Source organism: Ictidomys tridecemlineatus, chromosome 4 (genome assembly GCF_052094955.1).
Source record: "Ictidomys tridecemlineatus isolate mIctTri1 chromosome 4, mIctTri1.hap1, whole genome shotgun sequence".
NCBI lineage: Eukaryota > Metazoa > Chordata > Mammalia > Rodentia > Sciuridae > Ictidomys > Ictidomys tridecemlineatus.
The window spans coordinates 4928629-5494337 of NC_135480.1; the positions used below are offsets into that span (position 1 = coordinate 4928629).

Consider the following 565709-nt stretch of genomic DNA (forward strand, 5'->3'; position numbering starts at 1 on the left):
ACACGAAGTGCCAGCACACGGGCAAGCCCCTGTCCCTCCGCCCTGCTGCTTGAGGTGGGGTTACGACAGCTGAGGTCAGACGTCCAGCTAGGGAGTCCCACCTCCTAGGAGGACTACAAGTTGCTCCAGACTCCTTGGGAGTCCCTTTCCCCACCAGGGCCAGGAGCGGTGGATCCCTAGAGCGCTCTTCCAGCCTCCTACCCGCGAACGCAGGGCGGTGGCCCCGCCCCTACACGGCTCCGCCCACCCGCTGGCCCCGCCCACCAGGTATCAGCCCACGCCCCGCCCCTTCCCCAACCGCCAACGGCCGCGGCGCGAGGCAACGCGAGGCTCGCACCGGCCACCGCGTCGCTCCGCCGCAGCCGGGCGGCCCAGGTGTGTCCCCGGCGGCCCGACCAGTCGCCCCTCGGGCCCGAGCCCCGGTCCTGGTCGGGCTGCGGCGCCCCCAGAGGGCGTGGCCGGCGCGCCTCACCTGGCCGCTCGTGGCAGGTGCGAGGCTGGAGCAGGGCACGGGCGATGCCCGACCCCGCGTCCCTCTGTGGCCATGGAAGAGGCCCCTCTGCTGGGCGCGATGTCGGGCCCCGACGATGAGATGGTGACCGACCTTTTCTGCCCGGAGCGGCCCTTCGTCCCGGAGGGCCTGGCCCTGAGCCCCGGCGTCGTGGTGAAGCCCGAGCCGGACGAGCTGCCCGTGCTGGGCGACGCCTACCTGGGCGCCGCCGACCCCGCCGAGCCGCTGCTGCGCGCGCTCAGCCCGCCGCCCGGCGCCGACTGCCCGGGCGAGGTGCAGGCGGCGCTGCTGGGGGACTTCCCCGGGCTCCCCGAGCTGCGCGCCCCGGAGGAGGCCGCGCCGCCCGCCTACAGCGTGCACGTCCTGTCCTCGCTGCTGCCCGCGCCCCGCGGCCCGGCGCTGGTGCCGCTGGGCGCCGGAGTGCGGGTGATTCCAGTAAGAGCCGCCTGGGGGCGGGCCCCGCGGGTCACCCGAGTCCAAACGCACCCCGGGGCGCGGGTCCACAGCAAGAGTCCCCCTGGCCGGTAGCATCCCGACAGGGCGCGTCTGCCCTTCTTCCTGCAGGTGACTGTGCCCTGGGTCAGAGCGGCCCGGAGGTGCAGACGTCTCCGGAGAGGGAAGAGCAGAGAAGGCTGAACTTGGCCGCTGCTGTTACCGGCTTCTTTAGGGAGGGAGCCTGACTTAGGGTAGAGTAACGGGCGCTCACGTGTCTGCATCTTGTGTCCGTTGGGTTTTATCCTGCGGTTCTGGGGATCGCGCGGGCTGGGCCAGCACTCACCGCGCCCCACCCCAGTCCCACCTTACGGTCTTTTCTTTGAATACATCAGACTTGTCAGTCACACCAAGGAATCAAGTTGGTATCCATTTGCTGAGCTTAGAATCAAGGTTCCCTCTGAGAAGGAGGAATGGTTCTTAAAATATGTGATAGAGATCAGAGTCTAAATCTTGCTGATTCTCAACGCATGGGTCTCTTTAGCAAAGAAGAGCCACTGTTTTCTGCTTTCTTCTTGCTGAAACTAAATGAGTCAGATTTCAAATTCACCTTGGTCCCCAGAAAGGACCCGGCTTGGAATACTGGATACCTCTCATGTTCACACAGTTAGCTCTAGAGTGGGCTTTTCTGCTGAGATGACTGAGCCTGTCATAAGCCACACAGCGGAGCTTCAATTTCTGCTTTTCGGGTTCTCTTTTGTCCTACTCACTGCTCCTTAGTGTCCCAGAAGATGTGGGGCAGAGGCTGGGGCTCCTACAGTGCTCAGTTTGTCCTCAGAGGAACCCCGAGCCCCAGCCCCAGGGCCAAGGCCTCCCTCAGCACTGTTTGCAGTTGGCTCCGAACGTCAGAAACCCATTTTGCCACCAAGCAGAGCTGGGGGTCTCAGCACCTCTGCCTGCTGCTCCCAGATGGGCTGGCTCCCTCCCTCTCCAAGTGGAGTCAGGGCAGGGCAGAGAATTAGCTGATGTCAAAGATGGTGACACAATCTTTTAACGTTATCCAAGTTTGACAGATTGACAAAGGAGAAACTTTCATTTTTTAATTTTTTATGGACAATTTCCTGATTCATTAATAAAATGAAAAAGAACAGGGATATATTTATCATTTAAACTGAATGGAATTGTTTTCCAGTAAATATGCAGAGTGAATTACTATTTTCTTTTTTCTGGAGATTCATTCCCACATATTGACCTTCATTTAGATTCTGTGAAAGTGGAATTTTGCTGTAGTATGAATAATTTTGCTGTAGTATTTTAAGATATTAGTTGCACAGGGCTGAGGAGATTAACTATTTACTACATAAATGTTGGTTGGTTTGGGGGAGGTAAATCTAAATATGCATGGCAGGTTCCCCAACACAGCAAGCAGAAGGAAATTTTAACATTTTTCTGTATGTCTATAAAACTTGAGAGTCTAACTAAGGCTATAACTTGAAATGTAGCTAAACTTTCCTGTATCTGTTAAGATTTACACTAGATGCTAGTCTACTGGGCTAAGTATTTGCCAGTATGTGGTACTTGTTGTTGGGACCTCTGCTTTTACTAGGTTAGACCAAGCTTGAGTCAGCACTCAGCATTTTGAGACAGTTTCCTGTTGGTGATTTCATGTGAGGTTTTTAAATATTACCCTAGAATCACCACCTGTTTGAGGACTTTAGGATCTGCCCCTGCCCCCTGGTATTTGAGGAGGTCACCTGTGCTCTGATAAGCAGCCTGGGCAGGCAGGGTGGAGAGGTAGGTGAGAGCCATGCAAAATGTGCCCTGTCTCCCCACCCTCCTTGTTCTCTTCACAAACTTAAAATCTTCCCAATTTTGAAACAATTGTGATGGTAATTTTTTTAACCATTGAGACATTTACACTTTTTAAAAATTCATTTGATTTTTAAGTGATGCCACTTTATTTCTCCCTGTTTCTGGTAATTGAGTTGACAAGGATGGCTTGAAACAGAGCTGGTGACCAGCTTGGTGTCTCTGGCCTATAATCCCAGCTGTTCAAGAGGCTAAGGCAGGAGATTGCAAGTTTGAGGCCAGCCTCAGCAAATTAGTGAGACCCTGTCTCAAAAAATAAAGAGGCTGGAGACACAGCTCAGTGATAGAGCACCCCGGGTTCAATCCCCAGGGCCAAAAAAGAAAAAGGCGGGGCACAGGGAATAGAATGGAATCCAAAGCTGGGGCTGGTTTCCAGTGCTCACTGTTTCTTCTTATTGTCTTACTACTACAGCAGGAAGGGGCTACTTTTAAATTTAAGATATTACTTTAAATACATTACTAGTGATAAATTACATTATACTAATACTAAAACATCACAAGTACTTTGGGCTTCTTGAGGAAAAAGCAAAACAATTTGACTAGACGGTTTAATAGGACCTAAGGTGCATGCTGAAAGGACACCTGATGAGGGTCAGCACTTCAGGTGACACTCGGTCCACAGGGCTCCCAACTCCAGTGGAGTAGGGGCTGTTGAGAGGCGCCAGACCCAGGGGGGCCCTTTGGTTATTTAGACTGAACTCTGGAAATAGCAGAAGCACCACCTCATTTCCCATCGCCACCTGCACAGCACAGACAGACGGTTTTGTTCCTCTGGGTCCTCAGTCCCAGGTGAGGCTGGCACATGACCGACTCCCCTTCTTGTTGCCCATGGGGGTAGGGGGTGAATGGTTTTAGAAGCCCCAGGGAGGAAGGAGCCACTGTGGTAAGGACGCCATTTCACGCGTGACTTAAACGCAGAGCTCAGATCTAGTAGGTCTTCAGTACAGTGCACGATGTCTTCTCTGAGATAACCATTGCTTTTCTAGGTTGAGATCAAGGAAGGGGGTGGCAGTGTCGCAAGTGACAACCCTGAGGAAGCAGCCTTCCAGAGTCCTCTTGCTCAGGAGTCCTGTTGCACCTTCCTGTCATCCCAAGAAGCAGAGGATGCCCCTGGCTGCTCTCGCAAGAAAGACTCCAGCCCGATGGTAAATATGCCAACACAGGCGCGTATGACCGGCTCCTGGTAAACGCCGCCCGCTGTCTCTGACTCCACTTGTCTGTTGAATCAGCGCTTTTGGTTGTCTCATCTGCCAAGGGATAATGTCCACAGGAGCATTCACCTTTCACCTCCTAACCTCTAGGATCCTCATTTCTACTCCATCTTAGCAAGATAAAGAAGGATTGGGACCTTGCTGTGTTTGTTGAGGAGAGTGACCAGAAGTCATGTCAGCCCACGCAGAGCCAGGGGTCATGCACTGAGCTGGGTGCCCTGTGGTTTGGCATCCTAGAGGGGCTGGGCCCCCTTCTCCTGTAACAGGAAGCTGTGCCTGTGTCTGTGCCACTGGCCTGGACCACAGTGGGCGCTCATGTGTCTGTGCCACTGGCCTGGACCACAGTGGGTGCTCATGTGTCTGTGCCACTGGCCTGGACCACAGTGGGTGCTCATGGAGCACTGTCGATCCTGAGATTAATGGGCTGACCTGGCTCGCTGAGGATTCATCAGTGTCAGAATCCAAATGGGGATCTGGCAGTGCTCAGCAGGCCCAGGAAGATCCATGTAGCTTTTTAAGATTTTCTAGTTCTTAGAAAATTCAAAACTGTCCTTGTGGTAAATAAGAGGAACTTTTTAAAAATCAACTACTTGTTAAATAATATGTGCAAGCGGCAGGAAATAACTGCTTATAGAACCATGTACAGATGTGCCTGGGCATGGCCACCAAGAACAGAGAGGACATGGTGGGGATAGCCAAGTCCAGTGGAACAGGTTCCACGAGCACTCTGTATTAATGTGGGATGTGCAGTTAAGGACAGGGAAGCGGGGCTCTGTGTGAGGCCTCTTTCCTTAAACAAGTCTCTGTCAGAAAGTGGAGGAGACAGGGCGGACTCTCTGTTAGCACTGGCTAAGCACCGCAGAGAAGTCTCTGGGGGGCTTTTTAAGGAGCAGCTATTGAATAGGGAGAAACAGAACAGATGTGTAGCTTCCCATCTTCCCCTAAAACTTCAACCCTGGATTAAAGCTCTTTTCTGATGTAGTTCTTTTAGGTTTAGATTCCTGGAGCAATGGAACCTGATGGCTCTTTTTCATTTTAGGTGATATGTCAGTTGAAAGGGGGGGCACAGATGCTGTGCATAGAGCATTCTGGCACAAGAGAGCTCAAGGCCCTTCACTTGGTTCCCCAGCATCAAGACCAGAATAATTATCTACAGTCAGGTACAAAGTGATGAGTGAAAATCCTATCCTCTGTCTGTTTAAGCTGGAATGAGAGTGAAAGGGGCAGGGAGGGGCCGAGCAGGCGGCTTGGCAAGCTGCTCTCCCTCCCTGAGTCACCACCAAGGAGGGGAGGCCTAGGAGAGGAAGTGTGCTCAGCCTGCAGGGCTGTGGCAGGGAGGACACCGGCTTCTCCACCCAGGCTCAGGACACAGAGCTCTGCTGCACCCTCACTATCAGGAAGGTCTTTTTTAGCACCTTTAGGCCAAAGAAATACCTTTCAGTTCCAGTATGAAGAATTTGGTCCAAATAGCTTAATAAGTATTTATTTATTTCATTTGAAGAGAAGAAGACACACACAATGAGCATAGTTGATGTGGTGCTGGACACAGGTCACTGGGCTTTCTTTAAAACGTATCATCCCCCTAGTGCCCTGGCCAACTTGCTGCCACACCCAGACACCTTGGCACAAAGTTTGGGAACCTGGGCTGTAGCACCATTTCCTTAGCACAGTGGACCACCCTTGAGGCTCTGCTCCTGCAACTTTATGATGGAAAAATAAACAAAAGGGTATAATAGGTGAAAACAAAATAATCACAACAAAGATTGACCTGAAAATTTTCATGGAATTAAAAACTAAGTTTCAATAACTTCATGCATGATCAAGCCATATTACATTTTGCCCTTCCTCCCGCGCACAAGCGGAAGAGGAACAATTGTGTGCATTGTTAACTTTAACTGTCTTCCTTACAGATGTCCCAAAGCCAATGACTACTTTAGTAGGAAGATTTTTGCCAGTACCAGCAAAATTAAATCTCATTGCACAACAAGTGAGTCGTTGTTTTAATACAAAAGTACATTAATGTCTCTTGAAATTTCAGTTGTTGTGGTTGAAGTTACTCAGGAACTATAATTTATCACACAGTTAAAAATCAACAGCAAGGGCTAGGAATGTGGTTCAGTGGTGCAGCACTTGCCCATCAGGCCGAACAGTTGAACAATGCCTCAGCAAATTTGTGAGACCCTGTCTCAGAACAAAAAATAAAAAGGGCTGGGGATGTGGCTTAGTGGTTAAGTGCCCCTGGGTTCACTCCCCAGTGCCCAAGAAAGCAACAGTGAAACCTTTAGTAGGCATTGATCCCTTTACTATAGTCAGGGTCCGGGAGGGAGGAGGAAGCTTGGACCCAGCTCCTTGCCATCTCCGGAATCCCTGAGCCCCTGTCCTGCCACCTCAAGGCCAGCACTGTACCCCATTTGCCAATTTTCAGCCTGAACCAATGGAAGCATGTGTGGAGTTTCCATTGGCCGAGACAAAGTTGACCCCAGGTGTTTCAGGGTGAGCCAAGGAGCCCATGTGTCCGGGAGTCTGGGATATCTCAGGCACCCAGTGGAGACGCTGGGCAGAAGGGAGAAGGCTGGGATGGCCAGCAGCGGGTGCACGACCTGAGGCAGCGAGGCGAACGTGTCGAGGCCAGGGGAAACAGGGTTCTGGGCAGTGCCGGACACAGGAAGTGCCTGCCTGGCTGGTGAGCACTGAGGGAGCCCCCACCACCACCGCAGCCACAGCTCCCTGCAGTCAGGAAGGCCCCAAGATCTCGTGCCACAGACGCCCGTCACCACAGCTTCCCCTCCTTCCTGTATTTCCCTGGCCATGTTTATTACTGTCCCCACCGTGGCTCCCCCTGACCTCTTGTCTCAGGGACAATTATTTCAGCAGGACTTTTGCTGTGTCCTAGAATCCCTCTCTTCCTTGCCAGACTCCAGTTGTCCGTTCCTTCAGCTCTCACTGCTCAGAGCGTGGTGCAGGATGGGAAGGACGCCATAGGTCCCACCCCACCTGGGATTGAGACCATGGGGAGGGTGCACACAGCCCAGTAGGAGGGTGGTCTCCCTGCATCTTGTGGCTCTGACAGGCTTCGATGTCACACAGCTGAAGGGGGCAGAAGAGAAAAGGCAAAGGGTGAATAAGACGTGTGCTCTTCCATTGCTGCACTTCTTGAAGGAAGCTCATTTTTGGAAGATGGAGGGACAGGGAGGGGATGTAAACAATGATGTTCAAATCATCTAGAACCCTAATTTCATCTAGAACTTTTCATTTCTTCAAGTTTCTGATGAGAGGGCAGGGGGTCAGGGTTGGTTTGCTGTCGCCCCTCGCCTGGTGAGGGATGGGAGGAAGAACACAACCCAGAGCCTGCTGTGCTGCTTCTGAGGTTGTTAGAACCGACTATAAAATTTTTGCGTTTTGGTGCTGGGGACTGAACACAGGGTACTTGATCACTGAGCCACATCCCCAGCCCTTTTCAGTTTTGAGACAGGGTTTTGGCTAAGTTGCTGAGAACTTTGCTAAGTTGCTAAGGTTGGCCTTGAACTTGCCATCCTCCTGCATTAGCCTCCCTCCTGAGTTAGTGTTACAAGTGCGGCTACTGCACTTGGCCTTTAAATATTTTTTTAAACAGACAAAAATTAGTGGTTGCCAATGAGATGTCAAATATCAAAATCTCTTATGTATATATTAAAACATAAAAATAATAAGAACACTCTCAGTTAATGGATTATGTAATGGACTTTACTTCACAACTGATACTTCATAAAAAAGAAATATCCCTGGCAGCCAACTGATAGCTGTATGCTGTCCCCTGCGGCCCCTTCCCTCCCTGCCTTCTTCCTCTCTGCATCCCCGGGTTGGGGCTTTCGTGAGCACGGGGCCTGTGTCCGGGCAGGCCTGCAAGATGGCTTCAGCCTATTACTGGATTTGTCTGGAAACAAGGTGTGGCAGGGGCTGGGAGGAGTGGGCAGAGACCCAGGTGTGCGTGGAGCTGGTGGGTGCTGCTGATTCCAAGAACTTTTGCCTTTGACTTTGTGCAGCTGGACAGCGGGGCCCGCCCCTCGGCAGTTCCCGGGCCTGCTTTCCCCACAGGATCAGCTCTTCCAGGACCACCAAAAATCGCTTTGGCTGGGTAAGGATTAAAGCAATAAGTTGGTACTTCCTTTAATGTCAGAGTCTAAGAGGCTTCGTGTGCATCTGGGACGTCCTTCTGTGCCATAGGACTAGTTTTGCCTGCACCCTTCATGGCCCCTGGAAGTCAGCTGCATCGGGCAGCACTGCTGGCGAGCTTGATGCACATCTGTGCTTTGGAGTTGCTGGAAAGGCGGATTGGCAACCGCCCTCTCTCCATTGTGCTGTCCGCTGTCCTGTGTGGCTATTTCAGGGCTTGTGGCCATTTCTGGCCAAGTCTGTTTTTCACATAGATTCTGGTCATGTTGATCTGCTTCTTTTTTGCTGTCATCAATGCAAGTAATGCCGAGGCAGCCTCTTGACATGGGCAGTGGCTCTGCCGGCCACCTGGTGGGAAGTGGGTGCCACTCTGTGGTCCTGCCTTCAGGATCTCCAGGTGGACGTGGTCTGCACTTAGCCAGGACCTTGTCTCACCATTTTAAAGCTGTGTTTGTAATTGTAACCAGTTGAACTAAGAAAACTGGTTGGAACACGTGGTCAAGTTCACAATCACATACTAACTGTGGGCTAAGCCTGTGCTCTGAGCCACCGTTGCTGCTCTCTGGGTGTTGATGTGGAGGTCATTCTGCTCCTGCCTCCAAGAGCCATTGACCACAGTCAGGGCAGCCGTTCATGTGGGCCTGAGACAGCGTGTCAGACACTGTGAAAGGCAGCCCGGGCCTCTAGTGCCTTCTGGGCTCCCACCAGCCCCTCCCTCAGGCAGCGAGCAGTCCTGGCCTTGGAAAGCCTGAGGCCAGTTGTTTGGGGCTAGAGCACCAGGCTGTTGAGTGGACCATTTGGAGGGACTCTGGAGACAGTGGACTTGGTCCACATGTGTGCTGTGGACGGCAGCCCAGGGACCTGATGCTTCAGCTTCAGCAGCTGCCTCTGGAGCTGGCTGCACTGCTGTGTGGAGCCGGTGAGGACTTTCACTGAGGGAAGGGGAGACTGGGGAGCCTGTCTCCACGCTTCCCTCTCTGGGTGCTGGGGACCCATAAGGATGTGCTGGGTGTTATGGCAGCTGTCCTGTCTCGGTGGCTGTTAATGGTTTTTGAGGAAGCAAAGATGACCCAAGCAGCTTCCTGGTTCCACGCCAGCATTGCACCTGGCTTGCCCAGGCCGGTCTGGAGGTCACAGGCCGCAGGGGGCTCACTGTAGCTTGTTGAGACCTGGGGACGTCCGATGAGCTGTTGCACCACTGTGCACTTTGGTGCCTCTGGAACATCCAGGAAATCTGATGCTTGTAAGCTGCGCATGCTCACAACTGCGGGCCATGTGAGGCTGGCTGCCGGGCAGCCCGTGCGTCCCCACGGGGGACAGCTCTCTCTGTTTCTCCTCCTCCTCGTCCTCCTCATCCTCATCCTCATCCTCCTCTCCTCCTCCATATTAGGTTTTCTCAACCAGCCACACACTTCTCTTCCCTTCGAGGTAATCGCGCGGGCCACAGAAGCTTTCCCTGTTTAAAGGATGTGTCAGAAACATGAGCTTTGTGTTTGTTTTCCTGCAAATAATTACCTGACTTGCTGTCATTCCCCTGAATCAGCTGATGGCTTTGTCTCAGCATGTGCCAGCTCATGGTGTGCTGGGATCTCTGCCAAGGTTCATTTGCGGCAGTCGGAGGGCTGCAGCTGGCGCTTCATTCCGTGTGAGTCCCCAGCCGCGACCCTCTCGCTCTCCCTCTCGACGCTTCTCTGGATGCCTCTTCCAACTTCCACAAGACGACCAGGGCACGCTGGGTCTGCAGATTTCAGAAAAGACACCGTCATCCCCCCTGGCTCTAGCCACTCTAACTTGGAGATGATGTGGAAGCAGGTTGGCTTGGGCCACCTGCTTCTCCTTAGAATTGGGAAGTGACTGCTAACTCACTAACGGTTTATTAGCATATTAATTAAATCCATCTCCTGTCCCAGCATTAGTGACCCAATTGCCAGTCAGGCGATGAAGGTGGGTCCCGACGCGTGCTCATGCTGTGGGTTTGGGGAACATACTGAGCATCATCATAAAGAACATCCGGGAGCCTGCATCTCTGGGAACTCTTTCTTAAAGCGGAGGGTAATCTCCTTGCAGTATAGTCCATTTATAATTGTTTTGAGGCAGAGCTGCCCAGATCTCCTTCTGACTCTCTAATTTTTAGGTTGGCACTAAGAAGGTGGTCAAATATTGTCAGAGCCATCTGGTTTCCATGACAGCTGGCCGGTCCCTCTGGTCCCCTGTGGCTTTAGGGAGGCATCCTTTTGACCAACAGTAAAGAAGATCACAGCCTTAAAAGCTGATGCCAAGTCCCACTCCTTCCTTAACAGAGCCGGTTTAACTTCTTGCATCTGTGTTAACCACCTGCCTGAATTTTTGGGTCATTTATAATCAGTGTGAAACGACAGCAGATGAGATGCCATCCTGCATTCTCTAAATGTGCAGTTGCGTGTGTCTCCTGTCCCAGTTATTTGGTGGATTCCTCAGCAAGTGAAGGGATAAATCACTCCTCACCATGCTGACCACATGGTGGCCTCCTCCTGACACTGTAGGACTCTTCTCATTCTGGGATGTCTCCACCTAAATAGCTTGGTTCCTCTGAACAGGAAGTGCCAGCCCCCCCCCCTCCCCCCCCCCCCCCCCCCCCCCCGCTCGCCGCACCCAGTTCAGGGCAGGTCACACAGGGCCCAAGGTCTGCCCCACAGGTGGACTGGCCAGGGGGCAGAATAGCTAGCCCTGCCACTTCCAGCACCACGAGGATCACCAAGGGACCACACTAGCTGAATACCAAACAGTACAGCGTTCAGTGACACGGTCTAACCGTGGGAGGGCGCTCCAGGGGGACCCTGGCTGGTGCGTGGTGAGACAGACTAGATGAGAGCTGGAGGCAAAGGCAGCTCTCCAGGGGGTGGAGGGTAAGGCCCAGAGTGCAGAGGCAGGGCACAGGGCTTTGCCAGGTCGTCACCACAGAGCCCAGGGCCCTGCTCCGCTGATGCTGCTCTAGCTCCTGTGGCGGCCTTGGCCAGGAGGTGTCGTGCCTGCAGGGACAGACCCTCCACATGACCTTAAGAGGCACACTGCCCAGTGCACAGGGCACACACCCACGTCAGCAGGACCTTCCTCTTCACCATGGCCTTTGGGACCTCGGCATGTCTGGTATCCCCAGTCCCCACAGGGAGTGCCCGTGGGAGCAGTGCCTGCCCCCAGCCCGGCAGTAGTAGAGATGCACCAGAGGGGAGCGTCCCCCCTCAGGGATCGGGGATTTCCAGGCTGATTCCCTCCTGTGGTCAGGGAGGTCCCCGGAGATCTTGTGAATGCCACAGTGCCCGCCCTGGCGTGAAGCTCAGCCGCGGCTTACTCACGGTTCCTCATCATGCGTCCTATTAGTGCCAGGCCAGGGGAAGACTGCTTGGGGGGAGGGCACGCAGAATAGAGGTTCACACAGGTCAGGGAGAGGGCTTAGGAGGTGTCCTTGGCCAGTGTGGAGAGAAGCAGGCACCTGCTCCCTGACCCCACCGGATCCCTGGGCAAGCGCCAGTGGGTCTGGCGAGCTAGGGAGCAGTGTCACCCTGTAGATATACCTGCCGTTCCCATTGCATGATCAGACACCAATAGATAATGCCTAGCAATGTCTGGTTGAGAGTCTCAGTGTTTGTTCAGAGCACCAGCTGCTTAGCTAATTCTCTTTCCACAGAGTAACCATCTGAAAACATTTTCTTTTTTAATCTTTGTAGAGTAACTCTTAGTTCATGGGACACAAAGTCTAAAAAGCCATGTAACTGTACCAAATCCCAGTGTCTGAAATTGTAAGTAATCACAAATCCTTCCTTATTAAATATGGAATAAGGGTGTTAGAAGGCAGCGAGCGAGCACAGTGCAGGCGAGCGGCGTGGCCGGCCGTGCCCTGCTGCACTTGATCCTCCACGCCCGCCTGGGCTCCAGGCAGCAGCCTGGTGTGGATCTTTTGGTGCTGACCTCAGAAGGGCCCTGCCCACCCTTTGAGGGTGTGGTTTCTTGGACTTTGGTTCACAGCGCTGGCCCCTCTGGCAGGGGCTGGACATGTCAGTCATCTTGGTTGAGCATTAACTATGACATGTCCACTTCCTATTTCCTAAAAGTCTGATGAATTGGTTTTCTCTATATTGAAATCTTTTTCAGAAAAATCTCCCCCAGGGGTACTGACTCCCAGGAGGCTCCTCCAGGGGTGGTAGGGCAGACTGTGAAGCCACACTGGGGCTGCAGGAGACAGGAGGCTGGAGAGGAAGTGGCCTGGCCGTGCCTGGCAGATCCCTGAGCGGGGTGCCCTCTCCCTGCGGGTTTGGTGTGTCTGGTGTGCCTGCCAGCCTGGTCCCACCGTGGAGGGGAGCGGGTCCTGGCCCGTGCTGCAGCCTGACCACAGGCCCCTGGTGTTTCCTTTGCAGAGCTGCTGAGAACCCTGAGAGCTGCACTGAGGGACATGAAGTGAGGGCACGCGTGGGTGAAATCCGGACGTTTCCCAAACTGTTCACACACTGACTGATTTTTGTGCACAGCAGTGCCGGTATCTGGGTCGAGTGGGCCGGGCTGCTCTGGCTGCCGCTGTGCTGAGGAGGGCCGGCAGAGCAAGAGGCAGTGGTCTGGGCGTCCAGAGTGTCCAGGGCGGCAGCCACGCTCCTGAGCTGCTGGTGGGGTTTGGGGACTGGGCAGGTCAACAGCCCTAGGGGGTTGCAATTGGGGCTCTTCTCAATTTTTATATTTTTTAAACATTTATTTTCTTCATAATTAGCTTATTAAGGCATCAAATGTAAACCCCACTTTTATAACAGGATTTCTTGAGATAGGAAGTGACGTGTTAACTTCTAGACCTCTGGACAATCATTTCAGTACGAGATTCGGCCCTCTGCCCTGGTGTTAGGGGTCTCTTCCTCTTTCCCGAGCACTCCAAAAGTAGGAGTTGGTTTTATACCATGGGAGTAGATTATTCTTCACGGCAATTTTAACTGGCTCACATGTCCACTTTAAGCAAGTCCAGACTCTGCCCTAATCCCCTCCATTCCAGCTCCATTTTTGCTGAGGTACTGGTGGGATTGGGCGGAATCCTTCCTAGTGCCTAGTTTCTGTTGCCCTCAGCTGGCTGCTATGGAAGGTGGGGCCAGTTCCTGGTGCCACTTCTTCAAGGGCTGTATCCCTCTGTTAGCCAGGCTGCTCTTTGCCACCAGCACTTGGTGGGAGGGAGGGAGGAGGCTGGTGATGCCTTTTGTATCTCCTGTTGCTTATTCACCCTTTCAGTTCCTTCTTTTGTATTTAAAAGATGGAGTCATTCATGCTCTACAGCTTGTGCTTCTGGTTTTCAAAGCCCCTGGGCTGGGTTCCTGTCTTGAGTTCACCCTCAGGCTTCCTACCTCCAGAGCTGTGGGACTTTGGATGTGCAGTTCATGGTTAGGACTCTGCTGTGGTGTCTGTGGCTTGGCCTGAGGATACACTCCTTCAGAGAAAATGTGTGTGCTTCTGCCTGGAGCTCAGTGGCTCTTCCAACTTGGACGGCTTAAAATTTGGGGCTAAATTTTTTTTTCAGGCTGAGCATATTATAAGTTCAGATTTAAATAAATGAGCCCTCCCCCCCACAGCCAATGCTCTGGGATACAGATCCTTGCCATTGGTTGGGGGAGCTTTTAAAAATTTAATCTATTTATTTAGCAGAGTCCCATGAAATAATTATGCAATTTTGTGTGATTTATCTATTTCTTATAAAAGTATCTAGTGACCTCTCAGAGTGAATCTGCCTATTTCTCCTTGTGATCCCACTTTGGGGGGGGTGTCGGACCTCTGCAGCAGAGGACATGGACGTCGTGATCGCAGTCCTTCCATGACTGTCCATGACTCCATGTCCCAAGCCACCGGCCTCAGCACCTTCTTCTGTGGAGGGCTGCACCGTGCCTTCTGTGGCTGGTGTCAGTAGGGCACACTTTATGTATTCTTTCGTTTCCACACTTGCTGTGTGGTAGTCCTTTTGCTTAGGTGTGCCTTCTGCAAGGTAAATACAGATGGATATTTTTTTTCATACCAGGGATTGAACCCAGGGGCACTTAACCACCACGAGTCACATCCCAGCCCTTTTTTAAAATTTTGAGACGGGGTCTCACTAGGTTGCTTACAGCCTTGCAAAGTTGCTGAGGCTGGCTTTGAGCCTGTGATCCTGCCTCAGCCTCCTGAGCCGCTGGGATTACAGGCCTGCACCACCCCACCTGGCTACCGCTGGATTTTTAAGAAAGCAAATATGGGTTTGGAATATAGTTAAGTGCTAAGATGGCCTAACATGCTCAAGGTCCTGGGTTCGACTCCCAGCACCATAAACATGTGAACAAAAGGCAGGTCTAGTGGTCCCCATGTTTAACACTTCTTGGATCCATGGGCATTCCTTGTCTGGTGGTTAATACATGCAGGCTCACCTGTGCCATCTTCATTTCCTGAAGTCGTGATATTTACATATTTAATTTCCTTTTTCACTCAAATGGCAGCAATTCCATTCATTCTAGTCTGCACCTGGCTTTTAAAAATTGTGGGAAGATTTGCACTGCATCAAATTCAGCATTCCAACACTTTAAAGTGTGCGATTGGGACTATGAGGACAGGCGAGGTGCTGTGGAGCTCTCCACCACCGACTGCAGGGTCTTTTAGCATCCAAGCAGGAGCCCTGTGCCTGTTAAACTCTGCTCCCAGCCCTGGGAACTGCTCTGCATTCCGTCTCTACACTGGCCTGTCCGAAGGAGCTCATGTAAGTGGAACCATGAAGTCTTTGCCGCTGTGACTGGCTTATTTAGCTAGTGTTCCTAAGGTGTCACCCATGGTGAAGCGTGTTTCAGAACCTCATTCATTTTCTAGGCTGAGTAATATTCCACTGCATGTGTAGGCTGCATTTGTCACCTGCTGTGGGTGGACACGGGGTTGCTCCTTCCTTTGACTGCCACAAGTGCTGCTGCCCTGAGTGTAGGTGGCATGTATCTGAGCCCCACCTGCTATTCCTCTGTGCATGCCCAAGAGGGTTGCAGGGCCACGAGGTGCCTGTGTCACCTCTTGAGGAACTGCATGCTGTCTTTCCCACAGGCACCTTTTGCACTGCCACAGCAGCGCCTGGCTCCACTTCCTTTTGTGTTTTCAATTTCTGTTTTTTCTTTGCCCTTTTTTGCCTGAAGCTTCTGCCCAATGGCAAAGTGGAGGGAAGGAGAGGGAGAGCGGTGTGTGGGGGGCTGCCCCAGAGCACAGATGGGCAGGGCCTGGTCCCAGCAGGCAGGCGGCTGTGCTTGCTCTTTCACTGTCACTGCCCAAGCACTTTGGAGAGCCTGTGATTCAGGAACAGGGGGGAGACAGCTGCGGGCCTGCCGCCCAGCAGTCAGTGTCTAGCTGGGGAGGCCTTTGTGAGCAGGAGCACCTCAGGGATGGCTGGGCAGTGCAGCCAGGGAGGCTCCCTAAGGAGATGCGTCGGCAGAGGCCGAGTGAGGAGGCTGCTCAGGGCTGGGGGCAGGTCCAGCAGGGAGGCCAGCAGGGAGGCCAGCAGGGAGGTCGCAGGAGGATTTGGTCTTACGTGCTCAGGTTCCCAGCCAGGAGGTAGCTGGTGCCCCATGTGGGAGTCCATGTAGCAGAGGAGTGCTCGAGGTCATAGGATCAAGAGCGAGTGGGGGAACAGATAGGGACGGCCACCTCTGTGCATCTGGAGCCAAGGGAGACTGGCAGGTTGGTGACAAAAGCTTAGACATCCCCAGCATGAAGTTGCGAGTTGTGTGGCAGGCAGGAGTGACATGGCTTGCATACGCATGGAGTCCAGAGGCCAGCTGTGGAGATGCGTTGATGACATCGCTGTGGCCCCGCTGTGCCTCGGGAGGTGGCATCCCTGCAGGCACCACCTCTTCCCTGGGGTCCTTCTGTTTGTCCTCGTTGGGGCTTGTTAGGTGCCATGAGGCTGAGGCCAGTGGCTTTGCATTCTGGAAGCTCAGGCTGTGCTTGCCCCATCTCCCCCTTCCTCCTCCCCAGGCGCTGTCCACCTGTCCATACCCCTCACCTCGTTTAGTCTCTGCCCTTCATGCTGCATCTGGATCTGACTTTTCCTTTTAGTATATTTGTTCTCACTCTTGATCTAGTTATTGCGATCCGAACAGCACACAGGCGTGAAGAACCCAGATATGTACAAGGCTGGTGACAAAATCCAGTTGTTCTCTGATCATTTCTCCTTATTTTCTGCTTTCCAAGAACTTTCAACTCTTTTATCTGAATCTTTTAATATTTGCCCCATAAGTCTAAGTAACAGCTGGACCTGCTGCTGCTGGCTCTGCAGCTGGGCGGGCTCTGTCCTCTGGCCCAGGAGGATGTGGACCCGCCTCCTTCCTCCCCTCCTTCCTCCCCTCCTTCCTCCCCTCCTTCCTCCCCTCCTTCCTCCCCTCCTTCCTCCCCTCCTTCCTCCCCTCCTTCCTCTCTGCACTCCCACACAAACCTCCCAAACACAGGCTGCGCCAGGCCAGGGTGCACCTGTGAGCAGGAGGGAGTATTCCATGTGGCGAGGCCCTGGGTCCCGCTGGGACTTGGCCCATGTCCTTCCTGCACTTCTCTGCCTCCTCCATGGAGCTGGCGCTTCGCAGCACATGGTCTCTGCGAGCTCAGCACGGAGTCTCCTCGCCCTTGGCCACAGCCGCCTCCTCCAGCTGCAGCTCCCTGGAGGTAGCTGGTGCCCCATGTGGGAGTCCATGTAGCAGAGGGGTGCTCGAGGTCATAGGATCAAGAGCAAGTGGGGGAACAGCCCTCTCCCTGGAGGACCCTCCACTCCCCTGCACCTGCACTGTGTCTATGCAAGCTTGCCTGCCCCACAGCATGAGCCAGTGTCAGAGCCCCAAACCAGGTCCAGGGCACAGGTACACCCCCCAACGTCTTTTGCCACACCAGGAGGTCCCTCCCCATGTTCGGCTTCCTGGCTCCTGGGTCCTGTGTCTCCCTCCTGGGTCCCGTGTCTCCCTCCTGGGTCCCGGCCTTGTTGGGTGTGGGTGGCCATTCCTCAGGCCTCCGGCATCTGACACCGTCCCAGTCTGTCTCCATGCTTAGAAGATGGCTGGGCAGGGAGCAGGTGGTCAGTTGGGGCCTTTCCCCAGCCTCTTGGAGGCCTGGCCACGCCTGCTGGGCCTGCCTCCTCTGTCTGAGCCTCCTGCGAGGCCGCCAGCCTCACTCTGTCTGGAGCTGCACAGGCCTCTATGTTCTGGGTGCAGGGAACCTCTCGGCACTGCACCCGTCTGCGTCTGTTGTGCAGAGCCTAGGCCTGGCAGGCTCCCTTCCTCTCCACTCCTGCCCGCTAGCCCCCCTTCCCGCTCCCCGCTCTGGGTTTCTGGAATCCTGTCTGATGAGCCTTGGGCTTCTGGCCTGTCCCCGCCTCCTTTCCCTTACTGCTGTTTCCTCCTTCTTCAGTCCTGGTTTCCACACCTTCCGTGGAGCTGTGCGTCTCCATGACTGCTCTTTACTTTCTAGATTTTAAAAATACACCATTCCGCTTAAGATCATTTGCTTGTTTAATGAATTCAAGGCCATGGATGCCCCTCCCTCCCAGTCTCCTGTCTCTGCTTCCGTGGCCTGTCTGTCCTCACAGTATGTGATGTCTGGGTCCCTCTGCTCATGGTGAGAGCCCTGGGGCCTGGCGGGGCTCACAGTGTTGCTTGGGATGACTTCTTGGGAGCCTCAGTGTCAGCCTGCCTGGGCGTTTCCCCTGGGGCTGGGCAGAGTCCTCCAGGGCTGGACGCCTGGGAGGGAAAAGGAAGCGGCCCAATGTCGGTTTCTTCCTCGGTGCCCCACAGCACCCCGCCTCCTGGCTTTACCCCCAAGAGCAAGGGGGTGGGGACAGGAGGGCTCTGGGGGCTCAGGGCAGTTCAGCCCACGCTCCACTGAGCCCAATCACCTCCCCCGTCCCCTCCAGGGCTCCTGAGGCTGCTGCTCAGCTGTTTCCTGCTGCCTCTGCTTTCCACCTCCCTCCCTTCTCTCTGTCTTCCTGAAACACCTACCTGTGCTCTTGGCCGCAGAGAGGCTCTGTGTCCCTTGTCCCCAGGAGGGACCATTCCCATGGGCCTTTTGTGCAGCAAGTTTGTTTCTAAGTCACCCCCCCCCCCCCGGGGGGAGGCCACCCTCCCAGGACTCGGTTTCCATGGGATCCTCTGGCCTAAGTTGGGCCTTTTGTATCCCAGCCTTTGTCTTCTCTCTCCTGCATGCCCAGGCCGTGGCCAGCCGAGAATGCAGGTGCCCCAGGACAGCCCAAGGCACTACAGAGCTCACTAGAGTCACAGTCCTTGTCTTCTTGGCCTCAAGGGTTCTCCTTAACTCTCCTGCTGGGTTCACATGCATTTAAAAATAGTTTAACAATATGAAAATAATACACATAAAAGCACGGTGCCTGGGAATCCCGCCGCAGGGATGCTGTGACAGCTGGTCCACCCACTGCTGGGCGCCTGTGCAGTCCATGCTGATCTGCCGCAGCCCTGAGGCAAGGCTCCTTGGTCTCCATTCCACAGCTCGAGGCCCACAGACAATGGCCCAGATCAGGTAGCTGAGGAGCTGGGGGCAGAGCTGATGGGAAACCTGAGCTGAAGTGCTTCTGGAGGAGTCCTGCCCCCCTTCGCTGGTCTCGCTGAAGCCGAGAGTGGCTGACGAGCTGGCCCACTCCTCTCGAGGGTGCAGCTGTGCGCAGGGCTGCAGGGTCCTGGTCTCCATGCTGGTTGGATCCACTCTCCAGCCCCAGCACAGAACCTGAAGATGTGCCACCACAGGCAGCCACCCGCCCCTCCTCCCGCTGCGCTTCCCGTCTGCAGTTCCTGGTTATGGATGTGGAATGAAGGGGACGGAGCCCAGCTCAGGCTCCTCCTGTGGACTCTCACCCCCGCCTGCAGCCTGCAGATGGACCCGGAGGACTGGTGGCCAGACGGCTCTGTGTTAGTTGGTGTTTCTCCTCCCCAACTCCCTGTGCTCCTGGGAAGGCGACAGAGGGAATTGGGGGCCAGAAATGATTGACAACATGCACCTTCCTGGAGCCCTCTTGCCTTGCAAAATCCTGCGCTGTGATACTAATGGCTTTAACTCGTTTCTCCTGTGTTAGACCTGGCAGAGCATCACCCCAGCCAATCTAGTTTCTGTAAAAAGGCGTTGGCATCCCCCAGGTCAGAGCCTGGCCACAGCCTGCACCCATGCACTGCTTCTCACCAGGGTGCACCTGTGCACGGACTCACACTGCCGGACTCACACTGCAGTTTTCTTCACAGGTACTGCGACTGCTTCGCCAGCGGGGACTTTTGTAACAATTGCAATTGTAACAACTGTTGCAACAATTTGCGACATGAAATTGAACGCTTTAAAGCCATTAAGGTAAGGCATCTTAAAAAACGTGTTTGAGACATTCCCAAAATGATCTGCAGAGATTCCTAATCTCAGGATTGGGAAACCCAGTGTGGGTCTCCTCTGCAGGCGGGTACCTGTGCCCTGGTCCTGGTTTGGGGCTCTGACACTGGCTCATGCTGTGGGGCAGGCAAGCTTGCATAGAAACAGTGCAGGTGCAGGGGAGTGGAGGGTCCTCCAGGGACAGGGCTGAGGAGCACCCTGGGCCCGCGCCCGTTTGTAAGTTTAATGCCCTCTGAAGGGCACATGTGACCTCCTGGGGCCCAAACCCCCGCTGCAGACGGTGGCCTGGTGTTTATCCCCATCTACAGACTCAGGTAATCAGGGGGACAGGAAGGACACCAGCTCTAGGAGCCACTTCCTGGGGAAATTGAGGTCCAGCCGCTGTGGCCTGGAGACCACCATGAGCCAGTGGAACAAAATGGCACTCCTCAAAATAACTTAGCTCCCCTCTTTGAGCTATGAATAAACCACCTAGAAATACCTTCCTGATTGCGATCAGCCAGGTCTGATGGACAGAAGATAACAAAGACACTTGTCAGCCTCAGGGTGGCCACGTGTAATTTAGAGATAAAGGACACCATCTACAATTAAAATGTAAAGAATTCACTTTGAACCTTGGATTTCTCAGGCATTGCTGATAGGAATGTGGATTGGTGCAGCCACTTGGGAAATTGCTGGGCAGTATCTGGTGGAGCTGACCATCTGTATGGCATGGCCTGGCCTAGCCGTTTCCTTCAGGGAAATGTGTGTAAATGTCCACCCAAGACTTGCATGAGTATCTCAGGGCAGCGGGAGCCTGAAGCCCTCACAGAGGGAGATGCGCCCAGCCAGACCCCAGCCGGCTGCTGCAGCGGGGTCAGTGCGGGCGCCCAGCGGAGGCTCTCCTGACGGCGTCTCCGCTTCTGTTGTTTCTGTCGTAGGCTTGTCTGGACAGAAATCCTGAAGCGTTCCAACCAAAAATCGGGAAAGGAAAGCTGGGGGATGTGAAGCCGCGGCACACCAAGGGCTGCAACTGCAAGCGGTCGGGCTGCCTGAAGAACTACTGCGAGTGCTACGAGGTGCGCGGCCGGGGTCCCTGTCCCCGGTGAGGAACACGAGGCTCATCTGAAAAAACTCCCGTAATTTCCTTCCTGGGCCCTCTGGGGGCCTCGCTCTGCATTCACCCGGGTGCCCCTGGGCTGTGTCCGCCCCACGCCCGCCTTGGGCTTTGTCCTCTGTGCCAGCTGCTCCACGCGCTGGAGCACCCAGGGACTGGCACTTGGTGGGTCCTCGGGAGGCTGTGCCTCCCCCTGAGCACAGCGGGGGCCAGGGTGCTCCTGTGGGGCCTCGGGGGTCCCCGGCTTCCACTGGTTAGGCGCGCCGTCAGAGCTGGCTCTCCCTGGCTCTTGGTTCCCTCAGAGACCAGGACTGGACGGCCGGCCGACAGAGTGAGGCCCAGGCCCACGCTCAAGAACACTCCTAATTCTGGAAAACGCTGAAAGATCCAAGTGGGCAGACCTGGCAGTCCCCAGCTAGGATTCTGAGAACCTGTCAGACGCTGCAGACATGGAGTGGCGCCATCCGGGGACTCCTCCCAGCCAAGTGCCCTCACTGCCCACCACCTTCCCTCCATTGACCCAGACCACTCTCCATAGGCTGAGGCCATGCCAGAGAGCTGCCCACAGGCCATGCAGCAAAGAGGCAGGGAAGGCACCGTCCTTCAGTGTCTGCCTAGTGCAGCCTTGATGCCCCAACGTCCTGCACACCGTGCCCAGAGGTGGGGGAGGCGGCACAGGTGCCTGCTGCAGCTCTGAGCAGCAGGAGCAGAGGGAGGTCAGGGCTGCAGCAGAGGAGGCTAAAAGCCATGGGGCCAGCTCGGCCTAAGGCTGCATGGGCAGGGAGGTGGACCTGGAGGACACCCTCCTGAGCCTCACACCACCAGGAAGGACCAGACTCGGGGTGCACCCAGCAGCAAGCAGGACGGGTCTCCCCTGACCTCAGACCTGCCCCGGTGGCTTTCTCACCCCTCACTCACCTCTGCACAGGAGCAGGGCCTGCCTCATGCCTTCCGTGTGAAGGGGAGGCTGTGGAGCTGGGGTGTCACCGACCAGCCAGACCAGGCTTTGTGCAAAGCAAGAGTCAGGTGGAGAGCTGGGCTCGAGGTCACACCTATAGTCCCAGTGTGTAGTCTCAGGAGGCTGAGGCAGGAGGATTGCGAGTGTGAGGCCAGTCTGGCTAACTTAGTGAAGGCCCTGGAAAAGTCAGATGGAGCCCTGCCGGGCTGCAGTGCAGAAAGGAGGGTGAGCCCCCACGGCGGCTGCACCTCGGTGTCGCCGGGCACAGCACCACAGCGCTCACTTCTCTTGGCATCTGCTGGGTTTTTGGTATGAAAATTGTGGATTGTACATGATCAAATATAAGCAAAGAATTATTTAAAGTCCAAACAGAATTCGTCAGTTTTTGATAACTTATAGGACAACCTAATTTTATTGAAGCATTTTATGTTCCAGGCCAAGATTATGTGCTCTTCTATTTGCAAATGCATCGGTTGCAAAAACTACGAGGAGAGCCCAGAGCGGAAGACGCTGACGAACCTGCCAAGCTACGTGGAGATGGCGGATCTTGAAGGCAGCCATCATTTGTCACCAACTAAATTTTCAGGACTACCGAGGTTCAGAAAAGACAGGTGGGTACCCCGAACCCACAGGGTGGTGAGGTTAGTTGGGAGGACAGCAGAAACCTAGGGAGGTGAGCAGGTGTCTGTCCGCAGGGCAGGCCTGGGGCGGGAGGAAGGGAGGCGCCCACACTAGAGGCCCACTAGGTTTCCTTGGAGGCCCTGCTGCCAAAACTGCTTGTCCTGCTTGTCCTCCTTGGAGGTGCCCTGTTCTGCACAAGGCAAAAGGCCTGGCCAGGGCCACCAGCAGGGCCACCATCTCCCCTGGCCATGCGCCTGGACAGCAGAGGTGGGGACAGCAGAGGTGGGGACAGCAGAGGTGGGGACAGCAGAGGTGGGGACAGTAGAGGCGAGGTGCAGAGCTGCTCTGATCCAGCAGCCCCCTCCCGAGCAGCTGGCTGTTTCCAAAGCCCAGCATGGAGGCTTTCAGAGGAAAGTGACTCCAAGTCTCACAGGGTGTGGAGGGTGAGGCCACAGTGGGCGTGGCGTGGCATGTCCTCAGAGCCACATGCATCCTGTAGCTCCTGGTAGCCTATGGGGAGGAGGGCAGGCACCGTGCTGGGCATCGGTGGAGCCACCTTCCTTACACTGATCCGGCTGCCTGGGGTCCTTGTTCTGAGAGTCCCGTGTCCCCAAGCCCTGCCCAGCCCTCATGTCCCACAGCGAAGCTCAAGAGCCCCTGGGTTGGGTGGTGGACCAAATTCTGAAAAAATACGGACTCTGTCAGGAGCGGGTGTGGGAGTGAGGCAGATTGGCCTGCCGGAGTTGCTCCTCCCAACTCGCCCTGTGCGTTGGCCAGAGGCAGCATGGACTTCAGGCTGGCATGGCGAGCCACATTCTGCAGAGCAGGAAAGAGCTCAGACAGCCCCTGCCCTCCTCCTGCAGGCGGCTCTCTTCCTGCATCTCCTGGGAGGTGGTGGAGGCCACCTGTGCCTGCCTACTGGCTCAGGGCGAGGAGGCGGAGAAGGAGCACTGCTCCGAGTGCCTGGCGGAGCAGATGATCCTGGAGGAATTTGGAAGATGTTTGTCACAGATTCTCCGCATCGAATTTAAGTCCAAGGGGTTGAAAATCGAGTCAAGTACCATGTAGTATAGCCAACCCTGAGTGCATGCAGACGCGTACCTCGGCATTCTGCGGAAGCTCTGGTTCAGAAAGGTGGTTGGAGGAGCAAGAGGCCAGCCTGCGGCCACACGACCCTAACAAGGCCGAGCTCTTAGCTGGGCGCCTTGGCGCACGCCTGTCATCCCAGCAGCTTGGGAGGCTGAGGCAGGAGGATCACAGGTTCAAGCCAGCCTCGGCAACTTGGAGAGACCCTGTCTCAGTATGAAATAAAAAATAAAAAGGGCTGGGAATGTAGCTTAGTGGTAGAGCATCCCTGATACCAAAAAATAGATAAAATAAAACCTCACGGAGCTCTGGTGTGCACCAGGCCTGGAGAGTTGCCCGAGGTGCTCAGCAGGGCGCCTTGTTTGAGGAAGGCAAGGCACAGGAGTCTTCTCTCCAGGGATGGGCTGCCCTGCAGGAAAAACCAGGGTGGTTTTGGTTTTTGTTTGTGTGTTTTGTTTTTCAAATGACTTAGATTCTCCAGAGAGCTGTTAGGGTGTGACACACGGTTTCTGAGGAGCCGCTGAGCACCTCGGAGCACATCTGCAGTGTGGAGGTCCCCCAAGACTCACAGGGTCACCAGCCTTCCAGGCCACCAGGCCAGGCTAGCAGCAGGAGGGCTGAGTCGCAGGACTTCAAATTGTATTTAGTTTCTCATACATTTCTACTTGAATTGAGGAAAAGCTCTATTATCCAATTAACTTCTCCAGAATTATTGTTGTTATTAAAGGTAAAACACGGCTAGAGTAATTAGTTTGCAGAAGCCAGCACATAAGATTGGTTATTATATTGACTCTTTGGGTTCTATTATAAACGTAAAGATTAATAAAAATTTCCAAAGTCTTCAATTGTCATATTTAACTTAGTAGTTGAAAATATATGCATCTAAAAAATAGTCTACCTGAGACATAGTGAAGTCGGGTTCTTTCCTTTTCGGCGTTCTTTAGCCGCCTTGGTCACTTTGAATGCTAGGACACATAGTGGCAGTGGAGGAGGCGGGTGGCGGGGCCAGCGCAGGCGCATCAGTGAGCCTGGAGCAGAGCCTGGTTCTGACCCGGGCCGCCTCCTTTAAGCCCCCTGGGCCTCTTGGGATTGGGGCTCTGGCAGGGAGCCCTGGGTGGAGGCAGACGCAGGCGCCAGGAGCCTCCCCGCCCCACGGCCCCAGTGTAAAGCAGCGAGGTGATTACACACACCTGCACCTCGGCCCCTAGGTCACTCCTAGCACAAGATGCAGCTTTGTCAACAGTTGTTGGTGGAGTGTAGCTTTCATTTGCATTTTTAATTTTTTAAACTATGTTCAGTGTGCGTTGGTTGGGTCTGAGGTGCAGAAACAGAGTTCAGCTCAGGGGACTGTCCCAAGGGCTGCAGCTGGCTCTCGGGTGTTTTCCCCAGAAGTCAAGAAGTCACCTCTGTGGCTCCTTTGAGAACTGTCACCTCACCCAGCTCTTTGCCACCACACCCCCACCAATCCTGGCCCCCCTCCCCTTGGCTCCCTCCTTCTGATTCCTAAAAGGAAGGAAGAGTCTGGAAGGGGAGAGGGAGGCCTCTGGACAGTGGGCACTACCAGTCCACCACCCACCATCTGCCAGAGGCCTGCGGCTGGGGCTGGCAGGAGCAGGGCTGTGCAGGAACCCAGGCTGGGCACCGTCGTGCCAGTGGCTGACTCCCCAGGGAGCCAATGTGGTGAGGCAGCAAGCAGCCGACAGAGGTGGGTGACACCTACTGGGGACCTGGAGCAGGAAGGGTGTCCTTAACAAGGGGACTCTGGCTCAGAATCCTGGGTCCTCAAGGAGTTGGCCAGGCATCGAGGGCCGTGGACACTGGCCTCCAGCAGGTGAGGCGGGATAGCAGCTGCAGTGGGTCCTGGCCTGAGGGCTGAGCCAGGAGGCTGGGGGCAGCTCTGGGGTGACAGGCCCCTGCATGGGCGTGGCAAGACACCAGACAGCACAGGCTGCAGCTCGGTGCTGAGAGGGCCAGCCCATGCTGTCCTAGACCAGCAGGGCAGCAGGGGCAGGTGTCCCCAGTAGCTGCTCAAGTTGGAGAGAATGAAATGTGAAGGAGGAGAAATGAGGCCCCACGTCCCTGTCCAGGCCTGGGTGTTGGGAGTGGACACCTGGTTGAAGTGCAGGAGCCTGGAGGTCCAAGGGTGGATGAGGTCCTGGAGCACAGAGCAAGTGGGGGTGGGGAGCAGCTGGGATGGGATGAGGGGGGGCGGGACGGGGGGGACAGGGAGGGGGAGGGCAAGGACAGGTCTGGAGTCCACAGGCTCGCTCCCGAGCCCACAGCCGCATGCTTCGCCGCCCTCCACCCTCCACGCAGGTCCAGGTAGGGTCCACCCTCTCATGTGGCCGCCCAAGGCCATCACGTGGGGGAGTCCCCAGGATGAATGCAGCGTTGGTGAGCCACCAGGCCCTGGGGCTCCTCAGTCCCCTCCCACCCACAGGGCTACTAGGGCCTGCGTCTAGGGAAAGGCCCCTCCCAGCCCCCCAGCCTGCACGTTGGTCCTCCGAGGGTTCCTGGCCCTTCCTCTGGGCCTGTTTTCTTCCAGGACCTTGTGACAGGCTCCAGCTCTGCCCAGAGGCCCCATCCCGCCTCCCACACACTCTCCCACGCAGGGTCTCTCCCACATGACACTGAGCCAGGCAGGGGCAGAGCTGACACCCCTCACCCCGCTGGCCTGCTGTCACCACACGGCACTGACAGCCACCTGTCACCCTCGTCCAACCTGGCCTGTCCCTAAATAGCAGCTCTTCAGGACGGGGTTTGTGGGCTTGTGTTTTGTTCACCTCAGTAACAGACTTGCCTCCGTCACCACATCTGACTCAGTCCTAGGGGGTGACGCAGAGATGTCTCCACGCGGTGTCTGGGCTCTGGGGTTGTATCTGCTGCGCAGTGTGGATAAAACAGAGACCAAAGCCCGCAAGAACCAGACGAGTGCAGTTGCTATTTTTTATTTTGTCGCTCAGAACAATTACCTAAACCAAATCATCTTAAATGATAGCAGCACAGCACAGAAGCGGAGCACAGAGTGGGTCACTCTGCACAAAAGGGCAGAGTTTCCTCATTTTCGAGGGTGACGGCACCTCAGGACTGCTCTGTGTCTTCTGAGGAGACCTCCGGTGGGAGGCCGGCCAGGCTGTGGAGGGCTCCGGCCTCTGGAAAGGGAAGAAACACGTTCAGGCAGCAGGCAAGAGAGAACCGGCCTTGGCACACAGCAGGCAGGGCAGGAAGCCCTCTGTCTCCCACTCTTACGCCCATGCTCAGAATGCATCTGAAACTGTCCGGCTCTTAATTCAGGCTATAAAGAAGTATAATTCCTATCGGGTAATGGAAATCGATGTCTCCTAACAAAGGACTTTCCAGGTTACAAAATTAAAAGCAAAACAAACCAGAACAACGACATGCAGACCCCGCCTGCTCCCCAAGTCCCCTGGGCCCTACAGCGGAGCTGGCTGATGGCTTGGAGCCTGCAAACACCACACACCACTGAGTCCTCCTCCGCACCCTCCCTGTGCCTGGATGGTGCTAGGGAATGAGCAGCAGCCTAAATCCCCCAGCCCCAACTTCCCCCTCTCCCCAGGCCTGCCGGAAGTCCTTCAGCCAAACAGGGCGCAGAGAGAGCCCCCACACTGCATCCACAGCAGAACAACTGCAGAAGTCAGCCACCAAACGTCCCCCACCAGGTCCCACGCTGGCCTCCCTGTGTTAGTGCTCAGAGCCTGGGGCCTCTTCCTGGGCTCCTCCCACCACTGCAGTGTGTTCTGACCGGTGACTGTCCCATTAAGGCCAGGCAGGGTCAAGAGCCTTTTCTCTGAGATCTGAATATGACCCTAGACGGCCTCTAGAGCACCTGGCTTGAGGCTTGCTTTTGCTCCAAGGACAGGTCAATTGTCACCATGTCAAAGACTATGATGGATCCAGTGGAGCAAACTAAACCCAAAGGCCCCTCTCTTCCAGGTAGCAATGTTGGTCTGGTGACGCTTTGAGGGGCAGTGTTGTGACTGTGCTGCAGTCCTAGCATCAGTGTCTTGTCCCTGTAACCCTAATACACACCAGGAAAGGACTTTGCATAAATGTACGAGACCCTTTCTCTTTTTCCTTTTAGTTTTCCTGGGTTTGTTTTCCTTTTTTTTTTTTTTTTTTTTGGTGGTGCTGGGGCTGAACCCCGGGCCTTGTGAATGCTAGGCAGGTACTCTACCAACGGAGCTACAACCCAGCCCTCCTTTTTCTTTTAAAATGGTCTCCCTGTGTTGCCCAGGCTGACTTCAAGCTCCTGGGTTCAAGTGATTCTCTGCCTCAGCTCCCAGTAGCAGGGATACCACAACACCTGGCGGGTGGAGCCCTTTCTTGATCGACTTTGTGTGTCGGGTGCTCTAAGAGAGAGCATGTGTGTGCGTGGCTGGAGATGGAGATGGAACCCGCAGCCTTGCGCATGCCAGGAAGGTGCTCCACCACCGAGCCACACCCCCTGCCAAAAGTGGCATTTTAAAATTGTGACATTTCTAGGCTGGGGATGTGACTCAAGCGGTAGCATGCTTGCCTGGCATGTGTGGGGCGCTGGGTTCAATCCTCAGCACCACATAAAAATAAAATAAAGATGTTGTGTCCACCTAAAACTAAAAAATATTTAAAAATTCTCTCTAAAAAAAATTGTGATATTTCACATACCTTTGAGATGCAAGAAGGTCAGAAACTCAATTAGTGTGCGCACTATATTGCTCTCAGGCAGCGACCTGTCAAGGCTTCCTAGAAAACAGAAAGGGTCACCTGTACCCTCTGTCACCCATTGTTAGGGATCTGGGCACCGCAAGGGCAGTGAGCAACCCAGGGCTAGAGGGCACCCCTGTGCTTTCTCTGGAGCCATGGAGGGGCTGGGCCTAGAAGATTCTGCGCCCCTGGGAGGGTGGGCGTGGGGGGCGCTCCTCTCACCTGGCTTTGCTTCCTCCTCGGGCTGGAGCTCCCGCTTCCCAGCCAGGCCGTGCTTGTCACTAAGGGATCTGTGGGTGTCGATGGCATCTGCTTGCAGAGGAGAGAGCACTGACCGCTCACCGATCATGCCCTCCCCCCAAAAGGACAGCCAGATTGAAAGTAAGGCAAAGTGTGGAAACGCAGAAGAGGGAGGCCTGGTGACAGGGGCCATCTGCCCACTCTCATACAGGGACTACCCAAAAGAAGGGGGCATGCAACGAGCCGGCCACGCAGGACAGCCTGGTGCACAGCCGGGACCTTCCATGAGGACAACAAAAGACCTCTCTGGCAGCGTGCGGAGATGAGTGGCGCCAGAGAGAGGAAGGCGGCAGGGAGGGAGATGGGGTGTTGGGGCTGACATGGGGGATTGCGAAGGCAAGAAGAGTGCTTCCGATGCTGTCACAGGAGTCCAGGAGAGAAGCTCCCTGGAGCTGAGCCAGTGGGAGGGGGCGCAGAGGGGCTGGGTGTGGCTGTTCAGGAGGGACTCGGTCCTGGTACACAACCAGGTGGGCTGTGCCTCCGCAGGGCGAGTTGAGGGGAGACTGATTCACTGTCCTGGAGGCAGGGTTCCTGGCACTGAGCTACAGAGGCCTGACCCAGAGGTGTCCTCGCAGCAGTCCGCCCAGCCGAGGCCCTGAGCTCTGACAGAGGGCTTGCCAGGCTGCCTCTCCTAAGCTGGCCTTAGCACTCGTGAGCCCCAGAGGTCATGAGGTACCCGGGAAACAGCTCAGGTCTGGGCTGCCTTCCTGGGAGTGGGAGAGGGTATCCGTGGAACTAAGGAGCTGGCTAAGCTGATGGGGGGCTCAGTCCCCTCACAGTGTCATGTAAATGTCCTCCTTTTATGTGGCCCAAACTGGACATCCATGTAGTAAAATGACCACCGGCTAGCAGGTTCCAGGGAGCGGGATTAACCGACCACCCCATCGCCCGAGGGCTGTCCCTCACTTACGCGGGCCCAGGAGGTAGCCGGCGCTGTTCAGGGTCCAGCCTCTCTTCTCCTTTGCCTTAACCGGGAGAAAGGAGGGTCAGGGGGGCTGGACCGCGGAGCTAAGGTGACCGGGGCGCAGCGGGGCTCTCCAGGCCAATGGAACAAAGGCTGGGAGCCCTTTGTCTGTCGCTGACCCAGGGCGACTCAGCCTCCTGGGCTCCCAGCCGGCGCGGGCTGTGGCGCTCATCTCCGCTGAGCCGGACGAACCCTCTTCTAAGCCCGCGCTGTCCGGGAAGCGGGGCCGCCGGGCGCCCACCCAGCGCGCTCCGCTCACCTGCGCAGCTGCGGGTCCCTTCCGCTGGGACGCGCACCTCCAGGCGGGCGGGCAGGGGACGCACCAGCCTCCACCCCGGGCTGGAGCTGATGCGGTTGCCCCTTCCCGCCCGGGGGGCCCTGTCCCCTGCACTTACCGGCGGCCCGAGCCCCAGCGTGGCCGGCAGCGCGGCGGCGAGCAGGAGCGCGGCGAGCAGCAGGGCGCTGCCTCTGGCCATCTGCAGCGGGGCGAAGCGGGGCAGATTGGCGCACGTCGGGGCGGGGACGCGGGGCCCGAGCGGACCGAGCGCGGGTACCTTGAGCGGCGGAGGGTCGGGAAGGGCGGCGGGGCGGTCCGGCAGCGCTCCCAGGCGGCGGGGTCGGTCCGGGCGTCGCGTGGCCGGGGCTGGGCGCGGGCTGGCGCTCACCGCATGGCGCGTCCGGCTCCCCGACGTGATGCAGTCCGAGCCCCGCCGCTATTTATGCCGCGCGAGCGGGAGCCGCAGCCACCACGTCACCGCCCAGCGCCGCCCCCGCCCCCCGGGGAGCCGCAGGGACCGCAGGGACCGCAGTGACCGGAACTCCGCTGCTCTCAGTGCTGTGAGCCCGCACCACAAGAGGGGGCGGAAGAGCCCCTTTGTCCGCAGGAACGAACCCCCGAATCCGTGGGAGACACCCCCAGACACGCGGTGACTGAGCCCTGTAGTCCCACCTCGGCCCGCTGCCCCTGCCCCACATCCTAGGACCCCGGACTCTGGCTGCAGCCTCCCAGCCTCCCTTGGGAGAGACCTCCAGAGGACTGGGGACTGCTGGGGCGACCCCTCTGCCCAAGCTTGGCCCATCTGCACTGTACCCAGGCTTGTTCCCGCTCTGTCCCCACCCGGAGGGCGGGGAGCGCAAGCTCTGTCCCCCTAAATGCAAGCCCACTGTTCTGCTAACAGTGCTGCCTGGACACCTGGGGCTGCCGTAGGCCCTTCCTGTGGCAGGGCACAACCGGCCTGGACAGCCCATCAACCCGTAGAGCAGCCACTGCTGGTTCTGGGTCCATTTGAAAGATCCCAGGGTTTAGTGGTGCTTGAGGACCTGTGGAGCCAAGACTCCCAGGCCCCTGGTGCCCAGGGCCTAGCCTCAGGAAGAAGCCTGAGGAACAAGCCTCTTACCCAGGGGACCACGGTGCCACAGGGAAGCCCCATTCAGACACCAGGAGAGTCGGGGGCCACCTCAGGTGTCTAGAGACGGGGGAGCTGCAAACACGCCCCACACTCCCCTCTGCTGGCTGGACACCCCCCCACCACTGAGGGCAAGGGGACGCCCTCTCCCACACCAGGCTGAGTGGTCATCTGGAAACCCACGGTCACTGGGTTACAAGCAAATGGTAATGGTGACGAGGCCGTCCACCTTGTGCCCATGGCTGGGGCACCCGCCGGCGAGACCCGCCGGCCTCCACCTGGGCGAAAAAGGACGTTGTGTGCCCCAGGATCTGGTCAAGGCACGGGGCTCAAAGGCACAGGGCTCTGGCCTGGGTGCCAAGTGCCCACTCTGGGCCATGCTGGTTGGCGAGGGGCTCGGGTGGGGGCAGGATGACCTCGAGGTGTGCGGTGACTCCCAGGCCTCTTCCCACAGCCTGCGGCGGCAGGGGAGGGGCCAGGCCTTGGCCTCCAGCCACAGGCTGGGTCTGAAGCCACAGTTAACCCCACAGTGGCTTCCTGCCAGGGAGGGAAGAGGAAGTGAGGGTGTGGCCCTGGCAGTGGAGGGCAGAGGGGCAGCTGAGATGTGGACGGACGACAGGGTGGCTCCCTGTGGCCTGCAGAGAGGTGGCCCTGTGTGTCCCTGATTGAAGGGGTGTTGGGAGCTGGCAGGGGCTCGGGCCACAGGTATCCCCTCTACCTGACGGTGAGTCCTGCTGTCCCTCTGTCCTGGTGTCCCAGAGCTCAGGACACCGTCCTTCTGTCAGGTCCCTCTTCCAGGCTGCCAGACCTTGAGGACACATTCTTATCAGCTTCCCTTGAACAGGAGGCTCTGAGCTGTCTGGAAAGGCCGAGGTTCTAAGCCTGTCCTTGGGGTGGACCCTGTCCAGCTCTCCTGGGCTTCCCTGGCTTTTCTCCCAGGGCCGAGGTCGGAGCACAGGGCCTTGCGTGCCGGGCAGGTGCCATCCCTGGGCTGAGTCCCGGCCCTCCGCTGCCTTCCTTCAGCAGTTGGACTCTTTTTGTTTCCTTTTTGCTTTAAAAGAAACCCCAGGGTCTGTCTGGTGAGCGCCTTCCTGTTAGTAAGACGCGTGGCTCTTGAGCCTACGTCGCTAAGAAGAGAGGGACAGCGTTTATAAGAAGAGCCAAAGCGGGGTGCAGTGGTGGCACAGCCTGCAGCCCCAGCTTCTCAGAGGCTGAGTCAGGAAGGTCGCGTGAGCCCCGAGTGGGGGGCTGGCCCCGAGTGGGGGGCTGGCTTTGTATAGAGAGAACCTGTCTTAGGAATAAGTAAGTGACTGACCAGTAAGGACCACCCTCAGCCACCTGTCCCCCGTTTCTCATGGAAAGTCCTATGCGGTCCTAGGCAGATCCTCTCTCGTCCCCAGAAGCCACTTCAAGGCCCGTGCTGCGCCGCCAGGCAGCATGATCAGGACAGACTGCCCAGGCCACCTCCTCCTGCATGCCAGCCTCTCCCACCCCAGGCCTCCCTGGGTGGTGGGGGATTCTGGGCAGATCCAGAAGGTGGCCGGGAGCTGGGCTGCCAGGCCCGAGCACAGTGGGCACCGACGCGAGGCGGAGCTGGGAGGCGAGCTGGGACCCCGCGGAGGGCAGATCCGCTTGGGCGAGCGAGGACACAGCTTCTGGGATGACAGCTCCCAGCGCAGGGTTCTAATGGGCTCCTCGCTCCGCAGTGACCCGACGGGAGTCATTGTCAACCTGTCATCTTCAAGACAGCCCAGTGTGTGGCAGACAAAATGGGTCACCATTAGTGTAATGGGATTCTAGCAGAAAGCCTGGGCCCCCGCCCTGCCAGCTGGATCAGCCTCCCCCAGACGCCTGCTCGCCACCGCTAGGAAAAACAGTCTGCCTCCGACGGCCCGAAGGAGCACGGGCCGGCCGCAAGGGTGCCTGGCCGTGTCCCCACATGGGAGGGCACCCTCGCATGACCCTAGCCCTGGGGGAAAGCAGCCGCAGAAACCCCAATATGCACCAATTATAGGACGTCCACCTGGTTATCATCAGAAGGTGGTACGTGGGGTCAGGAAGCTGGACCTGACGGGGGAGCAGCAGTGGCCAGTTGAAGAGTAGAGCCCTACACATTCCAAGTTGAGGGGGTCACATGGTGGGCCCCTTTTTGGTCCTTCTCCTTTCCTTCTTCCTGCTTCCTGGAATGTGGATGTGAGGGCTGGAGGTCAAGCAACTGTTTTGGACCTCAAGGTGAGGGCTTCAGATGACAGACAGCAAGACCAAGAAAGCCAGGTCTTGGGTAACCCTGAGCCCAGGTCCCTGGGCTGCTGGCCTCCAGGCTTATTCCCTGACGGAGGAACGCTCTTCCCTTTTAGGCAAGCCCGTGTCAGCTGGGCTTTCCTGTCATGCACATAATAATAGATATGCTGACCAGCGCCTCCCACAAATCCCTCCACAAATCTTCTCTGAACCAGCGAGGGACACAGGCCAACGCTGGTGTCACCCCCAGTGCTGGTAAGGAGCTGGCCTGGGGAAGATGGCTCATCAAGGGTGAGGCCTGCAGGGGACGTGACAAATGTGCACCACCTGCCGGTGGCACTGACGTCATCACTACTGGGAAAGGGAGGGTGGCTGGCTGAGCTAATCCCGCTCCCCCGGGACCCCGGCCTTCCCTTCCCAGAGTCTCCAGCTCACCCCACTGCACCCAGCCTCACTCCGGGAACACAGTGGTCACAGATAAAAGCCCCCGGAACTACCCCTAGAGACTGGCCCTTGTGACTGAAGTTCAAGTCCGTGGGTGTTTCTGCGTGTGTATTCCACGCTCACTGTGACTGGGTAGAGGGTTCGCAGAAATGCCTGCCTCGATAAGTTGCTTAGGGCCTCACTGAGTTACTGAGGCTGGCTTTGAACTCGCCATCCTCCTGCCTCAGCCTCCTGAGCCGCTGGGATTACAGGCTGCACCACGGCACCTGGCTGGATTGGGTACTTTTATGGAGGGGCTAAGGTTGTAGGAACTGGGGTTTGGGATGCAAGCTGAGAAGAGGGGGGTGGGGACCGCGAGGTCCAGAGGGTTGGGGATGGTTGGCAAGAGAACCCCACCTTTCCTGCAAGCCGCTTTGGGGAAGAAGTCCCCTCACTTAGCTCTGCATAGTCTTGCTGTCCGGGGACAGCCGCGGCCACACAGGAGGCTCTGAAATGGGGTCTTCCACTGTGGACTGCGATGTGCTCAGCTGGGCTGTGAGGCTGGAGAGGAGGGCAGATGGGAGGCCCAGGTGGGCTCTGCCTCAGGGAGGCCCTAGAGGCCACCTGCTTCGTGGTGGCCAGTCTTTGTAAAATCTGAAAGCAGGGCCACGACCAGGATCAGCTGACCTCTCTCTTCCACACCTCCCCGGGTCTCCCTGGCAAAGAGGCTGTGGGTACTGGCCTTCAAGGGAAAGCCCAGCTGGGCCTTGGTTTAGGTCAGCGGGTGTACTCTATGGGTCCGTGTATAGGTGAGTGGCCACAGCCATCCCGGCATACACCCAGTCTCGATCCTGACCCTAAATAGGCCACAGGCCACAGAGCTGGGGTACAGAGCCTCTCCCCGAAGCCGTAGCCTCCCAGGGAGATGGGCTCAGGCACAATGAAGGCAGAGTCCCATCTCCCAAAGGTGCTTGGTCTGTTTTGGGCTAGCAGACACTCGCTGTGGCCACTGGGCCTCACTTTAGGCCCCTCCTGGACACAGCTGCAGGGTGCTCAGCTCTTCTCCTGAGCTGGTGGGAGCTCAGGAGACAGCCCCTTGCAAGTTCTGGGCTCCAGGGCTCGAGCCATCCTTGCCTTACAGGGCGGTGCCCCCCTCCCCAGCCCCAGCCCCCTCCGCCCCCTCAGCAAGCCACCCCAGCCCAGCGCCTGCTGCCCTTGGGCTCTGGGGCAGGGAAACCACTACTCCCAGGGCCGCGGCGCCCACAGAGGACCCGCCCCACAGGCTCCGCCCACCAGGCCCGGCCCAAGCAGACACGTTGCTGCCCCTCCCCCCCAGGGCATGGGACTGCTGTGGCCTGCTCCAGGGGGGGGCTCTTGGCGATGAGCTTCCCCAGGGACTGTCCCTGATGGCCAGGAGTCTGGGACTCCACTGCACCCTCGGGTGGCTCACCCAGCAGGGTGTTCTCTGGCCCCGAGGGAAGGGGTGACACTGGCGGCCCTGCCCAGCCCATTGCCTGTGGTGGGGGCAGGGACCACCGGTGAGTCATGCCGGCCCTGGGCAGCTGCACCTGTTTCCTGGCCCAGAGTCGGGCCCCGGGCAGCTCCCCAGGCCATATGTGAGTCCATCTGGCTGATGGGATGTGGGCGCCTCCAGAGAGGGCAGGTGGCCAGTGGCTCCAAGGCTGGGGGGGCAGTGTTAGAGGCCCTGGGGGCATTTCCACCCAGGGGCCTGAGCCCTGCAGAGAGGCTGGCCAGTCCCTCCTGCCACTTCCCCGGGACCTGATACATTTTAGGGACCACAAAAAGTATCAGCACTTAAAATCCTTTGTTGAAATATAATCTACACGTAGAAGACACAGGAGCTGAGCTCCCTCCGTGCGTGGAACCAGGGCTCTGTCAATAGCAGCACCTCCACCCATCACTCAGTCGGTCAATGTGAAGGAACTGTCTGCCTGCCCCCCAGCCTCACCTCTCTCTGTGTCCCTCCCACACGCTGTGGGCCCCATTTCACCCTGGACGGCCTCCCAGCTGACTGAGGTGCAGGCAGGCAGATGCAGACAGAACTCGGGGGAAGCTGAATTTTAGGCAAACAACAAGCAGTTTCTGAGTCCGAGAATGTCCTGAGCCGTGCTGGTGCTCTTTTTGTTTATCTGCAGCTCAAATTAAGCCCAGAGCCCTGCACTGCTGGGCAGCCCTCGGTGCTGGGGCAGGTGGAAGTGGGAGGCGCATGCTCTAGGACCGAGGCGCTCGGCTGTGCGGGCCACAGGAAATGGAGAAGCCTGTGTCGTCCGCATATATTTTTAAAGATGTAGATCTGATATAAAAATGGAAGTAAACACTAATTAAGAAAAAATCCCGTCAACAGGTCCTTAGTGGCAAGAGATCCCTCCTCTGCCCCTCTCCCTGGGATACGGGCACAACAGAACGCATCGTGACCCTGGGGGAAAAAATTAAATTCTCAAACTTGTTATTATATTTGGACAGTGAGGCTGACTTCCTGAAGGAAGGACATTGCCAATTACCGTCGCCAGGGACAGTCTTTTCCGGGAGCTCAGCTACCCTGCGAGCAGCCCAGACGGCAGCCCCCTACCGACAGCTGGCCCCCTAAACTCAGCTGCGTCACCAGGGAAACTGCAAAGTGCAGGCTGTGGGGTGGAGTGGCCAGGAGATCCCTGGGATTTGTGCAGGGAACAAGCCTCGGGAACAGCTATCAAACCTGGTTCCCCTGGCCACCGCCCTGGCCCCCACTCAGGCCCTCCAGGGCTCTTCCCCATGGTGAGAGCCGCAGAGCTCTCCCTCAGAGCCTGTCACGGTGCAGACTGGGTTAGACAGCAATGTTTATTTGCTCATGATCTGGAGTGTGGTCAGGGACGGCTTGTCTGCCCCGTGCAGTGTCACCTGGGAAGCTCAACTTGGGCTGCCAGATCCACGTTGGAGGAAGTCGACTGGATGGCCGGCAAGGTGGTGCTGGCTGGAGGCCACTGCAAGCCGTGGCCAGGGCCCTTCTCCTCCCTGTGGCTGCTTGGGCTTCCTCACTACATGGCTACTGAGCTCCAAGCAGAAGGAAAGGGACAGTCTCTTAAAGGACAAGCCAGGAAACGGGTGTCACCTCTGCCATGTTCTACTGATCAAAGCAGCGGCAGGCTCAGCCTGGACGTGATGGTGTGAAGAAACATACCCACCCCTCAGTGGGCAGAGCCCCAGTCCAGGCAGGCGCGGCCAAGTTGAGCTTTCCAAACACAGAGCTGACGATGAAAGGCAGCCTCTCTGGCTCCGCTATTCTCCAAGGATCACGTTCAAAGGTTTGATCCTGGTCTTCAGGTTCTCCGAGGCTGACTGGCCCCCATCTTTCCGTCTCTCCTCGGCCCTCTCACAGATGGTCCCTGGTTGGGCCGTTGGGTTGAACTGAGTCACGTGCCCCTTTCTGAGTCAGTCAGAGTGAGAAGAGGTGGACCGGCCAGGCCCAGGGTAGGGGCCCTCAGTCCTGACCAAACCTCACGAGGACAGCACAGGAGGGACAGAACCGTAAGATGTCCCCTGGAAGGGTCCCGGTGGTCACTCCAGCCTCAAGGTGTGGGGACAGAAGAGGACATGGGCAGAGACGAGGCCTTTTCCTCTCCTCCATCGGGACCTGCCGAGGGGGGGGGCTGGGGAACATGCTGTGGGCACACAGAGAGGGGTCCCACGGGCTGGGTCCCCGAGCCCCTGGGAGGGGTTTCACCGGGTGGGGCCAAGCCTGGTGGCACCGATGCCCCAGCTGACACATCTCAGGTGGCCAAGGCCTGGTGGAGAGAGGCAGTCAGGGGGCGTGGTGCCACTCAGAGCCCCAGATGAAAGGGAAGCAAAGGCGGCTGCAGACTCAAAGGACAGCGGCTTCCATGTTCCCCGTGGAGCCGCGACGCTGGCAGATGCAGGTCTCCAGCCAGCGTCTCTGCTTCAGCTGGGGGTCGGAATTGCGCCAGGAAGCGGGTGCAGGGGCAAGTTCCACCCGTGCTGACCTCAGGCCCTGGACCTGGGGAGGCCCTGCTGTCCTCTCTGACCTTGGCCCTTCCTGAGCCCCATTCCCAGAAGGGTCTGCAGGGTTTCTAGTCCACCCTTCAGTGCCCCTCGACCCATGGAAACCTTTGAGCAGCACCTCAGCCTCCAGGTGCACGGAGCCTGGGCAGGAAGGTGGTTCCTGGGCTGGTCAGGCCGACCCACACCCAGGTGCCTCTCCTCCCGCCGAGGAGGAGGACAGCCCGGCCTCCCGTCTACAGTACCCTGGAGGCCACACCAGCCACTCTCCCCAGCTGAGGTGTCTCTTTGCCAGTGAGACCCTGGGGTGCCAGCTGTCTGGGGCCACAGGTTGGCAGCGAGGGCTCGGCCCCATTTGGGAAAGAGGGTCAGCTGGAAGTGGGAACAGGAAGGCGTCTGGTGTGGAGGAGGGGAGGAGGGCCCCAAGATCCAGAGAGACCCGGGCCTGGCCTCTCCGTGCCCGGCCCTTGGCCCCTTGTGTCCTTCAGCCTGCATCAAAGGTGAGTCAGAGGAAGACTGGTGTCGCTTTGCATGAGCTCTGGGGAAGGGGGAGGGTCCAGCGCTCTCTTCATGGTGCAGGGGACTGAGTTCCAGGCCAGGAGCTAGAGCTGGCCAGCTGTGGGCATCTCAGGAGAGAACCACAAGCCAGGCTCCAGGGCGGCCCTCCCAGGCCCTAGGAAGCCCCCCTGTCCCCCCACAGCAGTGTCAGAGCAGGCTGGGCCAGTCCCCAACAGAGGGACCCCGCCTGGGGGCAGCTCCCCTCTCTGCTTCGAGGGGTTTGCAGCTGTCAGCCCTGTCACGCAGGCCCCGCAGCCCAGGGGGACACGGAAACAGGCTCTTGGGAAGGGCCTGAGAGCCAGCCAGATCCACGTTCGGGGGCCACCACGATGAGGGTGGTCTCCTGTGTCTCTGAGCTCATGTCATCCAGACGGGGATTTTCATGCAATTTGGGGTATTTACGCTCAATTTACAATTTCAGTTTGATAAACGAGCTCGTCAGAACCGCAGTGAGCCTCACAATGCAGAAGATCACAAAGTCTCTGCTGTGACAAGGGAACAAGCAGATACGTTTATGGTCTCCTGGTGGCGATAACTCATCTGCGGGGCTGGCTGTTGGCACCGCTGCCTGTTCCCCGAGAGACTTCAAAACCACCTTCGAATGTTCCCTTCCCAAGAAACGACGTGTGGCAACGGAGACATGTTTTCAGCAAGAAGAAAATGTCCAGAAAGAAAGCTCTTGAAGATAGAGGGGTGGGGGGTCCCCAGAGCAGGAGAAGGCGGTGAGCCGGGCTGCCCCGGGCTCTGAGGGCCAGGCCCCTAGGTCCAGGCAGCCCCGAGACCTCAGCACCTGAAGAACATGGCTTCGTGGCCTTATTCTGGAAGGCGGGGTGAGGGCAGGCTGGTGGACGAGGGAGTGGACCTCGCAGCGGGCAACAGGCCAGCGGCTGTCCAGGCCGCTCCCCCAGGCCCGTCAGCACCATGGTCAGGGGAGAAGGCCAGGGGTCAGCGTGGTCTGCAGGGCACTCATCACGGAAGGCAGCTCAGCCTCCTAACGCAGCGAGTTCAGAGCCTGGAGGCCACGCTGTCACCACAGTGGCAGGAAATGGCCGGTGCTGGAGGACCCGCCATGCTCCCGTCTGGACTGCAGGGGCAGCCAAGTGAGCGGGGGCCTGTGCACGCCGGCAATTGCCCAGCAGGTGGGAGCTGCTGGCACAAGCCCCCAGGGCCACAGCACGAGGACCCACTGGGCCACAGGCCACTGCCACCCTCTGGGGAGAAGTGTCCCTCTGGCTTGGCCTCCTTGCCACCTTTATCCATCCATAAAGAAGAAAGTGACATCAGGTCTCCTTTAATGAGCACTAGGTGATAGAGAGGACATTTTGTGTCGACAGAAGAGCTGCATCCTCACGGGATGTGTGACACCCTCGCTGCCTCAGAGGCTTGGAGGGTGGGATTTGTGTTCTGGGCAGTTTTAACCCTTTGGGGGTTTTGATTGATTGGCTGATTGATTTGTGATATTCTGAGAACTGAACCCAAGGCCTGGTACATTTTAGGCAAATATGCTACCACAGAGCTACAAACCCCTTTTTAAATTTTTATTTGAGACAGAGTTTCACTAATTATTGAGGCTGACCTCGGACTTGTGATCCTCCTGCCTCAGCCTCCTAAGTGGCTGCAATTACAGGCCTCCACCTCCGGGCCTGGCTTGTTTGCTATTGTTTTTAAATACCACTGAGAGACCTGGTCAGGCTTGGAGGCCAGTTTCCTGACTTACAGCTAGCATTCTGTTTCACACGAGGCCTCCCGCTGGCGCCTGGCGGGCTGTCATAGCAGGGCCCCAGCCGTGAAGAGTGGTTTTTCCAGTGTGCGTCTACCCAGAGGTGAGCCAGGGCGGTTGGTGCGCACACTGCCACAACTTCCAACTACCTGGAAACAGGTGCAGAGGTGTGTAAACGCCTCCTGATTTTTGTAAAACTCAACAACTTCAGAAAATAAATGGCTCACGACGGCCGGCCCCAGGCGACCTGTCTTAGGTGCGGTTCTCGGCTCCTCCGGTCAGCGTGGGTGGGTTTCCCTTTGTCCACCTTCCCCCAGGTGTGCCCTGGTCCACTGCTGGGACTCCTGTCTGTCTTCTCTTTCTGAGGCCCAGCCCGGCCCAGTCGGTGGGTCCTGGGGGAGGGAGGGCAGTGAGCCGTGTGAACCACCAGGCCGTCCCGGCGGCTCAGGAGCTGCTGGTGGGCACCTGCTTCCCAGGTGCCTGCTGAATCAGACTCCGCCCTGGACTGGAGTTCATCCCGCTGCAGAAACTTCCTGCCAGGTGGAGGGTTTGGTTTTGTTTTAAGAAACTACTTTTGGGTGACAAAGTGGGAATAGGTGGGAGGCTGGGGACTGTCACCAGTCTCTTACTGGACCTTGTTGCCCAGTGGTGGGGGCCTTAGGGGATGGACGGGGTGCTGCAGGGACCACTTGGGGGCGGCCTCTGGTCCTCGTGGAGCCCCAGGGAGGAAGTCCCAGGTGCAGCTGCGAGGCAGCCCCCCGAGGAGTTGGGGGCACAGACCCAGGCCCTGCGGCGGCTCTCAGCTGCCCCTCCTGAGGCTGCGGGACGCACTCTTCTCCTAGGGGGAGAAGCAGCTTGTTTTAATTTTGAGTGTTTTTAGTGTGAGCTCAAGAGCACTTGGGGAGCGACCTGACGCACACCCCAACGTGCTTGTGCAGAGGGAACGCTGTCCTTTATCTCTTCCGTTAACTGTTCCCCGGGCCAGCCGCACCCGATGACGCGTCTCGGTCCCCAGGCCTCTGCCTCTGAGGGTCGGCAGCCGAGTTCACCGACGAGCCCACGGCCGGCAGGTCTGCGGGGGAGGCCTGCGGTACTGTCGCGTGCAGAGTCACGGGAGCCACGTGCGAGTGGAACCCAAGGAAGAGCCCGAGAGGGGAGGCCCGAACCCCTCCTCCCAGGGGACAGGTACCGTCCACAGCCCAGCTGTGCTGGGGCAGTGGGACCGGTTGCCAAGAAACCAAAGACCGCCCTGGAGATGGGATGTGAGACAGCGGTGGACAGGCAGCCCCCGCCCTCCCGGCGCCCTCTCCAGTGGCCTCTGGCTGGACCAGCCTGAGCTTCTCCGTGGTGCTCTGCTCCGCACCAGTCACACCCAGAGAGAAGTCTCCCAGACTAGGTCACAGAAGCAGTGACGTCACCAGCTCTGCTTGCTCTGTCCCAGTGTCTGACCAGCATCCCAAGGAACTTGGCAGCTTCCTAAGGCAGCGTGACCTGCCCTAAGTCCCAGCACCCCGAGAGAAACCGTGTCCTTCATCCTTGGACATTCTGGCCCGGGCTTGCTCTCCTTGTCCTTAACTTGGCAGGTTTCTTGGGGCCGAAAGTGGGCATTTCAGGCACATGTGGCCTGTGCCCTCCTCTTCTCCAGGGACCACACGACACTTTAGGGGACCAGTGAGTGGTTTCAGGGGAGGTGAAGGGGCTGGGGCGACAGAGTTAGCTTGTAAAAGGCTCCCTTTGGGACTTGAATGAACCAGAGACAGGTGACGTCTTGTGACAAAGTCCATCCCCGTGTGGCTACAGTCCCCCTACAGTCCTCCCTCAGGGGGACGGAAGGTGGTCAGTCCTCCCCAGTGGGGTGGCCTTGCGCTCAGAAGGGACATCAGAGTCAAGCTGCTTCCAGTGTCTGCTGGTCTCCAAGGGCCTTTAAAACAACCGGGTGCCATCTTTTTGGGGTGACGCTCTGGGCTCCTTCACCTCTGGTTCTTGCTGTATGAACTCCCAACAGTGGAATTGTTGCTCAAAGACCATGAACATCTTGAAGACTCTCAACATCGTGGCTCAAGGTCTTCATCCAACCGTCCTGAGAGAAGCCTGCCCTGCTGCGGGCTGCCGCTGTCCCCTGAAGCCCAGCCCTGCAGAGCGCTCGGAGCCTCAGCCCCCGGGAACCCGGGACTTCCGACTTCTGATTCCAGCACCTTGCGTCACCACAGACGACCGGAGGTGCCCCACCGTGTCCTCAGAGCACTGTTGATGACACCCGAGAGGTGGCGTCACCCCTAGTGTCCATGGACAGGGTGTAGGCACAGGACGGAATATTATTCTGCCTTGACCAGGAAGGACGCTCTGACACCTGTGACCTGGAGGCGTCCTGAGGACATGGTGCTAAGTGAGAGAGTCACAGATCTTTCATGATTCCACCTAAACGAGGAGTCCCACAGGCAGACCCACAGAGGCAGACAGAGCGGCTGCCAGGAGCGGGAGGGAGAGTGGGAGTTAGGGATTCACGGGGAGCCCCGTTTTGGGGACGATGAGAGAGTTCTGGGAACGGCTGGTGGGTGCTGTTTGCACCGCACTGTGAGTGTACTCAGTGCACTTAAAAACGTAGAAAGCAATATATTTTATGTTATGTAGTTTGTTTTCCTATTTTGAAGTGCAAATAGCCAGAAAGAATGATTATCCAGAATATTATGATTCTTTAGAGTCCACAAAGAAAAATAATTTCCCCCCAAAAAATATCTTTTGATAAATTTCAAAATCCAGCTTCTAAATTCTCTTGTTTTCCAGGCGAGCTGGGAACACTGATGACAGGGACGGCGGGCTGCTCCGCGACGGGCGTGAGTAACGCCAGCGTCACCCGCAATGACCTCGGCAGGCTGCCGGGCCACTTAATATCAAAAATGCTTTCTGATTATTATACATATTTGTGCCTGTCAAGAGAAGCATGAGGGCATCGCGACCCTGTTGATGACATTATCCGGCTCTTTTGAGTCGCATTTCTAGGTCACTGTGATGGACGGGTTCCTAAATGAACAGTGCAGTTTAGATTTGAAAATCCCAGCGCAGATGCCTGCTTAGTGTCGCTGAGAGGCCGAGCGCGGGGGCCACCGCGTGGTTCCTGGGTCTTTGTCTTTTGGGGGGTTTTTCTTGAGGCTGGTGAGGTTTGATTTTATTTTTCAATGTCCCCTGTCCTTAAGGACGCGGGGACCATGTTGAGCTGGGGGGACACGGACGTGGACACGGGAAGGACCACCCCAAGCCTGGGTGACCTCCTGGTCCCATCTCCTCCTCCCTTCCAGTTGGGAGGGATCCATCTGAGGAGCCCAGAGTGATGGCAGTGGGCGTCCTTGAGCCACTCCGTCACCTTCCCAGGTCCCTGTGCCCAGCACCCAGCTGCTCCCTGCCCACATTTCTGCAGAGTGGTCTGGCTCAGGACCCCAGGGCCACACCTCCTTCTGCACAGCCCCCAGGACTCCCTCTCAGGACGGTCCTCCTGCCAGGCCCCTGGGCTCCTCGCTTCTTCTCCTGCCCAGACAGCCTCCCTTGCTACCCCTCAGGCCTTTCCGTCCCTCTCCACCTGTCCCTCCCGCCTGTCCCTCCCGCCTGTCCCTCTCCGCCTGTCCCTCCCGCCTGTCCCTCTCCGCCTGTCCCTCTCTACCTGTCCCTCTCCACTTGTCCCTCTCCGCCTGTCCCTCTCCACCTGTCCCTATCCACCTGTCCCTCTCCACCTGTCCTTCTCCACCTGTCCCTCTCCGCCTATCCCTCTCGCCTGTCCCTCTCCGCCTGTCCTTCTCCACCTGTCCCTCTCCGCCTATCCCTCTCCACCTGTCCTTCTCCACCTGTCCCTCTCCACCTGTCCTTCTCCACCTGTCCCTCTCCGCCTGTCCTTCTCCACCTGTCCCTCTCCACCTGTCCTTCTCCACCTGTCCCTCTCCGCCTGTCCCTCTCCACCTGTCCCTCTCCACCTGTCCCTCTCTGCCTGTCCCTCTCCACCTGTCCCTATCCACCTGTCCCTCCCGCCTGTCCCTCTCCGCCTGTCCCTCTCCACCTGTCCCTATCCACCTGTCCCTCTCCACCTGTCCTTCTCCACCTGTCCCTCTCCGCCTATCCCTCTCCACCTGTCCTTCTCCACCTGTCCCTCTCGCCTGTCCCTCTCCACCTGTCCCTCTCCACTTGTCCCTCTCTGCCTGTCCCTCCCGCCTGTCCCTCTCCACCTGTCCCTCCCGCCTGTCCCTCTCTGCCTGTCCCTCCAGCCTGTCCCTCTCTACCTGTCCCTCTCCACCTGTCCCTATCCACCTGTCCCTCTCCACCTGTCCCTCTCTGCCTGTCCCTCACCGCCTGTCCCTCTCCACCTGTCCCTTTCCACCTGTCCCTCTCCACCTGTCCCTCTCCGCCTGTCCCTCCCGCCTGTCCCTCTCCACCTGTCCCTCTCTGCCTGTCCCTCTCCACCTGTCCTTCTCCACCTGTCCCTCTCCACCTGTCCCTATCCACCTGTCCCTCTCCGCCTGTCCCTCCCGCCTGTCCCTCTCCACCTGTCCCTCTCCACCTGTCCCTATCCACCTGTCCCTCTCCACCTGTCCCTCTCTGCCTGGCCCTCACCGCCTGTCCCTCTCCACCTGTCCCTTTCCACCTGTCCCTCTCCACCTGTCCCTCTCCGCCTGTCCCTCCCGCCTGTCCCTCTCCACCTGTCCCTCTCTGCCTGTCCCTCTCCACCTGTCCTTCTCCACCTGTCCCTCTCCACCTGTCCCTATCCACCTGTCCCTCTCCGCCTGTCCCTCCCGCCTGTCCCTCTCCACCTGTCCCTCTCCACCTGTCCCTATCCACCTGTCCCTCTCCACCTGTCCCTATCCACCTGTCCCTCCCGCCTGTCCCTCTCCGCCTGTCCCTCTCCACCTGTCCTTCTCCACCTGTCCCTCTCCACCTGTCCTTCTCCACCTGTCCCTCTCCGCCTGTCCTTCTCCGCCTGTCCCTCTCCACCTGTCCCTCTCCACCTGTCCTTCTCCACCTGTCCCTCTCCACCTGTCCTTCTCCACCTGTCCCTCTCCGCCTATACCTCTCCACCTGTCCCTCTCCACCTGTCCCTCTCGCCTGTCCCTCTCCGCCTGTCCCTCTCCGCCTATCCCTCTCCACCTGTCCCTCTCCGCCTGTCCCTCTCCGCCTGTCCCTCTCTGCCTGTCCCTCTCCGCCTATCCCTCTCCACCTGTCCTTCTCCACCTGTCCCTCTCCACCTGTCCTTCTCCACCTGTCCCTCTCCGCCTATCCCTCTCCACCTGTCCTTCTCCACCTGTCCCTCTCGCCTGTCCCTCTCCACCTGTCCCTCTCCACTTGTCCCTCTCTGCCTGTCCCTCCTGCCTGTCCCTCTCCACCTGTCCCTCCCGCCTGTCCCTCCCGCCTGTCCCTCCCGCCTGTCCCTCTCTACCTGTCCCTCTCCACCTGTCCCTATCCACCTGTCCCTCTCCGCCTGTCCCTCACCGCCTGTCCCTCTCCACCTGTCCCTCTCCACCTGTCCCTCTCCGCCTGTCCCTCCCGCCTGTCCCTCTCCACCTGTCCCTCTCCGCCTGTTCCTCCCGCCTGTCCCTCTCCACCTGTCCCTCTCCACCTGTCCCTATCCACCTGTCCCTCTCCACCTGTCCCTCTCCACCTGTCCCTCTCCACCTGTCCCTCCCGCCTGTCCCTCTCCACCTGTCCCTCTCCGCCTATCCCTCTCCGCCTGTCCCTCTCCACCTGTCCCTCTCCACCTGTCCCTCCCGCCTGTCCCTCTCCACCTGTCCCTCTCCACCTGTCCCTCTCTGCCTGTCCCTCTCCGCCTGTCCCTATCCACCTGTCCCTCCCGCCTGTCCCTCTCCGCCTGTCCCTATCCACCTGTCCCTCTCCACCTGTCTTTCTCCACCTGTCCCTCTCCGCCTATCCCTCTCCACCTGTCCCTCTCCGCCTGTCCCTCTCCACCTGTCCCTCTCCACCTGTCCCTCCCGCCTGTCCCTCTCCGCCTGTCCCTATCCACCTGTCCCTCTCCACCTGTCTTTCTCCACCTGTCCCTCTCCGCCTATCCCTCTCCACCTGTCCCTCTCCGCCTGTCCCTCTCCGCCTGTCCCTCTCCGCCTGTCCCTCTCCGCCTGTCCCTCTCCGCCTGTCCCTCTCCACCTGTCCCTCTCGCCTGTCCCTCTCCGCCTGTCCCTCTCCGCCTGTCCCTCTCCGCCTGTCCCTCTCCGCCTGTCCCTCTCCACCTGTCCCTCTCCACCTGTCCTTCTCCACCTGTCCCTCTCCGCCTGTCCCTCTCCACCTGTCCTTCTCCACCTGTCTCTCTCGCCTGTCCCTCTCCGCCTGTCCCTCTCCGCCTGTCCCTCTCCGTCTGTCCTTCGCTGCAGCCTCCACCGCTGTGCGGGTCCCTGAGAGGCGCCAGCAGGGCCCAGACGCCCCTGTGCGGCTGTGCAGGGACGCGTGTTCAAAAGCGTGTGAGCGTGTGTGGGTTGTGTGTGCCCTGGAAGTGCGCCAGCGTGTCTGCTGTCGGTGCACAGGCACACCTCAGTGCGCACACCTGCGAGTGTGCAGTGATGCGTGCCATGGGAGTGCGTGGGGGTGTCAGCCGTGAGCGCGTGCGAGAGCCTGTGGAGTCGTGGGTGTGCCTGCGAGTGTGCGGTGGTGCGTGCCCCTGAGGGGCCTCTGCTGTGCTCCCTCAGGGCTCCCTCTGCTCCTGGGGTGGACCCGCCTGCTGCCCACCCTGCCAGGCCGCTGAGTGTCCTGAGAAGGGCCAGCTCTGGGGCCAGGGAGGTCAGAGCCCGAGCTCTGCTGCATGGAGATGTGAGGACGTGGGGACGTGGCCACGTGGGGACGTGGGTCAGAGGTGGCTCGCTCTTCTCCCCAAGGGTGGGCACCGTCCAGCACTGCCCTGGGGCACCTCCTGCCCAGCCCAGTCTGACCCTGAAGCCTCCGTCCTGGACACCCCCCCTCCCCGGCTCAGCCACGTCAGCCCTTCAACACAGACTCCAGCGACCAAATCAAATTTGACTTATTAGGTTATTTCTGCCCTTTTAAAAAAGCGTCACCACGCCTGGCAGATTTCCTGATTGAATGATCTGTCACAAATGAACTTTCCTAAAACAAACAGAAAGGCCCCGTCCCCTCCCTCCGCCTGGCTTCTGTCCGTCCCCTCCTCTTCTTAGTGAAGTCCTTCTCAACAGAAGAATTACCTGCAGCACATCCAAGCCAAGGCCACCACCTCCTCCTCACAGTGGGCCGCCCCCACCAGGGCTCTCTTCCCTCCTCTGCTCCCTCCCCCCACTCCCCCCCATCCTCTCCCTGGTGCCTTCCAGACCCTGGCCTTGGCCTGGAGGCCCTGGACCTTGGTCCCCAGTGTCTCCACCCCGGGCTGCTAGGACAAAATACCAACGACCCAGCGGCCTGGGTGGGCCTGCCTCGCACTTTTGGAAGCTGGAAGTTCAAGGTCAAAGTGCTGCAGGTGGGTTTTATTCTGAAGCCTCTTCTGTTGGCTTGTGGGGTCACATCTCACTGCAGGCTCCTGTGGGGAGAGGGAGGCACAGAGGGAGGGGACAGCTCTGGCACTTCTCTTGTAAGGACACTAATCCCACCTGACCAGAGTCCCTCCCTCATGACCGCATGCAACCTACTCGCTCCCAAAGTCCCCTCCCAACCCACCCCACAGTGGAGTTGGCGGGGACCCTCATCTGTCCCTTGTGCTCAGCTAAGCCTCCTGCCCCGGTCCCTGTACCTCTGCCTCCCACCCTGGTCACCCAAGGCTAAGACTGGGGGCTGGTCACCCCTGCCCCAGGGAACCCCCAGGCACCCAGCTGGAGCCTCGGGGTGGCCTCCAGTGTCTCCGAGGCTGAGCAGGGACCCCTCCTCCAGGAGCCGCCTGGGGCAGCCGCCCCTGGAACAGCCCAGCCCCCCAGGAGTGGGCCAGGCGCGGCAGGAGGCCCCCCTTGGCCTCCTTGGTCTGCAGGAGACAGTGGGACTCCGCCCGCTTTGTGGCCACCGCACACAGCGGCCTGATTTGAGCTGAAATTATCAGTAATTTGGGTCATTGGAACTTGGGCTGGAGGCTGGTTTTCCTGGGCTCAGGAGGAAGGAGCCTGTGGAGCAGCTGCCGGGGGCGACTGGCTGCTGCTGCGTCTCCCTCTCCCCTGTGTCTGCACCTGGGGCAGGCTCCTTCCCCTGACCATGAGCTCGTCCCTCTGCCCAGGCTGCCAGGGTGGCCGTCCCAGCAAGGGGTCCCCAGCGCCCACGGCCTGGGGCGTCTCTACCCAGCTCGGCTGGACTCTTATGGGCTTCGTGGGTGACTTTGGTACTTGGAAACGCTGAAGGGCTGGAGCGGAGATTTACATGTGAACGCGCCCTGACGTCACCTAATAGGATCTGTGCTCCGCTGGAAGCCATCAAAAACTCATTTCATGATGATTTGCTGGAATTAGGACCTCAAGTGGGAACATTCTAGAGAGCTGACCTCTGAGTGACGGCTCACAAAGCCCACAATAGGCTTCATAGCTTTATTACTATACACAGATGGCGCTCAGGGTGCTGAGGGGGCTCGGGCCACCAAGGTCAGCCCACAGGGGACCCTCGGGCACCCGCCTCCCATCCTTTGGCCGGATCTAGTGAAGGACAGAGTCTCAGGTGCCCGGTGAGGCCTCGGGTTCCCCAGGGCTTCCTGCAAAGGGCTGGAGCGCGGACATTCTGGAGTCTGGGCCACACCGCGTCCAGCATTGCCATGCAGCTCTCCGGTGGTGGCGGGAGCCCAGCCACAGGTGGCATGGAAATGCAGGAGCAGAACCGTGTACCAATAAAACTTTTTCTAGGAGAGCAAGCCGGGGGCCGCCAGGACCCTCGGCAGCTGCACTCGCTGGTGGATCTCAGCTCAGGATGGACATCGGGGCTCTTCCTCCGTCTCTGCCCCCCACCTCCTGCCCTTGCCTTCCACAGGGGGCTCCCTCCTCTGGCTCTTCCTCCTCGTCCCTCCTCCCTCCGTCCCCCGCCCTCCCAGCCACACACCCACAGCTTCTGCCCCTGGCTCTTCTGCTGCGGCTCTGACTCCAACTGTCCGTCCAGGGTGCGCCTCGCTGTATCTCCAGGATCCACTTGAAGACCTCTGACTCTTTCTTCTGCTCGGGCCCTGCCCACCTGGTGCCTCCAGCTGGGTGGAGCTGGGGCCAGAGGCCAGCCAGACGCTGGGGGCCTCTGATGGTCCCCGAGGTGTGGCCCAGAAGCCAGCCTGGCAGGGGTGCCTGCGCCGTGTCCACTCTGTCCCTCCTCCTGGAAACCCTACCTCTCGGGGGAGGGTTTCCATGCACAGTCCCCCCCTGGCTCAGCGGGGCTGGGGCCTGGCTTCCTGGGGCCTGCCAGGAGAGCCTGGAGACCCCGCCTGGACATTGTGGGGGAGGGAGCGGGTCTGTGTCTGAGGCTGCCCGTGTCCTGCCATGACCACTGCCTGCAGCCTAGCCCCGCTGGCAGGGCCACCCTGCCTGGCCTGGTGCTGCATCATCAGGAAGCCAGGGGAAGCCCGGCTGCAGGCTGGGGAGGTCCGAGAGGGACCTGGAGGGCTGGGCCGGGCACCCTGGGGAGGGGCCCAGCCCCCAAGCCAGGTAGCTCAGCACAAGTCACCGCCCCTCGGGAGTTCAGCAGTGTGTTCGCACAGTCACCTGAAGTTGGCAAAAATCAGACATGTCCAGTGTGATCCGTGAGGACGAGGGCTCACTCCACCGCATGGCTGTCCCCACCCCTGTGACACTGCTGGGGGCTGCAGGCATGGGGGCTCTGGCTGCTGTGACAGAGGGCCACAAGCCACGTGGCTTAAAGCAACAAAGCCACCTGTCTGTGTCTGTCCCTGTTGACATCCGAAACTCCCCCACGTGACCTAGGGCCCATCTAACCCAATGTGACCTCATCTGAACTAATGACGCCGAGAGGACCGTCTTTCCAATTAATGTCCCATTCGCAGGTTCAGAGGGTACTCGGTCAGTGGCCCAGTCCAGGGCCGAGAGGTCGTTGGACTCGGGCCTATCACTGTGGGGCCTACCTCCGAGCCGCCCTGACCCGGGTCTGTCTACAGGCGCACGTCACTTCTGGAGTAGGCTGCAGCTGGCCGTCCCCCATGGAGCTGCCCCTGTCCGGGGACAACGTGCCGCCCGCTGGCTTGGTGCAGGGAGACGGGACAGAAAGTGGAGCCAGGAGGACCTGGGGGGACACCTCCCAGGGCCAGGGGCTGGGGAGCCTCGGGCAGAGCTTCCCGCCCCCTCAGAGCGGAGCCAGGAGGCGGGGGGAGCGCAGGAGCCTGGGGCAGACTGAGTTCTCTTCTTTTTGATGGGAATTGAGTCACATAAAATGAGTCAGGATCCCTGGTGGCTCCTGCCACAAACTGGAGTCTTTGTCCTTTGGCGAAAGCTCACAGGAGGGAGACTAGGAGGGTTTCCCCACAGGACCTCAGGCCTGAGGATGTCCCTGGTCCCATCAGTTCCCAGGAGGCTGTGGGGGCTTCTCCGCACCTGTCACCACGCAGGCCTTCCCAGGTCACATGGAAGGACAGACCTCCCTCCCTCTGTCCTCTGCAGGGAGGCTGACGCATAGCTTGTGACAGGAGACGCGTCAGGACGCAAGAGTCGGGCACCGACTCACATTGTGACGACTCACCTTTCTCTTGGTTTTGACGAGCTGGTAGTCATGTGCAGTCTGCCCTTTCACTTCTCATTCTACGTGGTACCCATTCCAGGTCAGGGTGTCTTGCAGCTGGTCACCCTTTGCTGTGGGGACTGTCCTGGGTGGGGTAGGACGTTCACCCTGGTCTCCACCCACTTGATAAACCATCACCCTCTTGCTCCCCAAGGGTCACCCCAAAATGTCTCCAGACACTGCCACAGGTCCCCCCTGGAGAGATTCTTACTCCAGCCCAAGTCATGAGGGGACAGATGACGTGGATCTAAGAGTCCTCAGGAAGCCCTGCCTCAGCCTCCCCTCCACAAGGGCCAGGATGTCCCTCAGGGACTGGTGCAGAGGACACCTTGGCTCTCTCTCTCCCACCTGTGGACGCCAAGGGCAGGAGCATCCTCACAGTGACCAGCTCCCAGGGACCAGCAGGCCTCAGACTCTCACCGTCCTTCTCTGGGGAGACGAGAGAGAGACCAGCTGCCTTCAGAGCCAGGCCCGAGGGCTGTCCCCCTGAGGGTCAGCTTCACTGCCCCTCTGGGGAGACACACCTGAGGCCGGTTAGTGCTGGCAGAGGCCCCTGAGGACACGGGCTGTGATGGGGTCCTGAGCTTCTCTCCCAAGGTGACCCTGGCTGCCAGGCTCCCGTCCAGCCCCGCGTCCCCTCCTGGGCAGTGCCTCATGCAAAGATACCCTCCTGCCATCCCCAGCCCCTCCAGGGACTCCGAGCAGCCTGTTTTCTGCACGATCCCCCAGAGAGGTTCCGCGAGGCGAGAACCCAGAGGGAACGGCGCTGATTGTTCTGGGACTGGGTGTCCCCAGCAGGAGCAGCAGTAGGACCGTGAGGCCCCCACCGAGCACTTTGGCTCTTGCAGGGCACAGCAGGGACTCCACGGTGAGACCACCTCCGCCGCCAGGACCCTGCCTGCCAGGTCAGGCCGACGGGGCTTCATGGCCTCCCAGGAGACCCGGAGGCCAGGGACCCACGGTCAGCCGCAGCCTGGCTTGGAGAGGCCAGGGAGGACACTTGGGGCAGGAGGGTCCTCCCTTGTGCTTCTGGAGCAGAATTCAGCCCAATCCTGTCCTCAGGGAGGCCCCCCTGGCCAGCATGGGGCCAGCCCAGGGGAAGCAGCACAGTTGCCTCAGGCTGGAGGGGACTTGAGCAGGGACAGGGAGGTGAGGATCCACTCTACTGCCCCGAGTGGTCAGCCCTGGGCAGCTGCTGGACGGCAGCAGCGGTGTCCCCAGGACGTGCACTGGACACGTGTAGCCATTTGATCTGTGGGAGGCAGGGGGTGACACGTAGACCTGAGCCCTCGCTGGGACGTCCCAAAGCCCCCCCTGCCCTCCGAGCACACAGCCCTGGCCCTTGAGCAGCCTCCAGGGCCAGGAGGGACAGAGAGGGAGGCAGGGGGGCAGGCAGGAGCAGGCCAGAGCCCACCCAGCCCAGGTGAGGGCGGGGCTGCAGGCCGTGACTGGGGGCTGCCATCAGTGAAATCGTCACATCAGGCTGGAGTGCCCGGGAGCCACCTAAGTGAGCCACGTGGACGGAAATACAATTTTTTCCCTGCAATTCACATATCCACGCCCACCTCGATGGCAAAGTCACTGTGGCCGTGTGTGTTCCGTGGAACTCTGTGAGGACCAGCAGATACAGGCCACTGTAGCCCCAGGCTGTTAGAGACGGGGTGCTGCTGGCACCCACCCGCGCTGGGGGGTTGCTCGCAAGGCAGACTTGACTTCTGCAGGGGCAGCCGCTCCAGAACCCCGAGCAGCACAGCCGCCTGTCCACCCCTGACGAGGCACCGCCCCCTACGGACAGGGGCAGCTGGGTCCCGATCCACACAACTGGCTGAGTTGAAAACTGGGGTGTGCCGAGGGAAGGGCGGTGGTAGAGTGGCCACGGCGGGACCTCACAGCCCGGCAGGGCGAAAGGCTGCGTTCTGAAAGTTGACCATCGCAGGGAGCCGCCTCAGAATGCACTCTGCGTCCCAATTCACCAGAGAGCTGCGTTTACCTGGCCAGGGACTGTCACCCCCTCCTAGAGCCTGAAACTCCGTGGAGAACAGCAGCCCCTGGCCTGCGTCTTGGGAATCTAGGGACGAAACCACGACTCAGTGGCTTGCTTAGGTCGTGTGAGCAAGCCGGTCACAGAAGCAAGACAGGACTGGCATTTCCCAGGGAGCAAGCAAGCTACAGACGCTGAGAAAAGCAGTTAGCTTAGTGGCATCTCCATCCCAACAAGTGGCATCCGCGGGGGCGACAATCTACTTTAAAGTCATGTAGACCCATGAACAGTCTCAAGCTCACCAGGGACCGCCATGTCCTGGGTTGGGTGCATTCTGTGGGGTGCAAGAACAGAGAAATAAACAAGAAAACAGCTTTCATTTCAGTTTCTCAGAAACAGCTCTTGTAACAGGTGTTTTTTTTTTTTTTTTTTTATAGAAGCAGCAAAATGCAGTCCTAGGCCTGTCTATGGCCCGTATTGCTTTATAATTGTCTCATCTCACTTATCAAAATCTTGTATTTATAACCTGTATTTATACTGATCTATAACTTACACTCTCACTGATTTCACAGATGAGTTCCCACCGCACACTGGCCACGGAACAGGCGGGACCCCAGCAGAGCCCAGGGTGCAGGCTCCCCTCCAGGGAACCCAGGAGAGCCGGGCAGCATCTGAGCTGGGTCAGTCCACACTCCGGACAGTGTTGGCGGGAAGGGAATGGATGGGGTGGGGGCTCCAGGGAGGCTCCGTGTGTGCCCCCAGGAAACCCCCTGAGACCCTTAGGAAACGCACCCTGGGGTGCAGGTCAGGCTGCAGGCGTGGTAGCACACGTGTCTTTGCCACGTGGAGTGGGGGACGCCAGGTAGGGTCTTGTCTTGCCAATTCAGAGCCTGAGATCCCTGGGCGCAGGTGAGAGCAAAGCAACAGGATTGGCTAGAGGTGGAGGGGAGGCGCGGCTCCTGCCCAGGAAGGGGCCTGCTGACCGGGGTTGAGCCGAGCTGTGCCCTGGCGTGCCTGGCGGGGTGATTTCTGATCTTAGCTGGAACAGGAGTGGGGGGGAGGGTCTGTGGTGCCAGAGGAAGTCCCTGTGGGGACTCATGTCTAGGGACTGTTCACCAGCCGTCCTCGTGGCCAGCTCAGAAGCTGGGTTTCCTGATTCCCTTCCTCCTCCGATTCTCTGAGCCCTTTCCCTGGATGCCGACGGGAGGTCCATCTCTTTGTCTCGCCCTTATTTTCCCTGTGTGTGTTTAGTGTCCGCTGCCCGCTCTGGAACATCAGCTCTGTGGAGGCCTGGTCCATGATGTCCCCCGGCCGTCCCGGAGCAGGAGCCAGCTGCACTTTGGGGATGTGAGGTCCAGCTTGTGCCCATCACGCTGGACCCTGTGTGGGGGCCAGCCACGTCCACAAGGAGAGGCACCGGCAGAAATGAGGGACTGTTTGGCAGGAATCTGACAGGGGCGGGAGGTACTGCCAGGAGCAGGCCACCACCCCAGGCCCTGGAGTGGCCAGGCGGGCGGGAGGTGCCTCGCCCCCCTCGGGGCCCTGTGGCAGCCCTGTGCTGCCGTCCCGGCCAGCAGTGGGCACTGGACCCCTGTGAGCCTCAGCCGGGAGGACACAACTTTGCCACCTGGGTTGGGGACCTGGGGGATGTGGACTGGGGCAGCAGCCCGCTCTCTGGAAGGAGCACCCTGGCTCGAGCGTGGTGCCAAGGGACGGGGGGACTTTGGAGCTGGGGGCCTGGTGGAGAGGCAGCTGCCCGCTGTGCTGAGGCTGCCCGTCCAGAGCCCCGGGAGGAACAAAAGCTGAGCTGAGGGCCGCCGCTGCCGCCGCCCTAATGGATCTAATGTCTCGGCTGAGCGCTAATGTGGGTAATTTCGCCTCCTCTGCATGGATTTCAGAAAAAGCGCACAATGGCCCTGGTCCAGCTCAGCAGAGAAAATAAAACAGTGGAGAGATAATAGTAGAGCCCACCAGCCACGTCCTCACCCCTGTTTTTTTGTGTGCCGCCCCATCTTTCCCGAGATGGCTGCCGAGGCAGGAGGTCAGGACTAATTTCTGGGCCACGTAACTTCAGAAAGCGGCCCTTCCACGCGGGAGTCATTAACGTAATGCCATCCTGGGCTCCGTCGCCCGTGCTAATGAGGCTAATTGGCAGAGCACACATTAGTCGCGATTAGTCAGAGCATGTACCAGCCTGGCGGCTGGTGCTCGTGGGTGGCCGGGGTCACATCTGTTTGCAGCCACTGTTGCTCTCAGGATCCCACCTGGGCTGGGCTTTTCTCACAAAAGGACCCCTGTTTTCTGGCACTCGGTCATCGGGTTCTTTTCTCAAAGTGAGAACAGGGAATGAAGAATGACGGCCCAGGCCAGAGGTGTGCACGGGGGTTGGCATCTGTCGGCCCTGGATGAGCCCTGGGGGAGCAGGCTCAAGATGTGGAGGAAGGAGTGACACACACACACACACACACACACACACACACACAAAAAAAAAAACAGTGAAGAAAGAAAGGGCCTGGCAGCCGACATGATGTTTAAATCAGAACCTAGTCACAGGTGTGCATTTCTGACACCCGGGGAAGCCTGCGGAAATGAGGTTTAGATAAAGCTCCTCATCAGGGACCTGGCCCTGGGGTGGTCTCTGCCTTTCCTCTCCCCCAGAGCTCAGGACATCCTGGGGGCGGGTGAGGTCCGGCTGCACCCTGTGAAACTGAAGGTGGGCACTGCCTTCTGGTCCTGCAGACGGAGTCCAGGGCCATTGGAGGCTGGAGTCAGATCCCTGGGGGTGGTTTCCTGGGGTGCGGCCGGCAGCTCCAGGGACCGAGAAGCGCCTTCGAGGCTCCTCGGAGAGAAAGAGGGGCTTCCCTTTCGCCCGGTTAGAGGGAGACAGGCAGGGAGGAGGGGCAGGGCCGGCTGGCCCCGGTCCCGGGTGCCTTCGGAATGGGCCCTTTCTCGCTCCGGGGTGGGTGCCGCTGGTGCTGCCCTGATCTGCTCTCCAGGCTGGGCCTGCCGTCCCTGGCCACTGGGGACACTGGCCGGTTCCTCTCACCACTACCCCTCCTGGAGACAGGCCCTCCACCAACGACCGACCCGGGTGACAGCCCCCTTCCCTGAGTCCTTCATTGGCCACTTCCCACCAAGAGAAGCTAAAAAGGAAGGCCTTGGGCTGAGATGAAGGGCCGCAGGCAGGTCCGCAGCAGCCATGAGGAGTGTGGGAGGCAGAAGGCCCGCGCTGTCCTGCTCTGCCTGGTGCCCCACCCCCCGTTTCTTCACGATTGCTGTGGCCTTGCTCACATGCTCACAACAGCCACGCGGTGAGGAAACAACCCACGTGTCCACACAGATGGAGTCACCAGGAAGACGTCCTTGCAGTGGAGCCCGGCTCAGCTGGAGAAAGGAACGTGGCACCGATGGCCACACACTGCAGCCGGGGGGGAAGGCCAGGTGTGCCCGACTCCTGGGCATGAAGGTCCAGGACCAGCAAGTCCTCAGGAAGCAAATGGGGGGGGTGGCCAGGGAGGAAGGGCAGGGAGCCCACGATGGTCAACGGTCATTGTAAGGATGGCCTGAGGCTGAGCCTAAGCAACTCCATTTTGAAGCCCCAGTGTGAACTGCAGTGTCCCCTGGCACCGGCGGAGCCTCCCGTGTGGCCCTCAGGCACAGCCTGACAGACAAGTCGCTTCTCCCACCCGAGGCTCAGAGGGAACGTCCGCCAGGAGCCTGTCCACGGTGCTCAGAACCAACCCAGAACTGCGGCTGCACATTGATCGTGTCCACTGCAGTGCCCAGCACAGGACTGTCATTCTCTTGATGCAGAGTGGATCGAGGTGAGGGGCCTGGCGAATAGAGCGTGGAGACGGGCAGACGGCGTGGGCCTTCTGTATCCTCCCCGTGGCCAGTGCCTACCCCGCACCTCTGCCCACGGCCAGTCGTCTCCTCTGGGGACGTGGAAATGGGGAAGCAGACGGCGGTGACAGGACGCCACAGCCCCAGGCACGCGCTGCCTCTGAGCCGCGTCCCTTAGTGGTTGCCCTCGTATGATGCGTTTCCCCCTCAATGAAAAATAAATAAAGTGAAATAAATGACCTCTGCCTGCCCTTGAGAAGAGATGGGTGACTTTTAAGGCAAAAGGGATTCCCGCTTGGTCAGGTTTGTGACGTACACAGCCCTTGTGACATCGATGACAACAGGAGAGGACGGCGGCGGAACTGGGCCCTGGCGGGGTGCATGCGGCCCACCTGGGGGCTCACTTTCTGATTTGGTAAATTGAAGATTCATCTCGTGGTCTCAGGGAGTCCCGAAGGTCACTTAACGGCCAATACAAGTTCTAAAATGGAAACGAAAACATACTCTGCTCACACCAAAGAGCAAGCGAGTCGGGTGAGCAGCGAAATCCAAACGAGGCCACAGCCCCGGGACCTAGATTCAGTGTGACAGTAGCTACCTCCGGGGTAAAGGGACTACCCCGAAGCTCACTGGTCCCCTCCAGGCCACCTCCACCTGCTGCGGCTTTCCTGTTCGGTGGTGGGATTGAGTAATCGTGGCAGAAAAGCTGAAAACACTGACCATCCTGCCTTTTGCAGAAAAATGAGACCAGAAACCCAGCCCACCCCCGGGCAGGCGTCCAATCCAGGGCAGACGCATCAGCCAGACAGAAGGGACAAGGGGGCGCCACCCTGCACACCAGGGAGTGACTCGGAGCTGGACACACGGGGCGAGGAAGGCGATGGGAAAGGACTTGTCATGTCATCAGAAAAGCTACGTGGAGCCCTGACCCCGGGGACATGGGGTTCATCCTGAGCTTTGGGGCCAGCAGGTGGACAGCCATCAGTGAGGACCTCGGAGGACCGGCCTGAGGACATGTCGTGGTAACAGAGAGCTACTGCTGGGACCTACGCTCATGGACCAGGAGAGGGGAAGCCAGGCACCGTGGAGCTGGACAGCGCCGTCCACACCAGCCCTGGTGAACACAGCCCCGCCCGCAGGGCTGGCGGCCAGTCGCCCGCTGACTTGTTCTGCAGAGCAGGCCGTCACCCGGTGTTCCCATCAGGGTCAGGGAAGCACTGGGACCAGTGACTGCAGGTCCCATAACGAAACGCCACTTGACGGTCATTTGTCCCAGGGCATTCTGGGGTCTGCTTCAGGGGACTTAAGTCCTGGGGATGGTCAGGCCAGAGGGCACGCACCGTGCAGAGCAGAACCCAGCAGGCCGGCCCGGGCTTGGCAGCGACGTCCAGAGTCTCCTCAGACCACACAGGCGGGCGGCCGCTGGGGGGGACATGAACATGGACATGAATGTGTCGGCGTGGGGCCGGGGAAACAGGGCCACTTGGGAGAGCTGGAGGAGTGAATCCCCAAACCCCCCCACCCCGGCTCCGCAGTTAGACTCTGGAGCAGAGAACCCTCATGGGAGGAGAGGGATCTGGTGGTCGGTGGGCTGGCTCTAAATCAGGCGCTCGGAGGCGGAGGAGAGAGGAAGAGCCCTGAATGAGGAGACCCCTTCCGGGGGGCCACCCTCTTAAAGCCGGGAAACACCTGTCTCTTGCTCTGGAAATCCTGCCCTTGAATTTGCTGGGCCCTAGAGCAGAGTGGCTGCGGGAGCTGCCTGCGGCTCTGTTTGCACAGGGCTCCCTCCCTCCGGAAAGCCCTCGGGGCCTGTATTCGCTGGTCTCCTGTAACAGCCTGCCATTGCACGTGGCATTTTACTTAGCCTCACGATGTTTTTAGTGGGAGGACTTAGTCCACGTAGATTTAACTAATTAGACACGGGGGTTCAAATCCACCACCCACTACTGAGCCCTGGCTGTGTCCTTCTTTAATATGACATCCCAGTTCCCAAGAGTGCGCCAGGAGTGCGGAAAGGTTCAAGGAGCAAGACTGTGAGAGGACGGGAGGACACTCCCCCCTGAGAACCTCCCTCCAGACGGAGCGTCTCCCCAGTGCGGCCAGGAGCAGCGCACAGTGCCAAGGGCAGCCACCTGGCCAGGCCAGCCTGGTCCTCGTGCTCCGCCCAGCTCATCTCAGGGCTGGGTGCGCCCCGACAAGAGTGGCCTGGGCTCTACTGCCTTGCCTGACCCCGGGCTGCACAGAGAAGCTGGAGGTGGCCCGAGTGGCCAAGGACGGGAAGCTTTCCCCTGGCCACACTTCTCTTGGCTCTTGGGGGCAGTCTGAGTCACAGGTGACGGTCGCTGTTCGTCCCACGCAGCTAGATCCTCCCTCCAGACAGATGCAGCAGGCAGCCGCTCCAGGCCCCACAGAGATGCCCAGGACCAACCAGAGCCCCTGCCACACAGCAGTGTGGGAACACAGGTCCCTCTCACCTCCCCTGCACTGGCCAGTTTCAGTGTCCCCACCTCTCAGCTGTCATCTGCTGGCACTGGGCTCACCTTGTGGCTTGACACAAACCCTCACCCCTGAGGACGAGGACTCCAGTGACCACACACTTCTTGGGCCCAGGGTGCTGCCCAGCTCTGCTCCTAGGTGTGAGTGGACACAGGCTGTGGCTGGTGGTCCTGCCCTTGGCAGGCAACCCCCGTCTGGGGACTGAAAACCCTGGCTGGCAGGGCCTGGAGTGGGCATCTCTGGTTTGCATTTCCCTGGGGACAAGTGGCAGGAGCATCTTTCGGGTGCTGGCTGGCTGCTTGGGTATCTTCCTAGGAAGAGTCTGTGCAGAGCCTTTGCTTGCTTTGGAACCAGGCAGTGCTCCTGTTGTCGGGCTGGGAGGTCTCGGCACTGGCTGGCTTCGGTCCCTGGTTTGACAGATGACTGGTGAGCGTTTTCCGCCATTCTCAGTTGCCTTCTTCCACTGCTCATCGTGGCTCTCTGATGCCAACATTTAAAAATGCTCCCAAAGTCCAACTTGTCTGTATCTGCCCTGGCCACCTGTGCCTCTGGTGTCAAGTGCAGGAAGTCAGTGCTGCAAGGCGGTCGTCCCCATTTCCTCCTGAGGAGCTTCATTGCTTTAGATTTTACACTTAGGACTCTGATCCATTCAGATTTTTGTAGGAAAGGGCGCAGCTTTATTCTTTGGCATGTGGATATCTAGTCTTCCCCGCACAGTTCCTTGAAGTCAACCGTCTTAGCACCCTTGTTAAAAATCATTTCTCCATGGCCAGGGTCTCAAAAACCGATAGGCCGTCCTCATCCAGCACGGTGCAGAGTGGATTAAAGTAGCTTTGTGGTGGGTTTTGGTGTCAGGACATCTGATCTCACCACTTTTTGCTCTTCTTTTCCCAAGACTGTCCTGGCTCTCCAGGGTCCCTGGGAGAGTCCATACAAACTTTAGGATGGGTTTTCCTATTTCTGCAAACAACATCACTGGGGTTTTGATAGGGCTTGCATTAAATCTGTAGATTGTGTTCAGTAGTATTGACATTTTACTGTTATTATTGTCCAATCCATGAACATAGGATGCATTATCATTTGTCTTTCTTTGACTTTTTGGTTAAGTAGTTCCTCAGTATTTTATAAAAGGTGTTATTATAATTTCTGTTCAGATTATTCATTTTTAGCATAAAGAAATTCCACCAATTGTGTGTGTGTGTGTGTGTGTGTGTGTGTGTGTGTGTGTTGAGTTTGTATCTTACTAATTTGCTGAATTCTTTTATTAGTTCTGATAGATTAAGGAGGGGTCTTAAGGGTTTTCTATATATGAACCATATTGTCTGGAAACGGATGATGTTACTTACTTGCCAAACTGGGCGCTTCCTATTTCTTTCTCTTGCCTAAACTGCTCTGGCTAGAACTTTCAGTGCTCTGGTGCATAGAAGCAGTGGAAAAGGGAAATCTTGACTTGTTCCTAATCTTCGAGGGAAATCTTTTCATCTTTCACCACTAAATGTGATATTTTTATATGTGGCTTTTATTATAGAGAAACTGTGTCGACTTTTGTAAAATGCCTTTTCTGTATCAATTGAGATGCCTGTCACCCTCCCTTCTATTAGTATTATTAATATGGTGCATTACTGTTAGGGTCTGTAAACAAGTCTGGATGGCGCCTGGCAAAATGCCAGAGGGAGTGGCGTTGTGGAGTAACGCCAGCGAGCCATTAAGTGTGGAGATTCCTAATTGGTTGACTGCTGTATCTAGTTTATGTTAATTAGGATAAGCTGTGTGGAATGTATATATACCCCTCCTGTCCTACAATAAACGGCTCCCACTCCTGCTGTATCAAGGTACACAAGTTCCTCGTCACCCCCCGGTTATTTTGCTGCAGCCGGACTGCGGCACATGATATTTGATCAATCCATACATTTTCATTTTTCATACATTTGATATCATACATTGAATATGATCCACTTATTCCAGGGATAAATCCCATTTCGTGGTATAGAATCCTTTTCATATGCTGTCAAATTCTGTTTGCCAGTATTTTGTTGAGTTTTTTGGCATTGATGCTCATGAGGAAATGTTGGCCTGTGGCTTTCTATTCTTATCATGTCTTGCCTGGCTTCAATGCCTGGGTATTGTTGACCTCATAGAATGAGCTAGAAAATGTTCCCTTCTTCTAAGATTTTTTAAAAAGTTTGAGAAAGATTGGCATTATTTTTTCTTTAAATGTTGGCAGAATTCATCCATGATGCCACCAGGTCCAGGGTTTGTATCTGTTGGGAGGCCATTTTTTCTAAATTACTGATTTGATTTCCTTGCTAGTTGTTGATCTACTCGGATTTTCCTCTTTGTGCTTTGGTTTTGTCTTGTTTCTAGGAATTTGTAACAACCCCTCCCACCTTTGGTTTCTCTGGGCATTCCATTTCCCTCTCACTTTTTTGAAGGACAGCTCTGCTGCATACGGAACTCTTGGTCAAATTTTTCTTTCAGCACTTTTTTAATATTTTGGCACACTGCCTTGTGACCTTCCATGTTTCTGATAAGAAATATGCTAACCATCTCATTGAGGATCTCGCACGGGACAGAAGGCTTTTCTCTGCGGGCTTTATATTAGCTCCAGGTATGTGACGCCTGCTGACCATTCCCCTTCCTGTCACTATGAGTCACTGTGACTTTTCAGTTGTTATGGTAATTGCGGTTCCTTGGCTCCTGAGGGGGGCTCCCAGGCCCCGTTAGTATCACCCAGCCAAGTTCTAAGCTAGCCATCTTACAGCCATCCCAGGCCTGCAGAGGAGGTCATCACTAGATTTCTTAGTCTTTGAATCTGCAGGTTCTTGGGTATTCAGGACGTTCACATAACCAGACAGTTCCAGGGGCTGGCTCCCGGGAGGTTTTACTCCATGGCCTGTGAGTGGAGAAGGGGCCCACGGCTCCCTGAGCAGGGCAGGGTTCTGCTCTCCCAGGGTTGGGGCTGAGGGTGTGGTGTTTATCCTTAAAATGAGATTACAATAGCCCAGAATCGTCTGGAGGGTCACAGGGCCTCTGGACCAGACTCAGTTGGGAGCCTGTGGTGACTCAGTGCTGGGAAGCACGTGGTCCAGGCTTCAATTTCTGCAAGCCAGTGGCACGGCTGACAGGGCCACGGGCTACCAGAGATTTGGGGTTTCTGATGGTGACGATGCTGATGGGCTCCTCACCAAGCACTCGGACAGCCCCCTGGACCTTCCTGGAACACAGTGCTCAGGTGGGTGCTCCCGTCTCACACGCTGTGTGACGGGCAGGACTTTCTCAGCATCGACTACTGCTTTCCAGAGCTTTTCTGAGAGCAAGTTGGCACCATCCCCTGGAGTTCTTAACAGGGCATCAAGTGCCCCACGCCAGGGCGTCCTACCCATTCTCAGGTTCTGAGCCCCCTGATGGAGCACCCTCAGCATCCAGTCCCTGGGATATTTCCCAGCGCTTGTCAATCATCCTCGCAGGCCCAAGAGGTCCTCAGAGTCACGCTGCGACCTAGCCTAATTTCACGCTTCAAAGCCAAGAAAAGGAGATGGGGAGTTATGTCCCTGAGCAGGGCAACTGTGGTCTTATGGGCGAAACTTCTAGTTGTCTTCTCATGCATAGGAGAGGCAGACCCCTATACAGACACAGAGACGTCCGAGAAGTCACAATTCTCCCCAGGAAGTCGGGAGGCAATGACCTCCCAATGGGTTACAGGTAGGACAACACTCCTGACTTAGGTAGTGTCCTTTAAACCCTAGCATAGGGTGGCTCCATCCCAGCCAGGCAATGAGTGGGCCAGTCCCTCAACTCACCTCGCCACCCGCTCTCCTGGATCATCTCTCCGCGAGCTGAGCCAGCGGGCACTGGACAGAGTTAGAAATACAAAAGATTGATTGGGGAGCAAGTTCTATGATTGAAAGGGGAAAAAATATGGGGGTTGGAGCTAGAGATGATGATGTGGATCTGGTGCGTCTTCCGGCACCACAGACGGCTGGAGCTCGGGGACAAACACGGGTGCACAGAGAAGTCCCACATTTGGCAGAAATGGCTGTGTCCTGAAATCACTTCTTGCTGTCATCGGCTCAGGGCCAGTAGAGCATGACTAAGGCTAGAAAGGGGGCAGACCTTGGAGGAGGTGCTAGCTGGGGCCGGCCAACTCCACTCATCTCTTAACGGTGGACACGGAGTCCTTTCCTCAAAGGCAGTATGCGCAGCCCACCTCTGCCACAGCCAGGCGTGATTCTGTCCCACTCTCCATCAACCTGCCAGCACCTTCTCCCAGGGGTTATCCCAGAGAGTCCCGCATGTCCCCCACCAGGTTGTCTGACTCCTGGATGATGCCGGGACCTGCAGGGCAAAGGGCTCACCCCTTTCTGCCCCTCGTGCCCTTGTCTTAATTCAACCCTATTTTCACCCCCACCACACACTGTTTGGCCCTGTCCTCACTGACTTCTTTTACCTCGGTTCTTGCTGGTTCCATTTGACAGGATTTCCTTTTGCTGGGAAACTCTTTTTAATGGAGGTCTGCTGGTGTTGGAATCAGTTCTCACTTTTCTGAAAGCATTTTTGTTTTGAAAGGTCGTCTGCTGAAAACATCGTTCTAGGTTGGTACCTTCTTTTTCAGCATATAGAACAGCTTTCATTGTGTTCTGCTTTCATGATTTCTCCTGAGAAGTAACACAGCTACCGGGGGCCAGGCCGTCCCCTCGGGGACTTTCAGGTACTCTCCTTGGGTCTTGGTAGCTTTCCTAGTATGCTGGTAGGTGGGGTGCTTTTTGTAGCTCTTCTTGACATTCAGACTTTTTGAATCTGTAGCTCCATGTCTTTGATTACTTTGGGGAAACACTAGTCAACGTCTCCTGCACTGTTTTCCTTCTCTCCTTTTCTCCAGCACTCCACATGCGCGTGCTACATTTGTTCTGTACCCTCTATTTCTCTCTCTCTCTCTCTTTTTTTTTTTTTGGTACTGGGAATTGAACTCAGGGGCACTCAGCCACTGAGCCACATCCCCAGACCTATTTTGTATTTTATTTAGAGATAGGGTCTCCCGGAGTTGCTTAGCGCCTCGACATTGCTGAGGCTGGCTTTGAACTCATGTTTCTCCTGCCTCAGCCCCCTGAGCCACTGGGATGATAGGCGTGTGCCATCATATCTGGCTCATCTATTGTCTTAAAGGCACAATCACATTCAAAAGTCTGAAATCAATACCTGGATCAACTGGATGTCTTCTCCCAGTTACCAATCCCTTGGTACTGTCTCTGGCATCTCAGTAACTTAGTTAATACCAATATTGTGTATGGAAGGTGAGGCAGGCTTCAAGTGGTTATTTTTCTTGGGAAATGTGCTTCTTCCTGTAGGAGAGACAGGTCTTTTTCTGGTTTGTTCTTCCTCCTGCACGTTTCACCCAAATCTTGGGATGTCTGCCACAATCCTTCCACCACCCGCTGCTCTTCATGCTCCCAGCCTGGTTCCTTGCTGCCCTGCCCAGCTCAGGAACCTCACAGGCCCGCAGGGACGCCAGTGGGGCCAGGCCCACTCCTCACTGGTCCCCTTCCTCTAGCTTCTTGACTCTCGGGTCTTGGCTTCTTTCTTGGCCCTTAATGCCCGTGTTCACCTTCCCAGCACCCAAAGGCTGGCTTCTGCTTGGCCTCAAGTCACTTAGTTAGCAAAAGCCACCAAGGGAAGCAAAGGGGCCTTGGCAGGCAGGTGCCCTTCAGGGGGTCCTCTCTCTGGGTTGTTGGCCCTGAGGACCGGCAGCCTTGGGAACTCTCAAGTGGCTGCAGTTTTGAAAGGCTCACAGCTATTTTTTAGAGCCCAGGTTTTATTGCTGGAGAACGTCTGTCTGTAACTGCATGCAGTTGTCCCCACACCCCACGGGGACTTTGACCTCACCTCCTGCTTTGCCTCATGGCCTCATCTTTTTGTTGCACTGGGCCAACACAGACCCCCATCTCTAGGGGACACAGTCCACTGGGGGCAGTGGGGTTTGCTCGTGGACAGGCCAACCCAGGCTGGATGCCAGAAGAGCTGAAGCCAGCACTCGGAGGCTTTTGCTCCCACACCTGGGAGATCTTGCTCCCACACTCTTTAATGTAGGTCTGCTGGTGTTGGAATCAGTTCTCATTTTTCTGAAAGCATTTTTGTTTTGAAATGTTGTCTGCTGAATACATCGTCGAGTACTCCAGGTCTACTGCAAACCACTCATTCTCTGGTCATCCTGTGAAGGGAACGTGTTCATCTTAACAATATTTTTGTTTTAATTTTTTATAGATGGACATGATATTTTTATTTTGCTTATTTACTTTTATGTGGTGCTGAGGATGGAACCCAGCTCCGCACATGTGCGAGGCAAGCGCTCTGAATCTGAGCACAGCCCCAGACCCAGTATTAGTTTTTCTCTTGGCCACATCTGCCTCCTAAAGAAATTAAGGTGTAAATCTCATCTAGTAAAGCACAAGCATTTTAGGTATAGAGCAAGACTTCCTCCTCGACTTCCCACGCCCCTCACCAACCCCACCTGTGGTGTGAACAGGGTGCTGACCCCCAGAGAGAGGAGAAGGAGGGCAGGATGAACCCATGGCGGTGGGAGGTGACTAAGGGTGACTAAAATCAGATTAGGTCACCAGGGTTGATCCACCACAATGGAATCCGATGGTTTCTGGAGAAGAGAGACCAGAAAACACACACACCGCACGCTCCTGGCCTCTGCCCACGTGATGCACCGAGCGGTGGAGGCATGGCCAGGGCACAGTGCTCGTGGTCTACTGCAAACTACTCTCCAAGTGGCTGAGAAAGCAAAGGTGTAAAAACTCAGCAGAAGCAAAGGAGCTAATGAGAAATACGTCAAGAGAAGGACTCGCAGGACCAACTCGAGACACTGAGGGTGACATGGAGCTAGGGATGACGGCTGTAGTGTCTCCACTTGTTTAGGAGGAAAGGGTCACTCTGTTGACCCCAGTGCCCACGTTAGCATGGGATTGACTTATAGATGAAGCCTCCCTAAATAGGATGGCACCATGACAGTTCCAGAGGGGACCAGCTAGGGTCAAACTCCTCCTCCCAACATGAAGGAGTTGAACACCTGATGGGCAGAGTACACAAGGTGGTCCCAGCTCTCCTGCTGAAGTCTCACTTTGCTTTTACTTTACTTCCACTCATAATAAAGTTTTTCTTGCATGGCTTTTGGTGCCTGACTTTAGGTTTTCTTTCACTGGAACAAGAACAGAGGTTTCAGCTCCCCACTTTCCCGTGCGTGACATTGGGACTCTGCCAGCAAGACCATCCTGGTCAGATGTGGCCCTCCACATCTTGGAGCTGAACTGGGAGCCCAAATAAACCTGTTCTTTGTAACTCGGTCAGTAACAATGTTATTCACAACAGAAAACCAAGAAGTCACCTCCTTCTTCCCCTCCAGAAGACACTCCTCATTTCTGCCCTGAGATTCCCCCGGCCATCCCAAAGCCCTTTGTACAGACAGAGGTGTCCTATGTGTCCTTCGTCTCTCACAAACACCGGGATGTACAAACCAGACATGTGCACACACTGCTGCCTCCGTCAGTTCATTCCCACTTACTCCCTAGTACAATTCCAGCATGTGCCCAACCTGTGATCCATTTTCTAGCTGAATAGTTTATTTTTTTTTAAGGAATAAAGCAAATATAAATACACTTGTACAAAGGGTATCAGTGGAGCTACTTTATTATGTGAATGTCCAGAGTTGCCGAGTTACAATGCAGCAACATGCCTAATTCAAGAGGCCAGAAAACCAACAGGAACTGACTTGCTCAACAGCTCCCCCAGGTGGCAGGCCACATCACAAGGGGTGAGAGGTACATCCCCGTGGCTGCAGGTTCTCATCAGTGATGGTGTCAGTGCTTTAGGCAGAGCCACTTAGCCAGAGGGGGTGGCACCTGCATAGGGTTCTAAGTGGCACAGTCCAGGGACAGGCTGAAAGCCCTGATGTTCTTACTGGCCACTCAGGTTGCCTTCTTCATGGACTGTGTGCCCAAGTCTCTCACAATATGTGAAGTGGGGATTCTGCTTTCTCTATACTCAGAATGAGTCTTCTGTCAGGAATACACGCTTCCACTTGCATAGCCTGCCTGTTTTGAAGGCCAGAGTCCTCACTTCAGTGGAGGCCAAACGCCTCCCTTCTGAGGCTTGTTATCCGTGTCCTGAGAAAGCTTTGCCCTTCCAAAGGGTAGGTGTTTTCCTCTTGAAGCCTGTCCCAGGTGCTTGTTTGGATTAACTTTTGTAGGTGGCGTGCAGTAAGAGCCAGATTCACCTTTCCACCCCAGGTGGAGGACCAGATATGGCATGTGAGACACAGGTGACCCCAAAGCAGGACAGCTATCAAATCCTTGACCGGAGCGAAAGCACCCGATTTTTCTGGAGGTGGAGGTTTGAAATAAAACGACAGGATCAAGGTGGGTATTCAGAACAACAAGTGACGTTCGGGGGGCTGGGGCATTAACAGTGAACTTCTATTGTACATTCCCTCTTAGAACTGCTCCGAGTCCATGGCACAGAAAGCAGCGGAGGCTGCAGCTAACCTGCCCAGGTCCCCGCTGAGTGCTTGAGGCAGGCTGCAGTGTCCAGGTGTGCAGGGCAATGTGCCCAGGGGGTGGCAGTGCAGGGGACCGGCCAAGGCCAACGTCAGCCAGGGGAGACACTTTCCTCTGCACGTGGGGAAGGATGAGGAACAAGGAGCTCCAAGAGCACAGCATTTCAAACCGGGATGGGACGTGAGCCCAGAGCCGCCACACCGCTCTTCATGGGCCTGAGAGCACCCTGAGCACCTGTGGGTCACAGCTGCAGCAGCACTGCTCCTCCCCCATGGGAGCTTAGGAGCGTGGGGAGGGTGGTGGCAACCCACTGAAGCCCAGCAGGGTTCCCTCCCTGCAGCCCACACCATCTGGTCATAAAGCCCACACAAGGCACAAGAGCTCTAGAAAAAGAATCAGGCTTTATTTTTGTCATTTTTAACACAGGTATTGTAGACAGGTTAGTCTCGCAGTCCCTATGGCCAACACACAGAACCCAGGGAGAAACTGAAGGAGCGGGAGCTCGCTGCCGCCCTGGGCTGGCTGCCGGGACCCCACAGGCCCGGCTCCTCTGGCCTACCCCTTCCCTGCACCTAAGATGAGCAGACCCGACCACCATCCCGTGCTCCTTCCCTAGCAGGAAGTGGGATGGAACTGACACTGTGTGACCTCGGGAGGCATGGAGAAGCCAACTAAACCCAGCTGTGGGGCCGTGAGCGCCACAGGGCCAAAGTCTGGCTGGGGCAATCCCGAGGTCCTGGGCTACATCAGCGAGGCATCCCTGAGGTAAGCGGAAGGAGCCCCGTCCGCTGCTGGTGCCGGGCTCCAGAGAACACAGGAGGGCAGTCTCCCCCAAGAGCAGCTCCCAGAGAAAGAGGGTCCTGGGGTGGAGAGCCCAGGCCACGCCAGCCGCCCCTACACCCCCATGACCAGCCCAGGGCTTCCTGCTGACCCCGTCCTTGGTGTGCTAGGCATGCCTTGGAAACCTCAGGAGGAGTTTCCACACTATTGAAAATGAAAAGCAAATAAGGAATAAGGCATCAGACATTTGATTCTTTTATTTCCATATGCAATGTAATGTTTAGGCACGCTGCTTGGGATGCTGTTTCTAAAAAATCTGTTGGCCATTTTTCAGAATATCCTTTTGGTTTTAAATACTGGTCAGGAAAAACAAATGATGTAAAAATACGTGAATAATTTTCTATTACAGAAATGAAAAACTGATTTGCATCTAAAAGTGCAAGAGGTGAAGTGATTTAACCCTTTCACCAGACGATATGGCAATATACAGTATATTGCTTCAGCTGTTGGAGAAGGCTGTGACGTATTTTTATATTGACATAGAAAATTATAAATTACATTGAATTAGTATCCATAATCACTATATATATACACAAACCAGTTCTAAAAAAATACACTGGTTTAGAATTTTACGAGTGAAAACCTCACAAGGTACAGTAAAACAGGTAACATGCGCAGGTGCCAGATTGAGTTCTACTTTTAAAACACTAGCCTGTGAAATGATGCACTCGAACTCCATTTGCAGCACGAGCATTTTCAACGGACTCGCCTAACATGACTTAAGTGTGTTAAATATGCAGATTGCTCTGAAATGGTCATTGGTGATGCTTGTTAACAAGGTCAATTTTGGTGAATGGGTTAAAAGGCAGATGAACTACCAAACAAAACAAAAACAAAAAAACAAAAACAACCCCCCCCTCCAAAAAAAACCCCAAACCACAGCCATGTACACTCCGAGGACTCTAGTGCTTTTCCTGTAGGAGATCATCTCAAGCAACAAGACTTCAACAGAACATATGGCTTCACAAGAACATCGGTTTATCAACTAAGTCGCGGCAATAAATACTTAATCTCTACCAATAGACTTACATTTTTGATCCATTTTAAACAATACAGAAAACAATTACCAATCAAAAACTGGTTATAAAAAGAACACCAAATATTTCTTATTCAAAATCACTTTTGTAAGTTAGAACAACCAAAATAACACCTAGAGGGATTTCAATTCCATAGCTCCTTGCCAACCTGGAAGAAAAGGAATCAGAATTTTGTACAAGGTGAAAAATGTATGAAAACTGCCTAATACTTTGGTCACACTAATAATTGTCAAATAGTTATGTTTCAAATACAATAGATCTGTGTATTCACTTTTATAAAACTATTCTTACAGCCATTTAACTAGAGTAGTACTGCTATCACCACAGGGCAGCAAGGTCTCATCTCACAGGCTACCCATTATTTAGAACAATACAATATAAACATACGCAGACATTCTTGGTATTTGTCAATGTGCAATATTTTTACACTTCTGAATTTCTCTGTACAATGTCTTAGAATCTAGAATATAAAGGTTGCTGGTCCTGATCCCTTGCAGAGTGAGTGCAGCAGTGACGGCTTGGTGGCTCCAGAGGACCCCTCCAGAGCCCCTGGGTGGTGGCAGTCTGCAGTCCTCAGTCAGCAGCAGCAGACGCTACCCATCATACAGGGCCATTGACTGACGTGTCACCTGGCACACTTGGCTGGTCACTCCTGCAGAGTAAGAGATAGGCAATCTGAGGCACGTGAAGCAGAAATGGGAGGAAGTGAGCCTGCTTTAGTTCTGAGGGTGGGGAGTGCATCTAAGCAGGGCCTCAAGAACCCACGGAGCTGCCCTCCTCCACTTCTCAGGACCACCCGCACAAGCGGATGGAGGGTCCTAAACCGCTGCCCCCAGAGCCCACAGGAGCTCTCTGTTCATTCCTCCTCCAAAAAGCATTTATCTGTCCCACAGAGTAGAACTCCGCAGGGTTCGCAATGGCAAAGAAAAGTAACAGGAGAGAGGGAAAAAAGTTTGTAAATAGAACAATCTGTTACAACACACGGACAACACATTCCCACAGAGCAAATGTCAGCTTCAAAACTGGGAGGCAAGAGTGGTGGGACAGTGTGTAAAAGTGGTGGCTGAAGATCCGAGTTTGCAAAATCACAAAATGAAGGGGCAGGCTCTCTAGGGCTCTTCCCATGTTAAGGAAATAGACTTGGGAAGGATGCTGAGAGCGGCAAAACTGGTGCGCAGGCACTTCCAGCCAGTCCTGAGGTCTCAGCTGGCAGACTCCAGCCCTGTGGCCTGTGGGCACAGCAGGGAGCTCGGGGCCAGCTCCACACACTGCAACAAATCTACTTACAGCGGTGTCATTGCAGAGCCGTCTCATTGACTTACACGTCGTCTCACTGCACCAGACACTGGGTACGTATCCTGCCTTCACCACCCACAAGCCATGTGTTCATAAGTTTATTTCTTAAACTCCCTCAGTTTTGCTTTCTCCCCTGTAAAAGGGGACAACAACCCCTACCCCACAGGGCTTCACAGGTAGGGAAGTGTGTGAAGCAACTGGCACACAGCTGGCACAGACACAGCAGACCTGACAAACAGCAGCCAAGCCAGGTCTGTGGCAACACACACCCCAGATCCACAGGACCCCGGGGTCAGGCTAGGGCAGGGTCCTTCACACATGGGAGGCATCACCGCACTTACCCTCCACCTGTCCTAACGCTGGTGCCAGTGCCATCTGCTCAGACAGCCCTCTCACCTAGCTGCACTCCTGTCCCCATTTCTGCAGCCAGTGTCCTCCCAGGCACCTGCCCTCTGCCCCAGGCTACTGGTGTCTATCTGCTCCAGCTTCCCTCCAGCCACCACCATTCCATCTTGTGGTGGATGAAGGATGGATGAATGGACAAACCCAGGGACGCCAGTGTGTCCCCTCCTTCACTAGCTCACCCCAACATTCTCTGCCATCACCTCAGTCCTGTAATTGGAGAGGAGGACTCTTCATACCTGATGTTTCTAGCCAGAGAGAAAAGCAAGCAGGCTGCATTGAAGCCAACATTTCTGTACACCGGACAGCCAGGAAATGACCCTATAGCCTCCTGGGCCACTGATGTCAGAGAACCAGGAACAAACTGCCAGGGCTGACCCTAACTATTCTACCTCCCAGGAATTCCTCAATGTAAAGTAAGTTAACAGGTAGAAATTAGAGAGGTGACCAACCGACTGGGAATTAGACTCATAAAAGACCATAAAGCAGAACAGAACAAAATGAGATAAAACAAACAAACAAACAAAAAACCAAAAACCCACTGAACTCTGGGTTTGGTGTCACATGCCAGTAATCCCAGCAGTTTGGGAGGCTGAGGCACGAGTCTGCAAGTTCCAAGCCAACCTCAGCAAATACCCACTCTCCAAAGAAAAATGAAAAGGTCCGGGGATGTAGCTCAGTGGCAAAGTACCTCCTGGATTCAACCCATAGAACCAAAAAGCAGTGGTGGTGGTGGTGGGGAAGCGAAGGAAGGAAGGAAGGAAGGAAGGAAGGAAGGAAGGGAGGGAGGGAGGGAGGGAGGGAAAGAAGGGAAGGAAGGGAAGGAAGGGAAGGAAGAGCAAAGCAAACAAAATCTCCCATAGTCAAAACCCCAGGAAAAAGACTGACTTTCTCTGAACCCTAGAAGAACCTGGGACCGAACCACCCCTAGGGCTGGAGTGTGACCCTGCCTTTTCTTCCCAAAGCCCCCATTAAAGCCATCTTGCTCCAGCAGCTCATGTAATTACCTTTGTATGTAAAAACTTCAGAGGCACAAAAAACAAACTTCATTTGGGCTAAAATTTATCCGAATAGAACAGTAAGAGGGCTTGCCCTGCCCTGAATGCAGAACCGAGGGCGCCCCCTGCTGGCTCCCGCTGGTGTGGTCTTAGAATGCCTAGAAAATTTAGGGGCAGGAGGGCCAGGGGGAAAGTATGACTCCTTAGAAATTGCTTTAAAGGTCACTTTATTCCTTCTGAAAGGAGGAATATACAATCTTAGATATATGAAATCAAAAGGTTAACTCTGGGATGTGCTAGACACAGCTCCTCGTGGTCCAGGGGATCCTCACTCATCTTCTGGCGCGAGCTCCGGTGCAATCCCAGGCCACCTGGCTCTACCTGTGAGGCCGTGCGAATGGGCCGGACGCTGGCCCTTGGCGGCAGATGCTTTGGCTTGGCCTATTCCTTCAGGCCACTGGCTCAGTCTAAGCAAAAGGTGACTAGAAAGAAAGCATCACATTCCAAATCACAAGGCTCTGGCAGTGGGATTTTCACACTTAATCAAGATAAGATCACTACTTTGAAAAAGCAAGACCATACAGGGATTCACTTAGGGGTGGAGAATAGTAAGGGAAGTCCCCTGCATGTCACATGGGCACAAATGTGGGAAACAGTTACCCAGAGCTGTTTGCGCCTGGCGGTTCAGTGACTTTACAGGGGCCACTAAAGCTCCCAGAGGGGCCTGTTATTATTCTCAACTTGGTGCCTCCTGAGAAAGCTGTGTAGCCGGAGCAAGCCTTCCACTCCCAGGAGGTGCCCAAGAGCCAGCTACACTGCCAATCTCCACACCTAGGCAGCTCTCGGCCTCGGGTGAGGAGACCAAGTATTGTTCCCAGGTTCTCTGCTAGGTCACCTGACTAATGAAAGGATTAGTGCCAAGTACACTGCTGAAGGCCTGGGCCTGGCTGTGATGGCCCTACAGTCCACACCTAGGTGCCAACCCCTTCCCAACTCCCACAGGACAAGAGCAAGGCCAGGGGGCTTGGGAAGAACACAAAGGTGCAGGCAGTACCTCTGCTCTGGGCTACTGCTGGGGGGCCGGGGGGCCGCGCACTTGGCCTCCGCTGGCTCAGGGCTCTCCTCCACTTCTTTACAAGCAGCATCTTGAGAGGTAGACAGTTTTCCTTCCTCACTGCAGGAGAGGAGACACAGGCACATTACACACCTCAGGGACAGCGTCTAGGTGCCAGAGGTGGGTTACATGCAAATGGCTCTGAAGTCATGACTGCCATGGCGGCAACCCTGGGGCTGAGCATGCTCAGGGTGGGAGGGTCATAGGGACACAGACAGTGACAGGGGAAGCACAAAAGGAAAGGGCACACAAAGGTGGGAACCAAGAGAGGGACGATGTAATGTGGCTGGTTCTGACAGAGCGGCCCCGCATCACCGTACATACCGGTAGGATTTCAACACTCTGAAGCCCAGTGTGCAAAACAGAAAAAGAAATGTACAAGAGTTTCAGAATACTCCTAGAAATGAAGGACAGGGGACTACGTCCACGCCTGCACTTAAACAAAACCGCAGAGTTGGTGAAGGCTGTCAAGAGAACCTGTTTGAAGGAACGAGTCTTTATTTCAACCTGTGCTCCTGGGCTGAGCCCATCAGTAACATGCCGCCAGAGGGCGGACCTCCATCTGCTCACTGGCTGGAAACCTTGGTCAGGAGAGGAGGGCACCCTGCTGCCTGAGCCACATTTAAAGACTTCTCAAAGGCTGGCGCAGAGATGCACGCCTGGAATCCCAGCGACACAGGATGCTGAGGCAGGAGGATGGCAAGTTTGAGGCTTGTCTCAGCTACTTAGTGAGACCCTGTCTCAAAATAAAAAATAAAAAAGGTTGGGGGTGTAGCTCAGTGTTATAAAGAGCACCCCTGGTTTCAACCTCCAGTATTGGGGCGGGGGAAGTTGGGAGTTTCCCTCTAACAAAGGTGAAATGTAGGAACACTACGAAGGAAAAGCGGGACCCTGAGGAGCTGCTAGTGCAGCTGAAAGCAGACTCCAGGTCCCAGGCTGAGGGGAGTGGATGGGGAGGATAAGGGTCCCCCCTCAAGGTGGAAAATATGCAGCAGGGTGCTCTCTCGGGATTCCCATTTTGTACACAATTAAAGTGGCAATAGCTAGAGGTCCCCTTAAGGAAGGGCTGTCATTCTTAACAGCCATGATTTGGATTTGCTTAATAAGACACCTAATATTTTAGGATGATTTCTCAGGTAGTTTTCAGATGGTTCCACGTAATTTATAAATAGAAAAATTAACTGAAATCTAATGATTTGTAACAATCTGAATTACACGGGTCATCACCTCTCTTTTTCCGTGGTGCTGGGGATGGAACCCAGGCCTCACCCATGTTAAACACCTGCTCTACCACGAGTCCCATCCCCAACCCCTGGTTTCTTCTTCTCAAACCTCCTTCTCCACTCCCCTTTGCCCCTTCCTTCTCTATTCCCTGTCCCAGAAGCAGGATTCTAATGTGATTGTAAAATGCCTCTTCATTACATGTGTGCAGGAGCATAGAACCTGCACTGAATCCAACATCTTTTTGTACTTTTCTCTAGACTAAACGTGTCTGTAAGTTCTACCTGCTCCTGCCAGGTACAGCCCGGTGCCCACAGTGAGCACCGACCAAAGGGACTGGCTTCCCAGAATAATGAGCCCAAAGTGTCCTCTACCTCCAGGCCTCTGAGCCCAGTGCTGAAGTGCTGTCACTGTCCCTGGCCCCTAGCAGGCCTGCTAGGCATTTCTAGAGTGGCCCCCAATTTGCTTTCCCATTCAGCTCCTCTAGTAGGAAGTGCTATGAGCTGGGCTCTTCTCATGCACATTTTCCGATAATATGTGGTTTTGAGCATCTCTTCATTTTTTTGTCAGTCTTTTTGTTTACTCATTGTAAACCGACATCTTTTACCCATTTTCTGGTTTAAGTTTTTTTTTTTTTTCCTTTTCTTTATTGGCTTGTGGGAATTCCTTGAACACCTAATGTCAGTATCTTGTTGATTCAGGTATACGCCCCTTTCTTCAATTTGCTATAGCCTCACCATCTAGAGTACTTCGTCAACGGAATTCCTTAAGTACTTTGTTAGAGTTTCTTTTCTTCCACTAACTACCAGGCAACTTTGGCCATATCGGAAAGAGGCCCAACCTGGGAGGATCTGGCCCCTCTCCTACCACACTGACCCTTGTCCATGTGCATGATGACATCACACTGTCTGAACAGCTGGCTGCAGCACAACTCAATGTCTGGAAGGGTGGGTCTCCCACTCAACTACTCCTTCTGTATCTAAGCAACTCTTTGGGATGTTATTTTTCCATGAGGTTTTAGAGTATATTTAACAAGTTTCTTCCCCAAACCCCAGAGATACTTTTACTGAGATTCCATTAAACCTTAAGGCTAATCTGGTGGTGGCAGACGACTCTGCAGCCCTACACTTGTCCCACCGCAGTGTGTACACTACTGCCCCCACTTGTCCAGGGAAGCTTCAAGTTTTCTCCACAGAGATCTGGATGAAAATAACTCTTTAATTTATAGATCAATATATTTTGTGGTTATTCTGCTTTTTATTATCCATTCTGGTTGCTTATTACTGATTTAGAAAAAAAACAACTGATTTTTAAAACTGACCTTGTAACTTACAGTTCTGCTGAATTAGTAATTACAAAGGTCTATACTGACTTGGTTGTGGCTCACCATTACACCTGTAAATAACCAGTTTACTACTCCTCTCCTAATCCTCATCTATACCTCTGCCTCCTTCCTTTTCCAGGACTGTTTACACCCTGGCAATGATAAGGGACAGCTTATCATTGGTCTTTATCTCAAAGGGAATGCACCTAAAATCTCTTCATTAAATATAGTTGCTGCTGTGACATTTTGGTATTTAATTTTTACACAGGAAATTCAATGCTGTGACTAGATTGCTCAGAGTTTTAATCATGTATAAATATGAAATCTGAGCAAAAAAGTAATATTTTTTTAAAAAGTCTAATGTAAGAAGGTTGCAAGGACAGGTTTTTCAGACATGTAATCTTGAACCATCCTTGCCTTCTAGGATAAGCTGCAGCCAATCATTATGAATTATTTGGGATTCAGTCAGTATATCACAACTTATATATCACAGCTTTTTTGCATGGGGGTGATGGTGGTGGTGGTACTGGGAACTGAAACCTGGAGTACATAATTATTGAGTTATACAGCCATATATATCCCCAGCCCTTTTTATTTTTTTGAGATAGAATCTCACTAAGTTGCTGAGGTTGACCTCAAACTGGTGATTTTCCTTCCTCAGCCTCCTGAGCCACTGGGATTCCACGTCTGCACCACTGCACCCAGCAATATCTTATACATAACTTCTGCATTTAGTTTGCTTTTAAGTGACATGAGCTGATCATTTTCCGCAATTATCCTTAATTTGGAATGAAGATTTCAATTCTTTGGGCAGGACTCTCACTTCTTCTTTCTGGGGCAACTTGAGAGAGAAACTAAATTCTGGGGCAACTTGAGAGAGAAACTAATGGCCTTGAGTGCCTAACTGGCACTATCTACACTACTACTGTAACTGACAGGCCCCATGTGTTTAGGCATCACACTGGGTTTGCTCTGCCCCTAGTTTTCCCCAGACAGGTGCTTGTTTGCATCCCCTGTTCATCTTTAAAATCAGGTATTTCATTCTTATTGATATGGGTTCTCTTATATCTCAGCTGATTCTTTGTTGGCTGTGACTCATCTCTTCATTTTAGTGTGTCTTTTGTGATATTAGGAATTAAATTTATCACTATTTTCCTTTATGATTTGGCCTTTTATGTTTAAAACCACCCCATCCCCCAAGCTCTTTTATGCTGTCTTCCTCAAGTTTTGCAGTTCCACCTTTCATATTCATGTGGAGAAAGAGACCCAATTCCACTTTTTTCCAGAATCGATAGTCCCTTTCATTTGTGCACTCCAAGGTCTCTGCAGTGGAGCATGACTGCCAGGCTGCGTCGTCTCCGTGAGGACAGCCTTTACTAGGAAGCCCAGGAGTCCAACGTGGGGATGCCTTCACCTTTTTCCTTCAGAGTAACCTTGGCTCTTCTCTGCAGGCTTTGTCTTTATAATCACAATTTTCATGCAACTTTGTGCTGGGATCTTGACACAATTTTTTATTAATTCATAATTTGTTGAGAAACGCCAAAGATATTTCCATTAGTGAACATGGCAAATCTCTGTATTGATATTTAGGTCTTCCAATAAACTTCCATTAATTTCTTTACTCATTACAGTCTTTTTAGTTGTAGATGGGCACAAGAACCACTATTTTATTTATTTATTTTTATGTGTGCTAAGGATTGACCCCAGTGCCCCACACATGGTAGGCAAGTGCTCTACCACTGAACTACAAGCCCAGCTCTAAGGTCACATTCTTACACATAAGATTTGACATTTTACTAAGGACAAATAGGCAAACCTAGAATACCCCATATTGTTTATAGGACAGAGTGATTCTTCTTTGTAACCAGTAAACGCACTAAACTTCCCTATTAATTCTAATACGTGTCTATAGATTCATCTTCTAGGTAGAAAATCATATTCTATAAACAATGATCATTTTGCCTGTTTATGTCCACCCTCACTCCCTCACTCCTTTTGCTTTATGATGCTGTGTTTGCCAAGACCCCCGGGGCAGCACCGACAAAAGCAGTAACTGTCTGCAAACAGATCACCTCTAATATCCTTCTGTCCAAACAACCCCCCGTGTCACACCCTGGTGGCGAAGCCATGGTCAGGTCCTCAGAACACACTTCTGGATTACTGCAGTTCCTTCCTGGGAGCCCCGACCACACGTGCACATGTGATATCAGGTCAGGACTGAGTCTTCTCCCTCATACGGTTTTGTTTTGCAGCCATGGCAAGCACCAGGAAGCATCCTCTGCAACCTCTCAGCATTGCTGCAGAAAAAGGGCACTCAAGTTCTAGGCACCGGTTTAGCTGCAGTCCATAAAACTTGAAAGACTTTTTTTTTTTTTTTGTGGTACTGGGGATTGAACACAGGGATGCTCTACCACTGAGCTACATCCCCAATCCTTATTTTTTTATTTTGAGACAGGGCCTTGCTAAGTTGCTGAGGCTGGCTCCAAACTTGTCATCCTCCTGCCTCTGCCTCCCAAGTAGCTGGTATTACAGGTGTGCTCCACCATGCCTGACTGAAGTTTTTTCATTACTCAGCTTTAAAATTCCATTCTGATTCTTTTTTGGATCCATAAGTTTGAAAGTAAGGTTGCTAATTTCCAATTATAATTTTTTAAAAAGTTACAATTTTGCTACTGAATTAGAATGACTACATTACATCTGGAGACAGTGTCCCATCTGTATGACACTGAGCCTTTGGGCCTGAGCTCCACAGCTTCCATACAAGTCAACTTCTATCAGGAGTCAAAGTGTGCTAATTTCCGTAACTGCCAATCTGCTAGACTCAAAATACAGTCTTCTGAACGCAAACACACACAGGGAGAAGGGCATTTTAGGAGCCTAAACTTTCCATCTCTTCATTAAGATTAATGAATTTAATGAAGATGTTAGGACGACTTCAAGTCAATGTCTCAACACTCATTTCAATCAAATGAACATTTCCATGTCTGGGGCTTCTCCCCAACCATTCTCCAACCAACTGACGCCGCAGGACGGACCATCTAGCCCAGTTACCTTTTGAAGACTGCGGTCTCCGTCTTGGCATCCACGGTGAGGCTGAGTGTTTCCTTCATGCCGCCATTCATCACCGTCTCAGTTACCTTGTCTGCACTCTCGGCATCCTCCTCTCCATCGGAGCTGGCTTCCATGGCCACACTGCTTGGCGCTGAAAAGAGTACACAGTCGATGGTCACACATACCAAACCCCACCTAGAACGACATCCTTCTGTTAGAGGGCCCCGCCCGTGCCACATCTACTGCTTGCCGATGATGATGACAGAATGTCTGTCTGGTGCTGCTTGGCTGAATTCTTACAGGCCACTGGGGTCACGAGCCACGGTTTCTTCACTGGAGAACTGATAAGAAACCTACAGCCTTCACAGCTGTGTCCACCTCTGACCTGGCTTTCACACAGCAACCCTGGCGCTCCCGATGGTCCCACTCTACAGAATGGGGCAGAGGACACAGTCACCAGTCCTAGCCTTTTCTTGCCTTTTTTATTGTTATTTTCTCGTGCTGTTCTGGTCATCCCTTTGTAAATTGTAGTGGTAATAAACTTGAGTGAATGGCAGACTGCCCTGGATTCCAACCCTAGTACTGCCACTTCCTGGATGTGAAACCCTTGGGCAAGGAACCTTACCAGTGCCTTAATATCCTCACCCATAAAGTGGAACCAGTGAGGCAACTTACAACAGCTTAAGGACTGTGGCTACCTATTCAAATGTTTAGGAGCTTGATAAATAAAACCACACTAGCCCCTGGCTTTAGTCCTCCCCAGGATCCTGCTTCTGGGGGCCTCTTCTTGCATCATCTTTCTTTCCCAAGGACTCATGCTCTGTTCCCTCTACATACTCCCACACTCCCAACTCCCCATCATACCCCCACCTCCCCAAACCCAAGTCATTGGTGGAAAGGTTCAGAAGCTGGCACGATGGCCACACCTGTAATCTCAGCTACTGGAGAGGCTGAGAAAAGGAGATGGCAAGTTCTAGGCCAGCCTGGGCAACTTAGTGAGGCCCTGTCTTGTAATAAAATAAAATGTTTTAAAAAGGGCTGGGGTGTAGCTCAGGGGTAAAATACATGTCTAGCATGTATGAGGCCCTGGGTTCTGTCCCCAGTACTTGGGGGGAAGCCCAAATGGTTCACACCTGCTGCAAGGAACATCTGTGAACATTCTGAGCAGTAAGGCAAACCATGGTGCTGGTAGAACACTTGCTTAGTGTGTGTAGGCTGGATCCTCAGCAGCATGTATAATGTAATAAAGGTCTATTGACAACTAAAAAAAATATTAAAAAAAAAAATAAGGCAAACCATGGGAACTGCAGACACTATGACCATTTTATCTGCTCATAAAGGTGAAAGCAAAATAAACAGTCCCACAGCCTCAAACAGGTCCAGAGATGACTGGGGCCAGGCCTGACGTGTCTGCATCAGTTTCTGGTTTTGTTCGTCCTAGATGCTGGAGGTCAAGGCAGTCCTGCGCTCTGGGCCTCAGGGGCCTCACCTGCACATGGACAGGTCTGACAATCTATAGACCTCTTACTGCTAGAATCAACAGGCTACGGTTCTGGAACAACATGTTAGATCGGTGGCGGCGACTTAGTGTCGACTTAGAAAAAAAGTAGCCCACGCCGAAAAAGATCATCAATCAGATGCCGGCGGAAACGCCTGTCAATCAGCCAGATCTCCTGACTAACGCCTGTCAATCAGCAGGATCCCCTGGCCAATCCTGGAGTTCAGCCAACTCCCCTGACCAACTCCAAGGGGGCAAGGGACCCCAGAAAAACCTTTTCCTGTCCCAAGCCCTTCCCCTTCCTGCTGTAAGCCCCATAAAAGTCCAGTCCAGTCGAGCTTCCACGTGGTTTCTCCTCAGACCCTTCTCCTGTCCTCTCTGTGGGTCTGATCGAGTTCCGCCCGGGAGTGATATCTCAATAAAGCCTGTTCAGCGGTCCTTTTAAATCTGCCTCCTTTGGCCATTGCCTGCCCCGACTGATCTGACAACATACACAATTTCTTTTCCTTGGGTGCCCTGTGGAAATCAGGGCCACTCTCTTATTTTCCTGGCCCTGTGAGGTCCAACTCTGAGTCAGGTCTGGGTGCCTAAGCCTGCTGTATGCGTGCAGGCCCCACTTTGCGCTCACCCTCTGGTGGGGCTGCCAAGGCAGTGACACTGGGAGTCAGGGGGTCCATGGCTTCAGTGCTGGTTTCCATTTCCACTGGAGAATTACTCCTTAAAGAATCTTTAGTGCTTTCAGAAAAGAGAAAATTCAGATGTTAGCAGCGGGAACAGTCCTCAGCCACCTCATTATTCACAAAAATCCTCTGAGAACAAGTGTGGAATAAAGTCAGTCAGCCTCTGCAGGAAGAGCAGGGCTGCACACTCCAGGGACACACAGGTGGCTATCTGGAGGAGCATGAGGGTAGGAAGGCAAAGCTATAGAAGGCCAGGCCTTCGGGGAATTGGAAACAGGCTCAACAGGCCCCACAGTAACCACCAGGCTCCTAAGGCCTGGGTGATAGACTTCCTACATCGTCAATTCTGTGTCTACTGGATCCAGCGTTTTCACAAAACTCCTGAAAAAAAAGCATGGGCTATCTTAATGCTACTCATTGTTGGAACTATAAAAGCACAGGAAGAAACACCAGGGGACCAAGCCTTGGGGCAGAAGGCTAGTGACTCTGCTTTCAATAATCCCAGAGATTGTTGTGCAGGGTTCAAGAGAAGCATTCCTAAGTAACCACAGGCTCTTTCCCCCCAGGCAGGAAGAATTTGGTCCTATGCTGGAGCAGGGCTGATGAAAGAACTCCTACTTTGGAGACATTTTCACTTGGAATCTCACTTGGAGCTTGGAAGAGCTCAGTGCTACTACTAGAGGTGCTACTTAACACTGCGGGCTGTCCTTTGGTTTTAGGATGGTGACTGAGGGCTCAGAGTTTGCCTTCCTATCTTCTGCATTATCAGCAAGTGCTTAGGACAGGGAAAGCAATAAAGTCTTTCAAGTGGGGTGATGGAGATTATTCTTTTTGTTTTTTTCCTAGTAGACAGAAGAAAACATTTAGCAAGTCTAATGGGACTTGAAATCCATGGTTGATACTCAAAGGCTGACAATGCTATTCAGGAAAATTATACAATCAGAGGCTTCTGTCTTGCACAATAATACAAATAACAAGGCTAACACAGGATATAAGTCCCTATTAACTACTGAATTCAAGATACACTTTGCATTTTTATGTAGTAAGATTCCACACAAGGGTGCCATCAGGAGCTCATTCTTATTCTCAACCTTGTCAACTGCTCCGTGGAGCTGAAAAAGCCAACAGGGCTGTCATCCCTGGCCATGTCCTGCCAAGGCTCAGAACAAACCTTCCCAGGCCACTTGTTCTAGAGCTCCCCCTTTCCCAATTGGTCCTAAAGGAAGATGGTGACTGCTTTGCCTGTGATGGAGCTGTCAGTACCTCCCCCATCTTGGCTTCCAATCTAGCTGATGGCACTATTCAACTCAGAGGTCAGTGAAGGTAAGGAACATAGGTTAGGAGTTAACACTATTATTCCTGTGGAAATGGTCAGACAGCACACACACACACTCACCTCAGAGATGACGTAAACTCTGAAAAAGAAGCCCAGCCTGTCTCCTTAGTTGGCATTGGCTCCTCTGTGCTCCAGACATCAGAGCCCACTGAGTCTAACGGAGTGCCATGGGTGGTCTCCATTGGGACATCAAAGTTGGCCGACCAGCTGGGTGCTGAAACCAGGCAAAAAATTTTGTTTGGAGACTATTTCAGTAGGTTGGTGTAACACAAAGTACTTCTTGAGCAGTATCCGTGCCTACGGTCCAGACTACTCTGGAAGTGAGGGAGGAAGATGGCTCAAGCCAAGAAGCCAAGGAGCTCAAGCCTGGACAAAGAGAGATCCCATCTCAAAGAAAGAAGAGCAAAGAGGAGGCGAGACAAGAAAGAAAAAGCAAAGATACTTTCCTAACAGATTAGCAATGACAAAGAAAGACGGGGGCCATAGAAAAAGGGAATTCTAGCTGACCACTAAGAGGCCTGGGAAGGGCAGTCACCTGGAGGGCACCATGACAACACCGCCTCATTACTGATTCTCCTTTCAGCCAGCAGGTTCATTCCTAAGAGGTTTTTTCAACAGAAATATTACACAAGGATACAAAGATGTGTTCATGCTAACTTCTGGGTTCTGACAAACGTTCCAAGAATCTATTAATACTGGGAAAAGCAGCTGAAGGGTCTCTGGAACCTTCTGGACTATCTTTGCAACTTTTCTGTAAATAACTTCCAAAGCAATAAGCCTATTTTTAAAAAAGAACATAGTAGTTATGCAATTGTAGTAAGTTGGACACACCCAGGATGCTTCCCAGTGCAGGTCCGGCTGCACCTCCCAGGCTCCATGGCTTCGCTGCAGTCCCCTGTGGATAAGCTCACACAGTGGGAAAGCTACTGGCCTGAAGGCTTGGGGCTGCTCTCCAAGACTGGAGCCACAGGGCTACTCAGCTGTGCTCCCTGTGCCTGCTACCCAAGTCTGGGCCTAACCAGAGGTCTGTTCAGTGTCCCTTCAATGAAGTCAGGTAAAGTCAGGTCTCTGCTTGCTCTGCCTGTGCCCAGTGCTTTTCTTCACAGTCTAGAGACCCTCAAACCCTGTGAGAAGCCCTGCTCTTCACCAGGGTGTTTTCTACCACAGTCAGAAGCCTCCAGGCTGTCGGGAAAAAATGCTAGGGGACCTGCTGGCCATCTGGGATGCTTGTCCCAGAAACAGATGATTGAGATGTACCTGTGCCAAATAGAAACATTCCAATTTTAGAGAGAGCCCTTTCTGGGACTTTGAGCAAATGAAAGCTTTCCAAGTTCCTTCCTCACTGTTCAATTCAGACAAGGACTGTCTATACCGCAAGAAACTGAGTTGGGGTTTGTTTGGTTATGTCATGTCCTTGAATCTGTGTGAGTATGGCAGAGCTCCGTGACAGCCAGGAGGGATAATACCTGAATGTTTCAAAGTCTCACCTCAAACCTCAAAAAAAGCAAATCTGACAGGTATTTCTGCCTGCTTAACCTCAGGCCGAGTCAGGAATCACTCCATTAGAACCAGAGCTTCACTCACGTGCAGCTCACTTGACAGGACTTCTCCACTGTCACCTGGGGGACAGTGCTTCCCAGGTAGCCCAGAGCCAGTCTAACGTGAGAAACTGTTCTCCACAGTTCACAAGCCCCAAAGACATCAGAGGTCAGCCCTCCTTGTGCACTCAGAGATCTGATGAAAAGAAGCCTTGCCCAAGCAACAGGGACGCCGGATGGCTGGGGTCCTGTTGTGCTCGCCCAGGGAGTTAGCCCAGGTGTTCTCCTCTCTCCCCATCCCCACCCAGTTCTAGAGTCAAAGTGCAAGAGTGCGTGGACTCCTCCAAGTCCTTTATCACACCCCAGCCCCTCAAAGGACCAGTTCTGAAATGTTCTTCCTCATCTTACAAGGAAATTCTACACATGCTAGGACATGATGAAGCTTGATACTGCAATGAGTGTAATAAGCCACCCACAAGGGAGAATGCCTGGAGCAGTGGAGTTCACAGCTTCAGAAAGCAAGATGGGGTGCTCTGTGGGCATCAGATTTCAGTTTGGTCAGATGAAACAGTTCTAGGGATCTGCCACACAGCCCGTGAGTGTACATTAGCAGCCTTCACTAAACCGACCTTTCTGGACCAGAAGACCTTTGGTCTATTCCATTTATGATTCCACAAAACATGTTTCCTCATCTCTGCCAGCCTGTGGTTTTCCCCTTTTGCTACAGCACAGGTCTGTGGAGGCTGAGGGGAGACTTCCCAAGGTACAAAGTCCTCTGGCCAGACTCACCTGGACAATAACACCCATGGCCAAAGCCTAACCTGTTCTTTCTGGGAGGCCAGGTGCCAGAACTGAAATCTACAAGGGATTCATACCACCAGGTGTGCTTCAACTTGACTATTCATTCAGAAGCCACTTCAGACAACAGACTGATTTTGCCTATTTTTCAAAATACAAATTTAATACATCACAACTAACACGTAAGAACTAGGTGACTTACGTTCATTCAGGTCTACCTCCATTTTATCCTCTGTATTGGCGCTACTGGACTCAAACAAGTCCTGCTTTGCTCCATCTTCTTCTTCAGAATCTGTACTTTCTTCGCTGTCTGTACTCCCCGAGCTGCGAAGAAAAAGGACTGAAATATTTAATGCTGTTTATCAGCCACCAGCTAAATCCAGAACAAGCAAAAGGTCACCTAACAAAATAAGATCAACAGTGCTTCCACCTTGTCAATGATTACAGGCAGCCTCGCTGGGACATGGGTTGTGCGGGTGGAACTTCACATGTAAGCCAGCAACTGCTCCCCAGCTGGGGTCCCCGAAGGTGCAGACCACCATCTAGATGGCTGCTCCAACAGGCAGGCAGTGTGTCCCACCATGGGGTAAGCTGCACTTTCCTAGTGACCATGGATGATGACCATCCTTCCATATGTGTTATCTTGTCATTTTGTCCTTTGTTAACTTTTTTCACATTTTTAGAGCGTTTAAAAATTTGACATGTATTTTTTTTTAATTGGGTAAAAGTCTTAACTCTGCGTGCAAATTCTTTACCCAATTCATGACTTGAATTTTCAGTGTGCAGTGTTTTCCTTGAGTGTCTTGTGAAGATTTTGTAAAGCTTTAAAATTTTTTTTTTTTTTTTTTTTTTTTTTTTTTAAAGAGAGAGTGAGAGAGGGGGAGAGAGAGAGAGAGAGAGAATTTTTAATATTTATTTTTTAGTTCTCGGCGGACACAACATCTTTGTTGGTATGTGGTGCTGAGGATCGAACCCGGGCCGCACGCATGCCAGGCGAGCGCGCTACCGCTTGAGCCACATCGCCAGCCCAAAGCTTTAAAATTTGACATTCAACTTACTAAATCTTTTTCATGTACTATGCTTTAGAGACGTATCTAAGATGAACTCAGATCACGTGATTTTCTACATTTTCCTTAGCAGCTTTGATTTCTTGCCTTACGTTGGGGCATAAGATCCACTGTGTTACTGTGAGTCTGTAGTTAAGAAATGGTTTGAACATGGATGTCCAAGTGTCCTAGCACTGCTTGCTGAGACTGTTGCTTCTACGGCAATGCCTCAGCACACCCATCCACAGCCAAACTGGCCTGTTTTCAGGCTCTTCATTCTGTCCACAGACCCACTCCCTATCTCCTTATAAATATCACAATGTCTCCATTACTGCCTCTTGAAATCAAGTGGTAGTGCTCCAATTTTGCTGCTCTTTATGAAAGTCACCTGGCTGTCCTATTCTATATTCTAGGTTCTTTGTACTTCCACATCAATTTAAGAAGGATGTTGCTAGTGATCATGCTTAGTCTACAGATGGACCTGGGAGAACTGACACCTGCACAATACTGAGTCTTCCATTCATTAATATGTCTTTGATTTGTTTCAGCTACATTTAATGGATCTCAGTGCACACGCTTTACACATGTTGTTAGATTTATCCCAACATATTTAATATTTTTGTTGCCATTATGAAAAGCACTGTTTGGTAATTTCAATTTCAACTGTTACTTTCAGTCATACAATACACAATTATATTGACCTTGTACAACACAATCTTGCTAAATGCATTTGAATTATTCCAGTAGTTTTTCTGCATCAATGGTCATGTTGTCTGTGAGCAGTTTATTTCTTGCCTTATAATCTAGATGCCTCTCTTCTTTCCCACTTGGGGCATTGGTTAGCAGTGAAGGATAATACTGAAGCAAAGCTGCACGAGAAGACATTCTCGTCTCATTCCTGCTATTAAGGGAAGTTACTTGGTCTTTACTGCTAGGTGTAATGCCAACAGCAGCTTTCTACATACTTCAATCAGGATGAAGAAATTTCCTTTTGCTTCTAATTGCTGAGTTTCTACCACGAATGGACACTGATCGTTTTGTAACACATCTTCGCTGACAGACTTTAATATGCTGGCTGGGGATATAACTCAGTTGGTAGAGTGCTTACCTAGCATGCACAAGGCCCTGTGTTCAATTTCCACCCCCCCCCCCAACAAAAAAATTTAAGATGTTGAAGCAATTCCACATTCTGGGAGTTAACCTCAGTCACGACATGTTATTGCATCTGATTTCCTTATGCTCTTAATTTATGTATTTTCAGGAGAACTACTAGCTACTTTCCTCTTCTTATATAAGAATGCCAAATTTTAGTAATCTGCTACACTAATGGGGCTTCAAAGAATTAGATGGGCAAAAATTTCTGTGTAGAACTGATTTACCATCTTTCTAAAATGTCTGGTAGAATTCGACAGCAACGTCACCTGGAACTGGAATTTCTACTTTCTGGTGGTAAGTTTTAAAACTAAAAATTTGACACCTTTAACAGACGGGATCATTAAGGTGTTTTTGCTTCAGTTTTAGTACTTTGCATCTTTAAAAGATCACTTGGGTTTTATTTGCATAGAGTTGTTCATAATTTCCTTATTATCTTTTACATCTTCCAGGTCTACAGAATATAGACTAATGTCACCTCTCTCATCCTTGATACTAACATCATCTTTTTTTTCCTGATCATTCTGGCTAGAAGTTTATCAATTTTATTGATTTTCATGAAGAACAACTTTTGGTTTTACTAAGTTTTTCTACTGCTTTTCTGTTTTGTACTTCACTGAACTCCACTCTAATCTCTGTATCAGTTATTTCTGCTTACAAGGGTTTAATTTGCTCTTTTCCTAGTTTCTTTATGTAGAAGCTGAGGCTATTCTTTCTTCATTTCTAATACACCAGTTAGTGCTAAGAATATTTTCTGTGTAAAGTTTTAGCTTCATCTCCCAAATTAAGCACAGTACTGTGGAAATTTTCCCTTTGATTTCTTTTTTTTTTTTTTTTTGAGAGAGAGAGAGAGAGAGAGAGAGAGAGAGAGAGAGAGAATTCTAATATTTATTTTTTAGTTTTCAGCGGACACAACATCTTTGTTTGTATGTGGTACTGAGGATTGAACCCAGGCCGCACGCATGCCAGGCGAGCGCGCTACCCCTTGAGCCACATCTCCAGCCCTCCCTTTGATTTCTTTTCACCCATGTGTTACTCAGTTTCTAAATATTTGCAGATTTCCCAGAGATCTTTCTGATGCTGATTTCTAATTTAATTCCATGTTGATCAAAAAATGACATGATCTCTTTAGACTTTATTGGGATTTGCTTTATTCTCTGAACACGGTCAATTGTTGCTAAATATTCCACCAACTTGCAGGACTGAGTATTCTGCTGTCGGGCAGACTTCTTTAGAAATGTGCAAGTGGAACATTTCAGGGGACAGTGCTGTGCAACTGTTCCACAGTCTATGGCTTCTGCGTGTTCAACTCTATGTCTGCTCCGTCTTCTTCATGAATTGACCACTTTGTTATTGTATTTTCCCTTTGAAATAATCTTGGAGATTTCCTAGCTTTTTGTTTTACTGATATTGGTGTGGTTTACCTTTTTCCCTTTGACCTGTTTCTGTCTGCATGTCTGACTGTTTCAAAGGCATATGAACTTAGGCTTTGTTTTCTAGTCTAATCTGACGTGTTTACCTTTCATTATATTTTTATTTCCTGGTGCTGGGGGCTGAACCCATGGTCTTGTACCAGCACTCTGCCACAAAACTAATCCCCAAACCCTTGCTTAGTTAACATGATGAGTACCATCATCTTACTGTTAGTTTGTCTACCGCCCTTTGCTCCCTTTTGCTGCCTTCATTTGGAATTTTTTATGATCTTATTTCCTATTTGGCTTGTTAACATTACTCCTGCTCTGTTTTGGTGACTGCTCTAGGGTTTGCAGTATATTCATCTTGAACTTATTGAAGCCCATCTTAAAGTGACAGAATCCAAAACCAAAAACAAAGCAAATGTCCATCAACAGGAAAAGATACACACTAGTACATCTAACTAATAAATACTACTCATCAATAAAAAATAAAAAGGTATTGATGCATTACTTGGCACAATGGCCCTCCAAATAATTATTCTGAGGAAAAAAAGCTAGATAAAAAGTGTGAAATGTATTACTTCATTTATATAGCTCTTGAAAGTGCAAGTTAATCTAAAGGAAAAGAAAGCAGACAAGGTTCAGAAACAGGAGGGCTACAAAGGGCATAAGAACATTTGGGGGGCTGGGGCTCAGCGGTTGTGTACTTGTCTGGCATGTGTGAGACACTGGGTTTGATTCTCAGCACCATGTAAAATAAATAAAGGACTATCAACAACTAAAGAAAAAAAAGAAAGAAAAAGAAAAAAGAAAAAAAAAAGAAAAAGAAAAGAAAGAAAAAAGAAAAGAAAAAAAGAACATTTGGGGATGAAGGACAAGCCTGTGGTCCTAACTGGGGTGATGGTTTCAACAAGGGTCACACGCACAGTTCTTTAGCATGCAGCCTACTGTGTATCAATTTCACCTCCACAGAGTTGCTGTGTAGACAACCCTGCCCTCTCAGCCTGTGCTCCTCTTGGGGGCCAAGGGCTTTCCCCCAGGCATGTCTCCCACCATATGTCCTTCTGCCCTTTCCACACCTGGTGCTCTGCAAGGCCACTCAGAGATACCTCTCCACATGAGGACCAAAACCTCATAGTAAATGGCAACGAACAAATCTGACTGGAACTTTGTCTTTAAAAAAAGGTCACCAAAAAAAAAACACCTGCCTTTTACTGTCTGACTCTAAAGCTACAGCAGCTATCTTGTGATCAGGGGATAAACCAACATGCAGAAGACAATAGAGCAGGAATAAATGAGACTCCAGGTCAACTCTAGATTACAAGAACAACATACCCTTCCCTGCCTAAGCTATTATAGAATCCTCCATGATCTGTGGCAGTCAGTGAGAGACGCAACCTAAGTGCCAGCACACACAGGGACCAGGCAGTGACACCTGGGAGATGGGGTGGGAGCTTTACTTTCCTTCTATACCCCTTCTGTTCCCTTTGAATTTTAGCCCATGTGAAAAACACTATTTATGAAAGAATAAGTAAATTTTAAAAAGTTCAGCTACTGCTCTTCATCCCCGTCTCAGCTCTATGAAGACCCTGATGATGAGCACTCATATAACTAGAACTGCCAGCACACAGAAGCAGTATCTCTTCAGACTTTTGTGACAAGAGTGATGAAAAAAAGACCCGATGGACCTAGATGGTATCCACTGCTAAGACCCTGTCTTTCAAGATAAACTTTTGGAAATGACTTGAGACAATAATAACTCAGCTGCTGCTATCACTGGGGGAACACTACTTAGTCAAAGGAACGAAGTGACACACCGATCGGACACTTGGCAGCATTTTCCAGTGTGTGGCTGTGACTGCGGCACTACAGAGAGGAGAACCAGCACCAGCTCCCCTGGGTTCACAGGGGCTTCCTCCTCACCATGGCCGCTCGTCTGCTACACGAGCTGCATGCAATCAGGGCTACAGCAAACCCTCCTTCACCTGGATCGCCTCTGGGACTCTGGCGTACATGCAATGTGCTTTTCCTCCCAGATGTCCTCCTCGTCAGAGCCACCATCATCAAACTGTTGTATTCTCTCCTTACAACACGCTTCAAACAGAGCAATATTACCCTAAATAAAACCAAGAGTGAGAAAAAGAAGAAAAATTTAAAATCTTATCGTTTTCTCCCCAAGTAACCATGAATTGCGTTTTTTCAATTTGCTTTAAAATACAGTGTCTAGGGGCTGGGACTATGGATCAGCGTCTAGAGCGCTTGCCCAGCACAGGCAAGGCCCTGGGTTTGAGCCTCAGCACGACATAAAAATAAAAAAGTAAAATAAAGGTACTGTGTCCAACTACAAAAAAAATAAATAAATAAATTTAAATGTTTTTTAAAAAATACAGTGTCTATCACACCAAAATAAAATGTAAGCATCTAATTTCAACTTCTGTGTAAGTAACAAGAAGCCCTAGAAAGATGTGCAGAGCCTGCTTGCAAGTGGCTTGGCCACACACTTCTCTCAAACCCATTTTCACCTAGTCGAAGCCCCATAGTGGGTAAACTTCCCTCCTGCCCAAGAGGCAGTCCCAGATCTTTCCAACAAGGAAAAATGATTCATGCTCCCTCTGCAGCTCCCAGTCCAGTTCACAGTGATGAGTGGCATGGTCCTAATCATCTGCTGTTTCTAGCTCATCGCACCAGCAAGGAAACCAGCAGTCTCTCATGCTAATCACCCTAAAATCAAAGATTAGCTCATTCCAATGGCAGCTGCACCTGGGTTTTCCAAGAAGCCTGGTGATAAGAGGTGAGCCCTGGTCCAACCCAAGTTTCTCTCCTGGTAATATAAAGGAGACAAACTGCAGCCTTCCCTTTGAAGCCAAATGTCTATGCTGCCATCACAAGTGACCCTGGTTTCATGAGCGCAGTCACAACTGAAGCCAGGGTTGCAACCTCATACCCGCAGGGCTAGGCAGCCCTCTAGAGTAGGTGACACGTGTGAGACGTCAATCTGACCTGTGGGCTCCAGGAGTACAGAGGGTACTAGTGCAAGTGGCAACCACACCCGGGCTCCAACAAAACCCAATTCCACCCTTCATGTGCCCTGTTACTTGCAACAGGAAATTTTTATACTTACACTTTCATTTGTATTGAGAGTAAAGTTGATGTCTGACACCCGATCAAAAGAAACACTGTAAAAAGAATATAAGTGTAAAAACTGTTAATTATCTATAGGCTCCCAGAATCAGTATTCATGAAATTTCCTAAATTCAAAGCATTCACATTATTATCAAACTGAACAAAACAATCTTCTTGTATAAATTATGCACCCCTCTTGGCATTAAGGATGCCAGGGGTGGGATGGAAATCTGAGACATAGCCTCTAGGAAACCTAAAAGCCTTCCGTCAAAGAATTTGATATCATGGTAACAACCACAGTTCCATGAACCATACTAATACAATCAAGAAAAAAAGATACTCGCAAAGAAAAACTACATTAAAACCTGAAAAAGTAGAGAAATGTTGTCAGGCATCAGGCTTTCTCCAGTTACAGCTAAATCCATACCAATCACAGGCAATCCCCAAAAGCACAGCCAGGAAAAGAGGAGGCAGGAAAACATTCACAGTGAATAAAACTGTAAATGCAATTCTTGAACAGGTGAAGCTTTTAATTCTTAAGAGATCTGTTCTAATCAATTGTTATTCCAAGCAACAAGTTTTAAAGAGATCTGGATTCCTACTAAGTAACACTCCTGGAGTCCAGACAGGTCAAGTAGGGGTCTGAAGGCTCTCAGGTGAGGTGGGGGATACAAGCCTGGGTAAAAGTTCCTGGACTAAACATGTAACTCTCCAGGACAGTTCTCGCTCTTTCTGTATTGAGATAAGCCAATCCTTAAGGCAGCCGACAGCCCTCAAAGCCTGCTGTTTACAGTGGAACCTCTGCTCCACTGTGTCAATACTGTGTGTTTATGGCACATAAGAAGCTATAAAAATATTTTAGCTTCTCATATACTGTAAACTGCAATTTGTAACAAACAACAGCCTCCATTGGCTGAAGTTCAACAAATGACTGAGAACCGACTGCCGCCAAGCCACACAGCAGGCACTGTGTGCTCATGGCACAATCAACACCCCCCAGGATTCAAATCCTACATGCTTCAATTCTGTTCAGTGAGCTCTAAAACTTATCTCCAAAATGCTGTTTACAAAGAGCTGTCCTTTCCCAAGGTCAGAGGCTAGAGCACTGATTTGCACCTGTGAGTCACTTATACATGTTCTATTATCTCATTCTTTCCCATACCTATAATTCTCACTCTCTCTCTCTCTCATCCTGATTACAGAATGAGTGGTGCAACTGTCTGGCTCTTGCCAGGAAGAATCCAAAAGTCCGTTACGATGAGACCCTGAGAGCAGAGAAAACACGCAGGGCAGAGTTGCCCCTGCCAATCCAGCCATACTGGGAATGTCATACCACCTTGCTCAGCCTGTTCATGAGTACGCCTCCAGATAGGAAATGAGGCACAGGGACTTGGGGAATTCTACTTAACAACACCTAGAAGAACAGAATAAGGACATGGGTTCCCAGAAAAATGATAATTTAGCAAAAAAACAAACTTTGTGATAGAGCTCAAGCCCTGGGGATGGTGCATCTTTCCTGGGGTGATATGTTATGCCCTGGGTGTCTGAAGCTTAAAGCTGGATATGCTGGAACTAAAGGGCCACCAGGGAGAGCATCCATCACAATCATAAAAAGGTCTCACAGAGAAAGGCAGTGAACGTGACAAAAGGAAGACATACTCACTTGCCAATGTCATCTTGATCTGCAAACTTCTCATCGTTGAAGCCAAACTGGTCAATAAAATTGGACGTCATTTGTTGCATCTGATAATCAGAAAAGGCCTGGCAACCCCAGGACCAGTGACAGTGATATAATGATTCTAATGACATTCTACATATTATTTGCCCATTTGTGTTTTAGAAATCATTTTATTTACATAGCCATATGGCTTTAAAAGTTGGTGTGTTTTTTTTAATCAAATAATTTCAGACACATTTTGCCAAACATGTTTGAAATTTGATTCACAATTAGTTCTATTGCATAAGTCACTGTGAGAAATGCTGAGTGACCACACTGTCCTCTGTTGTCAAACATCTTTAGGGAGAGGTCTGAAAAGTGATCTGGTGGCTAGTCTGAAATTATAAGGTGCATCAGCCATCTCATGGCACACCAACTTTACCCTAAGACCCAACAAGCACCGACCACCCACCCACCCTCCCTGCCATCCCTAGGGTACCCAATCCACCACAGCAAAAATGACTGATGAAAAATATCATGATCTTATAAACAAAATGTTCAGGGACAGTTCATTTTCTAAAAAAACAGACTGAAGTCTCAGAAACTGGGCAGAGTGTGAGACAGAATTGACTTCTACACTACCTACCTTATGTAGAGGACAGAAAGTTCTCAAGCTCATCTGAAAGCACTCAAGAAAGCCTAAGACGTCAGAGGCCTGTGGAGAAGCGAGTTCTGCCTCCTCACGTCACTACCTAGTGAGTGCCAGGCTCACGTGTGCTTTCTTAATTGAACAATGAGGGAATGCTCTAATGGGCTCCATGGAAAGTGCCTACGCTCTTCACGCATGCCCGAGGAAGCAGACAGAAACAGCGAGTCAGGAACGACGACACACCAAGAAAAGTGCCACCTCCTCATTCTAACCCAGACGACCAACAGGACACATACCAACCAATGCGTGTGCTGCCCAGTGGACAGAGGTGCCGTCCCCCACAGGCCAGCCCCGGGAGGGGTGGCTAGCTGACCTGAGCTTCACCTCTGTGGCCACTTGCTGGAAGGAGGCAGCCATGACCAAGTCAAACTGACTTGTAGGGTCCACAGCTGAGTACAGCCCTGAGTCCACCCTGCAGATGCATCCTACAGAAATGCCCTGACAATTAACTCCAGATGGCTCATTCTGGTGGCAGGGAATTATGGCAGAGATAATCCAGATGGAAGGTAATGAAAAAACAAACCTTATATTTGGCTTTGGAAAGTATCTTTTGCTTAGGTCTGAAAAAAAGCTGCATCTTGGGACTGGGGTCGTGGCTCAGTAGTAGAGCGCTTGCCTTGCACATGTGAGTACTGGGTTCAATCCTCAGTACCACATAAAAAAATAACAAAATAAAGATACTGTGTCCATGTATAACTAAAAAAGTATTTTTAAAAAAAGAAAGTGCTGCATCTTGTTGGCTAGATACAGACAACCCCAAACCTCACTTGCCTCTCACACAAGACCATCACCCTATTCACACACACACCTCCACACTGCCCCCTTTCTGGCCTATGGAAATTACATTATGTGAGCACATGGGGGCATGGGGCTAGTGGACAGCTGGCTACAGGACAGTCAATCATGGTATATTTGCAGAGGTGGCTTTGTTGCATGGGGTAAAGCATGGAGTGCAAACGAAAACAGTCTTGGGAATTTGGTTGAAAGCAGAAGAGGGGGGACAAGTTCTGGGTGACAAGCTGAACTTTGGGCATATGAAAGGTAAACATGATAGGCAGCATTCACATCCATTAAATCAAAAAGAAAGAAACCAACTCCTCTGAATTATAGCCATTATTTCTTATGCTTGGTACTTTTAAGACATGCTAAAGAACCAGAATGTCATTCTACCAGGAAGGCAGCATTTGTTCATAGAAGGGTGAGGTTCTCTCCCAGTTGTCTTTTTACTCCATCATCAGAATGTAGACAGTAAGTGCATAAGTGCATAGCAAATGCACTTGTACCTGCACAAAGACGCCCATGTGCACTCTGTAGGTGTGAGTCTGGACTACTCCACCTGTGCATCTCAGAAGGCATCTCCATAAGCTCTGGGTCTACTGTGGCTTCTAGGAAGAATCAACCAGCAAAGCACTCCACACTTCAAACCTGATTTTACTGATAAAGCCATCAAAGCTGCAAAATCCACTAAGTGAAGACTGCTACTGTATTCTACTTAAGGGTGTACTAAAAGTACATCGAACTTGGAGAATTCCAAATCTGGAATGCACCACACAGCTGTGCAATTAGTACACTTTCTAGAACTGTCAACCTGGCCAAAGTTGGAACTATCCAAAGACACTAAGAAGTGAGCCATCCATTTCATTACACAAACCTCCTACCAGTAATGCCATCCAGCCACAAAACCAGCTTGTGATCTCACTTTGAGCTGACTGCCTACGTAGCCCATGATGCAGTGTGAGGTGGAAGAAGTGTCAGACCATCACCAGAGCCCTTCTGTGGTGTGGGCCTGAATTATCCAAACACTGCAGGGGAAGAGGCCTCACCCTTCACACCTCTGAGAGACAGAACCAGGAGAATGGGCATCAGGAGTTGACATTAGGAAACCCAAAAGGGCTGGGGACAGAACAGTATAGGCAGCAGCATGGACACTGTGAGGCATTCACAAGGTGACATGTGAACATCACCTGTAGGGCAAAACTGCAATCCCTAGGGATTACTAATGAACCACTAAAAAGGTGCAGTTTAAATATAATAACCATTTCACTTGCAAAATGACTTTCATTGGGCTCTCTACACCTGAGGGCTCTGGCTACAAAAGGCTCAACTTCACATGTGAATGAAAATTTTAAGCTGCTACACATGCTAATATTCTGCTTAAAATGATGATGATGAAATATCAAATTAACCTAGACTTGCACTCTCCCCAACATAAGTGACTATATAAATAATGCTTTTGATCTTACTTCTTATTTTCAAATGACCCACAGCTGCCTTATACAAAGAAAAGCTTATGGAAGCTTGTCAGTCTGAAAAGAATGATAATCTTTCTACTTCTAGAGGTTTATGAGGTGTGAATAAAATTCACAAGACTGGGCAGGAACTAGGTGAGGGTTGTTTCAGTCAGTTTTATGACTTGGATTATTTTATATACAAGTCAGCATCAGTAAAAACAAAACAAAACAAAAGTTAGAAAACTCTTCAGAACTGATTATGACTCTGGAATCACATATCATGAGAAATAAGCAAACTCACTTTCTAGTTGCCTAAAATTAATCAATTCTACATTTAATTAGTAGCTGGAATTCCAGGGCTGGGGGCATAGCTCAGGGGTAGAATGCATGCTCAGCATGTGCTGGGACCTGGGGGTTTGATCTCCCAGCACCATTAAAACAACAACAGTAGTTCAGGGCATCCTGTTTCTTAATTCTGGAATTTGGGAGTTCCAAATGTACTAGCGTATTTTAAAACATGTTTCAGGCATCCGACCAAGACAATTTACATTTAGTACCACCAAGCTTCAGTCCAGAGGTACAGCAATGTACAGCACTCACTATTGACTATTTTGGTACTCTGCAGGTGCTTCAGTAGAAAGACCACTATCAAAGAGCTTCCTGGGGTAAATACCAGAGAATTCTGGGGACAAGACAGGACTGCTTATAGGCATGAGGCCTCACAACCAGCCACAGTGGGCCAACCTGGCTGATCAGTGCTTCATGAAAGCAAGGTGCTACTTTTTGAGAAGGCATGCACTGATGCTCTATGGTGCTCCCTGTAGGCCTGCTGCTCTCTGGCTCTAACTTCAGAAGACAGGCTACCAAAGGGCAGCCGTGTCAAGCAACAGGGAGGCCAACCAAGTGTGGACATGCCACTTGAGATCTATTTGGAAAGGTGAATGCTAAACTACCTTTGTATCAAAACCAAACGATTGCTTAGCCTCAGAAACACTGGAACATGAAAGGCATGCCAAAAGACAAGGGAACTCTCCCCTCATGCTTTTCCAGGCCCTGGTAAAAGATGAAGCCTAGAGACCGAGAAAAAAAGAAGCCAAGCAACATTCAGTGCAGAATGGGGAAGGTGTCTCCTTAACTCAGCTGTCATACCAAAGCAATTTACAGGCCAAGACCATCTAGTTCAGGACAATTTCCCCATAAAACAGTTCATGACTTGCTAACCAGCTTCTTTTTTAGTTCCCAAACTTGATAACCAGCAGGAAAGTAAAATCATTTGTTGCTTTATTAGTTACATCCTGCTTTTCCTCCCAAATTAAAAGCAGCTGATAAATGGAGTCGAATTGGGGGGCAGAAGGATAGAGGTGGCAAGGAATTACTTCAAGTAAAACTTAATTTGTATGTTACTATAATATCGCACTTAAAGAAACATACCAGTAACAAGGAATTGTTTTAATGAGTCAACTGGTGCAGGGATGTGGTGAAAGTTCACTCTTACTTAAATTTTTCAAGTCTTATTTCTATTATTCTTATCGACAAGTCTCTACTACATGAATCTATTTAAGCAACAACTCGCTTATTGTGAGGTCTGTGTAATAGCATATGTGATATGACTTGCTAACTATTCAGTTAATGAGAAGGCACGCACTGCTGCTCTATGGTGCATTATTCAACTTTCCTGAAAATTCACTCACTGTTATCAGGTAAGAAACATTCCTTGGAAGTAAATCAGTATAAACCTACCTTTCACGTACCCAACCCCTCACTATTGTAAATGCTTTTGCCTAACTAATAACCCAAATCACATTCTAATACATAATCTGACTCCAAGGTGATTTGCAAATGGCAACTAAACTAAGCATTTAAAATAAAAATAAAGAGCAAAGCTTTAGGCATGACTCACTTGCTGCAAAGAGGAATCCTGTGAGAAACCCGTTTCTTTAAAGTCAATTTCATCATCACTGGATGAATGAATATGGCAGGTTGTAACCTATATGCATAAAAATGTAAAAAACTATTTAACATAGGAAAGTTTTGGACATTTGTATCAGCATTTTTACGGAAAAAAAAAATCACATTTAGTTTTTCTCTCAATGTGTAACAGAAAAAAAAGTAACAGTTAAGTTGTCAAACCCACCCAACCAGCAAGGGCACGACACGCAGTTTGGCTTCCTGGCTTGCTGTGGCCCACTTCTGGTTCCTTCACTTCTCATCACCAGCATCACCAGGAATTAGATACAAAAAGGAGCCGAGTCACTCCATTTAAATGGTTATTTTAATAATTATTGCCAATTAAATGTTAATAAGAAAGGCTGAAGTAATGGTGCAGATGAAATACGAAAATAGTTGATGATGTGATAGGCCTATAAGGCAAAACTGCAATCCTCAGGGATTACTAATGAACCACTAAAAAGGTGGGGTTTAAATATAATAACTATTTCACTTAAATTTGAATTTCCTGCCCACACTAAGAAAAGCACTGTCCATAAACACTAACTTTGATTTTGAGTCAACAGTTCCTTGCTCATAAAGACCCCAGAATGCACAATCAACTCTCAGAAATTAAGGAAAAACAAATGTGCTCACCAACTCATGGATAAGTGATTTTTATTAATTCATAAAAGTCATACAAAATTAGGGGAAAATGTATTAACAATTAGAAATAAGATATACAAATGACTAAGTACAGAATTAATAATAGTAACTGCTATACAGCAAGTGGTAAATATGAACAGTCTATAAAATTCTAGAAAAGATGAGCTATCTCTCCTGTATTTTTTGTAGAAGTGTTTTGGGCAGAGAATGACACTATGTTTAGCAGTAGACACCTGCCAACTCTTAAGACTATGCCTAATAGCCTGGAGTTACAGAGACTGGCCTGGTCTGCTTTCAAAGTTGCTCTCACACTGGTTCAAGAAGCCCAGTGTACACTCCCACATAGGTCTGTAGGAAGTAGGGCTTTTGAAATTCTCAGTAAATCAATGCCTAAAGATTATATTCCTTTTGCTTTGTCTGACCATCTTTGGTAAAAAGACACTAAGCCCAAGTGAAATGCAGCTGCAATAAGCTGATATCTGCAGTGACCTGGTCCCCTTCTCCCCAACTTCCCAAAGGTATAAAACCCTCGCATTCCAACTGTTTTAGTCTGGCTTGATGAAATCAGAGGCAGAGTTTGCTGTCAATGAAGGGTGTCTGCCTGAGTCCTCAGCAACTTTAGTGAACAGCTGGGGAAACAGAACGGGGATGGCCAGGAAAACCCAGCCCATGGTATGGGATGCTGCTTGGTCCAGGCAGCTGTCACCTTATGGGACAATTGCAGTCAAGCAGACTCAGAGGCGCCTTGGGGGCATATCATGCTCAGCCAACGTGCAGTGAGCACAAAACAGAACAACTCATAGAACAAGCCAGACGCACTGAAGGGGGAAGAACAAGACCACTGGCTGCTCCTAACTGGGTCTTCTCTCAATGCAAGCAGGATGCAATACATCTTCATACTTGTATTTTTTTTTTAAACCAGAAAACCAGAGTTCATCAGCTCACCAATTTAGATGAGTAAGTTTTGCAGAATAACTACTAAGTGCCAGATCCAGTGACACCCTCACAGTTCTATTCACAAGATCTTCCCCAAGAGCAAACTAGTTTTCCTCAGCAAGTTACAGCAACACTATGCACACACCTTTCTGTCATGTTGAGGGAGGGTGTGAGTCTACCTGAGCCATTCCAGTTTGAATACACTAACAGAATGACTGGAAAGACCACAGCTTACCTGGGGGAAAGCTTGCTATGCAGAATCCTAAACAGTTCCCCCACTCAGCTCCCACATGACAGAGGTGCACTGTGGGACCACACCTTCTGAGAAATCTCCATCTTAGCAAGTGCCACCTTTACTCCTCTTCTTGGCTAAAATCTTTGGTCACGGTGTGCCACCCACATCTGCCCCCCACCTTCATGACATCTCTCACAATCCCTTCGCTCCTCAGCAAGCCCATTACCGTGAGTGCAAGTCCATTACAGTGAGTCCATTATCAGTGAACCACCATACCCATCCCGTGGATTAATGCTAACAAGCCAGTTGGCCAGTCTCCAGCTCCTAACTCTGTTTTCAACCAGCAATCACAGTGATCTTTCAAAAATGTACATCAAATTACATCACTTTTTAGTTCAAAACCTAATGGATTCTCATTTCATTAAGATAGAAAACCCAGGGCTGGGGTTGTGGCTCAGTGGTAGAACAATTGCCTAGCACACGTAAGGCGCTGGTTTCGATCCTCAGCACCACATGAAAAAACTAAATAAACAAAACAAAGGTATTGTGTCCATCTACAACTAAAATTTTTTTAAAAAGATAAAATCTCAGGTGTTTACTGTAGACAACAGGGTACACACATTCTGGCTATTCAGTGCCTCTCTGGCCTCCTGTCTTCTATCTTCTCCCTTGGTGCTCTGATACCAGCGCATGGGCACTGGGAACCAGCAGTCTCTTGACCATCTATTTTCAACTGCACATCTGTCTAAACGTTCTCTAACTCCCTCCCTGTGTTTGCTTCTGAGCATTTGTCATCTGGAATATGCAGATGACACTGTGCACCTCACTCATTTCTTATCTATGTCTTTCAAAGCAGGGCCCTTGCTAATCTTCTTAGTACTGTTACCCTCCATGCCTGGCATGCAGAAGGCACTCAAACATTTTCTGAAGAACAGATATCAACAACCACTAATGAAAAAAAAAAAAAAAAAAAAAACAACAACAAAAACCTAATGAGTGCCCAACACTCAGGCCACACTGATATACTACTGGAAGTGAAGTACCCACTTGCTGCTGGCATGCAAAGAGAGCTTCTGAGGTGTTGCCATCTTTCATGATAAAAATTTTAGCTTTATTAACTGTTAGAAGAAAAATAGGTGCCTTTCATGGGGACTGCCAAGGAAAACCCCAGCACGATGTGACAATGAAGCTCTGAGACCCATCAGTGAGCAGTGGGAGCTCAGACTCGTCTCCTCACCACTCGAGTAGCCCCACTGCAGGCCCAGCATCTGCCCACCCCAAGGCTGGTGACACCAGCTCCAGCTTCCACTTGAACCTCCTGCCAGGCAAGTCACAGTGTGTGCTCCAATCTCTCTACACCACCTCCACACACTGTCAATGATGGCAAAAAAAGGACTAATACTTTCCCCATTGGAGAGAAGCAGAGAGTGAAACTCAACTTTCTAAAGTTAGTACAAAACTTCCTTCATTATCTATCTAAATCCTTGCCTATTTTTATAGTTTGGGGGCTTAGTAAAAACACTGAAGTCCTTGCATATAATTAAAACACAAAATTTACAGAAACCCCCCAACATAAAAACATAACGACAGTGTACGAATCTACGATGCACACATTTTCGCATGATGGGGTTGAAAGACTAAAGCACTTCAATTATCTCAGGGTTTAATTAAAATGTTGCAGTCAATCAACCATAGCTGGGGGCTGATACAGCTACATAAGTGAAAAGGTCCTTGGGCCAGTACCCTGCATGACAGATAAGTACGCAATATATAAATGAATGCATCCTTTTTGTGAACAGAAAAATAAGAACCAGCCAGGGCAACATACCAATATATGAACTCAAGCTGAAATAAACGCCAGGCAGGTTGGTGAGCCATCCTAAAATCAACTAAGCAAAGGCAGTAGATGTGATCTATCTACTTGGAAAGAGACAGGGATAAGCAATCCACTACCCAACTGCCAAGTCCATGATGAACATGTTAGAAGGGCAAGTGCTTTTTTCACTATTTTCATGTGGGGGCATTCTCCTTGTTATTTTTCCTTGGGCAAGTAAAGCCTCCTGTATTTATCAAGTTGTATTTACAGTCTAATTCACAATACCTTATTTTCCCACAGTGCCCAACCCCACAGAGATAACAGCTGGAAAGCATTTTGAGCAAAAAACATAGTCTGGAGAGGGCAATTACAATGTCCTTAGTGACCTAGGATTAACACCTAGTTATCTTCAAACACTGGGAAGATCAGCAGCCTTGAACAATACAAAGCAAAATTCCCTCCGGGAAGGACTTATGCTCTGGGACCAAAGAATTGAAGAGGTCTGGAGACCAACCTGTCTCAACAGACAGCAAGATAGGAGAGTGGGGCTAACTCATTACAGTGTCAGCAGTGTAGCAGGGCTCCACAAATGTGACCCATCTGTTATACAGACAACTTCTCCCTACTTCATTTTATGTTGAATATCTACATGTAGGCCAAGTATGATGCGCAAAGGAGAACTGTGCTCCACTCTTGAGTGGTGGATGGAGCTCACGGTGACCTTCCATCCAACACAGGTGTAAATGCCTGTGACTGACTGACTCAGAAGGGGCTGAACCTGTCCTGGGTGCTGTGGGTCTGTGCCCTCCATGGGGACATGCACGCATCTATATACTCACACGGCAGATTCACTGGCGACATGAGGGGTCGGAGTGTTGTCTGGACTACAATGAAGTCCTCCTTTACTACAGAACTGCTCACCAGAGGAATCTGCTGAGTCACCCAAGATGGAAGTCTTTTTAAAAAGCCTGATAACAAGTTAACTGGACACTTTTGACTTCTTCTTCTGAAGTAATTCAAAGGATACTTTTAAAAGAAAGAGTTTCCCAAACAAAATCAGAACATTTCTAAATATTCCTTTATCATAAGATAACAAGGGAAAAAAAATCCCCTTAAAGGAGACTCCATTTAGCCTGCATTGTTAATAAGGAATTAATATGGGAACCTCTAAAATTAAATGGTTGATTTCACAGAACTGGAGGATAATTTTAATGTACAAAAAAAAAAAAAAAAAAAAAACCCCTGATTACCTAGAATACTCAGGTGATATTTTGGTAACTAGTCCAGCTTAAATTATTTGAATCAATTTGATTAGTGAAAGGAACCCAAAACTAACTAAAATGGTAATACAATTACAAAAATGCCTTAACCTTTTCTTGACAACCCACAGAGTATCAGCATGAACGTTCAGTTTCTCTGATGGGATGCAGCTCCCATAGAAACACTAAGCCCTTGGGCTCATTTTAATTACATGGTCCCACAAAGCTCTCTTTATATAGTGAGGTCTATTTCATAATTCTTACAACTTTTCATACTTCCTAATTCTACCACTATATCCACCTTAAAAAGCAATTACCCTACCACTATCAAGACTGGAAAAGGCTAACCAGATCTGTCAGGCAGTCCACCGAGTCAGAGGCACAGACCCCTGAGGGAGTGTGGCCCCAGATGGGTCAGCTCGTGGCTGCTCAGCTACTTTCAGAGCTGCTTCCCTCTTGTCTTTCAGTTATGTTCTCAACAGACAAGGCTACCAGATACTTGAAAAGCTAACAGTTCAGGTGTTATTATATTCTAGAAATTTAAGAATACACCTGAATTTCAAATGACAAATTAAATGCTGGACAGCACTACTCCTAGGTCAAGGCTGCCACCTCATCAGTTGGCAGACGCTTAGAAAAGAAAATGCTTTAGTTATCTTTAAAAGCAAAAACAAAGCAATACTTACCTTAAAAATTAATGCATTAAAAAAACAAAAATACATTCCAAAGTCCAATATAAGTTTTAAGAAATTATCAGTGCCATTATTCCCTGGCTATACAGTACCAATTCTGTTAAGGGTTTTAGTGCTAGAGTTTCAAAGTCATGTACAAAATTTCCCCCACTGGGAATTACCAAAAATGAGAGTAAACTCAGTAACGTTAGAAAACACCCACAGGAATATTTAGGATTTCTAAGCACCAAGGTTACCTGAAACAAGACATAAACCCCACAGAATAAAAGGCAGAGGCTGCTATTGAGGTGCCTAGGGAGCAGGGTATGGAAGGAAATGATGAGAAGTAGAAATTGGTGGCTTTTTAGAGCCTTTTTTGTCATCCAAAGCAGGTAATTAGGAGCCAACTAGACAATGAGCAAGAAATACTGACTTCTGTTCCAAAGAGAGAGATATATACTCATCCGTGGCCTGTGCTTACAGGGCCAAATGGAAGATCTTTTACATTTTTCTGAATAAATGGGAAAGACTTAAGAGCACTAAGAACAAATAGAAATGCAACCTTGTAAAACGTACTAGATCTACCGTGTTCCTCTTGTTTGTTTCTCCTAAGGAGCTTGTGCAGAATGTCTCCCATCGCTCCCTGACATCGTCGGGAAGATCTTTGGAGTGAGAAAAGAAGAAAAGCATTATCGGTACAATGACCCATAGTATGGGAGAGGACAGTCATGCAGACTTACCAACCCTGGGACCCGACTAGTTTCTCAAACTGTGCCTAGATAATGTTTCCTTAGACAATGTGTGCCTCTGAGCTAACATGTGAATGCATTTACAATGGAGAAATTCAACCTTCTAGAGAAGTTTTAGAGAAAAGGATATACAACTACTTTTCAGATAAAACAAAACCATGGCTATGATTTGGAGGTCTAACTACACTAAGCGGGTCATCTGACAATTCTGGCTTACCCATCCACAGATGCACACTCACACAGGCACAAGACATATCACTCAGCCACAACTTCCCTGAAAATAATCTAGAACACTTAACTGCATGACATTTCTCCTTGGTAAGGACTTAAATTATGACAAGGAACGGATTCATCACTGGGTGACAACTTTTAGTGCACATGCAATAGGCAACAGCCTCTTGAACAAATATTTGTAAGAGAAAAATAGGATACACTGGGAGGCATAATTTTGCAGCTCACTCTGAAGTAACTGTTTCAGAGACATCACATGTCACATATTCAGTGAAGTCTCAGAGTACTGCTCCTGGGACAGAAGCCCAGAGTCCACAGAGCCCTGAGGTTCCCTTTCTGAAGAGGATTCAGGGCCCGGGTTCCCATTAAAAGGCATTTGCAGTTAATTTCAAGTTAATTGCAAGCTGATTACATTTACATGGTAGGGGAAAAAGTGTCCTTTAGGAGCCAAGACCCCTCATTTTAAAGATGGAGATATGGAAGAAATGCTGACAAATGCCTTAGTATCCCAGTTAAAGGAATTTAAGGCATAGGTGAGACAGAGGTCTTCAAATAAGTTGGGGGGGACCTCAAAATACTCTAAAGTTTAAACAATTTAGTGAGCAATGTTTAACCACAACAATGGGTACACTTCCAGCATGCTGAAGCCAGCCAGCACCTACTAGAAGGACGGCAGAAATCTGAACAGAAGAACAGTGAAGACCCACATTCAAATCTCCCAATCTGTAAAACATGAAGAAACTCCACAAACAGCTATTAAAAATGCTACCAAGTACTTCTATTTACCCTTGATCTCACAAAGATGTAACCCAAATTGCGAGAACTCACCTTTGATGAGCTGCTGCACAGCAGCACTATTGGGACCTTTGTCAGCACTGTGCACGATACAGTTGGCTATCCTCGTGAGGTGTCCCATGTAACCGTGCCGTCTTCCTCCCTCGGCCCTGACAAGGGGAAGGACAAATGTTCATATTCCACACATGACAGACACTTGGTGAATACTGTGAACAGGGCACCAAAGAGAATGACAAAATGGATAGAAAAAGGAGGAGAAACCAAGGAGTGGAGGGTGCAAGAGTGTCCCTGAGCAGCAAGGCCAGGAGGCCTGAACCATTCTCGGGAAGAACAGACGCAACCTCAAGACAGCACAGTCTCCTCAAAATATACGAAACAATCACTAATTATAGTCTCTTAAACGTACTCTCACTGATGTCTAATGTAAGAGTAAAGAATGGGGGGCAGAATTTTGCTGGTTTGTTTTCCTAAAAGACATCAAATTTTAGTCTATCAATTGACAGAAATAATTATCTACCAGTAGCACTCCTCAAGGTAAGACCTGGAGATCTGAAGGGTGGCCAAGACAGGCAGTGAACCTGCACTTGCCAATAAACCACTTTGAACATGGGCATATAAACCTAGTCCTCCTTCCTTTTTATTCCTGGGGATTCTAATCTTCCCAACCTTGATCCATCTTTACATTTAGACAAACCTTTCACGTCACTATAACTTTTCTGCCTCTTTACAAAGTATCAAGACTTTAAACTCTATGAAAGACTTTATTTTTCTTTTTTATTACAAATAGTGGGGTACAAACTGAAGCGATTTTTCTTAAGGGAGAAAAACCTTTCAGAAGCCACTAAAAATTCATCCTATGCTTGGAGGCTGGCCTAGGAAAAAAATGTATCTGCTGGAAAATCTTAAATGGCCTGGGGTAACCTAATGCTCACAACCCCTAAGGCTGATCTCAATACGCTAAGAGTTTCTTTTAGTTCCACAATAAGAATCAGACACTCCAGCAGGAGCAACTTAGCAAAACCCTGGCTCAAAACAAAAAAGGCTGGGCATGTGGTACAGCACACAGTACAGGGAAAAAAGAAGATCCAGAAACCCAAGTGCTCTTATGGACAGCCCACAGGTGAGAACAAAGGCCCTTCTCTGCAAGGCTTTAGACTGGGGCTTCCAAAGTGTTCCAAGCCTCTGGTGTAAGGCACATCAGGAAATCTGCTTCAGGACACCTTTAAGTGGGGGCAACACTTTCAGATGGCCTTTAGAGGATGGGCTTACAGGGAGAGCGGAGTACACAGGATACTTAGGTGCTTGCAGTGAAGAGGTGAAGAGAGAATGGAAGGTTAGGAAAGGAAGGGCACGGAGGAGCCAAGATAGGCTCCAAGATGGGGTTGGATGTCAAATGGGCCACACATAGGACTCCCCAAAAAAGCTCTGTTTGGAATAATATGTCTGACGTTTACCCATACTAGCCCCTTGCCACACAAACTAAATGCCAATCTCCCACACAGAGTCAAATCAAAACCCTGTTAGTGCTTACGAATTCTTAAGTTAATCTTCAAAAATTAAACCTCACAAAGTAAAGCTGACATATATCATGAGGCACCTAGCTCTCCTGGGGATACAGACAAATCTAAGTAGAGATTACGCAGCAAGAAAACTCCCTAGAGAGAATCAACTTTAAAGGGCTACAAGACAGCTTTCTGGGGAGATGGGAACATTCTGTCTTGACCATGGTGGTTGTTACATGACTTCATGCCTCAGTCACAATTTCTAGGACTGTACACCTAAAAAGGATGAAATCTTGCCACATGAAAATTTTACCTAAATAAACCTGTCTGAAAAACAAGTACAATCTCTTCAAAAAGTGATGCTGGGAAAACTGGTGATTCACATGCAGAAGAATGAAAGTATATGCCTCTTAAAATCAACTAAAAATGTACCCAAGACCTAAATGCAAGACCTGAAACTAAAACTGATAGAAAAAAATATAAAGGAAACACTTTGAGACATTGGGCTGGACAAAAGTTTGCAGGGGGGGGGGTGGCAGGCGGGCCAAATGATCTCAACAGACATCTCTTAATACACACACAAATGGCCAACAGACACAGGGAAAAAACCTCAACATTGCCAGTCGTCAGGAAAATGCAAATCAAAACCAGAAGGAGATACTACTATCTCACCCCAGTGAGGGAGTTACCATCAAAAACACACAAATAAACGCCAGCAATCATGAGGAAAAAGGCAAAATGTATTTCTGCAGTTGGTGGGAACATAAAGTAGTGGAACCACTAGCAAAATAGTAGAGAAGGTTCTTGAAAAATGACAAGTAGAAATACCATAGGATTCCATAATCCCATTACCGGGACTCTACCAAAAACAGACGAAATGAAGCTGTGGAAGAGATGCCTCCACTTCCATATTTCTTGGAGCTCAGTTCACACAGCCAAGATGTCTCTCAGCAGATAAATGAATACAGAAAAGATGATATATACACACACAATGAGAAGAATCAAATCCTGTCATCTGTGGCAATGTGGATGAAATTGGAGCCATGATCTTAAAAGTGAAATAAGTCAGGCACAGACAAATACTGTATGTTCTCACACATGTGGGAGCTAAAAAAAAGACAATCTCAAACAAGAGTCAAACAGTGGCCACAAGAGGCCAGGAAAGGGAACAGGAAGAGGGCAGAGAGAGTGAACCCTGGTATGCTACAGCACACAGCAGAGTGACTATAACTTACCACATTTCTCAAAATAACCAGAAGAAATGGAGTTTGAGATTCCCAGCATAAATAAATGCTGATCACCCCTAATTTGATCTCCACACATACATGCAAATTATCACATAGTAATCCATACAACTATTTTACACACACACACACACACACACACACACACACACACACACACACACACACACACACACGAAGGGCATCTAAAGAGTGTTTCACATACCTGCCCTATGCTAGCTGCTTCAGAGGTCCCAGGGCATCAGAGGAATGCCTACTACAGACACAGCTACTATGACAGAGCTGCATACACATATCAACTAACATTTCACATAGCCTTGTAATTAGCAAAAAAATTTTCTAGGAAAAAACTATTAAGCAATTTCCCCTCTTTAGTTCCATGTACCCAGGAACTGAACTCTACACTGAGAATGGGAACCTGATGTACAATGAGTTGGAGTAAGACAAACATGCTAAGCTAACCACCATCAACAAGGACTTGACTTCATGACTCTTCATCATTCAATTCCACGTTATTCTAAAAAAAAAAATTAGACTTCCAAAAAGGCCTAGGGGTTCCAAAGACAACACAAACATTTCTACTAAGGAGGAGGAGAAGGGGGCAGGAGTGGGAGAATAAAAAAAATATGTTATCTGTTACAAATGTAAGTTATTTCATCTTTCTTTAAGGAGGGCAAGGTGTGTGTGTATGGGGGGGTGGTCTTCAAATTCTAAATCAAACAATCCTTTTTGAAAAAAATTCACTTACTGTTTCTTCTCATTCATTTCCCAGGCTTCAAGTATTCGTTCTATTAATTGGCATTTTTGGAAGAGCTAAAAAGAAAAAAAAAAAAAAAGAAAGAAAAGAAAGAAAAAGAATATTCTAGTTAGCATTTACTTAAATGTCAAAACATAGAAACTTTATAGTAAAATAGATAACTAGTTGGACAGAACAGGGGTGTGTGCATGGGCAGCAAGTTTTACAGGTAACTGGCCAACGCACATACAACCAGGGGACAAGTTTGCCTCAGACCCTCAGAATACTTCAGGAATCAACAAGACCCATGCCCCCAAGAGTGTGTACTGGGAAACACACTGCCACGGGGCTGTCCCAAGTGAGCAAACCCTGTGACCTAAGGCAAAGACAAGATATGGTAGCTGGGAAAATTCGGTCAAAAATACAGAGCCTGACCAAAATTAAAATGAAATTAGAAGTATGGCTTTTAATTCAGAATCTAAACCAATATGTGTACTTTTAAAATTTGAGCTACACTAACTCCATGTGTACAGAAGTTATCGTACTGATATTAAAAACAGGCATGTCTTATCAAAACCTTGCACATCAATGTCAGCTACTGTGAGCTCATCAGTGGATGTGCAAGGCCAGCTTCATTCAGATGGTGCTCCAGCTGCCCAGTACTTGGCTATTTCCAGCTAGTCTTTCCTATCTTCCAGGTTTGAGAGTAACCCAAGGATGAGCTAGAAACCTTCATGAAACCACAGAACTTCAAAAGAAATTTGAGACTAACCAGTAAAATCACCATATATTTTACAGAGCAGAGACCTCAAGAAAAGTCTCACTCAACATCACAGAACTTGCCTTGCCAAACTTTCAGGCCTGTGTTCAGCATCAGAAACCAAACTCTTTTTTTTAAAAAAAGTGTGTGTGTATGTATATATATATGTGTGTGTGTGTGTGTGTGTGTGTGTATATATATATTTAGTTGTTGATAGACCTTCATCTTATTTATTTATATGTGGTGCTGAGAATCAAACCCATTGCCTCACACATGCCAGGCAAGTGCACTATGGCTGAGCCATAGTCCCAGCCCCAGAAACCAAACTCTTAATGCTAAGAATTTAGAAGTTCTCTGAAATATTTACATTTCTATGTTTTTTTTAATCTCCAAAGGATGGACAATGGATGGATGAAGGGATATAAAACACATACACACACACATTTATGTTAAATATTAAAATATAATTAAATATATAATATTTTATTTATTGATTGATTATGGCATCAGGGATTGAATCCGGGGGCATTTAACCACTGAGCCATATCGCTAACCCTTTTCTTAATAATATTTTGAGATAGGGTCTCATTAAGTTGCTGAAGCTGGCTTTGAACTCATGATCCTCCTGCTTCAGCCTCTTAAGCCACTGGGATTACAGGTGTGCACCACTGCACTCAGCATCCAAAAGATATATTTTAAAAACTCAATTTTACCAAAAAAACAGGCCAACCTAGATATTTTTTCTTTAAAAGTTCATCTAATGACTTTTTATCATTTATTAGAAGTGAATGAACCCATGACAGTGAAATCTAAATAAAATCTGTTCTTAAATCTCAATGTTACATACTAAAGTGCTACACTGCAATAAAGAGAAAACAGTGGAAGTTAAAGAAAACCAAATAAGCTCACGTGTTTCAATAACAAACTGTCACCAGTGGAGTCCTGATCAGTAATTGTGCCATCTTCTGTGTTTTCAAAAGGACTGGCAAGAATCAGTGCAATACAAATTTCCACTTGTGTATGCAAGAAGTTATTCCAAGTATATTTGAAGAACATGTCCTACAAAAGAAAAAACAGTGTTTTCTTTAGTTACCGCAATGTTTAAACAACCTCTTTGCTATCTTTACAGAATAGTGATTTATTAAAGGAAAAATGGTTTTCAAGTGGTTTGAGATGCTACTCAATAGCATAAACAACGTATTTGTTCATGCAACATGCCATGGAATCTAACACAATTCAACAATAAGCATATGAAGAAAAGATAGTAATAAATTTCTCAGAGAATTAAGTACTTTGTATTCAAAGCAACTAATGCAGACATAAGTTCAGAAAATTTTCAAAGAGATTTATAAGAATTTCATTTTGATCCAACAAGTATTTATTGGTGCTTTTGTGCATGACTCCATGTCAAGTGCAATAACTCCCAGAACTGTAGCAAAACTATGAGAGGTGACAGCATGTGATCTTCCCAAAAGCATAAGGGTTTTCCAAATTACCCTTGATGTTAGTATTGGAAAAGGCAAAAACATCACAGAAGAAAAGACAATTTCTATAAGCACAAAATAGTATTTACAATATAGTTGAATTTAACTATTTCAATATGAAAACATAGGCTTAGTGACACATCCAGAAGACTTTATGTTCTACAGTAATATGTCACTTAATCGGTTTCAAAAACATCTCAGTGGCCCTAGGAAGTACAGTGGCATGGTTGATGGTATGTATTGGCTTGCCACTGGGTGACTTCAGCCTTGGCCTTACCACTCAGTACTCACGGGAAGGTATGCCCTCTCTGGGTATGATCTGAAAAACAGATAACTCCCTCATATTCAGGAGCTTTATACCTGGTAGCATATGAAAGTATAAGGTACATGTTATAACCCCAGTCTTGTAGTGAGCAAATACCTCATTTGGAACATCCCCCCCAAATCTGCTAAATGTATGCTATGACCAGATACCTTGTGAAACCTGCTAAGTGTTAACCCTCATGACTCCTGTGCTGTGTGTGGGTGGCAGAATGGACAGAACAAACACAGGCTCTGGAGCTGGGCTGTGCATTCTAAGCTCAAACCATGGCCTGGGGAAATGCAGAGGCCTGGGAAGCCCAGATCAGTCCTGAGGTTTTCCTCCTCCTTTCCACTGATGAGCAGATTAACAGCTGTCTCAGAGGAGATTAACAATTATCTCAAGCTAAAAGACCTTATGGCCTTGGATCCATGAGATATACCCCAATGTAAAGGAGATGAAGGCTCATCCTTTTGCAAATTTTGAACAGAAACCAGTGCTACAATTGGCAGGCATGATTTGTATGAGACCAGGCTGCTGGGGAGGGCCTAGTCATCTTTGGAAGGCTGTATCATACAGTTCTTCACACAGCAACAATAAGTGACTCTTCAACAATCAGCAGCATCCAAAATTTTTTATAAGACTTAGAAAGACATTGATATATACTATCAATTTGTAATGCTGAGTTATAGATTCATGAACATCAAGGGCGATTCAAATCTCTGTGAGGAAGAATCTTACCAATATGACTCCAATGCTGTTCAGTTCCATAAGATCCCCATTTATACTGCTGGTATTGGTTTGCAGCAGGCTAGATATCAACCTAATCACATTCAGCCGAGTGTTCCCCACGGGAGGATCCAGTACACCCCAGGTAGTCTTCATCACACTTTTCTGAGGAAGAAAAGGTTTCCAATCAAATTCAGTTAAAGAAAAAACAAACAATCAAAAGGTCTACATGCTGACACACACACAGTTAACCCTATAAATTATTTAAACTAAATTCTATGCTTAGGAGAAAATAAGCCACTGTTCATAGCTTTAACAGATGATGAAATAATCAAGCAATTTCCCTGAACTATAAATTTCTAAGAGATCAAGTGTATCCCTACCAATATTCCAATCTGTCATGAGCAGAAAACATATAGAACAACAACAACAACAAAAAACTAGAATATTTCAAATTCAGACCAGAAATCTAAGAAACTAAAAAGAGTTTACAAGTGCTTTTGGAACATAGTCCTTAGTCTGTATCAAATCCATGATAAAAATACATGCCTCTGTGTCATAGACCTGAAACATGACTAACCTAAACTTGTCCTTGTCCATCAAGGAGATTTCTATAGTTTGAAATTACTAAAGACAGAAGCAATGGGGGCTGGAGCTATAGATCAGTGGCAGAGTGCTTGCCTAGCATGCATGAGGCCTTGGATTTGATCCTTAGCACCACACAAAAACAAACAAATAAAATAAAGGCATGCTTTCCACCTACCACTCAATAAATAAATAAATAAATAAAAGACAGAAGCAGAATGTTAGAAGTCTGATGGGAAGAGTGACAAATGGCACTCTTGGCAGCCATAATGCCCCTTCTGAAGGTCCATCAACAAGACCAGTAGATGTCTCACTCCCTTCTCCAGAGGGAATTGTAAGGTTAACTAACAAAGCTTCACTGTGGCCGAGTGCAAGTCAGTGGTGGAGCCTTTGCCTAACATGTGTGAGACAGTGGGCGGAGCCATTGCCTAGCACTGTGTGCTCACAGCAACGATGAAAGCAAAACCTCCAAGGCCTGCTCACACTCCTCATGGTTTAACAAAATCAGGTCAGCTGCTCAGTCCTGAAGTAAAAGAGAAGCTGCAACACAAAGCACCTCAGTCTTGAATCAGTCTTGAATTTGATGGCCAAGAACCATCAAATGCTGCCTACTCGTCCACCTTGGGAGAAGCTAGGGGCCACCTAGGAAACAGGCCAGGTCCTTCACCATATACCTCTTCTCTCTGCTCCTTCTCCTGCCTCCATCTTCCCTTTGTACGTTCTCCTCTCCTAAACCCTCTTCTTTCTTTACCCTCCTTTTCTTGTTCCTAGGACTGACTTGAGGGATGCCGCTGACTATTAAGCACCAATAGAAGCTCTTTCCACAAGAGTGAGTGAGTGCCCACACTATGGTCTACACCCAACACAGGCTGAATGTAGATGTGTGGCGGTGGCTGCAATGACTGAAACGGCCCAGCAGGATTCCACAAAGTCTAAGTGTCAAGCGGAAACTCCTAATTTTCAATGATGGCACTAGAGAACACCTGAAGAGACAATCCAGATGCTGGACTAGAGAGTATGGACACACCTCTTCTGTGCTTCCCCTTTCCCCAAATAGTTAAACCAAAATCATCTTATATAGAACTCAGAAACCAGTATCCTAAAATTGCAATAACCCACATAAAAGACAGCCATGGAGATACACACGGTATAGTACAGTGGATCCAAACATACAGGGCAAAAGGAAGGAGGAATGTGGGAGAACTAGTGCAGAAGCAGGACTCTCACAAGACAGAACACTTTATCTGACTTCAGAAGTAAATGCTTCTTACCCTAATCTAAATCTGAGGCACGGTGTGGATAGGAGGAACATCACTTGGCCTGTTGATACCCTACCACAGTTCTCCACTGGGTATTTTAGAAGGCCACATACATACGGCTGATGTCCTCCTTTGCAGGTTTCCACTTGTCCACACTCAGACTCGCACACACATGGTCCCTCCTGAAAACTTCACACCCAGGTCCCATGTTTTCCATGCCGCGCACTGAAACTTCAATCCACTATTTCTTAAACAAGTTCATTTGTTCCTAACTGTCTCCACTATTCACAAGAAAATGCAATTTCAAAGATCAGAGCCTGAAAATTTAACTTTACCTCAGGATGTGAAAAGAACGTGCTATAAGAAGAAAATTGCTTATTTTATTGGAACATAAGGATCTAAGAATTTATAGACAAAACAAAAATCTGAGTTTCCTAAGCAGACAAGTATTCAGTTCAATTTCTTTTTCAATCACCAATTTAGACAATCTATATAGTAAAAGCCAGTTAAAAATGAGTGTGGGAGCAGGACTGGCAACACATTTTTGAACCTATCTTGCATGTGCTGATCACAGCCCGTCCCGTGACTCCCAGGGAGCACACTCTGCAATGACCCAACTGCTGGCTAGCCAGCCAAGCTTCGGACGGATCACCTACCTTGGGTGGCTCAAGCAGGAGTTCATGAAAAGATCTGAGTCTTCCTCTGATGGCTTCTAGAACACTCTTGTTGACTGAACAAGCTGAATGACTCATGCCTGGTGGGCAGATCTCTATATGGCCTTCAAATCTTGAAACAAAGCAAGGTTTCTTTAGTTATTACAATTTCAGGATAGATCCTTTAAGGTGCTCCCTATACCCATGTAGGCAAACATTTAATGACTACATAATTACATGATAATGATGACATCAATAGTAAGCTAGAAAGTACAATAAAATGAAAGAGGGTGTATTAAAACTTTGTCGAGGATCAGCCAATGTGACATGAAACACAAAAAGGGCTACTGATCTAGTGAGAGATGTGATTTCTCCACATTCTCCTAAACCTTGTAACTCCTATGACTTACACTGATAGCATTGTCATTAACTGACAAGAAAATCTGGAAAGCAAACAGCAATCAGATCCCTGAAATATAGAGGACATCATATTGCCCACCAGTTTGAGATGTTTGTTAACAAACAGATCTGTACTTGCTTGGGTAATCAACACTGTGAACTACTTAAAAGATTAAAATTGCTCTTTTACGTGAAAAAAAAAAATCAATTGACAGTCATTATGACCCTCTGGAATTAACTCCAAAATCCCAACTAGTTTAACTAAATTGCCAGAAGTCAAGATTGGGTTGAGCAGGGATGCACCCCCTGGTGGTCCAAGGACAGAGTTCCAGGAGAGGAGGGAAGACAGCAGGAGTAAATGAAAATGGGAGTGTGAAGTTCAAACGAAAAAGTAGACCTGAACGTGGATGCCGACTCCACAACAGTGAGAACAGCAGGTTAACAATGCCACCACTGCTGCAAGGCGGCCTGTGGCCAAGTTCACCTCTTCACTTACCAGTTATTTTGTGTAATGTGGACAATGGGATCACACTAGAACATCTCTCCCAGGACTGCTATGAGAAGCATGAGAACCCAAGGGCTGAGAGCACTGCCTAGTATAGAGCCAGCACCCCATGTGGATCTGCTATTGCTACTGATGTGGGAAAAGAGTCCCGGGCCAGCAATTCTCAGCCAGAGAGCCATATAGAACAGTTTCTGAACTTGAACTACTAGGAAAGGGGGAAGAGAGACGCCCTCTGATTTTTATTATAGCTATTTTTTAACATGTAAGAGTCTTAGTAATTTATATAACCAAATATGGCCTTCATTATAGTTTCTACCTAGGGTGATGTCCAAAAGTCCTTTATAACCCCACAATTCTATGAATAATTTTTTTCTTCTAAATTCACTTTTGTATAGAATAATAAGAACAGGTATGTTTGCTTTCCTTCCATTTTCTTAGCCATATTTCTAGAACAACTGTCCTCTCCTTATTTATGTAAAAGAAATATTAAGCTACACACGATTCCTTAATCATTCATATAAGTTTTATTCATCCAATTATATTGAGCATCAATTTATGTACCAGCCCTGACCTGCATGCTATTATAGTCAGTGTCTATGGTGCTCTTAAAACATTTATGCTAGTCTCCAACGACTTTCCATTGCAACAACGGTTCATTTTTAATGTGAAGTAGGTACTTGGGTGACGTACTGCAATATATCTGTCTACAGGAAATGGGAAATATTTTTACAAACTGGCTGTATTACTCTCTGCAGGCCCAACAATGAGGTGTGATACTTCAGCTGCTCCAGTGTTACCAGCATCGAGCACTGTCCACTTCCTTCCAATGGCTACTTTAGCCGCAAAGGGCTGCAAGGTGGCTCCCAAAGTGTAATATCCACATTTTAGTTGTCAGAGCCTGTGAACACCACCTTAGTAGGAAAAGGGCCTTTGAAGAGGTGATCAATGGAGGCTGTTGAGAAGAGAGTACTAGATTATGCAGGGGGGTTAAATATCATCCCAAGCGTCCTTCTAGAGGAGAAGGCAATACGAAGATAGGTAGTGACCAGAGGCCAAGCAGTGCCAAGAGTCACTAGAAGATTGGAGAGGCAAGGAATGGTCTCCTAAGCACCACCAGGTGATGCATCCCTGCTTAACCCAATCTTGACTTCTGGCAATCAGAACTGTGACAGAATAAATTATTGTTGTTAAAAGCCACAAAGTGTGAGGGCATTTGTTTACAGCCACAGGTAACATACCTTCTTCAAAGGGTATGCAGTGGTATCTCAATGTGTTTTAACTTGGATCTCATAAATAACAAAGGATGTTGGTCAATTTTCATGTATTTATTTACGTTCATGCATATGTGTGTGTGTGTGTGTGTGTGTATACAAAGACATAGACCCACACACATATATATTTCTTTTTTTTTTCTTTCCAATTTTTAGTTGTCAATGGATCTTTTGTTTGTTTATATGTGGTGCTGAGGATTGAACCCAGGGCCTCACACATGCCAGGCAAACAATCTACCACAGGCCATGACTCCAGCGATGCCTTTTATTCTTTAGCTCTCTATTCACATCTTTTTTATCTTTTGGTGGGGGAACTGGGGATTAAATCCAGGGATGTTCTACCACTGAGTTACATTCTCAGTCCTTTTCTTTGGGGAGAGGATTTTGCTAAATTGCTGGGGCTGGTCTTGAACTTGTGATCCTCCTGCCTTAGTCTCCTGAATCTCTGGATTACATAGGCATAGGCACCACAGAAACTGGCTCTGCTCAATTCTTCGGACCTTAAAATTTGGTTGTTTTCTTGTTATTAAAGACACACACACACACACACACACACACACACACACAGTGTATATGGTTTTTTATTGTTCTAGATGTAAGTTCTTCCTCACACATCTGCTCTGTAAATATTTTCTGGCAAACTGTCTTACCTTCCAAATAGCAGAATTACATTTTTTTTTTTAAAGTAGACTGTTAGAATGAATCAGACATTGTCACTCTATCATTCTTATCCCCAGGGCCCCTCCCCTCCCTTTTCTTCTGGAAATTTCATAGCTTTAGTATTAATGCTTAGTTCTAGAATCCACTTTAAGTTCATTCTTCATAATCCATAAGGAACCTACAGAGGTCCAACCTTTTTGCACATGAACATCCAATAGTTCTATGAACATCTCTTGAAGATGCTACCTTTTCTTCACTGAACTACCTCCACACCTGTCACAAATCCCACCTATGCAGGTCTCCCTCTGCACTCTAGGTTCTGTTTCAGTAGTCTTTATGTCTATTCTTTTACCACCAGATCCTAGCTTCATGATAATCCCTGAAGCCACAGAGCATAAGCCTTCCAATGTTGTCTTTCTCTTGCAACATTGTTTTGCATCTATTGTATTTGCTTTGGATCTCGATATAAATTTTAAAATCAGCTTGATTTTAAAAAATCCTCACTTAGATTTGGATTGAAATGGCAACAAATCTACAAATACATTTGGGGAGAACTGGCACCTTAACAAACACTGAATGCTTTAATACATGAACATAGTATTTCTATTTATGTCAGCTTTGATTTCATCAATGTTGCCATTTTCAGCATTAAACTATGTACATTTTGTCTGGGTCTATTTTTTGAAATTTCACATTCCAATTATTCATTGATAGTAATAAAAGTACATTTTTAATACTGACTTTTGCATTCTGCAATATACTCGTTAGATCTAAGAGGATTTTGGGGGCTGGGGTTGTGGCTCAGCGGAAGAGAGCTCTCCTAGCATGTTCGGGGCGCTGGGATCCTCAGCACCACATAAAAATAAATAAATAAAATAAAGGTATTGTGTCCAAGTGTAATAAAAAACAAATATGAAAAATAAAAAAAGATCTAAGAGGATTTTGTTTGGCTTTGGGACATTCTTCAGGATTTTTACAAAGACAACACCTGTGACAGTTTTACATTGTCTTTTCCAATCTGGATGAGTTTCCTCTCTGGCCTTCCACACTGGCAAGAGTCTCCTGTAAGCAGCTGAGCAGACATCCCAGCAGTGAGTATCCTAGCTCTGGCTCCCAATTTGGAGGAAAAGCTTTTCAGTCTCTGACCATTAAGCCAGACGCAGTGGCACACGCCTGTAATCACAGTGGCCCAGGATATGGATTATGACTTCTCATAATCCATATTATGACAGGAGGACCTCGAGTTCAATACGAGCCTCAGCAACAGCAAGGTGCTAATAAACAAATCAGTGAGACTCTATCTCTAATACAAAATAGAGCCGGGGATGTGGCTCAGTGGTCAAGTGCCCGTGAGTTCAATCCCCAGTCTCCCCGCCCCACCCCACCAAAGGCTACCAATGGAGTTCTCATAGAAGGGCTTTATCAGTTTTATTAGTTTGTTGATATTTGAAGGACACAAGAACTGTGCATTCCCAAGATACACTGATCTTGAGTATCATACTTCCAATACATTGTTAGACTGTTAGATTTGACTTGCTGGTATTTCTTGAGGAATTCTGCATCTAAGCTCTTGTGGAATCTTGTTGTACACTTTTCTTTCCTATATTGTTTTTGTTGAGCTTCAGAGTGGAGTGCTCTTTATAACCTGAGTTGGAAAGTGTTCCCTCTTCTACTTTCTGTTGAAATCCTTACATATTTGGTAGAACTCATCAATGGAGCCTTTCTAGTTGAGTAGGAAATTTTTTGTTGAAGGTTTGAACAATGAATTCAGTTTCTAACGGATATGGGACTATTAATGCCACCTACTTCTTTTTTGGTGATACATATAAGAAAAGTCTGACTGTAGGGATTTCCTTCTGTTTCCTCATGGAACTTTTATAATTTTAGGATCATTGTTTAGTTCTACCATCCATTGAGTTAATTTTTACATAATGTGCAACACAAAAATGATCTTTGGCATTTGTTCAAGGAAGTTAAATTACTTCTTTCCCTAAATTGTTTGTCATTTATTTGTTATTATTCTTTTAATGTCCATAGGAACAGTTGGCAGCCCTCTTACTGCTGTTACTCTTACATACTGTTGTGGTTTTTTGTTTTTCTTTTTAATTTGTATCTTTTTATTTTTTTTCTTACTCAAGCTAGTTAAAGGTTTATCATTGATCTTTTCAAAGAACCAGCTTTTGGTTTCATGGATTTTTTTCTCTTCTTACTTCTAGAATTACCCAACCCCTACTCTCTCTCTAGCCCACAGAGCTGGGGATCAAATCCAGGGGTGCTCTATCACTAAAAGCTACATCTCTAGCCCTTTTACTTTTTATCTGAAGACAGGGTCTCAGTAAGTTACAAGTTCACTGATTTTTACTCTTAAATTTATTATTTCTTTGTTCTGTGTTTAATTTGTTCTTTAGGGTTTTGTTTTTTGAAGGGGGTACTAAGGATTGAACCCAGGGGCTCTATACCACTGAGATACATTCCCAGTACTTTTCTGAAGGCAGTGTCTCCAAGTTGCTGGCCTCAAACTTGCATTATTCCTGCCTCAACCTCCTGAGTTGCAGGGATTTACAAGTGTGCACTACATCCAGCTTATCATTTAGTGTCTTTAAGGAGAGAGGTTAATTACTGACATGTTCTTCCTTTTAATCTAATACAATCACTTAATGTTGTAAAGTTCCCTCTATTGCTTTTACTGTATACTACAAACTTTGGTATGTTTTGTTTCCATATCAAGTATCTGATAATATTTTCTTCTCCTTTCTTCTATGACATTGGTTATTTAGCAGTGTGTTCTTTAATTTATAATATTTGACGCTAATTCAGAAATCAGTTTTATATTGATTCATACTTTAAGTGCATTATGATCTAGAGGGTGTATATTGCATGATTTTTATTATTTGAAATTTGTCTCATAGCTGAAAACTGGCCTATATCCACATTATCAACTGAATGCTTGTGTCTCCTCAAAATTCTTATGTTAAAATTCTAACTTCCAGGATGAAGGTATGAGGAAGGGGCTTTAGGGAGATAATCAGTTCATAAAGGTGGGGCCCTCATGAAGAGAAACAAGAGTGGGTTGCCCTTCAAAAAAAAAAAAAACCAAAGAACAAAAAAGAACAAATTAAACACAAATCAAAGAAATAATAAATTTAAGAGTTAAAAATCAGTGTCTTGATCTTGAACTTCTCAGCCTCCAGACCGGAGAAAGGTCTGGTAAACCCTCCAGGCTATGGTGATTTGTTATAGCAGCCCAAGCTGACTAAGACACTTGGTGAAAGTTCCATATGACTTGAAAAGAATGTGCACTCTGCTCTTGCAGAAAGATTATTCTAGGTGTCAATCAGCCTAAGTTGATTGCTAGTGTCTTCCAAGTCTTCTGTACTCTTAAGATTTTTCTGTCTAAATGTTCCATCAACTTCTATTAGAATAATTTTACCTATACATAAAAAGTATGAAGAGTACAGTTCCCACACAACCCACACCCAATTTTCCATATTAACACCTTAAATTAGTACTATATATTTATCACAATTCACAAATCAATATTGATATATAAAACCCATACTTTATTCAGATTTTCTTAAGTTTTCCCTAATGTCTTTTCTCTATTCCAGAATCCCACCAAGGATACCATCGTAAGTTATATGTCTCCTTCACCTCTTGCCTCTGACAGCCTCTTGCTTTTTGATTACTTTCACAGATGTGTACTGGTCAGGTAGTCTGCAGAATGTCTCCCCATTAGGATGTTCTGGTAGTTTCTGATGGTTGAGGTCTTTGAGAGGGAGACCACAAGGTAAAGTGCCGTCTTCAGTGCACACTACCCGGGACACACACTGCCAACATGACATAACGTGCAGTCGACTGATTATCTGGCTCAGGCAGTCTGTCAGGTTTCTCTAATGAGAAAGTACTTTTTATTCTTCTTTTCCATATTGCATTCTCTTTAAAGAAGTTACTATATGCAACCCACACTTTACAGAGTTGGAAGTTACATTCTAACTCCTGAGGATGGAGTACCTACAAAACCTATTTGGAAATCTTCTATGAGAGAGAGATTTCTCTCTTCTTCTCATTTATTTTATTCAAACATTTATATCATTATGAATTTATGGACAGGTTATTTTATAATTTTGGCTATAATACAATACTATTTTATTTCACAAATTTTTTCAGCTTTGGCTATGAGGAGCTCTTTCTACCCACTCCCTTAGATAGCTGTTGTGTGTGTGTGTGTGTGTGTGTGTCTCTCTCTCTCTCTGTCTCTCTCTCTCTCTCTAAGTACTTCCTTATCTTCTGTGGCTATAGGATGTTCCAGACTCATCTTGTATGTTTCCTGTCCTAGTCACAGCCATTTCTCCAAGGAGTCCTGGTTCATCAGAAAATATTAGAACTTGCTGTATTTTGTATTTGTTCCTGATGCCATGTCATTACTTTTGGGCTTGCTCAGGTCACTGTCTTTTTTATCTCTTTGTATTTCATTATGGATCATTTCTGATATCCCGTGCTGATTTTCTCCTCAGTTATGTCAAAGTTTATCAAAAAGCCCAGGGCATTCTTCATTTGTGCTACTGTTTTCCATTTCCAGCATGTCTGTAGATCCCCATCTCTTTGCATACTGCCCACTTTACCCACATGCCTTCAATATGTTGATCATGTTTATATGAAATTCTCTTTCTGGCAGTTCTAGCATTTTTGAGTTGAGGTACATTAATACTTTCTCTCAAGACTTTGTTAGGAGTCTTCTCATCTATAACTTTTGGTTGACAGATGGACATCCGAGTAGGAGAGTGGAAATTGGTAGACACAGCATTTACACAAGAATGGATCCACCTTTTTTCCTAGGAGTCCAGATGAATCAATCTAGTCAGCAGCTGAGCTAGGTTTGGGTTTTATTGTTACTCTGATTTCCTTCAGTGCACTAAAGACTTTAATTTTGTCTCAAATTACTTTGCATTTTTGATTAGGGCCAATGTGCCAAGTTTTTCCTCTATGTCTGCTCCACCCTTAGCTTAAGATCTTCTCTTTAAGCTGGCTCCTCCCCACACTAGCCTTTCCTATGGTCTCAAACTATTGTTACTTGTTCCTTAATACTTGGAGGCCTGGAGGAGAAGGACAGGGTGGGGTGATGCTCTACTGTGTTTTTCTGGTTTGGCCTCAGTCTGAGGGTCCCTAGGCTGTGGAGGTAGGGCATCTCTAATGGTCTAGACCATGTGTTCTATCTCTGTGGTCTAGACCAAAATGTGTTCTAGCCTCTCCCACAGGATAGAAGCCCCCCCTACCCCCACCCCAGGTCTCTTCCTTCGATTACAAATGGTCTTCATTGTGTCTTCAGGGTTAAAGGGGCTGTTTCCCTTTCCTCAGGGGCTTAGGAGTCTGGGACAAGAACAGAGAAGAATCCTAGAGAAAAACTGCCTTTCACCACTGCTGAAGGTGGCCTGTGGTGGCGGCTCTCACTCTCTAGCGTCCGCCCCCCCCCCCCAGTACTCTCTGAAGGGATTGCGGGTGTATGCCAATCACCTGGGTATCCATACCTCCCAGGGTTTCTTCACTCTGCTGACCCTCAGATACACTCAGATACTCCAGGAATTAAATAAAGTATTACTCCAATGTTTATTTTAAAAAATCTCTCTGAATTGTAATTTTATCAAGATGAAGAAATTATGTATGAAAACATACTTCAGCTGCCACAGTTAAAGATCTGAACCATAATATGCACTTACCCCTTCTTATTGAGTTTTACTCAAATAACCTGGAATCATTTCATTTTTTTTTCAACATTTGACTTCCTGTTTCAATTATCCTTTTTTTTCAATTGTTTATTCTTAACATTTAAATTTATGATATTAACTTACTTACCTCTACTTATTTCTTTTTTCTTTTCTGGTACTTAGGATTGAACCCAGGAGCACTTTAGCACTGAGCTACAGCCCTAGTCCTTTTCTGTTTTGCTAAGTTGTGGAGGCTGATCTAGAACTTGTGATCCTCCTCCTTCGCTTCCCAAGTAGCTAGTCATGCAACTCTGCACTTGGCTCTACCTGTTCTTGACCATAACTTTCCAGTATAATTTCCCTATCTTAAGCTCATTATTCTTATTTTTCTGTTTGGTTCTGGTGAAGTCCTCATTAAGTAACTGTACCCCAGGAACTGAGTTCCCACGGGGGTGAACATGCCTCTTCTGCTTTTGTACATCCAGAGTGTCTTGGGCTCACAGCCATGCCCTTAAATGCCAATATTTATTCAGCTTACAAATGAGAAGCCTGGCAATTGACTGGATTTACAAGTAGCCTATTTTCCTTATCCAGACATTTGTAAGACTTCTTTTCACCTAGGATTCAGAAATTTTATCAGGATAAAGCTAAGATCTGAGTCTTATTTTAAAACTTGATCTTGCTTGGAATTTTGTAAATCGTTCTCATGTGAGGACCAAAGTTCCTTTTGGTCAGAAACTTTCCTCTACTTTTTATTTTATTCTTTTTTTCTGTGCTCTGTTTAAGTGATACAATTATGCGTCTTTTTTCACTTTCCTATGCAAAACTTTAGGCTTTTTCTTCTATTTATTTCAAGTCACAGTAGTCTGTATAAGCTTCACAGTACAACCTGATATGTTTTTAATCCACTGATGGAAAGAGATGGTGTGATGGCCTTAAAGCATGAGCAGCAAGGCAGTCTTGCACCATTTGATTAATGAAACTTAAGTTCTTGATTATATGACTTAAATTATGCTTTACCGGGGCTAGGGTTGTAGCTCGGTGGTCGCGTGCTTGCCTAGCATGTGTGAGGCTCTGGGTTCGATTCTCAGCACCACATACAAATAAATAAAAAATCTAGATGGCTAAAGATTCCACATGCCAAGGGCAGACTCTCCATCTCTTCATGTCCCCTGGTTCACTGGAGGTATGCAGTGAGGTAGGGAAAATTCCAATCTGTAAACCACATATTCCCAAACAGTTACATACACATGTCTTTTGCTTCAAGAGCAGTTAGAAAACTGTGACAAAAAGTAAGTGCAGTAGCACTGGAGATAACTGTCAAGAGTAACAAAACACATACCTAAAGAATGGTTCAGGGACAGGAAGCTACACATAGGGAAAACATTCTATACTCCTGATTGTGAAATACTTAGCAGCAGAAATCTTTTCTTAAAACCTTAGCCACCTGTCCATCTGTCTTAACCAGCCTCCGAAACTGCAGCACCCTCACAGGTAAAACCCAGAACAAACAACCCAAAGTTAGGATCTGCAGAAAGAATCAGGAAATGCAAACAGTCCCTGAATCAACACTTGTAGGAGAGCTGCCCACCATCCAGGAACACCCACTTATAATTTTCATGAACAAGAAACAAGCTACTTAGTGTTTGAGCCACTATCCATGGTTTTGATTTGCCTACTATAGCTTTTATTTCAGTAATATTTCTAAGTACTATAAACCCAAATAACTAGAGTCTAAATAATGCTAGTAAATAATATTTATCAAACCACATTTTCAATTGCACCCCCATGATACACAGCAATCCTATAACTATTATCATTCACACAGAAGATTCATCACCTGACACTAAAGAGCATGCTACTGTGGCTTATCTACCAAGACCTTAACTTAACTTCTAAAAACAACAAGGATCACTTCATATGATAAAAGGACAGCTTACGTCGGTTAACTTCTAAAAACAACAAGGATCACTTCATATGATAAAAGGACAGCTTACGTCGGTCGCCGTGTCTCAAGCAAAGTCAGCAGAATCTGGATCGCACTGACTATGGCTGATTCATTTTTCTCCTTATGGAAAATATTTGATAGAAGCTGCTCGATGGTTTCTTGCCTAGGGAAACAAATCAACAGTAATGTACTGACTGCAACATCATGTCACACAATAGCTCAAGAAGGGCTTACTGCACATGGGCATCTCTGTTTCACATAATTTACTTTGATATACTTATTAAGGGAGGCAAGTGTTTGTGATTATAAATACCACTCTCATAGCTACTGATTCCTACCCAATCCTCCCAGCAAAATAATCTAGGCCCTGTGTCACTTTGGTAATCTTGTTGAGACCAACAAGTATTGCAAGGCTGGATGTCACCTCTGGCTCAGATGAAGGTGGTGGTGATAGCTGAGGGAGATAAAAAGACTTAGAACGCCTCACCTCCACATAAGGAGGAACACTTTTCTTTTTTTTCTTTCTTTCTTTTTTTTTTTAATTTATTTTTAGTTGTAGTTGGACACAATATCTTTATTTATTTTTATGTGGTGCTGAGGATCAAACTCAGGCCCTCGCACGTGCTAGGTGAGCGCTCTACCTCTGAGCCACAGCCTCAGCCCCAAGGAGGAACACTTTTCAAAACAGCAAATTAGAAACCATAAATGTTTTCCCACAAAAGTATGAATGCAGAATTAAGAAAGCTCTAAAATGGGTAAAAGAGAACATCAATCACTGCCTTTTACTCTATAGTTAAAATTTGGTAACCTATTACCCCAAAAGCATTCTCTGCAGGCTCTTCCCATTCCACTTCTCTCTCACATATGCAAGATCACAACCAATGGAAGACATAATGGATACCCTCCAAGAAAACTTCTTAATATATTTCAGTAATTTTCCAAATCTATGTGAATTAAGAAAAGGATCTCCCTTATAAATGTGACACATAGCTAGATTGTCCCTGGCTACTCATCTGGAAAGTTGCCAGACATCCCAAGGTATAGCTGTACTCACTGCACTGCACAACAGTTTCACTAACCATCTCTTTCCAGACTCAAGCTGCAAGTAAGAAAGAATCTCTATTAGGGAGAAGCAAATAAAACTGGTATCTAATGTTAACTTCAGAGGGTCCCCTTGAAGGAAGTCAGTTTCAGACCCACACTCCCAGAGCAGCACCAAAATGGATTGGAAGACCAATAGCCAAGAGTACTGTAAATGTCACACAACACACTGAAGTCTATAGAATCTATACAGGTCAGGAACTGTGCACTGGAAAACAGATTGCCTTCTACAGTATATATGTACATTCTTCAAAAGGTGGCTCACTCCAGGTGGAGGGTACTGGAGCACACACCTGTACCTGTTCTCCTCATCCAACAGCAAGAGCACTCTTTCTATTAGACAGCAATGTCACACTTCCACACCTGCTAAGACCTAAAGTTAAAGGCTAAAAGGCCTGAGTATTTCATGGCTACATCAAATTGGAAGGCTGCCTTATTCATGAAAGAATTGGTGATGGAAAAAAACAACACAGCAAAACCTTGATCATCAATAGTCAACGATACAGTGGATATGCCATACTTGGAGTCTTACCTAAACACAAATATCCTCAAATACAGAGAAAATCATAAACCTCAAGGACTAAGCTTATCAAACAAGGTAAAAGGAAATGCCTTCACATTCTTTACATAAAAAGGCATTTATTTACACAAGAGAATATATTCACTTTTCTGCTTAGTTACTGGTAAACACCAATAATTTATTCATGAAGCCACCTAGGTTCTTTACCCTATCTATGGGGTAATGGCTCCTCCCTCCTAGCTTCTGTTTTTACATAGGTGGCCACAGAAAAGACCCACTTAAAAAAAAAAAATTGGTTCAAATGGGATAAAGACACATATAGTCCAATCCAAAAATAACTGTTCACTCACATAAAGAATATTTGAACTCCAAAATTTTCCAGAGCTACTAAATGGAATGCACTCATTTAAGCCCAGACTGCCTCCCAGGCTAGATTACTAAACACTTTAGCCCACTTAACCACATTCTTTACCATTCTCTTTATCCTCAGCTCATTTCAGACTCAACTCTGAGTACAAACTTATATTCATCCACATGATAGTACCCCATCTGTGGGCTCCTGGCCATTGTAATACAGAATTAGGCAATTCATTTGTATATTATGAACTACCAGAAGATTGGTTTAAAAATCATCTACACTGTTATGAAATAATTACATTTAAATAGATACTTTACATTATTATATAATGTATTTACCAAATATATACAGATGCCATGATGATTAACAAGGGTTTCTTAAACTCACAGAAGTCTTCTGTCACTGTGTTTTTCATAATCAATGGACAATAAAAGAACCATCACAATGTGAGAACACACCAGGAGATGGAAGGTTTGATTCCCATTCCCTATGAGACTGTGGGAAGCACAATGAGAGATGGTCTCTCCACTGCCAAGTGCAGTGGAGATTTTATTTGGCCACTGACTCATTAGGTCCTTGTATTTGAGAAAATTTACTTTAATATTGCATGATACAAATAATGAGCATATACTTATCTTCATTCAAGAACTTACTATTGACTGAGTTTTAATTACAAAAGCAAGCAGAAACATGAACCCCAATGGCTCTTTGGCTCATACATTTGGCTCAAATAAAGCTATGTAGATGGAGGGCTGTGGTGGCCTGAGGAACTCAGATCACTATTAAGCTGTCAAATGTTTGGGTTGACTCTGCACAGGCCACTCACTACATGTGGCCATCAACTGACACTCAAAATGGAACTCATCTGATTTGACATGTGCTAAGTGTAAAATACATGCTGGATTTCAAGACTTTTATATAAAAGCATTGAAATTGTATGTGACTTTTATGTTTACTGGACAGCAACATAGTATACAATATGAAATTGCTAATATTCAATATTTTTAACCAACCTAAACGGGACTTTTAGAAGGTTCAATCTAAAGAATAATATTAAAGATTTGAACGCAGAAGGTGTTGTATGTTTAAAGGGAGTATGTATGACCAAGCACAATAGTGGACATATGTAATCCTGGCTACTTGGAAGGATAAGGCAGGAAAATCCCAAGTTTGAAGCCAGCCAGGGCAACTTACTGAGACCCAGCCTCAAAATAAATTAAGTGATTAAATCCACTTTGGATGAATAACTGGAATAAGTATTATTAACACTCTATTAATATAACTATTAGCTGTTTGGATGCAGGTCAAATGTCTGCACATGTTGACAGTAAACATTCTTCCAGGAAAAAAAAAAAATACGAAATAATATCCCAATCTGGAAAGAGTTCAGGTCGCCCCTAGTCAGCCCAAGGACAGTAAACCCTAGGAAGATCTTCTTGAGAAACTGCCAATTAAAACGGGTCAAATTCATATGTACCCAAGACTATTCTTCATCAAAAGCTCCTGGAGGTGTTGACTACAGCTTTGATGTGAGTATCATATCTTAGGGTGGCTCTGTAGACTTCTATGTTACACATGTGACAAGTTCGAAATCTACACATAAAGGTCACTCGTTCACCTTCATCCCCTGTGGGTTTCTACTGTGTGCCACAAAGGCTGTATGAGAAGCAGGCTTCCTGCCTCTTACCACCACAGGTGTTTTCAGGACACAATTCCAATAGCAGGAACACTTCACTTACCAGTCACTCTTGAGGTAACACATCAAACAGCACCAATAAGAAAAATGAGAACAGAGTTTTAAACATACTTTTCTAGAGTGGCAAGCAGGGGGTCTGGTTCTGTACTGTTCTGAACTTGTAACATCTGGTCTCTGCTCAGGCGAACGATTTCACAAAGTGACTGTGAAGCATTTGAATGCCGCTAAAGAAAAAAAGTACAGTTTTAGTTACGAACCTATTGGAAGTTAACCTTATAGCAAAAAGGGGGGGGGATTTCATAAGAAATAACACAAATTAACACTGTCCATAAGCTTCCATGAGCAAGAAGTCAATCTGGAAAGGAGCTCAATGTAAGCACTTGCTGTTCAGGCTGAGGGGTTTTCCTTTACAGTGCTGGACACTGCTGTCTTGCTAGGTGCAGCACATGTGATTCAAGTTCTGACCAGGAGAAGCTCCATAATTAAACACTTGGAAAGAATATCTTCCCCAAACACACTTTCATCAGCATCAACACATGGACATGCTAGCTTTAAAAAAAAACAAAAACAAACTCCTCAAACAACAGGAAATACAACTTTGAGTAAGACACCAATGGATAAGGGCACTAAACCGTATCTCCAAGTACAGAGTGGGCTTGCCTGCCTTCCAGGGAAGTTCTGAAATCTCAGGATCCACATGTGTTACACTCTGGCATGTGAAACAGCCTAGCTCACAGTGAGTGCTGTTCCACTTTAGCAGAGGGGGTAAGGCACCAGGATCGCCAAACCTTCCCACTGGAATCAGGAGTCTAACACTCCTTGATGAATGTAACTGGTCAGTGCAGCTTCAACCTGCAATCTATCACTTAACACAAAACATGAATATCAGCAAGTTAGTCCAAAGGCAAAACCAACTTTCTTCAGAGTAAGGCAGGGAGGTGCTGAAGTCAGCAGTGCTTTGTCTTTCTCAAAGACTTGCTGCAGAAGTCTTTGAGACTGTACCCCACCAACATGTTAAGCAATCAGGTTGTGCCATAGACCTTGTTTGTAGAAATTACTCCTAGAGTGGAACAGGCCCTGCTCTTCACTGCTCACCATTCTCTGCAGTGGCCACACTTCCAACATGTGAGAACAGTGTTCCTGCAAAAACAGGCCCACAACAGGAGAGCTCAGCACCCCTGTTAGCCCCCACGCAGGAGTTCTACTAGCCCAGGGGTACTCCCTTAGCACACAGCACAGGTCTATGCAGGGATGCGGTTAGAACGCCAACTCTGGCAATAGCAACAGATGTTACAAAAGAGCATGTACTGAACAGCCCAAGAGGAAATGAGGAGGTGACCACACTCCTTTTCAAAGCTTGGTTAGGATAAACTCCAGGTACCAAAAGGTTTTAAATGGACCAGAGTAGAAGCAGTTAGATCCATTTAAATTCCACAGAAAATTCACCTCTGGGAAGTGAATACCCTCTGGCTATGCACTTCTTCCTTTGCCCTGCTTCAATTTGCAACCTAGAGGCTTCTCCACACAGCCTGCATCACCCTATGGGGAAATGATGATGGGACAGAAGGAACTCTGTAGGTGGAAGGGTCAACCACGGGCAGTCTTACATGGCTTGGCCTGATAAGTGAGGTGACAACTTTACAGACCTCAGAGAGACACACCAACTGTGTCATGACAGGTGACTCCTCAGCAGAGGGCTCGGTCTGTAAGCTCCAATGCCAAGACAATCTTTAGCATCCAGGGCAAAGGCCAAATCCATTGGAACATTAAATCCAGGATCAGGAAGAAAACAACAAAGTTACCAAAGGGTATGATGGTGACCAAGATACTGCTAAGTGCAAAACTTTAGCCAGACTGGATGAAATGAATACATTGTTTGCATTAAAAACAGGTATACAAGAAAAGGAAGTGTGGACAGAAGAGGTTTGTAACCAAGGGAGCAGGTTCAGCATGAAACCCTGGGGCCTGCTGTATCATATTTCTGGAAATTTTCTGGCTTCTAGCAAAATGTAAAATTATTTATAAAACAGTCAACTCAAGAATGACAGATTATCCCAGCAGCTCTGAGGGCTGAGGCAGGAGGATGGCAAGTTCAAAGCCAGCCTCAGTAAAAGCAAGGTGCTAAGCAACTGAGTGAGACCCTGTCTCTAAACAAAATACAAAATAGGGCTCAGTGGTTAGTGCTCCTGAGTTCAATTCCTGGTATTAAAAAAAAAAAAAAAAAAGGAATGCCTGTTCTGCCCCCTTCTCTATTATCTTCATGACTATACAAACAAGTATGTTCTGTGCTCAAATAAATATTGCCTGTATTTTTTTTAAAAATCAAATTTATAGGCACATAAGAGAACTTACATCTTCTTCTTGCGATGGGTGAACTATTTCCACAAGCCTCTGGATGATTTTCTCCTCATTTAACCACTGCAAAACACATTGTAGAAGCAATCATAGCAATGAGCGACTCCTGTTCAAGCCCCAAGGAAGATTAACACACTTGGAAATATCCATCACATTTTAAGTAGAATGTTACGGGTTTCTCTGGACTTTGAACACTACAGAAAATTAAAAGTCCCCCAAGGAAAATGCCAGTGAATATATTATTTTAACAGTAACCAAGAACACCAGCAACACCCCAAATTACAGTACCTACATAATCTACACATAATCTACAGTATCCACATAGTCTCCAGCCATGGGGTAGCATCTAGACACTCAATTCAAAGGGTCTTACTTTGGCAGGGGTTGGGTTGAGGGGGTTAAGAAAGTTGGAATGTGCATACTTTGTGTGAGAGAGATGTGTTCTTAGCTTCAGAAAAATTGATAAGAGCCATACTTAATAACAAGCTTCTGGGTCAAGAAAAAACAGAATGAACAAAATGGGCCCTTTAGATTCCAAAACCAAACCCACTTCAAGAAATACAGGGGCTAGGCAGTGAAGCCACCATGGAATCAGAGTTCATCTGCCCTATCATGTTGGCAAAGAGTCACCAGCACAATCCTAACAATCTCTTCTTAGTCGCTACATGAAATGCAATGAAACAAACTATGAAGAGCGTTAGAATAAGAAAAAAACAAAGAGATCTCATGTAATGGCAAAAAAAAAAAAAAAAAGAAAAAGAAAGAAAGAAAGAAAGAAACAAAAAACCCAGCTGGCTTAGTATTAGTTCCATAAGGAACTGAAACAGCATATATAAAGGCAGCTCACCATCTAGAAACTCCACTAAAAAAATCCCACTGATTAAAGGGAAATAGACTAGGTGGGAGGCACAGAGCAAGAAACCAAATACAATTTGCCCAGAGAAGAAACCCTGATAGCATCTCTGGTTCCTCAGGAAGGATATATCAAAAGAAAATGTAAACAAAAGCTATTAGGCAGGCAGCACAAAGGGAAAGGCCCAACTTTGTACTTCAGGGGCTGGGGTTGTGGCTCAGTGGTAGAGTGCTTGCCTAGCACACGTGAGATACTGGGTTCAAACCTCAGCACTGCATAAAAATGAAATAAAGATATTATGTCCACCAAAAGGAGTGCATAAAAAAAACTATTTAAAATGTGCACATGAGTCACCTAGAAATCTTGCTCAAATGCAGATTCTGATTTGGCTGACAGGGGAAGACCCAAGATTATGGATTTACAAGTCTCACAGGTGATATCCTAAAACAGAGGACACCAAATACCTGTGTGGGAGGGGCACTTCTGACTACCTTGGAGAAGCTAGGAGCCCTGATGGAGAACTCATCAGACCTGAAGCCTACCCCCATATAACTACCCATAAGCACCTACATTCCAAGGCCACTTTTAGACTAACCCCCCCCATGCCCGCCACACACACATACACTCAGGATCCAAAATCAAAGTAAGACATTCAGAAGTTTCTAATTAACCTTCCCCCAACTTGTGCTTTTATTAGCCACTTGACCTCCCCCCCCACCTCGAGAAGAGCCCATTTATTCTTTTGGAAATGGACTCTAAAATTCAACCCAGAAGTGACCAAAGGAATAAATCCAACTTCCCTATAATGGTCTAACATGAAGAAGACCCTCCTCCCCCTTCCTCTATAGTCTTTCCCAAAATTCTGAACCTCTTTTTGAGAAAAGACGCCTAAATTAGGTTTCCCAATTTAAGGCCTCTGCCCGCAAGCAAGTCCCAAGACCCCCACTAAGTGCACTCAGCTGGTTTCCCCACAGTGACTGCAGGGAGTGGGTCACCTCAATAGATCTAGCCCTGATCCCATCACTACAAACGCATGCCCACCCACCTCAGCAGAGATTGCTCCACACTGGACAATGCCTGACAGACCTTCCTCTCACAGATCTTACTGTGTCTTTAAAACAGCATTTTCAATAAATCTCATTTCTAGTGAAATGAGTGAGTTTTAAGGTTCCAGGGTAAGTATTAAGAGATGAAATGGATTAGGAAATGGTTCCAGGAGGCAGAAAAAGGGAAGGGGGATAAAGGAATAAAGAACAGTCAGATGAGATGGGACAGAGGAAGATCCAGGAGAAGCCTGTTTTCAGTATGAGTGGCCCCATCCCACCTAAGACCTTCACCTGTTCAGGAGACTCACATCTTAAAGTCACCATCTGTCTACATTTTAACATACGTCCATGTGATCTCTGACTTCCTTAGGCCACACTCCTAAGTACACCTCTATGTTCCAACTTTCAGAAGCAGGCCTGTCTATCCTCTCAGGAAAGCCATAGAGCACACACTGCTGACACTTCTACTCCTACCACCAGACCCCGCTTTGTCAGTCTCAATCCATTCTACCTCGTCACCCTCACAAAATACAGACCTGCAAAGGGGAAAAAACTGTTCACACACAATGTCCCACAGACAAGGAAAGGGCATCTCTTAAATTCTAGTCCTGCAAAATGTCAACCTCTTTCTTTCTTGGAAAATTCCTTCCCTGTCCCCAAGTGCCCCAGACAACCTTCTGTGACCAATCCCCTGGGACCCCCAGCATTCACAGCCCGGGCCCACACCACCACCCAACCAGGTCAGCAGCAGCTCAGAACTCTACTCACATTCAGCACATCTTGCCTGGGCTGTGGAGGCTCAATACATGTCAGGAGCCGGAGCAATAAATCCATGATGGCAGAAGTTCCTATATGCTTTATAATAAGGTCTACAAAATCCCGTTTCTTCTTTAGGAAATCCACAATCTAGAGGGAGAACATGTAAAATATGGAACGACATGTAATGTGGGAATTACAAACCTGAGAATGTTTTAAGTACTGATCAACACTCCCTCTAAACTTCTGCCACTACTTTAGGCTAAGGAAAGTAAGTGCTGGGTCAGAAATTAGGTGTCAAACTGGAAACCTTGGCTAATGTTCCAAACCCTTAAGAGAAAGCTCCTTAACTAGTACTCATCCCTTAGTGCAAATACAATAACAGAATCTTATTTCTATTTTTTTTCGTTGTTAATTCTCAAAGAATAGGGATAAAAAACTTAACAGTTCTTAACAAATTTTTTTTAAAAAGTACTAAAAAAACCAGTCCTATAAAGAGAGAAAAAAAATTAACCATTTTATAGTTTATGGGTATAAATCAATTTTATTAGACTTAAAACTAAACTACAGAATATTCAAAATCCTAATTATACTCCAGTAAATAAAACAATTCAAAATATAAGGATTTCTACTTCAAAGTAACTAACTCACCTGCTATAAGACTGGATTTCACTTCAGCAATTCACCTGATTAACATAAGAAGGGTGCTGATAGGAGGCTGAGAGTAGCTATGCCGAGGCAAGTTGAAACAGTAATGGAAATGAGGGCTCTGTCCTGCCCTGTAGAGCTCTCTGTGCCCTGATTCCTGTCTGTGTGCATCCACCACCTTCCAAAACCCTACCATGTGTCCCAGGAGCAGCATGGCCCAGTGTGGCAGCTACTGCCAGAGAATCTCACTAAACTCAGTGGCTGGAGATTGAATAAGATTCACAGATGAGAAAAACCAACATTCAAGCAGGTTAAGTATCATCTAGAGCAAAAAGGTGGCTGTCCTGCAATTCAATCTCAGCCTGTAAAAGCCACAGGCTTTCTAGAATCCTGCATGAGGAGTATAGTAATCAGAGATGACAACAACAACAGCTTTACACAATTAAGCACAAATACAGGATTCATTATCACATTCTGCTTCCCAAACAATATTGTGACATAAACCTTCAAGAAGTGACTTACTTACACCACTCAGTAGTTATTTGAAAGAACAGTGAAGGAGAAAGAAAAAGTCATGTGACCAAAACCTTCCATGATTCAATGGCAAAAGCACTGAACCTGAAGCTTAAAGGCATGCCAACCACCACTATTGGCAGCACAGTGAGGACAAAGATGTACCACAGATGGTGCCAGGAGGTGTTATACCATGCAACACTGAAGTCCTAAAGCTGGGCCCTGCTCTATAAGCTGGACAATGTCTTTAGTGACCATGCCACTGAATGTTTGTCATTACCTATACTGCAAGACCTGACTAATATTGTCATGCCTTTATCTACACTTGTAATTCTCAAAAGGACAGAGGATCCCCATTTGACCTTTCTTTGAAACTAAAAGACCAAGAGCTGTCAAATCCTCTCATTATCATTCAAGGGGTTATGCACAGAACTACAATAAGCAACAGGGTGACAGGGTTCTCTCCCCACCGGCACATGCCGTCACTGCCACACAAAGGGCATGTCTAACTTGGAAGGCCAATACAAACACTCAGAGCTCCAAAACATCTTGTGGGTTGTCACCCTACAATTTATGCACACTGAAAATCATGGGTCATGATTTGGGTCCCAATGGTACAGAAATGAGGAGAAGTGAAGCAGTAGAGTGACAAGATGGTTCGCATTCTCCTAAAATAGCCACCATTACTGTTATGTCTCAACAGAAGGCAAAAATGGAAGACAATCGGTATGAGCAAACCTCAGTTTGGAATTATTATCCAGGACAAAAGAACAGTATTTCCAAAATACTTAGGAAGGTTATCCTATGGAGAAATGACACCATCTTTCTAAAATAAAACATGTGCCCACTTTGCCTTGGCATAGGACAGAACATGCTGGGTCCAAAATAGTTCCAATCCTTCCATGTGTGCTGATAGCAAGAACAAGTCACCAGAGCCTGTTTTCTACCATGAAGGTCACCAGGCTCGACTACTTTTGCCCCACGTCATCACACCCCTACTCTGCTACAACTCTGACACAAATATCATAGTTTGTAATTGAACATCTGGGGCTCTGATTGTTCTTGTGCATCTATTCCCATAAATGAACTGGTAAACAAATCCTTTTTCACACCAAGGTCCACTAGAGAAATAGTACTAAAATTTTAGCATGCATTAGAGCTGAGTTGGAAGGCCAGCTAAAAACCCAAACTGATAACTAGGTGTGGTGGTGCACATCTGAAATCCCACTTGACTTGGGAGGCTGAGGCAGGAGGACTCCAAGTTCAAGGCCAGCTGGGCAACTTAGCCAGACCCTGTCTCAAAATAAAAAATAAAAAGGGCTGGGAATGTGGCTCAGTGGTAGAGCACTCCTGGGTTCACTCCCCCAGTACTGCAAAAAAAAAACACAAATAAACAAAAAGACCCAAACATCTGGGTTGCTGGGCACCTCCCCACCACCACCCAGAGTTTCTGATTCAGAAACTCAAGAACTTGCATTGCTGACAAATTCCCAGGTGACACTGAGGATTCAGGGATGACACTTGCAGAACCACTGCATATATCAGATACATGGAATCAAAGTCCTAAATACATATGAATTAAGGAGGGAGGGGGAGGGGGGAGAGAAGGAGAGAGGGAGAGAGAAAGAAGAACGAGGAGAGGATTCCTTTTATAATATCGATGATAGAGCTCTTCTCTATACTTTGATGATTTTACAGAAACACTTTGGCCTTATTTCTGCACTGGAACTGACTCAAACCTCCTAAAATCTGTACAGTAACAGATTCTGATTGGTGATATATTCGAAGATTTCTTTTTCTTTCAGTTATGGATATAACTGAGCCAGTGAATCTTGTTGACAGTTGCTTTTTTAAAAAATGTTTTTACTATAAAAAACAATGACTATTATTTCAATAAAATTTTAAGCAAGTTCATAAAAATGTAGTTCCTGCTTTATAGGCATGGGGTCTAATTAGGAAATGCTTTAGAAATTCTTAGATAAAATATCTGGGGGAAAAAATAAGGTCTACAAAATGTATTACTTTGGAAAGTATTACTTCAATGATTGTTAATAAAAGTGAATTCGATTTTTTTTTCCTGGTATTTGCCTACATATTTTCCCTATAAGAAAAATAAACCCTTTATTAAATGAAAAAACAGAGGAGGAGGAGGAGGAGGAGGAGGAGGGGAGGTGACAGCACTACTAGACAAAAGCTGCAGAGCTGCATGTCCATCTGCATTCAGATGTCTCAAGCTCAATGTTTAAGATTCTTAGAATCAAAGTGAATCACTATTTAGTACAAAGCCAATCACCAATCACATCTGTGGGAAAGCTTTTAAAATTTCATTTGTGATAAAATTGTTGGGGGTTGGGATGGGGGCCAAACCAAACAAAGCAACCAGGGCTACTAGGACTTCATTCACATATTCCACTGCTTGATTACAAGCCACAGGGCTATATACACAATGGGTACCAGTATTCTCAGGCTTCCAAGTACTTGTCAAAAGAGAAAATCATTGTGTGATAACAAATTAAGAGAGATCTGAGGTACTTAGAATATATCACATGAGAAACATTCATTAATATATAAATCAGTGTTAAGTCAGTGAGTGCTCACAATGCTTAAGGCTTAAAAATATTCTCATGTAGAACCTGGACTTAAGGCAAACTCGGGACACTACAGCAATAACACTACTGGGGAGCATCTAGAGAATGAGTGGCCCTAATACTTACCTTTTGAAAAACAGTATTTACCTGTTCTGGTTTTCTGCTGATAAGGATACTTAGCACCTTGCTGAAGAAACTAGCGAGTAGTGGGTTCAGAGGGGAACCATTCAGGAGGAAGCTGTACAATTTCATTAGCAAGGATTCATCTTCCCCCAATCGATCATTCATCTGGGAGACATCAGAAGTGAGCAACTCACAAGATATATTTGGATACCTAGAAGAATAGGACATCATACCATGTTAACAGTTTACTTACATTAAATAAAACACAAAGCAGGAAGGCTTCCCAACAGTTTGCAAAGACAACAAAATCATCTACTGAGTATTAGAAAATCATTTTGATAAGTTCTATCCAACTCTAGATTATAATAAATTTTCTACTTTGTCTAAAATTTGTTTTTAAAACAAGTTTTAATAAGAACACATTTTGCCCTATAAAACTAGAGCATCGTTAGGACTCAAGAACCAAGGGAAATCACACTGCAGGGGTGGATCTTCTCAATTATCACTGAGGGCAGAGGCTAGAGGTACAGCTTTCAGCAGCTTGCTCTGGCACAGAAGCAGCATAGTCCACAAGGGACTGTGAGGGCCACTGGATTCTGGGAAACTGCGCTGAACACAGCACCTAGTAAAATGACAAGGCACACTGCAGGTACCTGGACTGGCCATCTCCATTTTTAGATGGGGTGCAAATGGTATTACAAAGTTGTCGTTAGGCTGCCAAGTGCTAAGCTTGTATTACATCTCAAGAGAATACATTGAGCAGGATAATAGGAAACCTCTGTTACAAGGTGAGACGCATGCAGATGCCATGCTCTCCACCAGAGCCTTGCTCCATCTTTAGGAATTAGGACAGACACCAAACCAGCTCATTGTCACTTCTTGCTATTCTCTTACTCAGCAGGACACAGCCCCCCCCCCCCCCAGCACCAGGACATCTGCTCTGCAACAACTTCTGGCTCTTCCAGAGACCTCAAAGCTTTAGAAATGCCTGCAGCACCTTCATGCCTCTCACCACCAGACCACTCACTCTGAAAAACAGACAAGAGAGCCATGGTTTCTACTCACTCCTTCTACCACCACTATTTCTCCTTTGCTGTCAAAAGTCACAGTGGAAACTCTTCCAGACAATGCTCTATCTGATCTCTACTCCAATGTTCCTCCTTATCAGGAGCCAAGAGCCATAGCCTCAACTACTCACCAGGGGTGGCAAGCTCAAACAATGACCAGAACAGGGAGGTGACAAAACAGCCAAAAATGGCTGCATGATGAGAGCAAGTAAGGACCATTCACCAGAAAGTGTGTGACACACCTGAGGCATCCAAGGCAAGCTGACAGTTGCCTGATGTGAGGTGCCTGAGTCAGAAGCAACCAGCAGCACACCACTAGCCACAGCACCCCCAAGGGTCTACAGTCAGGCCAGACAACTAAACAGGATGAGAACGTCCACAAATGAACTCTTGGAGGAGGACGAAAACATCCCTGGCAGATGTGTGGGCATGAGGATCACATTTCCAAATAACAAACTTCTGTAGGGAATGGTTCGATTAAAGTCTCCCTCACTTTATGGCATAGACACCAAAGGGGCCATGCCCCTTTCACAAACTCCTTCCCAGGTAGGATAATTCAGTGGTTAAGAGTTATAGCTTTTGAGTCACACTATCTAGTTCAAATTCTATCTCCACACTCACAAGCTTATCCCTTAAGCAAGTTAACCTCTCTGTGCCTCAGTTTCTATGTTCATCATAGTATGGCAATGATCCTTACCCTGTGGAGGAGCATAATATATTCAAACAGACCAGAGGGCCTGGCATAAAGTAATTTAAATGTTTAATGAATAACTGCAGAAATGCTCCAATGAGGGGCTGTGAGGGATATACCATCTCAACTGTCCCAAAGTGAAACTTACTGGCAAATAAAAGATTAATAAAAGGTAGCAGACTCAAGCTGACAGCAAACCCCACACCTGAATGTACTCAGATTCTGAGCAGAAGCTCCACAGCCGGTCAAGGCACCTTGGAGCTATTCATGTTCCATAGGTGACACGGTGGTGTGAGCTACTCAAGAAGAGTGTATTGTGGAGTGGGCATTACATGGAAGCCCAAGTTCTGGTTCTAGATAGGCTGGGGCTACTGTCTTTCCCTCCTTCCATAACATTCAATAAATCTCTAAGGCACCCAAAGGTGCCCTCCACTCCAACCCTGGGCAAGTGCCCCCAACCTCTCTTCCTTGTAATGAAAACAGAGAAGCAGCTAGAGGACCAGCCCTACCCACCTGACCTACATCTGCACCCCTCCTCCCTCTTGCATGGGGGCGGTCCCTGTTCCTGGAATCACCCTCCACTTGCCCTCCCACCTGCTCCATAATCCTTCCTTCTCTTCAGGACACCCACACACCATCATCTCCATTCATCATCTCCATGTCACCTATGGAACAAAGCTACCCTGCACCTCTCCTGCCTCAGCCACCACTTGTTCTCCCCACTCCCACCAGAGAAGCCTGCCTGGAGGATTGGTCTCTGCTCCTCCTCAGTCACATCAAAGGGCATGCACCAAGGCCCATATTTCCACACTGTTAACTCCAGTGAGTCTTGGGAGCAACAGCACCTAGCCACTGTCCCTCCCTCCTCTCTGAAGTCCACTGTCTGTGGCTTTTAGGGTGGGAGCCCCTCCTGGTTTTCCTCTTGCATCTGGAGACTCCTCAGTCCCTGTGTGGAACTCTGGTCCAGCCACTGGCCTTCATCTCCATTCTCTGAGCCTTCCCTCTGCCTCAGTTCTGCAGGTGATCTCTTCAACTACCTGGTGCTACCCCTTGTCTCCACCTGATACTGACCAGGCATTTCAAACCTGACAGGGTCAAAGCCATATGCCTAACCTTTCTCTGGCATCTAGCCTCAATATTCTTGGCCCTTCCCCTGCCACCCTATACTGGGAAGAGGCCCTTTCAGTTCTAACTTCATAGAGTCCATCAGGAATCTGAACATCCTCCCCAGTTGAGCCACTAAGATCTTTTTCTGTTAATCACTGTAGCCTCTTAACAGGCTGCCCCCAACTCCTGTTTTCCATGGTCTAGGGTCCTAGAACAGGCAGAGGGACCCTGGCAATACTACTTCCTGCTTAAAACTCTCCGATCCTGAGGCTAAGGTTATAGCTCAGCAGTAGTAGAGCACTTGCCTTGAATTTTTAAGGTACTGGGTTCAATCCTCAGCACCACATAAAAAATAAATAAAATAATGTGTTCATCTTTAAACAAAACAAAACAAACAAAAAAACCCTCTGATCCTTCCTGTCTCATCCTGGATAAAGTAAAGGTCTGACTGAGCCCAGTAGTTCCATGAGGCCTATTTCTGGGACCACTATGAACACATCCCTATCCCTCTCTCTCCTCCTGTTCTCCTCCATTAGTGAGATTGCCCCTTCTCTGGCTGCCATGTGGTTCCTGAGGTAAACTAAGGGTTTCTGCACTTGCTACTCCCTCTGCTTGGATGTTCCTTGCCAAGCTCCCACATGGCAAGCCCTCATTTCCAAATGGCTCTGACCAACTGGCACGTTCCTAATGAGGACTTTCCTGAACGCCCTCCTCCCACACTGCACCTTTGGCAGGCCTATCTTATCCTGTTTATTTTTCTCCAAGGACTTATCCAGCAAAAACTGTGCTAGTGTGGGTCATTCCAATACAATATTCACTCCATCATCCCAACACCATAAAATCCTAAACTTTCTTAGATGACTGTAATCAATTTTAATCCTAAAAATGTTTTCCATCCCACCTGAAAAACCGCTCTATGCTAATCTAGGTGTCTCTGAGTCATCCAAGGCACATACATGCTGATGGTGGCTCTGCCTAGGCTGATGCACAGCAGTGTACTGTTCTGCCCAACTCATCATGTCCCTTCCAAATGGGACTACCCAGAACATCCAGGGTCCATGTGTTCAGGGAGGCACATCTGATCTCCTAGCCTCAAAGACACGTGAAAAAATAGAACTGTCAAGGTTCAGGGTCCCATCATGTGTCATAACTGGCAGGGGAAAGGGAGTACTGATTCCTTTTGCTAAACTAAGAACTTTACATACTGTATGCCTACTCTTTTTGCAGCTAAAGAACTATTAGCTCCATTCAGCTCATGAGGAAATAGACCGAGACCCGAGATAGGAAAGCCACTTGCCAGAGTTCTCAAAGCTTGTACCAAGGGAGGGTTATATTCCTTCCAGGTGGCCCAATCATAGGCCTGTACTCTAGGATCCACAGCATCCCAGCAAGGACAAGCCGCAAGACAGGCAGTGGTCACCCATGTGCTACTTCACCGTGGAAGGAATTCCAAAGAAGCAAAGTGTCTATCTTTTGAGGGATGACAGTGTGTTAGTATGTCTAGTATTAGATTTCTTTCTTCTTTATTAAGGCATTGATTTCTGATTAGAGGCCTTCAGTAAATGCTATGTATCAATCTAAACGGCTGGCAGAGAACATGACATCCCTGAAATACAAGCCATGGGCAATTTGAAGGCATTTACAGTACTATTTTCCTGACGCCATAATCTTCCCAAGAAGAAAATAACAGATGCTTGAAAAGCAGGGCAGAGTGGGGGCCATGGCTCTTCCTGTTCCATTAAATTTACTTAATGTATGTCAATGTTTTGTTCCTGAAGATTCTCTGTTTTCTGGGGGCAGGGAGCAAATGTTTCACTAACATTGGATATGGAAAAATAACCAAAACACCAATACTAACATGCCTATGGAGTACTCACAAAGGGTTTCCAGGGATATATATAAAAGTGTTATAAGCAATGGGGATAAAAGATTCTTGCTCTAATGTGTTCTTTTTTCTTTTTTTAAGCAGATTATACCAGTAATGAGTAGATAAATCCACTAGAGTTATCTGCAGTGTCACTTGTTTAAGTAACAGAAGGTCAGCCTTTACTGTATCAGCAACGCTCAACACAACCCAAGCTCCAACTCAGACCTGCTGTGTGATCTTGGGCAGTCATGTAACCTCTGGCTTCCTATCAAAGACACTGGTGAAGAAAGCAGAACTGTCAAGGTTCAGGGTCCCATCATGTGTCATAACTAACAGGGGAAAGGGAGCACCATTTCCTTTTGCTAAACTAAGAACTAAGTAGGGAAAATACTTACTTGAATTGTCTTACTATTTTAAGAAACTGGTCATCACTGTTTAAAAAGCACATTGCTCTTCCACAAAACTTTCTGGGTAAAATTCAGAACAATCTTCGTTAGACTTCTGTGATGCGCTGAACTTAGTTGTAGAATGAATTATACGTGTCCCACTATGCCTGTCATTGTTGACCATCATAACCTTCTGTCAATGGCTACAATTCTAGGGGATTCTTGGACCGCAAGAACTATAATATTCTATCCCCATTTCACTTAATCCCACCCTAAAGAGAAGTTTGAATTTTCTTACTTGTATCTGATCTTTTCATCCATGTCTTGAGGTGGTTCTTCTATAATGAATGAGACTAAATCTTCGAGACATTCTGCTTTTAACAGAAACTCTATAAGTTTGCGGTTCTGAGCTTTACATTCCTGTAAAACATCTTCCTCATCCATTAACTCCTTCAGTGTTACATCTTCTCTTTCTAGAAGTGTGTCTATGTGGGATGATGAGTGAAGATCAAATTTCCAAAACATGCTGGTCTAAACAAAATGCAGAGAGTAGTTCATAAAATTTCAACTTTGCATATTAACTTTCCATACTTCAAATTTCAGTTCAGTTTTACAATCTAAAATGCCAACTTGGCTCACATCTAAGTAAAATAAATTTTAAACTGAACCTATAAAATGCTTTTTTAATGAATAACACTGGCAGGATTGTTTTCCCCCTCTCAAAAAAAAAAAAGTTTTTCATGGTTGAAAAAAAAAAAGTTGATTTGAAAATGCTCTAAGCTAAAAAAAAACTGTTCTTAACCTGTAAAAGTAACTCATCCACACTTTGCAGAAATTTAATGATGGGAAAGTCAGAAAGTAAGCCATTCCTGAAGGGCAAAGAACACATTCCCACACAGAAGTACTGTCTTCAGGAACCAATGACAAGTGATGGGGCCTAACTAGGACACTGGAGTATGAAGAAATTAAATCACCACACTTTTAGCCTCTGACAGCTCATGAAAGAACCTGAAATCATAAAATGATTTCAGGTTCTTTCATGATAAAACCTGTGCAATTGTTAATATAGAAACTAAAAACTAGAACCTAACTCCGGAAGAACCAGAGGTTACTAGGAAAAACACTTTTGACAATCAAATTTAAAATAATCACTCCACAATGCCACATGTATACTCCTTCCTCCAGTTCATCTCCTCCACCCCCCCACCCCACACACAAGGAAAACATGTTTCTTTTCTTCAAGTTACAAAGAATAAAAAAAAAAAAAAGGCACTCAGTTGTTACAAATGGAAACATGAACAGGGGGCCCACAACTCAATCTAATGGCTACTAGGATGAGGTGACCTCAAAGGCTATTTCTGGCCCATAGGTAAAAAGATGATAGCAAGAATCAAAGTCTTCAATAGAAACAGGACCATTTCAAAGCCACTACTATCTGTCAAAGATGCTCACTGCAGAATTCCTAAACCTGAGTTCTGTAAGACATACTTATGCCACATAACCCCAATCAATACCCTGGCATCTTCTGGTGCTTCCCTTCCTACCCCGTCAGTGTCCCCATTATCATCATCACCAAGAAAGCATGCCCATATTCCCAGGGGACTAACAAGAGTCCTCGGTAAAGGAAAGGAAGGTCATAACCTATGAAAAAAGCACACGAATTTTTCTAAATATATATTTTACTAAATCTACTCATATTAGCTCAGGTAGGAACTTATCCTGATTTGATGCTCTCATGAACATCTGCCCCCAAATAATTTTTTAAACAATAGAGATCATAGAGAGCAAAACTTAATTACACTGCTGATCAATCTGATCAATCCAGAATTAAAAAAGAAAAACTACACCAAGGCATGTTACTCCAGATCTGCAAAGGCATATTCACTTCACACGATGGGCTGCTGAACACTGGACTTCACTGGCAAGTATATGATCTTAATATTCAAAATATGACGGTTTAAAGGAAGCACAAAAAAGCTCTGTAACAAATAAGTTTTAGATGAAAATACCATGAAATATAAAGAGCATTATAAATCATCTCTGTTTAAAAAATCTTTAAGTACTTTCATGGAGTCATGGCAATATGCTCAATCAATTAGCAGTAACAGCACTGATACTGCTTTCAGACGAGCAGTCGCCACACTGGTTCACCCAGCTGAGACTCTCAACACCTCACTCAAGAAGAATCCACATGGGGGCTGCCATTCAACATGAAGCTCCATGGGATAACACAAAGCAGGGGCTACAGTGTGAGGCACAGCCATCTCTTTCCTCCTAGCAATTAGGCTGGTAATTATGTGCAGACAACATCACAGAACATGCTAGAGAAGCACAATTCCCATAGAGGTTATATATACTCACATGCTACCAAGCAACCTTCAGGATGGGAGCAGGAGGGCACCCTATAAAGCTATTGCTAGTGAAGGAAACGTAACTTGCTTCTACAATTATTGAAGAAGTGGAGCAAAGATGACATACAAGTAACAGGGAAGGAATTTTGGGGAAAAGGTCAGTGGACATAAACCTCGGACATAAATTTCTTTTTGTTTTCAGATTTGTGGGAAATGGCAAGGAAAAAAAAGTTTTCATGCCATCTTATCCTAGTAAAACTGACAAACAGAAAAAAGAAAGACAAAAGGATACCAAAAGGTATATACAATTGAGGCAAGGGGTGAACCCTGTTTTACATTCCTATGAAAAGGAAGGAAAGAAGTTGTCCCTTTTTGGAGGACACAAAGTAATACCATCTACAATGCTTCTGCCAAAGTAAAGCAACTCATTTATCTGGGAATTCTTAAAAATCAAACTCTTTTTTAATAAGTGTATTTTTAATCATTCTTCCCCATACCTAGTATTAGAACTTGCAATGACTAAATGAGCCCTGAGCGGCATAGTGTCCTGAAACAGGAGCATATGTGTCCCTGGCTGGCTGACAGACTCTAAGCATGAACTAACCTGCGCCATCTTGTAAGGATATAAGTGAGAGGAAGGCTCTAGTTTAGCTAAGTAGCAAAATCACCTTGAAGAATCCCCTCCAAAAAACTGATCATTTATATCAGGTCACCTTGTCTCATCATGAAAACTCATCATGAATATTTTGGTCCTAGGATGTCTTCAGATCAACTACTTCATTTGACTTATTTTAAATACTTCAGCAAAACAAAAGTCCTCATATAAAGGTATAATGATACCACATACATTGAAACACTTTCATACACATGTCCAGTGTTATCAGGTCAGAGTATAACTCAAGTCTGAAAGTCAAATTTCTAGTAATCTGATACATTCTACACATGAAGTCAGAAACAAGGCATAGTTAAAAATTTGACCTGAAGACTTTAAATGAGATCAACTTATTTTTTAAAAGTACTAAGTCTTCTTTTTTTTTTTTTTTTTTTTTGGTGATCCTGTACATTGTTAGAGTCTGTAAACAAGTCAGAATGGCGCCTGGTATTTTGCCAGAGGGAGTGGTTTGTGAGGTGGCGCCATCGAGCCATTAAGTGTGGAGATTCTTTATTGGTTGACTGATCTATATAGTTTATGTTAATTAAGATAAGCTGTGTGGAATGTATATATACCCCTCCTGTCCTACAATAAACAGCTTCCACTCCTGCTATATCAATCTACACAAGTTGCTCGTCACCCCCCCAGTTATTTTGCTGCAGCCGGACTGAGACAATACATAAAGGCAAAGAATTATGAAAAGTACTAAGAAAAACATCAAAAAAAAAAAAAAAGCAAATTCAATAAAATACTACTAGCTACCTAAAACAAGATACATTAATCAAGTAAGAACTAAAAATGTCTATAAACCAGATAGTTATAATATGAATTAACATGATTTATCTACATCCAGTAAAAACTTGATTTCTAAAATCTTAACTGTATAAAGGAAACTCAATAAATACTGGATAATTAATTAATCATAATAAACCAAGGAGTTGGCAAACCCAGACCCAATCCAACCCACAACCTTCCAGTTAAGAATAGTTTTAATGTTTTTAAAGAGTTGTTTTAGAGAAAAAAGATTATGTGACAGAAACCATCTGTGGATTGCAAAGTCTAAAATATTTACTACTGGATCCTTTACAGAAAAATGTGATGTCCACTTTTTCTCCAAAGGGAGAAGCCCCCACTGACACCTGCTTTCTGCCCTTTCCTGAATCCACCCACAGCTCTCACCTCTGCACCTGCATGCAGACAGCAAGCACTCTCTACTCTTCCCCTGGAGCACTCGCCTAGGCAGTTCGCAACTGCCTACAACAGGAGGACAGGTTTCCTCCAAGGTACCATGAACCATAAAACCTCCACACTCTTTCCATCTAGCTGGATAACAGTGACCAAAGGGGCCCTTAAGAATGAAATTGGTCCCAAATTGCCACTTGGTAGAAAACTGCCTGCCAATCTGAGCACTGTGCCCAGGCTGTTGGAATGAGCTGGAGCAACATTCCCGGCAGCAGAGCCATCCTTACATGGCCCTGTGTTCCAGGTGACTGACCCACATGATGACCCAGGCCCTCCAATCACCCACCCGTGACTTTGTGTTTTACTACACTTATTTTGAGCACAAGATTTAAACACCAGGAAACTTTTTTTTTTCCTTAAGCAATTATTAAATGACTAATTCCCTTTTTTTTCTCAATGATCCTAAGCTAAAATAGCATTTTTTTTCAAATCCCAACACTCTGAAAATGACATTTCCACAATGAGTTCTTTATATTGGCATACCACTAACTCAAAATCAAAATGTAAACCACAGTAGACTCTGTAAACAGTATGTATTTTACCTTTTAGCCAAACAGCAAGTGACTGGAAACAAATGACACTGGTAAATTAGTTACTGCTGACTTGGCCCTTGCTTCTATTTGTGCCCTTTGAAGTAGAAAGAAGCAACTACAAAGTTCAACTGCCTGCACTGAGGTCAAATGAAGTCCTTTAAAAAATATTACTCTGGGCTGGGGATGTGGCTCAAGCGGTAGCGTGCTCGCCTGGCATGCGTGCTGCCTGGGTTCGATATCAGCACCACATACAAACAAAGATGTTGTGTCCGCCAAATAAAAAATGAATATTAAAAAAAAAAAGACAAAAAATAAAAAATAATACTCTTAAGATTTGTAAGTCTAAGAGAGTAGGAACATAAAACAAATATGCTTTGGTAAAAATGAATATACTTTAAATGCATGCCCTAAGGTACAGTTATCTAGGATTTAGGGATATTTAATTCCATAAAATAAACCAATCAACAAAACAAGTTTGGTGAAACCAAATCATCCTCCATCTTTCTTCAAAATCCTAGGATTGTCTTATTAAGTTAGATGGCAAAGTTTGAAAATGAGCTTTTTTTTCAAAGGGGCTGGAAGTTTAAGGAAGCAGATCCCTAGGCATCACCTATTACTTGATGCCACAGAGGATGACCTCTGCTGTTTAGAAATCATCAGACTAGTAACTTCAGACTAGTGAAAAATGACGTCTTACACAAAATAGGACAAAATAAAATGACATCCTACACAAAGTAGGACAAAATAAAATTCACCTCAGATCAAGCATATTCATGAAAGACCCTCTGAAACTATTAAAATACTTTTATGATACCAAAACCTTCCCTAGAGTGAAAACTGGGACAAAGTCCCTTTATTTTCAAGCAGTATGTGTCCCTGGGAGAAAAAGTGTTCCCCTGCCTCTGACACAGAAACTAGATGGAGATGGGTAAATCACCTGCAAGAGGTATAACTAAACATCAGTACTGCTACAGAACTCACTAGAAGACTGCTAACAGAGAGCAGGGGCGCTACTAGTTTATGCAAACAACCTCTGATCACTTGTTTTCATCAAATAAACACTTACCCCCAAATCTTTTCAGGTCTCCTATCATCTAAACAGACCTGGATTCCATTGCCAGGTCAACCACTGGCTAACTCAGAGGCCCTGGGAAAGCCATCAACCTCAGTACCTCACCAAATCATCTGGTGATGGCAATGAGCAGCTGGGACCTATAAGCACTTGGCATGGACATGGACAACAGTGCCATCAGGGGGCTTTAAGGCAAAGCTTTCCAAGTCTTCACAGGTACAGGAACCAGCCCAGGGTTTTGAAATAGTGTTCAAATTCTTCCTCAGTTCAGCAGGGCTCCAGACTGAGATTCTGTCTCTCAGATGCTACTGATGTCATCTCATTAAACCACTGCTGAGCAACTTAACTCACACAGAAATGACCAAGGATCATTTTAGTCTTCACCTTCAAAAACTGCAGTAAGCATATTCACATATTTATATAACCATGAAAAATATACTAAGCAACTGTGTTATTTATTTCAGCAACTCCCTCGGGATAAGCTTATGTTAGTGGGTTTTCCCCCAAAAGACAGAGGTCCAAAAACATTCTAAAGTTATGTACCATGAGAACGTATTAGTTTCCCTGGAAATAGAACTGCTTGTGGTCCTACCAACAAATGAGCAGCAAATATGGGAATGACAAGGAAGAAAGAAGTCTAATGAATTTCAAATTCAAAAATCTCACTGCCATACGAAGTTGCTGTGCTTAAATTTAGTAAATTTCTATCCAACTAAGGAGCAAATATATTCTGCTAAGCCTCCAGTTTCCAGTCTACCTGAAATACCTGTAACCCAGGACTGGCTAGACCAGAACAAAATATTCCAAAATTCCAAAAAAGACTGAAAGATTATGATGAATTTTGAGATATCAATAGCAAAGCATTAAAGCAAGCACTTTTAAATGTGGGGCCCTGTGAGACTACACAGGTCATACACCCATGATGCTAAATCAGTCTATAACATTGCAGGACTGGTCCCACCAGAATCTTTAAGATTCCAAATTCAAAGTGAATATCTGATATCATTTGCCAGATTTGCAATACAGTGCGTATTTCCAGTTTAAAGAGTTGCAGTTACCTAAACATATGGAGAACAAATAAACAGCACAAAAATAGGAGAAGCAGCTGCTTCTGCCAAATAACACATGAGAAAGACCAAGACTTCAAAATGTATCAGAAACTTTTAATACTATTTCTTAAAATGTTCTATGAAGGGAATATTTTGAAATACACACCTTACATGATTTTATGTACACAAAAGCATGTGAGCACATGTTATTCATGCTAAAATTCCTATATATCCCAATCCCTTTTCAGTCCTCCTCAGAGGCCCTTTCTCTCAGAATGACACTAGCTCCTTGTATCACCCAAGCAAGGCCTACCCAGTAGAAATAGCAGGTGAGAGCTGCGTGGTTGCTGCGTGCCTGTAACCTCAGTTCCAAGGGAGGCCAAAGTGGGAGGATCACTGCAGCTCACCAATAGCAAGACCTTGTCCTAACAAAAACTAACCCTCAAATAGAAACAAAATATCATCTTGATATTAAAATGATCCCCCCATCTATTTCCACAGTCTGGGCTATTTCCACAGTCTGGGTCAATCATTAACAATATTTTCACAGAAGGGCCAATATGGCCTAGATAGGGAAATGTTATAAGCTACATTTTCCCTTTCCTTTAAATTAACGATATATATGAGAAATCATGTATATTCTTAAAATACAACAACCCAGGCTGACAATTTTTTCAATGGAAAAAAAAATCATAAGAAAACAAAAAACTAGCTGGGTACAGTGGTTCATGCATATAATCCTAGCAGCACAGGAGGATCATAAATTTGAGGCCAGTCTCACCAATTTACCAAGACCTTGTCTCAAAACAAAACAAAACAAAAAGGGCTAAGGATGTACCTCAGTGGTAAAATACATCTGGGATTCAATCCTGAGTACCAAACAAACCAACCAATCACCCCCCACCAAACTTTCTCATCCTTTAATATCTAGGATAGTATAGCAATAAGGGGAAGTTTTCATTCTTTATCTTGAAATAATGGAGAAGGCTAGATAGATCTTGAATAAGGAGGGATACAGCTGGGTCATTGCTGGTTTAGATTAAACTAGTCAAATTTAAAAATAAATACATGTCTTGGTCTGGGGATGTGGCTCAAGCGGTAGCGCGCTCGCCTGGCATGCGTGCAGCCTGGGTTCAATCCTCAGCACCACATACAAACAAAGATGTTGTGTCCGCTGAGAACTGAAAAATAAATATTAAAAATTCTCTCTCTCTCTCCTCTCTCTAGAAAAAAATAAAAATAAAAATAAATGCATGTCTCTGAGAATTTATTCTATTTTATAAGCTAACTCAAAAACAAAGAGGAGGGGCTGGGGTTGTGACTCAGAGGCGGAGCGCTCATCCAGGTTCAATCCTCAGCACCACATAAAAATAAAGATAGTGTGTCCAATTATAACTAAAAAAATAAATATTAAAAAAAAAAACAAAGAGGAACAAAAAATGTTCAGGCCTTTCAAACATGTTGGGAAATAATGACATCTGATCAACGGGGTGGGGGGTGGGGGTGTGTAGTGGATCTAGAATCCTTACTCATCCTGGTACTCAACCGAGTCCTCATGGCCTCCCTTAGGATCCAAAACAACTTGCTTACTCCACAAGCAGCAGACACAGTTACAACAGACCTCTGGCTGAGTTTACAAGCAGGCTGGGAACAGCATGTATTGAACAAACCAAGCTACTGCAGGGTTGTTCTTGCTGGCTCCTCCACTCAGGCAGTGTTCAGACAACTGAGTCTCAGCACTCTCCTAGGATCTGATTCACACATGCAGGGAAAGGGAACTTTGTGAAGAGTGTGACAAGATCCAAATGAAAAGTTGAACTCAAGAAGGGTGTGGTGACTGCTACTGCTGTGCTGAAAGCAGCCTGTAGCTAAAGGACAGGGAGGAGAAAGTATCTATAAATAGAAGAATGCAGAGTCACTATGATGGCAGGCTACCTCTCCGTGTTGTAAGTTAATGATAAACTCTTCCCCCTGACAGCAAAGTTTCATGCCGGGGAAATGTCATTTTCACAAGAGGCAAAAACAAGTAAAAAGAGCCTGCCTTTGAAAGTAGTTATCACAAAATAAGAAAGGAAAAGACCATAAGACAACTAGAAAGACCATGTTTAGTAAAGGTGTCATATTATAAAACTAACCAAGCTCACACCTCCCCCCACTAATTAAAATCAAACACCAGAGTATCTGCTAGAAACAATTAATTTCTTTAGAGGGCAAAACAACTTAGAGCCAGTTTCATTTTATTTGCTCTGCTACTACTTCCAAAGAACATGTCAAAAGCAATCAGCTTTGTACCACCCAAGTATCTTTCCCAGTTTTCATTTGTTACTTCTTTGATACTTGATATTTTGGCTGAGAACAGTAGGAATCAGCCCCACTTAATATGTGCTTTGTTAAACAATAGGTGCTTTTTAAGTAGCAGTGTTCACCCAACTGGTCCCTCCCCACCTTGAAAAACACAGTAAAATTGAAAACAGAAAAGACAGACAAAGGAAGCACAAACTCCAAGCTCATTCCTCAGCAAGAAGCTCTATGGAGGAGAGCCCAGCCAAAAGAGTTCATCAGTCATGAAGTCTAAGTGCAGGCTCAACATGTAGACATGATCTGGTGGGTGACAGAGAAGCATCAAGTATTCCAGGACTTGCCTGAAAGCAAAGAGGACAGAAGACCCAGAAGCCTTAAGAAATTCACAGCAGGGAGATGGCCCAAGGCCCAGGTGACAAGGAGAAGTGACCAGATGACAGGAATAAGTTGGCAATGCCAGACCAAGTCTCAGAGAGCTGTGCATGAACCCATAGCACACACACCAAAGGACTGCTGTAGAAGCAGAGACAGAACCGGAGTTCTAATTAAGAGAGATGGGATAGTACACCATCTATGGCAGAGACCAAATGAAGGGTCTTAACCACACAGAAACAACTGAGAACAGGAGCAGACAGCAGATTCCACAGCAGCTGTGCCAAGTGCTTCCTCAGATGTGTTCCTACAAAGGAGAAGAGACAGAGAAATGGGTGACTGCCACGTGGGATTCGAAGGCAGCAGCTAATGGAAAGACTACTGAGGGAGTGCTGGGGGCACTGTCTGCCGAACTAAGCCACCCACACGGAGGGCACAGGCAGAGGAGGGCACAGACCAGAGTCCAACCATGTGACAGCCTAGAGAGACCATCAAGAGAAGTCGGTAAGATCCTGCAATGGCCTTTACTTTGAAAAGCAAGGTCATCATTTGAAATTTCATACTAATGGCCATTCTTCCTCCAGTGTCAACCATGGCTAGTTTTTGCTGTTTCTTCATTCCTAAACAGCACCTTGGTATCAAATGAGATAAGTTTATGGCTTGCCTTTGGAATTCTAAATCTCCTGGAAAATATATAAAGCTCAGAAACCAAATACTTGGTCAAATACATTGCTGAGATGCTAAGAGCAAGGAAAAAGGGATAATCTTATCCACTTCACTTTAGTGACATGCACACAATGCAGTCCAGGTACTTCAGTGGGTGAGGCAGGAGAATCGCTGGAACTCAGGAGTTCTAGGCCAGCAAAAGCAAAAGAGACACCTCTTCTCTTTTTAGAAAGGAGGGAGGGAAGGAGGGAGAAAGGCCAACTGGCAACCTAGAAAAATCCAGACTTACTTTTGTCAAGTAGTTCACATTAAATTAAGCACAACAATACGTTCCTCTACAAATTCTCGTTATGAAAGCTTGAATGTATACTCATGCACCCTACCACAGGGTCATGTTATGAGAAACACCATTAGGCAATTCTGTCACTGTGCAAACATCATGGACTATGCCTTTACAAACTAAGGAAAAAGAGAGGGAGGAAGGGGGGGGAGGGGAGAGAGGGAGGGGGAGAGAAGGAGAGAGAGAGAGGGAGAGAGAGGGAGAGAGAGGGAGAGAGAGAGAGAGAGAGAGAGAGAGAGAGAGAGAGAGAGAGAGAGAGAGAGAGAGAGAAAGAGAGAGAGAGAGAGAGAGAACACTATCATATTAATTTTGGAATTATAACCAATACCACAAGAGAAGACAGAACTGGCATATTGGTCTCAAAAATGTTTTTTTTTTTAATTTTAATTTTAGATGGACACAATATCTTCATTTTTTTTTTAATGTGGTGCTGAGGATCGAACCATGGGCCTCATGTATGCCAGGTGAGTGCACTACCACTTGAGCCACATCCCCAGCCCTCAAAAATATTTTAAATAGCCAGGTGTGGTGGCATACATGTGTACATGAGACCCATCCCCCACATAGCAAAAAATTTAAAAAGAAAAACCAAAAAATGAGCTAACAATCAAGTTTATTTTGGAATAACCAATTTTATATGAGAAAACAGAAAGGGCATATGCCTATAATCCCAGCTACTTGGGAGGCTGAGACAAGAGGATCACAAGTTTGAGACCAGCCTTAACAAGACTGTCTAAAAATTTTTTTTAAAAAGAACTGGAATGTAACTCAATGGTATAGCACTTGCCTAGCATGTATGAGGCCCTGGGTTTGAGCCTCAGTACAAAAAAATATATAAGGCACTGTTTTTCGCTTTAGCTATTATGATCAAAATTCCTTGTCTGGCCAACTGGATCAGCTTATACATAATTAAGTATTTCGGCTGTCTCAACAGTCCCTAGACTAGCATCAACAAACCATCAACCTCACCAGGCACAGTGGTGCACGCCTGTAATCCCAGCAGCTCGAGAAACTGAAGCAGGAGGATTGCAAGTTCAAAGCCAGCCTCAACAACTTAGCGAGGTCCTAAGCAACTTAGTGAGAACTGGTCTCAAAATAAAATACAAAAAGGATTGGGAATGTGGCTCAGAGGTTATGCTTTCTTTTGTGATTACTGTATAGTCTGCTAACAGGCATGAAAATTATAGTCCAATCATGAACTGTTGAGACTGCACAGGAATAAAAGTTCAGAGCAAAAAATATGAGAACTGAATATTTCCTATGGTCTTTAAAGTTTTTTATGAAAAACCATCTTCAGTCTACTCTAACTATTCCACAATAACATTATCTGTCTTAACATTGTGACTTTCTACTGAAGATGGAAACATGATTAATGATTAATTGTGGCTACCAATTTTTAAATACCTATAATGCTGCCAAACTCCAGGCTTCCTGGTTTCACATACACTTAGATACTTCACAACCCTTGTAAGATGGCCAGCCATGGTGGCACATGCCTGTAATCCACTGGCTCAGGAGGCTGAGGCAAGAAGATTGCAAGTTCAAAGCCAGTCTCAGTAATTTAGTGAGGCCCTAAGCAACTCAGTGAGACCCTGTCTCTAAATGAAATATAAAAAAGGGGCTGGGTAAGGGCTGGGGCCGTAGCTCAGTGGCAGAGCGCTTGCCCAGTTTGTGTGAGACACCGAGTTCAATCCCTAGTATTACATAAAAATAAACAAATAAAATAAAGGCATTCTATCCATCTACAACTACAAAAAAAATAAAAATTTTTAAAAAGGCTGGGTGAGATGACCTAACCAAAGACCACAGGTAATAGATATGGGACCAGAATGGGATCTCAAACCCAGGACTAACCAGCTCCAAAGAATATGCTCCTCTCATCACACCACACTGCCTCCATCAGACCAGGGTGAAAACAGCTGTTGGGTAATCCACCAAAGTAGCAACCAAGAACATGCCCTCCCTTGTCTACGGCAGGCCAGCCTGCATGTGCACTCAGCCTACACAATTGGAAAACTGGTCACAAAAATGTGACTGCAATGGCAGAAATCATCTTATAATCCAGTGGCTCTGGGGACAAGATCATGAACAGAACCACATGTCTGCCTACATGGGGTAGAGAACCCCTTCACAGACAAGATGGCTGGGCAGCTTAGCCTGAAGAGCCTGGGCAGTGGCTCAGGAGGAAGTCAACCCTTGTGGCCAGCTGCTCCATTAGTACTGAACTACAGAAAGGTTAAAATACATAGAAAAAACAAAGCCAGGTTGGGTAGTTAATGTTCAATAACAGATTCAACATTCAAAATACTGTTTGGCATGATGAAACTAAGAAAATTGTTTTTAACATGGATAAATGTAACATCCTTTTTTTCTTTTCTTTTTCACTTTTGTTACCAGGGACTGAACCCAGAGGCACTTAACCACTGAGCCACATCCCTAGCCCTATTTTGTATTTTATTTAGAGACAGGGACTCACTGAGTTGCTTAGTGCCTCGCTTTTATTGAGACTGGCTTTGAACTTTCGATCCTCCTGCCACAGCCTCCCAAGCCACTGGGATTATAGGCATGCACCACTATACCCACCATAAAGTCCTTCTGAGATTAAAAAAGAAAGAAAGAAAAAACTTAAAAACAAGATGGGCGAGAAAACAGGCATAAGAAAACTGATAAAGTAAAAGAAAAAAATCTTCAGATTTTAGTTGGTTGTAAGCTCAACAAAGTTGTATTATGATATGACTAATAAAGTAACTTCAGAATATAGCAATAAATGGGCTGGGGTTGTGGCTCAGTGATACAGCGCTTGCCTAGCATGTGTGAGGCACTGGGTTCAATCCCCAGCACCACAAAAAAACATTAACAGATAAAATAAAGGTATTGTGTCCATGTACAACTAAAACAATATTAGAAAAAAATACATAGCAATAAATGAACCATATCCAGGACCATGGGAGATATTAATCCCATTCTAGCCTATTCTGGGCAGACTGTACCATGCTGGCAGTACTACATCAAGTCAGGTAATACCTTATACTGTTCCAAAGGAAAATGCAGAGACCACCAAACTAAAAGAGACAATGGCAACCAAAGATTATCTGAATGCTGAGAAGAATTTTGCCAATAAGTCAGAGATTTAGGGAATAATTAACCAAAGTATGCATACCCTCAACACTTACCTTATCCAAAAGTTATGATTAACATTCGGGGTGGTAGAAAGACTCACCACTACAGGATAAAGTAACTAGTTTTGAATATATTGGAGTTCCTTTATTCCATCATGTGTAAAAGAAGAGCTACCATGTCCAGAACCCAAGGACAAAATGAGAGCCACGAGTGAAAGGAGGAGGATCGTTGGTGAGTAGAAGCAGAAACTTGTTGAAGACAGGGCTCCCACTGCTTGCAAGACCACTCTGCTGGAGGTGCTCTACTTGGATGACTCTCTAGGGCAGGAGGAAAGCTGTACTAAATGATCACCATGCGCTTCTCAGGTCCACTTGATACCAAAGGTACAACATGAACACATCTAGATTAAATTAAAAAACAGAAAGGAAACTTCCATACAATCCCCCACTCCTACAACTCTAGTAATAAACAATAAAGGATGAGGTAAAGAAAATGATGGTGAAAAACAATGCCAGAAAACTTACGAAAAGACAAAGATAAAAGAGAAACCACTGAGAAGTCTAATATTCAAATGAAACGAATTATAAAGAACATGTTATAATCTACTACCCCTTTAGAGCCAAAGAAAGAAGGGAGGGAGGGAGAGAGATGAGTGGCAGGCAAAAAGCAAAAGCAAATAGAAAATTTCCAGAGTCGAACAAATGCAGCTTTCCTTAGGACCTGCAAAGGCCACCAACAATGCATGGTGGGAAAGATCCTCTCAGGCACAGGGTGGAATTTCATGGCAGCAAAAACAAAGTATCTAAACATTTCTAGCGAGGGGAATAACCCCACAAAACACAGTGAAAGGACAGAAAATCAGAACACTAGCTTCTTCCAATGACAACTCTACAGAGAATATTTCCAGAGAGGGAAGGTCTAAAAATCTTTTCACCCTTTCTCAGCATGTGCTTCACCAAAACGAGGCCAAAACACTTGAAATCAGGGATCTAAGACACATAGAAACAAAACAACTTCCAGAAGAAAGGTGAGAAGAAACACCAGAAGCTACAGAAAAGACCAAGAGCAACCAGTGCAGAATAAGGCAAGAGACAAGGGGTTCTGGAGAGGATGTGTCCTGGGGGGAGATGGATTGACAGTGTTGGATTATCTGACTGCTGAGAAGAATTTTGCCAATAAGTCAGAGATTTAGGGAATAATTAACCAAAGTACGCATACCCTCAACACTTACCTTATCCAAAAGTTGTGATTAGATAAAGATGCAGGAAGGAAGAAGCTATGCATTTAAAAGCTAAATCCTCCTTCTCTTCACAGCTGGAAGTGGAATCCATTAGAAATAGCTACATAGAGCTGCAGAGCTGTAGAGCTGGGCACAATGGCGCACACCTGTTATCTCATGTGGCCTCGGAGGCTAAAGCAGGAGGATCCCTGATTCAAAGCCAGCCTCAGCAACTTAGGAGATCCTGACTCTAAATAAAGTTATAGATGGACATAATACCTTTGTTTTATTTTATTATTTTTTTAATGTGGTGCTGAGGATCAAACCCAGTGCCTCACATAGGGCAGGCAGGTGCTCTGTAGACCACTGAGCCACAATCCCAGCCCACTGCTTGAAATTTTAGCCCACAAATAGTCCTTGTGAAGCCACAAGCAAAATACTTTCAAAGCTGAGAACAGACAAGTTAAAACAGAATGTGCTACACCTGAATGTGGGAAAATTACATATAAAGGGGAAAAAAGCTGTGGCAAATTCATGTAGAGAGCTAAAAAATGCTTAGCTGAGCAAATTTATAAACCCTAAACATGCTAGGTGTTCAAAGCCCATGGCTACTCTTATCAATGTTAAGTGGGTACGGGAGAATTCTAATCCATCGCATGTTGCTGAATCAGTAGTGTCAATGATGCACGTCACCTTCATGGACTCGACTACCACTAGTTCTGACTTAGCTCTATCATACATCATACAGCTGCTTAATGGCTTATCTGTGGTAAGGTTTATTGTGGATTTGTCCAAGTTCAAAGCCAGGATTGAAATTTTTCTGACTTAGAAGAACAGCCTTCAACCAGAAGTACTAAACGTACTTCTGAAACGTACGGAAATTCAGCTTTGCTGAATTCATGGCATTTGTGTTTTCTACTGCAAGTTACAAAGTAAAACAGTGCTAACACATAAACTTTATTCTTCAGAAATATCATCAGTTCATAAGGAGAGTTAAGCTGCTCCATGTAGTACCTATGCCATCAGAAGTTAAAGTAAGAAATGATTCCTTTGGGCTGGGGATGTGGCTCAGTGGTAGAGCGCTCACCTAGAATGTGCGAAGCTGGGTTTGATCCTCAGCACCATATAAAAACAAATAAATAAAAAATAAAGGTATTGTGTTCAACTACAACTAAAACAAAATATTTTAAAAGGAAAAAAAGAAATGATTCTTAAGTCCCTCACAAATTTGCAGCAGACATAATTTCTAAGCTCAAACTACTCTAAGTGGCATTTATCAGACCCTAGTGTAAGGGGGGAAAAATTGCATATTTTAAAATTCATTTAGTTGTTCAACTGAGGAGCCTTCAGTTAACCTCCAATCAGAAGTGACTGATTCACAAAGCAATGTCGTGCTAAAAAGCAAAACTCAAAAGAATCTAACGTTTGAAGTAATGAGTACACTCTCCTGAAGGCATATGCTTGGAGACTAATAACCAAATGTGGCAGTACTTATCTGTAAAAAGGCATTTTCAAAGATAAAGTATATAAAATCTTTTCCCCCATCATAGTAATAGAAGAGATACAGATTTGCAATAGATTTTGATGAGAGAGCAACTCTGTGAATACCAAGTAAATACCAGGTAAAATGTTATCCCCCTATAAAAAAAGAATTCCAATTTCCCTAGTAATAGATCTATATTATAGAAAATTGAACAATTATATTTTGAATCTCATCATTTAAAAAAGCCTGTGAGCATTTCCCCTCCTGTTATATAAATACCTTCATAATATTACCTCCCTCCCCTTTTTGGTCCTGCAAACCCCATAATACTTACCATTTAGCCCTCTACAACATGTTGGTCCACACCTCTAATGCTGTTCTACTTTAGGAATCCTTCATAACCACTTGGCACTGACTCTAGCACTTTTGGAAACAGCTAGGTGATTCTCTAAAAGTGTCCTCATTCTAGGAGGGGAAAAAATGCTGATGCACAGAGGTGAGTGAAAGGAGAAAAAGGAAGAATATTAAAAGTAAGGAATTGTTCTAAAAGCTGCCAAAGCTGAGGACCTCTGTCAGCAAAGAAAATCAAAAAGGAGGGAGACAGGGAGTAAAAAATTCTCAAAAGTATTATCCTGAGAAACGTCTTTGAAATTTTAGATCTTACTATCAAATTGTCAGTGATTCCTATTATGTAAAAAGTACCAGAGACATAAAGTAGAATTTAAAACTCCTTGCTGTCAAAGTACTTAAAATCTAGTTAAAACCAATCTTAAAATAATTTAAGATGCTCTAAGAGTTTACAAAGGAGTATCATAAAGGACCTGGAACAATTCAGAAAGACTTGACCAAAAAAAAGGGGGGGGGGGAGTTGAGACCTCAAAGATGTGAAATCAAATACAAAAAAAATAAGAAAACTCTTTGAGAGAACATGGCAAGAGGTGGATATATACATGAACAGAATTCTCCACACAGCATTCATACAGGAGAATAATGTGGAGACAAGCTGGAAAACTGATCTGAGGGCCAGGTGTCAGAGTGTCACTATATGAACACATCAGAGCTTGACAAGGTTGAGCAGGACCATTTTTTGTTTTGTTTTTCTAAAATATTTATTCTGTAGTTGTAGTTGGACACAATACCTTTATCTTATTTATTTTTATGTGGTGCTGAGGATCGAACCCAGGGCCTCGCACTTGCTAGGCGAGCACTCTACCACCGAGTTGCAATCCCAGCCCTGAGCAGGACCATTTTGTGAGGGGCAGAAAGGTCATACACAAAGTGGCATTCTTCATGCCTAGGGAAAAAAAACTCACCTAGGGATTAGAAGCAGAGACCTGTTACAGCAACAACAACAAAAAAAACACTACAGGTCTCCTAAGGTAATAAAAATAAAAGCCTGACGTAGCTTCAGAGTAGTGGAAATCGACAGAAAGAACAGTTGCAAGAGTCCCCAGTAGGGGCTGGGGATGTGGCTCAAGCGGTAGCACGTTCGCCTGGCATGCATGCAGCCCTGGGTTCGATCCTCAGCACCACATACAAATAAAATAAAGATGTCTGTCCGCCGAAAACTAAAAAATAAATATTAAAAAAAATTCTCTCTCTTAAAAAAAAAAAGAGTCCTCAGTAGGGCAGAACTATCAGGGCTTGCTAAGTAACTGATCATCAGGAAGAAAAAGAAGCAGTAAGAAATGACTAAAACTTGCAAGGCTTGGAACTAGCAGTTCTGAAAGGCAGGGGCTTCAATGTTTGTGTCCATCTCCTTGAGATGCAACAGTCCTGATGAAGCTGGATTAAGTATGTTTGCATGACCCCACAAAGGGCTCTCTACTGTATGACTTCCTGTTGAATGCCAACTGAGCCAAATGTCAAATATGCAAAGATCATCTCTAACAAAAAGTTAAGTTCCAATAAAAAGTTTCAAAGTGGCAGCAATTAGGATCCAAATGGAGACAGGTATAGGCTAGAAATCAAAAGTCCTTTGGCTGGTATACAAGAAACACACACACACACACACACACACACACACACACACACACACACACACACACCCTGAGTGAGATGACCTGGCAGCAGTGGCCTGGGTCTCAGATCTCTACCAGCACTCTCTTCACATGCTTCTTCAGCTTGTCAGACCTGGCTGCTCCTAACTTCAACTCAGCTCAAACCCTCCTGGCATCCAGAATCTCTTGAATTCTGTAGATCTGTATATTCCTAGATTTATCAAAGCAAACCACAGAGGCTGCTATTTAACCTCTAAAACACCATAGAACTATAATGTACACAGCTTTCAAACAGACTGTCCTAGACCTGGTTCACCTAGGTTCCAGGGTCTCCTGGAGAATATTGCTTTCCTTGTTATAATTTATGGAAGAAAACTCCTAATGATCTTAATGGTCTTACCTTTTCAAACCAAGGTTAAAAATTAAAAGAAAAGTTTTCTCTTCTGTGGCTCCTTGCCCATTACAGGTTTTCCTGGCGACAGCTGTCTTCCAATTTACCACATTAGCAGGGTAGCAGGAATAAAGTGGGATATGGTATGAAACAGAAGCGCTCCTATTAAAAAAAGAAGAAGAAGAAGAGGAAGCAGCAGCAGCAGCAATAACCACATATGTTCTCTTTTGGTCTGATGATAACTGCCAATAAAAGACACTGGCTCAGGGTTTTGATTCCTATAGAACTATACTTCAGAGAATTAAAAGGTTGTACTTAATTGAAATTTTTCTATGTGAACAAAGGAAAAAGGTTCTGTCATCTTTCAGCCCACACTGAGCAATAACCCAGAACTAAGTACAGATACTATGGCAGCACTATCAATAAGAAGAAAACACATACCCTTATCTTTATTTTATGAAAACATTAGTGACATTCTTATCCCACATAAGGTTGGCTATGAAGTCACCATACTTTAAAACAATAAAACAGAGTTTAAAAGAATTTTCCTTTACATGCCCCGCAACTAATATAACAATTACATCTTTTATCAGGAGTAGAACATTAAGGTCATTGTCCAGATGTAGACAAATCCATTCTCAATCAACCAAATATTAGAGAGGAAATATAAATTATTTTACAAGGCATTTCATATACAACTTAGCATTACAGAAAGTTACTGAGGTTGGCCTTAAACTTGAGATACTCCTGCTTCAGCTTCCCGAGTTGAAGCTATCACATCTGGCTAAAATGTTTTATTTTTAGAATTAAATATACTTCTTTTTGTTTTCACCTATGTTTGTTTTTGGTTTTGTTAGTTCATATTGTTTGTCTTAACAAGTATTTAGCATTGTTTCTGCTTATCTTGAGAGGAAGTTTGGAGTTGAGATGAGAATGTAGTGTAAGTTTTATGGAAGAAAGGCATTAGATGAACAGCATTTTTCAAGTTGCCTTATAGACTTCATCTTAGAGGACTTCTAATGAATATAGTTTTCACAGTTTGAATCTTTAAAAGCTCTTTCCTTCCTCATCTCACACAGTTCTTCAGCAATTCTCTCCTTCATTTCACTAGCATCTGTAAAGAATAAAGGTTATGCATTTCTCACAGGAAATGCTACAGAAACCAAGCTTTGTTTCCATACCACCCATTACAAGTAGTAATTTTGACCACTTGGTAAGATATTTGCCAGAGTTCTTCACTTTAAAGTAAGCATTTTTCCTTAGTTAAGTGTTCTGTAGGAAGACACTTACAGACTGTGTTCTTAGAACATTCATCCAGTAGTTTTATTCCTCCTGGCAACAAACACCACAACAACACGAAGGGGCACTTGCAGTCTACTGCTCCTTCTGCATGCACTGGGTGTCATTCGAACTTCAGAAAGATGCTTTCCTAACTCCCCACTTTCTTTCTTTCCTGACTTCAGTATCAGTATGCATTCAAAGATTCTTATTTATTAGCATCGTTATTTATTCTTATGTTCAAGTTGCCCCAGATTTGGCTTGTGGGAGCCCTTTCAAGCAGGCTCATGTGTGCTATTCATACTTCTCTAGCACTTTCTTATTTCCTCTCATAACAACATGTTCCGGATTCCTTCTGTACATTCTCTGCCATAGCTTTGAAATCAGCCATTTCTCCAAGGAGTTCCAGTTCCTTTAATAGAGGATGTTACATAGAAACGAAGAACTAACAGCTAAGTATGCCCACAAAAGCAGGAACTGTCAACTTTTTCAACCCAGGTGTTGTCACTTTTTCTGCCATTTTTATAGCAGATAACACCGAGAAAGAATGTCAATACCACATAATTCACTCTCTCTGTTGTGTACCCTTAACTTTCAAACATGAACAAAAACCAAGGATTACATACACCGCCAGAAAGCTTCTATCACGAAAAGCAACAAAACAAACAGAAAATTGGGAGAAAAAAGTAATTCATGAGAACAAAAAAATAATATTTGATACCCTTAGATAGATATAGAGGATACTATTTAAAGGGGTAAAAAGATGAAAGAGCCCTAGAAATTTTAAAAATTTCACAGAAAAAATTAAGAACTGAATCAAAAGATTGGAAGATAAAAAAGAGAACAGAAAAACAGATCAGAGGAAAATTGAAGAAATAATTCCCCAAAGTTCCTGAAGCAGACTCACACCAAGAAACATCCCCCATGAAATTTCTGACCCAAGGCATAAAGAAGAGACCGGGTCTTCCCAAAAGAAGAAGAAAAAAATCTGAATAGTTTCAGATTTCTCAAAAACAAAATAGAACAAAGATAATGAAGGTACAGGGGTGAAGCTCAGTGGTGGTGCTTGCCTAAGGCCTTGGGGTTCCATCCTCAACACCAAAAAAAAAAAAAAAAAAGAAAAAGAAAAATAATAAGTGTCTGCAAGGATGTGCAAAAAAAAAAAATCAGAAACCTTGTGTGCTGTTGGTAGAAAAGTAAAATAAAAATGAAACACCTACTGTGGAAAGCAGTATGTTGATTATGCTTAAAGAATTAAAGATAGAATTACCAAACAAAAATTTTGCTATGTGACCTAGCAATTCCATTTCTGATTCTATACTCAAAAAGAACTGAAAGCAGGATCTCAGAGATATTTGTGCACCTATGTTCACACTGCATTATTCACAATAGCTAAACATGGGAGCAACCCAAGCATGTGTTAGCACTGGCCAAGTGCTTTTCAATTCTAGTATTAGTTACTATCCTTACTCAGTTTAGGAAAAAAGGCAGTAATGATCTGCTCTCTATGCTATTTTGTAAGTTTTAATATAAACCCCCAAATATCCCGGCTAGTACAAATTCAAAGAAAGCCACAGCTGCCATATATGAGAACACATTTTCTCCTTATGTCATATGTCACACATGACTACAAATGAACACTCAGTTAAAGACAGGCGATGGACCAAAGCAAGGAACCCTACTTCTTACTAGCATCAGGAATCCCTATGCCAGACCATCCTGATCAGTGTCATCTTAATGTGGATCCCAACCATCGCATGCTACAAGTGTCCTCATACGTGTTCTTGAAAACACTCAAGTCTTAAAAGATCAAAGATAACAGGGAGGGAAGATAATCCATCTTTATGAAGGCCTGGTCACCATTTTGTCTTCAATGCCTAGCACACTGTTAATTTAAAAATAAATAAATAAATAAATTTAAACATTTTTAATTGTAGATGGACATAACTACAGAAATATAAAAAAAATGAAGGTGTTATCAGTGGACCTTTATTTTTCTATTTATTTATATGTGGCGCTAAAAATTAATCCCAGAGCCTTACATATGCCAGGCAAGTACTCTGCCGAGGAGCTAGAAACCCAGCCCCAATACCTTTATTTATTTATTTTTACACGATTCTGAGGATCCAACCCAGTGCTGCACACATACTAGGTAAGTGTCCTAGCACTGAGCTACAACCCCAGCCCTCGTCCACAAAATTTTGAATACAAAAATCATCAAAAATGATTTGCACAGCTGGGCATATTGGTGAACCCCTGTAATATCAACACTTGAGAGCTGAGGCCGGATGATTACAAGTTTGAGGCCAGCCTAGACAACTTAGTTAGATTGTCATAAAACAAAATTTAAAAGGGCTGGGGGTGTGGTTCACTGTTTGCTTAGCATGTGAGACCCTGGATTCAATCCCCAATACTGCAAAACTAAAATTTTCAAAAAATGTAATTGTACAAACATCCATATTTGGGAGATACAACCTAGACAAATTAAACTTCCATGTCTTCAGCAGAATCTTCCAACAAAATAAAATTGGTAAAACTATCAGCCAATTTTGGAAACACCAACAAAAAGCCCAGTAGAACATGGCGACACATGTCTGTGATCCCAGCTATTTCCAAAACAACAGGATGGAAAATTCAAAGTCATTCTCTGCAATTTAGCAAGACTCCATTTCAAAATAAAAGTAAAAAAGGGCTGGATATATAGCTCAGTGGTAACAAGCCCCTGGATTCAATCCCTAGTACTACCAAAAATAAAAATAAAAAGTGGGGGCTTGGGGGAAGAAACATCAAGACAAGAATGCCAAGGTTTCTAAACCATTCATCAAAAACCACCATATCAAATCAGTGGGTGGGAAGACAAAAGTAAAGGGGAAGAGAATGGAGAATAAAATTGATCAAATTATGTTATGTGCATATATAAATTTGGCATAATGAATCACACTATTATATATAATTATAATGCACCATAAATTTTTTAAATCATCACACCAAGAATGTAAAAATACTTCTGTATAAAGTTCAGAACATCCAAGGTAAATCCATACTGCCACATTCTGAAGGTAATGTCCTATATGTAAAGTACTCTAAGGACGGACTTTGACACCTGGTTTGTTGTTCAATTTTATTTATTGGACTGTCTGGCTATGCAACCTAATGGACACTCCAATTAGTGCAGGCATACTTGAAGATCTAAACTGGTATTAAAATGGAGCCAAGCTGGGGCTCAGCAGTAAAGCGCTCGCCTAGTACAGTGAAGCCCTGGATTTGATCCTAAGCACCACATAAAAATAAATAAAATAAAATAAAGGTATTGTGTCCAACTAAACTAAAATATGTTTTTAAAAAAATGGAGCCAAGTCATAAACAGAAAAATTAGCATCTAAAGTAAAAGCCCAGAGAACCACCTGTGCCTGCTGTAACAACAATGGGCAAGGGTGCACAGCATGATACAAATGACAACACACCCTCAATCACCAAGCTATATATGTTGGTTCAGCTGAGGTACACACTCAAATTTTATTTGAGGTGAAAGCTGAAACTTTTATAATCCAGAGAACAATAGTCAAGAAAGACACCAAAACTTCGTGTACGGCATCTTGGCAACCAAATGATCAGAGATAAAAGTAGAGTAGACTGTTGGGAGTGGGGTGGTGACAGAGGGTATAAAGCCTCAATTAGACAGGGGGGACACATTTCCTTCTTTGAGATAGCATATGCCATAGTGAACACAATAAACGGTAACTTATATTTAAAAATCACTGTTTCAAATATTCTCAAACACAAAAACTACTAAGTGTTGAGAAGATGAATATATTAGTTAATGTGCTTAATTACTCCACAGCATATTACTAAATCACTTTGTATCTATAAACATATACAATTATAATTTATCAGTGGACCTTTATTTGTCAATTGATAGCTAAATAACATTGAAATTTTCATATGTCCTTAAAAAAAATGGGTGAAACATTGACAAAAAGAGACCCAAGTCAAACCAGCTATATTAATATCACAAACTCAAGAGTTCAGTTTTTGCTCCTGGTTTTGAACATGATCTTTGACAATTTAGCCACAATCATATGCCTTGGTATGCACATTAATATTCTAAAATTCTCAGAGATACACACACACACACACACATAAATAATTATTCTAGACTTGAGCTGTCTAATTCAGTACCTACTCACCACACCACACATAGTAAATGAGCACCTCAAAGGTGAGATGAAGTAAGGCTAAGGAACTGAATTTTAAAATTGGTTTATTTTTAACTATTCACATTAAATAGCCACACTGATAGCTCATCTAAAATACATAATCATATAAAGTCTACTATTTATCACTGCTCCGACTCATATAAAAACTAAACACCGGGCGGGGTACAACGGCCTATAATTCCAGTGGCTTGGGAGGCTGAGGCAGGAGGATCGCAAGTTCAAAGCCAGCCTCAGTAAAAGCGAGGCACTAAGCAACTCAGTGAGACCCTGTCTCTTAAAAAATATATATACACTAGGGCTGGGCATGTGGCTCAGTGGTCAAGTGTCCTGAAGTTCAATCCCTAGTAAACCATCCCCCCCCCCAAAAAAAAACTAAGCACAAAATAAATTTTTATGTTCTATAATCCCAGACAAGGAAGTTCACATCTCTAGAGGTCTCAATTTTTCTCCAAAAAAAAAATATTAATGATAATAATAATAAAGTTCAACTATACCTCCACAATTCTGAATGAACTAGTGTATTATATAAAGTAATAATCTTCACTGTAAGAGTGGCAGTGTAATTAAAACCACATTTTCCTTAAAATGATTGTAGGCACCTTAACCTGACAATATAAAGATATCATCCCTCCACACATCACCCAACTTAATGGTGAGTAGATACTGAATTAGATAGTTCAGTCAATATGTGTGTGGCAAGTTATCTCTCTCTGAACTTGTTTTCTTACCTGTAAAATGGGAGATTTAAACCAAATGATTACTTAACACATGCAAATCTTAAAATTATTCATTCTTACAGATCGAAGAAGTAAAAAACTACAAAGGAAACCAGAATAATCAAAGAAATAAAGAAAAAAATTAATCCATCAACACTATAGCCTCAAATTCTTAAGTTAAGCAAAATCTGAACAGTGGAAAGTTCCAATAATAGAGAATTTAAAGTTGTAGAATATCAATGTACTCTGTTGGGAAACCGGTTTGGTCTATTTGGATGTGCCTAGTTTTTCTTTCTTCTTCCTTCTTTTCTTTTTTTTTTTTTTTTTTTTTTTGCTTTAGTCCACACATAAATACACTGCTATCTTTAAAAAAGACCAAACTGCACAAAGGTCAGCAGAGCCAGAATCCTGTGCTCACAGAGACCTGAGTTTCCTTTCCCCCCCACCAGTGAGCTGACAGATAAAGTCTGCCCCTGACACTGGGTGCAGGATAATCCCCATTGCAACATCCAGGTTCTCAAATAGCATCAGACACTTGCTTACTTCATCACTGAGTCAAACCAAGCAAAACCTGATGCTCTCTTGATGTGGCTATAGATTCAGCAAGATAAAGCCCGTAGCTTATTCCACATCTCCCTTTCCTGTACTGTGTAACTGATACAAATATACAACAGCAGAATCCCCTGAAAACCATCTTAACAAGTACCTGAGAAAGGAATGTGGACCAATGATTTATGTACAAAGTGCTAAAAGGTAGAAGGGTCAAGCAAAAACGACTAACAAGCTTAACACACTTCATTTCAAAGATACACTGCTAAAGAGCTTCTGTGGCCTATATCAGACCCACCAGTATGCTTCTCAATATCTAAAACAGGGGAGGGGAATCACCCTCAAAAAATTTGATTTATAGCATGATAGAAAAGACACCAAAAATCATTTTGCAAAGAAGATATATTTTACATTGGATATACTTTCCTTTGTTTTACTGCTGGCTAAACCAGGCCACGACTGACAACCATTCACTTTTTAATTTTCACTATTATAAAAAATGCCAGAGTTCCCAGAAGCGGAATCACTGGATAAGAGGATATGCACTTCTCATGAGTTGCATGAGGCCAATCGGCTCTTCATGGAGGGCCCACAAGCCACATTCCCATCAGCAATATGCAAACACCTGGTCCCACACCCACAGCAATGACATCTTGCTTTACTCCTATGGGTGAGGCCAGGCATTGTCCATGTGTTTGAGGGCCACTTCACTTTTCTGCCAACTGTGCTTATGCCCTTTGTCCACTTTTCTACTAGACTGGTCTTCTCAATGATTTGTAGTGGTTACTTAAAAATAAGAAAATGAGCTCTTTGTCTGACAGTATTCCTGCTTCAGCTCACTACAATCTGGACCTTTCTATACCATCAACTCAAACAGCCCTTTCAAGTCACTAATGACCTTCAGATGGGCTAAATCCAAATGAAACTCTTCTGTCTGCATCTTAACCTCACTCACAGCAAGATTCAATGCAGGCCTCTCTAGATTCTCCTTATTAAACATCACCCTGGCTGGCTCCTCTGAACAGCCACTCTCTTGGTTTCTCTCTGACCACTTCTCAGTCTCCTTGCCTAGAGGGTCCCTCTTCTCCTCTCCACAACTCATAATGTAGGGACTGTGAATATTTCCTGCAGACTCCCTAAAGCTGACCAGGATATGGCCAATCCCTAGGATACTCTTCCAAGTTGGCTGGGAGTAAATTCACATCATTTACTCACAGTTTCTCCAGCAATAAAACAAACTCTGGGGAGACTAAAAACATGTTTGTTTTTTTTAAGTAAATGAAGCCATTTCTATGAGATATACACACACACACACCCCTCTATGAACACAACTGAGATCCAAATTTATCAAGCTAGTAGTTTGAAGTCTCTGCACTTCACTCACAGGTACTCAATTACTAGAGACTTTCCCCTTCAATGTCACACAAGCATATCATATTTAATATCACCAAAGAGAACCTAGGTTCTTATCACACATTGTCCACCCAACTAAACCTTTCCTTCAACAAGTTTTCCCCATCTCAGGAAAAAGCACACCCCAAGTATGAAAGACAGTTTGGAGAGCAGCCCTGGTTCCTCTTTGCCCTACCAGTCCAACGCACCAAAATTTCACCTTCCTCTTATCTCTGTTCTCCTTTCATTCCCTCCAAGCCATTTTCTACTTGGGTGCTTAATCAGACAGCAATAATGATGATGACAACATTCTGATCTACTGTGGCAGTCACATAAGGCTTCTGAGCACTTGAAACCTGACTAATTTGAATTGAGATGTGCTATGAATATAAAACATGCAGTGTATTTCAAAGACTAAGAAAGATAGTGAAAATGTCTCATTAATTTCTTCATATTGATTACATGCTGAAATGATATTTTGGGTATACTGGAATAAACAATATATATAAAATTAAAATTACTTTTTACCCTCTATTTTTTTCATGTGACAACTAGAAAATTTAAGATTATGTATGCAACTTGTATTGGACCTCTACTGACACTGCCCTGAGCATTTCACTGCATCCTTCACCAGCATCTTGTCCACCTTCGTTAACCAGGTATGACCAAAGCACAGAAAGCACTGCGCCTGGCAGTGAGTGGGCACCTAGATGTTTGCCAACTGAAGTGAAGGCCAAAAGTTGATGTCATTTATATATACTCACATAAAAGCAAAACACTAAAAATTTAATTAAGCTGAATAATACTTTTAATACAAAACTGGAATTAAGAAAACATTTGGATATACATACCCTTAAAGAAATAATATCTGCTTCTTTAATGTTCATGCTAAACACCCTGTCATTAATTTTTCTAAATTTTCATCACAGAAGTTTCCTTTGGATAGACAGACATTGAGAACACCTAGAAATCTAAGATGGCCGGAAAAGAACTTAAGAATATTGAATCATCAATCCTTAAAACACTGATCATCAACTCTAAACAGCAGTAAGAGGTTATCAACTCTAAACAGATGACAAACAGGCAAAGTTTGTTGTTTAGCTGACAAGACTTGGACCACGCCAGGTCCAGGCAGGAAGATCCTTTGAGTCCAGGAATGTGACACCAGTCTGGACAACACAGTAAGTCTTCATATTAAAAGAAAAAGAAAGAAGAGACCCTGCTGACTAGGCCTTGCACCACTTTAAACAACCAAAGAGGGTGTACCTCACTCAAAATGACAAGTTTAGTGTTCTCCCTACAGAAAATGCACTGACACGTGGCCTTGAAAAGGGACCAGAAACAATGTGGACACTGCATTCCAAAATGAAGAGCTGGCATCTTAAGTATAGACCAACTCAGATCTAAATGAATTTCAACGTGATTTAGATTGGAAGCCCTTAAAAATTTTCAGTTTGGCTACACATTCCATCTCTGGAGCAAGATCACAACCAAAGAAGCAACATCAGTTTAAGAAATCTCCTCAAGTAGTGGCCAGTGGCACACACTTGCAATACCAGCTGCTCAGAAGGCTGAGGCAAGAGGATCACAAGCTGGAGGCCAGCCTGGGCAACTTAGTGAGAACCTGTCTCAATAAAAAATAAAAAGGGCTAAGGTGTAGCTTAGTGGTTCAGGTCTCAGTACGGGAGGGATGGAGGACAGACTGACTTTCTCAAGACCCAACTATTAGTATACAAGAAACGGAGGTCAGAGAACACTGTGGAAACAACACCACAGAACAGTCAAGGTTTCCATAAACAGATAGTAAGGAACAGGGCAAGAATGAGGAAACTCCAGATTTTTAAAAAATGGGTCAGATGTGATGGTGCATACCTGTAATCCCAGCAGCTGGGGAGGCTGAGACAGGAGGATCACAAATTCAAAGCCAGCCTCAGCAATGGCGAGGTGCTAAGCAACTCAGATCCTGTCTCTAAATAAAAACAAAATAGGGTTGGGAATGTGGCTCACTAGTCGAGTACCCCTACCCCCGAATTCAATCCCTGGTACCACACACCCGGCCCCCCAAAAAACTTTTCAAATAAAAAGTGGGTAGACCTTATTTGGATGCTAATTTGCCTAAATTAGAAATCTGATGTTTGAGACTACTGTGAATTTCAACTCTTACTAGGTATTGAACAATATAAAACTGTATAAAACTTTAATATAAAACTGGCTGAAACAGCTACTAAAAGTAAAACTGGAGTAATTTTTCCCATCATAGATATTAAAAGGTGTTAAAATCTATACAACCTTTTTTCTTTCTTTCTTGTTTTTCTTTTTTTGTACCAGGGACTGAACCCGGGTGCTCTTAACCACCAAGACACATCCCCAGACCTTTTTATTTTTTGTTTTGAGATAGGGTCTTGCTAAGTTGCTAAGGCTGGCTCTGAACTTGTGGTCCTTCTTCCTCAGCCTCCTGTGGCTCTATACAACCTTTGACACATTAATTCTTCTACTCTGAGTCCATATTAAAGTGCTTACCTTGAGTATAAAGTCACATATAACAACGTCCAGAGTTTATAACAGAAAATCAGAGAAAGTCTATGGAGAACACAGGATACTATGGGGAGCATAACAGAGCAAACAATCCAGGTCACTCATGAACACCTGCACCTCAGTATCTCATAATAAGTAACAATAACAATGTATCTTAAGTTATTTATGCAAAGAAACAAAGCCCCTTGAAAATGACCTCAAAACTCTTAGAAGGTGGTATGGGATTGTAGCTCAGTAGTAGTGTGCTTGCCTAGCATGTGTGAGGCACTGGGTTCGATCCTCAGCACTGCGTATAAATAAATGTTAAAATAAAGTTCCATCAACATCTAAAAAATATATTTAAAAAAAAACTCCTAGAAGAAAACATGAACTAAAATTGCAGCTTTGGATTTGGCAAAGCCTTCTTAAATATGACACTAAAACACAAGAGACAAAAGAAAAATAATGCATAAATGTGTACTTTATTAAGTTATATTGTTTTTTGCTTCAATGACATCACCAAGAATTGAAAAATGCCCGGCACAGTGGTACATGCTTGTAATCCCAGCAACTTAGGAGACCGAGGCAGGAGGATTCTAAGTTTGAGGCCAACCTCAGCAACTTAGGAAGGTCCTAAGCAATTTAGTGAGATCCTACCTCAAAATAAAAAATTAAAAAGACTGGAGATGTACCTTAGTGGTAAGCACCCCTCCAGTAACAAAAAAAAAAGGGGGGGGTGAGACAACTCAAGGTGGAGAATATACTTACAAATCACAACTGATAAAAATTAGTGCACAAAGTATTAAAAGAAACTCTTGCAACCCAACAATAAATACAACCCAGTTTTTTAAATGGGCAAATAATTTAAGTAGACATTCCTCCAAAGACAGAAAAACAGTCAATAAGTATAACAAAAAAAGATCCTCAATCACTAGTCTTCAGGGAAATACAAATCAAAAACCACAATGACAACACTTCAGACACTATTATCAAAAGACACACAATAACAAGTGTTGGTTCTTTATGGAGAGAATGAATCCTCATTCTCTGGTGGGAATGTAAAATGATGCAGCTACTCCAGAGAAAAATCTGGTATTTTCAAAAAAGGTTAAATAGAGCTACCATGACTGAACAATTCCAATCATTCATATATGTATATATTCAAGAGAAATGAAGACATATGATGACAGGAACTTTGCACACAAATGTTCACACCAGCACTATTCATAAAAGCTAAAAAAAAAAAATCACAAATATCCAGCAACTGATGAATGAATAAACAAAAGGCAAGGTTTCCATACAATGGGTATTATTTGGCACCAAAAAAAAGAAAGAGGGAAATAGAAGATGTACTAATACATGCTACCACATAGATAAATCTTAAAAATATTGATAGTGTTAATAGGCTAGTCACAAACGACCACATACTACATGATTCCATTATATGAAATGTCCAGAACAAATATGTAAAACACAAAGTAGCCGGGTAATCCCGGCGGCTTAGAAGATAGCAAGTTCAAAGCCAGCCTCACCAAAACCGAGGCACAAAGCAACACAGTGGGACCCTGTGAGCTGGGAATATGGCTCAGTGGTCAAGTGCCCTTGAGTCCAATCCCCCTTGCTCAAAAACAAAAAAAAAAAAAGTATATTAGTGGTTACCTCTAGGGCTGGGGAGACAGAGAGAAATAGGAGTGTAAAGAGTACAAGGTTTCTTTTCAGAGTAATGAAAACATTTTTGGATAGGGGCTGGAGTTGTAGCTCAGTGAGGTGCTGGGTTCAATCCTCAACAACACATAAAAATCAGTAAAGGCATTGTGTGCATATACAAGTTGAAAAAAAATCGAAAAAAAAAAACATTCTAGGAGACTGGAAACAGGTGCACAAATCTGTGAATATACTAAGAAACATCAAATTGTATGCTTTGAGCAGGTGAACTCTATAGCATGTTTATTATTTCTCAATAAAAGGATGATACAATCTATATTTACAAAGAAGCTAAGAAATGTTTGTTTTTTAAGGACTTCAGCATCTGAACTTCACTTTACCAAATGAAGTCACATTTTCATTGGAACTTCACAATAATCATGTAAGTTCCTTTTTTTTTGGTGGGAGGGGGCAACAATCTGAGTTACAGAGATATTAACTGACCCAGATATCAGAAGAAATGGCTGTGTCAGGACTCTGAAATGGCACACTTCTTTCTCCATAGTGGTGCCTCCGAAAATGTTAAAAGTAAACCCTATACCACAGGTGGAGCTACACAACAGCTACTATTATTTACAGGGGACCTCATATGTCCCAGGCAGTTCTTTAACATTTTTGTACCTGGCACATTCCAGGCACTTAAACATTTGTTGAATAAATCTGATTTATCTCCTGTAATAGTTGAAAACACCAAGTCCAAGAAATCAACTAATTAAAGCATTATTACATGGCAACAAACTTTTCTGATAAAAAATTTGTTTGGGAGGACTTGTGAAATGTACACACAAGAGGGGAGTGATGATAAAGTACAGGAATGAAAATGAAGCCCTTTCAAAACCCCAGAGGGTCACTTTTAGTGCCCAGTGGGAACAATGAAACAGTTGAAACTTGGCAACAGTCCAAAGATCTGAACACAGCACTCTTCTAAGGAGAAACCAAATGAAAGCCAACACCTGAAAATGTTTAGCATTTCACTAATTATTCATTAGTAGTCTTAGTGAAAAATCCACAGGTATTACTATCCAGGGATTTAGCAAACAAACCACAAAGAGTTAAAAAACTAATTAATATTGAGAGGGAAGTATGGGACCACAGTACATTCATCTATTGCTGATACACTGTACATACACGGTACATGGGTAGTAGTTTTTTAAAAAGCAGTATGATACACAAGATTTAAAAATAAAAATACCTCATGGTGTTTAAAAGGAAATTTATCAAAAAAGAAACTAGGGGGCTGGGGTTGCAGCTCAGCTGTAGAGCACCCGCCTAGCATTTGTGAGGTGAGGCGCTAGATTCAATCTTCAGCACAACATAAAAATAAATAAATAAAGGTATTGTGTCCAGCTACAACTAAAAATATATATATTAAAAAAACTGTTTTACAAAGGATAAGTAGTAATGGATATACATCCATAATCCATGTATGATGAACTATGTATGAACATTACATGAACTATTAGATAATCTTCATAATAACTCTTACCATGCAAGACAGGATATTGGAACTAAGAGATCAAAAAACTAGTGTTTAGCAACACTGGGATTCAAGTTCAGCAGCACTTAACACTACTTTACTAGGGTCGTAACTGACTGGGAATACAATGAGCATGGGTGGAAACACTTAGTAAGCACTCAAACTGAAAAGAAGAGAGAACAACATCGGGGCTCATGACAGATGTGAGCATCGTAGGTACACATGGGCCTTGAAAGCAGAGCTCTCCCAAGGGGCAGTATGGAAAATAAGAAAAGCTGAAGAATAAAATGTGAAAGGGGCCAGGAACAAAATTAAAGTCAAAAATGGTAGGCAGGAAAATATAGCATCACAGAACTTGGAAATTAGACAAAGAAAACTCTTTCCTGGATTTTGCTACCAGAAATATTTAAGCAACCAATAGTGCTTTGAATACCTTTGTACAGTTCACATGTACATCAAAAAGATGCACTAATGTGGACAAACTGGCACCCCAATGCACCGGGAAAGTAAAGTAGACCAGTTGTTACACAAAAAGTTTGATAATTCCTCAAAAAGGGGGAAAAAGATTGCAATATAATCTAGCTATTTCACTTATGGGGATATACCCCCCAAAAGAAATATGTGCATATCCATGTTCACAGCAATCTTTCCCTGCTACCCAAAAGACGGAAGCAGTGTAGTGTCATCAATGAATGAATGGGTCAGCGCGCGCTCACACACACACACAGGAATATAATTGAAACTTAAAAAGGGAAGCTATTCTGGCATATACTGTAACATGGAGCAAACACTAAAGACATGCTTGAAGCCAGTCACAAAGGACAAATACTGCATGATTCCACTTACATGAGGTACTTAAAATAGTCAGATTCCTAAACAGACTGAGTGGTGGTTGCCAGCAACTGGGTGGAAAGGGCAATGAGGAGTCAGTGTTCACTGAGTATGGAGCTTCAGTTTGGGAAGATGAAAACCATCCTGGAGTTGGGTGGCAGTACAGTGTGAATGAACTATAATTAACTGCTGGAGGCTATAATGAACTACGTGCACAACTTAGGGTTAAAAACTCCAGGAGAGACCCAGTGACAGAAGGTCCCCATGCTTTTACCTCCAGGAGAAAGGTCACCTTTTGCTTTTGGCAGGGAAAGGGGAAAAGGAAACAGTATGGAATATGGTTCTAGAGCACTGAAATATACCAGAGCATTTTGTTTTTAACAAGACCTGTTCTCAAGAAAATGATTTTGTAGCTGTGAATAAGAACAGTGGTGCATACCTGTAGTCCAGCTACTTAGGTGGCTGAGGTAGGAAGATCAGGATCCCAGGAGTTCAAGGGCAGCCTGAGCAACATGGCAAGACCTCATCTCAAGGGGGGGAGTGGGAAGAGGGAAAGGAAAGGAAGGGAAGGGAAGGGAAGAGAAAAAAGAGAAGAGCAGGGCATGGGAATACATGCCTGTAATCTAGGAGACTTGAGAGGCTGAGAGAGAACGATCACAAGTTCGAGAGCAGACTCAGCAACTCGGCAAAACCCTATTTCAAAATGAAAAGTAAAAAGGGGTTGGGGATAGAACTCTGTGGTAGAGCACCCCTGGGTTAAATTATCAGTCCTGAAAGAAAGAATGAAAACTATTTTACCAGAGCCTAACAGACATGGCAGGGTACAGGGGCAGATTTAATGCTGGCCGAGTTCACAGACCAGGGCCACTGGCTGACCAACAGACTAAGAACTAGTCACAACCTTATAGAATACTTCCAGACCCCACTGGTTACACTACTAAAGGTCTATTTATCACAGGTCCTTTTACCAAAAGCATTGGGTTCGCCCTCCAATGAAAACCTAGAAGGCATACTATAGGGCAAAAACCACAGTCTAAAAAAATTGAGAAAGCATCAGAACCAGAGTCACAGATGGCAGGAATGGTGGAGATATCACACAAGAAGATTCTTAATACCAAGACTAATGTGATAAAGGCTTTAGTACAAAAACTTAAGACAACAGATTAAAAACAGAAGGATAATATAAAAGCAGAGATAACAAGTCCATGAAAAAACACTGACAGGAATGAAGAATGCCTTCAACAGGCTCAATTAGGAGACTGGAATAGATTCAGCTGAAGAAGGAATTTAATATTGAAGATATGACTACTAATTTTCAAAACTGCAAAGCAAAGAGGAAAAATGGCGGGGGGTGAGGACCAAACAAAATACTCAAGAACTGAGGAATGACTACAAAATCTGTTAACACATCCATGAGGTGGTGCCTGGACAGAAAGGATGGGGGGAGAGAAAAAGAAGCAATATTTGAACCAAAAATGACTAAGAAAATTCCCCAAATTAATGTCAAGACACCAAATCTTAGGTCCAGGGAACTCAAGAGAACAAATTATGCCAAAAATTAGACCTAGGCATATCATAGTCAAGAGTCAGAAAATTAAAGAAAAACTCTTGAAAGAAGCCCAAAAAAGGGTGCTGGGGGTCAGGCAGCACACCTTATCAATAGAGAAACATAGTAAGAATTATATACTTCTTAGAAACCATGCAAGCAAGAGAATGGAGAAAAATGTTTAAAGGGTTGTGAGAAAACCAACAAAAAAACCACCAACTTATACACTGCAAAATTATTGTTCAAATTGTAAGAGGAATAAAGACTTCCTAGACAGAAAAGAAAAAATCAAGAAAATATATTGAAAAAAAATACTTCAGAGAAGGAAATTATATAGGTCATAAACCTGATTCTACATATTAAAAAAAGAAGAGCACTGGACAATGAACGAGATTTAAAAAATTTTTTTTCAGGGGCTGCGGTTGTGGCTCAGTGGTAGAATGCTCACCTAGAACCTGTGTGAGGCACTGGGTTTGATCCTCAGCACCATATAAAAAATGAATAAATAAGATAAAGGTATTGTGTCCAACAACAACTAAAAGAAACAAACAAAAAAACAAAATCTTTTCATTTCTTATTCTTAACTGATAGCAGGTAAATTTGTCCAAAGTAACAACAATATTCTCAATTATGTATGCTTTGGTATTAATGTTTATTTATGAAATGAGCAACAAAGATGGTTAAAGAAAGAGGAAGAACCAGGAATATTATATATTTGTACTACCATTACAAAAAGAAAAAAAAGCTTAATTTATATGCTAGGAAAGCAGAGAAAATGGAATCAGAATGATTGAATCACAAAAGACAGAAAAATTGTGAACAAAAACAGGAACAAAGAACAAGGGCATGGGATTGCAAATTGGTGCAAATCATTTTGGAAAAGCAGTATGGAGATTCCTCAGAAAACTTGGAATGGAATCACCATCTGACCCAGCTATTCCACTCCCTAGTTTATACCCAAAGGACTTAAAATCAGCAAACTACAATTACATGGCCACATCAATGTTTATAGCAGCTCAATTCACAATAGCTAAACTGTGGAACCAATCTAGGTGCCCTTCAACAGATGAATGGATAAAGGACATGTAGTACATATACACAATGGAATATTACTCAGCCTTAAAGAAAAAACAAAATTATGGCATTTACAGGTAAATCAATGGAACTAGAGAACATCATACTAAGTGAAATAAGCCAAACCCCCAAAAAACCAAAGGCCAAATGTTTTTGAATAAGTGGATGCTGATCCATGGGGGATGGGGGATGGTGGTGAAGGAACTTTGGATTGTGCAGAGGGGAGTGAGGGGAGGGCTGGGGCTGTGGGATGGGAAGGACGGCAGAATGTGAGACAGACCTTATTACTCTATAAATATATATGATTACACTCCTGGTGTGACTCTGCACCATGTTCAGCCAGAGGAATGAGAAGTTGTGCTCCATTTGTGTACAATGTGTCAAAATGCATTCTACTGTCATGTATAACTAATTAGAACAAATTTTTAAAAAACCAAAAACATATGCTTAAAGTGGTTAAAACAGCAAATTTGTGCACATTTTACCAAAATAAAAATGCATTAATGAAAATAAAAATTAATAAAAACAAGGGCAAATAAACAAAAACATAAATTGATATGGTAGATGTTTCCTAATTATATTAAAAACTATATTAAATGTCAGTGGTCTAAGTACACTATGTAAGAGAGATAGAGTAGATTTAAAAAAAAAAAAAAAGCTACAAGAAATCCACTCCAAATATAAAGATGCACACAGATTAAAAGTAAAGTGATAGAGGGCTAGGTTGTGGCTCAGCGGTTGAACGCTCGCCTGGAATGTACAAGGCCCTGGGTTCAATCCTTAGCACCACATAATAAATAAAATAAAGTATTGTGTCTAACTACAACTAAAAAATAATTAAAGAAAAAAAAAGTAAAAGTAAAGTGATAGAGAAAAATAAGCCATGCTAACACTAGTCAAAAGAGCAGAGCAGCTAACAGAGCAGATTTCAGAGCAGGAAAAGTTTTCTGAGCTAAAAAAAAAAGAAAAAAAAAGTACTACATAACAATAAAGGGATGAATACTTAAAGAAAACAACAATCCTTAATGTGCATGTAAATATCAAAATACATGAGGAAGGCCAGTCAGGATGGCACAGGCCTGTTTTAATCCCACCTACTCAGGAGGCCATGGTAGAAGGATCACAAATTCAAGGCCAGTCTGGACAACTCAGTGGGACCCTATCTCAAAAGGGACACAGGGTAGCTCAGTGGTAAGTGCTTGAATTTTCTATTAGAGTTAGAGACTTCAACATCCCTCTATCAGAAATGGGCAAATCCTGCAGGTAAAAAAATCAGTAAGGCTAATTAAACTCAACACCATTAATTAACTGGATACAATGGTCTCACCCACCACCAACAGGTAGATCAGCATATTCTTCTCAAACTCTCATGGAATGTTCACCAAGATAGATGTCATTCTGGGCCATAAAACGTACCTTGACAAATTTAAAATAGAAATCATACAATGTTCTCTCAGACCACAATTAAACCAAACTAGAAACCAAAAACAGATAAATGGGGAAATCCCTAAATGCATGAAGATTAAGTAATAACATACTCTATATAACATGGTTCAAAAAAAAGGAGAAAAAAAACATTTTGAACTAAATGATAATAAAAATACAACTTTTCAAAACCCATGTGATGCAACCAAAGCTTAGCTAGAAATTTACAGCATTGAATGCACATATTAGAAAATAAAAATCTAAAATCAATATTCTATGATTCTACCTTAAGAAACTAGAAAAAGTCCATCAAATTAATTCCAAAGTAAAAACAAGGAAAGAAATAATAATTAGGGCAGAAGTCAATAAAATTAAAAATAGGAAATTAATGGAGAAAAAAGAAAATCAACAAAACCAAAGGGTTTTTTTGTTTTTTGAATACAATAAAACTGATAGGTTTCTAGCCAGGCTAACCAAGGGAAAAAATTACTAACATCAGAAATGAAAGACAGGATAATCACTACATTTCCCATGGATATTAAAAGAACAGTAAGAGGCTGAGCATGTAAAGCAGTGCTACATGTAAGTCTCTGGGTTGGATCCCCAGCACCATTAAAAAAAAAAAAAAAAAAAAAAAGAAGAAGAAGAAAGAGAAAGAAAGAAAATTGAAAGGAAAATAAAGAAATAACTACTCTATGCTCAAAGTTTTAATAACCTAGATGAAATAAAATAATTCCTTAAAAGAGACAATCTGCCAAAACTTAAATAAATAAGACACAATAGCCTACATTTATTTTTGAAAATTGAGTCAGTAATTAATGAACTTCAAACAACAAAAAGCACCTGGCCCAAATGGGTTTACCAGTGAATCCAACAAAATTTTTAAGGAAAATAATTATACCAATTCTCTACAGTCTCTTTCAGAAGATGGAAAGAAGCATAGAGAATACTCTGTAACTCATTCTATGAAACCAGCATTATCACAATACCAAAATCAGAGAAAGATATTATAAGAAAAGTACAAATCAATCTCTCTCATGAACATAGATGCAAAAATCCTCAACCAAATATTAGGAAATCAAATTCAACAATGTATAAAAAGAATTACATACCACAACCAATTACTTACCTCAGCTCTCTTTAACATCTGAAAATCAATTAATTTAATCCATCCATCAACAGGCTAGAGAAGAAAAAAAACAATCACATGATCCTATCAATAGATGCAGAAAAAGCATATGACAAAATCCACTAAACATTTACAATAAAAACTCAGAAAACTAAGAATAGAGGGGCTGAGAATATAGCTTAATAGCAGAATGCTAGCATGCAGGAGGCCCTTGTTGTGATCCCCAGCAACAAGAACAGCAAATGGACAAGGAAGAAGAGAAATAATTAAGAAAACTAGGAATAGAAGGGAGCTTCCTCAACCTGATAAATAATACCTACAAAAAATCTATAGGTAACATCACAATTAATGGTCAGAAACTTGAAGCTTTTCCATTAGGATCAGTAATGGGGCAAAGGAAATACCTTCTTAACATTCCTTTTCAACACTGTACTCTTAAGTCCTAACTAATGCAATAGGACAAGAAAAGAAAATTAAAACCATACAGCTTGGGAAGAAAGAAATAAAACTTTGTTCACAGGTAAGATGATCATCCAAAAGAATGTAGACACACAACATCCTGCACTAAAAAGGGATTATACCAAGTTTGTTTGCAGGATACAAAGTTAATATACAAAGGTCCTATATACAACAATTAAGATGGAACTTGAAATTTAAAAAACACATTACAGCCAAGTACCATGGCACATGCCTACAGTCCTAGCTAAATGGGAGCTGAGGCATGAGAATTATCTGAGCCCAGGAGTTCCAAGCAACACAAGGACACCCTGTTTCAATAAAACAACAAAATTATTATTTACATTAGCATACCCCCAAATGAAACACTTAAGTATAAAACTAACAAAATAGCCAGGAGCGGTGGCGGAATTACACACCTGTAATTCCAGAGGCTTGGAAGGCTAAGGCAGGAGGATCTTGAGTTCAAAGACAGCCTCAGCAACTTAGCAAGACACTTAGCAACTCAGTGAGACCTTGTCTCTAAATAAAATATAAAATAGAGATGGGATGTAGCTCAGTGGCCGCGTGCCCAAGTTCAATCCCTGGTACCCAAAAGTAAAATAATAAATAAGTATAAATAAAACTAAAATAAATAGCAAAACATGTACAAGATAAATATAAGGAAAACTATAAAACTCTGATAAAAGATATCAAAGGAACTAAACAACTGGAGAGACATAACATTCATGGATAGGAAGGTTTATCTCTATATAATTCAATGAATCCCGATAAAAATATGATGCATTTCATGAACAGTTAAATACAAAGAATTCTGAAAACAAAACAGTAAGAAAATGAATAACCCAACTGAAAACTGGCAAAAGACACAGATACTTTCACCAAAGGAGATACACTGAAGGAAATAAGCATACAAAAACATGTTCAACACATTATTAGGAAACTGAAAACTAAAATACTAAGATACTGCTACACTTCTATTAAAACTGTCAAAATAAACTACCAAGTGCTGACAACAATGTGAAGCAACAAGAATTCTCACTCAGCACTGGTGGGAATTAAAAATGGTACAGACTTTTTGGAAACTTGCACACTGATTATTTAAGGCATCTTTATCCACCAACATGGAAGCAACCAAGATGTCCTTCAGTTAACTAAGTGAAAAAATTTTAGCACACCCAGATAATGTATTATTAGTCAATGCTAAAAAGAAAGAAATTATGCCAGGCACAGGGGCACACACCAGTAATCCAAGCAGAACAGGAGGCTGACAGGAGGATCTTGAGTTCAAAGCCAGCCTCAGTAACGGTGAGGCGAGGCGCTAAGCAACTCAGTGAAACCTTGTCTCTAAATAAAATATAAAATAGGGCTGGGGATGTGGTTCAGTGGTTGAGTGCCCCTGAGTTCAATCCTGAGTATCTGCCCCCTGCCTGGCCCCCAAAAAAGGGAAATAAGAAACAGAAATAATTATCAAGCCATGAAAAGGCGACACAGACCTATAATCTTAGCTCCTGGGGAGGCTGAGGCATGAAAATCACAAGTTCTAGAACAGCAAGACCCTCCCTCAAAATAAAATAAAAATGCCTAGGGATGTAGTTCAGTGGTAGAATGCCCCTGGGTTCAAGTCCCAGTACCACCAAAAAAAAAAGAAAAAAAAAAGAAAGAAAAGAAAATCTAAATGCATATTACTAAATGAAAAAAGCCAACCTGAAAAAAATTCCTACATGACATTATGGAAAAGGCAAAATATAAAGATGGTACAAAGGTCAATAAATGCTAGAGGTTGGAAGGAAGGATGAACTTATTGGAACAGAGGATTTCTAGGGCAGAGAAACTATGTTGTGTGATATTACAACGTACTACAATGGTGAATACATGTCATTACATATTTGTAAAAATCCACTCTTGAGTGATCCTGTAATACCAGCAACTCTGGATATTGAGGCAGGAGTATTGAAAGTCTGAGGTCAGGCTGGGCAGACCCTATTTTAAAATAAAAAAGACTGGGGCCAGGCACAGTGGTGCACACCTGTAGACCTAGCAGCTCAGGAGACTTGAGACAGGAGAATCTTGAGTTCAAAGCCAGCCTCAGCAATTCAGTGAGGCCCTCAGCAACTCAGCAAGACCCTATCTCTAAATAAAATACCAAAAAAAGGGGGGGGGGGGCTGAGGAATCCAGGCACAGAAGTAATCCCAGTGGCTCGGGAGGCTGAGGCAGGAAAATCATGAGTTCAAAGCCAACCTCAGCAAAAGCAAGGTGCTAGGCAGCCTCAGTGAGACCCTGTCTCTAAATAAAACAAAAAATAGGGCTGGGGGTATTGCCCAAGTTCAATCCCGGGTACCACCCACCACCAAAAAGAAGGGCTGAGAAGGTAGCTCAGTGGTAAAGCACCCCTGTGTGCAATCCCCAGGAGGAAGGAAGAAAAGAAGGGAAAAGGAAAGGAAGGAAGGAAAGAAATAAAGAGTAACCCTGAAGTAAACTATGGACAATAATGTTATAACGTAGGTTCATCAATTGGAAGAAATGTACCATTCTCATGAAGGATGTTGATATGAGGAGATGTTATAAGAATATGTATGGCAACTCTCTGCACTTCCTGTTCAGTTTTACTGTAAACCTAAAATTGGTCTAAGAAACAGTTTATTTTAAAATGATTTAAAATGTAAATTTTGTTATATATTTAATGACAATTTTTTAAAAAGACTTGCTAAAGACTGACCATTTATAATAGCACTTAAATCGATGTCAATCTCATTTCAGGAGGGAGAAAGAAAAGCTTTCTGAGAAAAGTTTTCTCCCCACTGCTTCAACAGTTGTATTTTAAATGCAAGGGCAAAAACCAAAAGAACTCAGCTAATAACAGTATTTTACTTCTACATTAAACAGTGTAGTTTTAAAGGATTCTAAAAACAAATAATTTTTTATATCAAACTAAAAGCAAGTAAAATTGCTGGTGATAACAACAAAAATCTAAAGCCCACTAATATGGGAAAGGCTATATGTACACTCAGTATACAAAAAACTTAAAAGAATGAAATAGATCAATATATAACATATTGGACATGGTTATTTTTATAAAACACACATAACCAGCACTACATTTTTCCTATAAGCAGATATACCTATAAGCATGCAAAAATATGTTTAAAAAAATCAAGAAAGTGGACATTAAATTAGTATCAGCAAAAGATGGGAAATGAACCAGGAAAAGGTAATCAGAAGAGATTTTAACCTTCTCTATGTTTTTTCCCCAAAAATAAATTTATCACCTAGCACTTGAGTAAGTTTCTTAAAAGCTACAACTTTCTGTCCCAAATAGAAAAAGGACAATGAAATAAAAAATAAAATTTCACAGTATCCTACAACTCAAGATTTCACAGCCAAAGCCATAAAAAGCTATATTCATTATTCATTATACAGTCAGTTTGGCCTTTACCAGCAATTCTGTGACAATTTATGACTGAGGCTGCTGCTCTATCTTTTAGGATGAAGATGAAGGAGGGAGATGGAGGAGGAGGGAGAGAAGAGGGAAGGAATGAAACAAAAAAGGGGAATATCCTACACACATCTTAAAAGAATAAAGAGTTAAAAAAATAACATGTAAAGAATCAAGCACAAACAGCAGCTTACTAGCAGGCATTCCCAAGCAAAACAGAAGTAACATTTACCAGATCTGAAGGGTAGTTAAGCGAGCAATGGCAGGCTGCAGGTTTAAACCAAACATAAGACACTTAACTAGTGTTCCAATATGGATTTGAGGTACTCTCCAAAAGCTCCTGTTAGTGCACTTATACGCACAGGTTAAATGATTGGATTATGAGAGCAGTGACCTATCAATCCATTCCAGTCTGAATGGACTGACTGGGTGGTCATTGTAGGCAGGTGGGGAATGGGTGGAGGAGGTCCGTCATTAGGGGTATAACCCGTCACACACTCACCCATGTCTGCTTCCTTGCTGCCATGAGCTAATATGAAGCCTTCTTCCTCAGAGCCCTGTCCCCATGATGCTCTGCCTCAGCTTGATTCCAGAGCAATGGAGGTGGCATCTATGGACAGGACCTCTGAAATCTTGAGCCCCTAAACCCTTTCCCTCCTCTAAGTTGCTCTTGTCAGGTATTTTGGTCACAGTGACACAAAAGCTAACTAAAACTAGTAACTAATGTCAAGAAGGGAAAAACTATTCCTGATAGCATGGTAAGCGCAGGAGTGGCCCTCTCTGATTTTATCGGGGGTAGACACAAAACATGCCCAGCAATGTTTGTTTTTAATCCTCCCTCTCTAACCCATATCTTCTATAATCCATTCTCATTCTTTCCTCTTCCACCCTGGAAGATTATTAAACTCTGCTTTTCAAAGTCTGGTGAAAAAAAGTTATGCCGCCTATGTATTTCAAAATCCTTGGCTCCACTGGAAGATACTACTAGCCCCAATCTGCACACCTTTAGGTCCCTCAATGGAGCTTTTGTTCCTGATTTGCCTCCTTTTAACTTACTAGTCAAAGTTAAGACTGGTTTTTTTTATTTCTTTTTTTTTTTTTAAGAGAGAGAGAGAGAGAGAGAGAATTTTTAAAACTTTTTTAGTTCTCGGTGGACACAACATCTTTGTTGGTATGTGGTGCTGAGGATCGAACCCGGGCCGCACGCATGCCAGGCGAGCGCGCTACCGCTTGAGCCACATCCCCAGCCCTTAATTTCTTAATTGTCAATGGATTTTATTTATTTACATTCAGTGCTGAGAATCGAACCCAGTGCCCACACATGCTCATAGACAAGTGCTCTACTACTGAGCCACAACCCCAGCCCTAAAAAAAGACTTTCTTACAAGACATCCCCTCCACCCCCTTCATACTCTTCCTTTCTGAATTTCCTCAAAATCGATTGGACTCAATCTATGTTGACATGCATCCCCTTTCCACATTGTTTTTGGTATTCTGTACTTGGCTGGAGTCACATAAAGGTCATATTAATGTTTTCCAGCAATCAAAAGATTCCATTTCAAAACAGTAATTATCCTTGAAATTTTTCCTATTTTTGGAAATAAAAATGAGCTAACTAATGTAAAAGAGTAGAAAATTGAAGAAAGGGTGTCAGTGTTAGAGCATTTGCCTAGCAAATGTGAGGCACTGAGTTTAATCCTTAATACCACATAAAAATAAAAAAATCTAAGAAATTCTTCATCAACACAGGAACAATTCATATTAAAGGAAACATTCATATTTGCTAGCTTTTAACAAAATGAAAATCCTCTATTATTGTTTTTAAGGTTTCTTAAATACTGATACTTATTTTAAAACATCTATCTGGTACTTGGTAACTCAGAGATAGCGTGACTCCAAAAGAGTAATCCAAACTGGCAGATAACACTAGCAACCTAAAAATAATAAACATATCTGCTAGCCTGGCCAGCATGAGAAGCACTCTGGGCAGACATCTTAAAACCCTGGATAAGGCCAGACACAGTGGTGCATGCCTGTAATCCAAGGACCTCAAAAGGCTGAGGCAGGAGGATCACAAGCTCAAGGTCAGCCTGGGCAATTTACCAAGGTCTGTCTCAAAATAAAAAGGGCTAGGGATGTAACTCAGTGATGGAGCACCCCTGGGTTCAATCCTCATCTCTCTCTCTCTCTCTCTCTCTCTCTCTCTCTCTCTCTCACACACACACACACACACACACACACACACACACACACAAAATAAGATATTAAAGTGTTTCTTGAAATGCAAACCTGGACTGAGGGGCTGGAGTTTGTGGCTCAGTGTAGAGCATTTGCTAGCATGTGTGAGGCACTAGGTTCGATCCTTAGCACCACATATAAATAAACGTATAAAATAAAGGCCCATCAACATCTTTAAAAAAAATATTAAAAAGAAAAAACTGGAATGATAAAAACAAGGAGAAAATTCGTAGTCACCCCCATCCTTATCCCAGAAGGATCACTAGAAGCAAAGCTTCATGAAGGCATGGAGTACTGTCCATTTTATTCTTTGATAAACACTAAATATCCAGACAGTATTTTGTCCATAACAGGAGCTCAATAAATACTTGTTGAACACTGATAAAACTGTAGCTAGGATGTTTCTATTGAACTGGAACATGATAAACTGTGACCACAATCTCAAAAATAAAAGAGGAAATAAGCTTCCAGAAACAAACAAAAACCAGACCAGAAAGTACGAAAACACTAGTATTACCTGTAGAATATATGGTCTATATTGTTGAAACAACACAGTATAAGAAGTATACTTACAGAATAAGAGACCACGCAGACTTGGTGAAGAATTAGAATTTATCAATAATTTAAAAATATGATGGAGCCAGGCACGGTGGTATATGCCTGTAATCCCAGCACCTTGGGAAGCTGAGGCAGAAGGATTCTAAATTCAGCCACAGCAATTTAGTGAAGCCTTAAGCAACTTAGCAAGACCCTGTCTCAAAATAATACATAAAAACAGCTGGGAATATAGCTCAGGGTAAAATTCCCCTGGATTCCATCCATAGTACCAAAAAACGGTATAATGAATGAAATTAAACTTGGTCAATTGATAAAATACAAACTGGACATAGCTGAAAAGAGAATTGTTAAAACCAAAGATGGAGTTGGAAAAAAATGCCCTTGAAGATAACATGGAAAGATGAAACAATGAAAAAACGTTAAAAAACAGCATAGAGTGCTCACTTCAGCAGCACATATACTAAAATTGGAATGATACAGAGAAGATTAGCATGTGCAAGGATGACATGGAAATTTGTGAAGCATTCCATATTAAAAAAATTTAATTTTTTTTAAATAAAGCATAGAAGATGAAGTGAAAAGGTACAAGAAAGTTCTAAACAGTACCAGGAAAAGGTAACTGAAAAAGTTGGAGAGACAATATCAAAACAATATACAGTAAATTTTTTTTAATTGAAGAAATGTACCAATCCTCAGACAGAGGAAGTGTAAGAAATAAAAATCTTTCTGTAAATAATTCTTAGTGAAATTCAGGAAGACAGGGCAAAGTTTTAAAACGAGAAACCACTTAGAAAGTAGGTATTACCTACAGAGGAACAACTGACAACTAACTTCTAAATGATCTCAACAGCAACAATGGGAAAAGAAACAGCAGCAAAGTTCGAAGGGAAACACTCCTCCATCAGAAATCAGACATCAGGCAACACTGACTTTCAAGAATGATAATGTGAAAATGCCTAATTTGTGGGATTTTTAAGTGCACCAATGAAAACAGGCCAATAATAGAAAACAAATTGGGAACTGGTGTAAGTGTAAAGTATGCTAAGATTCTTACAATGGTAAAGATATTAGATAACTCTAGGTTCTAAAATATCTAAGATTACCATCAAACGTAGTATATGATTTAAGGGGGAAAAAAATCCCACAATACATAAAATAAGAAAAACAGAAAAAAAAAGTCATGTTAGTACAATATAAGAAAGTACAACATAAGAAAGTAGAAATAAATCAAATATTTCAATCCCAAATAATGTAAATGCAGTAACTCACCAATTTAGAAACAATTTACAAACCACAATCCAGTTACTTTCAAGGGCACATCTTAAAAGTTAAAGTCACAAAACAAACACTTGAAAACAAAAGGTCAGAAAAAGATATTTTAAGCAAACACTAGCCAATCAAGTCACTTGGTATAGCAATGTGGTATCTGACAAAATTTTCACCCTAAGGAAAAAAACATGCTTAGAGACAAAGATTTACAGAATGACCAACTGTAAGTCAAAAATTCTAAACTTATAGAAGCAAAGCAAAAACTGAGAACTATAGGAATCTGACAAATCTTCCACCATACCAAGTAATTTAACAACCCCTCCAGCTCATAACTAATAGAACAAGCAGACAAAACTAGTTAAGGATATTATTGTCAATGTGAAGTCAATGAATGTGTTTCATCTGGTAGACATGAAAAACCGTCACCTTAAAACCTGAAACATTCTTTTAAACACAGGTGGAATATTGAAGAAAATCTGTCACAAACCAAGTACTAAAACAAACCTCAACTAACTTCAAAGAATCAAAATCACATTAGACACATCTTAGCACAAAGTAAGTTAGCAATCAATAACAAAGACTAAGGGGCCAGGGTCCTGGCTCAGTGGTAGAGCACGTGAGGCACTGGGTTTGATCCCAGCACCACATAAAAACAAGGTATAAAAAAATTACAAGGATTAAAAAAAGACAAAGAAGAACTCATAACAGAAATCATGAACACATTCCCACCTAAAAGATAAAATTCTACATAGCAAAACTTATGAACCACAGCTAAAAGTGGTACTTAAAAGGAAATCACTACTTTATTCAAATATGGGTGACATGTAAGTATATAAAAGCACATACAAAGGCTAAAAATTAATGATCTAAACATTATTTTTAAGTTAAATAGTACAGGGCATGATGGAGCAAGCCTGGGGAGGATAAGGCAGGAGGATGACAAGGTTGAGACCAGCCTAGGCAACTTAGTCAGACACAATCTCAAAGTTTTTAAAATAAAATAAAAAGAACGGAGGATATAGCTCAGTGGTAGAGCATCTGAGTTCAAATTCTAGTTCAAAAAAAAAAAAAAAATCTTGTTTTGTGACAAAGTTTCCCTAAATTGCTAAGACAGACCTTGATCTTATTGATCCCCCTGTCTCAGCTTCCCAAATTGCTGGGATTACAGGCATGCACCACTACCATGACTAACTTTTATCATTCTTAACTTGTTAAAGAAAAAGTACCCACTCATTTAATTGTGAAAAATGAAACCATTTTCTTTGAAACTGCTGACAATGGTGCCTGCCATTACCATGTATGTTCTCCACTGTGATGGCTGTCCCAAGCAGCGCAGCCGGCCTAGAATGCAATATCATTTACTGTTAAGGATTACTGAGAAAGAAAAAAAAAACTGTTAGTATTCAAAAATGAGATGAGTATTTACATAAAAACCCCAAAAGAGCCCACAGGCCATTTATTACATTGAAGTTACTGCATGTAAAAGCAAATATAAGTCAACTATACTTTCATTTCCCAGCAAACAGAAAATTTAACTTTTAAAAACATCATTTACAATAGCACAAAAGCTATAACATACCCAAAGAATAAATCTAACAAAAGATGTGTAAGGGTTAGGCATGGTGACAGAGACCTATAATACCGGCTGAGGCAGGATTGTAATTTGAGGCCAATTTAGGCAATTTAACAAGACTCTGTTTCAAAATAAAAAAATAAAAAGAGATGGGGATGGAGCTCACTGACAGAGCACCCCTGAGTTCAATCCCCAGTACCCCCCTCCCAAAAATACACAAAAGCATTAAGAAAAAAAGATGTGCAAAACTTGGAGGGGGAAAAAAACATAAAACTTTTAAAAAATAACTAGATAACCAGGTGTGGTGGTACACGCCTGTAATCCCAACTGCTCTGGAGGCTGAGATAGGAGGATTTCGAGTTCAAAACCAACCTCAGCAATAGCAAGGTGCTAAACAATTCAGTGAGACCCTGTCTCTAAATAAAATACAAAATAGGACTGGGGATGTGGCTCAGTGATCGACTGCCCCTGAGTTCAATCCCCAGTACCACCCCCCACCAAAAAATAAAAAATAATAAAAAACAACAAGCTGGGGTTGTGGCTCAGCTGTAGAGCCCTTGCTTAGCACGCTTGAGACCCTGGGTTTGATCTTCAACCCCACATATAAATAAAGTAAAATAAAAGTATGTGTTCACCTAGAAGTAAAATAATATTAAAAAAAAAAAACAACAAGCTATAAATAAAAAATCTGTTTACTCATCTATCTCAGTTGAAGGAAGGTTAGAAAGAGGACTAAAAGGACCCAATTCCTTTTGTACTTTTATATTCTACGCTTTTAATAAACATCATCTTTTAAAATTCTATAAATACAGTAAAAATAAGCCTCAAAATGGGAAAAAGTATTTGTTGCACAAATAATTAATAAAAATCAATCAGAATACATAAGAATTATTACAATTAAGAAACGCTACACAAACAATAGTGTGAGAGGGCAGACATTTCACAAAAATAAAAACACAAATAGCCAGGGCTGGGGTTGTGGCTCATCAGTAGAGTGCTCACCTAGCAGTAGAGTGCTCACCAGCGCCTGTGAGGAGCTGGATTCAATCTTCAGCACCATATAAAAATAAATAAATAAAAGGTATTGTGTCCAGCTACAATTTAAAAAAACTAAAAATATATTTTTAGAAATTCAAATAGCCAAGAAAAATACAAGATGCTGCTCAATTTTATTAATAATCAGAGAAAAGATAAAAATAAAACGTGCAAAGTATATGGGCAGATTTTTCTCCAAGGATATGAAATTAACCTATATATAAACTTTTTAGATACCTATAATCCCAGCACATACCTATAATCCCAGAGATTTGGGAGGCTCAGCAGGAGGAACCCAAGTTCGAGGCCAGCCCTGGCAACTTAACAAGACTGTCTCAAAACGAAATTAAAAAGGCTGGAGAAGTAGCTCAGAGTACTTTCCCAGCATGCAGAAACCCTTGGATTCAATTCCCAGTACCACAAAAAATACAACCAAAAAGTCAAGTATGAAACAGTCTGTATGAAACAATCCTCAGCACCTTATAAAAAACAAGTAAATAAAACAAAGGTATTGTGTCCATCTACAACTTAAAAAAAAAAAGTCTGACAATCCAAGAGCTGGTGGAACTGTACATGAGCACTTTTGGCAGTGGAATCCCACGCAACTGCTTAGAGAAACAAGCTGCATCATCTCCTGAACAAAATGGAAGGGGTAGATACCCCACTACTCTGCAATTCTCTCCAAAGCCTACAACCTGGAGAGGTACTTTAGCAACTGTTGACAGCAGCCTTCTCTCTCACTGGAAACAATCCTATTTGCCAATGACAAGATGGCAAATAAAATGAGACCCTGTCAGCCTCAAATATAACACAAAAGTAGAAAGGAGTAAACTGCAGTTCTATTTGTCACTGTGGACAAACCTCACGTCTAAGGCCCTCTCTTCCCAGTCTCTCCCTTGCTTTGCCATTCTTGCTTGGAAAACCACAACCCCATAAATGAAGAACCACATGCTGGGCTTCCAGGGAAACAACAGAGCTGTGCTGTCTTGCTTTTCAACTCGGGGCCACTCTGCTCAGGCAGGTCACCAACCCACCTTACCTGCTAACCCATTCCTGCTACTGTTGTTTTGGTACTGGGGACGGAACCCAGGGGTGCTTTACCACTGAGCCACATCATCAGGTTTTTTGGGTTTGTTTTGTTTTATTTTTTAAATTTGAGACAGGGTCTTGCTACATTGCTGAGGTTGGCCTCCAACTTATGACCTCATGCCTCAGCCTCCTAAACTGTTGGGATGACAGAGGTGCACCACCAGGCCTGGTTCCCATTCACATCTTTTCTTTCCCCATTCTCCTCATTCTCAGGCTCACTCCAACTCCCCCTCATCCTCACTGAGTGCCGAGAATTTTTTCCAGACTTTCACTGAGAGAAAAAAAACAAAACGGGAAAGAAAATGTCCCTGCACTCCACTACTCCACCGCCCCGCATCTGCTTTCCCTCCTCTCACCTCGAAACCCATGGACACCAACTCTCTACATGGGCCGTCAGCCTAGTCCCTGATGTCTTCTCAAGACCCAGACTCCAGCAAGTGTCACCTTTCCTACTTCATTTCCCACCAAAATGACAAAACCCTGTGGTTTTTCCCATCACAACAAAACCTAGTCTCCCCTCATCCCTGTGGCAAACCCCCTTGACAGAACAGTATCTGTAGTCCTCCTCTCTCCATCCCCGACTTCAGGCCTTCTTGCACTGCCTGGGAAGGCTCTCATGGTCATCCTTAACTTCCCTGCCACCAATACCAGGGTGAAGCCAGATTTAAAATTAGGCAGTCAGTGTAGTTAGGTAAATCGGGTCTAATATCGAGTGAAATCTAAAATGGAGACCATGTTGAAAATGAATTTCAGGAAAAGTTGAGCAACTCTTGGAATATTAATGAAGTCCAGGAAACAGGCCCCAACAGATTTGAAGATAGCCCATCCCAAAGAAATGTTAATGACTCGGAAGTGCCCAGATTACTTCTTTGGCCCAAGTGTGTCCCAACCCTTCGGGCTTTCCCACCTACATTCCATCACCAAAAACTATAAAAAGGGGAACACATTCGCCCTTCAATGGATTCCACCTCTTGGGTCCCCTTCTTCCTCTGGGAGAAGTCTTTTCTGCTGTCCTTTAATAAACTTCTAATTTTCCACTCTGACCTGGCCTCGGCGTGCTTCTCTGGTGTTATTCTTCAACATTGGGGAAGCAAGGTCTCGTCACTGGTCAACAGCGGTAACAAGGGGACAAATCTTAGCCCTCACCACACTAGACCTTAGGGCAGTAGCATCTAGCGAAGGTTCCCCAGGCTTCACTACTGCCACACTTGCCTGGTTCCTCCTACTCGCAAGGTTGCTCTTTCTGGGCACTCCTTTCCTCGGCACCCTGGCTCAGCCTCAAGACTGCAGGGTCATCTAAACATGGAAGATTCATGTTGCTATCAGCAGCCCAGAACCGTCCCCTGAACTCCAGAGACCTTCATCCTACACATCTCCAGCCTGCTCTCTAAAAGCTTTACAAACTATACAGGTCCAAAACTCAACTCCTGGGGTTGGGATTATGGCTCAATAGTAAAGCGCTTGCCTAGCACGTGTGAGGCACTGGGTTTGATTCTCAGCACCACATATAAATAAAGGTCCATCAACAATTAATAAAATATTTAAATAAAAGAAAAAACAAAAAAAACCTCCTGATCTTACTTCCAAAACCTGCTCTTCCAAAAGTCTTCTTCACAAATGGCAACTCCCACTGTGAGCAAAAATTCCTGGTATCATCCTTCACTTCTCTCTCACACCCACACCCAATCTGCCAGCAAATCCTGTCTGCTCTCCCTTCAAGAAGAATCCAAAATCCAACCACTTCACACTACCCCCTTCCCCTTCAGTCCAAGCTGCCATGAATGCTCTGCTGGATCAGTGCCACAGCCTCTAGCCTCCTTCCAGCAGCACAGGGACAGCTATTCTTAACACAGCTACAGGGGGACCTTTAAGAAACCATACCATGTCACACTTCTGCTCAAAACACTGACTTCCCCTCTCAAAGAAAATAACAAAATCTTTACAAAGGCCTAGGCCTGGAGACCCACCCTACCGCCCTGTGGGCACTTGCCTTCAGGCACACTGGCCTCCTAGAGCCCCTCCAACAAATTATCCTCTGCCTGTAAAGCTGCCTCCACCAGTGGGCCCAGGTCTTGACCCCTCACCTCTACACAGGACCTCTTCTCAGCAAGGCCTACCTGATCACTGCATTTCATGTGCAAACAGCCCACTCACCCACTTCTCTTGCTTTACTTCTTTTCCCTACTTCTATCACCAGATAGCAACTGAACCTTCCACTCATCTGTTAACTGTCTTTCTCCCACTAAAATGAAAGCTCCAGGAGGGCAGGGACTTCTGTCTGCTTTTCTCACTGCTAACATACCCAGCACTGGAACAGTACCCAAGACACAGTACTCAAACAACTGAATGCATGGATCCCAAAAACAATGTTGAAAAGGAAAAAAGTCACAGAACAAAGTGACTCACTTTGTATAGTTTAACAGGAGGCAAAACTTATTAAACAAAGGTACACTCATAGATGACACCACCATAAAAGTAAAGCCTTAAAAATAAAATGCCTTAAGTAGCTCAGAAAGAGGAAGGCAAAGAAGAAAGTGGCACAGGGAACCAAAGGCAGTGACAACATTCTATTTCTTAATCTAGTCAGTGGGTACACAATTGTCAGTTTTAATTTTTAAGAATATCTGCATACAATATATACTCCTTGAATATATTATCTCACTAAATATTCAAATTATTAAAAAAGGTTAGAATGAGTACTGGAAAACTATGGGCCACAGACAAATCCAGCCCACCACCTATTTAGACTGTGAGGTTCCACAGGAAGACGGCTACCTTCCTCAGTTTACACACTGGCTGTCTGCTTTCACACACACAGCCCACCCAGGAGCTGCACAGACTATTTGGCCTGCAAAGCCTCAAATATTTACCAACTGGCCCTTTGCAGAAAAAATCTGCAGATCTCAATAGAACTATTTGGTCACAGTATGGAATGTGTAAGGATACTAAGACAAAATCAAAAGGGCTCAATCATCTGCTAACATACTGACTGATCTTTCAAGGCACATATGACCATGGCATGCTGAAAAAACATTCTATATAACATGTGACTTCACAGCAAAGAGTTATTTGTACAATATCCAAGGTGCCAGGAATATATACATACATGTGAAATAAAACATGTATAAAACATAATCATTTAGAGGAAAAAAAAAAACTTGCATATAAACGTTCCACCAAAATCGCCATTACCCTGTACTTCCCTAGAGCAACTAGTTAGCCCTCAAAGTTTCTCTATGATCCATAATATTCCATGTCTCTCCTTCAGAACTTAGAGCTACATCCCCAAGCATTTTGTTTTTTTGAGACAGGGAATTGCTGAATTGCTGAGGCTGGCCTAATCTTGCGATCCTCCTGCCTCAGCTTCCCAATTTGCTGGGATTACAGGCCATGTGCCACAACAGTGGCTGGAACCTGGGCACTCCTGACTACCAAAATATATTTGGAATTAAGAACAGAGACGTGGTAGTACCTTAGCAGCAAAATATTATGCCTCTGATAGATGCCAAATGCATGACTGTTGAATCCACCTACAGTTATACAATGAAGCAAGGATAAGAAATCCACAATGGGAAAAGGGATCATTCCAGAGTGAAGGGGCAGGAGTCTCACTCACAGACGACAGGCAAATGAGACCTGCTCATGGTCCAAAGTCAGTAGAAACCCTTGGTATCTCTATGTCAACAAAAGAAATCCAGGAGTCACTGTCCCCTCATCCACCACATAAAGACAACTGACAAGAACTACCACCAAAAGAAAAGCAATTAGGAATTAACCATGTGTTCTTAACTCTCAGTGATACACAGCTGTGACATCACTCTTGCAACACAAACTGTGGTCTTGTGAAGCAGTACACACCTAAGGGATCACCTAAATACTGTGATTTCTGCTGTCTCCGAGTCCATTCTTCAGCATGACATAAATTTTCCAAGTATCCATGATCTTTTAAGTTCTGTTCCAATCCCAAACCATGATTCTCATGAAAGGAAGCCACAAGTGCCAATCAAGTCGATACTTAGCAACGTTCCTCCTACCACTGCCCTCATCTAGGGACTGAAGGCCTAGCCAAAGTCATCAGGCAAGGTCTACCTACTAGGCCACAGCAGAGCCTGCTTTAGTGTTACCTGTCCTGATTAGTCTCAGATGCCATGCGTTCTCAGGCAGCTCTCCTTTCCCCTCTTCTCAGAGTGTCTCTCTGCTACCAGTACTCTTGCTAAGATTCACCTCCAGGTACAGAGAACCCAAAGCTCCAACTAGCAATGCACTCAGCTTTCTCCAAGTCTGACTCAGCATTCAGTCACACTCTTATTTATGCAGCCTTTTAATTCTGCTAACATTCTAAAACCAAATCTTTCACTCATCTTTCCTGTAAGGACAAATTTCATGGCAGCTGACTTCTAAGGTACAAGAACCACTGAGAAGTACAACATCAGCGCCTCCTTACATCGGATATTCAGAACCTATCAAACTTTATTTGTATAAATTCAGTCAAATGTATTATCTTCACTGATACTTCTAAAACAGGTCAATACTAGCCAACTATGACAAGCAAGGCTGGACACAGTGGCACAAGCCTATAAGTCCAGCAGCTCAGGAGGCTTAGGGAGGAGGATCCTGAGCCTCAGCAACTTAGCTCTAGGCAATTCAGCAGAGACTCTGTCTCAATAAAATATAAAAAGGGATGGAGACTTGGCTCAGGGGTTGAGCAGCCGTAGGTTCAATCCCAGACACCCAGACACACACACACACACACACACACACACACACAGGCAGTCAACAGCCTCTATTCTTTGCCAATTCCTTAACATAAAATGTCCCAGTTAGGCATAATGGTAAGAAGTCTTCACCATCTAACCAACCTAACTGTAATCCAGATGTCAGTCTGTAATCCTTCAAACCCTGCATTAAACTGGTTATCAATCTATCTAGTAGCTATCTCTCTCCCAATGAAGAAAAATAAAGGAGAGGGAATGAGAGTAAAAGAAAAGGACTTCCAATACAATAGAATCTAAGGCAAAGTCAAAGGGCACAAAAACAATTGCCAGTCAGCCCAGATCAACACTGCAACAGGGAAAAAACCCATCCCCATACCCAGCACCATGCATTTCAGGATGTTCAAGTTGTTCAGCAAGAACCTTGAAGCCTTCTGATGGCTCCAGAATCACACAGTCACCACTGTTTCAAATCTGATCTCTGGACAACTTGTATGGAGCAATAAACTTTGACCCTATTTTTCATTACCAAGCAGCTTCACCAGCATGGAAGGAACAGCATTTTTAAAAAATCTATTCTTCTATCATTTTTTATAATTTTCTTTTATTTATTTATATTTGTATGTGGTGCTGAAGATCAAACCCAGCGCCTCACACATGCTAGACAAGCGCTCTACCACTGAGCCACAACCCCAGCCCTGGAATGGCATTTTTTAAGACACCAAAACCAAGTCAAAGTTACCACTTAGTACAAATGAAAGGGGGGGGACGGGACGGACAGGTATTTTATTATTTTGCCAGATTTCTAGCAATCTCAACTACCCAAAGTTTAATGAAATTAGCCAACCAATCAATAAACAGAATCTCTTTTTCATGTGGCCCTAGAGTTTCTCACTGAGAGCAACTAACACTCAGTGTTAGGGAAGACTTGTTCCAGCAACTCCCACTCTCGGAGCCAATAAATATCAGCATCTGAGGATGCTCCAGTCCCTTATGTAAAATGCCAGTATTTACATTTAACCTCATACCTTCCTGAATGCTTTTAAGTCATATCTAGGTTATTTATAACTAATACAAAAGAAATGCTATATGAATAGTTGTCATACCATATTGCTTAGGGAATAACAAGAATTAAGAGTCCATACATGTTCAGTTCAGATGCAACCATCCTAGGCCTAACCCTAGAGGAAACAAGAGACACCCAAAAACCAATGCTCAAACAAGTGTTGGAGAAAAACTGAAGATGAGCAAAGTGACTAGTGGCTACACTTCATTCACATGGATTCAGTGAAGTTTCATGCCTGTGGCAAATTTAAGATTGGTTTTTGGGGACTGGAGATGTGGTTCAAGTGGTAGCACACTCTCCTGGAATGTGCGGGACACTGGGTTCAATCCTCAGCACCACATAAAAATAAAATAAAGATATTGTGTCCACCTAAAAATAAAAAATAAAAAGATTTGGTTTTTTGGAACTCTCTGGAATTTATTTTAAGTGTTTTCAATCCACAGCTGGTTGAGCTCACACATGTGGACCTGAGGATGCAGAACTCGGGAGATACTGAGATACTGAGATACTGAGTGCCAACAAACTACATAATCCTAAAAAACTGTGCAAATGGTCTACTTTGTAATTGTGTGCCTCTCCCACAAGACTGCAAGTCCTTAAGGGCTTGTTTATCAGTGAACCCCTCCCTCTGGCAGAGTAAGGGCTCAATTTATTGGATGATCAAAAAGATGAAGATTAGAAGTATATGAGGTCAACATATACTTGTAGTTCAACACAGACACAGGTCAAACTTCACAATGAAAAATCAGAAAGTGCCTCCATGGGTTGGAGGTGTGGCTCAGCTGGTGATGCGCTTTCCTAGCAATGCTTAAGGCCAAGCTCCATCCCCAGCACCCCAAAAGAAAAAAGGTGGGATGGACTCCATGACCTTATCTTTTATATATCCAAATTATATGTCCAAATATTAACATTTAGCATAGCTTGTATAGTTTTCATCCTAAATTCTTCCTTTCAGCAAGGTAGTAAATCTAAATTTTAAGTATGGCAAGAAAATAATCTCTGCTCCTCTCTCTACTACTGCACTTCATCTACCCACGAGGAAAAAAAAAAAAATCCTCCTCTGGGTCAGAGTCCAGTCTCTTTATTAACCAGCACAGTCACTGTGTTAAAGATTAAGCTTACTTATTGTATATCCCTCTCTCCCTCAAAGGGCAGAACTGGTAAACTGATCCAGGGATAACTCTCTGGGGAAAGGTATTTTAAAAAAAAAAAAAAGTTGAATTTGGGATCTAGAAATAGACCTGACAGCTGAGTGACAAGATGAGGACAACAGATACAAAACTCATGGGGCTGGAATTGTGGCTCAGTGGCAGAGCAATTGTCTAGCATGTGTAAGGCACTGGGTTTGATCCTTAGCACGCCAAATTAATAAATAAATAAATAAATATACATCAACAACTAAAAAATATGAAAAAAAGATATAAAACTCAAAAAATTTTAGTAGCATAAGGTTATCCAGAACAGGAGCAAGCCCTAACCTGACAGTTCTGCTAAATTCAACATAATATGGTAATATATTTTCAAGAGTAAAGAAAGAAAAAGTTTCAAAATTATTTTAAAATCAATTCATCTAATAAAAATATTTAATTTAAAATTCATTCTTCAGGCACCTCAAAAAGTATGTATGTACACCATCTCTCTCCACAACTAAACAACCTCCAAGGCAGAATCTAGGTACTCCAAAGACAGAGCTCACAGATCACCCAAAGGATCAGGTATCTCACAGTACCTCAACTCTATGGTATAGAACAGTGGTTGTAAAACCCGTCAGCAGTTCCATATTGTCTAGGAAGCTTTTTAAAACTAGGTTCTCAGACAGGGGCTGGAGCTCAGTGATAGAGTGCTTGCCTAGCATACATGAGGCACTGAGTTCGACTCTCAACACCACATTAAAATAAAGATATTGTGTCCACTTACAACTAAAAAATAAATATTTTAAATAAATAAATAAATAATAAAACTGAGTTTTCAATCCTTCCACAAATTTCCAGAGGTGGAGTCCAGTATCCATGGTCATAAAACATCCCAAATGATTCTATCCCAGACAAGTCCATCATCTTTCTAGGGTTTCTCAATCTCAACACTACCAAGGTTGGGATTGGATAAATTCTGTTGGAGAGAGGGTGTCCTGTGCACTGTAGGATGTTTAACAGTAGCCATGGCCTCTACCCTCTAGAAGCACACCAGAGGAGTAACTAAAAATGTCTCCAGACATTCCCAAATGTTTCCTGGAGGCAAAAATCACCTGTCCAACTACAGGCCAGTTCTCAATTCTTCAATTACTTAACTGAGGCTAATTAACTGGTTTGGTTTGGTATACATAAAAGTTTATCTTCTAAACTCAAAAATTTTCTTGCTGTCCTTGCATAAATTACACCAGCAAGATGCTCATCTCTACTTAAGACCCACTCTATCAAAATACACTTCCCCAGTGCAACTAAGCAAATCATATCACAATCAACTACCGCTAAGGGAAAAGCAAGTACAGTTTCAAGTACCAAGAGCACAGGGTAGGCACTAAAATCCTGAGTTTAGATGACTAAACAAGCAGACCTCTTCATTAAATATTCTAGACTCCATGACCAGACAGAGATGCAGAATAGCCTCTAGAGCATACACTCAGAACAACAGTTATTTCCTGAACTACAGACCAAATATCCCTCTCCAAAGTGCTTGGGACCAGAAAAGTTTCGGATTTTTTTGTTTTTCTGGATTTTGGAGTATTTGCCCAGATTTTATGGGTTAAGCATCCCTATTCCAAAAACTGAAACTCCAAAACTTTTTAAGCACCAATAACCAAAAAATGAACAATCAAAAATGCTCTGAAATCCAAAATTTTGAGCCTCAAATCAGTTTCTCAAAGTTTCAGATTTCAGGGCATTTTAGGCTTTCACATTAGAGAATATTCAACCTGTATCTTAGTTGAAATATACATCTCAATACATAGCAGCTTTCAATTGTCAACAACAACCAGGAAAATACTATGAAACCCCAAAGTTACTGATATGGGGGCCACTCACACTCAGAAGTACATGAAAAATAGTCCAGTTCTTGATGGCTTGTGTTTAACCACCTCTATAGAAAACATTCTTAAGTGTCACCACTTATTACCCCAGTAAATAAAATTTAATGATTTTTCAACAAGCTGTCTTGTCAAAAAATGGTAACAACTTCTAGTTCATTCCTGCAGTCCAAGTGACCCTTAAACTGCACAGAGCTTTTATTGATTGATTGATTTTGGTGCTGGGGACTGAACCCAGGGCCTTATGCATGCACTCTACCAACTGAGCTACATCCACAGCCTGTACCCAGAGCTTTACAAAGACAGTCATCAAGAATCAGTTCTTAAACACTTAAACATTTAAAAACCAAATTTAAATTAGTAATAAAAACCACTAATTACTGAACTGATTCTACGGCCAGGTACAGTTCTACTTGCTTCACATGAACTAACTCATTTACATATATATCCAGACACATGAGTAACATGTGCATTTGTTGGAACACACTTAAGAAATGGACTCATTTTTATTCCCATATTACAGAGGAAGCAGAAAGGGGTTGAGAAACTTGCCCAAGGTCACAGAGCTACAAAGTGGTTAGGCCAAGATTTGAACCAGGCGCTGGAACTCCAGATTGAAAAAGCTCCAAGGCACCACTGACAGCGCATATTGGGCTTGCTACTTCAGGCACATTACTGTGGCTGAAACTCTGGAGTCCCTTTCCCACTCGCTGCCAATCGGCAACATGACCTTGAGGGAAAATCGAAGTAAACTTCACTAAACAAAGTGGGGCAACATCAACAGGGGTGCCGCGAGGACGAAAGGAACTCCCAAGTGCCCCCTCGCGTAAAAGCAAAACAAACAAAGCTGCGCCCGTGCCCACGTCGAGCACCAGGGACCTGACAGCGAGCCCTGAGGGAGGCCGTCGGGGCCGGGGACACCCGGGGACTCCTTCCGTGCACCACAGCTCCAAGACCAAGTTCGAGCGAGCGGCGGGCTCCAAGTTTGAATGGGCTTCTTTAAGAGGGAGGTCCTCGGGGCCTCGAGGAGGACCATGCCACGGGCTCCAACTCGCCGGGGCGGCCCGGGGCGGGCCCACCGCGAGCTGCACGTCGGGGCCGGAGCCGCGAGGAGACCACCCAGACCCCGCGCCAGGCTGCGTGCCGCGCGCTCCCAACCCACGGAAACCCACAAAACTTGTTTCCCGGAGGAGTGCAACAATGGCCCCGGCGACTCGCCGCCTCGCCCGGACGCGCTCCCCCGGCCGCCGGAGCGGCGGCCCGGAGCCGGCAGGTAGGAGGCCGGGCGCAGCGGGCCGGGCGGCGGTCGACGCCGCAGGCACCGGCCGGAGTCGGTTCCCGGCGCGCCTCGCCCGGCCGGCGCCCAAGGCCGCGCACGTCACCTCGGCGCGAAGTTCGCCGCCCGGCGTCCCGCCCGGGATCCGGCTGACAGGAGCGGCCGAGGCCGTGGGGAAGGGCTCGGCGCCGCGCCTCCCGGGCCCGCGGAGCCGCGAATTCCGGGGGGGAGGGGAAAGGGGCCGGGACGCTCCCTCCCGCGCCGCCCGGGCCCGGCCGAGGACCCCCCTGCCCGCCCGCACGGCTCGCGCACCCCGCGCCACGGCCCCCTCCGCCGCCCCCACCCCCATTACCTGGAGGTGCCCACGACCCGCCGCTAGTTGCGCTCAGGCGGGAAAAGCGCTCACCGACACCATCAGCGCAGCGCCCAAAATGGCGGACGTATCAAGCAGGCCTTGAGTTCCCCCCGCCTTCCCTCGGCCGCCTCACAGCCAATCGCGGACCTGACCCCGCCCCCAGACCCACGCTCATTGGCCTTCTTCTCCCGCCCCCCACCACCTATTGGGTCGCCCAGCGGCTCCCTTGCCTCCACTTTGATTGGGTGAGAGTCCTCGTCAGTCAAGCGCGAGAGTCGCATTCTTTTCCCATGGACTTGACGGATCCGGAACCTCGAGGACCCGGGAGTCTGAGAAACAAATCAGAAATCGGGAGAAGCCTGTCTGAGTAACCCAACCAACGCCGTAGCAACAGCGGGGTCTCTGCTTGAAGGACGCTTCGGACCACCAATCCGAGTGGCCACTGTCTTTTAAAACTAAATTGAGCCAAACCAATCGTGGCCGTGGAACTCGGAGCGCAGTGGAACCAATGGGGTGACGAGGTGGCAGCAGGCAGGCGGGGCTCGGAGCGCCTGGAGACCGGTGGTGACGTGAGCGACCGTGCGCGCCGGGGCGAAAAGCTCCCGAACTGGGGAATTAGCTCTAGTGGCCGAGCGCTCGCTTGGCGTGTTAGAGGGGGTGGGATCAATGCCCGCATTCTCCGCGACCGCATTTTACTAGGGGGTCACCTCCCGCGGTCACTGTATCCGAGCAGGTGGCAACCCCGGAAGTGGGCTGTAGATGTGGAGTTGCTGAATGCCTCTAGCTGGGCCCCCCACCTTCATGAGGGAGGGGAGACACACAGAACGGGGCGGGGGGGTCCCTTTTATTTGGAGGAAGGATTGACACACGAGTCATCATCCAGGTTGATGATCTGGCCCGTTTCCCGGACAAGTTCCCTTTTCAGGTGAGGACCAGGTCCTGGACCTCAGGATCCCTGCCCCCGAACTGCCTGGGGCAAGAAGGATTGCTCACTTCGTACCATTGCAAGTCACCTGCCCTGTTCCTGTGGACTCTCCGCATCCCCCGAAACCCAACCGGCAAAAGCTGGAAGAACCTGGGCAATTGAGTTAGGTGCGCTGGAGCTGCCTGCCAGGGACCGCACTGTCACTCACACCAGAGAGCCCTAGAGGGCGGCTCCCAGGTCCCATGAAACTGCCCCACCACCACCGCCTAAGAAACAGCAGGTGACAATAAGGTGAACAATCTGGGGGCCTGGCAGAGAGACCCCCGTAGTGGGACTTTGAAAAGCACTGGGGAGGCATGTGTGTGCAGGAAGTGGGAGATGGAGTGGCAGAAGTGACTGCTGAGTCTTACAGGGCCTGGAAGGACCATGCCACAATGCCAGTCCTCAAGGCTCACACCTCAGACAGGTTCCTTGGCGTGGGGTTGGTCAGGGACGACCATTCCAGCACTAGAGTGCTGCTTGAGGAAATCCATGACCCTGGGTAATGTGGCAGAGCTTGGCTGCTGGGGGAGGGGAAGGGCAGAACCTCCAGGAGTTGAGCACCTGCTGCCTTTACCAAGTTCAGCATCTCTCCGCACCCTCGCCCCTGTCCACAAGCCCCAGCTGGCCTGGGCTCCTTCCACCTCACTGCCTCAGGCTTTCTGAGCTCTAACATCAAGTGGCAGGGGAACTGCCCAGCTTGGGTTGGAACAATCCCAGGGCCTAGGGACTGCTGACATGCCCCACCCTCACCAATCCACTCTTAGTCTGCCTCCAGCCACAAACTCCGCTTATCTAGAAAGAGTTCATTAGGGGAGCTCCAAACAGTATTATCCCCATTTTACAATACAGTTAATGGAGGCCCATAAAGCATTCAGACACCAGGGGCAGCCGTGTTGGCCAGGTGACCTTGGCTAGGTGATATAACCTCTCTGATTCTCCTGGTCTTCTCTGTTCAGTGCAGGTGATAATACCTACTGGGGTCCATGCCCTGAGTGATACTGGGTATCTAGGGAGGCAGCAAACAAGGACAGATATTGTTCACATCAGTGCTACTGCTCAGAGAGACTAGAGGCTTTATTCAAGATCACTTTGCTAGTAAGAAACAGTCAAAACTGAGGCAAGTTGATGCAGTTAGGGAGGGGGACATACAGGCAGATGACCTGGGTGGGAGTGGGCATGCCAGGGAAAGCAGGTGGTACAGTGCATTTGGTGGAGGACAAGGTCAGGGTGACCACAGGTCTGAGGAAAGAGAACAGGAAGCAGGTCGGGAGGGATTTACAGAGGTCTTGCAAGTCAAACAAAGAAACCTTGGGGTTAGGCCCAGGCAGTGGGAGCCAGGGAGGGCCCCTGGGCAGAAGAAGTTCTGCCTATACTTTAGAAACGATAGAGTCAAGCAAGAATATCAGGTATCACCTGTGATCCCAGTGACTCAGGAGGCTGAGGAGGATCCCAAGTTTTTCAAAGCCAGCCTCAGCAACTTAGTAAAGCCTTAAGCAAGTTAGGGAGAACTTGTCTCAAATATTATAAAGGCTAGGGATGTAACTCAAAGGTTAAGTGCCCCTGGATTCAATCCCCAGTACCAAAAAATTAAAACATCAGACAAGGTTGAGGGTGTAGTTCAGTGGTAGTGTTTTCCTAGCATGCACGAGGCCCTAGGTTTGAACCCCAACACCGCACATACACAAAAGAGTTGAGACAGGCTACAGGGAGCCCCAGGCCACAGTTGCTCCCTAAGAGGATGGCTGGCCCCAGGGTAGGAGGGGCAGCTGGGCTGGAATCTGCTATCTGTGCTGTCCATTGAGGGACTCCTGCGTCCATTTCACTCATTCCATCCGCAGAGGATCTGCCAGTGTCTGCTTCAAGCTCCTTCCATTCCAGACTCAGCTGGGTCACAAAGATGTGTGCCCTTGGGGCTGGGGATGTGGCTCAAGCGGTAGCGCGCTCGCCTAGTGTGCGTGCAGCCCGGGTTCGATCCTCAGCACCACATATAAACAAAGATGTTGTGTCCACCAAATACTAAAAAATAAATATTAAAATTCTCTCTCTCTCTCCCACTCTCTCCCTCTCTCTCACTCTTTCTTAAAAAAAAAAAAAAAAAAAAAAAGATGTGTGCCCTGTAATTAAATGAGATGACACACCTCACTCATGGTAAGTGACCCCGTACTCACCAATTATGGAGCATTCCTAACCTAGCTGGAAGGAGTGCAGTCAGGGAGGGCTTCCTGGGGGAGTATCTGATGTCAGCCCTTCTCCTGTGGCTAATGGGGAGCCACAGACAGGCCTGGAGCAAGGGAATGCTTTGCATTCACACAGATCAACCTGTACACCCTAAAAGTTGTGGAGTATATGGGTCACCACCCTCTCCCTTTCCCTCCCGATCCTTTTTTAGCTTAATTTTTAGTGTTTAACGTTTCAGTCCATCCCCACTTTTTAAAAAGTACACGTTCTTGATATTTTCAAACATACTCAGTAGAGAGAAGAGTGTGATACCCTTGTACCCAGTAGATGAAACTACCTCTAAAACTGTGGAGGGACACAGAACTGCCCTATTTTAATTCTATCAAGTAATCATTTTCTTAAATGGTGGTATTCTGTCATTTATTATTTATTTATTCTTATGTGGTGCTGAGGATTGAATCCAGTGCCTCACACACACTAGGCAAGCGCTCTACCACAGAAGTCCTGCCCCAGCCCCTAGCAAGTAATAATTTTAAAACAAACTAAAAAATCCCATGATTTCATAAAAGGACATTTTAACTCAGACATACATACACTCAGGAAAGATGAGCTCTGAATAAAGACTTTAAATTGAGGAAGTTTAATTTGAAGAAAAAGATACTACCTTGTCTTCCCTTTTGTTCTGTTGCCAGGGCACAGTCGCCCCTGGACTGGCACAGATCCGCCAGCTGGAGTGGGGCCTCCTAGCAGAGGACATGCTCCCGAAGGGCTTGGGCAGTGTCCAGGAGCTGCCGTCCAGCCTGGTGCTGGGTTAGGTCAAGGGCTGCTGAGGCTGGAGGGGAGCCAAGCCCGCTGAGGGGTGGACCCACTTTGGCATGGGAATTGAAGCCCTCTGTTTCTCTTTGTTTCTTGTCAGTGCAACAAGTTCAGCCTGGGCTAGGGGGAGGCACCTTCCTCCCCACAAAGGATCGCTGAGAGCCCAGTGTTGGGAGCAAGGGGAATTCTGGGTGTCTTCCTGGCTGCCAGCAGCATGCTTCTGCAGGAAGAAAGAGAAGAGGACATCGGGTGGAGAGAGGCAGAGGCTTGGGACTTGGGAGAGCACCAGAGAGGAGCCCGCGGGGGGCTTCAGGGTGGGTCTCTGAGGTGTGGTTCAGTCCAAGGCCGAGAAGAGCCGACTGAGTACCCCTGAGGAGGAGCCTGAGTGGTACCCAAGCCCGGCTCCCAGACAGGTGACCTGCTTGGCCGTTGAAGTGCCCAAGCCCTGGCCGTGAGGATTCTATCCCCTGCCTCCTTGTGGCCCAGGGGCAGAAGCAGGGCGGGCAGGGAGCCCCCACCGCTCCTGGGGAGAGGGCTGGAGGGGGCTGAGCTGAGCAGATGGTCCACTCTGACAGGTTGACTGGAAAGGAGCTGATGACACAAGGGAGATCCCACAGGGCCAGGGAGGGGTGATGGGGACTTGGGGAGCGGTGGCTGTCACTGCAGGGGTGAGTGGAGGGAGGGAGGGAGGAGGCCAGATGGCCACATTGAGTAGCAGTTAGTAATGTTTACTGGATAAAGGAACAATTCAGAGAATGAATGAGAATAATCCTAGCTTTGCTTCTGGTTTCCCAAGCCTGTGTTCCCTCAACTATGGATAGGGGACACCATCTAGCTCGCTAGCTGCCTTGAAGGTAAATAAGCCCAGTTAACTTCGCCCCTCATTTAAGACACATCTCGGGAAGCCCTGTCGGCCATCCTCTGAACACCACGTCCCCGGGGCTCCAGGGTGTCTTTCTCTGTGCTGTCCTGACAGCTTTGCAGACTGCCCTGTCACTGGGGCTGAGGGCTGTCAAGGAGGGACCTCACCTGCTAATCTAGGCCTCCCAGCAGGTCAGAGCTCAGGTGCAGGACTCTGCCTGCAGGAAGTGCCTGCCGAAGGCTGACAGATTGACATGGCAGGCAGTGAGCGGACAGTTCCTTCCCTCCCCCAGCTGACTACACGGGTAGGAAAGGAATGGACAGCCTCTGGCCACAGAAGGCACCCCTAGCCATGCAGCGGGTCTGTTGGGGGTATGGGGTAACCACCCAGTGCCAGGGGAGGGCAGAGAGGGCTGCAGCGTGACTCAACCTTCAGCCCATGCAGGTGGCCAGGAGTCCGCAGCTCGGGCTGCTCCTCCCTGGCAGGCTTTCAGCCGAGCTGGCGGGCAGAAAAAACCCAGAGTGCTTCTAGGAGACCCCATGAAGCAGTCCCCTGCTGCTGAGTCAGCAGACACCTCTGCTGGGCTGTTCAGGTTGGAACTTAGGCCTCAATGAGCACCTCAGGGCACCTGGCCCACCCTAGAAGACCAGCAGTCCTGATGTTTAGGGGCCTGAATCCTGCAGGCCACTGGCATGTGGCAGGAGACTGGACTTAGACCTAGGAACTCTGGTACCCCTTTGGCTCTGCCAGTCCATCAGCTGAGTTTTAACAGGTCACAGCCTGGCTTTACCAAGGAGCTGCTACCAGCCTCCACTGGGGAGGGAGGCGCAGGCTGTCTCACCCAACCCCTCTGAGAGGAGGAAGCCAGGCACAGGTGCAGCAGGCCCCAGGCAGATCCAACCTCTCCAATCTGCAAAGGGACCTTGGGTGTGGGTCCCCACCCTCCAGGCCCAGCTCTGACTCAGAGGCTGCACCATCAGGTCACCCTGCCTATTACTGCAGGATAACCATCGCCTCAGGGGACTCCTGGTAACTGGGGGCAGGGAACAACTCACCAAAGGTCTGTCCCAGGAAGTCAGGAGCTGGCAGGCTCGTTGCTCTGCTGTTGCCCAGCCTCTCCCCTGGAGGGGCAGCCACCCCACACCCGCAGTGTGCCTAGGAGTCCTCATCATGGAGGCCAAGCTGCAGCTGGTCCTGCTCACACCTCCCCTCACTTGGCAGTGTCGCTTCATCTGCACGTCGAGCCCCCTGGGCATAGGTTGAGAGTTCAAGTTCAGGCTCCTGTTGGAGAACTAGGGGACTCACTGGGCCCCTCTCCCAGATCCTGGTGACTGGGCTTTTCAGTGGAGCTGTACCCAGCACTAGGTATGGTCCTTTCCTGACCTCCTGGGTGTTCTGGTTGAGGTCACTCCCTCCCTCATCTCCAGAGTAGGTTGTTCCTGCTGGCCCTTGAGCACCGGAACAGCCTCCTCACCTCACTCAGTGGAACTAGATTATTTCTCCACCTCCCTCTATAGACTGGGGACTTCCCAGGGGCAGGGACTGAACCTCACCCCGTTTCCTCTAGCACCAGCCAGATGGGCACACACAGACCTCAGACTTTCTTTGCTGACTGCCTCTGGGAACAGGGGCTCCCACCTCACACAGGGTAAAGCTGGAAGTTCCCGTCTAGTGGGATCCACAGGGGCGGGGGGTCAGTAGGGGCACCCCATCACAGTGAGCAGCCCTGGGCCAGCTCACAAGAAGTCAGAGGGTAGCTAGCATGGGCAGCATACAGCCCAAAGTCCCTGTGCAAAATGGAAATGTAGCCCTGGCACAGTGGCATACACCTATAATCAAGGTACTCAGAGGCTGAGGCGAGAGGAGTTCAAGGCTAGCCTGGGCACCCCAGTAAAACCCTGTCTCAAAAATGGCAAGGTATGTAGCCCAGGGCACTAGGCTAGCGCGTGTGGAGTCCTGGGTTCCATCCCCAGCACCGCAGGAAAGAAAACCGAGGACAGCAAAAGCAGAGCAGATCAGGCTTCCGGACCACAGACCAGTCCACGGAGCCAGCTCCGCCTGTGGCCAGGCGCCTCCAGTCTTTGCCTAAGGCCTCCAACCTTCCCTTGGGGACCTGACAGTGGGACACCCATACACAGGAAGGCAAGCACAAGGGCCGTCCATAGGTCAGGGTTTGCTCCAGGGAGACACAACTCAAAACACACAGGGCACAAAAGAATGGCAGTTACATTAAAAAAAAAGTTAAGTTTATAAATATTTTCTCCACTGTACAAAGTTTCCCCAGCCCTGCCCACCCCCATCACTGTTCACATTTCTCATGTTTTAAAATCCCAATTATATTTATTTTTTAAATCATAAAATATATTTTTTCTTTGTTCATATTTAAAAATATTTACAGGGGCACAGAGAGGCTGGGGTGGGCCAGCCGAGGTCAGGATGAGTCCGTGCAGGGGGACGGAGGGGGCGGGAAGAGGTGGCAGTAACTCCGCTCGGTGACGGGCGAGGGAGGGCAGCTGTCCTCCGCCGACAGGTACTGGCTGTGGGGCGTGGGTGGGGGCGGGTAGGGGTCTGAGTCCGAGTTCAAATCCAGGTAGTACTTGCTGGCCTTCCAGCGGCTGGTGCTGTAGTCGCTGTCACACACGTCCGTGCTGCAGGGTGTCGCTGGGGGCGCCATGCCTCGAATGATGTAGGGCCTAAAGCAGACAGAGAGGAGGAGGCTCGTGTACAGGGCCCTGGTGTGGCTTATCTGTTCGCAAGTGTTGGAAGAGGCAGGCCTGACTCAGGATCCAGCCCAGCTGTGTGGCCTGGGCACGTCTCCCACCCTCTCCAACCTACCCACAGTCCAGCCCAGGGAAGGAACCAGGAACCAGGCCCAGGCAGGGCTGCCTTAAACAGGGAAGGCAGTCAGGCAGGCCGCAGAGCCCGCCAGGCTGAGCTGGGGCGGGAACTCAACCTCTCTTCAGTTTCTCACTGATCAACAGAGAGAGAGAGAGAGAGAGATAAAGAGAGAGAGAGAGAGAGAGAGAGAGAGAGAGTGTGTGTGTGTGTGTGTGTGTCAGAGAGAGAGAGAGAAAAACAGCCCTATTTCTTAAGCAGCTTGTGAGGATTAAGTGAGATTGCATGGAAAATGCTAGAAGCAGTGCCCAACAAGCACAAGCACTTCACCACTGCTGGCCATGACCTCACTGTGGTCACTGGTAGAGACCAGTGGCCTGGAACGGTGCATCTTGGGTTAAAGCAGTCCAACCCTGGAGATGTCCCCTGGCCTTCTAGAGGCTGCCTGCAACAAGGAACCCTGCATCAGGCCACCTGGCCTGAGTGCAGGGCAGGGTCATGGCTGTTTGAGAGCCCAGTCCGGCTGAGGCTCCCAGTGGCTGGACCACACACCTCATGGGACCCAAATGCTGCCAAGGCAGACAGTGGCAGATGTCCTAGAGGTGAGGTCCAGAGCAAAGGCAAGGGTGGGACAGGAGACTGGGGACTGGCTGGTCTGCTGTAGTATGACTTCTCTGGGCACAATAACAGGGGCTGCTGTGACGGTGACAGTCCTGGGCCGGCAGTGGAGACTGGATGCTCAGCACCAGGGGGCGCTGCAGGTTCTTGAGGACAGAGATGACCCAGTAGAGAGCAGGCAGAAATGGAAGGGGGCCTTTGCCAAGGCTGCGGTTCCTGGGCCTCCTAGCCCTGCCAGGAAGCCTTTCCAGTCCCTGAGTTCCCAGAAATGGCCACTAGATGGCAGGCAGTGGAACCTCAGAAGGCCCTGCTGTTCCAGGACCAGGACATTGAGGACACAGGGCCAGAGGTTGCCAGAGCCCTGGTCTCTACACTGGCCTGGGCCCATCCCACCTGCCCTAACAGGTGGCTCCTCTAGGGGTGAGGCCGGGTGTCCAGGAGGATGGGCCCTGTTGGCCGTAACCACAGGGTTAAAGGTCAGGGCTTACCCCTTTCTACACAGGCTCTGACTGGACTCTGCAGACAGCAGCTGAGACCCACATCCTCTTGCCACTCTCAGTGGCTCCTCTGCACCCAGAGGGGTGGCCTACAACCTTCAGTAGGCAGCTTGGGGGTCAGGGTCCACCTGAGCCTGTCCCAGGTGGACAGGCATAAGGAGCAAGGGTCCTTCTAACAGAGGTCCGTGCTACAGGCCCCTGCCAGGGACACGCGACCTGCTTGCACACATGTACTTGTCCTTCAAAGGATGGGGACACCAGGAGGTGGCATCATGGTCAGGGTCCCGTAACCAGGTTCAGTCAGACCCCAGAATCCAAATCCTGGACCCCTGTGCATTGGCCACCCTGCAGTGACGGCAGGTGGGGTGGAACACCCCTGGTGGCACCCTCAAGCCCACCACTCCTGGACCCTGTCCTGGCTTACTGAGTTCCCCCTGGAGTGCTGGAAACCCGTCCAGGGCCACTAGTTTCTGAACTGAACAGGCAGGCCGCCGGGCTCATGTTGGGAGGCAGCCTGGGGTAGCCAGGAGAGCCAGGGCAGCTGGGCTGGGCCCAACATGACTCTTACTATGAGACGGGGCTGGCAGAGGACGCCCACCTGTATGGCCTGGCAGTGGCCGGAATGTTTGAGGAGTAGAACATGTCCATGTTGCACAGCGAGGGGTCCGTGGCAGGCGACGGAGGCGGGTTCAGGATCTGAGGAGAACCAATAGGTTACCCCTGGCCTTGCCAGAGTGGGTCCTTGCTTCATGGCGAAGGGCTCTGTCCTGGGCCCTGTGTTTCCTGGGATCCCCTGTTCTCTTGGGCTCTGGTCAGAGCTGGGGGGACTTAAAAAGCAGAGGGGAGACAACAGCCACTGCCCTGAGGTGGTGGCAGTCGAGGCATGGAGAGCGAGTGTGTCTCCAGCCCGGGACCCTCCCCCTTCCCGCTAGCCCTGCTGACCACCAGGCGCCCGGGCCAGGGCCCAGACACTCAGCTGCGAACACACACACACACACGAGACCTGAACGAGGAACCCCAGTTCCCGAGCTGGTCGCTCTTTGGCCCTGACCCCAATAGCAGCAGATGTCTCTGCCAGCACATCCGACCACCCATCCCCAGAGCTGCATGACAACGCAAGAATCCCGTCACCACTTCCCAGCCTCAGATGCCACCTGGCCGGGGCCACGCCTCTCCACCTCAGTTCCCCATCTCAAAAGGGGCCATGACCTGCTTCACAGGCTGTTCCAGTGGTGGCGAGTCCCTGCAGGGAGCACCCAGGCCCTGCTCCCTATCTAGGGTGGGTCTTCTTCAGCCCAAAGAGCCGGCCTGGGGATTCTGGAAACCGCCCTGAAGTGGGGAGGGCACGACACTGGGGGATGGGGTCAGGCGGGGACTTCCCTGCAGAAGCCAGGAGGGGAGCAGAAGGACCTCCTGCAGCGTCCAGGCTCCAGGCCCGAGGGTCCGTTTCCAGGCACACCTGCCTCCCAGCACACGAGTTTCTACCCAGCGTCCTCCTGGGCTGGGTTTAAGTGCTGCCTGCCCCAGGAACCAGGTCGGGGTGAGGAGTTGTTGAGATGGCTTTCCAGCGCTGAGGTGGCCGTCGACAGGCTCTTCCCAGGGGACCCCCAGCCCATCTGTGCGACTCCCACCTGCCTGTTCCCTGTGTCCACCCCCACTCACAAGGCCAGCAGCACAGGAAGAACACAGGACCCGCCTCCCTGGGCCCGGCTAATGCGCCCGCAGGACAGAAGACCACGTCAGGAGGACAGGAAGGCCGAGCGCAGGGCAGAGCCCGGGCCCCCGGAGACCTCTCCAACCTACACCTGCCGACACCCGCGGCCCATTATCAGGACACGGACAGACTCTGCCGAGGGAATAAAACTGCAGCTTCTTAAAACACGAAAGATGTCGGAAGTCATTTCTGAGGAAAGAGATTCAAGACTTCCCTGCACCAAGGGAGCCCGAACCTGTTTCCTTCCCCTCCCAGCCCCAGGCCCTTGCCTTCTGCAGACATTTTTAGTTCCACACATGGACACAACATTTTTATTTTGTTTATTCATTTGTATGTGGTGCTGATGATCGAGCCCAGGGCCTCACATGTGCAAGGCAAGCGCTCTGCCCTAAGCCACGACCCCAGCCCTGCGGACTCTCTTTAATCATGTTCCTTATCGCTGCCACAACCGGCAGGACTGCATGGAGTTCCACAGACAGCCCATCCCCAGGGTGTGATTAAAGCAGAATGTGCAAAGGGACGTCATAACTTTGTTAATAATAAACACAAAATTTATAAGTTTGGACCCCCCCCCAAAAAAAAAAAAAAAAAAGAAATACAAGATTTCAACAAGACACCACTGCACCCTGCAACAGACTGCAGGACGGTGAGTTTGCAAAGGCCAATCTGGCTGGTGTGGCCCTCTGCTGGCAGGAAGAGGGACTGTCCCATGGAGGCTGCTTAGCAAGAATGTTCAATTGGTCTCTATGGGAGGGGCCTGCCACCTGTCAGGATTTGGGCCCAGAGAACAAGACAGCCCTGCCTGTGACAGCAGCTTCGGGTGCAGGAGAGCAGAGTCGGGGGTGACAGGGAATCAGGCAGGCTGGCAGATTCCCCCTGCCAAGGGCCCACCAGGCTAGAGTACTGAGCTCCTCGGCCTCCTCACATGAGGATTCCAACAGCATTCCGGGGGTTAAGGGGATAACATGGAGCCACGTACGGGGCACACCATGGCTGGGCCTCCAAGAAGCTCAGTGGACACTGCTGGTAGCAACAGGCAGGCTCAGAGCACAACCTGTTGGGTTTTCCAAAGTGCATATGGAACATTGGTGAAAGCCGAGTAAGATCAGAGGGTGGTGTTGGGGTCCTGTTTAGGACACTATCCTGTAGTTACACAAGACATCACTGCTGGGGAAGCTGGGCAGAGGGTAGGCGGCTCTGAATTACTCCCTGCAACTGCACATAAATCTTCAAGGATCACAAAATAAAAAGTAAAAAAAAGAAAAGAAACCAACGCACCCACTTTGCAGGGAAAATAAAGTCTGGGCCTTGCCTACCTACAGATTACCTCAGGAGGACACCAAAAGGACCCACCACAGGATGCACCTCCAGGGCCATGCCTGGCTTGGGGCAGCCCTGTGTCTCACACTCTCCTTGACAGGGGACTGAACTCAGGCGCACTTCACCACTGAGCCATAATCCTGGCCCTATTTTGTATATTATTTAGAGACAAGGTCTCACTGGGGGGCTAAGGACCTCACTAAGTTGCTGAGTCTGGCTTTGAACTCACAGATCCTCCTGCCTCAGCCTCCTGAGCCACTGGGGTTATTTTAGGCATGTGCCATCACATCTAGTTTTCTGTACCTTTTGAATTGTGTACCATGGACTGATGCAAAATAAGCTGTTAATTTGAAAATAGTTGGCTCCACACAGTTTCTTTGGGGGTGATGAAAATGTTCTAAACTCAACCATAGCGACGATTGCGTGTAGCTGTGAAATAGCCAGCTGCTCAGGGCCCTGTGCTACCCAGCAGAGCCGGTGAAGGGCAACTGCAGCCTCCCAAGCACCATGAGGCATGTGGGGTAAGGGAGCTGCTTCCGGCAGTTGGCCTGGCCTCAGGCAGGATCCTAGAGCCTTTAGATGGTAACATGGGTCCTTGAGAGGTGGCAGCAACAAGAGCCCAGAGGAATGGGCTATTCTAAACTTCAGGCTGCTCTTGGCCTTCCCTTGTCCCTAAAAATCGCCAGGCCTCGGAGCTTCAGAAGATAGTTCCCGCCCTGAGATACCACCCTCCTCCGCCCTCTCCTCCCAAGGCCTGTCACTCTTATCACAGTTGATAAGAACTGGACCACACCCAGTGGGAGAGACACCCAGGAGCAAGGGACACCAGAAGCAGGGGGTGCCAGTCCTGGCAAAGTAGGGCTCACTGGGGGGACCCAGATAGGACTGTATTTACCTTAGAAAAGAGCACAGCGGCAGAAGAGCTGGCTTTGGGAGGAATCAAGAGCCTGCAAGGGCACACAGAGCCAGAGCCCTGGTGTGCCAGGAGGCCCGCCCCCTGCTATGGATCTGCCTCCTGTGGTTCCAGAAGCCCGCGGTCGGTCAATGGAAATATTAATATTTTTCTTGATTTTCTCAAAGGAGAGGCCACATTCACATAGCTTATGTCAGTCTGCTGACGTAACTGTTGCGGTTTATTATTTGCTACTGTTAATCTCTTACTGTGTCTAAGGTATAATTACGCCTGTCATCCCAGCTATTCTGGAGGCTGAGGCAAAAGGATCACAAATTCAAGGCCAGCCTGGACACTTTAGTGAAACCCTGTCTCAAAATAAAAAGGGCTGGGGACAATCTCAGTGGCAGAGTGACCCTGAGCTCAATCCCCCATGCCAAAAAATAAGTAAATGAAATTCCACCTCTGTCCGAGACTCACAAGGAGTGTACGTGGGAATGGCCTCTCCGTGGTCCCAGGTGTGGGCCGGGGCCCTTGGGAGGCAGCCCACACACAGGTTGGGGCTGACTGTGCACAGATGCACACCCATGTAGCAAGCTCACCTGGGCACCAGGCTGTGCTCTCAGGAGCAGGGCCCCCGCAGTGAGACCCGCGGAGGGTCCCTCGCAGAAAGCAGCAGAGTTGGCCCTTTACTGAGGATTGAATCCAGGGCTTCTCAACCACTAAGCCACATCCCCAGCCCTTTTTATTTTAAGACAAGGTCTTACTAAGTTGCTTAGAGCCTCACTAAGTTCCTGAGGCTGGCTTTGAACTTGTGATCCTTCTGCCTCACCCTCCCAAGCCACTGGGGTGACAGGTATGGCCCACTAGTGCTGCACTCTTCACAGTCATTCCTGGAGGCTGCTACTGGCTGGGGCTGGACCCTCAACCTGCTGGGACTGCCAAAAGCTCCAGGGAATACGATAGCCACAAAGATCACCCCATACATTTGTCTGTTCTTCAGGAAACAACCCAGCAAGGTGCAGGGTGTGAATCTCAGGTGTCCTCGCAGGACACAGGTCTGGAGGACCTGCTGCAGAGAGGCACAGCAGGGCAGCACAGAAGGCACAGTTCCTCAGAGCAAGACCCCCACAAGGACACCAGGACCCCAAAAGGACGTGAGTACCCCAGGAGGTGGGAGTAGGGCCGGGACTTGGCTCTGTGGTTCCACGCAGTTTCCAGTCTATCCACAAAGAACAAGGACTTCCCTTCTCCAAACAGAAAACAATGTTATTCAAGAAAAACCCAAAAGGGGTAGCAGGGGAAACCACGCCCTCGGCTGACCAGACACGAACAGTCACAGCTCTGGAGTCGCCCAGGTCCCAGCAAGCCTGGGCCATCGCTGAAGGTGGAGGCCCCAGCTGGCCAGCTGCCCACCACCCTCCTTGGCCCCGCCTGCCCTCTCACCGGTGGGTACAGAGTGGCCTTCGTGCTGGACGAGCTGCTGGACGAGGCGCCAGTGACATGGTTCCGATCATAGAGGGGAGGGCCGCTCCGGCCCCCCATCAGGCTCACGGAGCTCATCATGGACTTGCTGCACGAGATGCCTGTGGGCAGGGGACAAGAGGGGCAGGGTGGGGAGCTGGCCGGGCACACCCCAGACACAGGCCCTGCCTGCTACTAGGAGACTCAGATTCACGCGGGAAGTCCTGGCACACAAACTTCTCCGGCTCCTGGCAGCGCCCGCTGTCCAACCTCCTCTGTGAATGGGGAGGGGCCTTCAGAAGGGAACCCCCCAGGGCTGAGCATACAGCACTCCAGGCCCAGACAACAGGCCTCTCTGCGGATTGCTGAAGAGGCAGGGAAGCCCCCGCAACCTCACCCCCAGGAAGAATCGGGCACACCTGCACCGGGACATCAGCGTCCAGTGAAGCTGGCTTGGGGGTGGAACAGGACAAGAGAGAGGGACCCCAGGCTGGGCAGGCCCTGAGCAACCCTACGGTGGTCCTGGAGCTACAGGTTAGCCCTCTTGGGTACCCCAAAGTGTACTGCATGACTGACCCCTCGTTCTGGGACACACAACCCCCCAATATGATGGGAACCAGCAGGCTTTAGCCCAGCAATGTGGCCCCTGGGCATCTACAGCACAATCTGCTTTCCTGATGACCAGGAGGGTGCCCATCCCAACTGCTCGGCCACCATCCGATCTGTGCCCAGAACAGAGCCACTGGGGGGAGAGAATCCTCAGGCTCTAGAGAGCCCTGCTGCGCCAGGTCCATTTCTAGGGGATGTAAGGGCTCAGGGACAACTAGGAAACATCCCATAGTAATGCTACAGGTGAAGCCCAAGGAGCATACCCACACCACCAAGGCCAAAGGAGAGGCTGCAGCCACACGGGCTCCGGGCCAAGAGGGGCCAGTCCAAGCACAGGCCAGGCAGCCTGGCACGCCCAGGAGGCGCTGCAGGAGCCGCGGCCTCGTCCATCCCCCCCGCACCCCCACGAGCAGCCCAGACAGCACACCCTCCTCTGCGGGGCCCTTGCCTGCCTTGGTTCCTTACCCGTGAAGGGACCATGCTGCGAGCCACCAGGAGCTATGAAATTGAGAGGCACGTGGGGGGTCCCGCTGACATACTCATGCGGAAAGGGCCCACTGGCCCCTGCATAGCGCTGGCACACCACGCGCTGGCAAACAAAATAGACCCCGCCCATGACGAAGAGGGACAGGATGATGCCGATGACAGGTCCGATGGCGCTGCTGTGGGCTGGGGTGTCATCTGAGGGTGGCTTGGTGATTTCTGCCAGAGGACAGACAGAAAAATATGGTCAACATTAATCCCAAAGAGATGGCCCTCCTGCAGGTTCCCAGGCTGCAGGACCCACAGACGGATGGGAGAAGTGAGGCTGGATCATTCTTACCCAGGACCCCTGCCCACAGGTCCTTGGCCCGCCTGGTGACCCTGCCCTCCCCCGGCCCCTTAACTACTGACACGCCTTTGCTCAGGGGCCTTGGTGGTAGCTGGAAGTGAGTGCTCCTGGGTGCCCATGTGTCACATGGGACAGACTGGCCTGGAGGCCTCCAGAGCTGGCTGTGAGGGGCAGCCCCTGCGGCTGTGGCAAGGAACATGGACGGCAAGTCCAGCCCCCAGACTCAGCTGGCAAGAGCAGGTACGCCTTCCCGCAGGCTGACCCGGAGGTCCCCAGGCAGTCAGCTGCAGGAGAGCAACCCAAAGCCCCGGAGGCCAGGACTTCCCATGGCTGTCACTCTCCACACAAGGGCCCACAGTGTGCTGGAGGCCCAGGCCCAGGCTCCCCAGACCAGACACCTGCCCGGCAGAGGGAGAGGACAGCCCCCAACTCCGCCACCGGCCCAGGCCACTCTCTCAAGATGATGTTCAAGAGCTGGGCTGTGGCTCAGTGGCAGAGCACTGGCCTAGCACGTGTGAGGCCCTGGGTTCCATCCTCAGCACCACATAAAAATAAATAAATAAAGGTGTCGTATCTATCTACAACTTAAAAAAAAAAAAGATGTTGTCTGAGATGCCTGAAGGGGGTTGGCATGAAGGCTCCGGAGAGCTCAGCGAGTCCTTGGGGACCCTCCTGCGCCCCTCGCCCCTAGCTCTCAGCCCAGCTCTGCTGCACAGGAGTGGTCATGTGACACATCCCCCTTCCTGTCTGGAATGCCAGCTCCTTCCTGTCTGAATCAGGCAGCCATTTGAGAGCCACCGCCTCTGGGAAGCCTTCCCTGACTGTGCTGGCCACCCACACTCTAGTCCGCCTCCCTGACTACACAAGCCAGGTCCCTGGAGGGGCACGTGTGACGTGCATGTGGGCACGTGATGTGTGCTCCTGGCAGCCTCAGGCGATCCTGCAGCAGGAGAGACGCTGCCCAGCAAGTTCCCCACGGCAGGAGCTCGATGGGGCTGAGCCTTCAGGTACACACACTGTGGTGGGCCCTACCTCCGTGCCTCTGCCCCTGCTAGAACTCAGTCCCCACCACAGGAAGCTCTGTGTCCCCACAGGGCCAAGCACACCCAGCCTCCCAGGCACCTTGGGCCCCCGCACACCCTGAGTGCGCCCTGAAGGCACAGCCCGCTGCCCACTGCAGGAGCCAGCTCACCGCACATGAGCTCATCGGAGCCGTCCATGCAGTCGGGGAAGGAGTCACACTGCTGCTTGATGAGGACACACTGGCCGCTGGCACACCGGAACTGGTTGGGCAGGCAGATGGCTGCAAAGAGGGTCCTGTGCTCAGAGAGGCAGGAGGGAACCAGAGCCCGGTCCTCTGCCCAGGCCACCCACAGCAGCCTGGGTTCCAGGCACAGAGCCCTCCAACAGAACCCTCTCCAGCACCAGACCTGCCCAAGGCCTGTGTGATGCCAATGGGGAGACGGGCAGGACAGGGCCCCCATACACCCTCCACCCGCAGGAGGCATCTGCCTGCATCTACGTGGGTCAGGCCTGCACAGAGTAAGGACCACCAGCCCTGCCCACGGTCCCCCTGGGAAGTGGCAGCCAGAGGGACCACAGGAGGAGCCTCACCCCCAGAGAGGTGAGGGGTTCAGGGTGCCCGCAGCACTGGGCAGCACTCCAGGAAGGCACAGCAGCCCCACGGCTGCCCTCCCCCACCAGCGCTCCGGGGACTCAGGCCACAGCCCTTCACCTTCCCCAAATGCTGACCTGGAGGGTCCATGGCACCCTAAAGAAGGCAGTTTCTAGGCTCTGACTACCCCAGCAAACCTCCTGAGCTCCCCACCGGCCCTGCACCCTGAGAACCAAAGGCGAGGGAGCCCTGTGCTGCCCCTGGACGGATGGCATGCTGGTAACTGGGCAGGGAGGAAGCCTGGGAAGCCGCAGAGCCAGGGCCTGCAGGAGGAGGCAGGGGGCGGGGCTTCCCCAGCAGGGCTTCTGCAGCCTCTGAAGTCTCAGCCACACTACTGCCAGGCCAGGGGGGCAACAGGGCTGGCACGCGGCTTCTGTGGTGGATGATGGTGAAACTCATGCCAGGCACCACAGGCTCCGTCACCAAATCCTGGCTCTCCGTTTCAGCGCAAGAGCCGCCAACACGGACACAGACCTGTGGGCAGGGCTGGTGCCAGAGACGCTGGGCTTGCAGCTGAATTTGCCCAGGGTGCTAACCCCGATCTATAGCTGCCCCCAACTCTCAAGAATCAATGAGCTGCAAAGAATTAGTTGTGGCTTTACAGAAACATCTGTGGAGATTGGTCTGGAACCTCGTCTTCTACAAAACACCTGCTCATCCCGCATGAGGGTGGAGATCAAGGCCAGTGTGTGAGCTGTTAAGAACAGGACCCAGTGGTCTGTGGGGGTGAGGGAGCATCAAAAGACCATATTAACAGCCCATGGCAGCCCTGGGACCAAGGCTGGACAGGGACGCCAGGCGACCAAACAAGCAAGAGTCTCATCAGAGGGAAACTTATCAGAGCAGGTAGAAAAGAGGTCTGTTTCACCACTGAGATCTAAAGGAAGGCCCTGATGGTCAGAGTGGGCCCAGGAGGCCTCAGCACCTCTCTGGTGCTAGACTCCATCGCGGTGGTTGAGTGTGACCCCTTGCACTGCTCGGTGGGGCACAGCCCTGCCTCTCAGGGTAGGGCATCCCGGGTCGTGAGGCACGGACGTCTCCAGCCAGCTACTAGGTTCACATTGGGTTTCTGCAAAACTCTTGACCAAATGCAGGAGTCGAGATGGAGTCCTATCTGCCTTCAAGTCAACTGCTCGGTGGGACAGCGTTTCCCACCTCGGCCCTGAAACTAACTCATCCCTCCCAAGCCCTGCGGCTTCCCTCCAGGGAAAGGTCTGACAGAGTGTCACTCAGGGGAGGCCAGGCAGAGCCTGGACCGCGTGGAAGAGGGCTGGGCGGTGGGCCTCACCGTCACAGTGGGCCTCGTCGGAGCGGTCCTGGCAGTCGGCCTCGCCGTCACACCGCAGACGCAGGTCCACACACTGGCCCCGTGCGCAGGGGAACTGGGCAGCAGAGCACACGGGGCAGCCCAGCTCGTCACTCTGGTCGTCACACTCGGGGAAGCCGTCACAGCGCCAGGCCCCGGGGATGCAGTCGATCTCCCCAGTGGCACACGCAAACTGGTCGGGGGAGCAGGTGGGAGGCTCTGAGGGGAGAAGGGACGACCGTCACACAGGGTCCGCCCGGGAGACCAGGAGACAGCTCAGGTCGGCGCCAGCCGTGTCCCCAAGGTCCTGGGGGTGCCCCATGCCCTCCAGTCAGCATCTCCTGCCTGCTGCCCCAGCCCAGACCAAAGGCCAGGGAGGACCCAGTGCTGCCAGAGCCATCCCTTCCCTGTGCAGGGGGAAGGACCGTGACCCAAGCAGCCACCAAGCCCCGTACTGCAGGGAACAGGCAGGAAGGCAACCCTGTCTGCTGGGCCGGGCCCTCCCCATCCTCAGTGGTCTCCCCACAGGGCCCCTGAGGCCTTCACTGGAGTGCACATCAGCTTAGTAGCACCTGAGTGTCCATCAGCAGGCAGGGGGCAAAGTGGGTGGGTGGCACCCACACCAGAGAAGCATGTTGAGGACTCTTCAGGGCCAGTATCCACAGCACGGTGGGGCTGACAGAGGACCCGATCACTTCGCCCCAGGCACCTAGCTACATGTGGGCTAAGGCGAGGGCCCAGGATGCTCACAGAGCACAGCGGGGGCTGCCCAGGACAGGGCCATGGGAGGGAGGTGGGCTGGGAGGCCAAGGACTACTTCCCACTGGTGACCTCAGGGCTCACCATGGCAGACACTGGCCATTCTCTGCAGCCTGTGTCCACGTTTAAAAGCAGTTGGACTTCCCACTAGAAGCAGGGTTCAGTCCCCCTGACCAGACTTCCAGCTCTGCCTCCTCCTCTTCCTCCCTGTCCCTCAGCAGGGAGAGCCAGATGCCACTGGCCTCTCCGACAGCTCCCTGGTGGCCACCTCCCTCTGGGACAGCAATATGCAGCCACTTGGCTGGCCCTACTGACCTCCCACCCCACATGGACGGTTCAGGTGCCAGTCACGGCCTGACAACCCGGTGCTTGTACCCACCCATGCAAACTCACCCACGAGACTCCCCAGGGAAAGCCACTAGGGTATCACAAGCCCATGGTCCTGCCCCTGCTGCCCACGCCCACGGATCTCCAGGGTGGCAAGGCCCCAGGCATGCCTGCACCCCTTGACATTTGTAAGCAATGACATCTGTGTCTGTCTTGCTCTGGATTCTTCCTGCATGCTGGCGAGACCCCAGCCCGCGCACCAGGCGAGCGCTCTACCCGAGCCGCTCCAGGCCCTGTCTCACCACCCCCGTCTCTCCTGGGCATCACGGTGATGTCCAGTTTAAACATCCTAATTTAAAACAAGATCTCCAGCTCATGTCAAGCCCAGGGCAGTGCCCCATCCCACGGGGACATCCCTTGGCTCTGAGTGGGCCTTGAGTCCAGGGCGGTGGGCCAAGGGCAGCGCCCCATCCCAAGGTCAGGTGCACAGCAGAGCCCAGTCGGTGGCACTGTGCTGGGCCCGTGCGGATGAGGCAGCCACCTCACAGGAGGCCAGGGAGCTCCGCAGCTTTAGGGACACCCGTTTTCTAGAACTCCTCTCTTTTATGCAGAAATTGGCAGAGAACTAAGGGGCTGGCCTGGTGTGGGGTGTGAGGACGCCCCAACACGCCTGAAATCCAACCCAGGAAAGGCGCCTGTCTTCAAGCCCCAGAAGGCCTGCAGGCTTTGTACGCCAAACCCTGGAGCCCAGGGGTGTGAGAGGGAGGCTCAGATTCCAGCCAAGACCCCAGCCCCTGGAACCGAGAAGCCCGGCTCCCGCCCCTCGGCTGGGCCAAGGAAGGACACGCCGGGTGCAGGAGCCGGCACCCATGGTGTCTGGAAGCAGCCCAGGTCGGTGTCTGCAGGCGAGCTGCCACAAAGCCTGTGCCACCAGGGTGGTTTCAACTGGCCCTGGGGAAGAAGAGGCCCAGCCTCCACGGCCAACAGTCCAGGCAGCCATGGCCGGAGGGAGGGCAGAACAGGCAGGGTCCAGGCGGGCCAAGGCCATCCCAGCTTCCCTGGGCAGCCGAGAGACCCGAGGACACGGAGGCCTCCGCCTCCTCCTCTCTCCAACAAAGCAGCTGTGAGATGCCACGGGTGCCACAGGACTGACCGAGTGGGCAGACAGGCAGTGGTGACACTGCTGGGACACTGCAGTGCCGGAGGCCACGTCACAAGGCCCACACTGAGGGTCCACACTGTGGCCATGTCACAGGAGCCGTATCCTGTGACATGGCCACGGAAGGCTGAGAGGCTTCTGCACAGTGAGCACCGACCCTCGGCTCTGACCAGGCGACGGGCCCAGGGCGTGCCCCCTCCCACGGGGACATCCCTCGGCTCTAAGTGGGCCTTGAGTCCTGGACGGAGGGCCAAGGGCAGCGCCCCATCCCGCAGGGGCCCAGGGCTGGTCCATGGGAGCCTCCACAACCCTGCTCCCTGGGCAGCTCGGGCACCAGTGGGAGCTGCAGAGTGACCCCTGCAGGAGCCCCGGGCCGGAGCTTGAAGGAAAGCTGCCTGGCTTCTTGGGAGGGGAGCAGCCAGCATCCCCCTGCTCCTGGTCACGGCCTTGGGACCCTGAGGTGCGAGGTGAAGCAGGAGGACGCTCCCAGGCCAAGGTGTGGTCCCGCACAGCAAGAGGAGAAGAGTGGGGTCTGTGTACTGAGCCCGGGCTGCGGAGCCAGGTGGGTTGAAGCAGAACAGAAATGGCACAGTCCAAGGCCACTCGGGGTGGGGGGTGGGGTGGGGACACCAGGGGCAGCTGGAGAGGAAGCCCTGGGGTCAGGGCTCATCATGCTGACAATGAAGACTGTCACTTTTATGACTGCAGTCACCCCACAACACAGCACCTGGCATTCCCTGTGCCATGTGCCAGGCACCATGGAAAGTCTCTGTTACTGAAAGCCTATGACAATCTGCCAAGTGAGTGGCCTCAGTTTCACAGAGGAGGAAGTAGAGTTCAGAGAAGGCAAGTGACCAGCCTGGGGGCACCCAGCAGGCAATCTGCAGAGCTAGGATTTGAACACAGGTCTAATTCTAAAGCCCCCACCACCATCACTACCACGGGGCCCCAGGGGAGCAAGAGTACAGAAGGTAGCAGGAGGGACAGACAGAACGACAAGAAGAAATGGAGAGATCCCCGTCGGAGCTGGAGCCCAACACCCCTGCAGCAGCTGACAGCGTGAGCAGGCAGAAAGGAAGGGGCAGGGGCCTCATCGGCACTGTCAGTCAACAGATCCAACTGATGTTCTGGAACTTTCCACCCACCCACAGCAGAATCCACCTTTTTCTCAAGAGCATACAGAACATTCACTACCATAAACCACATGCTGAGCCACAAAGCCACCTGGATAAACCTGGAAGAACAGACATCCCACAGAGCTCTCAGACCGCAGTGGATTAACCAAAATCAGAAACAGAGAGACAGCTGGAAGGTCTCAACTCTGGAGGTTTGAATCACACACAGGATGAAGAAACTGTCTCAGGAGAAATTTCAGAGTAGTTGAATCACCTGATGAAAAATGAAAACACAACCTATCAAGATCTGCCGACGCAGGAAAAGCAGCGCTCAGGGACACTCACAGCAGAGAAGGCGCAGCCTTAGGAAGAGGGGCGTAAGTGAAGAGGAGCTCTACTTTACAGAATGGGAGCCGCTGCGGTTCATAAGAACGCAGGCCTGTGATCTGGCAGTAAAGATTCAGAGCCCTGTCCCAAGTTCCAACAGAGCGCGCCGAGGTCACACCTACCGCCACAGGTCAGCAGGTTCTGCAGGAGCACGAGGTGGACGGGGCAGGAGCACCGCGGGGTCCCGTCACCCTTGGCGATGCAGATGTGGGAGCAGCCGCCGTTGTCTCGGGCACAGGGGTGAGCCGCTGTAGGGACAAACAAGACGGGGCGCTGGGGTCGGGCTCCTCCTCTCACCTCAGGACCTGGCACTGAGGAGGGGGCCTGAGGGACGGGCCCACCCAGGGTACCTTTCCACTCACTCCCCAGCAGCCCTGAGTTTCCTTCTATGATATGGAAATTGACATAAACCTGGAGACTGGAGAGCAGCACAGGACTGATGGGCATCCCAGCCCCCATCGCACCCACAGCCACCACCCTCCGCTGCCTGTCTTCACTGTGACAGTGGGTGTGCCCCCAAAAGCTATGCCACGCCTAACCCCCCGAATCTATGGCTGTAACGTAAGTTGGAAAAGGGGCCTTTGCAGATGTGGTGGAGGTGAGCAATCCCAAGATGAGGTCATCCTGGACAACCTGGGTGGGCCCTAAATCCAATGACGAGCATCCTTATAAGAGGTGAGGTCACTGACACACAGAGATGGCCATGTGGAGTCAGAGGTAGAGGCTGCAGTGATGCAGCCACAAACCACGGTACCTCTACCACCATTACTGCAAGAGGCGAGGGACAGACCCTCTGCTACAGCCTCCGAGGGAGTGTGCCTCTGCCAACACTTTGATCTTGGATTTCTGGCCTCTCATTATAGGAGAACAATTTAAGTTGCTCGGTTCACGGTCATTTGTTATAGCAGCCAAGGGGGCGCTGACTCAGTAAAATGGCAAAGGCACCAGGACTCCGGGGAGCTCAGTCCTCTCTTCCATGAACAGGACGCCTAACAACAGGGTAACGAGGCGACCAGGAGGCTGGGCTGGCCACCTCCAGTGAGAAAAAGGAAGGGAATGCCCCCCTCCCCCAGCCTCAGAGGACAGGAACATGGTGTTTCTCTTCCATCTCAGGGATCAGGTGTTCTTAAAAATGAAGAGAGTCATGGTTTACAGCAGAGGTCTGCAAACTTTTTCTGTAAAGAGTTATACAGCAAATAATGTCCACTTCCCAGGCCAGTGTGTCCTTCACAACACTTGATCCTGACAGCCACAGTGCACAGGCAGCCACAGGGGGCACATGTGAGTGGGCATGGCTGTGTGTCCGGGCCTGACTCAGAGTTCAGCTGTGGGCTCAGCCTTCCCCATCTGCCATCTCCCATCCTGAAGGCCCAGGACACACAGTGATCTGACCTGGATGGAGTTCGAGGCTGGAGGACGGAGACGTCCGAACCCACACTCGTGGGACGCCTTGATTTGTACAGGGACTTCACTTGAGAACACACAAGGACAGAACACCAGCTGCCCACAGTCAGCACGGAGGTGACAAAGTCACTGCCTCAGAGCTCACACCAAGCTTGAGCAGGAGCCCACACGTCACTGCCACCAAAAGGTCTATCTCACACACAATTCACTGACCGACCCACAGGAGCTCGGTAACAAAAAAGCCGGTGGCTGGGCCTCCCCTGCCCCAGCTGCACGTGCTCATCAGCTGCGCGCGGCTGTGCTGGTGCCTGTTGGATGAGATGTCTGATGCGTGGACATCACAACTGAGAGGAAGCGGTGGGGCTGGGAGGACGACAGCTGGAACACCAGGACCAGGGGAGGGCAGTGAGCAGATTTCTGCTGGATTTGGGAGTCAGAAGCTGCCACATCCGTGAGGACTGAGACCAGGAGAGAAAGCAGGAAAGTGCAAAGGGTGGTGCTACCCCCATCCCTGGCGAGGGGCTGTGCTGCTGTGTGGCCGGGGGCACCACAGGACAGGAGCAGCAATGGCCCCACCCACTGCTCTCTGCTGGGCCAAGCACCTAATTGTCAGCTCACCAAAGAGAGAGAAAAGCAAGGAACCTGAGACCTACAATCACGCACAGACCCCCCCACACACCTAGGCATACAGCCATGTGGGGGGTGGGGAGGAGCCAATGGTCCAGCTGGGGACCAAGCCCTTGGACACAATGAGCTGGTGGTGGTAGGACCCTCAATTGCCCCCAGCCTTCCCACCTCAACCCCCTGGCACCGTGGACCTGATGAACTATAAGGCCCAGGGTTTCACAATGGGTGTGGTTGAGGTCATCAATCAGTTGACTCGGAGTTCATCAGACGGGAGACTAACCTACAGGTGCATCGAGACTGACCACAGAGCCCTTTAGCCCAGAGTGGGTTTCTGACTGGCAGGAGAAGTGTCAGGATTCAAGGTGTGAGAGGGCCTGATGGGGAGGCGCCGCAGTCAGCCTAAGTGGCCCCCAAAGGCCTTCTGTGGAAGGCTCCGGGCAGCACCACTGGGAGACCATGCAACCTTAAAAGACGGGGCCCAGGAAGTCTCCAGGTCACCGGGAGTGAGCCCTTGCAGAGCAGGGGACCAACCTGACCCCATCCTCTTCCTCTGTCTTAATTCCTGACCAAGAGGTAAACAGCTCTTCTATGCCACCTGCTCCCACCATGATATGCTGGCTCGACACAGGCTCAAAAGGGCCCACCGACCACGGACCATGAACTAAGAAAACCTTTTCTCTTCCTAAGCTGATTATCTCAGGTATGTGTTATAGTACCGGAAGGCTGAGCAACGCAAGGGGCCACAGGACAAGGAGGTGGCAGTGGCTGACCCTGGTAGACAGCCAGAGGGAATAGGGCCTGGTTGTATGACTGTCAACGCTCTGACGAGTGCGGGAATGGATTCTTCTACAGAGCCTCTCACTGGCGAGCCCTCCTGTGCCGTGGTACACCCAGACCTCAGCTCCACAGAAGTCAGACAGGAGGTGGGCCAGGAGGTGGGCGTTGGCTTGTTTTCTTTTGCAGAACTGGGGAGTGAACCCAGGTGCGCTCCACCACCCAGCTACATCTCAGCCCTTTTTACACTGAGACAGGGTCACTAAGTCACTGAGACTGGCCATGAACTTGCAATGCTCCTGCCTCAGCCTCCCGAGTCCCGGGGATTACCGGCGTGCGCCACTGCACCCAGCTTTGGGTGCTGTTTTTAAACTCTAGGTTTGTGGCCAATTGTTGTGTGAAAAAGACCCAGGGAGGCCTTGGGACATCTGGACACGTGCTGGTCTTTGGTGCTGGGCCACCACCTTGCTGGGGTCCCATGGGTCCTGAGGCTGGCCTCCTGCCTGGTTCTACCCTTCCTGCTGGACCCCGCTGCACCCCGGCCCGCCCCACATACAGAACTCTTCCAGGCTGACTTCCTCCACAGCGTGGATGCCCGTGAGGTGCGCAACACGGCCCTGGACTCGAGTGCGCTTGTCCCCGGAGGTCTTCTCCACGCGCTCAATCATCTGCTGCTGGCGGTCGATCCAGTAGAGGTGCCTGCCGAGCACGGCCAGGCCCACGGGCTGCACAATGTTCGCATCCTCCAGGGTCAGGCGGTTGGCCCCTATAGGCGGGACACGGGCTCCTAAGTGACAGCCTGACCCAAGAGCCCTGCCACACTCAGCTCAGAAATGAGGTCCAAAGAGATGGCTGCCAGGGTGCCCGGGGGTCCTGTGCTGCGGTCAGGGCTGGCCTCCGTATCAGGGCCATAGGCCCCAACTGTGGACCCTAGTCTGGCTGGTACAAGCGCGGCACTGCCCCTCCTACACCCAGCCCTGGCTCTAGGAGCTGTGGGGCCCAGCCTCTGGCTCTAGGAGCTGTGGGGCCCAGCCCCTCCCTCTGGGAGCTCTGGGGGACCAGCCCCTCCCTCTGGGAGCTCTGGGGGACCAGCCCCTCCCTCTGGGAGCTCTGGGGGACCAGCCCCTCCCTCTGGGAGCTCTGGGGGACCAGCCCCTCCCTCTGGGAGCTCTGGGGGACCAGCCCCTCCCTCTGGGAGCTCTGGGGGACCAGCCCCTCCCTCTGGGAGCTCTGGGGGACCAGCCCCTCCCTCTGGGAGCTCTGGGGGACCAGCCCCTCCCTCTGGGAGCTCTGGGGGACCAGCCCCTCCCTCTGGGACTCTGGGGGACCAGCCCTCCCTCTGGGAGCTCTGGGGGCCCAGCCCCTCCCTCTGGGAGCTGTGGGGCCCAGCCCCATGAAGCACCAACCCTCACTTCCCTCCAGCCCTGGGCTCCTCTGGGACCCCGCCCTGCAGCTCAGGGGGTGGGATACACAGGATGTGCCAAGGGCCCCAGCACAGTGCCAGGCAGCAACTGCTGCTGCTAACAAGATGCCGTGGCTTCCCGGAGGGACACCTGTGGACTGCCAAGGTGCCGATGACCAGGGAGGCCTGGGCACGTACCCGACAGGTCGCAGCTCTCGATGCGCTTCAGGTCTGCGTCCACCCAGAAGAGCCTGCCCAGCGTGTTGTCCACCACGAGGGCCACAGGGCGGATCAGGCCCGTGGTGAACAGGACTTCACGTTCCGTGCCGTCCAGGGCTGCGCGCTCGATCTTGGCTGCTCTGTCCTGCATGTTGGTGAAGTACAGGTACCTGCGGGAGGGCAGGGGGACGCACAGGTCAGGAGCTTCCCCGGCCACTGCAGCTCCGCAGCCGACCAGGCCTCCCTGACCCTGCAGGCACCCAGTCAGAGCCCTGCCTCCCGGGGCTGGCCCGGAACCTGACAGGTTATGCCCTACGCCAGAAGGAATGGTGTCCCCCAAAGTCCACGTCCACCCCAGAACCCCAGAACAGGAGCTTATTTGGAAGCAGAGTCTTCTCAAATGTAACTAAGGATCAAGATGAGGTTATGCTGGCTCAGGGTGGACCGTATGTCCCGTGGGAAGACAGAAGGCCACGGAGAGAAGAGGCCAGCGTGCCCTGAGAGCAGGGCTTGGAGTGACGAGACCAAAGTCACAGAATGCCAGGAGAGCCCTGAAGCGGGACGACCCCCACCCCACTCCCCGCCCCGGTGCTGAGGGGATGTGGCCCTGCCAAAAACTTGCTTCCAGACTTCTGGGACTATGAGAGGATAAACGTCTGTCTGTCTGTCGTCCTAAGTCACCTCCAAACCCTGGGGCTTCGTAGGGCAGCCACAGGACAGTAATCTGGGCACAGCTCAGGAGCCCTTGCCTCCTCGAGGCCGGCTCCCTCAGTCCCTGGGCAGCCTCCTCAAATGCCAGCACTCTGCTCCAAGCCCTCTGCGCACGGCAGAGTCCCCACGGGCGCTCCTGTGCCCACAGACAGGGAAACTGAGGGGCTGAGGGGTTAAAGCCACCTGCCCAAGGTCACCTGAGCAGGAAGTGCAGGGGTCCAGCTCACACTGGGGGGGACTGTGCCTGCTCCAGTCAACACTGGCACAGGCCCCACCAGGCAGTCCCCCGACAAGTCTAACTCCTGGCTTGCACGTCAGATCTGAGGAACTTGAAGAAGGCCCCATGCTCCTACACAGCCCTCTGCACACTCTGTTGTTTCTGAGCCTCGTGGGGCTTTAGGACCCCCTCCTGCCCTGGTTTCCACTCCAGGCCTGTCGACCTGTCCTGGGCACCTCCCACCAAACTCTGAGGGCCTGCTGGGAAGGGAGCAGCTGCAGGAGCCCCTGTGGAACCCACGGGAGTGAAGACCCCGCTTCCAGCCGGGACCCCAGGGAAGGGGCTTGCACAGGGCTGGGGTCTGACGCATCGACCAAACCCACGGTCAGAAGGCCATCTTTCGGACACTGCCCTCCTAAGTCTTCCTGGGCCCACTTCCCGTCTCCCCTCCTCTGCTAAGCCTGTGCCATTCTGCGTGACTCTGTCGTCCTGAGGCCTGTGCCCGCTCCAGCTGGGGAGCCTGGGGAGTTGCAGACTGGAAGTGGGATGGCAGATCACCCCCCAGCCCCAGCGGCTGCCCGGTGTGCACTGCAGGAGGCCTGAGCCAGGTGCAGCACCACCCGCCCCGTCGGCCTCCTACCCTCGCTCCGCGTTGACTGCGATGGCCCTTGGCCTGTCGCGTTCCCCCCGGAGCACCACGCCCATGGCATCCCCATCGAGGCGGTGGACGTTGATGGTGTTGGTGGCCTCGCACGTCCAGAAGAGCATCCTGCTGTAGATGTCGATGCTGAGGTCGTGCGGCTGTCTGTCTGGGCTCAGGTTTTGGCTTTGACCCGGAGAGGTCAAAACAAAGGGCTACAAGACAGAAGGCACAGAAGTCACCCATCAGAGACCCTGTAACCACCAGCTAGAGACATGTTGAGGGAGCACAGAGGCCACGTTCCTGAGCTTAGCCTGAAAGTCAAACTTCCCACAGCCGTCTGGGGGTGTCTGCTCTCAAATCAGCCCTTCACCGGGTGCTCACTCAAGAAAGCAAAGGAAAGCTGGACCAGATCCAGCACCAGCCTCCAGCCTGGGGAAGCCCTGGTGTGACCTTGGGTTCCAGGCCCCCGAGCCAGTCAGCCATGGGCACCAGACGGTCCCGCGGCTCGGCCCTCTCCCAGCGGCACAGACCCGGGCCTTCCTGGGGCATCTCAGTCCTTCTTTGCATTCCTAGGATGCGTGCTTTTGGCTTAGACCCTCGAACCCTATTCTTTTAATTCAGAGTGCTAGGATGGCAGGTGAGGGGTGGTGGGAGGGAAGGTGCAGAGCAGGGGAAGGTGCCAGCCATGCAGGATGACCCACAGCTCCTCCTGAGAGCACAAGGCCAGCCTGCGTCCCGGCAGCTCTAGATGTCACCCTGCCTCTACACTCCTGGAGTCTCCACCCAGAGCAGCCCCCAAGAGCGCCACCTGCTGTGCCACCTGCTGTGTCTGTGCATCAGGGGCAAGCCCTGGCTTCTGGAGCCCCCAACAGAGAAACCTTCTAAAGGGGCTTTGTTGAACCAACCAAGGAGGAAGGGAGGGTCGCCCTTGGCCTGATGCCCTGGTTGCTCTGGTCTCCCTGGGTCACCTCCAAAGCCACCGCTTTGGGGGCTCTTAGTGACCTGGCACAGGCAAAGTGGGCCTGGAGCACCAGCCAGTGGTGTGGAAGAAAGCTCCTTCCTCCAGCTGGGGATGGGCCAGCATCTCGGCTTCTGCCCCCTCAGGGGGCGCCCAAGGCTGGCGCTCTGAGCTTGCGGTATTCTAGGTGTTTTCTATCAACTGCTTCCAGCAGGTAATAAAACTAGAAGCCTCCAGGTAGCAAAGGGGCCTGAAGCTAAAAAGAAGCCCCTACCCTAAGCCTAGGCTCCAGGAGTCCACTGAAAATGACAGCCAACCCCCCCATACACACACACACACACACACACACACACACACACACACACACACACACAGACACACTCCAGCTCTGGCCCAGTCTTGCTGGCCAGATCTCATCGTAGGAGGGTACATTTTTACAGGTAGCAGCATCACATTTCCACCAAGCTGAGGGTCTGGGAGAGCCAAGTGTTCCTCTGCTGGGCACAGTCCTTCCCCAGAGCCAGAGCTGTCCAGCTGGGGACCAGAAGAGAAGCAAGATTCCAGCTAGTCCTGGTCAGAATCAAGGGCACAGAACCAGACTTTAGGACCCACTCAGAACCACATGCAGAAGGCGTACAGGGAGCAGCACAGGCCTGTCCCCCAGGCCGGCAAAGCCAGGGGGCAGCGGCCGCAGCTGGATGGCTTCACAGACAACGTCAGTGAAGCGACACTCGCGACACGGTGTCCCCCCAGCATCCGAGTCAACCGCACTTAGCTCTTCACCTCACTGCTACAAAACCTTGGCCAAGTACCCTCCACGCAGCGCCAATCCACAGAGCCACGAGGCAGGAGTCGCCGGTGCCCCTCCATGGAGAGCAGACGTGGCCCAGCCACGGGGCAGAACATCATTCAGCCTCCCACAAAAGGAGGAGGGGCCCTGAGGACTCGCGCTGCGGTGAGAAGCCAGGCAGCAAGACGGACGTGACCCCACTCACCTGAGGTCCATGGAGGCCTTGGACCTCAGACAGCAAGTGGGATGGGGAACCTGGGCTGGGGAAGGGGATGGCACTCAGTGTTTAATGGGGACAGTCGGTCTGCACAGACGAGAAAGTGCTGGAGGTAACGTGACCTGCTTAGCACCAAAGGAGGTGGCCCTGACGGTGGAGAAATGGCAAAACTGATGCTAGGCACACTAACCACGATGAAGAGCAGAGAGCAAGCAAACACACGCGCCTGAGCTGAGCGAAGGTGGGAGGGGAGCCCCCAGAGGATGGAGCCTGCCAGAGGGAGCTGGATAGAGGCCCAGGAAGGGAGGAACCTGGGCACAGGAAGGAAGGGAGGGCAGAGCCAGGGGCACAGGAAGAAAAGGAGGGAGGAACCAGGGGCACAGGAAGGAAAGGAGGGAAGAACCAGGGGCACAGGAAGGAAAGGAAAAGCCAGGAGCACAGGAAGGAAGGGAGGGAAGAGCCAGGGGCACAGGAAGGGAGGGAAGAACCAGAGAAAGGGAGGGAAGAGTCAGGGGCACAGGAAGGAAGGGAAAAACCAGGGGTGAAGGAAGGGAAAAACCAGGGGTACAGGAAGGAAGGGAGGAAAGAGCCAGAGCACAGTGCGGAAGGGAGGGAAGAACAAGGGGCACAGGAAGGAAGAGAAGAACCAGGGAACAGGAAGGGAGGAAAGAACCAGGGGCACGGGAAGGAAGGGAGGGAAGAACCAGGGGCACAGGAAGGAAGAGAAGAACCAGGGAACAGGAAAGGAGGGAAGAACCAGGGGCACAGGAAGGAAGAGAAGAACCAGGGAACAGGAAAGGAGGGAAGAACCAGGGGCACAGGAAGGAAGAGAAGAACCAGGGAACAGGAAGGGAGGAAAGAACCAGGGGCACGGGAAGGAAGGGAGGGAAGAACCAGGGGCACAGGAAGGAAGAGTCAGGGTACAGGAAGGAAGGGAAGAACCAAGGGTACAGGAAGGAAGGGAAGGTAGAGCCAGGAGCACAGGAAGGAAGGGAAGAAATAGGGGTAGAGGAAGGAAGGATGGGAAGAGCCAGGGGCAGAGGAAAAATGGGAAGAGCCAGGGGTACAGGAGGGAAGGGAGGGACGAGCCAGAGGCACAGGAAGGGAATAGCATTTGCAAATGAGGTAGCCCCAGAAGCTGTTCCTCAGCAGCTTCCCCTTCAAGGCCTGTCACTGGTCCTGTCACCCTGGACACCATGAAAGACTTGTCTTTAGGGGGACTTAAAGGCAATTTGCACCCAGGAGCTTTCTCAGCAGGGAAGCCACAGTTTGTCAATCAACCCTTCCCTTTTCCCAAAGGGCTCATGCTGACTGCCCCCTGCACCAGGGAGATGAAAGGAATCATCTTCTCATCAGGCTGCCGGGGCCACTGATCCCCGCCGCTCTGCTGCCACCCATCCTGCCGGCTTCTACCATCTCCAAGGACGTGGGCCCCCTGCCCTGACTAGGTACTGTGCCAGGGAAGCATTTTGACAAAAGAGATGTCCAGCCTGAGCAGACGGCGGTGGCCTCCAAATCAGTGTGCAGGACAAAAAAAATCGACCACACAAGAATCATCCGGACCTCCCCGAGCGAGCACCCCTCTCCCCGCTGTGACAAAGCCATGGAGATTTCCTTACAATGTCATTAGCTCCTCACTGACAGCTGGATGGGGACAGGGATTGTGGTTCTAAAGCTTTTACAAAATGTGTCTTTGGAAACATGAGCGGGTTATCCGCATGAGAGTGAGGACTTCATTCCCGGAACCGGTCCCCCACTGGACAGTTCCGCAGGAAGGCTCCTTTTGAAAATGCAAATTGGTTCCACGGCCACTAGTGACACCTCAGGAGACAGGACCTTGGCTTTTGCCCAGTTTCACTAGTGAGAAGCACAAGGAACGTGTGGAAACCCACACCCGGCGCTGTGACAGTGACCCCTCCACTCACCCCCACCGGGGTCAGGACTCTAGCCACTCGCACCAGCCTCTCTCCGCCATCGCAAAACCACAGCTGCTAACAAGGTTCGTGCCTATGAGCAGCCCCAGGCCTTCCTGCGCTGGCCGGGAGTCTGAGAAACGGAGCTGCCGTAGAATCACATGCATGACCTGTTTTATATATGTCACTGAGGGTCCTGCCCTGCCCCCTTTGCCCATAGCCCGGCCTTTCTGCTGTGCCATCTGCAGTGTGGTGACTTCCAGGAGTGCGGGCAGCATTACGGAACCGACTGCACCTTTCCTGTGAAGCAAAGGTACAGCTGGAGTCGCCATCACCAAGCACCACACAGCACGAGGCCTCCTTGGAGAGGAAGAGCTCCCGGGGCCTGACCTCACATGCCCACCTCAACAATGGGACACCCCGTTTCCACACCTCGCTATGCCAGGGTCCCTCACCCCCAGGGTCCATCCTGCAACCACAGTCAGAGCCCCAAACACTGACTACTCCGGGTCGTCCTCGGCAGCCTCCTCCCACACACACCTCCATTCAAGAAAGAGGGCACAGCCTGGGCGCTGCCAGGACAGGCTCCTGGGAAGTGCCCGCCCTGTGCCCCGGGGCACCTGCCTGCGTCCCATCGTCCTTGGCTCGCTTGATGTTCTGGCGCCCGTCCACCCAGTAGATGAACTTGTCCAGCGGGTCATAGTCGATGGCCTTGACGTTCCTCAGACCGTGCAGGGGAAGGATGAGGTCCGGGCTGCGCTGGTCGTCGGGGATCATGCGGCTGATGGCACATTTCTGGCTGAACAGCAAGAAGGCGGAAGGTGCTGGAGGAGGGTAAAGAGACGGGGCTGGGGGTCAGCACTGCAGGCTGAGGGTGGCGGGTGCACAGCGCTCCCAGGATCACAAAGCCACCCAGCCTCTGCATCCAGCGGACGGCGCGTGGAGAAGACCAAGCAGACACAGGCTGCTCCCCGAGGTGCGTGATGGGGGTTCGACTCTGTCACTCCAAAGTGTGTGCGCTAGTGGCGTACACACTTATTGTACGTCATCAAGCTGGGTGGGGCTCAAAGGTGGAGGGCTTACTTAGCATGCTCTAGGGCCTGGGCTCGATCCCCAGGGCTGCCCAAAAAGGAGACCAAATGTCATCAAAACTAAAGACAAAGCTGGGAATGGTGGTGCGCATCTGTCATCCCAGCAGCCCTGGAAGCTGAGAGACGAGGATCAAAGCCAGCCTCAGCCACAGTGAGGCCCTAAGCAACTCAGTGAGACCCTGTCTCTAAATAAAATACAAAATAGGGCTGGGGATGTGGCTCAGTGGGCAAGTGCCCCGAGTTCAATCCCCGGTACCAAAAAAAAAAAAAAAAAAATCTGGAAACGGAAGGAAGTTAAGTAATGTCAGCGAGTACCAGACTCCCCACAGGAGTAGGCGATGTTGGGATGACCCTGTGGTTTCCTCTATGCCTGCGTGTGCTCAAGTGATGTGCCATAAACTAGAGAACGGTGACAGCAGGAAGGACGCTCCCTGGAGAGTCAGGGAGCAGCGGGTAACAGGAGGGGGTGGAGCCAGGAGTCAGGCTGGCTGGGGGCCACTCCTGGGCTGGTGAGGCACGGTCTCCAGCAGCCCAGTTTCCAAGGGAGCCCAGGGTTGGGAAGGACCCGGGTGTCCCTAACCTCCCCTCCGTTCACTGCACGAGGTCCCCGAGACACTGCTTTCAGAGGGACCAGAAAATAGGATGGTCTCTCCTTCCCCCATGGCCGAGAATCCATGTCCAGAGGGCAGAGCCCAGGCTGAGGTTCAGAGGCACCAGCACCTGTGAGAGGCCACAGCTACAGCCACCGTTCAAGGGCCCCTCTGGGTGGCTTGAAATCCAAGTCACGCCCAGGTCGGCAGGGACTCTGAGTCAATGCACCGTCCTGCCCTGCCCCTGCCCCTCAAGGTCATGGCCAGGAGGGCATGAGAACGACGGGACCAAGGCCCTGGACAGTGCAGCTCTGGCCCCAGGCCCACCACATACCAGCCTGGGGTCCTGAGAAGCTGGACAAGAAGGGGCTTTGTGAATGGTCAGGCGCTGAGCAGAGGCCAAGGTACCAACGCCTGCTGCAGGCACCACAGAAGGGCCTGCGGCAGGATCGCCTGCACCCCCGGGGCTGCGGGACGGTCTGGGCTCTGGAACCTCACTCTTCTCATCATCACTCACGTGAGAACAACAAGGCCCGCCCACACCAGGGGTCAGCAGGGTTAGGTGAGGCCCGGGGACTGTGAAGACAGCCTGTGTGCAGTCAAGCCAGGCTGCGGTTTCCCCAGCTGTGCCGCCTGAGGAGGGTCCCTACACATCTCTGTGCTTTAGGTTCTTTGTCTGAGAAATGGGGAGGGGCCGCTACCTGCCCTGTAGCTCCGGGATGGCACTGTAGAAAGCCGTGAGAGCAGCACAGGTGAGCGCTGCCCAGAGACCTGTACCAACTCAGGGCTCCCTGTGAGAACTCTGCCAGCCAAGGGCACGGCCCGGTCAGTCGTGACTCACTAAAGCAACAGATCCTTCTCCCAGCCTGCACCGCCAGAACACACCCCGAAGCTCGTATAGTGCACGGCCTGCACAACCACCACGTACACCAGGGGAGCCCCCGATGGGAAGCGCCTCTCCCCTAGGCCCAGGGCCAGCTCCGGGAAACAGGTACTTACGGCTGCAGTTGCGGCTGCTGGGGTCCAGGGTGTAGTGCGAGGCACAGCCACAGCGGTGGCCGCCAGGGATGGCGAGGCACAGCTGTCCACACTGGCCGTTGTTGTGCATGCAGTCGTTGAGGCCATCCTGGCGGGAGGAGTGGAACACCAGGATGTCCATCACGAAGTCCAGGTGGCCCTGGATGAGGGTGCGGTTCCGGCCGCTGGTCTTGTCGGCCCTCTCGATGCTGTGCAGGTTCCAGTCCGTCCAGTAGATGTAGTCGCTGTACTGCGTCAGGCCGAAGGGGTGCGGGAGATCGTCGGCAATCACCACACGGTCCTGACCTGCGTGCAGACACGGCCCGAGGTCAGCACGCTAGGGCCAGCGGGGCCCACGCGGCAGCCCGGTACCTACCTCTGCGCCTTGGAACCCGAGCGGCTCTGGATAAGGACAGACCTAGCTCGCTGAGTGCACGTCCACCTGCCATCCCACCCCACGGGAAAAACGCAAGACAGACAGACGCAACGTCCACCCAGCACACGAGATGGTCTGCAGCGTGGTGTCTGCACCCCACAAACCACAGGGCGCCAAGATGGCAAGAACGAGGACAATCTCAGTTGTGGGACTGAGTGAGCACAAGCTGTAGAAAGTTCTAGAACAGCAAACAAGAAAAAAAACACACACACACAAAGATAGAAGTCAGTGCAGCAGTTACCCTGAGGAAGGACGGACTGGGAGGAGCACGAGGGAGACCAGTCACCCTGCTCCAGGTGGAAGCCACGCGGATCACGTTTGTGCACACGTGTAAGTATGTGAAAATCCCTCACCCTGACCACTTCAGGTTTCTGTGCTTGACCACACATAGGTTACACTTCACTAAAAGTTTCAAAATCCACCTTTTAAAAAAACAAGCCCTGCAGCGACCCAGCCTGGGACACCTGCTCCTCTGCTGGTCAGCGTGTGACCTGGGAATCCACATGAACTCCCTGACCTCAGCCTCCCTGTTTGTAAAATGGGTATTTTAAGGTGTTGGGGATCAAACATGCTTCGCGGGCACTCTGCCACTGAGCTGCAACCCCGCCCAACGGGAGTGTCCCCATGGGTGCCCACATGACTTAAATGTCACAGACTGTGACACACAGCGAGATTCGCGATGACCGTTCTGACACACATTCCATAGCACCACTCGGGGAAACCGCCATCCAGTCCTGCCAAGGCGCCCACACCCTCATCTCCGGAGCGTGAGAAGACCTCGCCTACAGGGCAAAAGGGACTTCGCGGTGTGACCAGAAACGCTGAGAGGGGAAGAGGACCCTGGAGCACCGGGAAGCCCTGGGTCAACGCAACAGCGTCTAGAGGGAAGGTCAGATCCGCCGGGCCGGGGAGCCCGAGGGGCGGCCGAGGGCTGGACTGAGTCCCATCTGGAGACATGAAAGTTCAGAGGGAGGACACGGTGGCGGCCTCACGTGGATGAGAACGAGCACTTAATGCGCCTTAGAGCCAAGATGGTGAGGAAAACTTAGCTTTGGGTCTAAGAGCACAGTAGGCACATGGGGCCCTGGAGAGCGGGGTCTGCTTGTTTCTGTCGGTGCTAGGGTCAAACCAGGCGTCAGGCATGAAGTCTGCTCTGCAAGTCCCCGCAGAGACTGAGCAGGACAGACGCAGCCAGGCCCCGCTGTCCACAGGCAGCTGCAGAGAGGATGGGGCTGACCGGCCTCTCTGTATCGCCCACCAGCAGGAGGACACAGCGGTCAGGGGCTGAGGACACTGACACTCACCCACCTAAGCCAGCCACGGGCTGGGCCGGGGAACCTGGAGAGCAGGGCTGGGTGGAGCCCAGGGGGCAGCTCGGGGGGCCGGAGAGGCGGGGGGAGCCCCCAGGCTGGGCCAGGTGCAGCTCCGCAGCCTTCATCTGTGCAACACTCGAGCGGTGAGAGCACTTCTCACCTGCCCCCCTTCACATGCAACCACACCAACAAACCCGCTAACAAGGCGAGAGCACGCATGAACGTGCACGTCATGTCCAGAAGTAAAGTGCAGAACGAAAGCTGAACATGGTATGGTTTGGAAGAAAGTTTTACGAATTATTTTTAAAAAGCAAATAAGTGAAACAAATCTTCAGATTTTAAAAATGATATCTATCTTAAAGTTATTTTTTAAATACCCGACGCTGGAAAGAGAGTTGCCAAACTGAGACCATCAGGTATCACAGGTGAGATTACGGATAACTTTCCTTTATATTTTTCCTTCTTTAAATTTTTCCAGAAATTTGGGAGTTGCTTATCTAATCATGGGGAAAATGACCACCTCCACCACACACACTCGGGCAGCTTCCTGACCCGTCACCTTCACCAGGCACAGGGAGGGCACGGCGAGTGCCGGGTCAAACCAGGAGGCGCCTTTGTGCCTCACACCACGACTCTGCGTGAAAGGTCTCACTACAGGAAACGTGGCTAAGTCCCCACAGCAGGCAGGATGACAGCGCAGGCAGCCAGGCGCTCAGCCACCACTGGCCAGGCCTCGTCACTCCCTCTGCTCCCAGCTGTCCCAGGCCTCCTGCACTATTAATCAGGTGCTCCACCAGCGTCCGGGACACTCAGTGGAGAGTGGGCACGGTGACCACCAGGCACACGCCCACCTTGACCAGCAGGGTCGCCCCTTGGCGGAAATAGACCCCGCGGCAGGCGAGTCACGCTCTCGGTCACCTTGGGCCACTGTGCCGCACTGCGACTGGACACTATCAGGCTCCAGGTTTGGGTAAAGACACAAACACACGTGGCTATGATTCTCCTGGGAATGGGGTGACAGTCGCACAGTCAAGCCTCACCCCCAGGCTCAGGCCCCAGGACAGTCAGCACCCACAGGGTGTGCAACTCGCCCTGCCCCAGCAGACACCAGCACTGTGTGCCTCCAGCCGCCTGCAGAGTGCCTGGGCCTCAGCTTCCTCATCTGTAAGACGGGCACGGCCACCTCACCTGCACATGGTAGTGGCCGTGGTTAGGAAGCAAGCCACGTCCTTGCAGGGTTCCACGAAACTGGTGACTCAGAAGCCCAGCTCACAATCTGCCAGTCAGGGCCACTGAAGGCCCCTCTGCCAGGTCCGTCCAGGTGGCCGGCCCACTGCAGCTCGACCCCACGCTCCTCCTGTCTGCCCCAAAGCTGCGGGTCACCTGGGAACCAGACGTGGCCCTCCAGGCTGCTGCTCCTGTCCCTCACTCTCACTTTGCTTTTCGCCTGGCTTACCACCTGGTGGCACACACAACCACCTGCCACAGAAGCTCCTGTGTCAACGCAGGGGTGCTCAGGGGTAAAGGGACTGGATGTGAGAGCGTCTGGGGGAACCAGCTGGGTGTCACTGCAGGCGGGGGCGTGGCTGGGGGCGGCAGTCACCGGCACGCCCTGGAAGGGAGCATCTTCCTGCCAGGCTTCCTGGCTGCCAAGAGGGAGCAGCACCCCTCCGCCCCGCCCTGGGCTCAGGGCAGTGGGGTCGGCCAGTCAGGGACTGAACCTCTGAAACCAGGGGCCAAAACACCCCTTCCCTCCTTCACGTAGCTCTTGTCAGGTATCTTGGTCACAGCGATGCAAGGTGACTGGCCCAGCAGCCCACCATGAGTGGAGTCCAGAGTCCCTTGTCCTGGGTTCAGATCCTGCCCCTAGAGCTGGCTGACCGGAGACCCTTTAAACTTCCCCAGGCTTCATTTCTACCATCTGTGAAAAGGAGGTGGCATCCCCACCCAGTGCCGGGAGCCTGAGAACGGCCCTGCCCGTCTCCCAGCTCAGGGCAGGTGCTCAGGGCTGGGCAGAGTCCGAGCAATAGCCCTGAGGTCTAAGTGGCTCCCTAGCTCTGCGACCTCTGGCAAGTCATGTACCCTCCCTGCGCCTCAGTTTCCCCATCAATGAAAACCTCTGTCGTGAGGTGGACAGTCCTGGTACATGGCAGGGCTGGGACCTGGCACCCACCAGATGCACAGGAAAGAGACGTCCCCAGGGCCTATCGCCACAGACCCATAGCAAGGGCAGCAGGGGCTGGACAGGGACAGCCCCCCAGCAGAGGGTGAGGTAGCTGAGATCTCATGGCTGCTCGGGCCACTGTGGAGGGGGCGAGAGGAGGTCTACGCCCTGCTGCCCTGCCCCGATCCCCCCGAGCCCACCGGCCCTCACCCAGCATGTTGGACGACTCGATCATGTTGGTGTCCAGGTCTGTCCAGTAGAGACGCTGGTCTGCGTAGTCGATGGTGAGGTCGTTGGCCCGGCCCACCTTGTCCACCAGCGTCATGCCATTGGTCCCGTCCATGAAGGCCCGCACAATCCTGGGCTTGCCGCCCCACTCGGTCCAGTAGATGTAGCTGGAAGGCAGTGGCGGGCGGGAAGTGAGTCCACACTCAGCCCGTGGTAGACGGCGACAGGGGACCCTACCACCACCATTCCTCAGCTGGGTCCCCCTTCCTGGGAGAAAGCCACATCAGGAACGTGAAGGACACAGGACGGGGAAGACCCTGGCCACGCTGCAGCCCTGACCCCCAACAGGCTCCACAGGGCTCCCTCCCCGAGTCCCCAACACAGCCCACCCGTCAGCCAGCTGACGCCCGTCCACGGCCACAGAAACAGGTGGCAGAAAAAGCACACATATAACGGGCCCCAAGCTGGGGTCCAGGGGCGGGGTCCCATACTAAGCTGGCCAGGACACTGTGTGAACCAGGACGGACACAGTGAAGCAGGTGGACAGCCCCTCCTCAGACAGGAGGGCCCTGGCGGCAGGCCCTCCCCTCTCTCCTCTCCAGAGCACCGGGAAAAGCAAGCTCATGCCCCCATCCAGAATTTTGGGAGTTCCAGCTGCCTGTTGGCCAAAATCTGAACTTCTTTCTCTTTGTCCCGAACTTCCCTACCTCCCCGGACACTGAGAGGACCCAGGTGAAAGCAGCCGTCACAGTGTCCCACAGCAGCTGCCGTCACGCCCTCCCCCTCTGGGAATAACTAGACAACCTCCAAGGCGCTGCCCGCCCTGGCACCTTCGAGGTGGACAGTGCAACTCCAGCTGCAGAGTCCCGGGCGGCAGCCAGAACTTCAGCCCTGCCGGCATGGCCACGTGGGAACGGGACACGCACGGGGGAAGAGAGCAGCCTTACCCCTTGGTGGGATCCAGGGCCAGAGACCTAGGGTTGTCCAAGTCCCTCCACACGAGGACCTGCCGGAACTGCCCGTCCAGCCGGGCGACTTCAATCCGGTTGGTCCCGGTGTCAGCCCAATAGAGGTTCTTGCCCATCCAGTCGACAGCCATGCCTTCCGGGTAGTCGAGGCCAAATTCGATCACATGCTCCACGGAGCTGCCATTCATGAAGGCGCGGCTGATGGTCTGGGCAGACGGGACGAAAAGAGCCGCAATTTAAGAACCACGTCTTTTTGTGGGGGGGCAGGCACCAGGGGTTGAACCCAGGGGCACACAACCACTGAGCCACATCCCAGCCCAATTTTGTCTTTTATTAGAGAAGGGGTCTCACTGAGTTGCTCAGGGCCTCCCCATTGCTGAGGCTGGCTTTGAACTCCCATTCCTCCTGTCTCAGGTTCCCGAGCTGCTGGGATTAAAGGCGAGTGCCACCGCACCCAGCTTTTCCTTTTTCCTTTAGAGACAGGGACTCAGTAATTTGCAAGACTGACCTCAAACTTGCAATTCTCCTGCCTCAGCCTCCCAAGCAGCTCAGCCACAGTACCTGACTTGGGACCAGCACCTCTCTTTTTTTTTTTTTTTAAAGAGAGAGAGAATTTTTTTAATATTTATTTTTCAGTTTTCGGCGGACACAACAACCGCATGCATGCCGGGCGAGCGCGCTACTGCTTGAGCCACATCCCTCAGCCCCACCAGCATCTCTTGTAGACCTCTAACTAGGAGCTACTTGACTGCCTGGAATAAATATTGAACCAAATCTGAGATCATAATACCAATATTCTAGACTTTCAAAATTAAACATTTTGAAATTCAGCAAAATTAAACTTATATGTATATGTATATATATATATATGTATATGTTTTTTTCAAGTAGCCCACCTCAAATGCATACCGCAGACTTACAACCACTTGCACACTTTTACCCAGTAATCTTCCTCCCAAAACTTTATCCCAAGGAACTATTAAAACATAAGACAGGGCTCGGGTTGTGGCTCAGAGGTAGAGCACTCACTTAGCATGTGCGAGGCCCTGGGTTTGATCCTCAGCACCACATTAAATAAGTAAAATAAAGATCCATCAATTTCTTTTTTTTTTTAAAGAGAGAGTGATAGAGGAGAGAGAGAGAGAGAGAATTTTTAATATTTATTTATTTTTTTTTTAGTTCTCGGCGGACACAACATCTTTGTTGGTATGTGGTGGTGAGGATCAAACCCAGGCCGAACGCATGCCAGGCGAGCGCGCTACCGCTTGAGCCACATCCCCAGCCCCAAGATCCATCAATTTCTAAAAAAAAAATTAAAAAATAAAATTTAGAGTGAGAAAAAGGGCAATAGGAACTTTCATGAGAGAGGAAATCTTGTTATGTCTAAGTGTCTGCCTAGAAAAATTCTTTAAATGCTTTAAAAAAATCACCTTAAAGAGCTCCTACCCTTTATTAAGCACCTGTGATAATGCTAAGTACAAAAGCCAGGACCCCACTGCAGGCAGCACCAGCTGTGAGTGGGGGGGGCCAGTGTGCCCTGCTTTGGGGATCGAGAAGGCCTTTCCCTCGAGTGAACCAGGACGCTGCCATCTGCCTGTGAGTGAGGAGTCGCGTGCAGAGAGGGTCGGGTCAGGAGCAGGCAGGGCTGAGGTTGACGTACACACCCTCATACACAGACGGGCTCCAGAGCCCACGGGCAAGGCTCCGGGACACGCCAGTGCCGGCTCCAGCAGGTGCCCTGCGTTTCATTAGCCTGTGGGATGTGAGCGTCAGGGCTCTCTAAAATAAACGACCCCGGGGGAGGCGGGGGAGGCGGAGGTCGCGGGCAAAAGCCCAGCCGCCAGCCGCTGCAGGCGCGGGTCTGGCACTCAGTACCTTCAGACTGACGTCCGTCCAGTAGATGTGGTTGTTGGACACGTCGAAGTCCAGCGCCGAGGCCTCCTTGACGCCCGCGAGCGGGATGGCCACGTCGTTGTTGTTGGTCTCCAGGGAGATCCTGTGGATGGCGGCTCTGCTGGTGAACACCAGGAAGGCCTCGGGGACAATGCAGGTCCTCATGTCACTCAGGAGCTCCAGGCCGATGGGGCAGCCGCACTTGGTGGCCCGGGGTGTGAAGAAGCACAGGTGGCTGCACCCGCCGTTGCCCTCAGCACACGGGTTGGTTCCTGGAGGGAAGCGCAGGCTCTAGACGGCTGTGGCCTGGCACAGAGAGGGACACGCTCCCTGCACGGCCGCGCCAGGCTGGGTTCCCACCACACGCCCCACGCGGACAGTGGGAGGGGGTGGAGGAAAGCCCTGGAGAACAGCAGTCAGAGTTCTGTCCCACGTGGTCACACAGAGGGGAAAGTAACAACAGGGCCCTGCCCAGGGCAGCACCTGCTCTGACTCACTCCATCAACCGCAGAACAGGAGGCCTTCCCACCCTGTCCTTCAGCGGAGGAGACTGAGGCAGAGAGGCCTTGAGGGCAGCGTGCCAGGAAGTCAGGGAGCAGCTCAGTGAGCCCCGGTGGAGCCCAGCCAGCAGGGGACACTTGATTCCACCAAGCGGCCCTCCCCAGGCCTCGACCCCTGGCCGGCTACCAGGACAGGCTTGGAGAGTCTCCCAGACAGCGCCCCGGCCCGTTGACACCCCGGTGAACTCCAAAGCTCAGACTCACCAGGATAGCCAAGGTGCCTGGCCTTCATTAAGCAGACCCGGTCATTAAGTGGCCGCTCTGGGCCAGCCAGTTAGGAGCAAGTTGGTTTTAATTTTGTGCTCAGTATTGAAGCTGAAGAAAGAACCTCTCCGGCCTGCCTCTGGGGAAGTCACAAGACTCAAGAGACAGAGGGGAGGCCCAGGCCCAGCTACACAGGCAGCCCCGGGGCCTTCTGGTCTCCAGGGTTCCAGGTTTTGTTTTTGAACTGTCACCTGCTGGCGGGCCCCACCCTCCACAGTGGGTAAGGCCCTTTTCAAAGGTGGCTGGTAAAACTCAACCTGTCCACTGCAGGCCTTTGCCTCAGGACCTCAGGTGTGATAAAGGTTGGTCCCCAGGGAGAGGAAGCAGGCTGCCACTGAGGTCCCTAGGCACCTACCCACCAGGTCTCTGCCCGCTGTCCTTCTGCCCAGAACCCTGCCTGACTCCTGCCCCCCGCCAAGCTTGGTCACCTCCCTTGTTTGCTTTCTGTTCGTTGGTAGTGCCAGGGGTGGAACGCGGGCCCCTCCCAGGCTGGGCAAGTGCTCGGCCACTGAGCCACACCCCCAGGCCCCCTTCCTATTGTAAAGCCAGACGCCCCTCATACCACAGCTGCAGCCTCCCCATGGCAAGGAGGGCTGGCTGGGGGCGCCTGGCACCAGGCTATAGGAGACTCCACCTGGCACCGGGCTCTCGCTCTTCTCGCACTGGCCTAGCTGATACAGGTTTCCTGAGTGCAGCCGACACCCAGCCACGGCACAGGCACCAGCCAGGAGCCCAGCCTCTGCGCGAGGAGCCTACAACCCCCACCCACCACCTGGACTCTCTTCTCCAAGGTGACTCGCCCACCTGTACTTGAAATCCTTTTGGAAGGAGATAAATCCTGACTGAACTCTCTGCTGGCTCTGGCTTTCAGGTAGGGTCAGGTGTCTGTGGTCCAGCCTGGTCACAGTGACAATGGTCACCATTCAGCTCCACAACAGACCAGGTGAGTTCTGGGCTTGGCCACCATGGCTGTGTGGCCTTGCCAGCCTCTCCCCAGTCACCATGACAAGCATCCAGGCTGCTGGGGGTACCAAGGACCTCGGCCCGGGGGTACCCACTGGCTGCCAACACTCCTGGTCCTTCACCACTCCCCAGCCATCTCCCTGGGAAGACACATCCACGCCCTCTGTCCTGAACCAGACGCTTGCTAGTTCGGCTCCCGAGTGGGGTGCTCCCGCCGGGTACTTCCCATCTGGACCTGCTCGAGCCGTCCAGCCCAGCAGAGCAGTGGCTGGGGCCTCCCAGACTCACCAATGACCTTGGCCACGTTCACAGCTTTGAGTCCCATCAGGTCGGGCAGCTGGTCGATGATGACATCGCGGCTGGCCTTGACCTTGTGCACCCGCTCAATGCTGCGCCGCTGCCAGTCGGTCCAGTAGATGAAGTCCCCCAGCAGCGTGAACCCGAAGATGTGTGGGAGCTTGTCTTCCAGGAGGGTCCGCCTCTCGGTCCCGTCCACATTGATCACCTATGGGATCAGGGGTCAGGGTCTGAGGCCGCACCCCGGGGAGCAGGGCCTGAGCAGCCCAAAGGAGGCAGCTCCAACTCCAGAAGCTACGGCTCCCCTGCCCCTCACCAGGTACCACAGAACGCCGGGTGCTACGGCACAGGGGGTGCTGGACAAATGGCGCTTTCATCCCGAAGCCACATCCTCGGCAGGTGGAGCAGCGACAGGGCCAGCTCTGGGCCCCCACAGCCTCCCAGACTTGGGTGGATACTGCACTAGACCAGGCCTCGTCCCCGTCACTGCTGTCAACAGGCAGGGCTGCCTGGATGGCATGGGGTGGACCCAGACCAGGTGGGCTCTGCAGGAAGGAGCCCTGGGCTCCGTTAGCAACACCTGCCGCAGGTGCAACGGGCCCCGGGGCCACCGTCAACACACAGAACTCTGACAGGCTGGGCGACTGCAGGCCTGGGCCAGTCCCCTTGCACTGGGAGCCCACCTCCCCTCAGCAAGGGCCTCTGGGTTCTTGGTCCAGCCTGTGGCCCAGGATGCTTCCTCCCTGTGCACTGAGATGGGGACACTAAGCTTTTCCTTGGAGAGTTGACACTTGGTACAAGCAGCTGTGATGAAAGCCACAGGGGCCACTGGCCAGTGCGAGACACCTTAAGGGACTGAAGCAACAGATGGGTGGGCAGGATGGGCACTGCGGAGCTGGCGGCAGCCAAGCGCCCAGGACAGGATGGACGAAGCAGAGCGAGCCCGGGTCAGGAGGGCCTCAGCAGGCTGCAGAACGGTCACGCCTCCTGCTCGTGGCAAAGCTAAGGTGACGTTTGCAGGGCAGAAGCACAAGGCAGACTGTAAATGACCCGCTGAAAAGACGGGTTTTCTGCGGATGGACAGCAAAGACAAAACTGCTGGGCCAATGAGTGACCCTCCAGCCCTGCCCATGGCACTCAGTGTCCTTGGGCAAGTCCTCGCACCCCATGGACCTTGGTTTCTCCACATGTAACTGAGTCACCAGGCAACAAAGAGGCGTGACCAGCCCAGACCTGCAGCCATCTACTCCCCAGGGGCTGGGTGAGCCGCCAGGTGCCCAGATAGGCCTCGCCCGGAGGGCGGAGCTAAGGCTGCACCAGCCCCTGCCCTGAACTCTCTGAGCCGCTCGGGAGCAGGAAAGGGTAAGTGGTGTGGCCTTGGTCTACAGTCTGGGTCCTTGCTTCTGTTTTGCTCCCACAGGAAGGATCGCAGAGGCAACCCCAACACTGTGCAGAGGCCAGCTGGGAGGCTGGGGCCAAAACCCACAGCTGAGGAACCCGCAAAGGACCTCAGAGGAAGAGGGTGACGGCCAGGCTGGCACTGCTCCCTCACTCACCACCCTTCCTCCCCACTCTCAAGTTGCCCAAAAAGTGGGAGGAGGCAGAGCTCTCCTGGGGTGGCTCAGGCCCACCCCAGCACCCCAGCCAGGGAGGCGGGGCTCTGGGAGGGCTTCCCTAGGAAACACCCTGTGATTGGTGGAAGCTGCACCCACGGCACCCTCTGCACAAGGACACAGAGCCCCCTGGCATGAGGCCCACAGGCCTCTCCAACACACTGGGGAGGAGAAAGGACCCCTCCTGCGTTTTTTTTTTCTGGTGCTGGGGTTGGAACCAGCATGTGCCCCACTGGGCCATGCCCAGCCCCCCTCCCCCCCACCCCCGCTGGCCTTCTGATGACAGTTTTCAGCAGCTCTTGACCAGCTGCAGCACATCTGCACAAACAGCCGGGATCAGGACTCCCCAGATCCCTCAGCAGGAGGAGGGGAGCCCTCAATCAGGGTCCCGTGCCCAAGCCAGCAGCCTCTCTCCCCCTGGGGCCAGTCCTTCCTGGGAATCCGAACCTCTCACTGAGCAGGACACAGAGAACAGGCGCACTGCCTGCGGGAGGTGGCGGGTCACGAAGAACTCAAGAAATAGCAGCTGCGACTGGACACCTGTGGACGCAGGTGCCAGGAGAGAACCCGGGAGCCAGGTTTTCTAGAACAGGTTGGCAAACTTTTTCTGTATAAGACAGAAAATATTTGCCGCTTTGAGGCCACAACAGTCACCAGAGCCAAAAGCAACCAGAGGGAACGCACAGACGCACAGCTGTGGCTGAGGGCCAACCAAACTTAGTTTGTGAAAAAACAAAAACAGAGTGGATTTGTGGACACTGAAATTTGAATTTCATGTAATTTTCACAGGTTATGAGAGATTCTTCCCCCAATCATTAAAAAAAAATGTCAAAACCACTCTTAGCTCGAGCATGGTTTAAAAACGGGCAGCACACGGGGTCTGGTCTGTGGGGCACGCTTTCCACCCCGGCCTCTCCGGGGCCTGGTTTTTCAGGAAAGGAAATTAGACCCCAGAGGCTCTGAAGGCAATGAGAGGGTCCAGCCAGAGGCCAGCCGGCTGCCCCGGAGCTCTCTCCTTCTGCTCTCGTCCCCAGGCCTCCCTGTGAGGCCGTCACAGAACTGGCAGGACAGCAGGTGCAGGATGGGAGGAGGCCGGGTGGCTCCCAAGAGCCCAGCCTCCAGTGTCTGCAGGCTGGCCCGTAAGACGGTGGACACCAGAAAGTCACCAGACATGCCAGTTCCTGATGACGAGTCCTGTTTCTACCAACCTGGCAGTGCACCCAGCTGTGTGCCCAGGACCAAGCCACTGCCAGCACAGGTGAAGGGAGAAGAGTCCTGTTCCCGATGCCGTCATGAGCCCACCGCCAGGTGCAGACCCCAGTCACACCCGCCACCGTGACTGTTTTACCCCAGGACAGGGACCTTGAGCTCACAGCTCTGTCCTTGGTGTCTGGTGCTCCAATTTCACCCAGGACTCATGGACTAGACCACATCGCCAACCGGCCTCCAGTCACCGTCAACCCGCCCTGTTTATTATGGACATGTCCCTTGTCACTTCCCCCTGCTTTGTAAAGGTCCAGGCAGGAGACACAGGTCTGATGAGTGGCAGGTGGGGTCACTGAGGGGGGTCATAGGTCATTTCTGACACAGCAGTGCGCTGTGTGTCTGGCTGGGGTCAGCACGGAGACCCCAATCCAGCTGGGCCTCAGAGGGCTCCTGCGTACATCAGAAGGGAAAACAGCCCACAGGTGGTGAGGTGCCGGCGGACCTATGGCCAAGAGGGCGTGAGCACTGGACAGGTGTGGACAGGTGACATATAGCCTGGAGCCAGGAACCCACCATGTGGCTGTGGGGGACCACGGCACGTGGCTTAGGCTGACCCAGGTTTCCAGGGGTCTAAGTCTCCATAAGGGACCTAGATGAAAGGAAGAGCCTGGGGGGCCAGGCTCAGGTGTCACAGGGCTGGCGTCTGCACCACCAGAGGGAAAGAAGGCCCAAGCGCCAGCCCCTGAGCCGCTCGGGAGACAGCGGAACCAGCCAGGCCTGCAGAAGAGGGCGCCCTGGGCACGGGAAGGAAGGCTTCCAGGTCAGAGGAGCCGTGCAGCCGGCCAGGAAGCCCCGGGGGTGGGCAGGCGGGCGCCTGCAGGGTCGGAGGTCCGCCCTGGGGGGTGTCCGCAGGGGCTGAGTGCAGCCAAGGGCACGCCCAGGGGTGGAACTTCCGATCCCTGGGGACCTAGAGGGACTTGGGCAGAGGGGCGAGAAGGATTCCTGGGCAAACCAGCGTCATGCTGGACTCCAGGCCCAGGCGGCTGGAAAACCTGAGAGCAGGGGCAGCGGGGGGCACAGGGAGGCTGGGGCAGAGGGCAGTGGGGGCAGAGGGCAGTGGGGGCAGGGGGGCAGAGGGAGGCTGGGGCAGAGGCCAGTGGGGGCAGAGGGCAGTGGGGGCAGGGGGGCAGAGGGAGGCTGGGGCAGAGGGAGGCTGGGGCAGAGGGCAGTGGGGGCAGAGGGCAGAGGGAGGCAGGGGGCAGAGGGAGGCAGGGGGGCACAGGGAAGCTGGGGCAGAGGACAGTGGGGGCAGGGGGCAGAGGAAGTTGGGGGGCAGAGGATGGCAGGGGGGCACAGGGTGGCAGGGGCAGAGGCCAGTGGGGGCAGAGGGCAGTGGGGGCAGAGGGAGGCGGGGGCAGAGGGGGCAGGGGGGCAGAGGGAGGCGGGGGGCAAAGGATGGCAGGGGGGCACAGGGTAGCAGGGGCAGAGGCCAGTGGGGGCAGAAGGCAGTGGGGGCAGAGGGCAGTGGGGGCAGGGGGGCAGAGGGAGGTGGGGGGGCAGAGGGAGGTGGGCGGGGGCACAGGGCAGTGGGGGCAGAGGGCAGTGGGGGCAGAGGGCAGTGGGGGCAGGGGGGCAGAGGGAGGTGGGGGGGCAGAGGACAGTGGGGGCAGAGGGCAGTGGGGGCAGAGGGCAGTGGGGGCAGGGGGGCAGAGGGAGGTGGGGGGGCAGAGGGAGGTGGGCGGGGGCACAGGGCAGTGGGGGCAGAGGGAGGCGGGGGGCACAGGGTGGCAGGGGCAGAGGGCAGTGGGGGCAGAGGGCAGTGGGGGCGGGGGGGCAGAGGGAGGTGGTGGGGGGCACAGGGCAGTGGGGGCAGAGGGAGGCAGTGGGCAGAGGGAGGTGGTGGTGGGGCACAGGGCAGCGGGGGTAGAGGGCAGTGGGGGCAGGGGGGCGGAGGGAGGTGGGGTGCGGACAGAGGGAGGTGGGGTGCGGACAGAGGGAGGCGGGGGCAGGGGAGGCGGAGGCCGACCAGCCCACGTTCGGCAGGTCCCCAAACAAAAAACCTGCTTGTGTCAGGACCAGCCTGGATGCAGCCCAGCACGTGGGGGGCCCGGGACCACCACCCACAGTGAGGCAATGAGGGTGACTGCAGCATCACTGTGACAGCAACTGGCTGGTCACCGGGAAGACAATGCTCCATGTTATCGGGCTGCTGGGGGCTGGTCCCCAGCCTGATGTCCAGCACAGCTGTCACGGGGAGGCCAGCAGGAGACCCCCTGGAGGAGCCTCTTGGGCCACCGAGCCCTCTGCTCCGAGTCCTAGGTGTGTGCCACTCAGGCCAATCAGAACGCTGTCTGTCAGCTGGAGCCTGCCACACCTGCGTTCTCCTCCCAGCTCATCAGGGGACCAGCCATAGCTGCCCACAGAGCCCTCCCCACGTGGGGACAGGTAACCTGGCTGCCTCTTTAAAGGGACATGTCAGCATGTGCGGAGCCCCTCCGTCCAGCGCTGAGCCAGGCCGCAGAGCCGCACTGGAGGAGACCTTTGTCCCCTCAAGGGAGAGCGCACCATCCACCCATGCCTGCTCGGTGTCTGGGCACCCGGCTTGGTACCTCCCAGAACGTCACCGTGGTTCAAAGCACGTCCTGCTTCTTCCTGACCCAGTTGGCACCTTTCCTCTCCATCTCTCCCACTTCTGCTCCCCCAGGAAGGTCAACATGGCTCCCCGAACCTCAGCTGCTCCCCAGGGCGCAGCCAAGACATCAGCCAGTGTGCCTGAGCTGGGAGCCTAACGGTACAGTCCACCTCAGAGGCACCAAGGGCAGCTGGACGGCTGGGGGCAGCGTCACGACAGCCTGGGGCTAGAAGACCTGAGCACCCACAGAAGCAGGGAGGGGCCTCTGCGACGGCGGAGGGGCTCCCAGGGCTCCGTGGCTTGCGCTCTGGGGCCCCAGGAAGGCAGGTCGGTCCTGGGGTGGCAGTGGGGCACAGCTACCGAAGAAGCCACATGTCAAAGCCACACACTGCAGGACTGTCACCACGGGGAACGTCCAGAAAGGCAAATCCGCAGGGACAGGAAAAAGGCAGCAGCTCCCAGAGGCAGAGAGAGTCGGGGACACTGCCAACTGGCACTGGGCCTCCTTTTAGGGTGACAAAAGCGTTCCACAAGGAGACAGCGGGGACAGGTGCAGGCACTGACAATTACTAAACGCCATGTTGCTGTGGGGACAGACACAGTGGTGCCTGGGATGGGTCCCGGCGGCGTCTCTGGTCGTCACATCCCTAACCAGCTCCTGTGGACAGGACCAAAGGTGTTCCAGGAAGAAGGTCCTCGCCTTGCCTTCTCCCACAGGCCCAAGGGATGGGTGTCCTTAAATTCCCGTTAGCAACAAAGATCACGGATGCAAAAACGCACCAGGAAGTATCTCCAGCTGCTGCTCCCTGGGTTTTCCTGGGAAGGGCCACCCAGGCGTCCCGTGGAGAAGCAGGTCTGAAGACCCACGACCCAGGCACACTCCTGCCCTCCTGCAGGGGCCCCGACGGAGGACGGTGACCCCATGGCCAAGTCGACCAAGCGTGAACACACGAGCACCTTTCAGAAGGAACGGGACACAGGGGGAGGGGTGCACCCTGAGGGGGCCACCAACGCCAGTGGCCTGCCCGTGACGGACGCACAACTGACAGGTCGTGTGCAGCAGAAGCACCCGGTGCAGGCTCTGGGGTGGGCACAAAGCAAGCCCCCAAGAGCAGATGGTTCTACTTAAATCAAACCACACACAGCGTGCAGAACAGCACCCCGGGTGCCAGGAGACACCACGCACCCCGAAAACCAAGACCGGGCTGGGGGAGCAGCCAGCGGGAGGGTACTTCCCAGCACCCGCTGGGCCCTGAGTCCCACGCCCAGCACTGCGTGTGCACAGACACACCACACACACACACACACACACACACACACACACGTATGTAAAAATAAAAAGTTCAAGACCCCACTTGGGAGTAAATCACCAACTCTGGACAGCATGGCCTCTGGCCTCAACCACATCATCAATCACATCTGAAGCTGCACAGTGGACAGCTGAGGATCTGTCACCCATTTTAGGTTACAACTTTGTGTTTTGAAAAAGTTAAGGGGTCAAAGTAGCAGAGAGGCCCTTCCCCACTCCAGGCCGCATTCCCCACCACCGCACAATGCTATTAACAGCGCCCGGCCGCTGGGTGCCGGAAACATCCCCTGGCACGGTCCTCCCAAAGATTCCAGCCAGGTGGCACAGCACAGGTGCTCGTCAATGCCCACGACGGGGACACGTGACCCGCAGACAGCACCTGGCCGCAGGCTTCCAGAAGCGATGCCCTCCTCGTCCGTCCCTCTCCCTGAACATGACTCACCTCGATTTTGTCCGTCTTGGCGTCTCCCCAGTACAGCTTGCCCTCCTGCAGGTCCAGGGCCAGGCCGTTGGGCCACCCAAGGGAGGTGTTCACCAGGACACGCCGCTCCCGCCCATCCAGGTGGGCACACTCGATTTTGGGGCTCTCCCCCCAGTCTGTCCAGTACATGAGGCTGGGGGAGAAGCAAGTGCTCAGATGGCACCGTCTCTCTGGGCTCTGCCATGTTCCCAGCTCCAAGTACCATCGCCCCCATCCCACCCCATCCACAGGAGAGCTAGGCCCACGGTGAGCCACAGGCCCAGCGGGCAGACCCTGGCCACCACCAGACCACGGTGCCCCAGGGGTGGCTTCGTGGCACAGGCCCTGAGACTCGGGCTGCGGGCTCATCTGCCATCACCCAGGTCAGCTGACGGGGCCAGGGGCAGCGTCATGACAGCCCCTGGGCTAGAGGGACTGACAGGAAGGGACAGAGCGGAGCCTTCTGCAAACAGCGGAGGGCCTCTCAGGGCTCAGGACAGGTGGCTTGTTCTCTGTGGCCCAGGAGGGCCCGGAGCCTAGCGTGGCAGCTGGGGCCCGGCTCTCAGTGCAAGGAAAACGAGCCGAGCCGTGCCCCAGCCCCAGCCGCTCCTCTCCGCCATTGGCCGTGGCGCCTCCCCACCCAGCACCTCACCTGGCTTCTAGACCGTCCCCTGGCACCCTCACCCCATTCCAGAGGCGCCCACTGAGGCCCATGGACTTGTTCCGTCCTCCTGCGGCTGCAAGGCACTGGAGGACACTGCCCACACCCCTGCTGAGGAGAGGCAGCAGCCCCCAACCCCGCCCGGGGCACACGGTGCCTCCCTCGCCAGAGCCTGCCCCTTCTGGGTCGGGAGCCCCCAGGGAGGCCCTGGACCTCCACCCTCTGGCCGCTGGAGTCTGAGGGGCCCTCGCGGCTGACCAGCTCTCCACCCGCACAGAACCCTAAAACGGACAGCTGGAGCCAGAGCGCGGGCCAGTCTATGTGCCGTGTGACCTGGGGTGTGTCCCTCAATCTCTGAGGGCTTCAGAGCCCTCCACTCTCCACCCCTACCCCTGGACAGGGGGAGGGTGAAAGCTACGGGAGAAGAAGCATTAGGACAGGCAGCCATCCCTGTCACTATGTCACTCTCGAGTCACTCTGCTGGGGACTGCACTCTACAGGGAACTGACTCAGGAGCACAGGCCTGTGGGCCCTCCAGCACCTCCACCGGGACCACAAGGGCCTGCGTCGGTGGCTCGCAAGGTCTGGCCGAGGACGGGCAGTAGCGGCAGTGCCTGGGTCTAGTTTGAGAACCGAGTCCCCGGGCAGACGGCCCCCGTCAGCCCCTGGGCGGCCGCCCTCTGCCCACTCCAGCCCCGCTCCAGCGCTGGGATGCCAGGGAGGCTGGGAGCCCGAGTGTGCAGCCCCCACCCGCCTTACCCCATCACAGGGTGCAGCACAATGGCCCGCGGCTCGTCCAGGTCCTCGGACACCAGGATCTTGCGGGAGGTGCCATTGAGGCGGGTCACCTCGATGCGGTCGGTGCCTGTGTCTGTCCAGTAGAGGTTGCGGGCCACCCAGTCCACTGCAATGCCGTCGGGGTCGTTGATCTCAGTGCTGACCAGTGTCTGCGCCCCAGACCCGTCTAGGTAGGCCCGGCGGATGGCCCGCACCTCGTCGTCGGTCCAGTAGACGTGGCCCTCTAGTGGGTCGTAGTCGATGGCGATGGCGTGCCGGATGTCGTCCACCTGCAGCACGATGTCCGTGAAGTCCGGAGTGTCCAGGGAGATCCTCCGCAGGTCCGTGCGCCGGGCCAGCAGCAGCACCTCCTCGGCCCCTGTGGAGACATGGGTGGTGGGGTCAGCAGGGCGAGAGGCTGAGACCGAGTGGACGAGCAGGCGGGGGTCTCCGCCAGGTCCCCAGACTTTCCCTTGGCGAGCAAGCGCCAAGCTCTCCCTGTGGTCACTAGCAGGTCCTCGGGGAGCTCTGGGAGTTTGGCACTATTGGTTTCCCTATTTTTTAGAAGAGAAAACTGAGGCACAGAGACACTAAACAACAGGTGAAAGCCACACAGCCAGGCCATCTGGCTTCAGTGTGTGAGTGCTGAGGCACAGCAAACCCAGGGGACCCAAGGCCCAGAGACCGCGGGGCACCTTCAGGTGTGCCAAGTACCAGCACAGAGCTTAGCTGCCATTGGGCATCCCAGATGACCGAGGCAGGGGAGAAACGTCTCTGGGGTCACGAGCATTCTGACCCGAGCCAGGGCTACACTGGGGGCTCTGGGTCCTGGGACCCAGCCAGGCCTCCGTGGGCCGTCAAAACAGTTGACAACCCCAGGAACTGGACCTGGTTTCTCCCCACACACTTCCAACATATCTGAAGACATTGTGAAGTCCACCCCCGTCACCTGGGCCTCCCGGACCCTAGGGCGGAGCCAGGGGGCCAGGCAGCTTTGAGGCAAGCCCTTCACGGTGCGCGTGGCTGGGGTTCAGAGTGATGCTCCCACCTGTTCACCTGGCCTGTGCTCTGGCTGAGGGCCACCTCTGCTCTGGGCACCTGGGGCAGCCTGAGAGCACACAGTCAGCTGGGGGAAGCAGAGGGGGACTCAGAGGCCTGGGCCTTCACACAGGGAGTGGGGGGCAAGCAGAGAGACCCCATGAGGGATGTCCCAAGTCTCTCTGGCCCAGTCACTGGCAAATTCAGGCCCCAGCAACCCAGGACACCCTTGGGACCCACATCCCCACTCACTTGGGCTCAGATCCACAGCTCAGTTTGGGGGTCCGGGGCTACAAGAGCCTCTTCTGAAACCGCAGCCTGCCCCCTGCAGGCTCCCACCCGGGCCTGAGCCGACAGCCACACCTGAAGATGCAGCTCACGCGGCCACACGCGGGGCTTGTCCGTTCCGAGCATGTCCAGGGCCTTCCCTGCTGGCACGGATCAGAGCTTCCAGCTCAGTAGGTGGAAGCTTACTTGGCCCTAACCGCAAGGGCTGCAGAGCTGCTGGGGCAGGACGTGGCCCCCTCCTGCAGAGCTGGGCCAGTGTCCACTCATTGGTTCCTGCCCTCTCTGGTCTCAAGGACCCGTAGAACCAAGAATGGGACCAAGGCCATTTTCAGTGTCCCGGGGCCACCTTCCTGCAGACAGCAGCTCAGGGGTGAGAGAAGACCAGAGCCTCCCTCCCACCCTGGCCCCAAGGCCAACTTCCCCTTCTGTGGTGTCCGGCCAAGCTGCGGCCTTCAAACAACAGAGAGTGCTCTGCGCCCAGTATCGCTTCCCGCCTGGGAAGGATCCCAAGACGGTTCCGGGCTGCAGCCCCCTGGAGGGCACAGTGCAATCCCTCCACTAGAGGGCGCCCACGAGACAGCAGCAGCTTCCTGAGCCCCGGCTGGGGAAACCGAGGCAGGCGGGTGGGCCAAGTGAGGCACAGGCATCCCACCAGCATCTGTGTGAGTGGCTCCTCCAGGCCAGACCCAAGACCAGCTTGAGGGGTTAGGAGGGGGCAAACCAGACCCAGGATCCACCCCGCGACACCCTCAGGGTCACAGGACAGAGACTGTACATAAATGAGACCATCAAAGGACACATGGCCACAAACTGTGGCTGGTGCTCTGAGGGACAGCTGGGGGACAGGTGCAAAATGGGGTAGGGGCCTGCCCCGGCTCCAGAAACTCTGTCACCCCGAGCAGATCCCAGAGTCATCAGGGCTGAGCATGGCAGCCGAGTGCCCACCACCAGGTCAACACGGAGCCCCTGGCACAGCCCACATCAGGTGTCCTTCTCGGCACCTCGAGGAGGACAGAGCGTTCAGCCCTGGGGCTGAGGGAGCTCACGCAGGTGCTAACCGGGTCCAGAGGGTCCTCTGACATCTCGGGCCCAAGCCTTTGAGGGTTTGGAGTTTGGCCAAGAAAAGCTCAGAGACCTGAACCAGGATACCCAGGGGACAGCCAGGGGACAGCCAGGGGACAGCCAGGGGACAGCCCGCTCGCCTGAAGGTCTGAAGGCTGTTTTGACGTAGAGGCTTCCCTGGTCCAGTGTCCAGGCCCAGACCAATGGCAGCAGCCCCCGAGAGTGTGCCTCAGGCCTAGGGACCATCAGCCACTTGCTCAGCTGTGCCCACAGCCAGCCTTCTAGAAGGTTCTATTATAGCAAGGTCCAGGCAGCATCCCTGGACACTGGCAACAGTGCTGGCCATGACGAGGCGAGGCTGACCCCTTCCTAGGACCAGCCATACAGCCCGCAGAGGAGCCTGTTTAAAACGGGGACATAAAATGCTTGGAGACCGACAGCTGGGCCAAGTGGTTTTCCTGGGGGTTGTTTCAACAAACAGCCTGCCCCACAGCACCAAGCGCGGCCAGGGACAGTGAAGCCTTCCCGGCCAGCCCGGAGGGCTCCTGCCTCTCCCGGCTGCTCGCAGAAAAGAGGGCAGCATGCCCCTGGGGAGCACAGGGGGGGGGCACAGCCTCCGGGAGGCACATTCTCTCCAACATACAAGCGCTGTTCTGAGGGAGGCCCAAGGTCACGGACATGTCCAGCTTGATGTCCTCCCTCTGCCACCACCTGTCCCAGTCAGCTGCCCCCAACCCCAATCATGTGGACTCAGCAGAGCCTTGAGGAGGCTGTCAAAGGTTGTCACCCAAACTGAGGGGCTTGGACAAGTTGGCGGTTCTGGAGCCAGGAGGTCAGAGGCCACGGTGCGGCAGGGACGCGCTCCCCGGGAAGGCTACAGGGAGGCCCTTCCTTCCACTTCCAGCTCCTGGCACCAGTGGCAACATTGGCACTCCTGGCCACTTGGCTCCGATCTCTGACTCTGGCCTCCCACAGCCGTCACCCTGGGTCACTGTGTCTCCTCTTACAAGGACACCCGTGGCGTGATTCAGGGCCACCGTGATTACAGCTGCAAAGACCCTCCGTCCAACTTAGTCCCATGCACACGCTCTGGAGGTGGGGTGCAGACTCCTCCGGGGACAGATTTCGCCCTCCAGCCTGTGGGTGGCAGAGGGCATGGGGAGGCTGGTGCAGGGCAGGAACCCCCTGGGCGACAGCAGACGGCCAGCGACAGAGCCACTCCGTAGCTGGAGCAACAGGAACGGGGCTGAGCTATGGGGCCACTGGCTGCTGTGAGCTGGGAGTTGTCCCACAGGCTACAACTCTGCTGTGTGCCCAAGGCCAGGGCAGCTCTGAGCCCCTCCTGGGTTCGTGGGAGCCTCCTGCAAAGGCCATGCCCCGAGTAGGGCTGAACCACAGAAGTGGCCGGCCACCCTGACGGAGGCCGAGGCCAGGAGGATGCTGGAGCCCACAGCGTTCTCTGCTGGCTGCTCATCCCACCCTCGGTGCTGGAATGCGGGGTTGGCAAGCGTCTCCGTGAAGGGCCAAACTGTTCTCAGCACAGCGGCCGTGACCATCGCGACTCTGCCTGTGGACGACATGCAGACACGTGCACACGGCTGTGCTGGCAGAACCTGACTCGTGGACACCGGTGTCTTCCCACGTCCCCAGTCTGAGCTGCCGGCTGTACAGCAGCCCAGTGCAAGCACGACCCCGGCAAGAAGCCCAGGTGACTTGTCCCCAACCCCGGGGAAGCGGGCAGGGAGGGCGGCGGAGGAACTGCCCACACCAATCCCTCGTTTCTCCTATAAACCTGAAAATCAAACAGGAAATTAAAAGGCATGTAACAAGCCCGGGGGAAAACAGCCCCCAGAAACAAACGGGCAAACACATGAACAAACTAACAGAGGAACAAACAGTCAGTCAACACGGAACTCGGGCAAGTCCCCAGGGATCCGCAAACAGGGCCACGGCCCGGGTCCCGCAGCTCAAAGGTGGCTCAATTCCTGGTCGGTGCAGCTCCACTTCCTGGACAGCAGACCCTCTGGTCATTTCCTGAGGACACGGTCATCAGGAAGGGGTGGGACACGCCACAGATTCAGGCCCCGGGACATCACCAGGGCTTCACGACCACAGGAGAACCTCAAGCAAAGATCAGCCTCCACGCCCCCCGCCCCCCACGTACCGAGAGAGAGACAGAAACGCACTCGAACAAGCGAGGGCACCCAGGAGCACAGGCTCCCGAGGAGAGTCACCAAGGGCCCGTGCACGGAGAGGACTGGAGAAACACACGCAGCGCTGGACACGCCCGTGAGGGATCTGTGAAAGCAGATCTGAGCAGGAAGAGGGGGCCACGGACCCCCACTGAGTGCAGGGCAAACTATGGCCATTTTAATCTTCTTCATTATTCTTATGACACTTTCTGTTCGACAGTGACGTGAATCTGACTTTCTAACAGAAGATAACAAGGCTCCGTGGTGGACGCAGGAGTCCTCGGGATGGGGTAGCGTGGCCCTCCTGGGTTGCTCGGGAGCATCCGGGAGCTTCCTGCGCTCCACCCGCCCCTGGGGCACGGGGACGGGGCTGGTTCAGCTTCCAGGGTCTGAGGGTAGGATGGGGCACTTCCCGTCGGCAGCCCCAGAACTGGGCCCAGCGGCCTCCTGGCCTCTGCCCAAGTCCGGGAACAGACCCATGGGCAGGCCGCCAGGGTGCGGCACTGTAAGGCCGTCCTGGTCGATCCCCTCCACACCCTGCACGGCAGCCAGACGGCAGCCCTCCCGGGGCCTGGCCTGACTTCCACACGGGAGAGGGGGCGGCTGCCAGGCTCCTGCACTCCCAGCGGCCAGAGGGGCCCCTGCCACCCCCCACGGGAAGCCCACTGCCGCTCCAAGGCTACAGGCTGCCCTAAGAATGCCCGGACCCCCACCAGGGGGCTCCTGCGGTGAGGGCACCACCCCAGACCACTCTGGTCTCCTGGCTTCTCGTCACGTGGCCTACAGTGAGATCCGGGCAGGAGGCCAGCAGCCCCCCTTGGCCTCCCTGCCGCCCGCTCAGCTGCCCCAACAGGACGCACAGCAACGTGGGCCCCCTCCAGGCCCGGGGGCTGCGTGGGCAGAGCCAGGCCACGCTGCAGGCCACCGCCTACTGTGCAGTTCCTGGGGCTGTAAACAGCCTGGCTGTGCGGCTTCCCCTCTGGCGGCTGGCCACATGATTTTTGTTTTTTAGTCATTGATGAAGTTTCTCCACTGCCCCCGAGGGGGTAAGTGGTTGGACAAACACTGAGACCGCAGCCCTGCACCTTGGCCCAGGAAACCGCGCCAAGTGACCACAGGGTCACGAGGCGCAAGGAAGTGGCTGGGCCCACCATTGACTCTGCCTGCAACCCGAGGCCCGAGCAGCTGTCCACCATGAGGCCGGCCCCAGCTGCCCAGCAAGCAGGCACGGGAAGGCTGCAGCCCACCAGAGTGGCCAGCAGACGCCCTGCCTGCGGCCTGGGCTCCGTCCCCTCAGCTCCTAAATGACGGGGTCTCTCCTCTGCAGAGGGCCGGGGGCAGCCAGAGGGGGCAGAGTCAGTGCCAGCCTCAGAACCCACCGGCAGATGTGGTCCCCTCTGCCGGCCCCTGCCCCACACACCCGCAGGCTGAGCTGCTTACACACAGATAGTGCCACCAAGGGTCACTGCACCAGCTCCTGCACAGACAGACACACGGCCAGCTCCCAGCTCACTGGGCATCCAGGAACAGTCTGACCTGCTTCCCAGTGATACTTGGACCTGGGAACTCCAGGGGACCAGAGGATCCCGTGACAAAGCCCATGACCTGCATCCCAGCCCTTGCCCCCTCACTGTGGCATTAAATAGGCCCAGGGACCCCTTCAGAGAGAGAAGACCAGTGAAGAAGAGTGTTGTCAGGCAGGTGTGCTGGCTACCCCCTGGAATTCCAGCTACTCAGGAGGCTGAGGCAGGAGGATCCTAAGTTTGAGGCCAGCCTCAGCAAACTAGTGAGACACTATTTCAAAATAAGTAAAGTCTGGGGATGTGGCTCAGTGGTAAGCACCCCTTGGCCTCAACTCCCAGTGCAAAAAAAAAAAAAAAGGTTCTGCTGGACAAATTAAAGGTGGGCCACCTGGAGGTCTGAGCATAGGGAATGGGGTGAGGGACTATGAAACAGTGGGTGACTTAAACGCAAGCGGAGAAGGCTGTGTCCCACCCCTTCAGGCACAGGCTCAAAAATCCAGCATGGGGGCACCTTTCCGAGCCCAGATACGTAGGAAGGGGTCAACAGGCAGCAGCGATATTTTGCTGCTGGTTTAAGCGCAGTCCTGTGGCTCCCAAAGCTGGCGATGGCTTGCCAGGCAGGTGGCCCTGCTGCTCTGTACCACAGCCTGGGGCATCTGCCAGAGCAAGTCCCCAGGCATGTGGGTGGGGCTCGGCTGGGCAGCCCTGGGGCCAGGATGCCCAGGCCCGTTTCCTGCCTGTGGCTGTGAGCACACTCTCACACTGTGGTGTCAGGTCGCAGCTGGTGACCTCGCGCCCGCCCCTACGTGCCCCATGGAGCTTCTGCAAGGTGGGAATGAGGACAGGGCTCAGGGCTGTGCCCAGCAAGGCAGCCCCCAGTAGATCTGATGGCTGCCACCCCCACCCTGCCTCTGTGATGGGCAGTGACCTGGAGGACAGGTCAGGGGCACTGTGTGAATATGCCACTTCTATGGGTCACAGTCGGTCACTGTCAGTTGCACAGATGGCACCACCTAAGTCTGGTGCAAAGCTTTACAGTTTACAGGGTCCCTTGGAGGCAGGAACCCAGGCAGGAACAAGTGGACGCCACAGGAGAGTGGACGCCACAGAGGACCTGCACTTCACAGCCTTGTGGAAGGAGGAGGCCAGAACCAGACGTCGGGATGTCGACACCCACCTGGTGCCAGGGCAGCTGGGTGGACCCTGGCAGGGGTCCTCCTGACTCCAGCTCTTACCACCAACTGTCCACTGCCCCTGGACCTTTTCCGGGGCCTGAGGGAAGCAGGAAGACGGGGGAGCCAGAGTCCGCCTCCCTGAGAAGCTTGGGAGCCAAGAGGCCTGGAGCATGGCTGGGGTCTGAGGGAGCCTGGGCGGTGGGCTGGCAGGAGCAAACCACCGCGTCCATGAGCAGGTAAAGGGCAAAGAGGAGGCTGGACCTTTCCAGGTCCCCTCAGAAGACAAGCCCCGGCCCAGAGGGTCCCCCAGCACATCTGGAGCCCCCTGGGCATACGGAACTGAACAGGAGGACAGAGTCACAGGCCTGGTCAGTGGAACCAAGACAGGGTGTCCCAGGCAAGAGCAGCTGGCAGCCGGTGGGCAGCCCAGGGGCACCTGTCCCACAACCCTAGAGCCATCCAAGCCCCCAAGAAGCCTAGGGCCAGACTGGAGCTGGGCTTGGGACCCCAGTGGACAGATGGCGGGAACAAGACCCCGCAGGGTCTGCTCCGAGGAAGGTGATGTCCGCAGGGCCTGCTGCCCACCAAGGCTCCGTCCCGCCTGTGCCCAGGTGCCGACGGGTCTTCCCCGCACTCCACCGGCCCAGGAGCCAGGCTGGCACCAAGACAGAAGAGCAAGCCCTGTGCCCTGGGGTTCCGCTCCCATGATGTTCCAGAACAGGCAACGCTGACCCCGGGACAGAAGTTAGGACGGGGCTGCCCCGGAGGGGGGCGCCAAGTGACACCAGGGAACTTTCCGGGAGATGGAAGTTCTGTATGGTTTGGGGGAGGTGGTCGTGCAGATGAAGGTGACCGTCAACGCTCAGCAAAACGAACGCTTAACACACGAGCATTTTATCGGCTGCAAGCTGGACCTTGGTTACAAGGGACTGAGGGGGCGTCCGGACTGCTCCTCCTCTCCTGGACCGTGCGGTCCGCCTCCTTGCTATTAAAAGTTCACGGTCTGTGGCTGAGCACAGCAGCGGCCTTCTGTTGGCGGTCACTGCCAGTCGGGCAGGCGCACCCCAGGGCCTCCCTCCCCTTCCCTTTGACCTACTTCCCTGACCAGCGAGGAGACAGCCAGACTCCGGGAACAAGCACGCCTGAGCCGGGCTGCGTGCTACCCAGCTAATCCACCAGGACGGACAGACAGACGTGAAGGGCCTGCCCATCACACCCAATCGTGGAGCCCTCTGTTCCCCCTGCTGGTTTGGGGGAGGTGGTCATGCAGATGAATGTGACTGGCCACACTTTTAGTTTCCTGTCCCTGACGGACAGACGGACATCTGCTAAAGTGACAGCCTGGCCTGGGGAGGACCAGCAGGGTGCAGGGCGCCTGGTCTGGCAGCCAGCTCCTCACGGTCATATTCTGGACATGGCTTGGGGCTCAGGGACCCCATAAATCACCTGGTCTGGTCACTGTGGCCATGAACAGCAGGACACACGTCACGAAGCCCTCTGCCCAAAGCCCCCAACAGCAAGGAAGGCCAGGGTGACAGAAGTCAGAGCCACAGGGTGGGGTGCTGGAGGCGGGAGGCAAGGGGCAGCCGGCTTCGGAGGGCAGCGGCCACTCCCAAGTGAGGCCCCGCTACTGCTGTTTTTAGCCCGATCCACATAATTGGAAAAACATGGGGAAAAGCAAAGCCGCCCGTGGAGGCCGCCACAGAGGGACGGGAGGGAGGCCAGCCCAGCAGGCCTCCCGGCACAGCCCGTCTCAATGCTGCCGAGACCCCACGCCATCGGTCACAGCTCCCCATGGGGCCCCAGGACCCTAGAAGCCCCGAGTGGGCTGGGGGGCGTCCACGCGGGGAGGGACGGGTCTAGTGTCCATGCTCGCTGAGCCCACGGCCACCGTGGGAAGTTCTTTCTACGAGCTTCTCGTCCGATCACCAACCACATGCGGGGAAGGCCTTCTGCTGACCCCGCGTCACAGCTCAGGGGATGTGGGCACCAGGACCCACCGGGTCCCCTGGGGGACACCGGTGCACCCCTGGGGCTCCCATCATCCACCCACTGGGGTCCTGGCATGGCCTCCATCTCAGTCCCTTCCTTGGGGAAAGCGGTGGACCCCAGCACTGAGCTGGCTTCAATTTGGCTCAAAATCAGGAACAAACAGGGTTCGGGCATCACCAACCTCCTTCCTCTCCAACCCCACGAGCAGGGAATCCACTTCAAACCCAGAGTGTCTGGCTGTGCCAGCGGCCCCCAGCGCCCCCACCTGCTGCACCCCAGCCTCGCCCCGGGCCCAGGACAACAGGGTCCATGGGACAGGGAGCCACACAGGCTCAGAGCCCTGGGGACAAACTCGCCCTCCTGGGTCGCCCGCCCACCCGCCTGCCCGCCAGCCCATGTGGGAACACTCCTCAGCCCCATCACCCACACCCGGCTCCTCTTGGCACCACCCAGCCTTGGCCTCCAGATCCAAGGGCAAACACTCAGGGAAGAATTGCTTTCTTGGCATCAACTGGACGCCTTCCTGGCTCCCGGTTCAAGTTCAAATCCAAGGGAAGGTCGTGTTTGCTGAGCAGCCAGGCCTCCTCCAGACACTCCATGGAGCGCTGCCGTCCCTTTACACAGATGAAGCACACAAAGGCCAAGGCCTTTCACAGAATCAAAAGGACGACATTTTCACGCAACCCAACATCAGGCGCCCTTTGTCCTGGGCGTGTCCGACCCGCAGTCTCTCCCCGCCAGCATCTGCGGCCAGCTCCCAGGATGGAGCAAGCCATGCCACGGGCCCCAGTCCTCTGGGTACACGTCCCTAGTTTCCAGCGCTCCCTCTGGATTACGTGGAAGTCCCACGGGCACAGCCCCTTCCTCCCTTCCTCAATTCCGTTTCCCCCAGCCCTGGCCTTGTGACCTTGGTTCTTCGTGTCCTGGAACCCAGACCTCCTGGATTCCACAGCCCAGAGGAGATCCCCACGGCACCTCTGGCGTCCTCTGCCTGCTCCCGAACTCCACCCTCCAACCGGACACCTCGGAAGGCTCCAGGGCACTGGGGGCCCGCCACGGGCACCACTCCCTTCCGGCGGGCTCTGACCTGCCTGACTTCCCTGCTGGCCCGGCGCCCCACACGAGGCCTCTGCCCGCGAGACCTCAAAGCCAGGCCGTCAGCAGCAACAGAAAACAGAATCCAGTGTCCTCTTCAGCTTCTCGTGTGTAACCAGCTACGAACTCCAGGGGCTTCACGGTCACGGAGCTAGGTGGCCAGCAGCCACAGCCCATGGTCCACATTCCGACCCGTCCCCACACCCCTCTAGCTGAGGAGCCACAACAACACAGGAGCAGCAGGAGCCGGCAGAAGGTCCTTGGGTGGGCAACCCCGGATTCTAGGGCTCTTCTCAGTTCTGTCGACTCTTTCCCACACCAGCCATCCGGGAAACCTCAGGTGAGCCCGGGCAGGGAGACAGAAGCCACCAACCAGCCAACAGGTGAGAAACCCGTGGTGTGGCCCTGCTCGGGGCCACCGACAGGAAGCAGTGAGCCCTACAGTCCACTCTGCTGCAAAACGAGGCCTGGTGCGGGCCCTGTGGGCATCTCGGAGCCTCTCCCTCCGCTCGACCTTACGCCCCAGACAGGGATCTGCAGCCAAAGCGGAGACTCCAGCTCAGCAAACCCAAGTCCCCACTAGGACGCCCCAGCCTGACACAGGGCCTCCGAGGGTGACACAAACCCTGTCCTCCAGGGGAGACTGTCAAGTGCCCTGCCAGCTGGGGGAGTCGGTTCTCCTGAGAGCAGGGAAGGGCCCTGCACAGCTGCATCCGGGGGATCTGGACGCTGCTGTCCCTGCTGCAGGAGGCCAGGAGCTGGGAAGTCGCCAGGCCTGGAGGAGCGCCAGCAGGAAGAGCGAGGCTCGCTGCTCACCCATGGCCGCACCCACAGGTGTCGGTGTCAGCACCGCGCTGAGCCCAGGGCCCCGGCAGCCTGCAGTGCTGGCTCCTCCAGGAAGCCCTCCCGCCTCAGCTGTGACCCAGGGCCTCCTCTCTCTTCACCTGGCTCCCGTGGTCACCCAGGGGCTGCCCTGGGCTGGACATGGAAAGCAGTTAACATCCACAGAAGAACTTGGTGCCCTCGGAGACCTCCGCTACAGGCGGCCCGTCCCCAGGACACAGGGGCTCCAGCTAGGGGACCAATGGGAACCAGAGAACAGCGAGACCTCCACAGCCCAGACCCTCTGCCTCGTGGGGCCGGGAGAAAAAGCAGCTGCACATGGCCCCCCACGACTGCCCACCCGAGGACCCCTGGACGGTGCAGGCAAATCCAGGCCTCAGCAGACCCACCCCGACTCTCGCAGGCCTGCTGTCGGCCACACGATCCAAGTCGTGGGGACAACTTGATGCGGGTTATGGGTGGTGGACACGGTGCCACAGATTGTGCCGGCCACCTGCCCAGTGCTTCGCATCACTCACGGGCTGGGTCCTCTGTGGGGCCCCTGATGAGGACAGGGGGCAGCCCTGGGGAGCACCAGGCTCCTAGAGCTACCTGCCACTTACTGTGGGGCCCCGGGTGGTGACCAGCCCTAAGTCTTCTCATCTTTAAACACGGGGGTAACCCTGCCCAGTCAAGCTGCTCCCGCAGCCACCTCAAGTGCCTGCAGTCTACCCTGAACCTGCTCGGTCCAGACCCCCGGGGCGGCCGAGACGCTCAGGGTTAACCTGCCGGGACCTCCTCACGTGGACCAGCTACCCGCTCGGCTTCCCTGTCCCAGAGGGCCTCAGGACAGACAAGGAGCCGGTCTCCCCAGATGCTCCCCCAAGAAGCCAGATCCCTCACTGACCCAGGAAGTCCCTCACTCCCCACCTCCCACCCCGGTCCACCAGCATAAGCTCCAGAGGCCAGAAATTCTGTTTGCACTGTTCTCTCCAGGGTACCAAGTGCCTAGAATCGTGCAGCACACAGCAAGTGCTCAATAAGTGCTCTAAATGAGCAAAAGGATGAACAAGTGAATGGATGGGTGGGCAGGTGGGTAGATGGCGGGTGGACGGCAGGTGGGCAGGCGGGTGGATGGCAGGTGGGCAGGCGGGTGGAGGGATGCACACAGCAGTCAGGGGGCTTCTCGGGCAGCCCCCAGCTCTGAGCAGCTCGAGTCCCCCTGGAAGAGAACCAGAGGGTGGGTCCCCATGTCTCTACAAAGGTGGTGCCCCTCTTTCCCCCAACTCAGGAAAGCAAGGCCTTAACTGGGGACCACAGGCCAACTGTGCCCTGGGGCAGCAGAACAGCTGACGGCCCTGAGGTGGAGCAGCAGAGTCACCTCCACCTAAGACGCGCCGTTCTAGGAAAGAGAAGCCGCCCACCGAGACCCCCGAGAGTCCTCCCCGAAGCCAAAGTCCTGCCAGGGACAGAGGGGAGACCCCACCCCCACCAGACCACGGCCCCCACCCACCACTGCACACGGAGGCAGACCACAGCCCTTGAGAGCAGAGGGGCTAGGAAGTGCCTGAGTAGGGACCCCCAGGGGCCTGGGCAGCAGCTGGCCCAAGGGGCGCAGTCCCTCCCCCACAGACTCCAGCCCAGGGAGACCCCGGCCCGGGCCGTGTGCTGGGAGCCAGCCGCCGTGAGAAGCCCCTGCTGCCTTCCTTCAGGTGGAACAAGGTGCAGAAGCAGGTCCCTTCCCCAACCCCCACCAGCTGGGCCCTGTCACCTCCACAAAATGGGGCTGATCCTATGGATGGCCACTTTCCTGACTTCTGCTACTGACCCCCTCGGCGGACAGGCCCCGGCCTCGGCCCCACAAGCCAGACCAGCTGAGCCGAGCCTGCAGCAGCCGTGTGACGGGACGACTCCCCAAAAGCCCACCCTGAGCCTGACACCCGGAAACTCAGCAGGCGCCACAGAGGGGACACTGGCTCGCGGCAGGACAATCGCAACAGGAGCCCCACGGCGGCCAGGGCCCAGGACGGCGAGCACGGGGCGGGGGGCAAGGCCTCTGAAGCAAAGTCACCCGTGCACACGGGATGGAGGGACCCGTGTCCAGGCAGCCGGAGGACAGTCCCCAGGGAGGACGCTGGGCCTGGATCTCCACAACGGACAGCAGCAGCAGAGACGCCGTGAAATCAGACGCAGGGGCAAAGAGGAACCGCAAGTCCCTGTCCCCACGGAGGCACACGAAGGAGCAGAGAGCAGGAGACAGAGCCCCGCGGTGGCCAGCAGGTCCCAGCAGTCTGTATCCAGGGGACGCCCGCCTGGACACAGACTCGGCAGCACCTGAGGCTCTGCTACCTCAGCAGGCCACGCTGACCCGTGTCTCCTTTGGGGCACCTGGCTGGCCATAGCACCTCCTGCCAGGCCAGCCCAGCCCAGCCAGGCCGCGCGGCCTCACCTGCCTTGCACGTCCGGCCATCCTCCTGCAGCTGCACGCCCGTGGGACAGGCACAAGTGTAGAAAGGCTCCCTCGGGGACAGAAGGCACAGGTGGGAGCAGCCGCCGTTGTCCTCCTCGCACTGCGTGTGGACTGGGGAAAACAGAGAAAGTTCCAGAACAGGGTCAGTGGCCCTCACGGCCACCCAGACCCCACCCCTGCCCTGCCCTTTGATTCCAAGCAAGACAGTATCCGGCCTCCTCGTCCACCCCCCCAGAGAGGGTGTGTCCCTCTGCCCTGGTGCCACCCTCCAGTGACATTAGGACCCTTCCACCTGGGGACCAGTCCATTCCACCTCACCACTGACCACCCGCCAAGTCGGCCTTCGGCCTCATCAGCTGCCCTGTGGTTTCTCCAAAACTGGCCACGACTTTCCCAGCCCCGCTTCCGCCCCTGGAGTGGACACTCTGCCCACCCTGGGCTCCTCCAGCAAGAAAACCTTCCCCTCTCCAGGCCCCCAAGAGAGCCGTCCTCCTCACGCCCAGAGCAGAAGCCCAGGACCTGCCCGAGTGGCAACAGGGGGGACCCCCAAGAGGAGAGCTCTGTCCCCTTCACGTGCCAGGACCCTGCGGGCTCCGTGGTGGTAACCGTGCTCAGGCTGGGGGAGCCTCTCGGGGGCCAAGCTCAGCCTGTCCCCACGCCCTTCTGCAACCAGGAGCAAACGAAACTCAGCCAATGCTCCTAGGAGCCCTGCTGCCCAGGGGAGGGTGGACTCCGCCCTGAAACGCAGCTAACGGAACAGCCTGGCTGCGGGGACGCCACCTGCCCACGCTGGCCGGGGAGTGAGGGCTGTTCTCAGGGAACCAACTCCAGGGAGCCCCGCCCTCCCCCCAGCCCGTATGCACCCCTGCTCTGGAGTCCGAGTCCAAGCCTTCTACGATGGCTTGGCCAGAAATCCCCGTTCTGGGTCCCTGCTGGCCCCTCAGGTCACCCGTCTCAGCATCAGGCTGAGCGCCACCAACTTAGAGCAGACTCTGCACACAAATCCCACTTTGGGCCTCTGGAAATCCCACGGCCACCTCGGATCCTGGAAGTAGCCCCACGTGAGCTCTCCAGAGGGCCCCTGTCCACCGGCCCAGATTGCCCAGCTCCACGCACACCCCCTCCGGCCCAGCAACTGCCCTGGGAAGACGCTGCCCCCGCCCCCCACGTGGCTTCTGCAGGGGAAGAGGCTCTGACCTGCTGCAGGAGGGCCACACAGCGTCTCCCCGGGGGAGGGCGGACTCCACCTGGCCACCCCACCGGGCCCACCAGGCACTCACAGGAAGGCTGCCGCTCCTGGCTGAGCACCTGGATGTCCATGGGGGAGTAGAGGGCACTGAGGATCTCCTTCCTCTTCTCCCCGGTCCTCTTGTTACAGGCGTGGATGGAGCGCGTCTGCCAGTCCGTCCAGTACAGAGTGTCCCCAGAGAGCGTCAGGGCAAAGGGGTGTGTCAGGCTGCCCTCCACCACCTTCTGCCTGCAGAGGGGAGGCAGAGGGTGAAGGCAGCAGCCAGGAGAAGCCCCGCTGAGAGGTGAGGCCAGCGAGGCCAGGGGAGGCCGACGAGGCCTCGCAGCCCAGTGCAGAGGCAGCAGAGGCACCGGCTCATCCCCGAGAGCCCGCGGACGACGGTCCCAGGGGAAACTGAACTTGGCCTCAGCACGAGAAGAAGGTTTTCTTCTCCACGTGCTTAGAAGGCCCAGCAAAGAGGCCACATGCAGTGACCCTTGACCCGGGCACCCCCAGCCGGCAGCGTTTCTAAGAGCAGGACCTCTGGCTCCCAAGAACCACGGTCCCCCTGTGTAGCTGACCTGTGCTCTCGGGGGTGAGGGGACAATGTGTCAAAACGGCCAAGATGCAGGCTGCAGGAGACCCAGGAGGCACGGAGGCCTCCATCCCCAAAGTGAGCCTGAAACGGGGCCTTGCAGGTCAGCTACGCCTTTACATGAAGAAGCCCTGGCTGACCTCTGACCTGAGCCAGAACTGCCTGGCAACGCTGCTCCTGACCGCCAACCCCTCCCTGCAAAGACACCCACGTGCTGGTTTAGGCTGCGAATTTCAGGGCCTGTGGTTACACAGCAACAGACACTTAGCACGGGAGGCTGGCGTGGGGTGATGTCCACAAGTCTGTGCAGCGGGCTGCTAAAGCTGAGTAACCCAGAAAGCCCTAAAAGCAATTACCCAATGCAGGAAAAATCCTCCCTATTCACTTACTCATTTGACCCATTTTACTGAGCATCTACTATGTGCAAAGCCCTCTGGCAAGACTGAGGTTTGCAGAGATACTAAGATTCAGGCCTGCTGCCGCCCTTGGGATGCCTATGGCAGGGCAGGGTGGTATGCACGTGGCCAGGTGAGCCCTTCACAGCCCTATCAGGCCACAAGTCTTACTTACTGCAATTCTGAAATTCAAAACATTCTGAAAATTGAAAGCTTCTGTCACTCATTTTTTTTTTTAAAGAGAGAGTGAGAGAGGAGAGAGAGAGAGAATTTTTAATATTTATTTTTTATTTCTGGGCAGACACAACATCTTTGTTGGTATATGGTGCTGAGGATCGAACCCGGCTGCACGCATGCCAGGCGAGCGCGCTACCGCTTGAGCCACATCCCCAGCCCGCTTCTGTCACTCATTTGGCAGCAAAACATGTTCTGAATTCCTCAGGTCCCCAGAGCTTCGGATGAGAGCCTCGTCCCTGAGCTGAGAAGCTCACCTTTGAACACCCTGGGGGCAGCCGGGTGCTGGGTGGGGTGGGGAGTGCCCCTGGCTGGCGGTCACTCACCGGAAGGAACCGTCCAGGTTGGCGCGATGGATGAAGCTGAGCTTGGCATCCGCCCAGTACAGCTTCTGCTCCTCCAGGTCGATGGTCAGCCCGTTGGGCCAGTAAATATCTGAGTCCACAATGATCTTCCGGGTGCTGCCATCCATTCCTGCGCGCTCGATCCGGGGCGTCTCCCCCCAGTCTGTCCAGTACATGTACCTAGTGGGGAGGGGGACGAGAGGAGAGCTCACAGAGCCGTGTACGGGTCTCACCTCTGACGGGCACCCGGACAGCTCTCCCATCAGGGGTGACCAAGGACAGGGTTCAGAGGGCAGTGCTCAGCCAGGGATTCGGACAGTCACATGCTGCTTAAGACACAACAGCTTAAGAGCTCAAAATGGTCCCCAAGAACAGTGAGAAGCATATCGTGACTCAGGGTGACTCACCCGGTCCCAGAGGCCTGGGGACCCACACAGACCAAGGCGACGACATCACCCGTGACCCCCACGTGTGGCCCTGACCGTGCATCTCCAGCCTGCTCAGCGGGCGGGTGCTGAGCTACGGAGAGCTCCGTGTTCTGTTTCGGGCAAACCCGGGGTCCTGCTCCTGGAGCTCCGAGAATACACCTCTGAAAGGTGGTTCAGAGCGCGCAGGGCGGGCCGGTCAGCGCTCACACAGGAGGCGGCCCCGGAGCCGAGCGGAGAAGGCCTCGCGGCACAAGGTCACACCTGCGTGACCCTGGGGAAGGTGAGATACACACGATCACACCGTGGGGGTGGTGGGGCGGGGGCACAGACAGGTGGCGTGCCAGTGGTTTGGGGCAGCGACGCTCTCCGGCAGGCAGGACACTACACGCTGTCCAAACCCACAGACCAGCACCGCGGACCTCACCCCCAAAGTCAGCCTCGGACCTCAGGCAAGGATGGACACCACTTGGGTTCCCAGGTGGTAACATGCTGCTCTGCGGCGAGCCCACGGGGAGGTGGCTGGGGGCGGAAGCCCACGGGGAGGTGGCTGGGGGCGGAAGCCCACGGGGAGGTGGCTGGGGGAGGAAGCCCACGGGGAGGTGGCTGGGGGCGGAAGCCCACGGGGAGGTGGCTGGGGGAGGAAGCCCACGGGGAGGTGGCTGGGGGAGGAAGCCCACGGGGAGGTGGCTGGGGGCGGAAGCCCACGGGGAGGTGGCTGGGGGAGGAAGCCCACAGGGAGGTGGCTGGGGGGCGTGCGAAGCACCCCACATTCTGCTTAATTTCTATGCACCCGAAACTGTTCTGAAAATAGTCTATTAAGAAGAGCAAAGCCCGCGTGTGCATACTGGACAGCAGCGCATCCTGGGCGTCTGGGGTGGGCGCTGCTGGTCACCTCTCCAGGCTCCAGCAAGAGGCAGGAACACACACCCAGAGACACACAGTGACACCAGCGCCAGGGAGCACAGGGCCACTCTGCTGACACCCAGAGACTGCCACCACAGGCTGAGCCCAGGTGCCGGGTGTGGCCCCTCAGGGGACCCAGAGGGAGTCGCACCAGCCCGGAGGACACGGGGCTCTTGTCCCAAGAGGCTGAGGACAAGCAGCTAGAGAAGGGCACAGCCCCAGGTCACCCTTCAAGGAGCCGGCCTCCCTCTCCTGGCCCCTGCGAGCAGAGCACGGTGACACGGCTCCAAGGCCCCATGGGGGCCGTGACCTCTCTTCTCCTCCCGCCCACCTGCCCCAGTCCCTGACAAGCCGTCCCCCACCTTGGCCTCGTCTCTGCAGAAGTAAAACTTTGTTAGTTTCAGCAAACTGTGAGGGGCCAACGTGGTGGCCTGGACAACGGGAAGCCAGCCCAGCCAGGTCCCTTGGGGGTCTCCATCAGCAGGAGAAGGAAGGTGGTTAGATGCATAGCAGCTGTCCCCACTGCCACTGTGCGTCTCTGAAGCCACCGCCACCCCTACCGAATGCCCCCAGCCTCTCAGAGCGGTCGGTTCTGATCCAGGACCAAGGCCTCCCGAGGGGCTGTGACAGGACCCGTGGGAACAAGGGTGTCGGGGCTTCATGGAAAATGCACCCTCGTTGCACAGAGGCCAGGAGGCGAGGGTAGCCCTCCCACAGATGCAGCGACTGAGCACTGGGCCGCACAGGGAAGGCCGGGCGGGCACCCACTCCACGCCGAGCTCCGCGGGGCGACGGCACCCGTCCTGCGGGCTCAGAGGGGCAGCTCCAGGAGCACAGCATGGCCATCTGGCCACAGCCTGAGCCAGGCCACAGATGACTCACCCGGTCCCCAGCAGGGCCCGCGTGCGGGTGAGCGCTTCCCCACAGCCTGAGGCCTGAAGGTACTGGTGCCCAGCTGGAGGGTCGGGGACAGACACCCTCCCCTCCCCGAGTCCACCCCCAGCAGTCCGGAAAGAGCCCCGGGTCCCCCTCCACTGAGAAGTCAGTGGGAGCCCCGACCTGGCGTGGCCCACGGGTTGCCCCAGGGGCAGCTCTCTGGCCACACAGACCAGCCGGAAGCTGCCAAGGCTCAGGGACCGTGGAGGGACTCACGTTCCTTCCCGAGTTTCACCACCGAGGGGGCTGCTCTCCTGAAATGGGAATCCGCGAGCCGGACGGTCACCAGACCCACTTGGCAAGACACGCCCCCGCAGTCTCCGATGCCGGCACAGGCCGCCAGACCCCAGAGAGGGCCCTCCACCTCCCAGGAGGCACAGCGGGGGCCCCATGCTTTAAAGAGGGGTGGGTTTCACCAGGCATTAGCTGGACCCCTGCAGCCGCTGCAGCCCAGACGCCCCGAGCTGCGTCTCAGGGCCTCCTGGCCGGGGGCCCTCAGCTGTGTGCGAGCCGAGGTGCATTTCTCCCCTGTCCATTCTAGAGCAGGTGTCCCCTCATCTGAGGAAGGACCCACAGGGGACAGTGGCACAGGAGGGCATGAGGGGACAGCAGGAGCTCTGACAGCACTGGGAGGAAGCCATGCTGCTCCCTGTGCATGGGGCACAAGGCCTCCCCTGCACCAACCCCACCTCAGGGTGCTGCCCACTGCGGGACTCCCCAGCCTTCTGTGGGCTGGCATCCTCTGTCCTGGTGACCGAGGGTACAGAGGAGGCTCCTGAAAATCCATCAGGTTCCCACATGAACTGGGGGCCACAGTCCCGCGTCCGCACCTCACTCTGATGAGTAGGAGACAGCACCCCCCGCCGGCTGCCACTCTGGTTGCCCAGACACGTGGCATGACTGGGGAAGGCCGACGAGAGGCTGAGGGCAGCAGGACCCAGGTCAACCTTGCCCGGGGCAGGGACGGAACGGGACAGCTGCAGGTAGGATCCTGGGAGGGCTTCAGACTCAAAGGCCAGGACACAAATGGTCCATTCAAAACTTTAATAAGGAAAGTCAGTCACAGGGACCGTCTGGACCTCAGAGATGGCTCAGGCAAAGCCAGCCCAGACATGAGATGTGAACTCCCAACCAAGCACCCAGCACCCCAACTGAGCACCTAGCACCAAGCACCTTTAACCTAGTACCAAGCTCCTTCCCACCAAGCACCTCCCGGGGCAGTAGCACACATCTCCCAACCACCACGGCCAAGAGCCTCAGAGAAGTACGAAGAAGCAGCTGCACGGCCGCAGAGACCACGAGCTGCGTTGACTGTAACAGAGCGAAACCTTCTGAGTTCCGCGGCCGTCCTCTACGTTTTCCACGTGACACATTCATGGTCACCCTCTGTACAGCTGGAGACACCCAGGCATGGAGCAGAATCACACCAACCTCACCTCCCACAGGAGGGGCCCGCAGACCCAGCTCTGGACACTCCATGACCCCTGCCCGGCTCCTTGCCCCTCGCCCCCCAGCGCCTGAGCCTGCTCTGCCAGCCGGGGAGCGCCCACTCGGGCTGGGCCCCTCTACAGGCCCAGCTCCCTCTGCCCAGTGCTCCTCCTCGGACGGTCACCTGACTCCCACCTCAGCTGCTGAGAGCCTGGCTCGCAGGCGGCCAGAGGCCTTCCAGCTCCCGGCTTCACCCCTCACCACTGCCCCGTCCTCGAGCCCTCTCTGCTCTCCTGGTGACACGTGTCCCTCAGACGTGCCACCCATTTACCATCGTCCCCAGGGCCACGAGGGCCAGAGAGCAGAGTCGGCTGCACCACGGCACCTGTGCCTAAGTGCTCCCAGAGCCGGGCCCCAGCAGGGGACAGCGCTGACACCCAGCTCGGGAGGCCAGGGAGAGATGGAGTCCAGGCTGAGCAGACGCTGCGCCGCCCTGGGCTGGGGCCCTCCAGCTGGCTGCCACCCTCTGCCCCTCACCAGGAGGCCACCACGTCAGCCACACCTCAGGAAGGTGGCCGAGCACCAAGGGTCCTGGGCCCCACTGCAGCTCAGGAACAGGTGCAGGACCCTTCCCCGAGCAGCACAGAGACCCCTGGAACGGGGTGGCCGGCTGCCTTGGGGAGCCCCAGGTGCAGGGCTCCAGGCTGCTCTGAAACCCCCCCAGCCCTGGAGCGTGAACACACACCCGCACACACCCACACCACAGCACTCACGTCACACTCGCACACACCCACACATGCTCACCTGCAAGACCTGCTCCCACAGCCACTCGCTCACGTGCGCTCACACGCGTGTTCTCATGCACACAGGTGCCCACCTACACTCATGCACACTCATGCTCAGGGGCTCCCGCCCTCCCACCTGCCACCGACTCCTCACACACCTGCCAGCGTCAGAGGCACTCAGACGCCAGACCAGGGCACCTCCGGCAGCACCAGCAGGTCACCCGGCTGCCCACACCCCGCGCCAGCTGCTCCTTAACCCCCAGACAGAGCCGGGCAGGGACCCGCACCTCCCAGCCCTCCGTCCAGAGGCCCCTGGCAGGGGCAGTGGCACATGCTGGTCCAGACCAGTCTCCCGCTGCCCGGCTTCTGAGCAGGTGTGGACAGCACACCAGAGTCACCCCGGGGCAGGGCGGTCACAGCAAGCTAAGGCGCCAGGACTGGAGCCAGGGGTCTGCAGAGCTCAGACAGCACCCCTGAGCTGGGGACAGCCCCCAATGGCGCCTGTGCCTGGACAGATCACAGCCACCTCTGGGAGGTCTCACAGGGAGCCCCACGGGGGCTCCAAGCAGCCACCTGAGCTGGCAGGACCCAGGCTGAGCCTCTCACAGGTCTGGTGACCGCCAGCTCCACACCCGAGGTGAAAGACACAGGCGGGAAAGCTCAGCCTCTGCTCGGGACGTCCGGCCGTCCTGTGGCTGAACCAACACTGCCCTGGCCATGCACACCCCAGTGCCACTTCCCAGGGAGGAGAGGCGAGGGAGGGCTGGGGGGATGGAAGAAACTGTTCCCAAAGAGCTACCCGACACCCGGGCCTGCAGCCCCGCGGGCGTCTTAGCCTGGCCACCGCCTGGACCACAGCTGCCCAACCTTCCAGGGCCACGGGGAGCTCACACAGACCAGCACGCCGCACGGGGCCCGCAGGCTCTGCTTCCTGGTGTGACTAGAACCTTCCACTGGTTTCTGCCCAGGCGGCCCCGAGACGGCACAAGTGCATCCCCACCTGCTGGGATCCCAGCGTCCCCGGCCGCCCAGCCCGGCCCAGCCACGGGGCTACTCAGCATCCAAACCCACAGCGACAGCACAGGTTGCCGCACTGTGAGTTCTGAAAGCTGAGCCAATCCCAGCGGGAGACCAGCCCCTCCCCAGAGCCAGGAGGGCAGCAGCAGGTTTACCCGTGAGCGGGGTCCAGGGCGATGGCCCGAGGCTGGTCAAGGTCCTGCCAGAAGAGCACCTTCCGGGACGTCCCGTTGAGGTTGGCCACCTCGATGCGGTTGGTCTCCGAGTCCGTCCAGTACAGCTTCTTACCGACCCAGTCGCAGGCCAGGCCATCGGGCGAGACCAGGCCGGAGATGACCACGTTCTGCGTGGCCGCGCCCGAGTGGTTGAGGTACGTCTGCTTGATGGCCTCCTCGCTCACGTCCGTCCAGTACACAGCCCCCTTGGAGAACTGGAAGTCCACGGCGGCTGCGTCCTCCAGGCCGCTGACCACGATGGTGGACTCCAGCTTGACTCCGCCGGCGTCCACCAGCCGCACGTCCCGGCGGTTGGCAAAGAGCAGGAGCGGCGAGGCTGTGGGACAGAGGCAAGGGTGAGGGCCGCCGCCCACCTGCACGGCCCCAGACGGGGGACTGCACAGCCCAATCCTGGCTCCACCTGCCTGGACCCATGACCTGGGCCTGTTCCTCGCCCCCTGAAAAGCCATCCAAGGCCCCGCTAGAAAACGCTCCCTCTCCTCGTGACGGACAGATGGGGACCCGGCCGGCCCCCTTCCCCTCTCGCTCCAGGAGGGCCCTTTGAAAAGGAAGCTCACGACAGACTGCACTCCCCCGGGACCCTGGGCCAGCAGGGAGGCTTCCCAGGTGCAGGGCAGTGACAGCCATGGCCCTGAGCCCTTAACCATGGTAAAGGTTTGCATATTTTACCACAAAGAAGACAGACAGGAAATCCAACAGTGAGATGTGACATATCACCTGCGTTCCAACTTCACAGAGATGGCCAGGCAGAGAACATGGTCCCCCTCCCCAGCAGACCCAAGGCGGGCAGCTGCAGTCCACCCTGACCACCCCCCCCACCCCGCAGGGACCACCTGCTGGGGAGTGGCCCCTCCCCTGGACGGGGCACAGGGAGAAGCCGAGAGAGGAACCAGCCAGGCCAGGCCAAAGCCCTGGGGCAGCAAGGGCCTGGGGCTCAGGACACCCCACCAGCCCTCCCACGCGTTCCACTTTTCTGTGTGCGTACCCTATAATAAGAACTTTCCCTTTCCCTGCTGAGCCCTGTCCCCAAACCAGCGGCTCAGAGAAAACTCAGGGTGCCAAGGGGCCCAGGGAGCAAGCCTCCAGGGTGAGCAGGGCAGAGGGCACCCTGTCCTGGGCTGCCCGCTGGCTGGGGCGTCTGTAGCAGCTGCCCCCAGCCTGGAGGCACCCCAACTTCAAGACGATGACAAGGAAAGGGGGGTGGGCTGTCCAGAAGGGTCCCGGTCCCTGTCCCCAAGCCCTGAGCACACTTGGAGACTGGGGGACACAGCAAGACGCCAGCCTGGGGACAGTGGAGGTGGAATCACGCCCAGGATCGGGGAGGGCAGGGCCCTGTGGTAGAGGGGTGTGTGGGACACCCACCCAAGACTCCCAAGGCACACCCAGGCACCGGCCCGCCCAGAGCAGTTCCCATCCACCCTCCAGCCACCCAGAGTGCGATCCCCGACAATGTCACAATGCCGGTCCTGGAGGAGGCCGACTTGTCCCACTGGTCCGCGATCTGCCTGGGCATGCGGGAATCCCAAGCTGTGGCTCACCTTCTGGGAGTCACAAAGCCTCCTGAGAAGCAGGTTCTCTCCCTGACAGACAGACAGACACACATACAGGGCAGCCAGGCCCCTGTGAAGTCCCCCAGCCCCCAGTGGGGAGAAGGACAGGACACAGAGTGTCTGCCCTGGCAACAAGGGACGGGACTGTCCCTGGTGGGTGGGGGACACCAAGCAAGGGATGGGCTCCTCAGGAACGAGCGTCACAGGGCGTGGTCCGTCTCCGAGGACGGAGGACGCTCTGCTCAAGGGCTCCCCGTGGGCTCTGGACCAGGCAGGAGGGGGAGCGCCAACACCCCGAGACCCGGCGGAGAGCCGTCGGGAACCCAGGAAACTCCTCCCAAAGCCATGGTCCCGGGGGAGACTGGGGACCAGGCCACCCTGGGGAGGGAGGCCTGGAAACCCCAGCTCTGCCCCCTTCTCCCTCCCCAAACTGGAAAGACCGCCCGTGCCGGGCCTGGGCAGCTGCGTCCTCCCAGGCGGGTGGGTGGTGCTGCCCTCCTGCGCCTCCTCCACCCTCAGCGGCCACAGGGAGGCTGCCAGGAGCAGGCCCGGGAGGGCGGGACAGAGGCCGGGCCTGGCCAGGGGCAGGCTCTCCCCAGGAGAAACCCCACCCACGGGATCCCTCCGTTTTAAGAGGAACCCACAACACGCTCCCGTCACCTGGGGAAGTGGCTTTGCTCGGGGACCTGGCGGAGGCCCCAGGGCTCACGGCAAACCAGGGCCTCTGTGTGGGTGGCTCCCTGTCCGCACCCGGCGCCCGGGCTGCCCCTCCTCCACTGGCTGCTGTGGGCATGCTGCCACCCAGGGCCCCGGTGCCCTGGCACTGCTGAGGTGGAGTAGTCAGACAGACGCAACGGAGACAGACAGAAGGCCCAGGAGAAGCAGACTTCTCAGGAAAGGCAGCACAGGGCCGAGACAGGGTGTCCCTGCCGCTGAGCGTCCGGGACCTGCAGCAAGAGCCCACCTCTGTGGTCCTGTATTCCAGGGCTGGAAGCAGGAACATCTTAGTGACCTTGGATGGTGAGCTCTGCGCAGTAGCCAACAGCTGGGTGAAGAGGAAGGGGGTGGAGCTGTGTTCCACACAGGAACCAGTGCCAAGATCCTGGGGCAGAGCGAAAGGGGGTGGGGGGTCACAGTGGACGCTGGCTCTACGGGCTCCTTCCTTGCCAGCAGGCCAAGGCTTCACAGCCTGCCATGAGTCGGGGTCACGGGTTCAAATCCCCCGAGCAACCAGACTGCAGCCTCCAGAGAGACACCTGCCCCAGGCCACACCACCAGCTGCCTCTGGTGCAAGTTCAGGGCAGTGACAGGAAGGAATCCAGGAAAATTCTAGAAGGAAGAGGATGGAGGGCAGCAGGGCCAGGAGGGGTGCACATGACTCTCAGGACTGCAGCAGACACCTGGGAAGGGCGCCAGGCTGGGAGCTGGACCGCATGAGACCACCAGGAAAACCATAGGTGTCCGGCTGTGGCTGCCCTGGAGACGGACACTTCTGTGCAAGGCTGCGGTGACGTTAGGTGAAGGACCACAAAACGCCTAAGGCCCTCCCAGGAGGCACCTTTCTCCAGGGAGTCTTCCTGTCAAGAGCCGGAAGGTCCTTGCTGCAGCATCACCGAGGGCCTGTCCACAGCAGCACGGAACCAGCAACGGTCTCCAGCCCCAGAGGGCAGCCCCAAGGACACTCAGGAACCAGGACCAAGGGGCAGGACTGCGGTCATGACAGAGTGCCGGCTGGGGACAGGGTTGACAAAGTAGCCTATCAGGCAGCGCCCGGTGGAGTGGTTTTGACATTTCCACTCCGACTCCATTCGCACTGTGTGAAGTTGTGGGTGGGTATGTCAGGACCCTCTACCACAAGGGCAAAGGTCAGGTCAGCCCTTGGGAGTGGGAGCCCTGGAACCAGGTCAGGGTGACCACGCCAAGCGGAGCCCCAGGGTCAGCAGCCTGGCAGAGCTGGCCCCGCCACCTCGACAGCTTCCCCGTGAGACCGGGTTAACTGGCGCAGCCCACATCGGAGGCAGCGGGCCTCCCCGGCCTCACCGAGAGGACTCAAGACAAAGGCTCGGCCGGGCAGCGACACACGGAAGGATAATGGCCGCCAGGCGGTTTAGTAATGGTCTCCATTAACCAAACGTCCACCCCCCAGCCCAGGACCACTCACCTTCCGCCCACACTCTGGGACCTGGGTTCGAAGCCAGCCCAGGGCTCAGCTGTGAGCTCTGGGGCGAGACTTCCTCCTCCTCCAGGCCTAGGTTTAGCTGTTTATAAAACAGAAGATGATGGCTATCGCCAAAAGGCACCCCAACTGCGGGAGGACAGGCGGGTCCCTGAAAAATCACCACCAGCACCGACCGTGTGACCCGGCCGTGCCGGGGGGCACCAAGAACCGCAGGCGGCCTCCCCAGCCAGGGCACGGGGGCAGCGCTCGCGGGGCGCTCACGGCGCCCAGGAGGTTGCAGCAGCCCAATGTCCCCCTCCGGAACGAGCAGACAGGCGTGGCCTCGCCACCCAGTGGGATGTCACCCAGCCACGAGGAGCTCTGACCTGCGCAGCAGCGTGGATATCCCCTGAGGATGCTCGCGGAGGGAAGCCAGGACACAGACCTCGCCGGACGAGTCCCTCACAGGGATGTCCAGAACAGAGAGACCACGACGCGGAAAGGAAATGGAGGGGGCTGGGGTGGGGAGGGGGGAGGAAGAACCACCTGATGGGCATGGGGCCTCCCTGGGGGGACAGTGGAAATGTTCTAGAACTAGACAGAGCGGTGGTGACGACCCTGCTGCAGTCCTAAGTGCTACTGATCTGTGCGCTAACATGGTCAACGACGGCGGCGTGAGTTCTTCCTGATGCCCTCAGGCTTCAGAAAGGCGCCTCTGCACCGCGAACGGACCTGCTCCCCTCCAGATGCGCTACATCCAGCACATGTCCCCGCAGTTTAACCTGTGCGGTCCCCCTTGGTGGGCACCTGGGACACCCCACACTTCCCTGGGTGTCCTCAGCACCCTCCACCCAGGGGAGCGACAGCCAGCCCTCCCCTGGATGCACACAACCTGCAGCCCCTAGCACCCCGACAGACAGAGCGGCGTCCCGGGAAGGCAGCATCTGGCCCCTCCCACCGCGGGGGAAGCCGAGGTCAGTTTACAGGCCCTGCCCAGCAGCACTGGAGTCTGAAAACCCAAGTCCAGCAATCCCAGCTGCACCGCTATAAGCGTATCCGATATGCATATATAGAATCCGAAGCAGATGTGGGGCTTCCAGCCGATGGTTTGTTTTACAGTTTACATGGACGCACCAAACAAGGCCCCATTCGAGGTAATCCGTGCTCTGCTGCAGGCCCAAATCAGCAGCATTCTCAGCACAGGCCTTATTTATATCCACCACGCGTCACATCGGGCCCCGGGTGGATCACTGGAGGGAGCTACGCGTTTGTCAGGAATGATCTTTTATATGGTGCCAACCCTACGGGAGGGACCATGAAATAGAAGAAATCAGAGGTCGGTGGGATCCACGCTCAGCAAGGAGCAAAGGTGAGTGGAGTGACAGGGACAGGAGGTGCCTAGGGCTCCGAGGAAGAAGAGCTGGCTGTGGGTGGACCAGGCAGGCTTCCTGGAAGAGGGGAGGCTGCAGCCCGGGAGCAGGACTGGAGCAGGACCATGACCTGGTAAACGCTGACCATGCCGGGCGACACCCAGACGTAACTGCTGGAGCCAGTTAATGAGCTCCTTACCACAGCATGCCCAGCCTCCCGACGCCCTCCTCCTCGCATCCCTCCAGCTTGGGACCCTCGCTCTGGGCCCTTGGCAGCACCCTCAGCACACCTCCCTGTGCCCCTGTCCTGGGGCCACAACTCCACCAGCGCCGGACTGCTGGGTCCACCTGGGTACACTCTGGACTCCAGCTGTGTTCCTTGGTCTGTGTCGGGCACCAGCAGCCCAGGAGGAGAGTGAGGCTCCCCCACGCCCGCCTGGGAGGGCCAGTCCTCCTGCTCGCCCGGCCCAGCACCCCTCCAAGTTCAGAAGTTCCCAAGGTCCACAAACATCAACGCTGGAACATTTTATGGGATTTTAGATAAAGGCTTTATCATATGAAAAAAAATGTCTCAGCCAGGAGGGCAGAGGCTGCAGGGCCACTCACTGCTCGCGCTGGCGGACCCCGAGGCCTGGGGGGGGAGGTGGTGGTGTGGCTGCCCAGCGGCGTGGACCCCTTCACTTCGGAGTGCAGCTCGGTGGGGAGCACCTGCTTAGCGTGCCTGGGGCCCCGGGTCACATTATTATGGAATGTCACGAGCTACTGAAAGGACAAGCCACGCCGCAGTTACAGCCTCACCTGGGACTCTGTCAAGCGCCTGGCCATTAGGCTCCCACGGCCACCCTTTACTCCTTCGCGTACGCCATGTGCTCATCTACTCCTCTTTTGTTAAACTGGTCAGAAGCCAAAGTGTCATCTACTTTGATCCAGACCTTCCAAGGGTGGAATGACAAGAGTCCCTGCAAGTGGCCCCTGCGTTCTGGTGGCAGTCCCCACAATTCCTCGAGGACAGCCTCACTTTCTGGCACAGAAAGATTCTGCAGGTTCGTCTTGTACCCGTCCCAGCCCCGCCCTCAGACGGCTGGTCCCTCCTGGTGGGGTCCAGCGGAGGTGCTGATGGCCACATGGGTCACTGCTCCTCAGCCTCCTGGCAGACCCAGGTGGCAGGGACACAAACCAGATTCCTGACCCAAGTTACTGGCTGGAGAGTTGGACATCTGCCCCACATTCACCTGCAGGGACACAGCCAAGCGCGGAGTGGCCACTGCACGAGGGGCGGGAGGCACAGGTGCCCTCAGTCTCCAGTGGCAGCTCCCACACCGTCCCCGGGAGGGGGGGTCCTGGCTCCACGGAACTGTTCCACATTTCTCACACCTTTGAGCTTTGCTAGCCACCTCGCTGTTTAGAATGTCCCCTGAGCCAGTGCTGAAGCGTCCTCGGGTCCCCTGAGCACCAGACCCGAGGTTGCAATTGGCAGATAAGTGCAGGAAGTGCTGGGTAAAAACGTGACCGGAGGCTCGCGGGGACCCAGCGGAGCTGGCCTGGGAGCGCAGGGCCGGCCGTGGCAGGCTCTGGGCACACGTGCACATCAAGCCTGGGCATGCACATACACGCTCACCTGCAGCCACTTCTCCATGGCTGTGCACGCGCACGTGGTAAACCCACGCGTTCATGGCAGCATCTGCCATTTCAAACACGGCCTGGGATCTTTCCTGACTTTTCCTTTCTGTATTTCTAAATTTGTGCCATGTTTAAAGTGCCAGGCCTGGCCTGTTACTATCAACGGGTTACCTTCTGGCTGGGTCATTTACTTATGTGCACACATAACCGCACCCCCCCCCCCCCCGCCGCCCTACCCCACCTCGCTTCCCAAGCACAATCCCAACCCCGGCCCTCACTCACCTGGCACCTCCTCCTTCCTCCCCCCTCTGTTTCAAAAGCCAGACACCAACACGTGTGCCCTAGGAGGGAAGGGGGGAGCACTGCCCAGGATCTGCAGATGGAGTTGGGGACGCTGACATCTCCTAGGTGTCACCTTTCCATCTAGAACTTGGATCCCAGCCCTCCTTGCTCCCCTGTTGTGGAGTTTCGGTATTTGTTTGCGTACAGTTCTTACGTATTAGTTCTCGGATACAGTTCTGTGTCCTTGATCACATAATATTTTAAATACAAAGTGTTTTAAAAAATGAAACCAGCATGGCTATGACAGGGAACCTTAAAATCCCCATGAATTTCAGGATGAAACATGAAAATGCAAAGACACCTAGATGCAGTGGGGACAGTGTTCCACCTCCAAGCCAGAAAGTTCCATTCCCCTCTAAGCGGGAATGTTTGAAACAATGGAGACTAAAGAGGAATCTGTGCAGTCCTCAAAGGCACAAGTGACACCATGTGTGGTCTCTCCAAATCCAGGTGCAAATGGTCTGCCAAGAATAAAGCTGGGGCTTCTTGAAGTGGCTGAAAGTATCCACTGTTGTGCAACTAGCAACCTTCCCAGCAAATCAGACCCCAGCTTCCCACAGAACCCACCTGATTGAGGTGGAAGAAAGATGAAACACCCAGGCTCACTGTCGGCACACTGTCCTATGAAGCAGGGGGCCTTCCCCACCCGAGTTTCCGGAGGTGCTCAGGGTCTGGGCCCCTCTCCCTCAAACCCTGGTGTGACCCCAAGACCACAGCCCCAGACACAGGGATGGCTTCACGCTTTCCCCTGGGCTCTTACCTAAACAAGATACACTCAGCTGTGACATGATTCTGCAGTTGTCTAAATATTATAAACGAGGGACTTGACGCTTACAATAATAAAACCTTGGGTTTCCTTTAGCGAAGCAGACACCGGCCTTTTATGGAAAGGGAGCCAGCTCAAGTCGGGGGGATCCTGATGACATCTCCCAAGCCCTGGAACGGCTCTCCCCCCGCCACCTGCACCGTGGCCGAACCGCCTCCAGCCTACCCCACCTCTCCATCCATCACCTCCACCTGCCTCTCTAAGCCCAGCATACCCCAAATTCTTCCCAGGCCCCCAGCTTGGCCTCAGCCCCTGCCCCGCCAGAGGACACCATGTCTCCAACAGACCCTGCCTGGCCATGTCAGCGCCCTCAGGCACTGCCCCTTCTAGAAACACTCCCTGGTCTGTACGCAGGGCTGATGGAGGCCTGGCTGAACTCTGCCTGGCCTCCAGGGCCCTGGGAGCCTCTGTCCTCTGCGGGCCTGCAAGGCTCACCCTGCCTCCCCCGCATGGCCATGTGCACTTTGACCATGCGGAGCCAGCAGGGTGGGCCCACGGCCAGCTGCCCCAACCTGCCCTTCCTGTCCAGGTCTGTCATGATCAAGAGCAATCGATCCGTCCAAGGAGCGCGTGAGCTGCTGACACTGGAACTCAAATGAATAACAAGGTCATCGCCTCGAGTCGAGGACAGAGGTAGCCGGGGCTGGTGTGCGACTGTGACCTATTCCAGAGGTCGGCCTGCCTCCTCTCCTACTGAGGCTGCTGGGATGATGGATACTTTTTTTCCTATGGCCTCAAGAGTCTGGCTACAGAGGGCGGAAAAGTGGGGCCAGGGAGGTGGCGGGAGGAAGCTTCCAGAACACTGCGAGCTCTATCCTTGACCCAGCTAACACAGGGAGCCGGGCACATCCACGGAGCTGCATTCTCCAGGACTGCTGCGCAGGTCCCTGGCTGCAGAACAAAGCCACCCCCTCAGGCTGGGTTCCCACCGGCCCTCTCCAGCCCAGCCACACGAGAACACCCCGCTCCCCACACACACGCTTCCCTGCCTCCACGAGCTCCCCCTCGCACCCCCATTCCTGCTGCCCGCAGTGCCCCGTCCACTGTCTCCAGTCCCAACACTCCCGCCCCTGCACAGCTCACATTCACATCAAACTCACACGCCCAAGGCGCACACACAGCCCCAGAGGAAGGCCACAATTAACTCTGAGGCCCAGCAAGTTGCCCGAGCAGGCACCACATTTGAAAGGTCAGGGAAGCAGGGGGACAGGAAACGCGCAGGGGGCAGGCCGGGGTGGAGCAGGAAGTAAGAAATCACTTGCACAAGATGAAAAGAGAAGGACCCTGCTGCTCCAGACACCTTCCCGCACGGGAGACAGCTCAGGGCTCGGGTCTAGAGGAAGCAGGGATACGGGCGGGAAGGCCCAGGGTGCCCCACCACCCAGCAGGGCCAAGGCAGGGTGGCGGGAGGACAGGCCAGCCCTGTGCTCAGAACAGGGGGCAGCTCTCCTCAGTCCTGGGCTCTGGGCAGAGCTTAGATTCAGTCCCACAAAAGAAGTGGCCTGGGGCTCTGCTCGGCCACGCTGGGAAGTCCTGGGAGACAGCAAAGGCCCAGGCCCAGAAACAGGCCCACGGTCTGCCCACCAGGGCGGCCAGGCTACCACAGGGGACCGGGCCCTTCCAGGAGTTACTGTATGACCCTCCAGGGGTGACCATCAGATTGTCACAAAGCCCCAGCCTTTGAAGTCCCAGAAGTCAGTCCCCCAGCACCTGCCCCTGGGCCCGAAGCCCACAAGGACAGTCGACCCAGAGGAACAGGCAGAGGAGGGCACAGACTTGCTGCAGGCCTCCGGGGGCTCACCACCACCTGAGCCAGCCTGGCCTCACAGACCGTCAGAAGCCGGGCTCCTCCACTCCTGTTAGCGGGTAAGGATCCAGATCCCACGGCCCAGCTCAACACGGCCGTGCCCAGCACCACCAAGAAGGCCGGCTCCAGTCCAGTTCCAGGAGGGGAATGGGGACGGGCAGGATGGACCCCAGGCCACTGTGGACTCGCAGACTCCACTAGGAGGGAGGACCCATGGAGCAGCCACAGAGCACCCCCCAAGAATGCAGAGCTGGACCTCTTAACAGGAGCTAAACGACACTGGGTCACTGCACACCGCCCAGTGACAGCTCCGAGAAGCCATGCCAAAGCTAGGTGGCAGTAAGGAACAGCGGTGGCAGATCCGGTCAGCCTAGGCACCTGCCCTCTCCCCCAGCCTGTGGAGGATGCCTGGGCAGAGGACACAGCCTGGAAGTGATCTTAGCGGCTCTGAGAAGTCCTGCGGCGAGGAAGCCCGGTTCACGTCTTCCCCCCGCTCCCCGGCCCCAGGATTTCCTAAATGTTCCTGACCACGGAAGAGTATTTTTTATTTTAACCCCAGGAGCATATTTTGAAAACCACTGGCCCAGAGTCAGGAGCAAAACACAAAACGATGTGAACCTGAATGGACAAGGGAGAGATGGACAGCAGTGGGTGGACCCAGAGCAGGTGTGCGCTCCGCCCACTCCCCGCCCCCAGCCTACCACCCCTTTCACACTGATGTGGCCCGGGGTGCAGGGCTTGCCTGGACACATCAGGGCACTCTGCCCCACCTCGTGGGTCACCGTGAGGAGCCGCCTTCTGACCCTGGCCAGGGACACTCTCCATCCGAACATCCCAGATACAAATGCACACCAGGCCCATGACCTGCACCATGCTCCTCACGGCTGCCCGGCCAGGCTGCAGAGCTGGCTCCTGAACACCGGCCACGTCCAGCAAAACTCCAGCGGGCAGAGCACACAGCCAAGCGCCAGGACCAACTGCCTTTTCCAAATCCAGCCCCTCACAGAGCCCTGAGCTGGTGGCCTTGGGGTGGAGCCACGGGACACTGCGTAGTGGACACTCCTGAGAAAGTGCTGCACTGAGCCATCTCCCCACAGCTGGGGGTCCACCTGGGCCACCTCTCCACCTCAGCACCATGACCAGGCTCACGCTGACCAGGCCCATGCCGGTCAGGGCTTGGCGGCCCACCTTCCAACACGCCTGCTGGCCAAGCGCACAGCACCCTGAGTGCTCTGAGCCCTGATTTAGTGACCCTCTGTGGAATGGCATCAGTGCAGCAGTGCCCGGGCCGGGGGCGGGGGGGCCACGACATCCGATTCACCTCTGCAAATGTGAGCTTTCCCTAATTAGAAGGTTTAGGGCAGAGCAGAGAAAAATATGTATTTCAGAGTCCCAGTTTGACTTGCCAGAAACCAGCCCGTTACTAACATTCTTATTTTCAACAAAATATAGCATTCTGATTACATACCATCTCCGTTCCGGCCTGCCAGGCTCCCGGAAGTGGCCGGAGACCACGGGAAGAGCAAGAGAAGCCATGCTGGGATGGAGATGCACTTGGGGACCTCTGGGGGGCTTCCTGCTGGACCCCTCCCATGGCAGGGAAGTAATTTCTGCTCTCTCCATGGGACGGAGGCTGTTTTCACCCATGGTCATGAGACCCCATCTGCACAGGCACCAGTGGCCTCGGTCTCCCCAGCCGCTAAACAAGAGGGCCAGGTCCGGCCAGCAAGGACAGCTTAGTACCAGGGTGACTTCGAAGCAAACACTATCATCAAACGCCCCTTAAGAGGTGGGTTTGGAGCCACCATCTGCCAACCCCTTGTCCCTACGTGAACCCTGCAAGTATCTCCACTCCCCCTGGCCTCAGTTTCCTCATCCGTAACATGGGGGCGGCGGGGGCATTAAAGGAATCCAGACACCTCTTAGAACCTCGGGGGACACCAGAAGCGCACCACAAACCTCAGCTCTTTCTATCCATTGCATCTTGGGTATCCTAACCAGGATATTTAAACGCAAGGATTTCAATTAAACACACACCCTAAAAAAGCAACACCCCCCCCACCCAGGGCCTGCCCTTCATTCAGACCAGCGTCAGAACCACCCAGGTGTGTGCTCTGCACGGGACTTTCTAGCTGTCCTTTGAAATCAACCCAGGAGGGACTTCTAAACTGTGCCCACACCTGTGCCCGGCTGGCTTCCCACCCCCGCTGCCCCGCCCTGCTGCCCCACCCCCGCTCTCTCCAGTAAACAAGGGACAGGCTGAGCAGCCAGGATGCCGCCTGGCCTGCTGGTCTCTGGTGACACACACCAGGTTCGTCCTGGGCCCCCACCAACTCTGCATCTGCTCTGTCCTCTAGCATCTTGGCTTTGTCCCCCCCCCAACCCCCGTGGGCAGGGACCAGCAGTAGACACAGAAAGCCAAGCAAAAGGGTCAGTGCCACCGCAGGTAACGAAGACGGCACCCGGTCTCAGGGTCCACGGGGACAATGCAGTTCACGTCTGCATCCCCCACCTGCCCATCCTTCCTGAGTCCTGTCACAAGCACAAGAATTCGGTACAGGGGCTGGGCTGGGCCGAGGGGCAGAGCTCAGGCAGGAGGCCCTGGGTTCCTCAAGGTGAGGGCAGAGGACAAAGGAGGAGGGGGACGAGGGGCAGGAGGAAGAAGCAGCAGCAGAGTCATTATTAGGACCATTATCCTCATCTGGTGCCAAGGCCACCAGGCAAGCTCAGAGACCGGAACAGAGGTGCCGACCTTGGTGGCCCTAAGCCACGACCGAGAACTACCACCTCGGGAAAGGAGGCGGCCAGAGCCCAGCAGTCACCAGGCCCCGTGGCCAGAGTGGCTCCGGCTTGTTTCCAGAGGTGGGAGAAGGTGGGATGGCCCCGGCCCTCCCCCACGGCCACTGGAGAGGGAAGCCACAAAGGTCCCATTGTTCTGCCGCAGAGAGGAAGCTGGGGCGAGCTCAGAGCGCGCCTGGAACTGGCAGAAAGGCCGCCGTGGGGAAGGGGGCACGTCCAGGGACAAACACCTTGGTCCAGGCTCTTTTCCCTGAACTGTTGAAAACAGTCAGAAGAACGAACTGCCGAAAAGATGAGAACGAATCACCCTCCCCCAGATCTGTCTGTGAGCAAAATCGGAGGCTCTGCCTTCAAACAATCTTCTGTCCTAGAAGACAGTGGCAGGGCACAGGCCAAGGCCCAGGGCCACGCCGCACAGACAACTGGACAGAAGAAACCAGCTAACAGCTCAACCGTGGAGGGCACGGCCCGTCTCTAGCCCCGGCCTCCTGTCTCGGCAGAAGCTTCTCAGGGCACCAACGTTCTTTGAGGAATTCTTAATTCTAAGTATCAGAAGCTGCCTACGAGGATCCGCGCAGGGCACCAGCCCGAAGATCTCAGAATCCAGAGGAGCCACAGGTGTGGTTAAAGGGACACCAGAGTCCAGGGTGATGGTTTCCAGGCCCCGCGTGGGCCTCTCCCCGGGCATCAGCTGCAGACAGGAACACACGGAGGAAACCCGAGAGAAGCTCCCTTCCCGTGCCCGGGCTGGCTTGATGGGCCCCTGCATCCCACACCTGCCCATGCTTCCTGAGCCCTGCCACAGGCCAGCAGCATCCCACCTCACTCAGTCCTCCCAGGAGGTAGGACAAGTATCACCCATGTCACAGATGAGGAGCCTGAGGCTCCCGAGGGCCAAGTACCCCTGCAAAGCCACTAGGCGATCAGAGGGCCCCGACCCGCGGGTCTCTCCACAATGCTCCCCAGGGGACAAAGAAGGCAAAGGGTCTGACACCGAGCAGCCTCCAGACAATGGGGCGATGGGTCTCGAGAGATGCCAAGGTGACCCTCATCCTCTGGCCAGGACAGCTTAGCGCCAGGGTGATTTCAAAGCAAACACCCGCCTCCCAGGGGGTCAGCAGACAAGATTCTCCTGCCCACGTGTGAGGTGCCTGCTCCCAACCCCACCTGTGGTGGGGGGCAGTGATGAGCAGCAGGACTTGGCCAGTCAGGGAGGATAAGAGGACCCAAGGGCCCCAGCACCCCGGCACAACGTTGGCCAAACTCCATGTTCTGCCAGATGTCAGTGTTCACATCTGCAGGATGGGCCAGGGTGAGGCCCAGCACAAGTCCATACTCCAGGGGCCACCCCAGATGTCAGTGTTCACATCTGCAGGATGGGCCAGGGTCAGGCCTAGCAAAGTCCACACTCCCGGGGCCACCCCAGATGTCAGTGTTCACATCTGCAGGATGGGCCAGGGTCAGGCCCAGCACAAGTCCACACTCCCAGGGCCACCCCAGATGTCGGTGTTCACATCTCAGGATGGGCCAGGGTCAGGCCTAGCAAAGTCCACACTCCCGGGGCCACCCCAGATGTCAGTGTTCACATCTGCAGGATGGGCCAGGGTCAGGCCTAGCACAAGTCCACACTCCCGGGGCCACCCCAGATGTCGGTGTTCACATCTGCAGGATGGGCCAGGGTCAGACCCAGCACAAGTCCACACTCCAGGGGCCACCCCAGATGTCGGTGTTCACATCTGCAGGATGGGCCAGGGTCAGGCCTAGACAAGTCCACACTCCCGGGGCCACCCCAGATGTCGGTGTTCACATCTGCAGGATGGGCCAGGGTGAGGCCCAGCACAAGTCCACACTCCAGGGGCCACCCCAGATGTCACTGTTCACATCTGCAGGATGGGCCAGGGTCAGGCCCAGCACAAGTCCACACTCCAGGGGCCACCCCAGATGTTGGTGTTCACATCTGCAGGATGGGCCAGGGTGAGGCCCAGCACAAGTCCACACTCCAGGGGCCACCCCAGATGTCGGTGTTCACATCTGCAGGATGGGCCAGGGTGAGGCCCAGCACAAGTCCACACTCCCGGGGCCACCCCAGATGTCGGTGTTCACATCTGCAGGACGGGCCAGGGTCAGGCCCAGCACAAGTCCACACTCCCGGGGCCACCCCAGATGTCGGTGTTCACATCTGCAGGATGGGCCAGGGTCAGGCCTAGCACAAGTCCACAAGGCCACCCCTGCTCAGGGTGACCGCAGGGATTCTTGGTGCCTCCGGGGCTCTGGTGTGGAGCCCCACGCCTCCTGACTGCACACGATGCTCCTGCAGCTCACTGAGCCCAGGTGCAGGGGTGGATGGAGGGACCCTTCGCAAACCATGTTCCTGCTCTGAGCCTCACGGTGACCTCAGAGACGAGGCCAGCCTCCCTGAGGCAAAAATAACCAGTCAGACAGCAGAGGGCAAATGACAGGGACAGAGGGTGCACACTTCCCCAAGAGGAGGGGACCAACGTAGAGGAAGCCGGGGTCCAGGTTGCACAGGAGCCGGGGCCTGCAGCAGGGGAGAGGAGGTGCCACTCAGCCCTCACCTTCCCTGGGATCACCGCTGACCCGGGGCCAGCGGCGAGGACGGAGCCCCTGCCTGTGTGCGCTCACTCTGCTTCCATGCTGGGCATGCACCAGCGAGGGACTGCATCTCCCCCAGGCTACAGCAAGTTGAGACGGGCCAACGAGGAGGCCGGCCAGTCCCACCCGGGCTTGCAGCTAGAGGGCCAGGGAGGGCCAGGAGCTCAGGGCTTCAGTGGGATCTGCTCTCATCCTGCTGCAGGCCATGGGGAGCCAGAGCAGGCTGCAGGAGAAAGGAGGGTAAGCTCCACCCCCACTGCAGAGACTCAGCCTGGCACAGGAGCGGAGTCGCCTCCCTTGCTAACCGCAGAGCATCTCCCAGGGGAAAGGCCCTGACGGTCTGCATCCCAGGGCGGGGGAAGCCAGGTCAAGCAGGGGTCTTGGGGAAGACCCTGGGGAAACCAGAGAGGGCTGCCGCTGCAGGAAGCCCACCAGAGAGGAGCCAGCCGCCCACCTAGTGCCGGCTCTGGGACTCCACCTGCTGGTTCCACGCAGCTCCGGGGCAGAAGGCAGGAGAAAAGCAGCAGAGAGGACTCAGGGTCTCCTTGGCAGCGTCCCCCAAGGAGAGGGAGCTGGGAGAGGTCGCAGTACCTGCTGGAGGACGGCCAATCTCCAAAACCCCCGCACGCCCTGGCAAAGCAGAGGCTCCGGGAGGGCGCGAACCCAGATCCCCAGCCCACCCACCAGGGTTCCCACCCCACCAGGGGTCCCCCCAAGATCAGTACCAGACAGATCAGCTGGAGCCCACACCCATCCTTCTGCCTTTGAAACCAATGCACAGAGGTCGCGGAGCAGAGCAGACATGGTTTCCAGGGAGCTACCTTTCACTCCAGGTGCACCTGAGCCTAGAACCCCGAGGACCCACCAGCCCCAGGAACAGTATGGACGCAATACTAACCCTGATAGCTAAACACCATCAGGCCTGGGCTCGCGCTGTTCCACTGCCCTCCGCATCCTCCTGACGCACTGGGGGCAGGGTGTGAGGACGATCCACCATTACAGGGGAGGAAACTGAGGCCCAGAGTGGCGGGCTTGACCAGGACCCGGACGCTGAGCAGGCAGCAGGAATGCGGGTCAGCAGAACGGTTGGGGGAGGCAGCACATGCCCCCCAGTCCCAGGCTGGAGGCTGGGCAGCCCAGGACCAGGGCTTGCTGCTGCCCTCTCAGCTGTTCACAGCAAATGTCGGGGTGCAACGCATCCTGGGCCCAGGGGTGCCCAAAATAGCACCCTCTGCTCAGAGGCCAGCATGGGCCAGGCCGCGGGACAGATGCACACACCCAGCCCCTGTGCCATGGTGGGGTGATCCTGTGGAATGTCCACTGGTGACCAAACTTGCTGTATGTACTGTGAGCAGGCAAGAGAGGAACACGGCCCACCTGCCCTCTTTACACCTAACTGCACGGGCTCCCTCTCCCCACGGGACCTCAGGGAACCCACAAGGCAGCTCTCTCCTCACTGACCTTCTAACTGACCTTCCCGTCCACTCCTGCTCTGCTGTCCAAGCTAGAGAGGCCTGCAACACCACGCCCAAGATCCCACCACCAGGAGACCGCGGGCCTCTTTGCGGTAGGATCAGGTCACTGCTCAAAGGCCAGAGATCCTTGCAGGTAGGTGGTTCTCCAACAAGATCCCTTAGGTACACTGATGGCCCAGGATTGGGACAGTGGGCATGGTGGGTCCCACCTGGGTCACATCTCTTCCTGGTGGAAGCCTCTTCAAGTGCACAGGCAGCTCTAGGCGGTCGGCAGATCTAGATCACAGGGTGCAGGAGCCTGTCCACCTGGGAACCCCGCACAGGGATCCTCAGAGAAGAGCAGAAGAAGGACGTCGCCCAGAGCCTGTGCCCGCCCTGGCAGCCACCCTGCCTGCACCGCAGCAGATCCACTGGGCCCTCCAGGTCAGTCACTCCCAGCCCAGGGCCACGGAGGTACTCCAGCACCAGAGGAAATCCCAACACTGTAAAAGGCAAACGGAAACTGCCCCGCGAGGCAGTGACAGGAGCCCACTGAACCCTGATCATGCCCGCCAGAGCCTCCAGGGCATGGCTCTCCACGTCCCCGCCCATCGGGTCCCCGGGGGCCCTGGCATAAGCCCACGTGATGTTCAGACCATTGCCAGAGGTTCCAGCCCCAGCCAGGCCGTCACCCGTCTACCAGGAGACATGACGCTGCACACTGGGTGCCCTGCACGCCCGGGGCCGCTCCATAGGATGAGGGATGCAGCAACGCAACCGTGAGGCAGCAAACACAGGTAATGCCACCAAAGCCAGCACACACCCCCGGTGGCACACCTGGCCGTCAGCAGGCCCAGCTCTGCATCCTCAGCAGGTGAGGCCCAGGGCTGCCAGAGCCATGCAACACAGGTGTCCTGACGGAACCTCCCAGGGACCAGCCTGCAGCAAAGGCCCCTAGAACAGGCACATGGCCTCCCGGGGCACACGCAGATGGAGTGATGCCCTTTGTATCTAAATACCTGTATTAAAAATGCCCCCGATCAGGCACCTGTCTGTAGTTTTAGCTCAAAAGCACCAATTTTTAAAGACCACTTAGAAGATGAAAGATCCCCCACGCTCTTGCACAGGCAGAATTAACGCTGTCAAAATAGCCAAAGTGCTCTGCAGATTCCATGCAATTCCTATTAAAACCCCAATGACATTCTTCATAGAAACAGAAAAGGCCATCCGGAAATCTGGAAAAATAAGAGACCCAGAATAGCCAAAGCAGTCCTTAGCAAGAAGAGTAAAGCAGGAGGCATCACAATACCAGACCTTAAACTATATGACAAAGCCACAGTAACAAAAACAGCCTGGTATTGGCACCAAAACAGATACACAGACCATTGGTGCAGAATAGAAGACAAAAATACCCACATAAATAGAGTTATATATAAATACTAGACAAAGGCACCAAAAACATATATTGGAGAAAAAACAGCCTTTTCAACAAATGGTGCTGAGAAAACTGGAAATCCATATGTAGCAAAATGAAATTAGACCCCTATCTCTCACCATGCACAAAACTCACTCAAAGTGGATCAAGGACCTAGGAATTAGACCAGAGACCCTGCGCCTAAGAGAGGATAAAGTAGCCCCAACTCTCCACCATGTTGACTTAGGAACTGACTTCCTTAACAAGACTCCTAAAGCGCAAGAAGTAAAATCAAGAATTAATAAATGGGGCCTGAGATTGTGGCTCAGTGGTAGAGCACTTGCCTGGCATGTGTGAGGCCCTGTGTTCAATCTCAGGAACACATAAAAATAAATAAATAAAATAAAGGTATTGGGTCTATCTACAACTAAAAAAAAAAAAAATTAAAAAAAAGAATCAACAAATGGGATGGAATCAAACTAGAAAGGAAACAATCAATAATGTGAAGAGAGAAACTTCAGAATTGGAAAAAAAAATCTCTATACCACATGAACCTCAGATAGAGCACTAATCTCCAGGATATAGAAGGAACTCAAAAAACTTAACACCCAAAAACCAAACAACCCAACCGATGAATGGGCAAAGGAACTGGACAGACACTTCACAGAAGAAGAGATATAATCTATCTACAAATATATATATAAAGTTCAGCATCTCTAGCAATCAGAGAAATGCAAATCAAAACTACACCAAGATTCCATCTAACTCCAGTCAGAGTAGCAATTATCAAGAATACAAGCAACAATAAATGTTGGAGAGGATGTGGGGAAAAAGACACACTCGTACATTGCTGGTGGGGCTGCAAAATGGTGCAACCACTATGGAAAGCAGTCTGGAGATTCCTCAGAAAACTTGGAATGGAACCACCATCTGACCCAGTTATCCCACTCCTCAGTTTATACCCAGAGGACTTAAAACCAGCATACTAGAGGGATACAGCCACATCAATGTTTATAGCAGCTCAATTCACAAAAGCCAAACTGTGGAACCAACCTAGGTGGTGTTCAACAGATAAACGGATAAGGAAACTGTGGTATATATATACAAAATGGAATATTACTCAGACTTAGAGATAAATGAAATTTCGACATTTGCCAGTAAATGGATGAACCAAGAATATTGTGCTAAGTGAAATAAGCCAATCCCGAAGAATCAAAGGCCAAATGTTCCCTGATACGCAAATGCTAATTCACAATAAGGAGTGGGGAGGGAAGAACAGAGGAAATTTGGACTAGACAGAGGGGAGTGAAGGGAGGGGAGGGGTCTGGGGGTAGGAGTAATAACAGAATGAACTGAACCTTATTACTGCAGGTGCATATATGATTATATGACCTGTGTAACTCCACATCATGCACCACCAGGCAAATGAGAAGTTAGACTCCATTTATGTAGGATGTGTCAAAATGCATTCTACTGTCATGTATAACTAATTAGAACAAATAAAAATATATTTAAAAAAAACAAAAGCACAAATTTTTTTCAGATTAAAAATTCATCGTTTTATTATTTCATTTTCCCACAATTAAAAATACTCACATAATCAGGTACAACCACAAGAATGGGAAGCGACACTCCACGTACGTAGAATATGTCAAAATATACTCTACTGTCGTGTATAGCTAATAAGAACAAAAAAAGATGAATAAAAAATTTAACAAAAATACTCACATAAACGTTTCACTTTTTTTTTTTTTAATGATTAAAGTGCTGAGTGAAGGACGCAGGTGCTGCGCCCCACCAGGACATCTCGGGGTCTGCGCTGCATGATGGCCATCACCCAAACACGCGACTTGAGGGTCAAGTCCCCTGGGAGTGTGCTGAGCTCCTCACAGCTGGCCACTGCGGGCCCTGTGAGTCCAGCCCGCTGAAGCATGGCTCTTACCACTGGGAGGGGGTCCCCACGCCGGCCCTGGAGTCTCTGTCGGGGAGCAGGACCGGGGTCTCCCAGTTTGGGGAGCCAGCCCAGCGGGACTTGGGGAGGGCGGGGGAGCTGATGAGGCAGCCCCATCTGGGGCCAGGGCAGCAAGGTTGGTAAGATCTGCTCCCAGACAGATGGCCTCAGGCAGCCCTGAGACAGTGACACAGCTCCCACCGGACGCTGTGCAGTGGCAGAAAGTCGGCATGGAGACAGTCGCTGTTCTCTAGGCCCTCCCAGGGCGGAGGACCCCAGAGGGTGCTGGACGCCGCAGAGGACCTGGCTGGAGGAGGGGAAAGGCCTGCCTCGCCAAAGCCCCAACTCTGGACGTCAGCGAACTGCTCCGTTGACTGCAAGAGGGAAGAACGCTGGGAAAACTGGTTCTAGGAAAACTATTTTGGCCAGCGCAGAAGACAGACAAGGAGAAGGTTCTAGAAAGCAAAGAGGCCCACCAAACCTGATGTCCTCCACTCCAGATCTCGTCTTTCGCCAAACGAGAAATGTGGGGCCTGTGGTGAAGCTCGGAGGCCAGGGGGTCCAGGCCTGGGGAAGGGGCACAAGCAGGTCCTGAAGCTCCCACCCGAGCAGCAGGCAGTACAGCCTTCCCCTCTCCCTCCCCAGCCAGTCTCCCTCCAGAAACCAAGCGGGGCTGGGCTCCCAAACAATCCTGCCCTAAGACCACCTGGCCACGGAGAGCTCATCACAGAGACCGCCTGCCCTTCCCGGTGGATCACGGTGGCAGCTGCCCGGAGAGTGGACGAGGACTGGAGGGCATCCAGGCTGGCGCGTTCGGGGCCACACAGCAGCTATGAATGCCCACAGAGCCATTTCCCAGAGAGTGCTGCCAGGCAGGTACCGCCTCCCCATCTGGGCTGACGGGGTGCAGCCCAGGGAAGGAATTAAAGGAGCTCAGTTGTATTCTGGAGCGAGCTGGGGAGGAGCGCAACCATTTACTCAGTAATTACACCTGCCTTCGGGCTAACGACGAAATTAGTTTGCACTGGGGCCAGTTCCCCAGCAGCCCGGGGAGGGCTGTGGCAGGACATCTCGGCAGCTGGAAAGCCAGCACCCAACAGAAACCGCCAATATCAAAACCAGCTTGTCTGCACGCGGCAGAAGAGCTGATGTCCGCAGCCAGGAACTGCCTGATGGGCGGAAACCACTGGAAATCCAGCCCTCTAACACCTAGGAGGTCACCACTGACCACCCCCAAACTAAAGATCAAAGGTTGCGAAAAGTGGCTCTGAAGTTTATCACCAAAGAGAAAATGTGCAAGAAGAATCAGCACAGTCTTTGAAAAGAAAAATGAGGAAGAATTTTGCACAGGGCTGGGGATGTGGCTCAGGCGGTAGCGCGCTTGCCTGGCATGCGTGCGGCCCGGGTTCGATCCTCAGCACCACATACAAACAAAGATGTTGTGTCCGCCGAGAACTAAAAAATAAATATTAAAAATTCTCTCTCTCTCTGTCTCTCTCTCTCCCCTCTCCCACTCTCTCTTTAAAAAAAAAAAAAAAAAAAAAAAAAAAAAAAAAAAAAAAAAAAAAAAAAAAAGAATTTTGCACAACCAAGCTCAAAAATATTCTAGCGGTACAGAGAGCAAAAACCGCAGCACACTAGACCAGAGAGAAACGGGCCACAGGACGCGAGGGTCCAGGACCTGGAGCCAGGCACCCGGGGCACCACCCACAAGCGATGGCACTTTACCTTTTCTTAAAATATTTTTTTTTTTTGGTTGTCGATGGACACAATACCTTTATTTATTTTTCATGTGGTGCTGAGGATCGAACCCAGTGCCTCACACACGCTAGGTGAGCGCTTCACCACTGATCTTCAGCCCCAGCCCCCAAAGACGGCATTTTAAATAAATGGAGACAGGTGGGGCCACTCCCTCCAGGTGTTGGGCAACTCCTTATGCAATGGCTAGATCCCTACCTCATACCACATACAAAAATCAGCTGGAATGAACACGGGAACGAAAAACACAAAATAACAGTCGTCGTCGTAGTCATCCTCCCGGAAGACGAAGAGAAAAATACTGAACATCTGGGGATAGAGTAATAATACATGTGACCCAGTCATAAGGGGAAAGAGTTTTGATGACATGAAACTTTTTAATACATTTATAATAACATATTGCCAGGAAAAAAACAACAACAACAACAACATAAGGACCAGCTAGAGACCAGAAGGAAAACCTGGAACAAAATCAGCAAAGAATTAATGTCCTCTTTTAGTAAAAAGTTCTTACCAATCAATAAGAAAAAGATAAACATCAGAAAAATAGGCCAAGGAGGAGAGTAGGCAATTCACAGAAAATTAAAACAAATGGCCTTGGTAAAGAGGGAAGCGCAAATCAAAACATGCTGTAATTCTAAACCAAACTGATGCTAATTTTAAAAAAAAAATTGTTGAGTGCCAGCATTGGAGAGGACACAGGGAGGCCAGTGTTTTCGTAGCTTCTTATGGTATAAATAAAAAACCAAATGGATATACTTTGACAAAGAATATATCCCACAAAAACGTCTGTACACAAGTGCCCGGAGAGACAGCAAGGGCACTCGCTGCCTTGCCCGCCCGGCACAGCAACAGAGCCTGAAGACACCCATCACCCTCCGGGGGTAATGCAGGGACAGGCACCTGCACCAGGAAAAACCAACTTGGCTTCTTAAAAAGAACAGAGACACAAAAGCAAAGATACAGAAAATGTTCGTGATATTTGATTTGTGTAAAAGACGAGTGGATGTTTGAAAAAGTGTAGCATGCTAAGATACGTGTTAAAGGTCTGGCCATCCTTAAGGGGAGAAATAAAATAGGCAATAAGTAACAGACACCTGTCTTCACAGAAAGAGGCACCAGGACCAGCACTACGTTGCTTGAACATGCAGACAGATATTTACACACGGCTTCTCTATGGGACAATACGTACATATGTTAACATCTACATGTTTTCACGTGTTTCTTGCATTTAAAAAATACGAGGTAGGGGCTGGGGTGGCGGCTCAGTGGTAGCGCGCTTGCCGGGCATGGGTGAGGCACTGGGTTTGATTCTCAGCACTGCGTATGGATAAATAAATTAAATAAAGGTCCCTCAACAAGTAAAAAAAAATTTCACAAAATATATGAGGCAGGAGGATCTCAGGTCTGAAGCCAGCCTCAGGAACTTCGTGGGGCTCTAAGCAAAAACAAAAAGTAAAAAGGACTGGGGAGGCGGGGTTAAGTGCTCCTGGGTTCAATTCCTCATAACAAAAGGGAATTAAAATGTATCTGTGAAAGGAAGTGGCCAAACAGCACAAGCCAAGCCGGTGAGCGTTACCAGGGCAGCGCAAACCCAACCACAGTGCGATGCACCACGCGCTTACCAGAGTGGCCAGCAGGTCTCCAAAAAAGGAACTAGCCAGCACGGCCTGAACTGGACAAAGCGCAGCTCCCACCCCGCGGGTTACGGTGTCCAGCAGCTCCCCAACAAGGCAGAAGTCCCGTGGGGTTCAGCAGCCCCCCTCTGGGCGCACAGAGGAGAAAGCAGCCACTGCGGGGGGCAGAAGCCACAGAGATGTGTCCCGCAGATGTGCCCCACAACGGAGCATCACTCAGCCTTGAAAAAGGAACCCCTGACACCTGCTGCCACTCGATGGAGCCCGGAAGACACTGCACCGAATGTCGGTGCTGAACACTAGCAAAGAAGCCAGGCAGATCCCCCAGAGCGAGGAACCTAGAAGAGCAAATCCCGGGGACAGAGAGCAGAACAGAGTGGCCAGGACTGGGGGGGGGCGCACGGAGAGCGACTGCCCGGTGGGCACCAGGCTTCTGTTTAGGGTGATGGAAAAATCTGGAAGCAGCGGCGACCACAGGACTTCAGAATGCATGTGCCCCACCGAATTGTACACCTAAAAATGGCCCAAAAGGCCAACTCTGACTTACATTCCTGAGACTGAAAAAGTAGTTCTGAATTAAAAATAAACCGGCTCAGCAGCAGTGAGGGCCTGACCCCACCACCCAGCCCCCAGGCGGGGCTCTCACACGCGGGAGGGCAGGCTCCAGGAGAGCAGTGCGCGCAGCCCACTCCCCTGGAAGCCCGAAAACCACTGGCAGTGCCCCCTAGAGTTCCAGCTGCCTGGCACCATGGGAGATGCAGGGGCTGGACCTGCTCCTTGCGGGGCACAGGGCAGACAGGACTGTGCCAGGTCAGGCATGAGAGGGTCACAGGCCCAGTGCCAGGCCTCGGCACTAGGGACGATTTCCAGTGTGGCGGCACTAGGCGGAGCCCACGTGGCCAGATCCCCAGAAACCAAGTATCGGTCCGGCGGCGGGCAGCCAGGCTGCTACAGCCCAGAGCAGCCCCCACGGCCTGTCCCACTGTGCAGCTGCGGGAGCAGCGGTCAAGAAGGACGGCCACATGCAACCAGGCTGGATGGGCCCTCAGTGCTCACACAGCCACGAGTGACAGGAATGTCAGGCTGTACAGGAGCCGGAGTGACATGCTTCAGTCACACGAGCAGCTGGTGGCCGGACCACACCAGGGAGGGCTGCCCGGCCTTGGTCCCCCACTGGACACCTCTGAGAAGACAGTTGCTGACCATCAGCAGGGGCCTGGGGTGGGACGTCAGCTGGCCGGGCCTCCTGCAGCAGGGCACAGTGTGGCCACCCAGGACTCACAGTGGAGGGACTCGGAGTCGAGTCCAGGCTCAGGCACAAGCTGGCGGGGGGTCCCAGGGAGGACACAGAGCTCAGGCCCAGGCCAGCTGTGCAGGCCGCCCCTCACCCGGACAGCACCCTGAGGCTGCCCATCCTGATGCCCCCAGACCCAGGAAGAAGACAGGTTCTGTGGGGCAGCCCAGGTGCTGGGGGCAGCCCAGGTGCTGGAACTGCAGAGACAAGGCCACAAGCCTGGGAGGTCACAGGCCAGACCTGAGACAGGGGGACCTGAGACTGGGACCTGAGACTGGGGGAGCCAGGCAGCCCCGTGGGGAGCCCAAGGAACAGAACGGGGAGCAGCGGGCGGAGGGAGCAGCAGAAGAGGCTCCTCCTGCGGGCACCCTGTCCCTCGCGGTCCCTCCTGAGGGAAGAAAACCACAAGGTCTCAGGCCTGAGATGGCCTCACAGTCTGAGGACAACGGTCTGTTTTACAAATAAGGAACTTGAGGCACAGAGAGGGGAGTGCTCCCCAGAAGACAGGGGGATGCACCAGGCCCCATGGGGTCCGTGATGGCCCGGGTTCCTGCGGTGATGGGCAAGCTGTGTGTGCCGCGGCCTTGCTGGGCACCTGCCTGGGAGAGGAGCCACCACCGGATTCTTCAGGGGACACCTGGGACACCCGAAAGCTAAAACCTCTCTCCTCCCTGGTGAACCCTGGCTTAAGTTTAACCACAAACCCCTGCACCCTGGCAGGCTGGTAGCCATCGCTCAACAAAGTGCATATTAAATTAAATACCAACGAACAAAGCAAATAAGAAAACACCCGGGAAGTACAGCCCCCCAACCCCCCAAAATGGGGGAGCTCAGAGGCAACTTCCCCACAACCTTCATGGGGGCTGGTGGCAGAGAGACCCCAGGCACAAGGAGCAGGGGACAGGGAACACGTGGTGGGACCTCCATCACAGGGCTCACACCAGGGCCTGCTGCCACCCCCACCTAGGACAAGCTGGACACCAAAGGCTGGACCTGGAGCCACAGGACAAGTACCCGGGGCTCAGGAATGGGCAGGAACCACTGTGGACTGGCCATTACACCAGGGTGGCCTCCCCACACAGGGAAGGGCACGGGACCTCCTGCTCCTCCCCAGAGAGCAGACCCCATTCACCCAGAGGCAGCCAGCTCTGCTCCTGGCGTGCAGGGCCAGCCACCCTTGGGGACCAACCCTGACCCAGCACAGACCCCCAAACATCCCTACCCACCTCCCCGTCCCCACCTGGGCCCGGGCACTGGGGACTCCAGCTCTCCACCGTGTCCTGAGGGACCCTCTCAAGGAAACCCAGCCCAGAACAGGCGCGCTCACATGGCTCCCAGGGTGGCCTGCGGGAAGGGGCTCCACGTCCACCCCCCCAGCACCCACTCTCTGAACCCCAACTCCGCGGAAGAGGGGACCAAGGCCCAGAGCCAGGAGATGGCTTTCCAGGGCTGAAGAGGCGGCAGAGAGCAGACCGCCAGCCGGGCCCAGCCTCCCTGCAGCCCCACAGCTGCCTGTACCCATCACTCTGGGACTTGTGCTGCCCCCGGGATGGCCCTGCAGCGCGGCTGGCCCGGAGCCCACAGGCCACTGAGCAAATGTGCGAAAGGAGCCAGACACCACCAGCCCCCAGGCCGCCCTGCCCAAGTCTCCATGCTGAGTGTGTGTTAAGTGGCCGCCCTGGAGCCTCCTTTACCCCGTCCCCCACTGAACACTCACTCCACTCCACCAGCAGCCCTTGGGGCCCAGGTCATTCTCCCCAGGGGCCAGCACTGGCTCTCCAGCTGGTCCCCAGGGGCCATAACATTTCTGAACCTCAGCAGGAGGATCTAAGATTGAATCCTGCCACTGTCCTACTCCACGAGGGCACCCTGGCCCCCAGCTCATGCTGCTGCAAGAAATACCAAGATCAATTCAACCAAGGTGAAGGGATAAACAAAATGTAGTCTGTCCATACAGTGGAATAGTATTCAGCCATCAAAAGGAATGAAATACCGACCCAGGTCCCAGAAAACACCATGCTAATTAAAGAATCAGACACAAAACCATGGGAGGCAGGATCCATTTATAGAAAATGCAGCTGGGCTCCGTGGTGCACACCTGTAGTCCCAGTTACTTTGGGAGGCTGAGGCAGTAGGATCACTTAAGGTCCAGACACCCTTGGGGACCAACCCTGACCCAACACAGACCCCCAAACAAGACCAGGAGTTCAAGACCAGCCTGGGACCCCATCTTAAAAAAAAAAAAAAAACCTACACACACACACACACACACACACACACACAATACCCAGACCAGACAGAGGCACAGAGACAGCACACTGGTGGACGGCAGTAGGGGTGTAATAAACCATGGTGTAATGAGCATGGGATTTTCTTTGGGGGAGATGGAAATGTTTCATAACCTGATAAGAGTGATGATTATAAACACTAGATTTGCCAAATGACTGTGGACTGTACACATTCAAATGGTTAATTTTTTATTATGTAAGTTTCATCTCGACTTTGAAGCCATCCATTCCACTCCTCACCTAGAGCAGCCCCAGCCACATCTCCGTCACCCCTGCCTGAAGTCTCTGCGTCACACCCAGTGCCCCAGCTGGGCTCTTCCAGCAGACACCTCCAGGCCCTGTGTGGCAGGCCCCCCCGCAGGACACAGGGGGAGGCCCCCCTCCCATACTGCAGGTCAGCTCCTGTCCCCACCAAGCTCACAGGATACAGAAAGAACACCAAGGCGTGCAGAGTGGACAGCTGCCCAAGCCCCCTCCAGGGCACAGGCAAGGCCGGGACAAGGTGCTGGGCACCATGCTGCCTACCCCGCACCCACTAGGTGCTGCAGCAACCAGTCCGTCAGTGGACTGGACATCCAAGGTCGCACATAGAAGACAAATCCAGACAGTCCTAACAGCCTCTGGACCTTCCAGGCCTGAAAGACCACAGACCCCATCCCACAACTGCACTGCTGTTCCGCCACCACGGGCCTCCACCTGGGCCAGGGATGGCGCCCAGAGCCCCGCACAGCACTGACACCTCCCGCCACCTGGGAGAGGAGGAGGCTGCCAGATAGATACTGGCCCCAGCGAGGTGAAGTCAGCCACCCAAGCCAAACAGCAAGTGAGCACCCAGAACCCTGGCCCGCCCCCAGGCCTGGCAGCCCCTCCACAAGCAGAAAGAGACGGCCAGTCCTCACCTGACTTCGCACACCCCCACCCATGAATGAATCCGCTGAATGCCTGGGTGGTGACACACGGTGGCCAAAATTAAACTGGTTCCAAGTATGTTGGGAACCAAGAGGCGATCTCCCCAGAGAGGCCAGAAACCAATGTCGCATCCTTCACTTGACCAGGTAATTTCTTGGACCAGAGGGTGCAAGGCGTGGACCCCTGCTTCAGGGGGGCTCCGCACAGTGTTTACTTAGCCCAACACCTGCCTGTCCCGCCCTGGGGGAGGGGGCGACAGGGTGCCTCTGCAGAAACCTGAACAAGTGCCCAGCTCCCAGGGGAGGAGGCCTGGGGCTGCGGAGGGGAATGCGACCCAGCACCGCGCAGGGCCCACTAGAACAAAGGCATTTCCGTGGGCTCACAGCTTTAAATTGCAACAGGAAGCAATCGGGAAAAATAATTAGGTGGCGACTAGCTGCCTTCGTTCCAGGCCTCAAGAAGTACCCATCTGTCAGAAAATCAGGCACAACCTGGGAGAACCATCAAGATGGTGACACACAAGAGTCCCGGTCCCCTTCCATTTTAGGACTGATTACCACTTAGCTGGCGTCCCCAGGCCTGGCTTCCTAATGTTAAAACAATCAACTCTATTTTTTTGTTTTTTGCCTCGTACACAAGTGAACTCCACAGATGTAACTCTTTTTCCTTACGGTGTTGAATCCCACGACCCTCAGGCATTCGATCCCAGCAACGTCACCCCAAAATGCACAGGAAATCCAAAACTGCAATGAGGTGGAAAGCGATGCAGCCGGCTTAGAAACCCCACCTTTAAAACAAACAGCTTCCCAAAGAACCCCTTCTGCCGCGGTGACCCAGGCATTTCCGGAAAGAGAAGGAGCAGCGCTGGCCTGAACGCTCCAGACCGGCATTGTTTTGGCTTCACCTTGTTTTGCTAGCACCAGAGGAGGCCCAAAAATGTAAACACCATTCCCGGGAGGGAGAAACTTGGGGTGCGACTCCCACGGAACTCCAGGCTTGCACTGGGCACCAGGCCGGCTGGAGCAAACAAGTGCCCGGCTCTCCCTGCTCCTGGCCACCCCCCAAACCTCCATCCAGAGGCCCCGGCCCAGGGAATGTGAGCACAGATTCAGGGCCAGCCCCTGCAGTGGCCACACTGGAAATATTCAGAGAGACAGCTGTTGGCCTCAATGTGAAGCCCAGACAAAGAGACCTGAGGCTCCCCCAACCCTAAACTGCCACCAACAGAACACCAGGTGTGCACAGGCACTTGCGGGCGGTGTTCACTTGGACGGCCACACTCCAGAAAAACAAAACACGCACACGAATTAGAACGACTTAGGTAGCAAGAGGCTGGCTTCAAAAACCACATGGCAATCTCCAAATTAAAAGAACATGTGTAGCCTTTCCAACTGCTTAGGTTTCCCAAGTCCTCCGACCTCAGCTCCACCCCAAGGGACACACCAAAAGTTAGAGACGGTTCCCAGCCTGCCACCAACCCCACCCGCGGGGACAACTGAGGTAGGAGCACAGCTGCCCGCACATGCCCACACTCGGGGACCACGTCACCCCACGCAGCCGGCCCTGGGGTTGGGTACTGGTCAGTGACAGCGGGGCGCCAGCATTTGGGGTCCCAGGGACCAGATGGGTCCTTCGGGTCGTGCGGGCACCTGGCAGGTGTCATTCGGTTTGGAAACCGACAGCCACGCAGTTCAAAGGGGCAGCAGCACGGGCCAGGCCGCCCCGCGCCAGGGCTCAGAACTTTCTCGCAGCAACTTAAATCGGCTCTGGAGCTCGCAGGCCGCGCGGCCGTAGGAGGCAGCTCCCGGCGAGTTCCCGGGACGCTCCCGACAGGCCAGGCCTGCCCCGCTCCGCCCCGGGCCACCGCTCCCCGCTCGGCGCGGCCGCCCCCGTGCCCGCGGGCAGGTGAGGACCCGCCCGCGCCGCACCTGGCGGCCGCGGGTCGCTGCCCACCGCGCGCCCTGCCCGCCGCCCGGGACGCCGCGTCCCCGGGGAGGGCCCGAGGTCCAGACAAAGGGCCCGCGCGGCCCCGGGGCCGAGGGGTCCGCGGCGCGCGCCCGACTCCCCCAACTTGCGAAGTCGGCTCCCGGCGGCGCGCGCCCGGCACTTGGCCCGGGCCATTGTCCGCGCGGCCCGCGCCCACCTACCCGCGGCGGGGGCCAGGCTGCAGCACAGCGCCAGCAGCAGCAGCGGCGGCGGCGGCGGCCGGGGCGGCGCCGCGTCCATGTTGTCCGGCCGGACGGGCCCGCGCGCTCACTCGGGCTCCATGGCGCGGCGGCGGCGGCTCCTCGCGCGGCTCCCGGCGCCTCCCGCCTCCCCCTCGGGCGCCGCGGGCCAGGACGACGGGGGAGGAGGGAGCAGGGCGCGCGGGAGCGGAAGCCGCGCCGGTCTCCGCCCCCCGCCGCCGCCGCCCGCGCCCCCCGCGCCGGCCGCGCCCTCCCGCGGGCGCCCCCCGGAGCCTCCCCGGCCAGGCGCCGCCCGCCCGCCCCGCGCCGCCCCGCGCCCCCCGCAGGCCCCGCGCCCGGCTTCCGCGCGCCAGGCCCGCAGGCCCGGCCAGTCCCGGAAGCAGGTGTGTCACCTGTGGAGCCAGCTGCGGGGACCCGGCCCTTACGGGTGGGGAAACTGAGGCACGGGACCAGCGGGGTCGCCTGGGGCACCCGACGAGCCTCCTCGGGGCTGGGAGTCCGGGCCCCGCGCCAGGGCTGCGCGCTGCCCCGCGACCGCCACCTCCGGAGCCAGCCGGGCAGGGTCCCGGGAGGGAGGAGGGTCCGCCACACCTGTCCTCACTTGGGGACAGCGGAGAAAGGCTACGGAGCAGGCACAGAAGTGGACGTAGCGGTCGGGCTGGGAGTGGGTGAGCTCCACGTTTGACTTTTAAACGCAAGCCCTCGACGGTCATATTCGATACCAAGGGACTGAGCGATAGCCACGGTGGCCAACACGTGCTGGGCAAGCCGACGAGAAGCCCCTGGGCCCCACACCCACCCTTGAGTCCCCTGGTCAGCAGGCAGGGAGCTCCGGGCAAGCCATCCCAGCCTCAGGGCCAGAGGGGCGAGGAGGGGCTGTGACCAGTGGGCCCAAGTGCAAAGCCTGGCTCTGCTTTGACAGTCGAAGGTGAAACCTCCCGGCCTTCTTCGCCGGTGAAAAGCAAGGCTACCTGCATCACATGAACACACCTGTACCCAGGCTGCAGTGTGACAGTGTCACTGAGCCACTGGTCAGGCAGAGAGCATCTATGCCCTCATGGGCTTTATACACTAGGAGGAAACAAAAATAATTTAATTAAAATAATACAGAAAAAGTAAACAACAGCTTCATTAAGAGCCTGAAGAAAGCCATGGAAAGAAAGGGTGTTCTGTCTCAGGACACCTGGGGACCAGGAGCTTGTGCTTGGAGGAAGCATCAGGCAGAGAAAACCCCAGGTGAAGGCCCCAGGGCAGGAGCTCGGCCGCTGGGCTTGTGGGGGATCCACCAAGGGCCCAGGTTGCAGAAGCTGGAGGCTGGGGTGGAAAGCTAGGCCTATTCCTGCACCTCTCCACTCCATTGCCCCTTCTCCCTCCTCCACTTCACCAGGCTGTGGCCACAGTGGCCTCCCAGGTCCTCAGCCTAAGACACACTCCTGCCTCAGGGCATTGTCCTTGCTGTTCTCCCTGCTGGAACTCGTTTATCCCACTTACCCACCTGTCTCACTCCCTGACCTCTTCAGGTCCCCAGCCAGGCCTTCCTTGAAAACTGCAAATCACATGCCAGGCACAGTGGTGCACCCCTGAAATCCTAGCAGTTCAGGAGGCTGAGGCAGGAGGATCCAGAGTTCAAAGCCAGCCTCACCAAAAGCAAGGTGCTAAGCTACTCAGTGAGACCCTGTCTCTAAATAGAATACAAAATAGGGCTGGGGATGTGGCTCAGTGGTCAAGTGTCCCTGAGTTCAATCCCCTGGGCCCCAGGAAAAAAAAAAATTGCAAAGCACAGCCCTCCACCACCCACCCACCTTGCCAGCACTGCCTGCTGGGGCTCTCTGCTTTGCTTTTCTGTTTTGCACCAATCACCATCTGACACGCTGCTATCTATCGTCCCTCCACTAGAGTGGACGCTCCAGGAGAATAAGCTCTGTGTTTGTTTTGTTCCCTGAGTTTCCTGTGCCTAGACCAGGGCCTGGCACATAGTAGGTGTTCGATAAGTATTTGTTGGAAGAACAAATAAAAGTGAAAGATCTAATTTGCATTTCTAAAAGTAGTACTCTGGCAGCTGAGTGGTGATGGGACACTCAGGCGGATGTGGGGACAGGTCAGCAGGGGGGCAGGATGGTAGGAGCTGGAGTCAGGCTTCTGCAGGAAGAGCTGATGGGACTTGCTAAGGTCACTGGCTGTTGGGAGGGGAGGGACCCAAGTGGCCCGCCTGCCGTAATGGCTCTGCTGGACACTCAGTACAGCAACTGGTCCAAAGTTCAGGTCCAGATTCTAAATTAGGAAGGGAGAGGAGAAGTGAAGCGCTTACAGCCAGTTGTGCCAAGAATCACAAGGAAAATGTACCAAGAATTAAAAAAAAAAAAAAATATATATATATATATATATATATATATATATATATATATATCAAGAAGGGGCTACCAGAGACCCCCAGGGAGGGAAGGGACTGGGCCCCAGGTCCCCAGGCACATGAGTGCAAGACCCCAGGTTTCCTGGCTCCAGTAGAACTTCCAGAAAGAAAAACTTTCTGAAGAATTCTCCAGAACGCCTCACTCTTTCTTCCTGTAGGATTCTGACGTTACAAGGACAGTAATTTTTAGACTCTTCAGCGATGTAACGAGCAACCAGAGAACGTGCTAAGCTTCCACTTCCCGAGGAGCTGCCGTCTGGGCTCACAGGCCACCGCACTCCTCCCGGGCCTGGCGCTTGGAAGCACTCTCCGATCATTCCTCGGACGCCAGCTCCAGCCCCGGGGGTCATGAGGGCCCAGCACCTGTTCCGTCTAATCGTTTCCGGGGACAGGGGCTCCACCGGGGTCCAAGTGGGGCCCACCAGAGGCCGTCTCTGCCCCGGGACACTTGGTGCAAAGCGACTCTTTGGGCTCCCTCCCAAGCTGGAACGTGCTGACTTGGGAGAGCTATTCCGGGCACAGGAGCCCCTCCCGCTGGCAGGCTGACAGGAGTGGACAGAGGTGTGCCCTGGGCCCTCTGAGCCACCGCACCCTCCCCAGGGAGCCCCAGGGAGACCCCCAGTGGGATGCCCACCGACCGCCCATCCCTCGGAGCCCACAGTGGGCACCACCTCCCCGCAACCCTGCGCCAGGAATGGGCAAGAGGAGGCGGCAGCAGTGTGGGGGCGGGGAGGGCCCCCCCACCCCAAGGCTTGGCTGGAGCTGCAGGGCCGAGGCTGGACTTTGCCCTCTCTGGGCCTCTTCATAAAGTGGTAAAGATGCTCCACTCCTGTCTGTCCCCAGTGTTGATGCGAGCCTCAAGTAAGACTTGTTGAAACACTGTGTCCAGGAAAACCGTGGTGAGCGCGTGCCCAAGGCGGGCTAGGAGTGGCTGGGCCAGGCACCTGCTGGCAGCCACCCCTCCTCCTCCCTCCTGAAGTCGTCATCTGTCCCTTGTGACTCTGCAGCAGGTTGTTCAGCCCTCTGGTCATTCTGCTGGCCGTCAGCTTGCCTCCGGGGAGGGAGGCCTGGACAGGTCCTGGAACGTTTGGTCCACTCAGCAGATAGGGACATGCGGGTCTCATTTTCCCATGAAAACACCTGAGCTGGGTGCAGTGGCGCACGCCTGTCATCCCAGCGGCTTGGGAGGCTGAGACTCGAGGATTGCGAGTTCAAAGCCAGCCTCCGGAAAAACAAGACACTAAGCAACTCAGTGAGACTGTGTGTCTAAATAAACACAAAACAGGCTGGGGACCTGGCTCAGTGGGCGCTGGGCTCGGCCTTGGGTGTGCACCTGTATCTGTCCAGTGGAGTCTCCCCCTCTGTTTCCTGACGGTCCTGTGAGCTGCTCCCCTCTGCCGCACTCTCCCGCCATGATGACCCGCCTCACCTCAAGCCCCCAGAGTGGAGCCGGCCTTCCATGGACCGAGACCTCTGAAACCGTGAGCCTCAGATAAACTTTTCCCCCCTTGAATTGTGCTGGTGGGTCTTTCAGTCAAACGGCCGCCCGCTGAAGCCCTGCCGTCCGACTCCTGGCCTCCAGCTCCACGAGACTCCTGCTGTCATAAGCCCCCCAATTAGCGGTGGTTTGTTTAAATGGCCACAGGAATCTAACGCAGCCCTAATCCTCACGACCACAGAGAAGGAAACCAAGATCAGAGAAGTAGGGACTTGCCCAGTGCCACCTGTCTTCATGCTAGCAGGGCCAGTGAGGTAGCTGCAGAGTCTGTGGCCTGTGAACTTAAAATACTTACTCTCTGGCCATCTATAGAAACATCTACCCACCTCTGGTCCAGAGGGTCAGAGAGCAGTACTGCTCTATAAATAGATAAAGCAGGGAGAGAGGGTCAAAGGTCGAGAAGGCCCACTAGGAAGGCCATGTCTGTCCAGGCCTGAAGGAAGAGCAGTCCCAGGTCTTTCAGCCGTGCAAAGGCCCTGAGGCAGAGTCAGGCACTGGAGCCCTGGAGCAGAGAATTGAGAAGGCACTGGAGCCCTGGGGAGGAATTGAGAAGTCCCTGAGGAGCCATCATGCTGGTCTCAGTTCAAGGTGGTGGTGACCACGGTGGCAGCCACAGCCACAGTGAGAAGCACACGGATTCTGGGTCTCTGAGAGGGTAGAGAAGATGGGAGGACTTTTGGCTGGAGCAGCTAGCTGGAGGGCTCACTGAGGTATTGCACACCTCAGGGGAACGATCCTGGGCTCAGAGGGTAGAACGAGGAGTCTCACCTTGAACCTGGGTGGAGATACTTTCAGGGGGCAGCAGCACGGGCAGGGCCGGGGCTCAGGGCCGGGGCGGGCAGGACGTGGAGTGTGGAACGTGTCCTGGAGGAGCCTGTGAAGAAGGAGGCCCAGCAGCCCCAGGCCTCCAGGGTCAGAGGGGAGAGGGCAGGGCTCAGGGTCAGCGGTGTGCAGAGGAGGCCAGAGAGTGAGTGGGGGTAGCGCCAGGCATGGAGGCCACTGGGGTGGAGTGACTGGGCCTAACGTGGGCCCCTGCACAGGACCTTGGTCACGGTGGCAGGTGGCGGGTGTCTGGTCTGCGCTGAGGGCCGGGCGCCCTGGTGGGAGCTTGGCGGGATGCAAGGGGCCCCCTCGGGGTCGAGGCCCGAGGCTCTGTTCCCAGCACCTGGATGAAACCTGGGCAGCTGTCGGGGGTCTGTGCTCACTCAGGTGCAGCCAAGCGCTTGGGTCCCTCCTGGTCCCAGAACGGCCTGAGTTCGGGACCTGCACGTCCAGTTCAGGTGTGATGATCCACAACTCTGCAGTCTGTTCAAAGCCGGGTTCTCCCCCCTCTAGTGGCACCGGGCTTTGCCACGGGGTTGCCAGGTGCCGGAGGACAGCTCAGCCTCTTCTCTCTCTGCACCTGCCCCCGGCTCAGTGGCCTCTGTTTCTTCCAGACAGGAGTGGGCATGGGGGCACAGAAGGGACAAGGTCTGGTGCCCGGACCCTGTAGGTCTGGCAATCCTGGTTCCTTCTCTCATGAGATCTTCTGGACAATGTCACACCGTGTCTGATCCCTGTGGACACCCTGGGCCATCCTCTGGGCGTGCAGCTGACCCCAGCCAGGCCATCCTGTTCCACGGCCGGCCAGGCAGCCTCAGTCACCGCCTCGGCCTTGAAGTCATCAGGCACAGAGCTAACGCGTCGCCCCTCTCTCCCCAGGCTCCAGGGAACACGTGCTACGTGGCTCCCCGATGCTCTCCTGTCGGGCTTGGAGCCACCCGCCATCTCCCCCTTCACCCACTTCTCCTCCACGCTCTCAAGGTGGGTGCTGAGCTCATCAGGGCGCCAGCCACCCCAATGTGCTCGGCACTGAAGGGTTCCCAGGACATGGGACATTCAGGGCTAAAACTGGGAAAGTCTCACTCAGTGGAAGTGAGATGGCGTCCGTCCCCGGGGCCTGAGCACGTGCAGGACCCCAGGGGAGAGTAAAGCAGACGGCTGCAGAGCCTGCCGCTCAGGAGCCACCCACCTGCTTCCGCCCATCAGTGCCTTTAAGAAAAGAGTGGAGAGATTCTTCCAGACCCAAAGAAATGAAGATATCCTGACCCATCGAATCGTGCTCAGAAAACGGCTGACAGCATCATGTTCTGGGCGGGTCTGGGGCTCAGTGTGGAGCGCTTGGTGGAGCATGTGTGAGGCACTGGGTTCGACTCTCAGCACCGCATGCATGTAAATAAGTAAACGAGAAAAGGTCCGTCAGCAACTAAAAAACTAAAAAAGAATAAACAATGTCTTGCGTTTCTGTGGGTGTGCCTGAGCAGTCCTGCTTGTCCAGGAGGGTGTACTGAGGAAGTGACTTCCAAACCAGGTCACGGGGCGGGGGTGGGGGGCACGGACATCAGGGCGCGTGCAACACGCTTACAATATCCACACTTCTGGGAAATGTGGCAAAACCTTAACGAGTTTGGAACGTAGGTATGAAGCGGTGGGGTCGCTGTTTAAGCGGGGACGGTTCCTACCCAGGACCTTCCAGGCCCCTCAGAGTTCTGGGCTGGAGCACTCGGGACTCCCAGCCCTGAGAGCCCCTCCCTTCTGTCAAACCAGAAGAAACAGACACCTGGCCGTCCCCCTCCTGCTCTCCTCAATGCCCCACCACCTGCCAGGCCTCTCTGCAGGACACACTCCGCCCGGTGGGATCCCGAGAGGGACCGGACATCCCCAGCAGCAGTGACGGGAGGGAGGCCAGCAGAGGTGTCAGGGACGAGAAGCTTCACCTAGAGGTGGCAGAGGAGGGAGAGGACCTGGAGGCCATGGCTGGGGGCACCTCTGCTGGGCCCTGGCCGTGCAGGCTCCAGGACGGCCCCTCCCCTCTGCTGGGTCTCAGAAGCAGCAGCAGCCCCCAGACTCTGGTAGGAGTGAGGAGGACTTGCCCGGCACCCAGGGCTGGGCCTTGGGGAGCACGGCTCTGTGCCCAACTCATCGTCAGCAGACGTGGCAGGACTTTGCACCAAGACCATCTTCTCCACACAGGTCCCCTGGCTTTGCCAGTTACGCCGTGACTCCTCTAGGAGGACGAACGAGCCCGGACTTGCTTATTAAATTCACATAATGGCCGTTCCAGAAAGGTCTTCATCCATGCCCGTCTTACAGAGGGGAAAACTGAGGGCCCTCAGAGAGCAAGGGGTAGAAGGGAAGACCCCCTACTTCTGTTCCCCACCAGTCCTCCCTGCTGTTCTACTGGGCGAAGCCTGAAGTGTCACAGTCCCCTCCAGGTCCTCGGGCCTGCAGTGTGCGGTATGGCCACGAGAGGGCAGCATCAAGCTGTGCTGCCCTTGGGAGCAGGTCCCTCCTGAAGTGGAGCAAAAGTATCTCAGTTGTCAGCCAGGGAGTGGGGGGCGGGGGGCAGGGAGGTGGGGGCCTGGCCAGAGACAGCAAGAGCACACCCCGCTCTGCAAAGATGAAAGGCCCCGGCTCGGCTCGCAGGTCCTGGGACACTGTGGGAACCTTACTGCCTGCCACCATGTGACCGGGGGCAAGCTGTCTAACCCTGGGGGAACTTGATTTTCCATCTGTTCTATTGGGAATAGGAGTACCCCCAGGCTTGGCTGTGACCAGAATTAAGGAAAAAAACAGGTAGCAAGTATAAAATGCTGCCACCCGGGGCAGGGGACCTCGGTGGCTGCAGCTTCCCTGCATGGACCTGGAGGAGGGGCATCTGTAGACAACTCCTCAGTCTTGGGTGTGGCCTCGAGGCCTCTTCTCAGCTGGCTCCAGCAGCTGCCCCCACTCACCCCACCCACTCCCCAGCGTGACCTCTGGCTCTCCTCTGCTGACCTCTCCCTCCACCCGGCTGAGGGCTCCACCTGGCCCATCCCCTGGGTTTCCACCTCGGTGGTGGCAAGTCTCAGCAAGGGTGCTTCTGCGGGCCACCCCAGATCCCCACTAGCCTGTGAGCGCCTCAGGCAGGGACCCTGTGATCCACAGGCAGCGCCTGTGCTTCCTCGGCCTGCCCTCAGCCTGCGGTCCACAGCTCTCTGCTGGCGCTGAGCACCCATGCGGCCCAGCAGGCCTCTCACAACCTCATTCTGTGCTCAGAGAGGCTAAGTACCTGGCCTGGGGCCACTGCTGAGCTGGGGACCTGCCATTTGCACCTGGACTCTGTCCACTGTGTGGTGCACAAACCCTGGTCTGAGGTTTGTCTCCTGGGCAGTCAAGGATGCTAACTCACTCCAGAGCCCCTCATCCCACAGGGGCTGCCGAGGGCCAATTAGTGGCTGCTTTGGTGGCTGTTCTCCCTGTCCCTGTCCTGGGCCAGGTTTGCCACATCTTGGGGAAGGAAAGCTTTAGGCACATCTCTACTGTCATTCAAGCCCGTCTCTCCCCAGGTTCAGGACCCTCAGCCCAGCCAAGCCTATTGGTGAACAGGCGGAATGCTGGGAGGATGCTCCCCCTTACCCCTTGCCACCCCAACAGGCAGCTCCCACCCATGACGGGTGAGTCCAGGGACATGCAAATGGCACATGGCCTCTTCTCAGCTTATTTTTTTTTAACAGCAGACCTAGGACACTAAGATGATATCCCCTGTCAGTTTTTCTATTAAGGTATTCTTTATCTCAAATATTTCAGCCAACTCTCTTTGTTAAAGACTTTTTTTATTTTCAGTTGTAGTTGTGCACAAAACCTTTATTCTATTTACTTATGTGGTGCTGAGGATGGATCCCCGGCCCGACCCCTTGAGCCAACTCTTTACAGGTTAAAGAAATAAAGCCCTCGTTCATCATATATGTGTGTGTGTGTGTGTGTGTGTGTGTGTTATACATGGGCACAATATCTTTATTTTGTTTATTTATTTATTTAATGTGGTGCTGAGGGTGGAACCCAGTGGCTCACAGGTGCGAGGCAGGCGCTCACCACTGAGCCACAACCCCAGCCTCCCCCCCATCATATATATTGCCAAAACAAAAAAGCCTTCCCAATATATACAGGTTGAACATCCCTAATCCAAAAATCCAAAATCTAAAAGTTTTGGGGGGCCAGCAAGATGCCACAGGTGGACCATTCCACACCTGGCCTCACGTGACAGTCACAGTGAAGATGCAGGTGCACTGTGAAGTGACCTCCGGCCTGTGTAGGGGTATATATGAAACACAAAAAACATGTTCAGACTTGGCACCCATCCCCAGGAGAGTCATCACGTATATGCAAATATTCCAAACACAAAGAAAAGTTCAAATTCCAAAACACCTGGTCCCAGGCACGGTGGATCCTGATAGTCTGCATTTAACTTTATAATACCTTTGATCTGGAGTGTTGCTTTCTGCCTTCTTTGCAGTTCACGTTTCCTTCTGCCCTCAGAAAGGCCTTCCGCCCTCCAAAGTTGGGAAAACGGTGCAGGCTTCACTTCTAGAATTTTCACTGGGGACACTCACACCTTGTTTGGGCCAAGCCCCATTTTGAAGTACATCAGGCATCTAATTGTATTTTTTCCCAGTTGGCATTGAGTCATCCTCACCCTACACCGAATAATCTATTTTTTCCCTACTGACTTGAAAAGCCATTTTTGATCCCTCTCGGTTCCACTCTATTCCTCTGTCTCAGCCAGCACCCTCGCGGCTTGCATCCTCGAGGCTGAATATCTTAAAACACATTCCAACACAGCGGTCCAAGAGTCGCCTGCCTCCTGCTTAAATCGCCTGCCTCCTGCTTAAACTCTTCCAGACAAATTTTAGAACATCCTGCTAAGTCCCTTCCCCAAAGAAGCCCTGCTGGACTTTGAGTCACATCAGATTTTTTAACTTCCCTTAGGAAGGACCAAGACTTGACAGCGCTGGTAGGTCCTGGTAGACTCTTGGCAGACTTTCCGCAGGTTTGCTGATGTCCCTTGGTGAGCAGTTTTCCGGTCCCATGTCCTGTTCGGCCTCAGCGCGGCCACTGAGGCTCTTTATCACTTTGAACATGGCCATTGTCTTCTGCGGTTTTTCTATTTGGGGATGATTCTGACTTGGGAAGAAGATTTACAAAACAGGCCGGAGAATTCTTCTCCCCTCTGTGAGCCCAGGTTCCTCCTCTGCTCACGTCTTATGTAACCACAGAACAGCTGTCAAACCCAAGACCTGAAACCCTCACCCTCAGCTTCCTTGTCCCCATCCTGAGCCCCAGGGCGGAGCGGCCTTTCTCCACAATCCGGGAAGGTCAGCCCTTCCCCTGCCCCCATTTTCCTTCCTCCGTCCCTCCCTCCCTCCCTTCCTTCCTTCCTTCCTTCCTTCCTTCCTTCCTTCCTTCCTTCCTCCCTCCGTCCCTCCCTCCCTCCCTCTCTCCCTTCCTTCCTTCCTTCCTTTTTCTTTCATACGGGGGGTTGAGCAGGGGTCTCCACCACTGAGCCACACCGCAGCCCTATTTTGTGATTGACTTAGAGACAGGGTCCCACTGAGCCGCTCAGCGCCCCGCTAAGTTGCTGAGGCTGGCTCTGAACTCGCGAGCCTTCCGCCTCAGCTCCTGGGAGAGCAGGCGCCGGCCACTGGGCCCAGCTCACCTTTTGCTACTTTTGAAGACGACTGGTCAGCTGTTGTGTGAAATACCCCCGCTCTGGGTTTTATCAAGGTTAGAGGTCACCGGGAGGACACCAGGCATGACGTGCTTGCTCAATGCGCTGTCAGGGGCGGGCGGTGCGGCTGGCGGGGCCCGGTGCTGGCCTCTTATTTGAAACCCATGTGCTGCCTGCCCGGAGTCTCCACTGTAAAGTGACATTTCCCCCTTCTTAATTACTTGATTATCTGAGGGGAGATGGTTTGAGAATCTGCCAATGTTCTGTCTTTGGGTTTTGGTGGTGGGGACGAACCCAGGGTCGCTTACCACTGAGCCACACCCAGCCTGGATACTGATTTCCGTTCTTTGTGTTTTCCCTCTAACACTGTCCTGACTGTGTTTCTCAGGTTGTTCCGACTCTGGTCCTAAGGGTCGTCTCAGTTTGACTTGGGTGGCTTTTTATCACGTGTCCCCGCCCCTTTTCTTTAGCACCCTCTGGCACCACAAGGAGCCCCCGTCATCTCCTATCCCCGTCCTGGAATCAGTTCTCGGGGAGCCCGGTGCCTTTTACGGGACAGTGGTTTTGGAGAAAGCTCTGTGTGCTAGGTTTGTCGCGAGCGTTAAAGGTCACCTTCTCAGTCTCGGTTGGGGGTTTCTAGCTATTTAGTGACATCAGCTGCAAAACGGAGACGATGCTGCTCCTTCCCTTCCAGTGTTTCGACAGTCTTCATCCTTTATCTAGACAGCATGGTTTAAAAAACACAAACAAACAAACAAACAACTTTTCATGATAGGCCAGTTTCAGATCTACAGAACAGCTGCACCGGTAGCCTGCAGCGGTCCCCTGGGACACAGAGGTCCCCCACTGCTACCTGCCCCGCCCAGGGAGAAGGCAGCATTAACTGGAGCCCGTGGCGCCTACTGGGACTTCCTCGGTCTTGACCTGAGGACACCGCATGGGACCCTGTGCCACCCGCGGACATCCTGTCTTCCCAGGCCCCTCTCGATGGGGACAGTTCCTCAGACTTGTCTCCTTGACCTGGGGGTTTCGGCAGCTGTGGGTCGGTTTCCGGGGCTGTGACGGGTCGCCTGAGGCTGCGTGGTTCGTCAAGTGCAGCCTTTTACCCCCGAGTCCTGGAGCCTGAGACGCCTCAGGCCGAGCGGCCCACAGGTTCAGTCCGTGGCAATCAGGGGCGCTTTGCTGCTGTGTCCTGTGGGGACGGGGACCTGTGTATTCACCTGCTAAAGGTGCCGGGAGGGGTCACTGCCCAGCCCTTTGGTAACAGCAGTGCCCTCGTGAGGGTGGAGCCCTCGAGAGGCCAGCGGGGCACCTCCCAAAGGCCACCTCTCGGATACTGCTGCACTGGGGAACACGGGCCTTTGGGGGACAATTCGGAGCACAGCAACCCGTCAGCCACCCTGGAGGATGCGGCTCCATTCCCAGGATTTTGTTCTGGGAATCAGACTGGTCTTGGGTTTGGGGACAAGGCCACAGAGGAAAGTGGCTTTCTGGTGACTTGGGTTCCGGGTGTGTACTGTCCACAGGACTTATCACGGCAGCTGGTGACCCTGAGACCTCCCTGTCCCCGGGGGCTCTCCTTGGAAGGGGGTCCTGAGCAGGACCTTCAGGGCAGTGGGTGGGCTGGGTCCACGTCCTGAGCGCGGGGGACCTGGGCCAGCCATCTAGAGTCCTCTGCATGGCAGAGCGGCCTGCTCTCTGCCCTCAGCCACTCTCCAGTCACTTCCTGCCCTCAGGCTGCACTTGCGGATGTTGACTGTGTGCTTTGGGCGCCGGTCAGTCCTGTCCACTCTGTGCTCTGCTGCTCCAGCTGTGGTCGTCCGAGGCCCCAGCCGTGGGCTTCTGCACCCCGACATCCCCACCGCGGGGCCCTTTTCTTCCCAGTACTTTCTTATGACTCTCCAAGGGGTCACTCTGTAAGATTATCTTACATGTCACCAGTTCTCCTGGGGTCCTCGCTGCTTTTACTGAAGAAGGCCATCTGCAGCTAGGTGTGTCTTTTTAAAGTGGATGATAAGTGGATTATCCTGGGCTTTCTGGCTACTTGGTCAGTCTGCCTAATTTTTTTAAAAACAAGATGAATAATTTAACTACTTTATTTCAATGTTTTTACACATCCATTCTTCTTTCTAACTGCATTTTAAATTCATGTTTGTGTGTGCATACATACATACATACATACATGCATGCGCGCACACACACACACACACACACACACGTATATTTTTTAAATAGTGCTGGGAATTCAACCCAGGGCCCCTAGCATACTAGGCAACGGCTCTCCCATTGAGCTACGTCTCTCACTCTATTTTAATAATTCAAAGCAGGCGACACATAAAACTCATAAGAGGGACCGGGGCTGTGGCTCGGTGGTGAAGCACTTGCCCAGCATGTTGGGGCCCTGCGTTTAATCCTAGGCAACACCTAAAAATATATAAATGAAACAAAGGTATTACATTGTTTAAATATAAACAATATTTTAGAAAAAAAAAGCTCATGACATACAGAAGAGTAAATGACGTTACACATTTTTGTTAACTTGTCTGTTTTGTGGAGCTGGGGATTGAACCCACGGTCTCCTGCACACTAGGCAAACACTCTACCCAGGGCTATATCCGCAGCCCTGTATGTGATTTTTTCATCTTGTTTTTATTTTCTTCTTCTTCTTTTATATATATTTACTTTCTTTATTTTTATGTGGTGCTGAGGATTGAACCCAGTGCCTCACAAGTGCGAGGCAAGTGCTCTGCTGCTGAGGTACAACCCCAGCCCCTCTTCTTCTTCTTTTTAACCTAAGATTATATCTTGAGCATTTCCCCATATGATTAGTGGTTCTCCAAAAGCCTCATTTGGGGGCTGCAGATACAGCTCAGTGGCAAAATACATCCTTAGCGTGCATGAGCCCTGAGTTTGATTCCAAGCACTGCAGAAGGAAGGCAGGCACAATGTTGATAGCTGCTTAACGACTTCTCTTATAAATGTACTACACTTTACTTAACCATTCCAAGTAGCATTCAGCCCTTTTCCAGTGTTAGGCCTGGTGAAGTAACTACCTACTCCGTTTTGGGTCTTTCAGGTTATAGCCGTGTACAGTTGTTTCACCAAACCCTGACTGAGACTTACTGAGATTCCAGATTACACAGCTGTGGCACAGAGCTAAGAGAGAGAAAGATCAAGGGTCAGAGCGCAAATGAGAGCCGGGGCCAAGGGCGACCTCCAGCTCTGCTCCTCCTGGGAGAGTGGGATTTGAGATGAGTGTTCTTGCCTTCCTCCTCCTTCCTTCCACTTCCTTCCTTCCTCCTCCTCCTCCTCCTCCTCCTCCGCCTGCTCCTTCCTGTGGTGCTGAAGAGCACACCCAGGGCCTGGTGCATGCTAGGCAAGTGCTCTACTACTGAGTTGCACCCCTTGTTTCCTCTTTATAATTCACTGGGTATTTATTCATTGCCTTAGTCCATTTTCTGTTATTACTATAACAAAATTCCTGAGGTTGGGAAATCTATAAAGAAATGAGGTTTGTTTAGCTCACATTCTGGAGATCCAAGAGCATGGCTCAGGCCCCTGGTGAAGGCATTGTGGCAAAAGGACTCACGCAGTGAAAGAAAAAAGAAAAACAAGGAAGCTGAGTCTTCCTTAGAGCCACCGGCTCTGTGATGACTAATCCACTCTTTGCCAAGGTGGACCCCTCTCAGCACGGTTTTTGGGGACCAAGACCCAACAGGACTTTTGCCAGGGACAAACCACATCTGGACTGTAGCCGCCATCATTCATTTCTTCATGCCACCGATATTTATTGAGCACCTACTGTGTGCCAGGCACTGTCCCATGAACTCTGAACACCAAAAGAGACCCCTGCCTTCATGGAGCTCATGCTTGGGAAGAGAGGCGATGGGAGGAAACGCAGAGCGAGGGGCGCTGGGAGTGCACAGGGGCTCAGGAGAGTCTCAGGGGATGTGAGACCCCCGCAAGGACCAGAAGGAAGGCAGGGTGGGGCCGGGGGACCTCTGGAGGGGTACGCGGTGACGTGACCCGGCCGAGAACGAGCCCATCACCCTTCTGCTTGTTTTAGGCAGGACAGTGTTTCCGGGTCGTCTGAAGTTGCAGAACTGACTTCTGATCTCTGTGAAGAACGGGGAACCTGGGGCCGTTTCTCTCCTGAGACAACGGCACAGGACCCTGCTCCCCCCACCCTCTCCATATCCCGCAGGGCCGCGTGCAGGGCCCAGGATGCGTGGCTCGGTGACAGGGTCCACGCTGACCCCAACAGACAGCAGGAGGCTGAAAACAAGAAAAGGGCTGACTCTGCGCCTCACAGAGAGGGAGCAGGTGCTGCGCGGCTTCGGGGCCGAGTTTGGCCCAGAGTTGAGCAGCAACTGAGGAACACGGAGGTACAAAGCACCAGTCCCTAAAGGTATTAGTCCCTGGGTCCTTACACTCTTTTGGGGGATGTAGCTCGGTCGGTAGAGTGGTTTTTTTGGTACCGAGGATTGAACCCAGGGGTTCTTAACCGCTGAGCCACATCCCAGCCCGTTCTGTTTTTCATTTTGAGACAGGGTCTCACTGAGTTGCTTAGGGCCTCACTAAATTGCTGGTACTGTGAGCGTGCAATTGTTTTATTGTTGCCACTTTTACATGAATAAATAACTAGTGAGATTCTGTCTCAAGGTCTAACATGGTCAACGGAGCCCTCTTGGGATCTGTGGGAGTGTTCGGGGCTGGGCGTGGTGCACACCTGTAATCTCAGCGACTTGGGAGGCTGAGGCAGGAGGATCACCCAGTCAATGCCAGCCTCAGCAACTTAGCCAAGCGTCAGAAGAGACCCACTTGGACCCTACGGCCCCCTTTCGAGCAAGTGTGAAAGGGCCAAAAGCCTGTGCCCTGGACAGCAGAAAAGGCCAGCTGCTGTAGAGACGGCGTGGCAGGAAACAGCCCTGGAAATGGGTTGAGTGGAGAAGGCCCACGAACTCAGCTCAGCAGCAAGATCGGAGGGGCTGGCCCCGCGAAAGGAGAGTAAAGTGGTGGTGAGGGTCAGAGGAGTCACGCGGGAGAGTTCCGCTGAGGAAAGCATTTGGGTGTGGTGACTTACCCAGGGGACCAGGGACAGAGGATCGCATCGCCAAAGAGGCCACAGGAACAGACCACAACACCCTGTACTGTCCAGACATTAAAACCAAAATGTGCCCGGTGCAGTGGCCCGTGCCTGTAATCCCAGCGACTCCAGAGGCTGGGGCAGGAGGATCAAAAGTTCAAGGCCAGCCTCAGCAACCTAGCGAGGCCCTGAGCAACTCAGTGAGACCCTGTCTCTAAATAAAGAATAAAAGGGCTGGGGTGTGGCTCAGTGGTCAAGTGGCCCTGAAATTAAATCCTCAGCACAAAAAAACAAGGAGGGTCTCCCCTTCGGGGAGCTGGCCCTGCTGGGCAGCCCCCGGGCTCCGGGCCAGCAGAGCGAAAACAGAGGAGAAAAAACAGGCCCCCAGGCTCCGCTCTCGGGAGGGCAGGGATCTGAGGCCAAAGCCGTCCATCTCCCGAGGTGGCATGGCGCCCTGCCTGCGTGGCCCAGGTGACAGGGGACATGGAAGGGTCCCCAGGGCGGGGCCAGGGCTCAGCAATTCTTGAGTCACTCCTGCTCCTCTGCTCCCGCATCTGCCCCCAAGTCCTGTCCCGTGTGGCTCTCTGGGGTGCGACCTGCAGACCTCTTCTGGATTTCCATTCGGATTGGGTCTTGCCCTCCGAGTCGGTCTCCATCTCTCCCAGAGGTCGTCGGCGGTGACTGTCACCGTTTCCACTCCTTCTTTTGAATTTTGGACTTTGGAAATCATGTCTTTTTTAGCTTCAGGATTCTGTCTGTGGCCTAGCTGCATCCCTTTGGGATTCCCACTCTCTTGGCCTCTTTCCCTCATGGACGGTGCTGAGCCTCCACAACCAGCTCCTCCTTCCTTTCTCTCTGCCAACCACACGTGCACGTCCCCCCGTTCCTGGCACGTCAGGCTCTGGGGTCTCTGTTGGACACTGACAGGCCCCCCCAGGTGCACGCCGACCAGGGCACTCAAGCCCGCATCCCCTCTGCTTGGAGTGTGGCGGCCACCCAGCGGGGCTCCTCCCCTGCAGGTGACCTTGGGAGGCCAGGACTGTCCTGGGGCAGCCCTCAGCAGTGGTGGGTTGATACGTTGTCTCCAGCTGCAGAGATGCTGCAGGATGAGCCCAGGCCTCGCTGTGACTGCGTCTGACTTCCCCTTCCGCCTTTGCCACCTCCGCGTCTCCACCTGCCCACAGGCATTGATGGGAGAACCTCCCAAATAAACCGCCTGCACCCCGTCAGCCTCAGAAGCTGGCTTCCCAGGCACTGACCTGCCAAGGTGTCCGTGGGCATAGGAAGCCCCCAGGCGGTGGGAGCCAAGGGTTTTGTTTTGTTTTGTATTTGTTTTTGTTTTTTTTGTACCAGGGATTGAACCCAGGGGCACATACCCAGCCCTTTTTTTTGTACTTATTTAGAGAATGGTCTCACTGAGTTGCTTAGCACCTTGCTTTTGCTGAGGCTGGCTTTGAACTCGAGATCCTCCTGTCTCAGCCTCCTGAGCCATTGGGATTGCAGGCCAAAAGGTTTTTGTTCTAGGGTCCCCATGGGAAGCCCCCAGGCGGCGGTGCACAGGGGGTGGGTGCAGAGACTTCTCTGAGGAAAGTCACTTCCACTTCACCCAAGAGGAAGGTGGAGAGCGTGGAAATCCAGACCAGCCACAGGACACAGCATAGCCCTTCACCCGAGCCTGCTGCAGCAGAACTCAGCGCCCACCATTACCGTGTTTGGGAGTGACTCAGAGGCGAGCGAGGAGTGGAAAGGCTCTGGAGTGGACTCAGTGAAGTCTCCCGTAGGCACCAGTGGCATGGGCTGCAGGCAGGCTGGTGTGGGTGGCCTATGAAGCTGTGGGGGACCATATTTGGCATCCTCCGGTTGGTCCTAACTTGGAAGGAAGACAAAGGTTTGGCAATCTGTCCATCTTACTATTCAAGCCCTGGGCATGTCAAGCTGGGTGTAAAGACCGTGTCCGGCCTCCTGGGTGGCTGCTATTGAGGGCGGCATGGCTCCGGGGAGCCTGCAGCAGCGGCTGTGGCCTCCTGGGCTCTTTTGTGGAGAAGAGGGTTGGTTTCTGGGCTGGTTTCGGCGGCTGTGGGTCAGAGCTCTGTTTTTGAGGGTCTGGCTGTTGTCTGCTCATATATTCAGTCTCTCAAAAGAGATTCAGGGACAGAGGAGAGCAGACGGAGCCTTCTAAAACACACCAGCGTCTTGCCAAGGTGAGGGGACCTCACAGAGCCAGCCCAGCAGGGCTGGGCACCATCCAGACTTGTTTACGAACTCTAACATTCCCCTGGCAAAATACCACGTGTTATTTTGACTTGTTTACAGACCTTAACAATATATGAATACAAGAGCCGCGAAACTCCACGTGTCCCACCACAGGAATGGGAAGTCGTACTCCATATACACACTTTTGTATATATGGATTTTCTCCTTTTTCTTTCCAGCTGGGGATGGACCCAGGGCCTCACACACACTGGCACAAGTGCCCTCTGGCCCTGAGCTACACCCGCGTCCCCACAAGAACATTTTCATTCTGGAAACATGTAAACACCAAAAGAATAGATATGAAAACAGATAACTTCTACATTAGTAGAGAGGAGGAAATGAATAATTTTGAAAGAAAATCTACCCAAAGAAAGGGAGAGAAGAACTCAGAAGTGGGAATAGAAAGGACAGAATAAGGTGATAGATCCAGATCCAAATACTCCATAACTACATTGAATGTGATGTGACCCATTATTATATGTTTGAAATTATATTAAATAGGGGGCAGTGCTTCCCTGGCAAGTGTGAGGCCCTGGGTTCCATCCCCAGCTCCTCAAAGAAAAGGAAACAAAACTATTTATGTCTGAATATTCCAATCGAAAGACAAATGTTTGAAAAATCTAATTGCATGCCATTAAAAAGACACATATTTAAAACTGAAGAACAGAAACATTGAAAGGAAATGAAGAGAAAAGGTGTGTCCTATGAACATTAATCAAATGAAAAATGGTCTGTGTATTAATGGCTGACAAGGTAGATTCTGGGACAAGAAGTGTCTTTAAAACTAAAGACTATCCAATAAGTAAAAGATGTTCAATTCACCAGGAAAATATAATAATTTTAAGATGATCGGTACCTGATAACACAGCCTCAGAATAAATAAAGCAGAAATTGAGAGAGCAGAAGCCGTGACCCTTCTCTCTCAGTGACTGGTTAAGTGGACAAAACTTCAGTGAGGACGCGGGTGAGGACGGCCTGAGGCCTGAGCCTAAGCAACTCCATTTAAAAGCCCAGTTTGAATCCTGCAGTCTCCCCAGGCACAGCCACAGAGCCCTCCAGGGTGGCCTCAGACAGTCACTTCCCCTCGCCCTGACAAACAGAGTGGAGCCCCTGGCGGGCTGTCCTCCCTGATAAGAGGGAAAGGGGGGAAGATCAGGAGGGAGACCACCAGTCCAGATGTCTCTGACCCCAGGGTAAACGATGTCACTGGGAAATCAGGTGGTGGCTGATAAGGATTGAAAGGGGGGTCAAAAGCCCCCAAATTTAGTATAAACAGTAGAGCAAGTGAGCAGGGATTCAGCCAGCGGAACAAGACGCACTCGGGCTGGAGGGCCTGATGAGGGCCTGACATCCCGTCACTTGTCATCGTTTCTGAGCCTCTGAGTGATCCTCACCACTCTCCAACTCTACCACCTCGTCTGGACCTTGATGAGGGCCACAGCTTCTCCCTACGACCCTCTCCCCAACTGGTCGTCCACTCTGTGCCAGGAAAAGCCCGCCTTGGTCCTGGACCTGGTCACTGCGGTCTGAGTGAGAGTGCATCTGCTGGGCACAAAGCCTCAGGCTTGAGACCTTTGAACGCAGCCTGCAGAGGGGAGGTCTGTCCCGAGCCTGTCATGGTGAAGTGTGTTTGCAGTGCTTAGAATTCACGTAGAATTGTGTGCTGTGAATTGATTACGTCTATGGCAGTGCCCGGCATTGAGGATTGTCGTTTTCTTGATGAAGAACCTATAGAGTGAAATTGTATCGAGTAATTGGAGTGGAAAAAGCATCGAGGGGGCAGAAGCGGATGGAATTCTTTATTTCTCCCCTCAACTGTATACATCGCAACTTTGCCCCCTCGCAACAACGTGGAAGACAGGGACTGAGGAAACTCGGCCTCTCTGCGCCTTCCTTCCAAGCACTGGAAGAACCTTTTCACAGAGTGACCCCAGGCTGGTCCACAGAGCAGGGTCAACGAATCACTAAGGACTGACATATAGAGAACACGTCCTCTAACCACAGGGAAATTAACCTAGAAATAGAAACAAACCAAAAGATGGAAAATCCCCGTATATCTGGAAATTTTAAAACTGCAAGGAAATTCCATGGCAACCCCCCAGACTAGCAAAAATGAGAAAGCCCGGCCACAGCACAGAGCAGGGGACGGGCCACAGCAGGAACTTCCATCCCTGTGCCTGGTGGCGCCACCTTGTGAGGCTGAAGCCCCTTGTGCCTCACCACCCGGCAGTGTCACCCCCAGGACAGCCCAGGGAGGGTGTGTTCCACCTGTGTTCCACACAGGCACAAGGATGTCCCAAAGAGCGCCGTTCGTGGTGTCCACAGACTGGAAAGAGTCCAGATGCTGATTGCCAGGGGGGCAGAGGAGCAAGCCGTGCTCATCCACACCGCGGTATCCAACAGCAATCAGAATAAGCCGGTAACTGTTACATAAAACACCGTGAGTGGCCCTCACACACCTACTGGAAAACCAAAGCCAGACTCAGATGAACGTGTGCAGCACCCGTCACCCACCAGATGCTCTGGAACAAGACCAGGGACGCACGCCAAAGTGTTGAACTACACCCATCAGCAGCAGGATGGGTGACCCAAAGCCAGGGGATGTGTGGCCAGTAGGGCAGGAGGACAGGAAAGACAATCACGCCGGCGGCTTTCAGGGAGCTGGTCAAGTCTGAAATCTTGACCTGGATGGTAGATCAGTGAGAAAAACAGCGGGATAACAGCTGTGCTCCTGATGGGCAGCAGGACCCCAGTGCAGACAGAGCTCTCAAGCTGGCATGTGAAACGCAGGAAAACGAGCTTCAGAAGGGAGGATGAAGCTTACACATCAACTTGATTGGGCCATGGGGTGCCCAGATATTTGGCCAAATGTGATTCTGGTCAAATGGTGTTTCTGGATGAGATTCAATGGATATTCACCTTAGAATTGTTAAACGGCAAATTACCATTTCGTAATCCTTAAATTTTCTTTTCAGCTGTCTACAGTAAACACCTGAAAAATCTAATTGATCTTTCTGTCACATCGCAGTTGACAAGCCAGGAGGATGGGTCTCACGATGCATGTGCAGTTCTTTCCCATCTCATCTGTTACTCATTTCCATTCTCAAGATTCTCCACGTGTTCAGGGCCGAAAGACGAACTATCAAGACTGATAATAAAAGGTGATGAAGGGAAGCACCACCCTCCTGCTGGAAGGAAGTGCCTTTGATGAGAGGGGAGACAGCTCTCCAGAAGGGAGAGGGAGCTTCCTGTGGCCAGCCAGGGCTTCTGCCTGGCGTGAGCACAGCAGCTCCGTGGAGAGGGCTTGCAATCCCTTGAGACAGACTGCAAACCCCAGAGATCCCCATTCCAAATACCAGAATCCTGTTCTTTATGATCGACAGTGACAATGACTCATATTTACTCAGTGCTCTGGGTGCAATGCCCCATGATAAGCACTTGACACATAACGATTTGTAATTTAATTCGCCCAACCTCTGATGAGGCAGAAACTATGATTTCTCTATTTTTTTCAAAATTCAGGACATTTATTTGGCAAGCAGTCATTTTAAAATTATCTCCCAAACTCAGAATCTATAGGCAAGTACAGACACCCAGAGTAAACAGGAGCAGGCTTCATCAACTGGTCACGAAACAAAGAAAACTAAGTGAACTGAGTTCGTGGAGTAGTGTTTCCTGCTAGGGATCAGCTGGAGTGTTCTGGAGATTGAGCCCATTAATGGATTCACCTAGTCTGGAATGGGCCAGAAATTTGGGAATTTTTATTTTCGCACATGCCTTCAGGTGACTATCGAGTCCTTCCAGAAGTTTGAGAGACACTTGGAACATGACTTTCGGTTTCCTTCATGATTTTAAGTCTTAAACTACTGACCCCAGAAAGGACTCGCTGAAAACTCTTATTCAGTTCCGTTTTAGGAAACAGACCTCTGAAGGTGTGGTTCCATACCTTCTCCTGGTGGAATGCACCAGTTTACTTGGGTCATTTCTGATTCTCTCCCAGCTTATCCAGATCATGTGTTTTTTCCGGAACGGTCCATTTTTCTTGACTGAGGCTTAGCACCCAGTTGAATCATTCTTTAGAAGTAGTTTCCATTAAAAGTCAGTTTAATAACCTTTACTTGTTCCTGTCTTGCTCCCTCTTCTCCTGACAGGAAATTAAGGCCCTAGGTACTCCAGTCTGACCCTTCCACCTTAGGCCTCACACTGACCACCCCGTCCAGGCAGCTCCATCTCATCATGTTCTTAAATGGCCCAACTCCCTGGGGGCCGGTCAAGAGAAGACCTCCTTCTCCCAGGGTTACTATCTCAGCTGATGTTGTAGGGGAGGGAAGAGGATGTCCCACAGCTTCACAAAGACAAAGTATGGGTGAGGAGGTCTGTTAAGCAAGCTCCCCTCAGCCATGGCCATGGTTCAACGCCATGGCCAGCACTGTGCATCAAGTAAGGTGTCTCTGAGCAGGAGACAAGGTTATGTGCTGGTTGACTGATAAAAATGTGAGCAGAGCCTCTCAGGGACTTCTCGCCAGCCACCCACACTGACGAGATGAGCTGGGTTCAAAGGGGCTGGCTGCAAAGAAATCACGCAACACACAGACATGAGTTTCTCAGATGGAGAGTGGGGCTACTCTGCTCCCTCAAGGGTCTTCTTCCACAGTGGAAGGCAGGAGAGCGTGCACCCAGAATCTCTTTGTTTTTATACGGGGGGACACACAAATGAGTTTCGATGGTATGTTCTTCACCAAATAATGCAGAGGAAAAGGTTTCAAACGGGGGTTGTCCAGTCCCGTTGGGTAACCCCCAAGTCCAGGGCTAGGGCAAACTTCTCTGCCCAGCAAAGGTGGAGGCCATTACTTTGCACAGTGAGTGGCATGTGAAGCCAGACCAAACACCCCCCTTACTCAAGGCTGACAGAGAATGCTCAGCTCATGGACAGGGTGGCCTCCCACAGGGACTCACCCCTGGGGCAATGGCTCAGCATTGGAAAAGTCAGTGTTTTCGGAGACTCAATTGCACATAACGACAATAGATAAGAACAGACTGATGAAGCCAAGGCACAGCGAGTCTAGGCCTCTTGTCCTCTGCCACTCAGCCAAAAAGGGACGAAGCTAGCATTTGAAGCCAGATAATGTTCACCCAGAGTCCTAATTTTCAAATGTGGCATCTAGACTGACTGGCATTCAAACTAACCACTCAAGAACTAAGAGGACCGAGCTCTGTGTTTATTTAGCTATCTCTGCACAGATACCCTTAGCAAAGCTGAAGGCTGAAGGGTACCCATTTCTACTTTACCCACTGCCATGAGAAGAGCCAGCCTGCCCTGCATTCCTCTTCTCTGTATGCCACAGAAGCAGAGATGCATTCCCAGAGCTGTGCCCTCAGCAGACACCCTGTTCCAGCCAACCCCACTCCACTGAAAAGTATAACATAAAAATTAGATACAAAGAGAGCAGTAATCCTTTTCTAACCCTTACAAATTTTTCTGACAGGGGTAAACTGCCACAAAGATATTGTGTCCAGAACTCAATCCACCAGAGGCAATGGTTTTCTGAATCTAATAATAATTGACAAGCTTTGAGAATACTAGATTGGTCAGTTTGCCTAGATCGTCTAATGAACTTTAAAAAACTCGTGTCACTCAGTAGTTTATGTCAGTTTGTCTTGTATCCAACCACTGGATTTGCCTGGATCCTCTCTCTCCACTCCCATCCCCTAATGCTCCTTTTGGTTATAAAATCATCAGTTCTGTTTAACCTGGATGGAATGCTCACCAGGTTTCTAAACTGAGCTGGTGTTTTCCTGATTTGCAAATCTATTCTACACCCAAATAAAAAATCTGCTTTTATTTTAACCTCATTAACCTCAGGTGGGTAGTGGATCCTGCCGTTGCAACCTCAGCTTTTCTATTTCCAGACCCAGGAGCCCAAGGTGGGTTATAAAGTCCAGGTGCTAGATTCCAATATGAGAGAATGAACTTCCCTGTGTGGTGGACCAAATTGGCCAGATATTTCGGCTGTTTTCTGAAACACACATTCTAGTAATAGTCTAGGCTGGGGATCAGTGCACAGTTCCTGTTAAGGGTCAAGAAGTAAATATTTTAGGACTTGTAAGCATTACAGTCTCTGCTACAAACACTCATCAGCTCTATAATTGAAGGCTCAGCCACAGACAATACTTATAGAAGCATGACTGTGTTTCAATAAAACTTTATTTACAAAAGCAGACGCAGGGCCAGCTCCTTCGCCCTGCTCCAGAGAGAAGGAAAGCTGTGTCATATCTTTGTAATTTCTGCCCTAGAAGTAATTTTTTTTTAAAAAGTGATTTTGCTAAAAAAGTAAATGAAAATTGAGTCACAGACTGCCTTTTGAAGAAGGAAAGCACAGAACGGCTCACACTGGCTGTTCAGGTGTATTTTCACTCGGCCAGTGAGCTCGGACACTGCACTGCTCCTGTTGGAACTGAGCTAATTGGGACTGTAAAGCCAACACGAAGCAAAAAAACCTAGTCTTCTCAAGGCCTCCCTCAGGTGGCCTTGGCAGAGGCACAGGTGAGTTCCACAAGAAGCAGCGAGGCTGAACTGGACAGGGGGCGGCGGCTTCCTGAGCTCGGAGGTGGGCAACCTCGGCTTTTCTGTCTCCAGACCCAGGAGCCCGAGACGGGTTATAAAGTCGCACGGACAGAAAGCCTTTTCGGTTTATTCGGTGAGGTCGTCCTTCGCAGGCCTCGGTCTGGCCTTCGGGGGACCCGAGAGGTCCTGTCACCGCGTCGCCTGTTCCTAAGTGGAGTCAAGTGCGCACACCTGGCGCGGCCATCCCCACCCGACGATCAGGAGGCCTCTCGGGAGCCCCAGCTGCTGCGCAACGGGGCGCAGCTCCGCGTGCGCGCGGCTCAGAACCGCACCGCTGGCCGGCCCGCGGCGAGCGCTCGGAGCCTCGGTCGCCATCCCGCCTATTACTTTCGGGACACGCCGGCGCGGCCCCCGGCGGCCCGTGAACGTCAGCGCCGAAGCGCGGGGACACGGCGAGAGCGACCTGGCTTACGCGGAGTTTCTCGGCCATCCCCAGCCTCGGCCCCGAAGCGCCGCCGGGGCACGTCTGCCCCACCTGGGAACCCGAGTTCCTCGGAACCGCCGCACACCACTAAACTGGGGAACCCGGGGAACGCTTGCCCACTTCCGCCAAGACCGGCCGAAAACAGCTCCTTCCGGCCGTCAGCGAAAAGGGGCTGCGGCCGGCCCCCCGGAGGGCGGGGCTGAGTATAACCACGCCCCCACCACCCGGCTAGCCTCCGGCTGAGCCAGGCACCGCCGGGGCCCTCCTTCGTGACGTCACTTCCGGGGCTGCCCGGGCGGGGCCCGAGCCGGGGCCGCTGGCCTCAGCTGTCTTGGCTCAACCGCGCGCCACGTCCCGTCGCCGGCCGCGGGCGCTTCCCAGCCGTACGAGGGCCGCCGGGCCGCTGCGGGCCTGCCGCGCCCGGGTAAGGGACTCGCGCTGCTGTCCAAGGAGCAGTTGTTAGGGCTTCCTCGGACTGAGAGAGGGAGGTGGAGGGCAGGTGGAGGATGGATGAGGGCTCGAGAGGCACGAGTAGGGGGACACGAGAAAGGATGAATGGGGACGGAGCGAGTAAGGCGGTGAGGAATTGAGGAGAGGAAGGACCGTGGCCCTGGAGGAGCATGGACGGGGCCCAGGAGGGAGGAGGTTGAAGCGGATCGCAGACGGAAGGAGAGGCTGGGTTGTGCCAGTTTAGGGGCAGTTGGGACATTCCTGAGGGCGCGGAGAACCGAAGCGGTCTTCTTGTGGCAAGTCCCAGGCCAGACTGGACCTCATGGAGTGTTGGTTTCAGAGAGAGTTGATCCTTTGGGTGACCCAGGCCTCTGCCCGCAGACCTTACCTGGGAAGGGGCTGTGGGTTTCCCCCCCGCCCGTCTCTCTACCTGCCTACCTCCCCGACGTGGTTGCTTAGTGTGTGCACTTAACTGTTAGGCTGATGCCCGAAATCAACACGCACGTGACAAGAAACATGGTACTTAGAAATTTGACTTTAACACTTTGCAATTATTTCTACCCCAAGGAGGTATCTTTGGATTTTCAATGAAATCAACAAGAAAAGTTTTTAAAATACAAATTTCCCATTTATATGCTGGGCCTGCCTAATAAAGAAAGGAATGTTAAATCTACCCATGTCACCAGCAAAAGCTAGACTTTAGCATTTAGCCATGATACCAAAACTTACATAAACCTGGAAGCAAGCAGTGTGATTAAGATGATGTCCAATGTTCCAGATTCCTATCTGCCACATGGACACATCCTTTGGACCACAGGGCAGTGTCTATATACACAAAACTGTAAGTTTGTGTTCCTTGGGGTTCTACTACCAAAGTTCAGTTGTGACGTGTCAGGATTAGGTGTGTACAGTTTGCCTTGTGTTGACTTTATCCCTGTTCCTTGGTATGTAGGTACAGCTTCCTAGGCTTAAAGTAGGGAGTAGAACCATGTTCTTGCTGATAATAACATGACAGAGTATGGACATGACACTGGTAGTACTTTACCAAGACTGAGGATTATTCATATTGGATCTGTTTATGCCAGAAAGAAAGAACAAATTTAACTCCCAATTTCACATAACTTGCATGAAGCATCCTATGTATCACTAACAGAGAGTTAAAAACTGAGCCAAGGTTGGGCTGGGGTTGTAGCTCATTGGTGGAGTGCTTGCCTCACGAGTGTGAGGCCCTGGGTTAGATCCTCAGCACCACATGAAAATAAATAGATGAAAATGAGGATATTGTGTCCATCTACAACTAAAAAAAAAAATTTTTTTTTTAATTGAGCCAAGGTTAGGAGCACAAGAAATCAGAGACAAGAGGGGTTGGGAGGCATCTCCGGGTCATAGAGCAGAAAAGGGTAGGGAAGTTGGCATTCAGGAGCACAAGTCTGGGGGTGCCTTTCTTGTGGGCTGTCACCTGGCCCAAGGGTGTGCCCTGCTGCACATTCCTTGCAGATCCTGTGGAGAGCTGATTCCTGAAAAGGAGCAACTTATCTCAATTTTTTATCTGCCCTGGCCTCTGACTGAATTTTTTTTTTTTTTGGCACTGACGATTGAACTCAGGGGTGCTTAACCATTGAGCCATATCCGCAGCCCTTTTTTTGTATTTTATTTAGAGACAGGGTCTCACTGAGTTGCTTAGGGCCTTGCTTAAGTTTCTGAGGCTGGCTTTGAACTTGAGATCCTCCTATCAGCCTCCCGAGCTGCTAGGAACCACTGGGATTACAGGCATGCGCCACCATGCCCAGCTAACTTAATTATTTTAAAAAGCTTTTTTTTGTTTTATACACACAAAAATACTTGCTGGGGATTGAACCCAGGGCTTTGCACAGGCTAAACAAACACTCTGCCACTGAGCTATCTTCCCGTGCATTTTAAATTTTATTTCCAGATAGAGTCTTGCTAAATTGCTCAAGCTGGCCTCAAACTTGCAATTCTCTTGCCTGGGTCTCCCAAGTAGCTGGGATTACAGGTGTGTGCCACCACACCCAGCTTAATAATTCTTTCTCTAGATAATAATGTAACTAGATAGGTCCTGAGGGCTAGATTTTCATTTAAGGCTCACAGAAACCCTTTCAGGGAAAACTATTATTTTAAATCACATTAATGGTTTCTCCATTCTGAGTCAGCTTGTAAACATTAGTACAGGTCCCCACCTGTGACCTTGACATTGAGAATATTCTATTGGAAAGTGGAGGCAGGACCATACCAGAGAGTTAAAGTCATGGCAAAATGAAGGCCTGCTCTTGAATCCACATGATAACTCATTCCTGTTTCTGTGGGAGTGACCACCAGTGCTGCTGGCCAGGAGTGAATAAACAGGGTGGTATTCAGCAGAAGTTTTCTGGGAAAGTGTTAGAGTTTTCAGAGAAAGTCTTATGGAGATATTCTGTGTGTGTGTGTGTGTGTGTGTGTGTGTGTGTGTGTGTGTGTTCAGGTGTGACTGCACATATGGCCATGTGCTGCTGGATATGTTTGTGACTGTGCACCTGGCCTTTTGTTTTGGGGAGCAGGCCCATGGGGGTCTCTGGACATCAGCACCTACTAATATCTGCCCACTATAGAAGGTAATGAGCTGTTTCTACAATCTTCTGGGTTCACATTAAATATTCATCAAGGAGAGAATAATTTGTGCTGCTTAATATCTTTATATTATACCTGGGACTCCTGGATTCTTCTATAGCTCCAGCTGGCTCCTAGAACAGTGTGCTTCCTGATCTGTAAATCACATAGTTTCTCTAAATTATTAAGATCTACACATAAAGCAGTGTCAAGTGAGATCACTTTGTGACATTGTGCTCACAGTACTTTAAGAAAATCAGTTGTGTTTAACTGGAGCCTTTCAGGAGTGTTTTCCGAAAGTGATACATGCTTGTTTAAAAAAAAAAAATGTGGAAAAGAAAGAAAGTAAAAATTGCAGATCAGTCTGTTCCCCAAGGCTTATCTTTAGTAACTTTCTAGTATAACTCTTTCCAGACCTTTATTAAATTTCTGTTTAACAGAACTCATGGTATGCATTCTATTGTATAGCCTGCTTTGCTTGTGTAATGATGCATGCTATGCCTCTTTCCAGGTTAACAAATAGAAATTTGCATATTTTAACAGCTGGCATAGTATTTTATATGGAATGGAACAGTCCTTTATGGAACTAGTAGAGTATTTTGCTTTATTTTGAACATAATGTATGAAGAAAACCTTTGTACATCTGTCCAGTTGCTTCCTCAGAAGACATTCCTGCAATAGAAATTGCTACATCAGAAGTTTGGGCATTTGATGAATGTTGTCACTTTCCGATCATATTGATCAGTTGTTCAGTGGTGCTCTGCCCTGGCTGCCCCCTGCCAAGTGTTTCCCTGGCTTTTCCTAAGGAGTGTTCACTCTCTCTCCAACCCTAGATGCATCGGTCACCACAGGGGAGCATTCACCTTGGTGCCACACGTGCCACAAAGCATGCCACGGCCTGGGGGTGCCTTGCCAAGCTGCTCTCACCTACGCAGCCAGACCTCACCTGACGAGCACTGCAGTGCCAAACCCACAGCCCCTGGAGGAGGAAGATGGCCCAGCCTGCAAGCACTCCCTGAGCAGCTGCCTCTGGTGAGTGTCCCCAGCCCTGCAGGGTGGGCCTGCCTGTTTAGAGATGGGACAATAAGCTTGGAGAGACCCCTGAGGGGGCTTTGCAGGGTCAGCAGAAAGACAACCAAGCCTTCTGGTACCAGGGGGATGTGGTATATGGCCTTTGCCATCAAAGGTCCTTCCTGTTGAGTAGACCAGGATGCCGTCCAGGCAGGGACAGATGTAGGGAATGGAGACCATGAAGTCTTCTGTAGTTCTCTTCTGCTTCCATGACACAAATGCAGGTTCCTACAGGAGACTCTTTCAGCCTCACGTCACAATACTCTCAGGGGCCCCGTAATACGCAAAAGAGATGCTACATCTCACTGATGCTGGGGGACAGAGGAGGTGCCCCCTAGCAGAAGACTGAGTAGAGGCTCCAGGTCATGTCTGTCCCAGGTGAGGAACCGGATGGACAGGAGCAAGTCCTTTGGGATATGGACTCAGTCCTTCCCTGCCTTAGCTGGCGCTGCGACCCTGAGGTCGGCAGACATGCTGGAGCAGCAGTGGGCCCAACCCCACGAGCCGCCTGCTGGTGTAAATGAAGTCTTATTGGATACAGCAGCACCATCCCGAAGGTCTCCTGCAGGGCTGCCTGTGCACTAGGTGGCAGGGTTGATTAGCTGCCACACAACAGGTTGGCCCACAAAGGCCACAGTATTTGCCTCCTGGCCTGTCCTAGAGACTTTCAGCAACCAAGGGGCAGTGAAAGGCCCTAAGGCCTGGGGTGTGTTCAGGGAGCCAAGACCCTCCTTGCCCACAAGAAGCCCTGTCACATCCTCCCACCTTGGATCCACCAGCTGACTTCCAGAGAGGGCCCCAGCACGGGGAGCGTGCCGGGCCAGTGCTGGTGCTGTAACGGCATTCCGTGGACATCACTGGCCACAGAGAGAGCCGTCTGAATACACGCATTTACCAGGAGCCCTGATGCATTGCCTGGGCTGAGGGCGCATGGTGAGTTCATGCAAGAACCTTCCATCTCGGTCCTTCACTTAGGATGTTGCTCTGTCTCTTCTCCCCACCCCACTCCCATTTTTTCTGTCAGAGCAAGGAATGCCTTTTGCACCCTAGAAAACAAATGCAAATCTTGTGACCCTTTTAGTGAAGTTGTAGAAAAGTCAGTGGCTCTTGGAAAGGGATAGAGGCCTCTGGGAACAGCCCAGCCTTCCGTAAAGGTTCTGCATGAAGACTGTTCTAGCCACAGGCCGCACACAGGAGTCCCCATTGATTACGGTCACTGGCCACCACTGGGTCTCCTTTATGAAGCACAGGGCTACTTGTGTGTAGCTCTCAGCATGGCTGGACATGCTTCTTGGGGTGGCTGATCGCTGAGCCAGGTGTCACACTGGTGCCTGCTGCATGGACCCATGTCACCCTTATACACCTTGATGAGGTTCAGCGAGGTGACGTGACTTGCCTGCTCGCCTGGTGAGCCCAAGAGCTGGGACTGAGCCCTGCACAGACTGCTTGTCCCCACGCCCCCCGCATGGCTCCTAGGTTCTTCAAGGGAGGGGCTGTGAGCACTGTAGGAGCCAAAAGACGGCTGTGGCAGCATCCAGTATGTCCCTCAGTCCCCAGGGATGAACAGACGCTGACCCAGCACCCCAGTCTCAGTTTACCTGCAGCTGTGGGCCTGGACTCACTCTGCTGTGGACTGCTGGGTACCGGTTTTCTCATGCTCGTTTCTGCTCATTGTTGTTATTATTTTACTTTAAAAAAAAAAATCCACACTAAATAAAAACAAAACAGGGGCTGGAATTATAGCTCAGCGGTAGAGTGCTTGCCTCACACATGTGAGGCACTGGGTTTGATCCTCAGCACCACATAAAAAATAAATAAATAAAGATATGATGTCCATCTTAAAAAAATAAATCTTTAAAAAAAAAAGAAAGAAAAAGAAAAAAAACAAAAGCCAAACCAAATGAACACGATTCTTCTAAAATTACACTGAGGCCTCCAGTGTCCCCTGTAGAACGATAAAAGGAAGGAAGGGGCTTTGCCTCGCTGGCAAGTGGAGGGGAGCTGAGGACCTGGGTGGCCCACCGTGTGGCAGGTGCCGTGTGGTCCCCCGGATGCTAGGGGTGAAAGAGGAAGAGAAACCGGCCCTGCCTCGCACAGGACCGAGCTGGAGAGGCAGGAGCTGGGGTCAGGAGTGGAGGCCAGAGTGCAGGGAGCGCCAGGGCAGAGGCCGTGAGGGCGGGAGGGGCTCCTGAGGATGCCGCCTGGTGGGAGATGCACAGCTGCTCCTGGGCAGGGACGCAGTGACCTCAGTGCTGCCCAGAGGCGGGACTGCAGGTGTTCCCGGGTGCAGGTGAGATGCCCCTGCCTGTGGTCCTGGGATCGGCGGCCTCTCTGGCGCAGCCGCACCCCACTGCTCTCCCCAGTTTCTGATGCTGCCGTCAGCTGCGCCCACAGCACACCTCCACCAGGTGGATCCCGGACAGCTTTCAGAATGTGCCCAGCTGTTATTCCCCAGGAGCCTTTCCTGCCGCACCCACCCCACCACCACTGACTGAACGCAGTGTCCTCGGGGTCACTGTGGCACCCTGTCCTCTGCCAGCCTTACCCAGGAACCCTCAAGGCCTCTGCCTGAGGTCCAGCCCACCTTGCTTCAGGCCTGCCCAGAAACTCTCTCCCTCCTGCTTCCTGCCCAGGTCAGGCCTGCTCAACGCTCACACTGGCCCGCAGTGACCTCTTTCCCGTGTCTCCTGCTGGGCTGCATGTCCCTTGGAAGAGGGAGTGCGCATTTGTCTTTTTTTTTTTTTTTTCTGGTATTGAGGGTTGAACCCAGGGGTGCTTAACAACTGAGCCACATCTCCAGCCCTTTTTCTTATTTAGAGACAGGACTTTTTTTTTTTTTTTTAGTTTTCGGCGGACCCAACATCTTTGTATGTGGTGCTGAGGATCGAACTCAGGCCATACGCATGCCAGGCGAGCGCGCTACCGCTTGAGCCACATCCCCAGCCCAAGACAGGATTTTTTTTCTTTTTAATATTTATTTTTTAGTTATAGGTAGACACAATATCTTTATTTTATTTATTTTTTATGTGGTGCTGAGCATCCAACCCTGTGCCTCATGCATGCCGGGCGAGCACTCTATCTCTGAGCCATAATCCCAGCCCCAAGAGACAGGATCTTTCTGAGTTGCTTAGGTCTTCACTAAATTGCTGAGGCTGGCCTCAAACTTATGATCCTCCTGTCAGCCTTGAAGCCACTGCGATTACAGGCGTGCACCACCATGCCCAGCTCATTTTTCATCTTTTGTCTGCCTGGCACAGGAGTAGATGCTCAGCAAATGGGGGAGGGGTAAGTAAGTGGGTGGGTGGGGGTGGGGGATATTCAGGTGGACTAGTGGGGGCGGGTTGGTGGGTGGCTCCATGAGGCCCCTATGAGAAGGGTGCAGTCAGCTGACGTAGTGCACATGGGACCCGGGCCTAACTTGTTCTCTGCCAACCTTGAGAGAAGCTGAGGACCAGGACTTGGCCACTCTGGATGTGAAAGGTCTTGGTGTGGCGAGTCGTGGCCTTCTCCTGCCCTTCCAGACCCTGGCCTCTGGGCTGGGGGAGTAGACTCACCCAGGCTGAGACTGCAGAGTGAAGGTGGGTCAGGCACTTCGACCGGTAACAGGCGGGCCGTTGTTATCAGCAGGCTACCACCCGGTGCTTTCCCTGGCCTGATCTTGGCTCAGTTTGCACCCTGGGCCCTCTAGAGCCCTCCAGGGTGGCTGCAGTGTTCAGGTAGGTATTGCTGATCAGACGCCTTCTGACCGGGGTGCCTTCTTGACCCCAGATCCTTCAGCCAAGCAGAAAGCTACCGTTGACAGCCTGAGAGCCTCAGGGACTGCCCTGCCCTGCTCAGACTCCCCCAAGATGTGGACAGCCCTCGTGCTGGTTTGGCTTTCCTCCTTGTCCTTATTTGGAAGCCAAGTGGCATCTCGGGAGCCAGGTAAGTGCAAAAGCTGTGTGGCTTCTGGACAGACCCCTGGTTGGCCCCCAAGCACCCTGAGCCCATGAGAGAGGTGTCTGCAATCCCTGGAGCTTCCCAGGTGCTGGGCTGGGAAAGGGTCGTGTGAGTGGGGAGTTCAGTCATTCCCCTCCAGTATCTAGCTGCCTCCCTCCACTGCCCCAGGCCTGTTCATCTCCAGGAATTCCCATACAGACCTGTTCCAGTGCTAAGGGGTCTTGCAGGATTCGAGCCCGTAAGGCCAGCTACCTGCTCCATAAACCCAGGGGCATGCACGATGGGTTTGTTTTAATGGCATATCATACCCGCAGTGCAAGACTTTCAGCCATATTTGGATCAAATAGCAAAGCTCTTCAGCCTCCACCAGGCCAGAGTTCAGAGAGGGTGAAGGATTCCAAAAGCAGAGTGCCTGGGCTTCTCCAGGGGGCAGGAAGAGGAGCCACGATCACCAGTGGCTCCCTGCACGCACCGGGTGGAGAGGAGAGTCCCGCTAAGCCAACCCTAGGCGCTGGCGCTCAGGGACCACAGGGGGGTGCACCCACATGTGGCTGGAAGTGATTGCATCTCTTTTTATGCTTTAAGGGTCCCTAATCCCTAACAAGACACAAAATGTGTTAGTGAAGAAAAATGCATCCCTGGACACAGATGACAAAACCACCACAGTGACACACGCTCCTGTCACCCAAGGGACTGTGGCAGCCAAGCTCACCTTTGCTCCAGCCTCAGCAGAGACGACACAGAAGACAAATGTGAGCACTCCATCGGCTGCCCTCCCATCGCCTATCCCCACATCTGTACGATGGACCTCATCCACAGCAGCTGCCAGACCCCCGTCTCCCAGCTCGCCCCTCACAGGAGGACCCCCGTCTCCCAGCTCGCCCCTCACAGGAGGACCCCCGTCTCCCGGCTCGCCCCTCACAGGAGGACCCCCGTCTCCCAGCTCGCCCCTCACAGGAGGACCCCCGTCTCCCGGCTCGCCCCTCACAGGAGGACCACGTAGCAGTGCACTGCCCGGAGCAGCAGCAGTGACAACAGAGGCCACACAGGCCCTGGCTGCTACTGCGACCAATACCAGCCGTCCCAGCAGCACGCTCCGTCCTGCAGAGCACACGCCCCCCAGCTCCACAGCAAGCCCTGCACCCCCGGCCCATCCCCAAGCACAAGGTCCCACCATCCAGGTGTTGCCAAGCCAGCCAGTGCTCAACACAACAGGGTGGTCCACACGCCCCCCAGACACCACCCCAGAGTCCACCACCACCCACTCCGAGACTCCAGTGTCCTCGACAGTGGAGACTGTGGTTTCCTTGACGGCAGTGACTGCCACCCAGATACAAACCGAGAAGCCAACTGCCAGCACAGTGCCAGTGCCTCACACCAGCCCAACCCCTGAGGTGGAGGCCACATCCCCCACCACTCAGCCAAGCCCGTCGTCACCCACCCAGGGGGCCAGTGGCCCAGACACACTACAGACACCGGAGCAGGTGAAAACCAAGACCACACCTGGTGCTGCCTCCACGGGGCCCACACCCACAGACATGTGCCCACTCAGCACCCAAGGCCAGTACCTGGTGGTCACCACCGAGCCCCTGACCCCGTCCCTGGTGAACAAGACATTCCTCCTGGCGGTGCTGGTGCTCGGGGTGACCCTGTTCATCACAGTGCTGGTGTTGTTCGCCCTCCAAGCCTACGAGAGCTACAAGAAGAAGGACTACACGCAGGTGGACTACCTGATCAACGGCATGTACGCAGACTCGGAGATGTGACCGCGGAGCGGGGGCCCCTCCTCCGCCCTCCATTCTGCCTCTAAACCAAACCAAGTGCTTCCAGATCTCTCGGTGCAATTCAGAGATAAGCCAGATGCTTAGGCACATTTAATCCATGTCAGATTAACTCCTCCATCACGAAAGAGTTGCTGCTTTTCATATTTATTTTTGTAAATGATCATGTGCTTGGGAGCAGCCTGGGATCCTGCTGTGGGGTGGGGTGGCAGGCAGGTGCGCAGGCCCTGGCCCGCCCGGCCCCAGTGTGTGAGATCCTGACCAGAATTAAAGTGATGTCTGCTCTCTACTCAGGATGTCTGCTCGGGTGTCAGTGTCTGCTGCCCGCCGACGCCCAGGCCGGAGCCTTGGCATTTTTCTTCTCTTTTTTTTACCTAGAGGCCCATGGTCCGCGCAGGCGCTCCACGCCCAGTCCTAGAGCAGCAGCCCAACATCTGCCTTTGTAAACATTCAATGTAATGGAGGCCCTGGAGGGTCTGCTGTGTCTGGCCCAATTTTATGTGCTTCCTCTGATGCCCAAGCCTGCCCAGACACCTGCCAGGAGGCCCCCAACCAGTGTCTGTGGCCTGCTGTGGCAGCCTCTTGGAGCATGATTTGGGCAGGAAAGGGCCAAATCCAGCACATGCTCCACACAGCACAGCCAGAATCTTCCCAGGACACAGCTGAGGAGTTAGGATGATGGCTACTAGTCTAATGAGGCCAAGTCCCTTTCCCCGGGTCACCCTGGGCCCCAGAGCCTAGTCCTTAGCAGGATACTTCTGGACCCCAGGTCTCTTCTGAACAGCAGCCAAAGGCAACTTTTTCTGGCCACTGTCCTACAAATGCAGGTAACTCACCAAGCCCTTATCCAGCAGATCAGTCCTGTAATGTGCATTTTAAAGATGGAACCACTGAGGCCCAGAGAGGTCTAAATACTGGTTTTAGAGCCGGCTCTTGAACTTTCTTTACCAACTGCCCAGGCTGAGCTTGGCCTTTGATCTCATCCACCTTCCCAAAGCATTGAACACTGATGGGGCACATGCAGGGCTGGGCACCCAGGCCAGGTCTGCAGCTGCCAACAACCTAGCATAAGCTGTAGAATGGTTCAGAGCTCTGCTTCATCTGGGAAGTGGAGACCGTGCCTTCAGGGCAGGCATGGTGGCTCTTGCCTGGCCCCACACAGGGTGGGGAGTTAGTCTTCCTCCCCAGCTCAGTGCCACAGCCAAGGCTGGCTTCCTCTGACATCACCCTTTGCCTTCCCAGAGACCACTCTGGGCTGGGGCCCAGGGTCCAGTTTCCCATCTAAGTTCTGCCTTGACCAAAAAGGATTTCAGGTGGCCCATAATAAAAAGGCAGCAAACTCCCTGACCATTTGGAAAGGCCCCAGTGGGGGAAGTACCAGTACAGAGGTAGAACTCCCACTCTGCTCTCTCCTCGCTGTGGTTAGCTGACCCCCTGCAGCTTGCTCTGGCCCGCCCACCAGCCAGGAGGGTGACTGCTTCAGCCCCTAGCTCATCCCTCCTTGCTGTCCTGGGCTCCTTGCAGCTCACAGCATTGTCGTCAAGAGTCTGAGCGGCCACCTGCTGCCGGAAGCAGGCAGCTCTGCCCTCTAGAGGAGGAGAATCAGGGGCAGGGGCCTTTGGAGGATGCTCTTTCCTCTGCCACCATAACCCCAGGGTGGTCAGGGCAGCTCCCCTCCTGGCTGGTGGAGTCTTACCATGGGGAGCCAGAGCCCTGTGCTGGAGGCTCTTCTCAAAGACTGTTCTTTTGTGGGGATGGAGGAAAAGGAGCAGCCACAGGGCTGGTCTTGCTCTGCAGCTTGTGACCCAAGCTCTGCCTGGCACATGACTGCAAGGAAGGGAAACAAGGGAGCCAGAGTCAGCCTGACACTGTCCCAGCCAGGGGCCCAAATTCCTTCATCACCTAGGGCAGCTGGTTGCACTCTGTGCCTCCCTCGTGAGAGCCTACTCCCTGCCATTTACTGTCCTTTTCTTGAGGATTGCTCTCCTGGGGGCCACAAGGGCCTCAAAATCAGGGCATCCAAGGCTGAGTCCAACATCAGCCCCACGACCCTCCATGTGCCAAAAGTATCACTGCTTACCTGAGCTAGAGACCTGTTTCAACCCTGGGTCCAGCTGCAGCCCTGCCACTGGCTGCCCACCCATCTGTTCCCAAGCAGCCCCAGCCATGTCCTCTATTGCCACAGCTGTCCCTGCCCAGCACCCTGGTCCCTAGGAAAGCCTCAGCTCCACCCTCTGGTGGGTCATGGCCACACACCATGCAAAAGAAAGAGCCAGGCTCATGAAGGCCCCTCCACGCGGGCCTGCCACTCTGGACTGAGCTGTCTCTTGCCTCGGAGGACAGGTCGTGCAGTGAGCCAGGCCTTGGGTAACTGTTGTTTGCCACCTGGCTGTGAACTCGGGATGAACAGGCCCATCCCCACCCTCCAAAGACTCAGTGCGGAGAGCGAGGTCCACCCTGCCCCTGGTGGGAACACAGGAGGTGCCTAGCCCCCTGGAGAGCCCAGGGAGGGCTGCCTGGCAGAGGGGGCTTCAGGGCTTTCTGTTCCTGCAACAGGGTGGCTGCTGATCCAGGGCACAGCGCAGCACTGGCTCACGGCAGGGGCAGTCCCTATTTGATGGACAAATCTGCACAGAAGTTACCAGAAGGCCAAGGTGAAAGTGAGTTGATTCAGGTTTCAGCCCCAAAGAGGCTTTCTTTCACAGGACTCTGAGGTGCAAAAAGATCAAGTCCCTTTCCCAAGGTCACCCGTCAGGCAAGTGGCAGGATAGGGGCCAGCCTGTTTAGACTGTCCACGATGTTGGCTGGGGAGCAGACGTGCAAGGTGGCCACAGCAAGAGATTCTGCCTGCAAAGCTGCCTGTAGGTAGGTCCCCAAGGCAAGGGCAGCAGGCGGCAGGTTTCACACAGGAGCGGCCAGTCCCCAGAGGAGGTACAAGGGCGCCCCCTGGTGGCCCAGCTGTGCCTACCCACCTCCAGCCATCTCCCCGACTCCGGAAAGCGTCCCAGGATACCCCACCCTGGAGAACTGGCCCTGTCGGTGGCGCAGCCCAGATCTCGTCTCCCGCTGCCGGTCAGCATGTCCCAGGTGCAGTGATGCCATTTGTGCCTGTAACTGTCTCCCTGGAGAAGGCAGCCTGCGGGCAGGGCCGAGCTGCCCCAGAGCTGGTCGGCCGGGTCACTCGGGGCAAACCGTGTCCACACTTAGCTGTGATTTTTATATCTACTCTTTGCTTAAAAATAAGAGGAGTGGGGGGCTGGTCGGGGCGGTGTCGGCAACGCCTGCTGAGCGCTGTGGGCCAGGCCCCAGCCTTCCCTGCTGTCCCCAGCATCTCGGATGGCGGTCCCTGCTCCCCACCCCACCCCGCTCCTCCGCGCTCAGCAGCCAGCAGGATATTTTTAAACCCTAACTCAAATCCCAACACTCCTGCTCTGTTCCCTCCGTGGCCTCCCACTGCGATTAGGGAAAAAATCCAAATATTCGAACTAAAAACGCACGTGGCCCGAGGGAGGCAGCATAAAAAGCCTGGGGAACAACGGGGCTCCGCCGCGCAGACCGGGGGGCCCGGCCCCGGACCGATGCTAGGCTGGCCAGTGTGGGGAGAAGCGGGACTGGAAGGGACAGTCAGGGCCCGGCTGGGTGACAGGAACAGGGTGAGGAGCTGGGGGCTCTGGGAAGGTTTCAGCAGAGGGATGACGTCATGGGATCGAGGGTTTAAGCCGCTGTTTTGTGGCTCTGCGGTGTTGACAGATGGAGCCAAGCTCTCTGAGATGTGCCTCAAAAGGCTTCACCTCCCGGAGAGTGTCCTGGGCACAACCCAGAAGGTCCACTACGGCTGTCCATCCAAGACAGGGGCGGGTCCCTGGGGAGGGGGCGTTCCTACTGCTCCAGGCTTGTGTGTCTGAAATTTTCCATGATGAAAAGTTAAAAGAAAAAGGGGGAGGGAGGGAGGGAGGGTGGAGTTGTGACTTCCATGTCATAAGTGGATCCTCATTCTGGTTGCCAGCAGGAGGGGCTGGGAGGCTGCTCCCTTGTCCCCAGGGTGAGGGTGCTGGCTTGGGCCAGGGAAAGAAGCCAGGGAACCTGGGGACCTGCTTTGGAGGCCGAGTCGATAGGACTGCCACTGTTTCTTTTGTTGTTAATTGGGTTCTGGGGATGGAGCCCAGGACCTGCTGGGCCGGTGCTCTACCACTGAGCCATGCCCAGTCCTTTTTCAAATATTATGTGACAGAGTCTCACTAAATTGCCTAGGCTGTTCTCCAACTAGCCATCCCCTTGCCTCAGCCTCCCAAGCAGCTGGACTTACAGGCCTGCACTATGCTGCCTTTTGAAGAGGGGTGTAGGAGGATTTGGGGGTGGAAATCAAGAGTTCTGCAGTGGGTGTTTAGGCAGAGATGCCAACTGACGTGAGGACGTTGGAACAAGCCCAAAGCTCAGGGAAGACCCTGCAGGAGAGACGCGTACCACAGTCTCCCCACAGTGGGACTTCTGTGCCCATCTCCAGATGTGGACACTAAGGACAGAAGGTTAGGGGACTCTCCTGAGGTCACATGTAGGAAAGGGATGTGCCCACATTGAGCCCTGTCCACTTGGCTCCAAAATCTCTGCTTTCTCCCTGCTCCATGGCAGTGGATGCACATGGAATCAACCTGAAGCCCTGAATTGCTTGGCCAAGCTGCCGCAGCCCAGCTAACCCATCCGGCTTCTTCATGACCCAGCTCGGTGTCCTTGCAGAGAAAGCCCAGGCAGGGCTGGGTTCCACTTGCTGATGGCAGGATCCCCTTGGACAGGCAAGAGCAAAGCCTGCGCTGTTAACATGCCCAGGAGACAGAGGCCAGCTGGAGGCTGGATGTCCTTGTAAAGGAAATCTGTGAAAGAGGAGACCCCGCCCCACTCCTGGCCTGGCTCCTGAGTCTTTGGGAGACCCCCTCCCAGCTCAGCATCTGAGAGGCCCAGAGAACAGTTCCAGACCTGGGCAGCTCTTTGTCTCAGGGAACTTATGATTGCGAGGCGCAGAAGCCCTAGGCGTGCCACAGAGGGGGGCTTTGTTGCAAAGACAGATCTGCCCAGCCGCCCAGGGCCTGACCTGGCTCTGCCCCTCTTCTCTCTGCTCAGCTCTGTTGGGCTCTCGACAGCACCCCCACCTGGCAAGGCTCTTAGGCCTGGCTTTAACTGTCACCCAATAGGGACCCATTTCTGCTGCCACGTCCAACTCCCAAGGTCTCTGCGTTTCAGTCCACTGTGGCTGAGAGGGCGACCCTAGTGGGCTGTGGGCACAGCTGGTCGTGAAGGAATGTGGACGAAGAAGAATGACTGTCCACATCTTGGCCCTCAGGCCGGGCCCTGGCCTGAGCTCCAGGACACAAGGCTGCCCTGGCTGTGCCTCCTGCCTTCAGGGGAATTCAGATGTGCCTGACAGGTCACCAAGGGCTGCAAGGAAATAGACACTCCCCCCCTCTGGGAGCTGGACTCAGAGCAGGTCCCTTGCAGGACAAGCAGTGGCTGAAGATGCCGTGACACAGGGCAGTGAAGGGCACCAGTGAGAGGCCCAAATGGAAAGTCCAGGGGGATGGAGGGCAGCTCCAAAGAACCGGCTGGAGGGGCTGGGTTGTGGCTCAGCAGTAGGTCCTGGGTTCGACCCTCAGCACCACCTAAAAATAAACAAATAAAATAAAGGCATTATTATGTCCAACTACAACTAAAAGATAAATCTTAAAAAAAAAAAATATCTGGCTGGAGCTGCAGGAAGCGGAATCCACAGTGCTCCAAAACCAGCTATGGAGAGCAAAGGTTGTGAGCGCGGGCACACCACTGCTGGCGGGTTACCTGTGGCCCCATGACAAATGACCTCAGCTTCAGTATTGAAAAGCCCATGCTTACCAGCTCAGCCTCTTGAGTCAGGATCTGCACAGCTCAGCTGGGTCTCCTGCTTCAGGGTGGCCGAGAACTTTGATCAAGGCATTGGCCTGGACAGTGGTCTCATCCTGACCTCAGGCTCCAGTTTCTCTTTCTTTTTCTTTCTTTCTTTTTTTTGGATAAAACCCAAGGCCTTGAGTATTCTATTCCTGAGCTGCATCTCAACCCCTCCCTTTTATTTTGAGATAGGGGCTCGCTAAGTGCCCAGTCTAGCCTCCAACTTGTGATCCTCCCGTCTCAGCCTCCCAAATTGCTGGAATGACAGGCATGGCCACTGCACCAGGTACGCTCTAGCTTCCTGTTGGCTCCCGAGGTCCCCTCACTTCCCTGCCATGTGGCTCCCTCCACAGGCACCTGCCATTGTTTGAAAATGGATAGTGTCCCCACAGGTCCAAGTGTTAACGGCTTGGTCCCCAAGATGGTACTATTGGGAGATGGGGGGACATTGAGAAATAGGACCTAGTGGAAGGTCCTAGAGTCACTGGGAGTGTGTCCTGGGGAGATAGGGGACCACAGCCTTTCAGTCCTTCACTGCCTCATGATGAAAACGGTTTGCTCTGCCGCCCACATGGACCATGATGTGCTACCCTCACCAAAGGCCCAAAATGACAGGGATGCCTGATGGCAGAATAGAAAACCCCCAGAACCATGAGCTCAATAAACCCTTTCTCTTTAAAAGGTAATGCCTCAGCCAGGGTGGTGGCACAAGCCCGGAATCCCAGCGGCTCGGGAGGCTGAGGCAGGAGGATCACAAGCTCAAAGCCAGCCTCAGCAACTTACCGAGCTCCTATCTCAAAATAAAGATAGAAAGGAGCACAGGTAGAGACAGCTTAGTGGTAGAGTGTCGCGTTCCTCCCAACAAAAACACTCAGGGTCACTCCAGGGCAACTGGGCTGCGTGAAATAACAAGAGACAGAGATACCTTTTACTTTGGGGTCCTGTGACGGCTCCTCTGACCTTAAGGGTCCACAGAAAGAGAGAGAGAGAGAGAGAGCCAACACATGCTGACCCTTTTATGGAGAAGAAGCCATTCAAATGAGGCCAGGGGTCAGGTTTCAGGGGCTGAGTCTGGCTTCATGACGTCTGCTGTCAGCAGGTTGACTGACACCTAGGAAGGCCACACCCAAAGGCAGAACAAGAGAAGGGGACACACAAAGGGCATTTCCATGGAACATTCTGTCCCCAACAGGGCAAGGGGGTAATATCACCAAGGGACAGGTGAGCGTAGCTCGACCCTGGGGCTGCAGGAAGGCACGCCTAGGCGTGAAGACACATTCTGCTACTTCGAGGATCAGGGCAGTGTCCAGGTCAGAGCCTCTCCGCTCCGGGAAGGAGAATGCGACATCATTCAGAGTGGCAGCCCTGGGCAGAGCACCCCGAGTTCCGTCTCCAGTACCGCAAACACCAGCCAACCACAAAGGAAGCTGCCTGAGGCATTGTGTCACTACCCTGCAGAGCTGGCGGATACGGCTGCTCACAACAACCTTTTCATTTTCTGTGGTAAAGTTCACATGATACAGAACTTTTCTTTAACCATTTTCAAATGTCCGATTCAGTGGCAGTAAGTACACTCACAATGCTGAGTCGCGATCCAACGATCTATTTCCAGAACGGTTTCTGGTTCTGTTTCTCTCACTAGTACACGTGACTTCCTAAGCCTCTCGTGTGCTTGCTTTCTGTTATGGTTGATCTGGAAGGTCCCCCAAAGGCTCACGCCTCCAGAACATGAGGCTTGGTCTCCGGAACAGCAGTGTTCACAGGTGGGGCTTTTGAACGTGGTTAGATGATGAGGGTTCTGATCTCATCAGTGGATTAATCCACTGGCGGCTTCACAATCTGATGGCATTTGGGGAGGTGGTGGAAACTGTGGGATGTGGGAACTTGTTGAAGGAGGTGGGTCCTTGAGGGCGTGCCCTTGGGGACTGTATCTTGTCCCCAGCTTCTTCCTCTCCCCCCCACCTGCTTCCTGGCTTCCATGAGGTAATCAGCTTTGTTTGGCCACCATGATGTGCTGTCTTGCCTCAGGCCCAAAACATTGGAACCAGCTCACCAGGGACTGAAACCAGGAGCCAAGATGGATCTTCATCCTTGAGGTTGATCTTAGCTACTGTGTCCCAGAAATGAAAAGCAACACTCCCCACTCTTTTCTTGTTGTCTCTATGTCGTATATCTCCGCTCTAATATGTATTATTTCCTTCCTTTTGCTAGCTTTGGGCTTTGCTGCTTTCCTTTTCTTCTTCCAGTTCTTTATTTTTATTTATTTATTTTGTGGTGGTGTTGCTGGCCATGGAACCAGAGCCTTGTGCTTGTGAGGCAAGCACTCTGCCCACTGAGCTCTAGCCCCAGCCCTCTTTTTCCAATTCTTTAAGATGCACAGGTATTAATTTGAGATCTTTCTTCTTTTTTAATACCTTCTTTACAGCTCTAAATTTCTCTCAAATCGTTGTTTTCTCTGTATTTCTCAAGGTTTGGTTTCCTATTTTTGTTTTCTTTCATCTCAGGGGATTTTCTAATTTCCCTTCTGATACCTTCTTCATCCCATTGTTTGTTTAAGTGAATCTTTTGTTTTCCATACATTTTTGGATTTTCTAGTTTTCATTCTCCTAATTGATTTATTGTTTTGCTCCTCTGCAATTAGAAAAGATGCATTGTATTATTTCCATCTTTTAAGATTTACTAAGACCTGTGGCCTAATATATGGTCCATGTTGGAGATCGTTCCATGCCTGTTTGAGAAGAATGTGTTCAACTGTTGTTGAGCAGAAAGTTCTGCACCTGTCTGATAGGTCTAATTGGTTTATAGGGTTGTTTAAGACCCCTGTTTCCTTGTTGGTCTTCTCCCTGGTTGTGCTATCCATTCTTAAAAGTGAAGGTACTAAAATTTCCAACTATTAGTGTACCTATGTCTATTTCTCCCTTCAATTCTGTCCATTTTTGCTTCATGTATCTGGGGCTCTTTTGTTAAGTGCATATATAATTGTTATATCTTCTTGGTGGATTCAATCATGTATCAGTATGCAATGTCTTTCTCACCTCTTATAACTTCTTTTGGCTTACAGTCCATTTTTTCTAATAGTACTATCTCGAGTCTCTTCAGTTGCTATTTGCATGGGATATTTTTTCCATCATTTACTTTCACTTCTTTGTATCTGAATCTGAAGGGAGTCTTTCAAAGACAGCATGTGTTTAGATCATATTTTTGTCAATCTGATCTTCCAGTCTCAGCCTTTTAATTGGAGAGTTTAATGCATTTACATTTAAAGTAATTACTGACAAGAAAGGATTTACTTTTTCAATTTACTATTTTTTTTTGGATCTTATGGTTTTTGTTCTTCACTTCCTTTATTAATGTCTCCCCTTTCTTGTATTTAGTCAATTTTTGTAGAAAAATCATTTTGAAGCTGGGCTCAGTTAGCATTTACCTGTAATCCCAGCTTGTAACAACCTAGTTTCAATAATACCAACTTTATTTCAGTAGTTTACAAAAAATCTGCTTTCATACATCTGTATCCCTTCCCCCTTTGTATAGTTATTGGCACAAATGATATCTTTATACATAGAATTTTTTAATGAGTTTTTTTTTCTCAAGCATTTATTAACACAATTAGGCATAGCAATGCATTGTCACTCTGTTTTTTTTTTTAATATCTTTATTTATACTTATGTGGTGTTGAGGATTGAACCTAGTACTTCACACGTGCAAGGCAAGAGCTCTACCACTGAGCCACAACCCCAGCCCTTGTACATAGAGTTTTAATTTCTGTTTTGTGCACTTACTTTTAAATCATTCAAGAAAAAAAAAAAGGACTTACAAATTAATAGTAATACTGGTTGCTACATTTACCTCTATAGTTACCTTTACCAATGTTCTGTATTTATTCTTGTGTCTTTGAATTTGTTTCAAGTCATTTCTTTTGAGACTGAATGGCTATGAATCCTTTTAGCATTTCCTGTACAATAAATCTACTAGGAATGAACTCCCTCCATTTTTGCCTATCAGAAACTATCTTCGTCTTCATTCTTTAGGATAGTTTTGCTGGATATAGAATTCTTGGTTGATAGGGTTTTGTTTCATTCTTCTTTCTTTCTTTTTTGTTATTTCTTTCAGGACTTTAAATATGTCACACTACTGGCCTTCTTCCCTCCAGGGTTTCTGAGGAGAAATCAGCTCTTAATCTTATGAAGGACCCAATATATATGACGAGTCATCTCTTCTGCTGCTTTCAAAATTCTCTCTGTGGCTCGGGGTGGAGCACTTGCCTGACGCTGGCGAGGCCCTGGGTTCAATTGCAGCACCACACAAAAATAGACAGACAAAGGAATTGTGTCCAGCTACAAAAAAAAAAAAAACAACAAAAACCTTGTTCTTTAAATTCTCTCTTTGGGTTTCAACAATTTGACAAATGCTCCTTTATGGTAGATCATTTAGTTTTTGCTGATTGGGGTTTATTGAGCTTCGTGGATATGTAAATTTGTGTTTTTATTAAATTTGGGGAATCATAGCTGTATATATGGCTTCGATTCCCCTCCCTCCAGCCTCCCGCAGTCCCTGTGTGGCGCCTGGTGGCGGCCTTCACATCCCTCAGGCTCTGCTTATTCTTTTTCATTCCTCTTACTCTCAGCTCCTCACACTAAATAATTTTGTCTTCTCCTCAAATTTGCTGATCCTTTCCAAAATCTGCTGTTGGGCCCTGCTAGTGAATTTTTTATTTCAATTACTGTGATTTTCAACTACAGAATTTGTTTGGTGCCTTTTCATGATTTCTCTCTCTAGAAACAATGCTTCAAACGTTGTCTCCTTGATTCCCTTTAGCTCCTCGTCCATAGTTTCATTTTAACTTGTTGTGCATATTGAAAACAATCTACTTAACACCTTTTATTCATAGTTCCAGAATCTGAACTTCCTTGGGTGCTTTCTGTGGAGTACTCTGTTTTGTTTTGTTTTCGTGAATGGGTCGTACTCTCCTCTATATTTGTTTTGTGATTTTTGTTGAGAGCTGGATAATCTGGATACTACCATGAGGTAACTCTATAATCTCATCCTCCCACCCCTCAGGGATTGCTGGATTTGTTTGTTGAGCATTGGAGAAGTTCTTTTGTGAGTTTTCCAAAATAGACCTTCCAAGTGTGTATTCCTTATTGTGCATGGTTATTGGAGTTTCGGTTCTATTATTTCTGTGACCAGCAAAGTTTGGTCCAAATTACATAAATAAATAAAATGTTATCTCCCAGTATATCCCAACAGATCCTGCTGGGGGAAGATGATGTTCACCCAGAGGGCTGATGCCAAGATAAACCTCTGGACCAGACCCTCAGAGCAGTGCCCAACCAACCAAAATGTGCAATCCTCAACTTTTGGATAACGGAGTCCCTTGCCCACCCTGACACCAGCCAGCCACTCCTGGAACATGGGCCACGATCCCCATATCTGTGGCAGGACTGAGGAGTGGGGAATGGTGGCTGGCCCACGCATGCCTCTCTCTTATCAAAGAGCAGCAATGTCTCTCTTCATTAAATGAACTCTGCAGGGATTGCTATGCGCGTCCAGCAGGTTCCAGAGACGCACAATGGTCGATTTCAGCTTTCCAACTCCATGGTTGCTCCAATGGAGTCCCTACTCTGCCATTCTGCACAATATCATGATCTTTTGTAAAGTAAACATAACTGTGATCATGTACACCCGTCACCTCAGCTGCATTCTGTTGGTTAAAAGCAAGTCACAAGTCTGCCCCACACAAGGTCATGAATCCCAGGAAGCAGGCGTCCTGGGAGCCACCTTGGACTCTAATATATGCTTATGTATTATGTTACTTCTAAATAAACAAGCATATACATAAGAGTGGAGAACGTTCTGGAAGAAGAGGTCCAGGGATTGTTTGAAGGGGATAGAAAAAATTAAGAAGGTAAAATTTTAATTTTTTAGAAGGAAATATATTCAAATACTAAATAACCAAGGAATCGTAAGCATCTCCTTTAGAGAAAAGGTAAATATTAATATTTGAGCTGAGTCTGGATTCTTCTGGAAGAACAGAACATCTTTTAGCTTAAGAATGTCCAGCTACTCCCTGGGCCTGTGGCAGGCCCGCCCCAGACACTGCAGGGCCCAGGTCAGGAGCATAAACAGAGAAGCACGTGGCTGGACACTTAAACTCCCTTCCTCTTCTCCTCACTTTCCCCTCCCTTTCTCAACAGTTTAGTCCAAAAACCATCAAGTGGGCAGAACGTACTCTGTGTTCCTGTGGGTGGAGGAGCACAGCTGTGAGTTCCTGGAGGGCAGGGCCAGGACCAGGGTGAGTCCAGGCAGCTACTCACCATTGTGTAGGATTTAAGAGGGTGCCCCAAGCAGTTCAGATTAAAAAAAAAAAATTATAATGACACAGTTTTAAAAACCAATGAATTCAAATAATCCATAATGAGAAAAGTATCAGACTATCAGTTCTATTGACTTTTTAAATGTTTTTGCAGTACCAAGGATTGAACCCAGGACTTCACACATGCTAGGCAAGCATCCTACCACTGAGTGGCATCCCAGTTCTTATTTTATTTTGGTACAAGTTCTCATTAAATTGGTCAGACTGGCCTCTAACTTGCAGTCCTCGTGCCACAGCCTCCCCAGTGGCTGGGTAACAGTGTGGGCTACCACCCCCTCCAGTTTTACTGATTAACGTTTAATGGTTCCGAGTGGGAAGGAAAGAGAGAAGTGGAGGGGGCGTCAAGGATCCAGCTGCACCTTGTCTACGCTTCCGTTAATGCTCCTGCCCTGGGCCCCGCAGTGGCCGGGGCGGGCTTGCCACAGGCCAAAGGGGGTAGCTGGACATTTTTAAGCTAATAGATGTCTGTTCTTCTGGAAGAACTCGAGACTCAGCTCAAATATCAATATTTTTGCCTTGAGTTCCAGTGTGACTCACACGCCACTTACCAGTCTTTCCAAAGGGCTTTCAGTGGGGGTGACGCCCCATGGTGGGTATGGGAGCCTGATTGGAGTGTGGGACTCTCTAGTGCTGGGTCTTGGGAGATGCCGTGGTCTGTCTGTCTGTCTGTCTGTCTGTCTGTCTGTCTGTCTCCCTCTCTCTCTGCACTTCTGGCTTGAAAAGTGACTGTCACATGGCTAGGCTAGGTCTTTGAATTTCCATGTGAGTTTTAGAATCAGCTTGTCAATCTCTGACCCAATAGTCTAGTACGATGATGGTTGAGATTATGTTAAATCTATAAAGTAAAAGTGGGGAAACTGACAGCAATATCAAAACCCAAACAAGATGGGTCTCTCAGGTGTCCTTGGCTCCTAGTTTTCATGAGCCTTTGGTCTGTTCCCACCTTTCCCCGTGGTGGTCCTCTTCTTTCCCTTTCCTCTTCTTTCTTTCACTTCAGTTTTTTTTCTTCCTTTTTTTTTTTTAATACTTCACTGGAAACCTTTCTGGGGTCCACCTGACAGAGATGGACTCTATCTGCAGGTGCTGGGAGGCCTCCGTTCTTCTGCGGGAAGCCGCGAGAGGCTCCCTGTGTTCGGCCCCAGTGCAGCCCGCACCCCGCTTCCTCCTGAGCCGCTGGGCGCTGCCTGCGCAGCACACACAGAGCTGTGCCCGTGGAGGCGTGGTCATACTTGATGCCCAGATTAGTGTGGTTCTGGATCTCAAGACCCAAGCGCTCCGCAGCTGAGGGTGATTTTTCTCAGTTCTCCTGCGTACTTCCACCTTGCTCCAGGATTTCCTCTGCTTTGGTCCCAGGACTGTGCAGCGAGCCGTGACTTTCCACTGCTCCCGAGGCCCAGGGATCAGACATGTCTGGGTTGGGGAAACGCAGTGTCGGGCCTGTGGGCTGCTCCTACACCCTGGCTGCGGGCGGTTCTGTCTCCACTGTCTCCACAAACGTGCAGACAGCTTCGCCCCTTCACCTTGACCCACCCTCATGGGGGACAGGAGAGCCTAAGTGTTTCATCTTTATGCTTCATATAGCATCGTGGGCTGCTGGCCTGTGGAATCTCAGTGGATTTTGGTATATTGATCCCGTATCTTGCATGCTTACAGGGTTCACTTCTTTGTAGCTTCTCTCTAGACCCCACTGGGTTTTCCATATAGACAATTTTGTCATCTAAATAAAAACCATTGAATTTTTTTCCCAGTATTGGAGATTAAACCCAAGGGTGCTCTATCTCTGAGCAGCATCCCCACTTTTTATTTTTAATTTTGAGCACTTTTTACTTTGAGACAGGGTCTTGCTAAATTGCCAAGACTGACCTCGAACCTATGGTCCTCCTGCCTCAGCCTCCCTAGTTGCTGGGATTGCAGGTGTGCGCCACTGCGCCTGGCTTGGCTCACCCCGTGGTCAGAAGCCTCCCTGAGATCTGGAGCTGCCTCCTCCTCCTCCTCCTCCTCCTCCTCCTCCCCCTCCCCCTCCCCCTCCCCCTCCCCCTCCCCCTCCCCCTCCTCTTCCTCCTCCTCCTCCTCCTCCTCCTCCTCCTCCTCCTCCTCCTCCTCCTCCTCGCAGCAAGTGGAGCTTTGCCATTTGGGCAGAGCTTCAGTCAGGCTCCCAAGCCAGGCACTGTCCACACCAGGCTGGTTTAAGACATGGGCAAGTCCTGGTGATGATGTTTGATGCCAGGGATCCTGAACTTGCCAGTTACCACGGTGCCTTGCCTGAGCATACCCGAGGCGGGGTTCACCTTACTCTAAGAAGGGAGGGTTTACCATTGGCCCCAGCTGCTCTGTAACCACCTGCTTTCAGCTCCTTTGCCAGCTGTACTCTCTGGAGCAGTCTGCCTTGTTTCCTGTTCCCAGAGTCCCTTTCATCTAGTCCAAGTGCAAATGGGGCTGCATGGGGTCTCAGCAGGGCCTCAGGGCATCCTGGGCAGAGCAGCTGGGTGAGCTGGGACGGGAGGTGGCCACAGGGGGTAGCCACCAGATGAGCCAGAATGATGCCTGTGAATGACCTTAGAAAGAGCTGCAAATACCAAGATCTCCCTACTTCTCATGTAGTTGCCATTTTGCGTTCTTCACACCTGCTGTGAAGCTGCTCTGGGTCCAGAGTTCCTGTGTGTGTGTGTGTGTGTGTGTGTGTGTGTGTGTGTGGTGTGGCTTACACGTAGCTCCTGCGCCTCCCTAGTCTGCGACTAATCCAATACATGTTTCATTTCAGACATTACAGATTGACTATCTTGAAGTTCAACTTGGATATTTAAAAATTATTTCCAATGTCGCTACCTCTCTAAATCTTCACTTTAAAAAAATTTTTTAAAGATGTTAATGGACCTTTGTTTTATTTATTTTTATGTGGTGCTGAGGATGGAACCCAGTGCCTCACACATGCTGTAAGAGCTCCACCACTGAGCCCCACCCAGCCCTAAGTCTTCACTTTTTGGTTTTTTTTTTTTAGCATGTGGAATACAGTGCTTATAATAACCATTTTAACATCTTTGTGTACTATTTCTATCATCAGTGTCATTTCTAGATCAATTAATTCAATTGGTTTAATTTCCTTTGCATTAGGGCTCACAGTTTCTTTGCATGCCTGGCAATTCTTTTTTTTTTTTTTTTTTGGTGGGAGCTGTTTTAAAATAATTTTACTTTGTTGTGTGCTATTCTTGTATTTATATAAATATTCTTGAACTTTGTTCTGGGACACAGTTAAATTCCTTACAAATAGTTTCACTCTGGTCTTCTTTGTTGGGCAGGACCACAGCGATGTTTACTCTAAGGCTAATTCCCCTGCCACCTGTGTGGACCCAGCTCTGGGAGTTGTGCTCCGCTGGGTCCTGGAGGAGGTGTCCCAGTCCCCATGAGCTACCGCAGTTGCTCCTTCCAAGCCCTCACTGCAGTTCCTCTCCCACCTCCGCAGTTCCTCACGGTACCCGCTGATCGGGACCCAGATTAGTTACGATGCCATCTCAGCCTCCATCTCTCCCCCCACCCCCTTCTTCTTTCTAATCCCCTTCCCTGTGAAGCCCAGCCTGGGCCTCCGGACCCCAGGCTCCTTGTCCACTGAGGTCATGGGCCAGCTAGCCTCCTTCAGCTCAGACTGGAAGCTCTTCAGGGTTTGTCCCTTCAGGGATCGCTAGGAGTCACAGCAAAGTCACCGGCACCATTTGTCATGCTTCCAAAGTTTTAAATACTTGGGTTTAAGTCCGATGAAGTATGGCTGGGAGCTGCAAGGGGGAGACTACCAACCAAACCTCGGTGATGCTCTTGCGCGTGCGCACACACACACACACACACACACACACACACACGCACACGCACTGCCCGCGTGTGTGCATAGCTACCGTGGTAGTTGTCTCCTCCTAGATTTCCTTCCACTCCAATCCGAGTCCAGCAGGACCTTGTTCAGATGTCAACAGGCTTACTTTATGGTTTTATTTGCAAAGACAAAGGAACTAGAGCAGTCCAACAAACGCGGAGAAAGAAAGAACTGGAGAACTGCGGACACTACTGGGCTCTGAGCAGACGTGGCAGTGAGGAAGGGGCTCTTGTGGGGAGCTGCAGGCACTACAGGACAGGGGTGGGGTGGTGGGTGGGCTCTCCTCCTGTGCCTGAGACCTTACAGAAGAACAAAACAAAAGGTCAAGGGCCCCCCACTTCAATTCCTGATACCCCCCAAAATCAAATAGATAATTTAAATTATTAAATTATTAATTTAATTAAATAATTAAAAATTAAATAAATAATTAAACAAGTATTAAGCAGTCTTAAAAGTGAAGTTTCTAGAAGAAAACGGAAGAGGAAATGATCTTAGGAAAAAGAAAATCTTAGCTAAGACACTAAATCACAATCCTTAAATGGAAAAAAATTGATGAATGGACTTTATGAAAATAAGAAATGCTTGCAGGAGATCTGGGTTTGAAATTTAGGGCGCCGTGAGAAAGGTAGAAAACTTTGCCAGATCGCTAGTTTTGCTGATCTCTATAATGAGAACAAACATGAGGTTGGGAGGGGAAGTTAGTTTGCAAGCGTGTGTACACCTTATTTTAAAGATTTCTTTTCCAATAAAGTTCCATTAAATAAAACTTCAAAAAATAAAGACAGAGGTAAGCTGTGCCTGGAAGCGGTTCAACAGTGCCAAGCCCGCTTTCCACTCAGGTTCCCTTCATTCAGTCAGGGTTAGCTGGTGCCACACAGCTACCAGCCCCAACAGCCCAGTGGTGGGCGCTGCCCACATGCTCCAGGATAAACCTGCCCACAGTTTACAGGGCAAAAGGGGCTCTGGCCTTCAGATGTTGGGATCCACCCTCTGATCACTGACTGTTGCTTCTGATCCCAGAGGGGTAGACAAAGAGACAGGTAGGTGACCATCATGGTCACCCTCCCCTACCCCCAACCCTCCCCCCCCAAAGCCTCCCCTCCCCCAGCTGGAGTGTCTTGGGGGTGGGCATTTAAAGGGATAGTGCCCTTCTTTTCTCCTCTAATTTTTCTCTTTTTCCACTTTGAGGAGTCAGACCTTAAATACTAGAAAAACAACCCTATATACAGGGACAATTAGTGATGTGGTGCCCAGGGAAAAGGACAGGGTTAAAAAAGACCCATGAAGGGGCTGGGGATGATACCCCAAGCTGTGCAGAGACAGACTGCAACAATAGAAAATGGAAACACAACTAAAAACCAACCGGGTACCCTCTGGGAAGGAGGGAGAACCTGATTTCTAGAGTCATAGTGGTACTAGATCCAACTGTCCAATGTTCAACAACAATAACAACAAATTCACGGGCCTATAAAGAAACAGGACACTGACCCATTCAAAGGAAAATAAACCAACGAAACTGCCCCTGAGACAGAGCTGAATGCAGGTTCACTTAAACAGCTGTGAGCAGTCTCAAAGGTCAAACCCCAGGCAGGCCAGCCTCAGAAAGGCGCAGGAGAAAGGTGGAGGTGACTGTGGAGGGGGGGGAACTCTGGGGAGGGGGAGGCCTCGGTGGGGACCTAGTGGCAGCAGAGACAGTGTCGTCGGGTGGACGGTGGATGTGGAGGTGACGGTGGCAATGGCACGGACCTGGTAGAGCAGCGAGGAGGCCTTGGTGGTGGCGGACGGTGCGGGCAGCTCTGGGCTGGAGCCGGCTCTGCGGCCTGGCCTTGCGCACAGCGTGACCTTGTCCTCCTCTGCAGGAAGGTCCCTCCCGGCAGCTCCGAGATGGGTGCCACCCTCAGGCACTGAGCAGCCCCCTTTCACCTTTTTTGGAGGAGACCCTTCTGTGGAGCCTCTTGGATGTCCCCCACATAAAGCAGGCGCGGCCCCTGCTTTCCAGAAGCTCCTTCCCTCCCACCAGCTGCCCCTCCTGCCCCCGCCTCAGAGATCGCTTTCTGAGGTTTTTTCGCCGTTTTTTTTTTTATTTTCTGTGAGTTTTTATTTCTCAGCCAGCCCCCTCCACACACCGAGGGGAGCCCCAGGCCCACCGCCCGCGGGGGACGTGGTCACTGAGGCCCCGAGGTTGACGGTGGCGGAGGAGGGGACGGTCGTGATGACCCCGGGGGACGTGGGCGGTGGCACCTGGGGTGGTGGTGGGAACTGTCATCTTTTGGAAATGACGGTGGACCTCTCCGTCAAACTCTGACCCCTGGGGGCAGTTTGGGTGGAGAAGCCGGGCTCCCTCTGAGGGGGGCTCTGGTCTGGTGGGGACAGGCGTGGTGGCTGCGGTTCTGAGCGGCAGACGGGAGGCATTTTCAGGGAGATGCAGATTATTTTGAGGCAGTTATCCAAAACGCATCAGAGGAGCCGCAAAAGTCTGCCATCGGAGGAAGGTGATCCTGGTCAGAACAGGCACCTGGGCTTGGGCGGGTCGCCCTTCTTGCTCAGGGCGTGTCCATCAGATGTCCTCCTCCCCGAGGCCTCTGGCCTGGGGCAGCTTGCTCGCTCTCCTTCCTTTCCTTTCCTTTTCTCTGCTTTTCCTTTCATCAGTCATATTGTAAATCACGGTAATGGTACAAGGAATTAAAAATGAAGGCACTCGGGGCTGGGGATGTGGCTCAAGCGGTAGCATGCGTGCCTGGCATGCGTGCGACCCGGGTTCGATCCTCAGCACCACATACAAGCAAAGATGTTGTGTCCGCCAATAACTAAAAAATAAATATTAAAATTCCCTCTCTCTCTCTCTCTCTCCTCTCTTTAAAAAAAAAAACACAACTGTCTGTGACAGAGGTTTATAACTCCAATGTTTGCTTTCTACGTGGTTTAAGAGCCTATACACCTTTAGAAAACAATTAGCCTAAAAGCTCATGCTATTGTAACTTTGGTTTCAACTCACATCTTTTTCCTACATAATTTAAGAGACTAATGCATTTTGGGTTAAATGCTACTATCAAAACACAGATACTGGCAGAATAAGCAAGAGTGCATAATCCAAGAGTGCCATCCAGAGGAGAGTCACTTCAGATCCAAAGACACAGACTGAAAGTGAAGAGATGGGAAGATATATCCATGCAAATGGTACCCCAGCAAACAGGGAGAGCTAGAGGAATGTCAGACAAAAGGGGGTGGCTTCCCTTCTTTTTTTTGCCCCAGGTACTGAGGATGGAACCCACATGCCAGGGACGCACTCTACCACTGAGCTACATCCCCAGCCCCAGGTCAGACTTTGAATCAAAAAGGATTACAAAAGCTAGGTGTAATGGCACACACCTGGGACACAGTGACTTAGGGGGGTGGGACAGAAGGGTCACAAGTTCAAAGCCATCCTCAGTGATTTAGTGAGACTCTGTCTCAAAACAATAAAATAAAAAGGGCTGGGGATGTAGCTCAGTAGTTGAACACCCCTGGATCGAATCCCCAGCACAGTGCCAAATGCCAAAAAAAAAAAAAGAAAAAAAGAAAGAAAGAAAGAAAAGAAAAAAACATTACAAGTACAACCAGGACATGGTACACTAATAAAGGATTCAGAATAGCAAGAATATAGAATATTACACACACACACACACACACACACACTCAATGACAGACTATGATAATATATGAAGCAAAAACTATAATGTAATATCACTGCACATCCATTGTGATGGCTACTATTCATAAAGCAAAATACTAAGAGCTGGTGAGGACATGCAGGTATGAGAGCCTCCGTGCACTACTAGTGTGAATATGAAATGGCCCAACTTCTATGAACAACCACACATCAGTTCCTCAAAAAAGTAAAAATAGAATTATTGTATGATCCAGGGATCCCAGGCCCGGGTATATGCTCTAAAGAACCGAAAGCAGGACCTTACATATTTGTGCACCTGTGTTCACAGCAGCATTAATCACAGCAGCTCAAACCGAAGGAACCACGTCCCTCAGCAGATGAATAAATAAAAGGGCCGGGGTTGTGGCTCAGCGGTGGAGCACTCGCCTGGCATGAACGAGGCCCTGGGTTTGATCCTCAGCACCACCTAAAAATAAATAAATAAAATAAAAGGTATTGTGTCCAACTACAACTAAATAAATAAATAAATAAATAAATAAAGTGTGACATGCACATGGGAGGGGTTACCATTCAGCCTTAAGAAAGAATGAAACGCTAATTCTGTAACAGGCTACTACATGGAGGAACTTGGAGGACATTATGCAAAGTGCAATGAGCGTCACAGAAAGGAAAACACTGTATGATGTCACTTAGATGAGGTACTTACTAGGCAGCCTGGTGTGGTGGCGCGCTCCTGAAAAGTGGGTGCCAGGGGGTGGGGAGGGGGGAGCAAGGAGTCAGGGTTTAGTGGGTATAGAGTTTCCATTTCGCAAAATAAAAGAGCTCTGGAGGTGGCTGCAGTGGTAGTTGTAAACATTATACATGTATCGAATAACCCTGAATGTCTCTTAAAACTGTGGCCACTTTTATGGCAACTTTCGTGCATTTTACCACAGTGAAACGAAACTATCAATTTTTTGTGTGGTGTTGGGGATTGAATCTGGGGCTCGCACATGCTAGGCAAGTATTCTATCTCTGAGCTACATGCTCAGCCCCTTAAAATAAAAATGATAATAATAACCTATTCGAAACAGTACTCGCATCCAGAATATATAAAGAACTCGTGAATCCGAAACAATAAGAAAACAATCTGATTTCAAGATGGGCAAAAGGTTGGAACAGACACGTCAACCAAGAAGATATAAAAATGGTAAAGAAGTCCAGGTTCCACACCCTTAGCTACTAGGGGAATGCAAATTAAACCCACATGATACAAGACTTCAGGCTGTTTAGAGTGGCTAAAATCAGGCTAACCAAAGCAAGCTGGAGCAGACTGTGGAGGAGCCAGATGGTTCACACCCTCACACACACACACACACACACACACACACACACACACACACACCCCTCCCTGTAGCACTGCCCCCCCCCAGCCCCCAGCCCCGCCGGTGGGAGTGCAAAACACCACTGTCACATGGGAAGTGGTGGGCAGTTTCTGGGAAGCTTAGCATAGGGCCCGCCCCTCCACTCCTAGTTAGTGTCAGGCTGGCCTTAGCCTAGGGAGCCCTCCAGTGTGGCCCTCAGGCACAAACCAGTCCCTTCTCCCCATCTGACAAACTCAGAGTGAAGTCTCTGACATGTTGCCCTCCCCCCAAAACGGGGAGAGGCAAGAAAATCAGGGTGGGGACCACCAGACCAGATGCTTTAACCCAGGGCAGATGACGTCCCTGAGAAATCTGGTGGCAGCTGATGGGGACTGAAAGGGGGGTCAGAAGCTCCCAAAATTCAGTATAAATGAAGGAGCAAATGAACAGACGCCCAGCCAGCCGACCCCGATGCCCTCACGCTGAGAGCCTGTGAGGACCAGGACCGACGCCCCAGCTCCTCTCCTCTGCCTGCCCCTCTGCGCCGACCTCACCACTCCCCAACTCTGCAGCAGCCCCCGACTTCTCCCACGACCACCTCCGCAGCCGGCCGTGGGCTCCACCCCAGGAGAAGCCCGCCTGGTCCCTGACCTGACCACCGCGGTCTGAGTGAGCGGGCATCTGCTGGACTCAGAGCCCAAGGCCTGAGACTTGAGACATGGCCCTTGAGCTTGGCATGCACAGCTCAAGTCAGGAGCCTGTCAGGAGCGAGTGTCCGCAGTGCTCAGAACTAAGCTAGAGGGCTGGGGCTATGGCTCAGTGGTAGAGCGCTCACCTCGCACGTGCGAGACCCTGGGTTCCATCCTCAGCACCACGTAAAAATCAATAAACAAAGACATTGTGTCCATGTACAACTAAAAATGAGAATTAATCTAGAACTGTTTGCTGTGGATTGATCATGTCTCTTGCAGTGCCCAGCATTAAGGACCGTCATTTTCTTGGTTAAGAACTATAGAGTGAAATTGTGTTGGGTGACCTGGGTGAATAAAGCATTGAAAAGGGCAGAAGCACGTGGATGTGCACCTTTTGCCATGGAGACAGTTAGTGACCCAAGAGAGATGAGAACTCACATTCACACCAAGAAGGCTCATAGCAGTGATAGCCCTGCACGTCCTCAGCAGGACAATGGGTAGCAGAGATGCATCGATAACCGGAACTCGGGGGGCGGTGTGGACTCCCCAGAGCGTTAGGTGAACCACAAAGTCCAAAGGTACGCGCTGAACAAGTCCATTCACGTGACATTTTAAGATGGAGGCAGGACTCGGGGGCTCTGAGGGCTGTCAAGGATCAGGGGGTGTAGGGTGAGGGATGGTTTGACTACTGAGAGGCCACATGAAGAGAGAAAGGGAGGGAAGGAAGAGAGGAAGGGAGGGAGGGAGGGAGGGAGGGAGGGAGGCTGGCCCTGCATTTTATTTGCTGTTTGTTTTGAGGTGCTGAGGATCAAATACAGGGTCTCACGCTTACTAGGCAAGTGCCCTAGCACTGAGCTACACCCATCTCCTTCTGCATCTAATTTTTTTAAAATCTCAGTCATACGTTAGAAATATTTTGGTTGCCTGGTGAGGCTGAGGCAGGAGGATCACAAGTTTGAGGCCAGCCTCAGCAACTTAGCAAGGCCCTCAGCAACTTGGCAAGACCCTGTCTCAAAATAAAAAGGGCTGAGGATGTGGCTCAGTGGTTCAGTGCCCCTGGGTTCCATTCCTGGTACAAATAAAAAAGTTCCTTGTTTCATTTCAGGCAGCACCTCCAGGTGTTCCAAGTGAGGACTGGGGGCTACCTCACCCTGCCTCCTAGCCACAGCTGGGTGACTTCCTGAGACTTTGAACTCTGCATCCCCAAGGACCTGTCCCTCCCTCCAGCCCAGCCACCCACACCCATGTCCCCACCCTGGACCTTTCATTCAAACACTGGCTCTCCCAGTGGTTCTTGGTGGGGGTGACATGGGCCCCCCAGGACGTTTGGTAAGGCTGGGACATAACTGGGGCCAACTTGGGGAGAGCTGTGCTACCCGCATCTAGGGGGAGGAGGCCAGGGATGCCACCGAACGTCCCACCACCCACAGCTCTGCCCCACCCCAAAGGACTGCCTGCCTCCCTGCCAAAGACGGTAGAGGCTGAGAAATGCTGCCCCCAAGCCTCCCTCCCAGCTCCCGCCTGGGGCCTTCGCCCCGAGGCCTCTCTGAGTTCATCTAGACCATTCCCTGGACTTCAGTTCTCTCTGTCCAGCTTGCAGCCATGGTCCCGACAAGACAAACCACAATGAGCAGGGCCGGAAGGCCAACAGCCTTGGAGCACCGAGCGGGGCTGCCAGGACTGTGCTGCCCCACCTACAGATCCGCACGGTGCTGGGGGGAGGACTGCCAGCTGACCCCTCCCCTGAAACACGCACCTAGAAAGATGGAGAACAAATCTCGGTGTCGGGCTGGGCGGTGGCCCTGGGTAGAGCACCTCCTCTCTCCGGAGGCCCCCCCCCCAACCTTCTCTTCCCAGCGGCTCCTCTCTGTAGACCAGTGTGGTCCGTTTTCCCTGGAACTTAATCAGGGGGTCAGCTGAGGGCAGCCTGGTGTGACCAGCAAGGTAGAGGTGGTATTTCTGATTTGTGAGTTCAAATCCTCTTTTCATTGTTCTGATTTGTTCGTTTTAGTGGCGTTGGGAGCCAGCCACGCTCCAGCGCTGAGCCCACCCCTAGGTGGACTTTTTTAAAGTCACAGACTATTTCTGCAACAGTGACCGGTGGATAGACACCTGAGCAGATTGACTGTAGGAGCAGTACTCCACAGGATCTCCAGTGTCCCGTTAGTAATTCGCTGTTGCAGCATGGCAGTGTGCTGTGTGCCATCCCGGTACTCACAGGAGGGCCTCCCTGGCTACAACCGCCCTGATCTCCACCGGTGCCCTCCTCCCCCATCCCTGGCAACCCCTGATCTTTCCACGTCTCTACAGCTTTCCTCTCCTAGAATGTCACAGGGCTGGAACCACAGCGTAGCCTTTTCAAATCCGCTTCTTCCACTCCGCAATCTAAATTTCTTTGTGTCTGCTTGTGGCTCCATAGCTCATTTCTTTGTATTGTCCAGATGCACTTTGACCTTTCACCTCTTGAGGGACATCTTGGTGGCTTCCAGTTTTGGCCCACTGTGAATAATGCTGCTGCCAGCATTCACATGCTGCACTTTTTGCGGACATAAGTTTTCAGCCAGGTGGGTAAATGCCACAGAAGTCGGGGGCACAGGAAGACTATGCTTAGTGTTGGGAGCGCCTGTTCCCAAAGTGGCCGCACCGCTCTGCCTCAGCCCCACCAGCGAGTGGGGAAACAAACAGGAAAAAATCCCGATGCTGCGAAGCTATTGGTACAGCCAGGTGTTCAGACTTCAGCCTTCCTAATGAGGACGTAGTAGTAGCTCGCTTTAATTTGCAATTCCCTGGTGGTGTAGGATGTTAAACATTTTTCTCATATGCTTATTTGCCATCTGTGTATCTTCTCTGGTAAGGTCTTTGTTCTGATCTTTTGCTCATTTAAAAAAAATTTTTTTTTTAGTTGTAGATAGTCACAATATCTTTATTTTGTTTATTTTTATGTGGTGTCGAAGATGGAACATGCAAGGCAGGCACTCTACCACTGAGCCCCAGCCTCAGCCCCATCTTTTGCTCATTTTTAAAAATTAGATTGTTTGCTTTCTTCTAATCCATAAATATGGTATGTACCACCATTTAATTAGGCCTTTCTAAATTTTGCTCAAATTTTTGTAATTTTCAGTATACAGATCTTGCCTAGCTTTTGTTCAACCTACTCCTGGATATCTTATGTTATTTGATGCTTGCACAAATGCAATTGTTTTTCAAATTTTGCTTTTCTAATTGCTTGCTAATGTAGAGAAATATTTTGGATTTTTTATACTGACCTTGCATCTTGTAACTTTTCACATTCATGTGTGAATGTGGTTGTTAGTGGTCGTCTATGTGAACACTCGTGTTGTCTCCTAGTAGGGACAATTTTACTTCTTCCTTTCCAATCTTTCCCTCGCAAGGCCTTTCTGTGCAATGCTGAGTAAAAATGGTGAGGGGGTCTGGTGTGGTGAGGCACGTCTGCAATCCCAGCACTGGGAAGGCTGAGACCAGAGGATCCCAAGTTCAAAGCCTGCCTCAGCAACCAGGAAGCTCTAAGCAACTCACTGTCTCTAAATAAATGCAAAATAGGGCTGGGAGGGGCTGGGGTTGTGGCTCAGTGGTTGAGTGCTTGCCTAGCATGTGTGAGGCCCTGGGTTCGATTCTCAGCACTGCATATAAATAAATAAATAAATAACAAAGGTCCATTGACAACTAAAAAAAAAAAAAAAAAAAAATAGGGCTGGGGACGTGGGTCAGTGGATGAGTGCCCCTGAGTTCAATCCCTAATAGCCCCCCCACACAAAATGGTAAGGGCACATGTCCCACCTGGCCCCTGATTCCAGGACAAAGGCATCCAGTCCTGCTGAGAGTGTAGCTCTGGGTAGAGCATCTCCTAGCCTACCAGAGGCCCTGGGTTGGACCCAGAACCAAAGAGGGGAGGGGAGAGGGAGGGAGAGAGGAAACAGCAGGCTGGTAAGGGGGGGTGGCTGGGTGGTGTACATGCCTGTGGCCCCAGATGCTCAGGAGGCAGGTGGGTCACTTGAACTCGGGACTTACAGACCAGCCTGGGCAATTTAGCAAGAGCTCATCTCAAAAACAAGACAAACAAACTAACAAACAAAACACAGTACCCAGTCTTTCCCCACCCGGGGTGATGTCAGTCCTGAATTTTTTAGGATGAGCTCTCTTTTTTCGTTTATTGGTGCGTTATAGTTGTGCGTATACTTGGGCTCATTTTGACATAATCATGTAAACATGAAATTTACTCCATTTTAGTCCCTGGTTTCCCTTTTTCCTCACCTCCTCCCTCCCGCTATTCTCCTTCCTTTACTCTACCGGTTGACTTCATTTATTATTTATCTATTTATTTATTTTTGGTACAAGGGATGGAAGCCAGTGGCACTAAACCACTAAGCCACATCCCCAGCCCATTTATTTATTTATTTAGTACCAGGGATTGGACTCAGGGTCACTCGGGGTCACTGAGCCACACCTCCAGCTATATTTTGCATTTTACTTAGAGATAGGGTCTCACCGTGTTGCTTAGCGCCTTTCCGTTGCTGAGGCTGGCTTTGAACTTGCAATCCTCCTGTCTCAGCCTCCTGAGCCGCTATTTATTTCTTTTCAATTAGTGCCTTATAGATATACATAAGGTCTATCTATAGATCTTTATGTGTCTTTTGAGAGCTATATCCATTTTACCTAAGATATCAAACCAATTAGAATAATGTTCTGGTGTTTAATATTCTCTATGTGATATTTAGTGTTATATATATATATATATGACTTGTTTTCCAAACAGGCCGGCACCCTGTGCAGAGCTGGATTTTGTCTGATTTATTCTGCGTGTCCCTGTCAGTCTCCCACTCCACTGGTCTTCCCACTGTCCTTAGGAAATCAGCCCCTTTCCTTTCCTTCACTCAGGACGTCTGAGCCTGGAGTTTGAGTCTGGCCTCTTCATTTGCAGGCTGGTCTCTGCTCTGCAGGACGGCCTCCTGGGCACTGAACCTGCTCCCTCCTGGTCCTGCCTCGCTGGTGGTTTTCTGTCTCCTTTTTCTTTTTAATCATCAGTGTCGAATTCTGTCAAATGCCTTATTAAATATATCTATTATGATGATCACATGTTCTTTTCTCTTCGTTATGTAAATGTGGTGAGTTACATCGATTTTGATGAGTATTACACCAACTTTGCATTCTTGAGATAAATCCTCCTTTGTCGGGATATATTTTTATCCTTCTGATATATTGCTGGATTCAATTTAGGGCTACTGTGTTATTAAGGGTTTCGCATGTATGCCATGGGAGGAATCATTCTGTGATTTATCATCACAAACATTTTTTTTCCCAGTTTGACATCAGAGTTATACTTGTCTTGTAGAATAATTCAGAGTATCCCTTCACTTCTATTTACTGAAAGAGTGGAAGACTCATATTACTTCTTCCTTAAATACATACTAACTTCACCCAGTGAAGCCATTTGTGCCTGGAGAGAAGGGGGGGGAGAGAAACACAAGTGGGGGTGGGGGGAAGTTTCTTCATTTACTTGGATAAACATTGGACTATCCATATTTTTATTTCTTCTTTGGTGAGTGATTTTTTTAAAAAAAAAATATTTATTTATTTTTTTTTAGTTTTTGGCGGACATAACATCTTTGTTGGTATGTGGTGCTGAGAATCGAACCCGGGCCGCACGCATGCCAGGGGAGCGCGCTACCGCTTGAGCCACATCCTCAGCCCGAGTGATTTTTTTTTTACTTTCAAGAGATGCATCCATTTTGTCTAACATGTCAAATCTCTTATAACAAAGCAATGTTTAATATTCTATATTTAATATTTAATGCTAATATAATATTTAATATTCTATATCTACATGACTTGTATCCCAAATAGCTACTCACCACATAAGTACGTTTCCATCCATGACAGACTGCATATACGAGGTGGTTCAGTAAGATTGCATGTCCCAGGGCTGGGGTGCAGCTCAGTGCTAGAATGCTTGCCCACATGCCCTGGGTTCCAGCCTCAGCACTGCAAAACAGAAATCAACACAAGATGGCTTAACCTAATGATGTCATAGCTGAGTATGAGAATGAGTCGGCCCAGCCCACAGTGTTCTCACAATGACTAAGTCCCCTAACAGGTCATGAGCAATTAGGGAAATACAAACCAAAACTACACTGAGAGTTCTTCTCACACCAGTCAGAATGGCGGTTATCAAGAATACAAACAATAGGGCTGGAGCTACAGCTCAGTCGGTAGAGTGTTTGCCTTGCATGCACAAGACTCTGGGTTCAATCCCCAGCACCACCAGGAAGAAAAAAAAATACAAACAATAGTAAATGATGGAGAGGTAGAGAAAAGGAAGACTTTGGCCTGGGTCTGTAGCTCATTGACAGAGCACTTGTCTGGCACTTACCTGGCACATGTGAGGCACTGGGTTCGATCCTCAGCACTACAGGAAAATAAACAAATAAAATAAAGGCATGCTGTTCACCTACAAGTCCAAAAATTAAAAAAGAAAAAAAAAACAACAGAAAAAGAAACACTGCTGGTAAGATTATAAATTACCGCAACCATTATGGAAATCAGTATGGAAGTTCCTCAAAAGACTAGGAACCCCCACATGACCTTTCTATACTGCTCCTTGGTATTTATCCTAAAGAAGTAAAGTCACGTTGCTGTAGTGACATGCAAACCCTTGTTTATAGCAGCACAGTTCACAACAGCCAAACTCTGGAATCAGCTAGGTGTCCATCAACAGATGAGTGAATAAAGAAAATGTGGTATATATACACACAATGGAGTTTTATTCAACCATAAAGAAAAATGAAATTATGTCACTGGCAGGAAAATGGATAGAAATTGAGAACATTATGTTAAATGAAATAAGCCAAACTCAGAAGGTCCAGCGTCAGATGTTTCCCTCATATTCGGGAGCTACAGAGGAAAAAGGAAAAGAAAGTGTGTGGGGGGTGGAATCTCATGAAAATCAAAAGGAGATCCTTGGTCCAGAGAAAGGGACCAAGGAGAGGGAGGAGAGGAGAAAGGGGGAGAGCTGGGGAGGGGTGTTGACCAAATCATATCATTATATTGTGTGCGTGTACAACTGGGAGATCACAAAGGCCATCAGTGTGTACGACTAACTAACTATAAGGCACCGATTAAAAAATGTAGAAAGAGATGGGGCTGGGAATGTGACTCAGTGCTAGAGTGCTTGCCTGGCATGCATGAGGCCCTGGGTTCAAGCCTCAGCACTGTTAATAAACAAACAACTTTTTTTTCTTTTAATGTGGAAAGAGAAAACATTTTTTTGAAAGATTACCTAAGGGGGTATTTCCCAGCATTTATCTCCATCATTAAATGATACATGACTATATGTTAAAAATGCTTATAATTTAATCATAACAAGACAAAAAATTAAATCTAAATTTTAACAAAAGACTTGAAAGATACTTTACCAAAAGAGATATGCAAGTGGACAGTGAGCAGGTGAAAAAACACTTAACATCCCTAGATGTTGGAGAAATGCAAATTACAGCCACCAGGAGAGGCCACTCCCCATGCTCAGGAGGGACCAGTCTGAGGACAGGAGTTAGCGGAGCTCCTACATTGCCGGTGGAAATGCAAAACCGTGCAAGGACCTTTGGGGAAAAAAAATGCCAGTTTCTTATAGTTGAATATAAACCAGCCCTTTGAGCCTGACATTATATTAATTCCAGATATTTACCCAAGAGAAATACTGTGGTGTTCATCCACCAGATCCACGTGATGGCTACTCCTCCAAAATGAAAAATGAGCCAAGCACTGATTCATTCAACAGTCTACGTGAACCACGGAGACATTAGACTCTAATTCTATAAAGTTCTGGAACTGGAAAAACTAATCTAAGGTGGAAAAGGTCAAAACTGTGGCCATCTCTAGGAAAAACACCTCTGGGGGTGATGGAAATCCAGTCCTGATAAAGGTGGGTTTCATGGGGGTGTTCATTGCCAAAACTAATTAAATTGTTCAATGGGGATTTGTGAGTTTCAATACATGCACATTTTACCTAAAAAGGAAAGAGCGCCTCCACCAAATATCAGACTCAACAATAGGTTGTTCTCACAGTGAAGGGGTCGGTGAATGTGAGGCTGCCTTCTGTGTTCTGGACTAGAGAGAGCAGGTGGGTGAATCAAGGACAGCTAATGGGAGACGAGTGTCTCCCGGCTGGGAAGGGGGGTCACAGAGGTGGGAGACCAACCTTGCACGTGACTGAGTCACACTCCCCGGCTGGGTGCTGAGGCGCTCCGTCTCAGAAATGTGGCAGAGCTTTCCCCACCCTTCTTGGGTCCGAGGGTCCGTGTCTCGTGCATGGGTGTGTCTTGCTACAGCCCCGTGGGTGAAGCTATGCCCACCTGTTCCTTTGTAATATAACCCCTTGCCCTGTTTAGGATAGAACCTTCCATGGAAATGCCTTGTGTGTGTCGCCTCCTCTTACTGTGCCCTTGGGTGTGGCCTACCCAGGTGTCAGTCAACCTGCTGACAGTGGACATCACCTGACCCCTTGCCTCATTTGAATACCTTCTCTTCAATAAAAGGGGTCAGCGCGTGCTCTCGCTCTCTCTCTTCCTGCAGACCCTTAAGGTCACAGGAGCCGTCACAGCAACCCCAAAGAAAAAGGTATTTGTGTCTCTTGTGTGGTTATTTTGCGCAGCCCGGTCGGCCCAGTTTGCCTGGAGAGACCCCTGAGCCTTTTAATCCCGAGAACAGAAACCCAGCAGGCAGTCATATATTTTTTTATTATTTTTTTTTAATTTTAATTTTAATTTTTATTTTTATTTTTTTTTTAGTTCTCGGCGGACACAACATCTTCGTTTGTATGTGGTGCTGAGGATCGAACCCGGGCCACACGCATGCCAGGCGAGCGCGCTACCGCTTGAGCCACATCCCTAGCCCAGCAGGCAGTCATATAACTCATGGCTTTTGATTGACAGGTATGCCTGGAGATAAGCATATACAGATCTGTGTGACACATGGATGCTTACGTGTGTGAGGGATGTTACGCCTGTTTTCTTGCATGTCTGCTGAGAACGACATAGTGGGACACACCGTGGACTGAGCGTGCTTAGTACCAGGACCTTGTTTCCAAATGCATGGTCATAAACACAGTCAAGGGAGCAGGGCTTCCTGGAGACGGAACTGAACCCAGCGCTGGGCCAGGGAAAGCCTGGGATTTCCATGGCTTCAGAAAGGCAGTGTTCAGAGAATCCTAGGAACATGTCAAAAGGAACAGGAGCCAGCTCAGAGGGGCTCATGCTGGCCAAAACTGAGGCAATTTGAGCACTGAAGTAAGTAATGATAATCATAGATTACCATCTAATGAATAAATCAAGAACCCTTGACTCCATGTTGACATAAATAAATCAATAGGTAAAAATTAATCAGTGAGAATGGAATGCAAAGTCAAAAGAACTAGTGGTGGTAATGAAATTTTTGTTAACCCATTTACTAAAATAAGAATTTTTAAATCTATCATTACTAACATAAAAATAAATAAGTGGAAGAGAAAGAATAGTTTTTCCTTATAGTGAAATACAAACTAATACACAAATGATGAAGTTGGAGAAACTGTAGTGAATGTGAAAACTAGTGTGTAAATGTTTAATGAGAAACAGGAGATTTATTATTTAGTGCCCTGGGGATTGAACCCAGGAGGGCTTAACCACTGAGCCACATCCCCAGCCCTATTTGTTTTTTACTTTGAGACAGGTCTCCCTAAGTTGCTCAGAGCCTCGCTAAGTTGCTGGGGCTGGCTTTGAACTTGCCATCCTCCTGCCTCTGTCTCCCGAGCTGCTGGGATCACAGGCATGTGCTACTGTGCCCAGTGATACAGGAGATTTATATGGGTTTTTATTAAAGGATTTCCCCATAAACTCCTTATTAATTACAAGGGGAAATAGTACCTTTGTGGAGGTTCAGCCCAGCAGAAAGTCCTCAAATCTGATGCCACCAATACTGAGGCAGACCACATCATGGCCTCCTGATAGGATGCCCCAGGAGGAACTTGATGTCATTTCCAGATCTTCCTGTCAACAGTGCATGACTTGAATCTGATCCTGAGGAAACACCAGAAACCCCAAATGGAAGGACATTCTGCAAAACAAGACCATGAACGACAATGAAAGACCGAGGAGCTCAAACTCCTGAATGCTCTGCGGCCATCGGGTGGCTATTACCCAGAATAACTGTCTTGCAAGTACACGTGGAGGTCCTCAGGATACAGAGACGGGAGGTTTCCAACATAATCTCAAATGATTAAAATGTTATGTATAGGGCTGGGACTGTGGCTCCGTGCTGGAGCGCTTGCCTAGCACGTGTGAGGCACTGGGTTTGATCCTCAGCACCCCATAAAAATAAATAGATAAAATAAAGGTCCATCAACAACTAAACACAATTTTTAAAATTTATGTATATATATGAAACTATGTGAATATGCACACTCACATGGATTCTGAATCATTTGGGTGCACACACACGTACACAATCAACCATCTACATTCTTTTTTAACTTTTTTTTTTTTTTTAGTTGTGGATGGACTCAAGACCTTTATTTTGTTTCTTTATATTTATGTTGTGCTGAGGATAGAGCCCAGGGCCTCCCACGTGCGAGACAGGTGCTCTGCCATGGAGCCACAATCGCAGCCCCAACCCTCTTCATTCTTAGAATCTGTATTTGAGAACTCACCTTAGGTGATATTTACATATAACCTTAAAATTGAGTCAAGGACGTGAGCATGTGCAGAGCGGGGAAGGTCCTGTGTCACTGAGGCTGGTACTGCGGGGCTGGGGCTGCGCTGGGAATGAGGATCTCTCAGGCTATTCTTGCCAGGTCTTGAAAGCCTGGAGTTATGTCGAAATGTTACCCTGGAGCTGCCTCGCGGCGCGCCTGGATTCTCACACTTGGAATAAAATCCAGGGTCTTGAGCAAAAGTGAGAGGAGGGGATATGTCGCAGCCTCTGCCCTCTCTCCCAGGAGGCCCGGCTCCTGGTCTTCCTGGGCGTCCCAGAACTCTCCCAGCTGGCTCTGGGCCCTGAGCCTGGGAGTGCTCTGGCTCGAATTGTACCCTTGAGGTCTCAGGCCACAGGTCATCTGCTGGCCTCACCATGGAAGGCAGGGGGCTTCAGCCTGTCCCACCGCTTTGACCTTCCTTGTGACAGCCCTCAGTGCTCGGTCTCTTGGCGGATGTCCGTTGCCCGCCTGAGGCCAGAAGCCACCTGGGTCAGGGGCCTGGCCTCCCTCTGGGCCCACTCGCCAGGGGGCAGGTGTTCTGGGTTGAAACTGAGAACTCGGGTCTCCCGGGGAGAGAGACTGGCTGCACTCAGGTCCAGGGACTGCCCCTGGTGGGGGGCGGGCAGAGTCTTGCCTGAAGTGGCCCTGGGAAGCCCAGAGATGACCTCGATGGTGCAGATGATCACCCCATAAATCCACCAGCCCCCAGCCCCCAACACTTGGGGGGTGTCCCCATTTTCCTAAGCAGCTCTTTCCTTCTCGTCAGGGGACCCTGTCTGCAACGTGCCCCCTCCACAGCCCCTCACCTCGGCTGACCTCCTCACCTCCTTCAGAGGAGCCAGGTGCTTCCCGAAAGCAACGACACCAAACGGAGCCCATCTGCCCCAGGAGCCAGAGACCCAGTCTCCTCCACCCGCCCTTCCAGCCCTTCGGGGACCTGCTCTTTATTTTTGACCTCTCTTCCTCTCCTTTGGGCCTGTCTTGGTTTAAGTCCCTGCAAAAGTGGACCCTAAAACCAAGGTGGGGGGTGCGAGTAGCTACCTCAGCAAGTGAGGCCTAGGCAGAGGAGAAGAAAGTTCCAGAAAGAGAGGTTTAATGAAGGGGGTCACCATGTTGAGGGGGTGGCAAACGGGACTCCATCCTGTGGGTGACCCCCTGCGGAACAGGAACTGTGTGGAACTCGCCCAGGAATCTTCCCACCGAGATGATGGACGAGTCCCCTTGGGCATCAGCTCCCGAGCACTGAGAGGTTGTGTCCATTCCCCAGAGGTGTCAGGGAAAGTCCCCAGGAGAGAAGAGAGAGGCTGCCACTGGATATAGGGACGGGTCTGTGTACTGGAAACTGCAGGGCTGGTGAGCCCGGCAGACCAGGCAAGGTGACAGCCTCTGTGTGAGTCACCTGCTGTCCGCTAGGAGGCCTGGGAGCTGCTGCTTGGTCCCCCAGCGCACCGTCTACCCTTCTATGCAGTTTGGACCTGCCTGAGCGTTGGTCCCAGCCCCGCCCCAGCCCCTCTCCTGCTGAGCCATCTCCTTCATGGCCAGGGCCATTCTTTGGTCATCCACTCTGCCATGAGGGACGCCTGTTCCTGAGTTAGATAAAGATTCAGTGGCGAGGGGCTTAGCAGCTGACCAGGGTCTGGGAGGAGAAAAGTGTAGAGGATCCAGGGAGAGGAGAGAGAGAGAGAGAGAGAGAGAGAGAGAGAGAGAGAGAGGCGCGTGGGTGGATGGACATGGGGTGGGTACCAGGTGCAAAATCTGGAGATGGCATGCCAGCACCCACCATCGAGCACCCACAGGGGAGGCAGGGAACAGGCGAGAAGACAGAGACATAGTCGGCTGACATCAGCCACCTTGGTGCTGGCACCTGTGCACGGGACCCTGAGAGCCACCTGCGCCCCCTGTTGCTGGCACCAAGAGTAACATGACGGCCTGTGGAAGGCACAGCTAGAGAGTGCTGCAGTATGGATGTGGTCTGAGTTTGTCCCCCAAATTTCATATGCTGGAAGCTTGGTCCCCATTATGACAGTGTTGAGGTGGTGACAACTTTGGAAGGAGTACTGCAAAATAATTAGGTCATGGGGCACTGCCTTTGGAAGGGATTAATGTTGTCTTGCCAAGTGAGATAGTTCTCACAAGAGCAGACTGTTATAAAGAAAGGCCACCCTCTGTTTGCTCTCTTCTGCACGTAGCTGGCTCCCTTTCTGCTCTGCCACCATGTCCTGATGCAACCAGAGTACCCTCACCAGGATCTGGCACCATGACGTTTGGACTTTGCAGCTACCAGAATCATAATCCAAACAGACCTCTTTTCTTTATAAGTTACCCATCCTCAGTAATTTATTGTAGATAAATATGCTTTGTGGAGAATACATGAAATACGCTTTATGGAGATGCCATATTCCAGAACAGTCTGTACTTAAAGTCAGCAGCCTTTATGTGGCACTGTGTCCTCAGAAGAAAGAAGACATACAACCAGTCTGTTATATGGAAAGCAGTAGTGACCCTTCTTACCGTCACTCCGATGGCCCCCTTGGAGATTCTGTCCTTCCCACCTCCACCACTCTGGACTCTGCAGGGGTGAGGCTATGACTACCAAAGAGGAAAGCTTCTACCAGGGGACACAGCAAGGATGGCACCTAGGCACTTTGGGCTTCTGGCGTTCAAGGACCAGCAGATAAGGAGTCACCAATCTGTAGGGATAAATTGGTCCCTGGTCATCAGGAGGTGGAGCCATTATTACCCAGCAGGGCAGAGAAAAATGAATGTTTTGTGTCTAGAATGCGCACTTGGGCACCTCTGGGTACTCTCTGGTCCATTTTTGCTTGTGGCAAATAGCCAGGGGCAAAGTCTCAACCGGAGAAGGACATGGTGGCTTTTTAAATGCTCTCCGGAGGCCTCTCACCCTAGCTCCCCCGAGGGCGGGGTGGGGGGACTTGCATCCCAGGTCCCTCTCCCTCTCCCCATCCTGCTGCCGCCTTCCACCCCCTTCCACAGGTTTGGAGCCCAAGCGCAGCCTCTGGTCCAGCTCCTGCACGTGCCCCCGGACCTGGGCTCATCCCAGGCAGAGACCAGCTGACTGGTGCTGCCACCCTTGTGGGAGAACACCCCAGGAACAACGCGGGCAGCGGTGCCGGCTCAACAGTGCGGGGACACCTGCGCCCTTTATGGCTTGGGCTGAGGATGCCCAGCCGCCTCCGCAGCGCCGCGGGTTCACTCCACCGGCCTCCCCGCTGCGAGCCCGCCCCTGGGCCCAGGGCTCCGCTGCCCGAGCCGGTGCGGCGCGCTGGGGCGCGGGGCGGCCGGCACAGCGCCGGTGCCAGGAAGAGCGCCGGGCCGCCTGCTGACCGCAGCGGGGCTGAGTCCGGAGCCCGCTCCACGGCGCCGCCCAGAGGCCCGCCCGGGACTGAGCCGTTCGCACCCAGCTCCGGCCTCCGCAGCGCCCCGCGGGTGCTTTCTCAGGGTCAGCTCCTGCGGCCGACCTCGTGCGTCCTAGCCCAGGACGCGCGGGGCAGCACCGCATCCCAGGAAGCAGCCCCTCCGCACAGGGTCGCCAGGACCGGGCCGCACAGTGGCCGAGACGCTCGCGCGCGTGGGTGGCGAGGGGCAAGGGTGGACGCGGTGCTGCGGCCTCCGCCTGAGTCTGATGGGTTCTCCGTGGCCCGGTCCCATCGACGTGCCCTCGGCCCGCCTTGGAAAGGCAGCCTCGGCCCCTTCCTCCTCGCGGAGGGAGTTCCTGGAACCCCAGCAGGCCCATCCCAGAGCCACCTCCACGGGGGCTGAAGGCCAGGACCCTGGTCACCCTCTGGGCCTGGATACCAGAATTCTCCGGAGGAAAACATGTGAGCGAGAAAGTGCTGCAGCTTGGAATTTAGCAAGGGACAAGCCAGGAGCCCAGACTTTATTTCTGAGGTGCCACCCAAGGGAAGAACAACGAGGTGGAGCAGCAGCTGGTGCCACCCAGAGCATATTTATCCCGCCAGAGAAGGACAAGGGCCACTCGGAACTGGATGGAAGCTTCCCTCCAGTGTGGCCCAGACGGCAGTGGTGAGGCACCCTGAGGGCCCTGCATCAGGCAGGCCTCCTGGAGGGCAGGCCACCTGGGAGACCAGCAGATTTCCCTCTGCCTCTCACACACCGCTGCTGATGGCTGGATTCTCATCCAGCTGAAGGAACAAGAATTTGGGGGTTGAGGGGTAATAGGGATTGAACTCAGGGGCATGCGGCCACTGAGCCACATCCCCATTAGGAATAGAAACCTATTGAATAAAAGAGGAATTCATTGTCCATACTGATATTAAAAAAAAAAAATAGAGACAGGGTCAAACTGAGTTGTTTAGCAGCTCGATTTTGCTGAGGCTAGCTTTAAACTCGTGATCCTCCTGTTTCAGCCTCCCAGCCTCTGGGATGACAGGCTTGCACCTGTCATCCAGCTAAAACAAGAATTTTTTTAAAAAAAATATTTTTAGTTGTAGACAGACACAATACCTTTATTTTATTTATTTATTTTCATGTGGTGCTGAGGATGGAACCCAGGGCCTCCTGAGCGATAGACCATTGATCCTCTACTGAGCTACAGCCCCAGCCCCAAGAACAAGAATCTTCAGCTTCCTCACTTGGAACCTGGAACCTACACCATGAACCTGGGTCACCCCCTGAGGCAAGGTCTGGGAAACATCAAGGAAAAACTAAGTTGCAAAATTTACTTGGTCAGAGACAAGTCATGGAAAAATGGAGGTTTTTGTTGAACAGTGGCCAAGTTCTGTTCATTTTTTCCCCCAGATTTCTCCCCTCTGTTTGAGTGTGTTGTTCACATGCAGTCATGAATTTACAATTGAAGGGTATTCACAACGGGAGCCAGACTCAGAGACGGTGCCATCTCACCACAAGTTCCTCATGTCCCTACTCGGGTGAGTCCACCTGCCCACAGGCAATAGGCTTCAGCTTTCTAACTTCCTTGATCACATTTTTTTTTTTCTGCTCTAGGACACCATAGGGTTGAAATCAAACAATTTTTACTCCTTGGTTTGTGGAAATTTTTACTCTTGATTTTCTCAACATCATGTTTTTAAATTTCATCCAGGTTGGTGTTGGTGACAGTAGCCCGTCCCTTTGTGATCATGAGTAGGAGTCCATTGCATGGACTAGCCACTGTCTATCCATTCTTTCCTTGACTGGCATTTGAATTGTTTCTATTTTGAGCCTACTATAAATACAGCTGCCACAAATATCAAGAAAGATAAAAGGAAAGAGGAGAGAGAGAGAGAGAGAGAGAGAGAGAGAGAGAGAGAGAGAGAAGGAAAGAAAAGAAAGGGAGAAAGAGGAAAAGAAGTGGGGAGAAGGAAGGAAGGCAGAAGGGAGGGAAGGAGAAGAGGAAGAGAAACCCATTGAATAAAAGAGGAATTCAGGGACTGGGGTTGTGGCGCAGTGATACAGCGCTCCCCTAGCATGCATGGGGCACTGGGTTTGATCCTCAGCACCACATAAAAATAAAATAAAGATATTGTGCCCACAAAACTAAAAAAATAAATTTTAAAGAAGAGGAATTCATTGTCCATACTGATATTTAAAAATAAAAAACTTAGCTTTCCATTACTATAACATTATGCCTGAGATGATCAACTTATAAAGAAGAAAGATTTTGGGGCTGGGGATGTGGCTCAAGCGGTAGCGCGCTCGCCTGGCATGCGTGCGGCCCAGGTTCCATCCTCAGCACCACATACCAACAAAGATGTTGTGTCCGCCGAGAACTAAGAAAATAAAATATTAAAAAATTCTCTCTCTCTCTCTCTCTCTCTCTCTCTCTCTCCCTCCTCTCTCACTCTCTCTAAAAAAAAAAAAAAAAAAAAGAAGAAAGATTTGTTCTGGCTCACCGTTTCACAGGTTCTAGACCAGGTGGATGGCCCCACTGCTCTTGGGCCTGGGAAGCAGCCACTGTGGGGTTGGGGAGAGCATGTGGCAAAGCTCATGCTCATGGTAGAGAGAGAGACTGAGGTCCCATGATCCTGTCGCACCTCCCACTGGGTCCACCTCTTAAAGTCTCTGCCATCTCCAGTAATGCCCAGCTGGGGACCAGGCCTTTACCACATGGGCCTCTGGGGAACATTCCAGATCCAAATTGTAGGACAGATTAATAAACTAGAAGCATGCTGCGGAATGGAATGGCCACACCTCAAAGTCCCTCTCCTCTGAAACCTGCCAAGGGAAACGAAAGGCAGCAGCCCAGGTGAGCAGTGTCACCAGGGGCCAGAGTGAGGTCCTCAGCCACCTGCGAGGACGTGGCGAGGACTCAGCATCGCTTCTGATGTTCCTGCCAAGGGAAGCTCCGCGGCCTCAAGCTAACCAGACAACTCAAACTAGGGACACACTACAAAGAACTAGCCCATTGACCTCAGGAGAGCCAAGGTCATGCAAGCCAGCGGAGAATGAGGAAGTGACCCAGGGGAAGGAACTGGAGGCACCCAGCTACCAAAGGCAGGTGGGGATCGGGGCAAGGGCTGCGTTGTGAAGGGGCACCTTGATGGCCAGGATCCTTGGAGAAATCTGTGTGGGCTCCGAGGCAGCAAGCCGTCAACGCTGACTTCTGGGTCTCCATCCCTGGACTCTGGTTTTGTAGGAGGATGTCCTTGAAGGGAATGTACCTGAAAGCATTTGGAGAAAATGGAGCATCCAACAGTGACTTACAGTCCAGGGGGGGATTTCTTTGTGCTGTACTTAAAGCTTCAGTATTGTCAAGCCGGGAGGTTTGGTTACAAGGAGACAACAGGAAGAGAGGAAGAAGAAGAAGAAGAAGGAAGGAAAAATCCTGCATTTTTAAAAGATATATTTTTTAGTTGTTGATGGACTTTTATTTATTATATGTGGTGCTGAGAATTGAACCCAGTGCCTCACACAAGCTAGGTAAGCGCTCTTCCACTGAGCTACAACTCCAGCAAAATCCTGCATTTTGTTTATTTTGTGATGCTGCATGGGCCTCGTGCATGCTAGGCAAGCGCTCTCTCACTGCTCCATCTGCATCGAATTTTTAAAAATCTCAATCACACATAAGAACTGTGGGGGTTTTTGTTTATGTGTTTTAAATGTGTGGTTTTTTTACTTGTAGATGGACACAGTATCTTTATGTGTTCATTTTTATGTGGTGCTGAGGATCAAACCCGGGGCCTCGCATGTGCTAGGCAAGAGCTCTACCGCTGAGCCACAGCCCCAGCCCAGAACATTTTTGGGTTTTTTTTTTTGTTGTTGTTGTTGTTGTTTTGTTTTTTGGTACCAGAGATTGAACCCACTGGCACTGAGCATGGAGCCACACCCCCAGCCCTTTTAAATATTTTATTTAGAGACAGGGTCTCACTGAGTTGCTTAGGACCTTGCTAATTTGCTGTGGCTGGCTTTGAACTCATGATCCTCCTGCCTCAGCCTCCCCAGCTGCTGGGATTGCAGGCAGGTGCCACTGTGCCTGATTAGAACTGTTTTTTGTTGCGGGATGCTGTGGTACATGCCTGTAATCCCAGCAGCTCAGGAGGCTGAGGCAGGAGGATTGCGAGTTCAAAGAAAGCCTCAGCAAATTAGCGAGGCCCTAAGCAATTCAGCAAGACTCTGTCTCAAAAATAAAAAGGGCTGGGGATGTGGCTCAGTGGTTAAGCGCCCCGGGTTCAATCCTTAGTACCAAAAAATTTTTAAAATAACAAGATTAAGCTCCACCTTCTCCTCTTGAAGCTCTGGTGGCCTTCAATAGGGTTTGACTGTCCCCCAAGTTCATGTGCTGGAAACCCAATCCCCCAAATCATGTGTTAATGAAATTTGGAAGAAGGCCCTTGGAAGGTCATTAGAATTGGATGAAGTCATGAGGGTGGGGACCCTACCAGGGAACCAGCGAGTGGCTTTACCTGCCGTGTGGTGATCCTATGAGATGAGATGTGGGCACCATGGTCAGGGACTTTCCAGAGTAAACTTCTATTCTTGAGGAATTACCCGGCCTCAGATGCTTTGAGTGAAGACAGTCCACTGTGTATTATTTCTAGATGTTTGAAAAGAACTGGTTAGGCTGGGTTTAATTTCAGGGTCGAGGGATCAAAGTGGGTGTGTGGTGGGAGCCCCTAACATGAATGTCCCTCAGTGACATGGGCTTAACCTGGTACCTGTCTGATGGTCCCAGGTGGACACGTAACACACAAGTCCTGAGGCACCTGCAAATTGAAAACTACACACCTTGGAGGTGGGAGGTGGAAAAGCCTAGTCAACTGAACAGGCTTGAGCCCTGGGACCTGGGAGAGGGGTCAGCGAGTCCCTGATGCCTCCTTTTATCCTTGAAGCAAGCTGGAAGGCTGGCCTGCCCCTCCCCCACCCCACCCTCCCCCTTCCTGTCTTTTACATGAATATGAATGAATTGGGCCTCTACACCAGTGCCCAGGGGCTGTTCTGGAAGCTGGAGAGACAGCCTTGAACAAGACAGATAAAGCCCAAGCTAGAAAAGAGAGACACACCACAGGCAGCATGAATAAGTTAAAGACACAGGGCAGGGATATGCGCTAAGGAGAGAAACCCTGAAGGCCACTGAGGAGGGGAAGTGGCACTGGACCTGAGCGGTGGGAAGAATGTCCATCCGAAGGGTGACGCTTTGCAGGAGGGAGTTGCTATTGGTCGTTGCTGTGTTCCATTTTCGAGATGCTGTATTTGAAAGGCCTTTTAAACATCGACGTGGTGGTATCAGAAATTTGGAGAAGTCAGGCTGAGACAAATGTGGACACTGTAAGTATATAAATGATTTATTGATTTCTTTATTTACTTATTTTTGCCCAAGCCTCATAAATGGATGAGATTGTTTAGTCAGGTTCTGGACTGATTGGTGCCTTTTCACAGAAAAGGGAATGAATAGATAGGTGCTATCATTGGCCCATTTACTTTGCGGGTAAGTTGTTGAGCTAGGACTCAAATCTAAGTCAGACTGCTGCTGTGGAGTAAGGCAGGGGTGGGCCCTGACCTGTCACTCCACCTCACAGAGGCTGTTTCCTTTCCTCATCTGTAAAAGGAGAGTGGCGGTTGATGAGCAGGTGGAAGGCAGGGATGGGCCAGGGGGGCTAGTGGAACTTAAGTGGCCAGGAAGCCAGCAAGCCATTCAGGGGTCACCAGAATGTCCAGGTATACCCACCTTTCCCCACCAGCTTCCGACACCTGCTCTGAGCAGAGCAGTCTTGGGGCACAGGGCAAGGGAGGCCTGGGGAAAATATCATTTTCAATGAGAAGAAACCTACCCCCAGCCTGGAATTCCAGGGTCAGCATGACCAGCCGGCACTCCCAGTGAGCAATAGGATCCCAGAAAGCAAACCTCTGCCGGCTGGGCACTGAGTGAACCTGGTGTTTGGAGAAGGGAAACTGGAGAGGGGGCAGGGTGGTGGCACCTGGCTAGGTGGCTGAAGTGCCCCTGAGCACACAGGGTCTGACCCAGCAAGGGAGACTGGAATTGGCTTTGTGGTCACAGCCACTGCCCTGGGAAGGGCACTGTTCTGGGGCCAGCCCCTGGCTGGGCTGTCACTCCTGGTCAGCCTCAGGGTGCTTCCGGAGCTGGCTGTGCCCTTCCGTCAACTCTGTCTTTCTTTAGAGTTGTTAATCCCTGTCAGTCTGGCCAGCCTGAGTGGGGGCCCCGCCTCTGGGGCTCCGCTCTCCCACTGTGGGCATCCAGAGGCTCCACCGTGTAGATGACTCCTGTCATGTGGGGCCTGGGCAGGTGCCTAGCCACCTATTTCCTGTCCCCCTTCCTCCCCTGCCAGCTGGCAGGAGGAGGCTCCAGCTGGCCTCTGGCACTACTGGGAAATCCAATCTCTAGTCTCTCCCAGGAGGGCAGCTCCTGGTTGTGTCCTCTGCCCAGCTCAACCCTGGCCTCCCTGGTTAGGACCCTCAAAGGGCCCAAGGCTTTAACATGGCTCCACCAATATCCTGAGGCCAGTTCAGCTCAGCCAAGACTCCCAGCTCTCAGGGACTCAGCGGAGGCTGAAAGAGCAACTGGCAATGGAGGGGCGGGAGGAGGGATGGCCCAGAACTGCAGGATGAGGAGGTTGTGCTGGGGGGGTCATCTGCAGGGTGGCCCAACTGCTCTCTAGCAAAGCAATGCTTGGCCTGGATTCATCAGGGATTCGGCGGAGGTGCCAGTGAGTCTGGGGGCTTTACAGAGCTTTACTTCAGGGTCAGTCTGAAGGGTGTGTGCACTGCTGTGTTGGGGTGGGCCCTGGAAAGCTTGGACAGGCTTGATAAGGCTGCAAAGGTGTGGTTGGACGTGGGGCCAAGACACTGGCAGGTAGACAAAGGACCACCAGCACCCAGTGGAGGCAGGTGGTATCTCTCATGTGCACTCCACCTTGCCAGGCAGTGGTGGGGGTGGCAGGGAGCCTCACTGTCTCTCGGATACCAGCTGAGTATGTGGAGCCAAGTTCTATGAAAGTCTTGGAAAGTTTAATGATAATCCAGAAACTACTGAGACCAAAGCAATCATTTATCAGCTGTGTCTGCAGAGAGGCACATGGCAAGACGGACTCCAGTGCCACAGTGACCAACAGCTTTTAGGGTGGAAGAGCAGGAAGCACATTGCCACAGGCCTGAGGCAGGGCAGGCTCTGCCCCTACTCTACCCCATGGCTGAGGGAGGAACATAATCTAGGCCTGGCTTCTCCTGTTAGCCTGTGTCTTCAGCAGGTCACTGTGCCACAGTTTCCCATTGGTGGATGGGGTAACAAGCATCATGTCTGCCATCCAAGATCAAGGAGGAGGGAAACCAGGGTTAATCCAGCTGGACTGTACGGCTGCCTCGTGGAGGCCACCGAGACACTCCATTGACTGGTCCTTTACGGGAGTGCCCACTGTGCCAGGCCCAGGGGTTGGGGGAGGGGCGTGCAGGGAAGCCATGGCAGGCTGGGGTTCTTCCTGGAACTGTCCTGGTCACCCTTAATGCATGCTCTCGAAGTTATTTGATGTTTGCATATTTTTCATCAAGATCTCCCGTTCAAGCCCTGACTACTTGTCCTGGGGCCACCTAACCACTCAGTGCCTCAGTTTCCCTGTGTGTAAACTGGGAAGGACAACACTCCCCACCCCTGCGGTGGTTCTAAGGAGACGAACGAGATCGTGCATCGGAGCCTGGGGAACCGCGCCCGTGAGGTCCGAATACTCGCTACCCTCGTTATTGTTATTTTGTACCCTTTATTATCTGACTGCAAGATCCAAGGGGCGGGGCTTCGCCCTAGCCCGGTACGGGGCTAGATACTCGGTGTCTTCGGGCACCGCCTGAGCTCCTGCAGGACCCCAACGCCCTTCTGGTGCTCATCGACTCCCAGAAGGGCAAGGGGTGGAAATGCCATGGAGTCGCGGAAAGGCTGGCACCCAGTAGGTGCTCAAGAAACGGCCGGCTGACAGCGCCGAGCGGCCCGACCAATGCTCGCTCCCTCCCTCCTCCCGTGTTGTAATGCTCGGGCTGCCCACATGGTCTTTAAGGGTGTATCTGCTCCCAGCGACACCCATTCCCACAACAAAGAAACTCGCCATCCCGGGGCCGCCTCCCCTCCGCGCACCCAGGCGGCGCAGCGGCGAGGAGCGTCCCCGGCCTCCGGGCTGCCCCTCAGTCCCGGCTCGGGAGCTGTCCCTGGTAGGTGCAGGTGCGCGAGGGCCAGGGGCGGGCGAGGGGCCCCGCGGGGCGGCTCGGGCACGGGCGCTCGCGAGCTAGGTGGCGCCCGCGGGCGCGCAGCGACGCCGCCTCCGCCGCGATTTAAAGGGCAGCAGGCGGAGGGATTCCCGTACGCCACGCTCGGCCCGATTCCTCCGCCGCGAGGCGCAGTGACGGCAACGACGCGGCCCGTTCGCTCGGAAACCTCTCCGGTGCCTCCGCCGTCGGCGAGGAACTCGTTTCCCTCGGGAGCCCTCCGCCTCCCCCTAAGGGCCCGTGACAAGGATTCGCGTCGGACAGGGACGCGCACGCTCGAGGGGCCGCAGCTGGCGTGGTGTCCCTCCGCCGTCTCCGCGGACTCCTTTTTGTGTCCTTCCACCGGGCCCGGGCGGTGTCCGGGTGGCTCACCGGGGGCGGCGGCGCGGCTGCGGCGCGGCTCCGGGGCTATGAGGTGAGGACGCCCGGTCGCTGGAGGCGGCACCGCGCGGCGCGAGGACGCGGAACCCCGAAGCCGGCGGATGCCTTTCGGAGCCGGCGGCCGCGCGCGAGGCTGAGGTGAGGCTGGGGCGGCGGGCCGGGGGCGGGGGCGGTGGGCCGGGGCCGGGGCCGGCTCGGCGGCGGCGGCGGCGGCGGCGGCGGCGGCGGCCGGGTGGGGGCGGGGGCTCGGCCGCGGGACTCCTTTTTCCCTCAGCGGAGGGAGCGGGCGGTGCTGCGTCCGCGCCGCCATCTTGGATTTTACTCTCCATTTTTCTCTGGAATTATTTTTTGGTGATTAATTTTCTGAGGGGACGGGCGAGGGCGACCGGGCAGCGCGAGCCCGCGTCGCAGCGGCCGGGCAGAGGGGCCTCGACGCGCCTGAGCAGGAGGCGGGCCGGCCGGCGGTGAGCGGGGCGGGCGGCCGGGCGGGGGCGTGCGGGGCCGCGGCGGCGGAGCGGGCTCCGGGACGCCGGGCCCGGGCGGCCGCGGGCGGGGCGGGCGGCGGGCGGCCTGCAGTGGTGGCCGCGGCCGGAAGGGAGCGGTAGCGGCCGCCGGGCCGCGTCGGGCCGGGCCGCGGCCGCGCGAGGGGGGCAGCCCGCCGCTCGCGATTGGGGGACTCTGCCTTCCCTCTTCGCCAATGGGCGGCCGTGATCGGGCTCGCCCAATCTGCTCCCCGGCCGCGCTCAACTTTCGGTTGTTTTTGTTTTGGCTCGAGCCGCGCTCGAGTGTCCTCGGAGCGCGTCCTGCGTCCGGGCCGGCGTCCCCGCACCGCGCCCTCCCCTTTGTGCGGCCCCGGCCCCGGCCCCGGCCCGCGCCGAGGATGCGCGGGGCCCCCGCCCGGGCGGCGCGGCGAGCGGGCTCCAGCGGGCGCCGCGACCCCTCTGCGGGACCCGGTGCGCCGGGGCCGCCACCCCGCAGCGGCGGGACGGGGACGGGGGTACGCCCTCGGAAGTCGCCTTCTCGCCGAAGGAGAAGTTGTGTGGCGCCGCGGGCGGACGCGCTGGTTTGATGGGCTGGGATTCTCTTCACCTGGACCCCTTGGACGTCAGCCTGGCCTGTGGGGCCGGCTGGGCGGCATCCTCGCGGAAATTGCCGGCTGTGACTTTTCCCTTTCAGCCTTTGGTACTTATTGAGAGCACACCTGTGATTTTTGGTAATTAGTAGTAGAAACGTTGGTCATTTCAAAAGGGAGGAGGAGGTCGTTTCGCCCGGAGCCTCGCGGACGGCTTGAGCGTGTCCAAGTGCACGCTGGCAGAGTCGCCTGCTGGACGCGCACCTCCCGGGTAGCCCAAGGTGTGGCCCGCCCCTGCTGGAGCTCCCTGGATTCTAAGGTGAAAGTCCAAGAAGCATTAATCTCGCAGTGTGGGAACTCCAGCCTACTTTTGGGTTCTAATCTCTCCACATTCTACTTTCTGCTCCCTCTCCCAAGCTCCAGGGACACTAGTTTCCCCGCTTCTGATACGTTTTGGCCATGTCCTTCCAGGCATTCCTGTGCCCCTGCCCTGTCCCATCCGTGTACGCGCACCCTTCAGAAAGGCTCCCAGAGAATATTGCCTGCTGGTGGCTCCTTTTCTCAAACACACACATTCAGAGGCTGACCCACCTGGGAGAAGGTGTGCTTCCTCTGTGCTCCCTGAGCAGTTGTTACATTGTATTATAGTGACTTGTTTATATCCTCAGCACTCCTGTGAGCTTGTTGTGTGAGTTGTCTCCTCTGCTCAGAGACAGGCGCAGAGTAGATGCTCAGTAGACACTTGATGAATGTAATAATTTGTTAATCTCCAGGTTGCCAAGTTTAATAATTTGTATTTGGTTTTTCAAACTAGGTGCATTTGAATGTTATTTTAAAACATTGTTATTGGCAGGTGGTGGCTCATACCTGTAATTCCAGCTACTCGGGAAACTGAAATGGGAGGATCACCAGTGTGAGGCCAGCCTAGGCAATTTATCCAGACCCTGTCTCAAACCAGCAACAAAATGTACACATGTATATGTGTATATACATTTGCATCTCTGTTTAAACATTGTTATTTTTCTAAAGCAACTTAGTTTGAGAGTGAAAGGAATATTAGAGACTTCAAGAGGGGAGGAGTCCTGCTCCATTCTTTGCCCATAATCTTTGAAACCAAACTCTTTCAAAATCATTTCCAAGGGCCCTTTCTCCTCTCTCCCAAGTGCACTCTTGCCTGTATTTTCCTGTGCCTCTTGGACACGCTGGACTGCTCTGCTCTGAACTCTCTGTGCTCCTAGCACCAGTGGACCATACTCAGGGTGGGGGTGGGGGGATGGCATAGCAGAATAGCTTGTTTGGGGGGACGGTCTTTGGAAAGGATGTGTCCTGGGTGTGTGTGTGTTGTGATGCAGAAGGAGTTTGTGGCTGGGGGATGTTGGTTTGTAAGTTTTTCCCTTGTGTCCTATAAATCTAGGCTTGAATCTGATACTCCTTTACATGAGTACCAATTTGTGGATTTATAGGGCCTGAGTATGTGGCTGGGTTGTGTGACAGATTTGTATTGTGGTATCTGAGCAGCTCCCTGTCCCCAGGAATGCCTTCCCATGGCTTACAGAGCAAATCCTTTCAGATAAATCACTGTGATTCCATTATTTTGTGCTTTTGTGTACTATTATATGAACTTTACTTGCTCTCTGTTCAGCAGAATCCTTCTCCTTTGTGTGCTGGAGTTAGGACTCTTGTCAGTCCTGGAACACTCTAATAGGCTTCCACAGACTGTTCCATCCCCACCCTCCAGTACCCAGGTGCTCTACCACTGAGCTCCTTCCTCAGCCCTTTTTATTTTGAAACAGGGTCTAAGTTGCTGAGACTGGCCTCAAATTTGTGATCCTCCTGGCTCAGCCTCCTGAGCTGGGATTACAAGCAGTCCCCTCCACCCAAGCCTTCCACAGACTTTTAAAAGCAAGGGACCATGTGACTTTCCTCCCTTAGGTCACACTGTTGGTTACATGGTATAAAGTAAATGCATAGAGATCCATTGTGTTTCTGCATGGGGTGGTTGTATCTTGAGTAGAACTAGCTCTGTACAGTAGAGATTGGTTTTTTGGGGAAGGTGTAGCTAATTTTTCAACCTGATTTTTAGTTAGTTAAAAAAAAAACTTATCCTACTGCCATGTCAGGGTGTGGAAGTTATTTTGATTGCTAAAAGAAGCACAAATCAAAATGATTGCAAGATAAAACTTATCTTTAGCTTATGGATAAAATGCAAATGATTTGGAGAATGATTTATTTCTTGAGTAGACTGTCCGATTTGAAACCAAGCATTTACTTTGTGTTTGAGCCTCTTTCGTTTGAAATGTGAATTAAAACTCTACAGTAGTTTTAGTGGTGGAGTTCCGTGGAATGTTGTACAAAGAAGGATTCCTAGTTGGGAAGTAAGAAACTTAATTGGGGAAAACTTTAACAGCTTCTTTTGAATTCTTTCTTCCAATTCTGAATCCCCTCTCCAAAACAAAGCCACCCAAAAACTTTACAAATACATTTTTACTTTAGTTCTTCCTGTAATTTCTTCCTATCCCCATAATTTGATGTTTCCTAGAAGATCAGAAGTGTCAACTGAGAGCACAGGTCCTGCCTGATCGGTATCTAACCCTGTATTTATCTGTTAGTATGATCTGAATTTCATTTTGTCCTAGTCAATGAAGGCACTTTTTCACTTAAAAACATCTTGTCTTACTCAAAAGACATGTTCCCAATTTTTAGTCATGCATGTCTTATTTTAAGTGCATTACAGGGTTTGACTATTTTAAAGGCGTGCTATAGAGAGAATCCATCTGTACAGTAAAGACTCACCCGGTTTATTTTTGTAAATTCATGTTAACTTCCAGTGATAGGTTTTTTTTTCCCTTTTTAGACTTTTTGTTTTTTGATTCTCTTATTCAGAGTCAGTAAGTTAGAGAAGATATATTATCATTTGTGTAGTTAATTGGTAATGAAAGCAGAAACCATTTGTGTCCTAGTATTAACCTTCATTATTTCTAAAGTATTCTCACAGAAGAACAGAAAACTCACTGGTGTCCACAGTTATTGATCCTCTAAATTAGGTTTTGCTTCACCATTTTCCTTGCATGGTGTCAAATCATGGAGAGACCACGAAAAAAAAAGTCTTGTTTCTTAACTGTTTCTGGCCTCAGGCCACTTGAGTTGGGGCTAGTGAGTGTCTAGCTGAGACATTTGAACACCATGCAGTCCTCTAGGGCTGTATATAGAATTTTGACTATAATCTGAGGGGTAGTTGAAGGACTTGGGCATAAGAATCAATACCTCTATTCTAGTCTCTGCTCTGTTTACTGTTAATGTAAGACATTTATAGGGCCAAGTCTCAGTTTTTATAAAATGACCAAACATTAGTCTCTGGTCCTTTCTATCCTAAGTTATACTTCCATCTTTTCACCACCCCATTTTCTCTTAACTATTTCACTCATATTTTGACACTTGTGTAGTTTTACCTCCTTTTTTGGAATGTCATTAAATTGATGAGATACTTTTATAACCAGTTGAGTTTTAGAATTGAGAAACTATCCTTAAGCCCTGTATGGCACCTACTTGCCACTTGCATCTCTTGAGTCTCTGTATATAGCATAGTAAGAGGAAAACAGATAAATCTAGGGAGCATTTGCCAGTGACAAACCTCTCAAGTTTTGGAGTAAACCCCAAACTCCAGTTTAAACACAAGGGTTAAACTTGGCCTTAACACAATAGCAATTTGATGTCAGGAAAGCATTTCGCTTTTGAGCTTTAGCCTTCTCATTTGTGGCAATAATGCTTGTCTTGCACGTTAGTGGGGAACAGTATAATACCTGATTTCCATGTCGGGGTGCCTGCATTGTAACTCGTGTCATCTTTATAGGACACCTGGCTGGCAGATCGCTAAGGGCAGAGGGATTGCCTCTCAGGCTTTACATAAAAGTCCCCTTACTGAATGGTCATTCTGTCTTCTACCCTGCACCCTCTGTGCTGTTCTTCAGATGTTCTTTTTGTGTGTGCTCCCTTGCATCTTGGTCCCCAGTCACGTTCTGCCCAATTTTTCTGAAAGCAGAAGCTCTCGCGCGCCCTCTTGTGTTCCCTGGCCATGATCGGTATTCCAGCACCACGAACAGTACCCAGTGGTTCCCACTGGGCTCTTGGCAAATGTTGGTTGAAGTGTGTATTCCATGTCTGCAGAAAGGATGAAGTATCTGTTATATTTTAAGGTTTCTGAAGAGTGTTTTTATTTTTAGGGAAGTGCTTGTGTTGTATTGTGTGGAATGGTATGTTTTTAACAAGAGAACCAAGCAGCTCTTGGAAAGATGGAGCTCCCTTCACTGAGAAGGGGGGATTAACCAACCCTTCAGCAAGTGAACTAGTGGAGTCTGGGGCTAGAGCTGCAATGAGAAACCTCTCTTCCCCTCGAAAACAAAAACAACCTTATTAGGCTTCTGGAGGGTTCAGATAAAGCTGTTTGCCTCAAAAAAATATTTCTTTGTGGCTTATAATCCCAGCAGCTTGGGATCCTAAGACTGGAGGATCACAAATTCAAAGCCAGCCTCAGCAAAAGTGAAGCACTAAAGCAACTCAGTGAGACCCTCTCTCTAATTAAAACACAAAATAGGGCTAGAGATGTGGTTTAGTGGTAAGTGCCCCTGAGTTCAATCCCCAGTACAAAAAAAAAAGTGAACCTTTTCATATACTTTTGGTTTACATTCCCTTATCAGCTAATCTAAAGTCTGTTACTGCATTATTCTCTCTGCTGACATCTATTGGCTTCCCTTAGAACTCTTTTTTTTTTTTTTAATTTTAATATTTATTTATTTATTTTAGTTTTCGGCGGACACAACATCTTTGTTTGTATGTGGTGCTGAGGATCGAACCCGGGCCGCACGCACGCATGCCAGGCGAGCGCGCTACCGCTTGAGCCACATCCCCAGTCCCCCTTAGAACTCTTAACCAGAATTTATAGTTGCATGTTTGTTTGATTTTTTTTTTTTTTCCTCTTCCCACACAATACCCAGAGCTCCATGAAATCGGGAACCATGTCCCTTATGTTTTAGGGTTTGACTTTTCAATTATGGAGCAAACTGTATTTAAAATTGTTTGCATCAGGTTTGTATTGCTTTCTTACATGATGTTATGATTATGTACTCTTGGCCTAGATGTGTCCTGATTTTTTTCCCTAATTATTTTAGTAAGAAAGGGATTATAATGGTAGTATTGTATGTGTGTTAAAGGATGTGGTGTGGGTAAATGATGTGGTGCACATGACGTGATTGGCACAGTTCTTGGACCAGAGTGAAGTGATCATGTGAAATGGTGGTGGAACAGTCCAGCTAGGAGGTGGTCTCCCTCTACTATGCCAGAATTACTGAATTAGATCCTTGCCTCTTGAACAGCCATGTATCGGACATTGAGCTAGGCACTTACCCACATTTCCCAAATATTGTGCATGAGGATACTGTGATTCTCTCTTGCTCATCTCTTTCTTTTCTTCTCTTTTCATTTAACTGCCCATGATAAAGCTCAGACTGATTTCTATTTGTTTGTTTGTTTCATGTATTATGGGTTGTACAGTGTCCTGTCAGAAGAAGTGAATTACTTTGAGCAAGTAACTTGCCTCTCGAGCCTGTCTCTTTGAATCTGAGGTGTTTATGATGACTTAATGTTGAAATGCTTGGTAAGCTGTGAAGTCCTTTTATTAATGTGAATCTCCCAACAGCCTCTGCTCCTCTGAGTTTTAACATCTTAGGACAGCTTCACCTGGCACTGCCCTTCTCCACACATTCAGCAAGTCCACGCTTGCTCCTCTCCTCTGCACACCTTCTGGTGTGTTCTCTGGCTCAGTAAATGTTAGCCCTGCAGTCTTCTAGGCTGCAGCCTCGCACTCACCAGAGATTTCTAACTTAGCCTGAGTTCCTCACCACCTGTTTCTAGTTTGTTACCAAGTTTTGTCATCCTTTTATCTTAAACACCAGAGGTTATCTCTCTTCCCACCCACTACTACTATTACATTTCATTTCCTGTCTTTAATATCGGTATTCCACCAGAGAAATCAGTCTTTTTTAGAGCACAATTGAGAAAGTTTTCCAACCTCTTGTCTGATAACCAGGAAAAATTACCTGCTTGACAGTGTGCGAAAATCAAATGATAGAATGAATGTTGGAAACACTAAGTGCTTGTAGCTGTTATCATAAAAGCTGGACATGAGGTAAGAAAAATTAATCTGCTTTACCAGATATACAACAAACTAACAAAATCTGTAGTCCTCTGAATGTTGATATGTGAGTATAGTTTGGTGTGGTTTTTTTTTTTTTTTTTTTTTTTTTTTTTTTTTTTTTTTTTTTTTTTTTTAAAGAGAGAGAGAGAGAGAGTGAGAGAGAGAGAGATTTTTTTTAATATTTATTTTTTAGTTATCGGCAGACACAACATCTTTGTTTGTATGTGGTGCTGAGGATCGAACCTGGGCCGCTCGCATGCCAGGCAAGTGCGCTACAGCTTGAGCCACATCCCCAGCCCCAAGGTGTGGTTTTTAATATGCACACTGTTGCCAGAAATCACATTCCTTCTCAGGAGCTGTAGGAATAGCAAAACTGATGCTCAGTTCTCTATCAAAATTAGCACTGCCTGTTCTTTTTCATTCTCTTGAAAATTTGTCCTTTTTTAAATGTGAGTGAGCTGGTATATTTTTTCCCCCTTGTGGGAGCTTTGGTTAGATGGGGAATGGAAAGGAAATGTCTAGTTCATCTGGCCCTCTTTGCTTTTGCCTTAATAGTTGGAAAGAGGAGGCAGTTGGAGACCTTTATTAGCAACTTCTGCTCATTCGGTTTGTGTGCCAAATCCAGGAAGATTCATTTTACCAAGGAGGTGACTGTAAGGTTAAATGACTTATGCTTGGTCACACTGCTCGAAAGTACTAGATGAGGGGCTGGGGTTGGGTCAGTGGTAGAGTACTTGCTTGGCATGTGGGAGGCACTGGGTTCAATTCTCAGCACCACATATAAATAAATAAAATAAAGGTCCATTGACAACTGAAAATATTTAAGAAAGTACTAGATGAGTCAAGAGAGGGACCCAGGTGCTTTCACTCCAGAGCCACAGCCAAAGCCACCGTGGCCTCCCTCTGGCTCAGTAAACCACTTGGCAGACTCAGTCATCCCTTGAAATCCAGCCCAGAAATCACCTTTCAGGTTCCCCTCACCCTTTGCTCAGTAGAAATTACCTGTTCTTTAAGGAACTGTGGGCTGTTGAGGCTGTACTTACAGACATTTGACACCAGATGGCATCTGTTTCTAGAAGAGTGAGAAGCTGTTGGGTCTCAGAGGAAAGGGTAACAAAGAAGCATCTTGGATTTTACTTATACTTAGTACTAGGTAAGCAGTGGGTCAGTAGGAAAGATGGGGAAGCAGGTGTTCTTGTTCTCTGTGGGGGTTTTGTTGTTTTTGTTTTGGTTTTTGTTGAATTTTCTTCCAACCACATAACCTTTATTTTTAAAATACCTACTGATACTGCTGTAGACATGAATTCTTTCTTATGTAAAATCCCTCTGGACATGGACACGTGAGAAGTTGTGAAGCAATATTTTCTGTAATAAGGCAGTTAGGAATTTATTATATGTCGGATTAGATCAGTAAGCAGATGCACATGTCTAATTATAAACTTACCAATCAGTGGATGTTTTGCTATTTAAAATGTTTTACTAAATGAAAAATTCTAGCTAAATAGCTGTTATTATAATTCTTTATATAAATAGAAAAATGTTCAATCATAAAGCTTCTAAGGAAGATCTTGGTTATCTGGCTTAGCACAGTACATGAGTGATGAGATGTGCAATTGGGAAGCTAGTTTTATTTTCAGAATCCATATAAGCCTGTAGCTGTGTTTTATCTCTGCAGCTGCAAGGGAAAAAAATAACTTTCAAAGTAGTTTTAAATGCCCTTTGTGTGTGTATATGTGTTAGAATTTTATATTTCTGGTATCTGATAATGGTAAAGCATTTCTACTTTGGTTTACTTTTTCATGCTCTCTATTAGTTAACTGTGGCTGCTATAACAAATTGCCGCATACCTGGTGGCTATAAACAACAGAAATGTATTCTCCCACGGTTCCGGAGGCCCTGAATTCAGCATCAGTTTCTTTTTCTTTTTTTTTTTAATATTTTAAAAATATTTTTGTAGTTGTAGATGGACACAATATCTTTATTTTTATTTGTTTATTTTTTATTTTTTTCGAGAATTTTTAATATTTATTTTTTAGTTCTCGGCGGACACAACATCTTTGTTTGTATGTGATGCTGAGGATCGAACCTGGGCCGCACGCATGCCAGGCGAGTGCGCTACCGCTTGAGCCACATCCCCAGCCCCTTATTTGTTTATTTTTATGTGGTGCTCGGGACCAAACCCAGGGCCTCACACCTGTAAGCAAAGCGTTGTACCACTGAGTTCAACCCCAGCCCCACAGTATCATTTTCACAGGACTCAAATCAGTGTTTGATGGGGCTGTGCTCTAGAAGAGAATCTGCTCTTGACTCTTCCAGTATCTGGTGGCAGTAGTATACCTTTCCCCTTAGCCACATCACTCCAGTCTCTGCCTCTCCTTTACAAAGACATTTATGATGGTGTTAAGGGTGCACTTGCACGATCCAGGATAATCTCCGTAACAAAATCTTTAATGACATCTTGAAAGACCCCTTTCCTTACATGGCAGTATTCACAGGTTCCAGAGGTTGGGATCTGATCAATTTTTGGGTCATTTTCAGCCTACTACAGTCTCCTTTAGAGTAACAGATCAATTTGCCATGCTCAGTGGTTTAAAAAATTTAGTGATGGCATCTCTAACCATCATTTAATCCTGAGAGGGCCCCTTTCCCCTGGTGGACCAGATGAGGGCATTGCCACCTGAGGGTGCTTGGGGAAGCTGTTGGATTGGCCAAAGCGAAGTACATGTGAGCTTTACCCTGCAAAAGCTAGAGAAGGAAACAGGAATGACAACCTAATAATAACATGACACTTGTCATCCTTTCACAAGTATGGAGAGACCTACTCTTAGAGGTGCCAGGTGCCATGGCTGAAATGGCAGCTCCAGTGTTGCAGTGACAGCTCTGATGTAGGTGGAGGCATAATTGTGAGCCTAGAGAAACACAGATCTCCTTTCCCACCACTAGCAATAGTTAAACTGCTCTGACAGGTTAAGTGTCTAGCTTCTCAAGTGAGATTTCTAACAACTCTTTGTAGGAGCAGATTTTAAGTTTGCAGGCATGGGGCAGGGGTTGTGGCTCAGTGGTAGGGCGTTTGCCTTGCATGTGTGAGGCACTGGGTTCAATCCTCAGCACCACATTAAATAAATAAATAGATAGACGCGTCTACAACTAAAAAAAAAAAACTATTTAAGTTTGCAGGCATGAACATGGATTCATGGTAGTTTTCTAACAGATTGGTAACTGAACAACTGTATGTGAGTGGTATGTTGGGATATTTTTCAGAACTATCTCTGATGCAGGGCTTCTTTTTTAAAATATTTTTAATATTTATTTTTTAGCTGTAGTTGGACACAATACCTTTGTTTTATTTATTTTTATGTGGTGCTGAGGATCGAATCCAGGGCCTCCAATGTGTTAGGCATGTGCTCTACTGCTGAGTCATAACTGCAGCCCTGCAAGCTTCTTATATTGACCTAATCACTAGAATTACCACTGTAGGGTTTTGTAGAACATTGGGTATATGGTATTGCAGATGGACTTGGAATAGTGGTTCATAGAGACTAATTTGGAATTCTTTGTAGAATTCTTTTGTAATTGTAGTTTTGGAGGAAAGATCCAGTGACTAACTGGATATGCAACAGTTAAGTTTGAGACTTGAAAGAGGATGTGATGTAGCCCAGTGTGGTGGTGCACATCTGTCATCCCAGTGACTTGGGAGGCTGAAGCAGCAGGATTGCAAATTTGAGGCCAGTGTCAGCAACTTAGTGAGGCCCTGATCAACTTGAGAGACCCTATCTCAAAATAAAAAAATAAAAAGGGCTGGAGATGTGGCTCAGTGGTTAATTGCCCCTGGGTTCAATCCCCAGTACTTAAAAAAAGGAAGGTGTGATGTGAATGGTCCTATGGTTTGGCAGGCCTGGGTGCTAGGTGTGAGTGCTAGGAAAGTATACCTTAGCTAGTTCAACTCCAGTGGGAAGGTAGGTGTTACCAAATAAGTGCACAAGAAGCGAGTACTGTGGTGGTGGCCTTGGTTGAAATGTGACAAGGATGTCTGGGGTTGGGGTAGTGGAGCTGGACGGGGGCTGGAGGGCAGGCTGGCAGCATCCCACAGGCAAAGGTCCTGTGCAGGGGGCAGCCAGCCTGCCTTACTTCTTTAAAAAATTTTGTTGTTGTTGTTAGTTGTAGATGGACAAATACTTTTATTTTGTTTATTTTTATGTGGTGCTGAGGATCGAACCCAGGGAGCCGCACTATGCAAGCGCTGTACTGCTGAGCCACAACCTCAGCCCCCTGCCTTACTTCTTGCTTCCATACACACACACACACACATGCATGCATGTATATTATTATTACAAATGTGTGTTCATTTCGAAAAGTTGAATATGTTCCAGATAAAAATGACTTGTAATCATTCTCCAGGGGTAACACTGTTAATTCTTGGGTGTGTGGAATTGTTTTATATCAGATTATAGCTGAATCACTTAAAATGTTTTGTTTGCTTTTCTGAATAAAAATTTCCAAAAAATACTCTTAACAGGCTAAAGCCTGCTTTTTAAAAATGTGTGTTAACTTTTCTGTTTCAACCACTTGGGGTTTGTTTCCCTGCCTCTGAGTACTCCTAAGATAAACTGTCTTCAGACAAATTCAGCATGTTAAACTGCTTAGAGATTTCTTGGTAATATCACAGGAATTATGTTAAAATTTTTATAGTCCTTCAGAATCAGTTTTTTTATTTTTATGATAGGTTTTTAAAAGTCCTGATTTGTGTAAGGATGTTAAGCAAAATATCTCCTGTCTATAAGTGAAAAAAGGATTGGAACCAAGGTTCTCAAATTGGAGACGAGCTAACTCAAAAATTACTAAACAACGTATAGTTCAGTAAAGGGACTGTTGAGGGGCTGTCACTGCCTGCCATAATGCAGGCACTTGATGGGAACCAGGCACATTTTCTAGCACATTGCTTTCTGGTGAAGTATCAGCGCTTTGAGGTTTTGTTTTGCTTTCTAATTATAAATAAATATATTCACTGTAGACATTTGAGGTAGAAACTCTGTGTAGGGGATGGTGGTATTGGGGATAGAACTCAGGGCCTTTCACACATTGAAAAGTGCTCCACCACTGAGCCACATCCCCCCAAAATGGCTATTGGTGTTACCATTGGTAGTGATCCCCGTTGTACCTGGTAGTGAGGAGTGTGGGGTACTTTTACCTTAGGGGCATTATGGTGTGTGGACAAATTAACTTTCTTTTTAATTCTTTGCATACAATTCTATTTTTTAATATTTATTTTTTAGTTTTAGGTGGACACAATATCTTTATTTTATTTTTATGTGGTGTTGAGGATGGAACCCAGTGTCCCGCACATGCCAGGCGAGCGCACTACCACTTGAGCCACATCCCCAGCCTGCATACGATTCTCAATTTTAGCAGCTTGCTTGCTTTTTCTTTGCAGTGCTAGGATGGAATCCAAGGCCTTGCAGATGGTAGCTAGGCAAGCAAGTGCTCTGCCACTAAGCCACATCTCTCTTTTTAAATGTTTCGTGTTGGTCCTAAATTGTCCCCCTTTTATTTTTATTTGTTAGTAGAGTCTTAAAATGTATTTCTTCCCTTTCTTGTTGATCTAGTAGAACCATGGAGGGTGCATCTGTCCTGTTGACATTAGTCCTTTCAGGGATGGTGCTTACCATCTTGGAGCATAGTCACAGTTGCATTTCCTTAGCTGGAACCCAGGACCTCATGCATGCTTGGCAAGCACTCCACTGCTAAGCCACCCCAGCCCTGGTTGTGCCATTTTGTGAAGCTTACAAAAATAGAGGGAATTCTACCCCACTCTCACAATCAGATGGTCCATATCATTCCAATCCAGAGAATTAACTGTTAATTAAAAAACAAAACAAAACTTTGAAAGCATGGTGTTCTCTAATTAGCCAGTTCCCATCATCTGTCCTCCCCTATGCTGAGTTAATTTACATATCTTTTCTGGCATGTGAAACTTCTTAATAAAAATAATAACTACCACTACTATTATTATTTGCTATTCTTCTTCTTTCCCTATGCCATCTATTTCTTAGCAAAAGTTCCTCTGTCTTCCTCAGCACATGTGTTAAGCTGTCACATGCAGTTTAGAAGTTCTTATCGTTTCTGAGCAGTGGCCCATCATGTCCAGTTTAGAGAAAGAGATACTTCTGGGAATAAGCCTTCCTGCTTGGACATCTTCCTTGGTTTGGTTCCTCTCCTTCCTCGCTGGTTGCATCTTTCTAGTGTCCTGTGTTTTTTCCTAGTCTTGACCTCATCAGCAGGCCCCATCAGTTGTTGGGTTTCTTTTATGTACATTCATGCCTGGGTGATTTTGTCTGGTCCAATGGCTTAGAACACCATCAACACTCACTCTCTAGATATCTCTCTTTAACCTTGACCTGTACTCCAGGACCTTGTGTCCAGCTACCTGTGCTACTGGTGTCTCTAATGGGTATCTCAAAAAACGAGAGCCAAAATCCTCCACCCAGACCCTTGCTAAAACCCAGTCTTCCTGTAGTCTTTGTCATCACCTGAGTATTAATCCAGTCTTCCATTTGGAGGCACATTTGAGTCCCGTTTGTCTCACCTCCGCATTTAGTCTGTCAGTAAGTGTCGACTGTCAATAAATCTTTGAAAAAAGACTTCCACCTCTTCTTTTTACCTCCACTGCTGCAGGCCACTAGTTCTCCGCTTGGTTTTAGTGATCTCTCTGCTGGTCTCCCTGCTTTCTCTTGTTCCTAGAGATTCTTAAAACTATTTTTTTTTTAAAGTATTCATTTGTGGCCCTGTCACATAGCAAGCTGCCAGCGTGGTCCTTTAAAAGGCTGACTTGGATCCTCTGTTTTCCATGCCACTGGGAGTAAATGCCTTAGTTTCCAGTGACTTCTGAAACCTCATGTTTCATGTTCCTTCTTCTAGAAGCTTCTGTGTGCTCTGTGCCTATGCCCCCTCTAATCTGCTTCAGCCACCCAGCCTTTGCGCTGTTCCTCAGACTGGCATTTCGGCTCCAGGCTTCATGCTTCCCTTTCCCCGGGCCTTGCTGCACACTTTCCCAGGTGTCTGTCAGCTTCCCTCAGCTCTCCACCATCACCCCTGCCACCACAAACTGCTCTGTTTTCCCCAAGGTGCTGACATTTACTTGTTAACTAAATTTATTGATGTTATTTATTGTTTCTTATTTGTTATTTCCTAGTACTTTGTTCACTAACCTACATAAGCACAGATGAGGGCAGAAACCTTGTTTTGTTCTTTGTTGAGTCTTCAGTGCCCCCAGCAGTATCTGGATATAGAAGTCTTAATAATTTTCCTGACATTTTTATATTGGGAAATTAGAATTGAGAAAGATAGTAGTTCTGCACTTAAGGAGTGGCCATTACTTCTTTCTTAAATTTCTTTCTTCTGCCAGTTTTGGGATAAAATTGAAGTAATTTTTAGTTCTAAATATAGTCAGTGGTTAATCAGTTCAGATATTGTCAACCAAATCAAACTAGGGGGCATTTCCATGTGAGCCCTCTTTGTTCCATGGCGGAGAGACTACATTGGTATAAGTTGGGGGAGGCCTCCAGGCTTTCTGTCTTTAACAGAAAGACAGTGTCTTTAACTCCTGGTTGCCCTTAGTGTCTATAACTTTCAACCGGGGCTGGCTTTTGCGGTCCTAGAGAAAAGATCATGTCATAAGAACAGAGTCTAATATTGTTTGTTGCCAGAACAAACAATATTCTGATAATTAGTAGAGCTAAAAGTTTATGGATAGCCCCGAAATGACTGATAGCTTTATTAGAACTGCTTTACTGATCGCTGTTTTGTGGCTATGTGGAAAGGACAGGCATCTCTGCTAGGCCATATGTAGGTACGTGCAGTGTGCCTCAACTGTGATTGACAGAAGAGCCTATCACATTATGGGACCTTCAGTTCAAACAATAATTGACCACAATGTAATTGAGACCCACGTCCCAGTTGTTAACAATTTGGATCATTTACCCACATTTAGTCAGAGTGATATTATAAAATGGCATGGGTCTCAGTCTGTTCTATAAACTGGCTGAAATGTGTATTGCTGAAATGATATAATTTCCTCAATAAAATTTATTCCATAATTTGTTTTTAAATTTGCCATCTGCTCTTTGCCCTGATAGATGATAAAATGAGTGTAAACATAATTCTTAACACTGCTGTACCTGGAGGTCATCCCCAGGTGGGCCTCATTCCCAGATTCTGCTTTGTACCTGCTGAGTGGGAATCTTGGTTGAAACATAAGGATTCTCCATAGAGAGATGGCTTGCTATCTTTTGTGTCTCTTTAATTCTATCTGCAGTTTCCTCCTTCTGCTCCATGCAGATAGCCTTTAGGTCTTATAATTGAGGAAAATTAGAGTCTTAAAGTTACATTCTTCAGTCATACAAATCATGTGTTATATGAGGTGTTCTGGGGATAGAGTCCCTAAATGACAAAAAGTACTTTAGCTTCTCCTCCTTGCCCTTTTTTCCTAGAGATGTAGAAGTAGGGACTGAGCCAGAATCAGAGTGACAGAGGGTAGGGAGGTTGCTGGTGGTGGCTGTGAGTCCTACCATTTCTGTACCTGTGCAGGATCTTCTTTTGCTGTCCCTAGCACCATAGGCATCTTGAAATAGAAGGAGATTTGAAGAGGTCAGGCAGTAACTTTAATTACAGTTTAAAAAAAAAAACACACACACAAAACAGTTTTTTTGTGTGACCTGGTTTAGAGCACAGCCTCATTTATTCTTTCATCAGTTGAGTGCCTCTGATCTACTCTACATTATGCTAGATACACGGGGGTCAGAGATAAAAAAAAATGGATTGTTGACCTCAGGAACTCTCAAGTCAATTAAGGAAGCAGATGGTTAGTTACAAGTGACCTAAAGCCTTTCATTTGTTTTGTACTAGGGAAGTGAAGGTCAAGGAAGATTTTGTAGAGATCCTAAACACTAAATTGGGGCATAACTAAATTAGCCAGACACAAGGACATGGGTGATAGTAGCCTAGGCAGAGAGAGGAGAAAGGTGAGAGAGGGCCATGGTACATTACTTTATTTTTCAACCTTACTGTGTGTAGGTGCTATACAGGGCACTGTGATACAAAACTGTAATCCCAGCTGGGAGTACTTGAAAGTCATTTGTTAAGGGGCTGGGAGTGTAGCTTATTGGTAGAGTGTGTGCTTATTAGCACGTGGAAGGCTCTGGGTTTAATCCCAGCACTTAAGTATAAAAAATGGACTTTTTTTTTTAAAGTCCATTATTTATACTTTCTATATGTTTTGTAAATCAAACTTCCTATATGACCTTGTTGGTGCAGTCAAGCAATCCTTGGGTAAAAGCACTTAGGTTCTACACACGTTTCCACTGCAGGCAGATTGGAATGGGCCCTGGTTTCATCTGTAAGTTGGAATTGTGCTAGTGATCACAAAGTTCTTTTAGCTACACAGTTGTATATTCTTGTGCTTTCTTATCTTTGGGCCTTTTAAATGTGATTAGACTACAGCATAATTCCATAATGAAGTTACAGAATGGGCATCATTTTTTTATTCCATGTGATAGAATGATAGAATAGTGATAAAATGGGCATCATTTTTTATACCGTTAACAACAATGGTAGTCCATTTACCACGGTGGACAGAAGTTCACTTAAGTGCCTTTTCCTAAACTTTCCTTCAGACAAGGACATGATTTCTTTGTAGTTTACCCAGCTCATAGAGTATCACCAAAACCTGTAATTTGAGTGCATTATAGAGCTGTTCCTACATGTCAGCAAGATAAAGAGCAAAGATGCTTCTTATTGATTGACTGAAAGGTGAATACTTATTGAGCACCTAGTGTTTGCCAGTCACTCTTTTAAGCACAAGGAATGAACAAGTCAGAAAGATCCCTTCTGTCTTATGTAGTTTATATTGTGACTAGAGTCTGGGAGCAGTATAGTACTGAACGTGACATGGTATGGTTCGGGAAGCTAAAATAGTCTTTCAGAATGCAGACATTATTACTAAATTAATTTCAGTCTTATGTGTCTTTCTTGGGGTGGGTTTAGCATACTTTTTCATGTATTTACCTCCCCATATTGTTTTGTTTTTCATGTTTTGTTTCTGATAGGAGAGAACACTGAAATTATTCTCTAAGCTATTTGAAGAGAGTGACTAAATGCACCTGGGCCAGGCTGTCTGTGGGTATGAAGTGGTTGGGAGAATCCAAGAACATGGTGATGAATGGCAGGAGAAATGGAGGCAAGTTGTCTAATGACCATCAGCAGCATCAATCAAAATTACAGCACCCGGGCAAGGACACCTTGAAGACTGGCAAAAACGCAGTTGAGCGGAGATCAAGCAGATGTATGTACACAAACACTATTACTGTTTTGATTATGATTCTTTCCAGTTTGTAATGTATACTGTTTTCTTTTGTTATAAAAATAACTTTGTGGGGCTGGGGATGTTGCTCAAGTGGTAGCGCGCTCGCCTGGCATGCGTGCGGCCCGGGTTCGATCCTCAGCACCACATACCAACAAAGATGTTGTGTCCGCCGAGAACTAAAAAATAAATATTAAAAATTCTCTCTCTCTCTCTCCTCTTTCACTCTTAAAAAAAAAAAATAAAAATAAAATAAAAATAACTTTGTAGGGCTAGAGTATGGATTGCCCAGTATGCACAAAGCCCTGGGTTACCAGGATACGTTTTTGTTTTTGTCAGTGGATCTTTATTTTACTTATAAGTGGTGCTAAGAATTGAACCCAGTGCCTCACACATGCTAGGCAAGCACTCTACCATTGAGCCACAACACAGCCCATCAGTATAGTTTTTTTATTCTTAAGGGTTTTAGCAGTTTTTATTTTTTTTTTTTTTAAAGAGAGAGTGAGAGAGGAGAGAGAGAGAGAGAGAGAATTTTTAATATTTATTTTTTTAGTTCTCGGCGGACACAACATCTTTGTTGGTATGTGGTGCTGGGGATCAAACCCGGGCCGCATGCATGCCAGGCGAGCGCGCTACTGCTTGAGCCACATCCCCAGCCCCCAGTTTTTATTCTTATTGAACAATATTTAGAACATAAGTTTAATGCTCTATTCTTTTGGATTTTTGTTTTGATGGTGCTGGGGATTGAACCCAGGGCCTTGTGCATGCAAGACAAACACTCTACCAACTGAGCTACATCCCCAGCCCTCTCTATGTAATCTTAATCATGTTTTTCTATCCATACTTTTGATCTGTTCTTTTCTTTCCGGTACCAGGGATTGAACCCAGGGACAACTGACCATTGAGCCACATCATTCCCAGCCCTTTTTTTTTTTTTTTTTTTTTTGGTGGTGGTGCTAGGGATTGAACTTGGGGCCTTATGTATGCAAGGCAAGCACTCTACCAACTAAGCTATATCCCCAGCCCATTCCCAGCCCTTTTAATTTTTTTATTTTGAAACAGGGTCTCTCTAAGTTGCTGAGGCTGGCTTTGAGTTTGCAATCCTCCCACCTCAGCCTCCTAAGTTGCTTGGATTACATGTGTGCAACAGATGCCCAGCAATTGATTTGTTCTATAAAAATTTTTGAAATACTAAATTTCTTGTAACTTTTAAGATATATTTTTTTATGTTCAGTATAAGTATAAAGATGTACTTTTTGCATAACTTCCATAAATGTTTCAAAAGAATAATACGAATACTAAAGATAAATCTAATTTACGTGATACATAGAATGGAGAACAAATAGAACTACCTTCTTAGTAGCTCACAGGTCACAGCTCCTTGGTTTATAAGGGGTGAACTGTGAGTGATGGTGGCATATGTTTTAATGTTTATTTTTTAGCTTTTAGGTCGACACAATATCTTACCCAGTGCCTCTTACATGCTAGGCGAGCGCTCTACCACTTAGCCACAACTCCAGCCCCAAGAACAACTTTTTAGGTGTTTTTTTTTTTTTTTTTAAATATTTATTTTTTAGGTATAGATGGACACAACAACACAATGCCTTTATTTTTATGTGGTGCTGAGGATTGAACCCGGGTCCTGCCCGTGCTAGGCGAGTGCTCTATTGCTGAGCCACAATCCCAGACCCTAATTTTGCTTTTCTTAACATCAATCTAGCCACTATTGAATATTCTCAATTCGAATTGTTCTTGGCCAATTCTCTGTAGTTTGGATTAGCTTAGGGTTTTCTGTAGTGTCAGATCAAGTCAGTGTTTCCTAGAAAACCAGGTATGATTCCTGCTTGGGTAAGAGTAGGAGAAAGTCCAAGGCTTTATGGGCTATCTTCTGGGTGGACACCAGCTCACCACTGAGGCTGCTGACAGTATAAACCTTGATCCTGTCTCACCCCTTAGCATTTAATGGGAACCTCAAAGCTTGAGAAATGTAGTGAGTGACTTTATCATTGGAATTGGTTGTGGTCAGTAAAATAGGCATTTCTGAAGTGATTTCACAAATTACTATTGGCTGCTTTTTGTGGATCATAGTGCAAAAATGTTTTTAATTGTCATAGATAAACAAGAATTTAAGAAATGTTCATTATATGACTTGTACTTTGCCACGAGTAGATGGAGGTGGGAAAACTCAAAAGTGTGGAGATGGCAGTGTCACATTGAATGCTATTGGTCAAGAATGGTACAGAAAGAGACAGGGAAAGAAACAGGAGAACACAAAGTAGTGCCACATCTTGGATAAAATGTAGCAACTTCACCTAACATCACACCCCATAAAGGCCTGAAACAAAAGCTGACAAAATCGAGGAGGTAGAAATGGTCAACTCAGTAATAATTTGGATATTCGAATACTCCACTTTCAGTAATTGATGGAACAAGTAGGCAGAAGATCAGCAAGGAAAGAGTGGACTTAAATATAACACTGCAAAATAACTAGACCTATCTGACATCTAAGGAACATTCCACACAAGAATGGGAGAATATGCATTATTCTTCAGTATGCATGAAGTTTTTTCCATGAAGTATTCTCCAGGGCGCATCATGTGCTAGGCCATGTAATGAGTTTTAGGAACTTGAAAGGATTGAAATCCTAAAAGTATGTTCTCTGACCAATGTGTAGTAAAATTAGAAATTCATATAAATTTGGGAGGGCTGGGGTTGTGGCTCAGTGGTACGGTGCTTGCCTAGCATGTGTGAGGCACTGGGTTCGATCCCCGGAACCACATAAAAATAAAAAATAAAGGTATTAAGTATTAGAAAAAAAGAAACTTGGGAGACTTTACTAATACATGAAAATTAAACACCACACTCCTAAATAACCAATAAATCAAGGAAGAAATCAAAAAGGAAACACTACAAGATGAATGAAAATGAAGATACACGTACCAAAACTTATGGAATGCAGATAAAGCAGCAGCTTAAAAGGAAATTTATGGTCATTGTAAATGCCCATATTGCAAAAGAAGATCTCAAATCAGTTACCTAGTCTTCTACCTTAGAACACCAGAAAAAGAAGAATGAACTAAATCTGAAGCAAATAGCAGGAAAAAAATAATGAAGATTAAAGTGGAAATTAACAAAACGGAGAACAGAAAAAAAGAGAAAATCAGCAAAACAAAAGTTGATTTTTGAAAAGATCAACAAGACTAGCAAACCTTAAGCAAAACCAAGAAAAAAAGAAAAAACTCAAAAGTACTAAGATCTAGAATGAAATAGGAAACATTACCATTACTGCTCTACAGAAATGGAAGAGATGTTGTAACAATACCATGAGCACTAGTGTACCAACAAATCAGGTAAGTTTAATAAAATGGACAGATTCCTAGAAGCAGACAGCTTAAAGTGATTCAAGAAGAAATAAAACTTGTGGGAAAAAAAAAAAACTAAGAGAGAGGAGGTTGAGTTAAAAAAGAAGAAAAAGAAAAACCCCCTCACAAAATTTCAGGCTCAGATGGCTTCCTTGTGAATTCTCTAAGATGTCTAAAGAATTAGTACCAATTTTTTATAAACTCTTCCAAAAAATAGAAGGCAAAGAAATCCTTGATAACTTGTTTTATTACCCTGCCACCAAAATCAGACAGCATCAGAAAACTATAGATTAACATCTCCTTTGAATATTGACAAAAGAATCCTAAATAAAATACTAGCAAATTTGGGCTGGGGCTGTGGCTCAGCGGTAGTGCACTTGCCTGGCATTTGTGAAGCACTGGGTTGGATTCTCAGCACCATGTATGGTCTATCAACAACATATATATATATTAGCAAACTAAAGCCAAAAGCTTATAAAAAGGAGTCTGCAGCATGGCTATTGGGGTTTATCCTTAGAATGTAGGGTTGTTTTAAAATCTGAAAATCAATTAATGTAATAAACCAAATCAGTAGAATGAAAGACAAAACATGACGAGGTCATTTCAATGGCTGCAGGAAAGGCATTTAGCAAAATTCAGCCTGCTTTTAGGATGGGAAGTACTTAGAAAACCAGGAATAGAAAGGAGAACCTCAAGCTGATGAAGGACAGCTGTGCAAAACCATAGCTCACAGCTAGGGTTATGTTTAATGATGAAAGCCTAGATATTTTCCCACTAAGATCCAGGAGCAAAACAGGGGTGTCAAGTCTCACCACTTCCACTTAATATTGTACTAGAGGCTCCAGTCAGAGAGTTAGTCAAGAAAATGAACTAAGAGCCATCTAGATTGGACAGGAAGAAGTAAAACCATCTATTTTGCTGATGACGTGGTAGCATAATATAGAAAACCTGGGAAACCATTAAAGAAATGTTAGAACATTATCTGACCATAGCAAGGGATGAACCTTGAAACGCAACAAGGTTGTAGGATACAAGATCAATATGCAATAAATCAATCATTTTTATGTGCTTGGAATGAACAATTTAAAAATGAAGTTAAGAAAAATCTTATGATGGCGCTGGGGATATGGCTCAAGCCGTAGCGTGCTTGCCTGGCATGCATGCGGCCTGGGTTTGGTCCTTAGCTCTACATACAAAGATGTTGTGTCCGCGGAGAACCAAAAAATAACCCTCCCCCCCTCCTCCCTCCCCCCCCCCCTCTCTCCCCCCTCTCTGTCTTTAAAAAAAAAAAAGGGCTGGGGATGTAGCACGCTCACCTGGCATGCGTGCGGCCCGGGTTCGATTCTCAGCACCACATACAAAGATGTTGTGTCCGCCGATAACTAAAAAATAAATATTAAATAAATAAATAAGAATTTTTTTAAAAAAGAAAATCTCATGATAATTTTAGAAATACGTGAAACTTGGCTGGGGTTGTAGTTCAGTGACAGAGTACTTGCCTAGTACGTGTGAGGTACTGGGTTTGATCCTTAGCACTGCATAAAAATAAACAAAAATGCTGTTCATCTACAACTAAAAAAAAAATTTTTTTTTTTAAAGAAAACCATGTCAAACTTACTTCTGAAAACTACAAACTATTGCTGAAAGAAATTAAATAAGAGCTAAATAATGGAAAGGTTTATGATTAAAAGACTTAATGTTGTTAAAATGGCAGTATTCCTGAAGTGACTTTTATAGATTCAGCAGAGTCTCTGTCGAATCCCAATTGACTTCTTTGCAGAAAATGACAAACTGATCCTAAAATACTTATGGAAATTCAAGAGACCCAGAATAGCCAAAACAATCTTGAGAAAGAACAAATTTGGAGAACTCATACTTTCCAATTTCAAAATTTAGTACAAAGGGAGTAATCAAAACAGAGATGATATGGCATTGACATGTAGATTGAATGAGAGTCTAATTCTCACATTTTTGGTCAGTTGATGCTTGCCAAGACTGCCAAGAAAAATCAGCACAGTAAGGAAATTTTTTAAGTAAATAATGATGAGAAAATTTAGTATCTATATGTGAAGAATGAAGTTGAAATCCTATTTCACACAATATGTAAAAATTAACTCAAAATGAATCAAATACCTACATGTAAGAGCAAAATCTATGCAGTTCCTAGAAGAAAACAGACATAATTTCTCCTGACTTTGGATTAGGCAGTGGTTTCTAAGATATGAAACTAAAGATAAAAGGAACAAAAAATTTCATCAAAATTGCCAACTTTTGGGCCGGGGTTGGGGCTTAGCAATAGAGCACTTGCTGCGTATTCGAGGCCCTGGGTTCGATCCTTAGCACCAAATTAAATAAAGGTATTGTATCCGACTACAACTAAAAAATAATAATAAAATAATTGCCAACTTTTACACTTTTTTAAATATCTATTTTTTAGGTGTAGTTGGACACAATGTCTTTATTTTATTTATTTATTTATGTTTATGTGGTGCTGAGGATCGAACCCAGGGAATCACACATGCTAGGCAAGTGCTCTACCACTGAGCTATAACCCCAGCCCTCCTCACACTTATTTTTAATATTTATTTTTTACTTATAGGTGGGCACAATATCTTTATTTTATTATGTATTTTTATGTGGTGCTGAGGGTGGACCCCAGTGCCTCACGCATGCTAGACGAGTGCTCTGCCACTGAGCCCCGAACTTTCACACTTTAAGGGATATCATTAAGAACATGAAGAGACAGCCATAGCTGGGCACAGTGGCACACACCTGTGATCCCAGCAACTTGGGAGGCTAACGCAGGAGGATCAAGAGTTCAGAGCCAGCCCTCAGAAAAAGCCGGGTGCTAAGCAACTCAGTGAGACCCTGTCTCTAAATAAAATACATTTTTATTTTTTAGTTGTAGTCGGATACAATACCTTTATTTAATTAATTATTTAATTATTTATTTAATTAATAATATACTTTATTTGGTGCTAAGGATCGAACCCAGGGCCTCGAATATGCAGCAAGTGCTCTATTGCTAAGTACCACCCTCCCAAAAAAAGAAGAAAAATAAAAATATTCTAAATAATTGATTTAGTTTACTGCATTTGGTTTTCTGTTTTATAACTACGGCTGATTGAAATATGTTGATTTCTGTGTTTGATCACTAGTTTTAACTGGCAGTGAATCTGAAGATTTTTAGGTAGGTAAAGGAGTTTTCAGTTTGAATTACTTTTCTTTCTTTTGCTTTTTGCAGGTAATGGTAATTCTGGATTTGAAGGACAGAGTCGTTATGTACCATCTTCTGGAATGTCCGCCAAGGAACTCTGTGAAAATGATGACCTAGCAACCAGTTTGGTTCTTGATCCCTATTTAGGTTTTCAAACACACAAAATGAATACTAGGTAATTTTAAGTCTTTTTCCTGAATGGAACAGATGATGATGCTAAATTCAAGAAAACGGAATGGCTAATTTTACTTTTGTTCAAAATTTCATACATTAAAAATGTTAAATGATGCTAAAGCAAATTATGTGTTGCAGAAGGGTTTTCTGTGCCCGCTGAGGGTCTGTTTTGGTTCTGTGTTCTTACTTTACCTCCGTCACAAAGCACAGCAGGAGTGGCCTCACGTGTTGCTTCCAGCACTGGTGAGGACTATATTAGCTAGAAGTAAGAGCTCACCGGCACCCTCTAAAGCCTTGAAAATGGATGCTTGCTATTTTCCAACTTAGGTTAAATCAGTTATTTTTCATGATTTTACTGGACTTTAATCCTTTTAAATAAATATATAGAATTTTGCCTCTATATTTAATCTCTGCAATTCAGCTAATTATTATAAATCAAGGAAATATTTATTTTAAATGATTATACTGGTATGCAGGTGAGAAACCATGTGTATTTTGAGTGTCAAAATCTAAATATATATATTTACATATTTTCATACTTAAATACTTAATACATTCATCTTGAAATTTCTCATCTTTTAACATCTGAGGTCTATAACTCCTTTATTCATATTCTCTTAAATATTCTCTGTCATTCTCTAAAAAGATCCTTAGATCATTTCAAAATGGTTTCTGCCACCAAATAGGCAGCTTTGCAGCTTCTGCCTCTTGTCCTCTGTGGGAGAGGGTGATGCATCTGGTGGGGAGTGAGCTAGCAGGGGCTTAGGATGGAGAGCCAGTCTGGGCTTGCCCCTCTCATCTCCATTGTACTCTCACTGGCATTTGTTGCCCATGTCTGTGACAGTCCAGGAGGAATTGGAAAGCCAGTAGATGGGCACTCACAGTTGACAGGGGGACAGCTGACTGTAGGGAATCTTGGGGTGTCTTTTTCCCCCTTTTAATTTTAATTTTATCCTTTGCTGGTATTAAAACAAGACACTGTATACTCCTCTTATCAATTATATTCTAAATCCAGAAACAAAGAAATTTTTTTTCTATAGCCATGTGGTTTTTTTTCCCACTAAAATAAAGTGAAATTTTGGATGGAATTCAAGGATTATTTAAATAGTTGCTTCCAGGTGACTGGTTGTTTTCTGGAAGATTATCAAGATTAGATACCCTGATGTCCAATTAAGATCTAGTAGACAGGGCTGGAGATATAGCTCAGATGGTAGAGTGCTTGCCTCACATGCACAAAGCCCTGGGTTCAACCCCCAGCATCACAAAAAAAAAAAAAAAAAAAAGATCTAATGTACATTATTTTTTAAGTCCATTTTCCTTTTTTTTTTCTTTTTTATTATTGGACATAAAAGCCCAGTGTTCTCCTCCTAGAAGATCCTGGTGGAATTTGAGTCACCTCTTAGCTCCCACCTTCCACCATTTTTCCTGAGTTAGGGAGTATAAATATGTGAACCACTTTTTGCACAGAAGTAGCCTTCTGGATGTCACTGTGAAGGCCCACAATTTTGGCCTGAAATCTCTTGAGAAAGTTATGTTGACTGTGTTCTGTATACTGAGATATGAGAGCATATAAAATATTTTAGAAAGTTATCCCATCAAAATTGTAACAAAAGTTTTAGTGGCTTATGAGAGAACTCTTCGAGTGCTTTATTCCAGAGGATGAAGGCTTATATCCTGGCTTTTGCAACAGGGAATACTCCACAGAGTTCTCCTAGGCCACTGATGCTTATCATTAGTTCATATGTGAATCACCTGATAATCTTGTTAAAATGCAAGTTGACTCAGTAGCTTTGGTGCAGGACCTGGGATTCTGCATTTCTAATAAACTCCCAGACCTCATTTAGAATAGCTATTAGGTCCTAATTCTGGCCTGTGAGTTTGGTTGTGATGTGATAAATGGATTAAAAGTGCCTCATGTATAGTTTCCAAAGGCTGGCTTAAAACGGTGTAGTCATAAAATGTGAAGTTCAGAGGGGTTGGAGATGTATGTAGCTCAGTAGTAGAGCACTGCTTAGCATATGTGAGGCCCCTACGTTTGATCTCCAGCAAATAAATAAAATGTGAATTTTACGATGACCACACAAATATTAAAATACTGAAGTTAAAGTGCACCCTACTCCCACAGAAATTGAAGCATCTAAAATAAAAACTGGTTAAACAAGCTAAACCCACACACAAAAAAATTTATTCATATTTTAACAACATTTAATCACACTCACTGTTCCTAAAATAGCCTGGTATGGAGCAGCCAGGCCTCCAGATCCTGGGATCGCACAGGTCAGCCTCTGCACTGTGCCAGCCCTGTGGCCGCCATGGTGCATGTGGTGACATCCCCTCCCCTGCCAGGGCTCTCAGGACTGTCCTTTTTGAGCTGACATTTGGGAATATACAGACTTGTGGGTGCATGCAGAATGCTGGGGATCAAGCCCAGGCCTCACATGTGAGGCTGGTGTTCTCCTCTGAGCTCTATCTACAGACCCGCAGAAATTTTATTAATGAATATTGTTCATTTTAGTGAAAGATACAGATTTTCATTTAATCTTGGTGGGTAAACTTAGTTGAAAATAAAATTATTCTTTTTGGCTATTCATCTTTTGAGCAAGAATTTATGAGAATGTTGATATAAATCATTTTCAGATATATTAAGCTATAGAAAATAAGGAAAATAGATAATGCTTTCCTGGAGCAGTTCATAAAATACTTCTTAAATTGTTGGCATTTGAAGACTTCTCAGTCATTGTGTGCAAAGGAAGTATAACTGGAAGATGTAGTAGATCTTGAATTTTGAATTCTCCATGCTATCTCTATAGTAATTGTATATGAATGGTGTCTTTGTTTATGTTTATGCATCTATAATTTGACATTTTTTAGTTTCTCCTTTTTATGCCTTTTGCCTCTCTTCTACTTCTTTCAGTGCACCTCCAAGAATAGTGTCTTAAAGCAGTATATGGGGCTGGGGCTGCAGCTAAAAAGAGGTATCGCAGCTTGCCCAGCATGTGTGACCTGAGTGTAATAGCTAGCACCACCAAAAAAAAAAAAAACAGTATATGTTGCCAGTGGTTGTGACACAACACTGGAATCCCAGCTCTTTGAGAGGCTGAGGCAGAAAGATCACAAGTTTGAAGCCAACATGGTCAGTTTAGCAAGGCCATCTCAAAACGAGAAAAGGAAAAGGCTGGGTTCCATCCCCTGTCCCGCAAACAAAACACAAATGTTTAATGATTTTTGAATTTCCAAAACTGGCTTTACTTTGAATAATTATGTTTAATTATAATGTATTCCTATAGTTACCAACAAGTAGGTCATAATTGGAGCATGAGTACTTATTACACATGAAATACTTATTTGAATTTATTGGGAAATGTTCATTTAATTGACTTGTCAGTTATGAAACTTAAATTCCTTTTCTTTTTTTCTTTTGGTATTGGAGATTAGACTCAGGGGCACTCGACCACTGAGCACATCCCCAGCCCTATTTTGTATTTTATTTAGAGACAGGGTCTCACTTGAGTTGCTTAGCACCTAGCTTTTGCTGAGTCTGGCTTTGAACTCAAGATCCTCCTGCCTCAGCCTCCCAAGCTGCTAGGATTACAGGCGTGCACCACCACACCTGGCCAATTAAATTCTTATTTTTAACAAGAGAATAGAATTGTTGATAATATCTCTGATTTTTTTTAAAAGGAGTTCAGAGCAAGATGTTACAAAGAAGGATGGGTGCTTTCATTTATGTTCCCTTGTTTAGGCAGTATGACCAAGTGCAGGGGAGATGGAGGAGGAGACAGCTTTACAAAGCAAGAAAAATTGCCTCAGGGCACTTTTTGCTTTGAAACTTGTCTGGATGTTTTTTGCAATCCAGGTATTGGCTTGCATAGTCCTTACCCTCCCATCTGTAGCCATCTGGTTTTTATTGTTTATATTTGCATATTCATATCCACGTTGGATATGAATTTATAATTTACTTTAAATATCACTTTCCAATTAGGTGCTTGAGTAGAATACAAAATGAAGATTTTTAAACCTTCTAACTTAATCAATGGTAATATTGTATAATATGGGAAGAAAAGAATTTTAACCACCCGGCCTTATTATCTTGTTGAGCTCATAAGGTTCTGAAATATCACTGTTTTAAGAAGTTTTACTACAACAAATACTGTACCTGTTTAGAAATTACAGATTGTACAAATAGTTTTTTATTGTTGTTGTTTGTTTTTGCATTTATATAGCGCCTTTCCTTCGAGGAGCTCAAGGCATTTTTCAAAATCTGACAGTTTTCCTCACAACAACCCTGTGAGGTAGGTAGAGTGCACTACAAACAATAATAAGATACCAACTAACACATTCCAGCCTGTGTTTGCTGTTTAATGCTAAGTATTTTCAGATGTTCTAGAACATTTAGCAAACCTTTTAAAATAGTTTGGTCTTAGTTATATATTGTTTTAAAAACCACTTGTACTTCATGACAGGGTAATTTTAGGAGAAACAAATCATTCATCAAAAGATCAGGAGTCACTGCATGGGATTAGCTGAGTTCTGATTGCAGGACTCTGCCAGGTATGTTTTTGGTTCCTGTTTATTTTCAGGTCAAGAAGAAATGGAGCTATGGTCCTGTGACTCTTCCTGTTCGTGTCTGCAGACTGGCAATTTGCAGTGAATCTTTCTTCAGAAGGGGAAATGTGTTCACTTTGTTGCCGCATGGTTTTCTTATTTTATATCTTAAATATTTGAGCATTTTTTTCTCTCTCCTCCTCTCTCCTGCCCTTTCTCCTTCTTTCTGTCCCCCTTTCTTCCCCTGTCCCCTCCAGTCAACTCTTGATTGTACATACTAATGGAAGGGCACAGTAGTACAGCTAATACAAATCTACAACTTTTCTTCATTGCCACAGTGGTCTCTTGGGTTTGGAGACAGAAAAACCAAATAGCAAGAAAGCCTGGAAAGTCAGTCTCTGGAGAGAGTGGGGAACAGGTGTGTGGGAGTGTGAATTCATGTTTTCCCCCCTGCCTTTTTAAATAATAGCTAATTGTAAATAATGTATTTTTAATTTCTTATAACAACCATTAGTCAGAGGCCTGGAAAGAGAAAAATAAATATGTTTAGTTTATTTAAAGTAGTAGATTGTGTATTATGCAAGGGTGAAGGGGGCATATTGATTTGGAAATGCCAAATAACTCTTTCTCTTACCTCCCTTGCCAACTCCCTCGAACTAAATTGAAAATCCATATTGGCGGCTGTCCCTTCCCTTGTGTTGTCAGGAACAGCCAGAGCTGCTGCTTGTTGGGCTCAGTGGCAAAACAAGTCAAATCCTCCTCTAATATTAAGTGACACAAGAGGGCTCCCCCAGGCCAAGTGACAACAGAACAAGAAAGGCCTGAAGGAAAGTCCCAGCTGTCCTGTGAATTAACCCCACATCCTTGGCCAACTACTTAGCTTCACTGGGCCTTATTTTCCTCATTTGTGGAACAAAAGGATTACCCTAGATAATCTGTAATTTTTCCCCCCTAGTTTTAAGTATCAGGGTATTAGAATAGCTTTATGCAATTTATATGTGAATTTAGAGCTATTATGGGTGAGAGAGGGTATTTTTCTGTTTACTAGTAGTAGAAAAATAATTTTTTTTTCTAATGTCCTCAGTGACTATTGCCCTGGCCCTAATAGCTATAACAGTCTTATTTTGTTAAGTAATTTTCATTTAAGTATTTGTTATAATGGGATTTGACGTGTATGTTTGTTGGCCAGGTTTTATATACCCCTACAGGATTATTGAAAACAAGTATGTCTTCCTCTGCCTGCTCGTACCCAAAACCATCTCCTTTCTCCTTTTCCTCTCATTTCATGCCTATAGCAGTGAACTATGACAGTAGGTTTTAACACTTTGGGAACAGCAGATATGCCTTTTAAGTGAAATAAGGTTTAAGGTAGCAAGGGATCTTTTATGGGTTTTGATCATGTCTGAGGCAATGCAAATCCAAAAAGCAAACAAAAGTCCTCTTGAGAGAAGTAGAAGGCAGGATATTATTAAATAGTTGATTATTTTCTTTTGGTTTTAGCATATAAATTGTTTGGTGTTGTGAACAAAGGATAATCAAAATTAAGCATGCCTGAAACACATTTTTAGATAGAAAGGAGTGTGTTTCAGAAATTAGAGAAAACACAAAGCAGGCTGGGCTTGTGGCTCAGTGATAGAGCACTTGCCTACCATGTGTTAAACACTGGGTTTGATCCTCAGCACCACATTAAAAAAAAAGTCATTGTGTCCATCTATAATTAAAAATATTTTAAAAAAGAAAACACACAAAGCCTATTACAGATTTCCACCATCCTCTCCGGATCTGTTGTTTTTCTATAATGTTCTTACAGCCTTATAGGGTGACTTTACCCCTGACTTCCTTTGTATAATTATTTTTAAACAGTGTCACCATTGGTCAGTTCCACATCAAACCCATAAAGATAGCTTGGTCACTGGGTGTGGTGACATCTTCCTGTAATCTCAGCAGCTCAGGAAGTTGAGGCAGAAGGATCACAAACTGCCAACCTGGGCAATTTAGATCCTGTCTCAAAGAAATAATAAAATGGAAAGGGCTGGGATGTGGTAGAGCTGAGCTGTGTCAGTGGTAGAACCTCCCTGGGTTCAATCCCAAGACGAAGGGGAAAAAAAAAGAAAAGATGGCTTGCCTCTCTCTTGTTTGTAGTCCTACCACTTAACATAGGGGTAATTTATTGCATTTGCTCAGAGTGATCAATTGCTTTTCTGATTACTGTGCAAAACATAGATTATCTGTTTCCCACCATTTCATGTTTTATGTTGCTTGTAGTGTTGTTATGCCTTAACCAGCAACTGCTTTGTTTTTACTTATCTGTTCTTAATTTGCAAACCACCCTATAGTGTAGGGTTTCAGCAAGAATGGTTTAGCTTGGGTTTCTTAGAGCTTTTACTTTAACAAAGTTGATTGTGATGGCTATACAGATAAGTAGTTTAATATGGACATTCGCAGTTCTGCATCTCTTCGAGGGTAATTTAGTTGTGGCTCTCCATCACCATATTCTGACACCCTGAAGAAACATTATGAATTGTTTAAAGACTTGTGTTCGTCTCTTTTTGAGGATCTGTATACTAATGAAGTGCAACTGGAAAATAAAGGTGCCATCTCCTTCCCTTCTCTAGGATCTGTATAAACTTTTAAGGTACTTGAGCTTAAGAGCGGTGAGAGTGCAGAATCTGTAGCTAGGAAGTTTCTAGTGTTGTCAGTATTTATTAACACACCTAAAGTCCTCTAGAAATCCTGTCCTAGAAACAGTATTAGACCTACCCTGGACTTCGTTTCTTCTCTCTTCCTGCTTCTTGTACTTCAGTATTGCTAGCCAGTTAACTGTCAGCTGTTGGAATCCAGCTTTATTAAGACGTCTGCTTAGACTTTCTCTTTCTCTGCCTTCCCTTTGATTCTTTCCTGCCTGTAATATTGTGCTTTTTCTTCAGTAAGCTAACTCCACTTTTTTCATTGCTCACACTACTGTCAACTTAAAAACTTGTCCCAAACAAATCTTGTACTTTAGTTAGAATTTTCAAATTTTGAAGGGCTGTGGCAGCACAGTTTCTATCATTATTAACATGCATTTGCATGTCACTACCTTGCTTAACTATTGGATGCATATCTTTCATTCCCAATTAAATTTCCCTTTCAAGAACAGTGGCCACCCAGGCACACGCCTGTAATCCCAGTGCCTTGGGAGGCTGAGACAGGAGGTTTGCAACTAGGAGGCACTAAGCAACTCAGTGAGACCCTGCCTCTAAATATAAAATAGGGCTGGGGATGTGGCTCAGTAGTCAAGTGTCCCAGAGTTCAATCCCTGGTACAAAATTAAAAAGAACAGTGGCGGTAGCTGGGCAAGGTGGTGCATGCCTGTAACCCCAGTGACTTGGGAGGCTGAGATAGGAGGATCATGAGATCACAGCCAGCCTCAGCAAATTAGCAAGGCCTTAAGCAACTCAGTAAGACACTGTGTCTAAATAAAATACAAAAAAGGGCTGGGGATGTGGCTCAGTGGTCAAGTGCCCCTGAGTTCAATCCCTGGTACAAAATTAAAAAGAACAGTGGCCACATCCTCTGTCATTTCACGTGCAGCTGTGTATAGAGCACCTAATAATCCTTGGCAAAATATTGTGGCTTATAATCTTAATGAAATTCTAATGAATACATTTGTGGTGGCTTATCTAGGAAGAAATGTTGCTGAGTGCTTCCTTTGCTTGAAGCAAAGATCTTATCTTTCCAGATCTTATCTCTGTTTTTAGCATTTTTAGGCTCTTGAGATGTATAGCTTTAAATGTTAAAGTGTGTAATTCAAAATTTTTTTTTTCCTGAGCCAGTAATATTTTTTCTTCTGGGGAGAGTGGGTACCAGGGATTCAACTCAGGGGCACTCACTATCCCCAGCCCTGTTTTGTATTTTATTTAGCGACAGAGTCTTAACTGAGTTGCTCAGGGCATTGGTAAATTGCTGAGGTTGGCTTTGAACTTACGATCCTCCTGCTTCAGCCTCCACAACCGCTGGGATTAGAGGTGTGCACCACCGTGTCCAGCTTATTTTTTCTTAATATATTTTACTTGAATAGCCCTGTGTAATCCCTTTTTCTGTTCCATGTTTGTTTTTTAAAATAAAACCTTTATTTGAGAAAGTTTGCTAAATGAAATTGTTCATGTAAAGAAATTTTGACCCAAAGGTCACGGTGTACAGCTTCAGAATGAGGGGCTCATACAAACTTCAGTCTTCACAGGGACTAGAATTATCTCTGATTTGGCTCGTGCTGAGCAGGAGCATGTCCTGAGGTCCTTAGGGCTGATTACATCTGGAGCTTTTTTCGATGCCACCACACAGTTCATACAAGCATGCTGGTTTCCCTGACAGTTATATGTCCTGTGCTTTCCTTCTCCTCTGGATGCAGGGGTCAGTATCATTTGGGGAAGTTAGAAGATCAGGACGTATTTGAAGACCTGTGGGGATACTTACATTGGGGTTTTTCTGTGTGAGCTTTTCAACATTTTTGTTTTGGCATGATTTTGTTTGCTTTATCATACTTCTGAAACTCATTTCCTTGCACTCTTCCCGTTTAATTCTGCATGTTTTTAAAATTTTTCTGTCATTCTAACTTTGAATTAGACATGCTCTATTCTAGATCTTTCATTGTATTCCTTCTAGAGTGATGACTAGTATAAACTAGAAGTAGACAGCTTCTGTTGAGTCATGTGGTCACCTCCTAGTTAATGAGATAACTGAATTAAAAATATTAAAACATAGGCTGGGGATACAGCTCAGTTAGCCTTGCATGCACAGAGCCCTGGGTTCAGTCCCCAGCAACACACACACATACACACAAATAACTATATGTAAAAACAGGGTTTGAAAGGATAGTAGAATGACAGAATGAACACACATTATTACCTTAGGTATGTATATGATTGCATGCCCAATGTGGTTCTAAACATGTACAATAAGAAAAAAATGAGAAATTATACCCCACCTATGTATGCTATATCAAAGTACATAAATGCATTCTGCTGTCATATTTCCCCATGTTAAACACAGTGATTGAACAATAATTCTCAAGATTCTGATTGTTTTCTTCTGTTAGAACTTTGCTCTGATAACCATGGCTACTTTTAGGGTATTAGCTCTTTTCTCAGGATTTTTTTTTTTTTTTTAAATGGTGCTGGGAATTGAACTCGGGGCCTTGTGCATGTGAGGCAAGCACTTTCACTCTACCAACTGAGCTATATCCCCAGCCCAAAATCTTCTTTTTTTCTTTTTTGGTATAGGGGATTAAACTCGGGGGCACTCGACCACTGAGCCACATTCCATTCTATTTTGTGTTTTATTTAGAGGCAGGGTCTCACTGAGTTGCTTAGCACCTCGATCTTGCTGAGGTTGGCTTTGAACTCACAATCCTCCTGCCTCAGCTTCCCGAGCCACTGGGATTACAGGCAGTGTGCCACCACAACTGGCTCAGGAGCTTTTAAAGCAGAACAGTGGCCCAAAAATTGTGACAGATAACTAAGCTTATTATTTTGATTTCTTTCAGATTTCGGCCAATTAAAGGAAGGCAAGAAGAACTAAAGGAAGTAATTGAACGTTTTAAGAAAGATGAGCACTTGGAGAAAGCCTTTAAATGTTTGACTTCGGGTGAATGGGCACGGCATTATTTTCTCAACAAGAATAAAATGCAGGAGAAATTATTCAAGGAACATGTAAGTTTATTAAGATTAATGATGTTAATCTCTTTGGATAAAATTGTAGATCTTACTAAATCCTGGGTATTGGTGGACACTGACATTTTAGATCCATTTTTCATAAAAATTAGTAAGTATGGAAGTCTACTGACAAATAACATCATTTGGATGACTACTCAAGAGAAAACTTTGTCTTCTGGGAAGTGAAGTTTAGAGGAATATAGCCAAGTTACCAGGTACTAAAACATATAAAACTGAAAAGTAACAGTGAAGTTTGTCACTGAATGACCTTACGCTTTTCACATGGTTGCCATGGTGTGCTTTTATAATTCTGAAAAAGCCTAGAGGATACATAATTTACAGTCATTATCATTTTTTTTTTCCTATTTTAGGTATTTATTTACTTGAGAATGTTTGCAACTGACAGTGGATTTGAAATACTGCCTTGTAATAGATACTCATCAGAACAGAATGGAGCCAAGATAGTTGCAACAAAAGAGTGGTAATTATTATTACCCATAATAGCCTAACCCATAAAGTAACTTTAAGATCTCTTAAATTACTCGTGTCATGTTAAGGAAGTCTGGGTAAGGGTTGAGGCCAGCATTTCCCCTAAAGGAGCCAGTGCAGTGCCATTACTCTGCCTGCTGACTAGAGTCAGGATGACAGAATCAGGTCTGAGTGATCCAGGTCCCACCTCTGGGCTAAAGTGCTGTCCATTTTCCTGTGTTGTATGGAGCCTCCATGGTGAGGAGATTGCTGCAAGGCTGGGGGTGCCAGGGGTATAACCTGGCTCCAGAGCCAGCCTTTCACTGGCTTAGAGGAAAGACTGGAGGTAAAGTCTTAATCATCTTAGGTGGAAATATAGAAACATCCTCATGTGTTACCTGTTTTAAAATATATACATACATGTGACAGCTTAAATTAAAATAGTAGAGCTATAGCCAGGCACCATGGTACACATCAGTAATCCTAGTGACTCAAGAGGCTGAGAAAGGAGGATCACAAGTTTGAGGCCAGCCTCTGCAATTTTGTGAGACCTTGTCTCAAAAAGGGCTGGGAATGTGGCTCAATGGTAGAGTACCCTGGGCTTAGTCCCCAGTGCTGCCAAAAGAAAAGAGTAGAGCCTACTTAGGAGGGCTAAAAGCCCATAGATGAAATTTTAAGTCAGTTTTTATAAAACTTTTGGTGTGAATATCTTGTAACACACAAGATGATTTGGATGTCATTTCAAGAGAGATCCTGGATGGTGGGCTCCAGCTGGTGGCTCCACTTTCTGGGTCCTTGTGACCCTTTATTGCCACTAGTCCCTGTCTGCTTCATCCTGAGGTCCACGAATTTAGTGCACGCAGCAGAAGTTTGAGCACTTTCTGCCCATGAAATACTATACCAGGTGCCACCTGGAGGTTCAAGAGACAAGGGGTTTCCTTTCTCTCCTAGGAATAAGGCCGATGACAAGTAACCATGGTCCCAGCTGTGGGGCTCCAGGGGGAGATACCCAGGTGGGGTCCAAGTATACACAGGGCCCCTCAACTTCTGGTGTTTATTGGCAGGCTAATTTTATTAAAAGAAGCCTTATTATTTATAATTACTAGTAATTTTTAACACATCACATATTTCAAATAGGAAACGAAATGACAAAATAGAATTACTGGTGGGTTGTATTGCCGAACTTTCAGAAATTGAGGAGAACATGCTACTTAGACATGGAGAAAACGACTTCAGTGTCATGTATTCCACGAGGAAAAACTGTGCTCAGCTCTGGCTCGGTCCCGCTGCGTTCATAAACCATGGTAAGCTGCACTTCCAGGGTGTCTGCTCTGGTGTCGGGCAGTCCCACCAAGTTAGTGGGGCCTCACCACACTCAGTGAAACCTCCTCTTTAAGGGAGAGTTCGAATTAAGAATTCTTTTTTCACAAACTTATTAAATATTCCTAGTTTGACTTGAGACCTAAACTTCTATCAGGAATTGCAAAATTGTCTGAAAAACCTTTTCAGATTTCTATAACTGTTCGTGTTTCAGATCTTATCAACAGTTAATTGACTTTCTCTTTTGGACATTTTTCAGATTGCAGACCTAACTGTAAGGTAAGCATTTAAAAAAAAAATGGATATATATATATATCTACCTACCAATATTTTGTTTCTGCCTGGGTGTCAGACTCTTACTGAGTTACTTATATTTCAGTTTGTGTCAACTGGTCGAGATACAGCATGTGTGAAGGCTCTAAGAGATATTGAACCTGGGGAAGAAATTTCTTGTTATTATGGAGATGGGTTTTTTGGAGAAAATAATGAGTTCTGCGAGTGTTACACTTGTGAAAGGTAAAGTATTAAATAAGATTTTCAGCTTAGATGTTCTCTTAGCTATTTGATGGTTATTGGTATAACTCTTATTGTTTCTTTATATCTTAAATGCAGAGATAGATTTTTATATTATGTAGCTCCCAGTGTAAAGTATGTAAACAAAATCAAATGATGTGCAACTATTTAGGGACACTGGCACCTGTCCCTTTAAAATCTTCATATTACCAGCTGTGACAAGTGGGTCAGGATACAGAAGTGCTTAAGGAAAGATTGGATATTAGTACACACTCGTGCACACATGCAGTGCCAGAGTGGGCAGCCTCCCAAAATGGCAAGAAGTTCTGCCTTAGAAGGCATGTAAAAACCCTGAAGTTGCCTTGCATATTATCAAACTGTGTCTTCTGGAATTTTTGTTTTGATGTACATACAATTCACAGTCCCTGGGTTCCCTGCTGACACTCGGTGAGCAACCTCTTTATGACCCATCAAGATTGTGGGTCCTGCTGGGCACTCTGGTGCCACTCCTGTAACCACAGCGACTCAAGAGGCTGAAGCAGGAAGATAGCAAGTTCAAGGTCGGTCTCAAGTACTTTGCAAAGCCCTGTCTCAAAATATTAAGTAAAAAAGGTAAGGGATGCAGCTCATTGGTAGAGTACCCCTGGATTCTGTATTCAGGACCCCCCCAAAAAAAAAAAAAAGATTCTGCGTTGTGGGCTGGGGCTGGACAGCTCAGTGTTAGAGCACTTACTACTGAGCATGTTGGAAGTCCCTACAATGGATCCCACCAATTTAAAAAAAAGCGGGGGGGGGTCCTTTTGGAAATTCCCAAACTCTACTTCAGCAGGACTGGCAGCTTGTGCCACTTGTGTAGTGACTTCTGTGAACAGGAACTCCTGGGAGACAATGTCAAAGCTGGTGTAGGCAGAGCCACAGGAGGGTCCTCTTTCAAGGAGATGCCAAATGCACAGGCACACAGGGAGAGAGCCTGTCTGATTTCAACCTCTGCTGGACCCCGGACTCACCCTCCCTCCTTCAGTCCTCACAGCTCTCCTGTGAGAGAACAGCAAGTGACCCAGTCCACTGACTATGGTGGAGTCCTCATGCTTTCCACTTCCTGTTGCTTTTGTAGGTAGGACCTATTTATTAGCACCACTGCTCTCTCTTAAAATAGCCAGCCTAGGGCAGAGGGGCAGAAGCCCCTCACATTACCCCCTCATTGGGGTCTCCACCAGTAATGAGAGAGGGCCGGGTTATAATTCCACCCTGGCCCTTTCTCTCCCAGCTTTGGGCTCCTTGCCACAAAGGGATAGTTGAAAACCTGTTCCTAATGTTGCCAAAAGCCAGGGCACAGGGGAGGTGGGCAAAGAATTTATCTTTTAACATTAAAAGTGATTCAAGGAGCTAGGGTTGTGGCTCAGTGGTAGTGTGCTCGCCTTGCATGCATGAGGCACTGGGTTCGATCCTTAGCATCACATAAAAATAAAGACAATAAAGTCCATCAAAAACTAAAAAAAAAAAAAAAATTTTAAAGTGATTCAAATGTTAGATCTTAGACCTCCACAAAAATATTCTCTAGGGCTGGGGTCTTGGCTCAGTGGAAGAGTGCTTGCCTAGAATGTTTGAGGCACAGGGTTCGATTCTTAGCACCACATATAAATAAATAAAGATCCATTGACAATTAAAAAAAATTAAAAGTAAATATTCTCTAATCCATGAAGTGTATTGGGGGATGCGTGCCAGGGATTTAACTCAGGGACACTTGGTCACTGAGCCACATCACTAACCCTATTTTGTATTTTTTTTAGAAACAGTTCTCACTGACTTGCTTAGCACCTCGCCGTTGCTGAGGCTGGCTTTGAACTTGTGATCCTCTTGTCTCAGTCTCCTGAGCTGAGTTATAGGTGTGCACCACCATGCCTAGCCCATGAAATATTTTAATTATAGTTAAATAATTAAAGTCATTTTATAGAGAAAGCAGAATGAAGCTCACTTATGGGCCTGTAATCTGAAGCCAGAATGCTGGAATCAGAACCCTGCACCTCTGCATGTCATTAGCCCTGAGGTGATGGCATGTTACGTAGCTCCCTGGGCCTTCATTTTCCCCATCCATAAAATGAGAACAGCATAATATTTCATAGGGTTGTTTTAGGGATTAAATTTATTATTTGACATAATACATGTAGAACAGCACACAGTTAGCACACAAAAATGTTAGCTATAAAATTATTTTGTGGTTTCTGGTTATTATATTTTAAAATACAAGCTGTATGAAGGCAGGGACTTTATCTTCTTCATCTACTGTGATGTATACAGAACAGTACCTGGCACATAGGTGCTTGATAAGTATTGGGTAAATGAATAAATGAATGTAGTAAATAAATACGATGAATAAGTTTTTGGAAGCTGTCCTTAAAAACCCTAACCATATATTCAGGATTCCAAAATAACACAAAACAACTCTTTACTGGTGTGTGGGAGAGTTGTTTTGGTGTTCTTTGTTTTTGTTTTTTTTCCTCTGTTTTTTGTTTGTTTGTTTGTTTGTTTGTTTTGTTTTTAAGAGGCCAAGTGTGGCTATTTTCCCAGGCTGGTCTCCAGCTCCTGTGCTCCTACCTCAGTCCTCCTACCTCAGCCTCCCAAATGACTACACTACAAGCACCACCCTGCCCAGCCTCTGTACCCATTCAGAACTACATGGTTGGTCATGTTCTTTGGGCAGATTAGTTCTCCCTCAAGAGCCATGATTTCCTTCCCAGTCAAATGCAGTGCTCCCACAGCCTAGGGTGAGAGGGAGGTGGAAACATGCGAGAGCCTTTCTAGGGAATGGCACGCTACAGAACATGGCATGGCTGTTGTCAGACCAAGCAGTTTGGCTCAAAAGTTGACTGCATGGGGGCTGGGGATGTAGCTCAGTTGATAGAGTGCCTGTATGCACAAGGCCCTGGGTTTAGTCCCCAGCACCACACACACACACACACACACACACACACACACCAAAAAAAAAAGTTGGCTGCATGTGTTCCTCAGATTCTCAGTAACACCACATTGTTTCTGCCTTTACAGAAAGTGAGTGGGGAGATGAGACTAAAGGGACTCATTGAATAATTCATCAGATAGTAACAGTAGTGCAGGAGGAGCGAGACTAGCACAGGGCCTGCTATCAAAGCAGCACAGTGAAAAAGGCAGGGACTTGTGTGCTGACAGCTCAAGTGGGCCAAGAGCTCTCTCCAAGGAAACCAGAGTGAACAGAGCGAACGGATTTCACTCTAGACATTTGAAGGAAAGAATTTGATAAAGACCTAAATCAAAGGTGCTGTGAGTCAGGTACAGTGGCACATGCCTGTGATCCCAGTGACCCAGGAGGCTGAGGCAGTAGGACTCCTCAGCAACTTGGTTATACTTCATCTTGAAATAAAAAATAAACACAGCTGGGAACATAGCTCAGGGGTAAAGTGTCCTAAGTTCAATCCCCATTACCACAGAGGGGGAAAAAGAATGCCAGGCACAGTGTTGCACTTCTATGACCCCAGCAGCTCAGGAAGCTGAGGCAGGAGGATCGCAAGTTCAGAACCAGCCAGCAGGTCAATGAGACCCTGTCTCAAAAAAATATAGATATAAAAAAAATGGATTGGGGAATGTGACTCAGCGGTTAAGCTCCCCTGGTACCAAAGGGAGAGAGAACTCTGATCTTACCTATAAAGACTTAAAAATTTTAAGAATATTACTCCTTCCTTATTTAGTATATAAATTGTTTGGGACTTTAAGCATTTTGCTTTTGGAATTGGTCAAAATTATTTTAAAGCTGATATAAAAGTGTTTTTTGAAAGCTTAAAAAAAAAAAAAACTGGCATGTAAGGGTAGGGGAAGCTGGGCATGGTGACCTTGACCTGTAATTCAGTACACCTGTACTTGGGAAGCCCAGCAGGAGGGTCAGAAGTTTGAAGCCAGCCTGGGCAATGTAGCTAAAGCTTATCTAAGAATAAAATAGAAAGGGCCAGGGTGTGGCTCAGTGGTGGAGTACTTGCTTACTTGCAAGGCCCTGGATTTAGCCCACAATAAGCAAAAAGAAGAATGTTAGGGGACAGTTACCTTAACAGATGGCAAAATTTGTTATTAAATAATCAGGGCTAGGGTTGTGGCTCAGTGGTAGAGCACTTGCCTTGCACGTGTCAGGCACTGGGTTCAATTCTTAGCACCATATACAAATACATAAAATAAAGGTCTATCAATGTCTAATAAAAAAATTTTTTAAGTAATAATTATTATAATCAAACTTGATTATGATGGCTCAGAAATGGACAAATAAGAGAACATGGATGGAGTCCTGAAATGGAAGCAAGTATAGATTGAGATCTTAACATATATTGGGAAACAATTATTTCTTTTATAGATGTTAGTCTGATTTAATATACTTCTGGGGGGCCGAAATCAAGCCATAACACATCATATATGCAATAAATTCTTTTAGAATCTAAAATTTAAATAATACAATATAAAAATACTAGAAAAACAATTTAGGAGAGCACAATGAAGGTCTTCTTGAAAACAGTAAGGCATGAAATGAGGAATCCAAAGATGTTTGAATGGCCAAAATAAAGTCCATGCTGTATGATTTACTGAAGGAAAATAAAATATTTATGTGGCAAAAAGTTAAAATCCTAACAAAAAGCATCTCCCAAGGAAAGAAAGTCTGATGGGAAAAAGGTAAAGGAAGAAGAGGTTCTGCACAGAAAGAGATGGCCACAAGCAAGGAAATTAGTATAAACTAGGTATTCATTTTCCCTCAATAAATTAGGAAAATTCAAGAAACAAAATGTACCCCTAGTGAGGATGTGAAGAAACAGGTACCTAGATGGTGCTAGTAGGGCCATGAGTTGCTGGGGCCCTTGGGGAAAATACTCTGGCAGTGTGTATTAAGAAGAGGCAAACCCTGTCCCTGGCAGTCCCATGTTCAGGAGGAACTCAGCCTGAGAAGTAGGAGCACCCATGGGTAAGGATTTGGTTTCCAAGAATAGTAGAACAGCAGTATTTGCATAAGAAAGAATATTTAAAAGAGTTTCATTGATCACCTCTGAGGAATTATTGAATAAATCCTGGAATGTTAATGAAAATATGCAGCCTTCAAAGTACGCCCCCTTCAAAGTACGCCCCCAGGGCCAGGGTGCCACTTACTGGGACGGTGCCTACCTGGCACACACAAAAGAAAAAACCCAAAACCTGTATGCTCAATGCAGATTTGTCCGTGATTGATGTAATGATAAAATTTTTTTAGACTTTTTTTTAATATTTACTTTTTTAGTTTTTTAGGTGGACACAATTGTTTATTTATTTTTTAAAGAGAAAGAGAAGAGAGAGAATTTTTTTTAATATTTATTTTTTAGTTTTCGGCGCACACAACATCTTTGTTTGTATGTGATGCTGAAGATTGAACCCGGGACCACATGCATGCCAGGCGAGCGCGCTACCGCTTGAGCCACATCCCCAGCCCCACAATAGTTTATTTTTATGTGGTGCTGAGAATCGAACCCAGAGCCTCATGTATGCTAGGCGAGTGCTCTACCACTGAGCTACAGCCTTAGCCCCAAGTAAAATATTTTTTAATATTCAGATATTTTGGTTTTTTGGTTGAAAAGCAGCAGTGATATAAGAGTTGTGTAGGACAGGAAAGGAGTGGAGGAGTGAGAGGGCGGTGCTGCCGGGGTGCCTAGGAGGCTGCTCCCCTTTGCTTTGTGGACAGCCTCGATTGCCTTACTTGTTGCAGCAAGCATGATTTCATAGGTTAAAAAGAAGTAAGATTGTAGAATACAAATGAGTGTGAAAGTTTTACTGTTAAAAAAAAAAAACTAATTTCAGAAGTTCCAATGCTGCTTATTATTGCTATTGTGTTGTACTTCACTCTCTTTTGTTTGTTTGTTTGGGTTGATGGGTAGGTGTGGATGTGTGGAACTGGGGATTGAACCTGGGGCACTCCAACGCTGAGCTACATCCCCAGTTCTTTTTTATTTATTTTTTTTTTTTTGAGGCAGGATCTCACTGAGTTGCCAAGGCTGGCCTGGTACTTGAGATCCTCCTGCCTCAGCTTCCTGAGTCCCTGGAATTATGGGCGTGCATCACTGCACCTGTTATATATCCTGGAAACCAAATCATTATTTACAGCTGCTCTTATTTCTACAGGATGGATTCTTCCCCAACGTGGGACCGCCAGGGACAGGGTTTGCCTCTTTTTAATACACACTGCCAGATTCCTTTCCCTAAGGTTCTAGCAATTCATGGCCATTAGCATTTGTGTTCAAGTGTACTTTATATATATATACATGGGCACAATATCTATATTTTGTTTGTTTATTTTTATGTGGTGCTGAGGATGGAACCCAAAGTCTCACACATGTGAGTCAAAGCCCTCCATCACTGAGCCACAATCCCAGCACTCAAGTGTACTTTTAAGTATGTCCTGTCTTTCTAGTCATGAACTAAAAATATTAACAAGTTATGGTTTAGAAAAAAATCAAAATCATGGAGTGTCTAAAGATAATTTCTTTTTCAATTGCTATGGACTGAGCCTTTAGGGCTTATACACATGCATTCTAAATGTGTCTTAGGATGAAGTGGCGTGGGCCTGGTTGCTGCTCTGGTGAAGGTTTTTCTTTCTTTTTGATGATTTTTTTTTTTTGAAGGTCTGATCTTATTTATTTGTTACCGATAAAAATTCTTATTTTTGACTGGACTCAGACTTAGAAGTAGAAGCTCTCAGAGAAGACAGCCTACGTCTCTTGGCAATCTCTTCCTGGCGTTTTTCTTTGGCTTCTTTCATTCTCTTGGCCAAAAGTTTGGCATATTCTGCAGCCTCCTCTTTATTCTTCTTAGTACGCTGTTTCTTCAGAGCAATACGCTGGCGCTTGTGTTGCAGGACACGTGGAGTAACAAGACGCTGACTCTTTGGTGCTTTGGTCCTGGGTTTTTTACCTTCCTTGTTTAAGGGTTTTCTGACAACATATTGGCGGACATCATCTTCCTTAGAGAGATTGAAAAGTTTGCGGATTCTACTAGCTCTTTTGGGTCCTAGTCTTCGAGGTACAGTAGTATCAGTAAGTCCAGGAATATCCTTCTCTCCTTTTTTTTACAATAACCAAGTTGAGAACGCTCAGATTGGCATCCACAATGCAACCTCGAACAGATTTGCGCTTTCTCTCTCCAGTTCGCCTGGGTCTATAACATGAGTGCCCCTTACTCAGTAGTAGGCGAACACGACCATGGGTCAAGACACCCTGCTTCATGGGGAAACCTTGTTTGTCGTTCCCACCACTGATTCGGACCACATAACCCTTCCATTCTTCACCCAGAGCATCCGCAGCAACTTCTGTGGCCATACGCTTCTCATAAAAAGTACGAAGTTTGCATTCATCGTCCACTTCAATGAGTTTCTGACAGCCAGTGGCTTCATCTTGGAGCAGCTGATCACCCACAAGGCGCCACAAAAAAGAGCTTTAATGATTTTTTAAAGTTGTCAGTGGACCTTTATTTGTTTATATATGGTGCTGAGAGTCGAACCCTGTGCCTCACACATGCAGGGCAAGCACTCTACCACTGAGCTATGACCACAGCCCACCTGGAACTTTTTACAGTGATTTCTATCCCACTTTTGAAAAAATAATTGAGGCAATTTCACAATCAATTTTTAGTTGTTTTTACAATAGCGTTAGTCAAAATTGCTTTCTAAAGTGGATTTTAAATCTTAATAAGAATGCTAACCTTTACTTACCAAAAACAACAACTATGTTAGGTTCAAATCTGCTTTCCCAGTACTTAGGGCCGGGGGGCAGGAAGAGAAATAAAATGTATATTGTCCCTTAGCAAAAGTAAAACACACTACTTCTTTGGGGGAGGAATATTGTTTTTTTTTCCTTCATCCAAATTCTGGAAGAAATGCATCGGTCACATGGGACTTTCAGAGGACAGTTAGCAGTGCTCACTTGATGGGGGGCATTCCTCCCCATCCCCCCACCCCAGGAATTGTTGCTTAACCACTAAGCTACATCCCCAGCCCTTTTTTAATGTTTGTTTTTTGAGACAGGGTCTTACTAAGTCCTTAGGGCCTCACTATGTTGCTGAGGCTGGCCTCAAACTTGTGATCCTCATGTCTTAACCTCCTGATTTGCTGGGATTACAGGTGTGTGTCACTGCAACACAATTTTGTCACAAGTTCAGAAGCTATATTATATGACATTCTATTGACAAGGTAAGGCCACAAAAGGGCAAAATGATTTTGGCCAAAGAAATTTCTCTTTTTTTTTTTTTTTTTTTTTTGATACCACATGTAGTCTTCTGTTTAACATTGTTAATTCATAATAGAACTGAGTAGAGACTTGCCCTTGATATACTGACTAAGCAAAGATTTGCACAACCAGATTCAGGCAGTCTAGGGGGACTCCTACCAACCACATGCATTTATTGCAGAAGAATCATATAAATATGTTGAGGAAAGGTGTCCGCTGATTAACGTTAAGTCTTTTAAATGTCTTTAATTAGTTATAATTTATTAATTTAATTATGATTGTTCATATTAATTTGATAATTTAAGGGAACTACTTAACTGTTTTTATTCTTCCAAGAGACAGATATTCACTAATAATACCCTCACCTTTTTACATAGAATTTCAGTCATAATTTGCGTGCATATATAACATCTAAGTTCTAGGCATTGACTTAATTTATGGAAATTCTGTGCTTTTTAAAAATTTCCGAATTCTTAACATTCAGTTAATGTAGTGCTAAGTGGCACATAGCAAAGTTAAAATTAACATTTTAGTCTACACAAAAGTCTATTAGATTTTCATAGTAGGCAATTTGCAGTCGATTGACAACAGTCACAACAAGTGATTTTTGTTCTGATAAGCATAGAGTTTTTAATGTTAATTTTATTAGTTACCTAATGAGACTCCTGGACTTGGCACTTATCCAGTGGTGGTCAAAGCCTCATCAGGTCTCACCATTGAGCCCACATGGCCAGGTGCTCCCTGCAGCCAGGCCCGCTGTGAATTCATGCACTCCATTCACTGAACTTGTGCTGTTTTCTCTTACAGACGAGGAACTGGTGCTTTCAAATCCAGAGTGGGACTGCCTGCGCCTGCTCCTGTTATCAATAGCAAATATGGACTCAGAGAAACAGATAAACGCTTAAATAGGCTTAAAAAGTTAGGTGACAGCAGCAAAAACTCAGACAGTCAGTCTGTCAGCTCTAACACTGATGCAGATACCACTCAGGAAAAAAACAATGCAAGTAAGTAAGGGAGATTTGATAAGATGCCTTTTTTTTTTTTTTTTTTTAAGTATTTTCACAAAATTTGCTTTCTAAAGCATGCTTCATTAGTTTCGAACCTCTAAATATTGAGAGAAACTGGGACTCATAAGCTTCAGCAGCCCTGCAAGGTTCTAGAAATGGTTTGAGTACAGAGCACAGTTGTGCCCACCTCCAGATTCAGTGCCGTACTCTAGACTGTTCTTTTCAATACTTGGTAACTGGATATTGAATTCTTCATCATATATTCCAGGATCATCATGTGTTTGAGGAAAACATTTTTAAAGTGTTAGTGACTCTGTCCTATTGGTGTTGTTAGGCCCTGCAAGAAGACAAGGGACCGGGTAAATTGTACAGGCTCACGTGTGTCCAGTGTCCAGCAGTCTGTTAGGAACAGGTGATGGACTTGGGAGTTCCTAGCTTCTGGCCTCAAGGCTTCCACCTTTTTACTACTCATTTATCTTTTTTAAAACGAACTGACTCAATTCACCAAACCACCAGAACAGACTCGGAATCATGCCCGGATGTGGCCATGTTGTGGCACATTGGGTTCACGCCACAGAAAGTAGGAAGAGAGATGGAAAGAGAAAGAAGCAAGCTTTGAAAACCAGTTGTTTTGGGGGGCAAGATCTGATAGAAGCTGGAAAAAGGGTATGAAGAACAAACAAAAAGAAAAGGAAGAAAAGAAAACCTAAACAGGTGGAGGACAGTACGACGTGTGAGGAGCTCTGAAGTGCTGGAATGTGACACTGCTGTCATCATCTGGGTAACACCTGTGTTCTCTAGGTGCCACTACAGTGGTGGGCTCTTTGGCCTGCCTGCCTTGTCTTTGACAGAGATGGCTACTGGAAAGGTTTGACTTGGTGGTCCCCAAAGTCTCCTGTGCTGGCATCTTAATGTCAGTACGACTTGCAAGCACTTAGGAAACCCCTGAGGTGCTGGGTATCTTAGGCTCTCCCACGCCTCGGCTACTCCCTCCCAGACAGAAAACCCTGAAGAAAGGGGTGAATTGAATGTCACTGCCACGGATTCCTGAATCTACCTGCTGCTGGGAGTCAGAGGCCAGGTGTGACCTCTGTAGTGTAAAAGTAACAGTATAGTTCTGGTCCAGACTTTTTAGATAATGTTCAAAGTGAGCAAAAAGAGGAGTTAGTTGATCATTCACTGTTGACTGTTGATTCAAAAATAAATGCAGCGTAATGAACCTTCGCTTTCTGAGTCTGGTTCCTTGGTGAAACTGGAGACCCCATGTGATAGACCCTCACACGAAAACACAGGGGTGCATGGTGCCATCTGCACCTGGAGACAGCCACAGAGCCGCCTGCAGGGAATGGCCCTGTAAGGTGTGGAACTATCTGCTTCTGTGCATGAGCCTTGTTACTAGTAGGTAAACCCTGCACTCAGTACACCACTTGGCTGAAAAGATAAAAGTATGAATAGTTTTTGGAAGGTGTTGGGTGTATTAATAGATAACCATCTAGAAAATGTTTTTTACTAAATCAGACACTTACTAAAAGCCTGCTAGTTGTTGGAGAGAGACAAGGATGTATGAGACCTGGTCCCCTACCTCGGGGAGCTTGTGCTTTAGCTCCAAGACAAATGCACAAAAAAACAGAGCAGACTAGACACTTCATTTTCTCAAGTTTAGAGGGAACAAGATGCCTTCGAGCTAACCTCAGCAGTGGCTGCTTACTCTGGGGTGCTTGCTTTGCCCAAGTTGCCTTTCCGCAGCATGACTTTGGAATAACCTGAGGGCTGGTGTGGCTGACTTGAGGGCACAGTAGAGTGGACAGACATCGTCCAGTGCTTGAGGGAGCCCAGACTTCAGCTATCTCTGAGGCCACTGTCCCTTGAATCGTGCACAGGATTTCTGTGGTTCTTATACATATTCCTTTAGGCTATATTCTTTTGGTGTTTATCTCTCAACCAGACCCTTTAAAAAGAACAACTGTTTGAAACTGACTGGAGAAGAGCCAGAGCTGCCAGAGCTCTCTTCCCGGGGAGCTGGGCGTGTGGCGTGCATAGGTGTGGATGCTGTCTCTCTGCCTGCCTGCCTGCCTGCCTGCCCGTCTTTATCTTGCACTTCATGTAGGATTTAGCAGCTGAGAGAGGAACTCTTTTCTTTGAACAGTATGTACAAAGAAACATTTCCACCTATTCGGAACCTCCCGTCCGCGCAGGTTCTTTTTTTGGAAGGTGTCTTCAGAACTCCAGCCTGACTTTCCGCTTTAGCATCCAGGAGTGGAAACAAGAAGAAATCTATTTTCACAAACTCAGTCTACCAATCTGAATGGCAGAGTTGTTATTAAGAGTATCTGGTTTTTCAGGTCTGGGTGCCTTGCTGCCTGGGGAGCTTCCTGTAGTTAGTATTGTGATACAGGCTCTCAAGAGCGCGCCTGAAGGTGTGGACACAGCCACTGCCAGTGTCACCAGTCAGCACAGGACCCAGAAGATGAGGCCAGTGAAATCAGTTTATCCTAACTAAGGAGCAGTGGTCACAGACGTGGAGATTGGGCTGCCTGCTCCTGGCACCGAGCCTGTGGGCTGCTTCCACGTCCTGTCCAGCACGAGGCCGACAGGTTGGCAAGAGCTGCTTGTGCTTAGCAAGCTCACAGGGACTGAGGCCTTTAGAGTCCTGTGGGGTTGTCTGGGTTCTCAGGCTCTGCTGATGCTGAACTGAGAGTGACCCTCATAGCACGTTGTGTTGCAGTTAGTAGTGTCTCTAGAGCAGCCTGAGGACTCGGGAAAGCTCAGCTGCCCTTCTGCAACTCTTCCATCTGGCTGTAGGGATGCCATACTGCCTTATAATTTTGATGGCCCCTTGAAATTACTATGAGAGCCATGTCCTTTGCCCATCAGTCGGGACTGACACAATAATAATTCTGCAGTAGACTTTATAGGCAGCACAACTGATTAGGAACTCACCATCTTTTTAAATTTTTTTTTTTTTTTTGTATGAGAATTGAACCTAGATGTGCTCTATCGCTGAGCTATACCCTCAGCCCATTTTGTTTTGAGATAGGGTCTCTCTGAGCTACCCATGCTGGCCTTGAACTTGGGATCCTTCTGCCTCAGTCTTCAAAGTTGCTGGGATTACAAGCATGCACCACCTCACCCAGATAGGTTCAAATCCCACCTTCTGCCGTTTGGTAGATGGCTAGCTTTAGGTACTCATCACTGAGAGCCTGGCTTTCACAGACGTGTGATGTCACTTACTTCAGGTCCCAGTAGACCTGTTTGCACAACACCTAGCACATAGTAATTGCTGAAAAGAATGTGTACCTCCACCTAAAACTGCTGTCTAAGTATATGCATTTGGGGGATTTCCAGGTCAAGACTTGACTTTTTTAGTGTGTCATTGTGGACAGCCCTCCTCTTCTAGCCTTACTATCACTGAAATTCCCAACCCCTTCAAGGACATGGTAGCACTTTTTGGACAGTGAAGGACTCTGGACTTGCATCTTAGTCACATCTCTCACATTCCTCTTGCCTAGCTTGTGTGTGTCTTTTTAGTCTTTGACTTGATGAGCTTACCTTTTGACTGGACTTGTGATGAGATAATGCTTTTCAAATAAGAACACACCGATACGTGCACCAATATGTAAGAGAAATCTTGAAATCCTGTGTGCCGCCAAATGCAGTCTGTTTGTGCTCAGCCTGGATCACAAATGAGGTGATTTGTCAGCGGTGGCACTGCGGAAGGAAGGATGGACTGGGAGAGCCTAGACTCAAACTCACCTTAAGGTGGGATCATCTAGTGAATTAGATTAAGTGCTGAGTAAGCAAAGTCTTTGGGTGCTGTGACAACACAAGGGCACCACAGGTTGGTTCTAAGAGGAAGTCACAGAAGCTCCCTGCAGGAGGCACTGCCCGAGCTGAGGATCAGCGGGGAGTGAGAAGTTGGCCCAGTGGAGCCTATTCAAATCAGGGGCCTTTCATCCACGTGCATGCACAGGTGGAGGACTTGGTCATCGTGGTTGCCGAAGGTGAGAAGATGATCTGTGACCAGAGTCTAGCATTTTGGACTTGATTCTCAGGACATTAGGTTAAAACTGAAAGTGACCTGAGATAATGGGAAAACCATTCTGGCTGCGTGGGGGAGAATGGGCTGTTGGGAAGACAACAGGAGACAGAGAGCGTGTAGGTTTAGGCAGCAGGTTCCGTGACATTGCAGGGTGGTCTCCGCAGTACGGCTGGATGACTGGATGAGGTGGTGAAGGAAGGAAGAGTCTTGGACGCCTCCAGCATCCCACATGGGCACTTGGACAAGTGGTGTGTCATGTTGTGACGTGATGGTGCTCAGATGGAGAAACTGCCTGAGTCTGGTGGTGAGCTGGACACAGGCACAGCGAAGGACTTGCGAGAAGCCTCAATCGGCACTTGGCTGCTGGAGTCTGGCATTAGTAAAGGATTGGGCTAGAGAAGGTATCAGGGGACTGTCAGCATATAGGAGGTGACAGCCACGGGCAGGTGGGTTCCTGTCACCTGGAGAGAGTGTTTGGTGTTTGGGGCTGGATGCCAGAGATCTGAAGAATGAGGGTCTTGGGAAGATGAAGAAGTGCCAGAGACTGGGAGAACTAGGAGTGTGCTCTCCAGTGGCCAGGAAAAGATGACGTCCTGAGAAGGAGAGAACAGTCGGTGTCCTATTCAGAGAGAAAGGAAGGTCTGAGAAGTGCGCACTGGGTTTCATGACCAGGAAGTGTCGGTTGGCACAGGCTGTCTTCGAGAAGTGGGCCCTGGTGAGAAGGTGGTGTGTACGACCACGGAGTAGAGCATGACAGGAGCCTGGAGTGGCAAAAGGAAGCAAAAAGCTGAGAAAGGCTGATCGCGGATATAGGTCTTGAGGTGTAAGACAGGCAGGGGGTCCTCATGGCCACATCCAGGAAAGTCAACAGGTGCAGGCCTTCCTGGAAACGACCAGGACACTGGTGTGTCTATGTGGACATCGCATCTGCTCCGTCCACCTTGTCCTCTTTGCTAAAGAATTCCATAAATATCCTTGTATTTAGAAGAAGAATGCATCCTCAAATTGACTAGTATCTAAACTTCATTACTCCTGTTAATCTAAAAATAAGCTTCCTCCTTGGTAGCAGCCCACACAGATGAGCTATTCTTAGTTGAGTCAGTGGATCTCAGCACTGAGATTCTCCTAGTCTGGGTAACTGAAGGCATTTATGAGCCATCCTCTGAGTACAGAGCCTTGGTGATTAGATCATTTCTGGAGTGCTTAGGCATTTTTGTTCCCCTCTCAGAAAAAACTAGTGATGATTTTCTTGTTCGGCTGTGCAGAAGGGTTGGCAGCTGCCCAGGCACCCTGGAGAGCCTGGTCCTCCCTTGGCCTCCCTGCTCAGATTGCCCACAGTAGGTGTTTCATCCCTGGCGACATGGAGGTTGGTCACAGCTTCCCCACTGAATGATCTTCAAAGGGTTGTTTTGATCAGGGAGAGGCTTTTTGACAGGGGGACGGGAGAATTGAGTAAGTGAAATATTGGCTGACGTAAAATCCCATGAAGAATAGTCTACAATGTAAGTAAAGAGGGAAAACGGCAGCAGAGAAGCAGTGGCAAGGTGCCTGAGTGCTGGGCGAGCCTCCTGAAAGCCCACCTGTGGATCACCTGGTCCTAGGTGCGTCACCTCCAGGGCAGCCTTTCTGTATCCCTGTCTTAGAGTGAAGGTGGGTCCCTCTCTTGTCTTAAATGCGTGTTTCTGGCAGCTGCTGCTAGCCTCTTGCCATTGGATGAGGCCACCCAGGTTCTGCAGGTCCTCTGAGGCCACACACCCCCTCTTCTCTCCCAGTCTTCACAGAGCTGAAGCAAGCAAACGACTGTGGATATGTAGCCCTTTTTTGGTAAACATCTATTGGAAATGACAATTTGTGGTTCTTGGGATCTACCTTTCCTGTTTGAAACTGTCAAGTTAGAATTTTTCTCTTAGAGCCCTATAGCAATATAGTACTCGTCTGTATTACTGGCCAAGTAGTATGCTTACTTTGGGTAATTGAGTAGTGAATTTTAGAAGCATATTTTAAATGATTTCAAGAAGAATTTGTGAAAGAAAACTATAATTCTTACTTTTTTTCAAATCTTTTGTTGGGCATGGTAGCACATGCCTTAATCCCAATGACTCAGGAGGCTGAGGCAGGAAGATCTCAAGTTCAAAGCCAGCCTCGGCCACTTAGCAAGATCCTGTCTCAAAAATTAAAAAGACTGGGGGTGTAGCTCACCTCCGAAGTACCGCAAAAAAGAATATACTAAATGAGGAGAAGAAATGCTTAGTTTGGACCAGTGTCTCCGCAGATGAAGGAGAAGGTTAGAGTGAAATCTGAGTCCTCTGTGCTGAGAGCTCTTCAACTGTAATCACTTGCCTGGAACATGAGCAAGTTGCTCCATCAGTTCGGAAGAGAACTTGAAGGCAGCATGGGGAAGGCACATGTACTGACAGAATCAGCTAGGGTCTGTTTTCCACGTGTATGTAATGGAAATATTTGTAGCTGATGGTCTGGTTTGGGGCAGTGTTTGGTTAAGCACTACTGTGTTACCCAGCTATTTTTCATCTTTTTTTTTTTTTTTAAACCTTGCAGCTTCTAACCGAAAATCTTCAGTTGGTGTAAAAAAGAACAGCAAGAGCAGAACGTTAACCAGGCAGTCCATGTCCAGAATTCCCGCTTCCTCCAACTCTACCTCATCTAAGCTAACTCACACGAACAATTCCAGGGTACCAAAGAAACTGAAAAAGCCTGCAAAGCCTTTACTCTCAAAGATAAAGCTAAGGAATCACTGCAAGCGACTAGAGCAGAAGAATAGTTCAAGAAAGCTCGAGATGGGGAACTTAGTACTTAAAGAGCCTAAAGTGGTCCTGTATAAGAATTTGCCCATTAGAAAAGACCAGGAGTCAGAGGGATCAATCCAAGCCGCAGTTGCCAGTGGGTGCTTGACTAGACATGCGGCCAGAGAATACAGGCGGAATCCTGGGAGAGGTGCTCACTCGCAGGGGGACAGCTCGCCCTGCACCTACACAACCAGGCGCTCGGCGAGGACCAGGGCAAACCCACCGGAAGCCTCGGACATCAAGCTAGAACCAAATACGCTGGATAGCTGTAATGGCACGGCAGAACCTTGCCCAGACAGTGGTGAGCAGCCAGCCCCCAACGTGCAGGAAGAACTGGCTAGCGAGACTGCACAGAAGGGGGAAGCACCAGGTCACATGAGTGACCCGAGCGTGTCTAGAAAGAAATCGCGACAAGGAAAACTTGTAAAGCAGTTGGCAAACATAGCAGAGTCCACCCCGGTGCATGACGGCCCTGGACAGGAGAGCAATGTGCCAGATTTGATGGCACCCCACTCTGACCAGGGTGAGTCCAGCGGTGTGGTAGGGGTGCCCGTGAGCTACACAGACTGCACTCCCTCACCTGTCGGGTGCTCGATCGTCACGTCAGACAGCTTCAGGGCGAAGGATGGCTTTAGAACTGCTAAAAGCAAAAAGAAGAGGCGAATTACAAGGTATGACGCCCAGCTAATCCTGGAAAATAACTCTGGGATTCCCAAATTGACTCTCCGTAGGCGCCATGATAGCAGCAGCAAGACAAACGACCAAGAGAATGACGGGATGAATTCTTCCAAAATAAGCATCAAGTTAAGTAAAGACCATGAAAATGATAATAATCTCTATGTAGCAAAGCTTAATAATGGATTTAACTCAGGATCAGGCAGTAGTTCTACAAAATTAAAAATCCAGCTAAAACGGGATGAGGAAAGTAGAGGGCCCTATGCAGAGGGGCTTCATGAAAATGGGGTGTGCTGTAGTGATCCTCTCTCTCTCCTGGAGTCCCAGATGGAAGTGGATGACTACAGTCAGTATGAGGAGGAAAGTACAGATGACTCCTCCTCTTCAGAGGGAGACGAAGAGGAGGATGACTATGACGATGACTTTGAAGATGATTTTATTCCTCTTCCTCCGGCTAAGCGACTGAGGCTAATAGTCGGGAAAGACTCTATAGATATTGACATTTCTTCAAGGAGAAGAGAAGATCAGTCTTTAAGGCTTAACGCATAAGCTCTTGGTCTTAATTTGACCTGGGATAGCTACTTTAAAGAAATAAAAATTCCAGTCAATTATTCCTCAACTGAACCATTTGAGTGGCAGCACTTCTATCGTCTCTTCACGTATCGGCATAATATTGTAGAAAGTGTACAGCGTACTGACTCTTCCTAAGTCTGATTTGTGCAAATTTTTATCGTACTTTTTAAATAGCCTTCTTATGTGCAATTCTCAGTTAGAGGTGAAGCCCTATTGTAAAATAAAGGCTCCAGCAAAATTGTACAGTGATAGCAACTTTCCACACAGGACGTTGAGACAATAATGTGGCTACACAACTTCTTTTTTTTTTTTTTTAACTTTTAAGAGCATCAGCTGGCTCTTTAATATATGACTAAACAATAATTTAAAACAAATCATAGTAGCAGCATATTAAGGTTTTCAAGTATATGCTAATATCACCAGCAATGATCTTTGGCTTTTTGATTTATATTTGCTAGATGTTTCCCCCTTGGAGTTTGTCAGTTTCACACTGTTTGCTGACCCAGGTGTACTGTGTGTGGCCTCTGTTAACATAGCCAACCATCAGTCGGGAGTCAAATTGGTTTCTTTACAAAACAAAAAAATACCATCACACTCGAGACAGCTCACTGTTCAGTACACTGTATGTACGAGGTTAGCAGCGTGCAGGATGCGTTTCAAAACAGCGTATTTATTGCTTGTCATGTAAATTAAAGACCTTGTATTTAACACTTTTCAATCCTTTTAGATAAAATTGTTCTTTGCAAGAATGATTGGTGCTTATTTTTTCAAAACTCTGCTGTGAACATGCGATGGCAACAAGCAACGTTATCTAATGAACTACAGCTATCTTAATTTGGTTCTTCAAGTTTTCTGTTGCACTTGTAAAATGCTACAAGGAATATTAAAAAATCTATTCACTTTAACTTATAATAGTTTATGAAATAAAAACATGAGTCACAGCTTTTGTTCTGTGGTAACCTATAAAAATGTTTGTCTTTGGAATTCAATGTAAAGAGCTGAAAACAATGTATATGTTGTAAATATTTGTGTGTTGTGAGAAATTTTTGTCATAAGAAATTAAAAGAACTTACCAGGAAGGTTTTTAAGTTTAGAAATATTCATGCCAATAAAATAGGAAATTATAAATATATAGTTTTAAGCACTGCCTCAGTGGGAGTTCTCAGCTTATGTTAGTTTATTATTAAAATATCAAAGATTTTTTGATTATATTATCAGTTAATCAAAAAGGAGTCAGATTTGTTTTTTCAAGCACTTTGAGAAGAGAAATTAATTTTAAGTAACTTAATGAGCAAATTTTTGATTATTAATTTTATGTTCAATACCAGGCTCTTTCATTTTTCTGGATTATTTTAGAAATCAAAGAATTTGGGAATATAAGTCTATAGCAGGTGTTTAACACCAGCAAATCTCTGTTTCCTGGGAAATGTGTACATGTGCTTTCAGATGAGTCAAGTCAACTTAGGGGGTTCTTGTAGTGTCTAGAGAAGTAGCCCATGTCTTAAACTACTCAGAGGGATCTGCAGGTAACAAGAAGTCCAGTGGAGGAAACCTCAGTGCTTCACTGTTATTTCTACTTGATACCCACCACTTTTCACGTTTAGGGGACATTGTTTAAATTAAGCTCCTCAAAACTAGTGCCAGTAGGTTGCAGATAGAAAGAGGGGGAGCCTGAGAGGCCTTTGCTCCTGCTGCAGTCCCAACTTGGCTTGGGAGCCCCGGGTCGTCCTGTGCAGTCCCAACTTGGCTTCTCAGAGTCAGGCTGATCCTCAGGGATTGATTTGGAAGCAGGCGTGGACCTCGCCCCAACACATGCCCCTTCTCACTGCAGCTCTTGAGGCAGGGCAGTCCTACATGGCCTCGAGCTCCTGTCCCCAGACACTGTCCAGTCCTCATGGGGTCCCTGCACAGAAGCATGAGGCCTGGACCACGCACGCACGGGAGGATGAAGAGGGGCTCTCTGGAGCAGGCGGGCAGTGGGTCACCTCTCATTCCCACCTTTGCTTGGGGTATTTTGAAGAGGTTCAGAGACTAAACCTCAAAGGTTTTTTTGAATACCAACAATAGCCATTTCAGGAATTTCAGTCTTAAAGAAAAAGTAACAAAACACATTTCCCATTTTTCTCCATGTTGAAGCTTAATTTTAGTAACTTATTTATGATGTTTGTTTTAACTTTATTATGGCCTCATCTTTTGAGGCTGACCTCCCCGTGGGTCTCAGAGCAGTGACATTTGGTGACAGTCGCTGCTTCTCAGGAGTCGGTATGCACAAGCACTCAGCGGCCGCTGGGATGCCTTCTAGGGCGCCCTAATTTCCGTTTTTAAAGGTAGGGGCCTCGGGACTGTTCTCAGCCTGCTGTAGAACGTCACTGTGTGGGAGACAAAAGCCACACACTTTTGACCAGTTTGGAAGAGGTTACATTCAATAAAACTTTTAGCTTGAGCTTATGCAATGATTGGTAAAGTTTTTGGCATTGTAAGAATTAGGAAATGATCATAGAAATATATGTAAAGTATTCAATTTTCAATCATTTTTCAAATTACTGTTTTAAATTGTTTTGCTGAGTTGTAATACTTTTGAGATACAATGTATTCCTTGTACTGAAAGAATGAAAAAGGACTTTTTCAGCATTTGAGGTAAGTTCTTTAACGTTTCATTAAAAACATTTTTTACAAATATTTTGTACATGCACTTGCAGTATTGAGGTTAATCATTTTAATAAATTCGGAAATTAAAACAATGTGGCCGGTGTTCACTGTATCTGAGAAGAAGAGGTCAAAGCCGTGACTTCCCTGAAGTGCTCCCGGGAAGCAGAATGGACCAGGGTGCACCCTTGCCTGTGCTGATCACTGGAGGGAGAAGAGGGCAAGCAGCCATTCCCTGCAGGGAGGCTGCTTCCAGCCTGTGAAGCCTCCTAGCCTGGGGACTCAGAAGTCTTTGCCCTCCAAATGGAGCAAAATGACATTTGAGGGCTTTTATAACCCAGTTACTACTAGCTTCTGATTGCTTGCTTTTTCTCTCTCTACTGGAATAGCAGATCCCGAACTGGCCTGAGTCCCTTTTTCTCCCATTTACTGTTGCAAAACCTACTTGAAATAGGACTGGCACAGGAATCGGGAACCCTGGATTTGGCCAGCTCGGCAACACCTTCGTGGTTGGGAACATGCTACCTGGCTGCAGCCCTCTTTCCTGGCGCATAGCTCCATTCTGGGTCAGAAGTCAGTGTACTTGGTCCTATCCCCAGTTAAGGTTTAGAAGGAACATCCTTCACCCCATTGGCAGGCAAGTGAGCACTCATTCTCTAATCGATTGGAATATTCACCCAAGCCTGAGTTCCCAATCTGGAAAAAGGCTGTGTCCTGCCTGTTAACGACTCACACTCTTGACGGCTCAGTCTGCTTTCCAGTAGCTAGTGGCTGCCCAAAACACAGCATTCTGCCCAAAACCCTTGTGTGACCTGTTTCTCAAATACCAGATTTCTGTCACTAACATAACATTCTGTCAAGTGCTCTGCCACCAAAAAACAAGGTGCCAAGCAGCTGCCACCCTTGGGTATTTCTGTAGCCCCAGGATGATGGTGCAGAGGCTGCAAGGGAAGGGCACGAGGCTGCTTCCTGCGCCCTCCATGTCCTGAAGCACTTGAGTGCTGCTGGTGCTGGCTGCTGGATGAGCCAGAGCACAGGCGAATCTCTTTTTCAGAAAGAGAGCAGGGTTGGCAGGTAGAGGCAGATGAACCAGGAAGGGATATGCTGCCAACGCTGCCCTCCTCCCGTGCCCCTGCCACTCACATCCTCCCAGGACAGTAGGCTCACAAGTGTTCACGGAGCAGCTGGGAAGCGGCCAATCTGGACAGAAGACCTTGCAGGCCTGTAAAGATGACTCTCGAACAGTGCTGTTACCAGATTCTGTGCCATTCTGCTAAGCTGCCCTAGACTGCAACCATCCTTTGCGGGGAGTCCCAACCCTTTTGAGTGCTCCCACAGTTCTCACAGAGAAGCAGTGCTTCACATTCTGCTTAGGGCTGGCTCCGGTCTGAGACCCTGAGCTGGCCTTTTTGGTTTGTTTCTTTTGCAGTGCTGGGCATGGAACTCAGGGCTCCTCTACCTTTTTTTTTTTTTTTTTTTTTTTTTTTTTGGTACCTGGGATTGAACTCGGGGGCACTAGACCAACTGAGCCACATCCCCAGACCTGTTTTTATTTTATTGAGAGTCGGGGTCTCACTGAGTTGCTTAGTGCCTCACTTTTGCTGAGGCTGGCTTTGAACTCCCGATCCTCTTGCCCATCTTCCTGAGTTGCAGGTATTACTGGAGTGCACCACCACCTCCAGCAGGTGACAGGAGTTAGTCACATTTCTCCAGTATATGTGAGCACATGTTTGTATTTGGGATTGGGGGAGGCAGGGTTTGAATTAAAGCCACAGGAGTGGATGAAGAGAGCTGGTGCTGAGGGCAGCAGAGAATGTTGTGCCAAGGCCACTGGACCTTGGGGACCTTGAAGGCACAGCTGGGGCAGTACTTGAGAAGCCAGACTGGCTGGGAACAATGGAGGAAAGGGGATGACAGCAGAGAGAGAAGGTGGTTAACTATTTAAAGGAAAAGCAAGTTTAACCCCAGAGAGCTTCCATGGGGTGGTGAGCTCCTGAGAAGGGCAGTGAGGAGTCACTCGGAGTCCGTGGGTGGTGGTGGTGATCCATCTTCCAAGAGGAAAGAGGCATTCGGGTGTGACGGAGAAGCCAGCCCAGCGCCAGCTTTCGCAAGAGTTCTATCCACTCGAGCAGGAGGCCGGGCCATCCGAGCATCAGATGTTTGGGTTTGAGCCACACAAGGGAGATGTGAAATCAAGAATGGGAAAGCAGGCTGACCACAGAAACTTAGTACAATTCATTGAAGACTCATTTACTCATCACACTGCAGTACTAGCCAGTGTCCGAGTTGCCCCAGTGGGCGGGAGGGGGACCTGTTGGCAGCAGCACTCCTGCACAGATGTGGTCTTCTCAGGCCAGGTGGGGTCGCAGCAGACGGCGGGTGGAGGTGGAGTTCAGGCTGGCTGGGGAGGGGTGGCGGGAGCTGTGCCCTCCGGGTAGGGGAGCCTGCAAGCAGGGTGGGCCGCTGGCGAAGGCGGACGCAGGAGGCCTGGGGGCGCTCTGCGGCCAGGGAACCGCCTAGCGGTCATTGGACCAGCCAATGGAGAGGGCGGAGTCAGCAGAGGGCAGGTTCTGGAGTTTGGGAGAGGCTGCGTTTTCTGGGGACTTCAGGTCCTCGACGGGACCTGGAGAAGACCGCCTGTCAACAGGTGGCCGCAGTTCTGGGAGAGTAGGACTTTGGTCTGAAGCCGATGGCCCTCCGGAGGCGGGCACTTGGGTGATGCGGGACGGAGAGCACGCGCCCCCGGGGCCATGCCGCGACGGGCAGCCGGACGACTGGGTCTGTGGGCGACCAACGCGGGGAGGTGGAGCGCCCGGATATTGTGTGGGTGAGAACCGGGGCGAACCGCAGCGCCCCGCGATCCCGGAGCAGATCCGGGCTCTGCCGGAGCCGCACCTGGAGAGCCCGGGGAGGGCCGCTCTGGGCGTCGCCGTAAGTTCCCTTGAGTGGCGAAAGGAGTCGCCGCCCTTTACCCGCTTTCCCTGCACGAGTGCGGCCGCGGAGTGTGTGCAAAGGTCGTGCGCAGATAAGCGGGCGCCGCGCGCACTCACGAGCCCTGCGGTGGGAGCGGCGCCGGAGGCTCAGCCGGTCGGTGGGAGGCCGCGGCCCGTGCGGCCCTGGGACAGGACGGACCGTCCTTATCTGCAAGAAGCCGGTAGAAGGCCAGCAGCCCCGGGCAGCAGGCAAATCCAAGGTGTCCTCCAGCGGTCGAGCTGCTGGACTCGCGATTGTAACAGCGACCTGACGCAAACGAGCTCCAGAGCGCCGAGGACTAGCCGCTTTGGGTTCGAAAGTGCCCGGTGTTGGCGTCTGAGAGAGAGTATCACCCCAAGGGACCTCGCGCTGTTCTCTCTCACCCCGCGCCCGTCTTAGAAACTTACGTGGCATGAATGGGAAGCAGCATTTTATGTACAAAAGTTGGTGACTCCAAAGCCACCTGTGACGCGTGTGCTGCAGAATCTGACGGGAAGCAACCGGACACCAGAAACCGGGAATCTTGCAACTGACTTTGGTAGCAGCCAACGAGGCTGGGGAGGCCCCTCTCCAGAGCAACTGTGCTGTAAAGGAACCCTTTCTCGTCCTCCTCTTGCTGGCTAAGCCGGAGGGTGAGCAGCCGGCTGGGGCTTGCCAGCCCCAAAAGGGCCAGAGCTGGCCCAGGAAACGTCAGCCTGGGGTCAAGGCCAGGGTGCCGGGGCCAGGTGGAGGACCTGGGTGAGGCAGCGCTGGTGCATGCTGCTGGGTTCACAAGCCAAGCAAAGCACTGCCCTCTCTGAGTCCGTTTTTTCACTTGTAAACAGAGTAGTAATCCCAAACTGGCCCCTGTGATTGCTGAGGATCAAATGAGGGAGTGCCTGTTATCCCGTGGCACAGGCTGGCACCTAAGTCGGCCTGTGCTGATAGCCCTAGGTCCCACCTTGGACTGTGCCAGGGACCAGGGACACCTCACAATCCCCCTACCCTCCCCAGTGGCACCTGCTCAAAATCGTAACTCCTCCAGCCCAGCTTCAGAATACCCGCTGCTGGAGCAGGCCCCTCTGTCACATTCCAGTTCCCTCCTCCAGCCAGGACTCTGCATCAGCCAAGCTCCTGAGGAATGCTGCTCCTCCGTCCCTGCTCCTCTTCCATCCCACAGGGCTTCCCTGGATTCACCTGCTCCCCTGACAGCCTTCCCTATTCAGGCACCAAACAGGTTCTGAACACTCAAAAGGCATAGCAGCTACAGGGGTGATCCGAACACAGCCCCTCCTTCAAGGGCCAGAGCCTGAGCTCAGTGAGAGAAACAGGGAGACAACCAGCAAGCAGTGTGGACAGCCCAGACAGGTGTGGGGCAGGTGCCCTGGAGTCCAGAGGGTGCCTGGATTCTGCTGGTGCTGAGACTCAGAAGGGTCCTGAGGGACATACAAACCAAAAACATTCAGGTTCCATCGCACTCCAGTGACAATGGCAGTCACCAAGAACACCAACAAAATCCCAGCAGCTCGGGAGGCTGAGGCAGGAAGATCATAAGCTCAAAGCCAGCCTCAGCAAATTAGTGAGGCCCTAAGCAAACTCAGTGAGACCCTGTCTCTAAATAAAATACAAGAAAGGGCTGGGGGTGTGGACCAGTGGTTAAGTGCCCCTGAGTTCAATTCCCTTTACCAAAAAGAGAGAGAATACCAACAACAAGTGCTGGTGAGGATGCCAGGAAGAGGTATCCTTGTTCATCGTTAGTGAGACTACAGATTAGTGCAACCACTTTGGAAATCAGTATGGAGGTTCCTTAAAAGGCTAGCAATGGCAGCCAGGTGCAGTGGTGCAGGCCTGTACTCCAGTGGCTTAGAGGCTGAGGCAGGAGGATGGAAAGTTCAAAGGCAGCCTCAGCAACTTAGGGAGATGCTATCTGAAAATAAAAAATAAGGGCCGGGGATGTGGCTCAGGCGGTAACACGCTCGCCTAGCATGCGTGCGGCCCGGGTTCGATCCTCAGCACCACATACAAACAAAGATGTTGTGTCCACCGAGAACTAGAAAATAAATATTAAAAAAAATTCTCTCTCTCTCTCCTCTCTCACTCTCTCTTTTAAAAAAAATAAATAAATAAAATAAAAAATAAAATGGGCCAGGTGCAGTGGTGCACACCTGTAATCCCAGCAGCTTGGAAGGCTGAGACAGGAGGATCACGAGTTCAAAGCCAGCCTCAGCAAAGTGAGGCCCTAAGCAACTCAGTGAGACCCTGTCTCTAAATAAAATACAAAATAGGGCTGGGGATGTGGCTCAGTGGTTGAGAGCCTCTGAGTTCAATTCCCAGTACCCCCCAAAATATATATATATATATATATATATATATATATATATATATATATATATAAAATAAAAAGGGTAGGGGATGTACTGAGTGATAAAGTGCCAAGGGTTCAATCCCTGGTACCAAAATAAATAAATAAATAAAAGAGTAGGAATGGAACCTTCATATGACTCAGCTATTCCACTCCTCAGTAATTATCTACAAGAACTAAAATCAGTATACTAGTGGAGCAGAGGAAGAGGATGAGGAGGAAGGAGGAGGGAAAGGAAAGGAGAGGTACTGGGGAACAATATTGACCAATCATGTTGTTAAATTGTGTGTGTACAAATATGTGACAATGAACCCCACTACTAAGTATAATTATAATGTACCTACTTTTTTAAAAAAGGTGCTGAGGGATGGAGAGGAGTTCAGAAACCTAAAGGGTGGTGGCAGTGCACATGTGCAAAGCCCTGGAGGTGGGAGGACAGGCCGTCTTCTGGAGAGAGGCTGAGCAGCTCAGGGTGGCAATGCAGTTAAAGGACATGGGTAGGTGGCGGAGCCTGGGCCCAGAAGACAGGGAGCTTTGGCCTGGGCAGCTGAAGGATTTGTTCAGGCATCTCCTGGGCAAAGCCTGTCCCCACCAGTCCCTAACTTAGGAGCTTTGCGGTCGTAGTCTCAGTGTCCAGTCTATTACAGGGAGAGGCCAGCAGTGTCCACCTCACTGAGGACCCAGGGAAACAGCAGATGGATGGGCAGCCCTGTGCCTGGCTCCAGCCGAGAGCTGGGAATCTAACTCCAACGTCTGAGTTTTTTCCTCGGCTTCACCTAATCAGCCCCAGCCAGCTGTCACTCTCCCCCTGCACCCCCAGCCCCAGCTACAGCCCAGAGATACCCGCAGCCCAGACAGAGACAGCACCAGGCCTCTCGCTGCACTGAGGCAGGGGCTGGGACCTTCCTGGGGTCACACATCGAGAGAGACTGAGATAACCTGGCTTGGACCCAGGGCAGCCCCTGCCCCTCCCGCCCTGCCTGACCCAGAGTCCCCGCCCCACTGCCTGCGTGGCAGGTGGGTGTCCAGCTGTGAGTCAGTGGGCGGCCTGGCCAGCAGGAGGCCACTGCTGTTGACATGTGATAACTGTGTTTATTTAGCTGTATCCACTCACCAAAGGGGCTAATGTCCAACTCCTGCAGCTCCTGGAACCACCTCGGGGTAGTGGGACCTTCCTCCTCTACAGCGACCTGAGTTGGTTCCTACCTTAGACTGAACCTGGCTCAAATTCACAAGAGCCTCTTTGGGGTCTTTGGAGACACTGAAGCCAGCAAGGCAGGGCTCCTTGTCACTGTTCTTGACAAGAGGAGACTGAGCTACTAGGCAGGACATCACCCAGTGTCATGCAGCCTGCAGGCCCTACCCACAGGGCCAGGGAACTGAGGCCCTGTGGGCTGTGACTGGAGGATGGTGGGAGGCCTCTGCACTGCCTCTCCCTCTCCCGGGCTCTCTGCCATCCCGCAGCCTGAGCAGGGCCCTGCGGCCCTCGGGACTCTGGATGTTGTTCCTATCTCCCTCTGGTACCCCACTTGCTCCCGCTTCCCTCCACTTAGCCCCAAGCCCCGCAGTCACATGAGTCACAAACTGCATTTGGCTAGGCAGGTGGCAGGCTGCTCCCCCCACCTCTCATCCGCATAACCTGCCAGGACTGGGGTCACCCTGAAGTCAAATCCTCAGGGCCACCAGCCATGGGCCAGCCACCGTCCATCCCTCCAGGGAGGAAAGTGGCTCAGGAGGCCCTGCTGGGCAAAGGGTTACATGCGGATCCATGCCCAGGACCCCTGCCCAACAGGGAATCCCCCAGAGAGGGGCCTGGAAGTGGGCTGAGTCCGCCCTGTGTTGGCCCCTGGGTGTGACCTGAGGTCCAGGGGAAGGAGCCGCAGCCTCAGTCTCTGGCCTTCCAGCAGCACAGCCTTTGTCCCCGGAGAATACAGTGGACCCGACTGGCCTTCCAGCACATCTCCTGGCACAAAACCGTACTTTCCCTGGTTTCCAGGGCCCCAAGAGCAGTGACCCGGAAGCCCTGCCTCATCCAGCCTTCTGGACCTGCCTCTATACAGCCAAGAGCTAGAGAGGGAGACTGAGGCCCAGCGGGCATGTGTGCCAGGCAGGGGCAGCTGGCACAAGAAGCTGTCTGTCTCCTGCAGGCTGTGCCTTGCTGCCAGCGAGCAGGGGAGGTGGGCTCGCTCTGTGGCGCCGTTCCACACCACGCCAGGTTCTGGGTCACCGCCCTGAGGTCCCAGCCCTGAGGTCAGGTCATGTGGCTTCAAAGGCCGCCACATCAGTCGGACTGAGAGGAGCCCTGTGAAGACGGGGGACCTTGGACTTGTCCTCAGCCTTCCCTGGATGCTGACCACAGCTGGACTCCCCAGCCCTGAGGCCCAGCCAGAGGGAACAGAGCCTCCCACTCCTGGGCCGCCTCCCTCCCGCCGTGTGATTCACATTTACTTAGAGGACATCAGCTCTGGGCCTTGCTCTCCCCTCTCCGAGGTGGGAATGCAGCAGTGGAGCCAAGGGCCTCCCGAGCACGCCAGGGCACTTGGCTCTCCCAGGCCTGGTCTGGATCTCTCACCACAGGCCTCGAGGGAAAACCAACTCTGCATGCTCTAAATGAGGAAAATGAAATGAGGACACACTAAGTGACCCTCCGGCCGGAGAAGCATCCCGAGACCCACAGCGCTGACGGGGCCGGGGTTGGAGGCCCAGCGTTTCTGTCCTACAGCTGGGGTCCCAGCTCCTTCCTTTCCTCTTCCCTTAACTAGGTCCTAGCTCATCAAGGTTGAGCTGGGAAAACGGGAGGCCAAGAAGAAAGGGGGTTCAGGGCTCACAAAATGGGAGTGGTGGCCCGGGAAGCCATGTCTGTTCTTCCAAAGTCAGGAATGGTGACATTACAGGACCCTGCACCAGAAGCCACTGGCCAAGTGCCACCTCTAGCAAAGTCCTCGCCTGCCTGCCACCACCGCCTACCTCAGCCTTCCAGATCTCAGGAAAATGCCTGTGATTGACAGGTACTACCCAGAACCCTGCTGCAGGGGATGCTGGGAAGTGTGGCTCTCAGGCTTCCAGGCCCTGTAATGGCAGCAGCCATGGAGGAGGGGAAAGGACCTGGGGAGGTCTGTGAATGCCCTGCACAAACCGGCCTGTGGGTCTTCCCCACCACATGGTTCTGGGCAGATCACCTGCTCCTCTTGCCTGCCTCCTGTCTGCAAAACAAGGACAGTCAGGTGCCCGCCCCACAGGTCAAACAAGCCACATGGAACTAGCCTAGCCCAAGGGGCCTGGTACCAGCTGGCGCTTGGCACACGCCAGCTGCTCTCATGGGTACAACTAGGGCGTTTTCTTGGGCAGGTCCATCGGCTGATTTGGGCCCTTTCTGCGCTGTAGAATTTCCCATGGTGGGGCTTGGCAGGGTGGGGACCGGCACCTTGTCCTCCACTTGCAGCCTCTCAGGCTCAAGCCTAGGGATTTCTGCACAGGGAATAGCCCCCCAGGAGCTCTTCCCAGCAGCTGCATCTGCAGCACCTACACTGGCACTACCTCTGATGGTGACATCCGCAGTATCAGTAGTGATCACCGTGAGCCCTAGAGCAGCCTATTCCTGGGGGAACCCAGGCCTGGGGTGGCTTCCCGCCTTTTATACTTCTTCCTTCTTTCCAAACCAGACTCCCCAGCCTTGCAGGGCCTGTGCAGACCCTTCCCAAGAGCCTTCCAGTATATACTCTGCTTCTTAATCAGTGTTTTAACTGTGGGGTAGTGGCTCTCACAACAGTTCTGGGGAGAGTCAAGTGGGGTGCATCCATAGATGGGAACCCAGTAGCCACTGAAGGCTCTGAAGGCTGTGTGTGTGTGTGTGTGTGTGTGTGTGTGTGTGTGTGTATGTGTGTGTGTGTGTACTGGGGATTGAATTCAGGGGCACTCAACCACTGAGCCACATCCCCAGCCCTATTTTGTATTTTATTTAGAGATGGGGTCTTGCTGAGTTGCTTAGGGCCTTGCTTTTGCTGAGGCTGGCTTTGAACTCGAGATCCTCCTGCCTCGGCCTCCTGAGCTGCTGGGATTACAGGCATGTGTCACCGTACCCAGCTTGAAGGCTGTATTTTTAAAGAATATTTAAAACATCTTCTGGGACTGGGGTTTTAACTCTGTTGGGGGTAGAGTGCTTGCCTAGTGTGTGTGAGGCACGGGGTTCCATCCTTGGCACCACATAAAAAAATAAAGGTATTGTGTCCATGTACAACTAACTAACTAAATAAAAGCTCCTGGATGGAGGATAATTATACACAATGGTGGGATTCGTTGTTACATATTTGTTCCCGCACACAATTTAACATAATTTGGTGAGTATTGCTCCCAGGACCTCCCCCTTCCTCTCCCTCCTCCTTCCTCCTGGGCGTCTTCCTCTGCTGTACTAGTATCTGTTCCAGCCCAGTCTTGGCAATTTAGCAAGACCCTGTCTCAATTAAAAAATAAAAAGTGTTGGGGTTGTAGCCCAGGAGTAGAAGGCCCTTGGGTTCAATCCCCATCACTTCAATAACTAAGCAGATGGACAGATAGACAGATAGATAACTCCTGGAAAATGCTTAGGATAAAATTCTTCTGTTGAAGTGCAATTTTCGCCGGTAAAGCCCACAAATCTTAATAGACAACTGTGATATTGTGCGATTTTTTTTTTTTTTTTTTAAACCACAGTCCCTGGCTTGTAACTCCGTCCCGCAGGCAGGTCATAGAAACCCTCTTCTCCCCTGTCTTGGCCTGGCTATAAGGAAATTCCCAGGCATACATGTCTGACAGCAGGTCATAAGACCTGCTTGTTCCCAATGGGTCCTGCCCTGCACCCTGTGGGAGGAACACTGCACGAGAGGCCAAAGCTTCCTGTTAGCTGGGCCTGGGAGGACCAGGAGGGTGGTGCCCCTTGTCCCCTCCCTCGCCCTCTGCATCTCGGCATCTGAATCCTGTGTTATGGTCCTTTGTGACAAACTAGCGAATATTCATTGGTCCCCACATTCCCTGAGCCCTCAAGCAAAGACCTGAGGAAAGGCTGGTGGGACCCCGACACAGATAACCACCTGGGCTTGCAACTGGTATCTAAAGTGTGGGGGGCTGAGCCCTGGGCCTGAGGGATCGGAGGCCACCTCCAGGTAGACAGTATCAGAACTGAACTGGATTAGGGGATGCCCACTGGTGCCTGTCCACCGTGGCAGAGGTGCCAGCCTGCTCGCTGGCAGAGGGGCAAGTCTCACACCTTCCAGGGCCACAGGAGTCTCCTGTGATGACCGCTGTGGGTGAGAGGAGAGGAAAGACTGACTGACACTTTGCTTTTCCAATACATAAAATCTCAATTTTTTTTTTTTTGAATTGTGCTAAAATCCACTTCACCTAAAATGTACCACGTCGTCCAATTTGGTGGCAACCCAACTGATTGTGACAGGCTGTATTCTCACGTCACCACCACGCAGCCTAAGATGCAGACAATATGTTCAGCCCTGGACGGCTCTGAGGGCCTCCTCCCGGTGGAGGATGCTCTCCAGAGGGAACTGCCCCCTCCCGACTTCCAGCCCCACACCCACCTTTTGCCTGTTCTACAGCCTCCTACACACCCGACGGAACAGGGCCGGCTTGTGCCCGTTTCTTCCCCACCAGGCTGTGGGAAGAGCCCTGCGGGTGATGGCGGCACCCCTTGCTGTCCAAATCATTTCTGTATTCCACTCGGGGTGGGGATTGGGGTGGTTTCCTATTGGCACTTGTCTTTTTGTGGCTGTAACTGAACACCACAAACTGGGGAATTTATGAAGAACAGAGGTTTAAGGAAGCTGAGGCTGGAGGACTGAAAGTTTGAGGCCACTCTCAGTGAGACCCTGCCTCAAAAATAAAATTTTAAAAAAGGCTGGAGTGTAGCTCAGTGGCAGAGCATTTGCCTAGCATGCGCAAGGTCCTGGGTTCAATTCCCACGACACCCCCCAAAACAGAATAGAGCTTTATTTGGCTCACATTCTAGAGGCTGGGAAGTTTAAGAGCATGGGGCTGGCATTTGCTTGGCAGTGGGCAAGGGCCTGGCGCTGGGTCATAGTACCATGAAGAGCGCCAAGGGACAAACAGAACTGGCAGCGGAGAGTACCATTTCATAACAATGCCACTCTCTGGATGGCCCACTAATCAGCACCATCATGACCTGGATCACCCCAGAAGGCTGCGTGGTCCCACCTCTCACCACCTCAACTGAAGGTTAGGTCTCAATGTGAGTTTTGATGGGGATATTCCAACCACAGCAGGGGCTGCGATAACTAGGTGCCAGGCATCCCTGGCCCGGGTCTTTTGTGGACATATGAGCTCACTTCCATTGGCCACCACCCAGGAGGGGGATTTACTGGTTCTTAAGATACGTATGTTCACTGGCCAGTCGTCCCTCAACACTTGGTTATGAAAAATCACGCACTTTAATGAAACAAAATGTAGAGGGCTGGGGATGTGGTCAGTGGGAAGCACCTGCTGAGCATGTGTTAAAAAAAGGTCCTGGTTTCCACTCCCAGCACCACCAACATAATAAATGATACATATTTAAAAAATTGAAATAAAGCTGGGTGCAGTGGCCCCGCCTGTAATCCCAGCAGATCAGGAGGCTGAGGCAGGAGGATGGCAAGTTCAAAGCCAGCCTGGGCAAAATTAGTGAGGTCCTAAAGCAGCTCGGTGAAACCCTGTATCTAAGTAAAATATAAAAAGGACTGGGGATGCGGCTCAGTGGTTAAGTGCCCTGGGTTCAATCCCTGGCACAAAAAAAGAAAGAAAGAAGATAGGAATTAAAAACTGCACATCTATAGAGAATTTGAGAGAGGTGGATGGTGAACTCCATATTATCTGGGGCTAAATGCCACTGATACCAAAAGCTCTGTCCTTGTCCCCACTGCCAATCCAATAAAGAGGACAAGGTTTTGGGTGGAGGAGTGATATTGATTTGCTAGCAAATGAGAAACCCAGTGGGCTCTGGTCCCAGAGGCTGCCATTCTAACTGCCAGGGGAGCACAGAGATTTTAAAGAGAAGCCACAAAGGCCACACTCTGGGTGGGCCCTGTCATTCATGACCAAGTGATAGCCTGGAGGGAGAGCCACTTCTTAAATCTCTGGTGCCAGCCCCAGAGTCTGGATTCCTTCACTTCTGTGGGCAATGAGCCAAACAGACAGGGAACTTGGCCTGGGCAGGAAGAAGGCTCATCTTGCTGCCTCCGAGGCCGAGGCCCGGGAAGGGCCGAGGGAGAAGAGTTGGGGGCCGGGTGGGGGTGGGGCTACGAGGTGTTAAAAATGAGCCTCCAGTGGTGGAGCCGCAGGAGGGCAGCCTGGGCAGCTGCCCCGGCTTCCCACCCGTTGCCTCTCCAGCTTCCTTCCCTACCTTCCCTCAATCTGGCCACTCACCCACTACTTGTTTTTGTTGCAACAATATAGTTTTAAGAAGAAAAATAGGTGGGCCTACAAAATTATGGAAAATCTATGGACCCAGAGGGACTCATGAAGCAAATACTGAATGGTCACAGTGGCCTCTGGCTAGTAGGAATTTTGACTTTTTTTTTTTTTTAGTATTCCCAGTGAGTTTGTATTTTTTTAAATTATTATTTAAAATATAAAATAAAAAGGAGAGGAGCTTTGTCTTTCATAAGATTGGAATTTCCTTTATTACTTTTTCTTGTTTTTGTACTAGGGGTTAAACCCAGAGGTGCTTTCCTACTGATCTACATCCCCAGCCCTTTTTATTTTTTATTTTGAGAAAGGGTCTTGCTAAATTGCTTAGGGCCTCTCTAGATGGCTAGGGCTGGCCTTAAACTTGCGATCCACCTGCCTCAGCCTCCTAAGTCCAGGAGTTACAGGCCTGTGCATCACACCTGACCCTTCCCTTATTACTGTTTTTTTTAATATGGTATTTTTTCCCCCCTTACTACTATTTTAACTGAACCTGTTTATGGGGCACTGCTGAGAACTTGACAGGTGTGGGTGTGTAATGATCACGTCAGCATTCCCATCTCCTTAAACATTTTTTATAATTTGTTATTAACCATGTAACAATTGTACATACTTATGGATTACAGTGTATACGTTCAGGACCAGCATGGGTAACTTAGTAAGACCCAGTCTCAAAATAAAACAATAAAAAAAAAGATCAGGGGTCCTGGGTCCTGGGTCGGGGGGGTAGGGGTGGGGCATGGGGAGGTAGGGGGCAGGGGTGGGGTGGAGTGAGGTGGGGTGGGGGTGGGGAGAGGCAGTTAGTGTTTAATATGTGTGGAGTTCAGTTTGGAATGACTGACGGGAAAGTTCTGGAGGAGGATGGTGACAGTTGCACAACAGTGTGAGTGTGTGTGATGTCACAGAACTGCATGCTCAGACATTATAAAAACTTTGTTATGGATAATTTACCATGATTTTTAAATGTCTAGGAGGTTTGGGGATGTGACTCAGTGGTGGAGCACATGCTTAGCATTGACAGGGCCTGGGGTCAATCCTTAGCACCAATAAATAAATAAATTATTTACTAAAAAAAAAAAAAAACTTTCATAGATGAATTAGTGGGGTTCAGCTGGCTGTGGGGGCACATGTCTATAATCCCAGTGACTCAGGAGACTGAGGCAGGAGGATTGCAAGTTCAAGGGCATGCTCACCAACTTGGTGAGATAGACCTTGTGTTAAAACTAAAAAGGACTGGGGATGTAGCTCAGTGAGTGGTAGAGCATCCCTGAGTTCAATCCTCAGTACCAAAAAAGAAGAAGAATTAGTAGAGACATCTTGTACCTGTTGAGTTTAGTTGGGGTTTTTTTGTTTGTTTGTTTGTTTGTTTTGTGGTGCTGGGGATTGAACCCAGGGCCTATATGCATGTAAAGACAGGCACTTTACCAAGTGAGCTATATCCCCAGCACCTTTGCTGTTTTTTTTTTTTTTTTTAATTATTTTTTAGTTGTTGATGGACCTTTATTTTTTTCATTTATTTATATGCAGTGCTGAGAATTGAACTCAGTGCCACACACATGTGAGGCAAGCACTCTACCACAACCACAGCACTCTTTTTTTTTTTTTTTTAAGATAGAGAGAGAGAGAGAGAGAGAGAGAATTTTATTATTTATTTTTAGTTTTCGGCGGACACAACATCTTTGTTTGTATGTGGTGCTGAGGATCGAACCTGGCCGCACACATGCCAGGCGAGCGCGCTACCACTACCGCTTGAGCCACATCCCCAGCCCCACCTTTGCTGTTTTAATTAGCAATTACTTTTCTAAAAGAATGAGAGAGCTGGGGGTGTAGCTCAATAGGTCACTTGTAGAACAGTTGCCTAGAATGTGGGAAGCTATTCCCAAAGCCATACAAATAAAAATAGGGGAGCACTCGCCTAACAGACTTGCGAGACCCTCGGTTCAATCCTCTGCACCTCATAAAAATAAGTAAACAAAATAAAGGCAAAGTGTCCAACTACAACTAAAAAATAAATATTTTTTAAAAATGGGGCAGGTGCTGCAGCTCAATGGCCTGGAATGAGTGTGTGGAGCACTGGGTCCATTCCTCGGTACCACATAAAGGTAAATAAAGACACTGTATGCACATCTGCAATTGAGAAACTATTCTAAAAAATAATAACAAAAATAAGTGAGAAACTTGAACTATCCAGGACAAAAGGGTGACCCACAAAGGATGTTTCAGCGGCAACAAGAAAATGGGAAGAACTAAGACTTCAGAGCCGGGGGCTGCTTTCAAGCCCTCACTCCCGAGGTACCTAATGTGTTGCCCCTGGGAGGGAAAACCCGGGCACACTGACCCCCACCCTCTTAGCCTAGATTGCTGCAGGCATTGCTAATGGTTCAGGCCACTTTTCCTCCCTGTCTTAGATCCTCAACATCCTGCCAGGGAGCAGCTGTGACCAATCCCCCAGGCCCACCAGGTGCTATAGGCTCCAGGAACCTGCCTGAGGTTCTTCCTGTGGCCCTGGGCTCAGCCGGAGGAGATGGCAGGCCACACAGCCAGGTTTTTCAGGAACTGTGATTCCCTCAAAGCTTCCCCTCTCCCTCCCTCTCTTCCTCCCTCCCAGTTTGCTGAACTTTGTTTGGTCTGGAGGGCAGGAAGCCTGGCCCTGGCCAATCTGGGCCCTTGCAGCAGAGCCCTGGGGGCCTTGGTTGTTGAAGGTGGCTGGCATGCCTCCTCCCTGGGGCAGCTGGGTGGCTGGACTGGCAGGCCACAAGGGGAGGGCCACTCCTCTCCACCTCCACAGGTGACTCCTGTGTCATAAAGTCTAGGTCCCCCTATTCTATGCTTCTCCCCTGCCGCTGTGTTTCCTGACAGCTTTAGTCAGGAGCTAGGTGGGAAAGAGGGTGTCTATAGTTTAGATCTTGGAGGTCCCCAAAGGCCCCAGTATTAAAGGCTTGGTCAGCAGCCTGTGGTGGCGGGGTCTCATGGAAGGAGGGTAGGTCACTGGGGGCATACCCTTGGAGGGGACATTGGGACCTGCGCCTCCCTCTCTCTTTACTTCCTGGCTGCCTGGAAGCCAACAGGCTTCCTCTGCCACATGTTTCCACCATGATACTCTGGGCCTCCACTGTCCCAAAGCAATGAGGCCCAGCTACAATGGACTGAAACCTCCGGAACTATGAGCCCAGATACACCTCGCTTCTTATAAGCTGTTTTAAATCAGGTACTTTGTCCCAGGGACGGGAACCTAACCCAGGGTGTGTGGAGTGTCAGTGGAAGGCGGGGCAGTGTGAGGACCCAGCAGGTTGCTGGTCATGAATCGAAAGCAAAATTAGTTGAACCAGTTAGAGGACATTCTTCAGGAGCATTCATCTTTTCAGGGGCAGTTAAGAAGGACAGAGGCATGGCACTCTTGAGGGGGTGGAATCTATACTGGAGATGGTAGAAATGAGGGCTGCTGGGGAGACAGTGGCGAGGTCGGTGGGTGGAGGGTTGAAAGGGGTCTGAAAACTGTAGCTAGAGAGGGTCCTGGAGGAGCAGCTGCTGGACTTTCAAGCCAACAGGGTCAGTGCTACTGCAAGTGGTGAGAAACGGCAGGGCCTGCAGTAGGGCTCAGTGGGAGAGGGTATAGGCTAGTGTAAGGAGGTAGCAGAGACCAGGAGCTGTGTGTGAGTGCAGGTAGGTGCCGAAGTCACAGGGACTGGTGTCTGCAGAGATGCTGGGGCAGCCGGGGCCGCTGGAGTGCTAGGAAGGGCTCTACCACTGAACCACCACCCCAGCCCTGGCCACTCATTTAATTCTTTAACAACCGTACACAGGAGGTACTAATATCGTCCCCATTTCGCAGGTAAGAAATAGAGACGCAGAGAGAATGGGGGATCTGTAAGTGACAGCGAGGATAGCAGAGGTGTCTCTTGGCATGACCCAAGGGCGCGGGAGAGGGATGGCAGGGTCCGTCCTGGAGGTCTTGATGGGGAGGAGGAGAGTCCCGCCGATAGCCCATTAGACCTACTTCCGGGGAGGAAGGGTCGCCGGTCACCCAGGAACCCTTGCCAGGTAACACGCGGCGGCGGCTGGCCAAGGGTGCTCCCACCTCCCCGCCGGCGCCGCAGCGTTGTGAATAAGCTGCTCCATCAAAGGAGGAAAACCGAAGGCCGCTAGACCCACGCCCAGCCCGAACTTTGGGGTTCTGCGCCCTGCGGGCTCCCAAAGCTGAGCAACGGGGTGGACAGCGAGGCCCCGCCCTCCGCCCTGGCCCCGCCCCGGCCCCCCTGCCCTCCCCCACCTCCTCCCAGGCCGCGCAGCCCCAGAGTCCAGAATCCAGTCCGACCGCATTCCTTCTGCCCTGGGCAGCCCCCGGCCTTGGAATTCGCCTCGGTCAGTTGAGCTGGGGGAGGACCGTGGGCCTGTCTCCCCAGACCCAGATGATCTTCCAAGGTCACCTCCCATGCCCGCCCCCCTCGCCCCTTCCCCTCTCTCCCCTCTGCCTCAGTTGCTGGGGGACCAGCCCAGGTGTCCGCTGGTGGAGCCCTACTCACTTTTCTTGATTTCCGCAGTGCGGGTGGGAATAGGGGCTGCCAGCTCCTCTGCTTCCCACTAAGAGGGGTTGAGGACAGGACTAGGGGTTCCTCAGAGGTCTCTTGACACCCAAGACATGGATTAAAAGTGCCCCTGAGGGGCTGGGGTCGTGGCTCAGTGGTAGAGGGCTTGCCTAGCTCGTGTGAGGCACTGGGTTTGATCCTCAGCACCACATTAAATAAATCGATCATTTTTTTAAAAAATGTGCTACTGAGAGGGGTGATGTGGTCAGGAGACTGGGCTGGGAGCATAGAAAATGGAGTCAGCACAGGGCGTCCATGCATTCTGGGTAAGCGGAGCTACTGCCCTTGAGCCTTGGCTCACCCATCTGTACAAGGGGTTCTGCAGAAGGGAGGGCCATGCAAGGCAGGAACTCAGCCTGCCGGACCAGGGCTGACTGAGAAGAAAGGGGTGCAGTGGGAGCAGGGCTGTACCCAGGCTTCCCAACTCCCAGTCCAGAAATCTCATTCCCACAGGTGACTTCCATCACACCGAATCTTCTTGAAAACCACACTGTGTTACACAAAGCCATGACACAGGGTTTCACCAAATTTGAAAAGTAAGTTTAGATGGTTTTGAGGGACCCAAGGCATCACCTGAGACTGTCAGGGGCTCACTGCCCAGGCTCTGCCACAGAGGGCCCAGGAGGACTTCATGTGCCCCACGGCCGTGGCTTTCAATTTTCATTGTTGTCTCTAAATAGGTTAATCAGACTGTCAGGGAGATGTGATGTCAGGCTTGGAAAATGGTCTGGACACCATGGCATGTAGCTATTCTGCAAACCATTATTATCTTAAATTCTCTGCTAGGTGGAGAATACCATAATACTTTGTATTAGAATTTTGCATGTGTGTTAAAAGCATTGATTAGTTCAATTTAAGTATTTCAAATATTCCTTAGTGGGCTGGGGATGTGGCTCAAGCGGTAGCGCGCTCGCCTGGCATGCGTGCGGCCCGGGTTCGATTCTCAGCACCACATACCAACAGGGATGTTGTGTCCGCCGAGAACTAAAAAATAAATATTAAAAATCTCTCTCTCCTCTCTCACTCTCTCTTTAAAAAAAAAAAAAAATATTCCTTAGTTTTGGTGACCTCATCAATACATTTCTTTCTTTTCATTCCCCTAATTAATTAGCTAATTGATTATTTTTGTGGTATGAGGGGTGGCCCCAGGGCTTTGTGCATGCTAGGCAAATACTCTATCACTGAGCTACATCCCCAGTCCTCTTTTTCTTGTATTTCGAGACAAGGTCTCACCAAGTTATCCAGGCTGGCCTTGAATTTGTTATTTTCCTGCTTTAGCCTCCCTGATTATAAACATGAGCCACCATACCCAGTAACATTTCTTTATTTTAAAAATTCCTGGGAACCTCAGAGAAAGGGAAAGGCTCCAGGCTCTGCTGGACCTCTAGAAGGCCCCAGGTAGGCTTTGCTCTCCCCCTGACACTGGGAATGAACTGCTGCAGGGCCACCCTTACAAATCCGCAGGACCTGGTAAGAGCTGCCCTCTGCCAGCCTCTGGGAATCCACTTGACAATTAGTAGTCAGGCACAATTACCCTTTGTGGAGCCTTGGCTCTGTGCCCAGCTCTTTCCCTGATGGTTTCAGGGAATCTCCCCAATAACCCTGTAGGCTAGGAACAATAGTCTCCATCTGGTGATGAGGAAAGTTTGACATAGAGGTAGATGCCTTGTCCAAGGTCACACAGCTAGTAGGAACATGTCCTCCAAAGACAGATTAGTACCCCTAAGCTATGCTTGGGATCTCTGCAAATAGGGCATGAGGGGAGAACCTGCCTCATCCACCACACATGTGGTTACTCCAATCAGCTGCATTCATTGGCCCCTTTGAGCCTGCGCCCTGCTGTGGGCTGTGGGTGCTGAAGCTGCGCATACGGTAGAAGGATGCTGAATAAGACGAAGCTTGGGCTCACAGACCTGTAGGAGCTGCTGGGCCCAACCCAGAACCTCAGTCAAGGGCCTGGCTTCATGTCACTCTGCTGGCTAGGTTGGAAACCAATCCTGAGCTTGTAGGGCTGCAGCCCAATGGCCTCTCTGCACTCTCATCAATATTTGAAGGCTAAGAACTGGAGTAGGGGCCTGGTCCCTGGTGAACTTGGGGGGGGGAGCTCAGCACAGCCAAGGCTCTGTTTGTCCAGTCCTCTAGGGAACCCCCCACTGTGTCAAGTGCCTAGTGCTTCCTGGGTCAAAGGTGCTTTGAGTGCAGAAGGACAGAAAGACAAGTCTCCTGGATGGAGTCCTGGGTGGGATCCGCAGGACCTGCTGCCCTTGGACAGTGCTTTCACTTCCTGGTGAAGCTCCCTTCTGGCCTGGGAGATGAGGTACTAACTAGATTCACCTCACTGCTGGTTGGGAAATTTCAGAGATGCTGGATGTAGGTAAAGGGCTCAGAGCACAGGGCTTGACCATTGATCCTTCTATGTGACTGGAGGCTGACTCACAAAGCCCTTTCTTTCTTTCTTTTTTAAAGAGAGAGAGAATTTTTTTAATATTTATTTTTTAGTTCTCGGCGAACTCAACATCTTTGTTGGTATGTGGTGCTGAGGATCGAACTCGGGCCGCACGCATGCCAGGCGAGCGCGCTACCGCTTGAGCCACATCCCCAGCCCTCTTTCTTTCTTTCTTTCTTTTTTTTTTTTTTTTCCTTTTTTTTGGTACCGGAGATTGAACTCAGGGGTGTTTAACCACTGAGCCACATCCCCAACCCTATTTTGTATTTTATTTAGAGACAGTGTCTCAATGAATTGCTTAGCACCTTGCTTTTGTTGAGGCTGGCTTTGAACTTGTGATCCTCCTATCTTAGCCTCCTGAGCCACTGGGATTACAGGCATCCGCCACTGCGCCCATCCTCAGCCCTTTTTATTAGGGCCTCCCTTAGTGCTGAGGCTGACATTGAACATGTGATCCTCCTGCTTCAGCCTCTTGAGTTGCTGGGAGTATAGGCATGTGCCACCCTGCTTTGCTGAGTCCTTTCTTGAACAGGCCTTCCAACTGGTGTTGGTGGCAAAGCTGGAGCCCATGAGTGGGTCCTTCTGTGCTATGGTTTGCCCAGTGACTCTAGGAACTCCTTGTCAGACCCCCTTAGACCAGTGCAAGGAAGCAGTGGGCAGGAATGTAAGGGACTAAAGAGGGATTCCTAACCCTGGCCCCTCTTCTTTTTTTTTTTTTTTTTTTTTTTAAAGAGAGAGAGAGAATTTTAACATTTATTTATTTTTTTCTTAGTTCTCGGCGGACACAACATCTTTGTTGGTATGTGGTGCTGAGGATCGAACCCGGGCCACATGCACGCCAGGCGAGCGCGCTACCGCTTGAGCCACATCCCCAGCCCTGGCCCCTCTTCTTGAGGCCCTTCACCCACCCTCCCAGGTTACCCTCAGAATTCAGTGTCAATTGTGGAGCTTCTGGGATAAAAGGTTTTGCAATTGGAAAACCTCTTTCCAGGACCAGTTCCTGCCAGAGGAAGTCTCTCTCCAAGCCTTTGTCCCCTTGTGTACTGACATTTTGGTGGTCAGAATGCACACTGCAGTTGGCTTCTTAAACACATTATTTTCCTATGAGTTGTTATAAGTGTACACATTATTTGTATCGGAATACCAGTCACTGCAGAGAGGCTAAGCCACCAAATACCCCATGTGATGATCTGGGTGCTTCCTGCATGCTGTGGCCTGAATCCTGTCATTTGATCCTCACAACTGCCCTGTGCACTGGGCGTTATCATCCCCATTTCACAGATAAGAAAACTGAGGTTCAGCCCAAACTCATACATTAGTAAGTGGTGAGGAGGGACTTCACTAATTCATTCAATCAGTAAATATTTCTGAGTGTCTACAAACAGCAGAGTCTGTGCTGAGCATCATGGTAGAGAACAAGATAGGCAAGGTCCCTGGTCTAGTGGAGGCTCCAGTCAGGTGGGGAGACACACACAACAAACAGGGGTGAGGGGAGAGATAGGGTGGCAGTGTGCAGTTGGCCAATCTAGGTTGGAGCAGGAACAAGGCGGATCGGCTTTTCCCCTATCTAGGGTGCCAAGCCCTATGGCAGGCACATGGAAGACACTCAAGAAATGTGTGGGAAACGAACCCTTTGAACCCTTTACTTGTTATCACTGACTTCAGCCTGGGTGTGTTTAACTCCTGTCTGAAAATGCCACATGGGCCCAGCATCATTTATTGGTCCAGCCTCCTGGGGTATGGGACATTTAGGGTATTTCCAGTTTTCTCCAATTATAATGTGGCAACGGGCAATTTTGTGCATGGGACTTTTTGCTTTGAATAATCTCTTTCTTGGAAGGAGTCTTGGGAATAAGGTTACTTATCTCACGGGTCATGAGCATATTTTTGGCTGTGTTTTCTCCTTTGGGATACTCTTTACTGCCAGGTGAATGTCTTTTCAACCTTCCAAAGGTTCTCAGAACCTCAGGGAGGTTTCTGCTCCTATGGACAGAGTTACTTCAGGCAAATGTGTTGTTTCAGTGTCACAATTTGCTAACCTCTTCCAGGCTCTGCCCAGTGGGTTCCAGTGGAATTGACCACCCAGCATTAAGGGTGGGTCCTAATTGATAAAGATAAGGATGGACCAATAAGAACCTCTCTCTGGGGCTGGGGTTGTGGTTCAGTGGTAGAGAGCTCACCTAGTGTATGTGAGGCCCTGGGTTTGATCCTTAGCACCACATAAAAATAAATAAATAAAATAAAGGTTTGTGTTCAGTTACAACTAAAAAATAAATATTAAAAAAAAAAAGGAAAGAGAACCTCTCTTTTCATTCCTACGGACCAATAAGAACCCCATGTGGTATCCTTGTCCACCATGTGTGTTGTGTTCTATACCAAAGGAGCTGCTGGCAGGGGTAGTGTCTGGGGCAGAGGGTGCAAGACACCTGGGAAGAAAGAGTCCTGCCTGGTCCTGCACCTCAGCCAAGTGGCTTCAGCCTTGGCAGGGCTTGGTCTCTAACTATTAAATGGAAGCCACAGCAGATAACTGCTCCTTCTCTTGCAGAAACTGGACATTTAGCAAGAAAATGGTGCTATTTTCTATGCGCTAGGCACTATATGCCATGCTTTCCCTGCTCTATTTCAAGAATTCTCACACATGCATCCTGCCATGAGGTGGGCTGTCATGCCCATTTTACAGACTAGGAAAATAAAGCTCAGGGGAGGTAAGCGGCCTGCCTGAAGACGACTGCCAGATGAGAGCTGGAGGCAGGATGCCAGGCTCCATGCTGCCAGGCTCCACAGCATGTGCTCTAGAGCATGTGCTATGCAGGGTTTGGAGGTGACGACCAATGTGTGCAGGGTGTGCTTGTGACATGAAAAAAGGACTTGAGTCACATGGGGCCTTCTCCAAAGAAGGGACCCCTTTTGGCAAAGTAGGAGCTGCACTTAACTTCTCACCACAGCCACAGCCTGGGAAGGTACCTGACATTCAGGTGGTCATGTCTGGTACCAGCTACTTGTTAAGAGTTGATTGGGCCAGACCTGGACACCTGACTCAGGGGCACCAATTCCTGGGCTGGTCACGCCCCATGACAAGGCATTCAGAGAGGAGCTGGGCCAATCATTTTCTTCTTGGGAGAGTGACTTGGGAAGCTGCAGAATGTAGCCACACTGCTTGGGATCAGCCATGGGCTTCATTTGTGTGGTCTCAAGTGAGTTATTAACTTCTCTGAGCCTTGGTTTCCTGATCTGTTAAATGGAGATAACAGAGCTGAGCTCCAGAGTTGTTGCAGGGTTTCTGCTGAGGTTTGGAACATTGCATATTTTTTTTTTAAAGAGAGAGAGAGAATTTTTTAAAAAAATATTTATATATATATATTTTTTAGTTTTTGGTGGACATAACCTCTTTGTTTGTATGTGGTGCTGAGGATCGAACCTGGGCCGCACGCATGCCAGGCGAGCGTGCTACCGCTTGAGCCACATCCCCAGCCCTGGAAGATTGCTGTTACAGGAAGGAATTTTGGATGATATCCTTGTTTACGTAGTTTTCCTCATGGGCCCAGGCTGAATGGCCTCTGAGGGGGTGCAGGGTGAGGCAAAGCCTGTGGGAAAGGAGGGCAAATCCCTACCAGACACAGGACATAAGCCTCAAGTCACATCATGAAAATTCAGCTTGCATCCTGCGACATCTGTCTTAAGTACTCAACAGGTTGAAATGAATCACCTCCATCAGGGAGCTCTGATGCTCCCTCAAAAGCCCCAGCACTCCTCTAATGAAGGAGGAGCAGAACTGTGAGAGTGGAGGGGAAAGGTGTGACAGAGGCCAGGAGCTGCCACCACCACCAGAGTTCCAGCTCCTCAAAGGTTAGTTACACTCTCAAATGAGCAAGCCATCTCTCTAAATCTGTGGGTTCCACATCTGTGGGTTCCACTAACATTGGATCAAAAATATTTTTTTAAAAAAAGTGCATCTGTATGCACTTTTCCTTGTCATTTTCCCTATGTAACAACTATTTACACAGCATTTGCTTGCATTAGGTATGACAAGCCATCTACAGATGGTTTAAAGCACACAGGATACCGTAGTTTCTAATGCAAATACCACAGCCATTTTATACCTTGGGTACTGAGGGATGACCATACACTGATTTCCCTCAAATTGGAATGCAGGGCTCATGGTTCCTAGGGGGGAGATCAATGCTTGGAGCAGCATCACATGGTGCTCCTTCTCCCCATTCCCACAAACCCCAAATTCACAAGGCCCACAGCCTGGCTACATATCCCACTTTCCACTTTTCTTTTAAGCACTGGGGTTCGGGAAATTTTCCAGCCCCTTTAATGAGAAACTTTTTGTCCCCATAGGGAGCTGCTATCCCAGAAAGGTGCCTGTGGGTTTTCATAGCCAGAGCCAAGGAGGCCAGAAAGCTACTTCAAATTATAGAGGTCACTTCTTACTTCTAGCACTCCTTTCTCTGGCCAGATTTCCCACATTCCTCTGCAATTACCATACTGGTATGGGACAAAGGGCCTGCCACCTGGGCAGGCCACTGATACTGGCCCCACCTCCCTTGGGCTGGTATTTTTAGACAAAGTCCTTGGCTCTATTATCTAAGTGTTTCTCTGACTGGAGACCTTGATTTATCAGACTTTCGGACACCCAGAGGGACTCTATTATAGAGTCCTGGGCATCTCCTAGCTTCCTCCTGTTCAACTTCCAGGTCTATAAGCACATGGACTTGTCGAAAGACCTTTATAGGGCTGGGGCTGTAGCTCAGTGGCAGAGCATTTGCCTCACATGTATAAGGCCCTGGGTTTGATCTTCAGCACCACATAAAAGATATTGTGTCCATCTATAACTAAAAAATATATATTTTAAAAAGTCCTTTTCATTTGTGTCCTTTTGTTAAGATCATTTGTCTTGGATCAGGTTCAGACAAGTACATGCTTTTTTTTGAAGAGATATTTGTTTCCTGCAGACTGCGAAATCCCTGCAAAGAAGCCATTTCCTGTGCGCCTGGCCCTGGATTTCCTAAGCTCTTATTAACCAGGGAAACCTCTTGTCCCACCTCATATCCCACAACACAGGATCCGTGCTTTTTATATGATCTATATCCCACTTGCTTTCAGGAAGGATTGAGGTGGAGGGGCCAGAGAGACGGACAAGGGGCAGTATGTGGACAAACTGGAGCGGGGACCCTCGCCCCACCCCACCAGGGCAAAGGTGCTTTAGTCATGGTCACGCGGTCATCTCCTGCAGGAGGGCAGGTGACAGCGTCCACCAAGCCAGCAGCTCAGTGGCAAGCACCTTTGGCCAGAGTTCTAGGCGCCTGCGGCGGCCCCACAGACGGGAAGATAGACTTCCTGCCCTGGGCCTCTTGGCCTCGGCGTCCTCAGCACCACGGACAGGGAAACTGAGGCGAAGGTGCGAGGAGGGCGGGCCGAGGCAGAGGGCGGGTCGCCGCAGCAGTGCAAGTGTGCGGGCCGACTGCGGGCCTGGAACCGGTCACCTCTTCCCTCTTCGGGCCTCCGTTTCTGAACCGCGGATAGTAATACCTCCGGCCCCGAGTTGGACCGGGCGTGGACGCGCCTTGGCTGAGCCAGCGCTGGGAAATGTCATAAAACACACCCACGGCGCCCCAAGGTCACGCGGAAAGAGCAGCCTGCCTGCAGGCGTCAATTTCCTGCCTGCCCGGGCCAGGCCCCCTGCCTCCGAAATCACCGGCTTTCCAGGGGCCCAGGGAAAGTTTCGCTCCGGAGCCTCCCCCGGGGCCTCCCGGGCTCGGAGCCCTGTCGCCCCCGCTCGCGGCCCTGCCCGGCCCAGCGCGGCCCAGCCGGGCGAGCGTCCACGGGCCCCGCTCCCCTCTCCTCCCTCAGTGAGACCCCGGGCGCCCGGCTGCGCGCCTCGCCCCCCCCACGAGCCGGCCCCGCCCCGTCCCTGGCAGCCACAGCTTCGCGTAAGGGGAGGCGGCGTTTCAGCCAATCAGAGGGCGGCGTGGCGAGGGCGGCGGCGGTTGTGATGCGCAGGGGCGGCGCGCGACGGCCAATCAGCGGGGAGCGCGGGGGCGGGCTGTGACGCGGCGGCCCTCCTCGTGCGGCGCTGTATAGAGCGAGCGCCGCGGCCGGCAGCACCCGCCGCCAGCCGCCGTTGCCGCCGCCACTACCACCGCCACTACCACCGCTACCACTGCTGCCCCGCGCGCTCCAACCGCCGCCTGCCGCGCGCAGCCCCCGCCGGCCGACCGCCCCCAGAGAGCCCGCGAGAGACCCCGCCCGGCCCCAGGCGGGCGCCCGGCCGGACCCTGAGCCTCGCTCTCTCGCGCTGCGGCCGCCCGCGCCTCCTCGGCCGCCTGTCCGGCATGAAGACCAAGTTCTGCACCGGCAGCGAGGCGGAGCCTTCGCCGCTCGGGCTGCTGCTGAGCTGCGGCAGCGGCAGCGCGGCCCCGGCGCCCGGCTCGGGGCAGCCGCGCGACGCTGCCGACCAGCCGGAGCCCAAGCCGCTGGGCAGCCGGCAGACGCCGCTCGCGCTGCCCCCGCCGCCGCCGCCGCCGCCGCTGCCACTGCTGCCGCCGCTGCCGCCGGCCGCCGAGCAGCCGGATCCGCGCACGCGGCGCAAGGCCTACCTGTGGTGCAAGGAGTTCCTGCCCGGCGCCTGGCGGGGCCTCCGCGAGGAACAGTTCCACATCAGTGTCATCAGGTCGGTGCCCCGCCGCGCCGCGCCGGGCCGCGGTCAGGTGACGCGGGCGGGCCGTGGGCAGCGCGCCGGGTCCCCGGGCCGGCCGGGCCCTTCGCGGCGACGGGGCCGATGCGCACTGCGCGCCCGCGGAGCCCCTTTGCGGGTTTCACGGCCTTGAAGGGAGTCGAGGTGTTGTGGCTGGACTCAAAAAAAACCACTTGGTGACTTTTCTTGTCCCTCTTTGAAAGCCGTTTGGAGTGACGAAGGGGACTTGAAGTTGGGAGGCGTGGTTGCAAAAAATAAAAAGAAGAAAGATTTATCCCTTTGTTTTAAACTTAATAATATTTGACCTCAAATTTAAATCACTGAAGTACGTATCTGCAGATTTCGACTTAACAGAAAGGTATAGCTATGCCCTTGACTTCTGTGGCTGTTCTGCTCCCAGGCGACAAGCATTTAAACATTGAATATGGGTCCTTCTGTTTGGACCTTTAAAAAACCCGATCGCCTGTCTTCTGTTAGTTTTCTTTTCATTGGTTGACCAGGTTGAGTGAAAGTGTCTAGGAAGAAACTGGCTGGCTGGTTAGCACCCATAATCTCCAAATCCGTTTTTTTGAAAATATTTTTTAGTTGTTGATGGACTTTTATTTATTATATGTGGTGCTGAGAATTGAACCCGGTGCCTCACACATGCTAGGCAAGCACTTTTCCACTGAGCTACAACTCCAGCCCCTCCAAATCCAGTTTTATGGTTTGATTTATTTTCTGTGTCCACAGTCTTTCACCAGAGCCACTAATGCAGCAAAATGAAATCTTTGGACTTCACTTCCTCTTTGCCCTTCAGGCCCCACTTACAGATATGTTAATGAGCAAATAGTTAAAAGGCAGTTGGGAGGAAGTAGAGACAAGAACATTGAAGATGTTTACATCATTCCTGAATTTCTTAATGGCACTTCATTTATTTATTTTTTATTTTTTGATCCTGGGTATAGAATCCAGAAGGCTTTGCCACTGATCTACATCCCTGGGCCTTTTAAAATTTTGAGACAGGGTCTTGTTAAATTGTTTAGGGTCCTACTAAGTTGCTGTGGCTGGCATCAAATTTGCAGTCCTCTTGCCTCCCAGATTGCTGGGATTATAGCCCTGTGACACTGTCCTGGCTCTAATGGCACTTTAAAGAAAGAAGGAGGGGCTGGGAATGTAGCTCAGTGGTAGAGATCTTGCCAACCATGGGTGAGGTCTTAGCTCAGTCCCCAGCTCTTTGGGGGTGGGGGTGGGCATGGGAGTTCACTCCAAAACTTCAATCCTGTTAGACCTGACAATTCTCAACTAGACCAGGGGTACAGAGAATTTTAGGACATTTATTTTTATCCTGTAAAAACAAAACCTGGGGATGTGACTTGTCTGAGGTTTATCACAGACAAAGCCTGAATTGCAAGGTCTCTGGTGTCCCCCTCTTCTGCATCTTTACTCTCCCTGAGGCTTGTGGAAACATTTGGACACCCTGGATCCAGCCTTAAGACATTTCTGTGGTTCTCTCCAGGAAGTGCCACTGATCTGTTAAACCTTTCAGGCTTGCTCAAACCAGTCACTACAAAAGTATTGAGGATGTCTTGTAGCTTTTCTCTAGAAGTTAATAGTCTCAAAAACAGAGGACCTTTCTAAATAATGTAGCATGGGGTACACTGTCTCAGTTCTGTGTTCTGGAGAAGATGGTGGTTGTGGAATGACTTGCATAAGGTTAAAAGGTGATTTAGGATATGGGAAAGTGAGTGATGCCTAGCTTTAAAAAAGAAGGCTGGGGGATGTTATTCTGTGGTAGAGTAAGTGCTGAGTATGTGCAGGGCCCTGGGTTTAGTACTTCTCTTAAAAAAAAAGAAAAAAAGGCAACTAAGCTTAGGAAGAATGCGCTTGGTCAAAATTCAGTGGTCCTCCTTGGACAGTTGCATTTATTGTGGCTCCAGCTATTGTGTAAAAACACACTTTCCACTTTCCAATCCTTTTGAACTTGAGTGTGTGTGTGCTCTCGCTTGCTTGCTTGCGCTTATCTCTCAAGCTAGGAATTGAACCTAGGGGCACTTTACCACTGAGCCACATCCTCAGCCCTTTTTGTTTTTTGTTTGAGACAGGATTTCACTGTTTCTTAAGGTCTTGCTAAATTGGTGAGGTTGGCCTTGAATTTATAATCCTCTTGCCTTAGCCTTCAGAGTTGCTGGGTTTACAGGTGTGTGCCATCATGCCCAACTTGAGCTCCAACTTTGCTGAGTTCTAGTTCATTTTTAGTACTTTATCAGACCATACCACCTCAACTCCATTCAGCCTGTCCAAGATTTATCCCTTTGGGTCCTCCCTATCCCAAATGTACTTCTGCTTTCTCTGAATTATTAACATGGTAGTTCAAGTCCCAAGATCATTTCTAATTTTACACCATCCTGGAAATCTCTTCTTTAGCTGTGGAGGCCTGGGGAAGGCGATACCTGCCCACCCTTCTTGCTTAGACACTGTAACAGGAGGCACCAGTGATCTCTGTTTCACCCCCACTCTCCTTCTATAGCCTGTTGCCAGGTATTTCTCAAATATCATTGTTACTCCTGTGACTTCCTGTACCTAGGAAATAAAATCCAAACTTGTTTGCAAGGTCTCAACTTGGGCCCCAGATTACCTTTTTAGAGGGGTTCTTTTGTTTGTTGCCGTTTTAAAATCACCCCTTTCCCAAACTGCAGTGACCAACATGGAGCCAGCTCCACTGGACCCTGCATTTTCTGAATGAGCTTTGTGTCCTCAGTTACCAGGCCTTTCTTTGCTCCTTCCCTCTACTTGGCAGCTTTCCCCCTGGTTTCTGCTTTTAAAATTTCTCCTTCAAGGCCTAACTCTGAACCAGACAGAATTAATTGTTTTCTGTATTTTTTTGTTAGCACTTTAAACATATAGACCTTGATATGGCAGCACTTAACATGCTTGTATGTGTGCTTATTCATTCAGCTTTCATGTTGGATTGAATTCCTAGAGGGCAATTCGTGTTCATCTTTGTATCTCCAGCTCTAGAATTATGTCTGACACACAGTTGGCATTGCCTAAGTATTTGTAGTAATTGTCATTTCTTATTTGGTATTGGGGATAGAACTCGGGGACACTCAACCACTGAGCCACATCCCCAGATCTATTTTTGTATTTTATTTAGAGACAGGGTCTCACTAAATTGCTTAGTACCTCACTGTTGCTGAGGCTGGCTTTGAGCTTGAGATCCTCCTGTTTCAGCCTCCAGAGATAACAGGCTGGGATAACAGGCATGTGCACCACGCCCAGTAGTAATTGTCATTTTTAACCTCAATCGGCCTCTTTCCTGTGTGAGAAACAGGGTTCCTTATTATCAAATTATTGGTTGCCTGAGTGTCTTCAGTTATGAGAAGTAAAGGAAAAGTAAAAATTGTCAGATCATGAAAATTGTTATTAATGAATTGATCACTTAAAAATTCATCTGTGCCCAGACATCACAACTAAGACAACTTCTTATTATTTTTTTCCTTCACAGTGCTGGGGATTGAACCCACTGGACTCATAAGCTAGTCAGTAAGCTACATCCCCAGCCTCTCCTTGTTTATTAGATTAAGGACTTATTATTATCATTTTCATTGCTGATTGATAAAACACTTAAAATCATTTGTGAAATGAAGTTGCAAATCTTGCAAAAGGTGCAAGATTTCATGAAGTTTAATGAAAAAAAAGTTTGAGAACAGTTCAGAAGTTTTCATTCATATCTGTTGCTGCAGTACACCCTAAAAAGAAACCCCTAACAGAGAAAAGAAAATGAACAGGATAATACCAGAAGCCCTGCAAAACAGAATAATTTACATATCAAAAAACAGGACCTTGAGACTGGCAAAATTCCTTAGTTTTTTTTTTAGAACCAGGAATTGAATCAAGTAGTGTTTAACCATTGAACCACATCTCCAGCCCTTTTATTTTTTATTTTGGGACAGGGTCTCAGTAAGTTGTTTAGAGCCTAAAGCTACTTAGGCTGGCTTTGAACTTGCAGTCCTCCGGCCTTCAGCCTCCTGAGTCACTGAGATTACCACCACACCTGGCTCCTCAGATATTTTTGCCAACAATAATCAGTAAATATCAAATAGAGGATGAATTGTGTTTTATACTTATATCATAAAATTTTGGGGAAAATTTAAGCCCAAACTCCCTACTTGATTTTCTTTTCATTTTTTGGTATAAACATAGTTGTATAATCCAAGTTATATTAAATATAAAAACAAATAATTTTTAGCGTCATTTTGCAAGATAAAGTTTGAGCTGTACTGTTAATAAGGTTTATTGTGAAAATTTAGTTCTTTGGATGGATGACTTCATCCTTCTTCATCCTTCTTCTGGTCTTTTCTTTCTTTTTCTTCTTCTTTTTTTTTTTTTTTGTGTGTGTGCTAGAGACTGAACCCAGAGCCTCATGCATGCTAAGCATGCGTTTTCTCACTGAGCTATACCCCTAGCACTTCTTTAAAAAAAAAATTTTTTTTAAGAGAAATTTTAGGTTCATAGGAGAATTGAGCAGAAAATGCAAAGTTCCTACACATTCTCTGCTCCCCAAACCCCAGTGTGTGTAGCCTCCCCTATTATCATATCCTCCAGCAGTGTGGAATGCTTGTTAAAATTGATGAACCTATATTGATGCATTATGTAATATGTAAATTATTACTCAGAGCCTATAGTTTACATTAGGGTTTTTTCTTGGTATTTTATGTTCTATGGCGTTTTAAAATTTTGTTTTGTTTTTATTTGTACTGGAGATTGAACCCAAGGGTACTTACTACTTTACTAGTAAGCTACATCTCCAGTCCTTTTCAGTTTTTATTTTTGAGGCAAGGTCTTGCTAAGTTGCCCATGCTGTCCTTAAATTTTGGATCCTCCTGCCTCAGCCTCCTAAGTACCTGGAATTACAGGTGTGTGCCACTGCAGATGATGTTCTGTGGCTTTTTACAACTGTATAATGAGATGAATTTACCATTGTAGTATGATGCAGAATAGTTTCAGGACCTAAAACATCCTCTATACTGTCTGGTCGTTCCTCCTCTTCTCTTGACACCCTTCACCTGCCATCCCTTTAAAGGCCTAGTTTTGCCTTTCTCAGAACGCCACTGTTGGAATCAAGCATCCAGCCTTTTCAGGTTGGCTTCTTTAATAACATGTACATGCTTCCTTCATGTCTTTTCATGACTTAATAGTTTACTTTTTTTCTTTTTTAAATTCCTAGTGCTGAGTAATATCCATTGTATGATTGTACCAGTTTATCCATTCATCTATTTAAGGATATCTGGCCTGTTTCCAAGCTTTGGCAATTATGAATAAAGCAATTATACACATATATGTGCAGGTTTTTGGGGAGACATACTTTTTCAGTTCATTTGGGTAAATACCGAGGATTGTGATTGTTAGTTATATCCTCAAATTATGTTTGATTTTATAAAGAAACTGCCAACTTGTAAATTGCTTTCCAAGGTGGTGCTTCCATCTTGTGTTCCTACCAGCAGTGAGATTTCCTACTGCTCCCTGTCCTGGCAGCATTTGGTGGTGTCAGTGTTCTGAATTTTGGCCATTGGAATAGATGTGTGAGGGTTTTTTTTTTCTTTCTTTATGGTGCTGGGGATTGAATCTAGGATCTCTCACATGCTAGGCAGCAATTATACCTCTAAACTATATCCTGACCCTTTTTATTATTTTTATTTTGCGACAGGCTGACCAGAGTGGTCTTAAAATTTTGATCCTTCTGTCTTATAATCCAAGCTGCTCATTATGCTAAGTGTGTGTTGCTGTACCCAGCTAGTATCTTATTTTAGTTTGCAGTTCTCTGTTCTCTAATGATATGATGTTGAACATCTTTTCATACTTCTTATCTTCTTTGGTAAATCTGTACAGGTTTTTTGCGCTTTTGTTTATCACATTGTTTTATTATTTTTTTTAATACTTTTTTTTTTAAATTTATTTTTAGTTTTAGGTGAACACAGTACCTTCATTTTATTTATTTATTTTTTTATGTGGTGCTGAGGATCGAACCCAGGGCCTCAAACATGCTAGACAAGCATTCTACTGCTGAGCCACGCCCCCAGCCCAGATTGTTTTATTATTATTATTATTTTTGGTACCTGGACTGAGCCCAGGGGCACTTAACCACTGAGCCACATCTTCAGCCCTTTTTAGTTTTTAATTTTGAAACAGGGTCTTGTCAAGTTGTTTAGGGCCTCATTGCATTGCTGAGGCTGGCCTTGAACTTGTGATCCTCCTGCTTCAGCCTCCCAAGTCACTGGTAATCCCAGGTGTATGCTACCAAATCCATCCTGTTTTCTTATTGATGAGTTTTAAGAGTTCTTTTTAGGGCTGGAGTTGTGGCTCAGTGGTAGAGTGCTTGTCTAGCATGTGCAAGGCACTGGGTTTGAGTCTCAGCACCACATATAAATAAATAAAGGTTCATCAATAACTAATAAAAAATTTTTTAAAAAGAGTTCTTTCGGGGGCTGGGGAGGTGGCTCAAGCAGTAGTGCGCTCTCCTGGCATGCGTGAGGCCCATGTTCAATCCTCAGCACCATATACAAACAAAGATGTTGTGTCCGTCGAAAACTAAAAAATAAATATTAAAATTCTCTCTCTCAAAAAATAAAAAGAGTTCTTTGTAGATTTTGGATAGCAATTCTTTTTCAAATGTGTCTTTTGCAAGCATTTTTCCTATGTTTATGATTTGTCTTTTCATTCTCTTAACAGTGACATTTGTAGAGGAGAAGTTTTTAATTTTAAAGAACTTAACCCTAAAAGTTATTTCTTTCAATGAATCATGCCTTTTTTATGTAAATGCACTGGGGATTGAACCCAGGATTTATGCATTCTTAGCATGTGCTCTTCTACTAAACTATAGCCTCCACCTTGGATGGTGCCTTTAATGTTGTTTCTAAGAACTGCCACCAGGGAATATATTATCAAGGTAACTTGAACCCATGTTCCTGAGCCACGGTCATTCAGAATAAACTATTTTTTTTCCCCTTCAAAGCAGAGTTGTTACTGTCAGCGTCTGCAGTGTGATGACATGCTAATATCGAGAGAAGAATCTAGAACTTTCCAAGTGCCTTCCAAGTGATGAAATATATCAGTGCTCATTGCAGATCAGCACTCACAGATCAAATATCTGTAAAGGATGTCAGTGACAGGAAACTGACTTTGAACCTCAAGCTAACTGTTATGTTTCCTGAATAATTCCATTCTCATGGGGAGACCTATGTTACAGAATTTGATTTAATTATTATATTTTGAATTTCATCAATAAAAAGTGTGGACATTTATTTCCTGTCTTGTTATAAAAAAAAATCACTATAGCCAAGGTCATCTTAATTTTCTATGTTATTGTCTAGGACTTTTTTAGTTTTGCATTTTATATTTAGATTTATAACCCATCTTTTATATATATATATATATTTTTTTTTTTTTTTTAACAGAGGATGTGCTGTGTCTAGCTTTTTAAATTTTGCATGTGAATTTGTTGAAAAGACTATTTTGCTCCATTGTTTTGCCTTTGTGCCTTTGTCCAAGGGCTGGGCTATTTTTGAACTTTTTTTGTTCTATTGATCTACTTGTCCTCTTTTATTTTTTTTATTTATTTATGTATTTATTGTGAGGCTGGGGATTGAACCCAGGGCGTTGTGCTTGCAAGGCAGGCATTTTACCAACTGAGCTACATCCCAGTCCTAGCTATTCATTCTTTTGCTAGTACTGACTGTCTTGATTACCACGGCTTTATTAACAAGTCCTGAAGTTGGATAGTGTTATATTGTTGGCTGTTTTTTTTGTCTCTCCACATAAGCTTCAGAATCAGTTTGTTGGTATCCCCAGAATAACTCATTGGGATTTTTTTGGTGTGTATTCTGTTTTATTGTTTTGCAGCAGAATACTCAGCATCACATAATTTCAAATATTCAAAACAAAAGCAGTTCTTAAATACAAATGGGAGACATGATTCTTTTGTTGTAAGTAAATAGTTAATGCAACCTGAGTCCTACAAGTGTTTGGACTTGGTCTGCATAGTGAAATGGCCTTGCCTGTGGACCTGTAGTGACATTGTGATTCTCTCCCAGTAATCAGTACTTGGGATTGAGGTGCTAGTGGTGGAACGTGAGCACAATGAGCCTTCTCCAGCCCTCTACAGACCAAAATAAAGATGATTGGAATTTCTTGGAGGTCAGTGGTCTTTAAAGTTAAATGTTGTACATGATTCTCTCTTGATTCCCAACCTTCTGGGATTTTGTTGGAATTGTGTTGACACTACAGTTTTAGTTGGAAAGAACTGACATCTTGAAAATATCTCTCTCTCTCTATTTGTTTAGTTGTTCTTTGATATCTTTCATCAGAATCTTTATAGTTTTCCTCATGTAGACCTTGTACATAGTTCATTAGATTATATCTGAGTATTTCACTTTTGGGAGATGTTAATGTAATGTGTTTATAATTTCAAATTCTACTTGTTTGTTGCTAGTATATAGGAAAGCAGTTGACTATTATATAATAACCATGTAGCCTGCAGTTCTGCTGTAGTCTCTTATTAGTTCTTGGTTTTTTTGTCAGTTTTGTCTTCACCCCTCTGTATACTTTATTTCCTTTTGTTTTTTTTTCCCTCCACAGTATCAGGGATTGAATCTTGGGGCACTCTACCACTGAACTATATTCTCACCCCTTTATATATTTTATTTTGGGACAGGATCTCTTCAAGTTGCCGAGACTGACATCAAATTTGCTATCCTCCTACCTTAGCCTCTGGAGTAGCACGTACATCATACCTGCTTCCTTTTTTCTTTCATTTGTTTACTTTGTTGTACTGCTGGAGACAAATCCAGGGCCTCACACATGCTGGGCAAGTACTCTACCACTGCCATATATCTCCAGCCCCCTAATTTTTAAATTTTTGAATCAGGGTCTCTCTAGATTGCCCAGGCTGGCCTTGAAGTTGCTTTTCTCCTACCCTCAGTCTCCTGAGTGGCTGGGATTACAGGTGTGTAACATCATGCTTGGCTCCTTATTTTCTTTTTTTGTCATACTGCATTACTTAGGATTTCTAGTACAATATTGAAAAGGAGTGGTGAGAGGGGGTCGTCTTTGCTCTGTACTTGTTTTTAGTGGGAAAGTTGTGACCTTGCCACCAATAAATAGGATATTAGCTGTAGGTTTCTTATAGATGTTCTTTATCAAGTTGAATAAACTCCACTCCATTTCTTGTATTCTGAGAGTTTACTTTTTATCATGAATGGGTGTTGAATTTTGTCATACTGTTTTATTGCTGAACTTGGGTGCCTTACCAGTGAACTACTTCCTAAATAAGCCTCTCCCCCCTTTTAAATTTTGAGTTAGGATCTTGCTAAGTCGAGGCTGGCTTTGAACTTGCAATCCTGCTTCAGCCTCCCTAGTTGCTAGGATTACAAGTGTGTGCACCACCTCACCCAGTGTGTCAAATGCTTTCTTTTATCTATTGATACAGTTGATCAGTCTAAACTGAGAAACTACAGCATTGAAAATGGAATGATAGTTCAGAAGACATGGATTCAGATAGCTCTGGATCCATGTTCTGAGGAAGGCAGGAAAAGCAGGAGCTTACATGCTGGAAAGGAAAGGGGCTTCATTATTGTTAGAAGATAAAGACAAGAATGTATAAAAAGGATGGAAATTTCCATAAAACAGGAGTGTAGCTGGGAGGGTGAGTCAGGAGGATCCCAAGTTTGAGGCTAGCTTGGGCAACTTAGCAAGACTCGGTCTCAAAAAATAAAAATGCCTGGCGATGTGGCTCAGTGGTAAAGCGCCCCTGGGTTCTGGCCCCAGGATAAAAAACAAACAAATGTTCTGGAACCTCTTGATATGCTTCTTGGGCACAATGTAATCTGTGGTAGTTAAGGTGCTTTTAGATGGACTGGGGACATAGCTCAGTTGGTAGAGTGCTTGCCTCACATGCACAAGACCCTGTGCTCAATCCCCAGTAGCATAAAACAAACAAAAAAAGGTATTCCAGATGCCTCCTGAAGTCAAAGGGGGGAGAGAGGTAACCCAAGTTTACACCCAGGCCACTGTGGACTCTAGCATGTGTTCTGCTTCCTTAGTGGCCTCTAACTCCGTTTTGAGAAGCACTTTCAGTGTTGCTTTCATGGTGATTTTCCTTTTGTTTCTAAAGTATGATCATGTGTTTTTTTTTTCTTTTTTCTTTTTTCTGATGGTGCTGGGGATCGAACTTAGGGCCTTATGCATGCAAGGCAAGCACTTACCAACTGAGCTACATCCCCAGCCCCAGTGATTTTTCTTCTTTAGCTTGTTGATGTGATAAGTTGTGTTAATTGATTTTTGAATGTTGAACCTGAATTCCTATTATTAGGGCTCAGCCTTTTGGTGAACTTTGCCCTTAGCACCCTTAGCCAGTATACTTGCCAAGCTTGGTATCGACTCCCTTTAGGTGGGGCAGATGACCAGAGGGACAGGAATAGTATATTCCCTTCTCCTAGGATAGGTTAGGCTCTGAGAAAACTCCAGCTGACGAGGCTCTGTCAAAACTGCTTCTCCTGAGGGCAGACGGGATTTGTTAAGGAGAGGGGAATGCTGCTGTGTATTTTAAGATGGTTTCTTTCCCCACTGGTCTGCCAGAAGCATGAAGGGATTTTTATTTTTTGGTTCCGAGGATTGACCCAGGGGCACTTTACCACTGAGCTACAGCTACTTCTCCAGCCCCTTTTATTTTTTGAGATAGGGCCTCACTAAGTTGCTGATGCTGGCTTTGACCTCATCATCCTCCGGCATCAGCCTCCCAAAGCCACTGGGATTACAGGCTTGCACCACCCATGCCTGCTCCCCTTTTATTTTTATTTTGAAACAGGGTTTCACTAAGTTGCTGAGGTTGGCCTCGAACTTGCAGTCCTCCTGCCTCAGCCTCCCACATTGCTGGGGTTATAGGCGTGTGCCTTCTTACCCAGTTATGAAGGGATTTTTTTAGTCTCCAATCACTGTGAGGACCTGGTAGAGAGTTCATGAATAATTGTGGAGACCCACTATATGATGGTCCCCTGAAGTTTCTTTTTTTCTTCTTCCAGAGCAGAGGATTGAACTCTGCCTTGTGCCTAGAGATGTGCTCTGCCATTGAGCAAATCCCTACCCATTCCCTTGATGCAACTGAGTTGTCAGTACTGAGCCCCCAGCAGTTTGTCAGTTATTGAGCAGGTCTTCCTGCCCCACACTGCTTCCCTTTGAGGTTTCTGCTCTGGTGAGTGCGGTTCTGGGTCTCCACCTGCCTGTGCAGTTTTAGGGGAGGAGTGTGCCTCATGACTTACTTCACTGATGGATCTGAGAAGAATAATTGACTTTTTGAGTTTGGTCTGTTTTTGTGTGTTTAGATTGGGCAGCCCTTTCCAAGCTTATGTGCCAGAATGGAAACCAGAGGTTTATGCAGCTCATTAGTTTTTTTTTTTTTTTTTGAGAGAGAGAGAGAGAGAGAGAGAGAGAGAGAGAGAGAGAGAGGGAGAGAGAGAATTTATTTATTTATTTATTGGCGGACACAACATCTTTGTTGATATGTGGTGCTGAGGATCGAACCTGGGCCGCACGCATGCCAGGCGAGCGCGCTACCGCTTGAGCCACATCCCCAGCCCCCAGCTCATTAGTTTTTACTTTTATTTTTTCAGTCCTAGGGATTGAACACAGGGCCTCCCAGGCGTGCTGGACTCTGAGCTGCCCTCCAGCCTGAGTGGTATTTTACTACTACTCTCCATGGGGTCGCAGGCATTGCTCTCGTCCAGTGTGTTCCCTTTACTTTGCCTACACTGGCCGTGGCTCTCAGCCTTGTCCAGCTGCACTGGTACCTGGTTCTCCTGTTTTTCCTCCAGTGGAGCGGGCAGCCAGAACACTCCAGGGAAAGCCTGTATCTCTGGCTTTCCACAGAGAGATGGTAATCTCCAGGTCTTTCCCAACACATCCACACTCCAGTGTGCTTAGTGCTCCTTTTGTTGAGCTTTAGTAAAGCATTTAGAAAGTAAGGACTGGGAGGTCAGAAGGCTAGAGGGTGTGCCTGGGGCACTTTGTGAGGAAGTGAGAGTGTTCCCTAACTGGAAAGGTGGCAGGACCTTTTAAGAGGGGAATGTGCCAGAGGCTGGCTGCATTCCCTGGAGGTGAAGCATAGTGACTTGAAATTTTAGAAACTGGTTCTGGGAATGGCCTGGGAGGGGGAGGGGGAGAACTTAGTGGGGAGAGAGCTGAGAAGCTGGGAGACTTACATTTGAGAAGGAGTGAAAGGAGGAAAGAATTTGAAAGGTAGGGAAAGGCCTAGGCTTTGGAGCTAAAGAAGATTTTGAGCTGGGTGAGATAGAGTCACTACTGTTAGGTGAAATTGGCTAATCAAGAGGAAGACATTATTTTGAATAGAGGTCAGAAAAAGGAGTTGAAAGTCAGTGTAGAGAATATGTTGGTCTTCCAATTTGGGGGTCACAGAGTTATTAAAAATCAGTTTTCAGGGCTGGGGACATAGCTCAGTTGGTAGAGTGCTTGTCTCGCATGCACAAGATGGGTTCAATCCCCAGTACCACTCCCCCTCCAAAAAAAAAAATAAATAAATAAGTTTTCAGTTGGGCATGGTGGCACACGCCTGTAACCCAGCAACTCCAGAGGTTGAGGCAGGAGAATCATGAGTTCAAAGCCAGCCTCAGCAACTCAGTTGAGGCTTAAGCAACTCAGTGAGACCCTATCTCTAGATAAATACAAAAAAGGGCTGGGGATGAGGCTCAGTGGTTAAGTGTCCTTGGATTCAATCCCGGTCAATCCCGGCACCTCCCGCCCCTGCTCCCCGCAAATCTGTTTTCAAATTGAAGTGATTTTGGATTTTTCTTTTGGTAGTTGGGGATGGACCCCTGGGCCACTTTACTGAGATACCTCCCCAGCCCTTTTTATTTTGAGGTAGGGTCTCCCTAAGTTGCCCAGCATGCCCTCAAACTTGCAATCCTCCTACCTCAGCCTCTCATGATTGGACAGTTTTGATTGTCGTGGTGGTACAGCTAGCATCTAGTGGGCAGAGGGCAAAGAGACACTGACTAAACATCCTACAGTGCACAGGGCACCTGCCTCTTCCCTCTGCCTCCACCCTGTGCCAGCTGTGTGGGGGCTGCGCCTCCCTGGAGTAGAGGGCTCATGTCTGAGCTTTACTGTCTCCTCTGCAGCTTCTCTGAGATTAACCTTTGCTTTGGGATTGGTGCTGATGATGAGCAGTTCACATTATCTCCCGGAATCCTCACAAAGACCTCTGTTAGATACTGCTGTATTATTTTGTGGTGAGAAAACAGGCTTAGGGGCATTGAGTAACTTGACCAAGGTCACATGGTTCCTTGTGGAGCCAGCAGTCCCCCTGGGCTGGATGTCACAGCCTGTTCTTTGCACTGTGCCTCAGGCTCTGTGTGCAGAGAGTTGGGGGTTGGGATGCCTGTTCTTGATTACTGCCTATAGAAACTGTCATTTTACTGCACTCCCCCTAACCCCAGCCATGGTTATTTCAAGTTGAGTTTTAGATGGTTGGAAGAAATTTTTAAAAAAATACACTTTTTTCCTTGTGCTTTAAATTCAGTATTTAAATTTGGTATTAGGCTGGCTTAAGCTTCATTTTTCCTCTGAGAAACTAGTTATGTTGTCTTTTTTCTTTCAGTGATGCTCTTGAAACTCTCAAGCTGCCTCTGTCTTCTCCCCTATCAGGCCCCCAGCCTTGCTGATTGACTGTTGGTCTCCTGGATGCCATGGGACTTGTGGACAGTTTGCAGGGGTTTGGTGACTTTTTGCTTTAAAAAAGTTTTTTAGATATAGACCAAGTAACTTCCTATTTTAATTTAGCAGATAAATTTTGTGTTTGTGCCTGAGGATTGAACCTAGCCAGGGCCTTGCATATTGCCAGGCAACTGCTCTACTACTGAGCTATACCTCCAGCCCCAATAGATGAAAATATTTTTGTTGAAGGTTTTTGTGGAGAAAACAGTTGCTTAGGTTTATTATCTGCCAGAGCATTGAGCTGACTCACTTGCAATTGAGTCCTTTTACAAATGATAAAAAAAATATACAGATGGGGGGCTGGGGATATAGCTCACATGGCAAGCACAAGCCTGGGTTCGATCCCCAGCACTCCCCCTCAGTATAAATAAATAAATAAATAAATACATGCGTAGAGAGGTGTATAGAATGACGTATTTCAAGACTTTGGATCAGTCACTAGGTAGTTGTATCACATGGATTTTTTTCTGCTTAGAATGCTGTAACAGAAATTAAGTGACCTCTATAGACCTGCCAAGCCTACAAATAGCGGATACATTGGAGAAGCTATTTGAATATATTTTACTAAAATAAAGATTGTTTTATATTGTAAATCATCATTGAATAAAGTGATTTTACCCTAAAATCTTTTTTTGGCAGAACTAGGGATTGGACCTAGAGGTGCTGAACTGAAACCTTAGCCCTTTTTATTTTTTATTTTGAGACCAGATCTTACCAAGTTGCTGAGACTGGCCTCAAACTTGCCATTCTCCTCTCTTAGCCTTCCAAGTAGACAAATTGAGTTCTTAAAAACCTTGGATGTGATCTACACAAGTGTCCAAGTTAACACTGAATTCTTATCAGCTTTCATATGCTATGGGTGAGGTATGTCTTAAAGTGGGTCACATATTGCAGGTAAATTACATCTACAAGACTATTAAGCTTTATTCTTGGGGTTTTGATGACATTATTGACTCATATTTGACTTGGGTTTTATACCCAGAGTATGAACTTTTTAGAATATAGTTTTCATAGCCAACCTGATGAGAATGCTTAGTGTTTGCTATAGCTGGTACATAGTTGGAAGGATTTGCAAAGCTGCCTTTGACTTTGTGTGCTCTGGATCCAAGCTAACACCTTGAACCTACAGCATAGTGGCTAGAGAGGGATGATGAGTTAGGAGCTGTGTTATGCTGTCCCACCCTCAAGGAATTTTGGAAGTGGTAAATAGAAGGATAGTTTTTACAGCTGCCAGTGCCATCACCACCTTTCCTTTCCCACATGACAGTTGGTTTTTATTGTCTGTGTGTCAGTGGGGAGCAGTCCCCACCACAGGCTCCCAGATACTGCCTCTGAAGTCAGATGAAGTGGGAATGGTGAAGCCTGGCAAGCGATGGCTAAATGTTAAAGATACTTTCTTGAAGGGTAACAAATGACCTAATAGCAAACTAAGAGGAACATAATGATTTTTTTCACCTTTCCAGTTTCAGGACATTATGGGTTCACCCTTAGGGTAGATAGCGTGGTTCATTTGAAAAGGATTGAGCTGTTTGGCTCAGTGAAAAGGTTGCAGGGAAAGACAAGTCGGGGCAAACAAAACAACCTGCTCGGTGTAGGACTTTCTCGTGTAGGACTTTCTCGGAATTTGAAGGAGGGAAAAGCCACCAAGGGGCAAATTCGTCCTTGTTATTGTGTGTCATGTGACTAAGGGACATTTTGGCCTTTTAGATGGTTCAAAAAGGAAGTCTGGGAGGGAAAAGGAGTCCTAGGTATAAACGTCTGGGAAAGTACCCAGAATGTTATCTGTCAGGTGACTAGAGGAGAAGGATGTTTGAGAAAAGGTTTAATTAACTAGCGCCCAATTCATGGGAATTTTTCTATATTCTTTAAGAAAAGTGTAAAATAAGAAAAATCAAGATTATTATAAAAGTTAAAAAAGTTTTCTGTTATGCTTTGGAATCAGTTCAATTCTGAGTTCTTCTATGTCTCTTCTCTCCAATACCGTACAACAATATTTCGTGTTCAAAATGACAACCCAAGACCAGTAAAGACCTTGAATTATTAATACCTGCCATGCTTACCAGATTGAATGCAAGGCAGGAAGCAGGGGGTGGGGGGGAGACTTATGAAGAGAATTTAGATTTTCAAGAATATATTTCTTTTTTGCTTTTTTTGTGGCATTGGGGAATCAAATCCAAGATCTCACATATGTTAGGCAAATGCTCTGCCACTGAGCTGCTCCTAAACATATTTATTTGTTGGCCTCCAGTTGTTGTAGAGTAGAATGGTGCTTACTATAAACCTTCTTGATAATTAAGGAAATTCAGCCAAGTGTTAGTTAGACATCTTCCTATTACTGCAACAGAATACCCGAGACAGCTAACTTATAAAGAGAAAGGATTTATTTTGGCTCACAGTTTTAGAAGTTTCATTTCAAGATCAACAGATTCATCACTTTGGGCCTGTCATGAGGGGCTGGATGACAGGGTGGGGAGCCACGGCAAAGTGGACTGCTCACCTGTGGCCAGGAAGCAAAAGAGAGGAACAGACCAGTGTCCCAAGTCCCCTTTAGGGGCATACCCCCAATGACCAAGGACCTCCTGTAAGATCCCACTTTCTAAAGGTCCTCAGCTCCTCCTGGTAGTACTACCCTGGGGACCAAGTCTTTAACATATGGACCTTTGGAGGATATTCACCAAATTAGCTTATTCACTGTGTGCATTTTAATTATGAAGTGATGACAAAGGACAGTTGGAAAAACAAGGTCTATTTTTATTTGTTTGGTGTTTATTTATTTATTTTAGTTGTAGATGGACACAATACTTTTAATTTATTTGTTTATTTTTATGTGGTATTTTAGCCCCACATGCTAGACAAGTGCTCTGCCACTGAGCCACAAACATTTGTCTTGAAAACTTCTAAAAGATAATGAGTTACTTTTACAGAAGGGTATCCTAGAAAATAAGCCTTTCTCCCACTTGACCTTCAGCATCTCTAGAGGCAGGCATTGTTAGTATTAAGTGTTCTTCCAGGGAGATCTTGGGTATGCATTCGCATGTGAGTATGTTCATTCTTTCACAAATAATCAGGAGCCTGCCATGTTTTGGGCACTGTACAGGAGGTAAGAATATGTAGCCCCCCCAATCTTCTTAGTACTTTCAATAGATTATTTTTTGTTTTGCATTTCAAGGAATGCTGAAGATGTTAGAGATTGTTTCATATTTGTATTCAGCATACTATGCATAATGAACTATCTGCAATCATTCATTAATTTCTGCAATGATGGGGATTGAATCCAGGGCCTCCTGCATGCTAGGCAAGCACTTTACACTGAGCTACATCCCAACTACTAGAAGTGAATTTTTTTTGGGGGGGGGGAAGGAGTGAATTCTTTTTTTTTTTTTAAAGAGAGAGAGAATTTTTTAATATTTATTTTTTAGTTTTCGGTGGACACAACATCTTTGTATGTGGTGCTGAGGATCGAACCTGGGCCGCACGCATGCCAGGCGAGCGCGCTACCGCTTGAGCCACATCCCCAGCCCAGGAGTGAATTCTTGATTAGCATATGTATCTTTTTTTTTTTTTTTTGTACTAGGGATTGAACTCAGGAACACTCAACCACTGAGCCACATCCCCAGCCCTATTTTGTATTTTGTTTTGAGACACGGTCTCTCTTGCCATTGCTGAGGCTGGCTTTGAGTTTGTGATCCTCTTGCCTCAGAATTTGTGACCCTCTTGCTTCAGCCTCCCGAGCCGCTGGAATTTCAGGTGTGCACAATACTCGGTGATCCTGAGGGATACCAGTGGGCACTTCCTGTCCTTTTATTTTTACTGTCATGGATTGTTTATGTGTGTTGAATGTGAAGTAAATGTGTCATTTTCACTTTGATATTTTGCATGAACATCTTATGCCTCCTTTATTTAATTATGACTTATATTATTGTAAAGCTGTTATGTATGATAACAAATTTGGTTTCACAAATTTTGATGTCCTTGAGAGCACCTAGGAGTATATTTCTGACAAATTATATATAGCAAATTGGGCTCTTATATTTTTACGATCTCTTCTTGGCCTTTCTTCTTACCAGATCTTCTTGTTCCCAGTGATATTATTTGACACATTAATCATTGGCTTTTTTCTAAGGAGTTTCTCATTGTGGTGAGGTCATTGGTGCCAGTGACCTTGATTCATTTATTTGGACAATAATCCATAGCTTTTTCACTAAAGCCTGTTGAGCAGCAGACTGCAGGTAACACTGTAGATGAAGGATTTCCAAGTTGTGAGCTTGTTTCTGGCCAAGCTAGCTCGACTGCCTTCTGTAGGCCTACGGGGACAGACTTTGAATCAAGTCCACAGTTTGGAACAGTAGTTCATCTGTTTGCTCTGGCATTATTTGAGCTTTCAAGAGTGTGTGACAGGAAGAAAAACCAGGGCTTTTAACTCTGTTGTAATGCCTGTCCTGTTGCTTGGTAGCCAGAAACCCATGTTGGCTGTGGCTGGACCTGCGTGTGGGTTCTGATGAGCCCTGTGGAGGAGGTGCTCCCTGAGGGTAAGCAGAAAAGGGTGAGGCTGCTCTGGGCCTGTTTCCTGCTGGCTCTGGAAACAGGGAACCTTGGGTTCCCTGTTCTTTCTGATCTTGTTAACTAAGGACCAACTTAATTTGTCTTCTGGGAAAATAGGTCCTTACTCAATCATTCTTAGACACTTAATGATTGTTTTAAGTAAGCCATTGGGAAACTACTTAAATATGGCTTTTTTAAATCCAAGGGGAATTGCCTAGAAACATATTCAGGTTTTTTAGTTGCTTAAGAAAAAAATCGTAGGAAAAAAGATCATTGCTTTTTTCTTTTTTAAAAACAGCTTAATGGGGCTGGGGTTGTGGCTCAGTGGTAGAGAGGTTGCCTAGCTTGTGTGGTGCACTGGGTTCCATCCTTACTAACACATATAAATAAATAAAATAAAGGCCCATCAATAACTAAAAAAAAAATTAAAAAATACAGCTTTATTGAGTTAACATATTTCACGTACTGTACCATTTAAATTTACCTATTTGAAGTGGTTTTTAGTGTAGTCACAGGTCCATGCAACTGTCAACAAGGTGAACTTTAGAACATTTTCATCATAGCACAAAGAAACCCCACCCCTTCACCCTGCCTTCTACCCCAATCTCTAAATGTTTTTAAGGTTCATCCATGCAGCATGTATTATATGACATGTTTTTAAGATTGCTCATATAAAATGTTCTAATACTTAATTTGTTGTTTTGAAGAGATGGGGTTCTTGCTGTGTTGCCCAGGCTGGCCTCAAAACTCATAGCCTCAAGCTATCTTCGTGCCTCAGTCTCCCAAGTTGTTGGGACTGTAGCCACATACAAGTGCTCCCTGCTCTTTATTCTTTCTTAAATTTGGTAAAGTAGACAGCATAAAATCTACATTTTTTAAGTGTATAGTTGAGTGGAATTAAGTACATGCACTTGAGCAGTCACTACCATCAACATCCATCTCCAGAACCCAGAGGATGAAGGGTTCTGGAGATGGATGTTGGTGGTGGTGACTGCTCAATGAGCATGTACTTAATTCTGTCCCCAGTAAACATTAACTAACCCTGTTCCCCCAGTCACCCTTATTCTTTAAATCCATTAACTCAGCATCTGTTTCTAGTTTCCTGGGGTACGATGTACATTCTTTTGACCTCTAGCCATAACCTTAATTTTAGCCATGTAAAACCTATTTTCGGACTTATGGACTCTAGAATTATAAACTAGAAATTTGTGTTCAGTTTCTGTCTCTTTCTTGAAGGCAGGGACTCACATATGTTTGGTTTGTTACTCTTGCTTCCATCATAGTGCTTTGCTTAAGTAGTATTCCTAAGATTTATTGGTTAGGTAAGAAAAGGGTATAATGAAGTCCACTACAATTGAAGAGCCTTTTATCAGTAATTCTTAATCGTATAGTATTTTGTATATCACTTATCTTAGGAACTAACTTTCCTCTATAGCTGATCATTTCCCACCCAGGCAGATGATTTGCTCCAAGGCTCTAGCTTGCTTTTGACTTTGGTAATCAGGCATGAATCTAACTATAGGGTATTGGGGTCCCATTTCTTTGGAAAGCCCCAGTTTGTATTGCAAGTTTTTTTTTTTTTTTTCTCTTTCAGTGCTGGGGATAGAATAAGGGCCTCATGCATACCAGGCAAGTGCTGAGTCACATCCTCAGCCCAACATTGCAAAGACATTTGACAAGGCTGTTGCCTTAGAGAGGAAGGGCCCAGCATTTTAATCTTGTGATTATGGAAATAAAAATGAAAATCTTGGATTCTAGAAGAATATGATCTTGTAGAGAGGGATACCTCTGGGATATTCCTCCATCCCGAGTGCTGAGGAGGTTCCTCTTTGGCCCTAGGTACACACTGGCAATTTTTTAAAAGCCTCTACCCAAGTTTACTGTAGAAAAGCAGATTGGGAATTTGCCCATTTTTAGTGTGGTTTGTGGACTTAATCTGAAAGCTATAAATTCACCAGTCCTGTTCCTTCCAAGTGTTCTGAGAGGGTGGTCAGGATGCCACAAGCGCAGTTCCTGTGTGGGCTGATTTTTCATCTGTATTCTTCCAAGAGTGACTTTGCTCACCTTCACAGTGTGGATGTTTACTGTCCTCTGATTTCTGACAGAGGTGGCCTCAGCAACATGCTGTTCCAGTGCTCCTTACCCGACACCATGGCCACGGTTGGCGACGAGCCTCGAAAAGTGCTCCTGCGGCTGTATGGGGCGATTCTGCAGATGGTGAGTGTGGGAGCGTGGGCGGGGCCTCTGGACGCTTCAATCCTCTTTCTAGAGATGTTAATGGTGCACTATAGACTTTTAAGTATGTTGCTTTTATTTTAGTTGGTCTGTGTGACTTGGTTTATTGTTTACATCGTAAGTTAATTCTTGTTTTTATCTAATTTATTAGTCAAACAGATATTCTCAGTGTTATATCTAGAAAATATATGTTGGTGAAACCTTTAAAAAGTGCTGATGTTTCTTGGATTTTCTACACTGAAATTTTCAACTCAGATTGTAAAATTCTAAGTGGAGAAGGTATGGTTTTTATACCAAGATCAAAAAAATTTTCTTATAATTATGTATAATTAAGATGTCAAAACATTTTTAAAAAGATTTTGGAGAATAGTCTCAGTTAACAAAGTATGATCTCAGTGAAGCTGAATTTATTAACTACTTCTCTGAGATTTCTTTAAAACTTTGAATGATAGATTTATAATCTCCCTAAATTTTTATGTTAGTCAAATTTAGTTTTCATGTAAGTTGAATTGTCTTATCCAGTTAGAGGATATTTCAAATGCCCAGACCTTTTTGTTTTTGCTATTTCACTAACCACATGTGGAAAGAAACGTTAGGTTGCTGTATTTCTATGATAGGATTTTGATACCCATTGTGATCTTCGAAAAGATCCATTTTTATCTTCAGAACAGAATAGTTTTTTGACTAAAATTTTTAAAAGACCAGTCTTTTCAACTCAACCTAAAAAAACCAGATTTTATCTGTGATATTTGATTATATATATTATATACTTAGTAAAGTTAAAATTCACAATCTAGATGTTAATTTGTTAAAAATTGTCATAATGTGAATGAGTCCTTTCATTGGATACTTTGTCCTTGACTCTGTCTAGCTGGGAAAGTGGTTAATGTCTAAAAGTACTAGGAACAAGTTAGCCTCTTTGGAGGTACACAGCTGCTCCTTGCATACCTCAGAACATCTTCGGTCCAAAACTAGTATGCAGCAGGAGCCACAGCTGGAGCCACCTTAAAACACTGACCCTCCATTGAAGATCTTAAGGAGCAAAATCCTGGTGTCTATTGTGTAGCCTGCTTTTTAATTTAATTCAAATTGCAGTTGATTATAGAGCCATTTTCCAAGTAATTGATGTCCTTTAGCTCTGTTAATGTTAAAAGACTTAATGAAATCAGTCTTATTAGAATTTTTCAAGGACTGTATACATTCTGTAATAAGTCCCATTTCTGTTCTTCTGTATATTTTGCATTTAAGCAATGCTTTTAAAATACTTTAAAAAGTAGCTGCTGAGCTCAGTTTGGTGGATCATGCCTGTAATCTCAGCTACTTGGAGGATTACAAATTCAAGGTCAGCCTGGGCAATTTAGTGAGAGCCTGTCTTAGAATAGAAAGGTTTGGGGTTATATAGCTCAGTGATAGAGCACCCGGGCTTCAGTTCCCAGTACCATAAATAAATAAATAAATAGCTGCTGAAATTGCATGTGATATAAGATTGTTTAAATCTGATAAGACTTTCATTCCTATTTATATCTTAAATAAAAGCCTTTTAAATGTGCACAGTGTGCTCTTCCATGTATAAACTGAGAGTCAAGTTCTCTGATCTAGAGCACCGCTGAAATGATGGAAGCTATGGAATGTTCTGTATCTGTGTTGTCCAGTGTGCTTGTTACTAGCCATATGTCACTACGAAACACTGAAATATGGCAAGTGTGGCCCCTGAGTTCAATTTTAAATTTTATTTGATTTTAATTAAGTTGAAATAGTCACATGTGGTTGACTATTACCATATTGGACAACCCAGCTCTGGAATGGGCTGGGTTACTACTATATGAGTGACGCTGTAAAAGCCAGCTGCAGCTTGGCAGTTAGCCTTTCCCCTAATAAAGATTCACTAGCAGTCGTTAATATTTCATCCTTTTTGGAATTTTAGCACTCTGGTAGTGTTATCTTTTAGTAGTTAAGTACAAATAGAAGTGCTTTGAAATGAGAATTTATTTAAACAGAACTCTTGTCTGTCTTCCTTCCACCTTCCCCTCCCCTCCGTTCCCTTCCCCTCCTCTCCCGTCTCTTCCTCCTTCCTCCCTCCCTCCCTCCCTCCCTCCCTCCCTCCCTCCCTCCCTCCCTCCCTCCCTCTCCCCCCCCCCCCCTCTCTCTCTCTCTTCCTTCCCTCTTCTCCCCCCTCTCTTTTGAACCCAGGGGCCCTTTACCACTGAGCTGCATTCCCATCTTTTTTTTTTTTTTTTTTTTTTTTTTAATCTTTGAGATGGGGTCTTGCTAAGTTGCTCAGGCTGGCCTGAAACTTGCAGTCCTTCTGCCTCAGCCTCCTGAGTAACTGGGATTACAGATGTGTACTCTCCTTATTTATTTTTAAGGTGAGGGGAGACTATCAAGTAACTCAGGAAAATAAATCTCAGAATGATTTGAACTGCTTAAAATGAAATTAACTCTTTCCAAACTAATAGCATGGAGTATGTTTCACAAACCATTCTAGTTTCAGGGGCAGACACTCCTGTATTTAGCAATCAGTTATCTTTATATTAGGCAAACATTATATTAATTTCCTTTCCTGAAGCTGCCTCTGCTTAGGAAGGTGGAGACCATGCTTGCAAGCATCTGGGTAGAAATAAGTGATATCTAAGTGGATGAAGAGGAACACTTCCACAGTCTCATGCTTGACCTAAGACAGTAAATTCTTTTGTTTTGGTACCGGGAATGAACTCAGGGCCCTGAGCCACATGAGCCACATCCCCAATCCTATTTTGTATTTTCTTTAGAGACAAGATCTCACTGAGTTGCTTTAGTGCCTCGCTTTTGCTGAGGCTAGCTTGTGATCCTCCTGCCTCAGCCTCCTGAGCTCCTGGGATTATAGGCATGGGCAACCTCACCCAGCAGTAAACTCATTTTTGTTGGAAAAAACTTCCTGATCTGACCCTTAGTTCAAGTATGCTCTTATGGTTGAAGTTTAAACATAGTAAAACCATGAGATCTACAACTTCGAATTGAAATATTTTTAGTCCTCAAACTCTGCAGGTATAAGAGGAACATTTGTTGCCAAAGAAGAACTTCAAATATTGGTGGCCGTTGTAGACTGTTGGTCATTGGGCTTGCTGGGACATGAGGGGAGGAATCAAATTCAGAGACTCTGAAAAATGACTTCAGTAGAGAGAAGGAAGTAAGAAGTGAACCAGGCATAGCAGAAGTTGAGCCTCCCCAGCACTGTTCCAGGAGCTCTACCATGAATTTAAATTCTTTTTCAAAGGTTTTCAGTCCAGTTTTTAAAAGTCTGTTATTTATTTATTTCTCCTGGGGCATAGGAGAATCAAATTGCTGTTTTATGTTCAACTTTTTGAAATAAACATGGCACGTCACGGAGAGAGACATTTATGGTCTTCACTGAGGCCTTCATTCTTATCACAACAACAGCAACAACAAAAATTGCCAGAATTAATGGAAAATTGTTAATTGTTTAATTAACAGATGCAGAGCAAATGTGGAGCCCCAATAAATAAATAAATATCGTTACTTTAATAAACTTACAGGCTAGCAACAGAATTAAATGTGGCGTGATTCAGGTGATCTGCTTTCCTCCTCCTCCTTTTTTTTTTTTTTTAATATTCTTTTAGTTGTCAATAGACCTTATTTCATTTATTTATATGAAGTGCTGAGGATCGAACCCAGTACCTCACAAATGCTAGGCAAGTGCTCTGCCTCTGGGCCCCGGCCCCAGCCCCAGCCCCATGCTTTCTTTCTTTTTAACTGCACACACATCCTATGTCTGTATGTGTGTCCATGGAGGAGAGACTGGTGACTGCTTGGTGAGCTCTTTCAGTGCCATTGTGCCTTTAAGGGGGTTCCGGTTCACTCTTTCCTTGAAGAATGTTAATTGAGGACTGCTGCTGCACGTAATGATAGGCCCTAGTGTTTCCTCAGAATATTTTGCTGTTTTGCTTAATTATATGATAGACTAGTTTAGTTTAGTATGTCCCTTCTTTCCCTCTCCCCTTCCTTGTTTTACACTTTTGAACTTTTTACCTCTGTGGGAATCAAATAGTATGTGGAAATAGTCCTCATGTTCTTTAACCAGTAATGATTTATTTATTTATTTATTTATTTTTAATTTTTTAAATGGTTTTAGATGAACACAATACCTTTATTTTATTTGTTTATTTATATGTGGTGCTGAGGATCGAACCCATGGCCTCACATGTGCTAGGCAAGTGCTCTACCACTGAGCCACAACCCCAGCTTTCAGTAATGATTTATAAGTGACTTGGTTTAAAATAACTAGATGCTTCTCAGTTTTCTCCTATGTCTTCCTCTTGGTGTTGTGAGATATGTGATTTCCTTTATTTCCATAGTGACAGTGAAGTGACTGCTCTTTGATGCAGTTCTCTAAGGGTTAAGTACCAGAAAGCCAAGGTAAAACCTTGTGATTGACTTACAGCTCAATTTGTGTCCACAAACATCTGTCTCTTCCAGCCCCTAACTCTATACAAGATGAGACATAAGCAAACTTGCTCACTATATCCTGGGTTTTTTTTTTTTTTTTTTTAGTTTTAGAGACTTATGAAAAGTCCTGTGTTCAACAAGGGCAGGAGCAGATCCTTTAGAAATCTGATCTGAGAAGACCCAGCCATATACCATTATCTATAGGTTGCTGGTTTGATCTTAATACATATCAGTATAATTTCATGTCTGTTTTCCATAGACTAGCTTCAGTTTTAGTGGAGGGAAAGGCATTTATCTTAACTGCAAAGATGATGACAACCAGACTCAACTGTAATATGACTGTGACTAAAGTAGGATTGTTTTAGAAGTTTTGAGAAGTGAGGAGCCTTTGCCATTTTGGAAAGAGATGTAACTGCTAGATGAGAGCTTGAAACTCTAAAACTAGCTATAAATGTAACTTGATTTTTTTCCTTTCTGATACTGGGAAGGAACATGAGCTCTGCGACGTCCAGTAGCAGCCTTTTCACAGAAGCAAGTTTGGCTGATTACAAATAACCAGTTTGCTTATTTATCATGAATTGTGGAAGACACAAATGTCAGTACGTATTGTTCATTCATTGTAACTTGTGCCAGTTGGCGGAAGTCTCAGAGGAGTGCCTTGTCCCTTCCTCTGTCAGAACAGTGACTCTGTGTTAAGCCAGGTCCTTCTGTGCATGAACTGAGAGATTGGCCTCACCATTAAGAATGGTCTCAGAGGCATGAATGTTAATAATGCACATCAAAGATCTCTCTTAAGTGTTGTCTGGAAAAAATGTTTTTGTTTGTTTTTTGAGTAATAGAAGGCTAATATTAGTGCTTGTTTGAATACTAACCATAATGCAATTAAAGGCACCAAGGCACAACGCAGATATGTATTAGTGATTCTAAAGAGTGAAATTTGTGAGACTGTTCTTTTGGAGTCCAGAAAACAAAATATCCTCTTCCCTATTTTCTCTGAACTCATTTAATTCAACCCAATAAAATATGGACCAGCTTGTAGATAGTTACTGGCTACTGAGAAATAAACTGCTTAAAAATACTCCTGTGTGGAGCTGAAGCCACTTGCCCTGCAGACATGACCGCTGAAGCTCCTGGATGGGAGCTGACTTTTCCCCTTGTCATGTTGCCATCATTTATGATTTCAAGTTCTTTTGTTTACTCTGCTTTTTTTAAAACCCCCTGAACTCTGAGTTTGGTGTAATTGTATCTATTTCTAAGGTAGTCAAAACTTCCCTCAGAGTAAGACTTTTGTTTGCATTGTACGCACCCCTTTGACCCACCTAGTGTTTCTTAGTTAATACTCTCCAGAGGTAGTTGCCAGTTACACCTGTGGTCCTTCTATACCTGCTTTGGTGCCTTCTTTTGATAACTTAATAAACCACAGACTATGTTTAGTTTTGACATATTCAAAGTGTCCTTGTCTTGCTGGTCTTAAATGTTTGGGATTTATAGCATGAAACCAATGCAGATTTCTGGTCCCCGGAACGATGGCTTGCCCGCGGCCTACCCCTCTGTGGGAAGGAATGTCTGTGTTGGGTGGAGTGAAGGGCGCTGGGGTAATGTACCACTTTAGCTGTATGTGCATGTGTTCTCTGCTGCAGGCTTGTCCATGCGATCGTGCCTGGAGCACTCTGGTTTCCAGGTGACAGACACGATTCACGGTATAGTATGAGACCTCTGAAGTTGGAGCATTCTCTACAGCTTTAATTTCTTTCTTTTAGTTCTTGGATTCAAGAAATGCTTTTTAAAGAGAAAATTATAATGCTTGTTAAGTAGCACCAGCTACAGTTTGTGCTGTGCTTAAAGAGGTACAGTGATAAAGATTTCAGAATGTTATATATTGATATATCACTTTTTAATTTTATTTTTTTGTCCAAGGCAAATCAGATCCCTTTCTTCTGTTTCCTCAGTAGAAAATGGCAGACATTGAGTAATTCTAGACATTACTGGACCTGAACTTGAGAATTTAATTGAGGTACTTCGGTTCTTCCTTCACATCTTTCAGCATTGTGGGAACACGCAGAGACACACACACATACAGACACCCACACAGAGACACACACAAAGACACACACAGACATACACAAACACACACATATAGACACATGCGCGTGCATGCACATACACTGCAGTGTATCTAGTAGTAGTGTAGTAGTTCTTTTGGTGAGAGTTAGCAAACTTTCTTTCCTTTTTCCTTATCAGTTAGTGTGCTTTTTGTGGTCTTATCCGAGCTGGATGCCCATTTTCTTCATGAAGCTTAGCAGTGTTGACCTGACCCCACATGGAAGATACCAGGCCAGAGAGGTCACAGCTCACTTCCTGGAAAAGGGTTGTCTGCAGGTCAGCCCTTGGATGCCTACGTGGAAGTCCCAGCAGGTTTGGGTCAGCAGGTTGCCTGCATCAGGCATGATTCCGAGAAGGTCCTGAAGTGGCCTTCTTGACCAGGCTTTCGCTCACCAGCTGCTGCCTTATGTGGCCTGGAGCCTTTTTGAGATTCTGGTTTCTTATCCATATTCATCAGATCTTCCAGTTTGAAGTTGTTAATGTTCCAAAAGATCAACTCATAGAATATTCCTTGGAAGTGTGGGAGATTCTGTAGAGACTACCATCAAATATTAGAAGTCACTTTTCTATTTACATACTTGTGATTCATACGTGCTCATGAATGAATCACATAAGCTCCATTTTAGTTCACTGTTTTTTTTTTTTTTTTTTTTGTGGTGCTGGGGATCGAACCCAGGGTCTCAGGCATGCTGGGGAAGCACTCTACCACTGAGCCACCCCCAGCATAAGCTCCATTTTAAATCATTATGTGTGGATCTCACATTTTAATGTTCAGTAAAATATTTTCAAAGAATACTGTAAGAAATTATAAAATCAGTAAGTATAGGATGTTTTCTCTCCTTCTTGTCTTTTTTTTTTTTTTTTTTTTTAAACAGTTGGGAGAAGGAAAGCCAAGGCCATGATAACATTCTGCATAACATTAGTGGGAAGAGTGGATCCCATCGTGTGCACTCCTTGCCCCTCCTCACCTGAGGTGGACCAGATCTGCATCAACAGCAGGAATTAGGCCAGGGTTTGTTTATTAATTTTTAAAAAATTTTTAAATTTATTTGTTAGTTGTAGATGGACACCATACTATTTTTTATTTTATTTTATTTTGTATGTGGTACAGAGGATTGAACCCAGTGCCTCACACATGCTAGACAAGTGCTCTACCACTGAGCCACAACCCCAGCCCCAAGGCCAGGGTTTATGACAGAACCTTCTCTTCTAGAGAGTAGAGTGTGATTGAATAAGCGGGTGGCTATTAGAAGCCTTCAAACTAATGGATACCAGTGCTTTCAGGACCACAGGTCACAGTGCCTGGCATTCAGAATGCAGCTTCCATCACTCTTGGAGGATTGATAGCCTGGGAGTTGTTGAGGCCTCAGCTCAGGAGGATGGTCCTGGGTTAGTGGAGAGTGGATCGTTTTCCCAGCCAACCTTCACATGCTCTAGAAGTTGAATCGGGCCAGCAGTTGAATTATTCAGTCATCCTTCCATGGGTCTCACAGCATTTATGAAAACCCCACAATTTATGTTGTATGGAGAGTCTCTAAAAGAGCTCCTAACTAAATGATCCATGTAGCCCTCATGTGGTGGGGAAAGGGTGATGGAGACAAGAGCAGGTCCTAGGTGAGTGTTGTGTGGTCATGCCTCCTCACTTCACTCCTGCATCTACCATCGTGTGTGACATAGTGGTTATTTCCTTATTATGACATTGCCTGTAATTGGCAGTGATTTGATGTCTTAAATAGCATTCCCAGTTTATTGTGCTGGTGGTTGATGTGTCATTCTTTGGGTCTGAGTTACCATTTTTCCCAGCCTGTCCCAGGAGCAGCTCATGCAGTAGTGGATCTCTAAAGTCACTTTAAAAATGGCTCAAATAATTACGTGCTGCTCTTGCTGATTTATTTATATTCACACACCCACATCTAAGGAAAATTGATGTGCTACTTTGTTTAATCTCACAAATGGGGTTTTATAATAGTCATAAACCCTCTTTATTATTAATAGAGGAATCTTTTATTAAGAACTTAGGCAGCTAGTTGCAATGGTGTATGCCTGTAATCCCAGCTGTTTGAGAGACTAAGACAGGAGCATTCCAAGTTTGAGGGCAGCCTTGGAAACTTAGTGAGACCCTGTCTCAAAAAATTAAAAAGGATGGGGTGTAATTCAATGGTAGAGCATTCCTGGATTTAATCTGGCATTGTGAGAAAAAAGAAAGAAAAATAAGAAATGATTTTATTTCTGCTGGTGCCTAAAGATCTTGGATTTCTCAGCCTCCAGAACTCTGAGAAATAAATTTCTGTGGTTTATAAAGGAAAAAAAAAAAAGAAGAAGAAGAAGAAGAAACGAGAAAGCCAGTGACAGGATAGCTTTGTCTTTTTTTTTTAATTTATGTGACAATTCACCTATTTCAGGTTTATAATTCAGAAGTTCTCAGTATATTGATAAAATTGGGTATTTTTAAATATATTTTCAAGATGTTTTAATTTATTTTTTTTTAATATTTATTTTTTAGTTGTAGTTGGACACAATACCTTTATTTATGTGGTGCTGAGGATTGAACCCAGGGCGCGCACATGCTAGGCAAGTGCTCTATCGCTGAGCCACAACCCCAGCCCAAGATGTTTTAATTTCTTAAGTCTTGAAATTTCTATTTATTTTCAAAAAAGTGCTTTATTCTGAGTAATTTCAGATCAGTACAGAAGGAGGCAGAAGAGTGATAAGCCCCAGGTGCCCATTATCCATTTCTCCTGGAGGACAGCCTTCTTGCATCTTTTCATCTATTTCCCCAGGGTTATTTTGAAGCAGGTGCCAGCATTAAATTGTTTCTTCTGTAAATATTTCAGTCTATATCTATGTAAGATCATTTTTAAAAAATGACTTATATGATGTTCACATAAAAAAATTAGGACTGGGGTGTTGGCTCAGTGGTTAGAGAGTTTAGCATGAGCAAGGCTGGGTTTGATCCCTTGCAGAACACACACACACACACACACACACACACACACACAACCACACGGCATTATTTAATGTTAAAAAACCAATGTCTAAATTCTAATAAGTGTAAAACATTTTAGTATTCTAATTTATAAAATAAAATTTTTATTAATTTGCAGGTTAGGAGAGTTTAAAGTCATACTAAGTATTCATAAAATATATCTTACTATCAAATAAATTTTTACCACTGAGGTAAAATTCCACAAGTCCCAAAATATATATTTCTTCCCATCTTCCTCTGACCTTTCTTTTGGCCAAGTGAGTGGGTCTGTGCCTGGCTCATCTAGGAGCAGGCTTCCGCTCACCTCTCCACAGTTGTTTCCCTGGTTTGAGGTTTCTTGGGCCTGCTCTTCTTGGTTATAGCCGAAGGGCATCTGTGCATTCTGTACTGAGGAAACAGAACCCGGGGTTGATACTGCAGAAGTCCATCTTGCCTTTGCGATGGTGCTCTTATTACTGAATAAGTCATGCAGCCATTGGGGTGGGATGGGACTTCTGGGGGTGGGGAAAAAAATGAATGAAATTTACCTCCACTTCTGGTGATAACATGTTAAAAAGGAGTGGTCTTGGAACTTTGTAACGGATTGTTAGCCAGGGTTTGTAACCTGGGATGAGGCGACTTGCTTTTGAGAGCACCATTTAACAGGGAAAAGGACTTCTGTTAGCTAAATAATCCATTAACTGTATCTCCCTAAGAAGATACAGTTAGAGCAATAACAGCATAGGAATAACCATAGTTGTTTAGAATTTTGTGCAGGTCAAATCCCGTTACAACAAAATTTAGTAATATATCCAAATTCCTTATTTGTCTTAAGCTTTTCATACAAAGCATTAGTATGTAATATGTCTGATTATAGAATTTAGGCTTGGGGTATGAGCAAGGCTGGGTTTGATCCCTTGCAGAACACACAAAAGGATATAGCTCAGGGGGAGAGCACTGGCCTAGCATGTGCGGGGCTCTGGATTTAAACCCCAATCCAGATAACTCTGTTCTTAGCTTTCCTTGGAGAAAAAAGCATGAGGACTTTTTAAGGGCATTTCAGCCCATTCAGTCTTCTAATTAACACTGTGTCTAGTTTCCCCACTACTGGGAATGTGGATGTGAACTTGCATGGTGCTGGTTTGCTCCTTGGAGCTGTTTGCCTTGTGTTTCATGGTGCCAGTGCCAGAGTGTTCCTTGATTCACTTAGATCAGAGCGTAGCAAGCATCAGAATTTGCTTGGTACTTTCAGGGTAGACAATCAAAGGTGAAGTCCCTGTTCTTCAAGAACTTACAGGCCACCCAGGAGAGATCACGGAGGTGTACGTCTAAGGGAACAGTGCAGCTGAGGGAGCAACCCTGCAGTTAAAGGAGGGAGTAGAGCTTCATGATAGCCAGTGGCTCCTCCTCAGTGTATCTCGTCATCCATTGACCCCCCTCAGCAGATGGATAATGGCATTTTTGTAATATTTTGATTTTTACGGTGTTCACTGTAACGGGATTTAACCTGTCGCATCTTTCCATCAGAGAAATGCAGATTACACAAATGAAAACATCATATATCTTCATTGTACTTTCTGTACTTTGTACCAAATGTACTTTAAGCGTATGTTCCAGATGTTAGTGAATATGTATAAGTGCAAGCATTAGAAAGCCTTTAGCAGATAGCTTTATGAACATGGATGTTTGTTTACTTTTATACTGAGTAAGATAAACATGTACTGTTTGTACATAACAAGCATTAAGATGTCTGTGGAATGCTATTCCGTGTAGGATGGGAGAGAGTGGTTGCTGTAAGTCACAAGGATTTTGAATGCTGCTAGAGTAGCTGGTGTTGCTTAACGTGGCATTTTTTTCCTGTCCACACTTTCCACCCTTGGTACAGGTGTTTTTGATAAAGCTGTGGAATGGAAAGGTATGTTTTCACGGGATGTTCAAGATCTGTTACCCTAAATTACCAACCTCTTATTTTAAAGAGGTTTCCTTTATAGGACTCCTCTTGTCTGGCTTACACGCAGACTTTAAATATAACATAATTTTAGAGGCAATAGAGAATGAAATTTTGACATTACCCTTAAGTTTCTTACTTTACTTTCCCCCAGTCCCTCATTTAAGGTTCTATGAGGGTTTAAAGCGCTTGGGGTGGGGGGCTTGCTTTGAAGATACATGCTTTGTGCCGTGAAGAAAGAATGTAGCCTCAGAGCTGCTTATGGAAGTTGGTGATCTAGTATGTTGTTAATATTGCCAATAATTTGCAATTTCATTGAGGAAAGTAATGTAAAAGTAACCTTAATATATTACTATATAAGATAACTTTAGGGACTTTGTTAACTTTACCCTGTCCTCTTTTTGCTGGAGCTGTGACCAGCTGCACCAGCAGGGTTAGACTGGGGGAGTGCCAGGTGTCCTGCCTGCACAGTGCTTTCTTCTCTGTCCATGGTCTGTGCTAACCACAGCCATCCGTGGGTGGATTGATACCCCAGTCCTTGCGGTTGGCTTGAAAGAACCCCATAACTAAATTGGCGAGAGCCTTGGCCTGCACTTTTCTTTAGAAGGCTCAATTGGAAGAGTACTATCTAGTGACTTTCCTCTAACAATGAAATTGTGAAAGGTCCGCAGGACGGCCATGAGATGCACAGTTCTTTGGTCTCAGTGGCACATCCCTTTTCTTGTAAATAGCTAAAGCACTTTCCAAGGCATTGGTACTAGTGCTGGAGGCTGCTGGTGCCTGTAGACTACGCAGGTCCCACGGCAGGCTGAGAAGCCCTTGTAAAAGATCTGTGGTGTTCGTAAGCCCTACTGTTCTGGTGGTTGCAGAGTAGTGTCTGCTCAGTGTTCTCCATCTCACCGGAAGTGTTTGCTTTTTCTCATTCATAGAGGTCCTGTAATAAAGAGGGATCCGAACAAGCTCAGAAAGAAAATGAATTTCAAGTAAGTAATTCAGTCTGTTCTGCATGAGAGGTGAACCGGTGTCAGCCAACCTCGCTGTGCTGCAGTTCTGCAGGGCCTCTTCTCTGCCCTTGGAAACACCCTCACCTGTCCTCCTTAGGGGAGAGCTCTTGGTGTATTGGTAGCCACCTCACTGAGACCAAGGAAGCAGTGGGGGTTCCTGGCCCCTCTTGAGGGTGCAGATGGTGGAAGTTTGATGTCTTTATGGCAGCATTTTCTACACGAGTGTCCAGGGTGCAGAGAGGTGGGGGTTTGGGGTGACATTTGTGTGTAATGATCTGATGTGGAGGCAGCTGGCTTCCACTGCTGCAGTGTCTCACCCCTTTTCTTCGTTCCCATGCTTCCCATTAGGGAAGCTGGTCAGTGCCCAGTCATTTTAGTGGTCACTCCATTTTCTAGGGAAACAGCAGACTTTGTTCCAGGTGGAAAAGGTCCCTAGACTCAAGAGACTGTGAGCTAAGCTGACCCCTGTCTACTGAAACACATGCAAGCAGCGGGTTTGAGGTTGTCACCACATGGAGTGTGGAGGCTTAGAAGTATGGAGTCTGGGTGAGGATCTCCATACCTGGAGTGAAGTGTTTCTCTATGTTGTTCTTTTTTTTAATTATTTTTGGTGGTGCTGGAGATTGAACCCAGGGTCTTACGCTCTACCACTGAGCTAAACCCCCTGTCCCACAAAAGTTTCTTTTAAATGCTCTCTTCCATATATGTAGACTTATCGTGAAGGGGGCATGTGTGTGCACAAGAAGGGGATCAGCATGACATGATCTTCCATCTGCCCTGAGATTCTAAAGTTCTGGAGGTGGGGGAGGGTCTTGCTGCTTCTCACTGTCTCTCTGCTGCTTGTAGTAGGGCACTGGCTGGTTGCAGGGAACCTCTCAGGCTCATCCACCCCACCTGTTGGTATGCATGCACTTGCTTGTCTCCTGGACTGTCAGTCATGGCCACACCTCCTCTTCCTCCTCAGGGCCTATTGGAAAACCTCAGGGAGTGTGATTTTGCATATGAACTTTTGAGGAGAAGGCAGGAGGTTGGCAGTAAGAGTGGAGCAGTTGGTTTTGTTTCCTTATGGAGCCCCTTTGAGTCACCCATCCTGGCTTGCAGAACCCCTATTCTGAACATTCATCCAGAGCCTCACTGTCCCACGGGACCTTCACTCATGGCCCTAGGGCCATCGATCACCTCTCAAGTGCTTCTGTGCCACAGGTGGAGCTGGTGTCTTCCTGTTCTTCCTCTTCCCTGCTTCTAACCATTTCTCCTCCACCAGGAACCCCGTTCCCTTTGAGGCTCATGCTCTGTGCTGTCAGTCCTCCCCAATGGTAGCTCTTGTCTCTGGGCTTGCCCATTACTTGTGTGTTGGAGACCCCAGTCCACAGCTCAGTTTGAATTCATTCTGGTTCTTGCCATCATTCTCTGGCCTCTGCATTCTGACCTCCTCATCCCTAACGGTCTTTCCATCTGTTCCTCCTGTTATTTGCTCCCATGGGAAACTGTGTCCCTTCTGGCAGGCCAGATTCAGTAGCCTGCCTGGGTACCTCTGCAGCTATCTGGCTGCCATCAAACCTCCATTCCAGAGCGTGGGTAGCAACTACCCTCTCACTCCCAGCCCTCCAGTCTCCTCATCTGTCCTGCCCTGCTGAACACCCAGCTCTGCTGCCACAGGTCTTGCCTTCCACGTGTTCTCAACTTTCTCCTCATGCTTCCTCTCACGTGCTCCTCGAAACCCCGACCCTGCTGAGCCCAGCTACTGCCACTCCTTCTCTGTGCAGTGTCCAGGCAGCCAGGGCTGCTAGAGAAGAGCTACACAGTTGGGAGGGTGGTCTGGTTCCAGGGCCCTGGTGCCCAACCTCAGGGGTGCACCACTGCCTGGGACCTGCTTAGGGTCTCCAGGAGGTTAGGCTCTGCTTCTGTATCTGGGAGGTCTGTTCCAGAGCTGGGTCCTTTGGACCTCCCTGTTTCAGAAAGTAGAACCTGGTTCTTTGATGACTGCCAATCTCTTGTCCCTCATCTGTCCACCACAAGCCCTCTGCATTGGCACTTTTCACTGACTGTTGCTACTAAAGGGTGTTTGTGCCCCAAACTTGACCTCCTTTCTTATTTGGCCCTGACTTCCCCATTCACTGTCCCCTTCACTGCCTGGTAACAGGGCTGTCGGCGGTAGTGCCCTGCCTGCTCCCACCAGCCCTGTTCCCACCATTTATGCTCTTGTTCCTGACAAGATTTCTCTTTCCTTTTTAAAAAAATATAGTTTGAATTTTATTTATTTTTATTGGGTGGGGTTTATGTTGCTGTTTTAGTCCTGAAGGGTGGAAGCCAGAGCCCTGGGAATGCAGCCCCCAGCAGGTTTTCTTGAGACAAAATCTGTTGTCTCTACTTTCTTACTTCCCAGTCTCCTTTTTCAGAAAAGAGATTTGGAACAAATAATAAACATAGTACAGAGAGTTCCCAGGCACCCCTTCCCTGCCTTCCTCGAGGTTCTCATTTTACACAGCCGCAGTATGGTGATCGAAACCAGGTCCTTGAGTCTGCTGCAGTAGTACTAACCAAACGCAGACCTTATTGGGATTTCAGAAGATTTTTCCCTGATGTTTCTTTTGTTCTATTCCAGGGTTTAGTCAGAATCCCAACGTTGCATTCGATAGTTTCTGCTTGGTCTTTTTCAGCCTATACCAGTTCTTCTTACTTATTTACAGTCTTGATACTTGTGAAGAATGCCCGTCAGTTATTGTGGAGAATGTCCCCTCAGTCTTGACCCCCTGCTTCCTCTTGCTTGGAATGAAGTCATACAGAACTTTGGTGATGTCTTCTCCAGTTTAAACCCCTTGCTTCTGTCCCCCTTCAACTCCCTCCTCACTCCTAGTCACCCCTTCTGACATCATCACTCTCAACTTCTAGATCCAGTGTCCTCTTTCCTCTCTTCCTGTTTGACCCTTAGTACCATTTGACACAGAGCGCCACCCCCTCCTCCATGATGGCAGGTGTCTCACCTCCTTTGCCAGCACCCCCTGCCTCATTCCTCTTCCTGCTACCCAAATTTAAATCAGTGGATGGAGTGGCTGGTGGCTCAAGTGATCCTCCTGCCTCAGCCTACCACGTAGCTGGGTCTCTAAGGTGTTACAGCACCGTGCCTGGCTTCTTGGCTTTTTGAAATGAAATAGAGTAGAGAATATTAGGAAGCTTGCCATGTTGTGAGGGTGTGTTGCTGTGTGTAACATCTGGTGTGTGTGGAGGTTGATGTGTGGAGGCCTTTTGCACTGCGGGGGCAGTCAGTTTGGAAGCCATTGCCCTAAATGTTGGGAGTTCTCAGTCCTAGCACTGTTCCTCCTCTTTGGTGCCTGGGTGAGCTTGTCTAGTACAGTGAGTTTTTGTTTTTGTTTTTGCTTTATTTTTGGTACCAGGGATTAAACCCAGGGGCACTCAACTACTGAGCCACATTCCTAGCCCCTTTTTAAAAAAATAAAATTTTTATTTTGAGACAGGCTCTCGCTAAGTTGCAGAGACTGGCTTTGAACTTGCGATCTTCCTGCCTCGGCCTCCTGAGCCACTGGGATTACAGGTGTGTGCCACCGCGCCTGGCCCTTTCTTATTTTTTGAGACAGGTTCTCACCAAGTTGCCCAAAATGGTCTTGGGCTCACTCCCAAGTAACTGGCATTACAGGCATGCCCAGCTAGGACTTGGCACTCAATTCTTCAACCCAGGTTTTCCCCAAGCCCAGCCCTCTGCAAGGTGCTCCTGTCCGCTTCTATCCCCTGATTCCCGTCCCACCTACACTCTCCCCTTCCTCATCCCCTTCCTTGAGTACACCAGACTCCCCTGCCTGAGAGCTGCTCATGGTTCCCCCTCGCCCTTTGGGCCTCCGTAGACCTAGCTGTCCTGTTTCAACACCCTTCTGTCCCTCTCGTGGCAGTGAGCCTGTCTGTGGTCATGTTCACTCATTCGTCTGCCCTCTCTAGAACGTAAGCTCTGCAGGCACAGACCTGATGGTATTGCTCTTTGAGCTCTTGGATACTTGGCACAGTGCCAGTATACACATTCATCAATGTGCTAGGTAAATGTGTGAATGAATCTTTTTTGGGGGGAGGGTACTGGGGGTTGAACCCAGGGGTGCTTAACCACTGAGCCACATCCCAGTCCTTTTTTACATTTATTTTAAATATTTTATTTTTTAGTTTTAGATGGACACAATCTTTATTTTTAATTTTTTATGTGGTGTTGAGGATCGAACCTAGCGCCCCGCGCATGCCAGGTGAGCACACTACTGCTTGAGCCACATCCCCAGCCCGTTTTTACATTTTATTTAGAGACGAGGTCTTGCTAGTGTGGTGAGGCTGGCTTTGAATACATGATTCTCCTGCCTGTCTCCTGAGCCACTGGGATCATGGCTAGCCCAGGGTGTGACACGAAGGTGTGGACTGAGTCGTGCCTGTTGGCCCACTCACTCTCTCTCAGTAGCCCGCGGGAAAGGCCTGGACACCAGTGACTCAGAGGGACCACAGGCACCCTCCCAGCCACTGCCCTTCTTGCTCATGTCTGGTCTTTTTTTTTTTTTTTTTTAAATTTTTTAGTTGTAGTTAGACACAATACCTTTATTTTTATTTGTTTTTATTTTTTTATGAGGTGCTGAGGATCGAACCCAGTACCTCGCACGTGCTAGGCGAGCGCTCTACTGCTGAACCACAACCCCAGCTCCCATGTCCGGTCTTTCTGTCCATTGTCTCTGTCCATAGATCCTGCCCTCTACACACTGTCCCCACCCCTCTTGATGGGCACAAATACCAAATTGTGGGATTCCATGAGAACCAAGCTTTGTTTACACTTTCAGAACAGCAGGAGAGAACTGGGAGGTTCTTTAAGTCTTTGCTCATCTTCTCAGCACAATTTCTGGGCATGCATTGATTCAGCCAGCACTGAAGCAGAGTCTGGGCAGCGTGTCAGTCCAGATCCCATGACAGTGCTGCCCTGTGTAAGTAATGTCAACCATGATGTGCAGCATGCTGAGCCTACTGAGGTGTCAATCTACCTGTGGCTCCATTTCAAACCTTCAGGGATATTTCAGGTTGGATATATATGTGTTGGATGTATAGTTCCCACCATAATATCCTTCATCATGATTACTTTATCATTTTTTAAAAAAATATTTATTTTTTAGTTGGACACAATATCTTTATTTATTTATTTTTATGTGGTGCTGAGGATCGAACCCAGGGCCTTGCATGTGCTAGGCGAGTGCTCTACTGCTGAGCCACAATAGCCCTACTTTATCATTTTGACAAAAAGTGGGGTTGGGGATGTGGCTCAAGCAGCAGCGCGCTAGTCTGGCATGCGTGCGGCCCGGGTTCGATCCTCAGCTACACATACCAACAAAGATGTTGTGTCCGCCGAGAACTAAAAAAAATTAAATAAATAAATATTAAAAATTCTCTCTCTCTCTTTCTCTCTCTCTCTTCTCTCTCTCTCTCTCTCTCTCTCTCTCTCTCTCTCTCTCTCTCTCTCTCTCTCTCTCCCTCTCTCCTCTCACTCTCTCTTAAAAAAAAAAAATTGGGCTGGGCTGGTGGCATGTGCCTGTAATCCCACTGGCTTGGGAGGCTGGGGCTGGAGGGTCACAGGTTCAAAGCCAGCCTCAGCCACTTAGCAAGGCTCTAAGCAAGTTAGTGAGACCCTGTCTCAAAATAAAGAAATGAGAAAAGGGATGGGGATGCAGCTCTGTGTTAAGTGTCCTTGGGTTCAATCCCTGGTACAAAAACAAAGGTGGGGGAGTGGAAAACACATTAAATTCTGACAAAATTCTGGATACCTAGACAAAAGAAGTCCTAATTCTACTCTTCGAAGTGATTGGAGAGTTAGAATTTCATGGGAGAGTCTACAGATGGCAAAGGGTTATGAAGAATCACCAATGGCAGATCGCCTGCTCTGGGAGCCAAGGCCAGATCCTCTTGTCCTACAGTGCCCAGGTTCTGTTTGCTTTTGCATTTTATACAGTATGGGAGGTGCCCGCAGTCCCCAGGACATCAGGGTGCACTGCCCACAGCAGTAGTTGAGCAGATATGGAAGCAGAGGCCACTTTGCAAGCCCTGGGGTGAGCTTCCTTGGAGAGTTTCTCCAGTGCTGGACTTGAGGTCAGACAGGACCCAGAGTGACTGTGCCTTCTGGTCAAGTGTGCTGTGAGGATCCGTGAATGATGGGGATTAGGTATTTTGCCAACTAGAGAGATTGGTATTGTCTGTCTTTAAGGGTTTAAGCAATAAAACCTGTTTGATCAAATCCTGCTCTAAAATCTATTAATTTGATCAAATCAGTGCTCTATCAATGTTGTTCAGTACAAACAACTATAAGTTATTAAAATGAATAGTGAAGATTGAGCCTCACAAGGTGATGGCTATACCATAATTGTGGGGGATTACTTACCAAGAATTCCACTTTGCCCACACAAGGTAGAAGTGACTGAATGACCCTTTGTGGTCTAATGTCCTTTGGAAGTAGCCTTTCTTTTTTGTTAGCTTCTCACTGTAGCATTCTGTCACTGCCTAAAGAACTTGTCTCTTAGTTTCTCAGCTTGTTTTTGTAATGTGAGTGCTTTAAACAATGTTCTCTGGGCTCATGTTCCCCCACAGCACCCTCAGGAAGAGATGAACTAGAATCATCTGCATATACCTGCTGGCTCGTTTCCTTAATCAGGTCAGCTTAGAAACTCAGTCAGGACCCTAGGAATCTCTATTTGTGCAAGCTCCTTAGGAGACTTGGGACTCCTGGTTGGAGGGACTCTTCCTCATTCTCCACACTCAAGATGGAAACTCTCAAGCTGCATTTTACTTTTGAAGGGAAAAAGACTAAAGAATGAGTTTGAAATGAGACAAAAGGAAGAATTTTGAAGGCAGAATGATTCTGGATCCCACATGACTCACAGTACTGCATGCAGGCTTCCTAGAGCATTTAGCAAGAAGACCAGCATCAGAGGAGGATCAGGTCGGGAAGAGGGCTGAGGCTAGAAACCCAGGAGGCTGTGTGCCAGTCTGTGTTTTGCACCAAAAAACTACACACCCCAGACCTAAATCAGGAATTCTCAAACTTATTTGGTCCACAGAGCAGTTTAGAAGACAGAAGGCCTTTGGATCATTTGCTTTCCTGGGACTGTCTGGCACAAAGCAATTCAGCCCTCATCAGAGTGCACAGTGGTGTGTACTTTGCTCAGAGCCAAGGGCGAGACTCATATCAGTTGTGAATTAAGTAGAAGCCATGAAATCTCAAAAGATATTTTCTATTTTTGGACCAGTGACCTAAATTAAACTTGAATTTTGAATCTCATGTAGTATAATGCTTGCAAGCATGGGTCCTACAAATGCCAGGACCTGTTCCTTCATATTTATCCTGGGGTGATGATGGTGCCAGTCCGTGTTTCATCATAGTGGGAGGAGAGGAGGGTGCTGCTCGTGAGATGCCTGGCATAGAGCAGGCACTCAGTAAACACCTGGTTTGTTGCCCTCTGTTCTAGGGGGCCGAGGCTATGGTTCTGGAGAGCGTTATGTTTGCCATTCTCGCAGAGAGGTCACTTGGGCCAAAGCTCTATGGCATCTTTCCCCAAGGCCGATTGGAGCAGTTCATTCCGGTAAGATGTGTGTGCATGAATGGCCAGTTGATGTGAGCTGCAAACAGAGGTGGACTCCATGTCTCAGCATGGAGAAAACCTGATGCTGTGGCTTAAAGTAAGTGGTTTTGTGACCTGTTATTAAACTGGATGGGAATATATATATAGATATACAGATTTTGTTTGTTTGTTTGTTTGTTTAGTTTTTGTTATATCAGAACCTGTTTCTTTCCTACAAAGACATGGTCATTCAAATTAAAAATATATGTGAGAGTCACCTTTGCATCATCCCATAAGCTTTCCCCTTTCCCTTAATCCTTCTCACCTTCTGAGGCCTTCTTTGACACCAGAGTAAATCCAGGGTGCTTAACCACTGAACCACAACCCCAGTCTCTTTTTTTTATTTATTTTGAGATAGGGTCTTGCTAAGTTGCTGAGGCTGGCTTTGAACTTGTGATCCTCCTGCCTCAGCCTCCTGAGCTGTTGGAATCACAGTTGTGTGCCATTGCACCTGGCCTGGGGCCTTCTTTTTTTTTTTTTTTTTTTTTTTTAAAGAGAGAGTGAGAGAGGGAGGGACAGAGAGAGAGAGAGAGAGAGAGAATTTTAACATTTATTTATTTTTTCTTAGTTCTCGGCGGACACAACATCTTTGTTGGTATGTGGTGCTGCTGAGGATCGAACCCAGGCCGCACGCATGCTAGGCGAGCGCGCTACCACTTGAGCCACATCCCCAGCCCCCCTGGGGCCTTCTTTTAGAAATTGCTGGTGGAGCATCTGGGCTCCCAGCACACCTGTCACGTCTCCTTTCCCTTGTCTCCAATGTCTTCCCTTCACTTTGGCTTTTCCCTGTTAGGGTCTCTCCTGCCCTGTCCTTCTGCTCCCAGGTGCCGAGAGGTTTAGAGGCCTTACTCAATTCCTCTATTTCCAAATAGTCAGGATTATTTTCCATTTCTTGTTGTCTTAAAGCTTTTTTGGTTATTGTTTTTAAGTTGTGAATTGACAACAGTACCTTTATTTAATTAATTAACTTTTAAATTTGGTATCAGGATTGAACCCAGGGGCACTTAACCACGGAGTAATTTATATATGTTAGAGATGGGTCTCACAGCAACAGGACACAGGTTGTGGCATCTGTGGAACTGATCGCAAGATCCTAGAAAATTTTGCACACTTTGTACATATCACCTATTACATGGTGGAGTTTTTTTGTTTGTTTTTTGTGGTGCCAGGGATTGAAACTGAGCTACTCCTCAGAACTCCTTTTTGTTTTTTTATTTTAAGACAGGGTCTTACTGAGTTGAGACTGGTCTCAAATTTGTGTTTCTCGTGCCTCAGTCTCCTGAGTAGCTGGGAGTACAGGTGTGGCCACCCTGCTCAGCCTGACAGCTTTATCTTAGTCTTCTTCTAAGTTTACATATTGTTTGCTTGGTTCAGTTTTTTTGTTTTGTTTTGTTTTAATTTTGAAACAAGTTCTGGTTAAATTGCCCAGGCTGGTTTCACAATTGTGATTGTCCTGCCTCAGCTTCCTAAATAGCTGGGATTATAGGTCTGCGCCACTGTATCTTACTTACCATAGTGGGTTTGTCTTTTTTTAAATGTACTGGAGATTGAACCCAGTTGCTTTACCTCTGAGCTACATCCTTAGTCTTTTTTTTTTTTTTTTTTAATTTAGATACAGGGTCTCACTAAATTGCTGAGGGCCTTGCTAAGTTGCTCAGGCTGTCACCAAACTTGTGATCCTCCTGCCTCAGCCTCCCAGTTGCTGAGATTACTGGTGTGTGTTACCATGCCTGTTGAGATTTTTAAAATTTCTGTTAAAATACTAAGTTGAACCACAAAAAATTGCCAGTAGTTGACTGTTTTTGATCCACAGATATGTCAATTTTATTTGATTCAGACTAATATCATACAACATTTTTAGTTTTATTCTTGGCCACTGCATTGGATTTTTTTTTTTTTTTTTTTGGTTAGGGGGTGGTACTGCGGATTGAACTCAGGGGTACATGACCACTGAGCCACATCCCTAGCCCTATTTTGTATTTTATTTAGAGACAGGGTCTCACTGAGTTGCTTAGTGCCTCGTAGTTGCTGAGGCTGGCTTTGAACTTGTGATCCTCCTGCCTCTGCCTTCTGAGCAGCTGGGATTACAGGCATGTGCCACCTTGCCTGCCCACCGCATTAGATTGAGATTCTGTCCTTTTTGATTCCTGTAGCTGTCTTTCAAAGGGTCATGTGAGATTGATGATTCCTAAGAATAATAGTCTCCATTTCCCTTTCTGACTTTTAAGGAAGGAACAGATACTGAGATTTGTCCATCTTTTTTTTTTTTTTTTTTAGAGAGAGAGAGAGAGAATCTTTAATATTTATTTTTTAGTTTTTGGCAGATACAACATCTTTGTTTGTATGTAGTGCTGAGGATCGAACCTGGGCCGCACGCATGTCAGGGAGCACGCTACCTCTTGAGCCACAGCCCCAGCCCAGATTTGTCCATCTTTGAGGAGATTAATTTTTTAAACATTTAAAAAATATTTTTGGGCCTGGGAATGTGGCTCAAGTATAGTAAGTATAGTACAAGGTTATGTATTTACTATACTATTTGTTGTTATTTTAGAGCTTCCACCTTCTACTGAGAAGACACTGTAGAGTGTGCTGTAGGCCAGCAGCAGCCTGCCCCCGCCTGCCTGCCTCTTGTACTTGATCTAATCTGGTTTTGGTCCTTGCAGCCCTTGAGCAGCAGGATGAAAGACCAGGTGTGCCACACCCAGGCGTGCCACAGGCAATGCACCACATTTCTGGGAATGTATTCCGTCATCAATGGGCATATGATGCTGGCCCTTAAAAAAGCCATGGGAGGTGCCTTAAGGAGGCCGAGCATCCTCCACTGGAGGCTGAGCTTCCTGTCCGGATTGTGGCATGGCTGTTGAGAGTGTCGTGGAACACGACATTCCTGAGTTGAGTGGGAAAAGGAGCCTGGTGCCTTCAGGACTCTCAGCACACAGCACCTGGGTTAGTTGCACTGTCTAAGTGGGGAGCACGTCCCTGGCCCTGTGCCTTCTGTGTTGTGCCTTTAGAGACACATCCCTTGGGGGTCTGTAGGGAGTAGCTTATGTGCAAGACCTACAAAGTCCCCTGGACTTCAGGACCCCTGAGAACACTGTGAAAGAGCTGCCAGAACAAGTGTGGCCTGCAGAGCCTGTTCTCTGCCAGGCCAGATGTAACGGACACAGTGAGAGCCACTGGCCCTGGCTCCTGCTGAACTCATGGTACCCCCTGGTCAGCACTGGTTCTGACCACCGGTGCAGGGCAGAGCAGAACCCCAGCTGAGGCACGCTGCTGAGATCAGGGCTTCTGGTGCTGTGGGTGTGAGAAGGCAGAATCACATCATCATAGGAAAGGGGCTTTTAGTTCATTGAAATTTAAGGAAGGACTTTCTTAAAGTTAAAAAGCATTCATAAGGATGGGGTTGGGGCTCAGTGGTAGACTGCTCGTCTATATCGTGCGAGGCCCTGGGTTCAATCCTCAGCATCACATAAAAATAAATAAATAATGAAAGGTATTATATACAACACACACACATACACACACATACAAACACACTCTCTCTCTCTCTCTCTCTCTCTATATATATATATATATATATATATATATATATATATATATATAATTCATAAGGAAATAGACTCTGAGAAGTGGCTTGCCCTCTTTGTGGAATTGCCGTGGCAGTTGCTGGGTCACCATCTGTGAGGGCAGAGTGTCCATTCTGCAGGAAATTTTGTTAATTGGGTGAGACTGAAATGCTGTGCAAAAACTGACTTCTAATTCCTATGAATGTGTGATGTCATGCTTGTTAGATGACCTAGTAAATGTCAGTTTTTAACTCCCTTTTTCTTTCAGAGCCGGCGATTAGACACTGAAGAATTAAGTTTGCCAGATATTTCTGCAGAAATAGCTGAAAAAATGGCCACATTTCATGGTATGAAAATGCCATTCAATAAGGAACCAAAATGGCTTTTTGGAACAATGGAAAAGTAAGTGGTCCGATCGCTCAGGCCTCGCTTAGTTCTGTACCAGGGCAGGCTGAGGCCCTTCTCTGCTGGCTCATTGGTGCGCCGGCCCTCAGGGGTAGTGTTTGTCTCTGGGGTAAGTTTTTTTTACATGGAGCAATTAATTCCTGGACCAAGAAAGATGACTTGGCAGAAATGCTGTTCCCCAGGGTGGGGGCAGAGCTAGCGTCCCAGAAAACCTTGGATCCCTAGTCACCACCCTTCCCTCTCCTTTCTGGTCTGGGACTGTCTAAGTGAAGTCTGAGAATCAAGCAGTGAAGCTTCACCTTTCTTTAACAGATACCTAAATCAAGTGCTGAGGATTAAATTTACTGGGGAATCCAGAATCAAACAGCTCCACAAGTTCCTCAATTACAATCTGCCTTTGGAACTGGAAAACCTCAGGTGAGAAATGACTTCTTTCCTGACAAGTGAGCACGTCTATCGAGAAATGTAGCTACTCTTGGTCACTAGAACTGTTGTTAGTTGGTGCTGGTGAAGCGCATCCTGCGCCTGGCATCTGTTACTGGTTTTGCAGGGTGGGTTTGACAGGCGGGTCTGACAGGTGGGTCTTGCTGCCCGAGATACTGTCTTGTGTTCCAGGAAGGCTTCACGGGGGGGAGGCCAACTTTCAGAGAAGTAGTTTGGTGCTTGGGGCAGCAAAGTCTGGGGCAGTAGATTTTTTTGGAGCAGAAGCAGGTGGGGATTTGCAAGCTGATGAGAGAAATGGCTAAACCTGAGCTTTGGGGAGCTGTGCGAATCTTGAGACTGATTTCTGAGTGGAGGCCCTGTACTGTTCTCAGGGTGGGGCTGGGCAGGCTTGCATACCTACATACATATCTGTCCAGGATGTACAGTCCCCCTGCTGTGCTAGGCAGTACGTCATGTGAGGAGGTGGTGGACCAAGATGTCATTTTTATTAGGCCAAGTAAACAATGACATAGTGTCAAGTTGCATAAATGCTGGGAAGGAATAGTTCAGAGCAGACCAAAACAGAGGGACTGCCTTGCCTGGGACAGGAGGGAGCGGGTGCAGAGAGGCCTTGTGCGTGTGGGAGCACTGAAGAGCTGGTGTGGGCAGTGGGGCTGTGGGCAGCCTACATTAATCCTCGACAGGTGATAGTGACACCTTGATTTTCCAGGTCACTGCTTGAATCTACTCCGTCTCCAGTTGTATTTTGTCACAATGACTGTCAGGAAGGTAAGAATCATCACGTAATGCTACAGATTGAATTTGTGTGTATGCTCTATGTGTGATAAACACCAGATGGCCATCACAGGACTATTTGATACATCAGATTATGCTGCAGTGACAGTACGTATTGGATAACTATTAAAAAGAATTCGGGCTAGGCTGATGGCACATGCCTGTAATCCCAGTTGCTTGGGAGGCTGAGGCAGGAGGACTGTAAAGTTCAAAGCCAGACTCAGCAATTTAGCAAGGCCCTAAGCAATTAGGCACTGTCTTAAAATGAAAAAATAAAAAGGTCCGGGGATGTGGCACAGTGGTAAAATGTCTCTAGGTTCAATTCCCCAAACCCCCAAAATAAAAATAGATGTAAAGCTCTCCTTATTCTTTTTATTTATCAACAGAAAAATCTCTAGGCTATATTAAGAGGAAAAAAGCAAGTTTTAGAAAAACAGAGTATCATTCCACTTCTATTAAAATGTTGACATGGAAAAAAATCTGAAAGATTTTTCACTAAATGTGGGACTTGGACTAAGGACTTAAATGTTCTGAGGCGCATGTTGCTGTCTGGTTTGTGGTGAGCGCCCGGGGCTTCCTCGTCCTGCAGCAGCTGGCAGACCAGGAGTAGCCATGCAGGCCCCTCCTGGCCCACCGAGCAGCACAGGGCAGCACCTCAGACCACCTTCTTGGTTGTCCCAGCCGGCACAGTTAAAGACTGTTGGTTGCTCTGCTTCAGGAAATTACAATGCCATAGGGCCCCTTACTGTCACAGACTTTTACCTAGCGTGATTTCCAATTTGGTCCTCCCTCCCTCTCCTCCTTGGTTTTGAAGCCACATGTGCTCTTCCACTGGATCATGTCCCCAGTCCTTTTCTCTTTTTTCTTTTGAGACAGGCTCTCACTGAGTTGCCCAGGCTGGGCTCAAACTTGCAGTCATCTTGCCTCAGCCTCCTGATGCAGCAGTTCCCACTGATGCTGCTGGCATTTCCTATCTTGCCTTGCTGTCCTGGTCCTTGGAGGTCACAGGTGGCTGTGGTCCCGCTTCAAGACCTTCTTTGCCTGGCTCAGCAGTTTGTTTTGTTTTGTTTGGGAGATGGGATCTCACTGTGTTGCCCAAGCTGGCCTCGAATTCCTAGGGTCAAGAGGTCCTCTTGCCTTAAGTTGGTTTTCAGTTCCACAGTAGCTCCTGGTCAGGTTCCAGCTGCAGTGAGCCACTAGTTTGAGCCCAGTCACCTTTGACCAATTGTGGGCTCAGTCCAGGGAAGCAGGGCACAGGCAGTTCAGTGAAGCCCTGGAGGCCGGCCACGGCATTCAGTGGTGACCATTGTTGACAGGGCAGCGCACAGCACCAGTGTGGCTCTGGATGGCCAGGGAGGAGCAGGTGGGGATGTGAGCTGTACATTTCTTCTGTGCTGGCGTTTGGGACATGGGCCTCCAAAGTTCCTTTGCAGTGCTCTTAGATGCAGGAGAAGTACATTGCCAAGCCTAGAGACCCTCACCAGGGACCCTGGGAGAGAGGGGCCGGACAGTAGCAAAGGGTCCACTGGCCCAGGTGCTGAGATGCTCGAGGGCTCACAGTGTGGACCTCAGGAGCATGGGCCTGAGTTCATGTCAGGCTGGCGGCTGACCCACCTCATTCCCGAAATTCCACGCTGAAGGAACTGTCCTTGTAGGGTTGCTGCTTGTGCTGTCCTCGGCTCAGCCTGTGGTAGCTGTGGCAGGACACCACATCAGCTCCTCAGCTGCTGTGCCCTCGCCAGCTACTGCCAGCAGCTCAGTCCCAGGGCTGCTGGGGTGGGTGTGAGTGGTGGTGCTTAGGTCATCAAGCTCCAGTGTGCCAGATGTCTGGGAGGTGCGGCCTTGACAAGAGGGAGAGGCCTTGACCAGGGAGTGAGCCTCCTGGTGCCAGGGAGGTGGCCAGGATGTGGATAGGTGCATCTGGAGTCTTTCCGTGTGGGGGGCCAACCCTGGTAGTAGTGCACCTGTGCTCCAGCTGCAGGACCCAAACTGAACTCAGTCAGGGTCCCCACAGAGGCAAGAGTCAGTCTCAACTCTAAAAACGTCAGCTTTCTGTTCTAAGTCTTGCCACTCAAACCTTTTTGCAGGTAATGTCTTATTGCTGGAAGGCCGAGAGAATTCTGAAAAACAGAAACTGATGCTCATTGACTTTGAATACAGCAGTTATAATTACAGGTAATGTCGCACCAAAGGCTGAGCTTTCAGTACTGCTTTTTATTGTGATACATTATGAAATGATGTGAGGACAAGATGAGTGGCAAGCACTGCTCTTGGAAGAGAAGGCTTTGGCCAGAGTGGCCGCTGGGCCAGGGACTCTGTGGATGGAACTCGCCATTTCCTGTGGCCTTCCAGAGCCTCTTTGCTTTCTCAGCACTGCTGTAGGAGGCATCTGAGGCAGTGAGGCAGGCCAGGTGGCAGCCTTGTGCCCTCTGCAGCTGTGACTCTGATGCCCAGTTGCTTCGCTCTGCTTGTCCACAGAGCTGCCATACCCTATACCCTCAGGAAGCCCGGTCAGGACGCACCTGCCCTTCCCAGTGTGGGCTCTGAGGCGTCAGGTGTGCTCACACTGTGCCGTCTCCTCTTTCAGGGGATTTGACATTGGGAATCATTTCTGTGAATGGATGTATGACTATAGCTATGAAAAGTACCCCTTCTTTACTGCCAACATTCTCAAGTATCCCACCAGGAAACAACAGGTAAGAGATTCATTTTTATGGAGTTGATAAGTTAGTTACAGAAGTCAGTTTCATGCAATTAGAATTACATGTTTCTAAAGATGCCCTTTTAAAATTGTGTCATGATTAGGCAAACCCTTTTGCTTATGTTAAAAATGTTATTTTCTGTTAACGTGGATGCCACCTTCACACTTCAGCCTTGTTGAGATCCGTGCTGGAAATAGTTGTCCTCTGTTGGGGATGAGCACTGCTTGCCCACAGAGGAGCTTCCAGTGTTTCCCACAGAGCCCAGCCTGTGCCTTCTGGGCTTCTTTCTGGGGAATGTGACCCTTCCTCTGTTGGGTTCACACTGTGCAGAGAGAAGTCCTGTACGCCATGGTCAGTACCTGGAGGAAATGCCTTTAGCGTGAGCAGTTCCCTTTCCTGTCCTGTGCTACTGGAGGAGCGTCATTTCCTCCTGGAATTTCCTCCTGGGACACCCTCGTCCTGTCCCCCCTCCCGCGTCGCCACCCCCCACCCTGTCTGTGGTCTAGACCACCCTAAGGCCTGAGTACAGGCTCAGCAGGTGGCAGTGAAGCTGGGAGGGCAGGAGAGAGCTCAGCCCACCTCCCTAGATGCCCCTGATGTACAATGACTCTGTGTCCTAGCACCTTACTAGTGGCAATAGCAGATCACACAGCAATCAGGAGTGAGGACAGGGTCAGGTGAGGACAGGTGTGTTTGCACTGCCACCTTGGTTCACTCAGGAGTGTACTGAGCCGCACTCCTGGTTCCCCAGGAGGTGACCCATGTTCTTGGCACTGTGGCCTTGCTAAGGGGCCAAGCACTGTGACTGCCCTCTTCTGGCCACATCTTGAGGCTGAGGAGGGTGAACCTGACGTGTGCAGAGCCAGGCGGCCAGGACTCCATGAGAAGGAAGGGCAGGTGAGGGGGGCCTGCTTGCCAGGGGAGGGGAGCACAGCTTCACCCTGGTCACAGGGGGAGAAGTTAAGCTCATAGAGCTGGAGCACTGTCCATCAGGACTGGCAAGCAGGCCAGGGAGGCGCCAGAGGAGATCTCATTCTAATGAACTGCTAAAATCACACAGCAACATGTCATTTAAAGAAGTTCCTTCCTAGTTATATTTTCTGTTTTTTGTTGTTGTTTGGTGTGGGGGGGTGGGGAGTATGGGGGATTGAACCCAGGGCCTTGTGCATGCCTGCCAGGCAAGAACTCTCCCAGCTGAACTATATCCCCAGCCCCAGTTATATTTTTTGAAAACTTTTAAGGTAGTATATGGGTATGGAGCTTTATAAGATAGCCCTTGTGCATCTCTTGAGGTGATCTTGTATTTCCTTTCTTTCATCTGTGATGAAATAGTTTTAAATGTCTGGTCATTCTAGAGTTGCCAGGGTGAGCTGTCTGAATGCCTGGAACAGTCTCAGGTAAACTATTTTTCCTCCAAAGCAAAAACAGTTTATGAACATGTGTGTAAATAGTCTTGGCCTTGCAGGGTGGGAAGGCACACACTTCCGTCTTGTCCAGCGCAGTTTCCACCCTGAGGGGACGTCTGCCAGCACCAGGGTAACCCAGAGCTTTGCTCCTGGGAGCCCCACATGGCACACAGGCCATTTTGGAGAAAGGTTTGAAAGAGGTGTACCCTGCTTTAATATCAGATAATGAAAAACATAAGTGTAGATTTAATTAGGGAAAAACCTGATTCTATCTGAATCACTCCTCCAGAACTAGCAGCCCCCACACCACACCCTTCCAGCAGAACCGTGGACACAGCCACGGGCACAGTGCATGTGCACTCTACACAGCGATGAACGGTGCTTGTTTTAACCAACATTGGTCCTAACACAGTCACTTCTTTTTTAAGCTCCATTTTATTTCCAGTTACTTGACTACATTCCAGAATGACTTTGAAAACCTCAGTAGTGAAGAAAAATCTGCTATAGAAGAAGACGTGTTGCTTGAAGTCAATAGGTAACGATCCTCCTTTGAAAGCCGCGAGTACAGCTTGCCCCTTTATAAACTGCCTGGAGTGCTTGGTCATGCCCACACCTCATCCAAAATCGAGGCTTCTGCTTCCTGTGGTGGCAGGGACCGTAGAGATCTTCTGATTCAGGAATCAGCAGCTAAGATAGGTACTGGGTACCGGGACAGTACGCCTGGTCCAGCCACATGCAGGACCTGGCTGTGTGAGGCTGCTGCCACTGTGCTCATGTGACACTCTGACTTCTGGAACCAGTGGAAACAGAAAAGCGCAGGCAGAGGAAAACCCACAGAAAGGGCAGTACCAAGGGACTAGGTGGGCCAGGGACCTCCAGGACGCAGAGGAAGGCTGGTCATGTAAATGACACTCAGGCATTGTTGAGGAGGAATGTGGATTCAGGGTGACGTAGAGGGCTGGAGAAGATGGCAAGTTTCATGCACTCACCTCCTTCGTTCCCCTTCTGTGGCAGGGAGGGAGAGGCCTGAGGGTGGATTTAGGAAGCCCTTGCCTGGGGAGCAGCTTGGGGCCTGTGGGGAGAGGCAGCAGGCCAGCAGGGCTCTTCTCACTTGTGCCTACGCATTCACACTTGTGGCAACAGTGAGGCCACCATAGTCTCCGTCCCTGTGCTGTCAGTGTCCTGTGTGCTGTAGCCAGGCAGCTGGGTGTGCTCACTCCTGCAGGTCCCTCTGTGCCCTCTGACATGTAATCCCACCAAGTGGTCAAGGCATTGTCCCCATCCAGCCCAGATGGCTGGCCATCCAGTGGGAAGGGGCTTCATCAGGGGTGTGACGGGCACTGAGCAGCTCACGTGTTTCTTCTGTGATTACAGGTTTGCCCTCGCATCCCATTTCTTCTGGGGACTTTGGTCCATTGTACAGGCCAAGATTTCAGCCATTGAATTTGGGTACATGGTATGTTCGAGGCAGCTCTCATCTTCTCCTGGGGAAATGCTGTGACGCATGGGAGTGCTTGGAAGCAGCAGTGGCTGTTACTCGCAGAAGTGACCTGTTCCCTCAGACCCTGAAAGTGGTGACCTGGTGGCACCAGGACAGCATGGTTCTCACTGTTGCCTTGGGAGATCGCCTCACTCCTGGGCCCACTGGCTCTGCCACCCGGCTTCAGGGCAGTGCTGGCTAGGCCTGTGGTCTGAGGAGGCCTGGAGAGATCGCGACCCTTCTGACATAAGGGAGCCTGAGTGGCAGAGTGTGGGCACTCCTCCTGCGCTGCCAGGGTGTGGTCATTTGTCCACTCCTTGTGCCCACCTGTAGTGCCCAGCTTGGGTAGAAGCTGGTTCTTTTTTTTTTTTTTTTTTTTAAAGAGAGAGTGAGTGAGAGAATTTTTTAATATTTATTTTTTAGTTTTCGGTGGACACAACATCTTTGTTTGTATGTGGTGCTGAGGATCAAACCCGGGCCGCACGCATGCCAGGCGAGCGCGCTACCGCTTGAGCCACATCCCCAGCCCAAGAAGCTGGTTCTTATTGATAAGTATTGGTACTTATCTCCTGGTTCTTTTTCAGGAGAATTGTAGCCAATTGGCTTGTAGTCAATTCAGGCTGTAATTTTAATGTTAAGAACTGTGCTTGACATTGACACCATTAGAGAAATCCCTGTGCTGGGGCTTCATCTTGAGGGAGGACATGGCACAAGCCCGGCCTATGGCTCCTTTTCCCTGGGGCAGGAGTGGGAGGTGCTGGTTCGTCTTATCCTCCTCAACTTTGCACAAGGTGATTTCCACTTCTAGGCAGAAGGTTTGGTGATGTAAAGACACCATTAGGCAGATAAATAAGAGGAAATTGGGTTTTTTAAGCAGATTTGGAGTCCTGGTCAGATGACACTGTAAGACAAAGCCGACTTCAGAATAAGAAATATTATCAGAGACGAAGAATGGCATTTTATAATAAGAGGACATAAAATACTAAGTGTGCATCCAGCTGTCTTGTAAAAGACATGAAACAAAACTGACGAAACTGAAAGGAGAGAGGCGATGAGAGTTAGAGTGCATGCCCCAGTCCTCTGGGAAGGGCGGGCAGGCGGTCATCAGCAGTTGCCAAGACAGGCAGCTTCACCTGCTGGTCCTACCAGGTACTCGAATGCGGGATCCACTCTTCCTGCGCTCAGAGCAGTGCGTGCTGTGCTAGAGAACAGGGTTTAATAAATCTTAAAGGATGTGTCCTCATGGAACTTAACTGATGTCTAGAAAAATGAAGATCTAGAAAACAGAAGGCTATCTAGAAAATCCCCAGTGGGCACAGTGGCACATGCCTGTAACCACAGTGTCTCAGGAAGCTGAGGCAGAGGATTCCAGGTTTGAGGCTGGACAAGAAAAAAAAAGAACACAGTACCAATATAGGGTGTCAAGAGGAGGGTCTCTGCAGGTCTAACTGTGTAAACTTATTTTAAGAAATATTGTCAGTTGTACATGGGAATAGTACCTTCAATTAAATAATTATTTTTTTAATGTGGTGCTGAGAATTGAACCCAGTGCCTCCCATGTGCTAGGCAAGTGCTCTACTGCTGAGCTACAATCCCAGTCCTTGTGCCAGCACATTTGACAGTGTAGATGAAAATGCATACTCTTTGAAAGATAAAAATGTCCAAAACTGATATAAGAAATGGCTATATGTTTATTAAACAAATTGAATTCATAATAAGAATGGGCATGGTGGCGGATGCCTTGTAATCTCAACTACTGGGAAGGGGCTAAGGCAGAAGGGACCACAAGTTTGAGGCTAGCCTCAGCAACTTGGCAAGGTCCTGTCTCAAAAAAGAAAAATGCCTGAGGATGTGGCTCAGTGGTAAAGCTCCCCTGGGTTCAGTCCACAGTCACACACTCTCCCACTCAAGGACCAAAGTAATTCATTTCAAAAAATGATGTGGGGCCAGGTGTGGTGGTGCACGCCTAAGTCCCAGCAGCTTGGGAGGCTGAGGCAGGAATATGGTGAGTTCAAAGTTCAGCAACAGTGAGGCACTGAGCAGCTCAGTGAGACCCTGTCTCAAATAGGGCTGGGATGTGGCTCAGTGGTCGAGTGCCCCTGAGTTCAATCCCCAGTACCAAAAAAAAAAAAAAAAAAAAGGGAACAACCATAGAGTTACGGGGGGGAAAAACCTCTTGATCTCATGCCATGTACTGTAATTAACTTGAAGTGAACTTGTAAAAGGCCAAACTTTTAGGCTTCTGTAAGAAAAAAGAAAAATCTTATGATCTAGGCAAATATTTTATAAATTCCATAAAGCACAGTTAAAGGGGAAAAGTGTAGTGGGGAAGTCCAGCAGTAGTGGTTCCAGAACCCTCTCCCCTAATCTGCTGTGTCCAAGTCCCTGGCATAAAATCCTGCAGGCATCTTCCCATGTCATTTTGGTCACCTCTGCAGTGCTTATGCTACCTTAAGATACAGGGCAGTGCTGTGTGACTGTTGTGTCACTGATGGCTCAGGGAGCAGCCGGTGAAGGTCTGCACGTTCAGTACAGACGCAGGTTTTCCCCTAGGTATTTTCAGTCCATGAATGTGGAACCCGCAGGTACAGAGAGCCAGATAAAGGGGAGCTCAACAAAATGGAAGCACCCCTCTCCCTCCCCGTTTTCTTCTTTTGCAGTGCCAGGGCTGGAACCCAGGGCGTCCCATGTGCTAGGTGGGCCACAACTGGTAGTGCTCAACTGCTCATGGCACCTTTATTTTATTTTTGAAGTTTAATTGTTATGTACTGGGAATTGAACCCAAGGGTGCTTTATCACTGAACTATATCCCCAGCCTTTTTATTTTTTAAGACGAGGTCATGCTAAGTTGCTAAGGCTGGCCTCAAACTGGCGATCTAAATGTCCCATCCTCCCAGGTTGCTGGGGTTGCAGGTGTGCACCACCACGGCCACACCTTCAGTTTCAATAGACGTTAAGTGGGAAATTGCACAGTGCTGATGGGCAGGTGCTGATGTAAACAGGATTTGTCAGCTCCGCAGAGTGGGACCTGGGGAAGGAGCGGGTCCCTGGTCTGCACAGCGCAGAGGACTCTCAGGTGCCAGAACCAACATGCTGTGGTTTTTGGTTCTGCTCTAGGACTGAGGCCTGTCTAGGGACAGGTGAAGGCAGCACTGCCTGTACAGTGGGGGGAGAGGAGGGGTACTAACTGCAAAGCCCCCAAAACTCCAGGGGACCCGGGGCCTTTCTTGCCACAGTGGGCGTGTCTGTGGAAACTACAGTGTACCCTTAAAATGGGTTCATGTTTGGGGGATAGAAATCCTGCCTCCAGATTAATTTTTCAAAAAGTGACAGTGTAGCCAGATGTGGTGGCACATGCCCCTAATGCCTGTGATCCCAGTGGCTCAGGAGGCTGAGTCAGGAGGATCAAGAGTTCAAAGTCAGCCTCAGCAGCTTAACAAGGTACTAAGCAACTTAGTGAGACTCTGTTTTTAAACACAATATAAAAAGGGCTGGGGATGTGGCTCAGTGGTTAAGTACTCCTGAGTTCAATCCCTAGTACTCAGAAAAAAGAAAAAGGTAACCCTCCTAGTGCAGACTTTGGATTGGGAGTGGGTCCTCAGAAATTGCTGTGTGTGCGGCTGGAGAGATGAGGGAGCAGAAATAGCCTGGCCAGCCCTTCCCCTGCGAAGTGCTCCTTGTGACAGCTGCCAGTGATTTTAGAAAATAGGGGCACCTTCTTCTTTTTTTTTTTTTTTTTTAAAGAGAGAGAATTTTTTTTTAATATTTAATTTTTAGTTCTCGGCGGACACAACATCTTTGTTGGTATGTGGTGCTGAGGATCGAACCCGGGCCGCACGCATGCCAGGCGAGCGCGCTACCTCTTGAGCCACATCCCCAGCCTGGGGCACCTTCTTTAGTTGACCTCTCTCTGTGTCTCCCCACATCTGGGATCTTTGCTGTTAAAATTGGAATTGTCCCAGGGCTGCCCAATGTTCTGGGCAGTCGAAAGGCCAGGTTTGTAGATGAGGTCCTTCTGAGTGGCACTCGACAGGCATTAGCTTTGAGATAAGGGGGTGTGGGGACAGTGCTGAGAGCTTCAGCAGCTTGTGTCTTCAGAGCAGCTGCAGCATGGGCCACACTGCGCTGGGTGTCTTCTTGGCTGGGCCCTGAGCTGGTCGCGTGGGCAGGGCCCCAGGAGTACAGCCCTTGCTGAGGCCTTGGCCTTCCTTGTTCCTTGTCTCCCAGGAGTATGCACAAGCCAGATTTGATGCCTATTTTGACCAGAAGAGGAAGCTTGGGGTGTGATTGGGGAGGAGCAGCCCTTCGCCACTGGACTGCGGGAGACCGCGAGCCGGGCCCTCTGCGCTGTGACCTGCAGCATGAAGGCCCAGACGTCTCTGAACACAGATGTGTATGATAACGAAGACTATTAAAGTGGAGTGACATTTATCTCATCCCTTGTTGACGATCTCACTAGGACTTGGACGAGGTGGGGAAGCAGAGTGTAGGCAGTAGAACAGTAGATCAGCCTCTGAGCCCCGGAACCAGAGGCGGCCTTTCGCGCCGGGCTGTGAGGCTTCCGGTGGGCACGGCCGCCAGCGGGAGCAGACAGCATTGCTGCAGGTACTTCGGTTAATGTTTTTTGTTTTTTTTTATTTTAAATTTATCATTAATATACTGGTGAACGTTGTAACCAGGCTTCTTGTAGGTGACAATGTGATGTAGACACTCTTGCTCCCAAGGGACACGAGGGAGTGGACACACTGTGAAGTGGCTCCCCGGGCAGCATGTATCTCTGGGCAGAGCGACGGCAGCTGGAGAAGCAGGCTACACAGGAGCAGCCAGGAGCTCTGCAGGCAGATGGCTGCGGCCCTCCTGTGCCTGCTACATATGTTGATACCTGGACAAGCTTCTCTATGACTGGACATGACTTGCACCCGCCCCTTCTGACTGGTGTGCTTTGTAACTCTGGCTTCACAGTGTGGGGACCTCAGCCCCCAGCCTTTCTCTCCTTCCCTCTCCTGGCCACAGGCAGCCTCCAGGGAATCCTTCCGCGTAGGCTGCTGCCCTGGCCTTGACCAGCATTCCCAGCCCCATCCCTCACCCCCACCCCCACCCCCACCCCCACGTCCTAGTGTCACTCTGGGAGACACCGGCACTGACGTGGGTTGTGGTGCAATGGAGCAGAGCTGTGAATCCATGAGCATTAGTGTCCAGTGGGTAAATTTTAGCCAACTTTTTTACTCCAAATTCTGAATTGTTTTTGTGCATATATTTCTGCTATCACAGAGATTGTACTACACAGATAAATAATAAAATTAAGACTCAGCCTCAAGCTGTTCTCTGGATGTGTCCTAACCTTGTGCCCATGGGAGGTTCTAGATGGCAGTGTCCTGCCCTAGCTGTGGGCAAGAGCATCTGACTCTCCTCCTCCTGTGACACTTGTCTGTCCGCCATGTTCTGGTTTTCCTCTGGACTCCCCAGTCCCCAGGGTCTGCCCCTGGCCCCAAGTCCCATGGGGCTCTTGCCCAGCATGCTGGCCCTGGGACAGCCTGTTACCCTCCCTGACTCAACCCAGCTCTGTGCCTGCTGATTCTGCAGAGGAAATTGGGACAGTGGCTGTCTGGGGAGTGGAGAAGATGGTGGGGGAGGCAGGAGGGGACTTAACTGTTTACCCATCTGGACACTCAGGATCTTGAGCAGGACAGGATGTGTGATCACTCACCACTTAGGTCACCTGGCCCTACTCCAGCTCTGGCTCCAGCCACACTTGAACAGCCCCGCTTGCTCACAAGCCCTGGGCCAACCTAGATGCCTTGGGGTCAGGTCTGCAGGTAATGGGCTCCTTCAGGGGAGTCCTGCCAGGCCGTGCAGCACCCTCACACCTCTGAATCCTTCCATTGAAGATGGTGCACAAAATTAAGCCACCCTGACCTGTTCTCCGTGAAGCTCAGCTGACCCTAGAGTGCTATCTGTCTGGGTCCTCCCCTGAGCCAGACCGTAACCTTGAGCGAGAACTCAGCCCAGCCTGGTCACTGCCAGTCCTCAAGGCAGGTGACCCTGAAAGGTGCCACCCCACAGCCAGGCATGTGCTGTTTCCATGGCAACCCACTGGTGTCTCCCCAGGAGACCTCCATTAGACTGTGAGCCTCTGCTGTCACATACCCCCCCCCCAAGGTCTGCTCAACTCTGTTCCCCAAGGATCAAAGCCACCGACTAGCCCAGGTCCCTTCACAGCCTGAACCTGTGTTGCCCCCCGCCCCCGCCCCAGCCATTGGTGGCCAGGCACTGCCGCCCCCTCTCTGGGCCCAGTCTTCCAGGCATGTGAACTACCACAGTCTCTTGGACGCCCACCTGGCCTCTGGGGTCCTCAACAGGACAGTCCAAGATCCAAGGGTCAGGCCCCTTTAGCAGCTGGCCACGGCCACAGCCACAGCCATCTCACTGTGCCCAGGGCAGCGCTGGCCTCAAAGCTGCCTTTGTTCTTGGTGCTCTAGCTGGAAGAACTACTTAGTAGCCTGTTGGCCTCTAAAGCACTGGCTTCGGCCTCCGCTGGCACAGCCAGAGGGGACTTGGGGAGGTCGAAGCCCACCCCCACCACTCATGCAGGGAGGAGACCAGGGAGGGATGAGATGATGGCCTTGGGATGGGGACTGAGCCCCCTTCTGACCCTCAGGGCCCTGGGCAAGTCTTCGCGACTCTGGACAGCCCCTGCCTTCCCCACAGGACTGTGGCCCTGGGTGGGTGACCCATGGTCCCATGTGGAGCAGCAGGCCAGGCTTGGTGTCCCTGCTGCTCCACTTCAGAGTGCCTCAACCTCTGGGAACCTGTACAAGGTGTGGAACAGAGGTGCCAGCCACTCTGCATACCTCCAAGGACAGGGACCTCACTCCCCTGGCCTGGCTGGAAAGACAGTCCAAGCTAGAATGTGTTGGAAATGTCCCTCCCTCCCCCTCCCCCGCAGTCTGGTTCTTTGCAGGTGTGTTTGTGGGGATCCTTGCCCCCCACAGAGGGAGTAAGGGAGACAGGTATAGGGACTGGTGGAGGCCGGCTGGCAGAGCCTGGTACCCAGGGCCCTGCCCTCCTGGTCTCAGTCCAGCCCCTGGGGGAGGAAGAGGCCTGGGTGCGGTTCCTGGGCCTGGGGCTCTTTATTCCTTTTCTGCCTTAGGAAGGTAAGGAGGAGGGCATGGCCCGCAGGGGGCGCTATTCGTCCTGGATGGCGAAGGTGAAGGGGCTCAGCTTGTAGCCCGTGCCTGCGTAGAACTTGTTCTGGAACTCCACCCTGGGGACCAAGGGGCAGGCTGGTCAGGGGAGCCCCCACCCATCCTGCCACCCAGCCACCCCGGGTACTCACCAGTGCAGCCGCAGGGCGTGCAGGAAGGCAGACAGCCCTTCCATTACCAGCAGGATGGCTACGGTCATCACTGCGAAGGCGGCAAAGACCAGGACCAGCACCACAGACACCACGCCCACCTCCCCGCACATGCGCAGGCCCACGCGCATCACCATGGCCCACAGCACCTCGGACAGCTCTGCGGAGGGAGAGGGCCGTGGGGTCAGGCAAGCGGGCACCCCCAGCCCCTGGAGGCCTCCCTGCTCAAGGGGCCCGGGAGGAATGCTGAGGCCCAGAGGGAAGGGCCCTGCCCAGGTCACCGAGACAGCTGCTGTGTGTGAGCTGGAGCAGGATGTGGGACACCCTGGCTGCCCACTCTGCTGCGGCAGACCACTTACGGGCGTGGGCCAGGCTCAGGGCCCAGAGGCGGAGGTAGGAGGCCGTGTTGGAGATGCAGCCCAGACAGAACTCGATGGTGTGGATGGCCTGGTGCATCAGGACCTCGGAGGCCACAAACTGGGGAAGGGTGGCAGTGAGAGGGCTGGCAGGGGCCGGCAGCCAGCTGCCCCCTCAAGGTGGCACTGCACCCACCTCGGCCTCCTCTTCACCCCCTGGGCACCTCGCCTTCTCCTCGTCAGAGCTCCAGCCCTTCTCGTAAGCATCGGAGGAGTCCACGCACCTGGCCTTGTCCTCATTGTTGTCCTGGAGATAGAGGGTGAGGAGCAGGCGGTGTCAGCAGCCCCAGCACCAGGAGAGGCCCATCCTGAGGGCCTGTTACCTGCCACGCTGGAACCCGTGGGGAAGACAGTGGCCTCGTCTACCAAACTCCCCTACCACGTGCTCCCAAGCAGCTACCTGTTGGCCCACAGCTGGCCTCGGTGAGTGGCGGCTTCGCTGCCACCGGTGCAGCAGGTACAAGGGTGTGCCCAGCAGCAGGACAGGCACCATGGCCAAGGCCAGGACCACCAATGCGTGCTGCACCACTTCCTGCAGCAGAGGTGAGTCACTCAGAAGTTTGGACCACCTCCCCTCTCCCAGGCACCCAGGGGCTCTCCTGCCCATCAGTCACTAACAGAGACTGTCCCTCTGTGGGGCCTCAGGCCCACACCATGTTTCTCAGACGAGGACCCTCTGACTCTGGGTGGCCCAGAGTCTGCAGGGTCTCCATGAGGGGTGTGAGCCACTGCCTGGCCAGCCCACCTGCCCAGAGTAGAGCGGCTGGTTGGTGGGGCTGCTGGAGAAGAGGAACATGTTGATAAAGTGGATGAGGATGCTGGGGGCAGAGGCAGCATGCGTGACGGTCACACACAGCCACTTGTAGATGACCAGGAAGACAAGGTAGCCAAAGAGGCCCAGCAGGAAGATGAGCTCAGGCATGGTCTCCAGCAGCAGCCGGTGCCCTTGGCGGAAGTGCCTGGGGGGAGCAGGCAGGGTCACTGGGACCACCCCGGCCCCGCCCAGCTGCACACACCCCCTGGCAACTCCGCCCTCACACGTGGTTGAAGACTCCGAGGAGCACCCCGAAGGCCATGTGGGTCACCCCCAGGATGACAGACATCTTCATCTTGAAGGAGTTGAGGAAGCTCAGGTGGTTGGTGGCCAGGCTCCAGACCTGGGTGGAGGGAGGGAGGGGCGGGCCACACTCAGGGAGCCCCTGCCTCCTGTTGCCCCGTTGGCCCCCTCAGGACTCTGCCACGGCCACGGGGGCCGAAGAGGGGGTGGTTGGCAACCAGAGCTCAAGCCCCAGCTCTTCCCAGCTGGGTGGCCTCGGGCCTGCAGCAGGGGCCTCAGTTTCCTAGTCTGTACCCGGGATCATGCTAATGGGCACCCAGGTTGTCACACAGACCACACAAGAAATCACTAAGGGCTCAGCAGTTCTAGGCAGCTGCTCCTACAGGCTTTTGCTTACCTGGTGATGGTGACAGGCCCAGCCAGGCAAGTGCTGGCTGTCCCCCGTGCCTGGCACACAGAAGAGGCTTGGCACCAGCTGCCACCGTTAGGAGTGAATGAGCTGAAGTCCCTGCCCAGTCTCCCTCTGGCCACCACCCACATGGTGCTGCAGCTGCAGGACTCACCGGGTCGATGCCAAAGGGGTAGGGTCCCAGGAAGACACCAGTGACATTGGGGTCCAGGGTGAGCAGTGGGTGGTGGGACAGGAACGCGTCACTGGGGCAATGGTGGGCAAGTGGTCAGGGCTGCACGGGGCCTGGGGGGCCACAGGACAGGCTGGGACCGAGGGTGGGCTGGGGCCTTGGCCTCACCTCCAGCCTGACTGGTTGGCCATGGCGGCCACGCTCCAGCCCGAGGGGAAGATGGTAGTGGCGCGGCTGAAGCACTCGTTGTAGATGAAGCCGGTGTAGATGGAGAACAAGCCCATGAGTAGGAGCAGGTAGCGGCCCCCAAAGAAGGTCTGCCAGATCTGGGGGTGACGTGGTCAGGGGATGCCCAGCCCCCCCACCCCGTCCGTCCACCAGGCGCCCCCGGCCCGCACCTCATTCTGCGCAGTCCTCACGGCTGGCCGGTTCTCCGCCAGCACCATGGCCAGGGCAAAGAGGAACATGAGCAGCCCGTGGCCCACGTCGCCAAACATGACGGCGAAGAGGAAGGGGAAGGTGATGATGGTGTAAGGAGCTGCAGGCAGGGGGTGCGGGTCAGCCAGGACTACACAGGAGCTGGCATCTGTTCCCTTGAGGACCACAGATGACAGAGGCCCCACCCCACCCCAAGCTTAGGAGCATTTGTGAGGCAGGGACACCACTTGGGATTTCAGCATTTGCCACTGGTCATCTCTGTGACCTTGGGCTTGCTGTTTAACCTCTCTGAGCCTGTTTCCCCATCTGTAAAACAGGGAGAAAGGCAGGACCACTTCACAAGGTATTATAAATGAGTGTCCCCGGGCAGGACCTGGCAGGCCACAGGTTCCCGACGAAAAATCAATTATTTATTTTTGAGACAGGGCCTCCTGTTGCCCAGGTTGATGTGGATCTCCTAGAGATGATACTCTCTCCTCGAGTAGCGGGGACTACAGGTGCGAGCCCCCACGCCTGGCTGCTGCTGTTATTTTTAAAGAGTGTTAAGCAGAACCACAGAAAGGACAGAGAGTCCAGAAGCAATCCTGGAGGCCACACAGAGTTCCAGAAGGCCAAACCAGTCAGTGAATCTCCCAAGTCCATTTCCCTTCAGTAAAATGGGGTAAGTTCTCATTTGGGTGCCAATTCTAATACAACCTACATGGGCTGAACAGTGACCCCCCCAAGATTTCCTGCATGCTAACTCCCAGGACCTCACCGGGAGAAGGGTTTTACAGAGGTGGTCAGAAAAGATGAGGCCATCAGGGTGGGCTCTAATCTAACAGGGCCAGTGACCTTATGAGTAGGGAAATTTGGACAGAGGCGGACACAAAGGGTGGATCCCATGTGGTTGTGAAGATGGCCACCTACAGGCCCAGGACGAGGCCCACAAGGTTCCCCTTCACGGTCTCAGAAGGAACCTGCCTACCGACCCTTGAACTTGGACCTCCAGCCTGCTGGACCACAAGGCTGCAGCCCCCCCACTGGGACTAGCTGCACCACCAACAGCCCCACAGACGTGAGGAGGAGGGAGCCCCCCACCCCACCCAGGCCTGCACTCCATGGGGCAGCTGGGCCTCCCCAAGGCCCAGGCAGAGGGTCCAAGGGCTGTCCAGGGCGAGGGCCCCGTGGCTCTCACCAGGGTTGACCTCCTGGTAGCAGCCCACGCCGTAGGCATCCACGATGCTCTGGAAGCTGGCCGTGAAGCGGTTGGTGCGGATGAGGGTCGGGGGCATGTCCCTGCTGGAGATGCGGTGAGCCACGGCACTCACCCCCGCCTCGCTCTGGAATTCCCAGGAAAGAGAGATGGATGAGAGGGATGCGGAGCCTCGGGGACCCTGGGCTGACCCCTTGGAGGAGGTGGCTGGGAGGAGAGGGAACCCCCTCCCCCGGGGCAAAGGTGCTGAGAAAGGAGGGCGATGAGACAGAGGAGGGGTCTGCGGCAGCGGTGGAGTGGGCAAGCCCAGAGCCCGCTGCTCACCGAGCTCTCCCGCAGCGCCTGCTGCAGGGCGGGCAGGTCTTGCGTGGCACACCAGGCCTCCGCGACGAGGCACTTGTGCGTGCTGCTCACGCTGCACTGGTTGAGGGCCAGGTACACTGCCTTCATCTTGTGGACCTGCACCAGCCCCCGTGGCAGCAGCTGCTGCACCTGGCCCAGCACCTGGCTCAGGAACCCTTCTGTCTCCCGGAGGACCTGGGGCCAGAGCGAGTGGTCAGCAGGGGCTGGGCAGGAGGCGGGCAGGGGCCGGTTGGGTGGGCACCCACCTCCTGCAGCTCCTGGCTCTGCTGCTGCAGCTGCTGCAGGGTCCCATGCCGGGCCGCCTCTTCCTCCAGGAATGGGAAGATGTAGCAGTGGAAGCTGATTGGGACGGGGGACAGTCAGAAGGGAGCTTGCCAGGAGGGTGAAGGTGACATGGAGGGTCCTGGGCACACAGGGCGGGCAAATGCCCAACCCAAGCAGGGAGGGCTCTGAGCAGGCAGAGGCTTGCTGATCCAGGGTGGGGGCAGCCGGTGTGAGCGGGTGGCTCACCAGTCCGTAATCTTGCGGATCTTCTGTCCAATCTGCTCACCCCAGTAGGAGATGAGGAAGGTCATCCAGGTCACAGGCTCACCCTGAGGGAGGGCTCAGGTCACCCTGGACTTCTGGTTCCGCCCAGGATAGCCCGGCAGGCCCCTCCAGCTCACCGTCAGCGGGTCCTCCAGCTGCCTGTCGGCCTCTCGGAAGCTGGCGATGAGGAAGCCGCGGCAGGCTCTCCACAGCAGGCGCTCCAGGGCCGCAGCCTTGCGGGGCTCCACGGCACCTGCCACAAAGCTGCCAGCCAGGAATGGAGGCGCTTCCAACCTCCCACCACCCTGGCCCGAAAAGGCAGGAGACCCCAGTGCAGGGCCAGAAGGGTAGAAACCTCCCAGGGCAGGGCCTGGGAGGAGGCAGAGGGCGAGCTGAGCCCCAGGGAGCACAGGGCCAGGCCCGCAGAGGGCCTGACCTGCCTCCACCTGGGGTCAGAGCTGGGGCTGCTGGGAAAGGACAAGAGGTCCTCCCTCACTCACTTGACCCTCAGGTCCTGGTGCGGTCCCTGGCGAGGCGGGAGCAGGGGAGTTCTCTCTGAAGAGGGCCCATCGGTGTGGGCAGCGGCCGGCTAGGAGTGGGAGACACCGTGAACCTGGGCGCATGTGGGGTCTGCACACCTTCCCCGCCAACCCCCCCAGGCCGCAGCTGACCGGAGGGCCGTGGTTCTGCTGCAGCACGGCCGAGTGGAGCTGCAGCTGGTGCAGCTGGGTCCGCAGGGCCTGGTGGTTGCCCTGTACATCCCGCAGCTCCTGGGCCAGGCGCTCTGTCTCTTCCTGGATGCGCAGTAGGTCACGTGGCGGGGGTGCTGGCAGCCTCCCTTCGGGAGGGGGCAGTGCCAGGCCAGCCCGCCGCACCTGCTCCTCTAGGAAGGCTGAGCACAGAGGGCAGGTTTAGCAGAGGCCACACCCGCTAATATCCACTACTAGCTAAGGACTGGCCACATCTGGAGGATTCCAAGTGCACCCCAAACTCTACTGCCACCTGCTAACTAATTCACCAAGCCTGTGAGCCCCAGAAACAAAACAGCCCAAACCCCTGTCCCCAAAGTTCTGCTCCCTCCCTGGGTGACTCTGTGTTCCTATCTCTTGGCCACTGCCCAGCCCAGGGACAGAGCCTCACTGAGGTCAGCCTGCAGGCCTGATCACTCTAAAGCTGTTGGTCAGACTAACAGGCCATAAAATAAAACCTATTCCATCCTCCCAGTCAGGAGGCAGGGGCTGGACGTTGGCCACAGGCACCTCCTGGAGATTGCCATGGTGGGTCCAGGAAGCCGCTCTGCTTTGAGGAGTCCAGCCCTACACCCTGGCCTCCGTCCACCCGGTCCATCACTTAGGAGTAAGCTCTGTCCATGCCCTTCACCTGCTGAGAACCCTCATGGCTCCCAAAGTCCACAGGACAAAATTCCCACGCTCCCCCAAACCAGCCCTCGCCTGGGCCCTCTGCACAGCCCACCCAGGTCCAGTCCCAGGAGCACCCACAGATGGGGGCCTGCCTGCACCTCCTTCCTGTCTCTACCTGCCCGCCCAGGGCCACGTCCATAAAGCCAGCCTGGGATGGGCCCGGGCCAACTCACTGAAGGTCTTCTCCAGCTCCTCACAGCGCCGAATGTCCACTGTGAAGCGCCTCTGGAAGGCGCTCACCGACTCATTGAGCTGCGGTTGCCACATGGAAGGGTCAGTGTGTTCAGAGAGAGGCCCAGGGAGTTCCCCCCTGGGCCAAGGCCTCTCTCTCCTCAGGCCTTAGCCACCTTCTTCAGAAAGGGGCTGAGTAGCCCATGAGCCTCCAGATCCCCATGTGCCTGGGGGCCTCAGGTGTGGGCTTCCTGAGGACAAAGGACCTATGGCCAGGGCTTCTGGGATGCATGTGGGACCAGGGGCGATTCTGGGACAGGTGGGTCCCCATCTAGGCCTAGATCCCAGCCCACCCCAGCAGCAAGGCCCCAGGATGAAGGCCTTCCCCCGGCCCTGGCCCCACTCACGTCTCTGAACTCCACGAGCCCCAGCTCGCCCAGCTGGCTCACACAGGCGTAGGCAGCAGCCGTGGGCAGGAAGAGCTGGACCAGGACCACCTCCTCACTCCGGAACATGGAGCCCATGGTGCTGTGGGGGGGTGAGGTCAGGGCAAGCCACGAAGGCTCCCAACCCAGCTGGCACCTCCTAAAGCTCTGTCCATGTACTTCAGAGTTGTGACTACTGTCCCCATGTGACCGAAGGGGAAAACTGAAGCCCAGGAAGGGGCAGTTAGGTGCTGAGATCACACAGGAAGTAAGCGCCACAACTGGGCATGAGGCCAGCCCAGCCTCAAGCTCTCTCAGCAAGCCCACCTGCCTCCACCCTGTCCCTTGTACCCACCCCAGCACTGGGGTGACACTGGCTCTGCTCACCCCTCTGTTCATGCTCTGTCTGCCCTCACCTGAGTCCTGCCTATCGCTAGCACCCCAGGCAAAGGGCTGCCCCCAGGCTTGCCTTTATTTATCCAAACATCAACTGTGACAAGTGACACACCAGGCCTGGAGGGACTTGTCCTCAGGATAGCTAGCGCCCTCCCACCTTCCTGTAGTCTGAGCCCGTCGGGTGGGCGGCTCGACTTGTTCTGCGGGGACTCAGCAGGGCAACAGAGACTGGCTGGGAAGGGTGTCTTCAGGGGTGGAGCCGTCCCGAAGCCCCAGGCTGCCTGGCTGTACCCATCGCCCCTGGGGACTCCTGGGGACTCGGGACAGGCTTCCAGGTGTTGAAACCAACAAAAACGAAACTGAAATGGCAGGAAGGGCCTGGCAGCGCCTTGCTCAAACACGGGCAGGGAGAGGGGCAGGGTGGCCTCCAGTTGGCCCTGCAGATAACCTGCTGGAGTCAGGACCCCTCTGCCTGCTGCGCCCACTACTCTCCGGTCCCAGGGTCCCTCAGTTTCCTGAGCTCTCTAGGTAGCAGGGAGACAGACATGGTTGAGGACCACCCTTCACCCCCTGGGGAGACTAGTGTGCTCTGCCTGCTGTGTGGACATGACCTACATGTCCCTGGGCCTGGTTTCCGTAATTCTGAATAGGAAACCACAGGCCCGTTCACAGCCTGGGAAAGGAGGGAACTCTGAGGGCAGGCATCAGGGGCTGCAGAAGGGCAGGTTCCTGAACTGCAAAGGATGGGCAGGAGGGCCTGGCTTTCATCATCCAAGGACATGACTCCGGCCATGGGCAGAGGGCCAGGAACCAGGACTGGGGGCCTTACCCAGGTTGTGACACTGTGTCACACTGTGTGACATTAAGCAAGTCACTTGCCCTCTCTGGACCTCTACTTCCTCTTTGGGACTTGGCCACCCCCACAGATATGAGATGACAAAAATAACCAGAGACCCCCATCTGTCCCCTTCACCCACACCAACTCACACTAATCCCTGATGGTGATGCTGGGGGAGGGGCGATGGAGCCCTGTCTTAAAGGGGGGTCAACTGAAGCCGGGAGAAGCAAGGCCCAACATAACATGACCAGCTGGTGGCCAAGCCAGGGAGGAGCCAGGACCACCAGGGCTGCAGGCTTGGCAGTCCCAGCTCAGAGCGGGGCTGCAGACCTGGCCTCCGCTGGCTAGCCCCGTCCCTGTTCCCCCTGGCCCCTGCCCTAGCCAGGGGAGACCCTGCCAGACCACAGAGCGCCTCCAGCCACCGCGTGGTCTGCAGAGTTCAGAAGCAGCGACTCCTCTCCCAGCCTCTGGCCCCGGACTGCCAACCCTCCCTCCACTGGCGGGCTTGGGCTCTGCCACTTCCTAGTTGGGGGAGCTTTGCTTCCCTCATCTGTAGAATGCATCCCGCCCTCTGAGCAAGGCGCAGCGGGAAAACTCTGAGCGCAGGCCGGCAGGGGCGCCTTGAAAGTTGCTGGGGACCCACACCCATCTTCCTGCCCCTCCTGATCGTCTCTTCTGCTCCGCCTGACGCCGCCGGCGGCCGCCAGCACAGCCTCCTCGACCCAGCTAGGTGGGGCGCCGGGACACCTTTCCGGGGCAGGGGCGCGGGTGGCAGGCGGAGCCGCGCCCCACACACCCCTCCGGGGCGGGCACTCACCCTGCGCGCCGCGCCGCTTCGCTCTCTGCAGGGGCTATGCACCCTGCCGCGGTGCGCTTGCGGCTCGCGAGGGCCCAGGGGCGGGGCCCGGGACGCCCCGCCCACGCCCCGCCCACGCCCTTCCGAGTCCGGCGCGGGAGGTTCGGGGACTGTTCAGGCGCGTGGGCCGCTTAATCACGGCGGAGAGTGGAGATAACTGACCAGCGGCGCCGGGAGGCCCGGGAGGCGCCAGCCTAGGGAATGGGATTCCCACGCCCCTCCCACCTGAAGGGCTCGTTGGACCTAAGGCCCTAGGGTCCAGACCCTGGCCCTCCCCAGCACGCAACGACTCATTCACCCTTTCTGCTTCTGACCCCCCAGGATAGGAGGCTGAGCCAGGAGGGCTGTGCCCTTGCGGGGATGGGGTGGCTGCCCAGAGCACAGCAGATTCATTTGTGGCTGGACACATACTGTACAGGGGTGTCCTGTGATCTTGCTTCAAATCATCTGCATGAGAACTGTCAGTTCCAGTGCTTGGAAACTTAGTTGGGACTCACCACCAGGGCTGGACTGTACCCACTGGGGACCAGAGGGAGGACGGACCCTTAGCCCTGGTGATCCTTGAATCACACTCAGTGAGCGAGGGCCTAGAGGGTAGGAGTGTGGGGGAGAAGCCCAGAACTACACCTGGAAACAGTCACCAGCGCGGTCAGCATCCTCAGGAAATTGAGACATGTGCTTCGACTCATCAGTGGGATAAGAAGGGCCTTCACTACAACCAACCAGAGTGCCAAGGGCCCAGGTCAATCCTTGGGAGTGCAGAGGAAACCAGAACTCTACCATGGTCACAAAACCATGTTATGGATACACTCCTGAGGCCACCACATACCTCAGATCAGTGAGAACCTGGTTACCTGCTGATGCAGCTGCCCCAGGTCTAATTCAAGGTGCTAATGGTGGCTGGGAAACTAAATAGAAGTGGCCTGCCCCAAATTCTTGGCTGTTGGTGGGGCCCAAGCAGAGCCTGAGTCACTTTTGTATCAGGAGATGACAAAAGCCAGCCTGGGAACTAGGCCAGGTGTTAGTAGGGGATCTGAGCAAAAGGACTCCTGGGAATGGACTGGGGGCTGGGCTTCAGTGCTATAGGTTGTGGGAGACCAACCTTACATGTGACTGAGTCACACTCCCCGGCTGGGTGCTGAGGCGCTCAGTCACAGAAATGTGGCAGAGCTTTCCCCACCCTTCTTGGGTTTGAGGGTCAGTGTCTTGCTACAGCCCCTTGGGTGAAGCTATGCTCACCTGTCCCTTTGTGATATAACCCTTGCCCTGTTTAGGGTAGAATCATCCCTGGAAGTGCCTTGTGTGTGTCCCCTTCTCTTACTGTGTGCTTGGGTGTGGCCTACCCAGGTGTCAGTCAACCTGTTAACAGTAGACAGGCCCCCTGAAACCTGACCCCTTGCCTCATTTGAATAGCTTCTCACTCTCTCTCTTCCTGTGGACCCTTAAGGTCAGAGGAGCGGTCACAGCGACCCCAAAGAAAAAGGTTCTTTGGTCTCTTGTGTGGTTATTTTGCGCAGCCCCGTCAGCCCAGTTCAACTGGAGTGACCCCTGAGCCCGAGAACAGAAACCGGCAGCTGGTCTTCTCAACGCCTCCAAGTCCAGCGAGGAGACGGCGCACTCGGGCATTTCCCACACCATTGTCCATAAAACACCTCCTTGCTTTCCGAGATACATCTTTGGAGATCAGCATTTTGCAAAAAACATTTTTGCAATTGATGGGGGAGGGGACTCAAGGCCTCTCAGACCCGAGTAAGTCACTGGATATGTGCTCAGTGACCTGAATAGTCACTTCACCTTGTAAGCGCCTCCCTACAATGCTTAGCACCAAGTTCAGGGGCTGCTTTGGCTGGTACATTGGCTCTGGGCCTGTGTATAGCTCAGGGAGCTACCTGCCTTAGTGGGACTGCAAACCGGGAAGTTGTGAGCCAGCAGTCTGTTTGGGGAACTTGGGGAGAAAAGGGGATGTGTTTGGAGGAAGGGCCAGCTCAGAGGCAGCAGGGCCTTGTCATCTGCTCGTGACTATCACCTCAGAGCAGGCTTCCCCTATTCCCAAGAACACCAATTGTGGGGGTAGCAGGGCCAAGGTGACCTTTGGCATTGCTCACCTTGGGGAAGGTATGTAGGTATCAGGGAGGTTGTGGCCTCTGGTGACCAGGAAGAGGCTCTGATGGGCCCATGGAACCATACAGGAAGGCTGGGCCAACCCTGCTGGGCTGATGGAACCCACAGGAAGAATGAAGCTGGTGGACCAGGCCCTCATCTGGCTGGAGGAATCCAGAGACCTTGGGCTGGCAGGGGACAGTTCCACCCTGGACACTGGATGCATGACAGGAGGCAGCTAGGGAGAGCAGGCTCTTTTATTGGGCAGCAGGGCCTGGGGCTGAGCTGGGGGGCTGAGCTGGGCGGGCGGGCACGTCACCGGTAGAGGTAGTCGGCCTGGATGTTGGCGGCGATCTCAGCCTCCCACTTGTCCCCATTGTTGAGCAGCTTCTCCTTGTTGTACAGTAGCTCCTCGTGGGTCTCCGTGGAGAACTCGAAGTTTGGACCCTGTGGTGGGGCAGAGGTCCAGCCAGGTCAGACCCCTCCCAGGACCTCTGCCCAGCTCCCCCACCTGGGGCCCACTTACCTCAACAATGGCGTCCACAGGGCAGGCCTCCTGGCAGAAGCCGCAGTAGATGCACTTGGTCATGTCGATGTCGTAGCGGGTGGTCCGGCGGCTGCCATCAGCCCTGGGCTCAGCCTCGATGGTGATGGCCTGGGGGGAGTGGCCACTGGTCACCGTCACACTGCCAGCCATGTCCTGGCCCCAGGTCCAACCCATGTGGGGCTGGTTCCTATCCTTGGTGTCTACGCAGATGCCTCTGCCCCTTACCACCCCTCCTAAGGGGCAGCCCTCACACCTGCCACACCAGCTTCTGTTTCTCTCAGCTCCTGCCTCAGAAACATCTTGCTCTTTGTTAATTAACTGCCTTATCTCCTGCCTCAGAATGGCCCCCCAGGGCCAGGCTGGAGGCCCCCTTCACTGCAGATTAGCCCTAGGGCCTGGCCCTGTAGAGAGTGCCCAGTGACTACCTGCTGTGTGGCAGCTCTCTGCCTTAGGTCTACTAATCCTCAGCTGATGGATGATAAAGCTGAGGCTGAGGGGTTTCTGTGCACCACGTGTGTGCCAGCTGGGAGAAAGAAAGGCGGCCTAGGGCCTCCCGAGCAGGAGGACCCTCAAGGATGCTCAGACCCTCCTGCAGACCTCCAGGAGAGCCGCACTCACTACTCACAGCGGGACCTTTAGCTGTAGCCTCATCTTTCTATGCCTGTAAAAATGGACACATAACCTCTATCTGCTTGCATTATTAACGATTAAATGAGATGATGGAAGGCGTGAGCTCAGTGCATGCTTGTCTGTGACCAGCACTCACTACCCAGAAGCCATGACTGCACTGGGGACTGAACCAAGGGGCACTTGTCACCGAGACACATCCCAAGCCCTTTTTTTGCTTTTTGAGACAGTCTCTCTCTAAACTGCTGAGGTTGGTCTTGAACTTGCTGTCCTCCTGCCTCAGCTTCCCAAGTCTCTGGATGACAGGCGTGGGCTGTAGCCACGCTTGTTGCATGAGGACACTCCTGTGCGCTCCCAGGCAGTGGGTGGAGGAGAAGCATCAAAGCCACAGCTCTCAGCCTGGAGGTCCTGGGAGTGGTCTAGGAGAGACTAGCTAGGATGTGGCCAGGAGCCACCCTGAGCCACAGATATTGGAAGGTGACCGCTGTGTGGACCAAGTGAGGACAGTCTGCTGGGCTCCTGCTGGGCACACCAGGGTCTGAAGCATCTGCATCTCTGTTTCCATCCCAAGAGCCCCTCCTCTAGGGAATCCTCCACCACCCAAAGCCAGAGCTGCCAGGGCCGGCCGCCAGGGATGGGGCCTCTGTCTGTGGGTCCAGCCCAGGGTAGGCACACACACAGAGCTCCTGGAGCTGATGCTACATCTGGGGAAAAGTGGACACCTCAGGCGCCACCCCAACGATCCTAGGCCCAAACCTCACACTGCTGACCGACCGAGTCAAGCACCACACATGCCACCCAGCCACACAGGCTGAAGGCTGGCCTCTGCTGCCACGCTGCTGCCCACGACACTCAGGCAACAAGGCCATCAGACCCACTCCTGGGGAGGGGGTGCAGGGTCAGGCAGGAAAGGGACTGTCCATCAGGTTGCCTGTCCTCGCTCCAGGGGCAGGGGCTGGGCTCACCTGGGCAGGGCAGACGGCCTCACAGAGCTTGCAGGCGATGCAGCGCTCCTCCCCAGATGGGTAGCGGCGCAGCGCGTGCTCCCCACGGAAGCGCGGGCTCAGCGGGCCCTTCTCAAATGGGTAGTTGATGGTGGCTGGCTCCCGGAACATGTAGCTCAGGGTCATGCCCAGGCCTGTGGGCAGTACAGGCATGTGTGTGGGCCGTCTTCCTCCCCAGCACAGCCTTGCCCGTTCTGTCCTCACCCCACCAGGACCCACCTCGGAAGAGCTCAGTCCACATCAGGGTCCTCGCTGCCCGGTCGGTTATTGACTTCATGTCCATCTCGGGCTCCTGCAGGTTCACATACTCTGCGGGGTGGCAGGCACGGGCCATGACAGGAGGTTCGGGAGTCCAGCTCAGGGAGGTGAGGCCTGGCCTCACTCCTAGGCGTACCATTAGGCTCCCAGGGCCTGGTCATTCCCCACCCTTTCCCTAGCTTCCGCAAGGACCTGGGACGTCAGCCTGGACCTAGGCAGGCCTTACTCACTCCTCCCTGTGCCTAGGTGACCCTTGAGCCCACAAGAACCCTCAAGCAAGGCTTTAAAGAGGAGCACGAGTGGGTGAGAGGCTTGGCCCCCACCTTCATGAGCAATCCCAATGCAGAGGAACAGGCACCCATGACTCACACCACAGGCCCCACTCAGAAGAGCACTGCCACCACTCTCCCCCACCCTGACCCGGCAGGACTGCTCCCAAGAATCTCAGCCCATCTCTATCATCATCGTTTGTTTTTTTCGGTACTGCGGATTGAACCTAGGAGCACTTTACCACTGAGTTACACCCCAACCATTTTTATTTTTATTTTGAGACAGGGTCTCACTAAGTTGCACAGGCTGGCTTCGAACTTGTGATCCTCCTGCCTCAGCCTCCTAGGATTGCTGGGATGACAGGTGTGCACTACCACGCCCAGCGTCATCCTCGGTTTTTGAGGGGAAACTGAAGCTCAGGAAGGGCCCAGGCACAGCCAGGACCACAATGGTGTCCTCCCTGGCCTCTGGCAGGGTCTCCATCAGGAAACCTAGGCTGGAGGCCGCCCCACTACTCACTGTAGGTTGCTGCCACTGTGCTGCTGTGAAGGCTCCGGCCACTGGGATGTCCTACAAGGAAGGGGTGATGATGTGCTGTGATCTTAGGACAGAAGGGGCTTTCCCACCCCCAGGGAAGGCTCCCTTGGTCCCACCTGTGCGCGCAAACTGGGCCAGGGCCCGCAGCAGCGTAGGCATGGTCAGGCAGCGCATCTGAGGGCGTAAAAAGGAAGGAAAGTGCAAGATTGAAAACTGACCTTCCAGGACCCCTGGCACTTGCCCCAGGGCCAGTGGTGCCATCCTATGCCCTCACACTCCATTCCCACGATGGCCATCTTGTTCCCAGGCACATGTCTTCCAGCCCTCCAACCTGATGCAGCTCCGCTGCGCTAAAGCTCTGGGAATTCTATGGGCCCTAAGTTCCTTCTACATCTCTCCCGGCCCTGATTTGTCCTCACAAAATAACAAGGCCAACCACCACCAGCCTGCACTGCAAGTTAACTCTGCCCCAGGTTCTACGTGAGGACACTCAGGAACTGTCAGTTGTCCTTGTGAAGTGACTCCCCCAGTCCCACAACAGGGGAGCTTCAGGGCTGGAAGCCACCTCCCGCTGGAAACCCTCTCCCAGCTCCCCGCTCCCAGGCCCTTCTAGAGCTGTCCCCCAGCATACTGAGTGACCTAAGGTAGGTGATGCCACCTGGTCTCTGACTTCTGACCTGCAAATTAGGGGGTCATGAGATTTATATATTGGGACTCATACACCCCAAAGGGTGAGTCCAGAGCCTGGCACTTCGCCAGAGCCCAAAAGGGACCCTCCAGGCCTATGACCTCTAGCGGGCCCACTCTTTTGACCAATGGCTACAGTCCCAGGCACCCAACCCACCACCTTCTCCGACCTTCCCCATGACCTCTGACCCCAAGGACGCACGCAGGAAGACGCGGGCAGGCAGCGCATGCGCCGCGAGAATGCCAGCTTCCCGGTCGGCCCGCGACACGTGAAGGGCGCAGAGGCCACGGGTCCTAAAGGGCCTAGATGAAGCGTGGGCACAGAGTTTGCGGGACTGACGGAGACACCACACTCGCCCCCGACGCTGCGCTGCCCAGCCAGGCCTTCACGGCCGAGCCCCGGGCACCCACCTCGAAGCGCTGCCTCTCCTTCCGTAGCCGAGCAGGCTGGTCAGCGAGAGGCGGAGCCTATCCCTGGGACATAGCCATTGGGTCGGCTGGTTTTGCCTTTTCCGCGGTGACCTCCGTGCTGTGCCCTTATTGGCCAGTGGTTCTGCCGGAGGAGGCGGGATCTAGAAGCATCTTTCCTCTGATTGGCTGCGCAAAAGCAGGCGTGTGAAGTTGGGAAGGGCGCCGCCATGTTGGTTCAGAAAGACCAATACCCGAGGACCTCCGAGTGCTGGAGGCGGGACGTCCGGGGCGTGGCTTAGGGAGAGGTGCGGGAGTGCTGTAGGCGGGGGAGCCGGAGGGCTAGGTGACGCCGCTGTCACCGCGGCGGCGACCCCGGGCGCTGACGCTGGACTCGTGCGACTTCATCTAGTTCTCAGAGCTCAGTCTGGAGAAACGTTACTATTACTTCTCAGATGAGGAAGCGAGGCGGGGAAGTGACAGGCCGCCGAGGAGCGGCGTGCGGTCTGCACCTGGACCGGTGGGCCTCGGGACCCGCCTCTCGTCGTCTGCTTCCTCCTGTGCGCTCCGCTGTAGAGGGACCCTCGGGGGCTGCGGGCACTGAGTCGCCCCTGGGTCAGTCTTCGAGTGTGTTGGGATGGTGGACAGGGAAGGCTTCCTGGAGGAGGCGGTGCCTGAGCTGACATTAGGGTGGGGCAGGCCGGGAAGGACAGAGAAAGCTTGTCCAGCGCGGGTCCGAGGGTGGCGGCCTGGTGACTGCAGTCCTGGGAGAGAGGAGCAGAACGAGAGCCTTCTGGGGACTGAAGCAGATGAGGGACTTGTCAGCTACAGGTTGCCACTGAGGGGTCTCTGGCCGAGTGGTGGCATGGTCCTGCTTAATTTTGGAAGATTGGTGGGTAGCGTGGGGAGAGGAGCTAGGCCAGAGGGAGGAGAAGTGAGGTGATAGTGTCCTGCTCGAGGCCCGACCTGGTGTTGTGATTTGTGTAAGAGTTGGAGCAATCCGGGGTGTTACAGGTTCACCAGGACGTGTTCAAAGCTGTGACCTGGGGGAGGAGATAGGGCGTCAGGCAGGAGCCACAGGGTTTTGGCCCTGGTGGCAGATGAGTGAATGGAGCCCCAAGGATGAGCAAGATGGTGAGGAGTTGGGGTTGGACATGCTCACCGGGAGGCAGGCAGAGCTTCTGAGAGGCTGCTGAAGCAAAGGGCAGTGCTCCTGCAGGAATCTCAGCCCTGCCTGGAGGGAGAGGAGAGGGAGGCAGCCCCCTGTCCCTCACCCACTCTGGCCCTGCACCCCAAGAATAAAAGGACACCTGGAGCTCATGGTCAGCAACTCGGGATTTAATCTTTGTAACAATCTTCAGAGGTGTCAATTAATCATCTCCACCAGCACTGCAGGTGGGGACACTGAGGCTCACAGAAGACAGTGATGACCTGCTCACACAGCTTCCGTGCTGTGGCCTGGACCCCATGCCAGGGCTCCTCTGCTGCACCCTCTGCAGGAAGGCAAGTGGCTCAGAGGTGCCACGTTGGCTCTCTTCTTCCGGGACGTGATGGATGACATGGGGGGTAGGGGCAGGTCTCTGCACTGTTCCTGTGCTCCCGTCCTCAGCCTGTCCTCATTATGGGGCAGCTAAGGGTCAGAAAAGGAAATCCCCCGGAGGGTGAGGCTGAGCAAGCTGCTCTGTCACCTGGGCGTCTCCTTGTGCCCTAGCCCACATCTCTGGCTGCTTCATGAGGGGAGGGAGGCTGGTGCCCCAGCACCTGCGGGCTCAGAGCAGTGTACAGCTGCATCTGCGCTCCTCCATGGCCACCAATAGCACCCTCAGATTGCGTGGTGAGTAGGGAGGGTAGCGGAGGTCGTTGATCTTCTCCATACCCGGGCTTCGGAGCAGGCAGGCACGATGGTGGGAGAAGGTGTCAAAGGAGAACTTGCCATGGTACCTGCCCATCCCGCTGGCACCTGTAGAGTGGCATAGAGCACAGGTCAGGCCCTCAGTGGCCCGCTGCGGGGATATCAGGCAGACCTGGGCTCTGATCCTCTGAGCCTTAATTTCCCCATCTGTTAAGTGGGCTGATCAGGGTTGGGCCCCAAGCCTTGCATTATAACCAGGACAGTAAGTGCTGGGGACACCAGGTATTGGGGAAAGCTAGGCACACAGTGCTCAAGGGTGCCTATTTTATAGCCACACTGCCCAGGGTTGACGCTCGGCTCTACCATGAATAGCTGTGTGTCGCCTTGGGCAGGTGACTTTTAACTCAGGTTCATCCTCTGGGACTATGGAACCACCTCAAGGGTTGTGGCAAGAACTAAGCAAGAAGCCAGTTGTGGTGGCACACGCCTCTAATCCCTGTGGCTCAGGAGGTTGAGACAGGAGAATTGCGAGTTCAAAGCCAGCTTCAGCTAGGGCTGGGGTTGGGGCTCAGTGGCAGACTGCTTGCCTCACACATGTGAGGCACTGGGTTCCATCCTTAGCACCACATAAAAACAAATAAACAAAATAAAGATATTTTAAAAAATCAGTCAAGGTGCTAAGCAACTCAGTAAAACCCTGCCTCTAATTAAATAAATAAGTAAATATAGGGGCCTGGGATTGTGGCTCAGCAGTAGAGCACTCGCCTAGTACCTGTGAGGCCCTGGGTTCAGTCCTCAGCACCACATAAAAATAAATAAAGGTATTAATATATATCTATATCTATCTATCTATATAAATATAAATAGGGCTGGGGATGTGGCTCAGTGGTCAGGTGCCCTTGAGTTCAATCCCGAGTACCAAAAAAGGAAGAAAAAAAGAACCAAGCAAGTGTTCAGAGCTGCGAACGTGGTAGCTCTGTGTTGTTGGTTTGCATCAGGGTCTAGGAAGGGAGGCAGACAAGGACCAGGCGAGGGAAGTCAGGGGCCATGGCCTGGGTGGAGCTGGGGCATCCTGGAGTGAGTGGGCCGAGGGGTAGGGCACTCACCAGGTGAAGAGGGAAGATGGGCAGGAGGAGCACTGGTGTGGGGTGACAGAACCCTGGGGGCCGGTGGCCTGTTAGGGCCAAGCTCAGTGGCTGAAGCAGCAGGCAGGAAGCTGGGGGAGGAGGCTAGAGTGGGACCCCTGGTCTGGCCTCAGGATGCTGGGAGTCAGGCCTGACTTGATCTGGGGCCTCAGGGTGGCAGCTGGATCAGATATGCCTGCAGGCCAACCCCCACTCCTCCAGGGGCAGAGAAAGTAGGATGAGGAAGTGGGCAGTGACCTTGGTAGGAGCAGAGGCTCCAGGTTGGAGGAAGGGGGGATCCAGAGCCAGGGTCTCCGTGTGCCTACCCCAGTGTGGCCTGCACTGCCAGGTGGCATTGCCTCAGCCTGCTGTGTGCTGCGGTGGCCCTAGCCACCCTCCAGGAAGGGTCCAGGCAGTACTGAGGTTCAGCTCCAGGCCTTGCTGCTGCTCATTCTGGAGCTTACTGTGCAGGACCTTGACTGCCTCCTTGGCCTCTACCCTTTCACTGAGGAAGTGGGCCAGAGAGGGGAAGTGGCTGCTCCAGGTCACACAGGCTGACGGGCTTTCTGGGGCCAGCCCTGAGGTTTCCCAGTCTGGAGGCCAGGGCTTTGCAGCTGTGATGGAGCTGAGGGCAGGGGGCTGGCAACAGATGCCAGGGCTGGCCTGTGGGCTGCGGGAGGGTGAAGGAGCTCAGGCAGCCAGGCACGGAGCGTAGAGCCCCTAGGGCAGTGCCCGTGGACAGACAGCAGACCCCAAGCCGTGCTGTTGGGAGAAAGGCAGTTGTAGCATAACAGACAGGTGGCCACGGCTGTGCACCTGTGGGCCCACCTATGTGCGTTAAGTGCAGGCAGGTCTGGAAGGTCCCACTCCAAACCAGGGAGAGCAGGATGGTCAGTGCAGGGGGCCTCCATGTCGCCTTCCATGTGAGGTTGGGCTCAAGCAGTTTGTGGCAAGAAATTTGACAGGTAGCACTGCTGCTACACACTGGGGACGGCAAGAGGGCAGGGCTCCGCGGGCACCTACCCACTCCTCCGAAAGGCAGGCTGGCCAGGGTCATGTGCATGAAGCCGTCATTCCCGCAGAAGCCCCCGCTGCTGGTCTGGGCCAGCACCCGCTGGACCACCTGGGAGAGAGCAGAGTGTTCGAGGCTGAACCTGGCGGCTCTGGCCTTGCTGCAGAGGGTCCAGGGCCGTGGCATCCGCCCCTCACAGAGCCGCTGAGTGCTTCCTGAGTGCTGGCGCGTGGTCTGTGCAGCGTGCTGGGACACAGGCTCTCAAGCCCAAGGGGGAGGCAGGAGACAGTGTCACCTGGGGACGGGTAAAGTGTCATGGCAGTGGTGCAGTGCCACGTAGTCAGGGAGGTGTCCCAGGAGGGACCTGGTGTGCCTGCTCAGTCTCATGGGGACACACGAGGACCTGACCCTGCGGTTCCATCTGTCCCTGGCTGACTCAACCAAGACCTTCCTTTTCAGTCTAGGTTTATCTGAAGAAGGAAATGGGGAAAACAGCCGACTCTAAATAGTTGCTGTGAGGTCACTTCACTGTGGCTCCAATCCTTGTGGCCCTGGTGACCAGCCTTAACAGCAAACAGCCAGGTGGACCGGTGCTGGCCGTCAGGCAGGTGGGGGGCCAGATGACCCTGATGCCAAAAACCCAGGTCCGGTTTCCTAAAGGTCAAGGATCCTGATAAACAGGGTCCTTGGAGGAATGGCTGGTTCTGGAGTTGGGTCAGGAAGGTGCAAGGTGACCAAAGTTTGGCCATGTCATAGGACACAGGGGCCTCCAAGCCTGTGACACAGCCTGTAGTGCAAAGAATCAAGTAAGCATATCCCTTCTACATAAATCATTGAAGACACAAATAACATGCAGATGATCTAACACTGCCCACAGAGCGCCCCCCACACTGCCTCCGTGGCCGAGGGCCAGACTCGGAGCCTGGCTCCAGTTCATGGTGGGGCCCTGGCAGGTGCAGCCTCACCCAGGAGCTGAGGTTTGCCCTGCTGGCCAGCTGAGGTCTCGCCACAGCCAGCACAGCCTTGCTCCCCACAGCCCAGCACTCCTAATGAAGTCCTGGGAAAAACCAGGCACCCTGAGGCTGGGGACAAATAAAGCTGCTGGCCTGCGCTGAGAGGCTTAGCTAGTGCATCGTTAGCTCCTGGAGGAGAAAGGACCTTCATGGAAACTGGTGAAGTCCCCAGGAAGCCCGAGTGAAGTTCCTGGAGATGAACCATGGCAGTTTCTTATGCACCGAGAACTCTACTGTGCCTGAAGCTCTTCTGTAAGACCAAAGTTATTTCCATATAAAAAGTGTACTTAAAAAACCATTGTTCAGGCAGGAGGAGAATCTCAGGAGGGCTGGGTGAGGGGTGTGGGAGGGTGGTGGGAACTGTTGCCGGTGTCCTAGGCTGGGGACACCACCCCTGTGCCCTGGGGACTCTCTGGCTGCTCCAGGGGCCTAAGCAGGGCACATTGTGGGAACTGCATGTGCTTGTCCTACCCACACCCCAGGTGGCCCCCTCGTGTGTGCCTCCAGAGCTAGGCACGGTGGCCACCAGGTGCAGGTGTATGGGGAAAATTGACTTGGGGACTCTGGACCCTGGAGAAGATCCCAGGGACAAACTCCTGGGAAGTAGGACAGGAACAAAGCCAAGAGCCACCAGCCCTGAAGTCCTGTGTGACTGCCCCACAAAGGCTGTGTCCCTTCTGCTGTGGCCACTCCCCTGTCCTGCCGGGCCGCACCTGGGAGCTGTTGGAGAAGGCGTACAGGGCCAGGGGCTTCTCCCGCTGGTTGATGAAGTCGATGGCTTCATCCAGGCTCCTCACGGTCACCAGGGGCAGGATGGGCCCAAAGATCTCCTCCTGCATCACGGGCTCCGTCTCCTGCACGTCCACCAGCACAGTGGGCGCTGCGGGCAGGCACGGTGACAGTCAGCCCAGGGCCACAGCAGGGACACCCCAGGGGAGGGGTTTCGGCAGGGCCGGGACCCAGGATGCAGGCTGGGGACCCCCGGCCTGACCTCCCAGCTCTCCAGGCTCTGAGGACCTGGGTCCTGGCCTCTCGGGACCCAGATGGCAGGACAGACGGCAGGACGGGAGCTTACACCACCCTCCGGACCCTGGAACTGGGGTCCCGCTCAGTGGATCAGAGTTTGGGGTGAGGAGACAGGCTCCGGGCCGTGGTGACGTGGGGCCTTCGTGTTCTGGAACCAGGCACCGGGCCGGGGACCCAGGCCTGGCCAGCAGGGAGCGGGCCGGCTTTCAGGCGAGGCCCCTGCAGCCAGGAAGGCCCTCGGCCCAGGGGCTGCGGCAGGGGAGAGGGGACTCACCGATGTAGAGCTCGCCCTCGTCGCTCTGGCCACCGATGGCCACCCGGCCACAGCCCAGCAGTCCCTGGAGCCGCTTGAAATGCTTCTGGCTGATGATGCGGCCCAGGTTGGGGGAGCTCTGGGGGTCGTCGCCATAGAAACGGGTGATGGCGCTCTGCAGGGCCGGCAGCAGGCGCTCGCGCGTCTCGGGGCTGCACAGGACGTAATCCGGGGCCACGCAGGTCTGGCCGGCGTTGAAGTACCGGAACCAGGTGACGCGGTTGGCCACGGTCTGGGGGTCACAGTCGTCGTCCACGTAGCACGGGTTCTTGCCCCCCAGCTCCAGGGTGACGGGGGTCAGGTGCTTGGCAGCGGCGGCCATGACGGTCTTGCCCACACGGGGGCTCCCTGGGCATGGAAGCAATCACTCTGATTGAGCGGACAGCCTTGGCCCTGGGGCCGGGCTCCTGGCTCCTTGCCTGGCCTCCTTACCACTCCGCCACCCTGCAGGCCAGGGCCCTGCTCTCTCCCCAGACCTGCCCCAGCAGTGCAGATGCTCTGGGGAGGCGCCAAGCTGCAGCCCGGCTGCAGCCCATCCTGTGGGCCACTCTTCCTAAAATGCTAGCTGTTCCCCTCCCAGTGCTCCTTCTCCTCTAGAGCCTTGGTGGCCTCTTACCAGCTCTCAGCCTGCCTGTCCCCTCTCTGTCCCCAACTCCCTTCCTGAGTTCCTGGATCTAGAGGGCAGCTCACCAGGCCTGTGGCTCCTGCTCATCTCCTACCTTGGCTCAGATGCCACCTGTCACCCCTGGAGCCTCCCGCACTGGCCTGGCCTGCAGCTCCACGCCTCTTGGCCCCTGATCTCTTCTCTCCCCTTAACGCAGAACTCCAAAGGGCTTGTCCTTCCAGCCCCTCTGCACCCCGAGGCCCACGTGGTGTCTGGCACTTGGTCGGTGGGCTCAGCAAAGCTCCCTGACCAGGGCAGCAGGAGAGAACGGAGCTCCAGGGCCAAGTCTGGGAAGGACTTCGTCTGTCCTTCCTTCGCCCTCAGGACAGACCTATGACTTAGAGAGGACTCAGCTTTGCAGATGAGAAAACAGGCCTGGAGAGCTTGGGGTGCAGCAGAGGTCCCCGTTGTCTGCAGCCTCTGTGCAGGCCACCTTGAGGACTGCGCCTAGAATAGCCTCTGGGGTCTCCCTGCCTCTATACCCTGGTCCTGGGCGCTGGCCTCTCACCCGCCAGAGCTGCAGGGTGGGTGGAGGGGCAGCTCCTCCCTCGCATGGGGACTACAGGAGCTGCCACCAGACCCTCTTGCTCCGTTAGCCTCCCTGTGGCCAGGTGGGACAGGCACTGCTTTTCCTGAGCTTGACGCAGGGTCCACAGGGGAGAAGGGCAAGGCTGAGGTCAGAGGTGAGCTCAGCCCTGGGAGTGCTGCCCCCTGCCTCTGTCCTTGTGTCTCCTCCACAAGTCCCATCCTGGTGACGAAGCCAGGAGGTGTGGGGACTAGTGTGACGGCAGGGGAACCCTGGGGTCAGCTCTCACCAAGGGCTTGGGTGCACATCCTGACCTGGCCAGGGCAGAGTGACCCTGGGCAGGCCCTTGGTCACCTGGACCCGGGCCTCACCTGTCTAGCCTGCAGCAGGGCCACTGTCCCTGGGGTGGGAGGCCTGGCACAGCTGGAGCTAGCAAGGCCAGAGGCTTGATTCAGGAGCCTGGTTGGCAGAGGTGGGTTGTGGACCCACACGGAACTCCATGCCATTTTGAGTGGTGCTGAGGGGCCAGGTCCTGCTCCCAGCCTGGCTGAGGTCAGCCCCTGTGCACCCACCCAGCGCCTGCCCATTCAGGGCTGAGTCACCGGTGGCCGTGGCCTGCTCTTGGAGTTCAGGGATGGGACCCCAGGGCCTCCCTCCTCACCTGTGAAGAAGATGTAGTCGAACCTGTGCTCCAGCAGCCGCGCGGTCTCCGCGGGCCCGCCCAGGGCCACAGCCAAGCAGCTCTGCGCCACAGGTGGGGGTCCCAGCTTCAGCGCCCGGGGGGACCTGTCCTGCCCACCCCCAGCCCCCTGGCCTGACCCAGCGTCGCCAAGGCTCTAGGAGGCTGGGTAGGTTGGGGTCCCCAGGGGACGGGGCCCAACAGGTATGGGGTTGAGGGTGTGGGGCCGGGCTGGGACTCCCAGGGACAGGTGCCCTGGCTGCTGCACAGAGGGAAGTTGGTGGGGGCACTTAGCCAAGGTCACACAACTTGGGAGAGGTAGCACTGAGGTTGGGACTTGGGTCCTCTGACGCCGGGGGCTGCCTGTCCCTGTCACCTGGTCCAGGTAGCGGGGCAGCACCTCGGCCAGCACCTTCTCAACGCTCTTGCTGATCTCGGAGGGCTTCAGCACCACACAGTTCCCTGCAGGCGGGAGAGGAGGGGCAGGGGGTGGACGCCCAGCCCACAGCCCTGCAGGCAGGTGCTGGCCCCGCCCACTGTCAGACGGAGACACTGGCTGAGGGGACAAGACCCATCTGAGGCCACACAGCCCTGGACAGTGGGCCGGTGGAAGCACCTGGTCTGGCCCCGGGGGCCCTGAGACCTGGGGGCTGTAGGAAGGCGGAGGCTCTCTCCGCTCTCACCTGCAGCGATGGCCCCCACCAGGGGCACAAGCGTCAGGTTCAGCGGGTAGTTCCAGGGCGCGACGATGAGCACCAGGCCGAAGGGCTCCTTGCGGATGAAGGCCGAGTCCAGCTGTGTGGCCTGGGTGGGGGTGGACAGTGAGTGCCCGAGAGGCCACCCCATGGGAGCAAGTACTCCTGAAGCCCGCCTGCCCGCCCCGACCCCGCCTCTCACCAGGTTCTTGGACACCTTCTCGTCCTTCATCCAGGTCTGCAGGTTCCTGAGGGCCAGGTCGACCTCGCTCTGGCTGATGGCGATCTCAGACACCTCTGCCTCAAAGTTGGACTGCGGGAAAGCCAAGATCGGGTGGGCTGGGGGTCAGCGGGTGGCTGGATGGGGGACGGCCCAGAACCTGCTGCTGTGGCACCTCTGGGCTCACTCCACGCTCCGTGCCCTTCCTGGGAACAGGCGCTGTTCCTGTGCCAAGTTGGAGCAGCGACCAAAACAGATGGGCAACCACCCTGGGGTCCCATGTAGGGGACAGTGACTGTGACCACGAGATCATCAATGGCCGTGTTAAGTCTTGACGTGTGCAGGACTGGGTGTGAGAGTATGCACGACGTGTGCTGTTTATACAGTGGTCAGTACAGGTCTCCGGGAAGAGGAGCCATTGAGCAGTGACCTGAAGACAAGGAGGTGGGGCCTGCATGCCTAGGGGTGGCACGTTCTGGACAGGAGTCCCAGTGGGGGCAGGGCCCTGCCTGGCGGAGGTGATGGCCAGGTGACAGGAGACGCCGCTGAGCAGAGGGGGCAGGATCCGATTTGGACCTAACAGGCCGCATACAGCTGTCTGCAGGGTGGACATCCATCTGTACAGCGCAGGGCACAGCCCCCTCCCTGGCAAATCTCTGTTCCCACAGCCCAGGGACAGGGACCACGGTCAGGTTTCTAGGGCAGGAGGGAGGAGACAAAAATCGATAGAGCTGGGTCTGGTGGCCACGCCTGTCATTCCAGTAGCTCGGGAGGCTGAGACAGGAGGATCTCAAGTTCAAAGCCAGCCTCAGCAACGGCGAGGCGCTAAGCAGCTCAGTGAGATGCTGTCTCTAAGTAAAATACAAAACAGGGCTGGGAAGGGGCTCAGTGGGCGAGACGTTGTCCTGATCTCTGCCAGCTGGTGTGCCCTATCCCCACTCCCAGGTGAGACACGGCCAGTGGAGTCACTGCCAGCTACCGGAGGCCATGGCCAGAGGACTGCAGGACCAGCTCCCTGCGTCAGAGCAGAGGTGATGGGACACAGGGTGCCGGTGGTCAGGACCAGAGGCAGGAATCGTCCACTCGGGGTCACTCAGCAAGCCTGCAGCAAGGCCAGGGCCAGCGCTGGGCCCAGGAGGAGGGGACGGCCTCAGAGGACAAGGCCGTGTCCCCTCGTGCCCCCCATGGCTGCCGGGCTGCAGCGAGCCTTCAGCCACACTGTGTCCATAGCTGGTTACGCTGCCGGGACCCGGGCAGCCTGGGTCTGCTGAGCTCCGTGACTCTGGAGAGTGGGCCACCTGGAGCCGGCTTGGGCCCTGGCTGTGTCTTCGGGCAAGAACGTGTCCCTCCCGAGCCTTCTCTAGGGGTAGCTGGGAGTGACGCACCTCCAAGAGCCGCTGGGTGCGTGGCAGGACGCAGCTCTGGGGACACTGCCTGCTGGGGGGGACGGCCAGGGAGGGGTCAGGTTGGGTTTCCTGGGCTCCTGGAGTCGGAGCTGAAGTGGCAAAGGGACCAGATAGCCCGGTTGGTCAGGTCAGGTCTCGGGTGGCAGGAGACTCGCTCCCCAGGGAGTCCAACAGGCTGGGGGAGGCGACAGCTGGGGATGTCCTGCCCAGAAAAGGGTTCTGGGGCAGCCCGCTGGACAGCTGTCCTGGGCAGGGGTGCGGTCGAGGGGTGGGGCCTTGCCAGGTGCGTGTTTCTGGGGCCTCCACGGTGGTGGCTGCTGCAGGATGGGGAGGGTCTGAGCCTGTGGGCCTCCCGGGTTCACACAGAGCCTGTGATGCCCGCTGTACCCAGAGTGAGGCCAAAGTCCTCCGGGGCTGACTAGGCCCAACCCACTGGGTCCCACCTCCCAGGCCTCACCTTCCACATCTCTCTCTCCCACTCCCTCCAGCCACACTGGTCTCTTTGTAGCTCCTCAATTACACCAAGTCCTCCTGCCTCAGGACCTTTGCATGTGCTACACAGGTGGCCACCCCCAATGTCCAGGGGCTCTTTCTTTCCCTCTCCTCTGTGTCTCTGCTCTAATGCCCCCCTCTCAGAGACACCTTCCCTGCCACTCCCTGTATAAACCAGCACCTGCTCCTGGTCCCCTCCGCCCTTTCTCTGGGGTGTCTCCATGACACTCATTATCACTCAGCCCACTGGGCCACCTCTGTTCTGTTGTATTGTCCCCCACCAGAGGGTCAGCTCTGTGGACTGGGGGCCTTGGCCCTGTTCGGGTGCCCAGAGCCTCACCAGCACACAGTAGCTGCAGACTGAGTGGAGGACCCGGGGCTGGGTGAAGGCAGGAGGCAGGTCCTGGCCCAGGCAGGAGCTGGGCTCTGGTGGCTCTTGGTCCCTCTGTCCCAGCTGTGCTGCCTGACCCCTCCCTGCAGGGCCCCCCTCCCCCACCCGGCCACCTTGCCCAGGTCCTGGGCCAGCGCGTCCAGCAGCAGCTGCCTGTTGTCCTTCAGGAAGCGGCCCAGGCCCTGGAGCTGCGCCGCCCGGAACTCTGCCGGCCGAGTCCGCCCCGAGCCGAAGGCCTCCCGCAGCCGCCGCAGCGTGTCCTCGAGGGGGTCCATCCTGTGGACAGGGCAGGAGAAGTGGGTGCTCCACCTCCAGGGCGTCCTGCGGCTGCCCCTCAGTTACCCCACAGGCCAGCCGCGGCCTTCAAGTCCCTGCCCTGCCATGGGCGCACTCAGACGCGCCAGGCCTGGTAACCACTCCCTTTGCCAGGGGAGCGCGGGGTGTCACGGGAGACAGTGTGGCTTGGGGACAGCTGCTCCTGGCCCCCAGGCCTGGGCAGGCAGGCTGAGGTCACCCTACTTCCTGCCACATAGGGTGGCCCTGAGTCCCGGTCCTACCCTGCTTGGGAGCCCTCCTGGAGGGAGGCTGGCCATCATCTGGCCTGGCCGAGTGGACAGGAGTACGATGAATGGAGGGACAGTTTGCCATCTGCCACCACGGCCACCTCGTGGAATGTGCTGGACACAGAGATCCCTGTCCCCTCTGTCCCAGCCTGGGAGCCAGGATGGGTGTGGCAGCTCAAGGCCTGGGTGACCTGGGCAGTGGCCCCTTCTCCCTGCACCTCAGTTGCCCTGGCACAAGGGGGACGGCCCTGCTGCCCCCTCCAATCCGGGCAAGGGACACTCATGGCTCCATGCTGTCACCAGCCAGGGCAGGACCCCACGTCCCCCTGGGCCCCACCTGTTCCCTTGAGGCTCGTCTGATGAGTGCTGTGACCACCCACTCCTCAGCCTGGTGCCTGCCTCCCTCGGGTCTCAGCTGATGCCTCCTCCAGGCAGCCGGCCCTGACTTCTCCCCACCCTCCCCTGTAGCTGCCCCTTGCCTGTCTCCCGCTGTTCTGGGTGGTGCTGTGAGATAAATGTCCAGTGACTCTCGGTCCACCCCTGCAGTCTCCTCCCCTGCCTGTCTGCTGCCTCCCGAGGGCCTGGACGGCAGCCCCTGCTGGCCTACTTGACCCTTCCTTTGGGTCTCCGTGCCCAGCCTCCCCGCCTGCTGGGCATAGAGCAGCACGTGCCAGCTCATAGGTGCCTGCCGGCCTCCGGAGCTGGGCTCCTGGCTGGGCCTCGTAAGCTGGGACGCCTGGGCAGGCCCTCGCCCTCCCTGCCTCAGTCTCCTTGTCCAAAGCACAGGGCGAAGCTAGCCCTGGCCCCTCTGCGTCACGTGGCAGGACATGGCCTAAAGCGCTGGCCGTTGTGCCCTGAGCTCAGGGCACAGGGCCACCTGGCTGTTTCTCTAAGAGGTCTACAAATATTGACTCCTCTCCCGTCACCTCTCACCGCATCGCGGGTGCGGGTACAAGCGCACCGCCCCCTGCCTTTCATCAGGGCCTCTCAGCGCCCACAGAAATGTGAAGCTCGCAGCACCCACAGGGGACGTGGGCAGGAGCTCCGTGGGGGACAAGGGTCCAGTGGAACATTCCAGCCGCCGCTCCCAGCAACAGTGAGGCTGGCTGGCATGGGCAGCAGGCTACGGCCCTGAGCTGCCCGTGCCCCTGTGGCTGGTCACTCTGGGCTGAGGCCCCCAGCAAGTGGCCCTGAGGATGGGAGCTGGGCAGGACCCAGGCAAGCAGAGGAGCCGGGCCGTCCTCTGCCCAGGGTCCTGGGCTGTGACCCCTCAGGGTTCCGCGCAGCCACTGTGGACACAGGAGATCCCTGCAGCAGTCCCGGGGCTGGGCCGGGAGCGCGGTCCCCCTTCGTGGGTCCATCTCAGGTCCATCTCACACTGAGTCTGTCCGGCTGTCTGCCCTGACTCGCTGAAACATGCCAGCAGCTGGGGGCCGTTAGTCACCCCATCGAAAGAAATGGAGACCAGGACACAGCAGGCACGGGGTCCCCCAAGGCCACCCACCTTCTTAGGCTGGAAACCCAGGTCCACCCCTGGCTCAGCACAGTTCCAGTGCCCTGCGAGGGGGCAGCCGGAGTCCTGGGGAGGGGACCTGGGGCCAGGCCTGTCAGCGAGGCACCCTGTGAGGACAGGAGTGGCGCTCTTCCCGTGCTGTCCCCTCACCTGCCCTCGGTCCCGTCGGTGCCCACTGCGCCCGGCAGGCCCAAGTCCCTTCCTGCCTCCCCGGGCCGGGCCAGGGAGGTCCAGGGGCTGCAGGCCTGGAGGTCTCTGTGAAGGGGGTGGGCAGGGCTTCCTAGAGCTTTTGAGGGTGAAAAGAACACTGGCCTGTGTCGGGGCCGGGAAGGTGCGGCCACTTCCCTCCAGGCGGATGACCCGGGGATCCTTCAGGCTCCGGGCACAGGTGGGCCTGCCCTGCTGCGGCGCCGGCCAGAGGAATGGGGTGGCTGGGTGCTGGCTCCTCCCCTCACGGAGCCCCTAGCTGGGCCGGCCTCGGGTCCTGCCCTGCCCGTCGGCAGCCTGGGGCTGGATGCTCCTCCGGCTGCAGGCCCTGTCCCTACTCAGGCCTTTGGGCTTTCTGTTGTTGGCTTGTGTTGTGCCGGGATCCAACCCAGGGCCTCCTACCTTCTGGGCCAGTGCTGTCACTGAGCCGCTCGCCTCTCGGCCCGTGGCATGGCCTGGGGGTCCAGCGACCTGGCTCCCAACTCCCAGCAGCTCTGCTTATTTGCCGGGGGACCCAGGGCGAGTCTCTTGATCTCCGAGTCTCACTTTTCCTGTCTGTGAAATGGCCCGGCCTGCCCAGGAGGTGGCTGTCACCTGAGTAGACTCTTGTCCCCTCCGGGGTCATGGAGTGTGTTCCCTCTTGGGGCAGCTGGGCACAGGGCGGGGTCCCTTGGCCTCACAGGGCGTCCAGTACCCAGGAGGAGGAGGGTGGCCCACTCCCACAGACTGAGGTTGGCTGCTGGCGGCTGGGCCCAGCGCTCCGGCCTCTCCCGGGCCCTCCTTCTCCCCCTCCTTGTCCCTCCACCCTGTCTCTTCCTTCCCCTTTCTCCCCTGGCCAGCCATGGAGCCGAGGACACAGTGAGCCTGTGTGTCCCCAGCAGCCTGCCTGCCTGGCAGCCGGCAGCCCCCGGGTCGAGGCCCTGGCTGATGGGTGCAGCCCCAGCTGCGCGGGATACAGTACCTGAAGCCCCGCCAAGCTGCCCTTCCTGCTGGCTGTCCCCGCTCGCCTGGAGCTCCCCTGCCTTATGAAAGGTCCAGGACGGCCGGCCTCCCGGGCGGGGCACCCTTGGCCTGGGGCCTGACTTTGGCGCTGGGCCAGCTGGAGGCTGCAAAGCAAGATTTTGCCGCTACTTCCTCCAGAGGCCTCTAGATCCTTCCCTGAGCCTCAGGAGAAGGAGCCAGGACTCAGAGAGGGCAGCACCAGGCCACAGGCCACACAGCCCGTCAATTCTGACCAAGGGGCCCGGCCCCAGGAGAGCCCAGGGCAGTGGACCGGGAATCAGGGGTGAGGTGGGACCCAGAGGCCTACAGCAAGCCCCCTGAGCCTCAGGGTCCCCATCTGCAAAGCCGAGATGGCTGGCGGCCAGAGCACAATCCCAGGACAATGTCTGCTGCCTGCTGTCCTCAGCCTCTGCCTAGCTGTGTCCCCAGCACCACCCCCAGCAGCACCCCCTGCACAGAACCTGTCACCCCCCAAACCTGACGTTTTACAAATGAGGAAAGCAGTGCCCAGAAAGGGGAGGGGACTTGACCGTGGGCAGGGTGGCAGGGCTTCCTGCTCCGAGCAGGTGTTCACCGTCACAGATGTCCCCTCTGCCTCCCAGGGACGAATCCACCCTCCACTGCCTACGACAGTGATCGCTAAGCCTCACCGTGTCACCTGTCACCCTGGGGGACCTTGTGCTCCCACTCCTCCTCAGGCACAGAGCTGTGCCCGGGGGCCTGCCACCTGCCTTGCCACTGTCTCCACCCCAGGCATACCTGTGGGGCCAAGCAGGTGCAGGGTCAGACGGGCGCGTGGGTTCCAGGCAGGGACCGCCTTTGTGCCACTGCCTGCTGCAGTGCCCTCCCTGCTGGTGCCCTGGGTCTGCCTGGAGGCTCCCGGGCCAGGGCCTCTGGGCCGACCTTGCACCTGGGAGATGCTCATGGCTGCCCCACCCACCGGCTCCCCTGCCTCCCTGGGCGGGCGGGAGAGGGCCTCTGGCCCAAGTCGGCTGGGACACCCTGGAGGCTTTAGCTAGTTGGGGTGGGGGAGGGATAAGGGGCTGCGGAGGACCCCCTCCCCGTTCTCTGTGGAGGATGGAGCCCCCAGCCGCCACCGGTCACGTGACTCAGCATGTGACAGCCTGCTCTGCGGCTGTCTGGAGCTGAGCCAGACAGAAGCAAAGAGAGCTGGTGACAGGCAGGGCTAGGCGGGGGCTGAGCCCATAGCTCTCAGCCAGGAAGTAGACTCAGAGAGGAGCAGTCACAGGCCTAAAGCCACACAGCAAACTGGGAGCCCACCTGGGAAGGTCCTGATGGGTGAGAGGGGTGTGCCGATCCTAAAGACCCTCTCTGACCAGACGGCTGCCAGGAGACTCCCTGCAGGGCTCGAGACAGCTCGCAAGGAGGCTCCCGAGGAGGCCTGCCTGTGCTGGGTGTGGAGGCCCCTCTACCCTGGGGTGGGAGGCACCCCACCCTTCTCCTTGCCCCTGGAGGGGGGTTCCAGAGGCTCAGTGGGCCTGACGGTTGTGGCCAGGACCTCCAGGGGTGACTCTTAGAGCTGCCTGGGCCTGCACGTCTGGTGTAGGGGAGCCAGAGGTCTCGGACTTCCTGCTGTGGCCAAGCTCTCGTGTCTGGGCCAGACAGATCTGCCCACCCTCACTGCTTGCTTCTTGGCCTTGGAGTTCTCGTGTGTGTACAGGCAAGAGCAGGCCCAGGGTGTCCACAAGGTAAACGGCTGAAGCACTTAGCTGGGCACCTGGTTCAGAGGCGGTGAGGGGTAGCCTGGTTTCCAGCCCCGGTCCTGACACTTGTCTGTGCGACCTCAGGTCAGTGTCTTAACCTTCCTGTGCCTCTGCATTTCCGTCTAGAGGGAAACGGAAGCGTAACACATGCCCAGGGATCCCGAGGAGGAATAGCTCAGTCCCTGCAGGTGGGTCTGGAGTCACTGGCATTTCAAGTGCCCCAACCCGACCTGGAGGAGGCCGAGAGCCACCTCCCAAACTCCAGGACAGGAAGGTGGCTCAGGCCCCAGCCAGACCCACCAGCTGCCTTCCAGACCGGCTCGGTCCCACCGTCCTCCGCCAGGGTCCCTAGCTTTGGCCCTCCCCATGGCCCTTCCCTCCTCACCCACCCGCAGCCCCCATCTGCAGCGGACAGTGGAGGCCCAGGGAGGTGCCTGAGGTGGGGCCGCACAGGAGGAGGTGCCGCCCCAGCCACCCCCGCCCCGGCCTGGGCCTGCCTGGCCACGCAGTGCCCCAGACGCTGGCACTTACTTCAGAGGATGTGATGGGAAGACCCTGCTAGCCCAGCGAGGTGGCCACGCCTGAAATCCCAGCAGCTGAGGCAGGAGGACCAGGAGTCCAAAGCCTCAGCAACTTAGCAAGACCCTGGGTCAAAGAATAGAAAGGGCTGGGGACGTGGCTCAGTGGAGGAGCACTCCTGGGTTCAGTCTCCAATACAAAAAAAAAAAAAAAAAATTCACCTTTGTCCTCTCTCCGAGGCAGGGGCAAGGGGCAGGGGAGGGCAGAGTGGACAAGGGTGTGGCATCGAGTGGAACCAGCGTCCTCCTTTCCTGCCTTCCCTGAGCTCCCCGGTCTCACCTGCAGACAGGCTACTCAGCTCACCTGCTGGGTGTCCCCACCTCAGGCCACAGGGTCCTCACCTCACTCCTGGGAGGACAAAAGGAGCCCAGGGGGAAAGCACCTGCCAGGATCTCAGGTATACAGGAGGTGCTCAATGAATGCAGCTGTGCTCCTGCCCCTCTCCCTGCCCTCCCGAGGAGGTGGGTGTGCTTGCTTTGTCCCTGAGGCCCAGCCCTGTGGCCTTCCACTGAGTGGGCCTCCCCTGCGGCCACTGAGCTCCTTCCTGGGGTGCAGAGTAGAGGCCACAGGGCGCAGTGCCTGGGCCCCGGCCAGCACTCAACCAGCAGAGGGATGGCCCGTCACCCACTGTCGGCCCACGATGGCCGACTCCCTCGCTGAGGCTTCCCGCGGGCGATGCTTTCATTTGTAGCCAAGGTCACAGACACCCCGGTTCAGCCTGGGGACTCGGGGTCATGAGCCTCTGCTTGGGACATGCGCCCACTGACGTACCCTCTCTGTCTGACCTGCACGTAAAGAAGGCCTCTGGAGGCGATGGCAGGGCTGCTGTCACCTCCAGGTAGAGCAGTCTGCCGTCCCCACTGCCTCACATCTCCTTTCAACTTCCAGGGCCGACCCTCCTCCTGGCCTGGGCCACAGCCTGACACCGGGCGTGGCCGGCAGGATTCTGTGCCGCCAGGTGAGAGAGGCCTTCCCCCTGGCAACAGCAGCTGTGGCGCCCGGTTCTCCACCCTGTTGGCATGGATTCCCGAGGAAGGCCGGGAAGCGGCGGGTGGGCTCCCTGGAGCAGGGAGAAGCCTTCAGGAGCACGGAGCTCCCACCGGGGCGGCCCCCGGGAGGCGAGTGGCTGGGTGTTTTCTTACTGCCCTGGGGGTGAGCAGCACCTGGTGGGCTGTGGACCGAGCGGCCGAGCCCGGGCAGCGGCCCATGGCCAGGAGAAGGGGATGGAGAGGGGACGGGGAGCCCACGCACAGGGCTGGGCTGCGGGAAGGATGTCCCTTCCTGCTCTGAGCAGACAGGGGGTGGCTTCAGAGAGCCCGCCAAGATAAGGCAGGTGCAAGGTCAGGAAGAGGCGAGACCAGAGCCCGGTCGCTGGAGGGGGACCTCTGTGCCTTGAGAACCCCTCTCGGCCTCCCTCGTGGCTGAGAGGAGGAGGGGAGGGGGATCCACCCCTCAGGCCCTCAGTGGCAATGGGCAGCAGTGGCCGTGGCTCCTGGGCGGGCAGCAGCCAGCAAGGCCTAGCCAGGCGACCAGGCCCCCTCATTCGGCCATCAAGCCGAGCTTGGAAGACAATATAGACAGAGGCCAGCAGAGCCCTGGCCTGTGAGCTTTAGGGGTGGACAACATGTGCACTGCCCTAAAATGGAGAGGTTCGAGACTCGCCCTACAGCACCGGGAGGGGCCAAGAGCGTCCAGGTGGGCCAGGAGCCGGCGGGGGCCAGAGACCCCGGGTGCTACATGTCACTGATCCTGCACGACCTCCGGGCTTAGATGTGCTGTAACCTGAGAAGGATTTAGCTGGGGCTTATGGCAGGAATACAAATGGCTGAGACAGACTCTGGGCCATTGGTGTCCAGTGTGAAAGGCTGCGAGCCCTCCACGTCCTGATGGAGAAGCAGCTTACAGCTGTGCATGCCGTTTGGTGGCCTGGGAGGCCATCATGGGTGCCACTGAAGTCTTGGTGCGCGGCCTGAATCCCGTGGTGGGATGGGTGTAAAGGTGGGCAATCACCCCAAGGACTGTGTGGCTCAGAGTGAGTGAACTAGTGACAGCAGAGCCCACTGTCAGCTGGCCCACGGGCTGGACTTCAGAGGTGCTGTTGCCCATGTCGGTGAACCAGCAAGAGGCCCATACCTCGGAGGGGAGGCACCTCTACTGTCCGGCACTTGATACACTGATGGCCCCCTGAGGACACCCTGGCTGGGGAGCGGGTGTTCTCTTCCGCCCAGCCCTGGGCTTTGCCACAGCTACGCAGCCTGAGCCCCGCAGTCCTTTAGCCCCATCGTAAGGCTCTGATGGCGGCACTGGCTGCAGGGGTGACCCAACAGTTCCTGCACAGGTCGACTGCAACGGCCCGGTGGCCAGAATCTGGTGCAAGAAAAGACATCTTTCAGAACTGTGTCCCCCAAACTGGCCCCAGTACCAAACCACCGGCCGTTGGTCCCGCCCACTGCCCTGCCCGCCAGGCGGTTGGAGCTGCATCTCCTGGTTTTCGGGGAGCAGCTGTGCCCTGCGCCAGTGCTGCCCCGCCCCCCGAGCTGAGCCCCTATCGAAACCTCGCCTGCGTGTTCCCCAAACATGGCTCTGTTTCATTCCCATGGTCACTGAGTCAGAGTTCCTGTCTGGCACCAGAAGGGAAAGGGGAGGAAGTGACGCCATCAAAAAACTTGGAATGGAGCCACCATCTGACCCAGCTACCCCACTCCTTGGCATACACCCAGAGGACTTAAAACTATCATGAAGAAACCACATCAGTGTTTACAGCAGCTCAATTCGCAAAACCATGGAGCCAACCTAGGTGCCCTTCAACATGAATGGAAAGAAAATGTAGTACATATTCACAATGGAGTATTGCTCAGCCTTAAAGGAAAATAAAATCATGGCATTTGCAGGTAAAGAGACGGAACTAGAGAACATCATACTAAGTGAAATAAGCCAATCCCCCAAAACCAAAGACCGAATGCTCTCTCTGATAGGCAGATGCTGATCCATGGGGGGAGGGGAATGAAGGAACTTTGGATTGTGCAGAGGGGAGTGGGGAGGGCTGTGGGATGGGAAGGACGGCAGAATGAGACAGACCTTATTACCCTATAAATGTATATGATCACACTCCTGGTGTGACTCTGCACCATGTTCAGCCAGAGGAAGGAGAAGCTGAGCTCCATTGTGTACAGTGGGTCAAAAGGCGTTCTACTGTCATGTATAACTGATTAGAACAAGTTCAAAAAACATATGAGGGAGGCCAGCAGAACAGGGGAGATGGGGCAGGGAGGGGAGGGAAAGGGGAGGTACTGGGGAATGAAATTAACCAAATTAGGTGTTATTGTGTGCCCGTGTGAATATATGATAACGAATCCCACTGTTGTGTGTCATTACAATGAGCCAATAAAAAAGAAAACAAGGAGGGCATCAGGGCTGGGGCGCGGCTCAGTGGCGGAGCGGAGCCTGGGCGCGTGCGAGGCCCTGGGCTCCATCCCCAGCACTGCCAAAAAATAAATAAGTAAAACAAAAAAGGAGTTTATTTTAATACGGCAACTTAGTGTTAGAAGTTACAAATGAGCTTCAGGAGGATTCCAAGGTAACAAGGGTTTTAAATTAAATAACTCTGAAAACTTAAAGGTGGGGTCACTCACGGACAGGCAGCACCTAGTGGAGCCGTCCCTAGGCTGAGGGGTGGGCACAGGGAGGTGATCGTGGTGCGTGGACTCTGGAGCCTTTCTCACTGGGGCCCACCTCCCCTCCTGGAGCCGTCCCTTTCATCTCCTTCCTTCTCTTGGCTTCTATTTCTTAAAACACATCCCTCTCCATTTCGTCTTGGGGGTCGGTGATGGTTAATTTCAGGTGTCAGTTTGGCGAGGCTGCAGTTAAGATACTTGTCTAGCATTACTCTAGATGTGGCTGTGAAGGCATTTTGGGAATGAGATTTACAGTTAAATCAGTAGACTTTGGTGTGTGTGGTGCTGGGGTGGAACCCAGGGCCTTGCCCGTACTAGGCAAGTGCTCTACCACCAGGTGGGTGGGCCTTATACAATCAGTTGAAGACCTTCACTGATAAGGTATGAAGAGGGGATTCTGGCAGCAGATGGCATTCAGACCCACACTGTCCCGCTTCTCTCTCTCTCCAGCCTGCTGGCTCACCCTGCAGATGCTCCCTTCCTCCCCATTAAGGGTCAGGAGTCCTGTTCCATGAGTTCCCTGGATGACAAATTGTGCTTGGGACATTGGAAATGCACCTC

The 565709-nt window shown here is 50.3% G+C and overlaps 12 protein-coding genes, 3 long non-coding RNA genes, 1 other non-coding gene and 1 pseudogene across 81 annotated transcripts; 8 read left to right on the forward strand and 9 right to left on the reverse strand.

Moving 5' to 3' along the window:
• The first annotated feature begins 266 nt into the window (after positions 1-266).
• On the forward strand, positions 267-24140 carry Tesmin (testis expressed metallothionein like protein). Its single transcript, XM_005333321.5, has 9 exons — positions 267-946; positions 3799-3957; positions 5063-5183; positions 5934-6010; positions 8046-8137; positions 19404-19506; positions 20460-20597; positions 22029-22204; positions 23078-24140. The coding sequence occupies exons 1-9, from the start codon at positions 545-547 to the stop codon at positions 23280-23282; spliced, it is 1473 nt and encodes a 490-aa protein (XP_005333378.2). The 5' UTR covers positions 267-544; the 3' UTR covers positions 23283-24140.
• Positions 24141-26232: 2092 nt separating this feature from the next.
• On the reverse strand, positions 26233-29991 carry Gal (galanin and GMAP prepropeptide). The gene is made up of 6 exons (XM_078045441.1): positions 29823-29991; positions 29664-29744; positions 29215-29269; positions 28227-28313; positions 27966-28043; positions 26233-26452 (listed from the first exon to the last, which is right to left on the reverse strand). Exons 2-6 carry the CDS (start codon positions 29742-29744, stop codon positions 26382-26384), a joined length of 372 nt encoding a protein of 123 aa, XP_077901567.1. The 5' UTR covers positions 29823-29991; the 3' UTR covers positions 26233-26381.
• Positions 29992-67558: 37567 nt separating this feature from the next.
• Positions 67559-203212, reverse strand: Ppp6r3 (protein phosphatase 6 regulatory subunit 3). 33 transcript variants are annotated; one of them, XM_078045451.1, is made up of 29 exons: positions 203066-203197; positions 181858-181960; positions 180983-181036; positions 179760-179844; positions 161140-161292; positions 142638-142870; positions 137246-137432; positions 133362-133499; positions 130692-130757; positions 128451-128563; positions 124714-124827; positions 114183-114312; positions 111695-111847; positions 110078-110227; positions 108421-108485; positions 104960-105075; positions 103728-103813; positions 97543-97629; positions 92709-92806; positions 91044-91098; positions 89908-90038; positions 84512-84633; positions 82509-82571; positions 82034-82187; positions 80586-80692; positions 78460-78610; positions 73188-73205; positions 72804-72923; positions 71960-72231 (listed from the first exon to the last, which is right to left on the reverse strand). In XM_078045451.1, the coding sequence occupies exons 6-29, from the start codon at positions 142862-142864 to the stop codon at positions 72078-72080; spliced, it is 2805 nt and encodes a 934-aa protein (XP_077901577.1). In that variant the 5' UTR covers positions 142865-142870; positions 161140-161292; positions 179760-179844; positions 180983-181036; positions 181858-181960; positions 203066-203197; the 3' UTR covers positions 71960-72077. The 33 variants fall into 33 exon arrangements, with proteins under 33 accessions (XP_077901584.1, XP_021587401.2, XP_021587399.2 ...); XM_078045458.1 differs by lacking the exons at positions 71960-72231; positions 161140-161292 and adding an exon at positions 67559-69705; XM_078045455.1 differs by lacking the exon at positions 161140-161292 and having other exon boundaries at positions 92709-92755; positions 203066-203198.
• Positions 188108-188207, forward strand: LOC120890087 (U6 spliceosomal RNA; annotated as a pseudogene).
• On the forward strand, positions 202149-207661 carry LOC144376957 (uncharacterized). Of its 3 annotated transcripts, none has more exons than XM_078045467.1 (2): positions 202149-204284; positions 207130-207661. In XM_078045467.1, exon 1 carries the CDS (start codon positions 202638-202640, stop codon positions 203169-203171), a length of 534 nt encoding a protein of 177 aa, XP_077901593.1. In that variant the 5' UTR covers positions 202149-202637; the 3' UTR covers positions 203172-204284; positions 207130-207661. The 3 variants fall into 3 exon arrangements, with proteins under 3 accessions (XP_077901593.1, XP_077901594.1, XP_077901592.1); XM_078045468.1 differs by lacking the exon at positions 207130-207661 and adding an exon at positions 205874-206089; XM_078045466.1 differs by lacking the exon at positions 207130-207661 and having other exon boundaries at positions 202149-203637; positions 203994-206089.
• Positions 207662-210211: 2550 nt separating this feature from the next.
• On the reverse strand, positions 210212-308047 carry Lrp5 (LDL receptor related protein 5). 4 transcript variants are annotated; one of them, XM_078045443.1, is made up of 23 exons: positions 307841-308047; positions 277823-278219; positions 272153-272350; positions 270655-270851; positions 269354-269485; positions 255700-256096; positions 254262-254433; positions 247051-247267; positions 244958-245247; positions 243062-243288; positions 242097-242281; positions 237956-238279; positions 235900-236099; positions 231395-231609; positions 229806-229996; positions 228762-228971; positions 225523-225648; positions 221636-221872; positions 219865-219975; positions 218306-218542; positions 217214-217353; positions 212440-212537; positions 210212-210584 (listed from the first exon to the last, which is right to left on the reverse strand). In XM_078045443.1, the coding sequence occupies exons 1-23, from the start codon at positions 307917-307919 to the stop codon at positions 210323-210325; spliced, it is 4842 nt and encodes a 1613-aa protein (XP_077901569.1). In that variant the 5' UTR covers positions 307920-308047; the 3' UTR covers positions 210212-210322. The 4 variants fall into 4 exon arrangements, with proteins under 4 accessions (XP_077901569.1, XP_077901568.1, XP_077901571.1 ...); XM_078045442.1 differs by lacking the exon at positions 307841-308047 and adding an exon at positions 280114-280261; XM_078045444.1 differs by lacking the exons at positions 210212-210584; positions 307841-308047 and adding exons at positions 210622-211171; positions 280114-280261.
• Positions 245915-249509, forward strand: LOC144376959 (uncharacterized). The gene is made up of 2 exons (XR_013437381.1): positions 245915-246590; positions 246671-249509. It is a non-coding gene; the product is annotated as an uncharacterized LOC144376959 (long non-coding RNA).
• On the forward strand, positions 307209-314071 carry LOC144376958 (uncharacterized). Its single transcript, XR_013437380.1, has 2 exons — positions 307209-307598; positions 310448-314071. It is a non-coding gene; the product is annotated as an uncharacterized LOC144376958 (long non-coding RNA).
• Positions 314072-332963: 18892 nt separating this feature from the next.
• Positions 332964-342835, forward strand: C4H11orf24 (chromosome 4 C11orf24 homolog). Of its 2 annotated transcripts, XM_078045471.1 has the most exons (5): positions 332964-333125; positions 336589-336787; positions 337606-337759; positions 340595-340750; positions 341351-342835. In XM_078045471.1, exons 4-5 carry the CDS (start codon positions 340675-340677, stop codon positions 342529-342531), a joined length of 1257 nt encoding a protein of 418 aa, XP_077901597.1. In that variant the 5' UTR covers positions 332964-333125; positions 336589-336787; positions 337606-337759; positions 340595-340674; the 3' UTR covers positions 342532-342835. The 2 variants fall into 2 exon arrangements, with proteins under 2 accessions (XP_077901597.1, XP_077901596.1); XM_078045470.1 differs by lacking the exon at positions 337606-337759.
• Positions 342836-379598: 36763 nt separating this feature from the next.
• On the reverse strand, positions 379599-386474 carry LOC144376960 (uncharacterized). Its single transcript, XR_013437382.1, has 2 exons — positions 382997-386474; positions 379599-381754 (listed from the first exon to the last, which is right to left on the reverse strand). It is a non-coding gene; the product is annotated as an uncharacterized LOC144376960 (long non-coding RNA).
• Positions 386475-386612: 138 nt separating this feature from the next.
• On the forward strand, positions 386613-444178 carry Kmt5b (lysine methyltransferase 5B). Of its 8 annotated transcripts, none has more exons than XM_078045474.1 (11): positions 386613-386741; positions 404539-404774; positions 411399-411546; positions 415769-415837; positions 421615-421780; positions 422155-422264; positions 423389-423555; positions 423831-423850; positions 423951-424087; positions 433147-433343; positions 439942-444178. In XM_078045474.1, exons 2-11 carry the CDS (start codon positions 404615-404617, stop codon positions 441411-441413), a joined length of 2646 nt encoding a protein of 881 aa, XP_077901600.1. In that variant the 5' UTR covers positions 386613-386741; positions 404539-404614; the 3' UTR covers positions 441414-444178. The 8 variants fall into 8 exon arrangements, with proteins under 8 accessions (XP_077901600.1, XP_077901601.1, XP_077901598.1 ...); XM_078045472.1 differs by lacking the exon at positions 386613-386741 and adding an exon at positions 387125-387314; XM_078045476.1 differs by lacking the exons at positions 386613-386741; positions 439942-444178 and adding exons at positions 387149-387314; positions 433681-434565.
• Positions 405522-405594, reverse strand: Trnaa-ugc (transfer RNA alanine (anticodon UGC)). The gene has a single exon. It is a non-coding gene; the product is annotated as a tRNA-Ala (tRNA).
• Positions 429222-432050, reverse strand: LOC120889960 (small ribosomal subunit protein eS6). The gene is given in 3 exon segments (XM_040286733.2): positions 429222-431183; positions 431185-431548; positions 432037-432050. Coding segments are annotated over 3 exon segments (786 nt in total). The 3' UTR covers positions 429222-430775.
• A 25899-nt stretch (positions 444179-470077) lies between the features above and the next one.
• On the forward strand, positions 470078-527313 carry Chka (choline kinase alpha). 8 transcript variants are annotated; one of them, XR_013437383.1, is made up of 15 exons: positions 470078-470551; positions 490987-491098; positions 502513-502542; positions 503505-503558; positions 511067-511180; positions 515054-515187; positions 515503-515607; positions 516344-516402; positions 518496-518583; positions 518996-519104; positions 520466-520507; positions 520945-521051; positions 521891-521972; positions 526224-526601; positions 526687-527313. XR_013437383.1 is itself a non-coding variant. In XM_078045478.1 (14 exons), exons 1-14 carry the CDS (start codon positions 470214-470216, stop codon positions 526281-526283), a joined length of 1434 nt encoding a protein of 477 aa, XP_077901604.1. In that variant the 5' UTR covers positions 470078-470213; the 3' UTR covers positions 526284-527313. The 8 variants fall into 8 exon arrangements, 7 of the variants coding, with proteins under 7 accessions (XP_077901604.1, XP_077901605.1, XP_077901608.1 ...); XM_078045478.1 differs by having other exon boundaries at positions 526224-527313; XM_078045479.1 differs by lacking the exon at positions 502513-502542 and having other exon boundaries at positions 526224-527313.
• A 1789-nt stretch (positions 527314-529102) lies between these two features.
• Positions 529103-538081, reverse strand: Tcirg1 (T cell immune regulator 1, ATPase H+ transporting V0 subunit a3). 2 transcript variants are annotated; one of them, XM_040284008.2, is made up of 21 exons: positions 537997-538081; positions 535928-536048; positions 535523-535601; positions 534600-534820; positions 534429-534517; positions 534066-534192; positions 533911-533993; positions 533646-533739; positions 533362-533574; positions 533020-533164; positions 531803-531942; positions 531573-531730; positions 531387-531477; positions 531221-531298; positions 530805-530923; positions 530512-530725; positions 530167-530298; positions 529903-530013; positions 529710-529827; positions 529333-529510; positions 529103-529260 (listed from the first exon to the last, which is right to left on the reverse strand). In XM_040284008.2, the coding sequence occupies exons 2-21, from the start codon at positions 536042-536044 to the stop codon at positions 529182-529184; spliced, it is 2586 nt and encodes an 861-aa protein (XP_040139942.2). In that variant the 5' UTR covers positions 536045-536048; positions 537997-538081; the 3' UTR covers positions 529103-529181. The 2 variants fall into 2 exon arrangements, with proteins under 2 accessions (XP_040139942.2, XP_013217408.2); XM_013361954.4 differs by lacking the exon at positions 531221-531298.
• A 2293-nt stretch (positions 538082-540374) lies between these two features.
• On the reverse strand, positions 540375-544620 carry Ndufs8 (NADH:ubiquinone oxidoreductase core subunit S8). Of its 8 annotated transcripts, none has more exons than XM_005333327.5 (7): positions 544477-544620; positions 543495-543552; positions 543361-543411; positions 542533-542622; positions 542275-542447; positions 540662-540790; positions 540375-540582 (listed from the first exon to the last, which is right to left on the reverse strand). In XM_005333327.5, exons 2-7 carry the CDS (start codon positions 543550-543552, stop codon positions 540451-540453), a joined length of 633 nt encoding a protein of 210 aa, XP_005333384.1. In that variant the 5' UTR covers positions 544477-544620; the 3' UTR covers positions 540375-540450. The 8 variants fall into 8 exon arrangements, with proteins under 8 accessions (XP_005333384.1, XP_040139955.2, XP_013217521.1 ...); XM_040284021.2 differs by lacking the exon at positions 544477-544620 and adding an exon at positions 544268-544461; XM_013362067.4 differs by lacking the exon at positions 544477-544620 and adding an exon at positions 544255-544461.
• Positions 544621-545790: 1170 nt separating this feature from the next.
• LOC101966156 (aldehyde dehydrogenase family 3 member B1) lies at positions 545791-561593 on the reverse strand. 6 transcript variants are annotated; one of them, XM_078045487.1, is made up of 13 exons: positions 561427-561593; positions 560910-561017; positions 559131-559275; positions 558572-558741; positions 556000-556162; positions 553580-553690; positions 553366-553486; positions 553059-553144; positions 552665-552746; positions 550775-551161; positions 550188-550354; positions 548473-548572; positions 545791-546433 (listed from the first exon to the last, which is right to left on the reverse strand). In XM_078045487.1, exons 5-13 carry the CDS (start codon positions 556159-556161, stop codon positions 546243-546245), a joined length of 1407 nt encoding a protein of 468 aa, XP_077901613.1. In that variant the 5' UTR covers position 556162; positions 558572-558741; positions 559131-559275; positions 560910-561017; positions 561427-561593; the 3' UTR covers positions 545791-546242. The 6 variants fall into 6 exon arrangements, with proteins under 6 accessions (XP_077901613.1, XP_077901611.1, XP_077901612.1 ...); XM_078045485.1 differs by lacking the exon at positions 558572-558741 and having other exon boundaries at positions 561427-561592; XM_078045486.1 differs by lacking the exons at positions 558572-558741; positions 560910-561017 and having other exon boundaries at positions 561427-561592.
• Between the last annotated feature and the right edge of the window lie 4116 nt (positions 561594-565709).

Bases quoted from the DNA above. Each gene is read 5' to 3' on its own strand.
- Tesmin (XM_005333321.5), top strand. From the start codon at position 545: ATGGAAGAGGCCCCTCTGCTGGGCGCGATGTCGGGCCCCGACGATGAG. The intron at 6,011-8,045 runs GTGAGTCGTTGT...GACTTTGTGCAG, and splicing joins TAAATCTCATTGCACAACAA to CTGGACAGCGGGGCCCGCCC. The intron at 8,138-19,403 runs GTAAGGATTAAA...TTTTCTTCACAG, and splicing joins CCAAAAATCGCTTTGGCTGG to GTACTGCGACTGCTTCGCCA.
- Gal (XM_078045441.1), bottom strand. From the start codon at position 29,744: ATGGCCAGAGGCAGCGCCCTGCTGCTCGCCGCGCTCCTGCTCGCCGCC. The intron at 29,270-29,663 runs GTAAGTGCAGGG...CTCCCGGTTAAG, and splicing joins CGCTGGGGCTCGGGCCGCCG to GCAAAGGAGAAGAGAGGCTG. The intron at 28,314-29,214 runs GTAAGTGAGGGA...CTCTGCAAGCAG, and splicing joins CGGCTACCTCCTGGGCCCGC to ATGCCATCGACACCCACAGA.
- Ppp6r3 (XM_078045446.1), bottom strand. From the start codon at position 179,780: ATGCTGATCTACCTGTTGGTG. The intron at 137,433-142,637 runs GTAAGAAAATTC...CTATTCTTCTAG, and splicing joins GATGAAAAGATCAGATACAA to GTATCCAAATATATCTTGTG. The intron at 72,232-72,803 runs GTACTGCCTGCA...CTTTCTTTCTAG, and splicing joins AGCAGTAGCCCAGAGCAGAG to TCACCTTTTGCTTAGACTGA.
- LOC144376957 (XM_078045467.1), top strand. From the start codon at position 202,638: ATGGCCCCGGCGACTCGCCGCCTCGCCCGGACGCGCTCCCCCGGCCGC.
- Lrp5 (XM_078045442.1), bottom strand. From the start codon at position 280,246: ATGCCCACAGCAGCCAGTGGAGGAGGGGCAGCCCGGGCGCCGGGTGCG. The intron at 270,852-272,152 runs GTGAGTGACCGC...TCCCCTCTGCAG, and splicing joins AACCTGGACGGTTCCTTCCG to GCAGAAGGTGGTGGAGGGCA. The intron at 269,486-270,654 runs GTGAGTGCCTGG...TGTTTTCCCCAG, and splicing joins CCAGGAGCGGCAGCCTTCCT to TCCACACGCAGTGCGAGGAG.
- C4H11orf24 (XM_078045471.1), top strand. From the start codon at position 340,675: ATGTGGACAGCCCTCGTGCTGGTTTGGCTTTCCTCCTTGTCCTTATTT. The intron at 340,751-341,350 runs GTAAGTGCAAAA...TTATGCTTTAAG, and splicing joins AGTGGCATCTCGGGAGCCAG to GGTCCCTAATCCCTAACAAG.
- Kmt5b (XM_078045474.1), top strand. From the start codon at position 404,615: ATGAAGTGGTTGGGAGAATCCAAGAACATGGTGATGAATGGCAGGAGA. The intron at 422,265-423,388 runs GTAATTATTATT...TATTTCAAATAG, and splicing joins ATAGTTGCAACAAAAGAGTG to GAAACGAAATGACAAAATAG. The intron at 424,088-433,146 runs GTAAAGTATTAA...TTTCTCTTACAG, and splicing joins GAGTGTTACACTTGTGAAAG to ACGAGGAACTGGTGCTTTCA.
- Chka (XM_078045478.1), top strand. From the start codon at position 470,214: ATGAAGACCAAGTTCTGCACCGGCAGCGAGGCGGAGCCTTCGCCGCTC. The intron at 491,099-502,512 runs GTGAGTGTGGGA...CCCTTGGTACAG, and splicing joins ATGGGGCGATTCTGCAGATG to GTGTTTTTGATAAAGCTGTG. The intron at 515,188-515,502 runs GTAAGTGGTCCG...TTTCTTTAACAG, and splicing joins CTTTTTGGAACAATGGAAAA to ATACCTAAATCAAGTGCTGA.
- Tcirg1 (XM_040284008.2), bottom strand. From the start codon at position 536,044: ATGGGCTCCATGTTCCGGAGTGAGGAGGTGGTCCTGGTCCAGCTCTTC. The intron at 534,821-535,522 runs GTGAGTTGGCCC...CTCTGTGCTCAG, and splicing joins GGAGCTGGAGAAGACCTTCA to CCTTCCTAGAGGAGCAGGTG. The intron at 530,924-531,220 runs GTAAGCAAAAGC...CCCTCCACCCAG, and splicing joins GGGCCTGTCACCATCACCAG to GTCTGGAGCCTGGCCACCAA.
- Ndufs8 (XM_005333328.5), bottom strand. From the start codon at position 544,294: ATGCGCTGCCTGCCCGCGTCTTCCTGCGTGCGTCCTTGGGGTCAGAGG. The intron at 543,412-543,494 runs GTGGGACCAAGG...CCTTCCTTGTAG, and splicing joins GGCCCAGTTTGCGCGCACAG to GACATCCCAGTGGCCGGAGC. The intron at 540,791-542,274 runs GTGAGCCCAGCC...CACTCCCCCCAG, and splicing joins AGGCCGTCTGCCCTGCCCAG to GCCATCACCATCGAGGCTGA.
- LOC101966156 (XM_078045488.1), bottom strand. From the start codon at position 556,161: ATGGACCCCCTCGAGGACACGCTGCGGCGGCTGCGGGAGGCCTTCGGC. The intron at 553,487-553,579 runs GTGAGAGGCGGG...ACCCCCACCCAG, and splicing joins AGAAGGTGTCCAAGAACCTG to GCCACACAGCTGGACTCGGC. The intron at 552,747-553,058 runs GTGACAGGGACA...CCTGTGGCGCAG, and splicing joins TGCCCCGCTACCTGGACCAG to AGCTGCTTGGCTGTGGCCCT.